At 42.6% G+C, this 562875-nt stretch overlaps 1 protein-coding gene across 1 annotated transcript; it reads right to left on the bottom strand.

The window, feature by feature from the left end:
- Positions 1-170350: 170350 nt before the first annotated feature.
- On the bottom strand, positions 170351-532426 carry SPON1 (spondin 1). Its single transcript, XM_056851935.1, has 16 exons — positions 532192-532426; positions 509352-509458; positions 457137-457270; positions 428510-428583; positions 418960-419082; positions 404206-404354; positions 241555-241619; positions 194673-194874; positions 182038-182178; positions 180926-181004; positions 178101-178283; positions 177839-178009; positions 177562-177729; positions 173321-173485; positions 171876-172139; positions 170351-170569 (listed from the first exon to the last, which is right to left on the bottom strand). Exons 1-16 carry the CDS (start codon positions 532424-532426, stop codon positions 170406-170408), a joined length of 2424 nt encoding a protein of 807 aa, XP_056707913.1. The 3' UTR covers positions 170351-170405.
- Between the last annotated feature and the right edge of the window lie 30449 nt (positions 532427-562875).

The raw sequence follows: 562875 nt of genomic DNA, 5'->3' as shown, positions 1-562875 counted from the left end.
TGGCGGACGCGCGCACTGCAGCGGCGCCGGTGGGGGGGGGAAGGGGCGCTGCCGCCCGGCCCCTCCCAAAGCCCTCGCTGGGGGTGTCGTCCTCGAATGGGGCTCCTCTCGTCTTTCGCCCTTTCTTGGACAAATCTTTCCCCCAAGGTGATGGTTAGGGGTGCCAGCCTCTAGGGCAGTGGTTCCCAACCTTTTTTGGACCGCTAGGACTTTTTGGTTCGGCGCAGGGACCCCAAGGTTCAAAATAGAAATTCCGAGAATTTGAAAATAAACTTGAATCGGCACGGTTAGTTAAACATTAAACTTAGAATAATATTTGAATATATGTGTGTATATATATATATATATATATATATATATATATATATATATATATATATATATATATATATAATAGAGAACTTTTAATTGAAAATATTAATTTATTATGGGTTTACAACTTTCCCCCAAGGTGATGGCTAGGGGTGCCAGCCTCTAGGGGGTTTCTACAGCAAGTCATGCTTCGTGCTGCTGAAAGTTCAAAGAGAAAGTGCCAAAGGCAGGACTACAGCTGAACATCAGGAAAACAAAAGTAATGACTGCAGGAGATGTTGTCGAAGGCTTTCACGGTCAGAGTTAATTGGTCAGAGTTAATTGGGGAATTGGCCTCCCAAAGCCCCTGCTGGGGGTGTCGTCCTCAAATGGGCCTCCTCTCGTCTTTCGGCCTTTCTTGGACAAAACTTTCCCCCAAGGTGATGGTTAGGGGTGCCAGCCTCTAGGGCAGTGGTTCCCAACCTTTTTTTTGACCGCTAGGACTTTTTGGTTCGGGGCAGGGACCCCAAGGTCCAAAATAAAAATTCCGAGAACTTGAAAATAAACTTTAATCGTACCGGTGAGTTCAACATTAAACTTAGAAGAATGTTTTAATATATATATATTTTTATAATAGAGAACTTTTAATTGAAAATATTAATTTATTATGGGTTTATAACTTTCCCCCAAGGTGATGGTTAGGGGTGCCAGCCTCTAGGGCAGTGGTTCCCAACCTTTTTGTGACCGCTAGGACTTTTTTGTTCGGGGCAGGGAACCCCAGGGGGTTTATACAACAAGTCATGCTTCGTACTGCTGAAAGTTAAAAGAGAAAGTGCCAAAGGCAGGACTACAGCTGAACATCAAGAACACAAAAGTAATGACTGCAGGAGAATAACACAACTGTAAGGTTGACGAGGAGGAAATCGAAATGGTTCAAGGCTTTCTGTTCCTTGACTCCACCGTCAACCAAAAGGGACACTGCAGCCAAGAAATCAGAAGGAGGTTGAGACTGGGAAGGGCAGCCATGAAGGAGCTAGAAAAGATTTTGAAGCGTAAGGATGTGTCACTGGCCACCCAGACTAGATTAATTCATGCCATCATATTCCCTATTACTATGTATGGGTGTGAAAGCTGGACAGTGAAGAAAGCTGATAGGAAGAAAATAGACTCCTTTGAAATGTGGTGTTGGAGGAGAGTGTTACGGATACCGTGGACTGCTAAAAGAACAAATCAGTGGGTTCTAGATCAAATCAAGCCTGAACTGACCCTAGAAGCTAAAATGACTAAACTGAGGCTGTCGTATTTTGGTCACGTCATGAGACGACAAGAGTCACTGGAAAAGACAGTCATGCTAGGAAAAGTTGAGGGCAGCAGGAAAAGAGGAAGACCCAATAAGAGGTGGATTGACTCAATAAAGGAAGCCACAGCCTTCAATTTGCAAGATCTGAACAAGGCTGTCAAAGACAGGACATTTTGGAGGACTTCATTCATAGGGTCGCCATGAGTCGGAAGCGACTTGACGGCACTTAACACACACACACACAATACTTCATAGAATCATAGATTTGGAAGGGTCCACCAGGGTTATCAAGTCCAACCCGCTGCACAATGCAGGAAATTCACAACTACCTCCCCCCACACACCCCCAGTGACCAGAAGATGGCCAAGAATGCCATGTACTTAGTATTGATACACACAGAAGTGTCACTTTAGATATTACTTGTTGTATTAACCTCCAGGGGGTAGCTGGAGATCTCCTGCTATTACAACTGATCTGCAGCTGATAGACATCAGTTCCCCTGGAGAAAATGGCCGCTTTGGCTATTGGACTCTATGGCAATGAAGTCCCTCCCCTCCCCAAACCCCGCCCTCCCCAGGCTCCACTCCAAAAACCTCCCACCGGTGGAGAAGAGGGACCTGGCAACCCTACCTGGAGAAAATGGCCACTTTGGCAATTGGACTCTATGGCATTGAAGTCCCTCCCCAAACCCCACCCTCTTCAGGCTCCACCCCAAAAACCTCCCGCTGGTGGCAAAGAGGGACCTGGCAACCCTAGTGATGGTAATACAGTTTGAGAAGGGTAGAAACCTCACAGAGTTATTATGACATAGACTCCATCTTCCAAATCAGCCATTTCCTACATAGGAACTTGGGCTGTCAACCTCCAGGAGGAGGCTGGAGATCTCCCGGAATTACAACTGGTCTCCAGATGACAGAGATCAGTTCCCCTGGAGAATACAGTTGCTATGGAGGGTGGACGCTATCATATACCCTGACAAGGTTGCTCTCCTCCCCAAACCTCGCCCCCATAAGGCTCCACCCTCAAATCTCCAGGAATTTCCTCACTTGGCGCTATCAACTGTAAGGAGAGAAGGAAGTAGGAAAACGGAAGAGTCTATGGGGGCTTTCAGGAAAGGAGAAAAGGAAATGGTGGGGAAGGGGAGAAATGAGATGCCTGCCACTAGTCCTTGAGGGTTCCCACTTATGGCCTATAACTGGGAAACTAGAACTGCATGTGAAAGTGCTAGGCTAGAACCTGTCTCCATGATGTGCCTGATTTTCATTTACAGGAAGGTTTTACATACGAGAGCATTAAAAAGGGATCTCCCACCTACAGCCTGAAGTGGTAAGAGCACATTCTACTACCTGAGAAGTTTACAACTTCATGTGGAGACTAGGGTTGCCAGCTCCGGGTTGGGAAATACCTGGAGATTTTGGGGGATGGAGGAGCCTGAGGAGGACGGGGTTTGAGGAGGGGAGGGACTTCAATGGGGTATGATGCCATAGGTTCCACCTTCCAAAGCGGCCATTTTCTCCAGGTGAACTGACCTCTATTGCCTGGAGATCAGTTGTGAGAGATCTCCAGCCACTACCAACAGAATACTAAAGTTGTGAAACTCACTCTGCTTTTACAAAGACTGGGTCTCCACTAGGGTTGCCAACCTCCAGCCACCACCTGGGGGTTGGCAACCCTAGTGGAGACCCAGTCTTTGTAAAGATAGAGTGAGTTTCACAACTTTAGTATTCTGTTTAGCAAGCAAATGCAAATGAAACAAAGGCAAATTCCTAAATAGAGTTACTATTTCTGTGGGGGGAAACTGCCAAGTAGTTCTCTGCCCCCCATCTACACACAGCTTTGTATTCAAGCAACCAAGGACTGCCTAAGAGGGATCCCATCCTGACCCTCTTATGATGCTATATGATTTTAAATAACTTCAAGTAGCTCTGCACACTTGTATTAAACTGCTTCTCAGGGATGGCCAGTATTATTTTGTCTCTTTTCAGACCACAAAAATGCCGGAGACCCAGCACGGTGTAGTGGTTAAGAGTGGCGGACTCTAATCTGGTCAACCGGGTTGGTTTCCCTGCTCCTTCACAAGATGCCTGCTGGGTGACCTGGGGCTAGTCACAGTTCTCTTTGAACTCTCAGCCCCATCTACCTCTGTTGTGGCTGTTGTGGGGAGAGGAAGGGAAGGAGATTGTAAGCCGGTTTGATTCTCCTTAAAAGGTAGATAAAATGGGCATATAAAAACCAACTCTTCTTCTTCTTCTACACGTATAACTGCTGTTGTTTCTGTTATTGCATCTGATTACTCTTCTCTCTGCCCATGCTCCCTTGAGGTTCCTTTATGCCCAAACTGGGCAATTGCAGTGAGTTAAGAAGGCATTTAGTAAAGTCTGCATGTTTTCATAGGACCTTCCAGCACTTCAGCAAAGAATGAAAAGTACAGGACGCGGTCCTACAAAAATGGTAGAATGATATTTGTACACAAGCCCAGTGCCCCGAAGAGGAAGTGGCTTGGGCTGTAGTAGTACATTTATGTCATTTCAACAATAAGATGTTATTTTCCATTTTTCCGATGGTATTATATGGAATGGGATTTCGATAGGGGACTAACATTATACATTTTACTGAGCCTAGAATTTCATGGCTGGCCCTTTTTGTACATCCAGCATCTTTCATACAGCTGACGTTTCTCCAGTCTCTTGTGCAGAATTCCTTGGATCATCCAAGACTATGACAAGACAGTCCTACATAACGTACCCCTGTTGAAAAGCCTCTTGTGGATATGCCCTTATGTGAGCTACTTCAAAATAGCCCGCAGGAAAACAGAAATCCCCTGGGTAGAAGGGGGGAGTCTGAGAGGAGTATACGTGAGAGAATAACATCCAAAAGAGAAAATATTGGGATGACAATACAATAGGTAGTCAGCAACATACTATTAAAGGCGATATTTCAGACATTTTCCTTGGTGATTTTTGTAGAAGGCTGTTCTTCTTTGCAGTTCTGCTTATAATATTTATAAACAGTTGGTACAATACCATATGTTTTCTGTGTCTCACTGCCTACTCCATTCAAAAATCATTACAGTCGCTCAGCTAATTGTCTTGCAATTATTTTCTATAAATAATACATGTGCATACAGTCTGCACCCAACTGTCAGAGGAAAAAAGCCTTGCATTTTACGTTAGACAAAGCGCCTTTTTCGTTCGGAAATGGGAAGCATGAACAGCTTTTTATGCAAATGAAAAATGTGTCCATGTGAATAAGTCAGGAACAAACTTAATCATATGCCACATCTATCTGACCTATTTTAAGGTATGTCACATTTATTACAACCTACTTAGCGTAGGTTGGATGCACAGCCAACAGGACTGTATAGCTTTCTTTATTAAGATCCCACTATCCCCAACAAACCATTGATTGCCTCATTATTTGGGAGCAATAACAAATGAGTTTCAAAGATTTTTCTTACACCAAGGACCATGAAAGGGTTCAGATAATTTTATGTGTGTTGTACGAACAAACTCTGTCTACACATGCACGTATAGTACAGAATACTGGTTACTCCATCTCCTTTATTCATCTCTTCTGGTAAGAGAAAGGTTGTGTTTATGGTTCTTAACCAGTTTCTTCCCTTTACTCTAAAGGGACCTTCCTCTGTCAACATTTCAAACATTTTTTTTAAATTCCACAGTGTTTGAAGTAGCAACCTGGAAATGGACAATAACATATTCCGTTGTTACTTATATCCAAACACTTTGGGAAAGTTACAGCCCATTCCTGGCCTCCAGGACAAAAGTCCTCTGAAGACCAGGAAGAGGCTGCGCCGGCATTGGGCCCCCCGCGCTGGCATCTAAGCCACTTAAGCTGCGCAGAGTGCCCCCAATGCTGGCGGGGAAGCCTAGATGCTGGCCTCCCGGTGCTGCTGTGGCAGCACCACCCAGTGGAATGGGTGGCATTCCACCAGCGCAAAGCCCCACGTTGGCATCCTGGGGGATGTTCCCGGGGCATGCCGGGGGCAGAGCTGCAGACAGGCAGCTTCCTGTCCCCTTTAAGCATGGCACACCGGGGGGGGGGGTAAACAGCATTGCTGTGCCTGCTTTTTTGCAGGTGCAGCATCGCTGTTCTCAATGGAGCATTTTGCCCCATTTAAAATTTTAAAAGCCTCCGAAAGGCTTTTTAAAGCCTTTGAGCAGCAGGGAAACAGGTTTGAAGGGGCCACCTTGGTCCCGCCATCCCCAGCTGCTGAAAGGTCAGGAATGGGCTTCCCGTTCCTCTATAATAAGGTGCTGACTTTTCTGCAACAAATTCAGAAAATAGATCCTTAATAAGGATATCACTAGATAGCACACTCCACCAGAGAAGAGATGTAAAGTGGAACAGATGTTTCTGGAATTTCCTGAAGCATATCCCAAGGAAAAACAGCTGGTACTGGCTAGACATGTGAAGTCCCCCCAAAACAGGAGAGGGGGTTCCTCCAAATTATTATTTTTTTCAGTTTTTCCAAGGGCAAATTTAGGAAATTTGGTTGAGTGCTGAAATAAAATCTTCAGATCAAATTTTCTTTCTTTTGAAATAAATGAAATGATTTTAAAGGCCAGGTTTAATTCATTCAAAATGTCTAACATGTAAATATTTATGAAGGACAATCTACAGAAGATAATAATTCCTATGTATACTGTAGATTTACTGGGATATTGAATGGTACAGTATAGCCCATACTGCTTTTCACAGGCCCTGAAAGCCCCTTGCTTAAATGTGAATAATTCAGACAACAACTAATATGATACATTTTTAAAGCATTCAATGTTTTCAATGTTAGATATTTTAATTCAGTATACAAACATGTTGGTAGCCCTATTGTGGCTATATGAAATTCTTTCTAAATAACTTTCTTTCGTTTACTACTAAAATACTTTTATTTTTCCTACCTCTCAGGTGACAAAAACTATGATACCTGTGTGAAGGTTGCTTAGGGTACAGCAACTTTATGTTCTCTCTCTTGTACTGGGTATATTTGTAGTTTTGCTGTAGGAAGCGGAGGCATTTATATTTTTAACTTCCACGATCATGCCAAACAGTACAATTGTATATGCTATCTAGACTATAGATTATGCATGTTATATTCTTTAAGAAGTAAAATAAGTTTAGGTTTTATAAAGGTAAATGTAGTCCACTGTGCAAGCACTGGGTCATTACTGACTCATGAGGTGACATCATATCACATTGTTTAGTAGGCAGACTAGGATGGATGAAAGGCTGAGTCAACCTTGAGCCAGCTACCTGCAACCGACTTCTGTTGGGATCGAACTCCTGCCTTTCTCTGAGGAGTTGGTGTAGATAAAGTTTGGGTTGTTCCAGCTGTGTGATTCTATGATGCTACCATTTTCTCAAAGCCTGTCTTCTTTTGCAAACATGTTGCAAGTCTGCTGCTAAGTCTAAGAAAGTCCACTGCCTGAATGGGGGTCTGTCCTGAAACCATACAAAAGCTTTTCTACTTTCTTTGGGAGAAGGCTATGGCATAAGTGTTATACAGTATTAAAACAGTATCAGTTGCAAATCAGTATTCCCACATTATTCAGTAGTGTGGGAAGTAGTAACAGTAATGGAACTAAATTGCCCTGTTTCATTGTTGTTGTTTTATATGTGCCTAATATTGCTAGAGCCCTGACCTGGATGGCCCAGGCTAGCCTGATCTCTTCAGATCTCAGAAGCTAAGCAGGGTCAGCCCTGGTTAGTATTTGGATGGGAGACCACCAAGGAAGACCAGGATTGCTACACAGAAGAAGGCACTGGCAAACCACCTCTGTTAGTCTCTTGCCTTGAAAACCCCAAAAGGGGTTGCCATAAGTCTGCTGCGACTTGACGGCACTTTACACACACAATATTACTAGAAACTTTCTACTCGATAGGTGATGGTTTCTGTGAGGGTACTGCTCTAAAGGTCTTGATTGCAGCATTGTTATCACAGAACTAATCATCTATGTACAGTAGTGTAAGCTATAGGGGATGAAGAAGGAGAACAATTTCTTTCTTTCCCCACCGAATGGAGCAGTGCTGTCATTAAGGAACCAATTTACCTGATTCTGCTGATGCTTCCTAGTCCCCTGCTTCTGCTTGAATAAGCAGGACAAAGTGAGGAGGGAAAAATGGTGTCACCCAAGTCACTTCTGGGTGAAAAACAGGAAGTGAAATTGCCACATTATGGTGACTTTCTAGGAATCCAACAGATAACTACAGTAAAATCATATTTCTTGGATTCCTAAGTTGTCACCGCAATATGGTCATTTGGCTTCGGGTTTTGAGATGGAAGTGACATTGCGCATCACATGATGCCATTTCCACATCCCCCCCATCCGTATCCTAGTAAGTCTCCCACCAGTTGCTGTCATAGCACGGATGCGTGTGTGTGTGTTGTGCAAGGGGCATCTGGATCAAACCCTTCTTCTTTCTTCAGGACTATGCTTCAGTGAGAATGGGGCATCTGAACTGGCTCAGGAAATGGCTTTTATATTGCCTGGGCAGGTAGTTAGCCCAGCCCTAAAACTAAAACAAAACACCAGACATGACAATTAATTTTTAAAAAGGCAGTGGAGAGACCAACCTTTGTATAGAAATAAGCCTGGTGTTCTTTTGACTTTTTGATGTTGCTCTTTATTTTAAAAATGAATTTCTCAGTGGGAAAATTTCTGTCTCTTATGTTCCTTTTAAAGTAAAGGGATATCTGAATTCACTTATAATAACTTTTTCAACTTTTGAGATGATTGCAATAGCAAGCAAGGGCAGGCTTGCTTTAAGAAAAAGAGATTACAGATTATAGCTATAGACAGGGAATCTACAAACAACATTTGACTCTGCTTTGACCAGTTTACACAAAACTGCACTATTTACATGGTCATATAAATACTGGGTTAATTCATATAGTCTTTAAATATGTCTCTTGAAAAAGATTTATGCAATATTTTTTATTTATTGGGGAATTTTAGATTTTTTGCATTTTCATTCCAGAAACCGTTGTATGTCTTGCATGTTAGTGAATATGACTGACTGAATAATTGCTAAATGTAGTGCTTGAGGGGTGTTAGAGATAAATTAGCTTTCCAGTTTGGTTTGTTTGCTACTTTCTAATTTTCAAGCATTTCACTGCATATAGGCAGGTGTCATCCATTACCATCCTTTCATGCTTTCCAACATAATACAACACATCAGTTTTCGGAACAATAAGTGATGCAGCTTTCATAGGTTTACTCCACAGGAGTGATCTGCTTGGGTGCCAGAATTAGTTAAATAGCTTTGCTGGTCTTTGCTTGGTGAATGATAGCTAGTTAGTTTCATCACAGCAGGTCCTGATGGAAGCATGGAATGTTTTGTCCCATATCAATTAAAGGAAACTTCATCTGAATCTCTTAAATGCTGCCTATGTTCACTAAAAGCCCTGCTTCACTTAGAAGATATTTGGACCAAGATACATTTATTTGTCCATTAGTGCATTTGTTTGGAGTAAGATATATTTCTGGAAATTATCCAAAGGGAGAATCATAAGGAAACTTAACAACCGTAATGAAATAAATTTAAAAAGGAAATCCAAGAGAATCGTGCTCAAAAACAAGTAAAACAAATTGTTATTCAAACAAGGATAAGGCAGGAGAGGAGCAATGCCCTTACTCTCATGATTCAAGCTGCTCATATTATTTCAGAACAGTACCTACATGCTAGCTATTGTCAGGAACCAAAGGAATCGTCAAATATAATGGTTTTTGCTATTTGCAGTGCAGTCCCATGGTCCTACTCTGCTATCTGGAGAGCTACAAAAGTTTAAAAGTTGGATCCTTATGCAGAGTTACTCCAGTCTAAGCCCTGAGTCTAGGACTCTGCCTAAGGGTGATCTATAAGTCCTCTGCATGAGTAATGCATACAGTACTAGAAGAGCACCTAGATGCCACTATTCTCTTCATCACTCACTGAGGGAGCAATCCCAAACAGGTGTGCCCCAAAGTAAAGCCTATGTTACTAAGGGGGACTTACTCCCAGGAAAGTGTCTTTAGGGTTGCATGATAATTTGCTTGTGCTAATGTGTAATTGTGTCTTCTCTGTGGCATGATCTTCCTCTCCTAGAGCATTGTTCCCTCGATGTGGCACGGACCCTTTTCTAGTGAAGGCCATGATTCGGGAAGGGGGTTCCTCCCAAGTGATCTGTTTCCACAGTCTGGATAATGTGGTTAGACTGCCTATTCTTCCATCCCTGTTCATTTGAGTGGCAGTTTGCACTCTGTAGGGCTCTTACTAGTTTTGTTACAGTTGTTCATAGGGTGTTGCATTGTCTTTATGTGTGCTCGGTTTTGCTTTCTGTGTGGGGCATGATGATTCCTAGGAGTGACATTGAATGTGGGAGATATGTCCAAGCCCACCCTTTGTCCCAGCTCCATACCCTGTTGCCTTGATCTGACCTCCATCTCTCAAATTGGAAGAAGAGGAGGGTTGTGAGCACCAGTCTTCTCCTCCCTCCGCTGCCCTCACAGCCTGAAGTGAGTCGGTGGCTGAGAGTTTCCTCCTTGACCATTTCCCAGCCCCTTTGAAGATAGTGCAGCAATCTTCAAGGCTCCTGATCTCTCATGAGAGTATCCTCTCTCACAAGAGTTATTCTGACTGTCACTGCAGCACCACCTAGATCCTGAGTCTCACTTCCCCAGGAACAGCCACTCCCTTTTGCCCAGAAAAGAAACAAGTTGGGGGTGAGGAAGCTTCTGTCCCCAGATACCTACATCACTGTGAGTGGATTGGCTCCTTACATGCACAGCGAACATAGGGGTGTTGTCAGATGACTTGTGGGTGTTGGCAACTTTGCCGGGGACTGCAGTGGTGTTGCTGTGCTCTCTGTTCCTTCAAGTGACTATCGTTTTTTTCCCTTCAGTTTCTCTACTATGACTGTTTAAAATACTAACCAAGCTATGCCAGTGTTAAGCTGAAGTTAGTGGTCCACTGGCATAGTAGTACCTACATTTAATACACTCATTTAATGATTGCATCCCCTACCAAATTGGTATGTGAAATTACGTGTCAGGATCTGGGATGTAACCTCCTCAAACTGACGCAGATAAAGCTAAAGGTTTCCAATAAAGAATTTCAAGGAAGGTTTTAATGGCACAGCATGATAAAGTGTCATCTTCCTAGCCACACAATAGAGCATTTCAGGTGCCAGGCTTGTTTTCATAAGCCATTTACAGCTGAGTCATTTTTCTTCTTTTGATTCTTGTTTCCATCATTTTCTTACCCGAGGGGGGTTCAGTGTCTCAGTGTTATGGCTCACCCTCATTGGCAGTTTCTGCCATCTGATGACACCTTTAGGAAAACACAATCAAAGCCAAGAAAATCTGGGTCAAAATCTCTCTCCCCCTCTCATATATTCAACTTTACTTTTGCTTTCTGATTGCTCTCCTTATCTGTTACAAATGTCTCAAACTCTTTCAGAGAAAAATATATACTTGGGGAGTCCTTTTCGGAGGCTGGCAGAGGTATTATTTGTTTCCCTGAAACTGTTACTTTCCCTTAGTTATAGTCTGATAGAAGATGCATACAAATGGTAAAAATGGCTAGATGTATGTATTGTAGGAATACTAATACACGTGAACAGGTACTGGACCCATGAGAACTCAGGGGAGGAGAATCTTATCCTCCCCACACTCTCTCCATCTTCCATTCCCCATCACAGACCCCACAATCTCTCCCCTTTTTCCTGCTTCCTTTCTTTCCTCCCACTGTCTCCGAAATGCAGCAACCACAACATCAGTGATGTTATCCACAGTTGCTTAAGCAATTTAAAATGGCTAGTGAGACCTTGCAATGTAACCTTTTACCCTTATGTTTCATTTTATTCCTTCTTTATGTTTTAATCCCACCCCCAGCAAACTTGGGGATTTCCCCAGCATTGTAGAAACATTTCTCCTTTCTGTACTTGGCTCCATTGTGTGGATTATTTGATCCACACTTTGGGGACAAACTCAGAATTAGACAAAGATGCCAGTGAGGGTCCCTCAAACTTTGCTGGACCTATATCTCAGACTCATGCCAGAGCGATCTCATAAAGAAATGGATTTGTGACAGGTTTTAGACTGCTTCCCAACATATGGAACAATATAAGAAGAAGCATCTTGGTTCACTCCTGAAAGTAGTTGTCAGGATTACAGAGTCTGGAAAAGAGTTGTCACAATGGCAGAGATTTTTTCCTTCTGAACCTGGAATGATGAAGAGGCATAATATGGAGAAAGAAAAGGCTATCTTAGGCTGCTTCCACATAGAGAAATAGTGGTCTCTGTCTGCAGGTGGAAGCTTGCTGCTTAACTAGAATTCATGGAAATTTGACACTATATCCCTTCCTCCTCCAGGGATAAACAAGATTTTGGGAGTTCTTAGTCATTATATGTGCCAGCAAACTTGGTAAAACTTGGGCCAACTATTGGGAATGGTCCCTATACTTTTATTTCCTTCTTTCAAGAAGAACTTTTTTTACTCATTTCCTGCATAGGATTGTGCAAACGTTGCTCAGCCACACCAACATCCCCCCCCCCATGCCATCCAGCAGCTGGGTTTGGTTGAATGTTGCCCAGCACCAAAAGAGTACCCTGTCCATACAGCTGATGAGCAGCTAGCTTAGGCAAACTTCCTTCATTGCTAGATGCGTCAAGGTGTTGTCCAAGGCAATGTGTATCTTTAACTAAGGAACTGTCTGTTACTAACTCAACTTCATCCCCAATTTTAAGTACATTAGAGGTCTTGTTAGGTAGTTGGTTTATATCAGTTACACTTCCTGAATTGAGACAACAAATGTCACCCCTTGTAGAAACAAAATCCATACACTCTGGGATTCAGCATACGTATAATTATTAAAAGACCTTTACTGAAGCTCGCTTCCAAAATTCTCCCTGTCATTCCAAATGGGTAGGAATTGAAATGCATGTAATTTGTTAAAAGAAGAAGAAGCAATCATCTTACTTCCTGAGAACTGTAAAAAGAGCATTTATTTTATTCCCTGAGACCTGTTTCTTTTGGCAAACTGCAGAGAAGATAGATTAAGAAGCCCTCACTGGTGCTGTGCTTTGTTCTCTGAGTTCTAATGGACAGTGTTAAGGCATGGTGAGATTTGGCACTCCAGAAATATGCAGAATTAGTATGAGCAGTGATTTAGCAAGCACCTGCTCAGATTATGATCTTTCTGTCTGACAGCTTTGGGCACCTCCATCTCAAGCTGAGCCACAAACAAAAACCTCTTTCTTTGTTTCATCAGAAGCAAATCCCAGAACATTAGAGGAATAAATGAGCTCCACCACTCTACTTAATTATATGAAAAGAAAAGCTGACTTGCTGCTTTAGGTTTACTTCCCCCCACCCCGAATCCCATCAATAACAATAATAAGAGTTGGTTTTTATATGCCAACTTTCTCTACCTTTTAAGGAGAATCAAACCGGTTTACAATCTCCTTCACTTCCTCTCACCACAACTGACACCCTGTGAGGTAGGTGGGGCTGAGAGAGTTCAGAGAGAACTGTGACCAGCCCAAGGTCACTCATCTGGTTTCATGTGGAGGGGTGGGGAAACTAACCCAATTCACCAGATTAGAGTCTGCTGCTCATGTGGAAGGGTGGGGAATCAAACCTGGTTCTCCAGATTAGAGTCCACCGCTCTTAACCACTACACCACACTGGCTCTCAATACAAACATGAATAGTATAGGGTCCCATAGCTGAAGCCACATACTACTATTGAACACTGTATTATATATCAGAGCTTCTCCATGATAAAGTACTCAATAAATAAAATACAAAACTTGTTTATTTGTACAGAATTATTCTAAGTAATATTTTTTCAGAGAGACAAACAGTAAAGGTAAAGGTCCCCTGTGCAAGCACCGGGTCATTCCTGACCCATGGGGTGATGTCACATCCTGACATTTCCAAGGCAGACTTTGTTTGCGGGGTGGTTTGCCAGTGCCTTCCCCAGTCGTCTTCAGTACTGCCATTAAAAATAGAAAGCTTTAGCGGTGTATCTACAGGTGCAGCTGCTATCCCTAGCAATCAGTGACTGAAAAGTGGGGTGTCAGGGCAAAGAGAGGACACATGTCCATGCATGAAGATCTGGAATATGTTCTCTCTAGCATAGAAGTACCTGATATCTGTTGCTGGGACTGAGGGCTTTTGAAAAGGCAAGAGCTTGACCTGGAATTTGAACTACTCTTTATATACAGAAAATTCTGCTCTGTTGATCCTGTAAGAATGGACGACTAGACGTGGCCATCCTAGAGGCTTTCCACTGCCTACCAATAGCAGAGGCCAATGTTGCATCTCTTCCCCCCCACACACACACTCACACTACAGGCTATAAGAGGGCTCACAAAGAAAACCAGGAATAAGCTGAGAATGCAAAAGTGCCCAAAGTCTTCTGTGCCCTCAGCAACACTTCATTCCTTGCCCTTCTCCCTACCTTTTATGTTCCCAAGTTCAGAATGCAACGGGAAGCCTCATTACCTCACAAAATCCGCCGCCAATAGCAGAACACACAGCCATTGGATTACTGGCGACTGGAAGTTAAAGTGGCAGCTTCAGAACTATTCCTTTGACCATTTGATATTTTGCGCTGCCTTATCTTAAGCAAGCCTAATCTTTTTGATTTCCTTTCACCCGCAACAAGCTTCCCTGAGGCTCATTCTGCTGTATTATGATAAGACGACGTTTTATACTTGGCCTTGGCCATCAATCCTGTTACATTTCATATATCAGCAGAATTCTCATGACCTGAACCAAAGATACATAACACCCTCAAATAAGTGCCTGGAGGGAGGTGGCAATTGCTATGCTGCCTCCTTTCCAAGGCTGTCTTCCTGTATTTAAAAGCTAATAAGTCCCTAGGCAGGGAGTGTGTCAATGTACTATCCGTTCAAGAAATCAACATCAAGAAAGACGTGGCCATAACATGACATCTGACAGATACATTTCAACAAAGAATATTTCCTAAAGGGACAGGTTCATAGCTTGATGATGTGTTATTCGAAGAGGGGTCCACAAAAGGAGGAGGAGGAGGAGTTGGTTTTTATATGCCTACTTTCTCTACCACTTAAGGGAGACTCAAACCGGCTTACAATCAACTTCCCTTCCTCTCTTCACAACAGACACCCTGTGAGGTAGGTGGGGCTGAGAGAGCTCTAAGAGAGCTGTGACTAGCTCAAGGTCACACAGCTGGCTTCATGTGTAGGAGTGGGGAAACAAATCCAGTTCACCAGATTAGCCTCTGCCGGCACAGTCTCCTTGTGGCACAGACCACGGCGGAGGCTTGCGGCACTGGCATGGGAGGGTGTTCCCAGGGTGTTGCCAGGACTGGCTGGGGGGAGGAGCCGCCGGTAGGCAGCTTCTTGTCCCCTTTCACCCCATTACACCAGTGCCAAGAACAGCGTTGCTGCGCCTGCTTTTTAGCAGGCGCAGCTCGCTGTTCTCTATGGGGTGAAAGGCCCCGTTTAGCAAAAAAAAAAAAAGCCGTGAAAAGGCTTTTGTTTATAGGCGTAGGCGGAACAGTTTTAGGAGATGGCTCGACTGCACCTTCTCCCCACCATTCCCCTACGCCGATTGTCAGGAATGCGCTGTTACCAGTTGAACAAATAGGAGAAGTTGTTAACAGGAGAAGTTGTTAAACAGGAGGCAGTGTGATGAGGTGGTTAAGAGCCATGGTTTGGAGCAGTGGACTCTGATCTGGAGAACCGGGTTTGATTCCCCACTTCTCCACATGAGCAGCAGAGGCTAACCTGGTGGACTGGATTTGTTTTCCCGCTCCTCCACATGAAGCCAACTGGGTGACCTTGGGCTAGTCACAGCTTTCTCAGTCCCACCTACCTCACAGGGTGTCTGTTGTGAGGAGGGGAAGGGAAGGTGATTGTAAGCCAGTTTGATTCTTCTTAAGTGGTTGAGAAAGTTGACATATAAAAACCAACTATTCTTCTTCAGCATCTAGTAAGGTCATGCTGCCTGGCTGATGGGGGCTGCATTGTTCTGATGGTTCACAAGTTGTGTGGGACTATGTTGATTAAAAACAGCCAACAAGATTTAATTCTCTGAAGAGGTGGCATAGAAATGTTCTAAATGAACAAATACACTTCTAACAAGAAGGATGTCAGCAATATTCTCCTTAACCTTATTAGAAGATAAGATATAATATTCAATGGCTGCTCATAATACATTTCATAACAAATTTAAATCTCTATAGTCCTGGTTTCTTGTTTAAAAGGAAAGGATCAAAGATTCTTTTGATAGGCTAAGAAATGTATTAATAAACACATCAGAACTCCTGTCAGAAGAACATTAGCAAAACAGGTCTATGGGGAAGAAGATATGATCAAATATTTGAGAGCAACATGTTCCTCCAAGGTTCATGTTCATCATGGGATCAGATCTGTCTAACTCTTGATCACAGTCTCTAAAATCATAATGTGGAAACTAGAGACCAGAGAATTAATTGGAATTGAATTTGTTGAATGGTTAACCAGTGTTTACAAAATACTGGGATGAGTGTGAAACTGAACACCTGCAAGACACTGTCCCAATGGTCACCTGGACATTTTAATTATATCCTCCGCTGATTAGGACCTATAGCTTGCACATGCAACATCTCTGTAAATTCAACATTATTATTGAACGGGTGGAGACACAGAACTGTTGTAAGCCAGAGTATGCCCTCCCTTTTCTACTCTGTAAAGCATTTTCCATAAAGAACCAAACCAGAATCCATGAATCCAGCAAAACCACAAGCCAACTTGGCCAAGCCTAACAGAACCGATGTCAAACCAGAGAATCACAGCATTAAAAAAAATCAAGCCGGGGGGGGGGCACTTTTGCTACCCTAGATGAATCAAATGCAACATGCAGGATGTGATAGTCAGCAGGTGGGGCAAGGGGTGTTAAGCTAGGCTAACCTCTTTGTGTGGCAAGGTTTGTGTGGGCCGATCACGATAGGTAGGGATGATTGCCAAGAACCCAAAGGCATCCAAAGGAGGAGAGGGCATGCCCGGAACAGTGCATCACCGGCTGTGTGGTGGGGTGCGGTTGGGAAGGAGAGGCACTTGGGGCTGAGCAACCTTTTTCCAAACCTGGTAGTGGCTGTGTGAGGGGTATGAGGCTGGGCACATCTTGGCACATTGTGCGCAGGCAATGCTAAACAAAGTAGGCAGAAGATGCTGTCAGTGTTTGGAGTCAATGTGGGTTTGCCAGAAAAGGCAGCCGCAGGCAGGCTGCCTTAGCACAGCCCACCCATTTAAGTATGCTAGCAGATCCGTTTAATTAATTAAATAAACTAGTTAAACCCACACTATTGTCTAGTGTCCTTTTAGAATGGGTGCCTGGTGCAATAGAACTAGAATCCAATATCCCAACATCTTGTTTAAAAACAAACAAATAGTACATACAAGCAAACAAACATAAAGGTAACCAAATTCAGTATTCAGTAGAATTCTGTAACCAGTGTGAATTACATAGTCAATGTGTATATTTTACATAATGTGTTCTAGTTCAGCTAGTCATGCAAGAAGTTACATATAACATTGAATGCTTGTCCTTTGACCTCAGGAAACCTTAACCACCTCCTCCATTCTTAAGACACTCCTAGACATTGCTCACACACTTTTATGCATATTTTTATAACAATAAAAACACACATTTTTTAAACTGTACGCTAGAATTCTCAGTTTCCCTTTACACTATCTATTTGCTTGCAGAGAATTGCAATGCATGTCCATCCCTGACAGTATCCTATCTTTTTTGGGGGGGTTGTTTCGATCAAGGTTCTTTTTCCTGTTTCCAAACATGCGGCCTCTTTCAAAGGCTACAGGTAAATGAACTCATATGTCGACCAGGAGTTATTCTCAGCAAAGGAACTCAGGGCCCTTGGCTATTGCTTGGAATTGGAAATGGTTAGTGTGGCTTGTTAATCAACAAAAGGAGGATAGGAGCCCAAGTATTTATAGCTTCCTTGGTCAATTCCCGAGCCTTCATACTCTGCTCTGGTTACAGACCCTATTCCCTTTCATGCTTGAAGAAAGCCTCTCAGGGTCTCATTACAAATTACACAACCCCGGTGTTTCCCTTGTACTTTGTAACTGTGTGACTGCTCCTGGGCCTGCATCTGGCTTCCTGATTTTAAGAACTAAATAATGAGTGATCAAGCATCACTAACTTGTTTGTCTGCAACTGAATGTGAATTGCAAAGGGGTAACCATGTCAGTCTGTTATAGCAAAACAAAAGTCCAGTGGTGCCTTATGGACTAATATTGAAATAGGTTCTGTTAGTCTATAACAGTGATGGCGAACCTTTTAGAGACCGAGTGCCCAAACTGCAACCCCAAACCCACTTATTTATCGCAAAGTGCCAACACAGCAATTTAACCTGGATACGGTTACTAACTCCAGGCCAGGAAATTCCTGGAGATCTGGGGGACAGCGGAGTTTGGGGAGGGAACTGATCTGTGTAGAGCGGCGGTCGGTTGTAATTTGGGGAGATTCCCAGGCCCCAACTAGAGGTTGGCAATCGTGTGTGTGTGTGTGTGTGTGTGTGTGTTAAGTGCCTATGAATCAAAGTCCTCCAAAAAGTCCTGTCTTTGGCAATCATACCAGGGGAGGAATCCCTGCGATGGTGGGAAAGCAAGGCGACGTCGCCGTGTTACCTCAGGATCGCCCACTTACTGCAGCCTCAGGGAAGTTGGCTAGGCCGCGCAAGCAGCAGCAGTTCTTGATGAGAAGCAAGGGCGGAGGTTGCCCTGGCGGGATTCCTCCTCCGAGGGCAGGGCCGGCGCAGGCAGCCGGAGCCATCTCCAGTCTCATCATCAGCAGTGGTTGTTATGTATGTGTTAGAAGGTAAGCAGGGGGGAATCCTAGGAGCTTGAGTCCTGGGCAAAGGCTCCCAGCCCTGCACTCCCCATTGGCCGAAACCGGGCCGCGCTATTGGCCCTAAGCCAGCACGCGCCATTGGGCACGGGGAGGTTGTTCCCCCTATCACGGATCAGGGAGGGAGCGGCCACAGGTGGCCAGGGGGGCATATAAGCAGGACCATTCCCAATGCATCCCCAGTTCTGTTCTACCCTACAATAAACGTTGGTTGCATTGAACTCCGTCTCCGACCTCTTGAATCCTGCCCATGAGGACTTAACAGTGGTAGAGAAAGTCGGCATATAAAAACCAACTCTTCTTCTTCTTCTTCTTCTTCTTCACCAGCAGGTGAAGACTTTTTTGTTATGGCATATCCCCAGTAATGGTTATTAGCCCTCCTCCAGAGTTTTTGTGTTCTATGTGTTTATATGTTTTTATCGATTTATTTTATATATACTTTATTTTAAATGTTGTTTTAATGTTGGTATGTTTTAATATTTTGATGTTTGCTTCCTTGGGGGACCCTCTTTGTGTGGAAATGTGGCATAGAAATGTTTTAAATAAATAAAGAAATCCCAGTTTGAGTTCCTGTCCCAATATCCCTGCTGCCAACAAAGTACTTAATAGATGTATTTCTGTTGTCTTTGAAGTTTCTCCACTTCTTGATATAATAAATTAATTATAATAATTCAAATGTCATCAAGTTGAAACTGACTTTTGGTGACTCTTCAAGGGGTTTTCAAGCTAAAACAAAATACACAGAGGTGGTTTGCCATTGCCTTCCCCTATATAGCAACCCTGGTCTTCTTTGGTGCTTTCCCATCGAAGTACTAAACATGGGCAGCCCTGCTTAGCTTCCAAGCTCTGACAAGCTCAGGCTAACCTGAAAATCTTATATGTGGACGGCTCCAAGGCTATAATTTTAAAAATACTATTCTACAGCAGCACAATGAGAAGCAGAATGACTGAGAGAGGCCAGAAAATATCCAGAATGGACGGTGCATCACTTAATCAGTAAGAATAGTTATTGGTGTGTATCCAACAAACCATTTCTATAACAACTTAGCAGATGAGAAAGCACAAAATGAATAACGGGGAGTAAAAAAAATGGAGCTAGTAAACAAATACCTAACAGTTAATTTTAAATATTGTTATTTGGATGGTTTATGGATGATTACTGGATGTCACGGTGCTGTCTGTCTGTAACACAGCTATTGCTTTCTTCTCTTGTTATTTTTCTTCACCCTCCCCCACCACATTACAACATAGTTCTAGGTGTGTCTACTGAGAGCTGGTTTCTGTTGCCAGCTTTTCTTATTTTAATAGAAAGTCACAGGGAGTCTGCTTCTGTGTTTTCTGTGGTCACCCAAACCTATTGTTAAAATGAGAGGGTAAGTGGCACAATGGGTTGGATCCAGACTAAATTTTCTATCAGTGGAATGGAACTTTCCTTCTTCCCCTCTCCAAATACATCTACTGACCTCCATGAAATGCTGTTCCTGAGGGTCGGAGGTCTCCGAGGAATGACTCGAGGGGGGAGTCTGCAGCAAGAAGGGGGAATTAGTGGGCTTCCAGCTTAATCTGCATCCATGCCCTGAGTCTTGTGCAAGTGGAAACAATGGTTGGAAGAAGTACTTGAAGGGCTGTCATATAGAGGATGGTGCCGAGTTGTTTTCTGTTGCCCCAGAGGGTCAGACCAGAACCAACGGGTTGAAATTAAATCAAAAGAGTTTCCATGTAGACATTAGGAAGAATTTTCTAACAGTTAGAGCAGCTCCTCAGTGGAACAGGCTTCCTCGGGAGGTGGTAAGCTCTCCTTCCCTGGAGGTTTTTAAGAGGAGGTTAGATGGCCATCTGTCAGCAATGTTGATTCTGTGACCTTAGGCAGATGATGAGAGGTAAGGCATCTTGGCCATCTTCTGGTCACTGGGGGTGTAGGGGGGGGAGATAGTTGTGAGTTTCCTGCATTGTGCAGGGGGTAGGACTAGATGACCCTGGTGGTACCTTCCAACTCTATGATTCTACGATCTATGATTCTAAGTTTTTCTTTGGACAACCCTCTTCAGCTACAAAAAAAAAATGCTTCACTTTTTTGTAAGTGCAAGATCCCTTAACATTCATTGAAGGGTGCCATCAGATAAATGCTATTAAATGAAAAGAAGACATGCTGGTTTTGTGTACTGGAGAAAGCCTGATACAATCCATAGCACATGGTTACCAATGGACATTTCAGGAAAAACTGAAAGTGAAAGGAGAAAATTAGGCACCTTGCTGCCTAGAGCTTCAAGAGCACAGCCTTCCTAACCAACATTGCCTTTGTCTTGATTCAGTTTCAACTTGTTCACTCTTAGCCACTCTTAGGCTGTGGGTCAAGAGCTCTACCAGATCAACAAGAAGGGTTCCCAACCAGCTGGTAGCTGGAGATGTCCTGGGATTACAACTGATCTCCAAGTGACAGAGATCACTTCACCTGGAGAAAATGGCCACTTTGGAAGGCGGACTCTATGGCAGTATACCCCATTGAAGTCCATCCTCTCCCCAGACCCTGCCCTCCTCAGGCTCCACCCCCAAAATCTCCAGGTATTTTCCTACCCGGAACTGGCAACCCTACCAACAGGTGACTTGGATAAAGTAATATTGAGCTGGGTGTCATCAGCATATTGATGACAGCCATCTCCAAAAATGAGGATGATTTCTCCGAAATGCCATATGTACAGACTGAATAGCATAGGATAGGGATAGGCCTTGTGAAACCCCACAGGACAAATCCCACATTGATGACAACTGGTCTCAAACAGCAACCCCCTGAGCCCAATCCATAAGGAACTATTTAAATCAACTGAAAGCACATCCCATTATACCTAGTTCTACTTTCAAATCTTTCAACAAGATTGCATGGTCCATCATATTAAAAGCTGCTAATAAATCCAGTGAGAGCAACGAAGAGGCATAACCTTTGTCTACATCAGTGGTTCCCAACATGGGGCACACGCCCCACAGGGGAGCAATTTGATTTTTAAGGGGGGCAATTCGAGAATGAGTTGTTAACAGTGTATTTTTTTGCATTTCCTATGGTTCCAGGGGCCTCATATACAGTATATAAATATATATTGTGACATATACATCATTAAAATTAAAATCAGAATGTACATGGTGGTCAGCTGCTGACAATGGAGCGGGGGAAAGCCCGCTAATAGAGAGGAGTGGTGAGAGCATAGAGTTGACTAGAGAGTGCATGAACACAGAAAAATGAGGCAACTTTCATTCCACTAGTCAGTACGACTTGATTTAAATCATGTTTTTTTACAGAAAGACTTGTTCTTGCTGGTATAATTTTAATATTTACAACCAGATGAAGGTTTCATTTTTGGAATAATAATTTTTCAGAGTAATGTTTACAGTTATATCAAAAAATACTGATTTGGTTATTAGAAATACATAGATAAATACGTAGACAAAATGGCAAATGAGATTCAATGTGAGTAAGTATAAAGTGATGCATATTGGGGCAAAAAATCCCAACTTCACATTTATACGGATGGGATCTGTGCTGGCAGCGACAGACCTAGAAAGGGATCTTGGGGTGGTAGTGGATAGTTCAATGAAGTTGTCAACCCAGTGTGTGGCTGCTGTAAAAAAGGCAAATTCCATGCTGGCCATAATTAGACGAGGAATAGAGAATAAAACTGCTGATATCATACTGCCCTTGTACAAATCTATGGTGAGACCTAGGGCTGTCGATTCGGTTCGGCCCGAACCAAAAAACAGCCGAATTTCCCCTGATTCGGCGGTTTTTAGTTCAAGACGAACAGAACTAAAAAATGGCGGGAAACCGGGGGAGCCGAATTCAGCGAGTTCGGGAGTTCATGAATAAATCCGGCAAATTCGGAGCTGTCAGAAAGCAGCATTCTCCTCCCCCGGCCAATCGGTGGCCAAGCTGGGTCTTCTTCTGGCCAATCAGTCAGGATTGAGTACTGGAGGAATCAGCTGATGCGCGGCCGGGCCGGGGGGAGAGAGAGAGAGAGTGAGAGAAATCCTCGTGTGTGTGGGGGGGGTGCTTGTGCACATTCGCTCCTTTCTGTGGCTGCAGGGGGCGCATTTTGGGGGGTACAGACCCAAAACTTTCAGTGGAGCTTCAGACAAGCCTTCTTAAGAGCCCCCCCCAAGTTTTGTAAACATTGGGTCAGGGGGTCCCGAGATATGGGCTCCCCCCTTTTCTCTTTCCGTGGCTGCAGGGGGTGCATTTTGGGGGGTACAGATCCCAAACTTTCAGCAGAGCTTTAGACAAGCCTTCTTAAGACACCCCCCAAGTTTTGTAGACTTTGGGTCAGGGGGTCTCGAGATATGGGCTCCATCCCTTTTCCCTCCCCCTTTTTCATTTCCGTGGCTGCAGGGGGCACTTTTTGGGGGGTGCAGCCCCCAAACCTTCAGGATATCTTTAGACGAGCCTTCTTAAGAGACCCCCCACGTTTTGTAAAGATGGGTTCAGTGGGGGCAGAAATATCGGCTCCCCCCTTTTCTCTTTCCGTGGCTGCAGGGGCGCATTTTTGGGGGTACAGACCCCAAACTTTCAGTGGAGCTTCAGACAAGTCTTCTTAAGAGACCCCCCAGTTTTGTAAACATTGGGTCAGGGCCCCCCGAGATATGGGCTTTCCCCTTTTCCCTTTTCCCTATTGGGATGAATGGATCACCCGATCCTGTATGTATCTCCAGAGCAAAACATCCCGTGCTTAAATGGAATCGTCTTGGATTACCCAGTCCTCCTCCCAGCCCCTCCTGATGGAACAGAAGACAGCCACAGTAAGACCCCTTTGGGGGCTTTAATCTATACTTTTTCTCCTGTGTGTGTGTGTGTGGGAAAGCAGAGTCTGTGTGTGTGGGGGGAGGGAGCAGTTTCTGTGGGTGGGGGGGAAGCCAAAGAGGGCTTTCGCCCGTTCTGCCTGGGGGGGGTGCCCCCTTGAGTCTCTCTCTCCCTGGTTTGAGGGGGGGCTTCAGTGTGTCCTCAGGTTTTCCCTCATTCATAAGATCGGTTAGGTCTATTTGGATGCTTGCTCAAAACTGGTTTTCAAATGGTGACTTAAAGAATGCATTTGCCTGGTCCCGGGTCTGATGCAAAAGGGGAAATTCCACCCCCTCCTGCTCCTTATGCATAGCTAGCTGCCTCTGTCCCTTTCCATGCTTTGCACGGTTGCAAAGGTGTTGCTTTGCAGGGTTGTGTTGCTTTGCAGTTGTGTTGGTTTTCAGTTGTGTTGCTTTGCAAACTTCTCAGCTGTTTGTCGGGGCTGGGAGCTTTGTGCGTGGGCGGCAAGCTCTGCTCAGAGATGCACATTAAGGGTGGGGGGACCCCTTTCGGGGCCCATATCTCAGCCCCCCCTGACCCAATCTTTACAAAACTTGGGGGGTCTGGCAAGAAGGGTCCTTTGAAGCTCCGCTGAAAGTTTGGGACCTCTACCCCCAAAAATGCCCCCCAGAGCTGCGGAAAGGCGCGGTTGTGTTTTTAATGGCTTTATTTGGCCAAATTTTTCCCCGAAATTTGATTTCGCGCTGGATTGCACGGACCCGAAGTGGGGGAGTTCGGACTTTGGCATATCCCGAATCTAAACGGGCCAAATTCAGCCGAATCCGAACTATACTGAATTTTTTTAAATTCAACAGCCCTAGTGAGACCACACTTGGAATACTGTGTACAGTTCTGGTCACCACACCTAAAAAAGGATATTACAGAGCTTGAGAAGGTGCAGAAAAGAGCAACCAAAATGATTAGGGGACTAGAGCAACTGTCCTATGGGGAGCAGTTAAGACGCTTAGGGCTGTTTGGCTTGGAAAGAAGGCAGCTGAGGGGAGACATGATAGAGGTCTATAAAATTATGCATGGTTTGGAGAGAGTGGACAGGGAGAGGTTTTTCTCCCTCTCCCATAATACTAGAACACTGGGTCATCTGCTAAAGCTGGAGGGTGAGAGATTCAAAACAGATAAAAGGAAGTATTTTTTCACTTACTGCATAGTTAAATTGCGGAACTCCCTGCCCCAGGATGTGGTGATGGTTGCCAGCTTGGAGGGCTTTAAGAGGGGAGTGGACATATTCATGGAGGAGAGGGGTATTCATGGCTATTAGTTAGAATGGATACTAGTCATGCTGCATACCTATTCTCTCTAGTATCAGAGGAGCATGCCTATTATTTTGGGTGCGGTCGAACACAGGCAGGATGGTGCTACTGTGGTCGTCTTGTTTGTGGCTTCCTGGAGGCACCTGGTTGGCCACTGTGTGAACAGACTGCTGGACTTGTTGGGCCTTGGTCTGATCCAGCAGGGCCTTTCTTATGTTCTTATGTTCTTAACAGGGCAAAGAGGCCAAGGCCTGATATCGCCTCCTAGCTCTGGGTTAAAGAGGTTTATATAATGTCTACCAGATCGTCCTCATCTACTTGCTAAACTCCTCGAAGAACTCCCAAAGGTTTTTTAGGCAGGACATACCTTTGCAGAAGTCATGCTGATTCTCCCTCGGCTGGCTCTGTTCCTCTGTGTGCTTGATAAGGGAACAAACCCTCTGAGGTTTAATTAGCGTGGCTTCTAAAAAGGCAAGGCTGTCTCACCAATCTTATGGAGTTCTTTGAGAAGGTTATAAAGCACATGGATAAGTTGGATAAAAGGGCTGTGTCTTTTCCTGGAGGAAACAACAGGGGAGGAAAGGTTTAAACAGCCTATCTGTTCTAATCTCTTCCTTTAAAAAGCATCTCCAGAAGCAAAGCAAGAAAAAAAGTCATTAAATTATCATGGTTGAAAACATAATATATTGTTTGACCCTTGGTCATTTCATATTACTATATAATGGTAAATGTTCCTGTAGCCAGCTGCATCTTCCCACCCTTTAAATCATGATGTAAATATTCTGTTGTAGTTTACAAAGCTATCCTTATGTGGAAGCTGCATTGCAAATGTCCCTTTACAAATATAATAGGTTATAACTGGGCTAATAGCTGCAATGGACAACAACAAAAATATATCCCCGTGGCTTACTTTGGCTAATTTCATAAATTCACTTACTATATTATAGTTATGATAAAATCATGATTGAGTGATTCCCCTCAATCATACCTAAAACCTTCATTTTATTCATTTATAGTCCACCAGTCTCACTGAAACTCAAGGATTACACGGAGTAAGTCAATACAATCACCAGGATGGGACATTCAGTAAACAATGAAATAGGATTGGGGGTGTAGAACCAACCAGAAAAACCGAACTGAAGCAAAGCATCAATGTGAACATGACTTATTGAATGATACAAGATTGCATAGCAGGATCTTATTTACAGCAAACTATACACAGTAGTATAGGCCAGTCCCTAACAATTTGTCCAAGTCACTTTGTGAAGCATTTCCATCACCTCTACTTGCATTCATACGCATTTGCATAATATATGTGAAACTGAAATATATATGATTGTAAATTAAATCACTCCCGCTGTACTGATTTTTATAATTTGACTCTACAGCAGACATCTTGGAACACATAATATAGGTGTAGGAATGTGTGTCTGTGTGGTGTGTGTATGTGGGGAGGGAGAGAAAGAGAGAGAGAGAAAACAAGCACAGAAAAGCACAAAGACGGCCAAGTATGCCGTAGTGCCTAGATGGAGTTGCGTTGGGCAGCTGGCAAACCTGAACAGCGGACAGGGTTCAAGTCACCTCAGCTATTCTCTGTATAGCAATAGAAGCTCCCACTAACTTTAAACATGAATGGCAGGTGGTCTGCCTTTCTTCCTTACTGGTGCTTGCAGAGGCTGAGGGAAGGCAGTTTGTTTTGAGGAAAAGGATATTCACACTGTCAATCTCTCTCTCACATACACACACTATTTGAATTGAATTAAGAACACCTCACATAACTGCTAGCAAACATGGATATGGTGGGTTGATATAAAAAGATCAAAACATAAGCTAAGGCTTTATACAAGGTACTGTAACACAACATTTCTCTTATGAATGTACTGGAGGAGCCAAGAATGTGTACATTGTATTACTTGACAGTCGTAATGTTTTTTTTTTTTTAAGTTTTCATCTGAAAGGAGTCATCAAATGATATTTATTCTTCTCATAAAAACTTGGGAGTTTAAACAATAATTATAAATGAGAATTTCATTGAAATATTAATCCACTGATTATTTTTTGATATATGCCATTTTATCTGAATTCGCTCTCCTTCCCTTATCATTCACGTGTAAGCACTAGGATGCATTTTCAGGGATCAGCCAAGTTTTTATAATATGCTTTTCCTATTATCAACTTTATAAAAGCATGAGGGATCTAGCCATAACCATTAACCTGATTTAGTCAAATTAAAGCTAATTTGCTCTTGACTTGCTTCCTGTACAAATGAATTCATCAATCATATTAATGCATTTGCAGCATCCTGAGATTACAGGCAATTCTCTTTTACTGTGTGAATATTTGCTAACATAATTGCTAACTGGGTTTTTCATTTTTTTTTAGGGGAGTTGTTGTTATATTCTTCCCTTGATGCCTAAATTTCTTCCAGCTTTCTCATGTGAAAATTATATATGGACCTGATTATAGAACAATTAAAGAGATTATGGTCACTGGTTTAGATGGTTTTTTAAAAACGATTCGACAAATTTAAAGAACAGAAGTCTATTACTCATGATAGCCTAGTGGAATCTTTGTACATGGTTCCATGGGCACAGAGGGCTCCTATAAGGGGAAAGGCAATAGACAACAAGAGGAGGGTGTAACTTTGAATCTTGATTTGCACTCTGAGGCATCTAGTTGATTGGCTGTTAGTGACAGAATGGTGGAATAGATAGATTTGGGGCAGATTCAGCAAGTCTTTGTGTGTGTGTGTGTGTGTGTGTTGTGTGTGTGTGAAATGTTAGGATGAATTTCAGGGGAACTGCTCTCTGTCATCTGGAGAGCAGTTGTAATTAGGGTTGCCAACCTCCAAGTGGTGGCTGGAGATCTTCCATTATTACAACTGACCTCCAAGAGACAGAGATCAGTTCCTCTGGAGAAAACGGCCACTTTGGAAGGTGGATTTTATGGCATTATACCCCACTGAAGTCCCTCCCCACCCCAAACCCTCCCCTCCTCAGACTCCACCCCCAAAATCTCTGAGTATTTCCCAACACAGAGCTGGTGATCCTAGTTGTAATTCTGGGAGATCTCCAGGCCACATCTGGAGGTTGGTATTGGTAACCCTACCCATAAGAAGCAGCATTGGGGGGGGGGCATTTGGGACTCAGCAGGAGTGGGGGAAGGCAATGAAGTCACCCTCCACAGGTGGAAGCCCTTCTGCCAACAAAAATTCTTCTCTGATTTCAAGCCAGTATTTCCATATTTTCTGTAACATATTCAATTAATGACATCAGTAATGTCACAATTTTCACAGGTTATTTGCAATCTTATTGCCAGATTCCCCTTTTCATCTACAGCCAACTTGAAAATTCCATCCTTGCTGTATAGTCATGGGCCTAAGTAGAGTTTTGGGCAAAACTGACAGAAGGACCAGGCTGCCGGCCTGTGTACAGCTGTGGCGTTGCCTGCCTTTTATGAAGGAGCCAGTGGGAGGTTCAGCTCCCTTGTTTCCAACCCTTCCTATTACTTAGCATCTGCCCAACCTCCTAGCATTGCAAGGCAAGTGTATTAGATTGGTTTATGGGTGTGGTTGCCAGGTCCCTCTTCGCCACCGGTGGGAGGTTTTTGGGGTGAAGCCTAAAAAGGGTGGGGTTTGGGAAGGGGAGGGACTTCAATGCCACAGAGTCCAATGGCCAAAGCAGCCATTTTCTCCAGGTGAACTGATATCTGTCAGCTGGAGATCAGTTGTAATAGCAGAAGATCTCCAGCTAGTACCTGGAGGTTGGCCCTCCCTGGAACAAAAAGCCATGTGGGCTACAGTGAGGGAGGGAATCTGGTGAGACCATCCCTCCTTCTTGCATTAGCAGAAAAGCTGGTAGCAACTAACCCTTTGAATGCATTTTCAAAATGGTTGTACTTTTTCCTTTGTTCTTCCTTTCCCTTCTCTTAGATGTTTTAGCGATGTAGAGAACTTTAGGCTGCCCTCCGTGGGCATGGTTTAAAACCAACAGAAGCCCGTTAAATACTTCAAAGCGCTTTCTATCATGCCCTAATTATCTCCTTTCCCCACAGGAAGAGAGCTCCTGTATATGCTTCTCTGAGCTTACCTAGCTCCCCATGGTTCTCACATCATTCTCCACCAGTCTTCACAGTACAGTATCCTACTGACTTTCTATTCTGCACAGGTTCTTTTGCTTATTGTTCTGGACTGTATCCAGAGCAGTGTGATTAATGAGAGACATACTACTTATCCTCTCTGTCAATTAAATTTATTGCTAATGTACTGGTTCAGTAGACATGTTAACAAATGGATATTCTTTCTCTTCCATGTGAAGCTAAATGGCTGGATTGCTTTGATTATCACCACCTGCTTTATTAGTGGTTAATACAAAACATTTGTTTCCCAGACTTTTTATGGTTTGCAGAAATACTTTCAATCTATGGGATAAGGAAAATATTTATGTATTTAGAAAAAAATATTAATTGTAATCCACTATTAAAAACAGAAAACAGAAGTCACTGGAAAAGACAGTCATGCTAGGAAAAGTTGAGGGTAGCAGGAAAAGAGGAAGACCTAACAGGAGATGGATTGATTCAATAAAGGAAGCTACAGTCCTCAGTTTGCAAGACCTGAGCAAGGCTGTCAAAGATAGGACATTCTGGAGGACATTGATTCATAGGGTCGCCATGAGTCGGAAGCAACTCAACGGCACTTAACACACACACATTTAAAACATGGATCATAAAAACATAGACCACCGAGCAGTTTAAAACGACAGTTTCCCGACTAAAAACACCCTAAAACTGTGTTCAAACCCTTAATTAAAAGAATGAGTTCTGATAAGGAAATATGAGGTCATCTATACTTCTGGTGGCTAAGGGCTTAACGTTACACATCCTTCAGGTGAGGTCCAGGTCTACCTAAAAGGATTTTCAACTAGGCATGTGTTGCTAGTTCCCACTACAAACTCAGTTCCTAGACATGTGGGACCCAATTTGGACTGGGAGTGTGATGCATGTATTTACCTCCCCCCCCACCCACTGTTTTCTGAATCTGACATGGCACTATTTACCCTGTTGGAGATTGCACTTGTATTGATGGAGTATGCATGGTTTTTCCCAGTGGGCCAAATAAGGCTCTCCTCACATTCCACAGTCCCAATCTGAGCACGGCTCCTGTGTATTTGGGAATGGAGTTCCCAGCAGAGAACTCACGGCATACAGTTGACTAAAAATCCTCCTGGCAGACCCAGGCACAACCTGAGGACTGTGTAACACAAGGTTAGGCCTTAGGGAAGATGCAAATTAGGGGGTACCTTTTTGGTCTGGAGTTCTGTTCGTTGACATTATTTATGATTGTATTGATTTTAGGTTTCATGCATGTAAATTATGATTTTTTGGGGGGGCAGGGGGTGGATATATGTTTTGTGAATTTGTAAACCTCTTCATGCTGTGAAGGAGTTGGATTGAAGTGCCTAAATAATTAAATAAATGATGAGAGTACACAGGGTTTGGTACAAGATTCTCTTTGCTAGTACATTTCGATGCAGCTTCTCTAGGGAAACCGCCCTTATCTTCTATAGAAGAAATTCTCCCTGTCCCTTTCCTTTAAACAAGTGTTTATGAGTGTGGGGGTGGGGGTGGGGGGGTAGAAAATATTATAGGCATGGTAGAGCCCCAGTTTTAGATACAGTTTGCTGCCATCTTTACAACAGTGCAACCCAAGCCTGTGCCACTGTAGTTTTGCTATGTATATAGGACACTGAATCTGTTTCTCTGATGCACAATAAATTCTGAACTACAGCTCTCTCATTTGTGACTTTCAGGAGCACATTTTTTCTTGCTTTAATTTTTAATGCTCAGAATGGGACTAGAATAGTTTTGCCATTCAGCTCTATTAATATCTATTGTGTCTTTCATATGGAGTTTTAGGGCAATAGGAGAAAAGAGAGCAAGATCCCGGAGATCTTTGTTTTTATGTTTGTTGGTCCTACATGGTATTTGTTTTTTCAGTCATCCAAAATGCTCAGAGTAAGAAACCACAGCAAAATTCTTAAGTTTTCAGATACTGATGTTGGTTATCTCCAAGAGCATAGGCCAGCAAAAGCTGTTCACAAGCTCTGAAAGTAATGGGGTAATCAATTCTCTATGCCTCTTTACTCAAAATTAAATCTTATTAAGAACAGTGAGAACTACTCCATTGTTAGTATGTGGCCATGTGGGTGCGATATGCATACTTAAAAATTTGGTCAGTAAATTGGCGTTTAACATATTTTATTCAGAGGACCAAACATGGTATGCGTATAAGCTATATGTAGAGAAAAGTTTTCCTTTCAGAAGCCTTTTTATAGGAGACATGTGAGAAATATTTTTAAACTGGGTCTGATAGTTCTCCGCTTTTTGTTTGTGAAGTTATACCTTGACACAGGTATATGTACACAGAATGGTAGATACATTGATTTTTCATACTGCCTAGGAATGTTTGAATTTAACTATTCAAAGCTGTGTGAATAAATTTGTGAATGTAATCAACAACATTTGAACTTATTATCAGATACTGTGAAATGTTAATTAACAAACTGGATTATAATTAGACATTTTTCTAACCACTGTTTGCTTTGTGCTATTAAATTTGAAAGTTGGCAATTAAAAAAAGACCCTCTGCCTATTCTTTGTCTTTCATAATTTTAACGCATATTATATCATTGTTTCAAATGATGCCTGCTAATGTTGACCAAAATCTATTAGCTAATAACATTTTAATGAAACTTTGTACTTTAGTTGATTGATGGTTCTCTCCAGCTACTTTAAGTACGCTTTGTTGCTCAACACCTGGAACCGATCACTTTCAAACTGTAGTTATAAAGTTGCTACCTTATTATACAACACTTCTTTATTTGCACTAGAAGTTTACTCATCAGTTTTGCTGGCTGTTGCTGTTGCTACTTTAATTCCCTATCATCAAAGTGCTCTTGTTCCTTACCCATCTTTGCAGATCTTTCAGTTCCCTTTTTCTTAATGCTACAACTAGGGTTTCATGAGAAGTTTTTAAAATTATGGAAACTCATGAACACGCATGAAGCTGCCTTATCCTGAATCAGACCATACGTCCATCAAAGTCAGTATTGTCTACTCAGATTGTCTACTCAGATTGGCAGTGGTTCTCCAGGGTCTCAGGCATCACTTACAACCTGACCTTTTTAAGTGGCGATGCCGCGGACTGAACCTGAGACCTTCTGCATGCAAAGCAGAAGCTCTTCCCCTGAGCCACAGCCCCTCTCTGCAAAATGATGGGTTTTGCAGTACACACTTCAGTTCACTCGTTCTGAGAATTTCTTTTGACTGAATGTCGAGAAAAAAGTCTCACTCTTCCTCTGGGAATCCTTAGGCAGTCAGCACCACGGCGAAGAAAGCCTTGCGCTATTCAGTCAGAACAAGCCATCGGAATAAAAGGCTGGTTGCGTGTTCCTGCTGTGATTCACCTGCCTTTACACGTTCAAACATAGGCACATCCCAAAAACAAAAACATACAATCAGATGTTATCCTGAAACACCATACTTGGTGGTAGCTTATGCAGCATCTTTTGGGTAGTAATTAGCTCTTTCTGACTACAATTGACACTGGAGTTCTATGGGGGTTTAACGCACAGCCAATTTGTCTCGCCTTTGTGCCTTAAAAGTAGCGAATCCCTGTGGTCCACACACACGACTGTCCAAGGGCTGTGCATCGGACCCACCTTAGTCGCGAATTAAGGCAAAAAAAACCAGGTTAAGCAATCCCTGGTTTCTAGCAATCTTTTCGGTGCTAAACCGCTACTTTTTTAAATTTCGCCACATTACCGGAACGCTGACGTGCGTGTAATGACTCGGCTAGCTCGCTACTAATGCCCCTTACTGGTCTCCTCTGTCCCGCCCCCTTTCCTGTGTGAGCAATTGCCGCTTCCGGTCTCCCGTCCCGCCCCCTTTCCTGTGTGAGCAATTGGTTGAGACGATGGTATACCGGAACGCTGGTGTTCCAGGAAAAAAAGGGGGGAGAATCGCCCTTTGATTGGATAACTCCTCAGCCAATCCTTGGGCGATGTCACTCCCCTGCTATCCCACATTGCGAACTATCCCACATTATATGGTTGGTTCAAACGCATGGGGAGCCTCCAGCAGCTACTTGTTTCAGACTTATAGTGGGATGGGCTGGTGTCATGCATTTGATTATCCAGTCTTAAATATTGTGGGATTAAAATATTGTGAGATAACAGAGGAGCGAACCAGGAACATTCTGCCCATGCGTTAATCCTATGACTGGAACTCCTGATGTACACCTTGGCCCGAAACAGCAGCTGTAAGCACAGCCTTTAACATTAATGGGTGAGTCAATTTGCTCCAGTTCACTTTTTTTTAGATCCTCACAGGTTGAGAGCCAGCGCAGTACAGTGGTTGTTAAAATGACAGACTAGGATTGGAAGACCCAGGTTGGAATCCCTACTTTGCCATTCAAGGTTACTTGGTGAAACTTGGGCCAGTTATTCTTTCTAGCCTATCTCACAGTGTTGTTGTTATAAGAAAAAAATGGAGAATGAGGGTGACAGTCATTTGGGTTCCCCATTGGGGAGAGAAAAGTAAAAGTAAGATATAACTACCTTAATGAAGGAATGAATGAAGAAATGAGAATTGAATCTACTACAGGGGCTTCATACTGAGGTGTTAATTGCCAAATATCTGAAGTGAACCACACACATTGGTGCTATTTCCAGGACATGGTGGAGTTTCTGATGTACCCAGTCCTGCAGGGATTATTGAACAGCGTGGTGGTGATGACCAGCAAAGCAACCGCCTGGCAAGCACTGGGTTATTCTGTGCCAACAGATCCATATTATACCCCATGCCCAGATTTCACTGTAGGCTGAAAACCAGATCCCCTTTCATCTTGCTCTTTGTTTCCATTTGGGGATTCACCACAAGCTTGTATGGGATTAAAACCCTTGGCATTTATTTTAGGAACCAATGAACATGTAGGCAGAGGAACATATAATCTTGCACCTGTGGGTTGGTGGGAGATCCCAAAGTGGCAATTGGCATTACCCTGGGCATGTAAGAAAGGGCCACAAGAGCCAAGCAGTGACTCATCCTTTCATGCTCTCCTTCTCATGAAAGGATGAGTCACTGCTTGGTTGTTGTGGCTCTTGTCATCAGATCTCAAGGGTCAGAAGGCTTCAAATGGGAGAAGGTGCCAGCTTGAGCAAAGACATACACAGTCAATAACTCCTAATTATGGCTAGTTTAATTAATGCTGTGATACTTCTGAACAGAGGTATGGGGTTTGCTTCAATAGTAATGTGTTTTTAATGGCTTGTGTTTTATACTATGTTTTTTAATGGCAAGCTGCCATGATAGGGTTGCCTGGTCCCTCTTCGCCACTGGCGGGAGGTTTTTGGGGCAGAGCCTGAGGAGGGGTGGAGTTTGGGGAGGGGAGGGACTTCAATGCCATAGAGTCCAATTGCCAAAGCAGCCATTTTCTCCAGGTGAACTGATCCCTGTCGCCTGGAGATCAGTTGTAATAGCAGGAGATCTCCAGCTAGTACCTGGAGGTTGGCAACCCTATGTCTCGAGCAGGACTCTGAAGAGGCAGCTCGAGAATAGAAATATTCTAAATAAATAAATATTAGTATTTTAATTACTTAATACCCTTATTTTAAACCCTTTAAAATGTTCATAGATATTATTTTAAGAAGACAGTGGAGAGAAGGACAGAAGTTTCCTCCAGCACTCAGCCTAGGCCCTATTTTCCAGGCCACACACTTTTTTGTTTTTGTTTTAGCAAGTTAGTCATGGCCTGGAATATAACAAAAATTCAGATTATCTGTTTGGTTCTAGATTTTCAAACAAGTCCAGTTTACCTACTACTTCATAAATCAGGGTGAGTATGCCTCAGGTATGCAACTTTTCAATCATTCTTGTAGTCCTGGACAGTGAATGTTGCATCTCCAGGCTGTGAAAGTTTTACCTTCTGATTTCTGTGGAGCAAGCTACTGTTGAAGGCATGAGAGAACCTCAGGCTAGTTTTTTTTTCTAGTCCAATGATGATGAAGAAGAGTTGGTTTTTAAACCCCGCTTTTCTCTACCTTAAGGAGTCTCAAACCGGCTTGCAGTCACCTTTCCTTCCCCTCCCCAAAACAGACACCTTGTGAGGTAGGTGGGGCTGAGAGTTTTGAGAGAACTGTGACTGTCCCAAGGTCACCCAGCAAGGCTTCACGTGGAGGAGTGGGGAAACAAATCCAGTCCACCAGTTTAGAGATTGCCACTCATATGAAGGAGCAGGGAATCAAAACTGGTTCTCCAGATTAGAGTCCACCACTCCTAACCACTACACCACACTGGCTGTCTTCCAATGCTAGGGTACCTTTGGTTGTACAAATAGTTTCTCCACTCTATCACATTTGCAGTATTATTTTTAAAAGTTCAAACAAATAGATAGGTTAGCCATGACATGTCAGACAAATCTTAGTATATATAAAGGGGGGAATGTGTGTAATGAGGGCAACAATATGTTCATAAATTTTGTTGGAATAGATGAGAGTATGTACATAGCTATTACACAAGCTCTGACTGGAGCAATTCAACATTCAATCAAAAGCTTTGATATTCACAGTGAACCACCTGAATAATTACATGGCGTTTTCAACATGTCTTGCTTACTAATTCATCTTTAAGACTAGCAAAGTATGGGTAGTTTATCCACTCTATGAAACAGGTGGGATTAGAGGCTTCCCTGTTCCTGTATTAATTTCATTTTGTAGTTACAAAATAGGTAGGAGTGTGAAAGCAATATACCATATGAGTACAACAGGAACATGTATTGCATGCTGTTGAAGCAAATTCACCCATCTGTTTGGATTCCATTCATCCAAAATGTTTAGTAATACAAACTTGCCCATTATTAATATTCAGGAGAAACAGTGACACACACTTCTTATCAAGCATTCTATTTTGCATGAGTCATCCTATATCTTCTGGTACAGTACAGGTAAACTACAGAGAAATAAATGCATTTGTGTTGGAATCAGCTACCATTTAATTGTCTGTGGCCTTTAAACACAAGGAACAGAATAAATAGACACCCTAGCCCTTCAATTTGCATTTTAATGCTGCTCTTTTAAGCATGGACTTAGTTATTTGATTTAAGAAAGTAGTGGTACCTTCTGTGCGTATCTACCAGTGGTACAGCACTCCAGACATAATGAAATTTAAGGAAGAATTACACATGAACACATGAAAAACACATGAAGCTGCCTTATACTGAATCAGTCCATCCAGATCAGTATTGTCTATTCAGACTGGCAGCAACTCTCCAGAATCTCAGGGTCTTTCACATCACCTACTGCCTTGTCCTTTTAATGGAAATGCCGGGGATTGAACCCGGGACCTTCTGCATGCAAAACAAATGCTCTACTAACAAGATAACAAATGACTCACATTTTCTTCAGAGATTCAAACCCAGTTGAACAAATAAATTCATAATAGCTCTATGGTGTTTTTTTTTAAGCACATGCTTTTCTTTTAGACCAAATCAAATATTTTCACTTCTCCAAATGAGGCTACTATCAACTGCAAAGGACATAAAAATGTAAAATTCTTTCACCTATTAGATGCTTCTCCTCCCATGCTGCCATCCTCCCAACCTTCTACTTCTGTCTCCTCCATCTGTTAATAATAATTTAAACTGCCCTGATTCAGGAACTCATAAAAACCCATCTGCGTATCCCTGACCTGAAGAAAAGATTTTGCACAGCATTGTATGGTTTAGACAGGAGACAAGAGACTTTGTCCAATTCATTTTTCAAGCTGGATAGGATGTGGGACAGGTTCCCCAAGCTTCGTTCTCACAGGGAGGACAGTAGAACTGACCCACAGGCATGATGTCTGTCAGATTTTGGATCTGTAAAAAACTTGGGCAAGAGGGATGGCATCTAGGGTTGCACAACAAAGTTTTTGGGTAAATTTTGGGTTTGGGTTTATTGGACCCGATTTTTCTCAGTAAATCTGAAATAAGCAGAACACCCATACTGGTAAATTTTGATATTCGGCTTATTTTAAGGTTTCCCCAAAAATTCGAGTTTATTATAGTCTATGGGAATTTTTTCGAAGCTCCTAGGGGGGCATTTTTGGAGGTAGTCACAAAATTTGCAGCATGGCTGCAAGGGACTCTCCTTAGATGGTCACCAAAGTTTGGTGAACTTTGGGACAGGGAGTCCAATTTTATGGGCCTGCAAAGGGGTCGCCCCCATCCTCTAGGCATTTGCGAGCCGAGCTATCCATAGGTTTTCAGGTTCAAAAGTTCAGCATTGTCGAGGACTGACGGAAACAGCCAATTGCCTGGCTGGCACCTCAAAGTCTGGGGGCTGCCTTAGTTTCTGGGTCACTTTGCATGATGTCCATGCAAATTAGCTTCCAAATGGAGGGGGGAAAGGCTTAAATGAAAGAGAAATAAGGCATGGAAAACATTCCTTTTGGTGGTAAATGACATCCTGTGAACAGTCCTTTATTGTGGTCATGAAAAATCTGATTCCAAGAGATGGTCAAGGTGTGGGGAAACGAAACCTCTACTCAGGGCAACCTTCTTTTGGAAAGCAAGTTTTCATGGGGTAGTGGTCATGATACCGGAGCCAACTGAAGTCATGACCACAGAGGCTATCTGAAGGAGATTGCTTATCCACATGGATGAAGAAATCTCCTTCGGAAGCCTGGTGGGTGGCTGTTGAAGTTGGCTCTTTTAGTTGGAGGGTATATCCCTCTGGACGGGACTGGGTAAGCCCCATCTTTTAAAAAACCCTATCTCAAAAGGGCCCCAACTATGGGGCCCTAACAAAACCAGTAAAAAAAAAGAAAGAAAAAGGGGAGAAAGCACAGAGCCATGTCTCTGAGCAAAGGTGAATAGCTGAACCCGAAATATTCTGCGTTTTCGGGAATCGCCTATTTGGCTTCGGCTTTATCCCCAGGTTTTGATGTTCAGTAAACCCGAATCCTGAAATTAACTAGAAGGGCTAATTTCAGGTTTATTTTCTGTTCAGGTTTATTGATATGCACAACCCTAAAGGCATCATAATGTGAGCATTCTCTAATAGAGCAAAATGATGACTATGATGGTTAGAAGGTGGGTTCCAGATTTTAGAGGCATAACCATAGTTGCTTTTAAATAGTTGGCTCATTGTATTGCTTGTTGATTGAAATAAGCTGTGGCAGAAGAGCTGAAGGACATAGACCATTCTTTCCTAAAGAAGATTATGGGACTGTTATTTCCCAATGATCTGCCATGCTCCCTGGCTCCTGTCCATTTTAACATTCAACACCTTTCAGTCTTGAAAGAGAGACTACTCAGCTCAGCCATGAGGAATAGGGCAATGACTGTTGGATCAGGAGGCAAGGATTTTATCTTGTGAACCCAAGGGACTCTTGGAGGTGAATCTTTCCTGACTTCCCCTTCGTGAGCTCCCTGTAAATAGACAAAAGGCATAAGGGACTGCAGTAAGGAATGGGAAACAGATGAAATTAACTCCTTTCCCTGTAACAGAGAGTGCTGATCTTCACTGGCAGAAGAGGGAGAGCAGTCCTCTGTGTCATGGCGATTGTTGTCCGCAAGGGTCCCTGACCACCAGTATCACCAGGAGAGGGAGAGGATAGAGGCTACATAAATATTGTGTCAAGTCCACTTTTCAACCCAAAACTGATGTATAAAATGTATAAGATTACAAGGACCAAATTATTTTCTGCAATCTCACCAAAATCCATAGTATCAAATATAATCTATTTATGATTTATTTATTGCCCTATAGTTCACCTTTCGTCCATCATGGAACAAGAGAATGGATATAGGTTTTCCAGTTCATCTTCCATGCACTGAGCATGGAACTTGTGTGCTGAATTTCAGCAAGGCTGCTGCATTATATACCTTCTATCTATCAAGTTAATTTTTATCTTACTCTTTTCCCAAGAAGTAAAGGGCACAGTATATGTTTCTCACTTCCCAGTTTTATCATCACAACAACACTCTGTGGTAGGTAAGACAGAGAGAGTGTGACAGGCCCAAGATCGCCCAGTGATGTTTCACGGCAGAATGGAGATTCAAATCTCAGATGCCAATATCCACATCCAACAGTCTAGCCACTAAACCACACTGGCTATCCTTCGAACCAAACCTTGGTCCTAAAATGAAATATGCACAAGTGAGGGTATCTGTAAGTATAAGATTATAAAACCTGTAATATAGAGTGACCTAGATAAAAATACATATACTACTATGAGTGAGATATATGTCTCCTGTCTTTACATGATGCACTGAACTTGTGTGAGAAAAGATATTGGGTCTCTGAGAAAAACAATATTGGAAGAATGGCAGAACAAATCAAACCAGCTCAAATTTGAATTTTCAACCACATTTTTATGCAAATGCATTGCTTGGAGCTTTAAAAAACAAAACTGGATACAGAATTCTTCCTGCAGGCTTTCTAAATATAACTAGTATCAAAGTACCTGCATTGATAAATTGGTTGACTGACCTCCCTACAACAAAGTGCTGTTACCTCCATGTAGTTTATATAGCTTTAAGCAATGTGATTTGACTTTGACACACATCTTAGGAGAACCATACGCAGGGCAATGGTATCCATGGAAACAAAAATGATAAAAATGACTCTGGTTCTGATGCCTGTATTCTGATATAAACAATTTTATATTTCCCTGCAGGTTTCTACCCAGAGACCAACTAAGGCATTAACCATTTGTAATGATTTTCTGTCCCCTACCGAAACAGAGACCTACTCTTGGAGAACAATAATGTTCAGCCTAATTGAGCAACTCTGACATCCTATCCTGCTTTAGGCTTGCCCAGTATAATCAGAAATCAAAATTCGGCAAGCAGCTTTGCTTTATCCTAAAGGATTAAAAAAAAGCAAAGATGCATGGAGGGCTGTTCTTCCTTCAGTAGATGTCCCATTATCTAATTGCTCTTCAGCTCAAACCAAAGCTGCAACTCTGAAGGGGGGGGGCAAAGCTCCTTAGGAGCTGGCATGACCCTGCACCAGTGTAAGTGCCCATTTACCCCAGGATAATGGGCAATTACTCCATCCCGGGGGCAAAAACACCAGCGCCAGGGAGCCATGGAGCTGTGCCAGCCCCCGCCACCAACACAGTCATGCCAGCAAGGAATTCTCAGAAGGGAAAGCCTGCGCCGGTGTGAGGGGCATTCCCAGGGCAGTCTTGGGGGCAGGACTGCCTTTAGGCGGCTTCTTACCCCCTTTTCCCCCCGTAACGCCCCCTTTGCAAGTGGTGTGGCTATGCCACCTTTTTTTGTTGTTGGCATAGCCCCGTTGCTTTCTATGGGGGCATTTTCTTTTTAAAACATTTTAAATCATTTGACTTTCCTTGTGGTGACTGAGAAGGCTCTGAGGATACGGTGCATATGCGCCGGTCCCAGCTGCCTCAGATCTATCCCCCCTTCAGGAATGGGCTGCAGGGCTTGTAACTGTATCTCTGAATCTGATTGGCTCCATATGTTTTGCTTGATATAGGGGCTAATCCTTAGCAGGTCTACTCAGAAATAAGTACAATTTTAATACTTGGATCTTTCTCTTAGGAAAATGTTCTTAGGATTGTAGAAATAGTGGTGACTAAACAAAAACAGCTGTTTTGATTATATGGCAGTGAATTGGGCTAAGTCTCACTTTGCTCTATCATCCTACATCCCTTCCCCCCCCCCCCCCCAGTGTAAGACATTTTTTTTCAAAATTATCGGGCTCCATTTTGTGGAGGTAAAGGGGAAGTCTGGGGAGGGGGTCAAAGTTATACCCAAGAGGTGAAGCTTCAAATCATTTCTAACCAGAGAACCTGATTCACAGACCCATCAATGGTTAGCAGAGCAACTATACAAGGGAAAGCAGTGGATGCAAAAGTGAGCTCCTTACTTGTGGTTCAAGGATTGGAAAATGGGTCAACACTTGCAAGAAAATCTCAGTATGGTCAAGAGGATAAATAAAGTGTAAAGGGTGGGGCTTGTGGAAGGAAATGGCTGGTAGCAAGGAGGATAAGATAGTGTCAGTTTTTTAAGGATTTCCCAGACATTCTTACATATTACTTGGAGGCCTCATTCAGATTAGCATCTTGGCCAGTGAGATTAACAAACCAGGCCAGTTTCCCTATTAAATGAAGATCCAGTGATAATATCCAGCAAGTTTAATGTGCTCCGACTGGGCCCAGTTTAGTTTAGGGGCACACCACAATGAGAACACTCCCCAGGGTCCCTTGCATCGTTGCAGGGTATTCAGGGGCTGGAATAAATCATCTCAAACATATCTCCACTGTTTCTTCAAAATGAAACACGTATCAAAACTCCCTGTAATTGCAGGGAACAGATGATTATGGTTTGTTGAAATTAAACCACACAGATAGCATGTTTTTCAGCCACAAGGCTAGCAGAAACTACAAATCTAAAGCTTAAGTCACATGATAGAATCAAAGAATCATAGGCTGTTTATGCTTGGTAATTAGCAGCACGTTCCAGGCTGAAGTGCCCTGCATATTTTTTGGATTTATTCACGCTGAACCGTCATGCCAGCCATCACTGTGAAGTCGGTACATACCTGCTTCGCATTTCTTAAGAGCCCCTTTAACGCAACCTTTTGTATTTGCTCCACCCCCGCATCGAAGCATTTACTGAAGGAACCATGAAAAATCACAGCCGTGGCTTAGCTATGCAAACGATGGAACGAAGGAGCAGGCGAGTAGAGGGCGGGGGTGGAATTTGTTTGACTTTCTCCTCTTGCATCGGGACCGTGAATAGTCATTTTAAAAGGTGGATTTTAAAAAAGCAGCTTTGAGCGAGCAACAAAATCGACCCTGCATAAATAGCCTAGTTCTTTCTTTCTTCTTTCTTTCTTTCTTTCTTTCTTTCTTTCTTTCTTTCTTTCTTTCTTTCTTTCTTTCTTTCTTTCTTTCTTTCTTTCTTTCTTTCTTTCTTTCTTTAAAAATATTTTATTTATTTCAAAAGGGGGGATACAGAAGGAAGAAAGGGAAAAGATAGGGGACCATCTGCAAATAAAGTACATTTATAGAAGATAATAATAGAGTTTTAACATAAAAAGGAATTACATCATGATTACCGCAACTGTTTCTCTAATTAATTAAATCAAATAAATTGTTCTGATAGAAAATATTCACTTTGCTATGATCAATAATTGTATCTTTATTCTTGTTCTACTAACAAATAACTTCACTTTGCTTCAACCAATATTTTTACCGTTTTGTAAAGTTTCAGCTACTAGTTTCTATATGCCTATAAAACATACTCCATTTTTTGTTGAACTGTTCAAGAGTTTCTTCATCAGTCATGTTCATCATGTGAGTCATTCTAGCCATTATGGCATATTCCACCATTTTATCTTTCCAGTCATCTATGTCTGGCATGTTTGATTGTCTCTATCTCTTCGCAAGAACTACTTTTGCTGCTGTTGTGGCATATTTGAATAAGTCTTTTAATTGCAGAGATAGTTTCGGTGGCATTATGCCAAGTAGAAAACTTTTAGGATTCAAGTTGAATTTTTTCTGGAACATGTTTTGTAATTCGCCATGAATCTTATGCCAGTATGATTGCAGCTTCGAACAAGTCCACCAGACATGGAAGTAAGAGCCGTCTGTCTCCTGACACTTCCAGCATGCTCCTTGTTTTCCAATAGCCGAGTTATTTCTATGGTCTCTGTAGTCTTTACCATATCATTTCTAATTCCTAGACATTTCATTTTCTTTTCCAATAAATGATCCCACTGGCTAATGTGCACATCTGCCTGTACAAGTCCAAGTAGGCCCACCCTCAGATTTTAAGATCTTAACTTTCAAAAGGAATGCTTTTATCCATGCCTTAGCCTCCACTGATAATTCACCTAATTCAGCTCTCAGCTCGATTCCCAAGACACATCTAGGAGTGGCCAGAAGTGTCAGAAAAAGTTATAGTGGATATAGTCCATCTTCTCAGAGTCAGCGCCAAACCAAATTTCTGCACCATTAAAAAAAAATGATTTGAGACTTTGGCATTATATACCTTTAAAGCCAAGAGGACAAATTCAACTTCTGCTGAATAACTTTTTTTACAATTGTTCTCCCGACTTTCAAGACAGCATTCCCCACCAGATCCAAATGTGATTGCCATGTGAGGGGTGCATCGAAATGGATTCCCAAATATTTAAATTGATTACCCTGTTTCATAGATTGGACTGCTATATGCCTTCTGAAGATTTCCCCTCTTTTCCTTTTACTAACTATCAGAACCTTAGATTTTGCTACATTAATAGACAGGCCTTTACGATTACAGTAATCCTCAAAAATGTTAATCAAATTATGGAGCCCCACAACTGATCTGGACATTAACACTTCATCATCTGCATATAAAAGAATCAGGATTTCACAACTGGATAAATACAGAAGATGGAAATCATTCCTCAAAAGACAAGGTCTGAGATCATTAATATATAAGTTAATATATAAGTTAAACAGCTGGGAAAGTAACTCAGAAAATTGGCCCAACAGTACAACAGTATTGTCGAAGGCTTTCACGGTCAGAGTTCATCGGTTCTTGTAGGTTATACGGGTTGTGAATGTTTCTGTACCTAGCCACCTTCTTCTGGATTATTAGGAAGACAAAACTTAGATTTTATCACATTTGGCAGATATTGGCAACTGCACTCATTCTTGAAAAAAAGTGACTTTACTGCCATGGTCCATACTCTGCTTATCTCTTGCCTCTGCAACTATAATGGGGGGGGGTAGGGCTGGCTTGAAAAAGGGCAGAACACAGAAGCCAGGTTGGTTGTGAGCTATTTTTTATTTTATTTATTGATTTATTTCTTTTGTGCCATTAAAGCACAGCTTACTTAATGGCAGCCCTGTAGGGCTTTCAAGGCAGGAGACTTTGGGAGGTGGTTTGCCATTGCCTGCTTCCTCGTCACATCCCTGGTATCCCTTGGAGGTTGCCCTAGGGCTGTTGAAATTTTTTTTTAGTAAAATTCGGATTCAGCAAAATTCGGCCCGTTTTTATTCAGGTAATGCCGAAGTCCGAACTTCCCCACTTCGGGTCCGTGCAATTCGGCATGAAATCCGGAGTTCAGGGAAAAATTCGGCCGAATAAAGCCATTAAAAACACAATCGCGTCTTTCCGCTGCTCCGGGGGGGCATTTTTGGGGGTAGAGGTCCGAAACGAAAGGGGTCCCCCCTCCTTAATGTGTATCTCTGACAATGATGGTTTGCAATTAGCAGATCTTGCCGCCCACTCCCGAAGCTCCCAGCCCTGACAAACAGCTGAGCTGTGGGGAGCAAGGGCGGGGCAGGTGCGAAGAAGTTTGCAAACCATGCAAAGCAACAGGTTTGCAACCATGCAAACCATGCAAAGCAACACAACTGCAACCATGCAAAGCAACACCTGACGCCTGGGAGTTTGCAAACCATGGAAAGGGACAGAGGCACGCTAAAGGAGCAGGAGGGGTGGAATTTCCCCTTTTGCATCGGACTCGGGACCAGGCAAATGCATTCTTTAAGTCACAATTTGAAAACGAGTTTTGAGCAAGCATCAAAATAAACCTAACCGATCTTATGAATGAGGGAAAACCTGAGGACACACAACTGAAGCCCCCCCCCCTCAAACCAGGGAGAGAGAGTCTCGAGGGGGCACACACACACCAGGCAGAATGGGCGAAAGCCCCCTTTGGCTTCTCCCCCACCCACAGAAACTGCTTCCTCCCCACACACACACAGACTCTGCTTCCCCCACCCACCCACCCCACACACAGGAAAAAAATTATAGAGAAAAGCCCCAAAACGGGTCTTACAGTGGATGTCTTCTGTTCCATCTTCTTCGCACCTGCCCCACTCTTGCTCCCCACAGCTCAGCTGTTTGTCGGGGCTGGGAGCTTTGGGCGTGGGCGGCAAGCTCTGCTAATTGCAAACCCCCATTGTCAGAGATGCACATTAAGGAGGGGGGACCCCTTTCGGGGCCCATATCTCAGCCCCTTTGACCCAATCCACAAAACTTGGGGGTTCTTTTAAGAAGGGTCCTCTGAAGCTATACTGAAGGTTTGGGGGCTCTACCCCCAAAAATGTGCCCCCTGCAGCCACGGAATGGTGCGAATGTGTGCTGTAAATGGAAAAAAATGCATATTAAGGGGGGGAACACTTCCAGGGCCTATATTTCCCCCCCCCGATCTAATCTTTACAAAACGTGGGGGTTCTTGCAAGAAGGGTCCTCTGAAGCTATGCTGAAAGTTTGGGGGCTCTAACCCCAAAAATGCGCCCCCTGCAGCCACGGAATGGCTCGAATGTGCACACGCACCCCCCCAAAGGGGGATCTCTCTCTCACACACAAACAAATACTCTCTCTTTCTCTCCCTGGGCCGCGCAGCGGCTGGGCTCATGCACTCAATCGTGACTGATTGGCCAGAAGAAGACCCAGCTTGGCCACCGATTGGCTGCGGGAGAATGCTGCTTACTAACTGATGGTTATGCTGCTGTGCCGAACCCTGAATTTGCCGAATTTATTCGCTGAACACCCTGAACTCACTGAATTTGGCTCCCCATTTTCCCGCCTTTTTTGAGTTTGGTTCCATCCGAACTAAAAACTGCCGAATCAGGGGAAATTCGGCTGTTTTTCGGTTTGGGATGAACCAAATCGACAGCCCTAGGTTGCCCATCTAAATACTTACCAGGGTCAACCCTGCTTAGCTTCTGAGATCTGATGAGATCAGGCTAGCCCGGAGCTATTTATTATTATTTATTGTTAATTATAATGTATTATTATTATTATTATTATTATTATTATTGTATTTAGTGCACTTTATTTATTAGATTTTTATCACATCCATTGTCTAAGGAGGTCAGGGAGGGTACACAGTTGTGTCCCCCCCCCTTATTTTGTCCTCAGATACAGACTGGGACAAACTCACACTTTGTGGTAGAGATGGGATTGAACCCAGGATTCCCTACTTGTAGTCTGATACTCTAACCTTTGCACTGGCTCTCGTGGCTGTCACTTTTCTTGTAGGAGTTCTGTTAGTTATCAGTTCATTTCAGTTCAAAATGCTGGTCATTTTAAGACTTAGATAAGGGTTATATGAGAAATCATCTTCTCATAGATACCTATCCACAGATGTCCAGAAAGGAGACTCTGTTTTGGGTGTCTCTATTGCAGGAAAGATTCTCACCAACAGTTAATGAAGTTTTCTCAATTGTGGCCCTGTACTATGGATTTTTTATTTTTATTTTTTGCATCTGGCACTTGCCAAATTCAGGCCCTTAACCCATTTAAGTTGAAAGCAACTTGACGGCACTCACAAACACAACCCATTTTGGCTTGCAACTCAACCTTTTAAATACAAATGTTCAACCTGAAAGTAATTTTTAACCTGGATTCTAGCTTTTTAACCTGGATTTTAGCTTTAAACTGTAATTATTGCTGATTTTATTTTTCTCATTTTAAACTGAGAAGCCCATTATAAGTTTTCTGTATAAATTAATATCAACCATTTAACCAAACAAAAAAAGAGACAGCAAATTTTGCACTCCACATTTAGATAGTGAATGCCAAATGTTGAGGTCAAAGTGAATGCCAAATGTTGAGGTCAGATTTGGACACCAATCTGATGGGTTTCCAAACTTTGCACAATGTCAGCTTGGCACTAGTAGCAGTTTCTTCCAGGTTCCTGAGGTTATGCTGCATCTGGCTCTGTGGTCCTGCTTTCATGTGCATCCCTGTTATCCATATGCAGAAGCCTCATTCATGGCCTTGCTTGAAGGTCTGAGTCTGCTTTCTTTGGGCTTTCTAGCTCTGAAACAATGCAACAGGTGATTCCCAGTATGACAGCTCAACACCAAGCAAGAAAGACTATTGATCTGAGATAACTTCATGCATTCATCTTATTCTTGTCCTCATTTTAGACTGCCTTGTGGAGAGAAACCTAGGAAAATCTGACACAATATGTTATCTGAGCTGAACATATTCTGACAGTACAGAATATTCTCACAAGTACAGGAAAAACAGAGTGAATCCACCATCCCATAAGAACAGGCATCAGAAAAGGAGAAACCTCACAAAGTGAGTATGTAAAAACAAGGACAATGATAAATCCTCCTTGTGTCTTTGAAAGGTGGACTGTAATTGAAGAATGAAAGAAATAAACACATTGATAAGAAAAAATGAAATCAGTGAAATACACCCACACTGTCTGACTGAATACAAGGCTGTCAACAGACCTGGAGAAAAATTTCCTTTAATTGAAATTTATTGTGTACTTATGGGCAGCTGAAGCTTTTTCTGGCATAGAGGTAAATAACATCACTTGGTAAATAACATCCCTTTGATCGACTGCTTGATGGTATGCCAATAAAGGTATTGAAATTTGAAAATAACATCCCAATAAGCTTTATGAAAGGGACAGGACCTTTTTATCCAGACAGCTTATTTATTTAAAACATTTTTACACTGCCTTCCCACCCAAATATGGTCCCCAAGTTGGCATCCCTACCTAAACAGCTAAGTCTACAAAGGATAGGTATTTAAATATATTCTTATTACTAAAAAAAAATATGGTTGCTGATGAACTCTGCAAAAGATGGATTTTTAAACTGGACTGTGGAAATCCATCCTGGCAGATTCATTTCAGATTGCTTGGGTCTGGGTCAGATCCAAAACGGATTGGGAATGAGCTCTATGCCCTTACACAAGGATATTACATCATCACTGTGTTCAAACATGAAAAAGCCTCTGTTCTGCTGCAGCCTGAATGCTCTGGTTTTTCCTACCATCTCTGATTTTGCCTAACTTTCTAGAGAGAAGGGGAAGGGTGATGAAGAGGGCTCCATTTATATCAGTGGAATCTATGCAGGAAGCCTTGAACTATGTTTCCGCTGAAGCTGGCAACAACAGGGGCAGTTGTTCCCTTGGGTACCCAGAAATCCTTACTGGCAAGTAAACAGAAAGCTCTGCCATCGCTACACCTGTTTCAAGATTATCTTATTCATGAGCATTCTGCTTAAATTAGGAGAGATGCCAATGGGAAGATCATAATGAATGTTCTCAAATCTAGTGAATACTGGCCGCTGAATGCTGAGCTATCTCCCAAACAACCAGATCACTATAAGGACACGTTGACACAGATGTAGACAAGTGGGCAGTAAGCTAGCACCAAAATGGTTGATTTAGGCCTAGATGAACATAAGAATATAAGAAAGGCCATGCTGGATCAGACCAAGGCCCATCAAGTCCAGCAGTCTGTTCACACAGTGGCCAACCAGGTGCCTTTAGGAAGCCACAAACAAGACGAGTGCAGCAGCACCATCCTGCCTGTGTTCCACCGCACCCAAAATAATAGGCATGCTCCTCTGATACTAGAGAGAATAGGTATGCAGCATGACCAGTATCCATTCTAACTAATAACCATGAATACCCCTCTCCTCCATGAATATGTCCACTCCCCTCTTAAAGCCCTCCAAGTTGGCAGCCATCACCACATCCTGGGGCAGGGAGTTCCACAATTTAACTATGTGTTGTGTGAGAAAATATTTCCTTTTATATAAGAAATATATAGATGCACTGGCAACTAACTCCAGTAGTTATCTGCCTGGTACCTTGTTGCTAAAAACCAGGCCATGACAAACAGGATGTACAGATGGACCCTTGGAGGTACAAGGATGGATCAAAGGATTGTCCACACTTCTGCCAATCCTGTCCAAATTAGACAAACATAAGCTGGGTTGCTGTGAGGAATCTTGGAGTTGAGAACAATCTGGAAATCTTCCGACATCAAAATCTCCTTTAGGGTTTTATAAGCTTTGCCCCCTTCCAGTGGCAGAAGTGCCTTACACCACCAGAAGATAACCAGATTTGGATGTAACCCATGGTTAACAACTTCCCAACCTTTAAGGAAAAAATATCCTGTATACTACTGCAACCAGTCAATAAGGGTGGATAAGACCACATTTCAACATTGCATCGCATATGAATGATTATGGATATAAGTCAGATTTTGCTGAGGGGAGAAAGGATTGAAGCAGAACATTCTGACCAATACTAAGTAGACAAAATAGTTTGTTTATAACACCTTTCAATTAAAAGTTCCTGAAGTGATTTTTAATTAAGTAAAATACAATGAAATTAAGAAAAGACCAGTAAAATAAAATAAAATACAACTAATATACACATATTATTGGTAGGGTTGCCCGGTCCCTCTTCGTTACCGGTGGGAGGTTTTTGGGGTGGAGCCTGAGGAGGGTGGGTTTTGGGGAGGGGAGGGACTTCAATGCCATAGAGTCCAATTGCCAAAGTGGTCATTTTCTCCAGGTGAACTGATCTCTACTGGCTGGAGATCAATTGTAATAGCAGGAGATCTCCAGCTAGTACCTGGAGGTTGGCAACCCTAATCATAGGTATCTTCTGTTTACAGGCACAGATCTTGAACAATCCAAACAAAATGAGGCAACTCTCAAAACCTACTTGTTGAAGTGCTTTGGAAAGGGTTATTTTCTCTCCTAGAGTGATTCCATCAGCTTCCTTGGCACTTTTGGAAGATTGTCCCTCTTTGTTGGTATTGTTAGACTTGGTGCCCCCCCCCCCCCAAACACACACATTTTCTTTATAAACACAACATTTGTTTCCTGTAGTTACTGGAATGGGCTCTGGCTGACTCAAGCTATTTCTAGGTCAGGTAGAGATTATGACAGAGGTAATATGGTTTGGGCCTAATGTAGCACTTGAGAACTTGCACCACTATAGCCAATCTATCTTATCCTAACAACCAAGTCTTTGAATTAATATTGTCAGCTGGTCAGGAAAAAAAGGTCCTGTTGCTTTAATAGAGGCTTAATGAGCAGAAAGAGAAAGCTGAACCATTTCATGGCATGAAGTTAAATAACATCACCTGGTAATTGCTGCAGAGTAAATTGGCATTAAAGGGATGGCTAGGGGGACCAGTAAAGTTGGCAACTGTACTTGGGATCAGGCTGGTCAACTGGACAACTGATATGAAACTCAAAAGATTGTTTGCTTTGCAATCACCTCCTAAATATGTTTACTCAGAAGTTACTTTTTATTTATTCATATTGATATTTAGATCCTGCTTTTCTCCCCAATGGGGACTCAAAGTGGCTTATAACAACATTCTCCCCTCCTCAGGTTTATCCTCAAAATAACAACTCTGTGAGGTAGAATAGACTGAGAGTGAGCAACTGGTATAGTGTCATCCAGCAAGGTTCCATGTAGAGTGGGTATCCAAACATGGGTCTCTCAGATCCTAGTCCAGCATGCTAAACTCTATCACACTAAGTCTTGTCCCCTTGTTAAATCCCATGGAATTGTGTGGCATTTATTTCCTATAAAACTTTCATAGAACTGCAGCCTTGGTAAACAAGGTCCCCCCTCCCCAGTTGTGATAAAACAGAACTCTTTTTAATAGGCAATAGAATAAACTAAGTATGTCAGGTTTTTTCCACTTGGAAAAGCTACCAGTTATTGCTCTTTTCACTTCAAGTGTATTCAGTAGGGTATTGGGTTCCTCTACAACATGGCTTGATTTAAAACCACAATTGATTTAGGTACTTTGTAACTCCAAGGAAACTGAGTCAATTCTTCCTTAAGTGGTGAAAAATGTTGCAGGCAAATCAGCGTTACAGCTGTAATCTGTCATGCTGGTTTGTAAATGTAACAATAGTCTCTGATGAAGCAAGATCCAATACATTATTGATCATTCCTTGCCCTGGCTGTACATGTGATTGTCAAATCCTTTCTCTACCTTGTTCCTTCCTTTTGTTTTCTATATTCATTCTCCACTTGTGACCGTATAGGAGGTATAAAGACTGAGCCCCAGTCTTATACCAGTAGAATAACAGAAATCACTGGGTTAGGTAAGTAAATGCAAAGAAACCAAACATAAAGTTTGAAAAGCTTTATTATTAGAAAGTTCAAAAAGATTAAAATACAAGTGACATAGTCAAATAGATAAGCTGGCAGAATAAAACAATAAATCTAGCTGGCTGATGTTTACTTACTAAGCTGTTACGTAGTCGCTGTTCTTAATAGCTATGATGTTGTTCCAAGCAACAGAGAGACATGCTGAAATTGAAGTATAGAGAGTGACTAGCATACTGCATAGCCAAACTTATGGGGAAATGACCCCAGGTCAGATGACCAACAGCTTCCAATCAAGGTGGACTCTCAGGAGAAGTCTTTGGATGGTTCCAACCCGTCTGATCTGGAATGATGTTCTCAGGAGAAAAGAGTGATCTCACCCATCCCCACAGATGAACTAGTTCAACTAATTAAGACGATATGTACCAGGCCATTATTGTAACTAGGGCTGTTGAATTTAAAAAAAATTCGGTATAGTTCGGATTCAGCCGAATTCGGCCCGTTTAGATTCGGGATATGCCAAAGTCCGAACTCCCCCACTTTGGGTCCGTTCAATTTGGCGGGAATTCAAAGTTCGGGAAAAAAATTCGGCCGAATAAAGCCATTAAAAACACAATCGCGCCTTTCCGCGGCTCTGGGGGGGGCATTTTTGGGGTTAGAGGTCCCAAACTTTCAGCAGAGCTTCAAAGGACGTTTATTGAAAGACTCCCCAAGTTTTGTAAAGATTGGGTCAGGGGGGCTGAGATATGGGCCCTGAAAGGGGTCCCCCCCACTCTTAATGTGCATCTCTCAGCAGAGCTTGCCGCCCATGCACAAAGCTCCCAGCCCCGACAACAGTTTGCAAAGCAACTGCAAAGCAACACAACCTTGTAAAACAACACCTTTGCAACAGGGAAAACCAGAAGACACACAACTGAAACCTCCCCCCTCAAACCAGGGAGCGAGAGACTCGAGGGGGAACACACACCCCAGGCAGAACCGACGAAAGCCCCCTTTGGCTTCCCCCCCACCCACAGAAACTGCTCCCTCCTCACACACACATAGACTCTGCTTTCCCCCCCACACCCACATACACAGGAGAAAAATTATAGATTAAAGCCCCCAAAGGGGTCTTACTGTGGCTGTCTTCTGTTCCATCAGGAGAAGCTGGGGAGGACTTGTAATCCAAGATGATTCCAATTAGGCACGGGACGTTTTGCTCTGGAGATGCACACACAGGATCGGCTGATCCATTCATCCCAATAGGGGAAAGGGGAAAGGGGAAAGCCCATATCTCGGGCCCCCCTGACCCAATGTTTACAAAACTTGGGTGGTCTCTTAAAAAGGCTTGTCTGAAGCTCCGCTCAAAGTTTGGGATCTGCACCCCCAAAAATGCGCCCCCTGCAGCCACGGAAAGAGAAAAGGGGGGAGGCAATATTTCTGCCCCCACTGAACCCATCTTTACAAAACTTGGGTGGTATCTTAAGAATGATTGTCTGAAGCTATGCTGAAAGTTTGGGGGCTATATCCCCAAAAAGCGCCCCCTGCAGCCACATAAATGGAAAAAGGGGGGAGGGAAAAGGGGAAGAGCCCATATCTCGAGACCCCCTGACCCAATGTTTACAAAACTTGGGGGGGATCTTAAGAAGCTTCATCTGAAGCTCCACTGAAAGTTTGGGGTCTGTACCCCCAAAAAATACACCCCCTGCAGCCACAGAAAGGAGCAAATGTGCACAAGCACCCCCCCACACACACACACGAGGATTTCGCTCTCTCTCTCTCTCTCTCCCTGGCCGGGCCGCACATCAGCTGATTCCTCCAGTACTCAATCCTGACTGATTGGCCAGAAGAAGACCCAGCTTGGCCACCGATTGGCCGGGGGAGGAGAATGCGGCTTACTGACGGTTATGCTGCTTACTGACGGTCCCTAATTTGCCGGATTTATTCGCGAACTCCCGAACTCGCTGAATTCGGCTCCCCGGTTGCCCGCCAGTTTTGAGTTCGGTTCCTCCCGAACTAAAAACCACCGAATCAGGGGAAATTCGGCTGATTTTCAGTTCGGGCCGAACCGAATCAACAGCCCTAATTGTAACAAGCTTCAGGTGTTATCTGTGCAACCAGTGTGAGCTAGGCATTTGGAAAATTACTGAGTGTAGAGTAGGGTTGCCAGGTCCCTCTTTACCTCCTTGCGGGAGGCTTTTGTGTTCAAGTGTGTGCGTGCCAATGTACGCACGGCACTTCCGGTTTAGAACCGGAAGTGCCGCCTCGCAAAGGGCCTTTACCTCTTAGTTTGAGTGGTAAGCAGCCCTTTACCACTCAAACTAAGAGGTAAAGGCCCCTCACGAGGCAGAACAACCGGTTCTAAACTGGAAGTGCCGCTCGCGGTAGGCACCCTTGCGTGCACGTTTGTCCGCCGACCCTCAGGTGGTTGGCAGGCAGAGGGGGCAATTGCCGGGGGTTTGCCTGCCATCAGTGGACACCTGGCAACCCTAGTGTAGAGTCTTAAAAAAAGGTAAAGGTAGTCCCCTGTGCAAGCACGGGGTCATTACTGACCCATGGGGTGATGCCACATCACGACGTTTACTAGGCAGACTATGTTAACTGGGTGGTTTGCCATTGCTTCCCCAGTCATCTACACTTTACCCCAAATGGATTACATCAAGATAGCAAAGAACAAAATGCTTCTTCTGTCTTCACAGGAGGCAGGACCAGTTAGTTTTTAAAACCTGTTATCACAATCCCTCTTAAGGGTACAGAGGGAGAGAGATCTTGCTTGTTTGTTTGCCAGAATGTTTATTTGGAGTTTTAATTTTCTCCTTCCTAGTCCCCTTTACTTATTTAACTCAGAAGAAATGAGACACCAGAAGTTTTTTCAAGCTAACACACAAATAACAGAGATTTAGTAAACACTACACTGTACAAAGGATGGATTTGGAGGGAAAAGGACGATTAGGAAAAGCATAGAACCAGAGCTATTTTATAGGTTTCATTTCATAGAAGGCACAGATCTTAGATGGCTTAGATGGTACAGAAATACAGTTCTTAAGTTCAGAAGTTCAGTTCCCAGAACTTCTTATAGTTGTTTCTATTTAGACTCTGCTGCCTAGCTAACAGGGAAGTTGAAGATTATACAACCTCTCTTCCCCAGAAAACAAAGAAGTATGGAGATTTCTCCTCAAATCTCTCTTCCTGTTCTCACTATAGATATACCCCACTTTTGTGGCAGTAATCACTGAACAACACGTTGTATTTGGAATACCTCCTTCCCAGAGCCCATTCCCTTCCAGTGACCTGAGAAACGGTCCCTGTCCTCCCAATCTCTGCCTGTCACTCCATAGGATTTGTTTTACAACCAGCTTAGGCAAATCTGGACCCTCAGGTTCTCAGAGTCAGACACAGCTACTGAACACGCAGGTTACCAGAAGCAGAATCAATCCCTTTCTTCAGAACAGAGAAAGTGAGCTCCTTAGCTCTGCCCACCCTATTTCTCTGAGCTTCTCTCAAAGATTAACTCTTCGTTCGTCACACCTGTACATAAACAGGCTTGGCTAAAGTAGGGGCTATGGACGCACTGACTCACCTAAAGTACTGATGGGCCTTACCCATTGTTTTTTTTAAAAAATACGAACTTAAAATGTGTAAGACACAGCTTCAATTTAAAGTATGATCACTTGTTTCTTCACATAGGAAAATGCCTAGTTAACACCCACCCAGAAAAACTCAGAGGTAGCTATTGGCCTCCCAAGTGGTAGTTGTGCACCAAATGTTACCCACCTGATATGCACAGATCTGCTCACTCAAAAAGGTAGATTTTTCAAGTGTACCACTATTCTTATCATGCTTTAAACATCCTGAAGAAAACCCTTCTTGGATGCTATGGCTGCAAGTACAGCAGGGTGGTTTAAGGAAACAACAGTTAATGAGGTTAATATTTGTTCAAGGAAAATGCTTATTATACATCACTACTATATTCTGAATGCAGAATTGTTTGTATTCAAACCCCATGCTTACAATTCATAGACACTTGGCAGCAATATTTTTAGGTATTTCTGTTGTTTTATGAGACATTTTTTCACTTTTCATTTATTTCTTTGATACCCCAAGTTGAACTGTGGTAGTCTCAGAGCCTAACTAGACTGCATGAGTTCACCATGGGGGAAGGCAGCTCTACTGAAGTGGCTAGTTCCTGGTGGCAACTTGTGAGTAAATGTACAGCAGGGCCTGATTCAGATTGGGACTACTGCACAGGGAAAAGAGGAATTGCTGCCATTTTTCCTGTTTTGTTTATAGTGGCTGAAACACCCTGATGGTTGTGGGGGGACCCTTCTCTTCTCTTCTCTTCAAGGAGCCAGAACATGCAAGCATTCAGGGCACATGCTGGCTCCCTATGGAGCAAGATAGCAACTTCTCCTCCTCCTGCACTGCGGTTCCAATCCGAACCAGGTCCTGCTGTACAATTACACATGAGTTACCACCAGGAACACATCCCTGTGGTAAACTCATTCAGTTTGTACCATCCAGTAAGGCTTTCACCTAGCAAGGAAGAACAACGGTACTTTATGGAATATATTTACAGTGTAATCCTATGCAGAGTTTGGTGATTTCAATGGACTTAGACTGTAGTAACTCTGTACAGGGTTGTACTGTTAGACGATTAAGCTGTATTTTGTATTACAGTCTATGGTACAAGGAAGCATCATAGCTATTTCTTTAAAAGTCTTCACCCTCAGAAAATTTGGAACTGTACAAATGATACATGTTTAAAGGTAAAGGTCCCCTGTGCAAGCACCGGGTCATTCCTGACCCATGGGGTGACGTCACATCCTGACATTTCCAAGGCAGACTTTGTTTGCGGGGTGGTTTGCCAGTGCCTTCCCCAGTCATCTTCCCTTTACCCCCAACAAGCTGGGTACTCATTTTACCGACCTTGGAAGGATGGAAGGCTGAGTTGACCTTGAGCCGGCTACCTGAAACCAGCTTCCATCGGTATCGAACTCAGGTCATGAGCAGAGCTTGGACTGCAGTACTGCAGCTTACCTCTCTGTGCCACGGGGCTCTTCATGATACATGCTTACTCAGAAGTAACTCCTGCTGAATTCAAGGGATGTACTACCACACAGGAATGCATGGGTCTCCGCATTCACAGTTTAAAGCTACCTGAAAGGTTTCTATAATATTTATTGTAAGTGTGGTCTATTACTTTATTAAAGATCCATAGGTCATAACCTTTTTTTAAAGCATTTCTTTCCCCATACAAATATAACTTTATCATTTGGCTTCAATTCTGCAACTGTTTTAGCAACCTATCCCATAGGCTGTTACTTGGATAACCATGTACAAAGGAAGTCAGAAAGAATTTGCGCTGTATCGCTTCTTAAAACATCTGCATGACAAAGAATTTTCAAATCAATTTAGCTTTATGAACCAAACCATTCTATCTGCATATGTATGGCTGTGCATTTGGAAGTTGGAAGAGGAGGTTGAGCTTTACTGAAGAGTGACTTCAGCAGTGTGGGGAATGAAAGACAATCAGTGCTGAAAACAATTAGAAAGAATATGTGTTTGGAAGAGCAAAGGGGCATGACTGAGACAACACTTGAAGCAGAACAGAGATTGTATGGAGGATGCAGAATGGGGCATCTCTTGAGATTTTTTAATATGGAAAACCTGGTATCTGAAGAAGTGAGCTGTGACTCACGAAAGCTCGTACCTGACAGAAATTTTTGTTAGTCTGTAAGGTGCTGCTGGACGCTTGCTCTTTTCGACTGGTTCGTCTACAGAATAGTTAGGTTCTCTGATCAGGGCATTCTATTAGAGGTATTGCCCCTAAAGATTAAGAGGATGCATACTATAACGAATATATGAAGCTGCCTTATACTAATTAGACCATTAGTCTGTCAAGGTCAGTGTTGTCTAGTCTGACCGTAGGGTTGCCAGTCTCCAGGTGGTGGCTGGAGATCACCTACCACTACAACTGATCTCCAGGCAACAGAGATCAGTTCTCCTGGAGAAAATGGCCGCTTTGGCAATTGGACTCTATGACATTGAATCCCCCCTCCAAACCCCGCCCTCCTAAGGCTCCAGCCCCCAAATCTCCAAGTAGTTCCCAACCTGGAACTGGCAACCTTAATGGCAACCCAGTATGGTTTTCAAGGCAAGAGACTAACAGAGGTGGTTTGCCATTGCCTTTCTCTGCATAGTGACCCTGGTAATTCTTGGTGATCTCCCATCCTAGTTCTAACCAGGGCCTACTTTGCTTAGTGAAATATTAATTAGGAGGGTAAAAGGCATATGTGTGTGTGTGTGTGTGTGTGTGTGTGTGTGTGTGTAAAGTGCCGTCAAGTCGCAGCTGACTTATGGTGACCCCCTTTTTTGGGGTTTTCATGGCAAGAGACTAACAGAGGTTGTTTGCCAGTGCCTTCCTCTGCACAGCAACCCTGGTATTCCTTGGTGGTCTACCATCCAAATACTAACCAGGGCCAACCCTGCTTAGCTTCTGAGATCTGACGAGATCAAGCTAGCCTGGGCCATCCAGGTCAGGGCTAAAGGCATATAGTTAAAGTTAAAATGCCCATATTCTGTTTAGAAGCTGGAATACACATATTTTGAGACTTGGGATAAATGGGCATGCAATCCTAAACTGTTTCCTCTTGCTGAGAAGTAGGATAGAATCATGCCCTAAGATAAAATGGCATAAACTATCAGTGCTAACCAAAGCAACTTCAAAAAGTCCTGCTAGGAAAGATGGCTCAATAGTGTTTGAACTGGAAAATCTACAAACAAATGAGATTCAGGCTGTGCGGCAGCTCAGAAGTTTTTTTGCAGTCCAGTCTTATATGTGCTTACTTAGAAATAAGTCTCACTGTGTTCAATGGATCTTACTCATGGGATAAATAGAACTTCAACCTTCCTATATACTAGTAGCAACAAGCAGAAAAGAGCCTAGGTATTTAGAATGAGCGTATCTGCAAACTAATTAATAGTTTAATATCAATCATTTATTTTACAGTCATTTGACCAAAAAACAAAAAAGATCAGGAGTAACATAAATTTACAATAAAAACAGTATCAATCAGTCAGAGAATCCACAAAGAAAAATATATCAATAAAATCCCATATCAAAAGAGGCAAATACGCTAGATTCTATCAATCAATCATTTATTTTTACGGTCATTTGACCAAAAAAAGAACAGATCTAATCAGAAGTAACAAAAATTTACAATAAAAACAGTATCAGTCAAAGAATGCACAAAGTAAAATATATCAATAAAATCCCATAACTAAAAAGACAAATACGCTAGTTTCTAAAATGTTTATCAATCAGATTTTATCTATTTATAAATTGCATCCTTTCGGGCCTTATGTATGGCAACACAAAATTTGGACACACATCTCAAAGTTTGTGGGTTGCTATCCTCCAGTTGTCGTTGAATGCAAATTTTATCAGGTAGTCCTATATTACCGTATTTCTTAAAATCTCTTGGATAGTCTTAGTTCTTGACTCATGATGGAGAGGCCAGTATAAGAAGACATGTTTGCGGGTCTAATATCTAAAGCATCTGCATGCCAATAATATAAATAAAGCAGGAGGTAAACAAAAATGGACTTGCACACATTTATTTTACTCACATAACCTGAATTGATATCCAATCTCTTTTGAATTTCAACCACAAGCATCTCCTGCTTAAAAATCATTGCTCAACCAAATGCAATTAGTTGCATGTAAGTCTCTTGTTGTGGAACGGGGCTTTCAAACAGAATCCATTTCACATTCTATTCAGCCCTGAAATTAAAGAAAAAGAAAGCTTGTGATGGCCTCATATTTTAAGTGACAAAATTATAAGGTGATACACCAATTATGTGCATCAGCTGGCTTTTTAGCCAGTTTTTTTTTAAAAAAAGCAATCCCCTGAATATAAATATACTAATTGCAAACACCTTGAATGGAGAGTTGTCACCTGAGCTATCAGACCTATCCTATTTAAAGACAGTCAGTATGGTAAATGAGCACACCACTATTTGATCCAGTTAATCTTCTACAGTAAAAATCTTTTGACTACCGTATATACTCGCGTATAAGCCGAGTTTCTCAGCCCCAAAAAAGGGCTGAAAAAGCCGGCCTCGGTTTATATGCGGGTCAATACGGTAGAGGAGGGAGGGGAGAGGGAGGAGGGAGGAGGGAGGGGGCAACTTACCGCCGCCGCCATCGCCGCCGCCATCGCCATTGCCGCCAGGCCCGCGTGACTTCCCCCGGCCAGTAGCGCCCTGTGAGGGCCTCCTGTGGCCGCGGGAAGGCCATGCCGCCATCGCCGCTGGGCGCGCCAGGCTCCCCCCGCCCAGGACCGGCCTGGGGGAGCCTCCTGCGGCCGCCAGAAGGCCGCGCGGCCGCCGCTGCCGGGCGCACCCGGTTCCCCCCGCCCAGGACCGGCCTGGGGGAGCCTCCTGCGGGGGGCCCGCCACCGCTACCACCTTCGCCGGGCCTGGAGTGAAGGTAAGCCTGCTGGGGGGGAGGGGTTATAAGCCGACCCTCAGCTTATACGTGGGTGCCTAATTTTTCCCCATTTTTGGGGAGAAATTAGGCACCTCGGCTTATACGCGGGTCGGCTTATACATGGGTATATACGGTAGTTTCCTGTTCACGTTTAAAGGGCAATCAACTTAGCAGCACACTTCAACAGGCAGCCTTGAAAAGAATGTTTGTGGAATGAAGATATACTCAGTACTTTGTTTTTATCTTGATTTATTATGTGTTATCCAAAAATTAAATGAGGAAGAGGTGTGCAATGCCTAGGCCAAAATCCAATAGTTATACTAGGGCTGTTGATTCGGTTCGGCCCGAACTGAAAATCAGCCGAATTTCCCCTGATTCGGTGGTTTTTAGTTCGGGAGGAACCGAACTCAAAACTGGCGGGCAACCGGGGGGGGGGCGAATTCAGCGAGTTCGGGAATTTGCGAATAAATTCAGCAAATTCAGCCGTCAGTAAGCAGCATAACCGTCAGTAAGCAGCATTCTCCTCCCCTGGCTAATCGGTGGCCAAGCTGGGTCTTCTTCTGGCCAATCAGTCAGGATTGAGTACTGGAGGAATCAGCTGATGTGCAGCCCGGCCAGGGAGAGAGAGAGAGAGAGAGCGAAATCCTCGTGTGTGTGTGTGGGGGGGGGTGCTTGTGCACATTCGCTCCTTTCTGTGGCTGCAGGGGGTGTATTTTTTGGGGTACAAACACAAAACTTTCACTAGAGCTTCAGATGAAGCTTCTTAAGATACCCCCCAAGTTTTGTAAACATTGGGTCAGGGGGTCCCGAGATATGGGCTCCCCCTTTTTCTTTCCATGGCTGCAGGGGGCGCATTTTTGGGGGTACAGACCCCAAACTTTGAGCGGAGTTTCAGACCAGTGTTCTTAAGATACCCCCCAAGTTTTGTAAACATTGGGTCAGGGGATCTCAAGATATGGGCTCTCCCCCTTTTACCTCCCCCCTTTTTCCATTTATGTGGCTGCAGGGGGCGCTTTTTTGGGGATATAGCCCCCAAACTTTTAGCATAGCTTCAGACACTTATTCTTAAGATACTACCCAAGTTTTGTAAAGATGGGTTCAGTGGGGGCAGAAATATCGCCTCCCCCCTTTTCTCTTTCCATGGCTGCAGGGGGCGCATTTTTGGGGGTGCAGATCCCAAACTTTGAGCGGAGTTTCAGACAAGCCTTTTTAAGAGACCACCCAAGTTTTGTGAACATTGGGTCAGGGGGTCCCGAGATATGGGCTTTCCCCTTTCCCCTTTTCCCTATTGGGATGAATGGATCAGCCGATCCTGTGTGTGCATCTTCTCCAGAGCAAAACGTCCCGTGCCTAATTGGAATCATCTTGGATTACAAGTCCTCTTCAGCCCCTCTTGATGGAACAGAAGACAGCCACAGTAAGACCCCTTTGGGGGCTTTAATCTATAATTTTTCTCCTGTGTATGTGTGTGTGTGGGGGGGAAAGCAGAGTCTGTGTGTGTGGGGGGAGGGAGCAGTTTCTGTGGGTGGGGGGGAAGCCAAAGAGGGCTTTCGTCGGTTCTCCCTGGGGTGTGTGTTCCCCCTCGAGTCTCTCGCTCCCTGGTTTGAGGGGGGAGGTTTCAGTTGTGTGTTGCAAAGGTGTTGTTTAACAAGGTTGTGTAGTTTTGCAGTTGTTTTGCAGTTGCTTTGCAAACGTCTCAGCTGTTGTCGGGGCTGGGAGCTTTGTGCGTGGGCGGCAAGCTCTGCTGAGAGATGCACATTAAGGGTGGGGGGGGACCCCTTTCAGGGCCCATATCTCAGCCCCCCCTGACCCAATCTTTACAACACTTGGGGAGTCTTTCAATAAACGTCCTTTGAAGCTCTACTGAAAGGTTGGGACCTCTAACCCCAAAAATGCCCCCCCAGACCCGTGGAAAGGCGCGATTGTGTTTTTAATGGCTTTATTCGGCCGAATTTGTTTCCGAACTTTGAATTCCCGCCGAATTGAACGGATCCGAAGTGGGGGAGTTCGGACTTCAGCATATCCCGAATCTAAACGGGCCGAATTCGGCCGAATCCGAACTATACCGAATTTTTTTTAATTCAACAGCCCTAAGTTATACATCCTTAAGCCCATGTATTTTAATGGGCTTAAATACATCTATAGCTCCCTTTAGGGTTGCCAATCTCCAGGTGGTTAGCAAACATAGACCAGCAATTTCAAGTTGCATGTAAATTAATTATGGGACGTGAATCACAAGGTAGTCACAAAACATTAAACATATATTTCAGCATATATATTCATGTAGTCCGTGTGCACTTGCAGTCCGTGTGCACTCCTATACAAGAACGGATAACATGCACCGTATCAATAACATGATTCAGCGTTGGTCCCTGAGGAAGGCTATGTTAAGCCGAAACAGAAAGGATACCGGTCTTCTGTAGTAAAGACAACTTCTTTTACCTCTTGGACACAGGAAAACATTTCCTGAATTGTATTCCTACGGAGCACATAGTTGCAAGTGCATAGGAACTGTTATTGATACGGTGCATGTTATCCGTTGTTGTATAGGAGTGCACACGGACTGCAAGTGCACACGGACTACATGAATATATATGCTGAAATATATGTTTAATGTTTTGTGACTACCTTGTGATTCACGTCCCATAATTAATTTACATGCAACTTGAAATTGCTGGTCTATGTTTGCTAACTTACTGACAGCAGGCTAACTCAAGTTTACCCAATCTCCAGGTGGTGGCAGGAGATCTCCTGCTATTACAACTGATCTCCAGCTAATAGAGATCAGTTCATCTGGAGAAAATGGTCGCTTTGGCCATTGGACTCTATGGCATGGGAATCCTTCCCCTCTCCAAACCCTGCCCTCCTTAGCCTCTACCCTAAAAACCTCCTGCCTGTGGTGAAGAGGGACCTGGCAACCCTACCTCCTTTTGATTGTGGCCAAAGTATCTAAGGGCCCAATCACATGATGCACCTGACTTAGTGTTGCCAACCTCCAGGTATTAGCTGGAGTTATCCTGCTATTACAACTGATCTTCAGCTGATAGAGATCAGTTCACCTGGAGAAAATGGCCACTTTGGCCATTGGACTCTGACATTAAAGTATCAGGCTCCTCCCCAAATTTAAAAAGCCTAATTAATAGATTCCTAAATAGTCACAGCAAATGTAGCAGGGAGACACAGATGCTTGAGATTGTGAAAACTACTGAGAAATGGATTAAATGTTTTGGTTGCTAGGTAACTTAGCTATGAAAGTCGTCAGCTCTATTTAATAATGTCTTGGAGTGGCCAGCACTCTAGTGGCAGCAAAAGGAGGCAAGAGATTAAAAAGGAGGACCTGTGGGGGAAGACTGGTGGGTAGGAGAACACAAGAAAGCCCACAGGAGAGAAGAGGAAAGGAGAGCCTGAAGGGGAACAGTACTAGTCAGGAGGATGGAAAGCAGAAGTTCTGTGTGGGGACAGGAGAGCCGAGGGTGGAATGAGATCCCCATGGGAGCAGCAAGTTGGATGTGGTGGTGGTGGTGGAATTTGCCCTCCCTGTGTTCTCACAATTCTTCTCTTATTTTTCTATAAATCTGAAATGGTATAAATTATATTTTTTATTTGAGGTCCAGTTTACCAGGCAAGGGCAGTGGGAAGTGTTCTATTCAATGTGGCAAAGAGGAGAGGGAGAAGATACAAACTGGATGCATTAAAGGAATTCAAGAAAACATTAGAATAAGACAAGTGGGCAACAATGATAAAACTTGTGGTGAAGAAGAAATCCCTCTGCTGGTCCTTGCTTTCTCCTCATGCTTCTCCCTCTCCTGCTGCTGCCATGGTTCCTCTTGCCATCGCTTTCCTTCCCTTCCTTCATGATGCTACTTCCTCTTTTACTTCTTGCGACATTTCTCCCTCTCGCCCTGCCAATTCCATGTCCCCCTCCTTTACTGCCACTTTCAGCCTCTTTCCTTCCCATTCCGCCTGCCTCTCCCTCCTCTTTCCTTGCCCTCAGTCCCATGTCCCACATTGTTTATTCTCTACTGCCCCCCTGCCCACTGCTTACTCCTCCCCTTCTGTCACTGCACATCTCCTGCTGCTGTGGCTGCCTTCTCCCTCTGCCAGTCCTAGTTTCTCCTCTGCCCTTCACTGCTCTTTACCCCTCTTCCTTTCCCATTGTCTTTCTTCCTTTCTGGTCCTTCAATCACTGTGTCCTCCTTCCCCCCTTGTTGCCACCTCTATATGCACCCCCCCCATTTTGTCATTCTCACATTGTGGCATTATTTACTGGAGTTGTAAAAATGGGGGCTGAGATCTTGTGATGTAGTGTTGTGGGAGCTTGCTTTTATTTAACATTTTTTTTGGCCATCAAGTCACAACCAACTTATGGAGGTTCCATAGGGTTTTCAAGACAAGAAATTAAAAGAAGTGGTTTGCCATTGCCTGCCTGTGTAGCAACCCTTGACTTCCTTGATGGTCTCCCATCCAACTACTAACCAGGTCTAACTCTGCTTAGCTTCTGAGATATGTCAAGATCTGGCTATCCTGGGCTATCCAGGACAGAGTTAATTAATTTAGGTTTTTTTTTAATCCCACCCTTTTTTAGCTTTCAGGTTTTTTTCCCCTGAACTCTCCCCTAGTTGTAATAATTAATTTAGGTTTTTTTAATCCCACCCTTTTTTAGCTTTCAGGGTTTTTCCTGAAATCTCCCCTAGTTGTACATGGCTCCATTGTGTGTATTTTTTAATTTGCCTTATGGGACCATGTTCAGCATTAGATATTAGATTTTTAAAATTTCTTGTTTGAAAAATATACCTTCATTACCTAACATTACCTTAAATTGATATATAAGTGGAGCTACTCCTCCATGTAAGTGAATAAAGAAACATGATCAAGCAGCAGGAAAGTCCCATGTGTATGCCTGCAAAGAATTGCTGAATTGGGAAAACAGCATTTTGCTTTTCAGATAATTGCAAGAAAAAGATTAAAAGCCGGTATAAAGAGGTCCAGCTGTTAAAATATACTGAACAACAGTGAGAATCCAGGCCTTTAATATAGCTAATCATTTCTCAAGATGGTCTACTTTTTACAGAAATATATCTCTGTATATGCAGATTTAATTTCTTAGTTAAGTATATGAACCTCAGCTATTTCTAATGTTCCTCTTAAATATTAGATGATCATTATACTCCTGTATTTTTCTCCAGTTTAGATAAGAACTATCTCCTATCCACTTACCAAGACTGCTGCAAGAGGAAAATATCTGCTTTCCTCTTTCCTCCCCACCCCATCAAGTACACAAAAGGCTGTTAAGGCAATGACCCAGATAACAGGGACCCAGAAAACTACAGTTCAGGGAACATGGATAGCTACCACTGGGAGATGGGAGAGGCAGTGTTCTGCCAAGGCAGGGGTTCTTTTGGATTTGGGGGCAATAAATACACCGGTAGGTGAAGGAAAAGCAATGCTTTATTCACAAAACAAAGCATTCAGCAGGCACACACAATAATATTTATACCTTACAAGAGCTTATCTCCCCTTCCGCTGCTAGGAGCTCCGAGTACAGCAGCGAGAGAGACCCCGGGTCGTCAGTCAGGTTACACAGCATCCTGATCTGTGTTGAAGCTCCCACTTTCAGGTTTTCAACCTTGGGTTTTTATCACTCAGGCCAGATACCTTAATAGGTTGATTCAGTGCACCTGGCTCACAACCCTTCATTCCTGATCATGCATATCACCTAACTCTTGAGCTAACGTAATGGTAAACAACTTAGAAGCCTATTACACCTGGTACACAGTTCTCCCGTCTCGTAAGGAGGAAAGAAAACAAACTATGCTTAATAGATCAGCATTCTTTACAGATGGGTAAGGGGAAATGAGACATGTCATACTGAACTCCTCGCAATACAATAATCTGCATGTTTCCAATACAGGCAGCACGGAACTTTTGGTGGACTGGGGGAAGGACTGGACCATACTATGTTCTAGAAGGTGTCATTAGAGATGCAGCAGAGTTTGATTTGGCTCAGAGTAATTGGCTCAGATTTCTTGTCATGAAAACCCCAAAAGGGGTCGCCTTAAGTCGGCTGTGACTTGAAGGCACTTTACACACACACAATTGGCTCAGATTAAACCATGCATTAAAAAAAATGTTGGGGCAGAATACAATTACACATTGAACTACAGGGCAGGGGTGCCACTCATCAGAAATTCAACCTATGTTTGGACTTGCCACATTATTTAACTGGGCAAAACCAAGATTGCCTGCCTTCAGGTCCCCTAGGCTTGCCTAGAGACTTCTAGGCCAAGGTGTATGTCAGTAATGCTGATATTGACGAGGGCCTAGAAATTTCCAAGCCTGCTCTACCTTTCTTGGTGCACATTAGTCGGCTCCCCATACCTCAGTAACAGTATCAGCCACCTTCATCTTTTAGAGGGTGGACTGTTTGGAAAGTCGTGGACTCTGATCTGAAGAACCGGGTTTGATTCCCCCACTCCTCCACATGAGCAGCAGAGACTAATCTGAACTGGGTTGGTTTCCCTGCTCCTACGCATGAAGCCAGCTGGGTGACATTGGGCTAGTCACACTCTCTGAGCCCCACCCACCTTACAGGTTGTCTGTTGTGGGGAGGTGAAGGGAAGCTGATTGTGAGCCGGTTTGATTCTTCCTTAAGTGGGAGAGAAATCTGGCATATAAAAGCCAACTCTTCTTCTTAAGATACTGCCCTTCCCACGAACTCAAAAGATGATTACATGACCAGGTCCCCAAAATTCAAAGGATATTTTTTCTTCAGAATTAGATAGCATCCCTACTCAGATAGCTGGCAATAATTTAAGGCAAGCACATGATACAGTTTCTAGAAAGTGTGTGTTGGATGTTTCAAAATGTCCCTATATTAAGTTTATTTTGCTTGTGGGAATATTATACAGTGGTGTATTCCACATGTGTGGTTTTTGTTGATTTTGGCCACGAACTACTTCCACTTTTTCCCCCACACACTTGCTTTGCCCCCTAAAGAAGTAGCTTCATTTTTTCCCCTCATCCTTTCTCTGGCTTTTTATGAGCACTTTTACCGCAAGGGTTTTCTCTCAAGCTGATTCTGAGTCGGCTTCACTCAATGTGCAGAAATGCTCCATTTGGGGTTGGGTTTTTTTTTTTTTGCCACCCATTGAGGCTCATCCATGCCCACATCCAACCTCTCCAATTGATTCCACACACCCCTCCCATCTTCTCCCTCCCATCCACCTGGGGCTTCCTCATGCCTTAAAAAAAAAGTTAAACTTGCAAGATTAGTGATCGAACACTAAGGAATCTCCCCTTATGCAGCAAGGCATTTCTGGTCAGCCTAGTTGCTATGAAACTAACCAAAAAGCCATGTGACCATGAAACTGACCAGAAATAAACAGCACAGGGGTTCTTTCACAGGGTTTTCCCCCCACTATCTCTCCTGCAATCTGGTCAGTTTCATCCTTGCAGCGCTTTCTGGTCATTTTTTTTAAAATAAAATGCCAATAAAATATTGTTAGATCACTGGAGCATTGAAACATTATTCTTAGCGGTTCTCTGAACTTCCAGCTTTCATTTAAAATAAAAAGTAACTCTCTTTCCTCTTCCCTCATGGAGGTATGAAGAAAAAGGCATATCTACACAAGGGAGGGGACTAGTGACTTACTTTAAAAAAAAAGCTGGGAATTCAGAGAACATGCTAAGACTTATTGCTTCAATGCTTCAGCGATCTAACAATATTTTATTGCCTTTTTCTAAAAGAAAGAAAGAAATGAAATCACTCATCTTCAGGGTGGGCAAGGAGGAGACGTCAATCCTTCACATACTATTTAAAATTACACCAGTTAACACTGGCTCAGGAGCCATTTTCTTTGATGTTCTGTTCCCTGACTATTCCACATGTGTGTTTGGCCTCCCCTCAGCATTCAATCAGTAAACCTGTCCTTTAAAAAATGGTGTGAGGGGGAAACCATTTGTGCTGGCTGCTCTGTAGGGAGATTGCTTCTGTTAATTGCAACTACTTGATGAAGGAGTTTTGCTTCACATATTATTTAAAATGGCTCCAGTTAATGCAGGGTTGGGAGCTATTTTGTTGAGCATTTTGTTCTCTGTCCCTTCTGTTTGTGCACTGACCATCCAATCAGTAAACAGAGAATTGCCAGTGACAACGGTTTTGGTGAAGGAGGAAATGTCTCTAGTGTACCTTTGCAGCAGCACTAGACTCCATGTGCAAAAAATAAAAAGGGGCTTGATGCTGTGATGCCACTGGTCATGCCCAGCACCCTTACTGGATATTTCTGTTTATTTGGCCATGTGTGGAAGAAATACGCTGGCCCTGCAGCAGAAGGGATTCAGCAGAAAGGAAATGCAAGAGGAACAATTTTCCCAAGCTGATTTAAATGCTTGTGGATCGACCCCCCCCCCCAAAAAAAACAGGAGTAAGTTGTGCATGCAATATAGCCCAGTGATCAAGAATAAGATTTCTCCCTGCCATAGGTTTATATTTTTAGTGTGTGAGTCTTGGGCCACACTGGACTGCCACAGGGAAGGACGGCCATAGATATGTGGCTTGGTGCAGCAGAGTGGGGTACTGGAGTGGAGAAGGGCGGAGCTGAGCCCAGCAGCAGGAGCCTCATCCTGGTGTCCTGCGGGAGGTGGAGTCTGAACCTCCAGGTCCCTCAGGCCTCAGAAATGGAGGGGAGGAGGCTGGGCCTCTCCTGTTAGTAGGGTCGCCAACCTCCAGGCATAGAGTTCTTCCAGAGTTACAACTGATCTCCAGGCTACAGATATCAGTTCCCCTGGAGACATTGGCTGCTTTGGAAGGTGAACTCTATAACGTTATACCCTGGTGAGGTCTCTTCCCTCCCCAAACCCTACCATCCCCAGACAATTCAGTAACATATATGACATCAGGAAAAAATAGAAAGTAGAACACATAAATGACAAAAGGGATACAAATGGGGAAAAATAAGTGTTAGATGTATCTGTAGGTATCACTCAATGCTTACTAATGAGTTATTCTTAGGTAAGATCTAGAATGGTCTAAGCCAGTGGTGGCGAACCTATGGCACGCGTTCCAGAGGTGGCACTCAGAGCCCTCTCTGTGGGCACGCGCGCCGTCTCCCCAGCACAGAGTTTGACTGAGTTCGTTCCCCCGGCTGAGGAGGCTGGGGACCAGTGGTGCCTTCCTAGCTCCTCTGGGAAGCGCCGGGCTCCCAGCACCTTCTCTGCAGTTGCCAGCTGCACACTCCAGAAGTGAAGACAACGACGAGCCTTCTGCCGAGGACTGGAAGAGGCAGAGCCAGGACGGGGCTGGACCGGGAGTGGGACGCCTGGGCGGCCATCTGCGGTGGGCTGGTTGGTGATTGCAGCGCAGGGGATTGGCGGTGAGGGCTGAACGGGGGCCCGCCTGGCATTTGTGCTGGAGTCGAGCCCTTCGCTTAGCTCGGGTTTCCACTTTGCTTGTTCATGCAACTGAAGATGCCTCTGAGCACGTACAGAGGGCTGTCCTCACCATCAGCCCTCCCCCACATAACAGTCCTTTTTAATTCGTATGAAGATAACCATTGGAAAAAGAATCAAACTGAAGGGGTGGGGGCTATGCTCCAGCTGCTTTCCTTCCCCCGTTTGGCCGCCAACCTCCAGGTAGTAGCAGGAGATCTGCTATTTCAGTTCACCTGGAGAAAATGGCCGCTTTGGTAATTGGACTCTATGGAATTGAAGTCCCTCCCCAAACCCCACCCTTCTCAGGCTCCGCCCCAAAACCCTCCCGCAGGTGGCAAAGAGGGACCTGGCAACCCCTAGCCCCATGTGGACTTCTAGCTGTGTTGGCACTTTGCGATAAGTAAGTGGGTTTTGGGTTGCAGTTTGGGCACTTAGTCTCTAAAAGGTTCACCATCACTGGTCTAAGCCATCTTGCTTCTCCAGTTTGCATGTGAAACCTTGCTGCCGTGCTGACTTTCTTCCTAGTGAGCTAACCGTACTGTTTAGATATTATATTTTTGTATGTTCGGTTATTTATGTATTATGGAATGTATTGAATTTGTTTTGTTCATGACCTGTTGGTCCACGAGCATAAAGAATGGAATAAAGGAAAGGTACAGCAACATTTGGATCCAAAACAAAGCACAAGGAACCATAGCAAATGGTGGCTATACTTATAGCAAAATTCTGCCCTGGAGCAGGGTGACTTCACCGGTAATGGTGGTCATTGGGAGTGGACAAAGGCTGATTGCTTCTGGATTGGATTAGTCACTTGAGTAAGAAAGGACAGGAAATGAAGGAAGGTGTGAGACAATACCCTAGTGGTTATGATTAAGTATGGTTAAGTATTCGCCATAGATTTTTAGATGGAGAAAGATATTCCGAGACCTGTTCCCAGGAAAGACAGGTTAGTCATGATGATGACATTACCCACCCACCTACCCCGGGAGTCTGAAGAAAGTTTGATTGTTTCCAAACTCTGGTGTGATTAGCGTACCTATTGCCAGAAGAGCATTATCACAAATACAAAGGGGGTAATATCTTCCCTATTGTGTGAGGTTTGCACCTGGTGTTGGCCTGGGTGGGAGTCACGAAGGATGCCTGATCTTGCCCTCTCAGCCTGTTTTGAGCTATCAAGATATGGGTGCCAAGCAGCTGTCATTTTGTCCCTGGCAGCACAGCAGTGCCTGTTCTTGTGCTTCACTCCATTCCTGCACCCCTCTCCAGTGGGTGCCAGGTTAGGCCTAGGGTAGATAGTTGGCCCAGTACTAGCACTTAATCAGAAAAAGCTGTGGAGCATATTAGACAGAGGAAATTCCACATAGCACATATTGGTAAACCACTTTCTGATAAAAGGAAATAGGCTTTGGGCGCTAGCCCCAAAATGGGACTTTGTAACACCATGACCAGACTGGTCATTAAAGAAGACTAGTCAAAAGAAAACATTGATTTCTGTAGCTAAAGTTCATGGTTTGTGGCACCTGCATGCACACTTGAACAGAATGAAATGTGCAGGTAAGGCAGGCCCTTTCAGTACTGCCTTCCCAGCAGGGCATGACAGGTGGATGGATGCTTCAGTCCATGCTGGAGCAGCTGGACCATTATTAGCCATCTCAGCTGAAGAAGACCATCCCAGTTCAGTCCACAAAGTTGACAAGGTTGGCTTTCTTGCATGATCCTGGGACTATTTTCCCCAGGACATTTATGTGCTCTAGGGAGCATGAAAAGCTGTAGTTTCTCTCTACTGTAAACTATTGAAAGTAGTTATGCAATGAAAAAAAAAGGCTCTGGGGTTGAGCGGGTAGATCCCCCCCAAGGCCAGGATATAGAAAATGTGACAGTGTAATTGCTTCTGAATCATACTTTTGGTTGATGTCCAGGTCATTGAATCCAGTGGTATTTCAAATGGGTCATTTGCTCAGATTTTGAATTTCAGACAGATTTCTATAAGTGACTGAAACATAATTGGTATGCCAGTTTTATGAGGTGAGGGAAAGAGGAAATAAAAGAATGAAAGCACCTGCTCATGATAAAACCTAGAACCTGTGATATCAGTGGCAAATTTTATTTATCCCCTGTGACTTTCAGTGAGAGAAGCCCTGAAATACCCGCTAAAAGAGGCTTCTTGAAAGCAAAACCTTGTAAGACCAACTGAAGCAAAAATATGAATACTTGCAGTTCTTCAGTGAGAGTTGTCTCAAGGTATTACTACTTAGAACAGTGCCTCCGGCACAGTCTCTCTTTATTGCTATGGGAGTTGCTTTGCTGCAGTACATGAAAGACTAACCCAAATATATAGGAAAATTAGACCATTGTGAAGACTGAAATTATAAGGGAACATTCCAGCCACAATTTTAAGTTCAATAGATTTCAGTTACAGTGGGGTAGCCATGTTCGCGGCACCTTAAAATTGAATAAACTTATTGTGGCATGCCTTACAGCCCGTTCCTGAAGGGGGGAGCAGTTAGGCAGTGGCCAGGAGTGGTGCAGATGGGACGTCGTCACAGAGGCTTCCCAGCCGGGAAAAAGGAAAATAAATGCACTGAAAATACAGAAGAAGAAAAAATGCCCCATAGTCTTCAGCGAGGCCATGCCAGCTATTTTGTTGGCGTGGCCCCGCTGCAGCGTGGAGGGATGTTCCTGGGGTGAAAGGGGTTGGGAAGCTGCCTTCAGGTCGCTTCACCCCCAGGAACACCCCGAGAACGCCTTCCAGGACGCTGGAGCAGGGAGATACGCTGGGGGAACACTGCCATTATGGTCCAGCGAGGCTGGCGTAAGTCACCCTATGCTGGCGTCCATGCATGGCACAGGTGGCACGGACACCGGCATAGGGGTCATGCTGGCTTCTATGGGCATTTGCCCCCCCTTCAGGGTTGCACAGTTGAGGACTGAGGTACTGCATGAGTCTTTTTTGTATAGATTTTAGTAGGGGAGTTATCCACATGCCAAAATTTCACCCTTTGAAATCAAGAGATTTACAGGTACTTAACTGTTGTACCCTAGATTTACATGTTTGAGATTTTAAATTAATAATTCAATGCAGTAGTCTTTTCATCTAACCTGATTGTGCACTGTATATGAATGTGTTCATTTCTTTTTAGTTTTCTTATGTAATCATTTTTGTTTCACCCATTTTCACTGCTGGTATTCCTATGTTTCTTTTACAGCATTTTGATGCTATTTTTAAGCCATTTATATGTTTATGTGCCATTTATGCATTATTTTATTTTTTAAATTTTATTATATTTTACCCCACCCTTTCATGACCTAAGCCAAACTCAGGGAAGCTAACAACATGAATAAATACAATTGAAAATATAATCATATAAAATTCAATTGAAACATAATCACAAAAATTAAGACTAACAATAGTGCCCTGGTCATGGCTCTCTCAGTTGCTGCCTTCAATTTCAATTCTAGAGAGAGAGACCATGCATATGCAGAGTAGAGGAGCCGACCAAGATGTCAATGGGGGGGGGGTAGACAGACAAGGAAAAGGACAAGGGAACAGGATGGAAAGGAGAGGGAAAGGGAGGGAAATGAGAGGGAAGGGAGGAAAGGAGCAGAAGAGAGGCCAGCAGTAAAACTGTTGCTGTCCTTAGCCATAAGCCTGGTGGAACATCTCCATCTTGCAGGCCATGTGGAATTGTCTTGGGTCCTGCAGGGCCTGGGTCTCATTTGACAGAGAGTTCCACCGAGCCAGGGTCATGGCTGAAAAAGCTCTGGTCCTGGTTGAGGACAACTGGATATGTTTGGGGCCAGGGACCACCAGAAGCTTGTTATTTGCTGAATGCAATGTTTTTTGGGCAGCATAACAGCATAACGAGAGGTGGTCCTGTAGATTTGTCAAAGTACAAATTGATGCCACACATATATTATAATCATGTTTTTTCTTTCTATAATTAAATACATTGAATGAAATACTGAGAAATCTTAACACCAAGGCAGACAAAATCTACGGTAGTTAAAGCCCAATAAAAGAAGCTGGAAAACTCCTCAGATGGGAAGTCTAACTTTTGAATAACCAATTTTTCCTTTTTGTTTCCATTTATAAGGCACACTCTGTATGAACTTTTGAGAGGTAAAGTGCCTCTGTATAATCACAGAGAACTGTGAAGTAAAAAAAAAAAATCCCTCTCAGAATTCATTTTTAGATGAAGAAGCAGCGGGTTTTTATATGCCGAACGAAGAATCAAACCAGCTTACAATCACCGTCTCTTCCCCTCCCCACAACAGACACCCTGTGAGGTAGGTGGGGCTGAGAGTGTGTGACTGGCCAAGGTCACCTAGCTGGCTTTGTGTGTAGGAGCAGGGAAACAAATCCAGTTCACCTGATTAACCTCTGCTGCTGATGTGGAGGAGTGGGGAATCCAACCCGGTTCTCCAGATCAGGCTCCACCGCTCCAAACCACCACTCTTAACCACTTCACCATGCTGGCTCTCCCCATCCTTACTCAATTCTCTCTCACAAAGTCCCTTCTGTTTGTCACACACCTTTAGATTAGTGATAGCATACGGGCCTGCCTAAATCTCCAGGACTGGACCTGGCAACCCGGTATGCAAGCGCACTGACTGCTTTCCAGCCGCACGCCTGCCTCAAACGCTACTGTGCAGTCACGGCGCGGCTCTTTTGAAACTGACACAGCCGCTCTTGCCAGCCCGGGCAACCAGCTACTAGGAACCAGATGCAAAGGGCTGTCTCTTGTGAACCTGAGAGGAGCCATGTTCCTGTAAATCTCTGTTTTAGAAGCAGCCATTTCGCAGAGAGCTGACAGCCACGTACTCAATGCGAGCTGCTCCCCCTCCCAACTTCCTCCGTTGCTCAATGGGTCGTTAGCAGTAATCCTGATATCCAGATGAGTCATCCCTCCTGTCCAGCTGCAGAGACCCCAGGACATTTGCACAGATCGCACCTATTGTTCCTGAATGTAAATCCCATCAGCAGAGAGATTCCTGACCATCTCGGGTTGCGAAAGCCATTGGAATTATAATAGATTTCCAAATTCTCACTACCCTGACCCGGTAGACAGTGCTTAATCCTTTTTTCACCTTTTGTCACCTGGGAACCTGGGAGGGGTAAAACCCCTCTTCCCGCCCCCAGAAAACAGTATAACTAGGATACCCCTGGCCCATTCAAGACACCTTAGGTCTTTCCTGGCACCCTTGCCGTTACTCTGTTGGTTTGGTTTCGCGAGCCTCACCACGCTCCCTCCCGCCTTGCTGGTCAAGTCCACGGGAACCCCTACCCCCACCTCGGTCTTCCTTTTCAATCTGTTTGTAGCCTGCGTGAGTTGGACAACACCTCATCTAGATAAGGTAAATATATTGGGTCAACGATATCCTGCCACATTGGCAAATGTCCCTGTACTACTGTCTTTGATTTCCTAGCTTCTTGTATGTCTGTAATGCATCATTTGAATGAGTGAATACATAAACACTGGTTAATTTGGAACTCCTAGTCTCTGTCTTTATTCAAACGTCTCATTAAACAGATTCTGGTATAGTTGAGTGCGAGATCGCTATAAAAATACATAGTTACCGATTGCTCAGCTAATTTCCCCATATAAAGGAGCAATTCGGCTAACAGATTACTGGTGGAGAATGCGGGCACTCCTGCACGTCTGAATACATGCGAGTCGGCACGTGTGTATTTAGCGTGTTGACGTAGGAAAAAGTTTTTGAGACGCTTTGAATTTTGACCAGTTTTTCACAAAAAATCAATTGTCACGTAAAACGACAGTGTGTGTGTGCCTGAGTGTGTGGCTCTAGTGAGCGCTATCTTGTGGGTTGGCTTCTCCCCCCTTCATTCTTTCAGCCCTAAGTCTAGCCGCCAGCTGAGCTATCTTCTCAGCAACGCAAGGAGACTGAAAGGCTTTGCCCTGGGAACCAGCTCTCTTCGGAGACTCCCCATTTGAACGGCTGTCTGGGTTGGGTGTTGCAGAGTAGGGTTGCACGTAGACATCTGCACCTACACGTAGGCCAATATAATATTTCCCCCCCCTCCTTGAGAAATCCCTCGAGAGGAAACGATCTCTCCTCTCCTCTCCCACATCACCATTACCAGGCTTTGCCTGCTGAATATTATTTCACTCACCCCGGACGCGGAGTGAGGTTATTGGGCGAGTAGAAGCGCCCCAGCATAGGGTTGAAATCACCCAGAAAGACCTAGGACGGAGGAGTGGCCACTCCCGCTAGGCTGGGATACGCAGTTTTCCCTTAGGAGTTCTGCCAGGAGTATCCCCAAGTGGAACGCGCACCAGTCCCTTAGGAGCGTGCCAGGAGCGTTGCCACTAATACAGGGTCCCCAAGTGGAACGTGCATCCGTCCCTTAGGAGTTTGCCAAGAGCGTTCCCACGACAGAAGGGTTCCCGAGTGGAGCGTGCACCCGTCCCTTAGGAGAGTGCCAGGAGCGCTACCGCGACTGAAGGACATTCCTCTGATAAAGGTTGTCCCCATGTGCTGAGACGAGCCCGTCTCCCTTAGGAGCGAGCCTGAACCGTCTCCCGCAAGCACCAATCAAATGTGCTGAGAGGAGCCCGTTTCCCTTGGGAAGCGAGCCGGAACCTTCTCCCGTAAGCACAGAAACGCGCTCTCCTTCCTTAGAGGGACAGCCAGGAGCGTTTCCCAGTTTTGAAACCAGCAGTTTCCCTTAGGATATCTGCCAGAAAGTTAGTGCAAGGTCTACCATGACCACATTGGAAAAAGAAAAAAAGCAGGTTCTCCTTAGAGGATCTGCAAGGTAACATCTCCCCTATTAAGGCAGGCTCACCCTCCTTAAAAGGGAATATTAGAGCCAAGTCCCAGCAACGCCTGCTCTCTCTCTAAGTTAAAGTGTAGCTCAGTTTGAATCCTTGAACCCTCCTTCCGTGCTGAGCTGCTAACCCACAGCCAGCGATTTAGAAAATCCAAGGAGCCCTGATTGACTCAAACCCACTTCCTTTGCGGTGAAAATAAAAAGGGCAACTTGTTGCCAAATCCCCCGCCATCCTGCAAAACCCACAGGGGGCATTTTAATCCAAAGAGATCAATTCAGGCTCAACCCCCCCTCCTTTTCTCCACTGAGAAGCATTGTTTTTGCCTTACACGGATCAGCCAGAGTGATCCTGCCCTTCCCTGAGCTATAGTTTACCATGGCAGAGAAATCGAACAGTGACCCCAGCCACAACAAATTAAAGAAATGGCTGCCAAAATTGGGTGGGTCCCGTGGTGGTCTTTCGGGGTGCAGTATCGGCAACAGCAACCCAGTTAGATCCCGGGCAACTGGTGCTTTTAGTAAGCACTGTGAAACCTCTCAACCTAAGTACCAGGAAATGTGTGAAAAATCAGGAACCAGCACACAAGAAAATGAAAAACTAAAATCAGTAGAAAATGAACTAGAAAAAGAGAGGAATGAGTTATCTCATGCTCTCCTCGAAACACAAAAAGAATTAAATCAGGTAAAAGGAGTGCTGATTGCTGCTCTAAGCAGGATCACCTCTCTGCAACAGGAACTAGACCATTCAGGAGCCAAAATTCAGTCTCTCCAGCAGAAGCTTCTGACCCAAGACAAAATTATTAAAAACCTTACTGTCTGCCCCCCCCCCCAAAAAAAGACCGGACAGCAGAGGATCACCATTCCCTCAATTGACAAAGGGAACCAGCAGCCTCTTCCCCAACTGAGAAGAGCTCGCTGCAAAGTTACTAACTGACCTACAGTCCCAGGAACACCAGAATGCGAGGCTGAGCTCAAGTAGCTTTGAAAGTACGATCAGACACCATTGAATTTCATGCTAAAGGAAAATGCTGTTCCAAGCAGCCGCTGGAACTAACTTGGGATATTCCAAGCTTCTTGAGTATCCCTCCTTTTCTCCCCCTTGTGTGAGTGAATGCATGTGTGAATGTTTCCCCCCCTATATTTTGAGTAAGAATTAAGAAGTCCAGACCATGTTCAAAGAAAATGCTGCCTCCCCATCCTAAGGGAATGGTAAAGTAAATCATTTTTGCTCCCTCTGTAGGGAATAGAAGGGCACCAGCACCAGCCCAAGTTTAACCCTTTCTCCGCAGGTTAATAGAGGAAAGCAAGCCTCCTCAGGGAGGACTCTTTATCTCCTGGTCTTTCTAATGTAATGCTGAATATGTGTAAAAAGTAGCCATGATGTGCAGTTGTAATAAAGCCTCCCTGGGTCAGAGAAGTCTATCTGGCACAGGAAAAGGATAATGATATAACATGTTTTTCTCCTACAGGAAATAGAGTTGTGTGTGTGATAAATATGATAAATCGATATTCAGGGTACATGCTTTTGTGAAGATCCGGCCAATCTCACAGAAACATCTGCCTAGGTTCCCCAAAAGTACAATGCGGTTTGCGCAAAATTGGCATGGGGCACCAAATGGAAATATGCAAGGGAGTGCGCTCCCCCAAGTGCCTGTATGTTTGCAAGTGAAACTAGCATGTGTGTCTGTATGAATGCTTTCCCAAGGTACCTGGGAAAGTAAGAGGAAATTATTTCCATGTGCTCGTAGAATAAATATAAAGTTAATTTTACTGCGCAGTAAAAGTCTTACATAATAGTATATTTGTCAACCTCGATGCTGTCTGTGTAAATATGTGAAAAGTGAATAATGAAGGGGAGAGCCCCGTGTGCTCTGCCCCTCCCCCCCCCACAACCTCCCCCCACAGCTCCCAGCCCCTCTTCATTCGGTTTTATAGCTATTATTACTGTGTTGGAGAAACATGAAGGTGAAAGTATGTTGACATGGTGTGAGGAAAGAAGGTGTTTAGAATATAAAAGATAAAAGAATGGTATGGCTAATGCTTTGGGACTGCAGCCCATAAGCAGCGGCCAAAAAGGATTGTATTGTTATAAGAAGGTCAGTGAAGAGTTTTGAAGTGTACATGAATAAGATGGTCTCGAGAGTGGTAACTAAAAATAAGGTGGGGCTGCAATCCTAAATGATGCAGCAGCTGAATGAGTTCATCCAACATGGTAATAATCTGTAATCCAAGCAATAGGATTCCCCCCCCCCATTTTTATCTTTTTGTTCCTCCAAAATGTTAGGGTTGTTTCAGGAAAACAGCAACCTGGGCTCTCTAGCCCCCTGAAGCAACCCCCAAGCTCTCATTCTAGTTGCACATTTTGGTTCTTGCCTGTCATGGCAGATCCCATTAATGCAGCTCAATGTACATCGTGCACTCTGCACGTGCACAGAGATACAGTCCCTTTTGGTAACCCTTTAGTTCTCACCCTTGATCCTTCCTCAGGAGGAAGCTCTCATGCTTGCTTGCAACTTAAGCTCTGTAAGAACCTTGTGATTTGCTCAGTTTTAGCAAACTCACACCAGGACCTCACTAAACGTAAAACCCAGGTGCTCTATTTTTAAAAGATGGATTTTTGCTTTAATTTGGTAAACAGTTTGGAATTTGATTTTTGTGTGGATAACCCCTGAGTATCAAGACTCACCAAAATCTCATTAGGAACAGGGAAAGCCCCATTGCTCTCCCTCCCCTCGCTCTTTAGACAAACTGGAACCCACCCCGGCTTCCAAAGTGCACTCTGCATATGCCCAGTGGTGCCACACAGCCTTCTGGCGCGGGTACACCTCACGGAAACAATCCTTTCCTCCTCATGCATTCAGAGGAAAGGAGGGGGGGAGAAGATAGCCAATCTACTTTTATCTTTGAACCACTGTTATTTTTGAATTTGGAACTCTTTAAAGGAAAGAAATATAATCAATTTTTTTTAATGTTGAAGTCGAGTGAAGTTTTTACTCGATTTGAAGTTGATTTGAAGTTTTGAATTTGGACCTTTTTTTGAAGAGAGAAATCAGATTTTAAGCTGGGTTCATTTTCTTTTGAATTTATTTTTGAAAATCTTGAAAAAGTCCTGATTTTTGTTTGTTTCAAACTAGCTCCTTCATTCCCTGGCATGCTAACAAGGCTATCTGGGTTATGAAGGGGGGTGGAGAAGCAAACCGCCACTGGAAGGGTCTCTTCCTTCCCCTCTTGTGATCTTGTGATACACATTGCATGGTATTCATTAACAGTCTTGTATTCTGACCCATGCCAACCAACCAGGAGAACCGGGAAGAAGAGTAACGTCCCCCAACCAATTTTGTTCTGTTTACAGTGTTCAACTTTCTCTCCTTTAAGAAACCTCAATGCTTTATGCATACTACAATGTGTACTGTCTTTGATTATTAATGGCAGCCTGCATAAGGCTGCTCCCTGATCTAACTTGCTCAAATGCCACTTGTCTCTATCATATGAATACCTGCCTGCTTTGTAAAAACTTAATTAGCAACCAGGTATTCTCTCTCTCCTTGGGAAACAAGGGGAAGAGGAACAAAAAAAAAAGTCTTCATGCTCTATTTTAGCCTTGCAACTCTGCTCTCAGCAGCCACTGCTAGTCATATACATGCCTGCTAGCCCCTTTTTGGCTAGATTTTTCCCTGCAAGGACCCTTCTACCAGAAGAGCTGACTGCATTCAGCTCTCTCCGCCTCAATGGTTTTGTTTGATTGTTTGCCTTGCCTTAAGGTGCAATGCAAATGCAAAGCACCCCCCCCCCAAGCCATTAATGTGTCTAAGTAATATTGTTAAGTATGCAAGCCTCTACTCCTGGGCACCCACAACTACTGCTGGAACTCCCTGCTGTATGCTCCTTTGTTCCTCTATGCCACCTCCAGGCAGGAGACTCCTGGTCAGCAACAATCCGGCTGCAGCCAGCCTGCGGGCAAGGTGCCCCAAAGGTTGCCAAAGGAGGGAGGGTAGTCAACAATGGGCTTGCGAGAATACACAGGGAAGGGAACAACTAAGAAATCTTTCCTTGCTGACAGGGCATAATTAGAAACTGGATTTCTGCTTTAAAAATAAGTGCATCACCCTCCAGTATAGCCAGGGTTGCATTCAAGTCTGTGCAACCCTAGTATCTATGCACTAAGGTAACTGGTTCAAGTGGGACCCCGCACTGATATTTATATCCAGGGCTCCCCTTTGCCAACCTCCTGGTCAGACCCGAACATCCCCAAAGAAGATATCTGACAACTGATCCAGCCGCTGCTGCTTCAGGGGCTCTCGCCAAAGAGGGAGAGGGGTGATTTTCATATGTGTATTCTTCAATATGTACAATACAGGCTGCAAGGGCCAGCCCCTTGGAGCCATGATGTCCTGTATGTTTAAGTCTATGAACTCCCCCATATGTTTTATACTATTGTGATCTAACCATCAGAACAAAGTAGTTCCTCCAGCCTAAACCACTGAAAGGTGCAGCCAATTAAGCATCAGATCCTGGTAACACAAGCCTGCTTAGCTGTGCTGATTATTTTTCTTGGGTGCTGGGTAAAACGGCAGCTCAGCAAGCTGGAGATTGTCAATCGCACCACCCAACTAGCATATAAGCCGCTGTAAAAGGAAGGAAGGAGGGGAGGAGATGGAACTCTCCACTTCGCCACTCCCCCCCTCCTCTCTCTCTCTCTCTCTCTCTCTCTCTCTCTGGGTCGTCTAGCAATTTTATCATTATTATTGTGGCAAGTAAAAGTGTGTAACACAGATATGCCACTCAAATGGAAAAGGTGATGAATTAAGTTTTAAAGGTTTTAATTTTGCAAAGGTGTAAATATGAATGATTGTAATGCCTAGTGCTAAGTGCAGAGGCCTCCCCACCTCCGGAGGTCTGCCAAGATCAAAGCATGCTGTGCGTGCACACCTAGATGAATGTCATATTGTTGTTTGCATCATGTGAATGTTAAGAATTTTAGTCCTCACCAGGGAAGGTGAGACAGCCCCCCCCAAAGAAAGAACCCCCAGCATCGCAAAGCCCCCATAAGTGAAAAGGACGGAACACTCCCCCTTCCATCAATGCAAGATCTGTTCTTTAACATCCAAAGTGGGGTTGTTATTGGCCAAACCCCGGGCACAAAAATTGAAAAGGTTTTTCTCTAAAGTTGGCTCCGCTAGTGGCGTGTCATCACACCCACCGTAAAGGCGGGAACCTCCGTGCAACTACCGATTTCAGGCTGTTGAAGGAGAGACACACCAATTGCTGGAGCAGAAGAAAAACCCTGGGGAAAACCAATAAAACCTTACAACGGTGGGGTGTGCAAACACTCGGGCCATCCTGGTTTTGGACGGCCCACCCACCAATGCAGGAAGGCCTCCACTGCCACCGCATGGTCTCCTAAAGACACCCGCCTTGAAATCACAGGGGCCCCCTCCCACCGAAAAACAAACATTCCCCTGGAAAGCCAGCACCCTTCTCTGTGTCAAAAATCTGCCGCTGTCTCTTTGACGGACAGCACCTAGGCTGAATACCTGTCTGAACACCAGGAGCAGTCAGTTACCCATCAAGCCCCTGGACTCAAAAATTTGCATAAGCCGGACCCTTTGGTGCAGACCGAGTCTGCGCAGTTTTAGCATGAAGTCCCCTCGCCCCCTCCCCTTGGAGCATACCAAGTCAAGTATAGGAAATGTTGTTGTATATGCTGCTTTGTTTAGTTAGAATTCTATCTTTTACCAGTATGGGAGAGGTCTCCCCCCGAGAAGGCGATTCCGGCTCCTGTAGAATCGCCCTGTTAGGAAGAGACCTCAAGGTCCTGGTTACATAGTTAGCCCGCTCAGTGGGCTGACTATCCAAAACCAGAATGATCCGCGTGCAATCCAGAAGGCCCACCTGGGCCTAGTGGTAAAGGACCGCATTTACTGGTGGGTGTGGGGACATGCCACCAGGGAAAATTAGCTTAGAGCTAATGGATTGCGTCTCGGTCTAACTTGGTCCCCTAGCCCCGGTTACCTTCTGCAGACTGTGTCCAACTAAACCTCTCATCTAGTATTTTTCTCATATGTATAAGAATAGGAAACCAGGAAAGGCCTTACAGACACCTGGATATAGAAATGTTATTGCAAAGGTTTTATTAGGAAATGTGTAAATGTATTGTGTACCATAATACCCTGCGCCTTATGCAAAATGCCTCTCCTCCCCCAAAATCGCCTCCAACGTGATATCAAGCGAAGGTCCGCAGCTCGAAAGGCCGCGAGACTAGGAATGATTGACACCTTTCCCTTACGGAGAAATCCGAGAAAGGCCGGCCTTTGCCGATAGGACCGCATCCGGGCTCTTTCCCCCATCTGTTAAGTCTGTTCTTTGACCTTCATAGGCGGGGCTACCCCTTTTCGGCTTGCCCCTTTGGAAAAATTGACTGGGAACAGTCAGGAATTTGATGGCAGTTTCACTATGGTACTCGCGGGAATGGAACTGTCTGATCTGGCCTATGCCTTGGGAGACCCATGCCAGTTATTGTCGGGCCGGTTTTGGACCACCAGCCCACGGCCAGCACTAGGCCGGCTCGGTAAAGAGTAGAGGCTAGAAAGTCCTCCGGGTCCACGACAGCTGTAGACGCGCCCAACATGGCGACTGACTCAAAATTGCAAAAAGCCCATACTAGGAAGGTCAAAGACAGACCTAATCCCCCGCACGTGCCCCTACAGGTCTCCAAACGGAGCACCTGATGTGTAGTCGCGCTAGGAGCCCCCACAGGTGCCCCTACCCAACATGCCAGTATGCCCGCCATTTGCATACGACCGCCCCTCCAACCCTAAGGCTCTAGTTATGCATATATGTTTTACTGCGTGTGTTGTGTATATATTTTGTTTGATCTATCTTTTACCAAGAGTATTGAGGCCCTTCCCGAGGAAGCGATTCCAGCCTGACCAAATGGAATCGCTTCGTTAGTCAGAGCCTCGACGGTTCGCCCGGATTAACCCGCACGGCGGGATCATCCGGTCCGAAACCAGAATGGCGCGAGTGTAAGCCAACAAGGTCACCTTTGGTGACCCGCCAGATAGGCGCCACCCCCGAGAGGTACCATAGTGAAGACCGCGCAAGCGCGAGTCTTCATGATTGATGGATGGCTATGGAAGGCGAGGGCATCCACTACAATAGATCAACCCTAAAAGGATATAGTGGGCACAAAACCAGTGCGCAGGAAGGGTCCCAGACCACTTGACCCCTTGATGACAGGCAGAGGTGCCAGAGTGGAATGGTATAGTAATCTTATTGTGCCCCTAGCATGGCCCTAGATCTAACCAGAATGCCTTGCAAGGCTGTATGTAAATCACCCCACGCCCCCTTAGTCAGGCCATCCCATACCAACCCCCGAGACAGGCGAGGCCCCGAAGAATGCTACCGAAGAAGCACGAAGATAGCCGAGCCCAGCCGATTGCCAACGGAAGAGGCAAAGAAGATCTTTTTTTTTTAATTAGCTCCCCCCCTCTCTTTACCATGGGGAGGAGCGAACTGGAAACCATTGTGTTTATGTGTACCTTCACCCTTCTACTAGGAGGGGAACGAGATTTTCCATATCCTAAAACGAATGCTTGTAAACCAGCGGTATGTCTTTCTATCTTTGTCTATCTGTAACTTTAAAAAGGGTACAAAGTTTTTCCTTTTTACATCCGGCAGTGTTGCCTAAGGTTTTTTCTTTGTATCCCATGTATGCTGTTATGACTCAATGTATATGTTTTCAGTTTGTTAGTTTAGCAATGTAAGCTTGAGTTTAGAAAACAATGTTTTATTTTGTACTGTAAGATGAACCGGATGCTTTGATACATGCAATGCATCCGCCCTGAAATATGTTTGCAAATTTAACAATGCACACTTCTTGAGAGGTTGTCCAACTTCACTAGGCGGCCCCGGTTTTAATCTAAGGTTTTAGTATAGGACAAATGGTTCCCAAACCTCCATTGGCCAATGCAACCCGACCCCGGTGTCTCCAATCAAGACTTCAATCAACACGTGTTAGGTGTGCCGCCATTTCAGACGTTGTCTTCAGGCGGCAAGGAGGGGAATTGATAGCATACGGGCCTGCCTAAATCTCCAGGACTGGACCTGGCAACCCGGTATGCAAGCACACTGACTGCTTTCCAGCCGCACGCCTGCCTCAAACGCTACTGTGCAGTCACGGCGCGGCTCTTTTGAAACTGACACAGCCGCTCTTGCCAGCCCGGGCAACCAGCTACTAGGAACCAGATGCAAAGGGCTGTCTCTTGTGAACCTGAGAGGAGCCATGTTCCTGTAAATCTCTGTTTTAGAAGCAGCCATTTCGCAGAGAGCTGACAGCCACGTACTCAATGCGAGCTGCTCCCCCTCCCAACTTCCTCCGTTGCTCAATGGGTCGTTAGCAGTAATCCTGATATCCAGATGAGTCATCCCTCCTGTCCAGCTGCAGAGACCCCAGGACATTTGCACAGATCGCACCTATTGTTCCTGAATGTAAATCCCATCAGCAGAGAGATTCCTGACCATCTCGGGTTGCGAAAGCCATTGGAATTATAATAGATTTCCAAATTCTCACTACCCTGACCCGGTAGACAGTGCTTAATCCTTTTTTCACCTTTTGTCACCTGGGAACCTGGGAGGGGTAAAACCCCTCTTCCCGCCCCCAGAAAACAGTATAACTAGGATACCCCTGGCCCATTCAAGACACCTTAGGTCTTTCCTGGCACCCTTGCCGTTACTCTGTTGGTTTGGTTTCGCGAGCCTCACCACGCTCCCTCCCGCCTTGCTGGTCAAGTCCTTGCTGGAACCCCTACCCCCACCTCGGTCTTCCTTTTCAATCTGTTTGTAGCCTGCGTGAGTTGGACAACACCTCATCTAGATAAGGTAAATATATTGGGTCAACGATATCCTGCCACATTGGCAAATGTCCCTGTACTACTGTCTTTGATTTCCTAGCTTCTTGTATGTCTGTAACGCATCATTTGAATGAGTGAATACATAAACACTGGTTAATTTGGAACTCCTAGTCTCTGTCTTTATTCAAACGTCTCATTAAACGGATTCTGGTATAGTTGAGTGCGAGATTGCTATAAAAATACATAGTTACCGATTGCTCAGCTAATTTCCCCATATAAAGGAGCAATTCGGCTAACATTAGGCATGTCTACTTGAAAGTAAGCTCTATTGAGTTCCATGAGACTTACTCCCAGGCACGGAGGGGATCGTGATGTGAGGATGAGATCATCAGAAAAGACAGGAGCAAGCCTAAACAGGTCTACTCAGATTAAGTCAATATTTTTTAATGGGGTTTGCTCCCAGACTTTGTTTACAGGGTGATTTGCCAGTGCCTTCTCCAGTCATCTTCCCTTTACCCCCAGCAAGCTGGGTCAGGAATGACCTGGTTGCTTGCACAGGGGACCTTTACCTTTTTACTCCCAGAAAAGTATTGCAGGCAAAGCTGTCGTCCTAACTACCCCCTTCCTGGGAAAGCACCCAGAATCAATTAACTGGAGAAATTCCGTCTCTTTTATGGAATCCAACCCTTTAGCCCCCCTTTTAATTCAAATATAATATTAAGAAAAATAAAGCCCCCTCTTTATCCCCCATCAATCATTCATTGCCTCCGTGGAAGAGGGGTGCTAGCTCCCTCCCTTTCTCTCTTTTTAAAAAGGTCTATTGTAACTAGGGTTGACAGCTCTGAGATGAGCTGGAGATTTTGGGGGCGGAGTCTGAGGAGTGCGGGTTTGAGGAGGGGAGGGACTTCAAAGCCATAGAGTCCAATTGCCAAAGCAGCCATTTTCTCCAGGTGAACTGATCTCTATCGGCTGGAGATCAGTTGTAATAGCAGGAGATCTTCAGCTAGTACCTGGAAGCTGGCAACCCTAATTGTAACTCATTCGAGTTAATTCTTCTGAGGCACCCAGGAAACCACATGCACTAAACTTTCTCTCCTTTGGCTGCGATGGAGTGAGGCTCTTCCAAGAAGCGATCGGAGGATTCCTGGCTGGGGTGCTGCCTGCCCCACTCTCCAGTATCCCTGCCATGGTCAGATCAGTGTCTGCTCAAGGCTCGGTTAATCATGGTGCCTTCCTTTTGCAAGGGAAAGGAATGATTAAGGTGGTCTACTCCCAGAGAGTCATTGTTCTAGTTTGTTTCCAAGATGCTCTTGTGGATTTAGGGGGTCTTAGTTAAGGCTTTGTGCATGCTCAAACACAAACCTTCTCAGTGGTATCTCTGTCCTTCTGCAATGACTGCTTGGAGGAAGTGATGTGAGTCCCTTTTTTGCTACTTTATTAAAAGGGCTGTAAGGCACTTTTTTTTCAGACAGCTGAGCAGAGCAGTGGCCTTTATTATTCTGATTGTTTGGCAAGTAGTTTTTTTAATTATTATTATTAGTATGCATGCATTAGTATTAATATGTTCTGTCAGCAGACTCGAACCCCCCTTTTAAGGGAAAAGGTGGGGTGGCAACTAGCGACAGGGCATTTTCTTTGGTGGCACCTTGCTTTTGGAATACCCTCCTCCTTGAGGCTCGCCTGGTGCCTACTTTACTTTCTTTTAGGGGCTGAACTAAAAGGCATGGTGTTTTTTTTACCCAGGCTTTTTATTAGGGGTTTTACCTTATCAGATTTGTAATGGCCTGTGTTGAGGAACACAGGTACCTCCACACCTGGGTTGTTCGTTTGGGGCAGCTAGCAAAGCCACACGTAAACACTGAGCAGAGAAACTCTCCAAGCTCAGTAGGTAGCTTGCCACCAGCCCTTATCAGCCAGTTTAGCCCCAGGCAGAGAGGATAAGTGCAACCTCTGCCTGCTGGTACCAAATTAGCACTCACCTTGCAGAGTAGGTGAAGCTACAAAGTAAAAGGTTTGAGTTTGGTAAGCGGACCCAACTTAAACAAGGCACTTAGACTTAGAGCTTGAAGCCAGTTAAAGTCAGGAACCACAACAAAAATATAGTTTAAAGGTTTATTCAAAAGTTTGTGCTCGTTACAGAAAGGCAAAAGGTTCATGAAGCAAAGAAGCGGACAAAATAACAAAAGTTTTTAAGCAACTAACTACACAGTAAGGTTTCCTTGGTTCAAAGCTTGGCAAAAGGCCAAGTTACATATTACATAATGTTACCAGTTCCAAAATGAAGTTGCACATCGTTTCAGCATTCAGTAAGGCATTCAAAGAGTTCAGTTTGGCAGAGTCCCACCCTAAAAGACATCAAGAAATCAAAAGGGGTTTGATGGAGTCTCCATGCCTCCTGCATGTCAAGACACCACACGCTAAAGCTGGTCACCTTTATCCCCAAGAACCTGAGTGGGGCGAGCTCAAAGACCCAATCAGGTTCCGAGAAGGCCAATAAACCAGGTGATTAACCATATGTCAAAAAGTTGCCCAAAAGGGTTGCATCAGATGGGTTCAGAGGTGAGAAATGCCTGAGGAACACAAATCACCTGGAACCTATCTGTGACAAGATAAGGGCCTAACTGAGAGAGTTATTTCCTTGGTAACCAATTGACCTTCAATTTAGGGAGGACTCAGGAAGGAGGCACCATAAATGCCCCACAGCTGTATGTTATCTCCCAATGTTCGCTGCTGATGGGCCCAGAGCCGCTCCCAGCTCCATCTCTAAAGGTGAGTGCATTGATTGTGCCTGCACAGACAATGCTTTATTTAATTGGGGGAGGGATTTAAACCCACAATGTTTTTTTTTAATATTTCAGATTTTTCTGCAACCTTAGGGAGTCCCCCAAATTTGACGAAAACTCTGTTTAGCAAGGGTGTGGCCCCCATCTGCAGATTTAGGTATCCGCAGATGGGGGGCCACAGATTGCTATTAGTGTATAGATGTTTCCTCACATTGGATAAAGGATTAAAATTAAGGATTATTTCAGTTTATTTTGGAAATTAATAGTGCAGCCTTACTCACTTCTAAGTCTATTGAAGTCTGTGGTCTTAGAAGATAAGTTTGTGCTGTTATACCCTACTTTTGCACCAATAATCTCTACAATGTCTTAGGCACAAATGTTAAAACAATATTAGGACAGAATATACAGTAAAGCATAACAGTATCAATAACAGAGAAATCACATACAGAGCTGTAATTATATCCTGCCAAAACCTTGGGAGAATTTAATTAAAGATGAGCTGATATGTCCCTTTTCATTTCTTTTTTTAAAATTTAATTCATGTAGGCAGTTCTACCGCACTTTTCTCCCGCAACACAGACTCAAAGTGGCTTACAAAGTAAATACACAAATACAATTTAAATAAACAAGCAGAAATATACAACACAATAAATGCAACATACTTGGCTGGTACTGTGTCCACTGGCCACAGGCTACAAACCCTGCCCTCACAGTCCTGTAGCTCTTGACCTTTGAGTTGTGCCAGAGGCTTGCAGCTCTGGCCATACCCAGGATTGCATATTACATACCTGTTATAAGGAAAGTAACACCCATTTATATATTTTAAAAAAAAGGTTCCAGGGGGGGACCCTTGAAATTGCAGGCTAGTTAGCTCAATATCTGTTCCAGGTAAATGGATGAAAAGCATTATTAAAGATAGAATTGTCAAGCATATAGAAGGGCAAGCCCTGCTGAGCAAAATCCAACATGGCTTCTGTAAAGGTAGGTCATGTCTCACTAACCTTCTGGAGTTTTTTTTTTTTAGTGTCAATAAGCACATGGACAGGAATGAGCCTGTGGACACTGTGTATTTGGATTTCCAAAAGGCTTTTGATATAGTCCCCCACCAAAGACTGCTAAGCAAACTTCATAGTCATAGGATAAGACAACAAGTCCTCTTATGGATTGAGAGCTGGCTGAAAAATAGGAAGCAGAGAGTAGGAATCAATGGTCAGTTCTCACAATGGAGGGATGTGAGCAGTGGAGTATCTCAGAGATCTGTGTTGGGACTAGTGCTTTTCAACATGTTCATCAGTGACCTATAGTTGGAGGTGAACAGGCCATGTTTGCAGATTACACCAAATTATTTATGGTGGTTAAAACAAAACTGAACTGTGAAGAGCTCCAACTTGAGGGTGGGAATCTCTTCAAACTGGAGGCATTAAAATGGCAAATTAGATTGAATGGGAGCAAGTGTAAAGAGATGCATATCAGGGCAAAAAAAATCCCAGCTGCACATACACTGATGGGATCTGTGCTGTCAGTGACAGACCATGAAAGGGATCTTGGGGTGGTAGTTGAAAGCTCGATGAAGATGTCAACCCAGTGTGCGGCTGCTGTGAAAAAGACAAATTCCATGCTGGCCATAATTCAACAAGGAACAGAGAATAAAACTGCCACTATCATACTGCCCTTGTACAAATCTATGGTGAGACCACACTTGGAATACTGTGTACAGTTCTACTGACCACACCTAAAAAAAGGATATTGCAGAGCTTGAGAAGGTGCAGAAAGGAGGAATCAAAATGATCAGGGGACAAGAGCAACTGCCCTATGAGGAGCAGTTAAAACGCTTAGGGCTGTTCAGCTTGGAAAGAAGGCGGTTAAGGGGAGACATGACAGAGGTCTATAAAATTATGCATGGTATGGAGAGAGTGGACAGGAAGAAGATTTTCTCCCTCTCTCATAATACTAGAACATGGGGTCATCTGCTGAAGCTGGAGGGTGAGCGATTCAAAACAGATAAAAGGAAATATTTCTTCACACAACGCATAGTTAAACTGTTGAACTCCCTGCCCCAGGATGTGGTGATGGCTGCCAACTTGGAAGGCTTTAAGAGGGGAGTGGACATGTTCATGGAAGAGAGGACTATTCATGGTTACTAGTCAAAATGGATACTAATCGTGATGCATACCTATTCTCTCCAGGATCAGAGGAGCATGCCTATTAGGTGCTTTGGAACATCAGCAGGATAATGCTGCTGCAATCGTCTTGTATGTGGGCTTTCTAGAGGCACCTGGTTGGCCACTGTGTGAACAGACTGCTGGACTTGATGGACATTGGTCTGATCCAGCATGGCCTTTCTTATGTTCTTGTGGAACAGAAGTTCAGGCTGATCTCACTCAACTTGCAGAAATGTCCCCCAGTTTCTTCCCCTACTTTTTGATTCTCTATGCTGCCATTGTTAGACTGTCTCATTTTTGTTGCTGTTGTTATTCTTTTTTATACCATTTACCTGTACACACCCTTTACTTACCTCTTACTTACTTACAGGTGAGCCAGTGTGGTGCAGTGGTTAAGAGCAGTGGACTCGAATCTGGAGAACTGGGTTTGATTCCTGACTCCTCCACATGAACGGTGGACTCTAATACATCGAACTGGGTTTCCCCCCACTCCTCCACATAAAGCCTGCTGGGTGAACTTGGGCTAGTCACAGTTTTCTCAGAATTCTTTTAGCCCCACCTACCTCACAAAGTGCCTGTTGTGGGGGGGGGGGGAAGGAAGGTGATTGTAAGCCACTTTGAGACTCCTTGTGTGTGTGTAAAGTGCAGTCAAGTCGCAGCCGACTTATGGCGACCCCTTTTGGGGTTTTCATGGCAAGAGACTAACAGAGGTGGTTTGCCAGTGCCTTCCTCTGCACAGCAACCCTGGACTTCCTTGGTGGTCTCCCATCCAAATACTAACCAGGGCTGACCCTGCTTAGCTTCTAAGATCTGACGAGATCAGGCTAGCCTGGGCCATCCGGGCCAGGGCGGAGACTCCTTAAAGGTAGAGAAAAGTGGGGTATAAAAAACCAACTCTTCAACTCTTCTTCTACTTGCCATTTCAACCCCTTTTATGTGCTGCTAAAATGTACATGCTGGTGTTATGAATTCCATGTGTACGCAGTTTATACACATTTAACACAAATAATGTCAAAAACTTCATATTTATGGGGGGAAATCAGTCTGAGGAAACCGAAAATGGTGTGAAAAACCAAGGCTCCCCTGTCCATTTCTCACAAGTAAGGAGGGAAATCAAAACAACATATTCCAATTGAACCAGCAAGTTTGTGAAATTCAGTCTCATCCCCAGACAGGAAAGGTTTTAACCTCATGCTTGACAGAACATTGCAGAGTTTGAGCTCCTCAAAGAAAGGAACTTCTCTGAGGCAGCCACACTTGATAATGGCAGATGGCTTATTATCTACAGTTCATCTTCACTATGATCTCGCATGATGTATGAATAAAGACATTCTGGATTAATCTCTGGCACTGCCCTCCCCAGTTGAAGTGTGCAGATGATGGAGTGAACGTTTGTCAAAACAAGCCACAATCTGAGCGGAACCCTGATGCCGCAAAGTAACCATAGTTTTATGCTGTGCGAAACATGCCAGAGTGTTTATAGAGTCGTAGAACTGACTATTTTACATTTACTACATACAAGAAATTAAGCATGAATGATATTGACTAACCCAGTAATTAGGGGTTGGATCGAACAATCCACTTTTGCAAGGATTGTGGATTATCCTGATTTCCATCCCTGCACCTGTCCCTGGAAAAGTTGATTCTTAGGGTCCCAGTACCCACATGGAGTAATAGCAATGCAGATCACTGGGTCCATAAAGAGGAAAGCAATAGAGGCAATTTTGCCTCCTTCTTCTGTGAGCTTCCTTGATGGTGAACTGGATTTGTTTCCCCACTCCTACACATGAAGCCAGCTGGGTGACCTTGGCCAAGTCACAGCCTCTGAGCCCCACCCACCTCACAGGGTGTCTGTTGTGGGGAGGGGAAAGTGATTGTAAGCCGGTTTGAGTCTCCCTTAAGTGGTAGAGAAAGGCGGCATATAAAAACCAACTCTTCTTCTTCTTCTTCTTCTTCTTCTTCTTGATTCGTCACCTTCCCCCTCCTCTATGACCCACTGACCTAAGTGATTATTTCTCCAAGGAGATCCCATGAGACCAGTTGTCCTGACGGAGCATAGGGAGAGAGACAGTCTCGCAGATAAAATTATTTGGGAGGAAGCTCAATGAATTGAGTGGGATTTACTTCTGAGTAAAGACCCACCTGATAAATCTCTGTTTTTGAATGCTTGGGGCTGTAGTGTGATGCAGTCTTTATTTCTACAGCTGTAACAGGATTCCTTGTATAAGTACCATAACTAATAATACTGTGCAGCAACCCAGTGCTTGTTAGTACTTATGTATGAATAGTGCTTTGGTGGCCCCTATTCTTCTGGTTTTTCTTTTTTAGCAAAGGGAGGAAAGTCTATTGAGAACTCCCCTTTTAAAAGAGCTTCTGATCTTTGCCTAAACCTCACAATCACTGCACCATGTTTAACAGTGAGTGCAGATTATGACAGAACTCTGGGGTCTGTCATTTGGAATTGAGGGCACCACTTCTGAAAAAAGCATTTTTTCCCTCACTCCAGCACTGCTGCCTGAACAAAGGACACAATGAATGGATTATATAACATTTCTGAAATAATTTCTTCTTCCCATTCTAGAATGATATGAAAGACTTGAATCTCCTTAGACACAATTTGGAATATCGACCACAATGTTATTTTCCACCTCTGTATTCACTATATAACAAGGCATGCATCACAGTAGTATACAGGTAATATACAATACCATTTCCCTCTGCTTTTGTAGGTAGTGCTAGCAGCCTTAGTGCTAGCCATTAACACATGGCTCCTTTGTGCCTGTAAAGGTGCACACTTTTTTTGTATCAGGAACTAAAAAAATCAAACGCATGGTGCAAAGGAGAGCCCATTGGGAGCCGCCACAGCTCTTAGCTCCTCCACCTCTCCGTCCCTGGGTGGAGGCGGGCAGCTGTGGTGGCACAGCTCCGTGCTCCTCCAGCATGCCAACTAGGGTTGACAACCTCCAGGTAGTAGCTGGAGATCTCCTGCTATTACAACAGATCTCCAGCTGATAGAGATCAGTTCACCTGGAGAAAATGGCCACTTTGGTAATTGGACTCTATGGCATTGAAGTACCTCCCCTCCTCAAACCCCGTCCTCCTCAGGCTCCACCCCAAAAACCTCCCACCAGTGGCAAAGAAAGACCTGGCAACCCTAATGCCGACCCACTGGAGGTGAGGGGAAGCCGGCAGTGTGGAGGCAGGCTGAGGCGGCGGGGAGTCGCCCCGGAAGCTGTATGCTACAGCAAGCTCTTGCATTTGTAGTGGGGCTTGGGTTAAAGTTGCAATATCAGAGCGAATTAAAAACTCAGAGAAGCTCCAGGATGGGGTGGGTCGAATGCACAGGCCGGAGGCAGCCATGTGTGTTGACATGGTCGATTCGCTGCATGACCGGGAGTTTCCCTGGACAAAAAGGCGATGCGTTAATAGCCCTAGTCTCTTGCAAGAGGACCTCTGCAAGAGCTCAAGTGCATACAATCTGTATGCATGATCCCAATCATTGCCCCATTTAGGTTCAGTGTACACAGATTGTGTAGCTCACACAAGGCAGCTAACAGTACAGTCCTAAACAGAATTACACTCTTGAAGTCAATTGACACAGAAGAGTGTGCTTAGAATGATATAATTAGTGTGCTAATCTATTATCTCCTTTCTTGGACAAGAGTAACAATTACACATACCTTTATACTTTCTGGTACATTAAAATCTGCTACAGGTACTGAATGATTTCCTTTCATTGTGTCCCCATCCCCTCTTTGCATTTAAAGCATTTCAGTTTCCCCTCTCTCCTTTAATTGCTTAATTGCTCTCAGATTCTGTGTCCAGCAACACTGAGACAATGAACGCATTGCATTTTCAGTGTTGATTATTCCCTTATTATTGAAGTCTTCATCTGTAGAGAATCAGCCAAGCCTTTGTTTTTTTCCTCTTATAGCGCTCAAGAAATCCTATAATTCGGCTTGGCTTGGAGCTTTTGAAGCAAAAAAGGGTCCTTCAGTGAGCTGCGCTTTCTCTTTTCATGTTTATTGAGTGTGCCTGAAGCCAAGCTCTTGTATCTCTACCACAGCTCAGCCTCAGAATTTCTCAGCAAGTGCAGGGAGAGGAAGTTCTACTCACCTGCACAGCCTCCTCCCTTGGCCTATTTAGAATTTGCAAAGCCACCTACTAACTTTTTGGGTTTGACTCCTGTTTCTCAGATCTATGGTCCCTTTAAGATTTCTTACTTTAAGTCCTACTTTGACTTGGTTATTCTCTGACCAAGTTATTTCCTAAAGCATTAAAATATTCAGAACTTGGTAGTAAAGGCAAATGTAATGTACTGAATAAGAGATTCAGCTGTAAATCAGGCAGTCCCTGGTTTAACTCTCACTTCACTAGGAAGCAGGGATACTGCCTAACTTCACTGTTTTCACTCAAAAAATCCCTATTTTGATTTTGCTTCTTCTGTGCACAAATCAAAACTGCAAGTCTTTATTGTTCATGCCGCTTCCTTGTTTCCTCATGGTGAATTTCTGCCATTGAATTAACACAATTTTAACATGGTTTTGTGTCAGTTCTGTATAAATGACCTGTAAATGGTGTTTAATGTATTAATGATGTAAACAGTGTTTTAAAAACCACAAATGAATCAGGGGGTTCAACAACAACAATGGGTGAAACAAAAAGGCTCACAATCACATCATATGAAACCTCCAAAGAACTAAAAGGGCAGATTCTTACATTCCTAAATCCGAAACTTTAGAAAAGTCATTATCTTTCACCTCCATCAGCAAGATGGGGATAATAATTCTGATCTACTTTATAGGGTTGTTCTAAACATTATGGAGAAATGTATACCTTTGAACACTCTATGTCAATGCTAAATTTTATTAATAATGTATTACCAACAGAGCTAAGATCAAAAAAATCCTGTCTATCATACAATGGGCATGCCTTGTCATCCTAGTCCTACAAATGGAAGTATGGATTAGGTGATAATGTCCATTTTCATTTCCTTTTGATTTCATACGTTTCTAAAAGTTCTGATCAGGCTCATGTTCATTACCAGTGCTGTTTATTCCATACCATTTTAATGTTTGTTTTATACCATTATACTCTCCTTAGGAATGCACTGTTACAGCCACATTTACTTTCAGCTCTTACAAATCCTGCTATGTAAAAGAACAGAACAATTTTGAAAGTATTTCCAAAATGCAAAGGTCCACGTTCAGACTTTCTAGGTCTCCCACGGTGTCAAGAGCTTCTGTAGCTATTTCTCTGAATTTCCTTTGTATAATTCACAAAAGGCTCAGCAATCCACTTTGTTAAGAATAACTGACAGACTTCAACGATATTTTACTATTTAAAAAAGCAGGGATACTGATATTAGAAAGCTTTGTAGTGGAAGTAGAATGTATACTGGCTGGGAAACGTGAGTATCCTGAATAAGCACATTGAACTGACCCCTTGCAAACGACTTTTGAAAAAGGTGGCTCAGATCCATTGGAGTCTTCCGTGGAAGGATTTCCATCTGCAGAGCATGACTTTCTCGTTTCACCCTTTGGTTTGCAGCCCAAAGCATCTCCAGAAATACTGCTTCTTGGGGACAGAGGGGGCCCTCAGGAACAGCATTTTGGGGGTATTTTGGCTGTAGCAGAAGGATAGTTGAAAGTTGCACTCCATGGGTGGAAATCCTTCTGTCCATGGAAATGCTCCAGTGGCTCCAAGCCAGTTACTTTTTAACACATCTTTCTGTGTTTGAAGCCACACAGGCACGAGAAAAAGTCTTGAGGTTGAATGCACCACAGCCGTCAGAGTAGGAAACACTTGCCTTTTCTGTGTGCCGCTATTCCAGCAGCATGCCAAATCTCATACTTGCTAAATTGATTAATTAAAAGGTCAGGACCACAACCTGGCTGCATTTTCATAGGACGTTAAGGGCCTGGAGCTATAATAAATTCTTTCATTGTTTATGGTGGACATCTACAGTCAGCATACTGGGCTTTTGTTACAGCCTGTAGTAGTTCACCTCTGTTATGACCAGATACAGGCTGCCTTACTGGTTTGACATTGGGCTGGCACTACTGTACCCAAAAGAGTCACAATAAATGCATAACAGCTATTCAGGGCAAAATAATAGGTGGTGACGGGATGCAATTTGGGCAGGATATGGGAAGTTCATTTCATCTCATCCTGGAGAACAAGTCGGATAGGAGACCAGCCCTCCTACAAAACTGAAATGGGATGACTATTTTCTGCAAGTGGGTATCTGTCAGCTTTTGAGTCTTCACATCAGTCAGCTCAGACAGCATAACCCTCAGAATATAATAATCAATGACCCACTACCCCTTTACGATCAGCCACAAAGCTTTATCTTTCCCTCATACCAGAGAACACTGGATGTTTATATAGTCACCAATACACATTGTTGAAAACAAAACAAAAATGATAAAAGTTAGGAGGAAAGAGTTCTACATCTGCAGGAACTTGAGAGCAATAAAACATCCTTTTAAATATGATGAGGAAATTACCTAGGGACTTTTGCACCTCTACACTTACTAATTGGCTCATGTTTTGTTTAGAAGTGCTGTGCCTGTTCTTGTGTTTTATCAAAAAGCTCATGCCCCATATTAAAAAGGTAAAGGTCCCCTGTGCAAGCACCGGGTCATTCCTGACCCATGGGGTGACGTCACATCCCACCGTTTACTAGGCAGACTTTGTTTACGGGGTGGTTGGCCAGTGCCTTCCCCAGTCATCTTCCCTTTACCCCCAACAAGCTGGATACTCATTTTACCGACCTCGGAAGGATGGAAGGCTGAGTCAACCTTGAGCCGGCTACCTGAAACCAACTTCCGTCAGGATTGAACTCAGGTCATGAGCTCCCTAGTAGAGACTCAACGCAGGGAAAAGCACAAGAGTACCTAGTGTGCTTCTCTCCTCATCCTAGCACAACTAACTGCCTGAATTTCTGCCTAAATCTCTGACAGGAGGAGACCCGTAACAGTGTTTCAAGTGGTTGACAGATGGAGATTACTCACAGGCAGAACTTGAGAGAAAAATGCTACCACTTTATTCCCCTCTCTTTTTGAACATCATATATAATCTCGAGATGAGACACAGACACAAGAACCCATGTGTAAACAGCATTAACTTAAAAGAAATTCTTACTCTGCCTGAGCTAGCACGAACTGTGATAAACGGTAAGCATTATGGGCTGTAAGATGTTAGTGACATAATGGCTTGCCTCTCCTAAACTTGAATGTGCATTATACATGTTGAAGGTGAATGTTTAATGTATTTCTGTAATGCATAAAGAGAGAAGTTGAGCATTGCTGTTGCTAAAATAACAATATGCATTGGTGTTGGCCCAAACATCCCTTAGTGAAGATTCAGTGCAAAATTAAAATATTCCACAGCCCTTTGTTTATTTTTCTTTGCATCTCTTCATTGGTATTTCATAGCTCCTATTGGCAGTTGCTGTGGTGCCATTGTTTCCCCTTATTTGCCACTTTTTGTTCCTGGGACTCTGATCCCAACCAAAAGGAGATCATCATGGAGATCATATTCCACTCTGATCCCAACCAAAAGGAGATCATATTCCACTCACTACTAACCAGCCAGCTATTTGCCTGCACACCTGCCATTCCCACTCAAGAGCGGGAAGAGATAAAACTCCTTACTTTCACACTCATCCAGACCTCTCTAAAAACAGTATGGCAAGCACTTCATGCCATTCCATAAACCATTCAGTAAACAGAGGTTAGCCTGCTGTATGATAGTTGCAAACAAACAAACAAACAAACAAAAAAGGCCTATATGGTCAAAACAGGGTGATAACCGGACCCTTGTACTGCACCCCATTTCTACAAGGAGAACACTGGAACCACAAAGTTTCCATCCGCTGAGAGCATTACCTGAACGTGGGACTTCGACGCATAATTATAAGGACTGCACTCAAGCGAACAGTTTACCATGAATGTTAACGCGTTACTGTACTCATTATTTTTTAACTTTATGTATTTACAATGAATAGCTTTTGGAATTTATCATGAATATAGAATATCAATGATATTCCACACACTTCGTTTTATTCCTTGTGTAAAGTCACTATAAGGATTTAGTCTTTGGCTATATTCCATAAACCATGGCAACCAAATTGGTGGCCAAACTCTCAAGAGGGTAATAAATCTCACGAAATTTCAGGAATGTGAGTTTCTTTTTAAAACAAAGGCAACAAAGAGGTAAGGAGGGTTATCTCCTCCAGCTCCTGTGCTGGAGTGCTGTTAGCAAGCAGAGGTCAATTGGCTACTAGGGCCACCGGGATCTTCTCTGGGTGTGCTGATGCCCCCCCCCAGTGACACCCACCTCAGCAAGACCAGCCCAGGGGCAAGAAGTGCGCAACCCAGCCGAGCCTTACACAACCCAAGAAATGTGGAGTCTGTCCAGGCTGAACCTTGCATGGCATGGGGAGGGCAGTACCTAGCCCAGCCAAGTGGAGAAAGCAGTGTCCAGTCCTGGCTTAACTCCATGTGGTGCAGGGAATGATGATCCATCCTGCCCATATGCAGTGCATTACCAGCTGTGCAGGTATGTTGGCAATTTCTTCCTCCCTCTTTCCTTTGCGGGGTGGTGGTGGTGATGGTGCAGCCCTTTTCCAGGGCTTTCTCCCCTCCCCAGTCTGCTTTTGTAGTGAGGCTCCAGGAATGAGGGGAAGGAGCTACTGCTACCATCTCAGGTGGCAGAACTTATTAAGCCTGCACTGAATGTATATTTTGTTAATTCTTACCACTCTTGACTGGCTCTGGTAGTAATGCAAGAAAACTGGTATTCCAATAGACAAATATCTGTCTGAATAAGATATTCATTCCAGTGTCAGATTAATATGTGGGGCAACCTAGTCACTCTTATATAGAACACTTGATCCACAAAAGATGGGGGGTTTTGTCCATTGGGAGGCGCTTATCCTGGTCCAATGAACCAGCACAGCTTCCAGAACCCTCAATATGGTCATACGCACACGAAAACCCATATGGGTCTAATAGGGTTGCCAACCTCCCAGTACTAGCTGGAGATCTCCTGCTACTACAACTGATCTCCAGCCAATAAGAGATCAGTTCACCTGGAGAAAATGACCGCTTTGGCAATTGGACTCTATGGCACTGAAGTCCCTCCCCTCCCCAAACCCCAGGCTCCTCAGGGTCTACCCCAAAAACCTCCCATTGGTGGCAAAGAGGGACCTGGCAACCCTAGGATCTGACCCTGTTCAAATAATTATCAGCATGTACCTTAACCAGAGGGCTGAGAAGGCTGGATAAGTTGGTTTGGAATTGGAGGCATATTGGAGAAGTTACCAATGTACTCATTGTCTGGTAGGTTTTTGCAGGAAAAAAATAGCAGAAATAGATGGGAAGAAAGCTTGCCCTTTTCCCCTCCTACAGTCAAAGCTGAGAGGAGCCAGTTAATAAAGAGAAAAGAGGATGATGAAAGCATAACAACTTAAGTAACACTTGGCAATTAATTAGTTGGCTTTGTTCTGGGCTCTCAAGCTATTTATTCTTGTTGACTCTTGATTCTGAAAAAAAGTCTGGGGTCAGTTTCCTGAGACTGTCTGACAACAGTTATTGACTCTGTTATAAGTGTGCATAGAAGACACAATACAACAGAGTCATGATCCGATACTTAGCTTTGTAAGCACTATTGTGTTGAATGAAATCATATACAACATGGCCTCAGAATTTAAGCCTTCAATTGAAATATTAAACATAACAGAATCCAGCCCAGAAATGGTGACATTATTCATAAAGCTTCCCTTCCTTTGCCAACATTTTTAGAGTGGATGGGTTTTTCCTTTTGGTTCTAATTAGTGAGCATTTTTGGTGTGAAATTAAAGGTCTGGGGAGGAAAATACTACCACCAATTTACACCTCCTTTAAGACTACTCACTGGTATTCACAGCCTCTTTTGACTGTTGTTCAGGAACCTGTTTTCCCCAGTAAGGTGCCTTTCCAGGGACTGTGATCCCAGTTAGTTGGAGATCCCATGATAAACCTGACAATGTCATTATGCCACATAACCAATGAATGAATGATTTTATTATTATGGCAATAGCCAGATAAGCTGCAAACCTTGTCAGTAAAACCGATTACATAATAAAAATCTCTATATACAAAATACAGATAAAATTAAATCAATTAAAAATCACCTTGTTCACATATGCACATATCAATTAAAAATCACTAATACCCTCCTCCGAGCAGATTTTAATAGCTGCAGAGCAATACTTGGCTACTTGCAAAGATCGCTGAGAGTCTCCCTCCCATAAGAGGAATTTAATTTTCTCTTCCTCTGAACTGGCTTCCATTGTGCTGATAAGAGGTAGAATTAGCTTCTGATGAATTCCCTCATAGTAGATACATCTAAACAGAGCATGACTAGTGCTTTCCATTTCACCTGACCTGCAAGGGCATGCCCACTCAGATCTTGCTAACTTCTTGTACTTTCCCTCCAGGATTGCTGAGGGCAGGGCCGACCCTCTAGCCAGGGTTAGGGCTCTCCTTTGCTTATTTAGCTTGATAGCAGACAGATATTCGGCTGGCGCTAAACGATAGCGTGTTCTAATAGGAGCTGAGTAAGCTGGGGAACTCATAAGAAAAGAAGCCTCCTATCTATGGAGGATTCTCCTAATTTGGTCCAGAGGCGGGTCCTAGGGATTGAATCAAAGGCTGCTCTGAAATCCACAAAGGTGGCATATAGGGATGTTGCACTTTTAGAGCTGTATTTCTCTATAAGATGTTGTAAAATTATGCAGTGCTCCAACGTACCTCTCCCTTCTCTGAACCCTGCCTGAGCCTGTATTATTATCTTTTCCTGGTCAAGACATGTGGTAAACCTTTCTAGAAGGTGACTGGCATAGACCTTCCCAATGATATTTAGTAAACTTATCGGTCTATAATTACTGGGATCCTTCCTATTCCCTTTCTTATAAAATGAAATCACCACCACACTACCCCAGCTCTTCGGAATATGACCTGTGGAATCGATGTAAGTAAACATGGCCGGGGGACATAACCAATGGGATTTGGTTATGTGACGAAGGCAACATAACAAAGCCACTTTGAAGTGAGGGTAATGATTCTTGACCTTATTTAGGATTGGCTCTGTGACAATAAAATGTTAACAATATAATGTTTCCCTATGTGATGATATCATGAAACTAGTTCAGAATTAATGGTGGAAGCACTCCCCTTATTGTCACTGACATGAAATATTTATATCTTGCAACTCTTAACATAATGGCTCAACAGGCAGCTCTTGAAGGGCACCAGGGAAAAAGTCATGTCTCTAAAAAAAAAAAAAAAAAGGAGCATCTGTGGGGTTCCTGTTTTGTGAAGAACAAAATGTTTGCAAAATCCCTCTCAACCTATTTCAGCAGAGTACTAACACCTGTTCTAAAGCATCTATATCTATTTGTACTCTCGGAACCATCCATTATACATATTCTAGGTATACCTCATCAAGTCTTCAAGCCTAATTGTTGGAGCTCCTTTAATTTCCACAGCTGAAAGAGATCTGTAGCATTTCTTAATGCTGTTTTTCTCCCTCCTAGCTCATCTATCATGGTCTCCCGCTTGGCATTGGGTTTGGTTCCTTCTTCTCCAATTCTCAGAGACATACATCACAGGGTAGTAATTTATCATTGAATTAGTTCTCTGTCTGTAGAGGGACATCTACTTTTAGTTGGATCACAGCAATGCCATAGGTAATTCCCCCATTTTTCCCCTCTATTTAAAAAGTACCTTTGTGATTAGTAAATATGCAATTACATTACGACTGTGCATTTTGGTTTTGTTAAGAATTGCAATGAACCTTGGTAAGGCAGTCAGATATTGAAAGGGAGCAGAAAAGGGATAGATGTCTAGGCCATTTTGAATCTTGTAGTGAGTAACAGCTCATTCCACAACCGCGCTGGCGGCCGCAGGAAAAGGCCTTAGGAGGCCGACGAAGGCCTCCGCCGGTGCAGGAGCCCACACTGCTGGCGCCCGAATGGCGCACGCTGGCGTGAGTGGCGCAGGCCCAGGCGCTAGTCCCTGGCCACCGCCATGGCAGCACTGGTCCTGGATGCTGCCGCAGCTTCCCGTCAGCCTTTGGCCGCCGGCACAGGCTGCAGCGGCAAGCTGGGAGGCGTTCTGGCGCCCCGGGAGGCATTCCCGGGGCATTCCATTTTGGCTCGGGAACGCCCCTTTTTGGTCAAGATGCGCCAGCTTTTTGCTGGCGTATCTGCGCCGGGTGGAGGCAATGCTGCTAGTTTGCCTCCTAAGCCCGGCGCAGGCATTCCTTTCAGGAATGCGCTGTAACACTTCTTTGCATTACTGCAAAGGAGGATGCAGGTTTATATTACCTTTGCAGTATTTTTCAGATGCTGTTTACTCATGATAAAGATAATGTAGATGTCATATAGTGATGGAGACAAATGCTTAAGTCTGAAATGTAATAGAAAAGTAACATGAAGAGGGGGAAAAACGTATTTACACTAGGTTAACTTGTTATCCCCAAATAAGGCTCTTTTCTTCCCTGTAACTGTAAAGCACAAAAGCAAAAATTACAATTGCAGTTTACTTAGGAAAAACTACACTTTCAAATTGGCTCCTGAGAGGGAATGAAGATGAAGGGATACACATGAAAAGGACATTTGCTGCTCAGACAAGTAACTAAGATTTGGAGTTGTCATGTCACAGTGTTCTATACTGTAGTTTTGCATCATATTCTAAGTTCTGGTATGGAGTTGCCTATTCAGGCTCATTTACGTAATCAAAATTTGAAGTTTGACAATGCACATTTGTTAAAGTAAGATATTGGAGCTCTTGTGTTGAACAAAGAATACCACACGTTTCAGCCATAGATTCTTACTTGATTGTCATGGTAAATGCACAATGTTCTGCTATAGAAATGTGAACTCTGTCTCCAGAGATAATCTCTCTCTCTCCCTCTCTCTTCCCTGCCTAGGGTTGCCAGGTCCCCCTTGACAACTGGTGGGAGGTTTTTGGGGCGGAGCCTGAGGAGGGGAGGGTTTGGGGAGGGGAGGGACTTCAATGCCATAGAGTCCAATTGCCAAAGCGGCCATTTTCTCCAGGTGAAATGATCTCTATCGGCTGGAGATCAATTGTAATAGCAGGAGATCTCCAGCTAGTACCTGGAGATTAAGCAAAAATTGAAGGCAGCACCACAATATTACTATATACAACCAAGTTGAATTACATACAATACACAATCAAGATTTAGTTTTCAATAATTTTTAAGCTATTATGTAAACCATTAACTCTTAGTAACCATAGAAATACAACTCAATGTTAGTCAGAACAAGTGCATGTACAACAAATTAGCCGATACACTTTACACAAATAGGAATAAGATGGTTGTTTGTATGTGTGTGTAAAATGCCGTTAAGTCGCAGCCGTCTTATGGCGACCCCTTTTGGGGTTTTCACAGCAAGAGACTAACAGAGGTGGTTTGCCAGTGCCTTCCTCTGCACAGCAACCCTGGTATTCCTTGGTGGTCTCCCATCCAAATACTAACCAGGGCTGACCCTGCTTAGCTTCTGAGATCTGATGAGATCAGGCTAGCCTGGGCCATCCAGGTCAGGGCAATAAAATGGTTACAAAACACAAATGATTTTTCTGTCACTGTAATATATACAACATGTTGAAAACTAAATCTTGATTGTGTATTGCATGTAATTCAACTTGGTTGCATATAGTAATATTATGGTGGTCCACGTTGCTGTCTTCTATTTTTGCTTATTCTCTGTACAGCACACTTTTGCTTTTTTTTGCAACCCTATCCTTGCCTCTTCCTCTCTCTTCCCTGCCTCTCTCTTTCTCTCTCTGTGCAACAATGCACACATTACAAATCTGTGAAAAGTATACTGACCACTAAAGTCAATGGTCTTAGAAGGGTGTAACTCTGTTTAGGATTGCACAGTAAGTGATGAAACACTTCTCAGATTAAACAGTCCTGCCATAGTTTACATGCTCAGTTATTTGGAGGAAAATATAAGAGTCACATCATGACCCCGTGGACTTGTTAGGGGTTGATATCTCCCTCCCTCCCCTCAGCTTGTCTGGCAGATAGCCAGCACGCTGTCCATCTGCTGCTATCAGCCTGACACAACTAGCAACAATAGGGCCCCTGCAACACAGTAAGTGAAGGGGGGGTAAGAGGAGGAGAAGGAAGAATAGTAAGGAAGGTTCGGAATCTCTATCCCTTCCTCTGACCTCTCCGAACTCATTACCAAGCTCCAGGGAAATATTAAATTAAATGGATGGAGATTTTTGGGTTAATTTTTCATTCATTTGGAAATGAACTCACATGTCTACTGCTGGTTTGTTAACTCGGGCCAGCATATTGTGGATCATATTATTCCTATACTGAAATAATAACACTGGTTTTCAGTTGGTTTCTGGGCATAATTCAATGTGCTGATGCCGGGAGAAGGGAGGGATATAAGACTAAAAATAAAACTCTGTAGCCTTAAACACTCTGGGACCAACTCCTCATATATGGATCTACCCAGTCACTTGGGTCATCTTTGGAGGTCTTGTTCCATCATCAGAAGTACTGTGAGAGGCCACATGAGATAAGGGCTTTTATGGCGGCAACACCAAAGGTTCTGGAACACTCTTCCTAGGGAAGTTCATTGTGCTTTTTCATTGTTGGCACATAGAAAGCAAATGGCAATTATACTAGATAGTGACCGAAGCCCATCATCGAGGTTTCCTTTTCATACCAATTAGGTGGGGGGACCAGGTCAAAACACGTTTCCCATTTAAATAATAGAAAATAATCAAGAATGGATTTTTAATCTGGAAAACAAAATTATTAACCAAAGATGTTGATGCTTGTGCTAGTACCATTTATGTATGAATCCTGCACAGATCCTGCCTGAGCGTTAAATGGGGAACTGGGTTTCTTGAGCAGGTTTTAAGTTGTTATTGAATTATGAGAAACATTTCACAGAGGAGGCAATGCACAATAGTTTCGTTTTCAGCTTGCCATTGTTTTGATTGATGTTACCTTTAGGAGTACAATGCAGACATTTATAAAACATCTGCCTGTTTCCATAGCTTCCCTTGCCAGCCACTCAATCATATAGTTTACAACCTAGCAGTATCCATGAAATCAGTATAACCCTGGAGAGCCGCTGCCGGTCTGGGCAGACAGTACTGACTTGGATGGACCAAGGGTCTGATTCAGTATAAGGTAGCTTCATGTATTCATGTGTTCAACACACAGGCAACTTAACATCTTTGTGTGTGTGCATGCGTGTGTGTGCATAAGCAAGCAAAATCAAAGCCAGCTTTGGAAAATCTTTGAGGCACCTTAATATGGCCATCCCAAGAGGTTTGCATGGTATTTCCTAGTGGAAGTAAACTGGATTATAGCAGTTTGTTACAAAATTGGCCCAGATCCTATTTAGTACGAGTGGCATTGTGTGAGCTTTCTGGCCTCTCTCTTTCTGGTGCTGCTTGATATGCCCCCCAAAATCATGCCCCTGAGTCAGTGAACTCCATAGAACAGGTTGGGGGAGGTGAATGGGAGGTCTGTAGAAGAAGAAGGGAATCAGTAAAATTTGGACCCTTTTCTACTGATAGAAATGCCCCTGCCAACAGAAAACATTAGGATCCAGGCCTCCCTCATCCACCTCCTTCTTCTCGTTCTCTTCCCCCTCTTCTTCATCTATTCTTCATTTGTCACTGGGGGGAGGTTTTTGGGGTGGAGCCTTAGGAGGGTGGGGTTTGGGGAGGGACTTCAATGCCATAGAGTCCAATTGCCAAAGTGGCCATTTTCTCCAGGTGAACTGATCTCTATCAGCTGGAGATCAATTGTAATAGCGGGAGATCTCCAGCTACTACCTGGAGGATGGCAACCCTATTTCTTCATCCTATTTACAAATGTTTATGTGAGATGCTCCCCAAGATGCTCTGTGCACTGTGAGCCCAGGAGGCGGTGAACATGGCAGCAGAGTACATGGCTAGTTGCCTGTTGTTCGCAATCTTTAAAAGGGAAATGCATCGTTGTAATTTTCTTTCTTGCTCCTTAACTTCTGCCTTTTCCTGACCATTAATTATGCATCAGCCAAGAGTTTGCTTCCTGGCCCTTTCTTTTTAATTGAAATATGTAATGAACATTCATTTTTAATTAGGCTATCAGAAGTGGTACTCCACTTGATTTTAGGAATAGTTGTGTCCCCCCTCCCTCCCCCAACCTGCTGTATTTCCTTGGTTTGAGACAACACTCTGAAGTTGTCTTTCAGCAAAGCCCACTGCGTAAGATGCTGCTGCCATGGATACCAGGAAGTGGAGCTGAGAAGACAATTGAGCAACAGAAATAATAGGTGCATGTCCTACTTAGTAGGTGCACTGAGCTGAATGGGTGATATTCTGCATAGGTCATGTGGAAAGTTAATTCTCCTTTTAAGTCATAGATCTATAAGTATCTCAGAATAAATTGACCCACGTTTCTAAGAAGCAGTCATGTAAGAAATTCCCTTTGACACTAAATGGTTTTAGAAAATAGAAAGCTAGAAGCTGGGAGCTTTCTTACCCATTTCTTATATGGCTATGTCTTTGAGTTGGGATTCTCTTTACAAATCTTTGGTGTTTCCACACAATTCTTGCTTTATGTGGAGACATTCAAGTTGTTTGAGGCCTTGAAACAGCATGGAAGGAAAAGAAACGACTGAGATTGATAGTATGTTCAGATGGAGAATTTTCCCAGTATCACGTTCATCAAGTCAACATGCTTGACAGCCACAAACCGCATAATGAGTACTATACCAGTCGGCAAGTAGACGGCTGCTAGTCCATGCAAACCAGAAGTACCAGTTGTTGTTATTAATAGTAATAAATGATGCTTTATGGAATAATAAGTTGAAAAAGATTGCTTCTTGTCCCAAGCAAGACAAAAGAAATGTAGGTAGCTGCACTGATTCATAGCACAGTCCAGAAACAAAAGCCCTGTAATATTTTTTCTTAAGAGCAACCAAAATAACACAATACAATATGTATGTTTTTGAGTTCTCCATAACTTTATATCGCATTATGTCTTTTGTCCCAAGGGATTTACAGTCTAAATTTTGACAGTGGAGGATTATGAGTTGGATTCTACGCTGTAAATAGAACTACCCTCTGCACCTCCCCCAGGGTACCTGAAAAGCCACCCCAGTGAAGTGAGTGTGGAGGGTAGGGTTGCCAGGTCCCTCTTTGGCACCGGCAAGAGGTTTTTGGGGCAGAGCCTGAGGAGGGCAGGGGAGGGACTTCAAAGCCATAGAGTCCAATTGCCAAAATGGCCATAATCTCCAGGTGAACTGATCACTATTGGCTGGAGATTAGTTGAAATAGCAGGAGATCTCCAGCTGGTACCTGGGGCAACCCTAGTGGAGGGGGCAACCCTAGTGGAGGGGTGTGGATGCAGTGGTAAAGGGAAATCTGCTGAAATGGTTGCTCCCCTCTTGCTCAGCTCCTGGAAGGGTTCCTGAAAAAGTGGGGTTCCTCTTCTGTCTTGGCGAAGGCAGCCAAGTTCAAGGCTGTTGCCAAAAGCTTTTTATACCCAGTTTGCCAAGAGGAGTGAGACACCCCTTTAGATTTAAAGATGCCCCCCCACAAAAAAAAACTCCTTGTCCTTTGTCTTTGATCACAGTACCAGTAGGGTTGCCAACCACCAGGTACTAGCTGGAGATCTCCTGCTACTACAGCTGCCCTCCAGCCGATAGAGATCAGTTCACCTGGAGAAAATGGCCGCTTTGGCAATTGGACTCTATGGCATTAAGTCCCTCCCCTCCTCAAACCCCGCCCTCCTCAGGCTCCGCCCCAAAAACATCCCGCGAGTTACAAAGAGGGACCGGCAACCCTAAGTACCAGTGATATTGCTGCCGCAGGGGAACAAATCTCCTGAGAACAAAGCATTGACTCACAGTGGGTAAATTAGTGCTTGCCCTAGTCAGAATGTTCACTATTTTTTGCGAAGAAAATTTTGACAGTTCACCAGCATAACAGTTTTGTTTATTTGTAAGAGTGTACTTTTCCCTTGTCAAAACTCTACTCTATCAAGAAACTAAGGAAAATTTTAGGCAAGCCTCTCTGTGTTTTTCTTAGTGAGGGGGAAAAGCATTTTTATGGCTACACAGCATTTATTGGCTGCAAGCATATTATGCACGTTCAAGTCCCATTAAAACTGACTGAGTTTATGTGCACATAACTCAGAACTGGATTGTCGCTCTACTGTCTGGTCCTCTTTCCAAAAAAAAATTGTTTGCGTTTGAAGGATCCTCTTTAGAGAATGGTTTCTGTTAAATCCCTAGAGGTTCAGGCTGTATCTGAAGGGACACTGTCTCTACCATAAAAATATAAAGTATTAGGATATTGTTTCTGTTAGAAGGAATCTAAATGCATGAGAACAAAAACAACATCCCTTCTTTATGTAATATAAGTTACACCGATGCATCCTAGAGCATTTTCTCAAAAAGCCCGAAGCAACATCTTGGACTCATTTGGCTTTGGTTCAGAAGAAATCAAACAGACATTGATCTAATAAAAATACAATTACAATTGCTTTTTACACATTCAATTCCCATCTGCTTGTAATCCTGAGTCTCCAGCTGCATTTTCCCAGAAAGATGAATAAACAAGAGTTTTCTAAAGCTCAACAGGGACTGTACTTTTTCAAACAGAGATAGTACGGTTTCAGAGACTCTTACTGGCTGTTCAGTATGGGTCTCAGACATTTCCCTTTTTGTGTTGTCTATCCGTGGATATACGAAGAAATAACAGCCAGGATTTGTATAAGACAGGTGTATGGATGTAGGTCAAAGGAAAAACAGATCTTCTAAGCATGTTATGTCAGATCCTCAGCCCGAATTCCAGCAGTACTTCAAACTTGAAAGAAATGGTACCTGTGGAAGTGCAGAACTGTTATGTAAAATGCTTTGATATTCATGGGAAATCAACTCATAAACATGTGCTCATCTTTATCCAGATGTTTACCCTCCACAAATAGAATAGTATTTTCTTGGCTTGCATATTTGTCAGGGTTGGAGACACTGAGATGGTTCTCATTTAAACTTCTTGGGAACTGAGGAGATTTCCTTTGAGAATGTAACAACTCTTCTGCTACCCGTGGAGATAACTGGGTCAGCAGCACAACCCTATCAACCTGTGAAGGGTTGTGATGGAATGCTACTTGTCATGCCTGTAAGAGAGCCCCACTTGCTAGATTGTGTCATTGTAGTTGTATCAGTCACAACTGTGGCCAAACATGCCTACAGTATCACTGGGTTGAGTGTAATTCTCTTCAGACAGGGACTATAATTTCCCCTTCACCACCTTACTGGTCTGCCATCTCTTTGTGAGTCTTCATACTTCCTTCTTACAATACCCTGGTATCATGCATGGGATCGGTCTATATATTAATTAAAGATACAGAAAATGCTTGAAACAGCCTCTATTTGATGGCTTACTCCACAGCTGCCTTACTGGGTAAATCCAGTTACCACATTGTATTTCCAATGTCATGTTAGCCCCAACAACCAAAAGGGTGAGTTGAGCAGGTCAGGTGGATTCAGTTAGGAGGGCTTTCCCAAAATTGCTTATTTACTTTATTTACTATGTTATAGTCAGCCTTTCTCACTGAGACTCGAGGTGGATTACAGGATATACACAGTGCAATGAAACAGCATAAGACAATCAATGAACAAAGCAATAGGACTAGGATTACAGGATTAGAGAACAATATGGACAACAGACTATCTAAGGCCTTTTACGCATGGGTTGGATCTCCCTGGTTGGACCTGGATTCATTGCACATTAATGTAACCCGATTTGGGGGAAACGGTAAAACCCATCCCTTTAAATGCTGCTGTGTAATTGGCTTACTTCACAGTGCTCACTGTGAGAGAAGATTTCCTCCCCCCCAAATCCAACTGCCATATAAAAAAGCATTTTAAGAACAAAAAACAAAAAACTGAGCAATCTGAAAGAGGGGGGGGGGAATCCAAGCCTCGTTTTTAAAATGCCTTTCTTTTGCTCAGAAAGAGCTCCGAGGTTTCAGGAAGCACTTGAATCCCCGTCTTTTTACACGCCACTTTGTGATTGGCTGTGAGAGAAGCCAATCTTCTGTGTTTCCCCCTGTTTAGTCATCTGCACGCTGCTTTGAGCCGGGCTGAGCTCAGGAGAGAGGGAATTAAATCGGATTAACAGAGGAATGGAAAGACCCGGGTTGGTTTTGCGTCGAAACAGCATCACACTACCAAGGAATCGGATATTGTGCATACTGAAAAGTTTAGATCCTGGTTGAAACAGGGAATAAAGGAGGTTACAGCGACCATGCATAAATGACTGAAGGCAAAGTACACCTGTGTTGTGTGATTCAGTGCTTCAAGTGGAGCAATGTATCCACTGGTCTCATCCTAACTATGGTCCTATGGCAACATTCTTATGCCAGCAAACTTCCTGTTATGAGTGACCGAGCAGCCTATCACCAACCGGGAGAAAACAGCAGTGCCCAGAGACATGGTATAGCTGACGGGAATACGTCAGAACTGAAAGGTTCCTTACAGGAGTGCTGTTACATTTCCCCTATGAACTCTACAGGTAGGCTAGATTAAAATACTTCCATTGACATATGAGGAATTGGCAGAGAACAAAGATGATGGGAGCAACCCGAAGCTACTCAGAAGTAAGTCTCATGTTGTTAAATGGATCTTCCTCTTCTAGATCGCAATGTGTTTCACAATTTGCTTCATCAGGGGATCGTCTTTTGTTCAATTGTTCAAGGCGGGAGCTGAGAAATTTCTATAGGAGATCCCCTGACGAAGCAAATTGCGAAACGCATAGGGATCTAGAAGAGCTAAATCAACTCTCTACCTTGCACCTTGCTCTCCTTTGTTTTCTCCTGCCCACTGGTGTGCTCCCAAACGGATCTTCCTCCCAGAAAAGTGTCCTTAGGTTGGCAGTCTATGTCATGACATCCCAGGAGACCTCTTGTATGCAGACAAGGAATAATGTATACAACAGTTTGTATTTTTTTTTAAAAAGCAGCTATAGATCAATGAATGTCAAAAGGCTTGTGATTGTTTGCAGAATTTTAGAATATATTCATCTATCATGTCTTCCCTTGTTGCTAGATTTCACAGGCAAGCTTCTGCAAAGACAGAGAGCAGGCCAGAGTCATTTGGACTTGCTCTTAGTTGAGGACAATTTGCAGTGTACAGCCACATTGCTGAGCAAACACTCTTGGGGCTTAAATGTAATCAAGCAGCAGAGAGACTCCTCCGTTCCTGCTTCCTGTTGTCCCAGATCAGAGTCCCCTGTCTCCAATAATCCTTTGTTTTGTGGGGCAGCCTTGTACATCTGCTCCAGCAGTTAGTTGTTATCTTGTAGCTGTAACTGGGGATTTTATTTTTCAGTACGTAAGGTGCAGCAGGAATGGGAACCTCTTAATAACAAGACTTTGCTTTAGCTTTAAACAGCTTTACAAAAAGTATGTTAGTGGTTTGGTGCCAGGAATAGGAGGGCTGACAACAGACACCCTGTGTTTCAAAGGTTTTGGTATATTTCCATCATTGAATAGCTGTGAAGCATGAGAGATGGATTCTTTTGAAACATTTCAGCTCTCTAAAATTGATCACACAGAGAATATATTTCAGAAGAGTTTTGGAATTTTGGCCTGGCAACCCTCTCCCCAGCTTCCTTAAACAATACTTTTATTTTTTGGTCATCCAAAGGCTCTAGCTGGTTTTCTGCTCCAGATATATTTAAAGAAATGCTTATGGTCTTTCTTTTCCCCCCGTTTTTCTTTTGCCAAGGTCACCCAGTAAGCTTTCAGGGCACAGTAAAGATTTGAACCTGGGTCTCCCAGGTCCTGATCCTCTAACCACTCAAAGTTTTGTTATGTTTAAAGCCCTATATGGTCTGGGTCCAGCATATCTGTGGGTCCGTCTCTCCCTCAGAGAGTATTGTGCTCGGCTGAGAACAACTTGCTGGTGGTCCCTGGCCCTAGAACCATCTGGCTGTCCTTGATGAAGTCCAGGGCCTTTTCGGCTCTGGCCCCACCCTGGTGGAACTCTGTCTAATGCGGGACCTAACTCTGTTCAGCAGGGCATGTAAGATGGAGATGTTCTGCCAGGCATATGGTGAGGGCAGTGATGGTACATGGATTGGCTGGCCTCCCTGCCCCCTTTGCTCTTTTTCTACCTCCCTTCCCCTTCCCTTTTCTTATCTTTTCCTACCCTTTCCTGTTCCTTTCTACATTCCCATTGGTGTCTTCCCCAGCTTAGGCCAGTGGGCCTTGGAGGTGATAAGCCGCCTGATTAATACCTTGGCAAACCTCCTTGGTGAGGACATTCATAGGAGCTGGCCATTGAGGTAGGGCGCGATCTGGTTAACTGGGTTTTTAAGCTTTTACTGTATGTTTTAATGTTGCTATAGTTGTGAGCTTTATGTGTATCACTCTACCTGTTGGAAGCTGCCCGAGTCGGGCAGTGCCGGGGAGGGCACAAATTTAATAATAAATAAATATACCATGTCATAAACCCACCCTGGGTCTATGTGTGCTTTCATGCATGTTGTGTGTTCATGTGCATATGACGCATGCTCCTCTTATTTTTGCCACCACTGCTCCTGTGACTGGTGGGAGAAAAACAATAAAAATACCATAATCAGCATGACAGCATTACATCGCAGGGAAAACCTGGAAGTGATGTCTCTCTGATCCAGGAATTTTTGGTTTTACTATAGAGTTTCCAGCAATTCCTAGAGCAGAGGAACATCACTGCATGTTGTTGTTTTCCTGGAAGGAATGTAATGTCACCCACAAAGACATCCCCTCATGTCCCCAGCCTCCCTAGGCTCCTGCCAGTTGCCAGCTGCTGGCAACCCTACCAGAAGAAATCCAACCCCCACATGGAGGTTGGCAAGCCTAGCTGTAAAACATTCTTCTTCCCTCTCCTGTTGCTGCTTTGTAGAAGAAAATTGGCAGGCAGGGTCTGAAAGCCTGCTGTGAGGTTTCATAATGAATAGTTCCGGCCTTGGAAACTTTTAGATATTTAGCACAATGCAGAAATTATGGATGCATTCTCTTCTTGAGTGGGGGAGGGGGGAAAGCCATCCTTCCTATTCTCTGATGTTCTGGTATCAGGCTACATTCATAACTTAAGAACTCTATTCATGCTTTGAAAGTCTTTTGTGATTAATAAATTTGCATCGCTTGGCATTATTCCATGATGAAAGGAAATGGAATTCCCTAGAAAAGCTACTGAAGTCATGGTCGGCACTTACAATTGTGAGGTGTACGAAAACAACAGACAAGAAGTCTGAACAACAGACTCAGGCAATAGGAGCTCTGCTTGTGCATAAGACAACTCAGGTCTCCTGAATGCAGAGAAGAGGCCAGATAATCAAACCGGCTTACAATCTCCTTCCCTTCCTCTCCCCACAACAGACACCTTGTGGTGAGGCTGAGAGAGCTCTAAAAGAGCTGTGACTGGCCCAAGGTCACCCAGCTGGCTTCATGTGGAGGAGTGGGGAAACCAACCCGGTTCACCAGATTAGAGTCCGCCGCTCATGTGGAGGAGTGGGGAATCAAACCTGGTTCTCCAGATCAGAGTCCACTGCTCCTAATCAGTACACCATGCTGGCTCCTGTTGCCTGGTGGTAGCCAGCCTGGTGGCCTCCCTCCCTGCCTGCTCCCACCCTCGTTCTTGGGTTGCCACCAGTGTGCAGTCAGTGAAAGGTCAGCATCCTGCTACTGAGAGCTGGTCCAGATGTTGGATGTGACATTCACAGTCCTCCCATAACTAGGGCATAAGCTGTGTTCTTTATGGGGAGCGGGAACAGGGCAAGTTCGGCTTGTGTGTTGATTAGTCACCTTTTGAATGCACATTCCTATGATACAAAATGTCTTCCATCCTGTGGCGCAGCATAGTGATGTTCTGTGACCGCGTAGCCTCTAGTGGCTTGTGCAAGGGGATGGATGCAGTGTGCAAGAACCTCTGTTGTGGGTCTCCCTCCCACTTGACTGCAACACTATATTGGCAGTTGAGAAGTCTTTATTTTCACTCCAGTACTGCTCCACGAGGCATGGCTGAACGTCTTAGGAAAACCACTTCAATAATTATAAACAAACGTGAAATGAGCTCATCTTTTAATGACAGAATGTTGAGCAAACATTGAGTCAGCATTCTACAGATGAGTCACCGTTGTAACATTCACGAACATAACATTGCCAGAACTCTTTATTTCTATATAGTTTTGAAGTAGCGTTGTGATATTCCGATTGGTGCTGTTTTCTGCACAAATTGTGAGCTGCATTTTCAGTTTGCTTTGCCGAGTGAAATAAAACTGGAAAACTGGGAGGGCGGAAATCCTCTAATAAATTTTGAACAAACAAAATATGGGAAGAGGCTGGAGCTCAGGGGTAGAGGGTCTGCTTTGCATTCAGAATATCTCAGGTTCACTCTCTGGTATCTCCAATTAAAGAGAACAGGTACTGTGGTGGTGGAAAGTGCCGGAGTAGCAGCCAACCAATGGCGACCCCATATGGCTTTCAAGCAAGAGATGAACAGAGGTGGATGTGTCATTGCCTGCCTCTGCATGGACTTCCTTGGTGGTCTCCCACACTTGCATGTGTGAACCTGCCCTAATTTATACTTTAGTACATTGTGAATCTGAGTAGTCTATTCTAAGATTCACACCAATTTGAAGACATAAAGAAAAGATTAAGGGAATGGATATGTGCTTGGCTGAGAAAAGATTGTGGGGTTATATTTTAAAGCAGAAAGGATGACAAAATCATTGGTACAGATCCTTCCTGAGAAGGACAAACAAGGAGCGTGGCAGTGGAGGCATATAGAAAACAAAGAGATCTATATAACCCTAGTATATGCTTCAAGAAACATGCTATAGAAGTGTTCTTCCAATATTTCAAAGAGTGCATTGAAGAAAAGAAAGATTAATCAGTATTTCATTAACAATAAGAGTAATATGTGATTTATTGAAAGTACAGGAAGGTACAATATGACGAACCAAGAAAGGAAAAACTTACCTGCAGTGCTCTTTCTAGGGCACCTGAGTAAAATTCTGTGTTTGTAACTGGAAAGCATCTCTATACCCAGCTTCTGTTCATTTACCTCCTGTTGGATTTTCATACCTGAAGAATTGATCCACGGAGGTGATGTCTTCATATTTCTTGCAATCATCTCCATTGGTCAGTTCTTCAGGTGTGATAATCCAACAGGCAGTAAATGAACAGAAGCTGGGTATAGAATGTGCAGAAGGTGAGTGAGTGCCATATGAGGCTAAGTAGACTCGAGCTCTGTTTTTCTTTCCATTTGGTTGTCAGGAAGTGATGAAGACAAAGGGGTCTCCATCTATTATTTACGCAACCTAAAAACCATTCTAGCCAAGCAATTCTAGCCGTGCATTTCTGAGTCGTGCTGGCAGCCAGGATGAAAGGCCTTTGGAGGCTGGCAAAGACCTGTGCCGGTGCAAGGGCCCACAGTGCCAGTGTCCAGGCAGTGTACACCGGCGTTTGTGGCCCCAATGGTGGCGTGAAGGGCCTGATTCTGGCCGCTGGCCGCTGGTGCGGCAGGGCCGGGCCAGGCCGCCAACGGAGCCTTCCGCCAGCGTCCAGACGCCAGCAATGGCCGCAGCGGTGTCCCAGGAGGCATTCCCAGGGCATCACGGTGTCCTGGGAGGTGTTCACGGGGCGTCACGGCACTGGCATGGGGGTGGGGCCGCCGTTAGATGGCCTCCTAAGCCGTTACGGCTCGGCAACACCTCCTTTTTTTTTGTTGAGATACGGCACCTTTTAGGTGGTATATCTCCCGTTCAACCCTATGCGGGTTGCATGGATTTTTGGCGCCGGGCGGAAGTTTTGGTGGGGCCAAAACCTCTTTAGGAGGCAGTGCCACTGCGTTGCCTCCTAAGCCCGGAGCAGGCATTACCCTCAGGAATGCACGGTAGTTGTATCTATTGACAGGCTGAGACATTTGACGTGACAGATTTAGGCTGCAATCCTAGATACACTTACCTGGGAGTAAGTATGATGGAATAAAGTGGGACTGACATCTGAGTAAACATGCATAGTACTGTGCTGCTAGTCACTTAGTGAAATGCTGTGTCCCTTCTGGTACTTGATCCAGTTGGGAAGCTGAGACAGTGAACCAAGAAACCATGGGAGGGTTTCTTCCGTACCTTCTTTTTACAATCGTATGAATAACCCAGGGATGGGTTTTGGACCAGTATGGCAAAGCCTTTTGTGAAAATGCAGGGACATAGACTGAGAGAATATAGACCAACTCATACCACATTTCCTCGATAAATGTACTAGCTGACATTAGACAAGCCACCCTCTCCCACCTTCAGCCTCCCCCCACCAGCCATTTGAAATAGAGAAGTAATAACATTGATTTTTCTTACATAGTTGTACTAAGGATTGTAACAGATAATGGCTTAAGATTTACCAGAGCCCTGGGAGTGCTACTTACTCTCTGATTTCCAGCCCCTCTGTTCAGATTCGCTTGTTCTACCACTTCAAAAACCATTCTGAAGAGTCCCCCAACCCTCAGGAACAGCTTTTCAGCAGTTCAGAGAGCTGCAGCCAGAATCAGCCCAGGTTGTATTTATTAACAGGCCCTGAACTGAAGCCCCAGTGCATAAGAGATACTCTCTTTGCAGCTATTAGGTTCTAAGACAAGGTATCTGAAGAGCATTAAATGCTCCAAAGCTTTAGATGTTAAGTATTGCTGCTATTTGATCTTTTAAGGTCTATTTTGGTTATACCATGATTCTGTGGCTCTTGTGTCTCAAAATGGGAACATTTTCAATTATATTGTATTCTTGGGCTCTATTTTTGTTTACATTTGCTTTCCTCAATATTCCCACGTTAAGATGATTCTTGTACTGCCGGAAGCTATTGGACGAATATTACTTCAGTTTTGCCATTAAGTATAATGAAGCAACATGCCACTTATAACTCTTTGAAAATACGAAACTCCATAAAGCAGGGGTCACCCAGTGGTTAAAGCAGATACTTGACTCACCGAGATTTCCCACAAAGTAGGAGAGACTGAGATGGGACTGAGAAGAGCCAAGTGTTATTCCCACCTCTAGGGGGACTTCCCAGTGCGACCTTGGGTAAACCATTTCACCTCTTTGCGCCTTCATTTTGAGCTCTAAATTGGGGCTAGTGGTATATTTCCATTACTTGGTAAAATGCTTGAAGTGGATACAAATCAATATTTGAAAACCATTTATCCTTCCTTTATGGTTACAGTCTTTTCCCAAATGAATGATAAAGTCTCTGCACATGTTTTTTTTTTAAGACACTGGTGGTTTTGTGCTTGAGAAACTGTAATGTCAGCCATTGTACATCAACAAATGGTTCAAGCTCCAATGGATAATCCTAGCAGTTCTAGGTATTACAAAAGGAAAACAAATCCTGTACCTTCTGAACTCATTGTCAATGCTTTATCTAAGGACACTGGAAGAGCATGACATGGAAAACTTGCCTGCTGGTTGTTGTTCAGAGTATTTATTTCTTTTAAATATTTATATCCCACACTTTTTAAATTGAAGGTGTCTGAGGCATCTCTCAATAAAATGATAACACACGTATCAATACAAATGAATGAAATCTAATATATATGCAGGTAAAATGATTTAAGTGTAGCATACAATAAAATGATGGTAACAACACGGAACAGCAAAATCTAAAATCAGACCCTAGTACTACAATCTACCAATAAAAATGAATGTAAGAAAAAAAAGGGACACAACTCAGCAATTGCCTGGGAAACACAGAATGTTTTTACCTCGTTCTTAAAGCATACTGAATTTGGCAGTAGGGAAACTGCTGTCAGAAGTCAAGGTAGCACCAAAAAGAATCGCTCTTTCTAGTAGCCACCTATCTTACCTCTGAAAGTGGAGACACAAAGAACAAGGCCACTGCAGAAGATCTTAACCAATACATCAGTTCTAATGGGATCAGATGGTCCTTCAAATACCCTGGCCCCAGACCATTTAGGACTGTAATGGTAAAACAGGGGTGGGTAACCTTTTTTCCGCCAAGGGCCATTTGAATATTTATAACATCATTTGCAGGCCATACAAAATTATCAACTTAAAAATTTAACCCCTCCATTGTCACCACTTCCACCCCCAGCCCTCTTGTAGTACAGAGGGAATACGTTTCTGCATTGTCTGGGTGGGAAAGGGTTAACACAGTGTCTTGGGTGGTTCTAGCAGCTCCATTGCTAACAACTCTTCTGCAAGGGGAAAAAAAGGTTCCTTTTCTCAGCAAAACAAACTCACATCCACCTTGAATAGAGGCTATTCCTGTCCGTGGGAGGGGGTGGATCGCCAGTCTTAGATCCTTTGAGCTAGAAATCTGCCAGGAGCCACGAAGGGCTAGACCAAATGATTCTGCGGGCCTTAAATGGCCCCCGGGCCTGACGTTCCCCACCCCTGTGGTAAAAACTAACACTGTTAATTGTGCCCAAAAATGAATTAGCAGCCAGTGTAGCTGTGTGTTCTTTTTAGCTTATACCATCCAGCAATCTTTCTTGCTTGTGTTGTATATTAAATAAAGTTTTCAAACAGTCTTGGCTGGGGAGATACGAAGGACAGCTCTTTGTCTGCAAGGAAGGGTTCTGTGCAGAGTCACGGGGCAGTAGGTGTAACATCCGGAAAAACTGTGGTGAGGTATGGGGGATATTTTGGGCTATTATTTAGACATGAAAAATGCTGGCAGCAGGACGATTAGGGGGCTGCTAACCCAGGGCTAGATTGGAGCCAAAAGGTTTCAATTTTATTGACCAATTCAGACTCTAACTGCTTGGTGGGAAATTACAGATGCCATAGCAAAAGTGAAAAGCAAAAAGGGATGAGTGACTTGAATGATGTGGTCACCTGATGATCCTGAAGGAGGACAAGACATCAGGAGTGTCTGATCACTGTATCCAAGGGAATGGCAGGTTTATGATAAGGGTGGTTGTCTGAGGGATCTCTCTAGGCACTAGGATTATTATTAGGCCTAATCACTGAGATGCTGCTCAAATTTTCATTGGCAAGAAGGCTGATATGATTGCCCCCAAGTGTACTCATTCTGTACAATAGGCCGCTTTCTTTTTGTTATGCTGGAAATGCCTTTGGGCTGCTAAAATTTTATTGAAATATAACCCCATCTTAATTTTACTGTGCACATTATCAAAAGCCTTGGGAAAGCCTGAATTAAGAAAGAAGTGCTGAACTGATTTTGGGGGCTTCCTTAGTGAGGTCTATGGCATCAATTATCAGAATTCCATCAGTGAATTATGCAAAAAGAATTATGGTAATTTGCCATCAAATCATCTCTGATGACCGTTTGTTAGGAGAACTGGAAAATGTTTTAGAATTGGGATTTACATCATAGGAACAGAATTTCCACCAAGTTTTAACTACTGGTAAGTTTATACACTGGTAAGAATCTCTTTGAGGAAAGGCAGCATGGTATAGCCCAATCACATCAGATCTTGAAAGCTAAGCAGGGTAAGCCCTGGTTAGAATTTGGATGGGAGACCACCAAGGAATACCAGGGTTGCTATGCAGAGGAAGGCATTGGCAAACCACCTCTGTTAGTCTCTTGCCTTGAAAACCCCACAAGGGGTCACTGTAAGTCGAATGCGACTGATGGCACTTTACACACGCACACACACTCACACACACACACACACACACACACACACACAAACTTCTTTGTAATCATTTCATGCATGTGTCAGATGAAAAGGGGGCACATTGGTTTCTGTCTATCTGGAACCATACATTAGGAGTGAATTGCTCATGCAGAACTGTAGGATGCCTTCCGGGCAATTAACTTCTATCATACTGGAGACTAGAATCTTAATTTGTGCTGAAGTTTTTTTTTAATATGTATGGGAATGTGTTAATAGATGTACAGCAGTCAGTCTACTTAGCCTTTGATTCTCTCTTTCATCAAGACTCCTGCTGTTTTGCAGTTTCTGTGCAGCACATTAGGCTAACGCTTTTCAGAGAGCAATGATAATCCATCTTATATTTATACCTACATGGTGCCGAAAGAACTTTGCTTGATGAACCTTGCTGAAATCTGTGTCAGGCTCACTATCCATGAAACCCAACTCAAGACATTGCAGAATCACAAATACAAGAAAATGAATTTAGCTCCTACGAGGAGGGGTAACTCAGTTTCTAAACTGGAAATCCCAAGTATCAAAAAGAATTGCATGCCACAAGGTGAACCAGGGACACTGTTATGCTGATGTTTCTTCTACAAAGACATTTGTCATATCATACATATGAAAGTATATTTGAGAGGCAGGTATTTTTATTTTCAGCATTTCAATAGTGATTAATAATGTATACTATGTGTATTTGCATATTTTAATTGGGTTGGTAAACTATTCATTTTCTTGGCTAGCTGCAGAGGAGGAGATTTAAAAACGTTCAGCATTGATCAATACTGATCCACACTGCTCCACACTGGCTCCCACTTAAGGTCTGGGGCCATGTATTTGCCTTTGTGGAACCTTGACCATAAGAACATAAGAAAGGCCATGCTGGATCAGACCAAGGTCCATCAAGTCCAGCAGTCTGTTCACACAGAGGCCAACCAGGTGCCTCTAGGAAGCCCACAAACAAGATGACTGCAGCAGCACCATCCTGCCTGTGTTCCACAGCACCTAATATAATAGGTATGTTCCTCTGATCCTGGAGAGAATAGGTATGCATCACGATTAGTATCTATTTTTTCTAGTAGCCATGAATACCCCTCTCCTCCATGAACATGTCCACTCCCCTCTTAAAGCCTTCCAAGTTGGCAGCCATCACCACATCCTGGGGCAGGGAGTTCCACAATTTAACTATGTGTTGTGTGAAGAAATAATTCCTTTTATCTGTTTTGAATCTCTCCCCCTCTAGCTTCAACAGATGTTGCCGCGTTCTAGTATTATGAATGCTCCCCTCCAGTTCATTCCAGACAATAGCCCTGTTCTCATGTTACAGTGAATGCATGTATACCCATTTGTAAAAAAAAAAAAATAGAGAGAGAGAGAGAGAGAGAGAGACAATGTGAATTCACTTTACAGATGAAACTGGTGGTCAGTACCTAGATAAAGGGGAGGGGTCAGTCATATGTTCAGCTTTCTGTGCGTAGAATGTAATATAGGAATTACTCAACACACATATATATTTAAGAGTACACTTTACACAGTTTGTGCATGCATTCATCATAACTTGGGAACAAGGCATTGGTAGATGTGTGGCTCTGTCTTCATGGAAAAGAACAGCAAATAAGAATTGGGGGCATTGTGTGTTCTTTGAAGCTCCTACAGGGGCAACATACTTCTTGACTAGAATATAGGAACACTAAGTTTGATTGCATCTTTACTATGCCTACATATTTATTTATTTATACCCCACCATTCTCCCCAGTGGGGCTCAAAGCAGCTTACATCCTTCTCCTCTCCTCCATTTTATTGTCACAAAAACCCTGCTGGGGAGGTTAGGCTGACAGAGTGTGACCGGCCCAAGGTCACCCAGAGAGTTTCTATGGCACGAGTGGGGATCCAGACCCTGGTCTCCCAGATACTAGTCGAATAAACTTAACCACTATACTACATTGTCTGTTCTGTACTGCAGGTTACGTTACCTCAGGATTGTCCAGACCAGGCAGCCACTGTCTTTCTGATTTCAAAGGAAGATTTGAGAACTAAACCCCCCAAGTTGGTTTGAATCGTTTGTCTTGTTTCATGGTATGTGCTGGTATACTTCTTTATTGATGTCAGCTCTTCCTAGGATAATCTTGCCCTACCACATTCAAGTGTGGTCCTCCATTCTTAAAAAAACGCAAGTTGACTGCTCTTAATCAAGCTATGTCTCAAATCCATTCATTTTCTAATTATCTCATCAAGAAAATTGTTTCTGGCATACCTTGATTAAAATAATGAAATCCACTGTGAACCTTACAGCATCAGCCATGATTTTAAGAAGGCCTATGATTCATCCATCAGTGATAAAGCAAGGACATGAGACTTGCCAAATAAAAGAAATACAGTTGCTTATTTAAAAGTAATTCCTACCTTACCTTAAGGCATTTTATTAGTTTTCCCAACAGCCTCATAACGAGAGTCACTAAATGAAGCTGAGGACCAGTATGGTTCAGTGTAGTAGATCAGAGAGACAATTAGGGATTAATTTACATGGACATTTGCATTTCTTTTTGATCCTGTACGGCAGGGGTCCCCAACTTTTTTGAGCCTGTGAGCACATTTGGAATTCTGACATGGCATGGTGGGTGCAGCAACAAAATGGTTGCCACAGAATGGCTGCTGTTGTGACAATTGCCATTTTAAATGCTTTGGGAAGATCTGACAAAAATCTTCCAGGCAGAACTTTTGCATCTCTTGGGTTTTAGTCCAACACGGGTCTTGCTGGACCACAGTTACTGAGGTTTTCCTTGACACCCCATCCAAGACTGAGCCATAAAATTCTTCATGATGGTTTCCCACGTCTCCCAGTCCCTAAACTCATTATCTGCAAAATGTAGATGCTAGTGTTCTCCTACCTGTTAGGAATGTTTTAAAGATAAATATATTAAAAACTGTCAGGTGCATTCACTTTACAGCTGGGAGAGTGGATTTCAGAAGAACTTATTTCTGGTGATAAGTCAATGGCATGCTTCTGTTCTATCCCTGCTGGCCCTGAAATCCCTATCGGTGTTATTTTCAGCACACTACAGTTGTCGCTGCTGCAATCCAAAATGTACTATTAATCACGAATGAGTGCTATTGAGCTTACCAGTATATTTATATTTCCGATGCCTCTCACCAAAGTGTTTGAATGAGATGCTGTGAGCAGTATAAGTTTAATCAGTAAAATGATGGAAGAAGCATAGAATATAACTGTACCTTTGCTTTCTAAACGATTTCTTTCTTAATTAAAAAATAGCAATGAGACCAAATTTCCAAAGTTGAGCCGTTTGTGCCCCATTTCTCCATTCTGAGAAATAAACCATTTCCTCATGCCAAATGTCCATTAAGATGAAATAATTTTTTGGTGTTTTTTTTTTAACCAATTGCATACAAATAATATTAAAGTAGTGTAAAAATAGCATAAAAGAAATAAATAACTTTAAAAAGTAATAAAAATAAGGCAAACCCAAAGTAGGGGTGTAGACTTGACGTTCCTGAGACAAAAATATACCAGAAATTTGCTGTTTCAAGTTTGGGGATATCTGAAATAACCCCAAACAGTACCAAAACTCCAGGTGTAATGAAAATTTATCTCCTGGTATTTGGGGAGGCCAGGAGTGGGGAAAGAGAGAGAGGAAGCTGGCCCCAACAAATAGCTGTTAGTGTCTATGGTCCATTTAAATTTTAACTGGCAGTTATGTTCTAGGGGAAGACTTGGCTTCTAGTATTTCAGGAGCCAGGTCTACTCCCATAGAACTTAATGGCCCTTCAAAATTTAAAGGAACTAGGCACCACCAGACTACTGTTTTCCAGGGCCAGTTTCCTCTCTCCTTCCCTCCCCACTCCTGCTGTTGGTGGTAGAATCCATACCCCAAAGTAAATTATTTTTTTTAGTGTCCCAAAATTTCCAAACCCAAAAATTATGCCTAGAAATAAATTCAAAAAATGAAAGCAGTGCCCCCCCTGCCAAAATTTCATCATAATGACAATCATGCACTTAAAAAACAACAACCCGGCAACCTAAATTACAACATTTTTAAATGCACAGCCCAAAGCAAAACTGGTAACGCTGACAACATAAACAATAAAAACAAATGAAAACAGAGTTATTGCCTCAACCCTAATATTTTTAAAAGGATAAATTCTGATTTTTTTTAAAAAGTTGTAAACTAACAGCTCATTTCTGAGCCTGGGGGCTGAACGGGCTTAGGAGGCAGCGAGGGGCTTGCGCTGGTGTCCATGCCACTTGCACAGTGCAAACTGTGCCACTTGCATTGGCCCCCCAGGAATGCCATGGCAGCGCGGCCCTAGGACACCGACTTGGCCTCCTGCCGGTGTCCTGCTGGTGCAAGTCCTTGCACCGGTGTCCTGGGAGGCATTCCCAGGGCGTTCTGGGGTTGGTAGGCAGCTTCCTAACCCCATCCAGGACAAAAACGCTCTCCCTCCGCCATAACAGTGCTGTGCAGCATTGCTGTTTCCAATGGGGCTATTTCCCCCATTTTTGATTTTTTTTTTTAAAGGCCTTTTTAGCCTTGCAGCAGCCAGGAAACCTCTTTGGAGGAGTCATGGCGGCGCCTTGGCCACACTGTCCCTGGACACTGGAAGGCTCAGGAATGAGCTGTAATTGTCCTGTATGCTACTATTTTGCTGTGTATTTTGCAGCTCTTAAATGCCACAAGCCTAATTACTGGCTCAAAAAATCAACAGTCTGCATGTCCTCGGTTTTAAATTCTAAAATTATACAGCCTTCTTTTATTCAGGACTCTGGAGCTTTATTTTGTGAAGGAGGGTTGAGAAAACACCTCCTCATAATTTTAATGCCTGAGTTATATGATTTTTGACTGGTTTAACCATTTCTAAATAACTGCCTGCTGAGGGGCGCAGGGAGGGCAGGGAGGTAGAACTCAATTGGGCTGAGTGTGAGAAAGCTCATGTGCCAGAATCTGATTGCGCTGTACTGTATGGTTGGGAAAGAGTATGGTGAAGCAGCCTGCTCAACAGCCATGAACAGGTTGCCAGTCAGATGAACAGTCCACCAAAAACTCAGCTTCCCATTTGCACCTGGTGAACAGGATGGGAGCCGGATCAATGAGTGTTTGAGAATCCCTATTATACAGATGATTGTTTTGGACAGGGAAGCTTGGTGCCAGGTTGGTCAGGGGAAGAGCAATTGTTCTTCTTTAGAATTAGTTCTTTCTTATGTCCCTCTGCTGCTAATTCTGTGGTCTCCCTGCTCCTTCTTAAGGATGCTTTAGAGAAAATCATTGGGGGAGGTAAAACAAAAAATCCACACATGCACAGTTCTACAGAAACACATTAACAAACACATACCACATCCTGAAGTATGAGCCTCCATGACATGCAACGAGGTTTAATCTGAAGTGGGGATTTACACTCAAGAAAGTAATGTAGGCTTTTTAGTCTAGGAGATATTTGTGCCTAAGTTTTAAAACTTTTAATAGAAAGCTCCCGTAGCTCATTAAATTCCACACTGTTGTTGCATAATATAATGCAATCAGATGACAGGTTGAATTTAAATAATGATCTGTTGGCCGGCCTGCTAAGCAATTCTAATGCTGCACCTATTGCCAGTTGACAATGCTGCTTTCAACCCTTATGGCCACTTTTCTGGCTGAAATGATGTGGGAGATTCTCTAAAGCTCTCCTTATGAATCATACATGACCTGCAACAGTAGATGACTCATGCTGGAAATCATTGCATATCTTGATCTTTCACTTTAAAAAATGGATTGTATGTTTGGTTGGTTGGGTTTTTTAAAAAGACATATTAATGGTTGCCACTTCGTGCACAGTTTGCATGTCTGTGTTGTAAAGGATATGTTCCACATGGAAGGATTACTGAAGGAAGGACTATTATTCTCTTTGAGAATGGGTATAGTTATTTGAAATACTACTGTGGACATTGTGTATTTGGATTTCCAAAAGGCTTTTGACAAAGTGCCCCACCAATGATTGCTAAGCAAACTTCATAGTCATGGGAAAAGAGGACAAGTCCTCTTATGGATTGAGAGCTGGCTAAAAAATATGAAGCAGAGAGTAGGAATCAATGGTCCGTTCTCACAATGGAGGGATGTGAGCAGGGGTCCCTCAGGGATCTGTGTTGGGACCGGTGCTTTTCAACCTGTTCATCAGTGACCTGGAGTTGGGGGTGAACAGCAAGGTGGTCAAGTCTGCAGATGACACCAAATTACTTAGGGTGGTAAAACAAAATCAGACAGTGAAGAGCTCCAAAAGGGTCTTGTCATAATGGAGGAATACCTTTTCTGTATTTTGGGGGGGGCCCTGACCTGGATGGCCCAGGCTAGCCTGATCTCATCAGAATCTTGAAGCTAAGCAGGGTCAGCCCTGGTTAGTATTTGGATGGGAGACCACCAAGGAAGTCCAGGCTTGCTGTGCAGAGGAAGGCACTGGCAAACCACCTCTGTTAGTCTCTTGCCTTGAAAACCCCATAAGGGGTTGCCATAAGTCGGCTGCGACTTGACGGCACTTTACACGCACACGCACATTTTTTGGGGGAAGTGGGAGGGTTTACCGGTAAAAAAAAAATGGTGGCAATTAAAGGAAACCAAAAAAGTGGATCCTGAATAATACCACTATTCCCCCCTCCCGCTTCTCCCCTCCCTCCCCTTTTACCTACCATATCCCCCCTGCCTCCCAGCTCCACACTTTATGTTGTGACCTGAACACCCTGCAGAGCCCAGTTTTCAGTTCCGTGCAGCGTCTTTTTCAGGTTCAGGTTTAATAAACCCAAACATTACTGATTTTTTTTTTAAAAGCCAAATCCATTATATTTGGCTTTTCAGGTTTTTGAAAATTTCCAGATTTTGTGAAAATACTGGGGGTGGGGGTGGGGGGAAGGTGCACAGCCCTAGAGAGAACACTCAGTAGGAACAAACTGAATGGGCATCTAAAGAAGCTTATACACCTAGCCTCCAAAATTATTAGGGGCAAAGTACATATTACATATCCCTATTACTATGTATGGGTGTGAACGCTGGCTGTTGAAGAAAACTGATAGAAAGAAAGTAGACTCCTTTGAAACGTGGTGTTGGAGGAGTGTGTTACGGATTCCTTGGACTGCCAAAAAACAAAACAGTGGGTTATAGATCAAATCAAGCCTGAACTGACCCTAGAAGCTAAAATGACTAAACTGAGGCTGTCGTATTTTGGTCACATTATGAGAAGACAAGAGTCACTGGAAAAGACAGACATGCTAGGAAAAGTTGAGGGCAGCAGGAAAAGAGGAAGACCCAACAAGAGATGGATTGACTCAATATAGGAAGCCACCTCCCTCAATTTGTAAGGTCTGAGTAAGGCTGTCAAAGATAGGACATTTTGGAGGACTTTGATTCATAGGGTCACCATGAGTTAGAAGCAACTTGATGGCACTTAGCGCGCGCACACACACACACACACACATTACATGCAACATAAAACCCAACAGTTTTTTAAAAACTGAAAACCAGCGTTGAAAGGCTTCAATTGTTAACACAGAAGCTGGGGGAATGGCTTCTTAACCCTTTACATGCTTGATGCTTTCTGTCCAACCCCTTCCTCCACTACTCCCATTAGGGCTTCAGATGTTTGTGGACAAGGGCTGGCTTACTATCCAGTCGCATCTGCTGGCCAGGTGTGTAGCATTATGCAAACTTTATGGCATGATCTTCCCACTCCTCTCCTTGGCCATGAAAATCAGGGTGAAGCAAATCTCGAAAGTTGGTAAAGCTGGATAGAGATGAATGGGTGCATTTTAATTTCTTAATTTCTGTATTCTTTTAATGGGTCCTGTGGTTTATTGGTGTTTTCTGTAGTGATCTGTGGCTCTGGCAGGCTTGAAGAGGCACATGTGGTTTTTCTGGGGCAGCTACTGGTCCTCTTGTTCCCACATTCTATACAGAATGCAACTAGTAGTCAAGCTGGCAGTTGTTACAAGCTGGTGTTCTTCTTGCCCTGACCCTCACATGAACACATGAAGTTGCCTTATACTGAATAAGACCTTTGGTCCATCAAAGTCTGCTCAGACCAGCAGCGGCTCTCCAGGGTCTCAGGGTGACTTCTTTCACATCACCTACTTGCCCAGTCCCTTTAACTGGAGATGCCAGGATTGAACCTGGGACCTTCTGCTCGCCAAGCAGATGTTCTACCACTGAGCCACGGCCCCTTCTCATAGGACTCTAGCAGCTACCTTTCCCTGGCACTGAAGACACAAGCCCTGACCTGATCAGTTCTGCATAAAATGTCATCATTGTTTTGAGTGAAACTACCAATAAGTTATTAGGTGGATCTGAAACAGAGGATGAGACAAGCTGCTGCACGGATTTAGGTTACACACAGGTTTCTTTTAACACCACCACTTCTTCTCTGACACTTTAGGAAAAGGAACCAGGGAAGAAACCTCATAGCTTAAAAGTGAGCAGCCACTTCAACTTTACTGGCACAGGTAACAGGCGATTTTTCTGGCGCTGTTTGCACAAAATGCTGCTTGATGCACAGCACATGAAAATAAGATTATTTATTTATTTATTTGTTACATTTTTATTCCACTGGGCTCAGAGCAGGTCACAACATAATCATAAAACATTAATCAAAACAAACATTAAAACAGATCTCAGAACAGTAAATGCTTCTTTCTCCCTGATATGCTCGTGGTCTATGTGTATGAATTTTGTGTAGGGGAATAGCTGTACAGTAGGGTTGATAGGTCCCTCTTCGCCAACGGCGGGTGGCTTTTGGGGCGCAGCCTGAGGAAGGTGGGGTTTGGGGAGGGAAGGGACTTCAATGCCATAGAGTCTAATTTCCAAAGTGGCCGTTTTCTCAAGGTGAACTAATCTCTATCTGCTGGAGATCAGTTGTAATAGTGGGAGATCTCCAACTAATACCTGGAGGTAGGCAATCCTACTGTGCTGTCTAAAATGGCACACAGCAAAAGAAGTTTTTTTTAAAGCATGCAACATGCAGGACCCTACCCACCCTAGGTCACAGAAACCTGCTTCTCATGTCCTCTGAATGGAGAAGATCAACCCTGTTTCCCTCAGGTGCTCATTATTCCCATTTCCGCCTCCTTCTGCTCTATGGTGTAGGCTTGACTTTTTTCATTCAGAAAAAAATCTGACTTTGGAAAAACACCATGATTCTCAAATATTTATTGTCTTAGGCACTTCGCTTCATTGAACCTGGGCCTTGTACAATGCTGAAGTAGTGAGGATTTCAGATTTCATTTAAAAAGTTGATGCTGGCAATCTTTTAAACAGTTTTCTGTGAAGTAATTATTTTGCTTTTAGAGGTGAATACATACAGATTCATCACTGTGTCTAGTTTGGCCCCTGGAGTACGAAGACAGGAACTGGATTCTTTTTGCGGGGGTGGGCAAGAGGGAGGAATAAAATATTTTAATAACAAAAAGGTTAATAATATTCAATTCTGAATTCAATCACAAAGTGATTTTAGGCCAGTAACTCTATCTGACTCTTACCTACCAAACAAGATAGTTGCAAGGATAGAATGTTTCTCTGAGCCCTTTAATGGAAATGAGGGATAAAAATGTAATAATAATAAATTACATACATATACCAAACTCACTCTCAGCCTTACAAAAATTACACTAGAGACCCTGATTCATTCATCTTTTTTCCTTCAAGGCTTAATTTATCTGTTTGATCAAAGAAATGTCCCAGTTACGCAGTATCTTTCCTTGCATGCACTGGCTCTCATGACGTTCAAGGAATAAAAATTTGATTTTTCATCAGCAATTTATCTTGCTAAAGAATTAATACAAAGGCGTGCTGTGTTTTAATACAGTGTTAGTTAGCGGCCTTGGTCTGCTTGCCTTTCCTCCAAATAGGGCGAGAAGCAGAGGTGACAAAGCTGCCAATAGCACTGACACCTAGATTCACAATTCTAAAAATAGAGGATGATCAGAACATGAAAAAAAAAAAAAACCTAGCAAAAACAGCTTTGGAGAAATTTGTCCTAATGACCATTTTTAAGCAGGAAAAATACATGAAATTGTTTCTTCCCATTTGATTGTTTTTCTCTGGATAATATTTATCCTTAATTTTGGCCTTCTAATGTATAAGGTTTTGCTTTATAACGCAGTTGTGTGTGTTCTATATTGTTTTCATAAATATTTTATTTAGTTTTTCAAAAATAAACAAAAAAGATCTGCTACAAATTTACATAGTCAGCATAGCAAAACACACTACACAAACATGAAACCTAAGCTACAAGAAAAAATCAATCGCATCCTATGCCTGGGTAAAACAGATGCTAGTATCTTGCCATTATTGTACTGTTCTGACTTTGTCATTGAATATTCAACTTATTATTTACTAACCATTCTCTAAAAAGTTAATATTTTACAAGCTCGTCATGGACTTGTCTACTAAATTCTCCTCCAAATAAATCTAAATAATAACACAATTATAATAAATACTTTCTATTAGTTACTTTTCCAACCAATTTGCATACTAAGTATACATGTTTCACGTTAACATTTTATGCCTCTTTCACATCTCTTTGTTGTTTATTGTTAATTGTTGTTTGTTGTTAAATAAAACAGCGTAATAAAAACTGTTTGGTCGTTTATGCATGGCTGTTTATCCTTCTAAACTCCCTGGCTTGTGGCGAATATAATGAGGCTACACGCAAGGCCTGCATGATCGACTCACCTAATACTGGAACTTCCCCGGGAAGTTGACTCCCTTCTTCTCCTGTGACGCACCCAGAGACTGACTTCTTTTCCCTATGTGGGACTTGTGGGGAAGGTTTACAGCCCATTCCTGAGGTTGTAGGACCAAATGGACTTAGGGGGCGGGGTGACCCCTATGCCGGCATCCATGCCACTTACACCGACTAAACTGGCACAGATGCTGGCATTGGGGCACTTACGCTGGCTCCGCTGGACTGCGGTGGCAGCATAGTCCTTGGATGCATAGTCCTTGGATGCTGGCTTGGCTTCCCGCCAGCGTCCTCGCAGTGCAAGTCCTCATGCTGGTGTTCCTGGGGCGTTTGGGGGCGGAGCTACTGTTAGGCAGCTTTCTAACCCCTTTCAACCCAGGAACGCCTCCTAATGCTATTGCAGCGCTGTGCCACCTTTTTTTTGGCACAGCATCGCTGTTCTGTATGGGGTCCCGCCCCCCATTTTCCATATTTTTTCAAAAAGTAACCCTTTTTTTCCTGGAGCAGCCAAAAAACCTTATTGGAATTATCATGGCAGTGCCAGGACCATGTCATTCCCAGCCACGGCAGCTCGCAGGAATGGGCATCAATTCAATTCAATTCAATTTCAATTTTTTACGGTCACTTACCAGCAAAGCAAACATTCAAGAAAATGGAATGGGCTTAGTTACCCTCCAGTAAAACAATTTCTGTGCTCTCATCCTATGGATGGGATCCAACTGAGAGTTTCCACAGATTGAATAATTTCTGCCCATGGAATGCAACTTCCTAACTTCTCCCTTGCCCCTTGAAATGTTTTGCAAACCCCAGGAACAGCATTTCGGGGGGCATTTTGGGCTGCAGTGGGATGAGTGAGGCAATAAAGTCATGCCATCTGTATAAAAACTCCATTGGATCCCAAGCCTTTAACTTGTAAGAAGCCCAGCTGTCTTGCAATCTGAAGTGTCATATGAGGAAAATTTAGCTCTGAAGACCACCTATCCTTCTAGTAAAACCTGTTAATGGTACGGAATGACATTTCTCATACTTCCTAACATCAATTGGCACTTATGGAAGCATCCAGACCAATAAGATCTCCGTTGTTGCCTTCTTTTCCCACTAGCTGTCCACACTGTATCTCTCTTTACCAGAGTCCATGTTGGAAAGGGAAGTGCCTGTGGGGAGGGTTTGCAGCAAACAACTCATGTTGCATGTATAAAAAATCACACCGTCTGATCTGGCTCAGTCTCAAGCTTATTATTGAGTGTTGAAAAGTGCTTCTAATTGTCGCCTATTTTCTGTAGTCTTAACAAACGTGTTCAGGTTGTTGGATGATCTTCCTCATAGTGTCCTTTTCCTTCTTTTTTCTCCAGTTTACCTACATTTAATTTGTCTACAGTGCCTTTTAATCTTATTAGCTGTGGTTATTATCAGAACATAGTCCATGATGTCACAGTTCCATGCTTGATATGATTATATCACATCGTGTTAAAACCATGAGGATTACTGGAACCAATAGGGCCATAGGGTCAAATGAGGCTGAGGACAGGGGTTAGGGTCAGGTAGAAGAAGAAAAATGGTACCAGGAAGTAGCAGCAACATGGGAGTCAAATGGTATCTTGTCACAGAAAAACAAAATGAATGTTTGTGAAGTAAGCTTTTTCAGTAATTTGTTCAGCTCGCTGTATTGTATCCTCTATTTTTTCAGGAGCAAATATAAACATTAGAGAATACTCAGTGTTGCCATATTATATAAGTAGTTTTCAGCCAGGAAATTAGAAGAATTTGTCATTAAACAGTAGCCTCTTACCTAGTTAAAGATCTTTGTGTTCAAAATGAATGGATTTTTTAAAAAGGGAAGATACTCTTGAAGATTGCTCATTAACCCAGCCAACAAGCTGATTTGCTGGTTTTGAAAATGTAATTTACTAGCATTGCCTCCTGTAAATTATTGAGAAACTTCCAATCAGTAACATAATTATTAGATGCATTCCCCAAAGCAATCTGCATATTGACTCCAGAAAGTGCTTTCTGTGGGTTTGGAAAACATGCAATTTAGTTGTAGACTCAGAGGTAAATATTAGTATTTGAATAGTACTCAGAAGATGTAATTAAGCCCAACGTTCTACAAATGCAATTTAATCTTTATGGTGCAAAGAAACACAGTTCTTTCCCCCTTGATGGTACTTACTGTTTGAACATGCTTCTAATGCCAGAGCCAAATTTCACTATTCTAGACAACGGTGGATTTCAGTTTTTAATTTATAGCCAAAATAAAATATTTAAAATATTTGCATTCCAATTAAAGTCTGATGTCATTCACTTTTGCTTTTTCAAATGATTGCTAAGCCTTTATCCTGCTTAAAAGACATTGGGTCCCTATGCTGAGTCATTTATGCTAGTTTGTGTGGTCTAATGGGTAGAGTGCTAGACTTTGACCACTGCCAACATACATGGATTATTTATCACATAAGAACATAAGAACAGCCCTGCTAGATCAGGCTAGTGGTCCATCTAGTCCAGCATCCTGTTCCTTACAGTGGCCAACCAGTTCCTCTGGAGGGCCAACAACAGGGCACAGAGGCCAAGGCCTTCCCCTCATGTTGCCTCCTGACATTCAGAGGTTTTCTGCCTCTGAACATGGAGGTTCCCTTCAGTAACTGTGTCTAGTAGCCACTGATAGATCTGTCCTCCATTAATCTGTCTATTCCCCCCTTTTAAAGCTGCCTATGCCTGTGGCCATCACTACATCCTCTGGCAGCTAATTCCACGTCTTAATCAATCACTACATAAAGAAGTACTTCCTTTTGTTCATCCTGAAGCTACTGCCCGTCAGCTTCATTGGGTGCCCTCAAGTTCTAGCATTTTGAGAGAAAGTTCTCTTTGTTAACACTTTCCACCCCATGCATGATTTTATAAACCTCTATCATATCCCCTCTTAGTAGACTCTTTTCTTAACTGAAAAGTCCCAGCCTCTATAGCCTTTCCTCATAGGGAAGGTGCTCCAATGCCAAATCATCTTGGCTGCCCCTTTCTGTAATTTTTCTATCTCTGCAATGTCCTTTTTTGAGATATGGTGATCAGAGCTGCACACAGTATTCCAAAAGAGGACACCTTATAGATCCATGTCAAGTGCTGTGAATTTGCAGCTGACGTATGGTGACACCAGCAAGGGGCTTTCAAGGCAAGTGAGAAGCAGAGGCGGTTTGTCATTGCCTTCCACTGCAGAGTCTTCCTTGGTGGTCTCCCTTCCAAGTACTGACCCTGCTTAATTTCTGAGATCTGATGAGATTAGGCTAAACTATGCTGCCTTCCTTACAACATTAACACAAAGAAGCACTTTTTAACACACACCCCCCCCAAATGGCCAATACTATAATGCCCCTGTATGGATCTATGGTGTTAACACAAAGTCTAATAACGAGTTCTGGAGAACTTGAATGTTTGCATACTGTTTTGTGTCATGAATCTGACTTGCAAGCCCTTTCTCTCATTTCAGATACACAAGGGCTGGCTAAGGTTCAATACTGGTGGGTAAAGACAAATCCCTATATGCTCAGAGGAACTCTGGGATTTAAAAAGTTTGAAGAGCCCAGACTAGCCCAAGCTTGTTAGAGCTTGGAAGATAAGCAGGGTCTGCTATGATTAGTACTTGGTTGGGAGATAGGGTTTCCAGCTCTGGGTTGGGAAATATCTGGAGATTTGGGGGGTGGAGCCTGAGGAGGGGAGGGTTTGGGGGGAAGGGACCTCAATACCATAGAATTCCAATGGCAAAAGTGGCCATTTTCTTCAGGGGAACTGATCTCTGTCGGCTGGAGATCAGTTGTAATAGCAGGAGATCTCCAGCTAGTACCTGGAGGTTCTGCAAATTTTGAACAGAAAGGCAACACACAAAAGCAATATTAATATATCATTATTATATACATTTCAAAGTACCTTCTATCCTATGTATCACAGTGTCTTAACAACAGTGACTACATGAAAGAGTCACCACACAATTTTATAAAGTCCTGTCAATGTACAGGGACTACGATCCAATCACATATAATTCTGTCCCTTCTTCATAGGGTCCTGTTTTTCCCAGAAAACTGTTTGTCACAGGAATTGTCAAAGACGGATGGTGACTCCTTCCAATCACATCATTTCAACTGTCTTCATCAGTTTCACTGCATATGACTCCCTTACCTCTGGCTCATTTCACATGTAGCAATATCTTATACAGTGTCCAGGTGGTTTGGAGTGCCGGGTTTGATTCCTCACTCCTCCACATGAAGCCAGCTGGGTGACCTTGGGCTAGTCACACTCTCTCAGCTCCACCTACCTCACAGGGTGTCTGTTGTGGGGGGAGGGAAGGGAAGGTAATTGTAAGCCGGTTTGATTCTTCCTTAAGTGGTAGAGAAACTCAGCATATAAAAACCAACTCTTCTTCTTCCTCTTCTTCTTCTACTTCTGTTCTATACACATTCACTGTATAATTTTGGAACATTTACACTATCCTAGTGTATCTCTGAATTCCTGCATTCAACCGTCTGCCTACGAAAGGATAAGAAAGGAGCTGATTAGCTTCTGCACTTTGCTTGGATGCACAGCAAGGCCCGTAAGGCCTGGAGGCAAAGAGCCCATTTAGCTTAGAGATAATGACATACTGTCTCAGTCTGAAGGTCTGGTACTTTGATCAAGAGCTCCAGTGTTTTTGTTTCCTGTACTATTAAATGATTTCCTTCATCCGAGCAATCATCATGTTGTGTTCTTATTTCATTTTTGTTCTCTCGTCCAAAATTTTTACTTCTCTCAAAAAGAAATTGTACTTTTGCCATTTACTATAGACATCAGAAGGAATTAGATTTTCATCAATATAATGGAGAGGGAGAGTCGCCTGTTAGCCCTGAGTACTATCTATTTCAAAAAACATTTGCAAAAGTGGAGCACTTTCAGGACTGGGTAGATAAACATGAATCTATTGATCTGAGCTCCATGATTATTTGACTTGAGGCTCAGTAAAGAATGATAAGGTGAGTCTAGTAGCCCATGTGTTTCACTGGACAAATATTAAAATATGCAGCCCAACCATACCTCTAGGTTTAAGTAGGGTTGCCAGGTCCCTCTTTACCACCGGCAGGAAATTTTTGGGTTGGAGCCTGAGGAGGGTTGTAGGGGAGGGACTTCAATGCCATACGGTCCAATTGCCAAAGCGGCTATTTTCTCCAGGTGAACTGGTCTCTATCAGCTGGAGATCAATTGAAATACCTGGAGGTTGAGCAACCCAATTACACACCTCTGCACCTCTACCTAAGGTTAGAAACGCAGTACAGACAACTGCTACTACTAGTTGGTGATAACAATTATACATTCAGTGTAACAATCTGCTACAGTTATAACAATCTGCTACAAAGTCAGTAGAGTAAAAAATGTACTATTGAAAGTACAGTCACAATCACTCCGAGGTTGAAGCCTTCAATTGCAGTGTGGTAAACAGGGAGACGATCGTTTCAATTCTTGTAGTTCTTCCTCAGTCCCGTTTCTGTAATTTGTTCATTTAGAATTGATTTTAGCTTTCCATAGCTTCATTTCTCTTATACTTCACTTAAATACTCCTTTCATAGGATACAAAAAGCAACCACTTTTCTTAACAATCAAAATTCCAAAGCTTGGATATCCAATTCATAAAGTTGCTTAGACAGATTCACAATATAACGTTTCCACAAGGGATACAAGCTGTAGTGAACCTGTCTAAGCAACTTTATGAATTGGATTCAACCTTGGAGTGATTGTGACTGTACTTTCAATAGTACATTTTTTACTCTATTGACTTTGTAGCACATTGTTATAACTGTAGCAGATTGTTACACTGAATATATCATTGTTATCACCAACTAGTAGTAGCAGTTGTCTGTACTACCTGGAGGTTGGCAACCCATCTGCAAGCCTTTCATTGCCTGCCTTACTGCTGACCGCTTCTACCTCAGCTCCTCCCCCACCTGTCTAGTAGGTGGAGCAGCGAGTGTTTCTTCTTGCTCCTTTAGGCATCTCTAAACATGGGGTGGCAAGCAGCACAGGCCTAGTAAGGCTTCTCAAACTCTTCATTATGTGAGACTATATGAGACATATAACCTCACCATACTGTTTTGGAACAAATTGTTCTTGCTCCAGGCACCTGCTCAAAGAAGACAAGAGATAACATCTTGGGTTTAACTAGTTTATTGAATTAATTAAAGTGGTCTGCGTCAATTAAATATGCTAATATATTTAAATGGATGGGCTGTACAAAGGCAGCCTGCCTTTGGCTGGCTTTTCTGGCAGACCCATCCTTGACACCAAACACAACTGGCATCTTCTGTCAGCTTTGTTTATCATCACTTGCACACAATGTGCTAAAAGGTGCCCAGTCCCGGCCCCCTCACTTTATGCACCACATAGACGCTACCAGGGTCAGAAAGATGTTGCTCAGCACCAAGGGCTGCTCCTTCCCAGCCACACCCAGCTGCGTAGCCAGTGATGCGCTGTTCTGGACACTCCCTCCGTCACATGGATGTCTCAGGGTGCTTGCCGATCATCCCTGCCTGTTGTGATCAGGCTGCCCAAACCCTGCAAAAACTATTTATGGCCCACGCAGTCAAATGACCAGGCCTATTTAACCAACCCTTACCCTGACATCACAAGCAAGCGAAAAAAAGGCACGCTCAAGGCCAATTAGGGGGAACTCTAAAAACTGCTGCTTGGCCCTGTTGGCAACCAGCTAATCTTGTGATGACTCATCGGTGGCTGGGTGGGCAGCAGCCAATAGCAAAAGCCTGCTCGGAGGAGGCGTGGCCAAAATACATCTTGAAGAGCTGCAACTCCCTATTTGCTGCTAATCCTTTTAGTGCCCAATCCCAATGGGGTTTTGTGCCTCCTTTGAATTCCACTGGGTCAGGACAAATTGCTCCCTGGCATTAATGCTGGGAATTCTACTTTTTTTTTGATTGGCCAACAAAATGTTTTAATCTTGTCATGCTTCAAAACAGGTGGGTTACTATTCTGGAATTTAATTGCCTCTGTTTGTTTTGTTTTCATTTATTTGAGCTCCATGTAATCATCTGATTTTGACAATGATTACAAGATTATTAGTTAGTTATAAATTGTTTAGCTTGGGGGTCTTGATTTTATTTCATTTTAAAGTGTGTATTTTATATAAAGAGTTTTGCCTTATCTAGTCTGTGAGACATATAGACATACCTGCTAATAAATGGAATAGAATGCTGCCATGCTTGGTTCCCAATTCCCCTTTTCACGACTTACATGTAGATGATCACCCTCCCCCCCCTCTTTTTGGCCACCTTTAAAAAATACACTGTAACATATATTTCACTTATTCATTTTGATTGTGCTGGAGCCTGATGTTTGACATGAGAAAGCTTAAAAATCTAGAGATCTCTACCATGTAAAGAAATGATATTTTGATACAGGCAAGAATAGGAATGAATTTTTTTGCCCAGAGGTGCTAATACCTAAGTGCATTATTACCGAATTATCAAGTGCTAATACCTAAGTGCATTATTACCGAAGTAGACAAATGCCTGTTACAATGTCAGATAGAGAAAAGTGATACCTTTTACGTTTTCTAAAATAGATACCAGGAAATAGTGAATGAGAGATTCTTGGTTGCTTGTAGAATTCCAGCATTTGATTTATAAAAGAGATCAAGCCTGGTACGTCTTTCCACCAAATTATTGCTAACCGAAGTGACCAATGGGCAGACACTAGGTTACTAATAACAAACTGAATATATTTAACTGCATCCTCCTTTGCTAAGGGCATACAGAAAGGTCTCACCTTTTGTCCTGGAATTAATTAAAAGCCAAAAGGTGCTTAGGACAGGAGAGCAAGTAGTGGACAGGGGCAGTGGCTGGCTGCTCAGAAGTACCAGCACTGGTCAAGGAGAGAAGATCAGGTGTAAATGGTTCTAACAGGGCATTCAATGGAAGAGAGGGGGTCACAGTCTTTGGTGGGGTATTTATAACCCCAAAGTTTATAAGGGATTCCTGAAAGAGGTCATGGTTTTCCAGCAAGTGGGTCATAGCTTTCTGGCATGACTTTACTAGTCCACAGCTTTTCTTGCTGTATGTTCTACAAAAACTTGTCTCACCATGGACATCTTTCTTTTACTTTCATAGCCATGCAGGTTTGCATCCATAGTGAAGCTAAAATGTACAACTAATTAAATCATTAGATTCAATGGGGTGGGTGGGTTCAGTTATCTCATAGAATTTCATGCAATTGGCTCTCTTATTTTTTTTGCAACTAATATGAATGGCTTGGCTTCACCTAACACTACATTAAAAAAAGTACCCATGAAAAGAGAATATATTTAATTCCATTGCTTTTATGTATTAAAGGCTTTTATAGTTTGGTACATGGACATGTTTTAAGAGGAAATGTTTACAGCAACAGATGATTATTCCAGCCAACTGTATCACTTAGATCTTATGGGAAAGCATTATTTACGACCCTGCCCATAATGGCTGATGCATTCCGAAAGCCACAACGATTAGTGCATGAACTGTGTTCATTTATATGAAAATAAATCTCCAGTGGAGACTGCTGAAGTAAATAAAAAAAGAACTTAACTGTTGCATGCATATGTTTCTGAAAACTAATCTGCTTATCAGACTGCTATTGTAGGGCATTGCAGGGTTATTGCCATGACATTTCTCAGCTGGGAGAGAAGAAGACCTTTCTGCATTCGGAAGAGAAGAAGATACAGCATCTTTCTGAAGATGGAGGTCCTGTGGCTCAGCCGGGGCAGCTTGGGTTTAGGGTGCCAGCTCCCAGCTCTTGACGGCGTGAATTAACATCTGCTCCTGCCATCAAAAGTCTGGGTGTGATCATGGATGCCTCCTTATCTATGGAGGCCCAGGTCGCAGCCATGGTCAAGGCGGCTTTTTCCCATCTCCCTGGGCCCAGCAGCTGGTGCCTTATCTCTCCTGCCCTGACCTAGTCACGGTGATCCATGCGACGGTCACCTTTAGGCTGGATTACTGTAACTCGCTCTATTTAGGGCTGCCCTTGAGACTGATCTGACGGCTCCAGCTGGTTCAGAATGCAGTGGCAAGGCTCCTGGTAGGAGCCTCGCCCAGGGAGCATATAAAGCCAATGCTTTACCACTTGCACTGGCTCCAACTGGAGTATTGGATCAGGTTCAAGGTGCTGGTATTGACCTATAAAACCTTACATGGTGTGGGACCCTCGTATCTTCGGGACTGCCTTTCCAGGGCTTTCTTGGCCCTGGCTCCAGCCTGGTGGAATGCTCTTCCTGGTTACATTAGGGCCCTGCAGGACCTGAAAGCATTCTGCAGGGCCTGCAAGATGGAGCTTTTCCACCAGGCCTACAATGAGGACAGCTGCCTGTATCACCTTTATTGGCCTCCTCCCCCTTCCCTCCCTTGAATGGGAATAATGTAGATTGAAGGGTTGCCACCTGTATGGCACCTACAGTATACTTGGGATTCAGTGCGCCATCTTGTTGGGGTCTTAGAATTTTATTGTTTGGTTTTATTAATAACTCTATATATGGAATGTTTTTGTGTTTTTAAATGATGTTACCTGCCCTGAGCCAGCTTGCTGGGGAGGGCAGGTCACAAGTCTAAAAAATAAAATAAAACTGTATGAAATGTTATTTCATATTTATGATTACAGCATTACACAAGTGGAAATTGGTGCATGGATACCAAGCGGGTGGTTTCTTCAAAAACACAGGCACTAAATGGACCCTTTCGGATCTTACAACTGCATAGTACAGAACTGACCCTGAGTCTGCCATTGTGGAACAAATTGAGTCACTTTGTTTCTCACTGAGCTTCTCTTTGCTCTGAGTTTGGTGCTTTTTTCTGATCATGAAGTTATTGCCATAAATAAAGACTTCCTGTTTGATTTATCTAAGAGTGGCTTTGTGCTACAGTGGTGCTGTGGTTAGTGTCAGACTTTGTAGAAAGGATCACAAGCAGTATAAGCGTATCTGAAATCCTTGAAATAATTAACTGTGGCTTCTTTGGGGGTTGGGGGGGTAAGGATACGTGTATTGCAATTGATTATTTGTTAAAGTGAAATAATACAAACATTTCTTGCCATTTCTTGAATTAACACTAGGTTAGTGTTAATCTTGGTTAAGGTTGGTACAGCCATACTGATGAACCATGTCAATAAAGGAGCCAAATTATTGATTGTATGTAGAATATATTGCTCTGATTGCATTGTTTTCAATTGTGTCATCCACCTTGTGTGTGTGTGTACAGTGCCGTCAAGTCGCAGCCGACTTATGGTGACCCCTTATGGGGTTTTCATGGCAAGAGACTAACAGAGGTGGTTTGCCAGCCCTTCCTCTGCACAGCAACCCTGGTATTCCTTGGTGGTCTCCCATCCAAATACTAACCAGGGCTGACCCTGCTTAGCTTTCGAGATCTGATGAGATCGGGCTGTACCATGCTGCCTTCCCTCCTCATCCACCTTGAGTCTCAGTGAAAACAGTGAACTATAAAATAAATAAGTACTTGTTAACATGGATAAACAGAAGAATTTGCTAGTAAGGTAGAAATAAATCCTGTGGCCCTATCCTGATCCCTTAACCATTGTTAACTAATGGGGGGAAATCCCATGTCAGGAATGGCATGATGTCACTTCAAGGTTTTCCCCAGAAGTGATGTCATCTCTCCAGAACTGGCGATTCTGGATACAGTTCTGGTCACCATGTGATTCTGGCGATACAGTTCTGGTCACCACACCTAAAAAAGGATATTACAGAGCTTGAGAAGGTGCAGAAAAGAGCAACCAAAATGATTAGGGGACTGGAGCAACTGTCCTATGGGGAGCGGTTAAGACGCTTAGGGCTGTTTAGCTTGGAAAGAAGGCGGCTGAGGGGAGACACGATAGAGGTCTATAAAATTATGGTTTGGAGAGAGTGGATAGGGAGAAGTTTTTCTCCCTCTCCCATAATACTAGAATGCGAGGTCATCTGTTGAAGCTGGAAGGTGACAGATTCAAAACAGATAAAAGGAAGTATTTTTTCACACAACGCATAGTTAAATTGTGGAACTCCCTGCCCCAGGATGTGGTGATGGCTGCCAGCTTGGAGGGCTTTAAGAGGGGAGTGGACATATTCATGGAGGAGAGGGGTATTCATGGCTATTAGTTAGAATGGATACTAGTCATGCTGCATACCTATTCTCTCTAGCATCAGAGGAGTATGCCTATTATTTTGGGTGTGGTGGAACACGGGCAGGATAGTGCTGCTGCAGTCGTCTTGTTCGGGGGCTTCCTAGAGGCACCTGGTTGGCCACTGTGTGAACAGACCGCTGGACTTGATGGGCCTTGGTCTGATCCAGCAGGGCCTTTCTTATGTTCTTATGATTCCTAGACAGGACTGATGTCACTTCAAGGTCGTTCCCCCCATGTTTCCTCTGGAAGTGGCATCAGTCCTCTCTAGGAACTGCCAAAAACTCTACAGTTTTACCATAGAATTTCTAGTGATTCCTAGAGATATGTGATGTCACTTCCACAGAAAGCCTGGAAGTATCATCATGCTATCACTAATGGTGATGTTAAAAAAAATATTTCCCCCACTGGCTGCTGGAATGCTAGTGGGCGCATGGCAAACCTATTCTCACCAGAAATTTCTTATTTAATCCCGGGGGTGTGTGTCAACCTTCATCTGGCGCACATACAAAACCAACCTTGCATGTATAAAACTGTCTGAAATTGTAGATGGAAAAGCCTGATTTTGTACTCTCTTTTGTAACAATTCAGACTAGGAATAATAAGGCTAAAAGGAATTCTCATTTTACAATTTGTTTCTGCATTTCCAGGAGGAGCAATTGGGCTCAGAGCAATGCATGGGGAAAATACATTATTGTCTTACAATTGCTTTTTAGAAACCAGTAGGGATAGATTCACCCCCGGTGTGCATTCTCTGAAGCCAACGGGCTTTGTTATTCATGACTTTAGCTTAGTAACTTAACTTCAGCGCCCTGTGATATTGGCTGTAGAACACCAAGCAAATGCAGTATAAACAAAACAAATCAAACAAACAATAAGTTAATCAGGGAGAAATGAAAATGAAAATGGCAACTGAAAGTTCCCGCTGCTTGCAAAATCTTACATGAAAAATATGGGTCATATATAGAATTCTAGCTGTCTGCATAAAAAGAATTCCTGAAACATTAAAAGCCAGTTTTGCTGATCAGAAATAATAACGTTGCAGGCACATAAATTCCTCTAATTACCTCTCAGAAGTTTAAGCGTCTCTCTAGTTTTTCCCATATTAAACTACTGAAATGGCCAATGTATAATCTATATTCGTTTAGGACCATAGCTACCAGGGCCATATGGGGGCAATGAACCCTTAGAAACCAGCCATGTTTGGTTTCCCTTTGCTTTTTTCTTCTGTCTTCTTCTTTAATGTCTGCTGTGGACAGAAAACTGGAGTGAAATTTGTAGCGTTGGGGATTTCCTCCTCTGTTTGTAGTGGGAAATTTGGCTCAGGAGTGGAGGGGGGAGCTCTAGAAGGGTGAGAGAGAAAAATGGGATGCTTAGTTTCATTTCACCTGGAATCTAGCTTTCATTTTGATTTTCAAACCACCTTGTTGAGAGCCAGCGTGGTGTTGCGGTTAAGAGTGATGGACTCTAATCTGGAGAACCAGGCTCGATTCCCCTTGAAGCCTGCTGGGTGACCTTGGGCCAGTGACGGTTCTCTCAGAACTCTCTCAGCTCCAGTTACCTCACAAGGTGCCTGTTGTGAGGAGAGGAAGGGAATGTGATTGTAAGCCAATTTAAGACGCCTTAAGGTAGAGAAAAAAGGTAAAGGTCCCCTGTGCAAGCACCGGGTCATTCCTGACCCATGGGGTGACGTCACATCCCGACGTTTTCTAGGCAGACTTTGTTTGTGGGGTGATTTGCCGTTGCCTTCCCCAGTCATCTTCCCTTTACCCCCAGCAAGCTGGGTACTCATTTTACCGAACTCGGAAGGATGGAAGGCTGAGTCAACCTTGAGCCGGCCACCTGAAACCAAGGTACAGAAAAGTGGGATATAAAAACCTACTGTTGTTGCATCTTTCCATTGTCAAGTTACTGTCCACATCTCCCTCAGAATCTGGAGTCAGGGCTAAAGAAAGTTGTAACACTCAGGCAGGGTTGAAACCCCAGAAGGTCTTACGACAGAAAAGCAAGCACTTCTCTGCTGAAAACTATCCTTGCATATATTCACTTGCTGCCCACATATCCAGAGGTGGGGTCAGCAGGTGCAGTCATGCTCTCTTTGACTCGCATCACAATGTGCATGCTTTGAGTAAGCGAGAAGGGCTTTCCCCCCTCCATTTCCTTGTGTGCATATTTATGGTCATTGGATGTCTAGCTTAAGTCCACGTCAACTTTGGTGAGCCCTGTTTCAATGCGAATAGAATAAGATGAAAATTGCCTGTGGGTGAATGGAACTTTGAAGCTGAAATAGATTTGGTGGGGCCATCGTATCTGACAAAAATAAACTCAATGTAGATCTTGTACGAATTGAGGATGATAGTCACAGTCCTGAAGTATTAAGGACTGTGCTACACACCTGCAGGGGGGCTTATAATGTCACAAGTATGGACATGTAAAGAAAGAACCTTCAAATAGGCAGTATTAGGCGGTACTAAGGTTTTTTTCTTCTTTTTTTGAAGTGAGCGCTGATCCATGTAACAAGGAGAGGTGAAGTGACCATCAATGGCTATATATAAGTTCCAAGATTATTTTGCATAGCACACAAGTACTGGATTATTTGTCTGTGTCGAAGTGCTTAATTCATTTGTTCTAATCCTCTGTGTGCCCTGACCTGGATAGCCCCAGGCTATCCTGATCTTGTCAGATCTCAGAAGCTAAGCAGGGTTGGCCCTGGTTAGTATTTGGATAGACAACCTCCAAGGAACACCAGAGTCATGACATGGAGGCAGGCTATGGCAAACCACCTCCAAACATCTCTTGCCTTGAAACCCCTATGGGGGTCGCCATAAGTCAGCTGTGACTTGACAGCACAAAAAAAAACCCTCTATATGGATAGAGGGGTTTTGAAAAAATATAGTAGTATGTCCAGCATGATGCTACCTGTGCTATATTCTGATGCCATCTACACTGATGGGTCACCAAGGTGAAGAAGAGCAATGTTTATAGATGCCAGACCCAGGATTTTAACTTCCTAGCAAAAGGCTTGCTGCTGGGCTTTTCATCATAGACATCATTTCCCCCCTGTAATGAGTGGAGAGCCATTTGGTACTGCTGCTTTTCTTCAGAAATGGCTTGAAAACTCAGGCATTGTGTTCCCTACCCAGAAAACCTGCTCAAAATCCCTGTTTCTATGGAATAGTGGCCAGTGCAATGCCTCTGGGATGCTCACACACAGGACTTGAAGATGAGGTTTGCCTCCCTCACGCTTTTCAGGGGCATGCTTTCCTCTCAAGATGGAGGTGAAGATTCCATTTATGTATTAAGATGACTCACAGTCACAAAAAGACTCACCTGCCAAGAAGTTGCTTTTTAAAAAGTCAACTCAAACCACAGAGCATCATTACATTGTGTGATAGTAAATTCCAGAATGGATTCTGGTGATGGTGAGATGGAGAGGGGATACAAATGGGTTTGTATGAGAGATTCTGGATGGCCATCTTGTACAGCTACAGCTTGAACATAATGTTATGCCAAATATTCCCCCCTTCCTATGAAAATAAAGATGAATGTAGCAGCAGCGCATCCCAGCAAGAAGGCAGCTCTTCACACATCAAGGGAGACAGCATCTTTTTTTTATGTCCTTCAGAGCAGGTTGGAGGAACCTGTTTTGTCACGACCAGACTATCTTTGATACTAAATTTGAAAGGAACTTGCAAAAGACACTCCCTTGTGACATGCTCACACCAGTGTCAGTGCTAAATAATGCTAATCAGTTGCAGCATCACAACAGTTAGGGAGAACATGAGGCTAATAATGGACTAGGAAATACCACGCAGTAACTTTTGAAGAAGCCCCACACTGAGTTAACTGCAGCTTTGTTCTATCAATCAATCAGGCAAGTTTTATTTCGATACAAAATCAGCTCTGGATAAAAATCAAAGTTAGGTTAAAATAAAATAATAAAAGTTTATGATTCTGGGAGAGATGATTTGAAGAAGAGGAGGGAAGATCTTCTATGGGGAAAGGTTTTTAATTAGCCATTTACGAATCCCACTAGACCGGAGGCAAAATTTGGTAGCACTGAAAGCCTTCCAAGGAAAGGTCGTTCCCCAGCTTCTATATGGGCCACAGCTCTGCAGCTTTATTGCTGTTACGGCACCAACAGATTTGTGTCTAGTAGCACCTGAATGACCAACAAGATTTTCCGGGTATGAGCTTTTGAGAGTGAAAGTTCTCTTGGTCAGACCTGAGCAAGGCTGTTAAGGACAGACATTTTGGAGGACATAGGGTCGCCAGGAGTCAGAAACGACCTGATGACACTTAACATACACACACGCACACGCACAAAATGTCTTATCGGTAACAGTCTTGCTCAGGTTTTGCTTCCTTGATTGATTCATCTCATGTGGGGTCTTCCTCTTTTTTCTGCTGCCTTCAGCTTTTAATGTATTAGTGAGTTTATTACAATATACTCTGGGTGCCAATGAAGGGGGGGGAAAAAGAAGAAATTTTGAATGTATTGTATATAATTCTTTTTTATCTTTTCCCAATTGTCCCCTCCCCTTCTCCTTTTCTTTTTGAATTGTCTTTTTCAAAATTAAAAAATATATATTTTAAAAAAACTTTCCCTAGCATTATTGTCTTTTTCAGGTGACCCTTGTCTTCTCATAATGTGACCCAAGTACGATAGCCTCAGTTGAGTCATTTTAGTTTGTAGGGAGTGTTCAGGCTTGATTTGATGTACAACCTACTTATTTGTCTTTTTGGCGATCCATGTAATCTGTAAAACTCTCCTCCAACACCACATTTCAAAGGAATCTATTTTCTTTCTGTCAGCATTGTTCAATTTTCACACCCATACATAGTAATAGGGAATACTATGGCATGAATAAACTTGATCTTTGTCGCCAGTGACACATCCTTACAAATAAGAATCTTTTCTAGCTCCTTCATGGCTACCCTTCCCAGTCTCAATCTCCTTATTTCTTGATTGCAGTCTCCCTTTTGGTTGACAATGGAGCCAAGAAATAGCCTTGAACAATTTCAATTTCTTCATTGGCAACCTTAAAATGCAGTAATTTCTCAGTAGTCATTATTACTTTTTTCTTCTTGATGTTAAGCGGTAGTCCTGCTTTGGCACTTTTTGTTTGAACTTTCCACCTCTCTTACAAGGCCAAAAAGGAGAAACGAGTTGGCAGAAAACATGTGGATTATGTAATGTGTAATTTCACATAGTGTGTTTGGGATGTAAAGGTAGTCCCATGTCAGACGGATGCTCTACTGCCAAGCCACTGTCCCTCATTCAACCCATGGTTGGTTTTATAGCTCAAGCAGTGGATGAATCAAGGCTCTTGTCTTGATTCAGTTCTTAAACTCATGTTCTTATTATGCAAGTATTATTATGCAAATATTACCTAGCCAGAATGTTCAGGAAAGATGTATCTTTAGTTTTCTTAAAATGGGGTGGGGGATGTAGATGCAAGAGATGTGATTTAGGAGCACGATAAGGATTTGGAGAGCTTGAAGAGGAAAGAGTGGGGTTGTTGCTTTATTATTATGCATCGTGGGGAAAGGAATATCTCTTGAACCATACCTATCAGATTCTTACATCCATCTTTTCTACAGTTGTAAACAATAATCAGAAACACCAATATCTTTCTCCTATCAGGTTTCAGAGCATAAGCTCTCTAAACCCTTGATGAAAAATGTGCATGTTTTACAATGACTGTACGCCTTCATGCACTATTGACTCCAAGTTATGGCTATAGTGGAAATTCCATTCCAGTAATGAGCAAATGCACGGGGCCAAGAATATATTGGGTAAACTCTTGTTCTATTGACAATTGAAAATTTTCAGGTGGTAAATTGGACCCAAACACTAAAAATTGTTGTAATTAAGAAGGATGCTAGTTTTTTTTTAAAAGATGCTGATTCATAAATTTGAAATAAAAAATAATGCCGAGCCTGATAGTGCAAAGTAAATTAAAAAAATATTGTATTGTTCAGTTAAAATTCCCAAATATGGATGTGCATTCAGATTTGCCAAACCGAAAAAAAGCTAGAAAATACCTTTTGACAGGAAGAAAGTAGATTTCTTTGAAATGTTGTGTTGGAGGAGAGGTTTACAGATACCAAGGACCATCAAAAAGACAAATAAGTGGCTTCTAGATCAAGTCAAACATGAACTCTTCCTACAAGCTAAAATACTGGAGGCTGTCATACTTTGGTCACATTATGAGAAGATAAGAGTCATTGGGAAAGACAATAATGCTAAGAAAAGTTGAAGGCAGCAGGAAAAGAGGAAGACCAAACATGAGATGGACTGACTCTATAAAGAAAGCCATGGACCTCAGTCTGCTAGACCCGAACAAGGCTGTTAATGACATGACACTTTGGAGGTAATTAATTCATAGCGTTGCCATAAGTCGGAAGCAACTTGATGACATTTAACCAACACACATACCAACACACACACATGTCACCAGAAAGAGAAACTAACAGATTTCCGTTAGTGTATGCTGTCCTGGAGGAGAGCCCACTTCATATTTCCCCTTTTACATGTCAGATTCTGTAAACCCCTCTGTTTGCTGTGTTCTTTGTCCCTATCTGTGTATGTGAGAGAGGGGGGAGGAGGGAGGTAAAACTTGCCAACTAAGGGTAAATACTTCATGCATCTGACATGGCAGACTACAATCCCCCCCCCAAAAAAAAACATTGTTCCATAAGAAATCTGGTCATTAAGATGACACAAAAGACTCTCTGTTATTTTTACTGCTTGTCTGCATCATCTGATTTTGTCTGTTGAAAGTATTCTATGACCAGCCTTTCTTATTAGAATGGGTTGCTTAATTTCCTAGTGGGGCTTAAAAAATGCATTAAAACGAGTGATTTCTTTATTTCTAAATTGCCTTTATAGCCCTCTTACTAAGCCCAAATGTCTACATGTGATTTAGTGTCAATGAATTGTTAGCATTCAGAATGTAAGTTGAAAAAGAGTGGTTATTTTTAAGCGCAGAAGCTTTTATCCGCCCACAATGAACACTTTCATAAATAAATAATTGCTTCCTTAAGTTACCCCTTTATTTCCCCTTTAAGCACCCTACCATGTTCTATAAAGGTAAGTAAAAGAGGGCTTTAAGGAGCATAAGGAGGGTTTTAAGAACCATAATAAGGCTGGTGGTGATCATAAAAAAGGAATCTTGGTAGGTAGATCTGGGTGGATCAAGTGAATGAAGCTTAGAATGGTGAGTATGTGGAGTGTATGGAGAAAATGGGATCAATTACTTTACTAACCAGAGCTTCCTATTTAAAAAAAATCTCTCATAACTTATAAATCTGCTAAATTTTGCCCGTGGACATGCCAGATATGAAAGCAGTTGACTAAGTTTTAGCAACTATGCCAAGTTGATGGGGGGAGGCTTCATTCTTCTGCGTTTCCTTCTCAGTTTATGTTTACTAACTCATATTTGCCAAATTATATATTTTTATTTTAACCATTTGTTAATTTTCTGGAGCTGATCTTGCATCGAAATAAATTTTGATGATGGTGATGAGAAACCTCTCATTCTTTAAGTGGAACTGGAAATGTCACACATTAAATGGCCTGAGTTTTGAAGACTTAGGTGGATCAAATCAGTGGCTCTGGTGGCCCCTGACCCCCACACAGGCTACAACAATGGTCTTGGCTAGAAATATTATATCTGAGAATGCTGTAGTGCCAGTGAGAACTGATACAGCTTTGCTCCAAAAGCTAATTTAACAATTTTTAAGTGCATAGCACCTTTCCGTTGTAGGCAAGGTTTCAGATCCATATTCATGAAAGCAATTAACAGCTATCATTCTTTGGCAAGATACTGTGAATTAGCTCTGCATAATCATAGTGGTTGAGGTTATAAAAAAACAGCCCATCCCAAAACTCTTTTTTTTGCTGAGTACCTAATGTACATATTATATGCAGCTGTTGTTCAATGTGAAATAAACTTTGCATGTTCTTATATCTTAAGTCAGATAAACCCTTTTTAAATTGATAATAATAACATTAATTGTGTGCCATCATTTTGGAACTGATTTATGGCAACCCTAGGACCATGGGGTTTTTAAGGCAAGAGATGTTGAGAGGTGGTTTGCCACTGCATGCCTCTGCATAGCAACCCCAGTCTTCTTTGGTGGTCTCCCATCCAAGTATTAACCAGGGTTGGCCCTGTTTAGCTTCCAATCTCTGAAGGGAGTGCGTTATTCTGGGCTATAGAGGCCTTTATACTTAGCTGAACATCATACTAGGGGTGTGCATTTTTTCAGTATTTTTCAAGTTTGGGTTTATTGGACCTGTTCCCCCCTCCCCCCCCCCCACAAGAAATTTGAAATAAACTGAATAGCCACACTGGTAAATGGGTATTTTGGGTCTCCCGAAAAAATTCAGCTCCATTATAGACTATGGGAATTTTTTTGAGGCTTTTGGGGGGAAGCGTTTTTCCAGGTAGAGTCATCAAATCTGCAGTGTTGCTGCAGGAGACTCTCCTTAGACAAACTCCGAAGTTTGGTTAAGCTTTGGTTAAAGGGTCCAATTTTATGTGCCCCGAAGGGGTTGCCCCATCCTCCATTGGCATTTACAATGGCTTCCAGTAGACCAGGTCTACTCATGGATCGAGTACAAAACAGTGGGTAGACCTGGTCTCCGGGTCCAGAGGCCAGGTCTCTACCCATTGATTTGAATAGGCTGGGGCCATGGGAAAGCCAAAAGTGATCAGCTATCTGGCTTTGTAGGGATTTCCGGTTTTGATATTTGGCCGAAAACAAACCTGAAAAAAGCTGGTTTGGGATATCAATATGCACACTCCTACATCATACATGTTATTTGATTAGGCATGCATCTTGTTCATTGGTAATAATAACTGAGAAGTTAACGGACTTTCTCTTTTCCCCCCGCTTTCTTTTATTTTCTTTCTTTTTTCATTCTTTCCTCTTCTTCTAGTGTGGGAATTCATCCTAGAGCTCTATCACTGTGCTATGGTCAATGCAAGACAGCATGAAGTCTCCAATTAGCTAAACAATGTAATGTATTACTATTATCTAGTATACATAGGTAAGGAGGTAACCTATGTATAATAGATAATACAATACCATATATTGTTTAGCTAACAGTAATACAATACATTGTTTAGCTAATTGGAGTCTTTGTGCTGTCTTTTGGATAATAGGTCTAATATATCAGCACAGGTATATAAGATTTTTGTCTATGATCAATGCAGACAGACAGTATGCAGTGTCCTCTCCTATTTTTCTCTGATGTTGTACTTTTAGTGTCTGGTTAGAAACCCCAGCTTAGTTTGCATTTAATGTATGATGCAGCACACACTTTAAAAATAATGTGTGTGTGTGCGTGTGTATGGGGGGCAAATAGGCTCCTGAGTGGAGCACAGCAGCAGTAGGGGCTTCATCATTCCCTCCCTTCCACCCCACATGATTTTGCTTGCAGAAATAGGCTGTGGGCGTGGGCTGCTTGTTATCTGTTAACCCAACCTCCAATCTGTTTGTTGAGTTGTGAATTTCTGTGAGCTTCATTTGTGTGGACATATACACTGTGGCAATTTAAATTCTTGTTTAATACATACTCAGCATGTGCTGCAATATGTACTTCCATGGTACTCCCACAATGAACATCTCCAATGCCTAAACCTGCTGCCCCCCCCCCCGGAATTTGGTACATACCTACAGAAAACAGGCAAAAATGAATTAATGCACACTTCTGTTCTGGGACATGGGTAGGGTTGCCAGCTCCCTCTTTGCAACCGGTGGGAGGTTTTTGGGGCGGAGCCTGAGGAGAGCGGGGTTTGGGGAGGGACTTCAATGCCATGGCGTCCAATGGCCAAAGTGGCCATTTTCTCCAGGTGAACTGATCTCTATCGGCTGGAGATCAGCTGTAATAGTGGGAGATCTCCAACTAGTACTCGGGGGTTGGCAACCCTAGATATGGGTAACTCATATGTATGGCATATTGCAGAGTGTATTCTGATGCTAGAACAAAAAAGAGATGAGATGTCCTTTGTAGTGAGTGCATTACCTAAACACAAGGTGATTGATATATTATGGAAAGGGATTTTAACACCATTGACATTCAACCAGTTTTATAAATCGCAGACAGTGTATTTGAGACCCAGGCATTACAAGGTCATGATGAAGTTTTAATATGAGGTTAACAATTTGAACTGAAAGTCTTATATTGGCATTTCTTTTTATTTTCTAGTTTTTGGCCTCAAGCAGGGATATTTCCATAGGTTATTGAGCATGGGATGCAAAAGCAGATGGTTAAATACAGCTTGTCAGGGGACAAAAGGTGACCCATGCAACCATCAATCATAAAGCAGGAGACCTTTGCGTGGGGGCAGAGTGCACGGTCTGCCAATCAGTTTCTTCCAGATTGCTTCATAAAGCTAATAGAAGAGATCAGGCAGACTTGAACTTTGAATTCACTTGACCTGACCTTCTTCTCAAAAGGTTAATTGGTAATTTAACTACACTGTACAGGTTCGATGATTTGCAGCGTATACCATCAACAGTGGGATTCAATACACTCTGTTTATTATTAAGGAAGTTTAACTTAAGTTTAGGAAATGTACTTTGATAGTTATTGCCCAGCCTTGTCTTTTAAAATAACAAGAGGGGACCTGCAAAGAACTTGCAGAGAGGGTGCATCCCTTACCCCCTTTACTTCCTTCCTACTTCCCCTTTCTCTGACCATATTCCCCCTCTCCTTATCTGTCAACCTACCCTTCTCTACCTTTGCCCCACCCCTTCTCCATCAATCTACCCCTCCCTTTTCTGTCAACTTACCCTCCTATTTGCTCCCTTTCTCCCATTCACCTTATCTGTCAACCTACCCCCCATCTTTTTTGCCCTCACCTTTTCGCTATCAATTTATCCTCACTTACCATTAGGGTTGCCAACCTCCAGGTACTAGCTGGAGATCTCCTGCTATTACAAATGATCTCCAGCCGATAGAGATCAGTTCCCCTGGAGAAAATAGCCGCTTTGGCAATTGGACTCTATGGCATTGAAGTCCTTTCCGTCCCCAAACCCCACCCTCCTCAGGCTCCGCCCCAAAATTCTCCAGGTATTTCCCAAGCTGGAGCTGGCAACCCTACTTACCATCCACCCACTCCGCTCACCTCCACCTTTGCAGCTCTCCATATCTACCTCCCACCCTTGGCACTCCTCTCATCCTCCCTTGCTGCTCTCCCCACCTATCTTTCAGCAGGTAGGTGGTGGGCTTGCTGGTTTGGAGGGGGCCGTGAGGACTTCCTTCCAGGCTCAGTGGATGGGTGTGAGACTCACAGGAGTGGGAATCCCTTCTCCCTTCACTTTCTTATTGAGCCTGCTGTGGCTCCCAAGCTCTTTTGTTTGGGGGGGGGGAGGATTTAAACCCCCCAATTTAAACAAAAATATCAGATTTTTTCCTGCAAATTTAGGGGGTCCCCCAAGATTGCAGAAACATCTGTTTAGTGCATGTGTGGCCCCAATCCACAAATTTAGATATCTTCAAATAGGTGGCCCACTTGGGTAGTAGTATATAGATGATTGCACAAAAATAAGTTTAAAAACATTGCACTGCATTTGTTTTTTTGCAGTTTGTTATCTAGATCCATCATAATATAGTTTCAGCTAGAGTTCGATTTAGTTGACCAGAGTGATGATATGCACCAGAGGAGAGATGGAGAGTGTCACTTCTAAGTTGGAAGCAATTACAAGACCAGCTGTTACATCTACCAGAGTCTTCTATGAGTTGGCTACAAAGGAAGACTGAAGGATAATTTGAATCAGGAGAGGTAAGCTCACCCTTACCCAGCTTGCCTCAGAGGGCACTTTAACTTCTCTTTGTTTACAAAGTCCCAAAAGGATGGATGCTTCCACCCCATAGTTTTTACAATTATGAAAATAAGTGGGAACCTGCAAGGACTTGTGGGAAGCTTCTCATTTTCCCTTCCCCCTCTATTTTCCCTTTCCCTAAAGACCCCATAGCCCCTCTCCTTTTCCTGCTGCCCTCTGTCCTTCCCATGCAAAAGCCAACCTACATTAATCTGCTCCTCTGTCTTAAGCTTCCCTCCTCAGGCAGCCTCTGCCTAGGAAAATCATGGCCCAGATTTGTGGTGCCAGGCCCTCTTGCATGGTAGGAAACCCTCAAGGATTTGTGGGGGGCACATCACTTTCCCCTCTATCCCGCTTCTTATACCATTTCGTCTTTTCATCCTCCTGGCAACCCTCATATCATTTCCCTTTTCCCTGTCTCCTTCTCAGCCATTCACCAACCCACCTTTTATCTGCCTCCCATCATCAGCTACACTGATTAGTTATTTGTTTCATTTATACCCCACCTTTCTTTACAGTGGGGACCAAAGCAGCTTACACTATTCTCCTCCACTGCTTTTTATCAAAACAACAGCCCTGTGAGGCAAGATAGGCTGAAAGTATGTGTCCAAAATCACCCAGCGAGCTTCCACAGCAAAATATGAATTTGAACCTGGGTCTCCCAGACCCTACTCTGATGCTCTAACCTCTGTACCACACTGGCTTTCATAGGGTGGCTGCTGTTGAACAGTAGTAAGCAGCCAGATCTAGCTGAGTCAGGGGAAGGGCGTGTATGGCTCAATAATGTATATGTGGTATCATGTCACCCAGAGGTTGCTTCCAGGCCTAAGTTTGCCATCCTCCAAGTGGAAACTAAACATCTCCCAGAATTATAGCTATACTCCAGAGAACATAGATCTGCCCCCCTGGAGAAAATGGCTTTTCTGGAGGGTGGACTCTATAGCATTAAGTCCAGTTGAGGTCTCTCCCCTTCCCAAACCTTGCCCTCCTGAAACTGCACCACAAAATCTCCAGGAATTTCCCAACCTGGAACTGGCAACCCTAGACCGACCTGCCTCTATTGGGTCCTCCCTCAAAAGCCAAAATAGGCCTGGAAAGGGCCCTTCCCCCTCCCCCTGCCCTTTATTCACAGAAACTGACGCTTGGAATCCTGTGGTTGCTTAGCAATGGTCATTGAAGGAAACTGGTGCTTAAAGCTACAGGCACTCCTTTTATCATTTTCGTGTTTTTTAAACCACTCAATGGTTGTTTTTTAGAGTTCACATTTTTCTGCAAACCTGGGGCTCTTTTCAGATTTGTAGAAAGATGTGTCTTGCTCATTCACACTCACCAGATTTAATTATCCAAAGATTTGACCAACTTTGCTATTAGAATATAAAATGCTGGATTAGGTCATTCCACTACGCAGTGCCTGTCTCAGCAATGGTGGTGATGTCAGAGGTTCAGTGGAGCACCTAATGCCTGCTGACATGCCTTCTTGGAACCGACCTTCTTGGCCCAGTGGTTAGGATGTTGGTCTTGGGTGTAGGGACTGTGGGTTCATGCCTGGCCTCTGTCTGTCTGCTCTAATCTTTCTGTTTTTACTTTTTCAGGGGAAGTGTGTGTGTGTGTGTGTGTGTGTGTGTGTGTGTGACTCAGAACAAGAATGGATACTTGAGGGCAGCACTTCAGCTGCCATCCAGACCCTTGTTGGGAAGGGGTGGGCATTCTGTGTCACACAGGTGCCCTTCCCTTAAGGGTTGGGAAGCCCTCAGGCTACATGTTTCTTGTAGGGTTGCACTGTTGCCATACCTTTCCTCCCTGTTCACTGGCTGTGTGTGTGGGGGAGAGGTGTCATGGGGCAGTGGCCAGATTGATGGGTGGTGATTGACTGCTTCTGTGTGTGTCACTCTTAGAGGCATCACTGGCTGCCATTCATTGACTGGGGGACGTTGCCAGGGTTGCTATGGACCCCATTGTGCTTGCTATGCTAGTTGTGCCTTACAGAGGGGAGTGTGTTGCTATTTCCCCCTGTGGGATGTCCATAGGGAACAGACCAGTGGCACTGATTTTGCTCTGGCAGCTGGCTGCCATCACTGCCGTGGCCCTCAGGATTGTGCTGCCCATCTTTAAGAAGTGAAACAGAATGCCTTCCAGGGTGAAACATGTCATTTTTGGATGCTGTTAGTATAAGATAGAAAACAGAAGACCCTTTTAAAAATTAATTAGGTTTTATTTACAAATTAGGGATACACCATGTGGTGGAACAGTCCTTCTCTGACCTGCAGGCCCTATTCCACCATGCCCTCCAAGATGTCTTGGCCCCAGCTGCCCAAGGTCTCCACTTGACATGCACCATCCACCTGATTTTCTCAACACCTGAAGGGGCTTTTTTCTCTAACTGTTCAACCGCTGCCACCATGTGGCCTTAGTAGGAATTTCCCCACTGAGACGGCCAGGGCTCCCAGCTTCTTCTGATTGTTCTGAGACCTCACCTCTGTGTTTTTTGCTGTCCAGTGTCTGGTTCCCATAGGGACAGCTTACTGCCTTGTGTGCCACTGAGAAAATAGCCACTTGCCAACTGACTGCCCCCCACTTCCTGGAGCTCCTGTTTAAAATAGCGTGCCTGGAACAATGGAGGTCTAAGGTAGTAGAGAGAACTGCTACCAGTATTAACAGTTATAAAGCACTTGTTAGAAAGAAAAATGTCTACATGCATACTCTCAGCACAGCACCAGATTGAACAAGGAATCCAAATGAAAAGGATAAAACACAGTTCCTCTGTTCCTCCCTCTGTACATGCCCTAAAGGTAAAGGTAAAGATCCCCTGTGCAAGCACTGAGTCATTCCTGACCCATGGGGTGACGTTACATCCCGATGTTTTCTAGGCAGTGGTTTGCCAGTGCCTTCCCCAGTCATCTTCCCTTTACCCCCAGCAAGCTGGGTACTCATTTGACCGACATTGGAAAGATGGAAGGCTGAGTCAACCTTGAGCCGGCTACCTGAAACCAACTTCCATTGGTATCGAACTCAGGTCGCGAGCAGAGCTTTTGACTGCAATACTGCAGCTTACCCCTCTGTGCTATGGGGCTCCTGTACATGCCCTAGTGGATGTTAAATACAAGGCAGGCTCCTTAGCTTAAAAGGTTACAGTTTCTCTAAATGGTAAGGTTACACTGGTTCTTGTAGGTTATCCGGGCTGTGTAACCGTGGTCTTGGAATTTTCTTTCCTGACGTTTCGCCAGCAACTGTGGCAGGCATCTTCAGAGTAGTAACACTGAAGAGAGACACTGTCCTTCAGTGTTACTACTCTGAAGATGCCTGCCACAGTTGCTGGCGAAACGTCAGGAAAGAAAATTCCAAGACCACGGTTACACAGCCCGGATAACCTACAAGAACCAATGAACTCTGACCGTGAAAGCCTTCGACGGTAAGGTTACAGTTTCTCTAAATGGTTCTTATTACCTGGAAGCCTCTGCTCGGGTGTGTGGGCCAACAATGGCAATGGCTGTCCCCTACAGATTTCAGGAAAGAGTTCATAGAATTATAGAATTATAGAGTTGGAAGGGGCCACCAGGGTCATCTAGTCCAACCTCCTGCACAATGCAGGACATTCGCAACTACCTTCCTTCCCACACCCCCAGTGACCAGAAGATGGCCAAGATGCCAGTTCTGTCTGTCTCGATGGAATTGGCACCAAAAGAGACTCTCCTCTTCACTCCAACCAGTTTTATTATCCCTGTTTGCCCATCCCTTCTGGAAGAGTCACTCTTAAAATTAAAGGTAAAGGTTTTGTTCAGTTTGAACCCCAAAGAAAAATGCATTTCTCCACACTGAGAATGCAAAAAACTAATTAAAGCATCATCTATGGAAATGGCCTAAGTTAAGCTTCTTTGATGAGAAGCAAAGACTCATTAATTGTTAAACTGATGTGTTAGGCATAAAAGAAAATTCATGCATTACATTTTATTAGGACCTACTGAAAATCACAGCACAGGGTGCAAGTTTTCAAGTTCATTCCACACTGCTTTTATTTTTGGGATTTGTCTGAGGACCAACAAATCTTCCCACACAGTTAGCTAGAAAATAGCTATCTGCTGCCCTCTACAGGCCCTCAAAGAGAATGACTTAATGCACTTTTGCAGAATATTAGCACAGGACTACAGAAGATTGTGTAAAGTGCCATCAAGTCGCAGCTGACTTATGGCAACCCCTTTTTGGAGGTTTTCATGGCAAAAGAATAACAAACACTGGTTTGCCAGTGCCTTTCTCTGCACAGCAACCCTGGTATTCCTTGGTGGTCTCCCATCCAAATACTAACCAGAGCTGACCCTGCTTAACTTCTGAGATCTAATGAGATCAGGCTAGCCTGGGCCATCCAGGTCAGAGGGCACTTTATGGAAGGTAAACTGTTTAGGAGATTTAGCTATGGTTTTCATCTGTTTGCTTGTTTTTAATCTGCACCGCAGTTTTAATCTCTCTCTCTCTCTCTCTCTCTCTCTCTCTCTCTCTCTCTCTCTCTCTCTCTCTCTCTCTCTCTCTCTCTCTCTCTCTAATCTTGGTTTTTAATTGGTATTGGTTTAGTTTTCTTTCTTGCTTTCTTGTTTTTATATTGATAAGTAGCTTACATTTTTGTGTTCTTGCAACCTGTTGCTGCATAGTTACCAGTCTTGAGTCTAAGGAGACAGGACAGGGAGCTGTTCCTGTTGGCAGCAGAAGATAGGACTCACAATAATGGGTTTAAATTACAGGCAGAAAGGTACCATCTGGATATCAGGAAAAACAATTTTTTACAGTGAGAGTAGTTCAACAGTGTAATCGGCTGCCTGGGAAGGTGGTAAGCTCACCCTCACTGGCAGTCTTCAAGCAGCGGCTGGATGAACACTTGTCAGGGATGCTCTAGGCTGATCCTGCATTGAGCAGGGGGTTGGACTAAATGGCCTTTATGGCCCCTTACAACTCTATGATTCTATTCATACAGTTTTGACAAATTGGTCCTTATGATGTCTCAATTACATCATCTAACTTCAGGATACAAGATAGAAAGGATAAGAGAGATTTTTACCAGCAAAACATTTCCCAAAAGCATCACAACTACAGACCAAATTTTGATCTGTTCAGGGTCAAACCTAGGCGTTATTAGCAGCCCTCCAGGCAAGACTTTGTTGATGTAGTGCTGGAGCCAAAAAAGGTTTTTTCACCTCCAGCACTACTGCTTTGTAGGCCTGCCAATGAGGGCCATTTCTGCACATTTTCTCTGCCCCAGGTTCAGTGTTGTTGGGAAGTGGGTTTCCCCCTACTTTCCCACTGCATCATTGTGCATCCATGCATCTTATGTGGTTTCCCTGATCATCCTCAAATTGTTTTGCTCCAGAGTTGTGGGAAAGATCACAGTAAAGCCTGATTGACTGCTGTATGGGTGGGAAAAATGGATTTCCCCACCCACATGGCAGCCATTTTCCCTGACCCTGTACCTGCTAACACCATGTGCTCCCTCCACCGAAACTGCTGGGAAACATGCCATGTGGAAGCCCAGTTGCCATGACACTATCTGCAGCTGCACCAGCAATGGGGAAACCACAGAAGCTCTTCCTCATGTGGAAACCATGAAATTCTATGGCTTTCTCTGACTGATTAAGCCAACAATGCTCAAGATTGCTCCCAAGCCTCTTCAGTTCCACCATGGGGCCAGGGACCTGTTTGACATTGGGAACGGACAGCAGAGAGGAACCTTGTCCACAATATTACTTATTTATTACAAGCTCTCTGCTTATGAATTTTTTCATGAAAACAGTAATCAAGAAGGTTATTCATTATTTATATTCCACTTTTATCCACATTTGGCGCACACAGTGGCTCATCCCATCATTCTCCATGCCTCCACTCTATCCACACAACGACCAGATTAGACTGAGTTTGTGGTGGTCTCACGGTCACTTCGTGAGCTTCCATGGTACAGAAAGCATTCAGAGCTGGTTGTCCTGGGACCTAGTCTGACACTCTAACCACTAAGCCATGCCAGCTGATATCTAATAGTTCATAATTCTGAATGGAACTAATGCCACAGTCGTGGCCTGTTTGTATTTTGAATACATATTTTGTTTCATTATCCTATTCTGAAATGTTATTGGGGGCTACATAAATGGCATTCCTATGCTATTCTTGGAAATGGATAGTTACAGACTTTGAATGGCTATTAACAGACAGTGAGACAAGGGAAATGAGTGGGAAATGAGAGGGGGAAAGGTCTGTTTTGTGGGGGTTGTGCTGATGACTGGTCAGATCTAATAAATGTAGGGGCAGATAATTTAGTGACTAACCCTACTTGAAATAGAACACACGAACACATGAAGTTTCCATATCCTGAATCAGACCTTTGGTCCATCAAAGTTAGTATTGTCTACTCAGATTGCCAGCGGCTCTCCAGGGTCTCAGGTAGAAGTCTTTCACATCACCTACTTGCCTAGTCCCTTTAATTGGAGATATTGGGGATTGAACCTGGGACCTTCTGCATGCCAAGCAGATGTTAAGCCACTAGCCTACCCTTGCTATATGGTGGACATTCTTTGGAAACAGTGTTTTAATTAGAAGTTCTATGGCAGTAATCAACTTCTCTGTTTCTAAAATGAGATACGGTAAGCATTTTCTTCTCCAATAATGTAATGTCTTTATGAACACTCCCTCTCTTTTTGCACGCACGTAAGCCTTTTAAAATCACCAAGTATGTGTACATCTGAGTAATAGTTGTACTTCCAGCACCATCTAGTGGATCTTTATTTCTCTTTTCAAGCCTGGTGCTTTAACTCCTGAGTACTTCAAACCGGGATTGTACCCATCCAATAGCACAGGCACACTTTTTCAATATTTCTCAATCCCATGAGGACGTTTTACCAATTCCTTCACTATAGATCCATGTAAATTAAGAACAAAGACTCTAATACATATGATACAATATGGTATGTGTCATTATTCAAAGATAAATCTTCAGTGTGGCCAAATTGAAGATCAGTTCCAGTACAGATCATTTCAGCTATACTTTGAAGCGTCAGTAGTTCTGATGTATTCATGGACCTCCCCTGGCTGCAAGGGCTTTCTTGTTCATTTTGATGGTGAACTAAAAGTTTTAGCATATTAAGACCTTTATTTTAAAGTTAATGTTTCTGTTACACAAATATTTAAATGCGCTGGATTGTGATAGCTGAACAATTGACCTGTCTTTGTTGTTGCATAGTTTTTACATTGGTGAAAAATGTAGTAGCATATCATATTCACAATTACAGGTGCTTAAACAGTAAAAACTACTCAATGATTAATTAAGCAACTAATTATTTAAGCAAATCAGTAATATTTAAGCAACTAATTAAGCAGCTGGCTCTGTAGAGTGTGGCGATTTACATCAGTTGGCTGAGTGGTGGGGGGTTGCGGACCCCTGGTTGGCTGGTTTGTGAATGTCTTGGCCATTTAGCCTCACTCAGAACTGTCCCTGCCTGCGTTTTCAGTTGTCTGGCCTCAGGTGGCTTTAGGTCCTCAGTCATTCAGAGTTTTTGCCATTTGGCCATGGACCTGGCTGCCTGCTATATTGCTCCCTGCTGGTATTAGTAGGGACTTGGGACTTTGGTTACCATCTGTTATTCGCCATTAGGGTGTCAGGACTCTAGCCATCACCCTTTGTTGCTGTGGGAGTGTGGCTCTACTCATGGTGCTGGCTGGAATGAAGAAGATCTTATATTTCAGGAATTTACAATCCATACAGGGACATTAAATAGTTACTGGGGCTTACTAGTTAGCTTAATGTGGTTCAGAGGGAGGAAGGAATATATTAGTTTATTGAATTGTGCATGGAAGTTTTTATAAGTAGTCTTTAGCACGATGCTGGCCTGTTCCCATCACCAACCACTGCTGTGAAGGTCTTTCTGAGACTCCATCCTTGGTTGTTGGGAGGCAGGTCAGCCTACAGGGGGGATGGAGACAGGTTCAACTATTCCTGGGAAGGCTAGCACAGGGCCAGGGATACCTGTGATTGGGGGGAAGGGGGGTATGGCGTTGGGAGGAGATATCATATGGGAAGGCTATGCTTGGTCTCCTTCCAACCTCCAACCCATCCTGAGATATAATGGTGGAGGGGTTAGGAATTTTTTCCCTTCTCCAACACTGATGCTGTGCAATGCCAGGTCCATTAATAATAAGACCGCAATGCTGCAAGGTTACTTTGCAGCACAAGAAATGGACCTGGCATGCGTGACCGAGTCCTGGGTAAGGGAGGGCCAGACGGTCGCCCTGAAAGAGCTTACCCCCCCCCCCCAGGTTTCTCGGTCCTCCATCAATCATGGACAAAGGGCCGGGGAACTTTCTCCTTTAGGGCAATCCCTACCCTGAAGATATCTGGCATTGATAGTGTAGGCCTGGTGGGAAATGCTGAGAAGAGTTCAGTGATTCTGCAGGTGTAACGACCTCCTCCCTCACTGGCATATATCCTACTGAACTTGTTGGAGGTGGTGGCAGACTGAGCCTTGAGGTACTCCAGGCTCATAGTCTTGGGGGACTTCAACATCCATGTAGACACTGCCCCTTAGCCTTCTAATCAAGCTTTGGACCTGGTGGCATCCATGGCAGCACTGGAACTCTCTCAGGTTATATCAGGTCCCACACCAAGCTGGCCACATGCTAGATTTGATCTTCGAGGCAGGGGTAAATATTGGCCTGATCTCTATTGACAGGGTATCATGGTTGGATCATTTTGTCCTAAAGGTCTGTCTGGACTTTCCAGCCCACTCCTGCATGGATTTTTGCTTGCCTGTGGAGACTTATGGATCCAGTTGGTTTCCAGAATGCTCTGCGGGATCCAATATCCCACGGCGACTCACTAGATGATCTGACTGAGGATTGGCATAGCCGCCTTTTGGAAGCCATTGACAAGATAACTCCCTGACCCTTGGTATACCTCAGAGCTAAGGGAAAAGAAGTGAGCCCAGTGACGTTCCCATCTTCCCAACCCACCCACCAACATTGATGCTGGTGAGACTAGTGTGGCCTCTGGCCTTCACCTCCAGGCCAGCTACAGCTCCCCAAATCCCTTCACCCTTATAGCTGCCACAGACCAGGCCAGCGCTGCTTCCACCCCCCCCCAAACATCAATGCCAGCAAGTTCAGCAAGGTTCCTGCCCTCCATTGTCAGGTCTGCTGCAGCCCCAGAACCCCCTCAACTGTAGCAACTGCCACCATTGCTCCTGCCTCCCCATCACCATAGGCAGTATGCTAAAAGATGTAAGTTGTCTGCACACAAACAGACAATACTTCTCTTTGAGGGGGATGTAAACCCCCTAAAGTATTTTTTAAGGTTTAAGATTTTTCTACAAACCTGGGGAGTCCCCCAAGTTTGGAGAAAAATCTCCTTTCTCTCAGTGTGGTCCCAGTCTGCGGATCTGCCTACACTTGAGAAATAGATATATAAACGATGATTCTGAGGGTAAAAAATAGGGGCATTGGAGCCTAATTGTCATTTAAAATTTCCATTCAGTCAAAAATAATTGTGTACTATTATGATGATAATTTACAATGCATGAACGGATTCACATATTTGCAAACTACGTATAGATTTCAAATATGAAGAGTTCTGAAACTGCTGTGCTTTCATCATCAATGCACTGCAAGATTCATTGATAAGGTAGAGGAGAGATGTACCCTGAGTCCAATACTAGCTTGTTCTTTGCCCAAATAGGAGCAGGAGTTGTTTTTGCTCTGTGCCTATAAGTAATGAAGCAGAAGGTCCTCTGAGGGGAGGTTTGGGTCTAATGTCACGTGCTGCCCAGCCAACAGGGAGCATATGTTTAAATCAATTCAGTCTCAGAGCGTCAAAACTTTTGAGGCCACTGCCTCAATAAATAGGTTTGCCAGGTCCCTCTTTGCCACAGGCGGGAGGTTTTTTGGGTGGAGCCTGGGGAGGGTACCCCATTTGGGAACGTGGAAACTGTAAATTTGTCTGTGCAACCTTGTTTCAATGGATATCCTGATGTCGGAATAGATAAGCTAAAAATACACATGGTTGCTATTTTGTCCCTAAAAGGATGATACTTAAATGTCTATGAGAATTTTGAAGCTACAGAAGCTTATACTGAAATGAGTACATGTTGAAATCAATATATATACGGGACTGAGGAAACGATCGTATCCCTTTCTATCCTTCTTCACTTGAAGACATCGACCTCGGATTGATTGTTACTGTACCAGGACTGAGAAATACTTTGTTGTACATATACAATTGACTTGTTAGCACATTGTTATACACCCAGAACTGGGAAATACTTTGTTGTATATATGCAATTGGCTTGGTAGCACATTGTTACATTCAATATACTTTTGTCATTACATATTGTTATCAGCCTGTTTCTGTACTACCTGGAGGTTGGCAAGCCTATCAATCAACCACCCTGTGACAGTCAGTGTGGGATGTGCTGGTTATAATGGAGTCCAGCAGGACTTTTTTGTGTTTTCCTCAAATTGGCTTGGAAGTGGGGGCAGGACATTGTTGGCCTGTTCCATAGGGATTGGTTAATCTCTAACTAGGAATTTCAGGAACAGCACTGCTTGTTAAGGCATAGGTGGGAGTAAATTGGCAAGCATCCTGAGATATCTGTGAATGAAAGGAGGTTTTCCCTAGCCAACCAATTGCAGCCACGTGTTTAGGAAAGGAACTCTCTTGATCTTGGGCTGATCAGCTGAACCCATTAACTCCTGTATGACATAGGAGACACTTCACAATGCAAGTGTATGTACAGGATTTAGGCTGTCAACTCTGAGTAGTGAAATTCCTGGAGATGGGGTTGGAGACTGAGAAGGGCAGGGTTTAGGAATGGGAGGGATCTCAGCAGGTTATAATGCCAAAGAGTCTACCCTCCAAAGCAGCCATTTTCTCCAGGGGGTCTACTCTCTGTTGTCTACAGGGCAGATCTAACTGTGGGAGAGATCTCTGGCCTCCACCTGGATTTCGGCAACCCTAACAGGATAAACAAAGCCTGCTGTGACTATTTCTGACTTTGGAGTATGGGTGAACTCATACAGATATCTTCTGTTTTTATTTCAGCTATAAGGGGCAGTATAGTTTGATTTTGAGTTAGGGCTATGTAAAATAGCCAGATTGAGTATTTTATAACATATGAATTTATAATAAATGGAAATGATTTCTACAAACTAGCACTAGTTTATCAATATTTCTTACAATGTAAATTCTGAGCCCTAAGTGTGTGTGTGTATGTGTGGAGAGAGGGAGGATGGAAGTTGTCATCCCTAAAGACTTCGACATAAGACCTGCATGTTTGCTGATGCCACAACTTTTTCAAAAACATTAAATAGCCAAACCTTGTATTACTTATGAGGTAAATTATTTGGAATTGACTGTATTGTGAGTCCCTTTTCTGGAACATGTAGGTAGCATCCAATGTAAACTGACTTATGCTCTTGAACACAAAATCACATCAAGGACTGATTTTTGCGCTTTTTTATTAAAAAAAAGGACATGTAATGTGGATCTCTTGCTACTCATATGGAAGGCCTGGCTCATGTTGAAACATTGTGGCAGACAGGAAGTGCTTGTCTAGCCTTCCATCATTAGGGTTGCCAACCTCCAGGTACTGCAGGAAAGGCTGGCAATAAACAACTGACAGAACTAGTGATATAACAAAGTGTATTCAGTGCAACAAATAGGACTAACAAAGCTATGTACAAAATATACACAAAACTCTTTCAAAAGTCCAAAGCAGGTACAATTGTCCAAGAAATGCTATGATAAGGATGCAACAAGAGACATCTTCATGCAGAAGTGGATAGGAAGACGATCGTTTCTTTTTCTTCTTCACTTCCGTTCCTATACATAAAAAATTACTTAAATTAAATTAATTTTTTAATTAAATTGTTGCACTGAATACACTTTGTTATATCACTAGTTCTGTCAGTTGTTTATTGCCAGCCTTTCCTGCACTATCTTTCTTACCTTCGGTATCAGTGCAGAGGTGTTTATTTTGGTTGCTTAACCTCCAGGTACTAGCTGGAATTCTCCTATTCCAACCAATCTCCAGCCAATCTCCCCTCCTCTTGAAACTTACTGTTTGGGTGCTGGCAGCAGAGAAGAAACTATTGTACCGGGCCCTTTGGGGGAATGCAGAACTGAAAAGGGAACCTTTATGCATGCCTGGTGGACATGTAAAAAAATCAAATGTTTTTGGAGAAAAGTAATGAAAGAAACCAATAATTTGGTTAATATAAAAGTTAAAAAAGATCCGACTTTTTGTTTATTGGGAATCCCCCAAGATAAAATGGAAAAATGTGACAGAGTCATATGCCAATATAGTTTTGAAGCTGCAAGAATCACAATAGCTAAAACCTGGAAGCAAATAAATAAACCTTCAATTAAAGACTGGAGAGAGAAATTATGGATTTATATGCAGATGGCCAAATTAACAGATTTCCTACATGGAAAGGATATGGAAGAATTTAAGAAAACATGGGCGAAGGCCGTCACATATTGGGATAAACTGGCAAAAATGAATTTTACTATTTTAGTTAATGAGTTATAGAGACAAATATATAATTTTTTTATTATTGTTAGTATCGAAATATTTGTAAACTGTTAGGACACTTCTCCAGAAGTCTGGTGATGGGTCACTGTAACAAGGTGGGTGGTGGTTTTTAAGGGTACTAAATATTTTGGAACCTTTATGGTATTATGTAGTTAAATAAATTTCTATGTACTCTTTTGTATGTTATTTTTTTTATTTGGTTGTTATGTTTTTTATTTTAAAAAATTAAAAAAAATTATATATATAAAAAGGAAGAGTTCTTGAAGACTGCAAAGTTAACAGTGCAAGATTTTTGTTGTCAGTCTGAGAGCGTAAAGAACATTCTTGCCTAGTTCCTACTGAGTAGTTAATGGCACGCATCAGTTAAGGTACAAACTGTTCTGTTCCCAGGAAACTGAAGGGAGGATGCTAAATATCATTCAGGTGAACTGTAATTGCTTTCTTTCCCACAACACTGCAAAACACTGCAGGAAGTATTGAAAGACTAGCAATAAAGGCCTCAAATGGGTTTTCCTGCAGAGTGAAGAATGACAGGTGATGGGAACGTCATCTCATAAGGATCTTAAGAGCATTTCAGTTTACTGGTAAACTCTCTTTACCCCATGCTAAAGCTACTGCTTTCTAAGCAGGAAACTGATGAAAATATACATTTTCCCTCTGCAGTGATTAAAGTTGAAATGTGATGGTATTTTCTGAGTACCTATCAAGGGGCAAGGGAATTAAACCAACATAAAGTTAACTGTTTCTAAATGCTCTGCTATTGCATAATGTAGCAATGACATTTATGTTTCCTGCCTAAGTTATAACCTTTTATTATTCTCTCTCTGGGAATCAGGGCTTAATTTCTAGAAAAAAATACATATTCCTGGGTTCCCGTGTATTGGAAAATGGCGCCCTGTGATCTGAATACTCTTGGTCGGTCTATCTATCTATCTATCTATCTATCTATCTATCTATCTATCATCATCATCATCATCATCATCATCATCATCATCATCATCATCTATCATCTGAATTTCACTTTTTGACTGGATTCCTATCATGGATCACAACAACTGTAAAATGCAACCCAATTCTGTTTAATTGTAAAACCCTAAAATATAATCATCAATGAGAAGAGATGTGGGTTGGGAGTGAGAAGATAATATTAAAAAACAGAAGAGGATTAAAAACAGAATTTTAAAAATCTGAGCTCAACAAAGACAATCCCCTCTCCCAAAGAAAATATAAGCAACCAACCAACCAAACACCCCTTCCATACATGGAGAACATGAAGAAGGGAAAACATAGAGAGAGAGAACAGTGCTTCATGGGTAGGAGTGTGGCAGTGCAGTGAGCTGTTTTCTTCCCTCTCCTGGACTGCTGTTGCATTGCTCAGGGAACATGTCACTTCATCAGTTACCATAGTTTCTAGGGTTGAGGTGTGGCACTGAAATGAGGACCAAGTCCTGGTGAGCCCTGGCACAAATCAAGCCCTCTCTGGGACTCACCATAAATTATGTAATGGGTCAAGGAAGTAGAGGGATAGAACAGCAAAGTTCTGACAAAAGAGGGACTGTGATTGGATAAAAGGGGCACAGTATGATGAGGGGGTTATAAAAAGCCTTGAATGGAGTACTTTGGGGAAGGGAAGTTGATATTTTGAGCAGAAGGTCTCAAGTTCAACTTCTGATGAGATAAAAGATCTCAGGTAGTTAAGAGTTGAGTTCCCATAGAAGTGCTGCCAGATCAAATAAACAGTACTGAGCTTGATGGATAAACTTGGTGTAAGACAGGTTCATATGGATGGTTCCACACACACACACACACACACACACACACACACACACACACGCGCGCGCGCGCCATGCAGGTGATACAGCAAATGCAGAAGAAGGAAACGTCCATCACAGCTGTGTCTAGTTTCACAAAACAGATATTGCCCAGTAGCTTTTCTTATTTTAAACAAAACTATTTTGGGAATCATGCTTGAAAAGTGATACAAAATGATAAGAATGTAAATGCCTAGTTATCGATTCAACAATGCGAAGCTCCATTAAGGCACAGTAAAATGCATAAAGCATAGATTTAATGTCCAAGAAGGACAGACATCAAGCTGTACTTGCAGTCCCTGATGGCACTAAAATTATAAATGTTCAAAGGTAAATGAAAAAAAATTAAACCTAAAACTTTGCTAATTTTAGGTTCCTTAGTGACCTGGTACTTGTATTTCTACCATTAAACAGAAGCACATTCAAAGCCTGTCATTTTCATAATAAAGATGTCTTTATTCCAAAATAATAATGTGTTAGCCAGACAACTACATACAAAACATCTACACAAGACTTTGGTAAGAAATATATCCATGATAGCTTTCTCAGAAATCCCATAGTGAACCAAAAACAACAACAAAGAAAATCTAAAAACAAAGAGGATTTGTTTTGTTTTAAAAAATCAAGTAGCTTTTATTAAAACCTGTTGTACATGTAAGTCCCCAAACATTGGTTTCACTGCTTGTAAAGATTCTACAGATTATGTAAGAAAAAAAAATAACAATGCTAATACATGAAAAGTGAGGTTTATAAAATTCCTAGAGCGTATCCCTGCGCTTTCAGCTCCAGATAGCAGGTGACCAACATGTATTATATACGGAAAGAAGCTTGATTTATTCTTAACTGATGGGTAGCAAATGATATACTACTAGGTTTACAGTAACACTGCAGTAATTTTATTTATTCCATATAGCTTTATTTCCTTTATCAGAAAAAGGTTTATTTCCTTTATCAGAAAAACATCATCTTTAAGTTAAAGACCCCAGTTCAGCTATAGTTAATTTTAATCAGTGGAACAAGGTTGTCATGAGTAAAGTCCTATTGAAAGTGAATGGGGGGCCCTTTTGAAAATAAAAAGTTTCAAGCTAATTTTTTTTTTTAATCTGTATCGTTAGAAGAAATCCAGCAACATGAACTGGGTCCATTGTGTTCTCATCTGATATAACTCAATAGACCAAATGAATTTTCTTCAAAAACCAATACTATTTCTTATAAGAATTGTTGGACAAGTCAGCCAGTCAACCAACCAACCAACGAACCAATCATCATATCATTAAACATTAGAAAAATTCCTGGCAACTACATTGAGCAATTACGTATGTCAAGTCAAATATGGAAAGCAATGAATGGTGAATAGTTGACTCCATTGAAATCACAACATTCTTTCTTAGTTCAGTAGAGCCAGCACTCCTCCTGAGACTATTATTAATATTTAATACAAGATAAGCATAAAGGAATGAAGCACTTTTTTTGCGCTTTTATGCAATTGGGTATACTCTAGTGCAGCAGTTCCCAAACTGTGCTCCATGAAACATCTCCTAGTGCTCCACGAAGAGATTGGAAAGAAAAATACTACCATCATTCGGTTTAGCATACAGGTGCTGGGTGAAAATTAGTGCTCCATGACGAATTTCTCTCCTGAAAAGTGCTCCATGACTCAAAATGTTTAGGAACTGCTGCTCTAGTGAATACATGTTATGCTCAATATTTTACAGCACCATATAGGACTTTTGAGCCCTTTGTTCTGGCTCTTGGCCCTCCATTGGTTTTAGCCTGTTAATACTGGAAATGTTCCCATACCTGTTTTTCACAATATAGTGCTACACCAGAAGATAAATTTCCACAGGTATGACCTGACAAGCCAATCTGAGTTTTGAGTATGAAAACTGGGATGGAGAAGCCTATCAGAAGAAAGACTGTGAGAATCTGGGTGGCTAGTTGCAAGTGATAAATAAAGTAGTATGTATGACTGACTGAAAGAAATAGCTTTCCTACTCTTCAGGATCCTCTTGAGTTCAACATGACAAACCCAGAAAGAACCAAATATCATTTAAACAAAAGCTCATAGGATCAATATAATTCCATTCCAGTTTCTCTCATGCTGATTTCTGTTGGTTGGCTGTGATCAATGGAGGAGGTATCCAAAGATTCTCCTTGCTGAGGGCACAATTTATTCTTGGGCCAGTCCTTAGCGTTCTGAAGGACAGCTATTTTCGCATATGCTGATTAAGAAACATGGCAGGCCAATGAGGAGAAACAAAAAGAAAGTGGCAATGAAGTCTGCAATGGAAAGTTAATGTGAAAATATTATTTTATTGTGTCTGAAAGAAGTAAAGACTGCTTCGGAAATGAAGAGGAGAAATCTCATATTTCTGTCCCTCTTTGGCATTGTTCTGTAGTATGAGGTCTGAAATATTCCAAAGCTCTAGAGTGGACATGTTCTCTGCTGTAGTGGATATTTAAACAATGCATTGTTATTTATGTTGATTCAGCTTTTTGAAATCCTTGTTTTCCTCTGGAGCTCCTGAGATCTGTTTACCCAAGCTGCATGGATAGGCTTGCCAATTGCCCGGTGGGGGTGGGCAAAAGCCCACCAATCCACCAGGCCGCCTGCGACCCTCAGCTGGTTGGTGGGCAAAAGAGGGCCAGGCAGAGGGGGAGGTGCACGATGCACGCGTGACCCACATAACGCGCCGACATTACTTCCGGTTTTACCTAGAAGCGATGTGGATGCTCTAGCAATCTAGTAAACCATAGAGTTTTGGTGGAGATTGCTAGAGCGCCCATGTCACTTCAGGATAAACTGAGAAGTGATGTTGGAGTGTCGCACGCCCCCCAGCCACGCCCCTGAAAAGCTCCCGCCGGTGGAGCAGAGGAATCTGGGAACCCTATGCATGGAGTAGAATTCACCTGCCTGTTCTGGACCACCGAGCACAGTCCCGTGTGCAAATATGCGGTGGGTAATTTACATGTGGCCGGTGAAAAAACAAAGGTTCCCTGCCACTGGCCTATTCATGTGTATCATTTAAATGTTCTTTCCCTTTTCAATGTTGGAAGAACAAAAATGTTATTTATGGTACTGGGGCATCTAGTATTTTCAGGAAGGAAAAATAATGTGTCAGAGAATTGCTATAAATACAGTTTTTACACCATGGTGGTAAAGATAAATATGCACCTGTAGTATTATTGAACCAGCATTATTGAAATAATTCCTTGGCACAGTTTTGTAATCACAGAGGCACTGCTTTGGATGTTTTGAAACTGGATCCAAATTGATAGTTAAGTTTGCCATGTCATGTATGCATGCATCCCGTGTATTTACAGGGAACATTTCTGGGACCATGGTACGTCCTCAGAGGTGTCTACAATTATAGGATTTCACAAGGACGTCACTAGTTTTATGCATCGAGGGCTAGCTGGAGCATCCAAGCAACTCTCAGCGTTCTTTTGTGAGGAAATATTTATAAAATATATCTCTTGCACCAGCAAGACTAATAAGCATACCACACTGCAAAAAATGAAGACTAATATACACAATTTATATCTTTTTCCTTTTAAAAAAAACCAAATCAAAGTTGATTTTACATTTATCTCAGAGTGCATTTTTTTCAAAAGCCTCCAGTTTTGCTAACAAGGGTGGACATTGCAGGCTCTTAATTCCTTCTTATCTTTGCAACTGGTGATCTGAGTGCTTTTGAATCTCTTCTTTACAGTCATGAACCGCTCCTGGATTCCACCCCCGCATAGTGTGGTACATTCTGACCAAGCAGTCCATGGTTTCATCTTACAACCTAAAAATAAAAGAAAGAGGAGAGAGATTTGCTTTGTCAATTGACATTACTCTGGATGAAATTTTGAATGTGAAGAGAGAGACAGAGATGGAGAGAATCACTGATATGCTTGGACTACTGAGATTTCTCTCTTAATGCTTTATACTTTGTATTGGTGGTTCTATTTCAACTTCTAACTCCAAATTTTTAAAATCTCATGGTTAGACATACAAATGTTAAGACTTTTACAGACTAGGCTGCCTGTTTCCTTGGGCTATAGATTACTCCTACAGGAATTCTTTAGCATGAATAATTTAATGGATCCATCTCTGGTTCATAGATCTCAGCTACAGTATCCAACAAATTCTGTCTCATAGACACTGCTCATGTGAATGGATTAGTCTTGCCTAATACACAAAGACCTGTCATTTCCTAACCTAGATTTTTTTATTATCTAGATCAATAACAAGCAGTAGTAGAGTGTTTTTTGTTGGTGATTGGAAGACTTTGGGAAATCACAATTAATTTTTAGAGGAGAACTAAAATTAACTTTTAAATTACCTTCTGGGGCTTAATACATGTTTTATTCTGATTTCATGTTGCAATAGACTTAGCTTGTTGGTTAGGATATTTAACCAAGCCAAGTTCATTGAAAGCAGCATTCCATTGATCTTCAAGTGACAGTTCAAGATGTATCACTCAAACCTAGTGTTATAATGATGGGAATCAAACTGGTTGTTTTACAGCACATTCCTGAGCCTGAAGGGCGAAAGCCCTTAGGAGGCCAGGAAGGCACTGTGCCGGCATTCAGGCCCCCTGTGCTGACATCCAGGCAACTTACGCTGGCATTAGTGGCCCCAGTGCTGGCAGGACGGCCCAGACGCTGGTCGCTGGTCGCTGCCATGGCAGCGCTGCCCCGGGATGCCGACGGGGCCTTCCGCTGGCATCCCACCGGTGTAAAAGCCCACGCTGGCATCCCGGGAGGCATCCCGGCATCCTGGAAGGCATCCCTGCAGCAGGCTGGGGGGAGAAGCTGCCATTAGGCAGCTTCTTGTCCCCTTTTGCCCCGTGAACGTTGGCGCGGAGAAGATCGAGGCTGCGCCTGCTGCAGGCACAGCCTTGCTTTTCTCTATGGGGTGAAAAGGCCCTGTTTCACACACACACACACAAAAGAAGCCTTTGTTTTTTGGTGTGTGGGGAACGGCTTTAGGAGGTGGTGTGGCAGCGCCTCCTCCTCGCCATCCAAGCACACAGAATCTCACGAATGTGCTGTTAGCCATAGTTTGTGCTTATGCAACTTTTCTGAAGCAATGTGCACTGCACATACCTGGAAATTGCTCACCGTCAACATCTTCTTTTGTTTGCTCACTTCTCCTTTTCTCCCGAGGCTCTTTCCAGCGCCTTTTCTCAATGTTGGGATTTCTCAAGCATTTCCTTATTCGGCATTTTTTGCGCTGGACTGTTTCCGGGCATGATGCGCCACCAAACTGGGGCTCCATTTCTATCATTCTTGTCCTGATCATATGACCTTTCCCACAAGACTTATTGCATTCGGACCATTGGGACCACTCGGTTAGCTCACAGTCAATAGCTACATAGAGAGAAAGAGAAATAATTATTAGCGCAAACTTAGCTAATGAAATGCAGTTAAAGACAAATGAGGAACCTGAATGTTTTTAGTGTAACTGTAAACATATGGACATCTCTTGTTGATCTCCAGGCAAATTTCACAATGGAACTTATTCAAATGCTGCATCAAGGAGTCCCAGAACAGTACTAGATCTGGGTACCCAATGGTTCTTTGTTAAAAACTAGACCACCTTAATTTTGTTTTGAGTCAATTCAGATTACTCTGGAAGGAACTCTGAGTGGGGAAAAGGTGAAATGCTCACTGGAGCATTCTAGTACAGTCCTCAGTGCTGATATATTTTTTCAACCACTGCAGACTTGGGCACAGTCTGTCCCATTTCTCAGGGAAAGAGATTCTACAAAAGGCTTTATCATGGAACTTTTACACTTTACATAAAAACTGGATGGAATGTAAAATAGTACAATAAGTGCCGATGACATCATTCTAGCAGAGATTTACGAAGCTTCATAGAGACAGCACAAAATTTGGCAACCTGAGTTGTAACCTGAGGGTTCTCACCGCTTAACAGTCGTGTGACCCTATCCACTGAATCCTGTCCTGGGAATCTTACTAACAGCAGAGAGATCAACATGAGCTTTTTCATAGGGAGGACAGGATAGTAGGATGTGGTCCATGGTATCAACTTGCCCACCACCACACAGACAATTTTTTTTTTTATAACAACCCTCTACTAAAGCCGAGGGCATACCATGCAAGAATTACATGCGAAGGGCTTTGAACACTTGAAATTTGCTACATAAACACTAAATACTGTTACTGTGACATCATTTTAAGCACTTCTCAGTAGCAGTGAAGACCTCTCGAAGTCTCACATGGCTCTTTTTACCTGCGGTCTCTAGAGAAGAATCAATTATTCTACCTTAGCATGGAATAGAGTTTTGTTAATCACACAGTCATGAATCATTGATACAAGGTTACCATCAGGTTAACAGGGCAATCCTAAGCAACACTGGACCTGTCTAAACCCACTGACTTCAGTGGGCTTATATGGATGTAACTATTTAGCTTTGGACAGTCAGACTAACAGTTAGAGCAAGTGGAACTAAAATTGGCCAAGTAATAGGAAGAAGAGGATGGGGCAGGGTTACATTAACCTCTAAGCATCAGACTCCTAAACTTACGGCACTCCGGTAGCATGCATTTCTCCACTTGTTCCAGCTCCTCATTGCAGTCTCCAAGTTCAGCAGCAGATTTGAGCATCCTCTGTCGTGTCCTCATGCCCTTCCCACATGTTACGCTGCAGTCACTCCACTCAGACCAGGGAGACAGCATACAAGGTATGGTATCTAGTTCAGAGTAAATAAATATTAGGGGGGGGCGTGCTAGCGTGGTGTAGTGGTTAGAAGCGGCGGACTCTAATCTGGAGAACTGGGGTTGATTCCTCCACATGAGTGATAGACTCTAATCTGGTAAACCGGGTTGGTTTCTCCAACCCTACACACGAAGCCTGCTGGGTGACCTTGGGCTAGTCACACTTCTCTCCAAACGCTCTCAGCCGCACCTACCTCCCAAGATGTCTGTTGTGGGGAAAGGAAGGGAAGGCAATTGTAAACCAGCTTGAGTCTCCTTCAAGCTCACACACAGCAACAATTTAAAAATGCTATCCAGGCAGCAGTGGATGGGAAGTGTTGGTGAAAACTGGACTGGAATTGTGAGAGGAACTTGCACTCAGGAAGAAGTCTTGTTGACTACTCATCTTGATGATGGGGGTGTCCTCCTAGTGATCTTACAGCAAAACCATTTTATACGGTGCTATCATATATTCCCAGGAACACAGTACAGTTGCACAACCTGGGAGCATAATGCATGAACAGATTATTCCATGGAAAATAATTTTGGATTTTTAAAAATGTGTAAACCCATGTCATGTAAAAATGTCTGTGGAGTCAATCTCTATGCGTGATCAGGCCTTTTGTGGTCTTCCCTTCTCTGCATCATTCTGTGATTCTCTCTTATTTAGCTTGGCCTACTTGTCTCATTGTGCTGATGCTTTCTTCAGCTATTTGGCAGCAAAACAAGAGGGCTGCACCGGTCACCAAGATGAAAGAAGACAAAGACAAACGCCGACAGTGCAGCAGGGAAGTGGAAATATATTTATGGAATACTAAAAAGCCCCTATGTGTTTCCAAAGCACTGTTGATAAACACATTTAAAGACACCCTGATGAAACTATGGTGAAACATGTAGGAGCTTTTTAGTAATCTATCAATACATTTTCACTTCCCCATTGCACTATTGGCATTTGTCTTTGCCTCCCCCCCACAAGCTATCTGATGCCATCTTCTCTAAGTTCTACTTTCTCTCCTGTCTCGCTAGGATTACAGGTAGGGTCTGCTGATGCAGAAGAATGAAGTGTTAGAATCCAGATATCACAGACTGCATTATACTGATTCAGTTCCAGGTGTGGCATTCATACCATAGCATACAATCCTCCAGTCCCAGGAAGTCAAATGAGACCTGATCTGAATCTCCCAGAGCTGCTGCCCTCCTCTCTCCCTTTGTCTAGCCAGTCTCATGAAGAGAAGCCATCAGGTCTTCCCTTTGTGCCACCAGACTAACAGCTTTCAATGTAACCCGGAGGCCTAAGCCTTCCATCTAGGGCTGCCAATCTCGAGGTGGTGGCTGGAGATCGCCTGCTATTACAGCTGATCTCCAGGCGACAGAGATCAGTTCCCCTGGAGAAAATGGCCACTTTGGCAATTGGACTCGATGGCATTGAAGTCTCTCCCCTCTCCAAACCCCGCCCTCCTCAGGCTCCACCCCCCAAATATACAGGTATTTCCCAATCTGAAGCTGGCAACCCTACTTCCATCACTGAAGGGCTTCAATCTCTAGTTACTAGAACTTGCCCACTCTGGGTCTTGAGTGCTTGACAAGACCTCAAGTTGGATGTCGTTTTTGAATGCTCCACCACTTCAAATCAAAACAAAAAAAATCCTCCCTGCAAGTTACAAAAAAAACCCCTAACAAAGCAGGATGTAGCAAGACCCGCTTTGAGTAACGTTTTGAGGAGAATGACCACTTCTGAAACAAGCAGTGGTCAAAGGTTAACAGTAAGGAAACCAGGATCTTTGGAAAAGAGTGTTAAGGACAAGAGATTCTGTAATGAGAGTCACATGCATCTGGAGAAGAAAATGTGTTAGCAGAAGCATGTACCAAACTAAAGTTTCAAAGGAAAAAACACTTTGGTTTCTTTGGAATTGTCTAAATTGGAATTGTCTACAGCAATTCTTCGGAACTGTCTGAGGATTCTCTAAATCGATGAAGGAACAACAATAGCAGCTAGCTGAAATAACTTCTAAAAAAGACAAATTGCCCGAGTAGTTTCAAGCCTATGAGGGGTAGCAGTGGGAAAATGCTCCTAAGGAAATCTAAGCAGCCTTCAATGTCTGAATGGATACAAAACACACAAGAGGGGCAAGAAAATACAGGGGTTAGAATGTGAGGGACAGAATACGAAGGAGTATTCATTCATTAGTACAAAACAAAGTCACTGCTTGGGCTCCCACCTTTATCATAATGTAGATCAGGCTTTATATCTTCCTGGATGATCTATGTATCTTTCTCATGAAATTGGGTGTGTCTCTGTGTGTGCAATGTTTACATTTTAATGAGTCTGCAAAGCTCCAAGTGCCTCATTGTCCCCTCAAAACTGACACATACAAGATATTATATTTGGTGCTTTGGGACACAGGCAGGACAATGCTGCTGCAGTCATCTTGCTTGTGGGCTTCCTAGAGGCACCTGGTTGGCCACTGTGTGAACAGACTGCTGGACTTGATGGACCTTGGTCTGATCCAGCAGGGCCTTTCTTATGTTCAAAAGTGATTATCCCACAAAACACTTTACTAGCTCATGATACGTATATGACAGGAAAGCCAATTATCAGGCCATTAATCAATATCATCTTTGGACATGGAATCTGGTGTCATCAGTATGCTGAAGAAACTCAAATATATATCCCTTTAAGTAAGGCTTCAAATCGCTATCTTGAACCTGGAAGCTTCCATGAGTACAAAATGTGGCAGATTGCTTTATGGTGGGTATTGGTGCTGTGTGCATACAAACCCAGGTCTGATGCTGCTGCACTGGCTGCCTACTTACTTCAACACTCAAATCATTTAAAGCCTTTCAAGACTTTGGACCCACATACCTGATGGACAGCTTCTCCCTGTATGGATCCATGCACTAATTTAGCATCTTCTGAACCACCTGAAACCTCTGCAGCAAGCTCTTCATCATTATATAGAGAGCCAGTGTGGTGTAGTGGTTAAGAGCAGTGGTTTGGAGCGGTGGAATCTGATCTGGAGAACCGGGTTTGATTCCCCACTTCTCCACATGACCTGCAGAGATTAATCTGGTGAACTGGATTTGTTTTCCCACTCCTACACATGAAGCCAGCTGGGTGAACTTGGGCAAGTCACAGCTCTCTTAGAGCTCTCTCAGCCTCCCCCACCTCACAGGGTGTCTGTTGTGGGGAGGGGAAGGGAAGGCGATTGTAAGCCGGTTTGATTCTGCCTTAAGTGGTAGAGAAAGTAGGCATATAAAAACCAACTCTTCTTCTTCTTATCTTTTATGGCTTCAGTTTTATAGACGGGGCTTCCAAATGTGGTCAGGAGAGCTTGTTCACTAGCAGTCTTCCCCAGGTCATGAGAGGCCTTCCTCTTTTCCAGAGCATTTTCAGACAAATGTGTGTGCTGGTGGCATGGTTTAGGGCAACTGGAAATTTCTGTGGCAGTGCTAAATTGTATTTTAATTGATGTTACATATTAGAAATGATCTTAATTGGTCATGGGATGAGCAACTTTATTTTAACATGTTGCATTTTTGAATAGAGTAAAAATATAACTTCCAAAATAAAATAAGCAAACTAATACTTATAAAGCTTCCCTGCCTGATTGCTTACTAAAGGCAACCAAGATAGTAATTATTTGCAAGTGGCCCTTCTTTCAAAAAAAAAAAAAAAAAAAAAAACTGAGAGGGGGAGGGGCAATTTTTGCCTCCTGCAAAAAGTACCTTTGCACCCTTTTGCCAAAGGGCACAAAACTGTATGCAAAGGGGCAGTTGTTGAAGGAGGAGAGAACTTATCACCATTGCCAAGGAAACAGGTCTATATTCCCTGCACAGCAAATCAGGCAAGCATTGGGTTTTTGCAAGCATGACAAATCATGTGAAAGAGTGTATGGTAGGATTTTCTTCCCTCATGGACCGCTTTCTTCCCGCCTTAATGGCAACTCCCACATTGAAAACCAAGCCCTACAAAAATTCAGCCCAGTGCTAATGCTGGGTTGGGCCAATGTTTTGCATCTGGCAGGCCCTGAATGATGACTACTGCACCTAATGACCGGCCACAGATACTTACGGCACTCGGGCATCATGCATTTCTCTGCTTCTGTGATTTCCGCCTTGCACATGGAGCCATCTGCCGGAGTCATCTTGATCATTCGGTGCCGTTTCTTCATTCCCATGCCACAGCTGGCGCTGCATTCATCCCACTCCCCCCATTCTGTCACCAGGCAACTGCTCGGAGCTAGTCATCATATAAAAGAAGAGGATCAGTCCGATGGCACTATTTTTAAAGAGGGGTTACTTAACGCTTAATGACAATTAGGGTTTTTGTGGTCAAATTAAATACGTACCGCATTCCTCATTTACAATACATTTCTCTGTTTCTTCAGTAGGCACTTTACACATAGAGCCGTCATCAGGGAACTGCTTCACATATCTTTCTCTTGACCGCATTCCCATGCCACAGGACACGCTGCAGGGGGACCAGGTTATCCACTCAGACATCATGCATGTGGAACCATCTGAAACGCCGAAAACAATTTGTTCCCTAAATACAATTAGGCTAAGAAATGATGCATACCTGGATCCCATCCCCCGATTCCTCTTTTTTACCTTCATCACTACAGCCTGGACCCATACAAGGTTGAAAGTCCTGAGTTTCTGGACAAGGCACACTGAGGTCCAGCTGAGCTTTGAGCATTCTCTGCCTCATTCGTTTGCCCTTTTCACAAGTGGAAGAGCTACAGGCTGACCATGGGGACCAGTTTGAATAGATGCAGGTTTCTGGAGTGTCATCTAAAAAAGTGGGGGACATAATTAATCTACAGAATTTATTGCCAGAAGATATTACAGTGTGTGTTATGTGCTGTCAAGTCGCTTCCAAACCCTATGAATCTGGCTTATGGCGACCTCCAAACCATGGAATCATTAACAGCCTTGCTCAGGTCTTGCAATCTGAGTAATACAAACTGATCCTACAATGGCTGCCCTGAAAAATGGCTTTCAGAACAAATAGAAACTCAAAAAGAATCAAAGAAGAATTCTTCCCTGATACTTCTTGGGTTGTCCACTCTGCCTTCTTCATGCCGGCCACACTGTTTTCTTTATTAATCATCCACTGTCACATTTGTTATACATTCTCATTTATACCCAGAAGTGGTTTCTCAGTATTCTGCCACTTGCACTCTGCACACTGACATATGCAAACATTCAATTTTCTGTTTTGTAGTTATGCACACTCACTTGAGCATAAACTCATGTTTACAATTACACATTCTACCTAGCCCAATGGCCCCCAATAATATCAGCTGTGGGTACACCCCAAAAAGGATTCTTTCTCCTAAGCAAAGCATGTGGCAGTATCCTACACAAAATATCAGAACTTTAAAATAACAGAAGTATGAGAGCACAATATCCCAAAAACATTTGATATAAGGGAGTTAGAAAGGAAACACATATTTTCTGTTTCCATCAAAGTAAGAACTCTTGATCAAAGCAAGGACTTGACTTAAGGCATTCTCTAAATTGGTAGTTTCTATTTGCTTTAAACATGACTCTTGATTTCATCAGTTGGATATACCAGAAATGCATATTTTCTAAAAAGACTGTCGTGTATCATATAGCATGAATGACCTTGATGTCTATAGTAGTGCAGTAGTGTTTACAAAGGGATATTAGATGTCCCACCAATACTATAATAGCAACCTACTGCTTGAACAATGTTTAATATGTAATTACATCTATTTAGGGAGGGAGGAGTTCTAACATCTGAATTCCCTTCCCGTTATTCTGTTCCATTTATCCAAGCATGCAAAGCTCTGCCACTGCACCCCTGTTGGTCAGCGGGTCCGTGGTTCCCCCCCTCTTGGCAGGCTTATGCTTCACTGCCTTCAGACTCTGAGATCAGGTGGTTAACTCATCTCTATTAGCTCTCTCTGGCTTTGGGTATTGTAGCCACAGCTAAGCACACCCTCAGCCTGCTATACTCCCCGGCCTCAGCTTGAGCACTGCCTTAAATAGGGGTTGCTCCATCTCTTACCCTTCTACCATCTTTTGGCCCTGCCTCCTTCCTGAGGGCATATAAGGTCCAAAGAGCTAGGCTTTGCCTCCTAGATGGGTGAACCCCCTCCGCCCAAGGGGACAGCGTCAGGAGTGCATGTTCCTGCTGCTTCAGTTGTGGGGGGGTGACTTCGGGCCTGCTGTCGGACTGGGTCTGTGCTGCTGTCAGGCTGCCGCTGGCCGGGGCAGTATGTATGCGGCTGACTCCTCCTTCGCTGTCTGAATGTCAGGGGACTGTGTTGGAGCTGGACTTTCCCCCTGCTGCCTCTGCTGTTGGGTTGCTGTTGGCCGGGGTGGTATATGCACAGCTGACCCCCTCATCACCGCCCAAACACCAGGTGACTGCCTCAACGCTGGTCTCCTGCCCTGCTGCTTATTATTTCTTTGTACTTGATATTTGTAGTACAACTGCCTACTGTCTTAGTTTTCCTTGTTGATTCTCTATATCTCTACATTAAAAAGTTTTCCTTGTTGATTCTCTATACCTGGTCTGTATCTTGTTAGGCAATAAAGTTTCCCAGTACTTCGAAGATTTGAAGATATACCAGCAGTGCCTACACGGAGGTTGGATGCTAAGAAAGAAATGGGGACAAATTCCTATACTTTTGTAAGTCTCCAAATCCATAATCTGGATAAGGCCTTTATGCCAGGTATTGAAAAGAGACTATAAAAAAACCCAGTAAAAACGTTTCTGCCGTTACCAAGATAACCTTCAGCAGTCAGCACAGAGGAAAAAAATTACGTATAAATGTACTGTGGTGCTCACATCACAACATTCATTGAGGCCATTACTAACAACACAGAAATGGCTTCCATAACAGAAAAAAGCAGCCAAAATGAGACTGAGGTGGTGAACTGTCACTTAAATTTCAAAGGGGGGTGGGGGGAGACAGACAATATACAGTCCTTTTAACTTGTAAAATGCACTCCATCATCTTTAAAAAGATAAGATACTAGAACATATGCACCAGCTGACCTTATTCTTTCTCTCATATGAATTCTATGCATAAGTTTACAAGGGTAGCAGACTGTCCTTGTAGACACATAACCATTAATAATTATTATTATAAAAAGAGCAGCTAGATGTGGGGGGGATACTAGAGCTTGATGAAGACCAATCAGCACAGGAAAATAACGTTAGTAGGATTAAGCTTCTTTTATATTAGTATAGTGCTTTCATTTCCCCACATTCTCCCTGCTGTGGGTGTTTATTAAGTACTAATGATACCGACTCCTACCATAAATGGCTGAGAAAATGGTTCTTTCGCTTCCTTTTTATACTAACAATAATAATGGGAAAGGCATAAAATATAGAGTAGCTGTACCGGACGACAAAACAAAACACCAACACACACAAGAACATCATAATTAAAAAGTACCTTCATCTTCGGGAGCTTCCGCTGCAAGATCTGCAACGATGTCATCAACGTTATCAGGAACAATATTGCACTGTTCCCCCTGCGAAGAAAATATTGATACTGGCTGACGAAATAATATAGTTGTGGGCACTGGAATGGAAAATCAAGGGCCAGAAGGTGTACAAACAAGATCTGAGCTCTTGGACCCTCACAATTATTGAAGGCATGCCGTTTTTGCCAGGCCCTTCGAAGTTTATGCCTCATAAAGCATCCTAGCAAGCAAAGGCCTCAAAGTTTAGGTTGCTCTTCTGCTTGAGATATACCGAGAATTCTCCCCAGGGGGGAAAAACACACATAAATATAAGTGAGAAATGGCAAACCGAAATATGAAAGAGATTTGAAAATGCTATTATGATTTGAAAATAAATCTTGCTCATGGCGGGGGAATGTTGGATGTTATGATATGATATCATACATTACTTTTAATAGATGCAATCAGAGACATGGTTAAGTTGTGAGTCAGCAGAAGCCATGTGTACATTTCCTAAATCCTTGAATAATTATATAGATAATAAAGCAACTTTGGCGTTGTATACTTACATTGCTAATCTCATGTTGATCAGCTTTCCATGCAAAGTGCCAGACTTCTCCTTAATGCTAAGCTTCTTCTGAGAACTCACTATTAAACCATTTACTGGCTGGAATCAGGTTCCTCTCCTATCTAGAGTTCAGTGGCATCTTATCCCTTAACTGTAGTAAACGGAGAGGAATTCACCCCGGTGAGGGTCTGTATACATTCTCACAACCCATTCCCAATCTCTTAATTTCTTTTAATTAAGAGACTGTAGCATTATATTTATACTAGTCCAAAATATACAGGAGGTGAAATTCAAAACTTCTATTTGATGCTTCTCATATTTCCTTTGAAAGCTCTACTAATGGTCAACTGAGCTACATATATTTTGGCTCGATAAAATTGAGAAGAGGTAAATGATGTTAAGCTGATTTGGATCCTCACATGGGTGAGTGGTCGAGTATAAATGAAGTAAATGAATAAATAATGACTGGCATATATGTGGACCAAATGTTTGGCTGGATATTCCAACTTGTTATTTGGCATTTTATACTGGTACCTTCCGTGCAATCCTTTCTATGACAACTCTGGCTACTGATTTAATGGAACCTCCTTCTGGGTCATAAAAGGGACTCTGGGGATGATCCAGGCTTGTGAGAGGTCTTATCTTCTCTTGAGGCACTGTTGGTTTGTTGGGTGACTGCAGTCAAAAAGAGAAACATATACAGATATAATAGCACCAAATGATTAGATGCAATATACTGAACAGTACATTCAGCATAAAATCTTATATCAATTACTATGAAAATTAGCCATTGCTACCAGAATATTTTCTGCTAACAGAGTAGCCACTGGAAATAAACAGATACATTTACAGCCCATTCCTGAGCTCAGGCGTACGAGGACGGTGGGGAAGAGGAAAGCCGTTTCGTTTGTTTAACTGGTTTTTTTCGCTTCATAGGGAATAGCGAGGCTGCACCTGCAGCACCGCCATTCCTGGCACCAGCGGAAGTGGCCGAAAGGGGGTAGGAAGCCACCTAACCGGTGGCTCCTCCCCCCAGCCTGCCACCGGCCCACCCCCCTGCACCGGCGTGGCCTCTCTATGCTGTTGCCAGCACCACGGAGAGGCCATGCTGGCAGAGGGGCGAGGCGCGGTCCCGCAATGCTCACCCACCGGCAGGACGGGCCTCGCCGCCAGCATATGTGTAATTGTGCGATAACACGTACTTACGCTGGCTGCAAGGTCACGCCTCCTCCTAAAGAGTTTCGGCCCAATTTGCAGGAATGGGCTGTTATTGGTAATGTTTTATAACTACTGTTACCAAAAAGCAAAGGTAATTTTTCAACTTTTTGATCAAATTTGATGTCTCCCATGACAAGTGGAGGCCTTTGAAATTTCTTACAACCATTACAACTTTTCTATATTAATTATGTGTGACAATTCCCATTTAAATTGGTAGGTTTTAAGGTATCATGCCCTAACCTGGATGGTCCAGGCTAGCCTGATCTCATAACATCTCAGAAGCTAAGCAGGGTCAGTCCTGGCTAGTACTTGGATGGGAGACTACCAAGGAATACCAGAGTTGCTATGCATAAGAAGGCAATGGTAAACCACCTCTATTAGTCTCTTGCCTTGAAAACTCTACTGGGTTGCCATAAATCGGTTGTGACTTGATGGCACTTTATACACACACACACACACATGCACACACACGGTATCACACTTTACATTATACTCTCTTGTAGAAAGATGACAACTGAAAGAATCTGGAACAAAAGATACTGTGTGAACCGACTGCTGAACTTGATGGGCCTTCGTTTGATCCAGCATGGCTTTTCTTATGTTCTAACATAGATTCCTCTTGTTCTTAGCTTTAAAAAAAGTGTCTGCTTATTCAAAGAGTAAGATTACTAGATAGATGAGAGTTTATGGCGCTTCCCATTACTGTTAGAATTATTTGTTTGTTATGGTAATAAATGTTCCTTTTGTAAACTAGCCATGAAGAGAGACCTAATATAACCAAGTGCAGCTACAATGGCCCAAAGAGGGACCTGGCAACCCTATGGGTGTTACATTACAGAGCCAGCGTGGTGTAATGGTTACTCTTCTTAGAATCATAGAATTATAGAGTTGGAAGGGACCACCAGGGTCATCTAGTCCAACCCCCTGCACAATGCAGGACATTCACATCTACCTCCCCCCCACACCCCCAGTGACCAGAAGATGGCCAAGATGCCTTCCCTCTCATCATCTGCCTAAGGTCACAGAATCAGCATTGCTGACAAATGGCCATCTAACCTCTTCTTAAAAACCTCCAGGGAAGGAGAGCTTACCACCTCCCGAGGAAGCCTGTTCCACTGAGGAACTGCTCTAACCGTTAGAAAATTCTTCCTAATGTCTAGACAGAAACTCTTTTGATTTAATTTTAACCCATTGGTTCTGGTCTTCCAAACAAATGTTGCTGCATTTCATTGCGTTGAGAGTCTGTGATCCAAGCACCTTGCTCAAAGACCAGTGCAGCCAAAAAACAAACATTTTGATTTATTCAAATCCTCACATACTGTACACTTTCACATTTCTCATTAACTTGTCTCAAATATACTGAAGCAAGTAAATATTTAATATAAAAATTGAATATCAAAGACTTTTTGTTGACTTTTCACTAGGTTCCATGAACAATGTCTGCCAGTGCTCATAAATCATTTCCAGTTTACACAATGATTTCTGATTTGACTGATCTAAGACTGCAGCAAGTTCTCATACCATGCATATTTTATATACTTCTTCTATCTTCTGCTTTGATATATAAATGATAATGTTTAAATTGAATCATAAGAGCCTTCATCCCCCACCCCACCCCAATTCATGTCCTCCATGTCCAAGTAGGGTAGGGTCATTTTACCGTAAAGTTTCTGGAAATTCCTAGAGCATATGGATGACACGCCGGATTTTCCCAGGAAGTGACATAATGCCATGATGATAATGGCAATTCATAAAAAAGTCCTAGAAGCTACCAGAGGGGTTGGTGGGAAATGGGAGCCGGGGGCAGGGTATCACCCACCACCTGCAGGATCCTGCCAAGCCTGCCTCCAATGCTTTTGCCTCTCCTGTGTGGCTACTGAATAGGGTTGCCAGGTCTCTCTTCGTCACTGGTGGGAGGTTTCTGGGGCAGAAACTGAGGAGGGCGGGGTTTGGGGAGGGGAGGGTCTTCAATGCCATAGAGTCCAATTGTTCAGATGAGGGAAGCTGTTTACAGTGGAGCATAGCAGGAGAGATGGTACTGCTGATATGTGTGTCCAATCTAGGGTTGCCAGATCCTTCATTGCCACCGGTGGGAAGTTTTTGGGGCAGAGCCTGAGGAGGGCAAGGTTTGGGAGGGGAGGGACTTCAATGCCATAGAGTCCAATTGCCAAAGCGGCCATTTTCTCTGGGTGTACTGATCTCTATTGGCTGGAGATCAGTTGTAATAGCGGGAGATCTCCAGCCGCCTGGAGGTTGGACCCTACTACTGAAAGACTTAACATGTATGCATTGGAGTTTAAAATACACCAAGCAAACAAACTCAACTTCCACTGAGATGCAAATACAGAATGGATGGCCGACTTCCATGTCAATAATAGCTAGTAACCTAATTTCTTCATTTTGCTTCCAAGCACAATCTATTGAGCAGGTCACCCACACAAGGTCCTGTGAAGTTACAGACATTTTCTTGCAACGACCAGCTAGACTGAAAGAGATTTGCTTTTAGGGAGCAACCTTAAGCAAGTTTACTCAGAAGTACACCTTATATATTTCAGTGGGGCTAATTTCACAGAAAGTGTCATTAGGATTGCAGCCCTATGCTAGCCCAGTATAAAAAAAATGGGGACCTTTATCCATAAGTCATCCCTAGTGTTCTTGGGGCTTATTCCTTCCACTTATTCCTGTCTTGCATTCCACAGGCAGAGCCAGTCAGGTCTCATCTGGAGCACTGCCCTCAGATCTAGATAGCAAAGTTCAGGAACACTGATAGGTAGCCAGGAGCTGAAACTGGAGGCAAGGAACCGGAGGCCTGGCACTGGCAGCAAAGATCTCGAACTGGCACACAGGCCCGCACCTGTTGATAATAGCAAGGCAGCTTCCCCAAGCCTCAGCCTCAATAGGCTGGGAAGTAATCAGGATCAGCTGCCCTGTTGTCAGGTGAGGACCTCCTGCAGCTGCACTGTGCTTTGGTCAGAATGATTGTTCTCCTTGCCTGGTCCTGGGATGGGGTTGCCTGCAGCCGGTCAAGCATTCTGCCTCCTTTAAGCCACCCTGGCCCAGGCCTTCTGCCATCACCATTCCTTCAGAATGAGAGTGTCCCCTGGAGGGCTATGGTCTTCAATCCTGCCTAGTGACTATTTCAGGGGGTCGTGGTGAGGCCTCCATTGCAGGCTCAGGCAGAATGAACTCTAGTGCTGCTTGACCATTGTCAGCAGGCACTTTGGCCATGTTAGGCTCTCCCTGGTCTTGCTGGTCTTTCTTAGCTAGCCTTAGCTCCTCAGGTTCCTCCTCTGAGGATTCTGTGCTGCTCACAGAGAGTCATGACACCACCCTTGCCCCTACAGTAGGGCTGCCAACCTCCAGGTACTAGCTGGAGATCTCCTGCTATTTCAACTGATCTCCAGCCGATAGAGATCAGTTCACCTGGAGAAAATGGCCACTTTGACAATTGGACTCTATGGCACTGAAGTCCCTCCCCTTCCCAACCCCCTCCCTCCTCAGGTTCCACCCCAAAAATCTCCCACTGGTGGCGAAGAGGGACCTGGCAACCCTACCCTACAGCTACACCTACACCTCAGCCACTAGGCTCTGGCTTTGCTGGATACTGGTGGTGGAAATGCCAGGGAAGGTTGGGTGCATGAACGTTGGATGCTTTCTCCCAAGATCGTTCCTCTGGCCCGTCCCCTTTCCAGTCTATCAGCTACTGTATCTGGCCCCTATGCAGTCACTCCATTGGCTGCCTATCAGGCACTGGGATCAATTTGAGGTATTGGCAATCACATACAAAGTCCTTCATGGCCTTGGTCCCGCAGATCTGCAGGACTGCCTCTCTACCTATGTTCATCACAGCGGGGCCATCAGCAGTGCCATTCTGCAAATGGGCAAGATCAACCACTGCCCATACACATGCTTTTTAATTGTGACCCCTACCTTATGGAATGGCCTGCATGTTGAAGTCAGGAAGCTACTCTCCTGGCGTTCTGCAAATTATGCAAATTATTCAAGAGAGCTTTTCTACACAGGTAATAGGGCTGTACCGTAACAAAATGTTTCCAAAAGATACTTGGGTAAAGGGTTAGAGATTGTGGTCTATACTACTGTGTATACTCTGTACTGCCTGTTGCTGTAAGTAGAACCCTACTATGTAATTTTTGCATCCTTTAACACATCATGTTAAATACTTATGCTTTGCTTCAGTTCCATTTTCAGATTTCTAGTTGGTTCCTGATTTCCATTGCATGATTTATTGGCTGTCCCATCCTGTTGATTGTATTGGCATACTCTATGTAATCAGCCTTGAGTCCCAGTGAGAAAGGCAGACTATAAATAAATGTTAATTAATTAATTAAATACTGTCCTAGTTTTTTTAATTTCCATCGAAACATCCCAAACCAAACATCTGTTCAAAATGTGCAAGGGCAGAAACTCTTATTTGGTCTTCATTTATCTGATTCTCTAGATCACAAGATCTCACGACTCCTTGATAAGTAATCAACTTTTAAGGCACAGCAATTTTTAAGATTTTAAATGATAAAAAGAATCACTGTTTGCTTAGCAATAAAATTTATATTTTATCACCTTCTACTCATTATATATCATTTTAAAAATTAGAATCCCAGCATTTCCAGACTTCTTTGGGACAATGACTGCAGAAAGCCGGCAGGTGGCAGAAGAAGCACATAGACAAATATATACTTCGGTTTTTTTCAATGAAACTATGGAAAGTATCTTCCTGAATTCTTTGTGTTCCCACTCAGATTAGAATCATCCACTAGAAACTCGCATTTGAATGGAGGACATTGTTTTTCATTTTTCAGACAGTTGGTTTCTACTGTATTATCAGTCCACCAGTACAGAGAATATTGGGGAGAAATGCCCTACAAATGTTGGAAGAAATATATATAGCTGAATCATATTTCAAGAGAGAGATGGAAAGATAAGCAAGTGGAGTCATATACGTGAGGAGTAAACAATAAAAAATATTGTGTTTCAGTGCTGAATGCAAAACAGCAGTGGTTTGTACCAGTCTAGAGTATATTTTGGGGTTCTCATTCAAACTTTTCCATATTTTTCATATTTCTCTAAGTCAATTAATGTTGTTGTTGCACTGTCCGTGTTCTTTGCACTACAGGTCCCTGCTCTGCATACATATACAGGTTGATGCAAGAGAGGCAATGAAGGAGGGAGAGGGAGAGAAACTGAGGAAGAAAATGCACTGCTGGCACACTTACTTAGTTTTAAGTTTTGGTAGTGCATGGGAACTAAAGGGTTGTACCAAAAATGGCATCCCCAAGATGGGTTTTGAGGAGGGATTTGAAGGAATAGAGAAAAGTAAGTTATCCGGGCTGTGTGACCGTGGTCTTGGTATTTTCTTTCCTGCCATTTCGCCAGCAACTGTGGCAGGCATCCACAGCTGGTGCCTGCCACAGCTGCTGGCGAAACGTCAGGGAAGAAAATACCAAGACCACGGTCACACAGCCCGGATAACCTACAAGAACCAATGAACTCTGACCGTGAAAGCCTTCGACAATATATAGAGAGAAGTAACCTCATACAGGTGTTCTCAAAGACAGTTCGAGCAAGAAGAAGAAGAAGAAGTAGTAGTTTATTAAAAAGCGAATTATTACACTGAATGTTTACACCTATATCTGTTCAAAACAGATTTAATGGGATGCTGTACATGAGACTACCAAATGCTTGTTAAGGAAACCATAAGTACCATGGATAAGTTAAAATATAAATGGTACACCAGAAGATCATAAAGTGCCCTGTTGCAAGCAAAGCTGATCCATAGGACTGTACATTCAGTCAAGGACTTGTCTAATATCGTCTTCCTTTCAGTGTAAAATGTCAATACAAGCAATTTACTAGGCTAGTGGCAGTAGACTCCGAATGCCAATTTAATTACATGTTTTTGACATGGCATGGTGTGCTAAAATGAGAACAGTACATCTGTTTATGCATTTTAGGTGATTTTCCAGACTAGTTCATCTTCATTATTTTGGTTCAAGAGCCTGTTTCAATGGATAACAATAACTGATATACTAGTTGGCAAGTTGTTTTGGTTCTGGTTTCTGCAGCCATCTTTATTAATGCACTGGGAGAGAAAGTAAACAACTCATTTATAAAATCCAGGCAGTAATAACTTGGGGACTATTGACTGACAGTGAGGATACGGTCAGAAAGGGACCTGGAGAGGAGGTTTAATAGTAAAATGTAAAATGAGGAAGAACACATAGGGGGAGGGAGATTCAAACAGAAGCTTCTGTGGGAAGGCAATACAGAGCTTGGAAAAAATAATTCCCCTAAAACAGCACAAAATGATAGGAGGCAGGAAGTTTGATAAGAGCACACTGAGCAATATGACAGAACGGTAAGATATCGGGCGTCCTGCTGCGAATCACAGAAATCTTCATTACACTGTGCCGCAGAAGCCTTGGTTAGAAAATGGCACACAGCACTGGTTATCTCAGCGTGGACGTTCATAAATTGTGACAAATTATGTTCAGGCCATGCTCATTGGACTGCCTTCAAAATGGTCTGCTTTCCCCAACAGAGCATTTGAATCACTTACTGAGGTCTGCAAACATTATTTTACATGTTAGTATATAACATTTTGCCCTGACCTGGATGGCCCAGGCTAGCCTGATCTCGTCAAATCTCAGAAGCTAAGCAGGGTCAGCCCTGGTTAGTATGTGGATGGGAGACCACCAAGGAATACCAGGGTTGCTGTGCAGAGGAAGGCACTGGCAAACCACCTCTGTTAGTCACTTGCCATGAAAACCCCAAAAGGGGTTGCCATAAGTCGGCTGCGACTTGACGGCACTTTACACACACATATATAACAATTTGGATTGTTTAGTAACAAAAAGTGAAAACAGAGCCATTGCTTTATCACAGGTAACAGACAATGCAAATAGCTTAGCTTGTGCTGTTTTTTAAAAGCTTGATAGCTTGACACCATCAGTAAATGTGATTATCCTGAACTAGCAGCCCCAGTGTGAATTCGGAATCTCCAGTGTGCCACGTGTACAGAAATGTATGAAAACATTAAGGTGCCATGCTTTACAATGTTGGGGGATGCTCCATTTGTGCAGTGAAGATATGAACAAATATCAGTCCTCACAACTGGAGGGAATGGGGCAGGCTACTTATATGAAACTTTGAGCCTCAGAAAGGTTGGGATCCTAAAAAGTTCAACTAATTTCAGAGTGTCGTCGTGTTTACATGAGGTCCTTATTCCAGTGTACAACCATGGATGATGCACTTCCTGATTGGCCCATATATCTGATTGGACTAGGGTTGCCAACCTCCAGGTACTAGCTGGAGATTTCCTGCTATTACAACTGATCTCTAGCCGATAGAGATAAGTTCACCTGGAGAAAATGGCCGCTTTGGCGATTGGACTCTTTGGCATTGAAGTCCCTCCCCTCCCAAACCCTGCCCTCCTCAGGCTCCGCTCCAAAAACCTCCTGCCAGCGGCGAGGAGGGGCCCGGCAACCGTAGATTGGACCCACATATCTGCAGGACCATCTCTCCTGCTCTTTGCTCCACTGTGAACAACTGCACTCATCTGAACAAAGCCTTCTAAAATTGCTACCATGCAAATGGGTAAGATCGATAGCTTCCCATATATGTGGTCGCCACCTTGTGGAATAGCCTGCCTGAGGAGGTCAGGTAGAATCCTACTCTTCTGGCAGTTCGCAAACTATGTAAAGCAACTGTTTATAAAGGGAATAGGGCTGTATTATAATGGAATGGTTCATGAGGGCAGGTTTTATAAAAGGAACAGGATTGCAGACTATGTCAATGTTTAGTATATGTATTATCCTGCTCTTACGGAATTGTTTTCTACTTCTGTAATTCTGCTTTCGGCATGTCTGACACCTTTTTCTTTTTGCATTGTTTTTCAAACTTTATGGTTCTAGTTCTATTGCTTTGTTTATTAGATGTCTTATTCTGATTACATTGTTTTATAACATATGATTAGGGTTGCACAGCCTGGCAACGTCTGAGAGTCCAGGAGATGGTAGCATGGGGAGGGGGCACCATTGGCAATGATGTGACATCACTTTGGGGAAAAACCTGGAAGTAACATCATGCCTTTCTAGGAATAACCAGAAACTCTGTGGTAAAGACATAGAGTTTCTGGCAATTCCTAGAGAGGCCCACCATCACTTCTGGGTTATCCCCAAAAGTGATGTCACTCTGTCACCAAGGGCATTTTTTTAAACATTATTTTTATTCTCCCACCTGAAGGAGCAGTGGTAGTAAGCAAGAGCCAGGAGCAGGAAATCCCCCACTTCTGCTGGGAAATTGGCAGTCCTACATGCAATTCACCTTGAGTCTCAGAGAGAGTGCTCGGCTATAAATAACATAAATGAATGAATAAATAAATTCATCTGAAGATCTCCACATGTGCATCTGTAGATCCTAATTTAATCTATATGCTAATGCATTATATCTTCCTTCCAGAGTATGAGGTGATGACTGCCCCTGTTTTGTGTATGTGTGTGTAAAGTGCTGTCAAATCACAGCTGACTTATGGTTGACCCCACAGGGTTTTCAAGGCAAGTGATTAAGTAGAGGTGGTTTGCCATTGCCTTCCTCTACAAAGCCTTTCTTGGCGGTCTCCCATCCAAGTATTGACCCTAGTTAGCGTCTGAGATCTGATAAGACCGGGCTATACTATAGCATTCCACATCCCACTTTATGTGTATCCTGTTGTATTCAAAGAATACAAGAATGGGTCATAGGTTCAGCTCCTATATCTTGGACGAGATAATGAGTGAGATTGCTAGTCGGTGAAGCCAAGGGAGAAATTATTTTGCGTGTTCTAAGGGTCATTTTGTAAACTGGTGTCAACAGAAAATGCTCATCCAGTGTGGTATAGTGGTTAAGAGTGGTGGACTCTAATCTGGAGAACTGGGTTTGATTCCCCACTCCTCCACATGAATAGCAGACTCTACGCTAGTGAATTGAGGTAGTTTCCCCACTCCTCCACATGAAGTCTGTTGGGTGACCTTGGGCCAGTCACAGTTCTCTCAGAACTCTCTCAACCCCACCTACCTCATAAGGTGCCTGTTGGGGGGGAGAGAGGAAGGGATTGTGATTGTAAACTGCTTTGAGACTCCTTAAAGTAGAGAAAAACAGGATATAAAAAACAACTCTTCTTCCTCATTTATACATTTCATTTTAATAGAAAATCCGGCTCACACAGGATCTCTGGGCCAAACTTCCCTATGCCATTTTCCTGTTTTGAAATGGGAGTTGCAATTTGTCCCACTGGGCAAAACATATGGATCAGTATTCTGTGCCTAAATGGAGGCAGGCAATTTTGCATATTATGGGTTGTTGTTTTTTTTAAGTGTTTAACATGAAAATTTACTTAGCATGACAACATATTATGAGTTTTAGAAGAGATACAAAAACTGTATTACATATCACTGAGTGACTCCCATACAGATATTTTGATCCTATATTGTGCAATTTTTTGTAGCAAGGAAGTGGTTCCAAAAAAGCAAACAAAAAACTATATTTTGTCACCTGTAAGGTCAGGGAGTGCATATTGTCTCTATACTATACAGGACATTAAACATCTGGCACAAACTTACAGAAAACAGTTTTTACTTGATATTCAGCATTCTTCCACTGTCCCTGAGGGACAGTCTAATGTTTAATTACAATGTATTGATCCTTTGCCTGTACTAAAGTTATTATACCCATGCTGCTTGGGGGATACTAACTTTATGTAATGTTAACACACGGCTTATAATTACAGGGCTACATTAACCTTCTATTTCCCAAATATGACAGCTGAGTCTGTGAGCTATATGGGATCCCACAGAATCAGGCATGAGACCCAGACTCACAAAAATAATGGAGGTCCTCTTTGTGCCCTTACCGTTGTTCAGTGGGTGTGTGCTAGGAGTAATGATAGAGACATGAAAATAGCATGGAGTTTATAGAATCATAGAATCATAAGTTGGAAGGGACCACCAGGGTCATCTAGTCCAACCCCCTGCACAATGCAGGACATTCACAACTACCTCCCCCCAACACCCCCAGTGACCCATACTCCATGCCCAGAAGATGGCCAAGATGCCCTCCCTCTCATCATCTGCTTAAGGTCATAGAATCAGCATTGCTGACAGATGGCCATCTAACCTCTTCTTAAAAACCTCCAGGGAAGGAGAGCTTACCACCTCCTGAGGAAGCCTGTTCCACTGAGGAACTGCTGTAACTGTTAGAAAATTCTTCCTAATGTCTAGACGGAAACTCTTTTGATTTAATTTCAGCCTGTTGGTTCTGGTCTGACCTTCTGAGGCAACAGAAAATGGCGCCATCCTCTATGTGACAGCCCTTCAAGTACTTGAAGATGGTTATCATATCACCTCTCGCTCGTTTCCTCTTCAGGCTAAACATACCCAACTCCTTCAACCTTTCCTCATAGGACTTGGTCTCCAGACCCCTTAACATGTTTGGTGCCATCCTCTGGACATGTTCCAGTTTAAGAAAGAAGGGAGTCCTATGGTCTCTGTTGTTTGTGTCATCTAGGCCTTTGAGACATAACACCCCCTGAAAGCAGAGGCAAGCAATTACAAGGATGGGGATTCTGTTTAGAAAACTGTGAGAGCTAACATTTATCCATAGGATGAAGCCCATAGGAATCCAGAACAATCATCAGTTAAGCTGGTGTTCATCCCATTGATTGCTACAAACAACAAATTTGCTTTGATGCCATAATTAGCCTTTCCCATGCACGAGTCACATTCTCAACTCGTTGTCCCTCCCTCCTCCAAATGAAAGAACTGGATTATAAAAAAGAATTGGAGTTGGCTAAGAGGTTGACTGTTTTGGCATATGCCCCAAAAGTGGTACTTGCCACTAAAGTTGCCAACTATGCGCTGTTCTGAGGAACGTTCTTCATCCTAAGGACTTGTTATGAGCTAGAACTAGTGCAGTTTAGTGGACTTTGACCAGCAGATCAGGGACCAAAGAGTATATCCTTCCTCCCTTTTATCCTAAAAAACCTGAAAGGATAGGCTAAGAGGTGGTAGCTGAATTCAGACATCATGATAAACCATTAGTTTCTTCAAACCTGGATAGTCTACAAATCCTTGTTTATTTCTTGCTTCCCATAGCCCAGCAAGGTCCTCCAACACTGCCACATCTATGCCAGACAGCTGTCAGGAATAGTGTTACTCAGCAAAATGGTTTGCAAACTCATATGTCACAACAATCACAGTTAGTTAACAAATGAAACATGAACCCTAGTTTCAAATCCTGGTTTGGTGCTAACTCAAAAATCCCACTTGGCTGGATTATCGGCATTCAGCCATCACAACTAACCAGGGCTCGAGCAAACTGTAATTTATAAACTATGGTTTATTGTGGCAATTTGCATGTGGCAAGTGACCTGCCCATATGCTACCATGAGAGCTGTGTAGTCAAGCAGAGATTTGAACCCGTCTCTCTTCATCTAAGTTCAACACTCTAACCACTGTATCACATTGGGTCTACCTTAGCCTGTGCTGATCTCTACCACTATGGGACAGACATGAACAGACAAGAATCTACTAGCTGGAGATCTCCTGTTATTACAACTCATCTCCAGCCCATAGAGATCAGTTCGCCTGGAGAAAATGGCTGCTTTGGCCATTGGACTCTATGGCATTGAAGTCCCTCCCCTCCTCAAACCCCGCCCACCTCAGGCTCCACCCCAAAAACCTCCCGCCGATGGCGAAGAGGGACCTGGCAACCCTAGCTCTATCTGATCAGTAGGTAGAGGGATTAAATCTGCCATTACCCATGGATACTCTCCACTTCTTTCATTTGGCTACTGTGGCACCTAAATGTAAATAGCAGACATGGCTATTTCTTAAGATTTTGTATGATTCAGTCAAAGAAAATAGCATTCGTTCTAAGCAAAGATAAATAGTCTCAGGTACCTCATAGGTCACCCCACTGTCAGTGCCGGCATCCCATGGTATCAGATCTTGAACAACCTTCTGGACCCACCCACATTCTTTGGTACACAAGTCCTCAGCTGACAGTCCTACGTTCCAGTCCGGACTGGGCCCTAGCATGGTAAGGAAAGACATCAGATGGCGTGTTCTGTCCACCGAAAATTCAGCAGAGGGCGCAGCTCTCCTGTAAATGGAAAAGAGAGAGAGAGAGAGAGAGAGAGAGAGAGAGAGAGAGAGAGAGAGAGAGAGAGAGAGAGAGAGAGAGAGAGAGAGAGAGAGAGAGAGAGAGATATGAAGTAAAGTTTGCTATTTGAGAAGCTGTCATCTTGAATACTGCAGGGAAAAAAATATATAGAGAGAGAGAGTTATGTGGTAACCTATAAAACATTTTTGTGAGCAGTCAAACCGAAGCTGACATGGTTATTTCCAGCAAAGTGATTTTAGGATCATGGTGACAGGCAGCAGAATATCTGCATGTATTAGAAACATCAAAGATTGAGATGACAAAGTGTTCGATATTGTTATACTATACTATATCTTTTTCAGCACTCAGATGAGCATGTGTATTACTTAATGAAGTGGCTATTTGCTCCTTTTAAAAGATTTTATTGGAAGTTCAAGTCACTTGATAAGGAAACACATGAATCACCTCACACTCATGGAAGAATGTTTCTTTAAAGCTGTAGGTAATGAAGTAGAGGTATTCTGAAGACGTAGTCCTTGCGTGGTTCTCTGATGGATTTTTGAAAAGGCTTGTGCTGGGCTCTAACTAAAAAGTTCATATGGGCAATCTTTTCAAAACTATAATTAGTTAGCTTTTCATGCTCAAGCATGTGTGAGATTTACTGCATCAGCCAGAAGATACTGTAGCCAAGTATTGTGCAAGTTTCTGCCAAAGAATATCTGTGGCAATAAGCAGCACACCCTGATTCTTATGCTCTTGCCAAGGATTCCCTTATGCAGAGCCTGCATTGCATACGGAATCAATCATGTTGTGCAATGGGCTGGCCAAAGGTCTTCAATGACTGACGGTCCTTCTAACCCATCCCCATAGTAACATGTGCAAAACTAGTGGCTTGATCCATATGGTTAGGCTTGCGCTCCTGTGACATTCTAATGATTGGCACTGATCTCTGGCACCTGCCCTCCTCCACAGGTGAAATGTTCTGTTATTGGAAGCCAGCACAGATAGTCGTAGTCCAAAATGAATCAGAAGAGCCAAAGGGCCCCAAGGATGAGGCACGATTGAGACATCAGTGATTCTCGTTTTTTATCATCCTGCTGTCAGTGTATTGCAAATGCTTCCACAAAACGTAGCCCTGGGATGTAGGGGGGGGGGGAGGGCATAAACAATGGCCAGCAGAAATAGTACAGTTCTTACAAAATACCATTTTGTAATATTGTAGTGGATTCAGGAGTCCTAATGCTTCATCTTTAATATTTACAGGATCATGTAATTAGGCAGAAAAAATACAGCACACTTAAAGAAAGGGAAAAGAACAAAGTGGCATCACTACATTATAGTATAAGTCACTGGCCTCTCATTTTCACCTACAGAGGTAGAATCATAGAGTTGGAAGGGACCATCAGGGTCATCTAGTCCAACCCCCTGCACAATGCAGGAAATTCACAACTACCTCCCCCCCCCCACACACACACCCCTGCGACTCCTACTCTATGCTCAGAAGATGGCAAAAAAACCCTCCTGGATCCCTGGCCAATCTGGCCTGGAGGAAAATTGCTTCCTGACCCCAGAGTGGTCGGCACTACCCTAGGTATGCATAGAAAGGGCCACGAGAGCCAAACACTGATGCAAACCTTCCTGCCCCCCCTCTTATAATCTGGTATTTCTTTTAACCTTTCTACTACATGCAGGCAGTTATACTAACAATGTACTGGACTGAATCCTACCAGTTTCCAGCTGTTGACCATCAAAAAAGTTCATCAAGGACTATGGAATTCACGGGGTGGGGAACACATGAGATGGGCACTGCAGTGAGGAGGGGAAGGAATTAATTTCAGTTACATGAATGAAATTTATGAACCATTTGAAATCCAAAGTATAGACAAAGACTGAATTCAGATGCCAGGTTGGTAAGAACCATTTCAATTTTAGGGGGGTGGGGTAAGGTGAATGATTGTTATAGTCAAAATCAAATCTCCAAGACATGGGGTGCCAGGTCCTTGAAAAGACCATTACCTTAGTTTTCTCATAATTTATTTTTAAATTGTTCTCTAAACAAAAGGTTGTAAAAACTTGCAGAAGACAATTGAGGCCTATTTTAATGCATGATAAAAGCACTGCATCATCAGCATACAGTAGAAGGGGAATTGATTTAGCGATTAGTTTAGGGGAAAGTCCATCAACCTGATGCAAAAATGTAGAGAGATCAGCCAAATATAAGTTAAAAAGATGGGGTGCAGATTGTTATAGTCATGTCACTATATGATGGTGTATTGAACATTCTTATTGAAACCAAAGGTTAAAAAAGTAAGGAAGGTAATCAAAGTTCTGACCAATTGTCTCCAATAAGTATTTGTTTTTATTTATATTAGAAAATGCATATCCCACCTTCACTATCAATAAAGTTACACACAATCTGGCTATAATAGGAGTAATTGCCGATTGTATGAACTACAGAATCCTTTTGTAGGAAAATGCTTATAGGTTAAGTTATGCCCTTCACAAGCATGCCTATGCCACCTAAGATCAAATTCTGTCTTTGTTTCCTTCAGCGGCCTCCAAGGAGCAAACCGAGCCAATTCTATGTGCCAGCGCTCGTGAGATGGATAGGGCACCACGACTAGTACAGATGAAAAGACTTTTGCTGTCATCTCATCCATCACCTAGCAGCTATGATAAGATTGCTCTTTGCTTTGTAGTGTTTCAGCCAGTCCAGTTCTAAAGACTCCAGCCATTAGTGCTCAGTTGTTGCTTCCCTTGAACAAACATGCCTCTCCACTAGGAATATCTTTGATGGATTGACAAACACCAAGTGAACTAAGCAGCAAGGTTTTCGACTGATTTAGCTAGGTCAGGATCTCGGCTCCATGGATCAATTTTAGAATTGCAGTAATGGAGCAAATCCCTGCGGAAATTAATTGTGTTTGCGCTGGGATGGTCAAAGCCCTGCAATCGTCATATCACTTCTTTTGGAATAGCTTAGCGAAGTGAATTGATACTCTTAAGATATATGGTTTAGGGGCTACAGCAAGAGGAATGGGTATTTAGATGCACATTTTGCAATGGTGTGCTTTCTCCACCATTTTTCTATTTTTCTACTACCACTTAGTTCTGACAGCATTTTTTTTTCAATCTCTCTCCCACCCCCTGCAGTCTATGTACACATCTGCCTATTCATCATTGATCATTATGTGAATGTAGGACACCCTTCCCATGGGTATTTTCTCTTTTTGAGCGAGATTTTACATGCTCGTTTCCTTTCAAGGTAATTTATTCATGTGGCAGTGCTGTTTAGAGCTGAAGTTTTAATGTTTGAATTTTAGATATACTGTGGACCCTGTTGACTAGATCTGTGAGAGCCGTGGGGGCTGATTTTTTGCCAGTTTCCCCCGATCCTAGCAGCCTTCCAACTTCTTTCTCATGCTGTTCTGAGGGGGGTAGCCTGTTCCTTTGGAGCAACATTTGGGCATCATTTTGGGCTACAGCAGAATAGGGCAGGCGAGAAAATCATGCTCCACAGGTTGGAAATCCTGCCACCTATGATTACCTTTTGAAGGAATCCAAGACATTGGATCGTTAAATTAATTATTAGCTGCCTTGTGATCTTCACATTTTTAAAAAAATAAACAAGTAAATGGAGACTATTTTAACAAGTTTTGATAGGTATACATACATTCCAAGTATTACTGTCAGCAGCAGCCTTACTATGAAGCTGTCGCTTAGGTAGCAGCCTCTGGTGGCTGTGTCTTTTTCCTGCTACTCTCCTAGTGTATCATTAATAAATTAATGAGAAGTTTTATAATTATGACTTTTTGCTACAAGTGCAAAAACACATAAAACAAGAAGTGCTCTTGCCCGGAATTTTTCACATCTTGCAACCTGTTAAAAGATGGTAGAGTAAAACACACATATTTAAACCAAATAAAACACTAAGCCTGCCCCAACATTGCAGAGAAGGACATCTTAGTTGTCATGGTTGGAAGGATCTAGGGTCAGTTATGGCCATTTTGTCTTGCCAGGAGTCTACAACCACTGCCTCCTCCTGCGCCACTACCAGCCAGGTTCAAACTAAGCCCACACAGCAGTGCAGGTACAGAAAGTGATGCCCACGGAATCACACATACCTGATGTCTAGGGAATAAGCCAGGCCCTTGCAGAGAATTGACGCCTTTGTCATTGTGGTGTTGGGTCACTTTGGCTGGAAAACGAGCCCTGGTTGGATCCAGTTATTCCCTTTCACCAAACTGGATCCAGTGACTCCTTCCAACAATGAAACCAGGAAGCTGCCCTTACCTGCAAACCCCATGGAACTACTCCATAGTGTTCCACAGGGCTACACCACCTAAAAAGGTGGTGTAAATGAAAGTAAGGGCAAAGGGGGTGTTCCCGGACTGAAGGGGCGTTAGGAAGCTGCCTAAAGTTGGCTCTGCCCCCAGAACACCCCCTGGGACGACGGTGCAGCTGGGACAACGGAGGTGTGCCATCAGGACGCTAGTGAAGGCCGAGTTGGCATCCTGGGGCCATGGTGCCATGGCATTGCCGGGAGGCTGGCGTCAGCTCCCCAACGCCGGCGTCTGTGCCGGTCGCAGCAGCACAAGTGGCCCGGCAGCACAGGCGCTGGTGCGGGCCCTTCCACACCTCCTAAGACTTTTCGCCCTCCCAGGTCAGGAATGGGCCCTGAAGCAGGCTGCCTCCCATGCCGCCCTAGCAATGTACATAGCAGTAGCACTGAACAAATGGGGGAAGCCTCTTCCCATCCTTGCCACTTCTCCTGTGGGGTACAAGATGGGCTTCAGGGGCAGCACCTCAGGAGCCCACCCTGGATCCAAGCAGCAGCAGGACAGATTGAGAAACTCCTGGACCCTGCAGGGATTTCTACATGGAGTGGTGGCAAGGAGGGGAGGATGTTCCTGTCCATGCAACTGCTCCCATGTCTATGCCACTGCTTCTGGAGCCCATCCTGGACCCTGCAGGAGGAGGGGTGGAAAACACGGAAGAGCCCTCTCTCAACTGTGTTGCTGCCACTGCTTGAGTCCAGTACAACTGAGACTAAGGCTTTGTGTTTTAAAAAAGCCACCTGCTTTGTACAATAGCATTCTTATTCCATCTTTCCCTTTCCCAAACCATAACCAGAGGGGCTCAGATACCCTTGGGAAGTTCTGCCACACTTCTAATAATCAGAATGGGGTGGTTCTTTCTGAGGATATCCAAGTCCATCTGATTATAGAGGGGGAAAAGAATGGCAGGGAACAGGCTAGGGCCGAAGGCTTTTGCATTAAAAAGCCTTCATCTCTCAGACTGATCTTGGCCATTCTAGTTTTTTCCCCTCCCTAGTCTTAATCACAGGGCATCGGATAGATTTAGGAAGCGCTGCTCTACCATAATAATGAGGATTCTGTTGTGCTTCCTGAGGACATCTAAGTCCCCCTTTGATGATGGATGGAGGAAAGTAGGGAGAGAGGGTGGTCAGATGGCTAACAGGGAAAGAAAATAACGGATGTACAAGGATGGCAGGGGCTGTTGGGGCCAAAGTGCTAGCCGTGTCTCTGTGGCACTTGCAGGCTGTTTCTACCACTCCAGCACTGTTTCTTGCAGGCTGTTTCTACCATTAAACCAGCACTGGCATGGCTTTTAAAATTATGTTCTTGGAGCTAGCATGTGACTCCGATCAAAGCGATGCATCCAGAGGCGACTCATAAACAAACATCTCTGGAGAGTCAGTGGGGTGTAGTGGTTAAGAGTGATGGTTTGGAGCGGTGGACTCTAAAATGGAGAACACCCCACTCCTCCAAATGAGTGGCAGATGCTAATCTGGTGAACTTGGTTGGTTTCGCCACTCCTACACATGAAGCCAGCTGGGTAACCTTGGGCTAGTCAAAGCTCTTACAGCTCCACCTACCCCACAGGGTGTCTGTTGTGGGGAAGGGAAGGTGATTGTTAGCTACTCTGATTCCTCCGTAAGTGGTAGAGAAAGTCAGCGTATACAAACCAACTCTCCTCCTCTTCCTCCTCCTGGAGCTTAGCCCTTGGACTCCCCACACCTCTGCCCTTTGCTGCCTCCTTCTCTTCCAGGAGTTTATTGTATAGCAGTTTATTGTATAACAGTGGACACCCAACATGAAGACATGTGACTTGTAGCAATGGGATGACTGATTAATCAGATACAATCGCATACACACACAGCCTCTGGTTTTCGTATGTGTGACAAATCTGAACTGCTTTTAAAGACTGCAAGGAAGGTGCAGCTGGGATGGGGCAGGGGGTTTGCAAAGGAAGTCTTCCTTTACATTGTGAAAGGAAACAACAGAGCACAACAGAGAAGGATGGCAAATGCAGTGTTTTCAGCAGAAAGGTAAAAATTGTCAGTCGTTGTAAGATTACATAAAAAGCTGATGTAGGTAGGATTTTTTAAAATGCCAGTGGCTGATGCTCTCCTGCCAGGACACTGCCATGTTCTCTCCTAGAGAAAGGGCACCTGCACTGAGAGGCACCTAAGCTCACACCCCTTTGTCCGTTCTGCTCAAAACGTATGAGGTCTTTAGACTTGATGGAGGACTATGTTCTGTGCAAATTTGGAGCAATTTTCTTTAAAAACAACTGTCCCAGACCCTTGAATTGGTTCACCGTTCAAAATAATGGTCCTACCTGAAAATCAGCAATCATGGTAAAGGTTTCCCTCACTGAATCACAGATCCAAAATTGTAATGATTTTTTTTAATTGGTGCACACTCTTAATATGAAGCCCCAGCTGATCTCCAGAATCAGATGGGAGTCAGCTGCAGATTTCTTCCCCCCTCCCTCCAGGAAAGTTGGTGACATAGCAAAATTATCCTGTCAGGAGATCAGAAGCCAGCTCCCTAATCATCTGAGAGTCTTCTGAGCAACAGGGCAGCAAACCTGTCTTGTAGCTGCTCACGTCAGCCAGTGCGGGGTTAACATATCTGGACTCAGTTTGCGATCGGATTGCATGGGCCACCTCGGTGGCCACTGTGTGGTCAGAACATTAAGTTTGGTTTATTGCTCATTAACAAAGCCATAAGCAAATACGTATAAACATATAAAATACATAAAATACATAAATACATAAAATACATATAATAAAATTATACAAGTTCAACAATAACTCTTGGAGCAAAATACCTGTATCATTTAGGAGGACAGTTTTAAAGCCATTACTTGAGTTAAGTATTTTGCTACCTGATAAATTTCCTTGGTATCTATCTCTAGATATGATAAGAGAAAAGGGATGATCCAGAGTTCTAAAGGAAGATTATACTTTGCATGGGCCACCTCGGTGGCCACCATGAGGCCAGAAAGGCAGAATATACATTTTGCAAACAAACAAATAAATAAATGTTCATCTGTGAAATTGGCAAACACTGAGAAATTTGTAGCATTCTTAATGATAAATGCAATCCTCTTTTCCGAGATCTAAAACAAATGTATGATATTACTTAAGAAAGATACAGAATAAACTGCAACTTACCAAATGGTAGGTTGTTTTGTTCTAATCTGTATATGGTGATACCGACATGTGAATTTACATTACATTGCAATTTTCCTGTATTTTGTGTCATCTGTGAGTAGAGTTGCCAGGTCCACTTGCGGGAGGTTTTTGGGGCAGAGCCTGAGATGGGCAGGGTTTGGGGAGGGACTTCAATGCCATAGAGTCCAATTGCCAAAGCGGCCATTTTCTCCAGGTGAACTGATCTCTATTGGCTGGAGATCAACTGTAATAGCAGGAGATCTCCAGCTAGTACCCAGAGGTTGGCAACCCTATCTGTGAACAACAGAGTTCAATCTGAATTACATTCATAGTCTTCCACCTATCATTTCTAAGATCCAGTATGGAGTAGCAATTTCACTGTTGGACTAGAATTTGGGAGACCCAAGCTCAAATTCCTACTCAGCTGTAAAGCTGATTGTTCAACCAGTCATTGTGTCTCAACATACAGTGTTGTGAAGGTAAAATGTAGAAGGTGCTCAGACCTTCCTGGAAGAATGGCTGGATAAAATATGATAGATGGAAAGACAGATTAGGGTCTAGTGACCTGAATCAACTGTGACAGTCCAAATCCCAGTAGTAGAACAAAAGCACCTGTCTCCCTAATAATTAATCCTTACAATTTATTTTCTGAACCACAAGATTGGCCCTAAGATTGTTCCATATTCTGCTGGTGCCTGGAATGAAATCATAACAATACAAGGAACTATATGTAGGCCCTCTAAATGATAAAATTCATTTAATTTATTAATATAACTGGATGTGCATCCCATTGCCAGAACCATAAAGAATGCGGCAGTAACTCACTTCATATCAGCTAACTTCACGTCATTGCATTTCATGAGAATGGCACTGTTATTTTTAGATGGAAGATAAAATCACCGAGACAAGCTCTTATCACATCCTGTAATATAATTTAAATGTACTGTTTCACAGTAAGAATAATCAAGCTGCCATGGTTTTAACACTAAAAAAATCTCTATTAATTATGTATTCTCAAAGTGGCAGATGGAAGCAAAATGAGAACAGAATTACACTTTTCAGGTTGATGCATGTCTTGCTCAATAAAACGAAAATATCACCCATTTTTGAAATAACTGCAAGGCAAGAAAGTTTCACCTCATAAAACATGGATCCCCCAAGTAGTTTCAATAAGTAGCAATATGACATTTACTATATTTATTAAACCCATTATTTACACAGGACCTGGGAGATTTGATCTTATGCTTGTTCATCAGATCTTGTGCAAGCACAAGCAGAAACTTGTGCACCACAATTTGAGGTGGCAATTTTCAATCCCTTAGAATTGAAGATGGAGACCTTGGCTCCACTGTCTTCACTGTTGAAGATATAGGGCAGATTCCTTCTCCTGAACAGAGGTTTTGGGGAGGGGAGAATGAGAAACTGGGGCAAATAGTGGTAACAAGGCAGGAAATCCTAGAACATCTAGACAAACTGCAAACTAACAAGTCACAGGGACTAGACGGTATTCACCCTAGAGTTCTTCAAAAACTCAAATGAGGAATTGCTGAACTCCTAACAATGATATGTAACATGTCCCTTAGATCAGCCTCTGTACCAGAGGACTGGAAAATGGCCAATGTAACACCAATTTATAAAAAAGGTTCCAGGGGGGACCCAGGAAATTACAGGCCAGTTAGCTTAACGTCTGTTCCAGGTAAACTGATGGACAGCATTATTAAAAATAGAATTGTCAAGCATATAGAAGTGCAAGCCCTGCAAGTGTATGCTCCAGATTTTCCAACTCCCGGATTTGTGCTCCAAATGAACAGCAGTACATAGGGTTGGGATACTAATTCAAAATGATAATGAGTGCTAGGGCTGTTGATTTGGTAAAAAACAAACCGGAAAAATACTGAATAAATGCAAATTCGGTAAATTTCTGGTGCAGGTATACCAAATCAGCAAAATCCGGGAGTTGGAAAAGCTGAATTTGCCATTCCCGAATATCCAGAGAAGCTGGGCTTAAAAACGGTGGGTGGGAAAGTTCGCCCAGTGCCTTCATAGAGATACAATGTGATACACTTTGTTTCTATGGGGGGATGGGGGTGACCCCTTCCAGACCCCATAACTTTGAACCTCCTGACCCAATCTTTACCAAACGTGGGGGTTCTTGCAAGGAGAGTCCCTTCAAGCTACACTGAAAATTTGGGACTTCTAAATGCAAAAATGCCCCCCAGAGCTGCAGAAAGCCTTGAATGTGTTTAAATGGCTTTAAATGGCTGAATTATTTCGGAAGCCCGAATTTAAACCCAAATTCCTACCTATACCAGTATAGGGGGATTCGGGATTCGGGATTTCCTGGAAAAAAGGCCATTTAAACCCGAATCTGAATTATACCGATTTTTTTTTCAACAGCCCTAATGAGTGCCTGTAGCCTTAAACACCAGATTATTTCAGTGACTGTTAGGCAACCATAGCATTCCAAGCCTTCGTTCTGTCAGTAAAAGCAAAGGGGAGGCTGCAGGGCCCTTTCCAGACCTATTTTGGCCTTTGAAGGTGGACACATTAGGTCCAGGCCTGACTAGGGTTGCCAGCTCATGGTTGGGAAATTCCTGGAGATCCTGCAGTAGACTCTGAGGAAGGCAGGGTTTGGAGAGGTCTCAGCTAAATATAATGCCATACAGTCCACCCTCCAAAGAAGTTGTTTTCTCCAGGGGGACAGATCTCTGTCGTCTAGAGTTCAGTTGTAATTCTAGAAGATCTCTAAGTTCCCCCTGGAGGTTGCAAAACCTAGGCCCGACAGCAACGTCTGTGTGACTTGCTACCAACTTGACTTGCCTAACTCAACTAACCTGTCCCCCACCCAGATTAGGATCCTGACATCTGGAGAGGGGAAGGGAAGAAATCTCCAGTTCCATCCTGCTTTCTTTTCTATATCTGCAAGTTTGTAGGGAGGAACCCTTGTGTGAGGGCTAGAGTCCCTGATCATTTCATTTGTATTGGATGGATGGGGGAAAAATAGATCCAGAAATATGCTGACTTTTCATTGCAACTAGAATGGGAAGGCTTTTTCATGTGGCTGAAATATGAGCAGGGGTATTCCCTGAGAAGTTAAGTGCCTAAGAACTTCATCTCAATTGAGAGCAGAAAGTTAGAAATATATTTCCAATTGAAGTCAGTGGAAACAATGAACAGAACATGAACATAATAAGAATGCAAACTTTTTCTCATGAACAAAACGAGCTAAATCCAAATCTTTACTTTAATGATATTGTTCACATGGCCAATTTGGCCCTGAACAATGTCACACTGAGATCAAAATAAGAAAAAGGAAAAAGTAACTATCTAACTAGCCCACAAAGAAATTTATATTTTTAATCTTAATTGTCTGGGAAAGAAATTTGGCAAGTGTCAATGTAATATTAAAATCCACCCCTGCTAAAATAACCCTCAAATTGTCCCATTTGGAGACAGATTCCCGGATAAACGGCTTTATCCATCTGTCTCTAGACTCGCTAGCAAGTCACAGCTAAACAAAGCAGGCTCTAAATCCAAATCAAATTTCTGTGCTCAAGCAGCAGGTTGCATCATTATTTAATACTAAACATTTTCACATACTGAATCAGAGCTTTTCAGGTTAGCCGTGCTCATGGCACCACTGATGAGAATAGCAGAAGCACTGTGTGTGATCTTATGTGCAAAGGAAAATACTGAACACCAACCTGAAATTTGGAAAGAAATCTTACATTGTGCAGAGTAAGTCTGAGAGCACAACAGGGATCTTTAATATGGAGGAAAAACTGGTGGTTTGGGATGCTGTCTATTAAATGTAAAGCAAGAAAGAGTTTATATTCTACACAGGCTAATAATTCTAAATGTCAGTATTATATACAGAGGTCTTCCAACCTCAACTTCAGGGACTTTTCAGTCAACAAAAATATAGCGCCTTTCAGTAAAGGCTCTCTATTTTATGGAGGAACAGATAGGTCAGGCAATTTCCCCGGCGGTAATCCTGGAGATACGTGAAAAGTCTATTAGCATGGACTTTCTCCTGACCTACTATACCTCTTCAACAATAGAACTGTAAGGCCCAGGAGCCTCAACAATAAATAATTTTTTCTCTCCCATCTTTCTTTTCTTCCTATAAAATAGGGGTCAAGGAAAGAATTAAAGTGAAGGAATTCTTCTGCCAACATGAACAGAAGTACACATTCTCCACATAATTTATAATGCACAAAGAAAACACAGTGCCAGCCATCATTCAGGGTGCCATTTCCCATTGTCATCAAGGAGTGAGCGGGATGTAATTTAAAACAAAGTCTGAAGACCTACCCTAGGATACACTCAAAGTTAAATGGTGCAAAGGAAGAATATTTCTAGAGTATTTGCTGTGACTATTGTTTACACCTTATCAGCAGGGATAGCCAGCATCTACATTCTCCTGATACTAAACCAGTGCACAAGCTGACCTCTTCAGCATCAGAAGATAGTACTACCTAGTTGTCGATACTTCAATTTCATAATTAGGGAGGTACTTATATGCTCAAGCATAGGAGATTATATACAGCATAGCTATCATCCTCTAAGCAGCTCAGGATGGTATACAACATGGTTCCCTCCTCCATTTTATCTTCGTAACAACCCTCTGAGGTAGGTTAAGCTGGGAAAGAGTGATTGCACTGTTCATAGTGAAAAAACTGTAATATTAACATAATTTGGGGGCATATGTTTGTGTGTGTGTGTGTGTGTGTGTGTTAACTGCCATGTAAAGGAAGCCACTGCCCTCAGTTTGCAAGACCTGAGCCAGGCTGTTAACTATAGGACGTTTTGGAGGACGTTAATCCATAGGGTCACTATGAGTTGGAAGCAATTTGAGGGCACTTAACACATACACAAAGGTTGTAACTGTTGAGAGAGAGATCCCTTGGCACTCACTACTTAAATGAACAGTCATAAGCTTCTTTGATACAAGATTTGTGTGGAGGCAGGAATAACACACACATTCCAATTCTCCTTTAAAACCTTGATAGGGTGGGTCCTTATACCACCATAGTGGAAGGGCAGGAGGAGATAAGTAAAGTTCCTGAAACAGAAAACCTGACTTTACCTTTCCCCAAAAGAGACACATAAAACAGTGTTGAATTTTAATTTAATTAAGCCTCTCTTGTGCCATATTCTAACACATATAAAGAAAGAGTTATTTTGGTGGATTCCCCAATCATCTTAAGTGTGGGACAGAAAAACAACAAGAGATGAGTTTTAAGTCTCAAGAGTGATAGTGGTGGTTGGGGAGGTGGTTTGTTTAATATATATAAAACAAAAGAAGATCCAGCATAACAGTACTCCAAGTAAGTTCTAATCGGAACAGAGTAAAGTGATACTCTCATTTTCGTGATCTAGACTGTATACTTCAGTTGATGCAGCCCAAAATTGCAAATGTCTTTTTAGCTACTGCATCACACTGCTGACTCATGTTTAGTGTATGATCTACTAAGACACATAGATCATTTTTGCATGTGCTACTACGAAGACAATTCTCCTCCATCTTAAATTATGCATTTGATTTTTCTTACCTAAATGCAGAACTTTAAATGTATCTCTACTGAAATTCATTTGTTAGCTTTAGCCCAGTTTTCCAGCCTATCAAGATCATCCTGTATCGTGGCTCTGTCTTCTACTGTATTTACTAACCCCCCCCCGCCCAATTTAGTATCATCTGCACATTTAATGAGAATTCCCTCTATTCCTTCATCCAAATCATTTATAAAGATGTTGAACAACATACAACCCAGGACAGATCCCCAAGGCACTCGTCACTCCTCTCCAAGAGGATGAGGAACCATTAACAAGAACTCTTTGGGTGCAATTTGTCAAGCAGTTACAGATCCACCTAACAATAATAAGAGCCAAACCTCATTTTACCAACTTATCAACAAGAATATCATGTAGAACCTTTTCAAAAACCTTACCGAAATCAAGATAAACTATCTGAAACCCTTACACTCATTAACCATTTAGAAGCCATTACGCTGCTTTACTTACAGATAGGTTCTACTCATGTTTAAGAAAAACAACGGTTTATTATAGAGTGAAAGATCCCCTTTCACCTCAGAGCCACCATCACATGCTGACTGTTCTGTCATTCTACCATACACAACTAAGCCATCCTTTTTGGGGGGGTCCAACTAAGAATTCTAAGACTCTGTTGACCATAGGGTTGCCAGGTCCCTCTTCGCCACTGGCAGGTTTTTGGGGTGGAGCCCGAGGAGGGTGTGGTTTGGGGACAGGAGGGACTTCAATGCCATAGAGTCCAATTCCCAAAGCGGCCATTTTCTCCAGGTGAACGGATCTCTATCGGCTGGAGATCAGTTGTAATAGCAGGAGATTTCCAGCTGCCACCTGGAAGTTGGCAACCCTAGGTGACAGTGAAAATAAGGCAAGGTGGCAGCATAACACACATCACTTCAGAACACCGCAGAGAGGTGCCTATATAGAAGTTACACATAAAGGAGTCACAAAAGAGAAAGAGAAAAACATTACACTCCCATTTTAAGAAATAAATTCCATACAAGTTCAAGGATAGTGGTTAAGGCATTTTATTACTGCCTGGTATGTTTGTATGGTTATTGAGATATTGAGACTGAAACTGCTTTGGTAGCCCTGTCAGATGATATTTGTTGGGAGGAAGATAAAGGAAAGTATGTCCCAGTTGATCCTCTGAAACCTCTGAACAGCTTTCAATACCATCATGGCCACTTAGCAGAGACAGTCAGGGCTATTTTTTTGTAATGGTACTCACCAGTACTGTAACCTGGAGGTCAGACTGCCCTACTGTGTCGACCAACAGGGGTGGGGTGGAATTCTGCTGCATGCAGGCCATTGTCAAGCAGGCTGCTTCAGCTGGCCCACTCCTCTTCACCTCTGGTAAGTTGGGGGGGGGGGTTGCTGAGGCTACCCTCCAGACCGATCCGTAGCAGATTGAAGAGTACAGACATGACTAGATCTTTAGGGAGCAATCCTAAGCAGCTCTCTTTAGAAGTAAGTCCCATTTTATTCTATGGGGATTATTCCCAAAAATCATTCTTAGGACTGCAGGCTTTGTCTGTTTCCTTTGCATTTTTTTTTTAAATGAACATAAAATATTAATTAATTACAAGGTAACATAGCTCCATAACATGCATTTTAATGAGAATTACAACTGCTTTCCTTTCTTACAAACAAGCAAACAGAAGTGCTGAGGCACCACAAAAATGAACAAATTTATTGTAGCATAATTGCGGACAATGTAATGATAGGGTTAATTGTATTAAGCAGGACTTAAGACACTGTTCTAAGTGATATGAATAGTATCTGTCCTATCATTAGGGTTGCCAACCTCCAGGTGGTGCCTGGAGATCTCCTGCTATTACGATTGATCTCCAGGTGACAGAAACCAGTTCACCTGGAGAAAATGGCCACTTTGGAAGGTGGACTCTATGGCATTATACCCCATTGAAATCCCTCCCCTCCCCAAACCCCACCTTCCTCAGGCTCCACTACCCAAAATCTCCAGGTATTTCCTGACCCAGAGCAGGCAATCCTAGCTATCATGTATTTTTGGGTTTTCATAGAAGTGTCACAAACAATACAGCTTGCATTTCATGGCCCAAGCTGCTGTTGGCCTTCTCCTTTGGCCTGTTATAAGAACATAAGAAAGGCCCTGCTGGATCAGACCAAGGCCCAACAAGTCCAGCAGTCTGCTCACACAGTGGCCAACCAGGTGCCTCTAGGAAGCCAGAAACAAGACGAGTGCAGCAGCACCATCCTGCCTGTGTTCCACCGCACCCAAAATAATAGGCATGCTCCTCTGATACTAGAGAGAACAGGTATGCAGCATGACCAGCATCCATTCCAACTAATAGCCATGAATACCCCTTTCCTCCATGAACATGTCCACTCCCCTCTTAAAGCCCTCCAAGCTGGCAGCCATCAGTAAAAACGGTTTGTTTTTACTGTTCCAAGTTGCAGGCTGCAGCCTGAGCCCTGCCTCCTTTCTGAGGCAAGCTGAGCCTGCCAGGCTCTGAGGCCACTCCTGGCACACTCCTGGGTGCAGCCTCATCCTTGCTCCTTGCTCCAGAGCCCCGGTTGCCTGCCTGATTCAGTGGTGCCTGGGTGAGGCTGTTCCCTGCCGAAGTCCCCTCTGTAGCAGGTGAGTGTGGGGTAGGACCTCCCCCAGACATTACAGTTTGTTTTTACTGTTTTTTATTGTATGCTCCAGTTGTTCCTTTTTTTGTTATGTGCTACCTTGAGCAGGTCTAGAGAGGGGGCCTACCAGTTTTCTAAATAAATAAATAAGAGGGGATGGTGTTCACGGGCACCATCTTCCTCCTTTAGGGATGCCAACCTCCAGGTACTAGATGGAGATCTCCTGCTATTACAACTGATCTCCAGCCGATAGGGATCAGTTCACCTGGAGAAAATGGCTGCTGTGACAATTGGACTCTGTGGCATTGAAGTCCCTCCCCAAACCCCACCCTCCTCAGGCTCTGCCCCAAAAACCTCCCGCCGGTTGCAGAGAGGGACCTGGCAACCCTATCCTCCTTGTCTTGTAGCCCCTCTGCAGCCTGGAGTGGGTAGCTAGTAGCATCCCCACTGGCCACATCTCTGGCCCTTTTAAAGTTAGTGTGAAAAGCTACACATGTCCTCTCACTGCTCCCAGCCCCCTGTGAGGGTGCTTCCTCTCTGGAGTCATTGTGGCAGCCATCACGGCACCTCCGTGGCTCCACCTGCTGCTAAGTTGTCCAAGCCGCTGTCGGTCAGCTGCTGCGATGACAGCAGTGACTCTTCAGAGGGGAGCTTCTCTGAAGTCATCTCTTCCTCCACACAGCAGCTGCCAGTCTGGGACAGTGACGTTGGAAAAGTGCTAATTGTTAAAACTACCAAGCACAAAACATTTGAATTTTTATTTTTTAAAAAAATAATAATTCTGGATAGAACCATTGGCACTCTTTAAACATTAGCAAGTCCTAAAACAGCCAAAATGTGCAAGTTCACACCATGGCTTTAGGAACTTAGTTCTGATCGCTTCTATCAAAATGGATGCTGCTCCGTTCACCCCAAAGTGAAGGCTATTCACACCACTGCCAGCCTTAACAGATCATCTGGTCAGCACATTTTTTTATAATTGACATGCTATGGCAAGGTTCCTGGTTGGTAGCTGGTGAAATGGCTTGCGGATAAGTTAGTCCTCCCACCACCCCAGGACACCTCCACAATCTCTGACAGAAACCCACATAGCAGCATGGGTTCAGCAACATGGTGACTAATGGATATACACCCCAAACACCTGGATTTCATAAATAAGAAGCATCCAAATGGCATGCCTGGTTAAGATGTGACCTAATTTTATTTTTCCGAGTGCTGTACTGTTTGTTATAGTATCTGAACAGTGAGAGATAGTAGAAGTCAGCCCTGAAACTTTCCTTGGAGGTTCAAGCATTCTTCCACTAGAAGGACAATCAATTTTATAGTAAGCGACAAGCCTGTAATTGTATTTTCACTCCTTGCGCAATCTCTAAAGATGTCAGACCTTTCATTAAGATGTAAATACCCCACCTTCTTCAGTATCTAACATACTTTAAAAAAAAAGATATCTCAGCTCCTGACTTGGGTAGACTTTGTATCTGGCTGAGAAACAGATGAAGGAATAGACCTTCCTATAAATGTTACTGGCTTCCCTTCCATTTTGCATTACACTCTTTACAAATGTTTACATAAATAGTAATAGGAACACAAAAATAGATTTTTGAAATATACAGAAAGGGCAGACATGCACATTCACAAGTCTGAAGAATGTTTGGCCAAGGGTGGACAACAGATGGTCTGGAAATACATTCTATACTGTAACCATAAATGAGAGGAATGAGGAAAGAAAAGACAGACTGGCACAATTAAAACTTTGTTTTGTAATTGGCTGGCCATTGATTACAATGGGCAACTCAATCAGGATCATATGGTGAAGGTTCTTGGAATGAGTTGGGGTTATGTCTGTTCGGCTACACATTTAAGCTAAAAATGCAAGACTATCTTTAATGTTTAATTGTGATAATTTTTGCTCCATATTGACAGTTGCATTTTACAATGGAAATTTCATCACAGAAATCATATCGTCATGTGTTTTTGCTGCGAAAAGTTAAAAGTGATATAGTTTATTCTTCCCATTTCAAGAGACACAATTTTTCTCAATCTCTGAGAGACAATCTCCTTTTCATTTAGTTTACTTTTCACTGAGGGACCATCTAAACAAATCAACAAAAATAGCCTTGTATAGCTCTCCAATGAATTCCACAATCTTAATGCATGGCTTTTAAAATCATGGCTGAATTAGTAGATCCCCAGTCTCCCGCAAATAAAACTGATACAGCTATTTTACAGAAACGGATCCAGTTATTTTCATTTATCTTTGCTTTCATTTATTGTCACCTCTTTCAGCTCACCTCATTTTCATTGTTGTTGACAAGTCTCCCCCCCCTTTCGTTTCCTTTTTGCCATTTACATTTATTTATTTAGAGAATTTATACCATGGTTCTCCAGTGATCTGCTCGCACAATAAAAACAGCCATTAAAACAAATAATAAAAACGGCATGTAATTAAATATATGTATCATTTCCATACCACTTTAATACAACCGCTGCAAAAATAATGCTACAAAGTCTGTTAATTTTATATGAAAATTTGGTGTGAGGAAAGAGAAACTGGTGTGAAAATAAAGGCAAGTGTTCATTGTGCTCAAGGGGAAATCAAATCAAAATGGGAACATTCACGTTGAACAACAGAGCGTCTAAATGTTGGTTTCATTCCTAAGCTGTTCCAGCTCCTTGAGGAGGCCTGGCCTCCACAGCAGACGAATGGAGTTAAAATAGTTTCACCTGCCGGAAGGTGAAACTGTTCTCCATCCCACAATGTTCCTGCTGCCATCAGCACAGAACTAGCAAGCAGGAGGGTGGGCTGACACTGTCAGAAAGAAAGACAAGCATTGCACTCGTAAAAAACATGGAAACATGAGCAGTAAGCAATGCTAAAAGAGAAATGGACTGGATCTACAGACACAGTATGGGCAAGAATTTGAATGGTGAGATGTGTCAGTCTTAGGGAGAATATAGTCAACCCCATATGTGTAATTTTGCATTGGTTAGCAATTGGAATTTTTTTTTAAACTACTGTGGTCATTTATGCATGGGCACTTGGACTCACGTTTGGACCCGGTCTGACTCGGTTGTTCCTTGGAACTCTGCATGAGTTCTCCTTCCATTAGAAATGACTTCACGGCCAGCCCTTGCAATGTCCGGGTTTTCCCACTCCTCTGTTAATCTGCCTTTTCCTCTAACCTGAACTCAGCCCAGCTGAAATCTCCATGCAGGTGGCAAAACCGAGCCACAAAAAGACTGGCTTCTCTCACAGCCAGTCACAAAGCAGTGTGTAAAAAGGTGGAGATTCAAATACTTCCTGCTTCCTCAGAGCTCTTTCCGCGCAAAAGAAAGGCATTTTCAAATGGAGGGTTGGATTCCTCTCCCCCGTCTTTCAGATTGCTCCGTTTTTCGTTTATTGTTCTTAAAATGCTTTTTTGCTGCAACTGACTTTTTTTTGGGGGGGGGGATCTTCTCTTACAGTGAGCACTGCAATTACAAAGCAGCATTTAAAGGGGCAGGTCTTGATTTCAGCTTGGAGGCTGCTGGCGCAGAGATTCCCAACAGGGTCCAGCCAGCAACCAACTTCAGGCAAAACTCCCATGCATAATTGATCTGTGTGGTGCTAATAAGGAACAGCTCCTAAAACTTTGGTTCTCAGTCTAACTCTGCACTCCTGTTCTACCTTAGCTTATTCCCTCATAAGTAAAGTAAGCAAGGATGAAGGGATTTTCCCAGTTCCTTCACAGGTCATTTGGATCTGTATTCCATTATGCCTATGATTTTACATGGAGAATTTCTAAAGTTAATGTCAGAAATAATGGCAGTTTGCTCACACCCTTGGTTAATTTTTTGGCCTTTAGGTTAAGCCACACATACAGGTATTGAGTACATACAAACAGAATGCACATGAATTTTTAAGCATTTATAAAATTTAATATATGTGAAGATGAAGTTTTTGCCATGTAAAAAGACAGTTACAGGCAAGAAAGAAGTTGCTTAATTGTGCCCTATTTATAGTCTGGCTACCTTTCTAATGTGAATCTACTTTCTTGAGGTTCCCTTCAGCCTGCCTTGTGTTCATTCAGTCCCCCCATTTTAAACCCATTCTAAAGTGGTAAAGAGGACTATGGGTGACCACAAGGCTTAGCAATGCTAGCTTAATTGAACTTTCATGTTAAAAGAAATTAGGGTTGCCAGTCTCCATGTGGTGGCTGGGAGACCTCCTGGGATTACAACTGATCTCCAGGCAGCAGAGAACAGTTCACCTGGAGAAAATGGCAACTTCAAAGAGTGGACGCTATGGCATTATATCCCATTGAAGACCCTTCCCTCCCCAAACCCCACCCTCCTCAGGCTCCACCCCACCCCCAGTCTCCAATTATTTCCCCAACCCAGAGCTGGCAACCCTAAAAGAAATACATCTCTGAATACCAGATATCTCAAGGAGGTGGCTGTTTTAGTTAAAAGATTTATAGATGCCTATTAGACCTGCACAGTCTCTGGAGTGAGGGTTATAAAATTAAAGGGTAAGGGTTATCTCTGCTCATCTTTCAGAAGATAGTTTTAGCAGAGGAACAACATTGTGAAAAGTTATGACACTGAAAATTATTGTGTGCAGAGATGCCTGTTATGATTCTAGATGTTTCTAAAAAGAGTCTTGCTGGAGCAGGCCAAAACTGAACCTGAAGTAGCTATGTGTATGGAAATTCTGAAGATCACCAATCAACACCTGTGACCCTCATACCACAGATCTGTAATTCAACTAGGGCTGCCCTAGCCCCCAGCCCCAGCCCCCAGCTCCCGTTTCTCTAGGGTTGCCAACCTCCAGGTGGTGGCTGGAGATCTCCTGCTATTACAACTGCAGCTGACCGAGATAATTCACCGGGAGAAAATGGCCACATTGGCAATGGGACTCTATGGCATTGAATCCCTCCCCTCCCCAAACCCCACTCTCCTCACGCTCTGCCCCAAAAACCTCCCACCTGTGGCAAAGAGGGACCTGGCAACCCTACATTTCTCAGTGGCAGGAGGGGAAAAAATGGCTATCAAGTGAATGGTGTGACATCACTTCCAGGTTCCACCACAGAGTTTTCAGTGACTGATAGAGAGGTATGACATCAGTTACAGGTTTCCCCCAAAAATGACATCATACTGTTGTTGACAGTGCCCCCCCCATGTCCCACCCCCCAGTGTCCCACTAATTGCCGGGCCATGCCTGGAAACCCTAAATCCAACTATAGTTATTCATATAGGATTCTGAAGGACTGATGTCCTTACAGTTGTCATTGACTGGTTTTTTATATTTGGGAATGCAAATATAGTCCCCTGCATCATGTTGCTATAGTATAGGATGCACAAAGGAATATGATCCTCCCCATCCAGGCCCATTTTTTTTTAATGAGGTACATTTAAAGCCATATGCACCAAAGCATACTAATTTTCTCAATTGCTTTATTTCAACTGTCACACTCACTGGGTTGTGCCTAGATTGCACTGAGGGAAAAAATAATTTGAACAAGGGGAAGAAAATAGTGCATGAACCATTTCCAAAATTAATTAGAAATTCTCCAAAGAAAAAGTGAGGTGGAGCTAATTTGAAGAAGAAGAATAAAATGGAATTAGGGAAATCCATTCAACTTTAGTAGTAATGAAGGACAATTACAATTCATTTTTCCTTGTAACCAAACAATAAAGCAAAAAAGGTTCACAAAGTTCGTAGGCCTTGGCTTCTATGATCTGTCTGTAGGCCCTCCAGGGCAACCGGTTGGCCACTGTGTGAGACCGGATGCTGGATGCAACAGACCCCTTGGTTTGATCTAGTAAGTCACCTCTTATTTTCTTAAGTTACCATGCATAACTTTTCTTCTCCCTCCTTTCATGCTTCAGATGTGCCTTTCATTATATATCACTGTTTCACATTGTTCTATTTTTGACAACAGTAAAGAAATGTTACCATGCTAGACATACTAGTTATCTCTAAAATGATTTTTTTTAAAAAGCTGAGCTAGGCACACAACACTGTTGCCACAGAAACAAGAAACTGTCTCTTCTTTTTCTTTTAATAATTCCCAAACAGCAGGAATACTTCTTTATCACTCTACCATTCCACTTTATCAGAGGAGTTCAGTGCAATCCAAAGGGGGTGGGGGTAGATGAGGCGCAGTTGGGGACGGCACAGCAGCGCTGCAGCAAAGCAGCCTCCTGAGCGGCTTGCTGCGCCGTAGTTTCAAGGCAATAATAAAATCTTCCCCAAGCCCCATGAAATTGTTCTATGCAGTTCCACAGGGCTGTGCCACGACATTTCCACAGGGCTGTGCCACGATATTTGGAGGTGCGAGCTTGTGCCGGCAAAAAAGGGCATTCCTGGGGTGAAAGGGCGCAGGAAGTTGACTAAAGTCAGCCCTGCCCCTGGGTACGTCCCCTTTGGTGCCAGTGCAAGCCCCTGCACCGAAGATATGTTGGCTCCGAGGCCGCGCCAGCACCCATGCATGGTGCTGCTGTGCCGCTCCCCGACACCAGCGTAAGTGGCCCTGTGCCAGCGTAAAGGCCCATTTAGCTGGCACAAGTGGCATCTATGCCAGTGTCGGGGCCATGCCGCATCCAAAGCCCTTTCGACTCCCCCAAGGGTTGCCAACCTCCAGGTACTAGCTGGAGATCTCCTGCTATTACAACTGATCTCCAGCTGATAGAGATCAGTTCACCTGGAGAAAAATGGCCGCTTTGGCAATTGGACACTATGGCATTGAAGTCCCTCCCCTCCCCAAACCCCGCCCTCCTCAGGCTCTGCCCCAAAAACCTCCCGCCGGTGGTGAAGAGGGACCTGGCAACCCTACCCCCCTCCTTAGGATTGCACTGCTAGTGTATTCCAATTTTATTTTACTGAACAGCACTCTTAAGAAATATGAGGGTACCCTGGGGGGAAAGATTGCAAAAAGTGAAAGTTTTATTTATTTTTTAAATTTACTGCACTTCCTTGACCCTAAATGGCACCCAAAGTGAAGTGCAATAGTTATAAACCCATAATACTATCGATAACAAACAGTTAAACATCTAGAACTTACAGTTATATCTTTCTACTCCTGTCAGCTAATGGATAACATGTAGCTCCAGCACAAAGAACCTTTTCCAGTGGCACAACTGGTGAAACAGTCTCTTTCCCAACAGAACCCCACTAGAAAAAACAACTGTTCCTCAGTCCACTACTATCTATTTCCAAAAAATCTGCCAAATAAGATACATCTTAACACAATGTTAGAAGAACTCTGGCAACATTGCCAAAAGTGAGTTTTGGCAGACCATTCCATAGGTTTCTACCATGGAGAAGATGTTGCTCTAAATACAGCACAGTCATTCTCTGGTAAAGAAGTAAAATGTCCATTCAGACCATTTTACATCAGTTACTTGATTCCTTGGATATTTGGAGCTTCTGTTGTCACAGTTATTGATGATCATATTCCAGTTTCATGCCAAACAGCTTTCTTTCCACCACAAGGTAGGCTGGAAACTAGTAAGCATGCACAGATCAGGGTTTAAATCCTTGCAACTTGGTTTTCCCACTCCTATTGCCATTTCTTTCTGTCTTCCCCAAACAATCTCATCATCGCTGTTGCTTTTGCATTCCTTCCCCTCCAACTGCCTGCCACTGCAAACATCAGCAGTTTTTGTTGTGGTTACTATACAACCCTCCAATGGCCACAAAGATCTCATAACATTATGTCATGCTATCTCATTTTTTTCTTTAAGATACTGAGTCTATGCAAGTGCAGATCTTACTTCAGCAGTTTGGGTTTTTAACCCTTCCCATCTTTTCCCCCAAATTGGACTTTTCTGCAGATGTGATATTCTGCCCAAGTTTTTGTCCCTGGGTGGCCTCTCCTTAGTTTTTTTTAATCCCCATGGGGGCACAGTTTTTTCAGCATTAGATATATGACAAGTGGGGGACCCGCAACGACTTGCGGGGGACATCTCCTGTTGTTCCTGTTCTGAAATTTGACCACCTATGTTCCTGTTTAACTGTTCAGAAATTCAAGTGTCTTTTTAAAAAAAAAAATGTGTTAGATAAGGCTGTCCTTGAGCCCTCTGGTAGGTGCTTAATTGAGAGGGGACAACACATTTTCCTTTCCTCCACCATTTCCTCATCCCCTTTCTTGAAAGCTCCCCTTTCCCTGCTTTTCTCCTTCCCACCCACCAGTCAAATTACCTTTATCTGACCCCTGTCTTCAGCTCCCAGATCATAGTATGAACCTCTATCCACTCCATCACACTGACTTTTGCAGTGTGGCTGCTATTGAACAGGAGCAAGTGGCCAGACTTGGGTGAGTCATGCAAGCTTGGTGGTAGCAAGATGCCCAGTGGGTGTTAGCAGGCCTTGCTTGAACGAGTCCTCCCCCAAAGGCAAAAATATGGCCCTGCTCCTTCTCCCTGCCTTTTACTAGCAGAAACCAACAATTGGAGCTAGCAGTTGTGGTTGTGGTTGCCTAGCAATAGCCACTGAGGACACTCAATTATTAAAGTTGAAGGTGCTGCTTCTGTTATTTTGGGTTTTTTAAACCTCCCCAAATGTATTTTTCTTTAGATCACAGATTTTTCGGCAAACCTGGGGCTTTTTCAAGTTTGTAGAAAGATTTGTCTGGTCTGTTTATGCCTCTGATCACTGGATTTAAGTATCCTCAGAGTTGTCCATATTGAGAATCATCTATATTGATATGCCATCTTTCCTTTATTATTACACTTCTCTGACCAAAGGATATATTTATATGAAGCTACAGATTGGGATCAGCTATTTCAATGTCCATACCAAAAAAAGCCCCATATAAATATGTTGTATGATGAAACAGACATAGAATAGATCATGAAGACCCAGATGAAAAACTTTACTTAGCCATGAACATCACTAAGAGTTGTGCCACATAGGGATAAAACCTCATTTAGGAAAATGTGTACAAACTCCATAAACAATTTTATGTTGTGAATGCTTAAATGGCACAATAGAAATATGCACATTTACTACATGTAATGCACTGTTTCCTACATAAAGTGCTATAAAGTAGTGGACCAGTATTGAGGAATCCTTGCTATGAGGCACTCGAGCATTAAGCTTTTTCAGTCTTTTGCAGATTTGTTTGTGCTGTTTCTGCAAATAGTGCTCTATAGCCTGCAGTAGCTAAGGCTGCAAGCTATTTTGAATCCTCCCGTCTGCAGAGGTGAGATCTCATAAGGCTTTGCAAGTTCTCCCCTTAGGCTATAGTGTCTATCAAATGATCATGGTGAACACAACTAATGGCAGCCCTCTGTAGGCAGGATTTGTCTAAAGGGCCACTAGTTATTGATCACAGATATCCAACAGTCAACTTAAAATAATTAATCCACATTGCAGTGTAACACTCAAATGGCACCCATTGACTGTAGGTACAATTATGCATGCATGATTTCACTTTCAAATTATGATGGTTTTACGAGAAATTTGTATAATCAAATGCTAATGATATGCAGTGGATGGTTCATTAAAGAACTATGATACAAGGTTTCCTTCCTAGTTTAAAAGGAAATAACAAATCAAAATTAAAACGTGTTCATTACAGTGAGTTAATTAGAGTTCAGAACAAGTTTGCATTTTACAATTCAGAATTCCAATTATGACTCCCATTCAGAGCAAACACTTTGAAGTTTTCATCTTTGTGTGTTCAAAATACAGCTTTCCCCTAATTGTACTTCTCAGCTGGATAGACGAAGGACTTGATTAATTGAGCAAAACAACAATTCCGGTGCCAATTTGTTCAGTTGTGATTTACACTTTCAGCGACTGGTACCACAGGAAAACCAAATATGACTACTTTATATGTTAGTTGGGTGATACAGAGAAATATTTTCCCAATCCTGATACTGTAATAAGAATGAACAAATTGCAGTACCGACAGGATGAAAAAAAAAGATCTTTTTCTTTTATAAAATTAAGCAGATATTTAGATATCCTTGTGTGAATTTAACTTTGTATGCAATGGGAAGCTTGATGTGCTATTAGAGAATATTCATATGCCCAGTTAATAAGGATATTCTAACTGACAAAAGTGACTTGGACTTGTTGCTAGATCTCTAGGGTCCATGCTTTAGGGATTTCATTAATATTTATCTAAACCCTTTCATTTATCAAAACTAGGAAGCTCATTGATTTGAATCTTCCTCTGTCTGTGCTGATTAATGCAGGTTTAGTTCAGATTTAGTAGAGAAGCTCTTTCAGCAAACACAATAGAATCATAGATTGCCAGTATATTCTCTAGTTACTTAGGTGTTCCAAAGTGTTTCATTTACTGCTCTGTCCTTGGTGAGATCTTTGAGCAACTTGAAACCTCAACTGCTTGGCAGGATGGTATCCTAATTAAACATCTGCTACAACTCACTCCATCCTGCAGACATAAGAAAGGCAGATAAACATTATGAGGTTTCTGTTTTCCCATTAACTTGAAGCTTGAAAAAAAAGCCTTGTGCAACATAAAATCCTGTGGTTTGCATTTTAACCTCTACCATCTCAAAAAGATGCTCTCTTACCTGCTTTGTGGTCTTTTAACTAGCAGACCAGTATCATTTACTAAGATGTTTCATATTAATTTTAAAAGCAACATTTGATTCTTATGATCTGCCTTCATAGCACTACAGAGCTAGCTGAGGTGATATTTCCAATTTCCTACAGTGGTGCAAGTAAGAAACATGCCTTTTTAAATATTTAATGAAATCAGTAGACTTCACAAATTATTATAAGCTTCAGCGGCTGGGAGTTAAAATCACAACATTGCTTATTATTACACAGTGTGTGAGAAAATTACAAGAGCGGTAGCAATGTTGTTCCTAGACCAATAGCATTTAGAGTCATCGGCAGCATTGCACAAGGGATGCATTCAGAGGCAGTCCCTTCACTCCAAAATGGTTCATTTACTTTCCAGTTAATTCTATTTTCCCCACAGGTCTTGCTAGACAAAAATGGCTTTCTTCATATACAGTAGAGTTTCACTGAAGTCGAAAACAAGAGAAAAGGCCAGATATGGGGTCTACGGGTTGTGTCTTTTGTGTTAGGCGTTAGTCTACTCCCCAGCTGCATTTGCATCTACACTTCCTTTCATGACAAAAAGCCTGGGGTGCAGAACTCTCATAAGATCAGACTCACTGAACAACAGCACGCTCGGTGTGGCAAGACACACCAAGGACAGGAACAAGATGGTGCTTTTCTAGGATTTATTTTTTTAATTTTTGTTTAGTGGAAACTGGGAACACTAAAACCAAGTCAACTGTGCTGCAGGCTTTGTCGTCACTAGAGATAGTTCCACTCTTCCCTTTGCTTGGTTAGCTGTAAGAAGCAGTGTGGGTCCCACAAGGGGGGGGGGAGTGAGAGCTAACTGTTTAGAGAAAGCTTCTAATTGTCCATCTGTACTACATGGATTTCTTTTTGCTGCAGGAGAGCTGATAAAGAGTAGCTGACGGCGGCTTCCGGTTCCTGTGCCGATCGCCGTGGCAGCTCAAGACTAGAGCTCCGGGCTCTAAACCGGAGTGGGGGGAGGTTTCCCCCCCCGGAACAACGACACGGCTCCCCTGGAAGGAGAGGGGAAGCTGAATAGGCTGCCGGCTCGCGCCCCGACCAAGGTGCGCCCGCTGCCTCAAAATCGGCAGTGAGCGCCAGGAGGGGAAAGCGGATGAGTCAGCACCATTAGATCTGCAGGAGCCCGGGTGGCGGCGGAAACGGCATGGAGCAAAGTAAAAAGGTTTTTTTTTCCTAATGATTAACATTTGCTAACAACTAACTCACGGAGGTGTCTAATCTGTTATCTAAACAAGGAGAAGCATTTTTGATTCTGTTTTCTACACTCGCTAACCCTAACAAAGTGAAACTTGGCTTTTTGCCAAAGTGTTGCGCATTTAAAATTCCAGCTGTGCCACTTCAGACCTGAGAAGCATCTGACCAGGACTGAAAGCAAGTGAAACATTGGCAATGGAGCATTGAAGGAATATAAATGCTATATCCTCTCCAGAATTGATTCTTGACTTTTGATTTTTTCTGCTTGAAACTGAATGTTGTTTTGAAATAAAAGACGTTTAAACAAATATAGCTGAACTAATGTTTTAAGCAATAATTCTCACCCCCCCTCACCCTCCCTGGATTACAATAGCAGCCACCTCAAGTTTTTTACATGGAAAACAAAGAAGACAACGTCAAAAAAGACACAGAAAAACATCCTAAAGTATTAATAAAAGAGACCAAACAGCTTCAGATTCAACAATCACTACAATTTAAAAGAAGAGCTTCTGTCACCAGTCCTGCTCTTTCACCAGCTTCTTCTCCTGGAACAGAGACATCAATAACAGCAAAGATGACTAAAAAACCTGATGCCACTCTTAACTCTCTACAAGAACTGCTGACTAAAACACTCCAAGAGGTGACATCAGTTAAACAAGAGGTGACAGAAGTTAAACAGGAAATGGTCTCAATGAAGCAGGAAATGGAATCTGTTAAGCAAGGCCTAAATCAAAATGCAGTGGCTATTACTACACTTCAAGAATCCATCTCATCTTTAGCAGTAAAACAGGATAAGCTTGATGCAAAAGTTCAAAAGCAAGCAAAGGATAACAAAGAAACCAGAAAGAGGGTTGATGCTCTTGAATTGTCAATGGAAGCCTCCCAGGAACGTGAGGAATTGCGAGATGACAGTACTGCAATGTTGGAGTTGAAGATAAAGGAAAGTTGGATTCATTTACGTGGTTTAAAAGAAAAACAGGAAGGTACAAACCTGAGAAATTATTTGAAAATATTGTTGGCTGATTTTTTACAGGAAGATGATGCTGTGGTGGAAGGTATGATAATTACAGCCTACAGAATGAACTCTGCTTATGCTACAAAAAATAAAGTTCCAAGAGATTGTTTGATTCAGCTTTTTTCCAGAAGTCATCGTGACCTAATTTTGAATAAACATTTTAACAACCCACTAACAATTGATGGGAATCCGGTGAGATTGATGAAAGAAATCCCTGGAAGACTGCTGAGGAAAAGAAAACTTTTTGCAGAGTTTGTGGAAAGACTGAAATACAATGGAATACAACATAGATGGGAATACCCCCAGGGAGTTTCTTTTATCTTCAAGGCTAAAAGAGTTAAGATCACAGATACTGTCAAAGTAGAACAATTCTTGCGAAGATATGAAGGGGAGCTACGCAAACCACCAGGCCAAACTTCAAGAGAACATGATGGAAAGGATCGTGCTGAAGAAGAAAAGGCAGAAGAAGCAACTGGGGGGGCATCATCCTCAGATGAGTGAGGAGTGGGGAGATGGCTGAACAAAGGGGGGAAAAAGGGGGGAAGAGGGGAGGGCGAGAAAAGGATAATGGAAGTCTTTAAGAGAAAAAGAGAAATAACTATGGAAATTTGAGTAGGAGCTTATATTAATAATAAAAATGCTACAAATTGTATCTTGGAATGTTAATGGTTTGAACTCTCCAATTAAGAGGAAAAAAGTGTTTTACCATCTACAAAAGTCCAAAGCTAATATTTTTTGTTTACAGGAGACACATATATTACCAAAGGATATTCACAGGTTGGAGCAAACAAAAATGGGCAAATTATTCACTGCGTGTAATGAAATGAAAAAAATCAATGGTATTGCTATGTATGTCCCTTCAGTATTAGAACCTAAACTTTTATATAAAGATGTAGATGGGAGGATTTTAATTGTGGAAATTGTAATGGGATTTCAGAAAATAATATTAGTGGGTATTTATGCAACTAACATAAATCAGAAATTATTTTATTCTAATCTAGCATCGATATTAGCAGAATACGCTAATGGGAAAATGATTTGGATGGGAGATTTTAATGGGGTAATGCTACCAAGATTGGATAGATCTACAAAGAAAAAAAAGAGTAAATATGAGGGTAAACTTCCAAGTATTTTTAATTATATAACAGATCAATGGGAAATGTTTGATATATGGAGATTAATGAACGGTAATAAAAAAGGGTATACTTTTTATTCATCAAGACATTCAAGAATAGATATGTTTTGGTTATCTAAAGATATTACAAGTTTATCTGAGGCTCCTGAAATTTTACCTAAGGTGTTTTCTGATCATAATGCGCTAATGTTAAGGATTAATATAGGTACAAAAAAAAATAAATCTTGGGTGGTAAATGAATATTTACTTAAAAATAAGAAAATTCTGGATAAATTGAAAATAGATATACAAAACTATTTTTTAGAAAATATTGATAAAGGGACATCGGATGATATTGTATGGGACGCAGGTAAAGCAGTACTAAGGGGTTTATTGATACAACAAAATTCGAGATGGTATAGAGAGAGAGAAGGTAAAAAGAAGAAATTGTTAGAACAGATTAAACAAGAAGAGAATCTATTGAGAAAAGTACAAACTAAATTGCTTAAACAGGAATATAGAGATAAGATTAAAAATTTGCAATATCAATATGAATTTTTAATAAATGCGGAAATAGAAAAAAAAAATTATGTATAATAGGCAGAAATTTTTTGAACATGCAAATAAACCAGGTAAACTATTAGCTTGGCAACTTAAGCATAAAGAAAAGAATTAACTATAATAAGAATAAAGAGAGATGGTAAGGTTACAATGGATAAATGTAAAATTGTAGAAACTTTTGTGGACTATTACTCAAATTTATATAGACAAGGAGAGGTTTCAGAAAAAGAAATAGAGACATATTTGAACCAATTAGAATGGACAGGAATTTCACAAGAACATAAAGAATTATTGGACGCTAATATAACCTTGGAGGAATTAAAAGCAGTAATAGGTAAAAGTAAGTTGAATAAAGCACCAGGAGCAGATGGTTTTACAACATTTTATTATAAAGTTTTTATGGAACAAATCTCTCCACATCTTTTAAAAGTGATGAATAATTGTTTGCAGAATGGATCTATTCCAAATACCTGGAAACATGCAAATATAGTGTTAATTCCTAAACCAAACACAGACTTATTAGATGTTAAAAATTATAGACCAATCTCATTATTGAATAATGATTATAAATTTTTTGTAGCGATTCTGGCAAATAGATTGAAAAAAATACTGAGTCAGATTATTCATAAGGATCAAGCAGGCTTCCTTCCCGGAAGGCTGATCAGCCAAAATGTTAGAGTAGTAATAGATCTTTTAGAATGTGCGGAATTTAGCACTATACCTTTAGCAATGATATTTTTGGACGCAGAAAAAGCATTTGATAATGTAAATTGGAAGTTTATGAAAAAAGTATTAGAATATATGGATTTTGGAAAGAAATTCCAACTAGCTATTGAAAAGATCTATACTTACCAATCTGCTAGATTGTTGATAAATGGGAATATAACATCACAATTTGAAATACAAAAGGGCACCAGACAAGGTTGCCCTTTATCACCATTATTGTTTATAATAACGTTAGAAGTTTTATTGAAAAAGATTAGAAATAATGTAAATATTATAGGTTATAAGGTTGGGAGAAATCATTTTAAGCTTAAAGCATATGCAGATGACTTAGTTTGTTTTTTAACTAACCCTATTAGTCAGATTGCAGAATGGAAAAAAACGGTGGAGGTTTATGGAAAACTTGCAGGATTTAAAATTAATAAAAACAAAACAAAAATATTGGTTAAAAATATGACACTCTTGCAGCAACAAGAATTATCAAAAAATACTGGTTTTACTATAGAACAAAAAATAAAGTATTTGGGTATTTGGTTAGCTTCAAATAATTTTAATTTATTCAAAAATAATTATATAAAACATGGCATCAAATTAATACAGACTTGAAAAACTGGCAAAGAATACCTTTATCACTATGGGGTAGAATTTCAGCTGTTAAAATGATGGTTTTACCCAAAATGCTTTTTTTATTTCAAAATTTACCAATAATTAAGGGGGTTAAAATATTTAAGGTATGGAAAAAAGATATTTTAAACTTCTTGTGGAACAAAGGAAAACATAGAATAGCTTACAAAAATTTGATTCAACTAAGAGATATAGGTGGATTAGGCTTACCAGATTTAAAAACGTATTATGAAGCAGCATGCTTTGTATGGTTGAAATCTTGGATAATGTTAGAGGATACTGAATTATTAGAATTGGAAGGTTATAATTTACGTTTTGGATGGCATGCTTATTTATGGTATGAGAAAGAAAAAGTAAATAGAGATTTTAATATTCATTTTGTTAGAGCTGGTTTGTTTAAAGTGTGGAAAAAGTATAGAAAGATATTAGAAAATAAAACTCCTGGATGGCTCAATCCAGTGGAAGCTTTTATGAGAAGAGGAACTCAGCTGAATTTAGAAATGGATATATATAGAAATATTATTAACTGGAAAGAAGGGATATGGATTCTAAAAAGTAGAGAAGAACTGGATATAAAGGATTGGTTTCTATACAACAAAATAAGAGATATATTTAATAAAGATAACCAAATTGGATTCAATAGAAATAAATCAGAATTAGAGAAAATATTAATAAAAGGAAATAAAGGACTGATAGGTAGAATGTATAAATTGTTAATGGAAATTAATTTGGAACAAGAAAGGGTTAAACCAATTATGATTAAATGGATGAAGGAGCTAGGTTTTAACATAGATTTGGAACTATGGGAAAAATTATGGAAAAAAGAATTTAAATTTACAATAACCAATGAAATTAGAGAAAATCTATATAAAATGTTTTACAGATGGCATATAACACCAGTGATGATTTCTAAAATAAACAGAGAAGACAGGGGTCTGTGCTGGAAATGTGGTAAGGAAAGAGGAACATATATGCATGTATGGTGGTTTTGTAAAAAAATAAAAAAATTCTGGAAGAAAGTTTTGAAGGAAACGAATAATTTGATTAATGGTAGTGTGAAAAGAAAACCATTATTTTGCTTATTGGGAATACCACCAAAAAATATCAATGATGAAGACAGAATTGTCTGCCAGTATAGCTTTGCTGCTGCAAGAATTGTGATAGCTAAAGTTTGGAAGCAAGTGAATAAACCTTCAATTAATATCTGGAGAGAGAAGATATGGATATATATGAGGATGGCCAAATTAACAGATTTCCTACATGGGAAAGATATGGAAAAGTTTAAACAAACTTGGTCAAAGGCCGCCTCATATTGGGATAAGATGGCAAAAATGGATTTTATGGTTATAATTAACGAGTTGTAGAAACTAGAGTAATTTTATACCTTTGTATTTTTAATAGTAAAATCTGATTAGACACCTGCTGCGGAAGTCGGGTGAAGGGTCACTCTTAATGGTGGGTGGTGGGGGAAGGGGTATCTTTTTCTTTTTTTTTTGAATATAAGAACTTTGATATTTGAGATTGTAATAAATGAGATATATGGATACTCCTCCAAGTTTGTATTATGTATTTTGTAATTTTTGTTACTTATTTTTGTTGTTATTGTTGTTACATGTATTGTTTTTTTTGTTTGATATTTTTTTATTGTTAAAAAAATCTTAATAAAAATTTATATATATATAAAAAAAGAGTAGCTGACGGCTTCATTCTGATGCCTCCTTGCCTAACCATCCGCATGCCACCTTCCATTTTTTCTGTAGCTTTTGGAGTCACCTGCTGTGGAAGAGAATGATTGGGAAGCCAGCCATGACCAGCCTGGCTTGACAACACTTGTGTATTAAATAGTAGAAGATGCTGAAGTATACACATGCAAGTGAGAAGACAGGTATCTGTGAGGAGGCAGGAGACTGAAGTAGTAAAAAGGGCACCAGCATCCACATGTCTTATTGTGATTATTCTGGGGGCCACCCCATACCTTGCAAGGACCCAGTATATTCTAGAAGCAATGCCAGAACTTTTTGTTGAGGCAAGGATTCAGCAACCTGAGATAACTCCTTTTCCTTCTGCTTCTCTCATCCTCCTCCTTGTATTCTCTCACACTGTATACTCTCACACTGGGCTGTGGCTCAGTTTTAGAGCATCTGCTTGGCATGCAGAAGGTCCCAGGTTCAATACCTGGCATCTCAGTTAAAGGGACTAGGCAAGTAGGTGATGTGAAAGACCTCTGCCTGAGAACCTGGAGAGCCACTGCTGATCTGATCAGACAATACTGAGTTTGATGGACCAAGGGTCTGATTCAGTAAAAGGCAGCTTTATGTGTTCATGTGTTTATAAAGTGACGTGCACACTGGTATTTATTGTTGTTGGTTTTGCTATCACAGTGACAGAGAATGAAACCCTTTCATGGCCTGTTAAGGGACATTTTACATTTAAGAGATTTTTTAAAATTACTTATATTCATTAACAAATTGTTTCTTTCCTTGAGAGTTTGGAACAGAAGAAAGATTTTGGGAAAGCAGAAAATACCATGAGTACACACGGAAAATGAGGGCAGCTTAAAAAAAGAAGAAATAATTCTATATACTACATTTCTATTTGACTTCTCAATAGAGGGCAGCTTTTCCATAAGTAGCTGCAGCACTCTGGAGTGATTTCGTATACCAGTTCACATGACTGGTAATTGTTAATCAAGGAGTCTTCCAGTTGAACAGATCAACACATAATTGCAAAATGCCTATAGTCCCATGTAGTTACCTCACAAACTACATCAGAGTCTACTTATACAGTCAAAGAACTTGAGATTGAAATTCTATCTCTGTTTTGTCTTAGGAAGTCTTTCTCCAAGCAGGCTCGGATTCATATGAAAACCACCATATGTGACAGATATCATGATAGTAACTAGTAAATATCAGTTTAATTAATTTAATGAAAGTTTTCTTGCGCTCCTACCAAAAATATTCACTACAAATGAAACAGAATTGGAAATGGGGGGGGGAAATCAATCCTCCCCTGAGTAGGGTTGCCAGGTCCCTCTTCACAAACAGCGGGAGGTTTTTTGGGCAGAGCCAGAGGACGGCGGGGTTTGGGGTTGCCAGGTCCCTCTTCACAAACAGCGGGAGGTTTTTTGGGCAGAGCCAGAGGACGGCGGGGTTTGGGGAGGGGAGGGACTTCAATGCCATAGAGTCCAATTGCCAAAGCGGCCATTTTCTCCAGGTGAACTGTTTTCTATCGGCTGGAGATTAGTTGTAATAGCAGGAGATCTCCAGCTACTACCTGGAGGCTGGCAACCCTACCCCTGAGGCTTTGGATTAATCACATTAATAACCTGACTCGTATCATATCTGATGTACAGATGCAACAGGAGTTTTGCAAGAGCAGAGCACATGGAAATGGCTTCTGTGACACTATTATTGGCCTGAGTTCTTCTTCACCAAGTGGTTTAATTATCACGAGTGGCTCTAGACTGATCCACAGCCTCATTTGTAAACCACAGGATTCTAAATGGTTACAACCTCAACAAAGATAACACTCGGCAAATAAAATGTCAAGCTGAGAACGAGTGTGAGATGTAACAGGAACTACATGGAGGGTACTGTTAATTGCCTCAGCTGGACATGTGTTGATTAATTAAGGACATTTTGGAAAGTGCTCTTTGTTTTTGTGCTATGGCTGTCAAGCTGTGTAGTTATTAAAGCCTGGCTGCTTCCCTGTTGGTGTCCCTTAGGAATGTCCATAGGTGGGTTATACAGGCTGGGATATGAAAACATCTGCTTTGGTTTGGGGGTCATCACTGTGATTAACAGCAGAGAACAGGGCAGGGAACTGAGGTGTCAGTTTCTTTTACTCAGATTTTTTTTGTAAGTGTTCTTGAGTGGCAAGTGAAGGACAACGCCAAAGTTGAATAATGTTCCCTGTCACATTGGCTCAGATGTTCCCAGCATGTTTCTTTAGAAACAGACATGAAAAGTTTGCGGCCACTGTTCCATTTGGCCATTAAAGCTTTCCCCATATTTTTTGTAATTGTTTTTCTAAAATTGGAGATTAAAAGCATTGCTTTGAGACGTGTAGCCATTTCAAATACTACCATGTTGGGAGTTGGAAAGCAGCATTGTCTCCTAACCCAGACCTTTCATTTTTGGCACAGAAAAAAAAATCAGTAGTCTAAAATTAAAATAGATTTTTTTTAAAAAATGTATGCTATTCTTTGCATTCTAACTCTACACACAAACTGCCTGTGAAATTCACACATACCAACTAATCACAGTGGAATCCAATCCACTCACCAAAACAAAATGTGTATGTGGATTAACTCTCCTCAGTGAAACTGACCGGAAACTGGTCTGGATAGACTTCTACAGATACCGGGGCTCCAGTTCTCAGAAATTATTGCTAGATAGAATGACAGGAAATAAAATGTTTGCGGGGTTATTCTGACATGGGAACTACATATGACAATCAGGAGAGTAATGCTTAAATTATACAAGTTCTCACTTATTCCAGTTATTTATTGAGCGCAACATGTATGTCCTCACCATTGTGGGGTTGACTGGCTATAAAGATGTATGGCAACGTTCTCCCTTTGTTTTAATCTTGAACCACAATGAATGGAGGGGTATAAATGTTTTAATAAATAAATAATCTGTGAAGTCATGAGAATTGGCTAGTATCCTAGGTTCTAGTGACAGAGTTGCAGGAATTGAGGAAATTGAGGGCAACTTGGAATGCCCTATTGCCAAACAATAGAGTTATTTGTTGGATGTTTTTCAGATAAAGTTACTCATATCCACCACAATTTAGACTCTGACAATATGACAGTTCAATCTCAGGATGTTTATCAGAGAAACATCTAATTGCAGTACCTTGGATGAATTCCAATTAATTTAACTTGAGAATGTTTACAAATTGCATGGAGGAGTTTGGCTAAAGTCCTCAATGCTCATCCCTTGCCCTTCATGGATGATTAAAACTAGGTAGGGAGGATTAACTGTTTGAGCCCAGGAGCTAATAAAGTTTCCTCCAAATGAGAAGGGAAAGGCTACTGCCTTTAAAGAGCTGGATGTGAAAACACTCTTGAAAAAGCCATTCCCAAACCCAAAGGAATCCACCAACTATCATTTTGCGATGAATATTACCTTTTGGGGGGCATGGTGCTTAAGTGAGTGGTGGCTAATTATCTACAGGCGTTTCTGGATGAGATTAATTTTTTTAGACTCATTTCAACACATAGTTAAATTTTAACACATTTTAATGCATAGTTAAATTGTGGAACTCCCTGCCCCAAGATGTGGTGATGGCTACCAACTTGGAAGGCTTTAAGAGGGGAGTGGACATGTTCATGGAGGAGAGGGGTATTCATGGCTACTAGTTAAAATGGATACTAGTAATGATGCATACCTGTTCTCTCCAGGATCAGAGGAGCATGCTGAATATATAAGATGCTGTGGAACACAGGCAGGATGGTGCTTCTGCATTTGTCTTATTTGGGGGCTTCCTAGAGGCATCTGGTTGGCCACTGTGTGAACAGATTGCTGGACATGATGGGCCTTGGGCTGATCCAGCATGGCTTTTTCTTATGTTCTTAATCCAGTTTCAGACCTAGTTTTGGCACAGAAACTATCCTGGTCACCCTGATGGATGACTAGGGTTGCCAACCTCTAGGTGAGGCCTGGAGATCTCCTGGAATGACAACTGATCTCCAAACAGCAGAGGTCAGTTCCCCTGGAAAAAATGGCTGCTTTGGAGTGTAAACTGTATGACTTGATACCCTGCTGAGTTCCATCCCCACCCAAAACCCCTCCCTCCCTAGGTACCACCCTCCAAATCTCCAGGAATTTCCCAAACTGGAGATGGCAACCCTATGGGTGACCTATACCAGGAGAGACCCAGATAAAGTTGCTCTCATATTGATTCTCCTGGATCTCTCTGTGACTACAGATTCTATCAACCATGACATCATACTATTGCACATTTTAACTTTAAATCACTGTTGAAAATATTTTGACATGGTAGACCTGAGAGTTTACTTTTAGGTTCTTGTGTAAATCTGCAGACTTGCATTTTCCCACTGTTCTAGCTCACTTACGGTTTTCAGCCTGGAAAGGTAACTTATGAATAAATGGCCTTATGCCCAGAATAAACTGAAGAACCAATGGAACAAAGCTTGCAACAATTACTCTTTGAAATGCTCAGAAGTGTCTTATACCATGCCTTTAGAGAGCACAAATATGAAGGTTTAGTAAACTTATGTGTTGGCCCATGTAATAGCTTCTATATGAACAGACCACATCCTCTGAATCTCACTGATCTAGAATTCAGTAAATTTGCTTCCTCCCCTTTTGGCAAAACTTGGGGTAAGAAACTTTGAAACGTAACCTTCCTTCTTAAAGTTAACTTAGGTAGAATAGGAATGATATGTATACTTAATATAGGAATGCTTTCTATGAGGTATGCTAGTGTCCTGGGTATCTATTTAATGTTTAAAATTAAATTAAATTAATTAAATGGATGTGCTAATTAAAACTTCTAATTAAAAATCACTCTAGATCACTGCCTTCTTTGAATATCTGAAAAATAGAGCATGTGTGTGATTGCATATCGTGAAACAATCATCCAGTTGCTATGAGACATGTCTTCAAGCTGGACATCTACTTGAGTGGAATCTTGTTTATTATTACTTGTAAAATTTGTTCATTGCTACTTGTAAAATTTGGCATCATCACCTGCTGTGAGTCTATTGTTATTGTTATTATTATTATATTTATGTATCCCGCCCACCCCAGCTGAAGCCAGGCTCAGGGCAGGTAACAACATTTTAAACCAGCCACAGGCATAACAATAACCCATTCTAATTAAAACAATAACACATCAATTATATTTAAAACAACCGGTGGTGCAATAAAAGTAGTTCTGCTGAACAGTTTGCAGCCAGATAGTCCCCCCCACAAATTACAGCTTAATTCACATGAGATGGGGGTAGGGAGGCCAGCAAGATGACATCTGCGGCTGCCCTCACTTGGAGGCCTGGTGGAACAGCTCCATTTTATAAGCCCTTCGGAACTCTTTTTTTTTTTTTAAAAATTTTTTTTTATTTGAGAACAACAATAACAATAACAGTATACAATTACAGCAACTAAAAGAAGCAGAAAAAAAGAAGGACAATTGTCTTTCTTTCCTGCGGAACTCTTTCAGTTCCCACAGGGCTCTGATGTTGCTAGAGAGGGAGTTCCACCAGGCCGGAGCCAGGGTCAAGAAGGCTCTGGCTCTTGTCGAGGACAGCCGCACACTCTTAGGGCTGGAGACCACCAGTAAGTTAGTATCTGCAGAACGTAATGTTCTTTGGGGGGCATACTGGAAGAGGCAGTCTTGAAGATATGAGGGTCCCAGACCGTGTAAGGCTTTAAAGGTCAAAACCAGCACCTTGAACCTGATACGATATTCCAACTGGAGCCACTGCAATTGGTGGAGCACTGGCGTTATATTTTCCAGGAGACTTGCTGTGGAATTCTCTACCAGCTGGAGCCTCCAGATCAGTCTCAAGGGTAGCCCTTCGTAGAGTGAGTTATAGTAGTCCAGCCTAGAGGTGAACGTTGCATGGATCTCTGGAGCTAGATCAGGGCGGGAGAGGTATGGCACCAACTGCTGGGCCTGGCAGAAATGGAAAAAATCTGCCTTGATCGCAGCTGTGACATTGACCTCCATTGACAGGGAGGAATCCAGGATCACCCAGACCCCTGGCAGCAGGCATAGGTGTTAACTGCATGCCATCAAGAGCCAGGAGCTGGCACCCCACCCCCAAGCCACCCCGAGCCACAGGACCTCCATCTTCATTGGATTTAACTTCAGTTGGCTTTTCTTCAACCATTCAGTCATGGCATCCAAGCTCCTGGCCAGTGGGTCTTGGACAGAATCCAGATAGCTGTCCATCAACAGGTAAAGCTGGGTATCATCAGCATACTGATGGCAATCCAGCCCGAACTCCTAACCAACGTGCGAGGGGGCAAATAAAGATGTTAAACAACATAGTAGAGAGGATCGCACTTTGTGGGACCCCACACACCAGAGGGTGCTGTTGCAATACCATCTCCCCAAGTGCTACCCTCTGTCCCCGACCTTGAAGAAAAGAGCGCAACCATTGAAGGGCTGCACCCTGTATCCCCATGTCGGCAATTTACTCTCTTTCTATATACAGTCAATGTACACTGTCTCTTTAATTCATGTTGTCCATCTTCTCCTATATTTGCATCCTGTCTGCTGGCCCTACCACACCTAGGGATCAGCTATCCTCTAGGTTGGTCTCTGCTATCGGATCCTGTTCTCCTCCCATCATTGAGTTTCTTTCTGCACTGGGAGCCACCTCTGCTTTTACCAAAGTGAACCCTCTTCAGGGAAATACTCCCATGTCCCACCCTCGGCAGCCTCCTTTCCTCTCCTTCCTCTCTCTCCTGTCCCATCTGGGCCCATCTCTTTATCAGGTTCTGGCCTGGGGGAGGGGAGGCCACTCCACCTCTTGCGCCCCCACCCGTATCCTGGCCTTTTTTATACTTGCTTGGGCTGGCGGCAGCTCAAAGCTGATGCGTGGTTCTCACAACTTCCCTCCCTCACAAAACTATTTAAGCAGTTCTTGTGGAAGGGGTATTCAATTACTCTGAAAATGTTGTCTGGCTCAGATCAGCAGCTGTGGGCCTTAAAAAAAATTCTTCTCTGGGGTTTGTCTCCAATGTTGATTAGGTGGGAGTGCTCCTGATCCTTTGCAAGGATCCAATTGAAAGGGAGAAATGCTGTTGTCCAGGAAATCAAAAGAATAAAAGGAAAGCAAGATGCCTGCTGCTGCTGATGGTAAGCACCTGAATATGAAAAACAACATCGATTTTATGAGGGGGGGGGGTCATAGAATCATAGAGTTGGAAGGGACCACCAGGGTCCATAATGTCTAAGAATAGTTAAATTGTGGAACTCCCTGCCCCAGGATGTGGTGATGGCTGCCAACCTGAAAGGCTTTAAGAGGGAAGTGGACATGTTCATGGAGAGGGCTATTCATGGCTAGTAGTAAAAATTGATACTAGTCATGATGCATACCTATTCTCTCCAGGATCAGAGGAGCCTGACTATTGGTAGGTGCTTTGGAACACAGGCAGGATAATGCTGCTACAGTCGTCTTGTTTGTGGGCTTCCTAGAGGCACCTGGTTGGCCACTGTGTGAACAGACTGCTGGACTCGATGGTCCTTGGTCTGATCCAGCACGGCTGTTCTTATGTTCTTAAGAATCCTGGAACTGTGTTTACCATTCTGGAACAACCTAAAACAGCAATTTTCGTTTATATTTTCAGTTCAGGAATTTCAGGATGCCTTTCCTTGTTAAAGCACAATAAACTGATATACAATCTATAGAAGACGTAGAATTGAGATCAGTAATTATGCCCACCGAGGGCTGAGGTGTCAGACTATTCTGGATGGGGTTGCATTTCCAATGAAGGATCAGGTTCAATGTTTGGGGATTCTGTTAGGTCAGCAGATGGAGATGCAGATCTCATCTGTTGAGGGAACACATTTAGGCTTGGTTGGTTCACCTGCTGCTAGTGTTAACCTCCTGGAGCTGGCTGGAGATCTCCTGCTATTACAACTGATCTATAGATGACAGAGACATAGGTTGACAATGAAAAAATTGAAATTGTTCACGATTTTTTGTTTCTTGGCTGTATCAACCAAAAGGGAGTTTGCAACCAAGAAATCAGAAGATTGAGACTAGGAAAGGGCAGCAATGAAGGAGCTAGAAAAGATTCTTAAGTATAAGGATGTGTCACTGGCAACCAAGATCAAGTTCATTCATGCCATAGCATTCTCCATTACTGTGTATTGGGTGTGAAAGTTGGATGATGAAGAAAGCTGACAGGAAAAAAGTTGATATATTTGAAATGTGGTACTGAAGGAGAGGTTTATTGATACTGTGGATTGCAAAAATAGACAAATCAGTGGGTTCTAGATCAAATTAAGCCTGAACTCTCCCTACAAGCTAAAATAACTAAACTGAAGCTATAATACTTTGGTCACATTATGAGAAAACAAGAGTCACTGGAAAACACAATAATGCTAGGAAAATTTGCAGCCAGCAGAAAAAGAGAAAGACCTAATATGAGATGGACTGACTCAGTCAAGGAAGCCGTGGCCATCAGTTTGCAAGACCTGAGCAAGGCTGTTAATGATAGGATGTTTTGGAGGACATTAATTCATCGGGTCACCATAAATCAGAAGTGACTTGATGGCACTTAACACACACAATAAACTTTCATCATATATTAAAACAGGCAACCAGAGGCATCTCAGCTTTACAAAAATGCCCTCCTCAATAATTTTAAGCACATATAAAAACCCAGCAATGAATTCACAGCTTCCCAGACACCAGTGGCATATTTTAACTTCAGGCATTTCAGAGATAACTCTTGAATGAGAAAATGTTTTCTAATCCGAAACAGCGGTGTCTTAAAAATGGAAATATTAGGATAGTAATTTATTTTGACTACCTGTATGATCATTGGGAACTACATTTGGGGGTGGAAATATTACATGTGCCATAATCTCATCATTATTGCCAGGTAGTATTATTATCACGTCTTATAGAACATAAAGCAAACCAGTCTGACATATACTGTATAATATCAGACATTGGCAAGTCAGTTTCCTGGTGCATGTTTAGAGCTGGTTTTTATACCCTGATTTCTCTACCATAAGGAGTCCAAAAATGGCTCCCCCCCACACAACAGGCACCTCATGAGGCAGGTGGGACTGAGAGAGTTCTGAGAGAACTGTGACTGGCCCAAGGTCACTCAGCAGGCTGCATTTGGAGGAGTGGGGAATCAAACCCCGTTCTCCAGATTCAAGTCCACTGCTCTTAACCACTCCACCACGTAGGGTTGTCTGGACCCTCCTTGCCACTGGCGAGAGGTTTTTGGGGGGGAGCCTGAGGAGGGCTGGGTTTGGGGAGGGGAAGGACTTCAGTGCCATGGAGTCCAATTGCCAAAGTGGCCATTTTCTCCAGGAGAACTGATCTCTATCGGCTGGGGATCAGTTGTAATAGCAGGAGATCTCCAGCTAGTACCTGGAGGTTGGCTGAGAAAACAATAGTACAAGGCTCACAAAATTGATTGCAAAAACATGTATTAAACAAGAACAACAGTGAAAGTGCAGACGTGTGTTTAAAAGGAAACTTATCAAACTATATACACACAACGTTATATGAATCAATTAATATGTCTTAGTATATAGTCAAAAGGACTCTATTAAAGTTCATAAATAACATGTCCTTTGCAATATATAAGGACTGAAGACAGAAGACCAATTCATTGAGCAACCCTGTTGGAAGCAAGAAGAGTCTTTTTGAGAACTTTGTATGTAAGAACTTTTGTATAAGAATTTAAGGAGTTTTGTCTCCAGTTTGAACGGAGAGCTGAAGAAGCCACCCTCGAGGGGCGGCGAAAACGCGAAGCATCCGGACGGCGTTCCGATATCTCCCGTCTCTTGGTCTTCTGTCTTCAGTCCTTATGAATTGCAAAGGATGTGTTATGAACTTTAATAGAGTCCTTTTGACTATATACTAAGACATATTAATTGATTAGTATAACGTTGTTGTGTGTATATAGTTTGATAAGTTTCCTTTTAAACACACGTCTGCACTTTCACTGTTGTACTTGTTTAATACATGTTTTTGCAATCGATTTTGTGAGCCTTGTACTATTGTTTTCTCAGCCAGACTTTTGTAGTACCAGTGCATCTTTATCTCAGCAGTACCTGGAGGTTGGCAACCCTACCACCAGGCTGGCTCTTTAGTGATTACTCATAAGAATATTGTGCGTACTTATTAGTCAGTAGAAAAATTAGCAATACATACTTGCCATAACTAATTTGTTACATTGCGCAAAATAGTGGGCTAATTTTATTTTATCCTGAGGCAATATTTTAATCATTGCTAAACCATAGTTTTAATCAACTAAAAGCAAATGGAAAACTGAGTGTAATTTTCACTGGTAAGCTTTACCTTTCTTAGGCAGCTGGAAACACATACTGCACACCCTGAAACAGAATCAACGTGGTCTTGTGAAATATGCAAAGGAAATCTGCTTTCCTGCACTCCCCCTTTCCCCCATTTCTGAGGATCCCAATAAGGGATTTTGGGGGAGGCCTGGATGGGACATGCCCAGATCGGGGGGCTGTCAGGGACTCGTCCAGCTTGGGGCTGTCAGGTTGGCCTTCCTCCAAGTGGCAGGGGACCACACAGCTGGCTTCCATCCAAGTGGGTCCCACATACTGCCATACCCAGCAGTAGGGTTGCCAACCTTCAGGTGCTAGCTGGAGATCTCCTGCTATTACAACTGATCTCCAGCCGATAGAGATCAATTCACCAGGAGAAAATGGCCACTTTGCCAATTGGACTCTATGGCATTGAAGTCCCTCTCCTCCCCAAACCCACCCTCCCCAGGCTCCGCCCCTAAAACCTCCTGCTGGTGGTGAAGAGGGACCTGGCAACCCTACCCAGCAGGCAGGCTGGGGTAGGAGCACATAGGCTCACAAGTGGGTTGGCCTACCAAAAAGATCACACCCTTATGCCATGCCAATGCCTGGTGCTGTAACCAATAAAAGTTGTGGCTGTTTTTCCATCCAACTAAGTCTCTGTGAGTTAATCTTATACCAGTATCATTGGTGGGTGAAAAGTGGGAGGGAAGTTGCATGCCACACTCCAGTGGATGGGGTGGCTGTATGGGCGGTGGGCTCCAGGCACTCCCCATAAGTGCTACGTCAGCGATGAGTAGTATGCAAATGTTACAGTAGTTATTCAATAGTGGCACGAAATTTTAAACTATTGATATTCAGATCACTTATTGTGCATATTGTTTGTAATGGGAAGGAATTTCATTACATGGCAATTGAAACAGGTATTTCTATAAACATCAACTATACCTTTAAAGCACTGGAATAAGTTAATATGCTTAGGGAATATTGAAATAGGTGTTTGAGTAAAAGGTTAGATATGCATTGTTTTTAAATTATGGACTACTTGGACACCCTGGCAAATAAATCCAGAGAATTGCTTCAATTGGTGTGTGTTTTTTTTTTGGGGGGGGGAATATCTTGATTTAGAAAGATGATGGAATGACAGCCTTGGAAAAGGCAACCTTCTGTTGATCTACAGCATGAACAAAATGATTTAGTACCAAAATATGCTACAGAGGTTAGGCAAAAGGTTGAGACCATGAAATACCAAAGTACAAATGTCATAAGGCTGGCTAAATGAAGTAAAAGCCTTGAAATGCTGAGGGTTTGATGACAAACCATCATAAATATCAGTTCATATGCTCAAAGAAATTCAAACAAAAAATCATCAGGAGGATGGCAATACAATCAAGAAGACCGTGCTCGACATTCAGTGGCTTTACACACAAGCTCAACCTAGTGCGGACACTTTAAGTCCATGGATACTGACTGTAATGATAGAACATGAGAAGATTCTGGATCATCAGACCAGTGGTCCATTTAGTGCATCATCCTGTGTTAAAGTGGCCAAACAATTCCCAGCACGCAGTTTGCCTTTTTCACTGCTGCTGCAGGCTGTCAACATTTTCATCAAGCTACCCAACCAGAACCCCAAGGTCTCAGTATTCACTTGTTCAGATCCCCTCAGTATACATTTGAGCTCCAAAGTGAGCAGGGTTGCACTGCGGTGCCCACTGCTAATCCTTTTGGGTCCCTGTGCGAACAGAGCCCAGGCATATAAAAATACATCAGATGGTAAAGGGATAGGTTCTCTGTTGTTTGATCAGGAACCCAATGACCTGTGATGATAGTGAGAGAGCCTGTGCCTGTAGAACCTATACATGTGCACAACTTTTACAACAACAGCAAAATTCCTCCAACAATCCTGGAAGCATGAAGGGGTTTAGAAATCTGTAAGAGAACCTTGGTCTTCCTCATTACAATTCTTCAATTCTCAGTGTTGCTGCTGCTTTGAAACCAAAACTGCCGGGGATTACTGTTGCTCTCCTATAATTCTTCTGAAACCCAAGCATTAGTCAATAAAGAAATGTTGTTGTTTTCAGAGATGACATCTGCAGCTGTCCAGCTCTGAAATAAATTAATCCTACAAAGACCATGGTGATTTCTTTTATCTGCATTACTAACTTTCTCTGTGAGAGAGTCTTACCTCCCTAGCAGAACTGCAGTTTTCAGTTTCAAGCAGTAATGATCAGCCCATTTTAATAGGACTAACTTTGAGAAAACATCCATAAGATCATAGTATTAGTATGCACTGCAGGTATGCCCTCAGGGCTTAGGAGAAATAGAGGCAGCAAAATAGAATCCCCTGGTCCACAAGCGCCTTGTAAGGGTAAGTCACAGGGAATACCCCATACCTCTACTGGGAACAGCGGAAGGGGTAACAGCTCCTTTACTGGAGGGTGTCCAGAGGTGGTGATAGAGTTGGTGGGGCCATAGCTACAGCATCATGTAAGTATGCATCTACTAAGCAGCTAGAAAAAACAGAGCCAGCAAGTAACATCAAGTTACTTCACGCTGGCATGATGCTGGAGCTGTGGCCCTGAAAGCGCTTTCACCTTTTCCTGATGACCTTTAGTAAGGTTTCAGCAGGGCATAGTGATGGGAATTGAGATATTCCCTGTGGTCTTTAACGCATGGCTGTTTCACTCGCCATCACCCCTCCGATGATTTTGGGTCTTTGTGTTGATTATGCATGCCGTTTCTGACCAATGCTCGCTGTCCCCCTGCATTTCCCCACGTTTTGCCCACATTTTCAGAGACCTGTTTTATCTCGAATTTGAAAATGCAGACAGAATGCGGGGGAATGCAGGGGGAAAGCGTTGCGACCTCTGACCATCGGAAACAGCATGCATAGTCAACACAAAGACCCGTAGTCATTGGAGGGGTGACAGCGAGTGAAACAGCCATGCATAAAAGACCTATGATCCACCCTGAAAGCTTCTGCTGAAATAGTAGGCAACCCTAATGTAGATTCCCCCAGCCCAATATTGTTAGAGTGATTAAATGAAAACAAAAAACATCTTGGATTTTAAAAAAAGAAAGAATCTCATTGATCAGCAGTACTTTTCTGCTGTTCTTTGAAAGACAGAAACATTATGATGGGAGGCAAGATGTTTAGAGCATTCTATCAGAGGACAGGGAGTAGAAAGTCTTTGGGAAGGTGTAATTTCCTACCTACTTACACGTTTAGCGGTTGCCAGGCAGGCCATTGTGCTTTCGCTTTGATGACAGTCAAAACCTCATCGCTCTGCAAAAGAGAAGCAATAAACATCAATAAATAAAATGATGTTTGGACAGCATTATGGTGAATAACACTCTGCAGTGATTTGTAACCAGCGGAAAAGGCACTTGAATTTAAATTGTTCCTCGTAATTCCTGAGATGGCAGATATATTTCATTCCATTGCCTATTCAGGGAGTGCGGTTCCTCCTTTGTGAGAAACAGAGGGATGGTACTGAGACAATGTTTGGAACTTGCAGGGTGACTCTTTGAATTGATCTAGTGATTGGCACATACACATGGGAAAAATTATGCCAAAACTAGTTTTCCACACAACTTTTTAAAGGATAGTCCCACCATGAACAGAATCCAGCCTTTCTGCTGGTTTCTGCTTATGGGTTCGACCCATCTAAATTACACTGACCACCAACCGTATCATAATTTTTCCTCATGTCCATATGATCCTATTAAAAGGTAAGCTGTTGGGCTGCAAAGACCATATCAGAAAAGGAACTGAGTAGAGTCCACAGAGCAAGAGATACAAAATTCCTGTAAATTTTGAGAAAAATGGAAATATATACATTTACCTCCCTATCAAAGCGGACAGTTTCTAATTGCTTGAACAACATTAAATGCATATAGTTAGCATGTACAATGTTACTTTTTGGTATATACAGTGCTTGAGAAAGAGTTGCAAACTGATGCACCCTGTAATACCATAAGACATGTATCTTTAAATTTTGCCATCTGAGAAGTATGAAAAAATAAAAGTTGAATGAAGAAAACAGATTCTGTAGTAAACAAAAGAAAGTTCATTATTTGGACAGAAACTGTCTCAGAGTCACAATAGGTGGAGCGCATTTATTAACGTATTATCATTAAATACACTATCACATATTAATTGTAGCCAAAATTATTTCCATTTAAGCAAAAAAAGTATTTAAAATGCTGTAGGTGTCTACAGTATGAAAGTTATCCCCAGTGCTCCACTTGAAAGATTGAGAAAGTCCCCAGAAAGATTGAGAATGTCCCCAGATCTTTTTATATTGAACATACTGTATGTACTAAGTGCATTGTAAGATAAGGTTTTCTCACTCAAAAAATTGTCTCGACAATTCACACAAATCCCCGTTGTTTCCATATATGGCTATGCATACCTCCTTGAAAGAAATTTTTGAAAATAAATTCTCAGACAGGTTCCATGACTGTGGGGAAGGCTGCCCCTCCCTGCCCAGAAGCATCCTCAGTGCCTTTGTCAGCACACCCAACCCGAAGTGTGCAAAGTAGTGCCATTTTGTAAAGGATTCTGCAAACCTGTTCACAATGTGGGCTCTGTAACACATGCTTAATTAATTATTTTCAACACAGCCTAGCAGAGGTTCAGCAGAAGTGCCCTGTGGCTTGTCAGAACAAGATAACATGAATCCCCACATTTGAGAATTTCACATACAACTTTTCTATGAAAATGTCTTTAGAGATCAAATGTAATCTTGAATCTATGTTTGAGAAATGGCAACCAATTAGATCCAGTGATTTGTGGAAGCAAATATGGTGGATCTTTTCTGCATTCTCCTTTCCACAATATCCTTTCCAACCCCAGGATAGTTTATTCCTGGGCTCACAGCACCCATTTCAGGACATGCGATAGGGAGAGGGGAGGGGATGAAATCACCTTCATTTTCTTCCATACGTAGAAGAAGCAGAAAGGATGGATCATCCCCTTTATCCTGCCCACTTCATCCTCCTGACCATCATAGTTATAGCCTACATGGGTCCACATGGAGAAGACTAATGGGGGGAAGGAAACGCAGGAAAAATCTGTGACACTGCCTTCCGTTAATGAATTGATGGATCCAACCCAAAAGGTGCAATCCTGCTTAGTCAATGTTTGGAGAGGTTCCATTAGTGGCTGGTATAGCTTTCCTCAACTTCCTTGGCCCCCACCTGGGAGATTCTGACAGGACATGTGTCTATTCACTTCAAGGCAGACGTCTTCCACTTTAAATTGATACATGTAGAGATCAGTTTCTCCCCTGTTGTCAGGTGTGTGAGAGTGTGTGTGTGTGTGTGTGTGTGTGTGTGTGTGTAAAGTACTGCCAAGTCGCAGCCGACATGCGGCAACCCCATAGGGTTTTTAAGGCAAAAGACAAACAGAGGTGGTTTGCCAGTGCCTTCCTCTGCACAGCAACCCTGGTCTTCCTTGGTGGTCTCCCATCCAAATACTAACCAGGGCTGACCCTGCTTAGCTTCTGAGATCTGACGAGATCAGGCTAGCCTGGGCCACCCAGGTCAGGGCGTTGTCAGGTGTAGGCGGGCCTTTTTGTAGTACAAGCTCTGGCCATAGTGGGCAGCGCATGGAGAAGTGTGGTGGCTGCGCTGGAAGGAGCAGGGTGGGAGAGCTAAGGCCCTCAGACAGAACTGCTCTGTTCCCTGCTGCCCTGTGCAATGAGAAAGCAGGACCATGCCAAATGGCATCAGACAATAAAGATGCTTTCGCACATCTCAAGTGTGTGTGTGTGTGTGAGAGAGAGAGAGAGAGAAAGACAAAAAATATCCAGCGAGCTTAATTTCAGGGATTTGCAGCAGCAATCAGACATGTGCCAATATTATTATTTTTGCCAGCAGAGCTAGAAACAGCATGAAGGATACTTCCTATTTACAAGGGACCATTGTTATGAAAACATAATCAATAGTAGGCACATTGCAGCTCCCCTTAAATATAACAATAGCAAATGATTTTATCCCCATTCCTTACCACCTGCCTCAATCTCATAAAAGAAATGAAAAGAATATATCATACCTGTGCAAGGCTGAGGAGTGAATAAAGGTGGGGCTTCCCCCCCCCCGTGGCTTATAAGAATTCCTGTATCAGCAATTTTGAAATTATATGTAGTGTAATAAACCTCAAACAAAACCAGGGGACTGCTTTAACAAGGCTCTAGTGCCCAGAAAGCATCTATCAAATGTTTCTTAGAGCTCCCCGCTCCCCTGATTTCCCTCAGGATCCTTTCCTGGTAAATTGTTTAAAAGAATATGAAGTTCACCACTCCCGCCCATGATTTCTGCAGTCTTTAAAAAAAAAAACACTATTCTCCAATTAAACTCAAAACCCACACCATACATTACATGTAATTGGCAGCTCCAACTGAGCTGTCCTTTCAGGTTAGTGATAATCTTGCCATCCCCTGCTTGACAGAAATGGCTCTGATACCGCAGGCAGGCTCTAATCCACATATGCCCCAGTTTAGGGAAATCAATTTTCACAGGCCATTTTTGCTATTGTCGTTCCTTTCCTTTCCTGCTTTTCATGGAGAGGAGAGAAAATATCTGCCGCAAGGATTACCCGTGAAACTTTCCCAGATCCTCCTTGTGTTCAGGGCTGACTTCGGCTTCCGCTGGAGACAGCAGCTTGAAATGATTAATTTTTAATGAAGAGCTAATATGCTGTTTTCATTAAGACAGGCGAGGGGCCCCACAAGTTCCCAGCTGGGGCAAGTTAGAATTAAAAAGTCTGTGTATCAAATCAATAATGATAGGACATTTTATCCTCGCCCAGTGAGAATCTGCTTCTATACGTTTAGAATGCCACATTCATTATCATCGTTCCTACAGCTGGAATGAATGCATTATGGTTAGGGTTGCCAGGTCCCGCTTCGCAACTGGCGGGAGATTTTGGGGGCGGAGCCTGAAGAGGGTGGGGTTTGGGAAGGGGAGGGACTTCAATGCCATAGAGTTCAATTGCCAAAGGGGCCATTTTTCTCCAGGTGATCTTATCTCTATTGGCTGGAGATTAGTTGAATTAGCAGGATATTTCCTGCTACTACCTGGCAGTTGGCAACCCTAGTTGTGGTACTCGGTTTGCTTTAAAGGATCTTGCGTCAGATCAAATGAAACACCCACACCCAATGCAAAATACTAATGACCCAAACAGCTAAGGCGGATAATCATTTCCCCTCCTAGTCCCATATATATACTCCATATAAGAACTAATTAGCACATTCATATTAGTACTATATATTATATATGTAGGGTGGCCAGGTCCCTCTTCGCCACCGGTGGAAGATTTTGGGGGAGAAGCCTGAAGACGGCGGGGTTTGGGGAGGGGAGGTCCTTCAATGCCATAGAGCTCAGTTGCCAAAGCGGCCATTTTTCTCCAAGTGATCTGATCTCTATCGGCTGGAGATCAGTTGAATTAACAGGAGATCTCCTGCTACTACCTGGCAGTTGGCAACCCTATATATATGGGAATAACAATAAGCTTACCCGGTCCCTTCTCTCCTCCGGCAGGAGGTTTCTGAAGTGGAGGTGAAGTGAGATTGTGCGCATGCGCCATCACGTCACTTCTGGTTTACACCCGGAAGTGCTGCATCACAAGGGGCCTTTACCACTCAAACTGGGAGTTTCAGTGGTAAAAGGCCTGTTGTGATGCAGCACTTCTGGGTGTAAAATGCATCACAAGGGGCCATTTACCACTCAAACTCCCAATTGGCATATAAAAACCAACTCTTCTTCTTCATTTTATTATCACCGTTGCCAACCTCCAGGTACTTGCAACAACCAGCATTGTTTTTTTGTTAACCTCCAGGTACTAGCTGGAGATCTCCTGCTATTACAACTGATCTCCAGCCGATAGAGATCTGTTCAACTGGAGAAAATGGCCGCTTTGGCAATTGGACTCTATGTCATTGAAGTCCCTCCCCTCCCCAAACCCCGCCCTCCTCAGGCTCCACCCCAAAAACCTCCCACCGATGGCGAAGAGGGACCTGGCGACCCTGATTATTATTCTTCTTAATCAACTGTCTTTTTTCAATATATTATGTTTCTCCATGACCCGTTACAACTTGTTTAAGAGTTCTGTTACTTTGTCACAAATCCTTTAATCTCTGCATGGTGCTCTTAGTCCAGATTTGGACACAGTTCTCTCTAGTCAGGTGACAAAACCTAAGATAGCAGCTCCTAGGAACAAAGAGGTGGTTGAAGGAAGGTTTCTTCTCTACACTTGAATATTTTGGTGTGAAATCGGGGTGTGAACCGGGAGGCAGTCCCATTCACAAAACGTATGTTTAACATACACGTAGATCATCCACCCGGGGTAACACATTAAATATCAATATTGTAACATGTGTATGAAATATACATATAGATTTACTCCCTCTTTTCCTTTTAAATGGTGAGCAAACAATTTTAGAACAACTTCCTTAAAATGTGGCAGGACCCTAGTCCATGAAGGAGATAAAGTTTTCAGGAACTGGAAACAACAGGGGTTACCGCACTTTGTATTCCCAGCGATGTATTAAGAGTTTGAAAATGTTATAAAAAATGTTATAAAAATCATCACTTTAAAAGGGTTTTTGGATACTACGGCTTATAAATGGTTGGAAAACGTCTTCACAGCTAAAGGGGCCAAAGTGCGAACAGTATTTTTTATAACGTTTTCAAACTCTTAATACATCGCTGGGAATACAAGTGTGGTAACCCCCAAGGATTTACAAGTTGCAAGTTGATTATCTTTGCTATAAACCATGAATTCATTCTTTCCTTTCATATGTGCAGTGTTGAGCTAGTGTGGTGCAGAGGACACAATGCTGTACTAAGACCAAGAAGGCCAGAGTTCCAATTGCTGCTTAAACATAACACTGATTGGGTATTTGGGGGTAAGAAGACATTTCTAAGCCTTGCTGATTTACAGAATTGTGAAGACAAAAGGCAATGTGCCCCATGTATGCAGCCCTACATTTCCGAAAGTAGGGATCTCCGGACTATAGAGATCAGTTCCCCTAGAGAAAATGGCAGCTTTGGAGGGTAAACACTATGACATCACATCCATACTCAGCCTCCTCCCTTCCCCAAACTCCATCCTCTTAGGCTCCACCCCCAAAGCTCCAGTAATTTCCCATCCCAGAGTTGGCAACCCTAAATGAGGTGCAATGAGTTCATGCCAATTCATGCTTTGGACTGCTGGGGAAATATTTGAGCAGCCCATGACTCTATCAAAGGAATCAAGGTATGTTAAGAGAATTTCCAGTCAAGATTATTTGATGTTTTTACCACATTTCAGGTCACAAAGATGGTGCCAGAATCCATTTTCTAGTTTTCTAATTCTGCTCGATTTGTTTAAAATGACATGATTTGAAAATTATGGCTTTTATAAAGCAGTGCTATTTGCTACTGTTTTTATAACAGTAATATGCACAATGGTGGATTAGGAAATGTTATTACATTTATGCTGGATTTTGAACACCTTCTAATGAAAATTATTGTTAGGTCCCTTTCACCTGGACTAATGTCAAAGTACATAGCAATCAGCCTGTTTGATTTAATCATTCACGAGAGGAAGAATTGTGTGCACTGTTCAGCTGTTTCAATGCTTTCATATGGCAGAGATGGTATTATTATTAGGGTTGCTAGGTCCCTCTTTGCTACCGGTGGGAGGTTTTGGGGGCGGAGCCTGAGGAGGGGGGGACTTCAATGCCATAGAGTCCAATCGCCAAAGCAGCCATTTTCTCCAGGTGAACTATCTCCAGCCGATAGAGATCAGTTCACCTGGAGAAAATGGCCGCTTTGTAATAACCTTATTACTCTGATGGGTGAGGAGCACTTTCTGCGCTGAATACTCCCAGACAACTTCATTTTGAGCCTCACCCTTATTGAATAAGGGACAGGGTTGGTACAACTTCATGGGCTTCTTTAAGTTATGATCTTCTTTTGTGCCTGTATAACATTCCTCAGTGGGCAACATTCCTCAGCCAGCCACCCCAAATTATATGCAACCATTCCTCTCTCAGATGCAAATGGAATGACTTGCTGTCCTTTCAACTGAAACCTCTAAAGAAATGAAGTGTTATAGGTTCCAAAAACTAGAGACCAGTGGACCAAGAGCATTTCTGTGATATTTCATCTTTCAGCCTCTTTCTCCCTACATTTAACAGATGTAAAAACAAAAATTGAAATGGTTTTAAAACACATTTTATGCCTTACACATACACAATAAATAATATAGTGGGTTGGGTCGTGTTGCATGAATGTTCCCATGTCTTAATCATTAAACTTGCCTGTAGTCTAACTATGTGATGTTGAGGTTCCTTCTAGTCCTTGATTTTATTGATGCCCCACATATTATATCGTTTATTGGGTTTTACCCTTTCAGATTGCAAATGGAAGAGCAAGTGTTTGACTGTTTCTCCATATAAAATATTCCCTATGTGTATGAACTAATATAAGGAAGGAATTTGACATTAGGATTTTTTCCACAGATGCTTGAGTTTTGTATACATAAGGAGTATTTTATATGGGGTAGCATTCCATTATTTTACCCTCCACCTTGGGATAGCATTCCATTATTTTACCCTCCACCCTGGGATAGCATTCCATTATTTTACCCTCCACCTTGGGATAGCATTCCATTATTTTATCCTCCACCTAGGGTTGCCAGCTCTGGGTTGGGAAATACCTGGAGATTTTTGGGGCAGAGCCTGAGGAGGGTGGGGCTTGGGGACAGGAGGGACTTCAACACCATAGAGTCGAATTGCCAAAGCGGCCATTTTCTCCAAGTGAACGGATCTCTATCAGTTGGAGATCTGTTGTAATAGCAGGAGATCGCCAGATAGTACCTGGAGGTTGGCAACCCCACCTCCACCTGAAAATCCATCTGAAATTATGAAGCCTCACAATTGACATAAACATTAGGCCTTCTGCTCTTCTGTTTAAGCTCTTTTGATTGCTGTGTTATCCGCTTATACAGATGACATAGGTCCAGTTCCGAGCTCCTACAAGGTAAACATCTTCAAATTCATTTCTCTCTGAGAGTTTACATAGGCTGGATTTTGCCAATTTTACTTTCCAAACAACTTCATTTATATGACAATGATTTTCTTAGGCAGAATGAAGATGCTTTTATAACCTGACATTTGGAAAATGGTGGCACTTGAGAAAACCACCCTTCATTATAAATGAAGATTATAGATGTGCTTGTGCTGAAATCAATATTTATACGGCGATGTATAGAGACCGAATTACTCCCTCTGCAACTCAATCATTCTAAATATACACGTTTTTACATTTCTTTTCCTTACAAATAAGGAATCAATTTTTTTTCTGTCATTCACTACATAAACTATTTTTTCATCTCATCAAAGGCGACAAAGCTCCTTGTCCATTTCTCACTTTTATCAAAGGTGTGAGCACTTTGGAAACAGAGTGCTAATGCCTGCTTGGCAAGTACGACAACTAAATGTCCCAAGGAGGAAAACAAAAATAGTAAAAACTCAAGGTGAGCCAGGATTTGTTAGGGGATTCAAATGATATCTCTTGCGGCTGCAGCTGTCTTAAATAAGAGGTCCTAACAGAAGAGGTGTTAACTGACATAAGATTTTAGTGCTATTGTCACTGTTTAGAACAAGTTGTTAGGGTTGCCAACTCCAGGTTGGGAAATTCATAGAGATTTGGGGGTGCGACCTGAGCAGGGCAGGGTTTGGGGAGGGACCTCGCCATGGTATAATGACATAGAATCTACCCTCCAAAGCAGCCATATTCTTCAGGGTATCTGATCTCTGTCATCTGGAGACCATTTATAATTATGCAAGACCTACAGGCCCCACCTGGAAGTTGGCAAGCCTACAAGTGGTTGCTTAGCATATGCATGGAAACTCTTAATCTATATGGACTAGTAATGTTTCAGGGATCTTCTCAATCACCTCAATCACTGAGTCGGTGTGCCAGTCAGGTGCAATGACCACAGAATTATTATCTACAAAATGTTAACAGCCTTGCTCAGGTCGTGCAAACTGAGGGCCACGATTTTCTTTATTGAGTCAATCCATCTCATGGTGGGTCTTCCTCTTTTCCTGCTGCCTTCAACTTTTTCTAGCATTATTGTCATTTTTACAGTGAGCCTTGGCCTCTTATGATATGGCCAAAGTACAGTAGCCTCAGTTTTGTCATTTTAGCTTTTAGGGAAAATTCAGACTTGATGTCATCTGGAACTCACTTGAGAGCCAACAGGGTGTAGTTGTTAAAAATGTTGGACTAGGTTCAAATTCCAACTCCTGTCATGGAAGCTTGCTGGGTGACCTTGGGTCAGTCACACACCCCAGATCTGACCCTAGCTAGTATTTGGATGGGAGACCTCCAAGGAATACCAGGGTTGTGACGTGGAGTCAGGCAATGGCAAACCACCTCTGAACGTCCCTTGCCTTGAAAACCCTACAGGGTCACCATAAGTCAGAAGTGACTTGACGGCCAAAAAAACAAAACAAACCCTCATTTATTTATCTTTTTGCTGCTCCATAGTATAAATCAAACTCTCCTCCAACATCACATTTCAAATTAATCAGTTTTCTTCCTGTCAGTTTTTTTCATTGTCCAACTTTCACTTACATAGTAATTGGGAATACCATAGTATGACAACAATAAAAATAAACATGACATACACAGTATGTCCAACATGTATTTTATTACCTACAATGACAACTAGAATTCTAAGCTAACACATTACCATTCCAAAGGAAGCTGAAATCAGTCCCCATCATTGGTTCTTGTAGGTTATCCGGGTTGTGTAACCGTGGTCTTGGAATTTTCTTGGAAAGAAAATTCCAAGACCACGGTTACACAACCCGGATAACCTACAAGAACCAATGAACTCTGACCGTGAAAGCCTTCGACAATATTTAGTCCCCATCATGTTTCATGAAATGCCCTGATATGTGATCCATCAAATCTCATGTGGCCCATCAAATCACTGCTGCCAGTGATAGCTGCTGCTAATGAAATTGCTAGCAAACACTTAGGTCCACTCAAATGTATTAGTGTGGCATAAGTGGTTTCACTCAGAGGGGTATTGCCCTGTCCTCCTGTTTCAGCAATATTCTTAATCATGACCTTATATTACCCAACTTTCAGCAGGAGGTTTTGGTCAATAGACACTGTGTCAGTTGAGGAACAGTTATGTTATCTGTCCTCCGCTCAGATAATAACTTGATCACGTAAGTGCTTGCATCAGTGGAGTGCTTGCAAGTGCATGCATCAGTGGAGGAGGGAAAAAGAAGGGTGTAACTCTGCTTAGGATTGCAATGAAAATCCTGTTTGTGTATGTGTGTATATACAAACTAAACAGACGCTAAATTACATGTGGTATGGAATGGCAGTCAAGCCTGAATTCTCCCTAGAAGCTAAAATGACTGAACTGACAGTGCATTCCTGAGCGAAAGGCCTGCACTGGGTTTAGGAGGCAACGCAGTGGCACTGCCTCCAAAGGAGGTTTTGGCCTTGCCGAAACCTCCTTCTGGTGCAAAAAATCCATGCCAAAAAAAGGGGGGTGTTCCCAGACCGAAACGGCTTAGGAGGCCACCTAACACTGGCCCTGCCACCACCTGCCGCCGTAACACCCCGGGAACGCATCCCTGGATGCCCCAGGATGCCTCCCAGGACGCCGACGCGGTCTTTGCTGGCATTCAGATGCCGGCGGAAGGCTCCATCGGCGTCTCGGCCCAGCGCTACCGTAGCAGTGGACGGCGACCAGCGGCCCGCCCTTCCTGCTGGCGTTGGGGCCACTAACGCCAGCGTAACTTGCCTGAACAGGGCCCCTGTATGCCAGTGTGGACCCTGTCTCGCCTCCTAAAGGACTTTTGCTCTGGACTGCGGTGCTTCTCAGGAATGTGCTATGGGGCCATCATACTTTGATCACATCATGAGAAGACAAGACTCACTTGAAAAGACAATAATGCTATGAATAGTGTAAGGCAGCAGGAAAAGAGGAAGACCCACCATGGGATGGATTGACTCAATCAAGGAAGCCACAGTCCTCAGTATGTAAGACCTGAGCAAGGCTGTTAACAATAGGACATTCTGAAGGTCATTAATTCCTAGGATGAACTTAAGTCAAAGATGACTTGACGGCACACAACACACATACATAAAATAACAGTATGCAGGTGATTTCTCTATGGCCCAGTCTGATGCATGTTTACACTGAAGTAAGTCCCAGGAGGTCAATGAAACTTACATCTAAAGAAGTGCGCCTTGGAGTATATATATGTGTACAGCTATAGTTTTGCATAAACATCACTGAGGAGCTAAACCTAAGATGGCTAGCAATAACAAAAGGCACATTTTCCCATTTAACGCCAACAACTTTAATTAAGACCGCTTTACATTTTGTGAGCAGGTGGCCATTCTCCAAGCTTTCAAAGCTTTTGTGACAAATCAGCTTAACAGTGTTATTTTCAAGCCAGCGTTTACAGCATAAATATTCTAAATGGCGTCAGCTGCTCTGCACAGGTAATTGCGACTATTTCAATTCCCTGAACCATAAAAAAACCCATGCTTAAAAATTTAAACTAGAGAAACCTCCATGGAACAACCCTTTACCATAATAATATTAATAATAATAAATTTTAAAAAACTAAATAAGAACCATCTGAACTATTTAATATTTTTTCCAAAAGGGAGCATATTAAGAGAACCCGTCCCCACCAAAATCCAGCTACTATAATGCAATTCACTATGAGCTTGTTGATTTTCTATGCCCTGGAAAAGCAACATTTCTTCCCCAAAGGCAAACAGTTTCCACTACAAAATCTTCTTCCGCTGTTCCGCCAATGTTCTAAATCTTTGCAGCACAAATTCATTCACATTAAAAGTGCTGTGAAGAAGATGCCCCTAATGTGTTTAGGATTAGGGCAACTCACTCACTTATTCCTTCCTTTGATTAACACCATCTTCCTTTGGTTTTCATGTAAGATGGGGCACGTAAGCTATGTGCACGTTTTAGACAATCCAGTAAATGAGTTAAACATTTATTATGTAAAAATCTCTTGGGGAGTTTGGTGAGACTGATAAATGCACTCCCTTTAAAAAGCTCCTCTTATTCCAGCACTTTCCAACACTGATCTTATCCATATATCATAAAGAATGTTCTTCATTTAATCATGACTCTGGGCCTAATTATATTATGCTTTGTCCCGGGTCTTGCTTCATTTCATGAGATCAAACATTTATTGTGAGTTCTGTGCTGGGATCATAATCCCAGGTATGCCTGGGCCCAATTTGGAAGAGGACCATGGCGCACATGGACCATGGCGGGCAAGAGCTTAAACCTTTTCCTGACCTGAAACAGACCCAGGGGCTGCTATTCGTTCCACTGAAGACTCCACATGGAGTGACAGAGTACGCTGGGTTTCCTCCTTGGAACATTCAGGTCAGGAAAAAGGCATGAGGAAAGGCTTAGCCAACTCACTCTGTGTACTACAGTCATGTTCCAAGTCAGGACCATGTGTACATAGGATTAAGGTCTCAGCATGGGGCTCTCCATACTAGGGTTGTCAGGTCCCTCTTTGCCACCGGCGGTGGAGCCCGAGGAGGGCGGAGTTTGGGGAGGGGAGGGACTTCAATGCCATAGAGGCCAATTGCCAAAGCGGCCATTTTCTCCAGGTGAACTGATCTCTATTGGCTGGAGATCAGTTGTAATACGTTAAATGTTAAACGTTAAAACGATAGAAAACAAACATTAAAATGACAACCAAAAATTTACAGAGCACAAGCATTAAAACTAAGCAACTAAAGCAAGAGCAGGTTGTCATTGAAATCCAATAATACTTTCCCCACCCCTCACAAGCACATTTGTGGATAAAATTAAGATTATTGCGGTGTGGTCTGTGTGGGGCTGCACTTGACAGTGTTTGGGACGTTCAACTGGTGAAGAATGCTGCAGCCAGGATGTTGACTGGAGTCAAAGGGACCATATCACTCCAGTCTTGGCCCATTTAGACTGGCTCCCAATCTGTTTCTGGGCACAATTAAACATACTGGTGATGACCTTGAAAGCCCTGTCTGGTTTGGTACCAACATACCCTTAAGATCTGCTTACTCCCTTATGAACTTGCCTGACCATTACCATCATCTTCCAAGGTCCTGGTTTGGATGCCCTAGCCTTCTGAGATTATGCTGGTGGAAATCCAGTAGAAGGCCACCTAGGTTGTGCTACCAAAGCTCTAGGACTCTCTTCTCAGAAAGACTTGTCCATCCTCTTCTGTTGCTGCCTTCCACCAGCAGGGGAAGACTTTTTTTTTGTTTCATTTAGCATTCCCTCAGTGATCCTTCCTTCCTAACCAATGTTTTAATTGCTGTTTTCATGTTTGTATTTAGCTCTGGTTTTAATTGAAATGTTTTTTTGTTGGTTCTAACGGTTTTTAAGATGTGATGTATGTTTTCAATTTGTTAGCTGCCTTGTTGGCTTTTATGACAGCAGAAAGGAAAGGTATAAATCTGTAAAATAAATAAAGAGGAACAGTGTGAAAAAAACCCTTCCTTGGTTCTCCATACATCATAAAGAACCCAGATGGAAGATATTCTTCCTTTCAGGATGAAACAAACCCCTCTTTCCCCCTGAGTCCTCTGGTATGAGTAGACATTTGGAGGAGATGTCAAACCGGGAGTCACACAGAAGTATCAAGTGTATTTGGATTTTAGGAAAGGCCAGGATAGCTCTTTTTTTGGTCACTAGCATGGAGACATTCAGAAGCAGTGAGAAAGATCTTTCTTCACGGGGGTTCAAATTTTCTGCAGACACTGGAGTGCAAAAAGGATGGGACAGAGGAGGAATGATTACAAATAATGGCTTCTTATCCAGGCCAGGCAAGATTTTTTTTTAACCTATCGCACTGGGATGAGGCTGGATCTCTGTTTCCTGAGTTAGGATCCTCATTGCTTAGTGTAGTGTTTATATTAAGACTGAATTGCATGGCACCTGCTTTTTAAAAAAGCAACAGGAAAACATGCTGCAGCCAAACTCTTCTTATACAAACAGACTTGTAGGTAGGGTTGCCAGCTCCGGGTTGGGAAAAACCTGGAGATTTTGGGGGTAGAGCCTGAAGAGGGTAGGGTTTGGAGAGGGGAGGGGATTTAATGCCATAGAGTCCAATTGCCAAAGCAGCCATTTTCTACAGGAGAACTGGTCTCTGTCACCTGGAGATCAGTTGTAATAGTGGGAGATCTCCAGTCACCACCTGTAGGTTGGCAACCCTACTTGTATGTAGTGGTAACTTCCTGAAAAACTGCAAACGAAGGCAGGCCCCAGAGCCATTGTCCACGGCAACCAAATGCCTGAGACTGGAAAGGGGAGAGGTGACTTTATAACAATACAGTGACCATTTAAAGAACAAACATCAGAGGGGGAGGAAGGAGATGAAAATGATGGTATAAAAAGATTTATTTGCCCATATATTTAAACAGCCCTAGATCCAATTTTAAAGCAATTTATTATTTTGGAAGCACAAGGAATCACAAAAGAGCAATACGCCCTCCAAGATCTGTCTCTGCCAGGTTCATTAAGGTCTTCATACTAATTTCCATCCCCCTTTTATATTCTCTGCTGCTTTCATCTCTCCATGATTTTGGGGAGTAAACTCAGTGCTTTTGCCTATTAACAGCTTCTTTGCTGTGAGCAGTGCTTTAAGAGGAAAAGGATCCCCTGTATTTCAAATGTAGTTGTTATGACAACTGCCAGAAATGCAGTAAATTTTAAGATTTACTGGTAAACCTTAAGATTTTAGCAGGCAAGTACTAAGGAAGTGACTTTGACATTTATTGGCATCTCTCAAGTCGAAAAATATTGCTATGGGCCAAGGGCCAAACTTTATACTAATTTTCATAATTTACTATTAAAGGATGACATTGGGAAAGCACAGTGATAAATGTCCAAAATAAATATTTCTCTTATTTCTGTCTTTTACTAATAATCCTTAAGGACCATCAACTCCCTTCAGTGACAATTAATGCCTCAATTTTACTCCATTTTTATAACTTAATTGGCTTGGGCTGGCATTCAGAGAGAGAGAAAATGTTAACAAGACACATCACTTTTTGTATAGGAAGAATCCATAAGAAGGCTTCATTTCCCAAAACAAGGAAGTCATCCTATGACAGCTGAAAACGACTACGTGAACTGAATAATAGCGCATCAGAGTCTTTTATGGTGCCATTTTTACGCCCTTCTAAATCTGTTGAGGTCAATGGGATTAGAAGAGTATAGCTCTGCTCAGGATGGTAGTGTTCATGTCTTTTGTCCAGTCCACCGTGATATTAATCCAAAATCCACCATGATAGTAATCATTGTATTCAGTTGTTCTTTTGTAGTGTCTCTTAAATATCCTAAACATCTCCCTACTGTTGGGGAAACTGCTGAGCATGGCATCAATATAATTATTTTACAAGGGCTCTAAATTAAGGAGATGCATGCTGTGGTTTTCACTGTAAAAGGAAGCATTTATCCTACCACCCTGACATGAGCTCACCATCATTATTCATTCTGAGAACAGGAAAGACTGTAAAATTTTTGCAATAAGTTTTGGACCAGATCTGACATGTACTTTATATTTAAAGTGTGAAATGATATAGTACTGGCTACTTACGGGAACAAGCGGAAAGTGATTTTATGGCTTATATATAAAAACAAGTTCACTGTGATTATGCATATATTTTGTTGTTTCTGAGCAGTAAATTTTTCAGGATCGTGCACAACCTTTTAGGCTGCATTCATAACCCTACAAGTCAATCAATACTGTTAATGACAGTATAGAACAACAAAAAAAGCACTGTCAGGCTAACAAATTGTGAAGGTTACAGCATCTTATTGAACATTCACAGCTAAAGGCAGAGGAACAGGAGGGACACACTACACTTCAAATGATGCCAAATGCTGAAAAACTGTTCTGAGTGGTGGCAGGCCTGCACAAATTCCCCCAGCCATGTATTGTGGCTCGGGTTGCTAACCTCCAGGTACTAGCTGGAGATCTCCTGCTATTACAACTGATCTCCAGCCGATAGAGATCAGTTCACCTGGAGAAAATGGCTGCTTTGCCAATTGGACTCTATGGCAATGAAGTCCCTCCCCTCCCAAACCCAGCCCTCCTCGGGCTCCACCACCTGTAGCAAAGAGGGACCTGGCAACCTTAATTGTGGCCTGCCAATGGCCTGAAAGCCTGTCCCTTCAGTGTGTGGCCATGCGTTGGCTGCCAGAAAGGATCTGTTCATATTGGTGCTTTACCAGTTGTGCATTAACAGGAAAAGGCTCCCATGTGAATCTGAGGTCTGCCATGCTAGCTTCCTCTGAATGTGGTTGGTAGCCACTGATAGACCTATCCTCCATGAATCTGTCTAATCCCCTTTTACAACTGTCTATGCCTGTGGCCATCACTAAATCCTCTGCCAGCGAATTCCATGTTTCAATCACTCAGTGTATCAAGTATTTCCTTTTGTCTGTCCTGAACCTGCTTGCCCATCAGCTTCACTGGATACCCTTGAGTTCTAGCAGTTGTTTCATTCACCACCATTAACTCAATGAAAAGCAGAAAGACTAGAGAACAGGCTAATTACACAGGCAAAGGAAAGTCAGGAACTGAGTGCAAGTACTAAGATACCTTTTCTTCCAATCAAAGTAAATGACAATGGGCCCAGTTTAAATGGTCTAGCTCCATGATTTATTTTAGTGTGTGGTTAGTGCAGATGTACCCAAACTTAAGAGTGGCAGGAAGGGGAATGGAGCAGTTTTTCAAGGGCTGATGTAGAAAGATTTCACATTCAAAAGCACCAGAATACCTGGACAATCTCTGACTAGTAACCCTGAAAACATGAGCAGCTTTCTTCTAAAATGCAGCTGTCACCTTTCTCATACACTAAAACATCTCCTTTAGACTGTGGTTCCTACCAGATGTCTTAATTGGAGAAATACTCTGATGACTACAGTCAACTATGGATCAAATCCTTTGTGCCCTCTCTAAATGGCACAATTCCTGTACCTCAGTATGATACCTCTGTCCCTAATCAAACTGAACCAAAGTTTTAAAGAGAAGGTTGTCCCCCCCCCCACACACACACACAATCACTGGTTCTCATAGCTCAGTTAGAGCTTTAGGAGCCTTCAATACTTTTAGCAATGTTTTACTCCCCATCAAGTTTCCTATGAACCTTTTCTTTTCCATTCTTTTCTTTCTTTTTTGCTGATTTGCTCAGCACATTTTTGCCTTCCTCCTATAAATCACCGACTTTATTGGTCCCATGTGGCTGCATGCCTTTCGGTTTGTGCAATAAAACTCAACTGTCTTATTGACTGCAGCTGATTTTAAATACACTTCAATGTCAGCAGTGATTTAGCTTTAATTATTTTATTTTATTTTAGATGAGTGGCCCTATTGTTTTGCTAATGAGCAATTTAATGGTAGTTTTCAAATAAACGAATTCTCAGCATTTGAGCAGAGAAACTCTTCATTTTCTTTTAATTGACAATTCCTAAAAGTCCCCTTTGAAATCCTTCTTTATAACTACTGATTCCCACACTGCAGAGATTTTACATTCTGAAATGGAGATTCATATAATGTTTTAGCTGATGTAAATTGCACCTGGTTGTTCCCTTTAGAAACTGAATAAAAGATCTGCCCCAAAGGAGTTTGATGCTGAAATTGCACAGAGAAAGCCTGTCTTTCCTTGCAAGGAGTGATTTTCATTGCTGTTGGAAGATGCAGCACTCAACATATGTTCAGATGTTCCACTGCTAAATTCCACCCACCAACAACATGATATTCTGTGCATTAGATATGTGCAGATACTTTTGACTTCTGGATGGAGATTAAGGTAAGCCACAGTCACCCATTTAGCATGGTGAACAGAAAGAAGAACCCCATTAGATCTAAACAGCTTGGCAAGTAAAGGAATAAACTGACAGTGTAAGACACCTCCTCTTCCAGTGCATTCCTGAGAGAAACCTCCGCCCAGTGCAAAAAAACTGTGCAACCCTCATAGGGGGGGGAGGGGGAGTTCCTGAGCTGAGATGGCTCAGGAGGCCGCCTGAAAGCGGCCCCACCCCATATCACCCTGGGAAAGCCTCCCAGGATGCCGTTATGCCCTTGGAACACCTCCCGGGATGCCGTAAAGCCCCGGGAATGTCTCCTGGGTTGCTGCTGTGGCCTTTGCCGGTGTTCAGACGCTGACGGCAGGGTCCTCCGGCATTCGGGCCTGACGTTGCTGTGCCAGCATCCGGAGACTGGAATCCAGCCCGGCACGCCAGCACTGGGGCCACAAACGCTGATGTGCACCTCCTGAATACCGGCGCTGTGGGCCCTTGCGCTGGTGTGGGCTGTCGCTGGCCTCCAAAGGCCTTTGGGTGCGGCCGCCGGCATGGCTCAGGAATGGGCTGTTCAGGTATTGCATTCTGCCTTGTTGGGTTACAGAAAACCTTAGCATTGTCAATACCAGATGTTTAAGACACCATAAGTAAACTTAACACAATTTACAAAGCTGGTTGAGAAATAGGCAAATTCAAGTTACTTATAAAGTACACTCTCACACACACATTTAGTTTGGCAACCAAACCCCCTTACCACATTAACTGGTAACTACACAGAAAGTTGGGAGCTCTGAGGGATAAACTCCCAGCATTTTTAAAAATTTAATTTTCAGGTTTGAAGACATCTGATTCATATCAGGACTGGTGCATGGGTGAAGGAGGCTTTCCTAATCTAAAAAGGCTCAGAGAGTCACCATTTGCCTCATGGGGTAAACATATAGGTACCAATATGTATACCTATGTATTTATGTCAACAGTGTAAATAGTAGAGTTGCCAGGTCCCTCTTCGCAACTGGCAGGAGGTTTTTGAAATGGAGCCTGAGGAAGGCAGGGTCTGGGGAAGGGAGGGACTTCAATGCCATAGAGTCCAATTGCCAAAGTGGCCATTTTCTCTAGGTGAGCTGATCTCTATCGGCTGGAGATCAGTTGTAATAGCAGGAGATCTCCAGCTAGTACCTGGAGGTTTGGGAACTCAAAGTACACCTTGTGCTGAAATAAGAAAGTACTGCGAAGAACCAGAACTATTGGTCTAATATCTAGTGTACTAATATACCAATGTAACACTGTTGAAGTTCAATAAAGCATTTTTCCATAAGTTCTCATAAATAAATTTTATTCTACTACTGTTCACTTACTACATAGATACAAAAATATTGGATACAAAGATCAGTTGAAAGTCCAGTTCTTTACTGAGATGCACAATTGATCTTTGTATCCAAGACTGACAGACTGACAGCCCATTCCTGAAGCCTGCAGTGGCCGGGGACAGTGTGGCTGGCATCTGAGGGCTGTGCTCTGCAGCCGTCCAGGAGGGTCAGTGCAAGTGGCCCTATGCCAGCATCCGTGCCAGTTTGCACAGCGCAAATGGTATGCATGCCGGCATTGAGTATCACGTTGCATCCTGAGGCGATTCGGCCCCCTACCTCAGGAATATGCTCCTTGAGAGATAAGTACTTAAGTCTCAATCCCTTTAACATGTTCCCTTCATCAGGACCTTGAGAGAGGGCAGAGGTACATGAATTCCTTTCATGATAGACATATAAAACTCACATAAATATATCTCCAATGTTCTTAATTCAGTTTTCTTATGAAGATATTTCTCATGAAAAGGATTATGTTTTATCATTGTTTGAGGTAGCATTTCCAAATATTAGTTTATATGTCACAAAATAGATATCTGTGGGAGTGTGTGTGGGCATACGTGTGTGATTCTTCTTCATGTTTGGGCAAGCAATCTCTCTCAAACTGTCATTAAGTGTCTGGAGCAACTTATCCTTGGTAATAACATGATCAGACTAAGAAACTGCGCCAAAGTCAGAAACTTAAACTTCAGTAGAACACTCCCTGCACCTTAATCCACAGTAGCTGTGCAGACGTAAAGCAGAGAGCAGGTAGTATGTAAGGATCTAGGGTTCCGATGCCAGATTCCTCTGCTTGAGACTTCTCCATGCCTTAGACACCATCTCCTCTATTAAATCACTGAAGAAGGAGGAATAACCTGAGCCTGAGCCTGAACCTTGGCACAGGGATGCCAGGTCTCTCTTTGCCACCGGCGGGAGGTTTTGGGGGCAGAACCTGAGAAGGCGTGCTTTCATGCTCACCAGAAAGTGACTGCAGAAGTAAGAGGACGATTAGCTAAAAATCCATTTTCAGAACACTTCTGTAATGGTGTATCTGGTGCAATAGAGACAGTAGATCACATTTTGCTATTTTGTGATCAGTGGTCTGCTCCCAGAGCTCTTTGGATTAGACCTATTATGTCTAGATATCGGTTCCTTCTTGAGCCCTGGGTGGTATTGTTATTATTAGCAGAACTTGATCCAGAAACAACCTGATTAGGGTAATATGGCACTCCAGAAACTCTTCAGCTCTTGCTGATGCTCTGAAAAGCTTAAAAAGTTGTTCAAAATCCTGGAAAAAAAAGTCAAAGAAGTTGCAGGACTTAAAATTTGCAGTAAAAAATGACCTAATCATGTCCATTAACTGGAACAACCCAAAAATGAACCTCTGACACTGTTCCTTCATTTTAATATACAGTTTAGCCTTTCAAAGGGACTCGTATTCATCAAAATTGAAACACTTTTTATTGTAACTTTTTTTCAGCATGCAAAAGCTCCCAGTGTGGCCACAATCTTTCCTCTTCATTATTTACACATCATTTAAAAAATTTAGTCCTCCTCAAATCTTATTAACAAGATTTAATATTATCAGTGAGAGCTAGCTATGGAAATGCTGAATAAGAGTTGAGCTAATAATTAGTCCCTTCAAGCCCCTGCAAGAAACAGCTGCTTTTATTGATGTCTCAGCGAATGAGTAATTGCACTTGGAGGTGTTTAATTAAACAATCTGATAGTCTACCTCACATACTATTCTGGGTAATCATGCTTTATTTAAGATTTATTTATATAATGCAATATGACGTTAAGTCCAATTTCTTAGTAAAATCAAAGGCAGTTGCATCAATTCAATTGGCTTTCTCAAACTAAAGAGATGGTGTATGGAACAAGGCTACTTTTATGAGAAGAAGGTGTAGGCTGCAGACCTAAGCCCATCTATTTGGCAGTAAGGATGATGTTACACACTATTTTTAACATCAAATCTCGGCATGGTGTACTGCTGTCTTTCTCCCATGGTTAATGTTTCTTTGGAGGATATCCACTGATGCCATCTTGCTATTTCCTCTTAGTGCTAAGGCTAACCTCTAACCATATGGATTGCCCCCAAAGAACTGTGAAGACTATGAACTAGATACTCAGGGAAGTGTCAGGCTGTTATCTCAGTTTCTATGTTGCCTCTGTTCCTTTGCTGGACCGTCCAGACCTCAAGGACAGCTCCACATACCAAAGCCTGGGAAAGTGTGCTCTGTTTAGGCTTTGGTGATGCTTTGTAATCTCCTGCTGTTTTCAAGCCTTATATTGCCAACTAGCTAGCAAGACACTCATAGCTGTCATTTTATCTTCTGTGCACTGTATTGCCTATTTGACCAGTAAAAGCCATCTGCTTGGATTCTAAATGTCTCTGTGGTGATTTCTGGTTCTTTGGGTCAAGAGCTCACATTATGACAGCTATCCTCTTCATCACCCTTTTCATCAGTCAGGCTGGAGCCCAGGAGGGTTCGCCTGCCACTCGGATGGGAGCTAAGACAAAGCTCTCCGAGTGAGTTTACCGTGCCTGGAGCCCCGTGTGGCTCGCCTGCCGCTCGGATGGGAGCTACGACAGAGCTCTCCGAGTGAGCCCGGTCCCGGTGGATCTGTTCCCCGGAGCAGGAGCTCTGGAAGGGTCTCCTCCTTGATACCTTCCTTTGGGGAAGCCCTAGACTACGTTCATCGGGCAGAAGTGGAACGTAGCCGCCTGACTGGACTTGTAAGGGCGTAGCGTGGAGACCAACGCCCGCCACGACCTCCTAGTGTCAGATTGTCTAGTGGAGGATGCTCAACTGGCCCGGTTGTGCGGAGCCGGGTTAAAAGTACTGGCAAAACGGATGGTTGCGCTCCTCCACGGAATGACCTCGACCACCGCTTCAATGGCCGGGATTGCTAAGCTGTCAACCCCCGTCTTTGGCGTCAACGCAGCGACCTTAGCGGTTCAGGTCCTGCCGCAACTGGATCTTCCGGATCAAGCCGGCTCTATGTCGGCATGGGAGCAGGAAGCTCTGCCACTAGTGACCACGACCCTGACCACCAAACTTGAAACGGATCAAGTTTTAGCGGATCGTAAGGGAACCAAAGAGGACTTGCACTATGAGGAAACTCTCTGGACTGCAAACTTCCGAATCAGCCAGCCCCGTCGCTTAGGTGATGCGGGCAAGGATATGTTTTTGCTCCGACAGCACAATCGGGAACACATAGACCGGGTGGCCCACTTGCAGGGTCAAATGCACGTTTTGCTTCACGACAACGACTGCTTGCAGCAAATACAAGCCGACCCGGATGGCTCGGCCCCAGCTCCACAACCAGGGTCTCCGGATCAGGCTCAACCGCAGCAACCTGCGGCACCTCTGGGCGGAACGCCCATGTTGCCAGTAACTCTAGCAGTGCCTGTGGCGCCAGGGGACCCCAGAGCTCCCGTCCTGCCACCCCCAGGAAGTCCAGGGGTCCCGTTGCTTGGATCTACACCAGCACCCGTACTACCTCCAGTTCCATGGAGACCACCCAAACTGAAGATCTCTTTTGCCGACTCGGCAGAGATACTACCTTGTCAGCGACCCAAGGTGAGGGGAGATCAAAAGCCTCCTCCCGAAGTCTCCGTTCCCTGCCCGCAGAGATCAGCACGGCCCCCTCGAGATCGCGAATCCCGATTCCAAAGGGGAGCTTGCCTCGTTTGCGGCGCGATGAACCACTTTGTTTCAGCATGTCCTCAACGCCTGGAACTCCCTCGACCGAATGCATTGCCCCGAGCTCGGGGACGACCTCAACGCAGAGGCACCGCGGCCACCCGCAGTACAGCACTGGGACGGCCCACACCCTCTGCACTTCCTACTTCTGCAGACCCCTCCGGGTCCTGGATTACAAGTGCCCCATTGGGGGACAATTCTCCGTCTTCGGACAGGGATCCTCCCTGGGATACCCTAGCATTAACCCTGGACTCGCTTCCTGACCTCTCGCAAAACCGGGGAAGGTCTCAACGCGGAGGCGCCGCGGCCGTCCGCAGTATAACGCCAGGTCGGGGACGACCTCAACGCAGAGGCACCGCAGCCACCCGCGGTACAGCACCGGGTTGGCCCACACCCTCTGCACTTTCTACTTCCGTAGACCCCTCCGGGTCCTGGATTACAAGTGCCCCAGTGGGGGACAACTCTTCGTCTTCGGACAGGGATCTTTCCTGGGATACCCCAGCGTTAACCCTGGACTCGCTTCCTGACCTTTCACAAAACCGGGGAAGGTCTCAACGCGGAGGCGCTGCGACCGCCCGCAGTACAACGCCAGGTCGGTTCACACCCTCTGCACTTCTGTTCAGAGACTCTCCCGATCTTCCTGTTTCTACAGACCCCTCCGGGTCTCGGATTATAAGTGCCCCAGTGGGGGACAATTCTCCATCTTCGGACAGGGATCATCTCCAGGATACCCCAGTTCTAAACCTGGACTCGCCTCTTGACCTGTCTAATAACCGGTCACAGTCTGCGGTGAATGGAACGTCCCCGCAGACCCCCGCAGTTTCTCCTGTAAAACCTACGAAACCGACGAAGGTGAAAGAAGTAGAAAGTACGGTGTATGTGGACGCAGTGTTACAACACTATAAAGGGGGTCCCCAACTGCCTGTCAAGGCACTTATTGACTCCGGTTGCGCTCGCACTCTCATCAATGAAGCCACATTTGCAGCACTCAAAGTCAAGTCCGAGGCTTTACCAGCCCCCATCCATTTTGCCCAAATGGATGGGAGCCATTTCAAAGGGGGCCCAGTTGATCATCGCACTATAGGGGTGGCGATGGGAATTGGCTCCCACTGGGAGCAAATAGACTTTACCATAGCCCCTATCCGATTTGAAGTGGTCCTGGGAATTAACTGGATTAAAGGTCATAGTCCCAGTATAGACTGGGACACGAACACGATCTCCTTTGCCAACCCCAAATGCGACCAGCACCGACAGCAAGTTGCGGTGCTGTCTCCACCCGCTTCGGCATTAATCTCCGAAGTCCCATCACCGCCATCCCTCCCTGATGTATACCAGGACTTTGCTGATGTCTTCAACATTAAAGAATGTGATGCCTTACCCCCCCACCGGGCCACTGACTGTGCAATTGAAGTGGTAAAGGACTGCACACTAACCAAGAGTAAAATTTACCCTATGAGCGCTTCCGAGCACACTGTACTACGAGACTTTTTGGACAAAAACCTTGCCAGAGGGTTCATTCGCCCATCGAATGCCCCAAACTCAGCCCCTGCATTTTTCGTCCGAAAAAAGGAGGGCGACCTTCGCCTATGCATTGACTTCAGAAAACTCAATGCAGTTACTCAAGCCAACGCCTATCCTATACCACTAATATCAGATATTTTGGGGCAGTTGCAGGAGGGTCGTATATTCTCCAAGTTGGACTTAGTAGAAGCCTACTACCGGGTCCGCATCCGCAAAGGAGACGAGCCCCTCACTGCCTTCTCTAGCTGTTTTGGAATGTTTGAATTCCTCGTGATGCCTTTCGGGTTGAAAGGGGCCCCGGGGGTCTTCATGCAACTCATCAACGAAATCCTCCACGATTTGCTGTATCGCGGGGTGGTGGTTTATTTGGATGACATTCTTATTTATTCAAAAACCATGGATGAGCATGTAGTTCTGGTCCGAGAAGTTCTGCAGCGCCTGCGCAATCACCAACTCTTTGCAAAGTTGGCTAAATGCGAATTTCATCAGAGCAAAATAACGTTCTTAGGATACATAATCTCCCACCATGGCCTTAGCATGGACCCTACCAAGGTCCAATCCGTTCTCGATTGGACCCCTCCTACCAACCGCAAACAAGTGCAACAGTTTCTAGGTTTTGCTAATTTCTATCGCGGGTTCATCCCTAACTTCGCCCAAGTGGCGCTACCCATTACCGACCTGCTGAAAACCAAGGGTAAAGAAAACTCGGCTACTTTACCCTCCGCTAAAATACTGTGGACTGATAAATGCCAAACCGCTTTTGTAGCCCTCAAACGCCTCTTCACTTCGGAACCCGTGCTACGGCACCCAGACCCGAATCGAATGTTCATTGTGCAAGTCGATGCCTCCGACATGGCTATGGGAGGGGCTCTTCTTCAAAAAGGACCGGATGGTCTCCTTCACCCTTGCGCTTACTTCTCGAAGAAGTTTGCGCACTCCCAATTGAACTGGCCCATTTGGGAGAAAGATGCATCGGCCGTTCACCATGCACTTACTCTATGGCGACAATTCCTGGAGGGGTCTAAAGTCCCCTTTGAAGTTTGGACCGATCACAAAAATCTAGCTGCCCTCACGGGGTCCCATAAATTGTCCGCAAAACAGCAGCTTTGGGCAGAATTCTTTGCTCAGTTTCGTTTCGTCCTGAAGCATGTCCCTGGGAAACAAAACGTTCTCGCAGATGCTCTCTCCCGGTTACCTCAATACCCGGTGAAACTCGATCGGCCAACAAACTCTTTATTTACACCCGCACAAAGAGAAGCCCTGCCTGTACTAGCTGTACAAACTCGATCCCAGACGCTGCCGCAACGGAAGCACGCAATAACCGGAGCGCAAGCTCCTCCAGCCCTACCGGCTGCCCAGCCGCCTCCGCAACCGAAACTCATGATGGCCGGCGCTCCCGCTCCTCCAGCTCCACCGGCCGCCCTGCCGCCTGCAGTCTGAACACCACCGCAAGTAAGCGCTTCCCCCTCGTCAACCCCCATGACTGCTCCTGATGCCACTATGACCAAGGGGGGGGGGCCCATCTCCGAATCCTTCTTAAAGTCCCTTCGGGAACAATGCCTTATGGAACGCTCAGATCAAACCCTGCCTCCTGGTGTAATCGAACAAGGAGGCTCTTGGTACAAAGACTCGAAATTGTATGTGCCCAAAGCGCTCCGAAAAGACGTTTTACACTTGGCTCATGGAGTAAAGACAGCTGGACACTTTGGGTTCCTGAAAACCCTTCACCTGTTGCGCAGACAATTTTGGTGGGGGGGAATGCGTTCTGACATTGACTCTTTTATTCGCAGCTGTCCTGTTTGCGCCACAGTGAAACGTTCTCAAGGCAAGCCCCCAGGCCTACTGCAACCACTTGAAATACCCAACAGACCCTGGGAAGTGATTGCTATGGATTTTATGACGGATCTCCCTCTCAGCGGGGGGAAAACTGTATTATGGGTTATCACTGACTTATTTTCTAAGCAAATACATTTGGTTCCATGTGCGGGGATCCCCTCCGCTCAGAAGTTGGCCCGCCTCTTCGTGTCACATGTCTTTAGACTACATTCGTTTCCGCGCAAAATAATCTGCGACCGCGGAAGTAGTTTCGTTGCTAAGTTTTGGAAAGCTTTTCTCAAATTGGTGGGGGTGGAACAGGGGTTGTCTAGTGCATACCATCCCCAAACGGATGGTCAAACCGAACGTGTCAATGCTGTACTTGAATGTTATTTGCGCTGTTATGTCAACTACCACCAAGATGACTGGGTAGAACTGTTGCCTTTTGCAGAATATGCTTACAATAATGCTGTACATCAGTCCACAGGCTTCAGCCCGTTTTATGCGGTGTATGGACAGGACTTCGGTCCTATCACCCCGATAGAAGGTTTGGAGGGGGAGGGGGATGCCGACATTGCCTCTTGGGCACACACCCTCCGTACCACATGGCCCTGGCTGGTTAGCAACCTTGACCGAGCCAAGCGCAAATACAAGGCGCAGGCCGACAAGCATCGTTCCCCCGGGGGGGACCCGCAAGTGGGTAACCTGGTATACCTTTCCACCAAGAACCTGCGTTCCACCCGTCCGTGCCATAAGCTCAATGCTAAGTACATTGGCCCATTTCCCATCATTCGCATCATAAATCCTGTCACGGTGGAACTGTCTCTCCCCAAAACCCTGAGGCGTGTGCACCCCGTTTTCCATATCAGCCTTCTAAAGCCCCATGTTGCTTCCCCGCAATGGCACCCGGAGCCGCCTCCTAAACAGCCCATAATGGTGGGGGGGGGAAGAACATTTCGAAGTCTCTAAAATCCTGGATTCCCGCATACACCATGGAGTCTTGCAATACTTGGTCCGCTGGAAACACTTCCCCCCTGCCTATGACGAATGGGTTCGCGCACGGGATGTCTCCGCCCCCAAACTCGTCAACGCCTTTCACATTGCCTACCCAGACAGACCAGCCCCCTTGCAGAATGGGAGGGGGCCTTAAGGGGAGCAGGATGTCAGGCTGTTATCTCAGTTTCTATGTTGCCTCTGTTCCTTTGCTGAACCGTCCAGACCTCAAGGACAGCTCCACATACCAAAGCCTGGGAAAGTGTGCTCTGTTTAGGCTTTGGTGATGCTTTGTAATCTCCCGCTGTTTTCAAGCCTTATATTGCCAACTAGCTAGCAAGACACTCATAGCTGTCATTTTATCTTCTGTGCACTGTATTGCCTATTTGACCAGTAAAAGCCATCTGCTTGGATTCTAAATGTCTCTGTGGTGATTTCTGGTTCTTTGGGTCAAGAGCTCACAGGAAGGCCTTAAAAGCCTTAGGAAAGTGCTGCCATGTCATGCCAAGGTAGGGTTGCCAACCTCCAAGTACTAGCTGGAGATCTCCTGATATTACAACTGATCTCCAGCTGATAGAGATCCATTTGCCTGGAGAAAGTAGCCGTTTTGGCAATTGGACTCTATGGCATTGAAACCCCTCGCCTCTGAAATAAATACGTTAACTTAGGCACCCAGAACATTTTAGTACTTCTAATTCTAGAGGAGATTCCTAAAGTTTTATTTCTCCATCTTTTCATATCCTTCTCTATCTTTCTCCATACATTATTATAATTGACCTCTGCTATTCTATTAATATTCTTTTGTAATATTATACCTAAGTATTTAAATTTTTAGCTCCCAATCCTATATTTGTAATTTTATTAATCTCTTTTTTTCGTCCCTATTTACATTGACATATATAATTTCTGATTTAGCCATATTGACTCTTAATCCTGAACACCTTTCAAAGTCTTCTAATATAATCTTTATTTCTTTTATTCCTTCTTTAGGGTTTGTCATAATAACCATGATATCATCAGCAAATAAATTAATTTTCATTTCTTCTTCCTTAGTCTTATAGCCTTCTATCCTTGCGCTGTTTCTTATCCTTTCTGCTAGTTGTTCTATCGCTATGATAAATAGGAGTGGCGAAAGCGGGCATCCCTGACGAACTCCTCTCTGGATCTGAAAGACTTTCGAGTGATCATTGTTAACCTTAACCACAGCTGTACCATCCCTATATAACTCTTGTATTGCATTTAGATAATGATTCCCTATTCCATTTTTGCTCAAAACCTTCCACAGGTATTCTTGGGGCAGAGTGTCAAAGGCTTTGAATACATCTAGTTTTAAGACGGCCAATTTTTTTTGTTGGCCTGTTGCAGGACATTAATTATATTTCTGATAGGGTGTGCTATATTCCTGTCTTTTACAAATCCATACTGGTCCTCTTTTATTATATTTGGGATGACCCTTTTTAGTCTATTTGCCAATATTTTTGCAAATATCTTATAGTCTTGGTTGAGAAGACTTATAGGTCTGTATGAACCTACCTCTTCTGGGTCTTTCTGTGGTTTTAAAATCACTATTATTTCTGCTTGTCTCCATGAGTCTGGAGCTTTCTTGTCCTTCAAGACTTCATTAAACACCTCCTGAAGTTCTGGAGTTAGGATTTCTGCCATTTCCTTGTAGAATTCACTTGTAAACCCATCAAGACCTGGTGATTTGCCTTTTTTTAAGTCTTTGATTACATCTCTTATCTCTTGCAATGTGATATCCTCTTCCAATTTAACTATCTCTGTCTCCTTCAATATTAAGTTAATGTTTTCTTCAAAACCTACTATGTCCCTTTTCTTATATAAATTTTTATAAAAGTACTCAAACACCTCCGTAATTACTTTAGGGTTTTGTGATGATTGGTTATTTACTTTTATACTTTTGACTCTTTGTTTTTCCTTTCTATTTTTCAAATAATTAGCCAGGTTTTTTTGCTGAGTTTATGCTATTTCTTTGGAATTCATTCTTCACCATAATACCCCTTTTCCATATTGTTGCCAGATCTAAAGCCTCTATCTGTTTTTTAAGTTCCGTAATTTGTCTCTGTATATTAGGGTTATATCTGTTTGTTTGTTTGTTTACTCTGTAAACTTACCAACTCCTGAATTTTAAGTTGTCTTTTTGAATACCACTCTCTTTTTATAATTCTTTTTTATGCAATATCCCCTTATCACCGCCTTTGCCGCATCCCATAAGGTATTAGTAGTGACCGATCCTCTGTTTTCCTCAAAATACAGCTTTATCTGCTCTTTCATATATTGTCTATCTTCTTCCTTAACCATTATTAGATTATTGTACCTCCAGTGACTTTTTTTTGTTCTTGGTTTATCGCTATTTCAATACTTATTGGGGCATGGTCGGATATCAAAATTGGGTGAGTTATGATTCCTTTTATATTCATATTGCTGTTCTTTCCTAAGATTACGTAATCTATGATTGATGCCGTTTTATGTCTACTAGATATGTGAGTGGGTTTGGGTTGTAAGCCCATAAATTCATGCGCTTCTTTCAGACCCCATTCTCCCAGATTTATTGTTTTATCTTTTGTAATATTCATATTAAGATCTCCTGCTATAATAATTTTCCCTTCTGAAAATTGTTTGTTTTTTAAAAAAAATTCTATGTAAAAACTTCTTTTGTCCTTTATTCGGGGCGTAAATATTTACTATTATATACCATTTACCTTCCAATGTAAATTTAACTAATAAGTATCTACCATCCCTATCTACTATTTTTTCTACTTCCACAGCTTTATATTTCTTGTGAATCAAGACTGCTACCCCTTTTGTCTTAGAATCACTTCTAGCTTCTGCTATTGACACCCAGGCTGTATCTTTTAAAAGCGGCTTCTTATCATTTTTTTTCTTATGTGTTTCCTGGAGACATATTACATCGATCTTTTGGTCTCTTGTGAGTTTAGATATCCTATATCTCTTAAGATCCGAAGTTAACCCATTATAAGTAATCTTATTAACCTATCCATATTCCTTATTACTTTGAGTCTTAAGGCTCCATGGCTGAGAATATTTTATATAGTTTGCTGACCCCCCTTCCCTTTCCCTTCCCACCCTGTGGTAGAGAAGCCAACTGGGGATAAAAAGGCATCCCCTCTCTCCACTTCTTAGAGTGCATGCATCTCCTCCCTCTCCTGACTCTCTTGCATAATACACATTAGCTCAATTAATATTTGTATACTTCCCTTTTAGGTAGTTTCATTGTGTGGTTCAATCCTAGGGCGTTTTTCAGCTCTTCCTGATCCTCCTTCCTCAGGGTCCTCTACAGATTCTTCTTTTTCTTCTTCCATTTCTTGCCCTCTCATATCTTCTGTATCAATTCCCAGCCATTTTAGAAGTTCTATCGCTTCTGTGGTGTTTTGTGCCATAAGCCTCTTTCCATCTTGGAAAATAATTATTGAGGCTGGATAGCCCCGTGTAAATTTTACATTATTTGCATGTAATTTTTGGGCATAGGGCCACATTAAATTATTTTTCTTGAGAGTTTCTTGACAAAAGTCTTGTCTCACCCACACTCTTCTTCCTCTGAAGCTCAGGTCCTTCTTCTTTTTCAGTTCTTTAAATACTTGTTGTTGAAGCTTTTCTCTCGTGAATTTGATTATAACATCACGGGGTGCTCCATCCTTCCCTCTTTTTTGCAAGTGATGTGCCCGTTCTATTTTGTCTGATTGAAGCTTGACACCATTATCAGCCAGCCATTCCTTAAGAGTTCCCTCTAATTTTTTGGCTGAAATTTCTCCAGAAATCCCTGCCATAATTAAATTAGCCCTTTTGTTGCGGTCAGAGAGTTCTGTGATTTGCTGGTTTAATTGGCCAATTTTCTGTTCGTTTTCTGTTGCCAGTTCTTTTGCAGAAGTAGCTATTTGCTTAATTACTACTAATTCTGTTCCTATTTTAGCAATATCATCCTTAATAGCCTTCATTTCTTCGATCATTTTATTTTGAAATGCTAACACTGTGTTGTGAAGAGCAGATATTTGTTCTGATAATTTCTTGATATTCTTTCCCATTCTTAGGAGCTAATTAGGGGAGAGAGAGTAGGCTTTTTGCGGCCTCAAGGCTTTCCCCCAGTCAGGCTATAAATAAAGCAGTCTTACCGGTGTTGAAATTTCAAGCTTTTTATCTCTTCTGGTTCTCTTTGTTTTCCTCCCCACTTATCTCGTTTTGTATGCTAGAACTACCTTATTTACATTCTTTATGAGCTATAAATTCTTTAGTTCAAAGGAGAGCTCGAAGCACAGCGTCCGTCTTGAGTTAGCGCATGCGTACAACCACTGAGCTCTAATTCTTCTAACAAATTCTCTACACTTATCATCAAACTAAGAATTTCTCCACATAGACCTAAAAGGCACTATCAATTTTGTACAAACTGGCTTGAAAAGATCTAGAATACTAGATAATGCTTTATCATATCTGCAACATCCCTCTATCTCAAAAATTCCATAAGCAGAAGTCTGCAGTCCCTGTAATACATGATATTAATTGCTGCAGGGGTTAGTTCCAGTGACCATCTAAGAGGTCTCAACATTTTTTCTCCTTGCAAAAGCTCTAAACAGGGGCCAGATGGCAACAAACAATCTGATGAAAGTAAAAGAATAATTTGCAGTGGGAAATGATCATCTCCATAATAGTCACCCACCCTAAACTCACAAATCAGAGAAAGCAAACCTGGTGAGATCAACACATAATTAGGCTAGCAACATTGTGTGTCACACAATTGTAGTCATCTCTGTATCCATTTAAAATCCATTTAAAAAAAAAGAACCACTGTGAAATACTTTATTGCTGTCATCTCACTCTTTATAGACTAGACAGAATTCTGAGTATGTCAAATGTTGGCAACGTACTCAACCAAAAATCCAGTTTAGACGTCTAAGGTGGCCATGTATCCCACTCCCTCTCCACTAAGAACTTTTTTTGGCGGGGAAGTACTTTACTTAAACAAGTCAACCACCAAAAGTAATATATATTTCAATACAATACATGCATTCTTGTGATAGAAGGAAAGATCTATCGTTAGAAAACTCCCCATCTTGCACACAATTTATTAGTTGCATGAGAATTCTAAGCCTTTAACAAGCTTCTAACAGGCATTCTTCTGTGCTCTATGTATCAGCAAGATTTGGAAAACAGTAAAGATACCTAAACTAGCTGAACCAGGAGGCTAGAAGTCAATAGCAAAATGCTATATTAAGTCAGGTGCCATTAACTGATTTGTGTAAACAACATTGCTACACTGATTTAAATAAATGTGAATGTTGTACTACAATTTGATTCAATTTCTTTCCGTATTTTAGACTATTCTATAAACTATATTGTATTCTTCCTGTGCTTACAGTGCTTTATCATTTGTATATTTTGTTCTACAAATGTTTTATTAAAAAATAGGTTGTTTAAACAAAAAAAAAATCGCTAGGCCATGATTTAATACACAGTTAAATAGCTGCTTACTAGCAAAGTCAACCTTGTGATCTTTCAATATCCTTTCATATAGAAATGGGTAGGACAGCTCATTCAAAAATTCCATTGGCCCTGATGATAGAAGGGCTTTGTCATCCAGCCCAATACATAGGATTGCTAATCACCAGGTACTAGCTGGAGATCTACTGCTGTTACAACTGATCTCCAGCCAATAGAGATCAGTTCCCCAGGAGAAAATGGTGGCTTTGGCAATTGGACTCTATGACATTGAAGTCCCTCCCCTCCTCAAACCCCGCCCTCCTCAAGCTTTGCCCCAAAAACTTCCCACCAGTGGCGAAGAGGGACCTGGCAACCCTACCAATATGGGCATTAAGATCACCCACTATAAATAACAAAGCTTTGGGATGTTGTGCAATAACTTTATCTAAAAACGCCCCCGACTTATTCCAGAGAGCCTGGATATCACTGTGAACTATTAATAGGGGAAGATAAATTGTAACAGCTGAGAGGGAAAATGGTGGAAACTTTAACTTTAACACAAGGGCAAACTGCGAGGAGGCAATTAAAGATCAAATCTAGATCAAATCAAGCCTGAACTCTTCATAGAAGCTAAAGTGACTAAACTGAGGCTATTGTACTTTGGTCACACTATCAGAAAACAAGAGTCACTGGAAAAGATGATAATGCTAGGGAAAGTTGAAGGCTGCAGGAAAACAGGAAAAGAGGCAGACCCAACATGAGATGGATTGAGTCAGTCAAGGAAGCCATGACCCTTCATTTGCAAGACCTGCACAAGGCTGTTAATGAATGTACAGTTTGGAGGTTATTAAATCACAGGGTCACCACACATTGGAAGCAACTTGATGGCACGTACCACAAACACAATTTGGGCAGCATGAAAAACTTAACTAGCCCTCAACATTATAGAAAAACCAATAAGCTATCAAATTTACAAGGCACCTCTATTCAATGAACAATATGAACTGTTAACACACTTGAGTGTTTCCAGGCAAAGTCAGAATAGCAATTTTCAGACAAGAAAAATTCTCTCCACTGCTGTCCACAGAATAAGAGAAATACTGATATTCTGATACAATTAGATATGACCTGGGAGGCTTGAGAGGCAGAAGAAATGTAGTGGTTATCACAACAGTAATTGTTTTTGAGCTTCTGTACCTGAAATGTGAGTGTCTCTCAAATTACACTGCATTGATTCCCAATGCCTCATTTAGAGAAGTCATAGCAATAGGTGCTCCACTTTGAGAAACGTGCTGAAATCCAGAATGAACTTTGATTTCTTGGCTTTCACTGTTCAGCTTTCTGAACCCATATTAAGGATGCCCTGATTCATGATAATGTGTATTGTTAGAAGTAAAAACACTCCAGAAGTGACCTACAAATGACATTTTGAAACACTTTTGGGCGCTAATCAGAAATCATATCAATAAAATAACAGGTTGTTCCATTCCTCTACAAACCAAAGTAATTCTATTGGGAGTTTTAGACAATAAAACTATCCCTTAAATCAGATGTGAACTCATAGGATTGTTATTAACAGCAACCAAACTCCAAATGGGGAAAAGTTGGAAGGTGGAAAAAGCACCTACCATCATGATGGTATAATAAACATTTGGAACTCATGATAATGGACAATATTTTGACACAATGGAAAAGTATGGAAAATCCCAGTTATATTTCAAACTTTTTAGAAAAATGACTCCCCTTTATTTCATATGCAGGGTCAGTGAAATAATATGGTATAAGACCTTGAACATCGAGAGAGAGAGAGCAAACATAAGAACATAACTGTGACTGGCCCAAGATCACCCAGTTAGCTTCATGTGGAGGAGTGGGGAAACAATTCCGGTTCATCAGATTAGAGTCTGCCACTCACATGGACGAGTGGGGAATCAAACCCAGTTCTCCACATTAGAGTCCGCCACTTTTAACCACTATAGCACGCTGGCAAGGAGCGGTAACTGCATGGTAACAGGGAAAGGCTGCCAAGGCAAGAATGTATGGCCGTGATGCACCTGCTCTGGATGAGATTAGCACTTGGTTAGTCAGCTGGGTCCCTTTTTCTGTTACATTTTATCCCTAAGACCGCAAGAAGCAAGGGACTGCCAGAAAACACATTGGTGGGCACTATGAGCCCATCTAAATTATATGCATGACTTTCCTACCTCCCTTCTCCTACTGCAACCTGAAATGCCACTTGTGGGGATGGGAGGCTCCCGGAAGCAGGGTGAGGTTGGAGTTAGAAGGCTGCCACAGGAGAAGGGAAATCAGCAAAAATGATGTTCCTCCCCACATATACAAATGTTTCCCAGGGGAGTAATCCCATGGTACTAGCAGGTGCCACATTTGGAGGGTTGAGCTAAATGACTTCTCAGAACACCCAATAGGCATAGATTTTCTTTTCTTTTAAATAGCATCTGGTGGTATAATTTTGTTTAAAAAGTTTTGTTCTCCCTGCATTACCATTCAGCTGTGGGGGAAATATACTTTTATGTACTATTTTCTGTATTCCTTTATATTCCAGCTGTGTTATTTTCATTTTAATTCCCCAAGGGATATTTTAAGTACTTTTCAGAAAGTGAGAAGTATCAGCAATTTTTTTGCCATGAAATTATTCAATATTCTGCATTTAGGTCTGTAAATGAATCTTAGGGAAAAAAACACATTCAAGTAGACAACACAATTGTGTTTACACAGCTACTAACAAAACTGCCAATAGGGAGTTTTAGCTGAGACAAGGTCAGCACACTATTGAAAGAAGAGAATGCTGCCGACTACCCAAATAACTTGAATGAGGCTCCCAAACCACTATTAAACTGTTGCACCTTTTGGCACATTCTGTGGGATTCCTCAGTCTTTCATTACATCACAGCACTGATCTGAATATAAACCTGTATTTAGGGAAGAGTGATAACATTGCTGTACAATGTTGGCATGGTTGATATCTAAGGTGACCACTGTCTGATCTCCTGCCTGCTCCCGTTCCTTTCCAGCATATTCAAACCTTGTCTATCTGGTGCTCTAGAGCCTATGCCACTAATGCCACAGTAGAATGAGTGGGCTCCTGGAGCCCAGTGCTTTTCTCCCTGGCCCAGCTTGTCTGCAGGAGAAAAGAAGAGAGCTGAAGCTGTCCTACTATAGAACCGTAGCTACAGAACCAAGCAGAAGAGCCAGCACAGTGTAGTGGATAAGAGTGGTGGTTTGAAACAGTGGACTCTGATCTTGAGAACTGGGTTTGATTCCCCACTCCTCCACATGAGCGGCGGGGGCTAATCTGGTGAACTGGATTTGTTTCCCCACTCCTACACATGAAGCCAGCTGGGTGTCCTTGAGCTAGTCACAGTTCTATTAAGAGCTCTCTCAGCCCCACCTACCTCACAGGGTGTCTGTTGTGGGGAGGGGAAGAGAAGGTGATCGTAAGCCAGTTTGATTCTCCCTTAGGTGGTAGAGAAAGTCGGCATATAAAAACCAACTACTACTACTACTACTCCGTCCATGAAGCCAGCAAATACCTGGGAATGTACATCCTTGGGAGAAGGTACATTCTAGGCAAAAGGCATGTGCATTCCATTGCACATATTTTGTAAAGAGTGCTGCAAAACAGTTTCAGACTGAGAACTGCGTGGGTGTGGATGTGTCATTACATTGGTGCAAACTGTCCTGCTGTGCACGTGTTGAAGTAGAACTTGACTGCTGTTCTGTGCAGAAATAAAAAAAAAGATGCAAAGGAATTAAATCAGCTGTGAGTTCATTTCCATGATCCAAGGATTATCAGAAAAGTGAGCAGGGGTTTCAGTATGCTTTCTGTTGCCAGTATGTTTTTAAGTGATTCCATAATACTTTTTTTTCAGCAATAAGATCCTATTAGAGAGTATTTGTGAGTCTGACTCTGTCTTACCGTTAATTACTAGTAAAGTCTTTAGTACACTTATGCAGTGATCCCTAACATTAATTCTTCAATGCACATAATCTATGCAGACACCAAAGGAAAAAACGCAAAGGAATCAGGAATTGAAAACCCCTGTCAGATTGCTCAACGTGTACAATTAAGAGGATATCAACATTCAGTCACAAAATCCACCCTACCTGAGTTCTGCAATCATTCCTAGTTTTTACTTTGGGAATATATATGGTCTTTGGTTAACAAAACAATCTCAAGCATCAAACGATACAATTAAGAGGGTGATAACAGTCAAGCATGCTATATGCTAGACAAGTCACACCAAAATATATCTTGGCACTGATTTGCTAACTCTGTCTAGCCAATACATTTTATCCTGCCCTTCCTCCAAGGAGCTCATGGTAGCATGCATTGGTATTCCTTCCCAATTTGACCCACATGCAGCTCTCAGCAGTGTGAGGCAGGGAAGGCGGAGAGCTTGCTTGGCCTGAGGTCATCCAGCAAGCTTCCATGGCAAAATGGAGCTAGCAATATGAATGGGGATTTGTCCTCCGGAGTCTGGTCCAACACTCTGACCCTTCTACCACACTGACTTCCACCACTTCATTATATTTAAAGAATCAAACAAGAGACTGGATTTTGAGAATAACCCTCTGATCACAGAACATTTAATAAGGCCAAGGAGGAAAGGCTTAAGAACGAAAAGAAGAGGAAATGAAAGCTTTCCCCCATTCTCCACTGCAGTTCTCTCTTGTGGTCCCAAAAATCTGCTTGGATGATTGCAAAATGCTCCCTGCATCTGGGCCTAGCTGGAAAATGTGAACAAGCAGTGAGGAAGAGCAGAGGTCTAGACACACTCGAGAATTACATGGGGGTAGGGGAGGTGCAGTTTAGAGAAAAAGAAAAAGCCTACTGTAGTCTCTAGACAGTCAGTGGGATAAAAGGGATACAGGCCTTATTCCAACTGGGTTGGCAGAAAGTCAAAATGTGTCAAAGCAATAACTACAGTAAAACTGAAACTGTCAAGCATAGTTAGTCATTCTTCATGCACTAGCACCAGTGGAGAACTTGCAAACAAATCCCAAGGATAGTTATGTCAGTTTATCAGTTCTGGACATCCATTTATGTCATTAAAAATTCCAGCAAAAGCAAAACGCATAACTATTTGAACTCTTTGGCATAAAAATGTCAATCAAGACTAGAAGAAAAACCTCTATGATAATTCAGGAAGACTGGGGAAGGCAATGGCAAACCACACTGTAAACAGTCTGCCTAGTAAATGTTGGGATGTGATGTCACCCCATGGGTCAGGAATGACCAGGTGCTTACCTTTTTAATATTTAGGGAGATGGGGTGCACATTTTTGTCCATTCTCAGTTCGTGTGAGCTTTTAAAAAATGCATTCCTTTTTGTACTTTTAACACACCTGTTAATTATCTTTATTATATTTGTGATTTGTTTCTCAGTCATTTAAATATTTATCTCTCCCCACCTAGAATGAGTTTCTCAGCGATTGCACCACTCCCTCCAAGGATTCCCACTGCCAAATCTGAGGCAGGTGACCACGGAGAACTAACTGAGCCCTTTGAACTGGCCAAGGGAGTTAGACAAGGTTGCCTCCTTGCTCCTCTCTTGTTTAATCTATACTTGAATGATATGGCAACCAATTTCTCAGAGTCTTGTCACCCCCCAAAGCTTGCAAGTCATCCCACCCCAATTCTACTCTATGCTGATGATGCAGTTGTCCTGTCCTGCACAAGAATTAGTTTGAAAAGATCTTTACAAACCTTCTCTGAGTACTGCTCTAGGGAAGATCTTAAAATAAACCATCATAAATCTAAGGTTATGATCTTCACTAAGAGGAGAAAAATGCCTCTTTTTCGCTGGGTATTAGATAGCTTTGAGGTTGACCAAGTCAAGGAGGTTGTTTACCTTGGCATTCTTTTTTCCCATAACCGAAATTGGAATGCCCATCAAAAAGAAGTGTCCAACAAAATTAAACCTGGGGTTGGTGCTATTGTCAACTTTTTCCACACCAAAGGTGGCAAATATATTCCAGGGGCTATTCAGTTTTTTAATCTAAAAATTACCCCAATTATTCTTTTTGGTGTTGCCATCTGGATAACAGTTGTCAGTGAATCTATAGATTGTCCATTGCTTCAGTTCTTATGAAAACTCCTAAACACCCCTCGATGTGTTGCTGGAGTTACTCTTCGTTCCGAGTTTGGCCAAATGTCACTCGAAGCTAGGGCATGGCTGGCCACCTTTAAACTACACCTTAAACTGTGCTTTAGCACTGAGGGGTTCCAGGTTTCTCTGAAGCACGACCCTTTTAAATCCTCATAGCAAAAAATCTTAGATGAGAAACTGTCATTGTTGGGCTTCTCACAGGATATGTTATTAAATCTTGGGAAAACTGAAGCTTTCACAAAAATTAAAAAGTGCATTAAAGAGCTTGATTATAACAGCCCTACTTTTCGTGCTCACCGCGTTTGTTCATCCCAGTTCTTCGGAATACCACCACCACATGGTTTGCCTGCTTATACATATTATTTGACAACTCCTCGTCCTTCTAGAGCCTTTTGTTTAGCTAGATTGAATGCTAACCCCTCTATGGTTATGCAGGGCAGAATTTTGAATATACCATATTCAGAGAGGGCTTGTCCTTGCTCTTCTGGCTCTATCGATTCACTAGCTCATGCCCTTTTGGAATGCTGCTTTTACGAGGAACTTTGATCACATTATATCTCCCCCTTTTAACATACAAATCTAATGCCTCTGAGTCTGACATAATGCCTTTTCTACTAAGCGATAGGGATCCCAAGGCTACATTGTCAGTGGCAAGATTTGTTTCAGTCCTTATATCCCTCAAACACTAGATATATGCTGCTCAAGAACAATGGATCAAGGAGCTTCTAAGGGATAAAAGGAAAGGAAATCTGAGGCAGATAGGAAAAGGTCTTAATAGGCAATTAAGATTCTCACTGTCATTATGGGTAGAGGCATTTGTTTAGCAACCCCAGGAAGCAGGTAATGCACACAAATAATATCTGCAATAATAAGGGAATCCTTGTATTGTCACAGTCTCTGACATAATTATGGTATTTTGTGTACATGTGCAGAATTATTCCATGTAGAGCTTGAACACAACATACAAACTGAACCACAAACTGCAGAGGTTTGTGTAATGAAAAGCCTGGCAACAGTTTGCAAAATGCAAATGTCCTTAGAACAGGCTGACTGAATTATCTCAAGGTCTGAATTATTTCAAGAGCTAATTAACTTACCCTGGTCTTGTCCTTGAAGGGAGAAGAACAGAGTCATTCTTCACTATCTGCCAGAAAGGTGTATCTGAAATTACCCTTCCTGATTCAGCTGCCAGCTGTCAGCTGCTCACATCTCAAGAGCAGAAAAGTCCTGCTATCCTCAAACCTTGAGAAGGTCTACTCAAAGACCTCAAGGCTATAAGTGCAGTAAGCTTCTTGCTTTCTATAACCTTGCTGGCTATGTTTCCTACTGACCAGATGGTTACATGTTACAATGTGAGCAATAATTGTGTTTTATGATTAGTATAGTTATATATTGTATTGTAGATTTCTAAATAGTCTCATTTAATGCGTATTGTACTGAAGATGAGAATGGTATGAAAATTGAGTATATGGAGTGATCATGGGGCTCAGAAATGATTGTTTATACTTTAAGCAAAATAGACTGAAAGGAAAGGAAGCCCATATTTGGTCATGGGGAGAAGTTAATAACCTGAACAGCTGCAACTAAGACATTATTGCACTGCTCATGTTATCTGAAAGTAGGGAGGAAGATATCCCTCCTGATGGTAAAATCAACACTCTTAATGAGTCTGAAACAGTATAAATACAGCCACTAAGTCCAGAGAATCAGAACCTTCCAAAGGCTCTCAAGAAAAGGCTGACTGGTATGTATGGCTTAAATATATTACTCTAGACTTTATGAATTAGATACTTTGAACTGAATCAGAATAATTTGACTGTTATATTTTAGAAGTTGGATTTTGAAACTGAATAGTATGTAAGACTTGCTTGCTTTTACTTCATACATTGTAAATACATACATTGTCCTTTGACAAGAGTTTTTATAGAAGTGTTAAAGACTTGATAATCTGCATTTACACATATTTTACTAGAAGTATATCAATAAAAAGACTTTCTTCTTAAAAGTAGGTAAAGTTGTTGAGTCCTGCTTACTCGATGACTGGCTGAATAAGATAACTTCACTTCTCAGTAAGTGATTCATTCTAAGAGCCTGTCATCTGAACAGCATGACCCGCTTCAGTATATAAGTCCACCCATTAAAGTACAGTTGTGTACACAAGTCTGTTTTAAAATAAAATATCGAATATGTTTGAGAGAAGTAGATCTTGTATGTTGAGAGACAGGATCTAGCTCCCTTACCTGCATTTTCCATTTTTGTTTAAAGTTCTGACCCCGGTCCCACTTTTTTTTACATGTGAATGAGACTTTCCTCATCATTTTTTCCTGCCATGGATAACTGTACCTGATGGGAGAGGTAATTTGTTTTGTGTATGTTAAGTGCCGTCAAGTTGCTTCTGACTCATGGCCACCCTATGAATCAAAGTCCTCCAAAATATCCTATCTTTGAAAGCCTTGCCCGGATCATGCAAACTGAGGGCTGTGGCTTCCTTTATTGAGTCAATCCATCTCTTGTTGGGTCTTCCTCTTTTCCTGCTGCCCTCAACTTTTCCTAGCAATTTCTATTAAGGAACCAGTGTTGAAATAGCATTATCCCCACTCCCCAAGATGGGCCACTTCCTGTGGTTGCAAAGAGCCTAAGAAAATTCTCAGATCCACTCTTATCACTGTTAACTATGAAAGGTTTAACTACCACATAAACAATATAAAGATAGATTTGTGAGTTGGTAACCAAAGTTTTCTGCCTTATTGACACGAATGCTCTTCTAGTGAAGTCTTTTTGTACAATGGCATATTAGGATAACAGATGAAGTTCTGCGATGTGTTCGGGTTCTATATAGCCACACAAGCCTGGATGCATAGTGTTTTAATTTACCTATTCATTCTAGTTAAAATTACTTATACCCAGACTGTGTTCTTGCATTTTCTTGCTTTTTTGAAAAAAGTAAAATGGGATGGAGTCAAACAATGGAGCACAATTGATCCTGTTATTCTTGAGAAATACATGAAATATGTAGAGGTATAGGATGGCTAAAGATGCTTTGATTCCCCCCCATCTTGGGATACCATGCAATTCGTCTGGCAGAAGACTATAAACTAGTTTGGCATAATACTTAAGTTTTCCTTCAGTTTTGTTTTTAAACTTCTGATTTGTTTTACAACCCTAACCCTATTGCATTGTTTACTGAATGTCCCATCCTGTCGATTGTATTAACTCACCCTGTGTATTCCACCTTGAGTCCAAGCGAGAAAGGCAGACTATAAAGAATATAAATAGTCATAAATAGAATTTATAATGCAATATCATGTGTGCATCCTTCACATAAATGTTACACTGGGTATGAAATGCTCTAATAATCCCCAGGGAAAATATTAGGCCTCTGCCTCCTGGTTGAAATGGAAGGCTAGCTTCATCCTCCAACCCCACCATTTACAAGATTAGCATGTCCGAAAGGATGCTGTACCTAAGGAAGCATTCTTCAGTCAGGGTAGCCACTGATGTACCTCAAGAATACAGGTCAGGCTACGAAGAAAGTGCAAGTTAAGATGGGGAGTTCAATTCTGGAGCTAATGAGTGAGGTCTATGAAGCACAAAGGCTAAGAGGGCAGTAATTAAAGCTGATAGGAGGACTTTGGGGTGGACTTCAAATGACCAGAAGTTAAAGAGAGGGCAGAAAATATCTCTATAGGAAAATAAACAAGGAGGGGAAGCTATACTATACCCTTACAAGATATAAAGTAAGCCTTTGGTCAGGGAGGCAGAGAGAGCCAGTGTGGTGTAGTGGTTAAGAGTAGTGGACTCTAATCTGGAGGAGGAGGAGAAGAGTTGGTTTTTATACGCCGTTTTTATATTCTCTACTACTTAAGGGAGAGTTGTTTTTTGTATTCTCTACCACTTAAGGGAGACTCAAACCAGTTTACAATCACCTTCCCTTCTCCTCCCCACAACAGACACCCTGTGAGGTAGATGGGGCCGAGAGAGCTCTAACAGAGCTATGACTTGCCCAAGGTCACCCAGCTGGCTTCGTGTGTAGGAGTGGGGAAACAAATTCAGTTCACCAGATTAGCGTCCGCCACTCATGTGGAGGAGTGGGGAATCAAACCCGGTTCTCCAGATCAGACTCCACCGCTCAAAACCACTGCTCTTAATCACTACACCACACTGATTCCCCACTCCTCCACATGAAGCCAGCTGGGTGACCTTGGGCTAGTCACAGTTCTCTTAGAGCTCTCTCAGCCTCACCTACTTCACAAGTTGTATGTTGTGGGGAATGGAAAGGAAGGCAATTGTAAGCCAGTTTGATTCACCTTAAAAAAGTAGATAAAATCAGCATATAAAAACCAATTCTTCTTCTTCTTGATTTGAATGTGAATGTTAAATGAGGAAGGAGAATGGAGGGTAATAGAATTGAACAGTTGAGGGAACAGACTTTTGAAAGGAGATGGGGAGAATAATTCTAATAATCAATCATGTCAAATAAGATGTATTGTTAAATTGCTTCAAATGCTGGAAGAAATTAGAAAAAAAAATACTTGGAAAAAAGGCAAGGCCTCTTCCAGCAGACCGCACAACGGGTTGTACTTCCTCTTGGTACCAGGGCTAAGGTTTTATGAGGAACAAATGGCAAACACCAACAACAAACTGTTCAAGATCAGGACATCATCACAGCACTGGCTTTAATGTTAGGCCAGACTCAGCATCTTTCTTCCAGATCCTCTTCATGTCTACTCAGAAGGAAGTCCCACTAAGTTTAATGGGTCTTACTCCCAGGTGAGTGGGAACACAATTTCAGCCTTGATTTGCTGGACAGCTTCATGTCTACATATGCCCCCCGCCTATATTACTGGATTTATGGTGTCCAGGTCTGTACTATACCAGACAAGAGACAGATCATCTAAAAAAAAGGACTGTTCTGTATTAAACAGGACTATCTGCAGGGAACTAATTGCAGGAAGTTCCGCCTGTTGCAGTTCTGATTATTTCATTATAATGGCAGTGAACCTAAAGGTTTGTAAGTCTCTTTGTATTTATCACAGTGCATACTGACCAAAGGTTTTATGGCTTATCTTAATATTGCTGATTTTGTAGCTTTTTTTAAAAAAATTACTGTATTCATTTATACTTTATGCAACCTCCAAGAACTTCAGGTCCCAAATACTGTCATTAGAGCTGAGAAGTTTTCAGACCTTTTCTGGCCCAGTGTGGTATATTGGTTAGTGTCAGACTAGGATCTTGGAAACCCTGAATCAAATCCCCACTAGGGTTGCCAGGTCCCCCTTCACCACCGGTGGGAGGTTTTTGGGGCGGAGCCTGAGGAAAGCGGGGTTTGGGGAGAGGAGGGACTTCAATTCCATAGAGTCCAATTGCCAAAGTGGCCATCTTCTCCAGGTGAACGGATCTCTATTGACTGGAGATCAGTTGTAATAGCAGGAGATCTCCAGCTAGTACCTGGAGGTTGGCAACCCTAATCCCCATTCTGCCATGGAAGTTTGCTTGGTGACCTTAGCCAGTCACACATTCTCAGCCTAACCTTCCAGATCAGGCGAAGATGTTGTGAGCATAAAATGGAGGAGAAGAGAATGACGCAAACTGCTCTGGTTCCCCACTGGGGAGAAAGGTATGGTATAAATGAAGTATGTAAATAATAAATACATTTTGGAGTCTATGATGAAACAAGAAACTTTTCAAATCCAGATGCAGAGCCAGTTCAGATGTGCCTCATCAGAAGACAGACCCAGCTAGCTTTTCCTCCTGACTAGGGTTGCCAACCTGTCGGTGGCGAAGAGGGACCTGGCAACCATACTCCTGACAGTCCTTGCAATCAATGCTGAAAACTGGAACTTTCACTCACTACTGCAAGATTTTCACAACAGACTAATTTCATTGCCAACATAACAGGTCACATAAGTAATCTGAAATGTCACCGTCAAACCCACCTTGGTGGGTTTTGAAGTCTAACAGTATTTTCTTGATACAAACCAGACTCTCACACACAGACATAGGAGTTAGCACTTCTGCTGCCTTGCATATTTTAAAAGGGGCACACATTTTGAACTGAACATCTGCCCTGAACTCTCTACGGCCATTTCTGATGGATAATTTACCAGACTGAATGTTTTGTACAATGCATTCTCTATACAAGAGCAGCTTGCCAAGTGCTGATAATCTTTTTTTGTGGGGCCTGTGCTGTACCTTGTTTTTTTTCCCCCAGAGAAGGATATAAATTGAGAATGTATCCTTTCCCACAAAACAAATAGTCTTCTCAGACAATGGATGCCTGAATTCTGGATGACTGGGAAGATGCAGTTAAGTGAAAGCTACTGGCAAAATGTGTGTATTCTGTGGTTCTTGGCCAGAGGTAGGCTGTAACTTAATTATCCTGTCACCATGCTAATTAGGTGACATTAGTATGTAAATACCTCAATTAATTCTCACAGAGAACTACCTTCACATCTAGAGGAAATGTGTGTTGAATGAATTCTGCCTTTGTTTGTTTTTCCCCAATCTGTTAATTACTGTATTTTAAATATAATGTGGGTACTAAAAGTGAATTGCAGTGTCCTAAAACAACAAAAGAAATCCATTAATTTCCAATTAGAAAAACAGAGGGACACCAGTCTAGTAACTAGTTTCACCAAGTTAAGCATATGAACATAAGAAAGGCCCTGCTGGATCAGACCAAGGTCCATCAAGTCCAGCAGTCTGTTCACACAGTGGCCAACCAGGTGCCTCTAGGAAGCCCACAAACAAGGCAACTGCAGCAGCATTATCCTGCCTATGTTCCAAAGCACCTAATAAAATAGGCATGCTCCTCTGATCCTGGAGATAATAGGTATGCATCATGGCTAGTATCCATTTTGACTAGTAGCCATGAATAGCCCTTTCCTCCATGAACCTGTCCACTCCCATCTTAAAGCCTACTTTACTGAAACCTTCTGTACTGAAACCCATGCTGGATGCTGCATATGGGTCAGATATAAAGATATGCCTTCTTGCTAGTGGATGCCTTGCATGCGGTAAGTCAACTCAGGGTGTATCCACACACCACTATATATTGTACTATAGCAATCATTCACATTTTGATTATCCAGTGTGTGGATAAGGACACTTACAGCAGAATCCAAAGGGGGGATAGTTTCACCATGGCTGAGGACAGTGCACTGACAGTGTTGCTGCGCCACCCAGAGTAGTTTGCCGTCCCCAATGCCTATGCCACCATTTTTGCTGGCATACGTTGACACTAGAAAGAGGGGATGTTTCTGGGATGAAAGGGCTTAGGGAGCTAACTACTGTCAGCCCTGCCCCTGGGAATGCCCCCTTTAGCACTGGCATGAGCCCTTGCGCCGGAGGAATGCTGCTACCACAGCTGCACCAGCGCCCATGCATGGCACTGCCGCACCGCTTCCTGGTGCCAGCACAAGTGGCCCGGCACCGGCATAAGTGCCCATTTGGATGGTGCAAGTGGAACTTACGCCGGGGTCACGCTGCCTCCAAAGCCCTTAGGATTGCACTGTTAGTTGCAAAATATTTCTATAGTACATTATCCAAGGAGGTGTGGCCACAGCCCTAATATTACTGGGTTTGTTTTAATGCTGTTTGTTTTTATATTTTGATATTTGAATGTTCTCAGCAGCCTTGTGAGTCATGCTTTAGACTTGGAGTACTATCTAAATGAAAGGGATATGTGCATGGCTGTACAACTAATGGGTTTAATCAAGCGCTTCTGACCAGTGCAATGAGATTCTCAGCATCACTGCTAGTTGTTTTCTCATGATGTGACTAATCATGCTCAATCATTTGCTGTCCCTGATTACCTCTGGATTTAATAAATGCTTTATTTCAGAAGGTTTTTTTTTAAGTTCTCATCCATATAATCTAAATCAAAACAAAGGCTCTACTGCATGTATAATACTCTGCTGTACATGAGACAGAATATGTCACCGAGTTTAAAAAGGGTTTTGTATGTAATGCATATATAATTTTACTTTATTTCATTTATACCCTGCCATTCTCCCCAAAGGAGACCCAAATCATCTTACATTGTTCTCTCTTACAGCATGGTGTAGTGGCTGAGAGTGGTGATTTGGAGCGGTGGACTCTAATCTGGAGAACCAGGTTTGATTCCCCACTCCACATGAGTGGTGGACGCTAAGCTAGTGAACTGGGTTGGTTTGCCCACTCCTACACATGAAGCCAGCTGAGTCACCTTGGGCTAGTCACAGCTCTCTCCGCTCTCTGCCCCACCTACCTCACAGGGTGTCTGTTGTGGGGAGGGGAAGGGAAAGTGATTGTAAGCTGGTTTGATTCTCCATTAAGTGGTAGAGAAAGTCAGCATATAAATACCAACTCTTCTTCTTCCACTCCATCCTCACAACAGCGCTGTGAAGTTGGTTCTGCTGGAATGTGTGTGACTGGCCAAAGGTCACCCACAAAGCTGCCATGGGTAAGTGGGGATATGAACCTAGGCCTCCTAGATCCCAGTCTAACATTACATACATCATGTTGCGATTCACACTATACTAAACACACTACACCATATATTACCATAAGGCATCCTACTGTGGCTGTTTTGCAGAAGCTTGTGCTCTGATTTTCTTCCTGCTATGCCTTTCTTTCCATTGGATCACAAATATTCATAGGTTGTTTGAATGAACTTGGACCCAAATTATTACTTGAAAATGTGCCTCATATATATGTATATATGCTGCCATCCCCAAGAACATTAATTCCCCATTTAAGCAGCTCATGTAGCTAACAGGTAATGAAGTCCTACTTGGAATGCGATCAGCTCTCTTGAGTTTTTCTCATTGTGCTCATCCTGCAGCTTAAAAGAGGCAAACATGCTCTATCAGTATCAAGTTTCAATGCTTAATATCACCATAATTTAGGAAAGAAGATATCAGCCACTTTCAGATTTTTGTTACCAAAAGTGAAATCTCTAGAGCCCCTATTCATGGGATACTTCAGCTAAGAGCTTGTAAATGGCTAACAGCTGATAACAAAAATTTAATGAAGGCACATAAAATGGATATTTAGATCCTGGCTTTCCCCCATATCTGCAAAAAGGAGAGATGTGTTTTGACATTCATAAATCATCAGACCAGGCCATGAAGGATTATCATTTTTTTTTAAAAACTGTTTGCAAAAACAGCAATTTAATTTATATTTTATTAAGGCCCAAGGAGATGGGTACAACAGCCAAATGAAAGCGACACAGCAGGTACCTCTGTGCATGTAGTCTGACTTCTAAAACTCACAGAAGAAAAAGCTGTAGGATGATTAAGAACAGGCACAGCAGGAGATCTGGGAATACACATTTTAGAATATATCTCAAATATCTCTGTGTTCATGCCTTCATGCCACTGGCTTATGCAACTAGCTCATAGGCCAATGCAAATTCCCTGTTTATTTGCAGTCCCAACGGAACTGCAAACACCCATTTTTGTGATTCTCAAAGCCCATGAAAATTAGAAGTGGGGTTGGGAGAATAACCAGTCTATCTATTGCTTTCCCCATCCAAGATTCAAAGGTGCATAGTTGTCTTGGCAGCAAATTTTGTAACCTCTTACAGAAAACTAGCTATGCCACATAACCAGTTTTCATCTGAGACTCCTTCACTGTTAGGATTGGAGTTGTTTGGATAGTGGTATGAGGAATGCAGACCAAATGTGGTACAAAGAGGATTAGATAGGACAGCTCATGCTCTATGGTTGCAGAAACAAAATAAGGAAAGATTAACAGACAGAAGAATTCAGAAATACACGTGGGGGGCAGAAATCAGTGTGCCTGAGGCAGAGAGATAAACTGAGACTTCACAGAGAATCGGACAGGGAAAAAACCCACCTTTTAGCAATTTTTTCCCATAGCAATGAAGCCTGGCTAAATAATTAAAAAATAACAAAAAGATGTGCCTTGAGAGTGATTTTAATTGTGTACATGTTGTACCGCCCTGACCTGGATGGCCCAGGCTAGCCTGATCTTGTCAGATCTCAGAAGCTCAGCAGGGTCAGTCCTGGTTAGTATTTGGATGGGAGACCACCAAGGAATACCAGGGTTGCTGTGCAGAGGAAGGCACTGGCAAACCACCTCTGTTAGTCTCCTGCCATGAAAACCCCAAAAGGGGTTGCCATAAGTCGGCTGCGACTTGACGGTACTTTACACACACACACACACATGTTGTACCCAGGGTTGAAGTGGTGAACATGTTTAGGCTATAGGTTGAGGTTCACGTAATTAAACTAAATTTTAAAAAATCCCTACATATAGAAAAATAAAAGCCGGTAGTTCAGCTAAGGAACTGGAGGAAGGTTTAGCAATATTTCTAAGTAGATGGGTTTGGCAGGATAGGAGACAAACAGCTTTAATCCAATTAGGGAGGTGTTCGTTAAAAATTGAGAACGATGTGTTAGGAGGTTGAGAAACCTCCTTTATAACCTTGGCTATATACTAAAGAATTCTTGGATCTGTTAAAGTTTGGGAACTTTCATTGGTGGACTCAAGTAGGGTTACTGAGATTTCTTGATTTGAGAGGCGATTGGGAGTTTCTGACTTTGGAGGAATTGAAGAGTAGAGTTTCAGGACAGATCCCAATATTTCCATATCTTCAGTTGAGCTATGGTATGTTGTCATTATCAAGGATCATGACTGTATTTTGGTCATTAAATGGTACTGAGAAGATGGGGTGTGGGCAGAGTCATTCCAATGGGGCTAGTGGCCAAAATGTACCCAGGTCTTTGTGGGGGGTGGAGATAAAATGAAACTGTAAAATTAGGTTGGAAATTGATATAGGTTTGCCCATTTCACTGAAGGGTATCTAAGGTGTCACTAAATTAGAGAGAACTGTTTGAAAATGTTTTATTTCTGTCATTTTGACTCTTGCAAGATTAGCCAGTCTTAGGGGGTTCTGTTATTCCTTGGATCCATCATCAATCAAAAGGGAGACTGCAGCCAAGAAATCAGAAGGAGATTGAGACTGGGAAGGGCAGCCATGAAGGAGCTAGAAAAGATTCTGAATTGTAAGGATGCGTCACTGGCCACTAAGATTAGGTTAATTCATGCCATTCCCTATTACTATGTGTGGGTGTGAAAGCTGGACAATGAAGAAAGCTGACAGGAAGACTCCTTTGACATGTGATGTTGGAGGAGAGTGTTACAGATACCATGGACTGCCAAAAAAACAAAAACAAATCAGTGGGTTATAGATCAAATCAAGCCTGAACTGACCCTAGAAGCTAAAATGACTAAACTGAGGCTATCATATTTTTGTCACATTATGAGAAGCGATGAGTCACTAGAAAAGACAGTCATGTTAGGAAAAGTTGAGGGCAGCAGGAAAAGAGGAAGACCCAACAAGACATGGATTGACTCAATAAAGGAAGCCAGAGTCCTCAATTTGCAAGACCTGAGCAAGGCTGTTGAAGACAGGACATTTTGGAGTACATTGATTCATAGGGTCGCCATGAGTTGGAAGCGACTTGACGGCACTTAACATATACCCAGGGGGTTCTGACATTTGTTGGAAGTGTGGAAAGGTAAAAGGATCTTTTTTCACCTATGGTGGGCTTGTCCAGTAGTTAAAAAAATACTGCAAATATAAAAGAGAAGTGACAGCAGAGAAGTTGAAAGGAGACATTACATATCCCTTTCTGTGTTGAGATAGCATCTGTGGGAGCTAATCACATTCCTGAATCTGAAGTCCCAGGTGAACATCAAACTTACACAAACTCAAAGGTTAGGTGTTCCAAGAGAGGTTACTTGGTAAAGATACCAAGCAGGAAATCTGAGCAGTGTTTAAAGTAATAAATCCAAGAAAGTTCAGGAAAGTAGACTATGTGGAGTATGATTGGGACTGATGAGCAAGACAAGACCTAGGGGGCAAAGCCACAATTCCAAAGCTGAGGCTCAGCTGAAATGATGAGAGCAGCTCTTGTTACAGGGATCAGGAACATCAGAAATAAAAGTTGTAGCTTTTGGGGATTGGAGGGAGACAGAGGCATCTGAAGCAAGCCTTGAGATTGGCTGAGTGGGGGAAAAGGTAGAAGACCTGAGGAAGATATGAGGTATACTCATGAGGAATTCTCAAAGTAGAAGCCTTTGCAAACGCAGAGAGACAGAATCAGATTGTGGTCTCTTTTCTTTATGGATTTTGAGATCTTTGGATGGCCTTTCTGTTATCAGGGTTGGACAATCAGGGCATAGTGCTTTGAGTGAATCAATTAGGCACAGTCAGCTCCACACGTTATTCTTGAATATTTTGATTCATCTCTTGTCCTTTTTCTGGCCAAGTTAGCTGACCCCATTATATTCCATGAGTAAAATTCAATTATGCATGTAAACATGGTCAGTTCCTGCCATTCTCTGAGCCAATAAAATGCCTTTAGTCTCATGTACACTCAGTTTCTAACTAAGTAACTCTTTAGAGGGTAAAAGTTCTCCAAGATGGCAGGACATGTGGGTAGAAACTGGAACCACAAAATGGAGGCAGAATAGTCATGGTAATAATGATTTTATCCAGGGTTGCCCAGTTTGATTGGTGAGACAATATGTCAAAAATTCATTTGTCCTGCAATCTCCAGGGGAGGTGGAACAGGGCTCAACTGGAGCCTTGCATTGGTGGTGGTAGTGGTAGTGATGTGTCAAACTGTGCTCTAAATCTTTCATGACAAACCAGTAAAGTCTACTTCAGTACTAATCAGATATCAAGAAAACTCTCTGGAGGATAAGCATTCTGTACACACCCACCCATACCTTAAAATAGGTTCTGATGGCTACCTACTGTTTTGCGGTGCACTGTTTTACCCTCTTTCTCCTGCCCCTTAGAACCAGCTCATCGATTCCTGAAGATACTTTAAGATACTTTAAAGAAACTGCTGCATCCTTTGATTCTTCCTGCCTCTGTATTCTGGTGCTTTCTTTCTTCTTGGCAGCTTCAACACAGTGCTTCAGACATCAGATCCTATGCCAACTCTTTATAAAACCTAGTTCTTAAGCTCCAAGCTTAACCTCTAACCTCTGAACTCTGTTCTACCTCATCCACAGAAATCTGAGGAGATTAATCCTACCCTTGGCTACATCGAAGACTCGTTGCTAAGATTCTCATCCTCTTTGCTGTAGTACATAAGAGTGATACCTGATTGGTTTCTTCCTGTCCATCCTTCTTTGTGGTTCCCATCTGTGCCTGTCGCTACAGAAAAGAGTCTGTTGTATGATATTCAAAGGGTCTTGGAATATCTTCCATGGGGCCATGGGACATCCAGGTTTTCCTGGGCAATAGCTAAACACAGGATATATTCCATAGCCACAGGGCATAACTGGTTGCCTCAACCCTGTTCTGCAGTTGCATAAATTTAGGCCATATTCAGATTACCATTCTAAACTGGATGTCATCCATTGGTTGGCCATTTTGGAATAAAGCGATACAAAGATGGATGTTCACACAGCACATTTCAATCTGTCTATGACCCATCTCTAAAGTGCTCAAACTGCCCCACAATTGTTTTCCTGCCTTTTTTGCTGGTGCGTTCTTTTCCGGGGGGTTTTCCCCAAACGTTCTGAGATTTGCGTTATAGTGCTATAACACAAAACTCAGAACGTCAAAAAAAAAAAAAAGCTGGAAAAGATGCACTGGCAAAAAATGCAGGGAAACAATCGTGGTCCTCCCCAAAGCACTCCAGGCAGTTCAAACAGCACACTGGAGCGAGGTGCAAGAACTGAAAAAGGTTGAAAGCAGTTTTCATAAAAACCGGCTCAGCCTCGCTTTGCGAATGGGACACAAGCAGCTTTGTCTGAACAGATTAAAAAAAAAAATCTGTTAGCAGCCAGGAGCCAAACCAGTTGTGTCTGAACTGACACAAAAAAATCCATTGGCAACCTGCTGCTCAAATGGATTATAAAGGCAGTTTGAATAGGCCCTTACTGTTGTGCTGCAGCGACGTTGGATATGATCAGCATTGAGTGGTCCACGTCATGTTTGTTTCCTCTCAAGTCATCTTCTAGACTATTGTCTAATCAATTATGCAAATTCATCCTCCAAAGTTCCACCAGGACTTTTGAGATAGATTTTGATGATGTGTGACACACAAAACTAATTGTATGCAATTTTAAATTACAAAACCAAAATGATGGAAGGCAGAAGTGGGCAATTTTGGCTGCCTGTCCTTCAATTTGCTTGTAGCATTACGCTAAACAAACCTATCAAATGCAGACAAGTGTTAATATCTCCCATTGCTCTGCAATAAGTGTATTTGGAATCCCAGAAGTTTTGTCTGACATGAAAATTCCCTTGTTAAAATTCCACATGGAGATGCCTACTTTGCAAGTCAGAGTTGTTTTAGAACTTTAATTTCTTTTCTCTTTCCATAAAAAAAAATACAGTTCTACTTTTCAAATCTTTCAAGTTGGTTGAGAAGTTCCATAGTTTGTATGATTCTACTCTTTCTTTTTCGAGCACAATACTTTTTCATGATGAAAGGTACTCAGTTTCAAGGGAGAAAAGATTTTTCTACCATTAACAGTCAAACTGGGAGAAATCATGAACAGATCTGCCCTGCACTTTTTGAAAGGAGCATCCACAGCCAGAGCACACTGTGACTGACAAACCTTGATTGAATCCAGAGGGACTGGGAAGCAAAACTAGCCCTGAAAAAGGCCCTATCCCCTAGACTGCTCCCAGCCTTGCCCCCCCCCAATGAAGGGGGAAAGGTGTCAGCGAGGGCGTCCAGTCGAGCCCCGGATAAGCAGACTCTGTGTCTCCTTCCCACCCCGTTCTCTTTCCTTTGATCGCCTGGCATTAGCGTTTCTATAGAAATCCAGGTGAGATCTCTGGCGCCTTAGAACAAATGCCTGGGAGCCCAGTGATCGCCCGGCCGCTTACTAGTCAATCTCACCAGGAGGTTTAGTAGGGGGCAATCACCGGCGAACATTTCCTTACTGTCACCTTGTATCCTTTTACATTCAAAACAACTATGCTGCACCCTTTCATGTCCTACCGCTGATGTAATCAATTGTATTGTATGTTCTCTATAAAGTTGACCACTGTTTCCCCAATCCGTATTCCAACCTTAAGTTTGTAAGATATCCAGAACCCTTTTATTTTCTTAATAAAACTTTAAACTCTCTGCAACGTCTGGAGTGAAGTTTACTATTGCTGAAATGCAACGAGGTACTGAAGTCTGACAGTAGGTTGGAATCCCTAGCCTTCCTTTTTTATTTTTATTTTGTTTTTGTTTTTATTTTATTTTCCGTGTTAGTAATAATTAGTGTTAGTATGACCGAGCAATCCACACGTTCGCTCCTGACGGGAGAAGTCCTCCGCCAGAGCGAAGAACGAGGGGCAACCTCCCTTATGGATTTTGACTTAGAAGCGGCGACCTTGGAGCAGCGCCCGCTAGGGTTTACCGATTCTCCCGAGATGCCGACGTGGACCTCTTTGCCCGCGCAACTCGAGCAGCGTCGGAGAATCGGGGCCAGCGAACGGGCGGCTTCAGAACCATGTGGTGGATTCTACCGGGGACAGCTAGCCGCTTGGTACGGAGAAGGGGAAGAGCGAAGCCGTGAGGTCGTCCCTAGGGAAAGGTTGGAGGAACCCTCTCTCACCCGCACTCCGGTCACCCCAGCCACTATCTTTTGCCACTGCTGCAGCAAGCCAGCTGCCCCGGCCTGGCCCCATGTGTGGTGGGGACACTGCAAGCAAGTCAGCTGCCCTGGTCGTGTGTAGCCAGCTTGCTCACAGCAATGCTGATGCACCTGCCTCTCATGGGGCTGGGGCAGCCGTCTTGCAGCAGTGGTGGCAACAGAGCTGTGTTTTGCTCCTTTTCCCATCTGTTGGGGGATGGGCAGGGGATAGGCTAGGAGCAGGCTTGCTTGCTCATGGAAGCCGTGATTCACCTGCACTACACGAGGCCTGGGCAGCTGCCTCACTGCTGTGGCTCGACCCCTCACACATGGATGAGACAGCTGGCTCATTCACCATGGCCGTTCTCCCTATTCTCTACAGTATCAGAAGAGCATGCCTATTATATTAGGTGCTGTGGAACACAGGTAGGATAATGCTGCTGCAGTCGTCTTGTTTGTGGACTTCCTGGAGGCACCTGGTTGGCCACAGTGTGAACACACTCCTGGACTTAATGGGCCTTGGTCTGCTCCAGCATGGCTTTTCTTATGTTCCCGCCCAGCACCGAGCCAGGGCAGCTGACTTGCTTGAGGCCAGGGTGGCTCTGGAGGGGGAGGCATTGGCCAACCAGGATTTCCCCTAGTGGCCTTAATGGCCAATTCACCCCTGATTTAACCAGATTCTGGACAAATGTGACCAAATGTTACACCTCCTAAGGAAGTGTTTTAGCTGGCAGATCAGGCAAAACTGATTAAGTACACTATGTGAAACAGAGAAGACTTAATGGAACACTTCCATTTATGTGCTCAGAGCTAGCAGCACCCCCAAGCTGTGATCTGCTTCTTGGGGGTGGGGGAGTCTTGTCCAGAACAAGCTGACTCAGCAAACCTTAATGGTCCTTATTACCAACCAATAGCTCTTCATTCATTCTGATCTGTGTTCTGTGTTAAGTCTTAGAATATTAGCCCTCATCCAACCCATTACCACCTTGAGACATGCTTTCAGTATGTCTAATGCTGATGCATTACCTGACCCAGCTGAAAATGAGAAATAGGGTTTGCCACATACAGATGTGGTGTCCCTGATAAATGAATCAGAAGGATGTTTTAGTTGTTAGTATCAAGACAATCAAGAGGTCTAAGAGAATGAACAGGACTACACTCTGCCCCTCTCTTTCAATGAAAGTCAGCAGCCAAGAAAATTGATATGCAGTTCCAAAACTAAACCTGAAACTGGATTAAAATGGATGTGTTCCAGATAATACATTTCATTTAAGAGACCCTGAAATTCTATGGTCAACCCTTGCTTGATATTTTTAACTGGCCAATAATATTTTAAATCTTGAGGACCTAAGGAGTGCTTAAGGAAGATCTTACAATTACCTCCTCCAGGACTGCTGGAAATCACCTATTTCCTCATGGAAACATTTACCATTCCGGTGATTCAGCCCATTGCTAGAAACACCAAACCAAGAAAGGCAAGGGCCGAGCATAGAAGTGGTAGGCTGCACTCCTTCAAACCACTTCTCTACCTCCTCAGGCTGCAATAATTGAAATTCATCCAAGCAAATCTGATAAGACTGCACTCTAATGACACTCTGGGGCTCATCTCCTATAACTAAAGAGGCCAAGTCATTGAAGAGGGAAGTAATTTTATTTGCTAAGTACTGGGCAAAAGAGTTGCGGCAGGCTGTTGCGCAATCTGGTCCAATCCAGACCAGTTCTGCACAGATATAAAGATGTCGCCAGAAAGACTGAGGGAGACAAACTTGTTTTTACAAAAAAGCCAGTGTGTGTGTGGGGGAGTGTGTGTGTGTTGTTTTTTCTTTGCTTTTCTCTATGATAGCCAGCACTGCATTGTGGTTAGAGTGCCGGACCAGGGCCTGGAACACCTGCGTTCAACTCCCCTCTGCCAAGAAACCTTGTTGAGTGACCTTGGGTTCATCACAATCTCTCACCCTACAAGGTTGTTGTGGGGATAGAGGTAGAGAAAACAATGTGATAAATAGTAACAACAATGTTATCACTCTCATTTTCTTTTATTCCAAGTTGCTTATGGAAACCCATAGACTAGGCTTACCATTCGCCTGCTCATGGAAGCTCCCACCCCTACCCTCATTCATCTGAGCTTGATCAAGTGGGCAGCAGGGGTGGGGAAAGTGCATATGAGGGAAATAATGTTGCAAATGTTGTGATGGCACTTCCAAATTACCCAGTGCTCCACCCTCAAATGTTCCCAGGATTTGCAGCCTGAAGGCTGGAAATCCTACCATAGACCCAACTCTAAATCTGTTTACTCGCTTCTAAGTTCCATGAGTAGCAAAGAGACAGCATTTCCAGCTTCTGCTGCAGCAAGAAGAGTTGGTTTTTATATGCCGACTTTCTCTACCACTTAAGGGAGAATCAAACTAGCTTACGATCACCTTCCCTTTCCCTCCCCACAACAGACACCCTGTGAGGTAGGTGGGGCTGAGATAGTGTGACTAGCCCACGGTCACCCAGCTGGCTTCATGCGTAGGAGTGGAGAAACAAATCCAGTTTGCCAGATTGGCCTCCGCCACTCATGTGAAGGAGTAAAGAAACCCGGTTCTCCAGATCAGAGTCCACCACTCTAAACCACTACACCAAGCTGGCTGGAAGGGATGTCCTATCCCACTGCAACCTTGGAGAATATTTCTCTGAACATCACTCACAGTAAAAGGTGAAAGAAAGGATAAAGTCTTAGTCTCTCAGTGCGAGTGGTAACAAAGATCATGACCGTTCTGAAGAAGGGAAGAGAAAAAGCAAACCAGGGAGCCTGCTATGGCATGGGTGTTGGGAAGAGTGAAAACAGTAAAGGGAGGCTTTAGCATACAGCACTGCCAATCAGGATTAATGGATGAGGACTTTCTGCCAGGTCTTGAATCTAAAGGAAATGAATGGGTTTTTCACTTCACCTTGGTCACAAATCTGCCTATAGCTGGCCCTGCCAACATTTGCACTGCTGGAGGAGAAATTGGTAGAATCTCTTACAAATGTGTTATTTCTGGCCAAGCAACACACATTATGCTATGCCACTCTAATGTCTCTTAATTGGATTTAGTTATACAGTACGGTGACACTTCTATGACATATTTAACTAGTTGGGACATATGCATAAGGCCTGTCTTTCTTCTACACACTGTTCCAGAGAAGATCTCTTTTTGGCTTTGGACTGTGTTTATAGCTTTTCCTCTCTCTTTTTTCAGTACTGGGAGATTAAGGTCCCCCATGTGCAGCAGCATAAACTTAATGGTGTGTCACTACATCTCTTTTCACTGTGATTATTCTCAAATGGGTAGAGACAGGTAGCCAAACGGGGAATCTGATTCTACTGACTAACCATCAGTATAACATCTGTCCCTGCTGTCATGCGCTTATGCAAAACTTTCCATTGTTCCAAGAGTTACTTCTGCACAAAAACCATTGTGTTGTAGGCAAATTAGAACTTCTGGTGAGAAATGATAGTACAAGTTAGTTTTGCTACAGTGCTGCAAAGTATAACTATAATGGTTGGCTCAAAAAGGAGTACTGCAGATGGCCCATATTCTCAAACTTTACGTACGCGCTGCTCCTAGTGATGAAGCATATACCATATAGTGAAGCAGGTTGATAAAACTTCCCATAGGGTCACACATGGTAACTTCTTAATAATGACACATGAATTTGAGACGCACATCTGGCAAAATAACTATGGTTTGATGACATCTAAAAGATGAACAAATGTACAGTGGCATGAACCAAAGCCCATTCTGTCAGATGCTTATAAAGACATTTGGCCAAGGTCTCTGAAGTTGGCAGATGGGATGCATGTCTAAGATTCACCTCTGGCCATTTATAGAGACTCATGTTATAGAGACTCACGACTGTGGCCATTTTCTGGGTGTGTCTGTAGGTTTTCTTGAAGAATAACAGTGGAAACGAGAAACTATGCACCTCCCTCCATATGTGTAACTCTGTACAAGTGGTAACATTTATACCTAATTTCCAAGTTCTTAGTCATCCAGAAGTTCCAGGGAATAGAGGTGCACTGTGACTGATAGTAATGTGTAGTAGAGGTAAGCAACAGCGCCATCCTAAGCAATGTTCCATCCTGATAAGCCCATCTAAGTCAATGGACTTAGAAGAGGGTAACTCTGCTTGGGATGGCCTTGCAAATACAGAAGCAAAATGGGGAGACTATATGCCCATCATGTAGTAAATAAAATAAAATATATAAGGTTGGGTAAATAAAATTATATTTCTGAGAAACCAACAGCAAAAAAATCTGACTGGTTAGATAACAACAGTAGATGAAATACAGTGCCCCCACCTCAGCCTTCTGCCTCAGCTCTTTCTTTTCCTAGAGTCATAAAGTTGATAAAGCCTTACAGGATGTTTGTCCTCTCAATACCTAGTTGATACCTGCGCACATAGTGTATGAGAGACTTATACTAACCAGTATTACAACAAGAACCTATTATACCAGATGTTTGAGTAATTGGGAATAGAATTTACAACATATACACATGCCTGGTTGGGTTTGAACTGTTTGTATTTGTATTCATTAATGTATTTCTGTATATGTGTGCAGGCTTAAGAAAGGGTTTTAATTAACCACTGATGAAGGCCTCATAGGCCGAAACGCGTTTGGTATGTGGTTACAGTTATCAACCTCAGGATATGTCATTGTGCTATTTTAATGCTTTTAAATAATTTTAAATTTTACATAGTGCTTCTAATAAATTATACTTTCAGTATTTATACATAGACTTATATATATTTTCTTTTCACCCAACCTTGGGTACCCAGCTTTTGTTTTTAGGTAGGGTTTTATTCCCCTCCTTTTTTTCTTCCACTTTGAGGAATCTGTTACAGGATCAGAGCTTTTGCTACCTATTACAGGACTCTTCAATATTTTCTACTTCTGTATTTATTAACTACAAAGACATCACAAATCGTCAGTGCTGTCTAAAGAATAATATATTCATCCAAACTACCCCTGGACTTTTCAACATTTTCAGGGGGCAACGTAAAGGAAGGTTCTTCAGTAAAATGTTGTATCCGGTTCCTCGGTGTTTCATGCGTGGACCCTACCTCTTTAACATAACTGTTAGATTCGCTCACAGCTTTGGGTGAGGGCAGGGTTGCAGCATCTTTGTCTTGTTTTTTCCTACCATCACAATATGAGGTGTGGCTCAGTTAGTTCAGCCATCTGTAGCTCTGTCCCCTGAAGCTATTTTTGACACAGTATACTAAGTTTATTGTTACCCTCTATTTGGGGTGCATGATTTTCTGGGCTATATAGATTAACTGCTTTTTCTCTTTAATTAGACAGCCTAGGACATAATGACTTTTCTGTTGACTAGCTCTATGAAGCTATCGTTCTTACACTAGTTAAAACACTAGCTGTGTCCGAGAGAAATGTGTGCTCCGTTTGTTAGCAATGGAACCACAACCCGAAGCCATTCCATAACAGACAACGAGAAATTAACGGCAGCCACTGAATTGCAGCTGCGATTTGGTTTATGTCGGCACAGCTCTCTTGTTTTTAATCCTATACTTAACATTTCATGCAGGTGTTCTACTGTTTAAATCATGGCTGGACTCTCAGCCCACCCACTGGTTCTGGAAGAGCACATCAGAATCCCTAAAATAGAGTCATATGGACATTTCCTGTATCACTAGCCACACAGACAGATGAATAATCCTACTTACCCATTTTAACCTCGTACCCTCTCTGGGACAAAATAAATGTTACTGCTGTTTGGCAATAGCCAACATACAGTGACCAGCTGAAAGCGAAGAAAAGTAATTACAGCTGCATGCTAGGTTTTTGTTTAATTTGAATTCTGAGACGTGAGCAAATTCTTTCCCCATATGTAAATAATTTTCTAGTATGCTCTTCTTTGCTACAGGAATTACTTTCATAGAAAGTGGAATTTGTCTTATCTTTCCTAATTTGATGACAAAGAGGTTTTTCCTGTTTATTTGTGAAACCGCTGAAAACGTCACCAAAGATTGTGACTGAGCATGGTGTGCACACAGTATATTTTTTATTGCAGATGAAGTGCCATGGAAAATTTTCTCCAGATAGTTTCCACCATGAGAATGCCCCTCCTAAACATGATGAATTGTGTGACTGAATCATGGCTACAGAATTATGATTAACAGGGTTTACCTTCTGCATCTTTGCCTGAAGACTAGGCCTGCCCCTGACTTAAAAATCTTCTAGTCAAGAACATTTAGTTTAATTCAGAGTGCACCTCTGAATACCAATGCTGAGAGGTGGCATTAAGGGAAATCCTTGGCCTGTATGCCATGTTGTGGGCCCTCCAGGACAGCTTATTGTCCGCTGTATGAGACAGGATGCTGGATTAGATGAATCACTGGTCTGATCCATGAGATTGCCAGGTCCCTCTTCACCATCAGTGGGAGGTTTTTGGGGCAGAGTGGGGTTTATGGAGGGGAAGTCTATGGAGAGTGGGGTTTAGGGAGGGGAAGGACTTCAATGCCATAGAGTCCAATTGCCAAAGCGGCCATTTTCTCCAGGTGAACTGATCTGTGTCGGCTGGAGATCAGTTGTAATAGAAGGAAATCGGCTACCCTACTGATCCAGTAGTGTTCTTCTGATGCCTCGCACAGTGCTCACCTATTTTTATTTGGGAAAACTTTAGACAAATTTCTTCATCACCCTGTATTGTATTAAAACCAACAAAAAAGATATCCAGCTGCGAAGAACTGTCACTGCCCTTTTACCTCCCCTATGTCATGTATAGCCATTTTGTAGGAACAGCTTTCAAGTGACCATGTGCACAATATCATACAGTGGGAACGCATGGAAAGCACATAGACAATTTGGCCCTTACACTGACAGTCATGTATTTGTTCTTTGACCTCTTCACTCTTGCAATCTTCTATTTGAATATTGACTGTCTTGGTGCTCCTGCTCTCTTGTTCCTATTTCTTTTTCTGCAACAGGGAAATTTTGCAGGCAGGACTAACACAACACCTCTGGCTGCCATTGGCTTAGTTATTTAATTTCACAGAGAGCTGGACACCTTTGGTATAGGCAGCTGACTGAGTGGACCAGGATTACCTTAAAATTAGAAACTCCATCAGCAACTTTATTAAACAAAGCAGTATAAGAATTACCATAGACTTTCAAGTGACACTGATGGTCACCATCAATGGAAGTCAAGTGAAACAGCATTTACTGCTTGCAGAACATGCTATAGTACTGAACCTAAGGAAGGGCATGTATAGGCTGAGTATCCGTTATCCGAAAATTCAACATCAAAAATCCGAAACTTTCAGTGAGATAGTGACACCTTTGCTTTCTGATGGTTCAATGTACACAAAGTTTGTTTCATGTACAAAATTATTAAAAATATTGTATAAAATATTGCATAAAATTACCTTCAGGGTATAGAATCATAGAGTTGGAAGGGTCCACCAGGGTCATCTAGTCCAACCCCCTGCACAATGCAGGAAATTCCAAACTACTTCCCGCCCCACACCCCCAGTGACCCATACTCCATGCCCAGAAGTGGGCCAAGGTACCCTCCCTCTCATGATCTGCCTTAGGTCTCATGATCTGCCTTAGCATTGCTGACAGATGCTACCTGCCGAGGAAGCCTGTTCCACTGAGGAACTGTTAGTAAATTCTTCCTAATGTCTAGACCAGTGGTTCCCAACCTTTTTTTGACCAGGGACCAATAGGACTTTTTTGTTCAGTGCAGGGTCCCCAAGGTTCAAAATAAAAATTCCGAGAATTTGAAAATAAACTTTAATCATAACTGTTAGTTAAACATTAAGCTTAGAATAATATTTGAATATATATATTTATAATAGAGAACTTTTAATTGAAAATATTAATTTATTATGGGTTTATAACTTTGTTTTGCGGTCCTTAATTTAGTTCTCACGGACCCCTGGTTGGGAACCAGTGGTCTAGACGGAAACTCAGAGTTAGATGGATACAAGCAAAATTACGTCAGAGAAATAGCTTAGATGTTCCCTTTACTCAAATTACTTTCAGTTCTCAGTTCTCAAGCTTAGTTCTATCTCACAGAACTATTATTCAGACGTTCAGACTCTCAGTCTGTCATTCAGCTTCAGACTCTCACTCTGTTCCCAGCCTAGCTCTCTCTCCGACTACTCCACCTAAGTGGCTGTAATGCTCCACACCTTCCTGCTACCCGGAATAGCTCTACCTCAGAAACTAATTCCCATTGTGACTTGAGAATGGGCCCTCTCTAACCCAATTATCACTCCTGTCACTCCCACAGGTTCAGCTCTTTCAGCTCTTGCTGCTGGTTAACCCCTTATCTGTCACAACTGTGTTCAAACAAAAGCAACTTCTGAATATATCCCAAATGTTCCAGGTGGCTTATCTTGTGGTGCAGGGAGGATATTCTAGAAAGCACGGTGGGGCTCATAAATCCTGTTGCATGTATGGAACTCACTGCACAGTTGTTTGGATGGAAGCCATTAACAATTATGGTAATAAATTTATTGAAGCAACAGTAGATTACTGGAGCATAGGGCTAAGTTGTTAGTAAAATTACACACATTTCTACATCATAAAAATTCACAAGCATGACACCTTCTGTTGCCATCAACATGCCAAGAAATTTAGCATTTGGTGGTGTTGAGCATTAACCAAGCAACAAAGAAGCAACAGATTTCAGGCTTTGCTTTTACGATCAACCCATCTCAGTAATGCATGCTCACCATTTTTCACTTTACAGGCCTCATGTTTCTACAGCTGCTTACAGTAAGAATCCCATGTAGAGGGAATCACTGGAATAACATTTGGGGGAGGAAAATAATAAATATTCTTTCTGGCATTCTGTTGTCAGGAGAGGAAGGTCTCAATTCCAGCAACAAATTATTCCAGAGCCAAAGGAAAAGAAAGAGGAGTGAATTATTCCGCAAAAAACTGTGCATTTTTCCCATTTCACAGCATGCATAAAAACTGATATGTGCAACAATGTGATCAGGTATTGAAATCAGATACGTGCAACAATGCGATCAGGTATTGGCACTAAGCAGAGCTGGATCTACATTTTTTTGAAGGGGGGCAAAAGTACAAAATGATGCCCCCAACATATGTTACATACATATTTTTCTTTATATGTAAGTATATAATCAATGTGACAGTGCTATCCCATGGTAGACTGGCTTTAAGCCTGCTCTGGCAAATTTGAGAGGAATAGTTATGCCAGTCCATTACAGCCAAGTCTAGTGGTACCTTAAATACTTAGATTTATTGAGACAGAAGCCCTTGGGGACTAGCATCTGACAAAGCAGGCCCCAACCCATGACAGCTTCTGCCACAACCTATTAGATTCTCACCATGCCCACCCTAAATAGAGTTACACCCTTCTAAGTCCATTGAAGCCAGTGGGGTGAGAAGGGTGTAACTCTGCTTCAGGTGGCACTGTTAATCCTGCTCTGCCTAATGGTTTTTTGGCATACCAAATGTCTGGAATCAGTTTATCAGGCTCAGGTCTGCCCGTTTCTTACAGCAGAGGTTAACTAAACCAATAGTTCCATCTGCTGACTAAGAACATAAGAAAGGCCATGCTGGATCAGACCAAGGTCCATCAAGTCCAGCAGTCGATTCACACGGTGGCCAACCAGGTGCCTCTAGGAAGCCCACAAACAAGACAACTGCAGCAGCATTGTCCTGCCTGTGTTCCACAGCACCTAATATAATAAGCATGCTCCTCTGATCCTGGAGAGAATAGGCATGCATCATGACCAGTATCCATTTTGACTAGTAGCCATGAATAGCCCTCTCCTCCATGAACATGTCCAATCCCCTCTTAAAGCCTTCCATGTTGGCAGCCATCACCACATCCTGGGGCAGGGAGTTCCACAATTTAACTGTTAAAGAAGCATGCCAGATGCTTGCAGTTGCACTCTGTGGTTCAGGTCATTTTACAAAAACTGTAAATGAAGTCAAGGAGACTGCTGGGGCAACCCGTGGAAGAGAATTAAATAGTCCCTTGAATTCCACTACAGACCTTTGAACCACAAAGGGAAGAGACTGTAGTAATTTGGCCCTGACCAGCAACTGTAGAATGTTAAAGCTGCTCTATTAAAACCCAAATCAATAATTTATTTGCTTCATTTATACTCTGCCTTTCCCCCCATGGGGACCCAAAGTGGCGGACATCATTCTCCTCTCTTCCATTTCCTCCTCACAACAATCCTGTGAGGTAAGTTAGGCTGAGAGTACATAACTGGCCCAAGGTCACCCAGTGAGATGCTATAGCAGAGCAGGGATTTGAACCTGGTTCCCCGTGGCGCAGAGTGGTAAGCGGCAGTACTGCAGTCCAAACTCTGCTCACTACCTGAGTTCGATCCCAAAGGAAGTTGGTTTCAGGTAGCCGGCTCAAGGTTGTCTCAGCCTTCCATCCTTCCAAGGTCGGTAAAATGAGTACCCAGCTTGCTGGGGGTAAAGGGAAAGTGACTGGGGAAGGCACTGGCAAACCACCCCACAAACAAAGTTTGCCTAGAAAACGTCGAGATGTGATGTCACCCCATGGGTCAGGAATGACCCGGTGATTGCACAGGGGACCTTTACCTTTACCTTCTGGATCCTAACCCAACACTCTAACCACTACACCACACTGGCAATAACCCAATTCCTTAATATTCCCAAGATCTGTTATGTACAATTATCATAAAGGTAGCATTTTCTTGGCGTGCTTGCATTTTCTTGGCATAGATTTGACTTTAGAGACAACCCCTTTATTTATTTACTTGTAACCTGCCTTTCCTTTAAGGTGGGTTCCCATACCACATGCAAACATACAGCAGTGAAATCCATTAAGACAGAACACACTGTGAAGCCATGCCAAAAGTACTCATCCAAAATAGTGCATTCTACAATAAAAGATCCAAGAACCAGCAGAAAGCCCTCCAAAACAGCACTGCCATGCAAGCTCGCCTAAAGGGATATTCATGCGGCAGTCTGTCCTCCAAATGCGGAGGCTCCACCAAAAAAAGCCCTATGATAGGCTGCAAATGACCTAACCTGATAGAAATGTCAGCGAGCAAAAGTGGTGAAGCTGTTACAAAGAAAGGCGGTCCTTCAGGCAGAGAGGCAGTCCTTATACAGCAATCATAGCCTCCTTACAAATTAGAAAACATAGCCATGCCAAGCTATCACCTTTGGCCTTACAAAATTATTACACACACTTATTATTACACATTGAACGTCAAAATGAGCTTGTGAACTCTCCAGCATTTTGGGCCCCAGACAATAATAGGTATATGTTAGCGCTAGCAGAATATTTTTAATAACTGGAAACAAAGAAAGAAGGGCTTTTTCGCTTGCTAGAAGTTCTGCCCTGCCCGTGGCGATCCTAGAAGGCATATTTAGGAGATTACCAAGGTCAGAATGGAGATGTCCCTGTAAGTCAGGTGAAGTTGAATCTACTGCGCATGTCTTTTTCAGGTGCTCTTTCTACCAGGAAGTCCGATGCAGGCTAATTTCCCCTCTCCTTGATCTAATAAAGGATAGCTCCGAGGAAGGGAGACTGAGGAGTCTCCTAAGGGATGGATCAGAACATAGGGTGAAGCAAGTAGCGAAATTCTGTGCTCCAATATATAAGATCTGTCAGACAAAGCTGGAGCTTGGTAATTTAACTGAAAATGGAGAATGTTTTATTAATTCGAGGTCTGTTTACATTATATAAACTGTCTATGAATCGTATATCCTATAGTTTTAGTTACTGTATATTCTCCAGTTTTAATTCTGTAACCAATATGAATATTTTAATGTCATTTGCCATATTAATAAATGAATCTGAATATTATTACACACAATTATTATACACAAATTTATTACACACAATTATTAATGTAAACTTACCCCATCTTCCCCTCCCACAGCCCATATCAAGTATCAAATATGCCACATCACAGGAGAAAACAGAAACAACTGGGGAAGTTTAATACCAAGTCTCTTTAGGACATACTTTTTGGTCAAGCATATTGAATACACTTGAAATATACAGCCATGACACAGAAGCCTCCTCTTGTCTTCAAATAATCAGGAAGTCAAATCTCTAGTCAATAAAAGAGTTCAATTTCTCTCTTTTTTCCCTTCAAAAATGATGAACTTGTCACAGTTCACCCCTTCTACAAATTACTCTATTTTCTTGATATTTCACAAGTTAAGGGGCTCTTCCATTAAAAAGTGGAATTAGAAAAATGACCGTTATCTACAAAAAATGTACAAATTTCCCCAAACTAATTCCATGTCAGATCCAATCTTATAGAGCTAACAAAACAATACCAAAAACTCACAGCTTTATCATTCCTTCTAGCTCTGACTTTGAAAGTCCGTAAGGCAGTGAAAAGGGAGTACTTTAAGTAGGGATTTCTAAACACTCTCAAGTATTCTTAAGTAAGCAGAAAAATACTTGCAATTCTTAAGACAGAAGGAACCTCTCTCTCTCCCCATAAAAAAACCCCCATAAAAGTCCTGGGCATATTCTCTTACAAGAGCTACAAACACCAACAGCGCATGAGCATCAGTTGGAGGAAAGGGAGAAAACAAGGAGAGGAAATTACCCTGATCAAGTTCCTAAAAGTACTCTGGAGAGGAAATCAGGGATCTGTGCCTAACAGTATCATGCGGCATGTGTCCCCTGACCTTAATTCCTGCTCCCCAAGTCCAGGATGCTATAAGCTTTGACCATTTCGAACCTAAACGAGAACACTTTGTAGAAGATATATTCTCTCATAAGAACACTTTAAACTATGAATAGACAGCACCCCTAATGGTTTATTGAATTTTGAAACATACAAGACAGGGAAGGAGAAATAAAAACACTCTTTGCCACAGTATTGTTCAGTTTCAGGGTTCAATGAGCAGTTTCCTGTTCAGCAGTCAGCTCTTCTGAGGAACTGAGCACTAAAGCTACATGTCCAAGGTTTGGGTCTTAGGACTGCTCATTTAGCCCCCAGGTAAAGGTAAAGGTCCCCTGTGCAAGCACGGGTCATTCCTGACTCATGGGGTGACGTCACATCCCAACGTTTACTAGGCAGACTATGTTTGTGGGGTGGTTTGCCAGTGCCTTCCCCAGTCATCTTCCCTTTACCCCCAGCAAGCTGAGTACTCATATTTACCGACCTCGGAAGGATGGAAGGCTGAGTCAACCTTGAGCCAGCTACCTGAAACTGACTCCCGTCGGGATCGAACTCAGGTCATGAGCAGAGCTTTTGACCGCAGTACTGCACCTTACCACTCTGCGCCGCGGGGCTCTTTTACCCCCCAAGTCCATCATTTTTGCACTACTTTGCTATGGTGCAAATTTCCAAATTGATTTCCTCTTATGATTCCTTGGTGGCCTCCAACTTGTAGGGCATTGTTGTTTTTCTCCAAACATCACCAAGAAAAATTACTGTTTAAAAAAACCCAAAAAACTCTTGCACCCCCTTTGGTTGTACAGTTATTTTAATTAAACTAAGACATTGTCACTGATACTTGTGGCCTTAGACCAGGGATCCTTCACTCAAACTGCGAGTGGGCTCCCTCCCAGGTTCCTCCTCAGCCTCTGGGCACATCACCTGTTTGGTTGCACAGTTCTTTCCCTTGTGATCCTCAAGGACACCTCTGTGTCCCAATTTTCCTGTTGCTGGATGGTCTCCAGAATCTGTTGCTTTTCTCAGCTCACTCCTTTGCCTGGCTGCTTGGAGGATTGGCATGAGCCACAACTGTCTTTGCCTCAGCTGTCTTTTCCTGGGCCACCTCCCAGCAGCCTTCTGAGGTTGCAGGTCTGGGTGTTCCAGTCACCCCATTCCCTGGAGCTGTCCCTGGCTCCTGCCGTGTCTTGTCAGGAGGAGATGTATGTGTTTGACCCTGATTACAACTGTCATGCCCTTGCCTGGGCTAGTATTGCTTGCTCTCAGTCTGGGCCACCCCTCTGCCACCTCCTCGGCATTCCTCCTCCTCACTTCTGGCCCACAGATGTCTTTTAATGGAGTGGGCAGCCAAAGCAAGCCCTGCTCTTCCAGCAGTGTTCCAATGCTTCCCCCAGACTGGCTGTATTTACTTCCGATTGAGCTGGCTGGCATGCTCTGGCACTGCCTGAGCCCCGCGGGGACGTTCAGCCAGCCACAGGCATATTAACCACCCAAACTGCACTATAGTTAAACTGATGTACGGGGACTTACACAGAGTTGTTGTCAAGGTCCTGGCCTACACTCTGCATAGTAATAGGCATTAGGCAAGGCAATCACTGTCAGTGTAAAGATAATGCTCATCTCATTGCACTTTGCATTGGTACAACTGTATTTTACACTTGAACAGCAACAGCCTCCAGCATTACTGCCCCGGTGCCGGAAAGCCCCTCCACAGCAGCACAACACAAGATACTTAGGAGGAGTAGGCAGAAATAGTAGGACTGTAAAGCAAGGTTGCCATCTCTGGGATGGGAAATTCATGGAGATTTTGGGGTGGAGCCCTGGGAGGGTAGAGTTTGGGGAGGGAAGGAAGCTCAGCCGGGTATAATGCCAGAGAGCCCACCCTCCAAAGCAGCTATTTTCTCCAGGGGAACTGATCTCTGTAGTCTTGGGATCAGTTGTAATTCCTGGAGCTCTCCAGGCAATCTTAACTGTGAACCATGTCCCTTGCATGTCATCCAAAGGGATCTGAGAATATGTCCCTGATGCAGGTTGGCTTTAGGAAATGCAAGGGGAAACTGAGATGGCATCTAGCAATAAATAATGATGGGTAGCAGTGTTTGTAGAAGTAGAAAAGAGCAAGAGTCCAGTAGCACCTTAAAGACTAACAAAATTTCTGTCAGAGTATGATCTTTCGCGAGTCACAGCTCACTTCTTAAGAAGAAGAAGTATCTGAAAAAGTCAGCTGTGACTCTCAAAAGCTCATACCCTGCCAGAAATTTTGTTTGTCTTTAAGGTGCTACTGGATTCTCGCTCTTTTCTACAGCAAGGAATAAGGCAGAGCTCTCCTGATATTTTCTGCTGTATTTAGAGTAGCATGAAATGGATACTTGACTGCTACATTCACTAAAGTGGCAGCTGTACTACAGAAAATTGGTATGAGTTAACAACAGGTCTCTGCTTGCCTGCTAGGGATGTGCATATCGATAAACCCAAACCGAAAATAAACCTGAATAAGGCCTTTTCGGCTTCTTTCGGATTTAATTTAACACAAAAATTAAAACAGAATAAAGCCAAAGCCAAATAGCCGATTACCGAATCAGCTGAATAGGTATTTGGCTTTTTTCGGCTTTGGCTTTCCCCAGGCTTTTCCCTATGGGAATTTTTTTGATGAGCTCTGGGGGAAGCATTTTTGGAGATAGGTCTCACTTTTTCAGGGTAGTTTCAAGGGACTCTCCTTACATGAACCCTGACGTTTGATAAAGATTGGGTAAGGGGGTCCAATTTTATGGGGTCCTGAAGGGGCCACCCCTCCTCCATAGAAAAGCATGGTTTACAATGCTTTTCTATGGAGGAGGGGGTTGACACCTTCGGGACCCCATAAAATTTAATCCCCTGGCCCAACTTCACCAAACTTCTGGGTTCGAAGCTACCCTGCAAATTTGGGAATTCTACCTCCAAAAATGCCCCCACAGGAGCTTCAAAAAAATCCCCCTAGACTAAAATGGGCTCAATTTTTTTTCGGTAAACCTGGAAATAAAGCAAAATAAACCCTTTACCAATATAGGTATTCAGAACAGAGAAGAAAAAGATTGAAAGCCCCCCCCCCCAAAGTTATAGGTTCACTACGAATGCTCCTACCTTTCTGTGCATATTGAACAACACTTTCTTTTTCTGCATGACATCACAGTTTCCAATGCCTAAATCAAAGAGTCAGTGTAGTAGCAAGAATAACAGATTAAGATGAGAAACAGCCAGGTTCAAATCATCACTGCAACTCTTGCCAACGTTCATGCTTCAGGATCATGCAAACCTCTTCCTCTCACATGTGATCTTTCTCAATTCCATATTCTCTTTCTCTCTCTCCCCCCTTCTCTCCCTCAGCTGTTCACATTCTCTGGTACTACCACATTTGCTTCCCCAGCTCTTTTGCTGACTCTCCCTTCTCTCCTCCACAAGCTCCACTCCAGAGACACTTCTCTCTCTGCCAGCAACACAGGCCTCCTCCCTTTTACTCCTGAGCAGGTCTTGGACATCATGCCACTTCTCTTACTCTCCCTTTTCTTCCTAGCTTTGGCTAAAGCATCAAAGCCACCTTGTCTCCTTCCACATCCTGCTTCATTCCCAACTCTTTCCTTCCCTTTTTCGGTCTTCGCTGCAACACCTACCCTCCCATCCCCTCTCTTTTCCTTTCCTCTCTTTTGGGGACACCATTCACACATTCATGGGTTGGTTCTACTTCGCCTAACAATTGGCGGACACATTTAGTTACATGTGGTCACTTAAATGCTTTACATTGCATTCTCAGATTTGTGCAACTGATTTCTTTGCACTGAAATTTTGAAATCTGTCTCCCTTTCTTGCCTTTCTGTCCATTTCTATGCTCAGTAAAAGCTGATTTAGCCCAAAGGTCTCTTCTGCTCACTCATATTGGATGGTGCACATGGAAGGATGTCTACATGTGCAATCCCGGCCTCAGGAGCCTGTTGGGCAGTAACACACACATTCCTTTTTGATAAAAGACAGGAGATTTGTGCCAACTGAGATCCCGTTAAAAGACACAAGATTTGTGCCAATTGAGGACAGGAGCCCACTCACATGCCAATGTTATTATGCTCCCTGTGTGGGACAATCACAACTGCTTCAAAAATGGTATTATACTTGGAGAGGTGTTTTTCATTTCCCCAGTGGAAATGATAGTCAAACTGATTGATTGCTAGAACTAATTTTGACTACAATAGTAAAGAACCACACGCAAGTTTCTAAAGTAACCAAGACCACCATCCCAATTTCTGTTCTGCTCATGCCAGTACATGTGGTAGCTATCCTGAGTTTTCTGCTGGGATATGTTTGCAACACTTGTCAGAACTGCCACAACCCCAATTGTGTTAAAGGACATTATCTGATTTGCAGTGCAGATTTGGAGAAACTTTATTATTTACTGAAAAGGACTATAAAACTGCATGAACTCAATTTGTATTGTAACACATAATTTATACCAAACAACACTAGCCTTTTCCCTGCTAGCAATATATATTTCACAATGGGAAGGGACAGTCTCTGTCTCCAAGTGGGAACGCAGTGTCCTTTGATAAGCAGACTATTACACAACAGCTGCTAAAATATTCCCTTCTGCTCAGAATTGCTTCTGTAAGTTGCAGTTTGTGTCCATACAATTTGTTATGAACACTTTGATCAACCTCAGAGTGTTTGACTAGGATCTGGGAGACCCAGGTTCAAATCCCTGCTCTGCCATGGAAGCTTGCTGGGTGACTCTGAGCCAGTCACATGCTCTCAGCCTAACCTACCTCACAGGGTTGTTGTGAGGACAAAATGGAGGCTAGGAGAAGGATGTGAGCTGCTTTGGTTCTCCATTGGGGAGAAAAGTGGAGTAAAAATGAAACATATAATAAATAATAATAAATAACCTATTAAACCTGTTAATCAATTAAAGTGGTAGTCAAAATAACCTTTTAAATTCCAATAAATCCTCTAAAACAGGAAAAACTAACATAGCTAATGGTGTATTAACAGTCAGCTTTGATCCACATGAGAATAAATGAAGTTGCCTTATCCTGAATCAAACCATTGGTCCATTGAAGTCAGCATTGTCTACTCAGATGTGCAGCAACTCTCCAAATTGTCACATGGAGGTCTTTCATATCACCTTCTAGCTGATCCTTTTAACTGGATTTCCTGGGGATTGAATCTGGGGCCTTCTACATGTCAAGCAGATACTCTACCACTGAGCCACAGCCCCTTTCCTAAGTGGTTCTCCTGAGAACTGAATTACTTCTTAAATTTGCAACCTATGCCAGGTGAGTTGCATTAGAAATGTAGTAATTGTCTTGATGTGTATTGCACTAGCCAAAGTGTGTCCATCTTGGGTATAGATTTTGTCAAATCTTTTCACTGTACATTAAAGACTAGCAGCATTTATTTCAATATGAGCTTTCATGAGTCACTGTTCACTTTTGTTTGGGGAGGGGCTGTGGTTCAGTGGAAGAGCCTCTGCTTTGCATGCAGAAGTTCCCAAGTTCGATCCCCAGCATCTCCAGTTAAAAGCACCAGGCGGTAGGTGATGTGAAAGAGCTCTGCCTGAGACCCTTGAGTGCCACTGCCCGGCTGAGTAGACAATACTGACTTTGATGGACCAAAGATCTGATTCCGTACAAGGCAGCTTCATGTGTCTATGTAATTTCACTACAACAGACTAATAGGGCTATCCCTTTCGGTCCTGAAGGTATGGAATACAACCTACCAGCCTGAACTAGGTAGCACGGGGTGTTCTCATTGTTTTTTCTACAGCAGATGTTCTAGAACTAGTCTTGAGAATTAGATTCAAACTGCTAAATATACCCATAGTACCAATTCTCTTTCCTTAAGATGTACCATCTATAATATGTACACAAATCTAGATATTGATGAAATCTGAGATACTTCAAGAGAATTCCAGTAATTGGATTATGTCTTTACCTATTCTATAAAATGGCTATCAGGTGGACAATGGTAGTCCATTGTGCTTACTTGTAACCATGTTTCCATGACCACAGATATTTTGAGCGCAATCCTCAAGGGGAAGTAGATCTGCGGAGGCTTCCCAGCTGCCATGGAGACCAAAAAGAGTTTAAAAAAATAAAAATATTAAAAAGGGGGGGAATAACCCATTGAACAAAGCAAAGCTACGCCACCCAAAAAGGTGGCGCAACCCTGTCACAGCTCACGCGGAGGGGTGTTCCTGGGACGAAAGGGGTTAGGAAGCTGCCCAAAGGCAGCTCCACTCTGGGAATGCCCCCCCCCCATGCTGGTGCGGGTTGTTCCTTCCGGGAAAGCCCTGCCGGCATGGCTGCACTGGCAGCAGGGGCAGGCAGCTCCAAGACACCAGCGTGTTTGCCCTTGCGCCAGGACAGATGCCACCTTATTCTGTGATGGTGGCACCTATGCTGGCGCATGGTCATGCCAGCTTCTAAGGAGTTCCCCCTCTCTTCAGGAATGGGCTGCCCACTAACTAAAAATTGTATGTTAGATAAGAGAACTATGAGAACATGGGAAAAAATGATCATTTAGAGGCATATGACACCCGACAATATAGAAGGCAATGAGAATGAAGCTCCTCCAGCCAATAGGAGCCGTGCTGAGAACCAGAAAGCGAATTAAGATTGTATAATTGGAAGGTGAGATGTGGAGATAAGAGATTGCTAAATTACTTTAAGACAGCATAGAAATCGGGTTATTCATCTAGTCATCATATACTGTCCTGAAACAGTATATGCTGTGGAGAAATTGCAATGTGATACAGTACAAAATCATGCCTGGAAAAGCTCCTGCTCTCTCTTTCTGCATGGACAGTTTAAAAACTAGATTCAAGTCCAGTAGCACCTTAGAGACCAACAAGATTTGGGGGGTATAAGCTTTTGAGACTCAAAGCTCCCTTTGTCAGACTGTTGAAAGTTTATACCCCAGAAACCTTGTTTGTCTTTAAGATGCTACTGTACTCGAATCTAGCTGTTCTACTGCAGACCAACCCAGCTGCCCTCTCTATCCCATACCTTCATGTTATTCTCCTCAGTATGTGTTATTTCAAACACACTTTATTTTTGTCCTCTCTTTTTAAAGACAAACCATCATGTCGCTCTCAAGTTACCTCCCACCTCAGTTCTCAACCACAGAACTGGGGAGGGGGTTCATACCCAAACCAGAATTCTACCTCAGAACATTATTGCCACTGGGATCCCTGGCAAGGTGGAAATGAATTAAACTGACAACACCTGAGGTGGTGTCTCATAAAGTGAAGTTTTAAAAGGGACTCACAGCAGACTCACCACTTTCTCACATTACTGAAGTTATGCAAAAAAGGGAAAGTGCCCTCTTCCATCTCTTCCTGTAATGTACGAAAAATGCACATTCTTGTATCATCCCATTATCAGCTAACTTCCTCTAAGTGATTAATTTTATCTAGTGTATCTGAGGTGATTTCAAATTTTGTTATAGGTTTGCCATCTCTTGATTTATCATGTCTTTCCCATCCTTCTTTTCATAGCTCATGGTCTTTACTAACATGTCTCTCCTTCCATCATTTCCCCATTTTCAAGGTTCTTGTAGGCTTTCCCTCTTCTATACACAGTACTCATCCGTTTCTAGCTGACCTTAGTTCTCTCCCTTATGTAAGGTCTCATTTTTCTATGTGTCGCCACTCCCCTTTCTTGTCTTAGCCACCAAACCTACTTCTTTCCTCTCATTGTCAATTTAATCATCTTCCTTTTCAGTGCAAATTAAGAACCTTCTTCTTGTCATTGCCTGATAAGGGCAGATGTTATGTGCAGTTCTGCAATTCTTTTTTCCTAATCTTTTAATAACATGCAGCCATAGAAGCTGCCATTTTAAAGGGGAAACTTGTGCAAGGAGACGGGGGTTATCAAGCATTTCCCCCTTATCCCGTTTTCTACAGAAAGCTGTGCCCCTGAGCAGCTCATATCCCTATGGGGAAAACTTATAAGTACCTATATACTTCCTCCAGTAGAGGTAAAACCAGGAAAATGGCTTGACAGGAAAATGGGATGACAGGAAAAGGTTAAATACCCTTTCTCTCCCCTAACCACTCCCCGTCCCTTAAAATTTTAGTCCTAGAATTCTGTAAAAATGCTGTGTTTTCCTCAACAAAATTTACTGAAAGTGACACCTTGAAAATGAATACTATCAGTATCTACTCATGCTGAATGTTCTCTGTTAAGGCTCCCACATTGTGGGAGGTCAGGAAGGCTCCCAGACATAGATAATTCCTAAAACATGTAAGATGAAGCAGTTACGGGGTGTGTGTGATTTTTTCCTCATGTAGTTGCCAAAGGTCTTTATTAGCTTTATCCATATTATGCACCATAGCTTACAACTCTAAATAAGTTTAAATATGCACTTTTGTGGAATGCGTTTCCATATGCTAAAACTTATCAGAATGAGTAGTCCCTCTTATATACTGTACATAAAGCAGAGATGTGTATAGCAGCAGCAACTCAATTAAAGCTGCAGTACCTTTTAGGCAGATCAGGTTGAATTTCTCACTCCGGTTTGACAAGTACCACTCCTTTTAACTTGCAGCCACTCAGATACCTTTTCTAGTGCTGCTGTTCATCTTCCTATTTCTTAGCTTTGCCCATATTCTGTTCTTTCCCTATGAATAAAGTAAACAAATAAATTCCTGCACCAACAATGTGCTTGGAGATAGAGCTTCTAGATTTTGGAGTTCAGCCCTGGTTAATTGTAAGGTAATCTAAAACATCTCAGAGCTATTTATTACAGCAAGGCGTGTGAGGGGGGAGAGAGGCACTAATATCCAACATCTTGGCTTGGAAGGGAAGAGGTAAAAGGTACAGGAAGGTATTTTTTATGCATGGCTGTTTCACTCGCCATCACCCCTCTGATGACTTTGGGGTCTTTGTGTTGATTATGCAAGTCATTTCTGACAATCAGAGGTCACCTCGCTCTCCCCCTGCATTTTCCCGTGTTTTCAAATTTGAGATAAAACAGGTGTCTGAAAATGTGGGCAAAACACAGGGAAACACAGGGGGAGAGTGAGGTGACCGGTGGGAAATGGCATGTATAATCAACACAAAGACCCAAAGTCATCAGAGGGGTGATGGTGAGTGAAACAGCCATGCATAAAAGGCCGAAGTGAGGAAAGAGCTGGCGTTTTAATAGCTAAAATTCTCGAAGTGCAGATTGTTCCACAGGTGTCTTGTGGAGTGAATGCTGGCTGGGCGCGTGTGCGTCGGGACGGCGCGAGCCGGCGTTCCCTGCCCAGACGGCCAGCTGGGAGGCGGGCGGGGCCACACAGAGCCGGCTGGGCACATGTGCGTCGGGACGGCACGAGCAGGCGCACTCGCCCAGCCGGCTCTGTGCGCCCTGCCTGCCTCCCAGTTGGCTGTCGGGACGGGGAACACCAGCTCGCGCCGTCCCGACGCGCTCGCGCCCAGCCGGCATTCACTCCATAAAACAAGTTTTTAGAGGAGGAAAACAAGATTTTTTCTTGTTTTCCTCCTCTAAAAACTAGGTGCGTCTTATGGTCAGGTGTGTCCTATGGGGCGAAAAATACGGTAGCTATGAAAAAGACACAGTCCATATGTTTGGATGACACTCAGACAATTTACATGTTAGCATGTGAAGAGGTAAAAAAACACCATACACCTCTGAAGTTAATAGCATCAAGTTACATGTTGGCACATGCTATCTCTGACCTTGTGACCATCAATATTATGCCAATAAAGATTATCTGATTCTGATGTTGGCACATGTTTGGGTTGTAATGTGAGCAAGGGTTCACAATGAATCATTTTTGGAGAGGAGATGGTAGCTAGTTCAGCTCCCTCATCTCAGACTTCAATCTTACTTTCTGCATTCATCTCATTCTTGTAAGTTTAGTCCCATGCACTCACCAAATTCTTGTTAAAATTTTGTTCTGCAAACAGAGATGTCTCAGGGCTGCATGGCTTGGCCTGTTGTGTCTGCCTGACCTGGTGTTTTTTTGTTAAAGGAAAGGCAGTTCAATTGTTCACATCAGGAATATTTGTGCACTGCCTCTTGGTAGTTACTTGGCAGGAAGATTTATCACCCCTTCATAACAACGTGACTCTCAACCTGCATCACAACACAAAGATGTCTTTCAGCCACCCCACTGCACCTCTGAAGTCTGCTGTTTGCCATATTCTTGAAGTAAAAGAAAAATCCCAGTGTCTTTTCACAGTGATTTACAGATGTGAGATGCCTCTGTGTCCCATATGGCTGCCTGACTTGGCATTTGTTAATTCCAAAGAAGAAGAGTTGGTTTTTATACCCCGCTTTTTTCCACTTTTAAGGAGTCTAAAAGTGACTTACAATTGCCTTCCCTTCTATCTGGATGTGGATGCACAACTGGCTTTTGGGTGCAATCAAACATGTCCAAACTGTCCAAAAGCTAGAGAACATTTGACTATGCCAATGACAACCAAGATGAACAGACTACAAGCCAAACTGACTGATGATCAAGCATCCCTGGTTAAGTCCAATTGATTAAAATACATTGTTCTACTTTTGATAACATATTAAAAATGAAATACACATTTACCTGTTGTGAATATTTCATTGTTCAAAACATCTGTACTATGTTACAGTGGCAATGTCTATGATAGTCTTTCAGTATTAAATGTTAAAAATATCCTTTTCACTTTTTCTTCCTTAGTGCACAAAGAACACAAAGAGAATCTAATTAACATGCCTAGTGTCTCTCCAAAATTAAATTCAAAAGCAAAGTATGCTATTAAAGGCTTGAACAGAAGACAGGAAAGTAATTTGGAATGACTGAGCTATCTCGCACAAATACCTTAATTTTACTCTAATGGGCCCATAAGAAAAATGACACAAAATTCAGGTAAAAGCAGTTTAACTTTAATTGATTCTAAGTGCGGATATTGAAGTTATTAATAATTTTCTTTACCCTTAAAGCTGTTTCACCATGGCTAAGGATATGGTTCCATAATCTGATAGACGCCCAGATTCTTATTGTTACCTTGAGATTAGATTTATCTTTGGCGATTTTTTCTCTTCCATTGACATTGTTAGCACTTTTATGAATTCCTTAAAAAGGCATATAACCTTTTAGCACCCCTAAGAACCTCATAAAAAAGATTCTGTCCTTTGGAGAAAAAGAGTAACAAAAATCTTTGGAAAGAAACCCAAGCTACCTTGGCAACATTTCCTCTTAAGACTGTTTCCCCCTCCTTCTTTATTTAACCATAAAAGACAACTGCAATTTGCTGTGTTTAGAAATTGTTAGATTATTTAAAAAGTCTTCATCAGCGTTCATCATATGCCTAAAGTGGTATGTCATTTCAGTAAATACTGCTCAGCAAAGCGCTAAGTCACAAAGGAAAAGAAATGAGCAACAAAACTGCTGTTTCTTTCAGAATCCTCCTTCTGTGATCAGGAAACAGAAAATGCAACAGACAATCAGCGCTGTAAATGAAAAGCTGGTTATCACCCATCAGGTTTCCCGGCATTATAAAGATCCGCTGTTCTGAGCACATTAAAGCAATGCTGATAAGAGGGAAATGGTTTATTTATTTCTTTTCTGCCTAGATTTCAAAGAAGTGTTCTATAAAAAGGAACGCAAGTCTAAGGAACAGTGCCTTATCAGAGAGCTTTTTCTATTAGCATTTCTTCAAAGGTGCCTGCTATTTGGTCTCAGCTACAAAGACAAGGATCTGCATTTGAATGCAGGTATTGAAAATGAAGTTTTGAAATCAGCGGAGACCAAACCTTTCCAGCTTTTAACACATGAAATATGGGGATGTGTTGTATACTTGTGAGGCCCCTCCCTTTACATAAAGGATGGCTCCTAGTGGGTCCCTTCCCCTTATTAATTACATATTGCTGAAAGCTCTGTCTGCCTGCTATTACTTGTATGCATTTACTGGCTTCTGAAGCCTAAATCTCAGTGTAGTTACTGCACAGTAACAGCAACACAGACAACATTCATTACCTGGAGTGATGGAAAGAGAACAGCAGAGTTTGTGGTCATGTGCTCATTTCCATGCCTATGCACTGTGATGTACCTCTTCTCCCCATTCTTTGATATGAGACTTCTAGAGACCCACACAAGGAGGATGAAAGCTCCTAACCACTTGCAACTCTTTGACTTGCAAGTCGCTAGTTCATTGAGCGTTTCAAGGGAGGGCGCCATAGGCACGCCCCCGGCAAGTGCAGAATTGACTCGCAAGCTCACTGAGCGGTTCAAGGGAGAGCACCATAGGCACCCCCTGCTCTACAATTGTGATAATTACGGCGCATGCAGGAGAGTGCTATTGGCACCTCTTGCACCATAGTTTTGGCAACGTCAAATTAAACGAGAGGCAACAGAAGAAGACTACATAAACGAGAGTTTTTCCAGAATCCTGTTTTGCCAGAACTGATTTTGTTTTGATGTATTTTGCTAGAACTGATCTCATTTTGATGAATTAAGTGGCTATATTGAACAGATACCAAGCCGACTTTATGCATCGATCTGCCATTATTGCAACATATTTCTGTTTTATGGACATTGTATGATCCAATATGTAAAAGTGGCTTATTGTGTTGGTGTCTTTAGTCACAGTTAGGTGCACGTAGCTAGTTATGATTCCTTGCATTGTTATGTGACTCTCTGTATTGATATGTTTTTTTTTTGTGATTAATGTATGGAGACATACACATATATGCTGCATTATTTACGTTTATTTGTTTATTTATCTAATTATTTATCTAATAGAATTTGTCTGGCCATAGTGGCTGTGATTTTTTTTTTTTTTATCAACCTCCAGGTACTAGCTGGACATTGCTTGCTATTACAACTGATCTCCAGCTGATAGAGATCAGTTCACCTGGAGAAAATGGCCATTTTGACAATTGGGCTCTATGACATTGAAGTCCCTTCCTTCTCCAAACCCCGACCTCCTCAGGCTCCATCCCCAAAGCCTCCCGCCAGTAGCAAAGAAGGACCTGGCAAACGTAGGTGATCTCCCATCCAAGTACTAACCAGGGCTGATGCCAGCTCAACAACTGAGATCAGGAAAGATCAAGCTAGTCCAAACTATCCACTATTACTAGGGATATGTATTAGGAAATAAGAATGGTCCCTGGTAAACCAGAAACTGTTGGAGCATCCTTTTAGTGCATTGATGACGTTGCTATATATATATATATATATATATATATATATATATATATATATATATATATATATATATATATATATATATATATATATATATATATATATATATATATATATATAAATTAAATAACATCAGCATGCTTAAAAAATAATCTTTAATAAAACCAAACCTCAGATTTTTGAATCTTCCAGTAAATGTTGCTCCATACTACTGATACTTCTCTCCCCCACACACACACCATTCCCTGAAATCTGATATCAAATTAGATATGATGGAGCTCACGGAAATTTCAGTCATGTGGGGCCCCTCTTCCCTCTACTGTATGTAGAGGGAAGAGGGAATTCAACCCTTTCATGCCTGAATATATTCTGCTAAAGAAAACTGCCCTCTCACATTATTATTAGGGAAGGGTAGCAAGGAGAAAAAGAGAAAAAATAGTTTTGTCTACACTTTTTTCTTTAAAGGTCTATAACAGCAGGGGATGCAGTTCAAATTTGACTGATAATATTTCTTAAATGTTTTAAATGTAGAAAATATTGTGTCATGCTTATCTAAACCTTGAAGTAAGATTAGTCTGCAGCCAAGGAGAAGTTTAAAATGTGGCTTACTGACATTTGACTTCATGCAATATACAAAAAGAAAGTAGAAATCTGAAATATTTCAAATCTGACAAGAGAAAACTTGCCTATAAAAACAAGCCTCCCTTGTCTTTATGGATGACATGTTCTAAATAACAAGACTGGGAATAAAATATTTTTCCTGGTATAGTTTTGTACTCAGCAAGACACAATATAGTTTCCTTTCTTCTACTAAAGATGAACTGTTTTCAGTCCTCGTCTTGCCATTCTAAGCTATCTCTGCATTACACATTTAGCATTTGTTTTTTACTGTCAAGAAGAATGGCTGATCTGCATGGCTGAAGTCAAGAAGTCATCTGTCCTCCATTTCAGATGGATCATGACCCTGAAAGCTTATTGTATTTCTGGTAATGGATGGTTTGGCTTGCTTGCTTAAGTTAGATAATCTATTTGTTCTGCAGATATCTCACTGCAGACTGTCTGCTTTCTATTTGTAGTACTCCAGATGTTGACTATGGAGGTAGAGGGGAGTGGCCTGGTTTGAATACTGGTGCTTTGAAGTGAAAGATCAGAAGATCCTCTTTTGTTCTCTTCCATCTCTGTGGGTTCTCATTTTACATTAAGTAATCAAGCATGGATTCCCAATATTCCTTCAAAAAACACCCTAAACACAGTGATGGAAAAATAATTGGGACCCAACTGCTGAATAATTAAGGGGATTCCCCACATTTTAGGGAATGTCCCTTGTCATTACTCATAATGGACTTGTCCTAAATGAGCTCATTAGTGGTTGATTCAGATCAGCTTGGCCACATTCCAAACTAGGGTTCCAAATTAGGGTTGCCCCAGGAGCTTTTGGGGGTGGGCACAGGGAAGGGAAACATTGATTGGCGTTTCAACAGTGTGAGCCAGTAACAACTATGGCTGCCAATCTGTTTTATAACATGTTGTTCCAAGTTACTTTTATACACATTTTACTGTTGCGAACACTTGAGACTAGGAACAAGGAGATGTGCATCTAGTTCACATGTACATAAAATTAAACAAAGGAGGAAAAACAAACAAACCTGGATGATTTTCAAGAAGTGATGTGAATTATTATAGCCTTGGGTAACATTAACTAGGTACTAAGCAGCATGCATTTTATGTAGCAATTTATTCTGTTGTTCAAAGAGAACATATTTGCCATGGTAATTTTCTCATCAAATTCTGAGACATGTCATCCCTAAGACAAAAGAACATAATATTAAAGAATTATGTACACATCTATGCAAGACAATGTCTCTTCTAAATATATAGTTTTTTTAGGATCAGTGAGAAGGAAAATATGTACCACTTTCTTTCTTCAGCTCTTACGAATGATTTGTTTAGACATTTTACACTTCTTTTGAGTCTTATAAAAAATTCTTTATAAAATAGAAACAAAGCAATTCTATGCACAAAGAATAGAAACAACAGGTTCTGTCTGCAGTTTGATGCTGAATAGGAGGTTCAGGTGGGAGAGAAGTGTGGAGGACAGGCTGTATTATTTGAATAAAGAAAGCAAATTAAAGATTCCCTTTCCAATTGTATTAACAAAAGTAAACAAAGCCATGCATGCTGTCAAGTTGTGGCCAACTTAAGACAACCCCAGCAAGGGGCTTTCAATGCAGGTGATTAAGCTGAGGTGGTTTGCCATTGCCTGCCTCTGCAGAGTCTTCCTTGGTGGTCTCCCTTCCAAGTACTGACCCTGCTTAGCTTCTGAGATCTGACGAGATCAGGCTATACCATGATGCCTTCCCTCCCGTAAACAAAACCCACACACATAAAATATACAGAAAATGTTACAGTGTACAATGATACATAAAATATCTAGAAACAATACATGCACAGAAATACATCAATCCCTTTCCCTACATTTAGTAAGCATTTAGTAAGTTCACAGTCTGATTTAACATTTCTTTTCTACAAAACCGGTCTGTGTTGCAACTGATATGGGGCCTTCTCATTTGTTTTACTCATTGCAATCGCCTCTTATCTCTGATCTCTATGGCTGCCCTGTCTCTAGAGAGGTTCTTGACTAATCTGTAGGGCTATGCATATTGGGTTTACCGACCCAAATATAAACCCCCCAAAAGGCATTTCTGCTTTTTCCGGGTTTATTTGGGTCCGAATATTGAATCATAGAATCATAGAGTTCAAAGGGACAACCAGGGTCGTCTAGTCCAATCCCCTGCACAATGCAGAAAATTCACAACTACCTCCCCCGCACACCCCTAGTGACCTCTACTCCATGCCCAGAAGATGGCCAAGATGAAACAGAGAATAAAGTCTAAGCCAGATAGCCCAGGGGTCGGCAAACTCATTAGTCAAATATCAACAGTACAACGATTGAGATTTCTTTTGAGAGCCAAATTTCTTAAACTTAAACTATATAGGTAGGTACACTGTTTATTAACTTAAACTTTAATTAAAGGTTTAAGTCTTAATTAAACTATAGGTACACTGAATAAAACGTGATATCATACTTAATAGTGATCTTATTTATTGATACAAATTAAATTGTAAGTCCCTGCCATTTCCCCCTCCCCGTCCGGAGTCCTCGTCTGGAGGCCTGATCTACCACCATAAAAGCCTATTGGTAGACTTGGCCTCCGGCTGAGTCCCATTGGGAGGCCAGGTCTACCCATTGGCTTTCTTGGCAGTAGACCTGGCCTCCGGAGGCCCATAGAAGCCAATTGGTAGACCTGGCCTCTGAAGGGGGACTTTTTCCCCTCCTCAGAGTCCAGGTCTACCGACAAGAAAGCCAGTGGGTAGAAATGGCCTCTGAGGAGGGGGAAAAAGTAAGTACAGTAAGGTATCCATAAAATTAAATCATGACAATGACTGACAAACACTGTACATTTTCCCCATCTGCATTCTCAAAACTCTGCAGGGGGGCTTATTGTTGAATTGTGCATCTGAGTGGCAAATCCAAGGCAAAACCTCCCATTCATAAATGGCCAATAACCCCCATGCAGAATTTTGAGAATCTGGATGGGGAAAATGTGCATCTGAGTGGCAAATCCAAGGCAAAACCTCCCATTCACTGGCAGGGCGAAGGTCTCGCCTGTCCACGTCAACCCCTGAGCCACAGCCCCTCCCAAGAAGCCGGCTCCACTATCTCTCCCCCCCGCATCAGCCAAACGTCCACCCACTCTCAGCCAGAGATGAGGATTTTGTCCCGAGTCAGCAGGCTTACCGGCCGAACGCGGGACGACAAACTGACGACTCCGCCGACTCTTCCACCCCTCGCAGACAACGAGGGGAGCTGAGGGAGGGGGCGGGCTCCCAGCGGAACAGCCAGCCGGGAAAGAGGCGCGGGCAGCCAGGGAAGCAGGAGGCCAGCCTCGAGACGGCCCAGCGCGAGGCGGAGCCTTCCTCTCCCCCCCTTGCAGCAGCAGCCTGGGCGGCCGGCCGCCACCTCTCCCCACTGCCTCTGATCCCTCCCTGCCGGGGAGAGAGAGAGAGAGGAGGGGAGGCCGGGGGAGGGGGGCGCCACCTCCCACTCATCTGCTGGCTCCTCTCGCCTGGGGCACGCTGGAGCCCGGCGGGAGTGCGGCACCTCTGCCTGGCTGGGCACGGGGATGCGGAGGAGCAGCATCAGCCAATGAACGGGGGTGGGGAGGCGGGGAGCCGCACCCAATGGGCCAAAGAGCCGCATGTGGCTCGGGAGCCGTGGTTTGCCGACCACTGAGATAGCTGATCACCAAATCAGCTGAATAGGTATTTGGCTAATTTGGCCTTCGGCTTGCCCAAGGTTTTTCTCTATGGGATTTTTTCTGAAGCTCCTGTGGGGGCATTTTTAGTGGTAGTTACCAACTTTTCTGGGTAGCTGCAAGGGACTTGCAGGAACCCCAAAGTTTGGTAAAGATTGGGACAGGGAGTCCAATTTTATGGGGGCCATAGAAAATCATTATGGAACCCACCCACCCCTCCCACCAATGCCAGAATATCTATTTACCGGTATGGGTATTCAGCTTATTTCAGGTTTCCTGAATCAGGTCCAATAAACCCAAAATTTATGGATATTTTTTTTTTGCACAGCCCTACTAATCTGTTGTATTGTCACATTGGTTTATAAAGCAAAGGTTCCAAGGTCCTTTTACTGCCATTGCTTCAGCAGTTCTGATGCAGCAGAAATAAAGGCAGCCACAGTAAAGTTCACAGGAGACCTAAGAACTGGAATGATAATTCAATCAATCAAGTACCTTTATTGGCATAAAAAACAAAAAACATTTGGCTAATACAGTAACACATTGGAGAGCTATTTTAGGCCAAACGAATTACAATCATACCGACAAAGAAATTAGCCACAGCTTCTGTAATATTATAAGCCTGATTATTAAGAAGAGTGAGAACCATTTGGTAATTAGGGAGTCTCACAATCTGGGTAAAATAGGATTTAAAATTTTTAAACATAGCGATTGATAAAAGGGGCATCGGAAGAAAACATGTTGAATAGTTTCAATCTCTTCATTGGAACAGGGACAGAGTCTGTCAGAGAAGGGAACACCCTGATAACGTCCGGTTAATAGAGCTGATGGTAATACATTAAATCTAGCTATGGAATGATAATTTTTATCCTCATAGGTATTGTTTTCACTTCCCCAGCTTTTGACTCTCAGCTTCCCTGTGCAAATTGGAAACTTTCCCTGAGAAATTCATTGTTTGTAGCACATGGTTACTGTTGCTTGTGCCATATGGTACAGGCTTAGAAGATAACATTTTCACACTACCAATGACCAAGCAGCCAAAATTTCCTCTAGAAAGGTAAAACAAACTTTTAAGATTGAATGCATCTCTTCTTTAAAAAAAAAAAAAATACAGAGATGGTGCTTTGTGGTGGATGCCTCAGAGCTACTGAACTTCTGTTCCTGATAGGGCTGCCAGCCCCTTGCCAGGGGTGAGGGGTGCCCTGTCCCCAGCCACCATCCCCCCGTCACCGATCAGCTGGCCAACAAGGGAGAAATGCTGCAAAAACTGGGGGGGTGCCTGAAGTGACATCATCACTTCTGCACCCTGAAGTGACATCATCACTTCTGGGGATGCTCTGGCATTTGAGCAAATCTCTAGTTTCAAACCAAGGGATGATGAGCAAAGTTCCTTCCCCCTCCTATCTCCTCACTCAGATATTTCTCATAAGCTAATTAACACTGACATGGGAAGGAACCTTGAGAAGGTCTCTCTAGATAACACACCTGCTGTTATTCAGAACGCTGGCCTGAGAGTAGAAAACTATAAGTTAATCAACCAGAGAAACCAAAATGGATATTACCGAGAGAACGTGGCTTTTTGGCTGTCTTGACACCTTGCCATTGGGGTGCACGCCCTGGTAACATCTAAATTAGATTTCTGCAGTGCACTCTACATGGGGCTGCCCTTGAAGACTGTCCAGAAGTTACAGTTGGTACAGAATGCTGTGGCCAGACTGTTGACTGGAACGGGTCATAGGGTCATATCACTCCAATCTTGTTCCATCAATACTGGCTCCTAATTTGCATCTTGGCTCAACTCAAGGTGCTGGTATTAACCTTCAAAGCTCTATACAACTTGGGGCCAGCATACCTTTTGGGCTGCCTTCAACAATAAGAACTGCCCCATCAGTTTCAGTCATCTTCAAAGCCCCGCTTTGGGTGCTCCCACCATCTAAATCTAGATAGGTAGCAACCCAAGAAAGGGCCTCCTTGGTCATGTCACCAAACTTTGGAACTCTCCCCTGGGAGAGTCTTCTGGCTCCTTCCATTGTTGTCTTCCACCAAAGGGTTAAGACTTTTGTTGTTTTGTTTGAGACACCGTACTGTAGTGATTAAGAGCAGTGGTTTGGAGTGGTGGACTCTGATCTGGAGAACTGGGTTTGATTCCCCACTCCTCCACATGAGCAGCAGAGGCTAATCTGTTGAACTAGATTTGTTTCCCCACTCCTACACATGAAGCTAGCTGGATGACCTTGGGCAAGCTACAGCTCTGTTAGAGCTCTCTCAGCCCCACCTACCTCACAGGGTGTCTGTTGTGGGGAGGGGAAGGGAAGGTGATTGTAAGCTGGTTTGATTCTTCCTTAAGTGATAGAGAAAGTCGGCATATAAAAACCAACTCCTCCTCTTCCTCATACCGCCATAATTATTAGAGCTACTCCGTGGTTTTGATGCTGGGTGTTCGTGTGTTTTATTGCATTATATTATATATTACTTTAAATGTTGTTTTAAAATTTTACTGTTTTTATTTTTCCTGCCTTGGGGACCCTATTTGGGTGGAAAGGCAGCATGGAAATGTTTTACATACAGGCTTGCCTGCGGCTGTTTTTTAGCTACAGGGAAGCCCAATAACTAGATATCTATATCTGTCAGGAATTCCAGTCACAGAACTCCGATATCACATATAGTTCGATCCAGGGAACCATGGTCAGTGCTGGCTTTCTGACAACTGTATCTATATGAAATGTGTATTTTCAGGCACCTGTTTATTAAGCTCCTGTTAATTAAAATTTCTTTTTAAATTTTTATGCGTGCACTTAAACTAATCTTATGTGCATGTAAAAACACCTGATACGTGAAGAGGCACTATACAAATGCAGTACAGTAAATATTTCTGGCACTGCAAATGTTTTTTGAGTCCTGAGATTAACACATCACTGCATTCATGTATGCTTTGAAATCATCCTAAGAAGTCTCCATTTATAGAAGGGCTTAATATTTTCATTGGGGGGAGGGGGGAAATCAGGCCAAAAGGTATATCTGCTTTCATTTCCACACTGAAATAAGTGGGGAGTTGTACAGGATTTATGTACAGCAGAGAGTATTCCTCCTGACCTCCCAGAATTTATTCTCTGCAGATGTCAGTGTGTAACATAACAAAAAAGCCATATAATTTCTGCTGTCATTAATGTCAATTATAGAAAACAGTCCACCACAGATCAAAATTATAGCTTAGGGATTCAAAGCAATCTGCCCACCACATTTACATCCATGAGAATTCTCCTGGCACAGAATGTCAACTATTGGACAGGCTTTTATTGAAATCTTGGGGAGGATGCATTTAAAGTTTACTCCCTCAATAAACTCAGCTAAAGTTATAAACGCAAGGGCTGCCAGAGATAAGTGAGTTAGAACAGATCCACATTTAGAGGCTTCAGCCTCGGGCATGAGATTTAGGAACTGAAAGAAACTGAGAGCCCTTGGGAAAATCATGGATCCTGTTACCTGAGGGTGAAGATAAAACATCATAAGCCCTTGACTGTCAATTCCTTTCCTTTCTTCCACAGGGGGACTGAGTTTATTGGTGAAAAACCTTTTTGAGGTATATAATATTTTTGAATGAGCCATCCTTGATGATGGAGGACACGTCTAAACCAAAGTTATTCTTTAGTTATTGTACTGTTCAGATGTTCACTTTCTTTCTGAGAAAAGCGCTGATGAGAAATTTTGACCAAAGAAGAATGAAAATGTAATTATATTCCCTATATGACAGAAATGTGTAATTTTACCTACTATCGATTCTGCCATATGTTTAAAAGAGACTATAGAACAAAATGGTAGAATACAGTGCAAATAAGATGAAATAGATTGAAAAATTGCTTTGTATTCCCATATACCTTAAGGCATCTGGAAGCCAATCAGCAAATCAGAAATGCCTCTAATCTGCTAAAAGTTTGATACAAGAGTCTATTAATAACTGAAGAGATGGCAGTTGCTATACAAAGTAATTGGAACTACTCCATCCTTAATTTCTGTATTCAAAAAAGCAGGAAAATGAGGTATCTATCTAACTGTGTGTGTGTTTAGTGCTGTCAAGTCACTTCCAACTCATGGCGACCCTATGAATCAATGTCCTCCAAAATGTCCTATCTTGGACAGCCTTGCTCAGGTCTTGCAAATTGAGGGCTGTGGCTTCTTTTATTGAGTCAATCCATCTCTTGTTGGGTCTTCCTCTTTTTCTGCTACCCTCAACTTTTCCTAGCATGACTGTCTTTTCTAGTGACTCTTGCCTTCTCATAATGTGACCAAAATACAATAACCTCTGTTTAGTCATTTTAGCTTCTAGGGTCAGTTCAGGCTTGATTTGATCTATAACCCACTGATTTGTTTTTGTTTTTTTGGCAGTCCATGGTATCCGTAACACTCTCCTCCAACACCACATTTCAAAGGAGTCTACTTTCTTCCTATCAGCTTTCTTCAGTGTCCAGCTTTCACACCCATACATAGTAATAGGGAATATGATGGTATGTATTAACCTAATCTTGGTGGCCAGTGACACATCCTTACACTTCAGAATCTTTTCTAGCTCCTTCATGGCTGCCCTATCTATCTAACTACCTATCTGGTTATCTGTGACATTTTAAATTTATTTTATTTTAAGTACTTTTAAAGGTTTTTTTTTTTTGAATCTACAGATACACTGTGCTAGTACAGCTATTATTCTGATTAAAATCCAGTGAAACTTTCTTAAACTTCTAACAAGATGCATATAGACCCTGCTCGAGTTATTGTGTGTGTGTGCCGACTTATGGCGACCCCTTATGGGGTTTTCATGGCAAGAGACTAACAGAGGTAGTTTGCCAGTGCCTTCCTCTGCATAGCAACCCTGGTATTCCTTGGTGGTCTCCCATCCAAATAGTAACCAGGGCTGACCCTGCTGAGCTTCCGAGGTCTGATGTGATTGGGCTGTACCATGCTGCCTTCCCTCCTGCTCAAGTTACTAGCCTTGAAAATAAACTATTCAGACCCATGGTGCCATTCGAAATTGTCCCCCTGTTCCCAAATGCTTCAAGATTGCAAAGGCAATAGATGAAACCCGTTGAATATGCATGTAATATAGTTCCTCTACAACAGACATTATAAAAAAGCAAATAACACAGTATCTGATAGGCTTTTGGGAAAAATTTCTTCTCAGCACTAAATGTTCCAGAATTCTAAGTTAATATTTGTGAAGAGATAACAACACATCTCTAATTTACAATGTTTCATATAAAAGGAGAAAAGGGGATATAGAGGGAACATATAATGTAACCCTGGTTACTCTTTCCTCACTAAAAATTAAAGGGGTCATTGAAGAGGATGATTCAGAAAGATTATATTTTGTTAAAAGGGAATAATAATAATGTATCGTAATGTATTGGATTTATATCCCACCCTATCCCAGCCACAGTCTTCCGTTAGGTCATTCTTCTGTGGTATAGTAGACTAGGACTGGGGGAACATGGCTTCAAATAGCTGCTTAGCCCTAAAACCTCAGTGGGAGATATTCAGCCAGTGTGTTTCCCCACTCCTACACTCGAGGCCAGCTGGGTGACCTTGGGCAAGTCACTCTCTCTCAGCCTCACCTACCTCACAGGGTGTCTACTGTGGGGAGGGGAAGGTGTAAGCAAACGGGTTGCCAATCTCCCAGACATGGCAGCCCCAACAGATGCGTGCCACTACTGTTCCAGATGTGTGCCAAGCCCCAAACGCAATGGGGAAGGCTCCCGCACCATCCAGTGAAACTGGCAAGGAGGGATCACGGGCAAAGAAGCCTCTCGGGGAGAACCAGAGGGAATCAATTTTCTCTGACCCAGTCTCCAGCAAGCTGTCATTTTGCAAGAGCTGCCCAGGCACTCACGCAGTCCTTCTCCCACCCCTCCCCACATCATCTGCATGATTGATGGCCCATTGGAAAGCATCGAGATAGCAGTAATGAAGGATCGTTCCTCCAACTATGCAAGGTGACGCGCCCCGGATCCAGCCATACATGTCTTTGTTCCAGCTCATTAATCCCACCTACTAACGACTCCCGGTCCTCCCGGAATTGCGTAAATCAATAGGAATAGAATAGTTTGTTTCAATTGACCTGTTGCCTCACCCCGGCAGCCGACCATTAGTCTTTTTGTCACCTTTTGTTTCACATGGGAACCACGAAGGGGTAATCCAATCACCTCGCCCCCGGAGAGAGGTATAACTGGGGTCTCCTTTAATCCATACTTTACCTTAGGTCTTCCCCTTGCATACTTGCTGTCACTCTGTCGGTCTGGGAAGCAATGCCAGACCACCCAGATCTCCAGCCTCGCTGGGTAAGCCTTGGGAATCCATACCCCTTCCCCCTCCTTTAGCCACATGGAACCTAGGAAATCCGCTTCTGGACCAGGTCCAGTATTACCCCATCTTCAAAGGGCCTGCCACATTGGCAAATGTCTCTACTCTAATACCCTTGATTCCTAGACTCTGTATGTTGTGTGATGTGTATGTGCAATTTTGCATGCGTGTGTGAACATATAATTTGAGTAAAATTATTTTAAACCTAATTCCATTGATTCTGCCTCATTTTCTGGTCATGGTATGGACTCTGTTATACAAAGGTTGCATCCCTGCTTAAGTTATATTCAGTGCCGGTTATTTAATGCTAATTCCCCCATATAATAATTCGTAACCGGGCATTTTGGTTAACAAAGGGAAGGTGATTGTTAGCTGGTTTGATTCTCACTTAAGTGGCAGAGAAAGTCAGCATATAAAAACCAACTCTTCTTCATTCCCTGTCTAAACCTACTTATTGGGTTATTGGGAAGGCAAGAAAAAATGATCTCTACCTGGGCCTGCTGGGACTCAAGACAATAGATGCCCATACAGGAAGATATAATGCCAAAGCATGGACTATGGTGTAAAAACAAACAAACACATGAAGCTGCCTTATACTGAATCAGACCCCTAGTCCATCAAAGTCAGTATTGTCTACTCAGACCAGCAGTGGCTCTCCAGGGTTTCAGGCTAAGATCTTTCACATCACCTACTTGCCTGATCCCTTTAACTGGAGACGCCAGGGATTAAACCTGGGACCTTCTGCATGTCGAGCAGATGCTCTACCACTGAGCCATGGCCCCTTCCCATATCTGCCATAGTCATGTTGCCATTTTCACACATGGTCGCACAGGGCTGGAGGAGAGCCTGGAACCCTCTTTTCCAAATGCTGATTTCTCCATACATGCAAAATCTTTGGCTATAAAGTGGGACTACAGTGAGGCAAAACCTTGTCTAAAGAGGGAAGAGAACGGAGCTCACCCTCCAATTCCAAATCCAACAAAGCTGTATGCAGGGGCGAATTTATCTTTATCTTTGTTATTATTTTCACTGTTTATCTGAAGCTGAGAGTTTGTCTGCTAAATGGCCAAGACAATAACTCTCCCTCCCTTCAGTCCTATATTCCCTGGAGGTCTTATTTACTGAAAACAACTCCCTGGTCAACAGAGTGTCAAACGTTCCTAACAGAAAAGTTTGCAAACAGCTAACAGAAAATCTGTACCAAGAAACCAAATGAGTGTTACTCAGCAGACTGACTAATTTCTACACAGCTTGAATAAATGCTGTTTTTCAATACACATTTTTTGTGAAGGCTGCTGGAGCTTCATACTCCACCCACTCCAAAACTGAAATGTATGTATACTCTTTAACAAATCTTGCATTTTTCATGGGCTAATCCTCTTATAGTAAGTTTATTCACCTAAGAACAGAACTAGGCAAAAATATATAATTTAGCTTCAAAATCAAAGGGAGTGTTTGGACTTACTTGCCCTGAAAGGATAAACTTGAAGGCTTCAGCGTTTTGACCCCAGCCAAAATTGAGGACTTAAGAATGTGCTTATAAACCACTTCATGCATTCAGCCAAAACAGTAGCCCTCTTCACATGCTATAGTGAATGTTGTATATCTTCCATGTATCTGTGTACATCTCTTTGAAAGACAGAGCCAATGTTCATTTGCAAATGAAACCAGAGATCAGTATCTGGATAAAAGTGGGGTTTCAATCACATGTTTACTTATACATGCATTGAATTACTTGATGCACATATGAGAATTACATGATGCACAATTACTTGATGCACATATAAAAAATAATCATATGTACACTGTACACAGATTATACATGTTCTCACTGTAACCTGTGTACAGGGCTTGTGATTTCATGAAGTAAGGGTGGTTATGAAAATGCTGTCCCATCTGCAATTTTTTAAAATTGGTTGAAATATCCAAAAAGCTGTGCCATTCAAAGTACACAAGGTCTATGGATAGGGTTGCCAACCTCCAGGTACTAGCTGAAGATCTCCTGCTATTACAACTGATCTCCAGCCGATAGAGATCAGTTCACCTGGAGAAAATGGCTGCTTTGACAATTGAACTCTATGGCATTGAAGTCTTTCACCTCCCCAAACCCTGCCCTCCTCAGGCTCCACCCCAAAAACCTCCCACCAGTGGCAAAGATGGACCTGGCAACCCTATCTATGGTAGAGATTCAATCCGTATTTTTACATAGTATATTTTTTGCCTTCTGTAGATTTCTTGTGTTCTATTAAGTATGAGGTGACTATTTTGGTCTCTCTCTTTAAGGTTGTACAGACCTCCTTAAACTGGAGGGGAGAAGAAAGGAGACCATGTGAAACCAGGAAAGAGTTAAACCTTAAGAGAACCATTGAAAGACAAAATGGAAACAGAATTATAATTGGCAGGAGAACAGTAGTGAACATCCATTACATCCAAAAAAGAAAGAGCAAAAATGTCTTTAAAAAAACAAAAGCAAAACTACAACACAGAGATCTACAGGTAATTTATGTATGTGGGACATTAACCATGGTGAAAAATAAACATGTAGATAAGATTTAGCTCACTGGAACTGTGAAATATTAATTAGCCTCACATCAGAATCCCAAATACATATACTGAATGACAATGTTGGTCTATCATGGTCAGTACAAGTATCTTCTCAGACTGTCCAGAATTTCAAGGTTGAGGTCTTTCACATAATCTACTACCTGATGGTTTCAACTGGAGACTGAACTTGGAACCTTCAACATGCAAAGCAGATGCTCTACCACTGACCTCAGGCTCTGCCCCAAAAACCTCCCACCGGTGGCAAAGAGGGACCTGGCAACCCTAATGAAAAAGGGGCAGGGAGAGTAGGCAGCACTGACCTTCTTAGAGGAGGTCAGGCGGGGCAGCCTGCTCAACAATCGAAGTCCAGGGGGAAGGGCCAGTGAGCTCAACAATCCAAGGCAAGGATCCATTGGCCCAGGGGGCTGGCCCTCCCCAGGACTGGGTTGGGGAGGGGGCAATTGGCTGAGCCCAGAGTTGGCCCTCCCTTGGGGAAGCATTTAAAAGAGCAGCCAGGGAGGAAGAGCCAGACCCATTCCAAGTCAGTTGGGAATAGGTAATTGGCAGAGCAGAGTGGGGAAATTGGGCGAAGAGAAACCCCCTCTTCTTCATCTGTCCTGAGGCTCTATCCTGCAACACCTGCCCAATTAAAGCAACCCTGGTGTAATTCAAGTCCAAGTGTAGAAAAAATAATGAGGAAAAGTTGCAGGAAATGATGGGGTTGGGGAGCCTTACCGGTGTTTGTCATTTTACAAAACATTACAATACAGGACTCCTGCAATTGGTGTGTGCAGCAGAAGAGTGCACAGCTTACAAAGCATACAAATTAACAGTTCTTGTAGATTATCCGGGCTGTGTGACCGTGGTCTTGGTATTTTCTTTCCTGACGTTTCGCCAGCAGCTGTGGCAGGCATCTTCAGAGGAGTAACACTGAAGGACAGTGTCTCTCAGTGTCAAAATGTGTTGGAAGAGTAATATAACACACTTTGACACTGAGAGACACTGTCCTTCAGTGTTACTCCTCTGAAGATACCTGCCACAGTTGCTGGCGAAACGTCAGGAAAGAAAATACCAAGACCACGGTCACACAGCCCGGATAACCTACAAGAACTGATGAACTCTGACCGTGAAAGCCTTTGACAATATTTTCATACAAATTAAAATCGCAAAATGATATAGACATTCTGGAAACTGATGCTGCTTATAGCTTGCCTCATGAAGCAGGCTTGCTGAAGCTAGCCAGGTCTGGGTTGGGTTGGAATACTGCCTGGAAACACCATGTAAAGGGCTACTAAGAGCCACATGAGCCGCCGGACCAAGATTACTTCTATGCCCCCACTCACACTACCCTAACCCAATCCCAACATCATATGATAATGAATCACACGACTAGCTCAGTTTCATGGGCTCCCAGTGAAACCAGGCTACCTTGAATTAACCTTCCCCTAGTCACCCCTTCTCAGCAACACGGTCCATGTTCACTGCCTTGAGGTCCCTGTTGGAAAGGCAGGATGTAAATGAACAAACAATGAAATTCACTACGGGCCTGCACATCTATGTTTACTACTAAAGATTCCAAGAAAAAGAAATTCTAGGCTAGAGAGGAACACTATGGCCATTAACGCATGGCTGCTTTCTCCCTCTTTTCTCCCGGGAATGCAGCGAATTGAGGAGGTCTGCACGCATGTGCTTCACCCACATGCACATTCAGTACTCCCGCTTTTGTTATATCCCCAGAAGAACCCATTTCTCTGTTATCGCGACTTAAATGGAAGTCGCGTAACAAAGGAAGGAGTCCGCTCGTGCGTGCTCTTCCGGGTTGAGTCCCTGCTGGGAGACTTCCGGCCCCAGCAGGGGCAGCAGCAGTGGCACCTTTTCCTCCCCCCCCACCTTATGCCTGTCTCTCACCTCCACCCCCGGCTGGAAGCGGGTAGAGGCGAGGGGAAGCTGGCAGCAAGTGCAGGTTGTGGCACCTGGGGAAAGGAGCAGCCGCAGCCTCCACTTGCCTCCAGCTTCCTCTTGCTTCGACCCGGGGAAGGGGAGCGCAGAGCAACTCCTTTTCCCTGCCGTCTCCTGCTCTTCTCAGGCCGGGGGGAGGTGGGGGGCAGTGGCTTCACCAGCCCCAGCCGCCTCCACCCTCCGACAGCTTCTTCTTTGCTCCAGCCGTGGGAGGCGGGCAGCGGCTTGAGCAGCACCCACCACCTCCACCTTCTGATGGCTTCTCCTCTACTCCGGCGGGGGGGGGGGCAGGCAGCGGTTTCATCAGCCCCCGCTGCCCCACCCTTTGCCGGCTTCTGCTCTTCTCTGCCTGGAAGGAGGCAAGCGGCTGCCCCCACCCTCCACCGGCTCCCCCCCTCTGCCTGGGAGAGCCTCTCTCCCCCCCCCTTCGCTTGGCAACCTCAGTAGGGGGGAGGCGAGCCTTCCTGACCATGCGTTCAGTTTTTTGAATGCGTGATCGAGAGGTGCGCCACAGGGGAGAGACAAAAAAATTGTGAATTTTGCCATGCGTTAATGGCCTTTATTTGTCCTCCTTCTTCAGCACTTTCATCTTCTGTGGATCAGCAGAAACTGCATCAGACTGTGGTCTGATCAAGTGGTTGACATCAGTGATAAGATGAAACCAATACATGGCTGGGAAGAGCCTCAGCCAGTCTGGGTAGACAATCCTGAGCCTGATGGAACAATGGCCTGATTCAGTATAAGACAGTGTCATGGGTTCATGTGGCATTGGAGCACAAAACAGACCAGCACGTTGCCAGGCTGCATTTGCTGATTTAGACTTGCAAAATGGTCATATAGCACAACTTTAAATGGCCACCTCAAGGACATTCTAGCCATTTGAGTTCATTATTCTAAAAGTTCCTTCCCTCTGGATGTTTACACCCTTTAGTCTCTCCCTCTGCTGTTATCGCACAGTCCTGAATACTCTGTCACTCTCCTTCCCTCGCAGACATCCTGTCACAGATTGCTTGAGCATAACCATTCATTCCAACAGCATTGCTTTGCCCACTGAAGAGCATTTGGTAAGAGCAGCAGGATTGCAAGAATGGTTAAGGAAGAGAGTTTGACTAACCAATCAGTTCCTTTCTCTCTGCCTCTTCTGTATATGAATGATTCATGCTGATTTCTTCAATGCAGACATCGTGCCTTTTGGCAAAGAGTTAAAACTCAAACTGAGTTTTTAAAAAAAAAAGAAAAAAAAGAATGGGAAAACCTTTCATCTGCTCTGATAGCACTTAAGAGTTTTCTGAACGGCCGTGCCTCCCAAGGTATCATCATGTAAGCACGCGTTTCTTCTGTGTGCCGGCTATTCTACAGCTGCCTGTCACAGTAGGATCAAGTTTCAAATATTTATAATGGATGCACACTCCCTTTCGTGATAATGGCATGAGGAAATAGGCCAGAGCGTGCTGGGTTGCCACAAAAAGCTGCATTCATCTTTGCCACGAGGAAAGCCCCTGCTGGCGCGGTTACAGGAAAAACCCACGGAGTGGTACACGAAGCTGGAGAGGAGTACAAAAGAATGTACCCCTTCCAAAGGCTAAGAGCTCCCGGCAAGCAGGGGTTCAAACTCTGTAATTATACCTAATGCGTCAGAAGTCATTGTGCTCAATCAACAGGGGGACTTACTTCCACCTCATCAAGCCTTGTGACTGAATTTACTCTATTTTTGTTTTGCGGTGTTATTTCCCCCCCCCCCCTTATAAATTAAGACATAGCAGAGCTACCTTTTGTATAAAGCTATTTAATTGAGTATAAATTTAACCCATGCCGATTAGCTTGGTTCACATTCCTGTTTGTTTGTAGTTGTCTGAGATGCTGCTGGAGCTGTTATAAGCGTGACGGCAAAGCTCAAGATACACGGAGGCGGGAACAGTGCAGGAGTCCGTGCCCGTAGCTCTCCGCGCTTCCACTCACATTTCCTTTCACGCTTCAAACGGAAGAAATCCCCCCACATGCCCCCCTCACATGCTTCTGCTTTACATTTCATAATGCAGAGTGATTACCCATAAAGCCTGAGGTAAATTTTTGAAGGACTCATAGGAATCTGCCTGACAGTTATGAGCGGAACAACTGCTCTGTGCACTGCCCATACTTTCAGATGCAAGGTGGGTGAGAATCAGGGGCTGTTCTCTGCAGCGCCAAGACTTTGAAACCCCCTCTCCACAGAAATTCATCGGCCTTGGGCCTCAAATGCCAGGGAGATTTTTCCAAAGCTCCTGTGGGGACAGTTTTTGAGGTAGCGTTCCCAAATTTTCAGGGTAGCTTCAAGAGATGCTCCTTGCATGAACCCTGCACTTTGGTGAAGACTGGGTCAGGGGGTTCTCTATGGAGGAGGGTGTTGATATCTTCAGGTATCATAAAATTGGATCTACATCCCAAACTTTACCAACTTCGGGGTTCATGCAAGGAGAGTACCTTGCAACTAAACGGAAAATTTGGTGACTCTAGCTCGAAAAATGCCCCCCCAAACAATTTTAAAAGTACTTACTTTTCAAGAGTCGTGGGAAAACTCAGTTTCCTATGAATGTTTGCAATGAACCCACACAAAGCAATGAACCCACACAAAGCAATAGCTTTGCACAGGAGTCACTTGAAAAGGCAATCATGCTAGGAAAAGTTGAAGGCAGCAGCCAAAGAGGAAGACCCAACAAGAGATGGATTGACTCAATCAAGGAAGCAATGGCCCTCAGTTTGCAAGACCTGAGCAAGGCTGTAAGAATGTTTTGGAGGTCATTAATTCATAAGATCCCCATAAGTTGTCAGGGACTTGACAGTACTTAACAAATACACACATATGAAATATTTACTTTCTTGCACATCTTAACAACAACCAACAACTAAAAACAAAAGAGTCTTACACTACTTAGATTATGCCATGACTTTAAACATAAAAAAGCAGAAATTCACCATTATTTTTTTTGTTTCGCTTTACAAACTTTAATAGCCACAAGATGGTGAAGCATGAGAATACTAGACCTCGATGTATATATCTCGTTTGCATTATCCATACATCAAACTTCCATTATCTCTATTCATTAAATCTTCATTATGTATAAAGCTATTTAATTGAGTATTGAAATAAATGAAACAGGCTCCTTAGTCCTTTCAGCTGGAGCCCTAAAAATATTAATTAATGTCACTAGTATTAACACAGTAAAACATCAGCTTCATAACCTATTACAGCTACAGTTCTGAGCAGTTTTTCAATCGAAATTTCAGTTGCTCATTATGATAGAGGCAAGATCCATTTCCATGCACAAAATTTTATCAATATTAGTTTGTTCGAAATATATAAAAATCAATGACTACATTCTCCAGCATATCTTATGCCACATTCAATAAACTGGTATTGATTCTTTGCTCAATGCTCAGCAATGATATCAAAGGCATGGCATACCACAGCCAAGATATAAATTTAATTTAATTTATGTGGTAATTCCCTTTTAATCTCACAGGTGATCCCAGTTTTTAACACTGCATTGTCTACATTTCTTTACACATTGTGTTATTCAAAAAACAAGACTCTTGCTTGCGTATGTCCAAAAATTACATGAAACTCCATTGATGAGAGGGTGATGTCATTGATTTCCTCCTCTGCTTCTTCTCCTAAAAATTAGCTTAGATAACAGATACCAGAGGGTTTATAGGACTTGGGGCAGGAGTAGGGTTGCCAGGTCCCTCTTTTCCTCTGGCAAGAGGCTTTTGCGTTTAAGTGTGTGTGCGCGCTCGCAAAGGGTCTTTACCTCTTAGTTTGAGTGGTAAAGCAGCCCTTTACCACTCAAACTAAGAGGTAAAGGCCCCTCGCGAGGCGGAACTTCTGGTTCTAAACCAGAAGTGCCGCACATGTGCACGTTTGCCCACCGACCCTCAGGTGGTCGGCGGGCAGAGGGGGCAATTGCCGGAGGTTTGCCCGCCACCAGTGAGCACCTGGCAACCCTAGGCAGGAGTGATGTTAGGGGCTCCACAAGGCATTTCCTGGTAAAGATTGAGAACTTATCAATTGTCTGATTTCTCCCCCTTCTGATATGTTCCTTTCATCTTGCATCACCCAAACACAATTGTGTGTTCAGCTGTACTCTTGATATATGAATGCCTGGATCACCGTGTGCAGTATTTTCACAACTTTAGAAGTTCTGTGAGCCATAATATGCCCTCCCTGGGGTGTGTGGCAGATTGGGTCCAAGAGCTAGTTAAAGCCTCCTTGAAAGAAGGGGTGGTCATCCCAGCCCTGAAACAGAATGAATGAGAGAGAAAGAGAGAGAGAGAAAGAGATATGAAGGGCAATCGGTGTCTGCTCCTAAATGAGGAGAATGTGTGTGTAAGAGATTGATTTCTACAAATCTCAATCCTAGCTTTGATATCAAATCACGCCATGGTTCCTCTTGCAGAGGGATATCCTTTTATTTACAGAATATTAGCAATGTTTAATGTAGTTGAATACTAGGCAGTCTCTTGACAGTATATTTAACTGGTCATACCTCCTTCTATATGTGCCGAAGCAGTCATATGACTATTTAGAATGCTACATGGATTACCTTTCTGCATATGATGTTAAAATGCAGGAAACTGAACTTATCATCATCATTTTATTTATTAATGTACAGTTATACACACTACCAATGGGCATGTCCATCACTTAAAATGCCAGAGGCAGTCATATGATTTGGTTCTAGGAGATATGCCTTCACGGCAGAACAAGTCAAGTAAATTTTACCTAGCTTAAAAATGAAGCTGATGTAATAAATGTTATAGTACTAATAAAGAAAAATATATACAGGGGAGCAGAGGGCACATTAATATTATTTGGGTGAAGAAATGTGAAAATAAATGGCTAAGGAAAAACCACTCAAGAAAAAAAGAAAAGATGGTATGTTATTGCACAGTCTGGTGACAGAGAATATTGCATGCATCCTTAGGATTACTAACCTATGAAATGAGTGCCCAAAATTGTAACTGGCTGTAATATGGTGACAATAGTAGTAATGGAGCATTTTATAATCTCTTCAAAGACAGCAGCCATTAAAGAAAGAAAATAAGGCATCAGAGATAGAGCTCTAATGTAAGAATGTTTTACTATTTTTATTTTGTTTGTTAACTGGTCAAAGAAAAAAGGATATTATAAAGGAATAAGTGAATCAGGAAAAAATGGATAATGAAAACGAACGCATAGAAAGAGATGTAAATTGTATGTATCACAACTTGTATTTTTTTTAAAAAAAATCCTAAGAATTCAGGCTGAAATGCTAATAAAGGCAAGAGCAAAATACTCATTGACTGGATTGATTCAGAAAAGCACAGTTCGGGTGCAATCTAGCCATGAGTTATGCAAACTAAATCCTATGAACTTCAATGGGATTTATGCATGAGTAACTAAGGATTGCAACCTTAAACATTAAGTCTGAGATCTCCAGTGACACAAAAACTAATAAATCTACTAGAGTCAATAAAGCAGTTCCAATGAAGTCAGTAAGATTAATTCTTGCCAGCTAAGCTTAAAGACATAAAAACCAGTCAGCTGGTGTTAGAAGAGCTGTTTAAGAATCAGCTTAAAAATTGATTTGGTAAGAAAATTGATTTTGGTGATAAAAAATGTTAAGCAATAGCTTTGTTTTGGCAGACCTCAAGGGCTATGCAAACATTCCACAGTTGCCCTTTATTTTAGAATTTGTCATTTTAAAATTATGATGTGGTAATGAGTGCATTATGTCCCTCGGTTTGACAAAATCTTGTGACACCCAAAAGACTTAGCACATTTATTGTGGTGCAAACTTCCATGAATTACATCCTGCTTTATAAAGTACACAAAAATTTAAGCCACCATACATATATAATCCAGGTATTCTTAACTAGGACTATATGTCCCCTGGGGACATGTCATGGAGACATTCAAAACTGTTGGGGCAACTGGGGCACATAGGATTTTAGACAAGCTTTTCTCCATTGTTGCAATGTATCTGACAGCTGCAGGAGGGAAATTATACTGCCCACCCCACCCTACCAAGGTTCCTTTGTCTTAATCTCAAAGCCTACATTCCCTAATATGAAACCTCTGAGAATACCATGATCATGACCCAAAACTAAAGTCCATCTTCTGGGGTTCTGTGCAAAAGTTAAGGATGCTCCCATCCTGCCTTTATTCTCATCCATCCCACTAATTTTATCTTAACCTCAAAAGATTGTTGTGAGGATAAAAAGGATTAGGGTAGAATGTTGTAAACCACTCTGAGTTTCTGGCAGAGGCAACCTGGACAGCAGTAAGGGGGTGTCTCCAGTGTAGGACCCCAGTGCAGGGCCCAGGGCAACTGCCCTGAATGCCCCACACCTAAGACCACCCCTGCCCAAAAATCAACCTGAACCTTCTTCATAAATCATTTGTGGAACTGACATTTGACACTGCTAAATTCCAACCAGTTTGGGTCTCATCAGCCCTCGCTTCATATTCCAAGTCATACATTTTCTGGTAGAATGGGTAGATGAGATTCATTTCAACCACTTTTGATAGACAACGGTGTGAAGATTTTAATGCCAAATACTCATAATAGTATCTTTGGGGAGATAATTTCCAGGATATCAAAGAACCAACAGCATTAAAGCTGAAGTCAAAACCAGCAACCTAGGGCGAAAACGCATGGTCGCTTTAGCCTCCTTTATTCCCTGTTTCAGCCAGGATTCAGCCAGGATCGAACGCATGTGTTTCGCCGAATGTGCGTTCAATCCGGGCTGATTCAGGGAATAAAGGAGGCTAAAGCGACCACGCGTTTTCGCCACATATCCTATGGGTCAACTTTAGCTGAAGTGGGTCACACTGTGATCTGTGCTGTTGCTACTTAGAAATGAGCTATGATTTCCTGATTAGTGTTGCTTCTTGTGGGTGTGGCTTAACTACAAATTCTGAAACTATCCAGAGTCCAATTGGTGGTCTGGATACTCAACAACAGATAGGCAGGTCTCTATTCCCAGCACTGTCAGAGTGGCCCAAGATACAGAGAAAAAAATCTGGATCAGAGGTGCAAACGTTTCAGTAAGCCAAGCACTTCCTGAGAGAAAAATTACCATATAAATAACACTGTGAACAAGCCAAGAAAAAAGGTCCCCCAAACAATAATCAAACATTATGCTGATAAAAATAGGTTAGGATTCAACACAGATGACAGGGATTTTGGGCAACATGTTTTGTTTGTTTTGCATTATGACAGGTAAGACCCCAAACAATAGTCTTATCAAGCATAAATAACTGAATAAAACAACGGTAAGAAAATCTAACTTCGGTCTGATCCAACATGGCTTTTTCTTATGTTCTTAACAAAGTTTTAAAAACTTCGTTAATTAATGTAATTAAAAAAGAAACCAGTGGGTGGTTTAAGTATGAAAAGGAGGTTAGCAGGGAGGGATAAATGGCTGTGACCTGCTAGCTGAGAGGTCTAAGTAATTAAAGCAATTTATGGTGAAAATCTGGGCATTGTGGACTATGGAGGAGGACAAAAGGTGATTGTTGCTGGCAACTACTATGGTTTTCAAAATAAGACCTTTGTGACTGATACTCTAGAAACTGAGATTAAAATGACTGAAAAAGTGATTAACACTTACTGGTGATGGAGACGGGAAGGGGATCACAAGAAAAAAGAGAATGGTCCAATAGAGGAGCTTGTGGAAGTGTAGGAAAAGGAGATGAAGGAAATGGCATAAGGTAGGCTTTTACAATTATTTTCTTTTGTTTCATTTTTGTTTCATTTTTTTTTCATTTGTTGTCATTTCATTTGTCATTGGTTTCAATGACAGACATCAATAGTGACCATTGTTAGGCAACTACAACAGTACTGACATCATTCAGCCCATGTTTTCTGTCAAGAAAAGGCGGGGGAGGGGACAGGGCCCTCTCCAGGGCTGTTTTGGCCTTTGAGGGAGGACTCATCAAGGCCAGACCCACCTGTAGGGTTGCCAACCTCCAGGTAATAGCAGAAGATCTCCTGCTATTACAACTGACCTCCAGCTGATAGAGATCAGTTCACCTGGAGAAAATGGCTGCTTTGGCCACTGGACTCTATGGCACTGAAGTCCTTCACCTCCCCAAACCCCACCCTCTTCAGGCTCCACCCAAAAACCTCTCGCCAGTTGCGACGAGGGACCTGGCAACCCTACCCACCTGCAACCACCAGGTGATTGGCTACCACATGACATGCATGGCTCACCCACATCCAGATGCTTGCTACTCTTTAACAGCAGCCACCCCATGACACCTGGCGTGGTTTAGTGGTTAGACTATCAGACCAGGACTTGGAAGACCTATGTTCGAATAACCACTCTGCCATAGAAGAGGAGAAGAGAATGTAAGCTGCTTTGGGTCCCGGTTGTGGAGAAAGCTGAGGTAAAAATGAAATAATGAATATTGCTGAAGTTGTGGGGGGGGGGGGGAGCTGTATGCTGCCACCACAGATGGTGGCACTATGCTCATTCGAGAAGAACCAAAAAGAGATGGCAATTCAGATAGGATAGAGGGCCTGGCCTGGTGTGGGCGGTAATGCAGTCTCTATAGCAGCTGCCATGGCAGAGAGAAAGAACAGATGGTGATGCGGTATAGTGACAGGCCAGAGTCTGACAGAGGCCAGTCCGGACTCTGATAGCTGCTCCACAAGGTCTGCGATTGGTGCTGGCCCTGGAATTGTGTCCAGATAGAAGCCGGAATAGACTCTGAAGACTGGTGCAACTTTCTCTTGGCTGTGTCACCTCTTTAAGGTCCACCCTACATGAATTGTAACTGTATGCCACTATTGCTACCTTCCAATTGAACCCAACCAGCTTCCCTCCACACCCGTATTACTATATCTGATATTCATTCATAATGAATTAAATAAGTAACATCCTTTCTGAAGTGTGAGTTTTTATCACCTATTTTAATGTTCTTTCCATGCTTTTTATATCATTTCCTTGGCTTTATGTCTTTTTCCTCTCTATTAAGTTTTTATGCACACAAATACTTGAGACTGGTGATACAGTAGTGGTGATACAATACAATTTTGTCTGAAATCATATGTGCATATATTTTTATTACTTCTTAAAAATGTGAATTATGGGAAGAGAGGTTTTTTTAAAGGTAGATTCTAAGCGGGGAAACATCAATAACTCTCTTTTTCATTATTCCTTAAAGCTTAGCATACAACAAACATTAAAAAGTGAGAAACACATCTTGCTATTTAATGAAGAGTAACAATGGGAGCAGCACTCGTTAGGCTGATAGCCCTCGCCACATTTGAGGTTTCTTCTCCCATCTATTTTAATACCAGTTTTGTTCATTATTGAAGTGGGTAGAAAGAAAGAACCTTGACAGCCATTAAACCCCATGTTTCAGAGTTGTGTAATTTGAAAGCAAATGCAATCTTTTTTTCAGTGCAAAAATTACATGTTCCTGGAGTGAAACTCTATGCACAAAGTTTTGACTCATACTAAATGCTAATGACCATGTTTATAACCTCTTGAAAAGAGAGGTTAATGATGGGGAAAGCTGTCTAAACTTAATTCTAGCCACACCAGGAAAGCCAACAGTAATGATGCAAGCTGTCGGAAAAGTGCTGCTGAAAGAAGGCAAAACAGTTTCTTTAAAACATTTGCTGGGCTTAAAAGTTTAGTCCGTAAGTATTTCTTAGAACCATGTTCAGATAACAATTTCACTTGAGCTACTGGGCAAGGAGCTTAAATAGCATTAACAGCAGGCACCGGGGAAGGATTTGTTTTCTGAGTACCGTGGTTTGTTCTGACCCTCGTGAATTGATTCAAAATTGTGAAGTGACTTTTTATTTCGCTCTTTAGTCCCATGAATGCCAGCTTCTAGTGTGCTGATGAACAACCCCCTTAAACCCTTTTTAAAGCAATACATTCAGTAAACTAAATACCACCAAATAAACTTGAAAAATTGATGGAGTGGTATTTTGAAATGCAAGAAGAATGTAATGGTTGAGTTCAATTCGGTTCCAATTTTGCAAAGATCTGTTTAGGAAGCAAGTAGAAGAACTACAGGTGGGACCCACAAGAAACTTGCAGAGAGGGTGCATCCCTTCCCCCCTTTGCTTCATTTCCTTTTCCTCCTTCTTTAACAATATTACCCCTCTTTCTCCCCCTCCCCTTATGTCAATCTACCCCATCTCTCCTGCCCCAATCCCTTCTCTTCGAATCTACTTCCCCATTCTCTGTCAATCTACCCTTCTCTACTTTCCCCCCCCCTTTTCGGTCAACCTACACCCTATTTCTCCCCCTCCCTTTATCTATCAGCCTACCCCCATCCCTTTTGGTGCCCCACTCCTTCTCCATCAGTCTACCCCTCCGCTTTTCTGTCAACCTACCCCCTCTTTTTCCTCTTACTCCCATTTCCCTTCTCTGTCAACCTACCCCCATCTATTTTGCCCCCTACCTCTTCTCCATCAATCTACCCCAGCCTTGCTGTTCTCCCCACCTACCTTCCAGCAGGTGGGTGGTGGGCTTGCTGGCAGGGGGTGGTGGTGAGGATTTCCTTCCTGGATCAGTGGTGGGGGAAGGGGTTGCAATACTTGCAGGAGGAGGAATCCCATCTACCTAGGGTTGCCAGGTCCCTCTTCACCACTGGCGGGAGGTTTCTGGGGCGGAGCTTGAGGAGGGTGGGGTTTGAGGAGGGGAGGGACTTCAATGCCATAGAGTCCAATTGCCCAAGCAGCCATTTTCTCCAGGTGAACTGATCTCTATCGACTGGAGATCAGTTGTAATAGCAGGAGATCTCCAGCTAGTACCTGGAAGTTGGCAGCATGGAGGCTCATAAATTTGTTAAACATCTTAACATTCAATTAAACAGTTTATTTATAAGGCATTAACTTAATGCCCTTGTAAACCGATAAGCAAAAATCTAGAACACCGTGTTATATACAATTAGTGAAGCAAAACCCCAAACAAACAATGCAAAAATTGAAAACAAAGGATTGCAATCCTAAACAACACAACTGAGTTGGATCCAAAATAAATTTTCCAGTGGCAGAGCTGAAATTTCCTGCCTCTCCTCTCCCTCTGCGGCCCACTGACCTCCACAAAAAATCGCTTATGGGATGGGGACTTTGAGAAATGTCATGTCGGGTCGGGGGAGGGATTCAGTGGAAATTGCCAAGTTTGTCTGGATCCAACCCACTGTGTTGGCTTCAAATTAGGACTCCTACCCTCCAGACCATTTCAGGATCCTAAGAAAGCAAAAAACCTCACACACCAATCCACACATTTCTGTGCTTTAGGGTTGCCAGCTGTAAGTTCGGATACACCTGGAGATTTTGGGGGCGTAGCCTGAGGAGGGCAGGAGAGAGGACTGCAATGCCATAGAGCCAATTGCCAAAGTGGCCATTTTTCTCCAGCTGAACTGATGCCTATCACCTGGAGATCAGTTGTAACAGCGGGAGATCTCCAGCCACCACCTGGAGATTGGCAACCCTACTGTGCCTGCTGTGCAAATGATGCCATGTTCAATGATCCTCCATATACTGACCTGAAGGTTTGACCAGGCCATATGTGCATATATCTGCATAAATTATGTACACACCTTTGATCAATGCTAGGAGGTCAAGGGGAAGGACTAACAGGCCCAATCCTACCTACCTACATTCATTCTACACAGATTTATTGTATATGGAGATTATCTAGTTATCTGGTCTTCCAGCATTCCTTGGGAAATCAGTGTGGGGATGCCTGCTTTGGCGATATGAGATAATATTCATTGCTATACCTATAATCACAGAATGTATCTAATCTTTTTGATCCAAAGGATTTAAAAGAGTGCATGGGAAAATATTGGAACAATAGGGGATGGAGAATTTGAAATAAATAAATACTTAATTGAAAAAAATATTTTATGTCTGGGTGTTCCTAACTAATTTATGAAAATGAGGGCTAATTCCAAATAGTGCATGGTTTTATGGCAAAAAGAACTAAACCAATGGAAAAGTCATTGTCAGAGCATTACTGCGCATCACTGCTGTTAGCGTGGTAAAAACAAAGGAAACTGGGGAAGCATAGGAATTAATTGATGGCTGTAAAAATGATATATTCCTGGCTCCAAACTGCTAAATTTGTACCATGTTTATAGGCATTTGTCGCAAACACCTTAATGCCTAAGCAAGCTTCAACAAACTAATTTGACTCTAAGGGGCTATTAAACCTATTAAATGTTTCCACTATATTGACATGATAACTGGGTTTGAAATCAACATCTTTTCATAGTACCAGATCCAAAGAAATTAAACCATTTAAAGTACATTAAAATACCATCAAATGTCTAATTTCATACAAAACAAATTGAGGGGGAAATATGGCCTTGGAAATAGCAAATGTAAGTCTACAGACTCCTCTTGCTTTGACAAGTTGAAATGCCCAGAGCTACTCTGATACAATGATAGTGGAACTAGGGAGCACAAAGAGGAGATTTTGTCCCAGATGAATTTCTAGGGCATCAGCCCCTACCTTTCAGACTGGTTTTGCTCCTGCCCCAATTATGAAATTGTTGCCATTCAGTCCAAATCTCTTTGCACCCAGGTACAGAGAAGACAATGCACATCATCTCCTTTATCACTATGTTCACCAAAATACCTGCTCCTGTATCCCCGTTATGCTCATCATATCTCCCCACTCTACAGTTCCTATTCCTCATTCTTTCACACAGCTTTCCTATATATCCCCACTCCCATATGCGTACATTTTCACCAAAGGCTGCTTCACAAACCTGTGGCTGCTACAAAGCTACTCAAATTGTACTATTCTCTATGTGTCTTTAATTCATCACATATCCAGTTGTGGGAAACTTAAACTGGAACCCGTAATCATTACAATGACACTGGTGTAACAAGATAAGAGCTTTATTGGAAATATGGCAGCATCACTCCTACATGTACATAACAAGTAACAAAACAGAACTGAACAGAAAGTACACATATGAAACTACCCTTTATTAACTTAGAATACTGGCCCTTCTAGCTCAGGTCTGCTTTTAAGGTCTCCAGCAGAGGACTTTCCCAGTACTGCTACTTCAGATGTTTGTAACTAGAGATGAACTTGCACTGTGGACCTTCGGGTTTCTCTTTGCCACTGCTCTGTAAAACTGGACATAAGTAATGGGCCACATGAAAATGGATATATTCTTCCATAAGGGAATGCAATCAAATCCCCAATCCCAGATAATGGGGTATGGTGGGCTCAATCCAATCAGTCTTGCAAGCTGGGGCAGGAACATTTCCAGAGTAGACCCAGACCTGCTGCTTTCCAGTTGCCATGGCTGGATAGAAAATCAGATGACACATAATGTGTCCAGGAGAGAGCCCTGGGGCTGCATTGGACCTTTTTGTTGGTTTGCTACAAAGCATCCAATATGCTGAGAGGACAGATTTTTTTTTTTTAAACACTAGGCTTCTCCCTGTTTATGGTTCAGGCATAAAATGGATGCTGTAATCCAACCCAGAATTTTGGCAAAGTGGGAAAGCTTTGGGAGAGCTTTCCAAGTGAAACCCAGAGATTTTGGTCCTCTTAGGAACTCCCTACAGATGCTTCACACAGTTGAGGAAAAAGCAGGAAGATAAAACAAAAGTGGTGGATTCTATTTCCTATTGGACTGCCAGTGTTATCAGTATCGAAACTGTGAAGGAATCTTAAAAAAAGAGCAATGTTTTGCCAATCTACAGTTTACCTTTTGGTAGGATTGCCAGACCTGTGTCCTCAACCCTGGAAGGTTTTGGGGGTGGGATATTGGGAAGGCACTGGGAATGGAATTGTTGGTTGATGTTGCAATGTCACTTTTAGGTTTCATGACACTAGGAATTCCCAAAAAAATCTATAGTAAAACCATGGCGTTTCAGGGACTTCTTGTGATCTCACGTTTGGGGGAAAAACACCTATTATATCAGCTGGCAACCAACCTCTTGCTACAGGTGGGAAGACAAGGTTATACAATGTTTCATGAGCTGCGCTGACTGCCAATTATCTTTTGAGCTCAAATTAAAACAATAGTTTTACCCTTTAAAAATATAAATGGTTTGGCTCTAGTCTATCTGAACAAGCATTTCTTCCTACAGAAGCATCAGTCTGTTCGTATTGGTCAGAGACTTTACTCTGGAACCCATCAGTTTCTTGAGAAAAGGAACCATTAGGTGAGGCTAGGATTAACCACAGTTTTTGTGATAATTACAGAATGGGTGATGCTGTGTGGCAGCCTGGGAGAGGGCCTTCTCTACCATGTCAAAAAAATTCTGGAACTCTATATCCCTGGGAGAATCATCTGTCCCTTTCTCTTGCCATCTTCTGCCAAAGGGTGAATACTTTTTTTTTTTTAACTTCATCGGGCATTCCTTCAACGATCCTTCCTGCCCTATGTTTTAAATATTGTTCACATGTTTTTGTATGTGCGTTTTAGCTTTGGTTTAAATTCTTTTGATAATGTGTTTTTGTTTGGTTTTAATGACTGTAAGACATGCTTTTTATTAAGTATGTTTTTAATACATTAGAATTTTATTTTTCTTCAAGAGGTTTTGAGTGACATCAAAGTATGTAATTTTAGAAATTTCATTTCTCTTACATAGCTTACTTTAGCATCTCACTCATACTTCTGCGAAGAGGAAAACAAAGATGTGGGAAACCTCTTGCCCTCAGTCCACTCTGCCCACTGCTGCTCAGCTGGGCAATGGGAGGTGCTGAGGAAAATGGGGGAGGTTGGTGTTATATCAACACTATGACATCACTTCTGGAGTAACCCAGAAGTGACTTCATCACATTAGGTGGCACTCTAGCATACACCAAAATGTGTCACCCCAGAGTGATGAGGTTCCTTACAGGTTGTGTCATGGAAGTGGTATCACGGTATCAATGCAATTTCAAAAAGCTTAGTCCCCACTGCCCATGATCTCCTGCTGGTTGCCAAGCAACACTTGTTCAGACATAATCCAAAAAGAGAAGCTTCTTCATACCTTTTATTAGGACCAACCAACATGACACACCGCAGCATGCAGGCTTTTTTTAGTTGTCCAGTCAAATGAGCATTTTAAATACTTCACATAAATGAAAGTATTTTAACTGATCAAAATGGATGGTAAAAATAATTGTCAAATAAATATGATGGTGCATGGAGGAATAATACAAATTTATATTTTTTGGAACAATAACTCAAAAAGGGATGAAACAGCACTCTAACATTGAAGTACCTCGAAAGAAAAAGAGAAATATAAAGGTCTATATAGCCTCATGTTTAGGAAACTGGTTGGAAACCCTACCTATTTGACCAAGCTTTTATGTTTTATGATTCTTAGATACCATGTTCATTTTAGCTTCTGTTTTTATTGTGTGTGTGTTTTTTTTCTTTTAGACTGTGGGCATGATCCAGCTGGAAGTAAACACTTTCAGATCCCATAGATTTACAAAGGAGAATGTTACATATATATGCTCAACTCTCCCTTTAAAGTGAGTGAAACATTCAGTGGTACAGTGCTGTTTGGATATATTTTTTTCATGAACCTATTATATTACTAGTAAATCTGAACTTCTGTGGGGACTTTGAGCCATTTCATACTCTGGCATCTATCCTCATTCCAATTTTCTATTATATTTGGTCCCTTGAGAGAGATTTAGTAGCCCCTGTCTGCTTTGTTGTCTCAAGCCTCTTTCTGGGTTCTAGGAACAGTTTAAGCTTTTCTGTCTGGAAGCTGAAGGAAGTCGTGGCATTTGATGAAAGATGATCTCTCATGGCACTAAAGCTCAGTGCAGCCATGTTATATCAATATGGGAAATCAGAAATCTTTTTTTGAGCAAGCCTAGCTGGCTCAAACATGGCTTGAGCAATTGGGCTGAAAATCCCTGTCATTTGAGGCTCAAACAAAAGGAGTTATTGATGGTTTCTGCTGCCTTAATTTAAAGTAGAGAATGGCACCAGAAAAGTTATTCAGCTTGATTTGAACTATAGAGGTTCATTTGGAGCAACTCAGTTTCTGCTGTTTTTATGAATTTCATTTTGCACCTTTTTATTTTTTGGCTTGAGACTTGTGATTTGGAGTGGACAGATAGCCACAAGGGGGAAAAAATGAAAAGATCCCTGCTCATTAGGGTTGCCAGATCCCTCTTTGCCACTGGTGGGGTTTTTTGGGGGCGGAGCCTAAGGAGGACAGGGTTTGGGGAGGGGAGGGACTTCAATGCCATAAAGTCCAATTGCCAAAGTGGCCATTTTCTCCAGGTGAACTGATCTGGATCTGCTGGAGTTCAGTTGTAACAGCAGGAGATCTCCAGCTAGTACCTGGAGGTTGGCAACCCAACTGCTCATGGGGAAAGAAAAATGGTCTTCTATTAGTTTTGATTGGAGAGAGCTAATCACTTGTAATACCTCGAGAGCTAGCATGGTGTAATGGTTAAGAGTGGCAGATTCTAATCTGGAGACTCGAGTTTATTCCCCACTCCTCCACATGAGGCCTGCTGGGTGCCCTTGGGCCAGTCACAGTTCTCTCAGAACTCTCTCAGCCCATGCGGAGGCAGGCAATAGCAAACCACCTCTGAACGTCTCTTGCCTTGAAAACCCTACGGGGGTCACCATAAGTCAGCTGTGACTTGATGCAGTTTGCACCAACACCAGACCTTGTAAGCATCTAATCAACTGTGATTCAAAAGACTTGCTTGGGGAACTCCCAGCTGTCATGGCTATAAATGAGTTCTCTCTGAAGAGGAGAAATATATAGTTGGGCACACCAACTCACTTTTTTTCAAGTAAACCTTACTGTATACAGCTGCAAAGGCCAAAGTTCAGTATCCACCGGAAGAACACAGTATACACTCTGATTTCTCTCTCCCTTCAACTCACACATTGAGGTAGAGAACCCATTGGAGAGGATTACAATCAGCATTCTTTGATACTTTAGCTACACCTGCTTCATAAGGCTTAGCATTCAGAACACTTTTTTTAAACCATGTATTCCAGCAGGGGAACAGAATTTTATGCAGTACTGGCACAATATTTCAAAGGTGTGTTATACTATGGAATAACAGTGTTTGATAAACTCCTTGTCATTACTTAACCAGATTTCCTTGTACAAACAGTCCATTTATTACAAAGGATGCAGGATCCACCTCCTCTCAAAACTAACAGTTCATTGCTGTGACTACAATTGATGGACCCATGGAAAGAATTAATAAAGACTTCATTTGTGTCAGATCTGAAGTTTTGCACCAATACAGTGAACTCTAATTTGCCATTTTTCCCTAGGCATATGACAGGAAGTTAATTAAATCAATAAATTTTTCCTCAAAGCTAGCTGTTACTTTTTTGTCACCTCAGTACTTCCTTCTTGACCATTATTATACTCAGTATTTCATCTCAAATAAATGTCAAATTTTATAGGAGACCTCTTTAATTAATGAGGTTATTATGCCGAAGAGAGAAATTTTTAAATGCCTTTTATCTTTTAAACAGGTACTAAAAAACAGACATTCCATGGTTACCAATCCTCATCAAAGATTCCCGTCTCAAAACTACTGAGAGCAAAACCACCACTGACATCTTTATTCAGGCCTCTTTGTGAACTGTATAGAAGGATAGAAGGAAAAGTACCCAATACTCTAGCAGCCTGAAAGAACAAATGTTCTCTTCTTTTTTCTTTTTTTAGTTTTCTTACAATCATAAATCAGCAATAACATATTTTCTCAAGGGTAAAAAAAGAAATGAAAGCTTGCCAAAGATTTGAAAACTGTAAGAGCTTTGGATTTCCAGTTTCTACCTTATCTTCCTTGCCCCAGCTTTCCTGCACCAAGTAGTTTTGCCACCCACCAGCCCATCTAGACTGTTTTAGTTAAATTTGGATCCATCATTTGTAGGAGGCATCTTGTGGCTCTTCTCATGTTCAACTACAGTTCTAGCCCTGACATTAAAGTATCTCCTCTTCTGACTATGCTACATCCTTCATTTTGGTCTCTCTGTTTTACCAAAGGTGATCTGTTATTCCCACTTCTTTTCTTGTTTTCATACCTTCCTTCACATTATGCTAGAACAACTTCCTTAATTACTCACAACATGTTTGTCTTCTCATCCTTCTTCATTTCTTTGGTAAAGCCTTTCCCCAACCAGCTTAACATAACCTTATCTGCATTTCACTGGCCAAATTTCTCCTCCCATCCCAGCCGCTAATTGTTCGTCAGTTTTGAACTTTTGCTTCCTTTTCCTACAGAGCATGAGCCTTCTGGAACATCACCAATTTTAGGTTCTGGATAATGCCTCGCATGCGATTACTGCTAAATTTACAATGCAGTCCTAAGCAGAGCCACACTTTTCTAAGTTTACTGGAGTCGACAGACTTAGAAAGGTGCGACTCTGTTTAGGATTGCACTGTTAACGTTGCATAGTAATAGCAGTAATAAAGCAGGTGTTATACATACCATGGGGAAAAGAATCAAGCATTTGTTTAAAATATGCCAACTATCTCATCGTGTTAACAGAATCAAGGAAACACCTATGCTAAATTATGCTTTTCTCTATTTAAGCAGGGACATTCTGTTTACCTCCAGAGTGCACTCAGATAAATTACTGCTATTAAAGTACTGATCTCATCAACACACGCCAGCCTTGTCTCTCTATGTACGGGGAGGAAAATAGAATTATCCCATTGCTTAGAACCCATCTGATTTTCTCACGCCTCACAAACTCGAGATGCTATTGCTATCATCAGCTGTTTTTGAGCTTCCACAAAGATCAGGCCAACACTGTGCCTGCCAGAATCCTTGAAGGAGAAACTTGCAAAACATTCCACTTAACTCACTGGCATTTGTCTTGCTTCTGTTTAAGAATATGGATAACAGCAAGTTCCCTCTCCCTGAAATCACTCCGTTAAATCCATCTTTCCTGCTGGCTGCACTAACTGGCATTACAGTTTGTTATCCAGGAGCAGCTCATACAACTCCAAGCAAGATATTTTCCTTAGTTTAGAAACTATTTGATAGATAGAAAGAATTACAGGTTATAATGGCAGTTGTGCTGTTACGTTTAGCCATGTGGAAGCTACAGTAGCATGGTTCCTTTCAGTGCTGCTTTCTTCACTGACGGTAGGGACACACAAACCTATGCAGTTTTGGTTCTTTTAGACAGCATATAGATTGACTATGTCAAAAATCTTACTATTTAAATAGTTAAACAATTACACATGCTGTTATGCTAATTTTAATCAACCCAAGTATGCCTATATTACAGTGTTTTAAAATTGTTAACTCTTTTCCAGTGTGATTATGTCCCCTGATGTGTAAAATGCATCAGTTAGGTTAGACAATAATTATAAAATTGTTATGAGAAGATTATATTAAAAAAAACGATTTTAAAAGGAAGTGGACAGAGCCACTATGGTGAAGTAGATAGAACCTCAGAGTAAGATCTAGAAGATCCAGATTCAGATCCCTATTCTGCCATGAAACCTGCTAGGTGACCTTGGGTTGTTCACTATTTTGCCATCCAACTTACCTTACAGAGTTTTTGTGAAGATAAAATGGAGGAAGAAAGAACAATGTAGAAGAAACGAGTACCCTATAGGATAAAGAGTTTTCTTATGAGTCTGGAACTTTTCAGTTTAGAAAAGACACAAGTAAGGGGAGGCATTACTACTGCTGAAAGTTAAAAGAGAAAGTGTCAAAACAGGACTGCAGCTGAACATTAAGAAGACAAAAGTAATGACTACAGGAGACTTACACAACTTTAAGACTGACAATGAGAAAATTGAAATTGTTGAACACTTTCTATTCCTTGGCTCCATCATCAACCAAAAGGGAGATTGCAGCCAAGAAATCAGAAGGAGACTGAGATTGGGAAGGGCAGCCATGAAAGAGCTAGAAAAGATTCTGAAGTGTAAGGATGTTTCATGGGCCACCAAGATCAAGTTAATTCATGCCATCATATTCCCTACTACTATGTGTGGGTGTGAAAGCTGGACATTGAAGAAAGCTGATAGGAAGAAAGCAGATTCTTTTGAAATGTGGTGCTGAAGGAGAGTGTTACTGATACCACGGACTGCCAATAAATAAATAAATCAGTGGGTTATAGATCAAATCAAGCCTGAACTGACCCTAGAAGCGAAAATGACTAAACTGAGGCTATCGTATTTTGGTCACATCATGAGACGACAAGAGTCACTGGAGAAGACAATTATGCTGGGAAAAGTTGAGCTCAGCAGGAAAAGAGGAAGACCCAACAAGAGATGGATTGACTCAATAAAGGAAGCCACGGTCCTCAATTTCCAAGATCTGAGCAAGGCTGTCAAAGATAGGATATTTTGGAGGGTCGCCATGAGTCGGAAGCGACACACAAGGGGAGGCATGACAAAGGTTTATAAAATTATGCATGGAGTAGAGAGAGTAGGCACAAATAACTTTTCTCCCTCTTCCAAAATACTAAAACTCAGAGTGACCCAGTGAAATTGATGGGCAATAGATTCAAGACCGACAAATATACTTCTTCACTCAAAAAGTGATTACAATGTGGAATTCACTGCCAGAAGACATAGTGATGGCCGCAGGCACAGACTGCTTTAAAAGGGGATTAGACAGATCTGTGGAGGATAGGTCTATCAGTGGCTAACAGCCATGGGGACCAAAGGGGGTCCACATTCCAAGGCAGTAAAACTCTGAATACCAGTTCCAGAAGGCAATATCAGGGTATGGCTTCAGCCTCTCTTTCTTATTGTTGGCCCTCCAGAAAAACTGCTTGGCCACAGTATGAGACAGGATGAGGGACTGGATGGACCACTTGTCTGATCCAGCTGGGCTGATCTTATGTTCTTAATCTACAGTGCCCTGAGCATGAAGGGCAGGATAAAAAGGTACCAAAAATAAATAAATTACTCCCCCCCACACAAAAAAAGCAAGCCAAGAAGACTACCAAACGCTATATATAAATCAAACATTCATAAACTCTTGAAAATATGTAGCCTTGCACTCTTATTTCCTAATTTTCAACTATGAAACAAATTGTTAAAAGATTACTTTTGGCTATATGCGTGCTGATTCTTTTTGTTTGTTTGTTTTAAATATTTTTATTTTCTAATAAAAAATATTTTCTGATTCTTAAAGGCCAGTGAAGCCAAAATTCCCCTTAATCTTCGTATCAACCTTGAAAAAAACCTATGCATATTTCTTGGGGTATTATTTCTACCCCTGAGCCAAATTCCCATTGCATCTAGTGGCAAAAAGTATCCCAGCTTTTTTGGGGTGGCAGATCCCACTGTGTTTCACAGCACTATTATATCCACAGTTTGAAAACGTACCTTGACATGAGGCAGGATGTTTGTTTTATGTAGGTTCAATCCTCCCTTTCTGCATATTGAATAAATGGCACCAATTTGGTTCCTTTACAGCCCATTCCTTACCCTGGGGGCCAAAAGTGCACAGGAGGCACGCAAGGGCCAGCGCCGGCATCTGTGCCACTTGCGGCAGTGCCCATGCCACTTGCACCGCCAAGAATGGCATGGACAATGTCATCGGGGTACTAATGCCGGCCTCTGTGCACTGTCGTGGCACCGCAGCCCAGTTGTGCCATCTTTCCAGAAGGCTTTCCTGGGGCATTCCAGGGGCAGAGCTGCCTTTAGGCAGCTTTGGCAGAATCTGCATATTACTGCTTTCCTTTGTTTAGAAGTGAAAAGCAGTACCCAGTTACCTTTTGAATCTCAACCAGAGAAGATGGGGCAACTCTGTATTTTAGAGATGCCATGTGCGTAAGTTTAGTAACTGCCAGAACTTTTTCTGGCACATATAGGGAACTAGATATGTAGTAAGGATTTCTTATTTTATACTCAAGTATATCCTACCTTATTTTATAATTAGTAAACTTTTGTTTTTGCTAAGACAAAGTCCTTTGTCTTTTCATTGCGTGTGCGTGCTTTATTTGACTTTCACCAGCCACAATCATATGATCCATAACCTCTGATATAAGAATTATCCCCAATAAGCTTCCTAACCCCTTTCAGGTTGGGAATGCCCCCTTTTCCCTTACCTTGATTTATGCCACCTTTTTAGGTGGCATGGCCCCGTGGAATGCTATGGAATGGTTCCACAAGGCTCAAAGGTAAGGGCAGCTTCCTGGCTTCACTGTGTGTGCTGTGGGGGGGGGGCTGAATCCTCCTCTGGAGGCGGCACAGCTGCGCTCCCTCCAGCCACCGGCTCAGCCCTCCCCCTCAGAAATTGGCTGCCCCAAACCTATAATATTTTTGATGCATGGGATCCTACCACAATTTTCTTTCTTTTTTTTTCCTTTTCTTTTTACAGAAAGTAAACTGTAAATAGAAAGTGACTATTCGGTGGGAACATTGCTTACTATTGTACTGCTGATAATGTCCTAAGACAAAAAGGTTCTAGAGCCACTTTCTCCTGAATTTTACCCTCCAAAAATATAATTGGGGTATCCAATTTACTTTACAGTTTAGAGATTGTGGAAGAAAACTCAGGTGAAACAGCAATAAGGCAAATCTTGCAGAAGACAACAAATTATTTACAGAATAGAAAACCCAAATACTTGCAACATGATTTCCTTTAAAACAAAGAATTCCCAAATTGTTGAAACTTTTACGTTCTTGAAGCCTTAAATACTTGCTAAAATGACTAAAATCTTACCCCAATGATCAGGGGATTCTCTCTTCTAACTATTAACATTCATTAAGCAAAACTGCAGCCCACTGAGAATCATCAACCTAACATAGTAATTATCTGCCAGCAGCTGCAGGTTCAAAGAAAAACTAATTCCAAAGCTTTGAACAACCATCCTTGATACAGATATCTTTTTCTGTCCAAGCCTGTTCCTGAGTTGAATGTGTTTCACAGCAACAATTCCATCCCTCAATTTAAACAGCAGCCACAATTTCATTCCTCAGCTTAAAATAGCCTGCTCGAAACATCAGATTATAAATTGAACCACTGAATTTGCAAAATTCTTTTACAGCCCAAGCTGTAGTTTCAACAAAAAGTGGGAGGAGTCTACACCATGCTTCCTTTACATGTCAGCACGGCCTTCCACAGGAACTTCACAACAAATATGATCACAGTTTTCACTCCCTTGTTCAAATCAAACCAATGAGTCCTTTATTTTCGTGTCATTTTCTTACAGGAAAACTTCCTATTAATTTTATGCAGTTGTAACCTTTTTTTCTGCATCAATTGAGAAGAAATGGTGCCTAAATGGCACATAATTGCAAACAAATAAAAACTGGCAAAATCTGAAAGGCTCACAATGACAACACAGGAGATCAAAAAGAATAGGATAAAGGCATATTTTTACATCCCCACATAAGGAGCAGCACTGGCACAGACCCCCATATGACTTCCCAGGTGATACAGCAGGGGTGGGGAACGTCAGGCCCGTGGGCCATTTAAGGCCTGCGAAATAATTTGATCTGGCCCTTTGTGGGTCCTAGCAGATCTCTAGCTCAGAAGGATCTAACACTGGCGATCCGCCCCCTCCAGCGGACAGGAATAGCCTCTATTCAAGGCAGACGTGAGTTTGTTTTCCTGAGAAAAAGAACCTTCCCCCCCCCTTTGCAGAAGAGTCATTAGCTATGGAGCTGCTAGGACCACCCAAGAAACTGTGTTAACCCTTTCCCACCTGGGCCATGGAGAAACGTATTCCCTCTGTACTACAAGAGGGCTGGGGGCAGAAGTGGCGACAGTGGAGGGGTTAAAGGGGGCAGGGCCAGAATGCATGGGGGGGAGAGTTCTTAGCCAGTGTGTCCTAATTTCATCCCTGCAGGCGGAGGTAGCAGGAGCCGGCTGTAGAATCTGGCCCTGACCATGTGGAGCAGGAGCAACTCTGGTGCCTGGCTGGTGCAACAGACCATCCTGTGCCACCAGATGTGCGAGTGCACCACCGGTTGGATGCCTTCCAGCTTGCCCGTACGGAGAGGGGTCATCTGGGGCAGCTGTCTGCTTGGGGCTTGCTCAGCTAATTTTTAAGTTGATGGTTTTGTATGGCCCGCAAATGATGTTACAAATATCCAAATGGTCCTTGGCAGAAAAAAGGTTCCCCACCCCGTGATACAGGATGGTGTTACTCTGCACCAACTTTCATACTGCATTTGCTCTAACATTTCATATTTATATCGTTTTCTGGCATCTCTCTCTAATACTTCACCGTCCCTCTTCTTCTTTGAGAACATTAACATTTCAGTGTGAGTTGTTGAAGTACTCTTTTTTAAACGTTTAGCTCCCTCCCCTGGGTCTCTAGAAATTTAATACTGGATTGAGGAGTAGCTGTATCTCTAGTGCACATCTATGTAAGTACATACACATGAGTATTAACTCTCCATCCCACACAAAGCAGCTTAGTTCACTCTATGAAGCAGCTGAAGTACATTTTGTGAACTTATAAGATATTTTAGGACCATGTTGTTTTCTTGTATATTTTTTAGTTAAAGAGAAAGCCAGTTGGGTATAATAGAATGTTTAGCCTAGACCTGCTCACCATGAAGGTCACTGGGTGAACTTCGGCCAGTTTCACCTACACTATCTAGCAAAGGGGCTCTGAAGAAAAATGGAGAAGGGAAGAACTATGTGCAACACCACCCTGAGCTCCTTGCAGGAGAACAGGTCCCTGACTTAAGGGGGGGGCATTTGCAGACTTGTGTGAGTGGGCGGCGTGCTGAGGCCACCATCTTCTCTGGCATTTCTGGGTCCCACACAGCTTGTGAAGGCCCCTGCAGCTTCTCCTCAGCCTGCCAATCGGGTGGCTCCCCAGGCTGTCTCTGGGGGTGGAGCCAAGCAGACAGACCTCAGGCGGACAGTTTTCATTCTGGTCTGCCTGCCCAGCTTAAATTGCAGCCCACTCAGAATGCGGGCAGCATTCTGTCTCCTCAGTTTCCCACCCAACTCTCCCTTGCTACAGTTGCATGGGTTTTTGCCAATTTTTTCCCAGCAAACCAGGGAGAAACTGTGGAAAACAGACATTAAGTTTACCAGCTCACAAGCTGTAAAAGAAAACTGGTATAAGATGTTCTACAGATGGCATTATGCACCGAAAGATCTGCAGAAGATGTTCAAAGCAAATCAGGCAAACTGTTGGAAAAGTTCTGATACAGAAGGGACATATTTCCACCAATGGTGGACATGCAAGAAAGTACAAGCCTTTTGGAAAATGATACATAAAGAAATGCAAGACCTAACGAAAATCAGCTTTCAACCAGAAACCAAATACTTCTTATTGGGTATTATTCCAACTCAAATCTCACCCAATCAAAGAGAGCTGTACCAATACGCACCAACAGCGGTGAGACTGTTATTGGCGCAAAAATGGAAAGATAAGGAGATACCAGACTTAAAGATGTGGATTACAAAAATGCATGAATATGCAATGATGTCAAAACTCTCCACCTTGCTACATCATGAGATGATTGAAGAGCACAAGCAGAAATGGCAATCTTTTTATAAATATGATAGTTCATAAGTATATACTTTAGTTAGTGTTGTCATGAAATTTGTGATTGTTCTTTGCAATAGATTAAAGGGTAACATTAAAAATATCAAAAATGATATTAGACAAATGATGTACGAATGATATAATAGTAATAATAGAAGAAAAAAGTAAAATTATGATAGAGATAATGATGAAGAAAGCCAGTACGCTGGTATAATAGAAATGAAAATGAATGTAGTCCGATTATCCCTTTCCCTGTTTCCTTTTTCCCATGTCTTGTAATAAAAACAATAAAAACGTTTTTAAAAAGATACCATCTCTTTTCCTTTTTCTGAAATGATATTTTACAGGCCCTATGAGGTGTGTTTTTTTTAAACTGAAAGCCAGTCTTTTAAAATTTAACAGAACAGGGAGGTCCTGGAGGCCTTTAAAAAAAATAAAAGGAAACACTTCATTAAATTTGACTGATTGCACACATCAGTCAAGATCTTTACAGCTCTGGGACAGAAGAAAGGAGATGTAATTTAGTCACAAAAAATTAAGATCAGTTTATATAAATCCGCTTATTTAGCAATGCTGTTAAGTGTCATTTGTCTTCCAAAAGATCTTGGCATTTCTAGACAGCAAAACGTTGGAACTGGTACAACAGCATTCTTTGCTTAGAGAATGTAAAAAATAATAATGATGGAAATTTAATCTATTTTTTAAAATTAGGGTCATACAAAAATACTTATTATTGGCACAATCTATCTTCATTTCTGGCACAGGGACCAACTTAGAATTTAACAGTGCCTCCTTCCAGAAGCACACCCAGAGTGTGGGCAGCATAAGATGATTTTAGACAGGTTTTAGTATTGTTTTTAATGCTTGTTTTATAAAATGGTTTTTATATTGTTGTTACCTCTCTTGGGTTCTGAGACGCTCAGGAGAGAAGCAGTCATATAAATATTCTAAATAAAAATAAAGAAATAAATATGTGCATACTTTACCATACCAATATGTTACCTTGCATGAATAACCCATTTTAAAAGTTATGTGCTTTTTGTTCTTCCTGGATCTCATTAAAGGACTTTAAAAAAAAGAAAAACCAACAAATGCCCTTTCATACATTTCTTGACATTTTTAAATTCTTTTAAATCATGTAAAAAAACACATCTTTTAACAGGTTTTCTTTTCTAATCAGGCCTTCTTCTAAAATGAGTTGCACATCCCTGTCCTAACTTTCTGTCAATTACACCCCACCCCTGATAATCCCTTGTATAAATTTTAATGAACACAATGGGATTTACTTCTGAGTAAACATGAATAGGTTTGCACTGCAACAGGTTTGCTCTGAAGACCAAGAAAGATGTTATACAGATGGATCATCAGTGTCTGCATTCAGTGCTATGCTCACCATTAGGGTTCTGCGTATTGATAAACCCGAATCGAAAATAAATCCGAAAAAGGCCTTTTCGGCTTCTTTTCAGTTTAATTAAAGCCAAATGTTAAAACACGGAATAAAGCAAAAGCAGGACAGCCAATCGCTGAATATGTATTGGCCTTTTTTCGGCGTTGGCTTTCCTTGAGCTCTGGGGGAGGCATTTTTGGAGGTAGAGTTCCCAATTTTTCAGGGTAGCTTCAAGGGACCCTCCTTGCGTGAACCCCAAAGTTTGGTGAAAATTGTGTCAGGGGGTGCAATTCTATGGGGTCCCGGATAGATTCCCTCCTCCATACAGAAGCATTGTAAACTGTGAGAGCCCATTGCAAGCATTCATGGGAAACTTGAGTTTCCCAATGATTCTTTGGAGAAGAACCGGCCCTTACAGACTATGTAAAGTAATAGAAAAGGGCAAGAGTCCAGTAGCACCTTAAAGACTAACAAAAATATTTTCTGGTAGGGTATGAGCTTTCGTGAGCCACAGCTCACTTCTTCAGATAAGTAAGTACTTTTAAAATTCTCCCAGGGAGGCATTTTTGGAGGTAGAGCACCAAATTTGCAGCATAGCTGCAAGGGACTTTCCTTACATAAATCCCGAAGTTTGGGACAGGGGTCCAATTTTATGAGTTCTCAAAGGGGTTGACCCCCTCCTTCATAGAGAAGCATTGTAAAGTTTACAATCTGGAGATCACTCTGAATTACAACTGCTGTCCAGATGACAGAGATCAATTCCCCTTGAGAAAATGGCTGCTTTGGAGGGCACAGTCTGTGGCATTATACACTGCTGAGGCTGCCTCCCTCTCCAAACCTCACCCTCCCAAGGCTCCACCCCTAAATCTCCAGGAATTTTCCAACCTGGGGCTGGCAACCCTAAGGGGGAACTGATCTCTGTGGTTGAGAGATCTGTTGTGATCACTAGGCCCCATCTGGAGGTTGGCAACCCAAGAAGGGAGAAGGAAGCAGGAAAAGGGGAGAGGGTATGGAGGCTTTCAGGAAAGGGAAGGAGGAAATAGTAGAGGAGGAGAAAATGAGATGCCTCCTGCAAGTGACAGAGTGCATGTATTATTTGCCACTTCTTTAGTAATTCATAAGTCTTCACTCTACATTACTGATGCACATGTGCATACATAAACCATTGTGGAAAAGCAATCATAATGTGCTGGTATACACTATCGACATTTGTGTGTATATGTTTCACCAATGCAGAGTAGCAAATGCGGAAATCTAACAAGAAAAACCATGGAACAGTTCTGTTCCTGACTTGCATATTTCTCTATCCTGTTATTGGATTTCTATGACAGCTTGATTAGAAATCCTGCTACATTAACCAATTAATGTTTCCCCAGAGCTATTAAAGTCACATTCTGTCTATCACTATTACTGACATCTATTCTACTTTATTTCTTTTTCTAAGCAAACAGACGAAAACAGATCATTTATCTCCACTGGAAAGACTTCTAGATTGGTAGCCACCGCACAGGGACAATATCTGGTTGCATAAGAACTGCCACAGCATTTGTGGATTTAGAGTTTCTATTCCTATAAATATATTTACAGTATAAAGCCCCAAACCAATTATGTCCTACATGCAGTTTAAATGCCTTAGAAAAGAGCAAGAGTCCAGCAGCACCTTAAAGACTTAACAAAATTTCTGGCAGAGTATGAGCTTTTGTGAGCCACAGCTAACTTCTTCAGATTTACCATTACTTAATCTGATTTACCATTACTTAAACCTTTACCATTACTTAAGGTCCCTTGTGCAAGCACCGGGTCATTCCTGACCCATGGGGTGACGTCACATCCCAACGTTTACTAGGCAGGCTTTGTTTTACGGGGTGGTTTGCCAGTGCCTTTCCCAGTCATCTTCCCTTTACACCCAGCAAGCTGGGTACTCATTTTACCGACCTAAGAAGGATGGAAGGCTGAGTCGACCTCGAGCTGGCCTACTGAAACCAACTTCCGTTGGGATCGAACTCAGGTCGTGAACAGAGCTTGGACTGCAGTACTGCAGCTTACCACTCTGCGCCACGAGGCTCTTCAGATTAGTTAGTCTTTAAGGTGCTACTGGACTCTTGCCCTTTTCTACTGCTATTGACAGACTTAAATGCCTTGTTACCAATATTCCATCATTATTTTTCAGGTCTGCTATGGGTCCCCACTGAAGAGAAAAGCAGTATATAAACAAACTGACAAGATGTAGGAGACCTATGATGACATCTTTTATTTCATTCAAAAATAAGCACCATGCGTATGTTGTGGAAGAACTCAGATTGTAGTCAAAGTGCTGGGGCATTTATAAATGAATGCATGGATCTGTCTTATAATAGCTCCTTTACACAGGACCCCTCTATGCATTGACTAAATGCCTGGAGAGTGGGAGCAGGCATCAGCACACTGGTCATATGCCCCAGTTCCATGTGACTGAGTTTAATCCCTTGGCCTCAACACTTTTCTTATATAAAACAGAGATCTTCCATTCTATCCTGCATTCAACACATTGCTGGCTATCATTCTCCACATTGCCTTCTAGGCCTGAATATGCCCAATTTCTTCTGCTTCTGTTAAAAGGATAATAGTTGAAAAGTGCAGGTGTGTGGTAAAGTCCCTTCCTTCCCACAGGAGTGAATTTTGCCTGGCTCCTAGCTGCTGAATGTAGCCTTCCATCTGATCTGGCTATAGTACATCTAATATTGCCAACTTGCTTGTCTTCATCCAGGCCGGCTGCTTTTTCTGAGGGCCAGCCAGATTTGTTTTTAATTGAAGATGTGGCTGTTAACAGTGGACACAAGAAAGTTAACATTAACTAGTATTTCCCATTGGTACTGGTGACAGCTGTGCCTACACACTGTTTGATATCTCCCCAAATTTTCAAACACTTCAAAAAAAATTGGAAAAATAAGAAAATAAATGGGACATGCCAAAATCAGCTAAAAATGACTAACCCAGATCTGACAGTAATTGTGCATAATCTTACTTATAATATTGTTTACTTCTAAATTATTCTGTTGTCTTTATATAAAGCCTGCATATTGTACAAGAGAAACAGTAGACTACTTGGCGTTTCCTTGGTCAATGACACCAATCTCAACTATCTGAATCTCTAGATTTCCATCCATGCCTATCCACCCTGCCGACTTTACCCGCTGTTCTTAATCTCAGCCAAATTACCATGCAAAACTAGAATTTTGTTAATTTTCATGGTATTATACACCAAATTTGAAGCTCATGTTCAAGTTCTTAGTTTAAAACTATGTCTTATAGCTGTGGCTTCAAGGTAGCAAAACACAGTAGAATGTTTAAATGGGAAAAAAAGTCTGAGAATAGGAAATAAAGTTATTATAGCTTGATAGAGGGGTGTTTGTGTGGGAGAAAAACCTGCAAGAATAGAAAATGTTTCACTTACTCTTAATGAGCAGAAGGTTTCCCGGTCTCCCTGTTATCCTTCAGTTGACAATGCAGCTGAAGAATATAGGAGGCCACATAAATCAGACAACTAGTCAGTTTAGTCCAGAAGCCTATATCCCATAATGGCCAGCAATTTAACCCAGAGGTTTGGGACACAAAATCTCACGTTTGCACAAGCAGTCTTCCTGGCCCTCCTCTCCAATCCCCCCAGCAGTCACTTCCCATCACAGGAAAGTTTATATCCAGGTCCATAGAACCCATGTAGAGTAATAGCCATGTGGATTAGGAGGCTGCAGTGAGGGTGAAATTGGTCCCTTCTGCCTCTTCTTTCAGCAGAACTCCACAGAGGCGAGAAAGACCAATTTTGCCCCCTTCCCTCTGCAGCCTCTTCACCCACCTGGCTGTTACTTCATCTAGGTCCTACATGCCCTGGGATAAACTTTTATGGCATCAGAAATGCCTGCCAGATGGAGGGGAGAGTTGTGAAGACCTGCACCATCAGTGCTGTCCACTGATGGTTTTGAGGGAACCAGCCCAAGTTCTAGAATATAGGAAGAAAAAGAAAAAGCCATCTCTCTCTCTCTCTCTATCCATTTTCAACCATGTTATATTGATACAAACACTAAATGAGACACAGCAAACACAAGTAAACCCCTGATAGAAGCCATTGATCTTTCTGATTGCAAAATAGACATGAAGAGGCAAACTGACTAGTGGTACATCTAAATTCTGTTTCCTAAATCATATCAGAAGAAGTTACTTTTTATCTTTGCAAATGAAATAACAATAGTACAAAATTCAGGTTTATTTGTCATTTTAATAATATTTGTAGCTAAGGTATTTTCTTGTTTACAATAAAAGTATGGAAGATTGTGCCTTAACCAGCAGTTTGAAGGACATCCCAAATACAGAGGATATTTACATCTTTGATTGCTAAAGGCATAATTGAGGGGGGGGGGAGTAGGATTCACATCAAATTATGATATAATCTGCCCAAATGAAGAAAATGCTTTCTCTGTTATTCTGTATTGCATTAGTTCCACACTGTATTTAGAGGGCCATTAAAATGCTACCTGAAGGCCAAGTTAATCTGTATACTTGACAGATAATAGCTGCATTTTTGCATTAAGTAGAGAAGTGAATATTTTATTTCTTCACAATATAATGACAATTCTGTTTAGTCTTAATGGAGAAAAGATGAATGTGTTTTACACCAAAATATGCAGTGGGAAAATGGTAATCCATCAATTACTGAGAGCAAGAAAAGTATTTAAAAATATCAGTAATCTACCCTGAGTGTCAGGCTCATCCTATAGCCAAAGGGAAAGTTTAAAAAGAGATTTTCCCCCTTATTTTTTTAAAGGTCATTGTATTTAGATTATCTTCATCATGTACATTTTCACTCCATCTTTAGAGTAATGTGGCCATCACATCATTAACTTTTCAAAACGTACGTATTTAAAACTGATGCAGAGTTGAGGAACATAATAAACTTTTCAAGTCCCCCCCTTCAGTGATGTATTTTCTCAGTTACCTCTATTTATAGCTAATTGCAACAATATTGAGACAGAGAATTGTTGCCTTGGAGAACAGTAAAATAGAAATGCCTTTGTTGGTTCCAGAGCTGAGCATGACTATTTAAAACAATGTCGCTCAGCAAACTTAAGCTGGACAGCTCCACCCTATTTGCCTTCTATTTTCAAGTATAAAATTCGTGATCTACTATACTTAAAAAGAAATCCAGGTTCAACTGAGGACATTTCTTCTTTTCCTCAGTTATGTTATTTCTCTCCTTACAGATTCTGATTGACAGTTGTGCCCTTCTGTGCTAAATTATGTTGGGCAATATTTCACTCGGAATGATTGCAGAATAAAACAAGGTAAGAAAATGACCTGATTTGGAAATATATAGGAAGAATGATTTTCACAACTATGAAGATGCACAGCCAGAACTCTGTAGTAATGAAATTATTTCTTCACTTAGTATAATATTTATATCTACCTTCCTCCCTCATATAAGAGGCCAAGGCAGCTTGTAAAAATAGGATGGCCCAGGCCTTGACAACTTTTCTTTGAATAGTCTTATCAGCTTAGTTGAATGTCACCTCCATAAGTTGCTTTAGTTGGGCAAGTGTCCCAGGATACAGCCTCAGAACAGAACAAGGGGTTTCTCTTCACCTAGTTTTCCCACTCTCCTCTGCCAATCATCTATTCCCATCTGCCTTGGAATGGGTCTGGCTCTTTCTCCCTGAATGCTCTTGGGCATGCCTTTTAGAAGAAGAAGAGTTGGTTTTTATATGCTGACTTTCTCTACCACTTAAGGGAGAATAAAATCAGCTTATAATCACCTTCCCTCCCCCTCCCCACAACAAACACCCTGTGAGGTAGGTGGGGCTGAGAGAGCTCTCAGAGCTGTGACTAGCCCAAGTTCACCCAGCTGACTTCAAGTGTAGGAGTGGGGAAACAAACCCAGTTCACCAGATTAGTTTCCCCCGCTCATGTGGAGGAATGGGGAATCAAACCTGGTTCTCCAGATTAGAGTCCATCACTCCAAACCACCACTCTTAGCCACTACACCACGCTGGGAAGCATTTTAAATGCTTCACCAACGGAGGACCAACCTTGGGATCAGCCAATTCCTCCCTCCACATCCCAGTCCTTGGGAGGGACAGCCACCTGGGCCAATGGATCCTTGCCTTGGATTGTTGAACTCACTGGCCCTCCCCCCTGGACTTCTTTAAAGAGCTGGCTGCCCTGCCCGACCTCCTCGAAGAAAGTCAGTGCTGCCTACTCTCCCTGCCCCTTTGTCAGAGCTCCCCTGGGTCTCAGTGCAGGACACAGGGTCTTATTCCAAGACAAAGACTGGACAATTCTACCAACTATTTTGTCAGATTGCACAGAGAAGCCATTGAAATTCATAAACATCAGCACAACTTTAACAGAAAAGAGGAGAGTTTAAGAATGAATAAGGCTTGGCTTCCTGTTCTGAAAACCTCCAGACTAACAAAGGAAACAGTCAACAATAGCCATGCAGATTAGCCTTGGATTACACACATTAACAGATCACTTCAGGATACAATAGTTCCATATTAACATACCATACCCTCATTAGCATATTACCTTGATACTTACAGGACAATGATTAGCACATTACTTTTGCAGGATAGTACTCAGCTCAAACCCAACCCTTTCTCACTATATATTAATCTTCCTACACACTTGACACTGAGAGACACTGTCCTTCAGTGTTAATCCTCTGAAGATGCCTGCCACAGTTGCTGGCGAAACGTCAGGAAAGAAAATTCCAAGACCACGGTTACACAGCCCGGATAACCTACAAGAACCAATGAACTCTGACCGTGAAAGCCTTCGACAATATTAGTTTCCTTGTTTTTCTTCTTTTGAATTATTTATTTATTTATTTATTTATTTAAAAAATAGAATCATAGAATGATAGAGTTGGAAGGGACCACCAGTGTCATCTAGTCCAACCCCCTGCACAATGCAGGAAATTCACAACTACCTTCCTCCTTACACCCCCAGTGACCCCTAGTCCATGCCCAGAAGATGGCCAAAAAACAAAAACAAAAAAAACCCTTCAGGATCCTTGGCCAATCTGCCTGGAGGAAAATCATTTCCTGACCTCAAAGTGGCAATTGGCATTTCCCTCGGCATGTAAGAGAGAGTCACAAGAGCCAAACACTGATGCAACCCTTCCTGCCCTCCCTCTCATGATCTGCCTAAGTTCATGGAATCAGGATTGCTGACAGATGGCCATTTAGCCTCTGCTTAAAAACCTCCAAAGAAGGACAGGCCACCCACCACCTCTGAGAAAGCCTGTTCCACTGAAGAAACGCTCTGTCAGAAAGTTCTTCCTACTGTTTAGCTGGAAACTCTTTTGAACAAGGTTTTAAAAAAACCTTTAAATCCAGCAAATCCATAAAGTTAAAAAAGAAAAAAGAAAACTCTATTTTAAAAAATGAAATTAAATTAACTGCATGCAATTACATCTGCTGCGGTTATTTACAGCTGTGATTTCCAAGTGTGGATTACACCATTCCATGCACATAACAAGAGTAGAAATCTACCCTACATACCAAAAGTCAAAGGAGCGAAGCCTTGAGAATTATCGTGTAATTAAATAAATTCATGTACTAATGAACAATATCTCTATCAAAGTAGCCACTTTCTAATTGCCACTGCAAATGTGTACATATTCTTTGCAGAACGCTACCTTTAAAAGTAAAAGGGCTTTCTATAGTTCGTGATTGGCTTGCAGGATCACTGACAATGGGAGGGCAAAGGGTTTCCCTGGAAAGAGGGCAAAGCAAGCAAGCAGAATTGTGGCCCGACATGGTGTGTTGCTGTTGGCGCTTCCAGTAAAGCTGTATTTTGGGGGTCTTGCAAGACTGTGAAATTGAAATGTATTTATTTAGGAGATTTCAGCCCTGCCAAAATTATGCCCACTTTATGACCATAGCTTGTCATATACTTGAGGAAGATATTATTGGGGAGGAGGAATCAGAGGCTAGCTGAGAAAGCTATCCCTTTGGCTTCACACAGGAGCAAAACCTGATATTAGAGCTTGCATGCTGTATTAAAACCAATTTTGTGTGCTGCGCTTCATGGTTTCTGCCTTTAAAACTTTTCAAAATAATTACACCACTGCTATGTGAGGCACTGCATTGTAAGAAGAGTTTGGAAGAAGGTTTCTCATGCGCAAGTTCTGTATTCAACTAGTAAACGTTCAGCTTCTTGATCACCCATCCAGCATCAGAGGCCGGGGGGGGGGGGACCATTGTTGGCTCATTTCAAGGAACTCTACTCAGCATTTCTCAACACTATCCCCACAAAAGGGGTATTTTCACACATAAGGCTCAAGTTGGTTCTTGCTTCATTTAGTTAGTAACACGCCAGAATGCTCAATTGTATTGTGAAAGCCCTTCAGCACTGACGGTGATCAAATGCTCACATGAATAGCATGGAAACTAGCTCAAAGTTAAATTATGCCCCACATATAAAAACATCTTAGGTAGCCTTTTGACATTCCAGTCCTGAGTAATAAAATGGCCCCACTCCTTAAAGTTAAATGAATAGTGAGGCCTTGAAGGGTAAATTATGTAGCCTCCCCCGCCTCCAAATTCTCTATTTCTTCCAGCATTCCATGTTTCAAAAGCTATTAGTTTCCCTTCCGTTATGGTATATTGAACTCTGATAGCATAAACCCTTTTAAAAAATCTTAACTGTTAATGCAATCCAGAAACTGCTTAATCTCATATATTTGCAGGTAAATCAGTGATCCTAGAGGCAAAAACTAGAATGGCTGGAATAAAACCAATCAGGTGTGAAGAAGACACCCTACAGATAAAAGCACTTTTAATACATTTCAAAGCGATTCCAATGAGATTATATTCAGAACTTAATGAAAATGCCTCGTTCATTTACATTACAATATCTGGCATTCATTTCTATACCCGTTTTAATCCTCCAGGCAAATAACTTTCCCCAAATTCATTCACACCATATTGTATTTCAGTGGCCTAGTGGTCAATTTTTTAAAGGCATGAAACCTGCAAGCATCTTTTCAGAAATGATCTGTATTCAACAATTTTTTTAAAAAAAGCATATTTCTAACGAAATAATCCTGATTGTGTACCACCAAAGCCACATTACAGGCTTTCTGCTTAAACGCTGGAAAAGCACTTGTGGAAAATTAAAGTAAGAATGAAATTAAACACTGCTGACTACTTTCCCCAAACAATATTAGAATATTTGCCAATGATTTCATTACACACAATATACAAAACCTAGCTTGAAGAGATTTGGAAGATCCTAAAGAATGTTGGAAAGTTTAGACAGCATGCTGCATATTTGATTGACTCCTCTCATCCCTGGAAAACTATGAAACAGTTATTTCTTTTCAGATGCTCGAGGAGGAGGTCCTGTACTGTGCACTGTCCATGTTCACACTATATTTCTGAGTGCAAACAGCCCAATCCTAACAGGGGCCCCCAAGCTGGCTTAGGAGCTGGCATGACCCCAGCACTGGTGTGACCCCAGCACCGGCTAAACTGGCACTAACGCCAGCACTGGGCCACTTACGCTGGGTTTGGGAACCGCGCAGCAGCGCGAGCCACGGGTGCCAGTGCAGCCTCACGGGTAGCATTTTCCCAGCACAAGGGCCTGTGCTGGCAACAAAGGGGGTGTTCCTGGGGGCAGAGCTGACTTTAGTCAGCTTCCTAAACCTTTCCAGCCTGAGAACACCCCTTTTTGCAGCGCCAAGTTACACCTGCAAAAAGGCAGGCATGAACAAAATTCATTTTCAGCTTTCTGTGCTTGGCAGCTAGTCGCTAAGGAGGCACCGTCCCCAGCCATGGCAGAACCACTCCCTCCCCTTAGGATTGCACAGTAAGTATTTTGGTGGGATGGTGTGTCCGTCAGGCATAAATCTAAAAAAGGTATGTGTCCGCATTGCCCTGACTCATCATCCTCTTAGGGAATTTAAAGACGGCATGGAGAAATTGAAACTGAAAGCCGCAGTAGATTTAAGACAACAGTAAATTCTGAACTGCTCCAACTCCTCCTCCTCCTCCTTCTTCTGAAGTTCCAGCCAAATCCCTCAGTGAAATCTGGTAGTGACTACTGCAACTAACAGAGGTGGTGCTGGAATCTATAAATTCCCTTTAAATCCACCAGAATGAGAATGGTACATCAATGCACTGTTTCTAAACAGCTGCCATCAGTTATTAAATTTATGTTTTAAATGGACCTATTTAGAAAGACACACACACACATTTTAAAATTTCAAAGGAGAAGCCATATGGGGTGGATAAACCTCAGCAAAACCACTCTGGCTAGAACTTTGGCAGAGTTCTGAAACGAACCCTAACAGTGAAAAAGGTGAGATTAAAAAAAAAAAAAAAGACTTTCCATTCATAAGTAGTATCTAGTATTCTGATCATGTTGTCTTGATCAAAATTTATTAGTACGTCCATGGATCAAAGTACTGTTGTGGCATTCTGCTGTCCAAATTAGCTTGTTTGGAGAATAAAGATAAATTACCGTGGAGTAATTAACATATCTCTAGTGTATTGACAACATTGCTATTCTGTATGAGGACTACAGAAAAAGAAAGCAGATATCTTTTCTAGATATAGAAGATGCTCTGTAAGCATCTTTCTTTAGTACACACACTTAGATACGCCATCCTGTGATCTCAGGTGTATACCGAATCATGAATAGTCCCCTTTTCTATATAACCTAGGGCTTTGGACTAATATCATTTTAGGCCCTTCCCAGCTCCATGATTCCACAGTGGAATGGTGCAGAGCTATTCATCTGAAAGAAGTTAAATAGAGAACAAAGTTCAACACACACACACACACACACACTCATTTTTCACCTGTATTCATGTGAAGGCTATTTGTACAACCAAGCATGTTTCCCATTAAAAGAGTGTCTGAAAATCATGTGTTCCTGAGGTCTAGTGTTGTAACCTAATTCTATGCACTCCCTGCAATGTGCAGGAAAATGTCATTTTTCAAGTATTTGCTGTAGTGTGTTGAAACTGTCTCTTGCATGTGGCAATAATGCATGAGAGCTGAGAGCTTATATGCACAGGATTTTCTCATGGTTATCATAGGCTGATCATGTGTGTAGTTCACAACCAAACTAAAAACCCTGTTTTGATTGACAACTAAAGAGATTCAGGGTATTTCAGTGAAATCACAATTCTACATATGACTTTTGAGATCTATTGGATGGTCAGCTAGATGTGATAATCACAATTCAAGGCTCCCCCCTTCTTTTTAGACATTTTCACACATGTGGTGACCTGCAATCACATAAAAGGTATTGGAAATTTTAACAATAGAAATATATTGGAGGCTAGTAATTATGTGAGGTCGATTCCTCCTGGTGCTAGGATAATGCTGGAAAGCACATGATGCAGGAGATTTGCAGGACCTAAGCAGATCTGGATGTGGTCACTGACTGGGCAGAAGACCTCTTGCAAATCTGTTCGTTGTTAGGTTTCATTATGAAAAAAAAGATGTAAGTAAGTAATGATATATCAGTTGACCTATAGGACAAAGCAAATGGGAGAATTCACAATGATGCATGGAGTGAAATCCTTTACCCCCTTATTTTCCTTCCTCCTCCTGTTCACTACTGCCATTCTGTTCCTCCAATTGCCTTTACCTCTACTGTCTTGCCTCCCTATACTACCTGCTACCTCTCCTCATGGTGAGAGTTCAGCAGCTGCACAGGGGCTGTCTCTTGCATCTTAGATATAGTGATTACAAATTCAGGTTGCAACATGGTAGCCCCCTCAATAGAAAGAAAGCTCTTTTCCAGGTATGCTAGTTTTCTATGCATGGAATAGTTCTCACATGGGGAGGAACCAAGCATTTGAACCTCTATCTGTAGTCCAAAGATTCTAGCATCAGATTTGTAACAAAAGGCTGACAATACGTCCTTATTTAAACTATTTGAAATGTGCCTCTATCTGTAGTCCGAAGACTCTAGCATCAGATTTGTAACAAAAGGCTGACAATACGTTCTTATTTAAACTATTTGAATGTGCCAAAGCTGCAGCCATTCTGGACAGCAAAGAGATGCTAACTATTGTGGACAAGTTCTAACAGACCTTTTTGAAAACAATTTGCATCTTCCAAAAAGTAGCCTTATTTATGCAGACATTTTTCTCTTCAAGCATTCGGTGTAACCCTTTAAATCTGACCATAAGCACAAAAGAATTCTCAGCAGACAGTTGAATAATTGATGCATTGCCTATGTGCAAACATTCATTATGTATCTATCATAGTTGTTGTTAACATGCTCAGTAACTTGTCACGTACCTGCTTACCTTGTTGTTAAACTAGGTAACGAATTACCTCACTGAAATCAATGCATAAAGGAAAGAGATTTCAGATATATTGTACATCCTGTAGACCAACAAAGGCTAAGTACTTATTAAAGTTTACAAATGCTGTGACAAGCTCAAGCAGTGCTTCCAAGAAGTCTAGACCTCTTTATGTTTTCTGGAACAAATGAATCTCAGTTGCATTGCCAAATATGGCCCAGATCAAAATAACACGAGGGAAGGTTTTAAGTTTTACTTTGATGTCCAAATCCATTTGGTAATAAGGACTTTTCAGAAGTTGCATGCATTTAGTACATCCAAGCAATGTACACCACAAGTTGCTTTCACTGAACATTAGGGTTGTGCATATTGATAAACCTGAACCAAAAATAAACCCGAAATTAGCCATTTGGGTAATTTTTGGGCTTTGGGTTTACCAAACGTCAAAACCTGGGTGTCTCCACGAAGCCGAATAAGCTATTCCTGGCTTTTTCGGGCTCGGCTATAGGCCTTTTTTTTTTAACTTGTTTTGTTAGGGGCCCATTGTTATCCCCCTTTTGAGGTCAGGGTTGTGTAATTGAAGCCAACTTTGTCTGAACAACATCCAACCACATAGCCATCAGTCCATCACCGTTCCGTGGGTTAATATGGATAAAGCATAACAGTTTTTTAAAAGATGGGGCTCACCCAGTCCCATCTGGAGGGGTATACTCTCCAACTAAAAAGAGCCAGCTTCAACAGCTGCTGACCACCAGGCTTCTGAAGGAGATTTCTTCATCCACATGGATGAGCAATCGCCTTCAGACAGCACCCATGGCCGAGACTTCGACTGGCTCTGTTTTCACCCCCCCCCCCAAAAAAAACCTGATCTCAAACTGAAGGGTGCCCTGAGTAAAGGTTTCATTTCCCCGTGCAATGACCATCTCTTGAAATCAGATTTTTGATTACCATGATAAAGGACTGTTCACAGGATATCATTTGTCACCAAAAGTTTTCCGTGCCAAGCTGGGCGTGGAAAACATTCTTTCCTTTATATCTGCACCGTGCAATGGCCTGTACCATACATGTAAATTCCATTGATTCACAAGGTTTCAAGGTGGGAACATATGGAATGTTATAACTGCCATTAACAGCTTTGGCAGTTTTTGATGTGATGTTCTGATTTTCAGCCCTTTGGAAGCAGAAGCGTTTAATATATTCTTGTGTGATTTATGCATATCATGGGAGTACATTTTTACTAGAACCATTTCCTCTAACATCCTTATCTCTCGGTAAAAATGGAAACAGAGCATTTGCTGTTTGAAAAATCAGTTCCAGCCATTATCAGCTATCCTTTGAAACAGCAGTGCAAAACAAAACTAAAAAACAAAACCCAGTCTTTCACCACAGAGTATTCTAAACAGTTTCCCCAGCCAGATCAGACCATGTACTGTCCCTTATTTCACATACAATAGAAACTTATTCAGACTTTCCTAATTAAAGCCTATGGTAACCACTGAACTAATTTTTAGTTTATTGATCAGAAGATGCAATTGGTCCATTGTGTACATACGCCTGCCAGCAGGACACAAAGGTTAAAGTCTTCTGTTTTTGCTATCCATACGAGGAAAAGATTTCTTTCAGGAAGATCACTTGGCTCTTCTTATTTACTGGCACCAGATTAATAAATAAAGAAGAAAACAGGGAGACTGATTGTTTCGGGGGGGGGGGGAACCCTACCACATGAAACACTTCACAACTGGAAGTGCCAGCTATTATTACGGTAAAGGAAATGATGCTTTCTAGAAAGACAGCTTCTTTCAAAATGATGTTGTGGTTTGAACTTGCTCAGCAGAGTCTTTCCTCGTGTCTAAGAACACTGAACATATGCCTGGTGCTCAGAAAAGCAGGGTATTTTGCAAGTTTAATCATTGTATTAATATTTTACAATGTGCTGACAATCATTCCTCCCTCCCCACCCCTAAATTCCGATCCAGGCAATGAAAAAATACAACATTGAAAAGATTGCACTGAGGAATCATAGAATCATAGAATTAGAAGGGATCACCAGGGTCATCTAGTCCAACCCCCTACACAATGCAGGGAAGCAGCAAGGAATGTGGATACAGAGTGGGGGTAGGAAAATATTGGTAAAAAGGTAAAGCACCGGGTCATTCCTGTCCCATGGGGTGGCATCACATCCCAACGTTTCCTAGGCAGACTTTGTTTTTACGGGGTGGTTTGCCAGTGCCTTCCCCAGTCATCTTCCCTTTACCCCCAGCAAGCCGGGTACTCATTTTACCGACCTCGGAAGGATGGAAGGCTGAGTCAACCTTGAGCCGGCTACCTGAAACCAACTTCCGTTGGGATCGAACTCAGGTCGTGAGCAGAGCTTGGACTGCAGTACTGCAGCTTTACCACTCTGCGCTACGGGGCTCCTAGGAAAATATTGGACAACAGAGAAAAAGACCATATATATACCAGACTAGAGTGTTTACCAAGTTTGTTTCCACTTGCAACACCTGAAAATTCTTTTAAATGCCTCACACACTATTTAGAACTCACATAAGTTTTGTTTGCAGAAATCACTTATTAAACCGAAGTAAGCACAAATGAACAAGCCCCTTGTGTGAAAAAAAAACTTTCTCCTTACCTGGTGCTCAGGGATACATGATAATGACAAGCCTTCAGCAATTTAGGATTGATACATAAGAAATTGCCAGGGAAAGAAGGTCAAGGTGTTTCATCATGACAGTCATTTGTCTTGCACTGCCCTTGGGCACAAGACATTGTTTCTCAGTTGGTTTAAAGATTACTATAATACAAATTGTAAGGGGAGGGGATAAATAATCACAGGGTTGTTCTGAGGGTAAAAGAAATAAAAACTGCATGGCACAGCAGAAGGGTCAGCCCAATTCTATGGTCCATCAAAAATAACTATCAGTGCATCTCTGCTTGCATTGCTTGAAGCTGGTCAATACCCTGTACACAGTTAACGTGGCGCACCAGAACAGAAATAACATTTAAGCAGACTCAAATGCGGCAACTGCAACACAGCCATTCACGAGTCCGTTACAGACTCTCCCTCCCACTTACATTAAGAAATCCCAACATCACTCTGGCAGTCCTGGCAACATAACTCATTGGCACTCATTGGTGAGCCAGCATGGTGTAGTCGTTAAGAGCGGTGGTTTGGAGTGGTGGGCTTTGATCTGGTGAACTGGATTTGTTTCCCCACTCCTACACATGAAGCCAGCTGGGTGATCTTGAGCTAGCCACAGCTCTTAGAGCTCTCTCAGCCCCACCTACCCCGCAGGGTGTCTGGGTGGGGAGGGGAAGGGAAGGTGATTGTAAGCCGGTTTGAGTCTCCCTTAAGTGGTAGAGAAAGTCGGCATAGGGGCGAAAACGCATGGGAGGTTTTGCCTTGGATTTGCCGCATTTTCCCCATCTGAATTCTCAGAACTCTGCATGGGGGCTTATTTTTGAGTTTTGAGAATTTGGCTGGGGAAAATGTGTATTTAGAGAGGGGCAAATCTAAGGCAAAACCACCCATGCATTTTCACCCCTCCTCCTCCTCTTCTTCTTCCCTCCTGTCTGGACTTTAGTCAGGGAGGGATACCAAAACAGGGAACAGCCACCTGCCCTCCACTCTAATATCAGTCCTGACCTTGTGGTTCAGCATTCCAGACTGTTGCAATATTAAGTTGGAAACCTCAGTTCTAACTGAGCTCCTGGAATATCACATTACTGTACCTCTCGATTGCCTTTTCCCACAGATAATCTGGTACATTTGTTTTAAAAATTTCCATTCAACTTAAAAAAAAAAAGTTATGTGTTCTTCAATGGATTGTTTTAAATGGGAAAACTTGGCACCGGTGAAAGAAACCAATCAATTCAATAGGCAGGCATACAACAGCTGTTGAGCTGCACCAAAAGATCACCAGCAGAGTCATAGCAATATCTTCGTGCCCCCACCTGCTCCTATTAAGTCTGGGCTTCTGTTACTGGATCTATGGCCACATTTCTCAGTTATAAGAAGAAGAGTTGGTTTTTACATGCCAACTTTCTCTACCACTTAAGGCAGAATCAAATCAGCTTACAATCACCTTCCCTTCCCCTCCCCTCCCCACAACAGACACCCTGAGAGGTAGGTGAGGCTGAGAGAGTGTGACTAGCCCAAGGTCACCCAGCTGGCTTCATGTGTAGGAGTGAGGAAACCAATGGGGTTCTCCAGATTATCATCCGCCACTCATGTGGAGGAGTGGAGAATCGAACCCAGTTCTCCAGATCAGACTCCACCACTCCAAACCACTGCTCTTAACCATGCTGGCTCTCTAGAGAGGGCAACAGCCAGGTGGGATAGCACCCTAGCATGCAGTTGGAGTTTCTGAACAGGAGGTGGCTGGGCTGGGAAAGACTCTTTTCTGAGGCCCAGGAGAGCTGCTGCCCAATTCAGTAGTGGGTTAGGGAGTCCAATGGTTTGACTTGAGATGTGGAATCTTTTGCCTCTCCACTTGATCCCACCTTCTTTGTACTACATCCCCAGCATTGGGGAACTGCCAGTACACAGTTATTAATCTCTGTGTATGGCTCTCCTCCACTGGGGGCAAAAGAGTAATGGGAGCAAACTAAAAACAGGCAGCAATTAGGATCTCTTATGTGTAAACTAGATGGGACAAGCCAGGATATTAAAGATCTTATAAGTAAAAAGGAGATTGTTTTAGGAGCAGGTCACATTTTAAAATACAACTTGGGGCCAGTGAACCTGAAGGACTGTCTACTCCCATATGAACCTACCTGACCTCTCCATATGACCTCTACCTGACCCCCTGCTTTAGGAGCCCCCATGCTACTAGATGAGTGGCAACCTGAGAAAGGGCCTTCTCAGTCATGGCACCAACACTTTGAAGCCCTCTCCCAAGGAGATTCATTTGTCTCCCTTTATTGTTGTCTTCTATTAGTGGGTGAAGACATTTTTGTTTTGCCTGTTGTTCCCTCATTAACTCTTATTAGACCTCCTCCGTGTTTGCATGTTTTTCTGTGTTCATATATTTAAAATCATTCGTTTTATTATTTTATATATTGTTATTTTAAATACTTTTAAATGTTTTAAATGTTCTCATGCCTGAAACATTTTAGTGTTTTAATGCTCAACTCCTTGGGGACCCTGAATTGGGTGGAAAGGAGGGATAGAAATGTTTTAAATAAATAAATAAAATGTAGACGAGCATGGAATGTAGATGTACATTTACCCCCTTTTTATAAGTATGAAATTATGTACATAATATTCCATCTCGAATTCCACTGCTGTTTTCTGCCAGATTGATTTTAGTTCCAAATAGTTTTAAAGAATTCACACTCCTGAAAACGAAGGGTTTTCTATGGTAAACTGAATGGAGAGGTTTTGGAGATGGGAAGTGTCAGGATACATTATTACTTTGCCAGCTTTCCTTTGTTTATTTATGTAAGTTATAACCACAGAGATGGAACACATTAATTAACCTAATGTTCACATCAGGAGTCTGTTTGTATAACTGGAATTTCTCAGTGCTGTAGCCTCCATCTGTGGTTGCCAAGAAAATGTTTAAGAAATGTGATTTGACACGTCGGCTCCTCCCAGATAAAATAACTGAGCATGAAGCCAAGTCCACAGTGCACATGACTGCCCACATCAAAGCATCACAAAACATTTTACAGTAAAAAAAAAAAAAAAACTCTCAGAGGTTTACTTGTGCCAAGGCTGTCAATGAGAAAAGTTGATAATTCAGCGTTTTAGCATGCAGTGTTGCACATTCCACAGGTTTTCAATTAAAACAGTCCAGCAACCCATCATAGTTGCTGAAGACAACTGCATTTTATTTCTAATCCAAAGAAGGGCAACATTTTATGCAACTTATTCATGAAACCATCACAGTTAATTATCATCACCTTGAATATGTGGAATGTGGAATTCTGAAAGGATCTTGTTTTGTAATGGCATACAGAAATCACTTTCTACAAGGTTATGTCAGAATCCACCATGCAGTGCATCCTCCGGGCTACCTGGATCGATATCACTAAATCACTACACTATATCAACTGGTCCCTATCATCATGTGATGAGTCATTTCACGTCTTTCAGTCTGTAATCTCAGACAGAAATGTGCTTAGTAGGGCTATAGTCAACCTTCTGTGCTACTATGCCACGTTCCCAAGTGGAGCATCTTGTTGCTATCCCTGTTGCTAAGTTTTTCCGTCTCTTTTGTCATAGTTAGGTATATTTACGGCTGTGCATATCAATAAACCTGAACTGAAAAAAATACTGGGGGGGGAAACCATTTTGGTACATTTTGGGTTCAGGTTTACCGAGTCCCTAAAACTGGGAAGAATGGCAAAGCCAAATTTGCAAACCCCGAAAAAGCCGGCTTTCCGCGGTTCCTGTGTGGGCATTTTTGCAGGCAGAGCCCCCAAATTTTCAGCCTGGCTCCAAGGGACTCTATTTCCCTCACGGTCACCCCTCCAATGACTGCAGGTCTTTGCTTTGATTACACATGCTGTTTCTGACCGTCAGAGGTCACCTTGCCCCCCCCCTGCGTTTCCCTACGTTTTGCCCACTTTTTCAACTTTGAGATAGAACAGGTCCCTGATAATGCAGGTAAAATGCACGGAAATGCAGGAGGAGAGCGAGGTGACTGCTGATGGTTGGAAGCAGTATGCATAATCAAAGCAAAGACCCAGAGTCATTGGAGGGGTGACCATGAGGGAAATAGCCATGCATAAAAGGCCTTTATGAAACTAAATTAATAAAATTATAAATGCTTTTCCATGTTGCAAAGAACAACACCAGGCCTGGGCAACTGGCAACCTCTTATACCTTTGGAAAGCTAAACTTCGTTTAAAACCAGACCTAAGTTTAGTTTAAAACCAGACCTAATGATAGTTTAAGTGCTGACCCAACATAAATGAAAGTTTTGCCCTGCAATAAAATCCTAAACAGGTGTGTATTAGGGATGTGAAGCTGTAACATAGCTGGATCAAGAAAATCCAATCCAAACCATGTTGTTTCTTTAGAACTGTAAATGCTCAACATGATAACAGGATTATTTCTGACACTGGGGTGGAGCCACAAACCTTCTCATCTGACAGTTAACCCATCACCTCACAGTCTAGTTTCAGTTTCTTGGGCAGCAGGTGGCTTGAGGGTAGTGCAGAGAGTGAGGGACACAGTAATGTATGCATGGCATGGATATCAACCAAACAGAACAATTTTCTGATGTTCCCATCGAGTGGGATCACCCCAATTAGCATTCCTGTGCCAGGATTTTTCCACTTTCTTCCAGTCATTGCACCGTCTTGGGCTTTAGAAATATTTTCAGAGCCATTTCATTCTGTAGCATCGTGCCTGCTTGCCAGGGGCAAAGCTCAAACAGAGGCAGAAGGCTCAATTTCCCCTTAATATCTCATCTACTTTACAGACTGGAGGGACAGAGCAGCCGGGCTACATCCACTCTCCCATGACAGACAGCAAAGGACAGAGACAAACATCCTGCTTTCTTGCAGCAGAAAGCAGTCACGGGGGTGGAAGCGATGCAGAGGCAAACCACATTATACTTCTCCTTGTGGTAGGCGCAACACCAAGTCTGTAAGGGAGAGAGAAAAGGAGTTTCTTGCTCCCTTTCTTTTTGGTAGGCAGACTAGTGTGTAGGGAAGGGGTAGAGAAGGGGGTTACTTCTTGGAATGAAACAGAAATCACTATTGTTAGGGTTGCCAGGTCCCTCTTCACAACTGGCGGGAGGTTTTTGGGGTGGAGCTTGAGGAGGGTGGGGTTTGGAGAAGGGAGGGACTACAATGCCATGGAAAATTACCAAAGTGGCCATTTTCTCCAGGTGAACTGATCTCTATCAGCTGGAGATCAGTTGTAACAGCAGATCTCCAGCTAGTACCTGGAGGTTGGCAACCCTAACGTATTAACTAACGCGACTAGTTTTCATTCCAGTATTAAAGATACGGGTTCAGGTTTGTGAAAAGGCAGAAGAACCAACTCCAAATCCAAATTTTGCAAACCTCTAGAAGCGCCCAAGCATTCGCTGTCTCATTCAGAACTGCAGACCCACAAGCTTATCTTTCCAGTCACTCACACAACCGTGAACCTTTCGTCTCACCTTAGCCACACAGTCATACTGATTTAAAGCTAATTAAAGACTAATTTCGACAAGCTCCAGTTAACATGCACAGGCACCGTTTATGTAGATCTTACTAAATGTAGTCTTTTTGTTTAAAAATGATTATAGGAAGTACAGTCTCAAGGAAGACATAATTCTAAGTGGCCTGAATATTTTCATTTAAAAGAAGCTCTCGTTTTGTATCCTGTTTTCATTTATATCACTTGTAAATCTCAGGTGAGTCTTCCCCCCTCTCCCCAAAACCCCCTGTAACATGACTCCGATATTATTGCCTGATAACTCCCTCAAACAAATTATTTTACATTTTAAAGTGATCCTTTATGATAGCTACAGACCTCAGTAATGATTTTGAAGTAACTATACTACCTACCAGCTAGAGAAGAATTTGCTAAAAACAGATTTTGGTAAATACATATATACATACAAAGAGTTTCTAATTTTAAGACATTTGGCCACATTTCAAAAATTACTTTGCAACAAAGCAGTGCTCGGTTTTGTAAATATAGCTCATGCTGCAATCAACCAAGTTCCACAAGGCAAACCAATGAGAGCTCTATAAATGTCAGCGTTGCACCTGTTACTCTGAGAACGATGTCCAAAAATAGAGTGAACACGTCCAAAGAATACTGATTTTCACCATGGAAAAGAATTCTGAATTTCATATTTTCTCCTCGCAGTTTTAATATTTGGTCTTTTGGGGAATTATGTCTAATACAAGTGGGGATCTGCAAGGGACCCATGGGGAGGGGGCATCCCATTCTCCACGCCTTTGCTTTCTTCCCTCTCCCTCACTCCTCTTACACTCATCCCCCATTTCTTCCCCCTGACTCTCATCTCCCTTTTCTTTCCCCCCTCTCTTCTGTTACTCACCCCGTTTCATCCCCTCCCCCTTTCTAGCACCTCCTGCCTCTGTTTCCAGCTCAGCAGGGGGAGCAGCAACAACATCTTCGCCCCCTCCTGCCTCTAGCTTTGCCAGATCAGCTGTGGGGGGGCAGCAACAGGAGGCCTGCACCCCACTGCCTCCAGAATTGTCAGCTTGGTGGGGGTGGGGGACTGTGAGAACACCTGCACCCCTTGCCACCTCCAGCATTGCCATCCAGCCACGATGCTGCCTTGCTGAGGATGATAGATAATAAATAAGAACTAGCACTCAGCTCAATTATGCAAAAAGTATCAAACAGTGAATTAATTATACAATTATAGAGTGAACACGTCCAAAGGAAACATTGACTTGGAGAGAAGATGCAGCCTGATTTGTGGCGCTTAAGAATTTTGTACTATCATAAAGGCTGAAGAAGCAATAATTGCGAAAAACATTACAATTCCGGAAGATGTTTTCCACCTTCCATTCTTCCGTGGTACTGGGGTTCTCTCCCCCTCCTTGTAGTCCATGAGAACCTCAAGACTCATCAATGCTAAAGTCTGTTTAGACACCTTTTAAGACCATTCGATCTTCTGGTTCCTTGAAAAGTCCGTTGTGACACGTCTTTGGAGACTTTGTTACTTTCTGTTTGTGTTCATTGTTCTTGAACCAATTTGCATGTTTTTCCTTGTTTGCACCTCACTATTGTTGTCACTGTATTGTATAATTAATACACTGTTTGATACTTTTTGCATAATTGAGTAGAATGCTGGTTCCTATTTATCTGCTATACTGTAAAGCGCAGGTGATTTTGTGTTTGAATTGCTGAGGATGATGGCAGCTACTCCCCCGCCCATCTAGTTGTTCATTCAGAGTATTAGAGCTTTGTCTGTACATGTGCAGACAACACTCTTGTTTGGGTGAATTTAACCACCCCCTCAACCATTTTTTAAAAGTTTTAAAAAATTTCTTGGTGGGGGGAGTTTGCAGAACTATTTGTTTTCTGTCAGCATGGTGCCAGTCCATGGATTTATTCATACCCAGATGGTACCACACTTGACTATTAGAATATAAGTCTAGATGCCAAAACCTTGCAATAAGGTGCCTACCAAGCACTGCTTTGAACATTATGAACTTCCTCTGCTTCAACTGTTCTCAAGAGGGGAAAGTGTGCAAACCATTTATACCACACATGGCTTAACTTACTTAACTTAAAAACACCACACATGGCTTGTGAATCTGTCCATTTCTCCCTGTACATCCTGATTTGCCAATCACAATCCTCAAGTTACCACCTTCTCATTTCCCCACTCCACCCCCACTTAAGGCTGGCCCTTGGCATCTACCAGAGCCCAGATGTGGAATATCTGTGTGTGGCATGCCTCCTGCCCAGTCTTGGCCAACCACTACTCAGCCTTCTTGCTGTGAGTCACTGTGTGGTGGGAGGGGGGTACGTTGCCTCTTAGGTCTCAGAAGTAGAGAAGGGTGCTTCACCTTGTATCCTGAATGCTGGCAGACCTGAGGGCCAGAGGCAGGTAGCATAGTCAAACTACAGTTCGAGGGTCAACACCAGGCTGTTCCAGTATCAGTAGCAAAGTCCAAACTCCAAGTCAATATCCATTCCAAAGTCAAGACCACAAAAGTATCCAGAGACATATGAGTCCAACCCGAGCACATTATTATGGTCACACATTGTTCCCTCACTGGCCCGGATGCAAGTGCCTGCTTAAATAGGCCTAGTGTGAACTAGCTGTTGCTTGTTCTTCTGACTCAGCATTCCCTGCTGGGTGCAGGTCATTAGTCTCATCACAGTCAGCAGGGAATGCTCTTCACTGAGCTTGCAGTCTTAGCAATCCTTCTATGTTAGTGTAGGAGTGCTCTGAACCTTTGGCACCTCTGCTCCAGCAGCTTTGGGGGGCTCTCTGGTGACTGCCTGCAGCTGGCCCTCTAACACAGGTGAGTCCCCTGCTCTGGGTGATTGTAGCCACAGGGAGAACTGATTTGTGACTGCTCAGCTGCTGCTGTTTCTCCCTTCCACTGCCTGCTGCTTCAAGGTCCTCCTTGTCTAAGGAAGCCTCAGCAGGCTGCCCCATAATGCCATGCTTCACCTTATTCCCACCCAGGAAGAAGAGCCAAAGGGAACAAGCTACTAGGCCACTGGGCTCACTTGTAGAAGTCTGCCTTCCAGCAGCTCCTGACAAGCCCTGCCCCTGGGCTGGGCTACCAGCCACTGGAGTCTTCCCTGGAGGTGTTCTCTCCACTCCTGTAAGCCCTGGGTCCACCCAATAGCTCTAGTCTTGCTGCTGGCTCTCCCAGAGGTTGCTCCATCCTGTTCTCCCAGCCTCTGCTCCACCAAGGATGCCTGGGAGGGGCCCCCAAGGTTAGTGCCCAGCTGAGTGGCCACCTGACTCACCCCGACTTCTGGTTGGGCCTTCAGGGACCTCCCCAGTGGCTTCCCGGCTTCTAGTAGCTGTGCTGCTTGTTGCCAGCTGAGTCCCTCCACGATGGCCTGGGTTGGCTGCTCCCAAAGCAGCCTCTGCTGTAAGCATGCTGAGGAGGCCTGGCATGCTTCTTTCATCTCTTGCTCCCAGGGAGCTGTGGCTGGCCATGAAGCTGTTGGCAATGGGAGTGGTGGTTTTGGCAGCGCAAACGGGGGCAGTAGGCCCCTGCCTGGTGCTATCTCCAGAAATAGTGTCTACATCCCCATATTGCTATGAAGCTTGTAGGCTCAGTCATGCTCTCTCAGTACCTCATGTATTTGTTGTAAGGTTAAATGGGGAAGGGAGAACCATGTAATCTGTTCCATGGAGCAAGAGTGAGATAAAAATGTACTACATAGATAGATATAGGATAGGAGATCTATTTTCAGACTTCTTATGTAATTTTACTGGAAAGATTCATTCTTCATCAGTATGCTGGTGATGGAGAAGGTATCAGACCTCTCATATTCACTAATTGGTATGTCACCACTGTTTACAACAAAGTGTTTTAAAATAAATTATAATTTTACTGCCTGATGTTTTCAAGAAAGCGTTCGTTATACAATGTAAAATTACTGCAGTTGCTTACAATCTAAGCATTGTCCAGAATATTAATCCTTAGAAATAGATTTAATTAATTCACTGATTGGACCCTGGCTGTACAAAGTTAATGTTGTAATCAACAGATGATTCCAATCAAAGTGTGAAACAACCTTTTAATTATCTGACTCTGAAGAAGTGAGCTGTGACTCATGAAAGCTCATACCCTGCCAGAAATGTTGTTAGTCTTTAAGGTGTTATCGGACTCTTGTGCTTTTCTACTAACCTTTTAATTAATCGTACATGAAATTAACTTTCAACCAACACCAAGCAGTCACACTAGCCAGATTAAAAAAATGTTGACCCCCCCCCACAATAAAATTAAGGTAAAACCAAATGCAAATAAAGCAATTCTATACTTATACCATTACCTCTGTGAGGAAGCACACTCCAAAGCACGTCTACAATGTGTTGTGGTCAATTTTACATGTGTGGCAACTGATACTGTCTAACACACAAGCAACATCTAGTTCCATAATATTTGTTGCCATACATATCATGCAGTACTATGTAATGATCTGAACACATCACCTGTTGCCTTCGTAACACCATAATATTTTCCAGCTTCAGTATATTAGTTTTGTTCTTTGTTACTGAACTAACACGGCCACAGAAACATGCTGGGTTTGGGCATGGCATATTCAGGTTCAAATTGTTGTTCAGCAGTGCAGCTCAATGAGGATTTTTGAATGTGTGTTGCTTCTCAGCCAGTCTTACCTCATGCCCAATTTTCATGTAATAACAAACATATTTTCTTTTTTAAAAAAACTTACTTTTCAGGGGTCATTAGGACTTATTCCTACAATTTTGTGGGTGGGGTAAAAAAGACAAATTTGGAGGGGGGGTATATTTACCACCCAAAGCCAAATTACAGTGTATCTCTAGGTACTCAAATGTCCAGCCTCAGTAGGGTGGGGTTTGGAGGGGGGAGGGACTTCAATGCCATAGTGTCCAATTGCCAAAGCTGACATTTTCAATAGGTGAACTGATCTCTATCAGCGGGAGATCAGCTGTAATAGCAGGAGATCTCCAGCTAGTACCTGGAGGTTGGCGGCCCTAGCCAGAAGTGGCTCCTAGATGCCCAAGCAGTAAGGCCCAGAGTAGTTCCTGGATGCCACCAATGCTGTGTCTGGGCCTGGAACAGCTCTCAGATGTCGATGCCACAGCAGCCCAGCGAGCTTTCGCACTCTGCTGCTGCCAGGTTCGGAGCAGCTCCTGGACTCCTCCTGGATATAGGAAGTAAATCTGTTGTCTGTGCATGTGCAGACAATGCTCTTTATTTTGGGGGGATTAAACCCTCTGCAAACCTGGGGCTCACTCAAGTTTGCAGAAGTATCTGTTTTATGTCAGTGCCACTCCGATCTGCAGATACAGACATCTGCAGATTAGGCTACTCTTGACTATTAGATATAAGATAATTATACATTATACATAGGTAAAGGTCCCCTGTGCAAGCACCGGGTCATTCCTGACCTATGAGGTGACGTCACCACCTGATGTTTCCTAGGCAGACTTTGTTTACAGGGTGGTTTGCCAGTGCCTTCCCCAGTCATCTTCCCTTTACCCCCAGCAAGCTTGGTACTCATTTTACTGACTCGGAAGGATGGAAGGCTGAGTCAACCTTGAGCCGGAGACCTGAAACCAACTTCCGTTGGGATCGAACTCAGGTCGTGAGCTGAGCTTGGACTGCAGTACTGCAGCTTACCACTCTGTGCTACGGGGCTCCTATTACACATAAAGGATTCTTTGTTTTTCTGTTTCCTCACAGCAATTTCCCCCCTGTAAAATCAGCACACAAATAAATAAATAAATTAATATGCATGTATTTATGTGTGTTTTATTATACATAAATACATTCAAAATAATTTATTTGTATGCTAATTTTACAGGGGGGAAATTGCTGTGAGGAAACAGAAAAACAAAGAATCCTTGTCATGCACAATCGAGAAACCTGTACAAAATGGAGATATTTAGTTGAACTAGCAAAAGCTGATAACATCCGTATTCTGGCTAAAAGGTTGGACTTTAATCGAGCACTTTAAAGAGCAGGCTGTTGAACTGAATCCTCTTTGCAGAGTTTAAATGCTAGCATGAAATACAGTTTGCAGACAATGCTTGGACACAATAATAAATACAATTTACAGTCTATTGATTGGGTCATTTTCCCACTGCTTGACAGCATAAGTCAGATTTCCGGGGGGGGGGCATTTTTTGAGGTAGACGTCCCAAACCTTCAAGGTAGCTTGAGGGGACCCTTCTTGCAAGAACCCTCAAGTTTTGTAAAGATTGGATCAGAGGGTCCCGAGATATGCCCCCCCCAACTCCCCCTTGGGATGAATGGGGTCAGGCGATCCTGAATGTGCATCTCTACAGAGCGGCAAATCCAAGGCAAAACCTCCCGTGCATATATGGCCAGAGAGTCGTGAGAGATCCTGAGCAGCTGCTGCTGCCCTGCTTCTTTTGGAACAGAAGACATCCACAGTTTGACCCATTTTGGGGCTTTTATCTATAACTTTTTTCCTGTGTGTGTGTGGGGGGGGGGGAAAGCAAATTCTGTGTGTGTGTGTGAGGGGGGAAGCCAAACTGGGGTGGGTTTGATTGCCTCTGTGTGGGACTGTGCTTTCTGTGGGTCAGTGAGTCTCTTTCTGGCTGGCTGCTATTGTTTCCAATGGGCTATGCAGCCGCTCCTGTTGTTTCTAATGGGCTAGCCCAGGGGTCGCAAAAGCGCGGCTCCCAAGCCGCAAGTGGCTCTTTGGGCCCCTGAGTGCGGCTCTTCCCACGTGCGGAAGCAGCGCCCTAGGCCGGCCGAAGCAGCGGGAGGGTCTCCGAGAGAGGAAGGAGTGGCCCTTCCTCCTTCTCGCCCCAGCACCGTCCCCGCCTCCCACCATGGCGGCGGCAGCCGGAGAACGACAAGAGCCCCTCAGCTGCCACCCCCCATCTTTTCTTGCCGCCCGGCTGCGCGCCTTGGTTTGGCAGAGAGGGGGCTCCTCCCTCCCTCCTCCCTTCCTTCTCTCCACCATGAGGAGTGAGGCGTGGCTGTCTGGTCCTCGTTTCAGCCGCCGCCGCCTTCCCTCCTCTGTCTCTATGGGCGACCGGAGCTGGGTGACCTCTCACCCCCACCTCCTCCTCCTCCTGTTGGCTCCGCCTGGCCCCGGACAGGGAAGGCGACGCTTCCTGGGCCAGGACCGAGCTTGCTTCACCCTCCCTGCGCCTCAGACTGAAAGTTTGGAGCCGGTCCGGCGCATTGCCTTCCCGCCCCCCCGCGCAGGCTGCCTCTTGCCCGGCCGGGATCTTACGGGGGAACTTCCAGGGCGGGGGGTGGATTTCGCGCCTTAATCACCAGCCCACTTGGAAGGGGTAAACTCTCCTCCTCGCCGCCTTCCTCCTCCTCATCCCCCTCAGGCAGCTCCCAAAAGTCCAGCTCCAGGCTGCCTTTCTTCCCCAGTTGCTTCCTTCTCTTTCCTTTCCCAGTTCCTTCCTTTCTTTCTGTCCCTCCCCTACTCTTCCTTCCTTCCATCCTTCCTCCCTTTCATCCTTTCTTCCCCAGTTGCTTCCTTCTCTTTCCTTTCCCAGTTCCTTCCTTCCTTTCTGTCCCTCCCCCACTCTTCCTTCCATCCTTCCTCCCTTTCATCCTTTCTTCCCCAGTTCCTTCCTTCTCTTTCCTTTCTCAGTTCCTTCCTTCCTCTTTCTTTCTCCATTCCTCCCCCCTTTCTTTCTTTTTTCTTTCTTTTCCCAGTTCCTACCTTCCTTTCTCCATTCCTCCCCCTCCCTTCTTCTACTAGCGTTTGCTGTTTTTTCCCTTTTCGGTTCTACATATTCATGCAAACAATCTTTTTCAAGCATGAACCTTATCAAGAGTAAATTGAGACGTCGTCTTATTGATGAGAACCTGGAATCATGCCTAAAATTAAAAACAACAACATACAAACCTGATTTACCCAAACTTTCCAAGGAGATGCAAGGCCATTGTTCACATTAAGTGTTTGCCAGTCATTGTCATGATTTAATTTTATGGATACCTTACTTACAATTTAATTTTTATCAATAAATAAGATCATTATTAAGTATGATATCAAGTTTTATTCAGTGTACCTATAGTTTAATTAAGACTTAAAACTTTAATTAAAGTTTATTAAGTTAATAAACAGTGTACCTACCCATATAGTTTAAGTTTAAGAAATTTGGCTCTCAAAAGAAATCAAAATGGTTGTACTGTTGATATTTGGCCCTCTTGACTAATGAATTTGCCGACCACTGGGCTAGCCTGTCATTCGTTTTAGTGCATCCCATGCTAGTTACACTGTTTACTTACGCTTTGAGCATTGTTGGATGCACTTTTGGCGTAGTTACATCGGACTGGCTTCTAATGTGTCTCTGTGTGGGGGGAAGCCAAAGTGGGGTGGGTTTGATTGCCTCTGTGTGGGACTGTGCTTTCTCCTGTTTTCATCAGTTGCCAACTTCGTCTGGAGTTAACTGTGAGTCAGTGAGTCTCTTTCTGGCTGGCTTCTATTGTTTCCAATGGGCTGTGCAGCCGCTCCTGTTGTTTCTAATGGGCTAGCCTGTCATTCGTTTTAGTGCATCCCCTGTAATGTATTTTCAATGGAGTCAATGTAAGTCAACTGACATTCCCCTCTCCCATTATCTTCAATGGACTGGGCAGCCTCTCCCATTGTTTGCAATAGTCTGACTTGTCATTCCTTTTAGTACATCCCTTTTAATGGCTTTATTTCCCCGGGCTGGGGTAATGGTACAGCCCAACTGCCGAGGCAGCCAGACCCCCGGCCGGGCAGATGGGGGGGGCGACCCCTTCCGGCCCCATATCTCGGGACCCTCTGATCCAATCTTCACAAAACTTGGGATTTCTTGCAAGAAGGGTCCCCTCAAGCTACCCTGAAGGTTTGGGACATCTACCTCCAAAAATGCCCCCCCCGGAGCTGCGGAAAGTCACTGATGTGTTTTTAATGGCTTTATTCCTGTGGGCAATTTTGAGGGGGACCCCTTCTGGGCCCCATATCTCAGGACCCTGTGATCCAATCTTCACAAAACTTTGGTTCTTGCAAGAAGGGTCCCCTCAAGCTACCCTGAAAGTTTGGGATGTCTACCTCCAAAAATGCCCCCCAGAGCTGCGGAATGCCACCAATGTGCTTTAAGTGGCTTTATTCCTGTGGGCGATTTGGGGGGGTGACCCCTTCCGGGCCCCATATCTCGGGACCCTCTGATCCAATCTTCACAAAACTTGGGGGTTCTTGCAAGAATGGTCCCCTCAAGCTACCCTGAAAGTTTGGGACCTCTACCCCCAAAAATGCCCCCCTGGAGCTGCGGAAAGTTGCGAATGTGTTTTTAATGGCTTTATTCGGCCAAATTTTTCCCCGAACTCAGAACTTGGCGCCAAATTCCACGGATCCGAATCGGGGGAGTTCGGACTTCGTCATTTCCCAAAGTAAAACGGGCCAAATTTTGCCAAATTTGAATTTTAGCGATTTTTTTTTTCAACAGCCCTACTCGCCACTATATCAGCATTTCTTAGGGTTGCTCCCTGTCTGGCTCTGCAAAGCAAATGTTACTTATCTGCTCTTTTTTCCATGTCTTTTTTTTTGCATCCCTTGTACTAATATTTTGTTCAGACTTGCCAGACGTTTCTGCAGTCCTCTACTTGCCTGCCCCTAATACCAAGCTGTTTTAGGGCACTTCTTTGAACATCATTCTTTCAAAACTTAGTTCTTTCAATCACAATATGCTTTCTTCTTTACATTCAAATTCAAGTGTATATGTCACAGAAGTTTGAGAAACGACCCTTACGTTCTATCAAAAATCCAGCACAATCTTCCTGAAGATAAATACCATTAAAATGGCTCAATAGGAACTGTGATTACAGGTGGCTCTAAGGTGTAAAAAAACTATCCCCTTCCAAACCTGCAAAGGTTTTCCATTTCATTTCAATGGGCAGTACACTCCCTTATTCTACAAAGACCTGCCCTGCATTGCATTTGCAGAGAATGAAGCACAGCCGTGATGGTTTTTAATCACTTGTCCCTGATCCTTTGACCTGAAAATCCCATTGTGATTTCCCTTCTCCTTTGCAAATCAAACATATGATTATTTATTTTAATGCCATTTTCTTTTTTCTTTGGACCTACTTTGCTCATAAAATATACGTATATTCAACATTATCTGCCCGTATATAAAGCAGCATTAGCTACATCTCCACTTTCTGCACAAAAATCTCTTATTCATGGTTTTATTTAAAATGTTAATTATCCTCTTTTCTACCTCATAGGAACTCAAGGTGGCTTACAATATAAGTAATAATAATATAAAATAAAATACATAAGCGCTACTAGTTAAAATCAATAATTTAAAACCTGGTAGGCAGAAGAACTAACCAATGCCATTATGAATAAAGCAGTCTTCAGCTGCCTCCTAAAGATCAAGAGTGAGGGGCCAGGTACACCTCCAATGGGAGGCAGTTCCATAATAGTGGGGCTGCCACAGAAAAGGCCCTCTCTTGTGTATCTGCCACACAAACGTCTTCGTTTGATGGGACAATCAAGAGGACCTCTCCCTGTGATCTTAGTTCATGGGTAGGAACATATGGGAGACGACGGTCCTTCAGCCACCCCGTCCCAAGCAAATAGGGCTGTAAAGGTCCTAATCAATACCTTCAATTGGGCTTGGGAGCAGATCGGAAACTAGTGTAATTGGGGTCACATGATCCCGGTAACTGGCCCCAACCAGCATCCAAGCTGCTGCATTCACGCTAGCCACAGCTTCCCAATGCTCTACAACGGTAGTTCTAAGTCAAGCACATTGTAATAGTCTAGTCTAGATGTTACTAAGGCATGGATTTCTGTGGTTAGAGCAGCCGAATGAGGTGCACCAGCTGAAGCTGGGTGAAAGCCCTCTGAACCACAACAGCCATGTGATTTTCTAAGTTGACTGCTGTGTCAACCAACACTCCCAGGCGGCAAACATGACTTTTCAAGGTGAGTGTAACCCTATCCACGATAGAGGAGATCTCAAGTCTTTCTTAGAGCTCTCTCAGCCCCACCTACCTCACAAGGTGACTGTTGTGGGGAGGGCAAAGGAAGGTGATTGTAAGATGGTGTGATTCTTCAATTCAATTCAATTCAAAACCTTTAGTGGCATAGTGAGTCATTCAGGACATTCCATGATTAATCAGATAATAAAAATCAATAGATATAGATAAAATGGAGTATGCCGAAATAAAAGGAATTTGGAATACATATAAAACAGGTATCTCAAATAGACAAATGATGATATCAGCTATTGTATTTTTGATTTGATCTTAATCATTGAGGCGTACTTTAAAAACATGGCTACTGTTTCTATAATTTCTGGATCTTAACCATTCATTAGGAATCTAAAAAGGGAATAAGGAGAAGAGTTCCTGTTTACAATTAACTGCATTAAAAGTTTGGTGCGTAAATCGACTAACATTGTGGTTCTTCCTTAAGTGGTAGAGAAAGTCGGCATATAAAAAAAACAACTCTTCTTCTTCTTCTTCTTCTTCTTCTTACAGCCTCCTCCCCTTCCTCTCCCCACAACAGATACCTTGTGAGGTAGGTGGGGCTGAGAGAGTTCAGAGCAAACTGTGACTAGCTCAAGTTCACCCAGCAGGCTGCATGTGGAGGAGTGGGGAAACCAACCCGGTTCTCCAGATTACAGTCCACCGTTCATGTGGAGGAGTGGAGAATCAAACCTGCTTCTCCAGATTAGGGTCCATCGTTCTTAATCACTACGTCATGCTGGAAGTTCCAAACAGGACAACAGCCACCAAATTTGCACCAGCTGAAATTTCAGAACTGCCTTCAGGGGTAGCCCCATGTACACTCTATAATGGTAGTCTAATCTGTATTATTCAAATTTTGGATCCCACCTAGAATTTCTATGTGTGCATGGTGGAGCAGTTTTCATGGATTCCCCCTTCTGTGGTAGCCACAAATGCTCCCTGAAATGCTGCTTGTTGGTGATGGGGGACCCCAGGAACTGCTTGGGAGGGAATCATAGGTTTCCCACTGGAAGGGGAGCTATGCCCCCTTGTTCCCAGAGAAATTCTAGTCAGGATCCAATCTATTACATGTCCAAGCTATTATATTATTATGTATAAATGTATACTGTAGGTTGAAGTGCTGTATCAATCATGTAAAAACTGTTTAACATGCATAAACATAAGTGAAACTATACAATTAGCAGCAAAAAGAGGTGGACAAAAACCAATAAATACTGAAAAGAAAAATAAATTAGAGGGAATATTTATTCATCCCTAAAGCACTTTTGTGTGTGTGTGTGCACATGTGAGTACATGCACATACACACAACAGCACATCTAACTGGAACATATGTAAAACTGTACGTGTGTTCTGGATTAGGGGATAGCTGTGCTCAGATATTATTGTTAATTTTAAATACTATAGCCTTCTTGAAACACATAGATAATATTAAATATACAAGTGAGTTTCAAAGTGAGTGCTGGTTCTAACCTTTTAAGAACACAGATTTTTCTTTAGACACAGCTGTTCAAAGTAAAAATGTAAAGTATGCAGACAGAAGATAATGCTTCAGCTCTGGGGTTGGTCTTGACCCAGTGAAATTGAGTGTTATCAGTGGCAAAGGAACAGGTTGATTTGCACAGAAACTAAGTGAATTTTAAATCTCTGGCTTTCAGCAAGTTAGCAGTTTTGTTTATTTCATAGAATAAGGGAAAAGGCAAATTTCAAAATATAATAAAATTGCCCTAGTCCCTCGTTTTAATTTCTGTATGTTTTAATGTTCTGCTTTTGGTTTTATAGTTTAATCAGTATTGTTTTTATGTAGATTATTTTTTTCCAAACAAGGAAGGGAGGTATTGAGTAAGAGGAGCTATGCTGAAGACATACTTGGTCCGATCAGTGGGTCCCCAGTGCGTAATTCCGGACAGTCTCAAATTATTCTTCTTAAGGGCAAGTCTAAGACGGAAAAGCCTTTTGGTAGGAAAAACTAATGTGGGGCAAGATAATAGCTCATATGCTACAGTGGTAGGCTCCTTTTTAAACTAATTGCATCCTGATTAATCACTGACTAATGATTTGATGGTCAGATTCTGGGCAAGGCAAGGTGTCTCCATGAGACAGACTGTTCTATTCCAGTTATCCTAATGAGATTAGGCACCATTATCTGCTGACAAGGTGTCCTGTGTAATGGTAATGAACAGAAACTCTGTTTAGTGTTCTGATATTACATGCAAAAAAGGAGCTGGTCCACATGTTGAGATAGGTGGTGGGGAAAGGGACAAGCCTAAATGAAGGATTTTGGGCAACAGAGCTGCTTTTACAAGCTAAAAAAAAGGACAAACTGATATATGTGTGTCAAGTGTCGTTAATGACAGCAGCTATCAAATTATTTCGTATGAAATCCTTGGCCCAATTACTTTATGGGGCAACACTTTGTATTTCTGCCAATAAGACTATGCTGGAAAGAACTCAGTCAAAAATTTTAAGAATTATATTTCAGGTACATACAGGCCGGTATGGTCAAGGTGGTGGCTAGACTGTGGATCTCTGCCTTCTTTTACTGGCTAAAGTTGGTCTTTTTCACCAAGGGTCTTGTTCATCTCATACTACTGGATTCCTTTGTTTCTCCATGGAGGAGGAGGACGGAGGAAAAACTGAGATACTATGGTCTGTATCACAACAAGTTCTCCTGACTAGGGACTATGCTCAGGCAAAGGCTATGGTTAAACAGAGGAGTCTGGATACTGAAAGGCAGAATGATTTGAATAGAGTTAAGAGCTTCCTTTATGATCCAGGCATGCTAAATAAGGTAGCTTTGATGCCTTATGTTAAGCATTTAGATAACCCTGATCATAGAAGGATTTTCACCTTATTAAGGTATGATATGCTGCCCTCAGCGATTCTTGAGGGTATATATAGAAGATTACCATCTACAGAATGTGTATGCTTATGTGGAGATGGGAATATCGAGTCTCTTGAGCATATTTTTTAATTGTAAGATCTACAGTCCTATTAGGGAAACTCTGATTACCCCCAAAATTTCCCACCATCCTGGTAAAAATAGAAGGACTCTTCTCTCAGTTATGCTAGCAGATAAGAATCAAGTGATCACTTTCAAAGCTGCCAAATTTGGATGGCTAGCCTATAAAACTAGGAAAACTTGGGTAAGCCATACAGAGCCTTTTAAACTATTAATCTTATAAAGATACTGAATAATTCTGTGAATTTATAATTTTAAAATGTTTATTTTTCAAAAGTTACTTAATATTGGAAGTCTAAATTATTATATGGACTTTATTTTATTGGTCTTGGGCTGTATTAAATAAATTTATTTATATTTAAAGTGTTGTTAAGTCACAGCTGACTTATGACAACTCAAGGCAAGTGAGAAGCAGAGGTGGTTTGCCATTGCCTTCCTCTGCAGAGTCTTCCTTGGAGGTCTCCCTTCCAAGCACTGATCCTGCTTAGCTCCCAAGATCTGACGAGATCGGGCTAGACCTTGTTGCCTTCCTTCCCAATCTGATATATAAGGAGTGGGAATTGATATTTTTCACACTTTTCATTATGAGTACTAAAGCCAGAACTAAACTTTACTGAGGATAAATGGCTACTGGCAAAAAAGTCAACTAAGTGGGGTCTTGAAAAAATCAAACCTGAACTCTCCCTGCAAGCAAAAATGACCAAACAGAGGCTATTTAATTTGGTCATATTATGAAAAGAAAAAAAAAACTCACTGTAAAGGAGAATCATGCCAGGAAAAGTTGAAGGCAGCAAGAAAAGAGGAAGACCCTACACGAGATGCATTGGCTCAGTAAAGGGAGCCACAGCCCTCTGTCTGCAAGACCTGAGCAAGGCTGTTAATAATAGGACATTTCCCCAGAGGTAATTAATTCATAGGGTTGCTATAAATCAGAGGCAACTTGAGGGCACTTAACACACATACACACTTAAAAAAACCTATTAACAGAAGACTGTCTGGGAACTCTATGTAAATCATATCGAGTTCAATGAGGGGGGGAAAGTACAGTATAAAAACAGTAGTACAAAATGTGTGACATAATATTATAGGTGTGCATTTGGATATACATGAGCTGAAATTAAACCCAAAATTCCTTTCAGTTCGGGGATATCTGAAATAACTCCAAACACTTCCAACATTCTGGGAATTACCTCCCAGAATTTCAGGAGTATTTCAGTTTTGGGGAGGCACAGGAGTATGGGAGAGACTGCAGATGCTGGCCAGCTAAGCACTTGTTAGGCTTCATCTCTGTCCCTTTAAATTTTAAAGGGACTACAGGTGGAACCTTACAGATGATGGTGACTGACAGTTGGGTAGATGGGAGTCCTGGTCTACTGTCATGAGAAAGAATGGGGCTATTATTACCTATGGGTAGAACTGGTTATTCTATAAAGGTAAAGGTAAAGCACCGGGTCATTCCTGACCTATGGGGTGACATCACATCCCAATGTTTACTAGGCAGACTATGTTTACAGAGTGGTTTGCCATTGCCTTCCCCATGTTTATGGGGTGGTTTGCCATTGCCTTTACCCCCAGCAAGCTGGGTACTCATGTTACCAACCTCGGAAGGATGGAAGGTTGAGTCAAGCTTGAGCCGGCTACCTGAAACCCACTTCTGTCAGGATCAAACTCAGGTTGTGAGCAGAGCTTGGATTGCAGTGCTGCAGCTTACCATTCTGTGCCACAGGGCTCTTGGTTGCTCTATAACCCATGAAAAATAATGGCTCTATTTTCAATAGCGGATAGACCTGGCCTCTGTCTACCCCACTAACAGCTGATAGTTGGGGGAAAGGGGACTTACCTGGCCAGCATTGTAAAATGGTGGGTGGCCAGCTGGGTTAGTAGGCAAGTTCCTGCACTCATGCAAGGCTTCATTGCTTGCCCAGTTCCTGCCCAGCTTTTGCACTCACATGAGGCTTTGCTGCCCTGCCAGATCCATGGGCAGGCGGCTATACTCCCACAAGTATTAGATGTTCAGTGAAACCTCCTAGAAGCACAGAAGCCTGCCTGTCAATGAGACCAGTATTTCATGTGGGTACATCTGACCTCTCTAGAGGACATAATGGCCCCATTATCTGCAATGGCCTCTGTCCACCCTACTATCACCTGTTAGCCAGGAAAGCTTCCTCTCTCTACATCCTTGCTGCTGCTGGGTGGTGGAATTGGGAGGGGGTTAGAAAATGGTTTTGAATGTTCAAGATCCGCCAAAAATCTTGAAATGGTCATGAGGGTCCAGAAACTTTGGGACACAAAAAGCATGCCCTCCTATCTGAAATTAACAAGAAAATGTTTGAAGTTCACATCCCTACATAACATCATTCACAAACTCTGCAAGTGACAACCAATGAAGGGAATAAGAGGCAGGGAAGCTCTGAGCATGATGTCATCATGTGACACATTTGGTATTTCTAGATCATACCAGAAGAAAATGAAAGGGACGATGCAGGGCTGCAGTTTTTGATGGCAGCCACACATAAATCTGCAACGTCTAGTTCTGGCATAGCACCCATTATACACCTATGGGAAATTAAAGAACTGGCACAAGTCACACCGTATCTCACTGTAATGGCCAGCCTTACCTTTTAGGCATACGAGCTTTTTCTGCTTAGCTAAGCAGACTTGGGTGAAACCAGGGGAATTCAATTATTCATTCGTTTCACATTTGATATGTGAAAAAGAATCCCCATTTAAATTCATGCTTTAAAGTATTAGCTCAGGATGCATTTCACACAAAACTTTAGTATAGCCTCAGGGAATACTCCTGGGTACAAAATTCTGCTGCTTGAATCATAGACAGAAGTCTGCGTGAAGATAACAAGAGCCATGTATGCATATCAAATACCAGAATTTAGCTGGGGGGGGGGGAGGAGTACTGCCCTCAATTGCCATACATATCTCCCTATTCTGCCTTTTCTCTATGTTGATTTCTCGTCTTTTAAAAAACTTTTTGTAAGGGCCACTGAATGATTTTTTTCTTAATGTTTTCATTTCTCCCATTCTTATTGGGCAATAAGGATGGAATTACAGTTCACCTACTGATTTTTGCCTTTTTAGAACCCTTTGCCCCATGCGGCATAAGCCTAATCTGTGCTGTTCCCCAGAGAAGATTCACATGTATCAGCTTTCCACACCTAGGAGAAAAAAGACAAAACTAATAGATGCAGCTAAGTCCTCATTACATTATATATGGTGGGTAGGGCACACACCTACTATTCCACCACACACAAAAGAGTACTAACTTAATACATGAATGAATTGAACCTCTGTTGGCTTCCTATACACTGTCTTCAAAAGAGTCCTGAGATATTCAAGAGAAAGGCAGGCATATAAACAAACAGATAGATACATAAAACTCATTCACAAGGCTCTCTCAGTCCATGCAATCATTCAAGGATAATTCCAAGAGGGAAGAAAATTCCCTTGGGCCTCACAAGATAATTCCTAAGAGCAGTAGTCTCTCTGCACCACCTTTTGAAATTTCTCAAGACAGATGTATTACCACTATAACAAGGTGTCTGTTACCTCTGGGCACTTATCCCAGAAGGATGCTATGGTTGTTGATACCAAAAGATGCTAATTATCCTAGACAATCAAATATGTTACACTATCCCAACAAAGGTCACATTGACTAAGACAGATGAAACTAGATGAAAATGGGTGTATTTCATCCAGGTATGTAGAGCTGTCCAGTGACTGGTCGTTTATGAATGGGTACTTGGACTCATGTTTATCCCCGGATTGTCTTGGTTGTTCTTTGGAGTTATGCATGAGTTTTCCATCCATTAGAGATGACTTCACGCTCAGCCCTCACAAATCTCCGGTCTTCCCATCCCTGTAGTAACCCAATTCTTATATCTCTCCTGAGATCAGTCCAGATGAAGTCTTGATGCATAAACCAAAGCATGGGACAAGGAAGCTGGGGGGAGTGACATTTCTCTCCCAGCAAGCACTGCAGCCAATCTCAAATGCTTCCTGGTTTGTCTCCCACAGAGTTCTTTACTGAGCAGACATTTGCCTCAGTACTGGCTTTTAAAATGGCTTAATTTTACCCCCCCCCCCGCCTAATTTCGTTCCTTTGACAGAGCTCCATTTGTGGATTTTAGCATGGCACTTGGGTTTCCACTGGGGCGGGGGAGGGAAACTGGGTACTGCAGCCAATTTCTAAGCAGCATTTTCAAGGGGCGGGGACTCATGCTTCTGGGTATGAGCTGGTGAATTTGCTGGTGCATAGTGTTTTTTGGACTCAAAACAGAAAAGTGTGGGATGAGCGAACCAGATAAAACACCCATGCATAAACGATCACAGTCCACTATCATTTTGGCCAGGAAAAGCAAGCTTGATATAGGCATATGAGAGACCCTGGGATTTTTATTCACTGCCTTACACAGTACCTTTATATGGCACCAAATTAAAGTTTAAAAGAATCATAAAAATTAAAAAATCATAATTATCACTTGCCATACAGCCGCTAGCCTTTCGTTTGGACCTCTGGGCATTTAGGAATGCCTTGGTTCATCACGTAACCCAAAATATCTGTTCTTCACTGCAGCATACCACAACAGAACAGTTAGGTTATGTTATGTTATTACAAGTGGAGACCAGCAAGAATCTTGTGGGAGCAGCTATCCTATTCCCCACCACCTTTGCTTCCTCTCCTCTCCCCCTACTTATCTGAGTCTCTCTCTTTCTCCCTCCTGCCACCCCTTTTCTTACTCTCTCATCCATACCTGTCCTGTCACTTTCTCTCTTTTTATGTCCCCCTTCACCCTCCCAGCTTCTCATCAACTTCCTCTCCCTCTCCCATAGAAGCAGCAGCAGTGATGGTGCTCCCAGCTGCCCACTTGCTTACCCCCCCTTCAGCAGCAGAGGTGGCAGTGGCTTTCCCAGAATCACAATGGCTCTCCCAAATACAGAGATTGGTTCCCCTTAAAGTTGCCAGCTCCAGGTTGGGAAATTTCTGGAGATTTTGGAGTGGAGTCTTTGGAGGATGAGATCCTGGTCAGAGAAAAAGGACTCTTACTGTGTGTGACAAACACAGAATACTTATAAAGCAAATCTTCTCTGATAGCTGTTCCAACAGGGGTTTGGGGCTTTTAAAAAATTAAAACCAGAATATCAACCTGGCCAACTTTATTCACTTTGCTGAACATGAATTCATACCATTACAGATATTCCCACTGCTTCTCTACACTAGATGAAACTAGTTATCCTTCAGGAAACCTTTATTTTATTTAGAATCAACACTTCCAAACTTTCCCACTTTTTAAAATCACAAGCCATAACGTATAAAGATCAAGTGGACATGTTGGGCATAAACTGAACCAAGCCCTGCGTCCACGTCCTCCGGAACACATCCTACAAAACAGAAGGTCCTGGGTGCCTCTTGGGTAGCGTGTGGTACAGCACAGGAGACTAAAAATAGCTCAGAGTTATGCCTTCCTTTATGGAGTTAAGGGGATATAACTCTACTTAAGATTGCACTGTGAATCAGAATGTATATTAGCAATTTTATCTGCAAAGAGCTCAGCAAATACACAAAGAAAAACCAGTTCTACTTTCTCTAAGACAGAGATCAGTGCTGCAGCAGGAATGTTTACTGCTACAAATTGACAGGGCTATTCTTCTGTGGAAGAATCTAATGATTAATTATAAGAGAATTACTAGAGAAAGGCTTAGGGCCCTCATCTGCCTAGGCCTGGCTGTTACTGAGACTTGCTCCTGGAACTCAGACACCATTCAGCATCACACCTTGTGTTTCAATTCATGAACTTGTCTCCTCTTTAATCTGTGAAGTTTGTGCTGGCCAATGGCCGTAACAATAAATGTAAATGTAAATCTGTGAAGCTGTGAATTGCAGCAACTCATATGCCACGCCGATTGCTTGGTATATATTTTGCAGATGTCGCAGATCATTTACATGTCAACTTCACATTGACTTGAGAAAAATGCATGATACGGATGCAGTGCAGAACAGTCCTGCATCAAAGCTACAGAAAGTCTGTGGTTTGAAGCTTCATTAAGAAGGGTATGAGTTAAAACATGGCCTTAACTGAATATTCAATTATAAGACTAAATCTTAAACTCATTATCCAGTAAAACTCTTAATTGACTTGGTTAAGGTATATTAGAATAGACATGGAGAATTATTCTAGGACACATTATAGACTTTCACTTGTTTTGTTGATTACAGTTTTAGACTTCTGTTACCTGTTGCCGAATTTCTTCTTCCATTTTTACTGGAGATCCCAGCTCAGCAACCTGCTTGACTCCTTCACTTGCATAACCTCCATATTCCCAGAGTACATAGTTCTTTGAATGAGATCCACCAATGATTGCAGACCAATGATTGGCTCGCCCTTAAAAAAAAAAAAAGACAGTCTATTCTTCACTTTAACTTAAAACCGTTTATGCCACTTTTCCACACAACCCAGGTCCCCAAGGCAATAAACAATCAAAACATTAAAGCATGCTTTGAAAATACATACATTCATACATATATGAATGCACATACACACATATATATACATACATATATGACAAGAATGAAAAAATGAACCACATGTTTGGGAGGAAGGTCAGGAGGGAATGCCAAACACAACAAAGTCTTCACACTCTTGCAGAAGACAATGATTTAGGGGGACACATGAATTTCCCTGGGAAAAGAATTTCACAATTTTGGTGCCATGACTGAGAAGGCCCTTTCCTGAACTGCTACCCATCTAGCCTTAAATACCAGGGCACCCAAATAAAGGCCTCTAAAGATGACCATAGTGGTCAGGTAGGTTCATATGGGAGTAGGACGGTATGCAGGTCCCAAGCTTTATAGGGCTTTAAAGGACAATGTCAGCATCTTGAATTGGGCCTAGAAACAAACTGGGAGCCAGTGTAGGTAGAACGGAGTGATATTATCCCTTTATAGTATATTGCCATGGAACTTTGCCACTGACAGACTTTCCTACAGATGACAGAGCATCTTCTGTTCTAATGCCTCACTTGCATTCCTGGGTCTTCCTTCTAGAGGCCCACAAGGAATATCTTGTTAGGTGGATCAATTATTCCCAGTTCCTATTCACTACAATGAGGTGAATCCTACGCCATTCTGTCACACACTGAGCAAAGTTTGTAGCCATCCCCTAGGCTAAGGAGATTTCCTCCAACTTAAGTGGCTCCTTAGGCTGGAGGGCAGCTCCTTGGAGGAAGGTTGTATCCATGTCATTGTCTCATTTGAAGGTCACAGGTTATACTGTTTTAAAAATTACATCATGAGGGTTCCAGTTTCCTACTGCTGTAGCTCCCCAATGCCACATCTCATGCAATCCCAATCCTCAATGCTGCATTTTAGAGGGAGCAGCAACACTCTCTGGAGTAGAGTTTTATTGTGGGTTTGCCCAGTCACCCTCTGCGTGGATAATTTGGGAGTAGCTAATCATCTTTTGGGAGCCAAGCAAGAATTTTTGGGGCATCCTTCAGATAGACTGAGAAGAGGATCTCATTTTTTGTCTGCTCCACATTGTCCTGGTGAGTGAAGGTATTATATAACTAGGCTTGGCCTTTGACTAGTAAGAACATAAGTAGTGCAGGCAAAAATGTTGTGAGGCATTATAATATAGGCAGGGTAACTGGTGGACATCCTTGAGGCATCTAAGGATGAAGGGCTGTTCCCAATCTACCCCATCACTGGCGTGAGCAACTGGGTAGATCAGGAAGGGCCACCCTTGGTTGAACAATATCAACCAAGCCCTAGTTGCTAGATCAGCATGGGAAAGGAGATGGGGCGTAACTGTTGACATTTAAGACTGCACATAGCAAGCAATGATCTGAGTGACAGCCAGGTGATAGGTAGTGTCACATGATCACTCAATGACTGAGCAGAAAATCTGGCCAAAACTGGACTGAGCAAGATAGTCCTGGCAACTAGGCAGCCAACAGTTCATTGGCTGGGAAACAGTGCCAGATGTGTATATATGTGTACTATATGTGTATAGTTGGTGTGGGTTAAGAGAAGGAGGTGCTTTGCGGAGCCCTTTGACACTGTGAATAAAAGAGCACTTATTTATACGTGCTGTCTCTGCTGTTTTCACTCGCTGCTGGGGTGACTAACGATTCTCACAAACGCCATCAGTAACAGCTTTTGGCGTTATTTTTTACATGCAGGTGAAGATGAGCAAAGACAATACTAGCACTGGCCAAATTTGCAGGCAGAGTGGTTATGCCTCAAATGCTGGTAGTTGTGGTAGGTTGCTAGTTAGCACTCACATTAATCTATGGACATTTAATTGATGTAGGTTAGCCATTTATAAAATAGTTAACCCATACACTTGTAACCTTATTTTGGGGAACTGGTACAACTCATGATTTTGCTCACCCTGGTTCAAATCATAACTGTGTGAACAGACTGCTGGACTTGATGGGCCTTGGTCTGATCCAGCAGGGCCTTTCTTATGTTCTTATGTTCTTATGTACCCTCATCTATAATGCGGAGATCATGACAATGGCTTATTTCAATGACCTACTGAGTCAGCTTTCAGTAACTGGCAGTCTAGGTGGTATCTGGAGATACCAACTTCCAGGTGGTATCTGGAGATCTCCTACTATTACAACTGATCTCCAGGCAACAGAAATCAGTTCACCTGAAGAAAATGGCTGCTTTGGAAGGTAGATTCTATGGCATTATACCCATTGATGTCCCTCCCCTCACCAAACCCCGCCCTTCACAGGCTCCACCTCCAAAATCTCCAGATATTTCTCAATGTGGAGCTGATAACCGTATGGCAGTCTAACTAGAGAAGAAACTGGTAAATTCATTATTGGATATTCCCAGCATTAAAAAGAAAGAAAGAAATAGCAGCTGCCCAGGGCCCTGGTTTGGATTGGAACTATTGGCCCCAATATGGATTAGAGGAGGTAGTTCTTCCATGTCCACGTGGTTTTGTAAATCAAACCGAACCCCTTCCTATGCTTGATACCCTTCTTTCTCCTGTTTTTACCCCTTTCTTTCTAAGGCTAATTGTGCTGGGGGCAGGGTTCAGCTTTGATTGGCAAATCCATGTGGAGACGAAAGTATTAAACCCCTCCCCAGGTCCTGTGGTCCCAATCCTAATATGGCTGCTGTTTTTATTTAGTAGGGATTGGGGAAATCTGATCGCAGCATCTTGTCTCATTAGGCCTTGAGTTACAGAGTTCCTTTAAAATTCATTAAGAGAGGGAAGGAGAAGTAAATACACTGAGGTCGCTGGTATAACTGTGATCCAAATATGTTGTGCTTCAGCAAGTCCCATTAAGTCCATTGTAATATACTTCCTGTTAAGCATGCTTAAGATCTGGGCATGATCTTTCACGGTTTTGCTTGTGATGAATTCTGCTGATTTCAGTAGAAGTTACTCTAAAGCTGGTGTATGGAGTATTAAAGCTTTAGGCAAGCAAAATGCTTTGCACCTCAGTGCCCGGGCAACCAAGACAAAATACACTATTGGGAAGATTTTCAAGAGCATAAACTGAAGATACACCCCAAACTGCCATCTGTGTCATCTAATAAATGATTCAGCTGCATTCAAGGCAGCATTTTATTATTTAAAAGTCTCATGTGTGTCTTATTTTAGCACTATATTCTGGATACTGAGAAGAGCAGAGCTTAAAAAATTAGATTTGTATTAAAGTGCACTTTGGCTGACAGACTAGTAAATAAAACTTCGTAAGTAACTTAGAAGGAGTCATGAAGAGCTAGTTTAAGTGCTTGTATCTTATTTATAAGCTAGTAATATTAATGCTCTCAGGCCAAAGGGAAAGCTGAGATATTTTAAAGCTTTTTTATTTCCACAAAAATCTAATACAGCCTGCAGGTGTTTTTTTTTTTTTTAAATTATACATTCCCCAGGCAGAAAAATGGTTCCATAGAAACATCAGAACAACATAATCTGGATGTTATATTATTAGTCTTTTCAGACACCAGTTGGAAATAAATGACATCACAGCATGTTTCACATTCATTACTTGATGAGATTTGGATTCCTGGGAACTCAAAAGCTCTACAGGAGGAACTATTAAGCTAGTTCACGCCTGGAGGTGGATAGATCTGGATGGATTTCTGATGGCCCTTGGAAAGTTTCCATTCAACAAGGCACAAACTATATGGCAAAGCCTTTTTTGGAACTCTGATATTTACAGTTGACACAATCACCCCTCAAGGTTCACCACTGCCCTGAAAAGCCCATTTGGCATCGGTGTGGGATTTGTGCTGTGGGGTAACATAGGACACAGTCCTATCCCTCATGCTAGTCAACCCCTATGTAAACATCTTAGGAGAAATCATTCATAGCTTTGGGACTGGATGTCATTAAAATGCTGATGACACCCAGCTCTACATCTTTCCATCCAAACCAAATCACCTGGTGATGCAGCGGAGGTCTTTAACCACTACCAGACTGCCGTGATTAAATGGCTAAGACTGAACAAACTGAGCAAACTGAATCCTGACAAGGAAGAGGTAATACTGGTTGGGAAGGCTGAGGTTTTGAATAACGTTGTGCTTCCATTGGGGTTCAGCTGACCCGTGGTGATTCAGTTGAGAAAGTAAGGATTACAATGCATCCAGCATTATTGTAAGAGAGGCAAGTTAATGCAGCTGTAACAAAAGCTTTCTTCTGACTCTGTTTAGCCTGGAAGACAGCCCCTTACCTTGACTTAGCTGATATGACCAAGTGGATCTATGCTATGATAACATTGAGAAGAGACTGGTATAACGCATCGTATGTTGTCTGCCCTTGAAGCCAGCTCAGAGACTCCAGTTGGAACAGTATGTTACAGCTCAGTTATTACAGGAAGCTAAGTGGAGCGTGCATAGTACACCCATTCTGCAGTCACTCCATTGCCTGCCTATCAGTTCAAGGTACTGGCTATCACATACAAAGCCTTCATGGCCTTGGATCCTCATATCTGCAGGACCACCTCTCCTCCTATGCCACCACGGCAACTTCAGTCATATGAGCAGGGCCTTCTAGAGATGTGACCCTGCAAATGCGCTGGAACAACCGCTGCCTGTCACATGCACAGTGGCTCACACCTTGTGGAATGGCCTGCCTGAGGTGGTCAGGAGGCTCCCACACTTCTGATGTTCCATGAGCTATGTTAAACAATGGTCCAAGAGGACATTTTTATAAAGCTGATAGGGATGTATCATAACCGAATGGTTCAGGAAGGTGCTTTTATAAAGGGCAAGGAACTCTGGACTACACTACTGTGTACAGTATTATTATTTTTTGCTGTATATATTAGCCTGCTCTTGCTGCTTTGTTTTCTACTTATGTAATACCATTTTCTGCATTGTTTAACATACCCTGTCTAATACTGTATTCTCCGTTTCTGATTTCTGCAATCCTAATCCTATTAAAATTGCTAATAAGATGTCTCATTATTGACTGCATTGACTTATACAGTGTAATCTGACTTTGACTCTCAGTTAGAAAGGCAAGCTATACATGATGTAAATAAGTAAATAAATAAATACAATCTGTGTAAAGACATTGAGTGGTGCGATTTCCAGTGGTGAGAGGACTTCTTTTTCTTGTCATGGGTGATGTTGTTGGAACTCACACTTGCGAAGTGGTGATATATTTTCTAGGCATTTCTGAAATAAAATTGCTTGCATCTAACACAATATGAACTAGTAGCTCAGAAGTCATATGATCATGATGGGTAGCCGTGTTAGTCTGTCATATGATGTTATCGTTGTGCCATCTAGTTGCAGTTGCTTGGATTAGCCTTGGTTATTCTGGTCACAGGATATGAACAAGAGGCTTGAAGGACCCCAGCTTACAATTTCAGTAACTTTTCAGTAAATTTTGCCCTTTGAAGCTGGTTACATCTAAAAAGGTAAAGGTAGTCCCCTGGGCAAGCACCGGGACATTACTGACCCATGGGGTCGCATCACATCCCGACGTTTACTAGGCAGACTATGTTTACGAGGTGGTTTGCCATTGCCTTCCCCAGTCATCTACACTTTACCCCCAGCAAGCTGGGTAGTCATTTCACCGACCTCAGAAGGATGGAAGGCTGAGTCATCCTTGAGCCGGCTACCTGAATTGGCCAATTAAGTTCAAAAAGTTGTAAATACTTCACTGAAAGAGTTACCTTGAAGGAGGCAGCAATGAAACTCCTACTGAGGAAGTCTTCTTTGGACCTGACTATGTTAAAAACACTAAGCTCCTGTTGGAAAAAAATCCTCATTTTGAAGAAGATGCTTGAGCAACTAGTGGCTGGATAGTCAATTCTAAGCTTTCTTGTATGAGGCAGATAATCTGGATCCATTCTAAACTGCTTTCAGGGCCAGTTAAGGAACTGACATTTATCTTGGTCACCCCAGGGGTGATCTTCGATGAGAGAGACAGTGGGACTCCGTTGATTTTCCTGCTTTTCAGCTACTTTATGTACAATCAAACCCTTATGGACTCTGTGGAGATGGGCATCTGGGACATTGCGGTCTGGTGATTCCATTCCGGTCTTTTTGGAGCTGGCACCAAATACAGCAGCAGCATTGCTGAGAAGCATAAATTAAATCACAAACTTTTTTTCCCAAATAATTTTTTTATTTTCTCATTTTAATATATCAACACATAAACATAATATCAAATATTAACAAAAACTAATAATGCTAATAATTCTATAATACTACTAAATCAATTACAGGTTGACTTCCCCCCACCCCCTTCTATCTTAAAATAAATTGTGTAAACTTTTGCTAACAAAACTAACCCCAATACTATTTTGATTAACGTATTCTTATCCTATCTAGCAATTAAATCAATCTCTAGTATAAAATTAATAAAAAGTGTAAATATGGGATTAGATAAGTAGTATCCATGGTTCCAAACACATAGTTTAACAGTTAACATCAACAATAAAATAAAAAAGGAACCATTGTCAAAATGTTTATATAATCAAGAATAACAAAAGAAAATTGTTTAACTTCCCCAACATCTCCCTCCATTCCTTAAACATTAGTTATTTTGTAAATCTCCATTTCTCCCAATTGATTATCATATATAATTACATATCCAAAAAAGCCAATCCTTTTAACCAGTTCCATTTAATCTTTTCCCTTTTGATCTATGCCACACACACAAAAAGTTAAAATCTCTTAATTTAATCCCTTTATCCGGAATTTCCAACATTTTCATCTTCTCATCATTAACAATAAGTATCGAGGAACATCCTTGGAAATTATTAGTAAGGTCTCTTCTGCAGGTGGATAGTTGTCATAGTGAATCCTTGTTGCAGCATCTTTCTTCTCAAGTTCTGGGAAGATGATCCTGACATTTCCTTTTTCCCTAGTCATCAAATCTTCCAGACAGGTGTTGAACAGTTCATCAGATAAATTAAAAAGACTTGATTCAAAGTCACTCTCATTCAATTCCATTGTTGTCAATGTATTGTAGTGATCCATTTCATTTACACAATTCTTGTGTTCTTCATCTTCATCTTTCTTTTCAACTAGAGGGCCCTCTAGTATCGCCTCTGACCTCACTGTAGTCATCTGGGTTAAATCTTCTGTAAAATCTGTAAAGTCTTCTATTTCTTCATTCCTAACTTGAATCGTTGTTTGGATAAAGGTATTCAATATAGTAATCATTTGCTCCATCTGTGTTGACAGCTGCTTATATTGTTTTGCCATTGTCTCTTCTTGTCTAGCAAGCATGTCCTGGATTTTCTTTTCCATATTTCTTTCCTGCAGGGATTCTTTAACTTGAAATCAGAGTAATATGATGCCTTATTCTTAGCGGTTTTGGCAGGTCTATGAAAACATTTTTTACAGAATGTGGGTAGTCTAGTAATTCATGCCAAACATAATCGCTAAAATATTTCCATCAAAATCTTCGAAAAATAGGTAGACATAAGTTTTTTAAAATTAAAAGTACCAACAAGTTTTTTGTGGAAGCTCTAGGTCGACAAGCAACAGGAAGTAGGAAGTTGGTAGGAAGTAGTAGATCCGTGGACCTTTCGTCCCCTTTTTGTAGTTTTCAATGACAAACCTTATTAATTGTTGCACCAGGGGACTACCTTTCCGGTCCTGCGTACTTCTATTCTTCCCTTCTCCCCGATGTGTTGCAGTACACTGGTGTTCCTAGAGGATTTCCGGGACTCAAAATGAAGCTTGGCGACATGGCAAAGAGATCTTTCCAGCCGGAAAAAGGTGGCGTGACCGAGGGGAGGGAGGGTTGTAGTTCTCCTGTCCCCTCAAATGTCACACAGTCTAATTGGTACTTGCCACGTCCATCAGAAATTTCAATTGTTTAGTCTACCCTCATATCAACTTGATAGAGTCCTTGCCGGTTAATCTAGTATCTTCTCTTAACCAAAAAGATTTTATATGATGGGGGGGGAGAGAATGCGGAGCTCCCAGTTATTTCGCCAGTCAAATCAAACTTCTATTTCTGGTAAGAGCAAAAGTTATTCTTGTTACATAGATTTCTGAAGGATGAGGTTTTTCTTCATTAAATAGTTCGTTAGTTGGTTATAGGTAGTGGAAGCCCAAGCCTAATGCCAAAGAAATGCTGGCGGCGATGCCTTCTCCCCTAGATGCCTAGCGGGACAGTCATCCACACCTCCAAGGGACTTAAAAAGCTCCCTCGAAGAGTATGGGAGTCACACCACTATCTTCAGGCTGCAGAGGAATTCCTGCACCCCGGCCCACCATTTAGAGCCGGGTTGGTGTAGTAAAACCACACCAGTTCAGTGTAACTTGGATTCCCTTGAGAGAGCCCTCTCAAGGGATGTCTTCTTGGAGCTAGCTCATTACTGGAAGTCAATTACATCACAAACTTGAAGTACTACCTGCCCCTATGTCAAACTGCCTATCCCATGCAACCCTACTTTCTGAGATAAAATGGGTGTTTACTCCAGTGTTGCAAAATACTCTCCTCACAGCTTTTTGGCCAGACAAAGCATCATGTTTTTGGCACAAGTGTAAGACTTTGTTTACTCAAGTGTTTTGTTGCACATTGTTTCTTTGACCAATCTTTTCATAGTTATCTCTAAATGTTTACACTTTGAAGCAGAAGTAGTAGTATTGGTTCTTATATGCCAACTTTCTCTACCTTTTAAGGAGAATCAAACCGGCTTACAAACTCCTTCCCTTCCTCTCCCTACAACAGACACCTTGTGAGGTAGGTGGGACTGAGAGAGCTTTGAAGAAAACTGTGACTAGCCCAAGGTCACCCAGCTGGCTTCATGTGTAGGAGTGGGGAAACCAACCTGGTTCACCAGATTGGAGTCTGCTGCTCATGTGGAGGAGTGGGGAATCAAACCAGGTTCTCCAGATCAGAGTCCCCTGCTTTTAACAACTACACCACAGTGGCTCTCAGGTATTTTATATTGCTGCAGTTCCTATACTGTTCAAGGCTTGGATCAATCAGAGCGTGTCTGCAGGCTATGGTGCCCCCTGAAATACTGCTTCTGGGGGTTCTGAGACCCTCAGGAACATTTCAGGATCATTTAGAGCTTTTACAAGAGTGGGGAGGTGAGAAAGTCAAGCTACCTTGGAAAACTTGGGTGGATCCAGCTTAATATTAGTAAGGTTTTTATACTGCTGCTGCTTTCATATATTTACTGCTCTTTTAATTTGTACTCTTGCTACTGGTGTTGTTATGCGTTGGCTCTCTTGTTCCTGCAATATTATTTATTTATACTATTAGTGCTGGGAGCTTTCTGATTATTTGTGGTATTTTAAAGTTGTTTTTATAAACTATAAACTGCCTCAAGAGTCATTCAGCAGAGACCATGAGTTAAGAATAATTGAAATAAATAATAAAAGCAAACAAGCAAGCAAGCAGGAGTAGATTTATAGAAGCCATAGAACTGGGAAAATATTTATGGACATTTCCGCAGGAGTCTGATGACCAGCACTCAGTAATTCTCTACAGTCCAGAGTGAACAAGGTTTTATTTCATTTAGTTGTTTTGGGTGCCCTGTTCAGAAGTTACAATGAATGCATATACATCCTGCCTGTACATGTGTACATCTCTTTGTAAGACAGAACCAATGCACATTCACTTTACCAATGAAACGAAGACCAGTACCTGGGTAAATGTACGGTTTGTATCACATGTTCAGCTGTATATGCATTCAATGCAACATGAGAATTACTCAGTGCACATACAAAGAACAATCAAGTGTACACTGTACATGGATTGCACATGCATTCACTATGATTTAAGCTACAGCCCCTGCATAAGATACAGCAGTTTTGACAGATTCTTTTCATTTTTAAAAAACCATGGTATGTAGATTGGGGTGCGGGTGGGGGGCTTTCTGGTTCACCTAGGAATTTATAGTTACAGTTTGCTGTTAGTTGCTTTTCAGGGGTTAGTACTGCCTCCATAAGTGTCAAAATGAGTGGGGGGAAATCCAATTTCTGGACGAAAACAAAGCAAAGAGAATAATTCTTGATGCTGCTGAGTTCACCCTCAAAAATGTTCATATTTATTAGAGGAGGTTGCATAGGGAGGCAGGCATATCAAGAAAAATGGTTGCACTTTCCAGTGTGTTTTATATTACAATCATAAAGTTTAATAACATGTAATCCTTCTCTTACTACCTGACAGCTGTGCAAAAATTATCTTGATCTCTGCATTATTATTTATCACTTGGATAGCTTTTAACTTTACAAAGTGCTCTAAAATGGTTATGTCATTCATCCTGTGAGGTAGTCGGTTTGTATACCACTTTCCAGATGGAAGTATTCCAGATAATGATTTTCCCCACATAAACTACTGTCTGAGAAGTGTTTTAACCTATTCTCCTGTAAGTGAATCCAAATCTTATCCTTGCTGCACACAGCTTCCAGGACGAAAGCCAGCCTTTCTACAGTTTATCACCCAGCTCAAATACACATTTACTTGATAGTAAGTTCCTTTTAATTATTATTGTTCTGCGTTTCTATAAAACACTTCATCGTACTAAATGTGTAACAATCTTATCTCATTCATTCTGATGACAGAATGTGATATCTCATCAGATGTGTTGTTGTTCAGATAGTAATATCCAGGCTAGCTAGGAAACATGGTGGCTGAGTTGAATTCAGTAAGCTACATGATGGGATGTTTCTAGTGGAAACTCTGCCTGTTCCCATATTTATCCATATGGCAACTCCATTACTCTCAGCAGAATCCCCTTGCCACCAGTTCCCTTGATAAGGTATGTTCTGTTGCCACCAGAACATGGGAATTGTCAGTGTTTGCCATTTATTTCTCAACAGCTCCCCAAAGAAATAGGCCATTTTTGCATGGTAGTTAGCAGAGTGTTCCAGGCTGAATTGCCCCACATATTTTTTGAATTTTGCACACTGAAACGTCATTCCGGAAGTGACTGCGAAGTCAGCTCATACCTGCTTTCCATTACTAAAAAGCCCATTTAATGCGACCTTTGGTGTTTGCCGGGAAGAATCCCCCTCAAGGAACTATGCAAAACAACAGAGGCCCGTTAGCGATGCACATGCTAATATCTATGCAAACAGGAACAAAGGAGCAGGCAAGTGGGGGTGGTGGAATTTCTCCTTTTGCATGGGGACCGTGAATAGGCATTTTTAAGTCATATTTTAAAAAAGAGCTTTGAGCAAGCATCAAAATTGACCACGCAAAAATGGCCATAAAGAAGTCCCTGCTTATGTTGGCCTTCCAGAGGGGTTGTCAAACAAAGTTTTTGCGAAGGGCGTTTGGGGAAAACTTTGTGCTCTTTTATAGGCTCCTTGTATGGATATTATGAGGTGTTGTGTAGATGTCAGTATGTTGGGCCATTTTACTAATGCTTTCTAATGTTTTAACTAATATATGGATTTTTAAAAAAATGTTGCCACATTGGATCCCAGCTGTGTTGGAAGAATTGTGGGTTTAGAAATATTTAAAATAAACAAACAAACATGTCCTGGTGATAATCAGCTGTCCTGCGCACACACTGACTAGCAAGACAAATGTGTTTAAAAAAATGTACAGGACCAACTTAACAATTAGTGAACTGAAACAGTGTTCCGTGTGAGGGTCCATCACTAAACCTAGTATGAATCTTGAATACAGGGGTGTTAGTTCTGTCTCATATGGGGAAAAATTAACAAGTGACACTGCCTGCTTCATTAATCTGAACATTTATTTGAACAGGCTACCCTGCGCTGATAGCAGGACCTTCCAAATGTGATACACTTATTTGTATTCAAGGCCCTTTCTGAAGACTATGGTTCCCAGCATGGGACAACCATTCTGAGCTTCCCCCACCCCACACACACACACAACGGGTTTCCAAGTACACAGTTTGTCTGAGATCCTGGCTGTATTCCCCTAACTTCCCAACTGAAATTCCCACTCTTCCTATGGATAGGGTTGCCACCCCCAACTCCAGGTCGTTGATGAACAGATTGAAAAACACCAGTCCCAACACAGATCCCTGAGGGACCCCACTGCCCACATCCCTCCATTGGGAGAACTGACCATTGATTCCTACTCTCTGCTTCCTATTTTTCAGCCAGCTCTCAATCCATAAGAGGACTTGTCCTCTTTTCCCATGACTATGAAGTTTGTTAGCAGTCTTTGGTGGGGGACTTTGTCAAATGCCTTTTGGAAATCCAAATACATGATGTCCACAGGCTCATTCCTGTCCACATGCTTATTGACACTTTCGAAAAACTTTAAAAGGTTAGTGAGACAGGACCTACCTTTACAGAAGCCATGTTGGGTTTTGCTCATCAGGCCTTGCCCTTCTATATGCTTGACAATTCTATCTTTAATAATGTTTTCCATTAATTTACCTGGAACAGTTGTTAAACTAATGGGACTGTAATTTCCTGGGTCCCCCCGGAACATTTTTTATAACTGGGTGTTAAATTGGTCAGTCTCAAGTCCAGAGGCTGATCTAAGGGACATATTACATATCATTGTTAGAAGTTCAGCAATTTCCCATTTGAGTTCTTGAGGAACTCTAGGATGAATACCGTCTAGTCCTTGTGACTTGTTAGTTTGCAGTTTGTCTAGACATTCTAGGACTTCCTGCCTTGTTGCCACTATTTGCCCCAGTTCCTCATTCTCCCCTCCCCAAAACCTCTGTTCAGGAGAAGGAACCTGCCCTAAGTCTTCAACAGTGAAGACAGATGAGAATAATTCATTTAGTTTCTCAGCAATGAATTGCAGAAGATTGCGCTGTTATAATCCTGATTTGCTGAAAACTGGACTGAATTGCCAATTGCAATTGAAGGAAGGGATCCGACATAATTAAGAAAATTGCCAGCAGAGTAACAAAGTAACCTCATCAATTTGTTTGATTCTTTAACATAAGTCAAAGACCCAGATCATAAACCTGACAAATACCCTATTTCAAATGCCCTCCTGCATCAACTATATAAAATGCCTTACTGTAGCTCTGAGAATACCTAGCCATTTAATGTGCTTTGCCATCACAAATTTAAATCACACGTTTTAATATGTCAATATAAACACTGTTATTATACTTCTTTTATATAAACTCTTTCATTTGTGCCCATCTCCATATCTGACCTAGCCAAAGTTCAACTTAATAAAATTTCAGACAAAAATCTGTGAAGACTGTATCGACTACCAATTGATACAGAATTCTGTTCGCTCAACAGCAATATTGGAAAATGAAACTATACACACAACCTTTAATAAAGATCACACAATGGACAGCATATTACCTAAGTGTAAGGAAAATGTTTGCTTGGCTTCTTTGTGAGTGCCATGAAGCTAATATTTGAAGATCAAACATGAGATTCAAAAAGCAATCTCAAACAAAATGAGCAAACTACAATAGAGTGGAAAGACTTCTGCATTCTGTGCACGTTTGTTCCAAAATTCTCAGTAATTTGCCTCAATCCAGAACTCTGGTGGGTCTCAACCGAGGCCTTTTATGCAGGGGCGTTTCCCTGTGGTCACCCCCACCGACTGCTTTGGGGCTTTCTTTTGATTATGCATGCCTTTTCTGCCTGTCAGATGTCACCTCGCTCTCCCCATGCGTTTTGCCCCCATTTCCCAGATGCTGTTTTAGCCAGAATCTGGAAAATACAAGAAAATGCATGGAGAAAGCGAGGCGACCTCTGACAGGTGGAAAAGGCATGCATAATCCAAAGGAAGCCCTGAAGCAGTTGGGGGGGGGGGGTGACTGCCGGGAAACGTCCCTGCATAAAAGGCCAGAAACAGGAGGCCGACCAACAACAGGAATTAGATGTACAAGTTGGAGATTGTGGAGAATCGCAAGAGGGGGTGGCATGAACAATCTGGAAATATGCGCGCGCACACACAAATCTTCCCCTCCAGGATTTTCTAAAGTCTCAATGCATGAGCAGGCTGATACCCCTCCTTCCCAATTTTCCTTCAGCTGACTTTCAACTACACTCAACTGTCCATGCTCCTAAAGCAGTCTTTTCTTTCCCCCTTTAATTTACAAAAGCATCTTTTCTGTATATCTATGGAATCTCCCAAGCAGGTACAGTCCCCTACCTTGTCTATTATGCTTCTTTTGTCATCCACAGAGGGACCAGCCAGTTTACTATTCAATATGGCTATGTTAGATTTATGTGTGTGATACTCGAGAATATTAAAACCATCTTTGCTCTTGCTGAGGTCCAGGTGGATTTGGAACATAGCATCCATAAGGATGGGGATCCTGGCTTAGATCCTACCTTTTAAAAAAAAATTGTGCACCACAATTTTAAATTACCATATATGACGGAATCCTTTCTCCTATGCTGACAGAATTGACAAAAAGGATAGCTGATACGTTATGATGCAGTATCTATTGAAATAATTATTTTTTTCTAACATTTTGGACTGAACATTATCTAGATTGAACCATGATTCCGAGCACGTTCAACCACATCTCTGAGCATGTTCAAAACCTTAACACAAAGGAATTGTAAACTGTCTGAGAGACACCACTGGGGGGGGGCATATAATATGAGAAAATACTCACGTGGATAATCTTTTGGGTGTGTCTTCTCTGACCAGTTTCCATAAAAGGTAAGCCTGTATTTAGCCGTCCCACAGGCACAGCAATCTATGATTGGTTTTTCAGTCACCCCCTCCGAGGCTGAGTCTACAAAGAAACAAGTTGTTATTTTGCTGCATGTGAATCAAAACACTAGATGAGCTAGAAAGGTTAGAATGAAATGTTGGCATACAAAGTAACTACTGAGCTTATCTTCAGCTTAATTTATCTGTAAAACCACCAGTATGATTTTGTAATAATTTGTAAGAATGGGCAGATTTCCCCCTTCTTTTTTTGTTATTGTTCTGTGGGTTCTCTGTGCCTTGGTTTGCTCCACTTGACTTCCAATTTAAGTTAGAATTTTTTAAAATAAAAAAAACTCATTTTGAAAGTGGTGCATGTACGGTTTTCTATTTTTCGGTTTAGATCATTCTCCTCTTTTAATTCACTGATGTGCAGCCTGATTTGATCTGGGCATATAGCTACATTAATAAAATCACAGAGCAAAAAGGAATCTTCAGACAAATCATGAAATCACACTTTGGGCTGTGATCTAATCAACACAGATATATACACTGGGGCGCCTCAGTAACCTGCAAGGAAGATGCAAACTGAAAACTACAGCATGTTTCATGTGGAAAGCAATCTGAACAAGTCCAGCAACTTACAAAACTTGAGGAAGTAGATTAATAACACATAATTGCTGATTCAAAAACAATATCAGGTAATTCATGTATGAAATTCAGATAGGGAGAACAATGTAAGCATCTCTAACAACTTCATAAGAACCAATGTTCTCTTGAGGTATTCAGCATTCAGGAATCTTTATATTTTGATTCGAAGAGCAAAGAATACAATACAGTTTTACAAATCCAATAGACACATCACACTCCATTGCTGCTCAACAAGAGAAGTTGTAGAATAATGTGAATATGCTATATCCACCATATAACTTCTTTAGGTACTATGATCTCTGTTTGCTCTGTGCCACATACAGTGAGGGGAAAAAGTATTTGATCCCCTGCTGAATTTGCCCGTTTGCCCTCTGACGAAGAAATGACCAGTCCATAATTTTAATGGTAGGTTGATTGTAGCTTTGAGAGACAGAATAACAACAGGAAAAACCCCAGAAACCCAGAAGACAAAAGATTGATGTGCATTATAATGAGTGAAATAAGTATTTGATCGCTTTGCAAAAGATGACTTAGTACTTGGTGGCAAAACCCTTGTTGGCAATTACAGAAGTCAGACATTTCTTGTAGGTGGCCACCAGGTTTGCACACATCTCAGGAGGTATTTTGTCCCACTCCTCTTTGCAGATCCTCTCCAAATCAGTAAGATTTTGATGCTGATGTGTAGCTACTCAAACCTTCAGTTCCCTCCACAGATTTTCAATGGGATTAAGGTCTGGAGACTGGCTAGGCCACTCCAGGACCTTAATGTGCTTCTTCTTGAGCCACTCCTTTGTTGCCTTGGCCGTGTGTTTTGGGTCATTGTCATGCTGGAATACCCATCCTCGACCCATTTTTAATGCCCTGGTTGAGGGAAGGAGGTGCTCACCCAAGATTTGATGATACATGGTCCCGTCCATCATCCCTTCGATGCAGTGCAGGTGTCCTGTCCCCTTAGCAGAAAAACACCCCCAAAGCATAATATGTCCCCCTCCATGTTTGACGGTGGGGATGGTGTTCTTGGGGTCGTGGGCAGCATTCCTCCTCCTCCAAACACAGCGAGTTGAGTTGATGCCAAAGAGCTCGATTTTGGTCTCATCTGACCACAACACTTTCACCCAGTTCTCCTCTGGGTCATTCAGATGTGCATTGGCAAACTGCAGACGGGCCTGTACATGTGCTGTCTTGAGCAAGGGGACCTTGCGGGCTCTGCAAGATCTCAGTCCTTCACGCCGTAGTGTGTTACCAACTGTTTTCATGGTGACTATGGTCCCAGCTGCCCTGAGATCATTGACAAATTCCCTGTGTAGTTCTGGGCTGCTTCATCACAGTTCTCATGATCATTGCAACTCCACGATATGAGATCTTGCATGGAGCCCCAGTCCAAGGGAGGTTGACAGTTAGGGTTAGGGTTGTCACCTTCTCACCAAGCTGCTTGGCAATAGTCTTGTAGCCCAGTCCAGCCTTGTGCAGGTCTACAATCTTGTCCCTGACATCCTTGGACAGCTCTTTGGTCTTGGTCATGGTGGCTAGTTTGGAATCTGATGGATTGATTGCTTCTGTCGACAGCAGAACCCTAACCCTAACCTGGCTAGTTGATAGGGGATCAAATACTTATTTCACTCATTATAATGCACATCAATCTCTGACTTTTGTCTTCTGGGTTTCTGTGGGTTTTCCTGTTGTTATTCTGTCTCTCACAGCTACAATAAACCTACCATTAAAATTATGGACTGGTAATTTCTTTGTCAGAGGGCAAACAGGCAAATTTAGCAGGGGATCAAATACTTTTTTCCCTCACTGTATTGCTGTAAAATTACATTGAGGTAATGAAAGAAACACTAAAAGCAGAATGACCCGTGATATCCATGACTTTCCCACTATAAGGAGAATCATATTTAAACTGAGCCTCATGGAACTGTGTGTGCAGTATTAAATGTATACAATGTATTTCTGGGAAGAAACTGTTTTGGGAATCTCTGCAGGCCTTTAAAAAGAAGATGAAGAGGTAAGCGTACAGAGGTGTTGGTTCTTCATAAAGCAGACAATATTGCATACTGGTCCTGAAGGCTCACCATCTATACCCACCACTGTAGGTCAGCTATGCTGTTAGCCCTCACTGAAGCACACATTGTGTGTCTGAGCACGTCTATGATGGTTTCATTCAACCACTTTGTACCAACAAGGTGTCATTTCAAAGACAATGGCATCTAGTCCATTCTAACGTAGCTTAATTTTACAGAAGTTGCTCATTGATTTTGAACTTGAAATTCATGGGTTTGATCCTGCCATATTTTTCTGACAGTCTTGCCTAACCACCCTCATTACTATTGTTCCCACCACATATGGCTTTTGTACACAGAGCTCCAATGAACTCCAGGTGGTTAAAGAGGACCCTTCCTTCTTTTTTCACCAGCAAATAAGCTGACTGGATCCAACCTTATGCTTATATAGCCTTCTATGACACTAAGGCATATTATCCAGGAGCAACTGGATAATGTTTACAAGCTATAGGTTAAGAACATACTAGTTCATTCTAAAACATAATTATGGATCAGGAATGTCATAGTTGCATGCTACTATAAAAACCAAAGGTGACTCCAACAACAGAACAACAGTACCTATTTTTACTTGTCTCAGCACAAGATTTATCTTCCTTACTACTAAGGCTACAACATTTACAGTGCCATCCTAAACAGAGTTGAGTAGGGTTTCCAGGCAAAGTAGTGCTGCCTAGCAACCAGCAAGGGGCCTTACTGGCAACAAGGTTTCTCACCAACAAAGTAATGGCATTATCAACAATGCACTGAAGTCACTACCTGCTTACTTGATCAGGTTTAACTGCAGTGTTTTTCCCGAATGCTTGAGTGATCCTAGCACCCCCTGCTGATGCGCTGACATCCCTCCTGGGTACAAGGGAAGTGTCGTAAGGATGCTGGGATGCTGCCAATATTCCCCATGTTTCCCACCATTTTCCCCCCCATCAGTCAGCTGAGCAGAAGCAGGGGAGCACCCACTGGGGGAGGGGGATCCCCCACCTCCAGAGGGGGGCTGTCAAGCCTAGAGTTGAGGTCAGTGGGCTTAGAAAGGTGTAACTCTGCTTAGCTTGAAACAGAAATCAGCTAATAGGTTAGATGAAATGACTAAAAACCTTTTAATACATTTAACATGTGCCCCCAATGAATTCGGCAGCATATTTTAAAAAAATATATCTGTAATATAAGTAATTTTAAAAAAGATAGTAGGTGTCATCTTAGCAAAAGTGTTTTAAATTCTCTCCTACATGAAAGGAACTGGCTCTTCTAAAATGTCGTTTGATGCCACAGGTGCAGGCATCATCTAAAAACACAGAATGTAGGCTTTTCTCCAGAACCATAGTTTATTCACATGCAAATGTATGCAGACTTAACTTAATTAATTAAATTATACAATTGATCCTGTAGTCAGGTGACAGCCCTATTTATTACCAATCCCATCTGGACCATCTGTTGTCCCGTTTCAAGCTGATTCAAGCCTGCCCTGTCACAGGTTCTACAGTCCGCTCATGGGACTGTGTCACCTCCGTCTTCATGTGGGGAAATACTTGACAGAACCAAGTGAGCGACTGAAGGTCTGAAGGCTTTTAAAGGATGGTCAGATGAGGCTTTTAAAAACTCTCTCTCTCTTAAACAATCATGAAAAGTAGTCAGAAAAAGGCTGGCCTCGCATGTACCTTAGAGGGATAAATGGCTGCAGAGCATGTATTTTTTTTTACAAAAATCTACCTCATTTGAAACAGCCTGTTCATGGGAAATTATTATCCAAATTTTCATGGGGTTTCATTTGTTTTGAACTATTTTTCATGGTACCATTTTGACTTTTAGCAGGGGGAGTAGCAAGTCAGCGGGATCCAATGCCCTGATTTAGATGCAAGGTTACAATAGTTTCAGAGGCTTGCCATGTGGGTCTGTGGGGGAACAACTAGATTCCAGTCCAGTAGCAACTTAGACACTAAGAGGATTGGTGGGGGGGGGGGGGGAGATGAGCTTTCAAAAGTCAAACCTCCATCAAATATTTTTATTTTTATACTATCCCATTATATACATTGTATGGATTGCCTATATATCACACACAAACATGTTTCAATGCCTCAGTTCCTTTTTTTGTGTGTGTGTTAAACATCAAACTTTTGGAAGGAATAGGAAGTTCATAATCCATTCCATTTATTTACTAGCTCCTTTGACCAAAGGTCTTGAGCTTAACATTCGTCCTCCTCACAAGGGGGAGATGGCATTCCTCCCCTCCCCCCCTGAAGGGGAGATGGAATCCCTCCCCCCTGCGAGGGGGAGTTAGAATTCCCCCCATGCAAGGGGAAGATGGCATCCCCCCCCGGTGAGTTTCACGAGCCCCTAATTGTACAGTTAAAATTTGTAAGCCACCTTTGGCAATGTGAAAAGCTAAGACATAAAAATTGATCTTCACACTGTAACTGCTCATTTCCAATATTGGAGCTGGGCAAAGATATGAGCACAATAAGGTCAGGCAGCAAAGGAATCAGAATTTAGCTCACTTCATACATGCCCCATATTTTTGTTACAGAAATAAAATACATCTACTCAGCTTTAGGTATAAATGGGTAGATACATGTTTAGTTTGGGCATGAGAAGGAAAATTCTGGTAATGAGGGTAATATTCATTGGAGGCACTTTCAAGCAAGCAATTTTCAAAGTGGAAATGGGGATGGTTTCATCCCATGAGAACAGAGCAATACTTCAGGCATTGTACATTTGAATAATTGATTCATTGACTTGCCAACCTCTGGTTATATTAAGATTTGCACCCAAAACATGATTTAAAACATACTAGTATATACTAATATTTAACAAGCTACTTCTTTAAATAGGAGTTGCTTCAGCATTTTTAAAAAGGCGTGTTTTCCTCTTCTGGAAACTACCACAATATACTTTCGATTCTAGATGGCAAGCACCCGCGCCCCCTTATGCTTCTTTCTGTTTTTCTGTATCCAAGAACACGAAACAGATGTTTCTATTCCATTTATGTAACTCGCTCGGATAGCTTCATTGAGCATATTCTCCATTCATAGCATAAAAAGCTATCTGAAAATGAGTGCAATCTGCATTTCTAAATGTTCCAGGAAAGTGAAAAGCCTGGCCAGTGTCAAAGATGTCACATTTATTAAATTCAATTAACTATCTTGCAGCACACACTTCAGTGTATTTTTTAAAAAACCCTATCAAAGTCAAGGCCCGATTATGCTAATCCAACATTCTTGGGTTTAAGAAAAGATGAAGCCCAGAGTTCACATGATTGTTTTTCCAAACTGGCAGAATGAAAGAGGGCAGGCGTAAGATCATTCTACAACAATTATCTCTGCATTGTTGCACTAGGAAATTCGTGTTCCTTTCCATGGAGGTCTGGAAGATTTATGCATAAAATTATGCTATTTGGATGTAAATTCAAAAGGAGTTGCACATCAGAAGGATGTGCATTTGTGCTTCTGTGCAAAGTATCTGCTCTACTGAAAACTTCATTGAAGAGAGCATGAAGAAATCATTCTCTTAAATTAAACTGTTTGCAACTGATTGATTATACAGGCATGGAGAGAAAGCTTCCTGCAAAGATATTCTCTTGCACTTTTCTTCAAAATCTGCATGTTGACCCTACCTTTTATTCAAGAGAGTATTTCCAAAGAATGAAAATCCTATGGCAAACTTAAGGACACAAATTTAAGTGCACATCTGTGCAGGTATATTGAAGGCCAAGAAGCCTTTGGATGGTTCGCACCATCCTGCTTGACAATCCATGGGTACAAAGATTGCTGAAAGCTATTTATTAAATAAATGGCAGTCAACAGATATGCTCCCACTGTAATTTCTAAGATTGCAAAATCTCCAAAAAGTCCTTCTGTGATCATAGAAATAGCAACCGGCTTAGATCTGCAGAACACCTGTTCAATTTTCCAGGCAACTCTCCTCTCTGGGAATAGTTGGGAAGGAGTGTATTGTAATTGCCCGCCAAAGCAAACTGGACTTCTTCTTGTTATCCCAGGTTCAATTCACATTAAATCAATGGGACTTACTCCCAAGCAAATGACAAGGATCAAGGTAGAACACGATTGGTTCCCTGGTCCTATAAAGCTGCTTTAGCAGCACAGCTGTAGCAGTTAAAGCATGAGCCAATGCCCAGCTTACAACATTTGCTTACAGGTAGTCAAGAAATCTCTTAATGTTAGAATATATAGTTATACTGAAGAACAGAGGGAGCTGTAACAAGACTGTGTCTCATCAGTGAGAAGCCGGAAATGTGAGTTCTGGTCAGAGGTCAGAAAACTAAGGGAGGAGTTACAGTTGTTGCCAGTTGCTTGCATTAAAGGCTCAGTCGGTGAAGCCAGGCCTCTGTGGTCTTTCAACGATCCATCGAAACACTACATATATAATAAGGAATGAATAGTTGTAGTGACTTACCGCATCCTTGGCTGCTCACATATCCATTAGGCTGCTGTGATTAAGACTAGTGTTGTCCTTGCCTCCACCCTTCTCCTGACTACAACAAGTATACAAATACTTCTGTGCAGCATACATAATCCACATAAGATAAGGTCGCCAGGTACCTCCTGGCTACTGGCAGGGGGGTGGGGGGGACTTACCAACACCAAACAGAGGCCTAGACCACCGTCCCCAGCTACATGACAATGTCACTTCTGGTACACAACGGAAGTAACACTTTCACATCACTGGCAATGCAGGAACACTCTAGTATTGGGTAAAAACTCTACAGCAGAAGTCATTTTTACCATAGAGGTTTTGCCCAAATACCAGAGCATCCCCATGTCACCAGTGAGGTGATGACATCACTTCCAGTGTGCACCAGAAGTGAAGTTGCCGTGATGGAGGGACTAGGCCTAGGCCTCTGTTTGCTGCCAGTAAGCCCCCCTGCCAGCCAGCTGATCAGAGCAAGGGGAGGGGCCCCGAGCTGGGAATATCCCCACCCCAGTGGGGGTCTGGGAACCCTAATATAAGGGAAGGTCTGGCATGCAAGGGTAAGTGAAAGTTCCAATTGTGCCTTTATGCCTACTCTGGGACTCCTACAACCGCTTCTCTGACTTGCTATACCACTTCAGTGGAGCATCAGAGTAGCCGTCATAGAAATCACATCTTTTTAAATGCAAACTATAGCCAGGCTGGCTTTGATTATAGGGGGTTAAGCATTCTATACAACCTATGTGATTATATTAATTGACAGCCTATTTTCAGCACTTTATGCTGAAATGGGGCAATACAAGGCTGAACTTCCTCTTCAAAACATAGATTCATTATGAAGCACATTTTATTATTTGTAAACATTCCTCCTTGGAAAACTTTGTTTTGTAACAATGGTCTCAATGCCTTCCAGATGGGAAATACTCACTATGAAAATGAAATTCTGATCCCACTTGTCCGTTTCATTTGTTTTGATTGACTTTATTTCTATTTTAACATCTATTTTAAGAGCTTGAGAACTCTTACAGATTCAGTTACCATTGACATAGCCATCTGGATCCTTCAGGTGTTTAGAATCCCATTCTGAAGCTGCTCCCTTTACCTACAAAATTATTATTGCCTGCAGGATGGTTGGCACTGTCATGAGTACATTTCCTCAATGGTAAGAACTGATCCTGCACTTCCTGTTTCCTACTGCAATGTGCTTTCCCTCTGAGCTTTCAGGCAGTTGGTCGTCCTTGTCCGTGGTCTCCCTGGTCTCCATGTGATGCTTATTGCCCTGTCTCTGTGTATGCACATGTGTAGTATCATTTTTGGCACACAATGCCAGACTGTGTGGCAGCATAGATGCAAAGAAGGCTGTGGCAGACTCTTGTAATTATATTCTTGTTTTGACATATATTGTTTTATATGTTGCTCCTGGGAGTGCACAAAGTCACGATTGTCATAATGATTTTGGAACTGCTGGTTCCATACGGATTGACTGCCTGAGCCTAACCCTAACTCTGGGCAAAAATGAATGGTCGCTTTAGCCTCCTTTATTCCCTGTTTCAGCCAGGATCGAACGCAGGTTCAGCGAAAAGCATGCGTTCGATCCTGGCTGAATCCTGGCTGAAACAGGGGGAAAAGGAGGCTAAAGCAACTGTGCGTTTTCGCCCTCTGTTTACTTGGAAATAAGTTCTATTGCTTGCTTCAACATAAGTACTAAGGTTACCATCCTGTAGCTCGGCCCTGGAAATCTCCTAGAATTACAACTGATCTACAGACTTCAGAGATCTGTTCTGCTGGAGAAAATGGCTGCTTTGAGAAAGGACTCTGTGGCATTATAACCCACTATCCCTCCCCAAACCCTGTCCTCCCCAGGTTTCTCCCCAAATCTCCAGGAATTTACCCTCCTGAAGTTGGCATCCCTAAAATACAATTAGAATTGCAGCACACTTGGGAAATATGTCCCACTGAAGAATAGACATCAATGAAGCCAAGGTCTACACAGATGAGCCAGGGGGCTAGCTGTTGACAGTGTGAAAATGGAGGGGGACAAAGTTAGATAGGCCTGGAACACAATTCCATTCCATGACATTAGCAAAGAAAGGCAGGTGGGGGTAGTATTTTGTTTTCAATTTCACAAGATAGCCTTCAGGCTGTGATGTAACCTGCTTTAAAAGAAAGCCAAAGTTAAATAGTTTTGATTTCAACAGGAGTTCTTTCTCCAATTGAAATCAATAGGATTTTAAACTGCTTAGCTTCAACTGCTTTGTAATCCAAACCACCAAATAGAAATGCCAAGACGTGTCTGAGCTGTACTTTGATTACCTATTTTAGCGGATCAAATTAGGAAGGGGAGAATGCAATCAGAGAGAGGGAAATGAATTATGTTTATCATACCTTGTTCACATAGCCTCTTGGTGAGAGATCCTTCATCTTGAAAATAAATAATTCTCTTTTGCACAATGCTCGCCCTGTTGAAGACATGAAAACACAGTGTTCGTGAAATGCATTCAAGCAGAAAAGAAATTAATTCTAGAACAGTATGGAAAGTGAGGAGCATTTTTAAAATTATACTTATCAAACAGTTCCTCTATGGACTTTGCAAACTGAACCCAAGTAAGGTGATCTGGAGCAAAGGGTTTAGTCGGTCCTGAGCAGGGCTTTCTAAATATTGATCTACTATGCAGGCTGCAATAAAAGGGGAAGTACTTGATCTCCTTGGCATGCAGATCAAGTCCTTCTTCCCCATCACTCCTGCATCGCCCCCCGTTAGATTATTCCTTGAGTGTTCCCAGATTGCTGCCTGCTCAAAGCCTCTAGTCCAAAATCAGAGGAAGAAAAAAAAACACTGAAAGAAACCTCATCTGTATACAAATGTATCACCCCATCTCTATACAAGTGAATCACAAAAATGTTAAAAGTCCAATAGAACATACTGACTGAAATGCCTATTCAATAATCAAGAAAAATATTCCAGGTGTTAACTCAGTATGATAGTTTCACACCTGTCCATAAGAGCACATTCCAGAATCTAGTCCCCTTTACTGATAACAAAGTAGGGATGTGTGTTTGTGTGTGTGTGTGTATGCGTAAAGGGCAATCAAGTCACAGACGACTTATAGTAACCCCAGTAAGGGGTTTTCAAGGCAAATGAGAAACACAGGTGGTTTGCCGATCCTTTCCTCTGCAGAATCTTCCTAAGAGGTCTCTCTTCCAAGTATCGACTCTGCTTAACTTTCAGATCTGACAAGACTGGGCTGTACCATGCTGCCTTCCGTCCAGTGTTCAGGATAGCTGAGCCCAAAAATACCCTAAAAAAAACCTTAAAATACCTTAAAGGTATATTAAAATATCTTAAAGGTATTTTTGGATATTTTTTAGCCCAATGCACATTAGAGAATCTCCTTCTATAGCCAGTTATTCTGAACCCAAATAAACCTGAAAAAAATTGTGTTTCATTCGGGAGTTCAGGATAACAGTAGTTAAAGGTCTGCAGGATTGTTTTTTCCCTCCTCTGAAGGTTTCCCAGGCAACTCGAGGGAGGGGAAGGAGGCAGTTGTCACAGGCCAGTTGGGTCTGACAGGCTTGTGGTTCTGCTGGGTTTCTGTAGATTGTCAATGCCATTTGTTCTTCTGGGCATGCAAAAGTGCCCCCCTCCCTTACTTTAGATTGTTCTGCTGGGCTTCTGCAGATTGCCATTGGTTGTGCTGTCCTTGCAAAAATGCACCCTTACCTAACTTGGTTCTGCTGGGCTTCTCTGGGTTAACACTGGTACTGCTGGGCTTGCAGAAGTGCCTTTGATATGGTTGATCACTTATTTCTTTTTGATATCTTCCCCATTTTCATTATTTTTCATTTAAGAATGGGTGTGACCAAAGGTAGGATCAGTCATAAGAATGTAAGAAAGGCCTTGCTGGATCAGACCAAGGCCCATCAAGTCCAGCAGTCTGTTCACACAGGGCCAACCAGGTGCTTCTAGGAAGCCACAAACAAGACGAGTGCAGCAGCAGCACCATCCTGCCTGTGGATGTCAACAGAAAATGATTATGGAAGGAGCAGTGTTAGGGTCGCCATGTTTGTTTGGGAACTTGAACAATCAAATTTACCTTTCACACTCCTATTGCAATGAGAGATGTAGCTGGTTAGGAGGGTCAGGAGGAGCTGGTTAGGAGGGTCAGGAGATTCCCCCAGCCCATGATTACCACTCACTGATACTCATCCATACAAACATACAACATAGCAACAAATTCATAGGGTAAAAAAGACTATATAGACATTGTAGCACCTGTCCATCAAAAAACAAACCTCTTTTGGAGGTACAACTTTGACTTCTTAAGACCTTGTCACCTGCACATTGGTAAACAATATCCCAAAGTACAGCATCTTACCACTGACAGTTTTCTTTCAGTGAAGATATAATTCCCCTCCATCTATTATTTTCACCTTTTGGGTGTGTGTGTTGTTTTTTTAATTCTAGCCAATGTAATATATTAGCACAACAGATGTCCTATGCATTCTTGTGAAGGAAAACTGTCCCGGAGAAGCACTGAAGTGAAGTGTTACAGTTGTGTGTAGGAGGACACGAACAGTGAGCTTTCACTGGAGAACATTTACTTCATCACAGACAGACATGTTCTTAGTGCAGAAACAAACTTCATACATTAATAGCATAGTAATCACAGCTGTTTTTCATTACACCAAATGAGAGTTTGTTTGTTTTCTAATACTTGTGTTAAAAAGAATGTTTTTCCAGTGTGTATAAGGTGTTTTTTAGAATGGCAATTTTAATGTACTTTTTAATGTTTTTTTTCTTTTCATTTTTTCATTTGTGTGATCCTATACAGTTTTATTATATTTTATATTACCGCTTAGGGTCCTGAGTTAGTCGGGAAAAAGGTGGACATATATCTACTATAAATGAATAAAATTAAGCATAATAAAATCCATTTACAAAGAGTGAAAAAATATGTATACATAGTAATCGAAATATGTCAGCAAAGGACTAAATCTCTCACCTTTTCCTCCTAATCGTGTTGGCAGTTACAGTAAAAGATTATACCAGTCTGTAATAGTTGGATCTTATCACACTTACTATATATCTGAGGTCTGATTTATGTGTTACATTTTTTCATATACTACTATCATCTCCATTGCCACTTTCCTGAAAATCTACTGTATTCTTACTAGATAAATAACATCTGCTACAAAATCATCCACAGTACAGCTTGTCAACCATGCAAAACACTGTTGATATCGAACTGTGATGGCTTGTTAAAAAGAAGCTGGTAGTTCTATAGCGAACATTCTTCTTTACCAAAAAGAGATCGCTGTGAGAAAGCTCAAAGGAATGACATAGCAAGGAGTATATTTCCCTCTTGAAAAGCATCAAATGCAAGCGTTACACTTTAAATATTTAATGAGTGGGAAAGGGCAGGAGTTGGTAATTACAGAAATAGCCTGAATTAATCAGATGCTGTTGGCAGAAGAGGTTAAAGGTGATGTCAGTGGCATTTTATCGGCCGGCCGTAGCAGGGGTCCAGACTGCACTCCCCGTTTCCAGAGAAATTCTGTTGTCGACAAAAGTTCACTGGATCCAAAGATCCAAATTAGTCTTTGTATGTATTGGTCTATGTAGAACAATGGTCCAGAGACTGAGCTGTGACCCACAAAATCCGTGGTCCACATCTCATCTCTGCTATGAAACTTTTAGATGAACTTAGGCAAAGTCTTAGTCTCCCCCCTTCCCCAACTTCTTGTGTTCTGATCTATCTTAATTATAAGAATTAGTGTGTATGTGAAGCACTTAATGCTTTAAAGTACCATATAAATTATTGTTATTATTATTAGTAGTAGTAGTGTTGTTGTTATTATTGTTGTCCCACATCAACCACTGGCCCTCCTGGATTCCACTAATTCCCCCATCATTTAGGCATAACTATTCTAGTGCAAACCATTAATCTGGGGGAAATGCAAATTATCTTTACAGCTCCTGCAGTCCCCCGCAACCAACTACTCTTCCAGCAAAGTTTATAAGAAGCAACCTTTTGAATGTTTAGTTGAGACTCTTGGCAATGTCTAACGAGTTGATTATGAGCCCCAATCGTGTTGGCAGATGTCCTATTGTATGACTGAGAACTCCTGGTAACCTAACTCGATTCACACAGTTGAAAAGAACTACTTGTTTAAATTCTGTAATCAGTATGACACAAGCTCAAAACAATATATTCTCTAGTGCATATGTAATGTGCACTGATTTATATTTTACCTATGACACTGTCAATACAAAAGGTAGTATGATTCCACAATAACCTTAAATCAGTCCATTTCTATAACAGCAGATAAATTACTATGAGATACTGTTCACACTTGTATGGATTTTTCCCATTCCATTATATCATTTATATATTTCCCTATGAAACATCTGTGAGATATACAAGAGCTAGGAACATCCTGTATTTCAAAATACATAAAAATGTTTGGCAGTAGGGAATAGAATGTTACTTATATAAAGATTTTTACTGGTTTCTCCTGACTGTGTATGGAGTTTCAAGGAAAAGAAGAAAACAGGAGAGAAGAAAAGTAGACTTTCTTTTTATGATTTTGCAATATTGTAACATAAAATTGTTGCATTATTCATTCAGTAATATCATATTCATGAAACACTTCTGAGATGCATATTTAGGAGTCGAGTTCATTCCCAAGCTATACCCAAATGTTACTTTTCAATAATTAAAAGCTTCCCACAACAGATCAGATAGTAGAGAATTGAACACTTCAAGGTACACATATAGTATACCTATCATAAACAATGAGCAACGGTGATTAGATTTTAACATTCACCAATAGAAAAGGGTTTCCAAACACAAAAATATACTCAAGTGATGGACTTTGAAAATATGAGAGCACATAGATAAATTACAACAAATGGCAAAGGAAATAGTAAGGTCCCTTTGCCATGTATCGTGCAGGTATAAATCACACAATTCATGGCACATTAGCACTACTTACCGTAAATGACACTATGCATTAAGTATACATGCTTGGGAACTCATTTCTGAGTAAAAGCATTCCTGGGAATATACTGTCTTCAGCTCTTCCTGACAAAAGACAGAACATGCTCCCCCTCTAGATCAATGCCCACTCAGATGAACTTAAAAATGGGCACCAGTATGAAAAGGGAGTGTATTTCATCTTTATCTCAGGGAGCACTGAAGATAACATATTTCCAAAGCATTATAAACAGTTCCCTGGCAGTGATTTTCTCAGCCACAACAAATACCCTGTTCCACCTCTAGACACATGCCTCACTCTTCTTTGGCTCCTGGTAGTCAGCCTTGTTCCAGCTCTGGAATACTCCAGCTTTAGTCTAAAGCAAGGGTGTCGAACTCATTTATTGCGAGGGCCGAATATGACATAAATGTCACTTGGTCGGGCCGGGCCATGTCTACCATAAAATTTAATGCCAGATACCGGAGAGATAAACTTTATAGCAGACACAGGTAAAGCCAATTAATGATATTATTTTACAGTGTTTTACAATTACAGTATTTTCTTTTATTTATCCAAGACTGTTAAATAAAAGAAAATACGGTAATTGTAAAGGTACAATTTTCTTTTATTTAACAGCCCAGTTTGGGAGTGGAGGGGACGGCCGCCTCAGCTGGCTCGTGGGCCGGATGAGAGCCCTCAAGGGGCCTCATCCGGCCCTCGGGCCTTATGTTCGACACCCCTGGTCTAAAGGCATATTTCTTAGTTTTCTTGAGCTCGCTATTTTCTTGGCTGCTCACATGTCAACACACCATTGTAGCTGTGCCTTTATAGTCTGTTTGGTATGCAGACATTTGCAAGAGATACAATTTTTCCATGCTGTAAAAATTTTACCCAATGATTTCTGCAGATCAAGGTGCGGTTAAAAAAAAGAGAGAGTGAGAGAGACCTTAACTGATTTTATATACAATTGTTGGTGGATAATTGGTAAAATGAAAGATGGTAAGTCCTGCGCACTATCACATTTTCTTTGACAAAACGTTGGACATTGGAGTTTTTTTGTTTCTTTTAGTTTATTAAATACAAAGAGGACTGTTTCATTATTGGGTTGTTTCATACGGTTTTGTTTCAGTATTGTTTCTTTCATCATTTTTGTTTCATTGTCAAAATTCTATTTTGTCATTAGTTTCTATTTTGTCATTAGTTTCAATGGAAGATCAGGACCCTTTTCCCCCTCAGGTCTGTATTTTCATGGGTTTCCATACAAATTAGGCAAAAGTACCTTAGGCAGTGCCGGATTTACGTATAAGCTAAACAAGCTATAGCTTAGGGCCCTACTTTCTTGGGGGGCCCCAAAAAAATTAAAGGGAAAAAAACTGGATGTACATTTCCAAAATATAAGATTAAAAACAAATAAAATAAAACCTACATACAGCAAATGGCTTTAGATACCTATTAGGTCCATAAATTACCATATAGCATATATTCAACACAAAAAACAGCGACAATTTGTTGTTGACAAAGGATAGCTGGACATATAAAGGGCCCCATTACCTTCAATAGCTTAGGGCCGCATCAAACCTAAATCCGGCCCTGACCTTAGGACACCCACACCATAAAATTATAGTTAGATAGAATAAAGACATTCCCTTCCTTTTCACAGGTAATGAAAAGCAGACATATTTAACTTTAAAGTCTATGTAAGAACTGATAGAAAAGATTCCAATCAATAGCACAGACAAAACTGCAGCCACTTAGCTTGAAGAATAGTAGGACAAGTAAAAGGCACACTGACATTTGATGGCACAAGGAGGGCAAGGCATCTGGGTAGGCAGGCAGCAGGAGGAGGACCTTGAGGTAGATTTGCTTGGAGGAGGGATAAGGTTTGGAGATACCAGGCAAGCAGGGGGAGTGCAGAATGTAAGGAAAATTTGTGCAGCAGGCCGGAATTAGGAGGAGAGCAGAAGGCAAAGTCCTACCTGATATCCTCACAGATTGGAATACCTCACACATGCATGCAATTCTAGTGGCTTCTTCTTGTTGTACACTGCCTGTTTAAGAGGTTAACCCAGAAGGCAACAGTAGAAGCAGGTTTAGTGGAGGGTAGAAGAGAAATCACTTCACTTTGCTTACCAGTAACCTACAAGTGTGATGGGCCTGCACAAACTCAAGAAACTGAAAAGATTTCAGTTAAGTTATTTTTATATTTCTTTTCCAACCCAAGTTACCTGCCCTGAAGTTTTTGATGTTAAAAGAATAAGCCATTATGCTCAGGAAGATAGGTGTTTGTTGTTGCTCCACTATGTGATACTTCCCACGCCAGTGTTGCCTTAAGACCAAATGAAACTGGCACGGGAGGAATAATTTCATTGATGCGCTTGATGTTCATAGACTGGTGAAGTACTGGAGAGTGCAGAAGCATTAACCTCATAGCGCAAGTAATATTTGATTTGGGCCATTGTCTTTCAAGGTAGAGAGAACGCATCCTTCACACTTTACAAATGAAAACAGAGATGTTTTTGCAACCCCACTGCCTTCATATCAAGGATGGCAGCCTGAGGCCCCGTCCTCCTATTATACAGGGCTGAATGTTCCATCTGCCCTATTTTACATTCATTTACCTTATTCTCCACTGCACTGGCTTCTGAAGCAAGCTGTATTAGTAAACGGAATGTCACCAGTAAAAAAAAAAAAAGTCATAAGAACATAAGAAAGGCCTGCTGGATCAGACCAAGGACCATCCAATCCAGCAGTCTGTTCACACAGGGGCCAACCAGCTGCCTCTAGGAAGCCACAAACAAGACGAGTGCAGCAGCACCATCCTGCCTGTGTTCCACAGCATCTAATATAATAGGCATGCTCCTCTGATACTAGAGAGAATAGGTATGCAGCATGACTAGTATCCATTTTAACTAATAGCCATGAATACTCCTTTCCTCCATTAATATGTCCACTCCCCTCTTAAAGGCTTCCAAGTTGGCAGCCATCACCACATCCTTGGACAGGGAGTTCCACAATTTAACTATGTGTTGTGTGAAAAAATACATGTAACTCACCATGTAACTGATTGTTCTTACCATATATACTCGGGTATAAGCCGACCCAAGTATAAGCCGACCCCCCAAATTTGAGGCCAGAAAAGGGAATTTCTTATTGACCCGCGTATAAGCCGAGGGTCAATAAGAAATTCCCTTTACCGGCAATGCTGCGCTCTAAAATGGCGGCCGCCATTTTAGAGCGCAGGGCCCCTGCCCCAGGTCGCCCTCCTGCCGGCCTCCCAGGCCCTCCCGACCCACCCCAACCCACCCCAACCCCAGTGCCATCCAAGGGGGGAGGGGGAAGAGCCCCTGAACCCCCTACTCACCCGGAGAGGTGGCGAAGCGGCGGCGAAGCGGCCTTCCTGGGCTGGCAGGAGGCCCCTCCAGGCCGCTGCCGGCCGGAGGAAGGCGCCTGGGTGCATGGGCGGCGGTGGCGCGGCCGGCCCAGGAAGGCCCCTGCCGGCCGGAGGAAGGCGCCCAGGCACGTGGGCGGCAGCGGCGCGGCCGGCAGGGGCCTCCTGCCGGCCCAGGAAGGCCCCTGCCGGCGGGAGGAAGGTGCCCGGGCACGTGGGCGGCAGCGGCGCGGCCGGCAGGGGCCTCCTGCCGGCCCAGAAGACTGCTGCCGGCCGGGGAAAGGTGCGCGGGCGATGGCGGTGATGGTGGTAAGTTCCCCCCTCCCCCTCCCTTCCCCTACCGTATTGACCCGCGTATAAGCCGAGTTCGGCTTTTTCAGCCCTTTTTTTGGGCTGAAAAACTCGGCTTATACGCGAGTATATACGGTATTAAGGAATAGCTGTGACTTGAACATATACAGCCATTCACTATCTAGACTGGTAGTAATGGGGAAGGTATTTGGATGGAATCCAGCATACTGGTGGATCCCAGCCATTGATGGTAGCAATTCCCCCATATTAAAGAGCCTTGTGCTGAATTTTAGGAAAGCTTGTCCAAGCAGCTTGCAGAAGGCAGCCTCTCACCTCTTTCCCCCATTAGTCCATAACATGCGGAGATTAAGCAGGGCTGCAGTTCTTTTTCAGCATAGCTGTGGCATTATTGAAACTGAGTTCATGTTTTGCAGTAGTCCTATTTACAGGGAATGCACACACAACCTGCCTGTATATGCGTACATCTGTTTACATGGCTACCAAGAGTTACCATAGGCCCCTGGAAAAAAAATTCTACCTGCCCCCTTCCCCCATGACTCTAACAAGACAAATATAAGAATATAAGAATAATATAAAGAAATATATAGAAATATAAAGAAAAATATAAGAATAAGTAATCACTTGGCTTTCTGTTACTATGAATAGAATAATAACTATTATCTGGGAATAACTGTTACCTGGTAATAAGCCCTATTGAATTGTTTCATCAGTCTCTCTCAAACCGCTAACCTGAAACAAACAAACGAAGCAGATTCACAGGATGTGTAATGGGGGACGGAAAATTGGGGAGATTTGAGAAGTTGGAGAGAGGAGGCAGATGAGCCAAGTCTCCAGTTAGAGTTGTCTTCCTGAACCTACATTAATTTTGCCCTAACCTGGATGGCCCAGGCTAGCCCAGTCTCATCAGATCTTGGAAGCTCAGCAGGATCGGCTCTGGTGGGGTCGCTATGCAGATGCAAACCACCTCTGAACGTCTCTTGCCTTGAAAACCCTATGGAGTCACCAAAAGATGGCTGCAACTTGATGGCACATTCCACCACCACCACACTTACGTAGAAAGTGATTCTAGTCCCTGGATGCTAAAATCCAGCTAGCTCCGGCTCTCTCTCCTCATTCCATTGCATCCCCTCCTCTCCTGCTGCTGCCTCCTTAAAGAGAAAAAAAAGAAACCAGGAGTGCAAGGGAAGCTTGGGCAACTGAAATTGTGTGTGTGTGTAAAGTGCCTTCAAGTCGCAGCCGACTTATGGCGACCCCTTTTGGGGTTTTCATGGCAAGAGACTAACAGAGGTGGTTTGCCAGTGCCTTCCTCTGCACAGCAGCCCTGGTATTCCTTGGTGGTCTCCCATCCAAATACTAACCAGGGCTGACCCTGCTTAGCTTCTGAGATCTGACAAGATCAGGCTAGCCTGGGCCATCCAGGTCAGGGCAACTGAAATTATCCAGGAAATTTTTGTTCAGAGTGGCCCAATCCATGCTCCTAATCAGGTTTAATGTACAGATCCTTAGTAATATGTCTGGCTATGTGCCACATTGATAAATAACTGACTGATCCTTAGTAGATCAAAGGGTACAGATTCAACTAGATCTTTTGGGAGTAATTGTAAGCAGGTATTTTTATAGTCTGATTTTATTCTACGGGGCTATGATGGATGAGAGACAGAAGGGCAAGAGATGCTGTGACAGTTATGGTGATGGAAGGTGACACTGGCATCACCATGACTGGGAGAATGTGGGAAAGGTGCTATTCTCCAGATAGAGAGCATCCTTTATAACCAAAAGGAAAAAGGAAATGCTTTCTACAAGCATTTGTGTGTGTGTGTGTTTCAGTGCTATATAGGAACACATACAAAATGTGAAATAACTGACTTCAAACTCCTGTAATGGTGCTGAAGTACTCCATACAATCAGGGTCTGATTGCCCATGTTTTACCATGTGGTGTTCTAGCAGCTCAATGCATACTCAGCATACTCTACAGAGCAGTGTGAAGTAGGTTTTTTTTAAAAAAAATGCAAAGCATAGGACTGTTGCTGCTATACTTAGAATGACAATGCAGGCATTTTAATTCCTTCACAAACACTACTTTCTGCTGATGGAATCTGCTTTTATTTAACAAACACCTGGAAGGCTGCACCAACATCAAAAGGAGGCTCACTTCTAGTTTGTGTGAAACTGCCGTATGTATCCTTTCCCACCCACCCTAAGGAAGTTCACACACTCTTCAATAAAGTGCACAAAGAAAGACACCTGGGTAAATAAACACAGAAACTGCCAAAGAACAGTTGATACAAGAACCTACTGCTTCTTGTCAATACACGAGGCTGGTACAGAATTCATAATAGTTCTACAAAATTTCCTTAAAATTCTTCCTGGTAAATTCTGGCACCAAGTATTTTCCAAAGTTTTTCATGTATATATTTTCATGTATATATTTATACCCTGCTTCTGTTCCCAATGGGACCAAAAGTGGCTTACAACACTGTTCTCCCTTGCTCCATTTAAGGGCTTGTATGCTCTGTGAATAATGTCTGGGTGTTTTCTATCAGTATTTGACACCCCTTCATATTTGACATCTTAAAAATTGGTATTTTTCAGTTAACATGCAATGTTATATAATATTTGACAATGTTGACAGATGGTGCGTACTGGTATAGGTATAGAGTTTATTCAGCTTCCTGTGAATACATGTATCTGTCAAACCACTGGTACTTCTAGATCAGTGTTTTCTGCACTGACTGACAGCATCACTTTGTGGCCTCAGAAAAGGAAGGGTCCAAGGCTTGCTATCAGACAGTGAAGAGGACTGAATGCAGGCTTTTCTGTACCATGCAAAGCACATGATTTACCATTGAGCCACAACCCCTCCCCTTGTCTACTTGTAAAGAATGCTGTCCCCAGCAATTATCATCAAAGAGCCTCTCTGTGTGATTGACAGAGAATCCTTGAACATTGTACAAGATTCTGGGGCATCTTCCAGGTGGCACATGGGGAAGTGTTGGCCCTTACCATTGTTTAATGTCAAATGACTATGTCATAGAAGCACTAACATTGCCCACTGTAAAGGAGGATCAGTAGAAATGAGAAAACTACCCTTCAGGGTTTTTTGTTTTTTTTTAAATGGAGGTTGCCCTAAAAAGCTTCTAAAAAACCAAGGCAACTTCAGAAGACTTTTTGAAAACAAGAAAACCAGATGAGATTTGATAGTATCTGGTCCCTGGAATTAAATAGTATTTAATATTAGTCAGCATCTTGAAGGTTTTCATGGCCGCATAGCATTTTACAGATAACATGCAGTGATAGTGTTTGAAAATTCACAATTTATGAAAACTGACCGAGTCAAAACAATTACGTAATGCACACTAATCTAAAGCATCGTGATTTTTAATTTGGAGTTGAAAGGTACGCATTCAAAATATGAGTTTGAACTCTGATTTTAAAAAATCCTCATTCAAAAATTTGTGTGCTAGAATTGGGGGGGGGGAATCAGCAAATGCCAAATACATACATATGATTAAGTCTTCTCAACATTTTCACTGGGGTAATGAAATGTGGAAATTTTTGCATAAATCTTCTGTCTTGCATTAGGATACCAAACCCACCTTGAAATTTTACCTATGGAATGCACCATGTAAGACTACTGCAAGATTGTTGTGACTGTTGAGGCAGTTTTACCAGGACCACGCTCACATTGTTCTCAGGGTTGTTTTGTTTTGTTTGTAATGGTATAGTACAGAGTACTGGCACCTTTGGAGGGGGGCTCTTTCAAGTGCTAATGGGGGAATAGGTAGACATTGGTACACTGATTGTTCTGATAGAGAAAATATGATGGGTTAAGATATACATCTAAATCCTTTTAAAATCTCAAAATGTCGTGTGTGTATGTGTGTGAATTTTATTTGAGCTCTCCTTGTTTCTCCCTGTACCCTATATCAATGTTAATTTTTTCATAACTGGAAAAAACCATATAATATTTTCAGAAATGGTCTATATTTCACAGCATATAAAATGTTACGTTTCAGGGGTTGAAAGATTACTTAGTAAGAGCTGATATAAGCCCTGTTCATATCTTAATAGGGTTGCCAGGTCCCTCTTTGCCACCGGCGGGAGGTTTTGGGGGTGGGGCCTGAGGAGGGCGGGGTCTGGGGGAAGGCTGGAGCCGTCCAAGCTCGCTGTGTGCACTCTTCAAGCGCTTGAACAGCGAGGCTGGGATGGGGAGGAAAGCTTGTAGCGTGGGGTGTGAGTGTGAGGCTGGAACCTTCCCAGCTCGCTGTGTGAATGCTCCAAGCACGCGCACAGCGAGCTGGGATGGGGAGGACGGCTCCAGCCTCCCTCTCCACATGACAAGCCCAACATGGAGCACGTTACAGTAGCTGAAATTAGAGTCACAGGAAGACATGGCTGATAGTGGAAAGATGTCAGTCACAGTTTAGGGCGCAACTAAATGTGATGTTGAAAAGCCACAACTGGATTTCTATTAATAGCCCTGATCTCCAGAAGCAAGTGAAGAGCTAAAATGTAGTAGATGGGATAGCTGAGGTTATCCTCCTTTTCTGTGGGATTTAACTCCTTAGAATGATACTGATATTGCCTGGCACTCACTGTCAGGAATCCCACAGCAAATGTGTGATAGGTGTTAAACACACCCATGAGACCTTGTACTTCTTTCCACACACATCCCACCCATAACAATGGGCTTTTTTATTAGTAATCATCATGAAAAATTATTTACTATCAACTGAAGTAAACAGTATTACAAAATGGGCAGAAATGGGACATTTAGGAGAACGGCAAAGTATTTAGGACACTGAGAAGTGTTACAACAGTAAAGTATCCACAACAGAAATATTCCATCTTAAGTAGTTTTGCTATGGCATTCTCGATATATAAAGTTTTCAGTGTTTAAGATAAATACTTCCCCTTCCTTAAATATTTCATTGCCAAACTTTGCTAAAATGGATTTCTATTTTTAAACAACAACTTGTTCCTGCACATTGCCCTTCAAGGAGAAGTCCACCGAACTAGAACACATTTTATAAATGTCCATTTTGTGTTAATGACTGAGGCTGGATTCAATCGGTGACTGTGGCTTAAAAACTATTGGGTCCAATCATTCTGCATCCATTCGCAAAGTTTTCTGATGTCATCATTAATTACTCAGATTTATGCTTTGGAAAGATACAAACCAATGAGCATCCAATTTATTTCAGTTTCTCCTTCCTCTCATAATTTCCCCTCAAATAAAAGGGGAAGGGGGAAAAAAACCTGACAACCGCACTGAAGTCAAATTAAACATCTGTTTGTAAAACAAACCAGAGTGCCACTGACAGCTGTGGTGGAATGGCAAATGCTCCACAGCTGTCAGGCTCCTAAATTAACCATGATTTTCATTTGCAAGCAGCTAATAAGTAGGAAATGATGGAACATTCTCCCCTCTGCCTTTCTCCTCCTTGCAATGCAGATTAGTGAAGCATTCATTCCAGAATGGATCAGAAAGGACGGATCTTTAAAGGCCAGAGCCTGTTCCGATCAACTTAAAACTCCCTTCAGTGGGATGGCCTATAACCCCAGATCTTAGCACTCAATAGTGCAGGGAATTTATCTTACTGTTTCACATTGACTCTCTGCAGGCTTGCCTTTCTTAACAGTTCAAGGCTGAGGAAAGTATAATAACCCACCTCTATGGATATTAGTGTTTGTGTAAAAATAAAAATGGAAGCACCAGACCTGAAATTTAAAACAAACAAGCTATCCCACCCCCACCCCCCAACTTTCTCTCTATGGTCAAACAAGTGTTGTCTGGGCAATCATTTGCATGGCCAACCCACTGGTCTTTCCAAACTTACAGCCCAATCGTAAACTAAGTCATAGAATCATAGAATCATAGAGTTGGAAGGTACCACCAGGGTCATCTAGTCCAACCGCCTGCACAGTGCAGGAATTTCACAACTACTTTCCCACACACACACACCCTTAGTGACCCCTACTCCATGCCCAGAAGATGGCCAAGATGCCCTCCCTCTCATGAACCGCCTAAGGTCACAGAATCAGCATTGCTGACAGATGGGCAACTAGCCTCTGCTTTAAAACCTCCAGGGAAGGAGAGCTCACCACCTCCAGAGGAAGCCTGTTCCACTGAGGAGCCGCTCTGTTAGAAAATTCTTCCTAATGTTTAGATGGAAACTCTTTTGATTTAATTTGAACCCGTTGGTTTTGGTCCAACCATCTGGAGCAACAGAAAACAACTTGGCACCATCCTCTATATGACAGCCCTTCAAGTACTTGAAGATGGCTCATTTCTAAACCCACCCTCCTAATCCCTCTGAAGTCAACTTGGTCAGGACAAGAACAAACCTGAAACTTGTAAGTTATCTCCCATCTCTTCATCTTCTGGCATTCCACACCAAGATTGAGGATACAGTGGGCATTCGTTAGGTTTGGGAATAGAACGCCTGCATTCAAATATCTGTGCACTCTTACCTCTGCAAAATTAATGTCAGTGCTGGAAAACAACAACCAAGTCCTAGCATAGTCTTCCATCCCAAAATCATTAACATTTATCAGCCAATAGATAAAAAGTCTTTGATTTGTTGACAGTTAATATATACAGTCAGATTTATTATAGTGCAGCTTTACCTCGAGCAATGCATCATAAAGAATGGTTACAGTAGTTGTCTGGTTAAATTATATGTCCACCACTGAATAGATTCCCAAAACATTTGTTAGTAAATATAGTCAGTATGTAATCATGAGAAGTGGTTGAATGTACTCTACCTGATTGACCTCAAAATGAAAAAGAATACAGTAAATCAAATGCGTGAATTCTAATTTCTGTGTGTGCTTGGCAACTAAATCCATATTAAATAATCATCTGAAATAGAGAAAATGTTAGGAAAGGTTGTTGCCGAAAGAAGGGGAAAGAAGGGGAAAGGTTGTTGCCGAAAAAATATTCTTGCAAAATAAATCTCTACCATTTGAGTGCTCGTTCAAAGCGGGAATTTGGAATCCAGCAAAATGGCTGCCCATGCAGAGTATCAGCAATTCCATGTCATGTATATTGTAGCCATATCTGATTAGCTATGTTGCCTCACCAGGAAGGCTGTTCTGAGTCACATGAACACATGAAGCTGCCTTATACTTAGGGTTGCCAACTGCCAGGTAGTAGCAGGAGATCTCCTGCTAATACAACTGATCTCCAGCCCATAGAGATCAGATCACCTGCGGTGGCAATTGGACCCTATGGCATTGAAGTCCCTCCCCTCCCCAAACCCCGCCCTCCACAGGCTCCACCCCCAAAATCTCCCGCCGGTGGTGAAGAGGGACCTGGCAACCCTACTTATACTGAATCAGACCCTTGGTCCTTCAAAGTCAGCAGAGTTCTTTCACATCACCTGCTTGCCTAGTTCCTTTAACTGGGGATACCGTAGACTGAACCTGGGACCTTCTGCATGCCAAGCAGATGCTCTACCACTGAGCCACGGCCCCTCCCAGGGCAACACTTCCTGTTTTCACTCTTTTTGTTGCCAGGTAGCCAAATCTAATTGAATGTTACATCATCATGCAGCCTCTGTGATTGCTGATTGACTTGGGGTAGCTTCAAAAGAAGCCATTTTAAAAACTGGAACCAACAGACTGGGAAAGAAGCAGATGTGAACAGTTGGCAAACAGAATATGAAAAAAAAGTAAACACTCCTTTCCATCATATTTTAATGGCTGAAAAATTGGCACATTGCTGGACAGCATTATGCATGAAATAGTTGTGTGATGTATTTCCTAGAGATGTTGATGAATTCTGTCTCAACAGAATCTGGGCTGGAACCACAGCTTTGGGGTGGGGGGATAAAAGTATTCCTGGAATGGACCCAGGGACGGCTGCTTTTCATGCCAATCAGCAGCAGAGAAAGAGCTCCACAACAAGGAAGGGGAGATGTTTTTGCCTGTCACTCCCTTCCCTTGCCTTAGAATGTAAAGTGTTTTTTTTAACCTTTCCCTTGCAGAATTGCTTCTCCACAGATACAGTTCCGTCAAGGGAAAATTAAAAAAATGCCCACTGACACCGACAATATATATATATATATATATATATATATATATGACAGAGAGAGAGAAGGAAACTACTGGTGAAACTGGTAAGTATTTCCTCCCCAGTCATGCACACAGATCTGACAGTGTCAAATGCAAGCAGGGGTAAATATTTTTTTAAAGATTCTTTATGGGTACAGCTTCCTTACCAATGCAGATAAGCATTCCAGTGAGGGAAAATTGTTTTTTAAAAAATATGCATATCTTCAGAATATGGAAATTCAGAGGCAGAAGATGTTTATCACTGCCCCTTAGACATGCCCCTCCTGCTTAAGGGGCTAGTGATAGATGTGATCTTAAGGCCCTTGCAACTACCCTTAAAAGAAGTTAAAATAATTCATTTAACCTGGTACAGAACATTTGCACATCGATAGTTTAATCAATTACTTATGCCTCAAATTAGCAGCTCTCCTGTCTCACAGGAGATTATAAAGGAATTTTTCTCCTAACTAATATTTACTTCACCATGGTTGGGTCCAGCATGAGAACATGAGAGTGGCAGACTCTAATCTGGAGAACTGGGTTTGATTCCCCACTTCTCCACATGAAGGGCGGACTCTAATCTGGTGAACCGGGTTGATTTCCCCTCTCCTACACATGAAGCCAGCTGGGTGACCTTGTGCCGGTCACAGCTCTCTCAGAACTCTCTCAGCCCCACTTTCCTCACAAGGTGTCTGTTATGGGGCGTGGAAGGCAAGGCAATTGTAAGCCAGTTTGAGTCTCCTTAAAGGTAGACAAAAAGTGGAGTATAAAAACCAACTCTTCTTCTTCGCCTCATTACACAACAGTTACAAGTTGAGTTTCAGTGATCTTGCACTCTAATGCACTATTTCTTGTGGGGGAGGGAGGCAAAGTAGCAAGGATGGAGCATTAGCAAACCGGTTGCATGGGAACTCAAGCAGAGAGCCCCTTGTTTGCCCAAGTTGCTTCCCCTTTGGGCAGTTCTGCTCTGCTACTGAGCATCTCAGATGCAGGATGTATGTGTGTGGAATTATTTACAGATGCCATTCCAGATTCTGCCATTAAGAATCTCCAAAATTTTGGCAGAGTGGGTGAATGTATTCGATTCCCTCCAGCCCTGAACACAGTTACAAGCATACATAGCTTCAAGGAACAAGAGGTCCTTCGTTCATATGGTTTCTACTTTTCCAGATATACTTGCCAGTGCCAGATAAGGATGCAAAAAAAGCTTAATTTGGGGGGGGGGGCGCTAAAGGAAGTTCATTTCAATTCAAAGCAGGCCCAAACTCCAAAAGGATTGGAGAGTAAAAAGTCTATATTTTGTCTCATGCTTCCCAATAGAAGTTTGGTCCCTCAGTAACATAGTTAGAAATAGCATAAAATGAATAAATTAATTTGGAGGGCAGGGAATACTAAAGGTAAAACATTTGCTGCTGCTTTTCAGCCTGGATCTGCGGCCTTATGGAGGGATTTGAACACATTAACACATGAAGCTGCCTTATACTGAATCAGACCCTTGATCCATCAAAGTCAGTATTGTCTACTCAGACCGGCAGCAGCTCTCCAGGGTCTCAGGTAGGGGTCTTTCACATCACCTACATGCCTAGTCCCTTTAACTGGAGATGCCAGGGACCTTCTGCATGCCAAGCAGATACTCTACCGCTGAGCCACGGCCCCTCCAAAACAACTTTTTTTTCACTTTAGAAAGAAGCAGCACAGCCCCCCACACAGCCAAAGCCTTACTTATTTCATCTTGTATTGCAAATATGTTAAGTTTGCCTAAAGTCAAACAACTTGTAAAGATGAGTAATAATTAGCAAAGAGCTTAATATTTAACAAAATTGTATGCTCTATTAATAAAGGAATATTTCAGATGAAATAATTGCAATGTCTTTTAAAGAGCACATTTCACAAACATTTGGGGCTGCACAGATCTGTTTCAGCTGCTTACAAAATGGAAATGCTCTGCTATCATAAAACTTTCAGAGTCAATGTAACTGATGCTTATTACAGGGACTGCTATCTCTACAACACTGTCTAGTTTACTTTATGGTGAATTTTCTACTACCAAGCCAACCAAGTGGGATTGCCAGACTTTGAAAATACCTAGCTTGCAATACAAATGAGTCCAACCTGTAACATTCAGATATATTACAAACTGAGCATAATTTCTCTGAGAAGTTTGTATTGGTTTGTAAAATGAGCATGCCCTGACCTGGATGGCCCAGGCTAGCCTGATCTTGTCAGAATCTAAGCAGGGTCAGCCCTGGTTAGTACTTGGATGGGATTCCACCAAGGAATAACAAGGTTGTTATGCAGAGGAAGGCAATGGCAGGGGATAAGAAACACAGAGGGGGGGGAGTTCACATTGTGTACATTACTGAAGAGCAGGAGGGGATGTGTCAATTACTGTGGTAAGTATAGCTTCTAGAAAGATACCCAGAGTGATAATGTGAAGATCATTACCTCTCACAGATATTCAACCACACAAATATCATTCCTGACTGAACAAGCAAAACCCTTTACGTTTACTCTGAAAAAGGACACCAACAAACATTGCAAAAGAGTCACAAGATTCCACTGATTCAATAATTGACTACTTTTTCCAAAACATTTTTATATAGTCTTGAGAATGCTAATTAATGCCCACAATATGCATGGATATTTCAGTGTTGTAAATGTTGCTAATTAAAGCTATATAATATTTTATACAATTTGCATAATACAAATAACCAAATCATATCCTGTATGTTGAAACACTGAGAACAGATGGTAGAAAATTGTTAACATCTCGGTTCATTGAAATAACATTTTTCTAACTTAAATTATTAGTAACTTTCCTCCACAGATGGATAACCCCTCCTGCAAGGACACAGAAGTTCAATATACTTGATGATGTGTGTATTTGTATAATATGGCTATTGCTTTCTCTGTCACATACATAATTTACAGAATTTTTATCTATGGGAACTGCAGTGCAAACAGCATGACTCAGTATTAGCAACCACATATTTTTCTTTGGCATATATTTTCTAAACAACTGAGTTGCAAGATTTCAGAAGTTTGTATGTGAAATCATAAATGTATAGATGTGACTGTAATGAAGCACGTGACCCTACCATAAAACTGAGCAACAGAACATAGTAACCTATCTGCTCATCACATGACATGGAAGGGCTGTCATGATGTGTGAGTAGCACAAGTGTCATCAATGTATCTAATTCTAAGCATAGCCCTAGATCTGCAGAAAAAAAGCTTCTTTAGAAAAAACCTCTTGAGATTAAAAACCTCACAGGGTTGTTGTGATGATAAAATGAAGGAGAGCAGAAAATGGAGGACAGGTATGAGCTGCTTTGGGTTCCCATTGTGGAGAAAGGCTAGGTACAAATAGGGTTGCCAGGTCTCTCTTTGCCACCAGTGGGAGGTTTTTGGGGTAGAGCCTGAGGAGGGCGGGGTTCAGGGAGGGACTTCAATGCCATGGAGTGAAATTGCCAAAGCAGCCATTTTCTCCAGATGAACTGATTTCTATTGGCTGGAGATCAGTTGTAATTGCAGGAGATCTCCAGCTATTACCTGAAGGCTGGCAACCCTAGGTACAAATGAAATAATAAATATAGCTGAAGATGGGGGGGGGGCAGATAAAGGTAAGTTGGCTGGTGGGTGGGAAGGAAAAAGGAAGCAAGAAAAGGGCAGAAGCTATGGAGGCTTTCATGGAAGGAAAAGAAGAAATAGTTGGGGAGGAGAAACTTCTTTGGCATATATTTTCTAAACAACTGAGTTGCAAGATTTCAGAAGTTTGCTTCCCACAAGTACTTGCACGTCCCCTGCTTGTCCTCAATAAACCAGATAGTGGCAACAAAGATATTGGCAAGTTTCCATTTACAAACTTATTATTGGGATTATAGAGGAGCACACAAAACATCTTAAGGCATTCAAAAATATGCTAGTTCATGCATGTTGTAAAGGGATGATCATATTATTGTATGCAGGAATGCAAAACGTATTGCAGAATATGACTTGATGACTAATATAAGATTATTAATATGGACATATTGAGGATAACCCCACGTATAGCACACAGAGCTCAGAGGAGGAAGGTCAGCACACAGATATAACTGAAAGATACAGTTGAAAAGCCTTTTGTGCCGTTAAATGATTTCTCAAAGGAATACTGATCCAGAGAAGCATTGAAGGGAAGTGTTATAGTTGTCTGTAGGTTGGCTTCAATGGAAAACATGTACCTCACTACAGAGTCATATATGCTTGGGGTAGAAAAATAGCCCTACAAATACAAAAAAAGTTACATCACCCGGCACCCTCCCCAAGCCACCCCAGTGTGGGACAACATACCGGGGCTCAAGGTAAGTCCTGAGCCCACACTTCTGGCGCCAGAAACATAGGCTGGGAATGGGGACATTTTAGTAGCCTAAGATTCAATTGAAATTTGGTTTGAGGTAGGGAACACAACCCAATTATGATTTGTATAAGTTCCTTTAGATTTCTAGGCAAGCTTTAAATAAAATCACACACCTATCAAAAAGTGTGCCATGGAGTTTTCTAGCTCTAAATAACTGGTCAAAGTTGAATTTTGGAAAGTTAAATGAAGAGCTGATACCAAGACTTTGACTCAGGGCTTGGCAGCGGTAATTAAAAGATGTGATGGAAGCAGCTGTTGATGTTATCCGTTTAAAGCTCTGAAGGTTTGCAGAGCAGTACAATTCCTCCCACATAGATTACAGTTGTACAGTGACTCAGTGGTAGAGCCTCTGCTTGGCACGCAGAAGGTCCCAGGTTCCATCCCCAGCATCTCCAATTAAAGGGACTAGGCAAGTAGGTGATGTCAAAGATCTCAGCCTGAGACCCTGGAGAGGGGCTGCCGGTCTGAGTAGACAATACTGACTTTGATGGACCAAGGGTCTGATTCAGTATAAGGCAGCTTCATGTGTTCAAAGTTCTTCACTATGGATTCTACTGTTGTTCAATGTTTAAAATGTCATGAGTCACTTAAAACAGACAAGGCCTTCCTCCACACAGTGTGTCCCATCTGTCCCTAGGTCACACATAGATGGATAACATGACAGATGCCCCGGGCCCTTTGAAGATATTGCCACAGCAGCTTCCACCACAACACTCATCAATTCTGGATATGTGTGCATTTACCAGTGAAGTGCTTCTGTTACACATTATACTCTCCGCATATCACATGGAAGAATGTTTCAAGTAGCCCAGGACTCCTATTGGGAAAATACTGCAAAGTAAAAGCATTTTCACAAGGTGATATCTGAGAATGATCATTGCGATGAAAGCCAGGACTCATCAAAGTAAAGACAAATATAGAGTTCCAAATCCCAGAGATTCACAAATCTCACATTGAAAAGCTTCAGAACAAGAAGGAACTACTATATTTAGAAGCTACATATCAAATCTACCAGGTAGACACCCAAAGGAAGTTCAAGGTACATCTTCTAATATCTGCATAATTTTTTGCTTCCACTTAGGGATAGGGTTCCATCTGCACAATTTCCCAAATGAATGAGATTTTTAAAAAATACATGTAAATGGTCTTTCGTGATCTGCCAAATCTCAAATTTGGCAGCCTTTGTGTGCTTTCGAAATTTCTCAGCCCCTCCAGTAGCTACTTCCATCCAAACAGAGACACATGAATAAACCATAAGAGGAATTATTTATGCTGAATAATAACAAATTCCACGCTTAGTCTTAAAAAGAATAAAACACGTCCCTTGCCAGTTAAGCATGAACACAATTTCTACCACAACAGACCTCAAAGTAACATTGTAATAAAATTATTTGACAGTTTCAGAAGATAAGTTGCTGCTTGCCAACCAACAAATACAATCCTGCTCACATATTTGGTGGACACTTGGGATTGGCCAGTAAACAACATGTATAAAAATTTAATTGATTACATCTCACAAAAATCACATTAGCTGCCTGAATTCGTTTATTTACTCATATAACATTTTTCTCTTCTGCTTCTTCTAAGCTTAACACAGCTGACTACATTCACAAAAATCAATACGAACACAATATAAATTAAGACAACACATTCAAAACAGCAGCATGATTATACAACTCCATACCAAAACACTCTTCCTTCAACAATAAGACAGAGACTCAAGTAAATCTCTTGTGGATTTAGTGGTTACATGATCCCACATAAGGCTTCCATTAATGCATACACTTAAGATATTTATAAACATTAAGTGTTGCACGTGTACCCAGAGGCTTGGTTCAGATTTATTTATTTACTCACTTCATTATTCACTTCCCCAAAGTGGCTTACATTATGCTCATCTATTCCATTTTGCCCTCACTACAACCCTGTGATGCAGGTTAAGCTCAGATCGTGTGACTGGCCGAAGGTCTCCCAGCAAACTTCCATGGCACGTGGGGGGGGGGATTCACACCTAAGTCTCCCAGATTCTAGTCCAGCACTCTAACCACCACACCACTACAATGTACCTCATCTTCCAAACCATGGTTGGGTGGAATAAGAACAAGTGGTAACAAGGCAGGAAGTCTTAGAACATCTAGACAAACTGCAAACTAACAAGTCACAGGGACCAGACGGTATTCATCCTAGAGTTCTTCAAGAACTCAAATGGGAAACTGCTGAACTCCTAACAAAGATATGTAACATGTCCCTTAGATCAACGTCTGTACCAGAGGACTGGAAAATGGTCAATGTAACACCCATTTATAAGAAAGGTTCCAGGGGGACTCAGAAAATTACAGGTGAGTTAGCTTAATGTTTGTTCCTGGTAAGCTCAATTCCCATACTGGTAAATATGGGAATTTGGTTTATTTTCGGGTTTCCTGAAAAAATTCGACCTCAGGGGGCATTTTTTGAGGTAGAGTCGCCAAACCTGCAGGGTAGCTGGCAGGGACTCTCCTTTCAAGAACCCCCATGTTTGGTTAAGATTGGGTCAGGGGGTCCGAAGTTATACGGTCTGGAAGAGGTCACCCCACCCACCTTCATACCCAAGCAGGAAGGTAAGAGTCAGATTCTCCGTTGGTTCGCTAATCGGCTAATGCTTGTCTATGGAGGAGGGAGGGGTGACCTCTCCAGAGCCCATAACACCGGACCCCCTGACCCAATCTTCACCAAACTTTGGGGTTCATGCAAGGAGAGTCCCTGAAAGCTACCCTGAAAATCTGGGACCTCCCCAAATGCCCCCATAGAAGCTTCGCAAAAAATCTCCATTGGTTTGTATTATGAGAACTTTCAATCAGCCTACTTTCGCTGGATTTAAAATCAGATTGTGTTTCTTAGATAACAGCAAAGCTTTTGACTGTATGGATCATGAATAGCTATAGTTGGTTTTAAAATAAATGGGTATGCCACAACATCTGATCATTTTGATGTGCAACTTGTACTCTGAACAAGAGAATACCGTTAGGACAGAACATGGAGAAACAGAATGACTCCCAGTTGAAAAACGTGTCAGACAAGGATGTATTTTATCTCCCTATCTCTTCAATCTATATGTGGAACATATTGTAAGGAAAACTGGATTAGATTTAGAAGAAAGTGGAGTGAAAATTGTCAGAAGGAACACTAAGAATTTGAGATACTCAAATGACATCACATTACTGGCAGAAAATAGTGAAGACTTGAAACAAACTCCTGATGAAGGTTAACATAGAAAGTGTTAAAGCAGAATTAAAGCTGAACATCAAGAACAGAAAAGAAATTACTACTGGGGAATTACCCAACTTTAAGGTTGATGATGAAGAAACTGAAATTGTTCAAGGTTTTCTATATCTTGGCTCCATCATCAACCGAAGGGGAGACAGCAACCGAGAAATCAGAAGGAAGTTGAGACTGAGAAGGGCAACCATGAAGGAGCTAGAAAAGATTCTTAAGTGTAAGGATGTGTCACTGGCTACCAAGATCAAGTTAATTCATGCCATAGTATTCCCTATTACTATGTATGGGTATGAAAGTTGGGCAATGAAGAAAGCTGGCAGGATGAAAGCTGATTCATTTGAAATGTGGTTCTGGAAGAGAGGTTTATGAATACCGTGGACTGCCCAAAAGACAAATCAGTGGGTTCTAAGCAAATCAAGCCTGAACTCTTCCTGGAAGCTAAAATGGATAAACGGAGGCTATCATACTTTGATCACATTATAAGAAGACAAGAGTCACTGGAAAAGACAATAATGCTAGGAAAAGTTGAAGGCAGTAGGAAAACAGGAAGACCCAACATGAGATGTATTGACTCAGTCAAGGAAGCCATGGCCCTCAGTTTGCAAGACCTGAACAAGGCTGTTAACAATAGGACGTTTTGGAGGACATTAATTCATAGGATCGCCATGAGTCAAAAGCGGCACTTAACACAAACATCCACACCCCACCCCAAAACAGCTACACTACTTTCTCAAGGTCTCCTTATGGGTCTTTCCTGGCCCACTGCTACACAGGCTGTTGTCATTCCTCCCTTTCTGTGTAAAGAACTGTTTCCCAAAACAGAATGGGACTAGGTACACTGTGGACAGCACTTATAGCATCAGTTAGCATCTCCCCCCCCCCAAGAATATGTGACCCCAGAAATAGATGTGAACTGTAAACACCCTGTAAATGTTTGTCTCTACCCAAATTTAAGGTACAAAATTTCCCCTAGATATTGCAGAATATAAGCATTTTGCACAGCTGATTTTCTATTTCTTTTTAAAAGTGCTTTGTTTTTCATGCTATCATTATAGCTTTCATGGATCCCACAATGATTAAGAAAAATGGTGTCCAGCATTTGTATGCATTGATGTGGGAGTGAGGAGGTGACAAAGAAAAAAGGCTTATAGTAAAGCCTATAATTTGGATGTGCTCAAAGCCTATATCCTAGTGGAAAAATGTACATAGTTTTAGTTTATGCCAAATGCACAATCATAATTGCTATGTACCATACTAACCCCACACAGCAACTTAGTGCTACATTATCCTGTTAATCACTGTCTCCCACAAATCCCAATAAACATAGCTGTATAGAGTTTGATATGCTTCATTCTTTTGTATTCTATCCAGTAAAACACAACAGGTTCTTTTCAAGCAACTGATACTTGGAGAGGGGAGTTTGAATTTTATAAACAGCTTCACTTTTCTTCATTCATATTTGCCAGAGAGAGGTAAGCAGAATATATGAAGGATCACAATGTTGCAAACTCAGTTCATTTTAAGCAAGACTCTCCTGTGCAGTGATCTTTTGCAACAGCGGAATAACCTCACCTTAGATCCTGACCTGGTACCAGATTGGCTGGCCTCCTGGTACCCTGTGAAAACCTGTGTTCCAAGGGCTTAAGGTGATATTCTCATTTCCCCCCCCTCTTGCTGAAAACAATGTCTTCTTTATGTACTGCTGTTTAATAGTTTTATCTATGGGAAGCAACCCATTCCGGGGGAGGGGGGCAGTTAGGCAGCAACTGGGAGCGGCACAGCCATGCCACCTCCAGAGGCTTCCTGGCTGCAAAAGGTTTTTTTAATGAAAAAAATAGCTGAAAATCCCCCATAAGGTTTAGCGAACCTACACCACCTATGTTGGTGGTGTAGCAACACCGCAGCTTGAGGGGGTGTTCCCAAGGCGAAAGGGGTCTGGAAGCTGACTAACGCCAGCTCTGCCCCTAGGAATGCCCCCCCATGCTGGCGCAGGATTTCCCTTCTGGGATTTCCCTGCTGGTATAGCAGTGGCGGCAATGGAGGCCAGCGCAGCTCCATGGCTCCCCAGCGCCAGCGTGTTTGCCCCTGCCCTGGCGTCTGTGCCACTTTGCGCCATGGTAAAGTTGCAGGTATGCCGGCACGGGGTCAAGCTGGCTCCTAATGAGCTTCGCCGTGCCCCTTTCAGGATTGCAGCCTTCATTTCTTGCTATTTTATTTGGTAATCCTTTACTTATGTCTTGTTGATAGGAAATAAATGTCTGAAATAAAACAGCTATAAATAAACAATGGGTTAGATCCAGACTAAATTTTCATCTAATGGACGGTTGGGATAATTATTAGTTCCCTCTTCCTGCTTTAGACCCCCATGTTGCCTCTCACGTTCCTGAGGATTTTCTGTACACCCCAGGTGCAGCATTTTGGGGAGATCAGTGGGCTGCAGTGGAAGGGGGAGGGGCAGGAACATTCTGTTCCACAAAAAAATGCCTTGTATGAGTAGAAAATTTAGTCTGGATCCCTCGCAGTAAATAATATATTTTAATGTTCTGTAGAAAAGTATGCTTTGACTGTGTTTGGACAAGAGGTAACACGGGCTTGGAGTTGACACAGAATTTTTGCACAAACTAAAATTCAAAGCAGACTTGGAGGCCACACAACTGAACCCCGATTTATATGTGGCACTGGGAGTTTACAAATAATCTCTCCATACAGTATCTCATCTCAGCGTACAGCATGACAGTGTTGATTTGTGACCTGAGCAAGCACAGTCGCTTCAAACCAGCACCTAGTTTAAAGGTGAAGCCAGCCACATGGAACACTGAACAGATAATACCTTCTAGATTGCCTGTCAACACAGTAAAAATTGAACCTGAAGAATTTTGATGGAAGAAAATCAGAGTTTCAGAAGGCTTGTAAAATTCCTAATGGGGAAGGGGTTGCCCATCTCTAACATGGTAAATATAGACTCCTGCTGTCACCCGACTCATTAGTTAAATATTAGAGAATGTTGACGAGCTTACCAATGCTGTGCTATGTTTACACTGTGCCACAAAAGTCAATGACAGCCAAGAATGCATGGGATAAGGAAAAGCACCTTCACTCTGGTGCATAGTTGAACAGGAGTACAGAAACTGATTATTGACGTTCAATTTCCAGTGTTATAATTCCATGATCTGCACAAGTATCCTGGGCTCAACTTCACCACGGCACCTGATTTCTAGCTAGAGATATGCTGCTGTGCTGAAGCCAACTGGAGGTGGGGCTGGCTGGAAGCTCCCTGCCAGCCCTGCCTTTAGTCCTTGAGTGTGGCAGCGGAGTGGGACGCAGAACTTAGGGCTGGACTCGCTCCAAGCCCAGCCTTCAGCTGGGCACCCCATATTTTTCAGGAAAAGTTGAATTAGGTATTTGGCTTTTTCCGGCTTTTGCGAAACTTCACGAGTCTAATATACCCAAACCTGAAAAATACCAAAAACACCCCTAGTCATGATGCATACCTATTATCTCCAGTATTAGAGGAACATGCACCTATTACATTAGGTGCTTTGGAACACAGGCAGGATAATTCTTCTGCAGTTGTCTTGCTTGTGGGCTTCCTAGAAGCACTTGGTTGGCCACTGTGTGAACAGACTGCTGGACTTGATGGCCCTTGGTCTGATTCAACATGGCTTTTCTTGTGTTTTTATGTAATCCTCTTCCTCAAGTTGACAGACACTGAAAGACACTTCTAACTGTAGCCTCAAAAAGTGCTGATCTGAAGTTAGGCTGCTATTCCCAGCCCCTTCCTTGTGTAATAAGAGCCTTGTGAAGTCAGCTTTTCCATTCCTAAAGGCAACCACCATGACATATGAGGAGCAGGGAAACTTAATTTGTGATGGCTCCAGGTCACACAGCAAGTTCCACTATTTGGTATTGGTAACAGTGGGAACCTTTCCATTTGGACACTACTCCTTGTAACAAGCAGAGATCAGAAAAGCCATCCTCATTCTTCAGGTTCATGCATGGTCAACCATATTTTAAAATGATGGAGAACTTACACCCTTCCCTGTGACCCATGTCTGTGGGAGTTGTATGTGATGAGGAATATATGTGTCTAAAAGACTGATCATATAACACATTTTACAGGGAAGGGGAGTGTGTGTGGTGTGAAGGCACATGGGGGTGCATGTGCACACATCCATGTGTGTAAAAGCCCAAGACCAAACCCTGCACTTGACCACATCTAGAATGTGAACCACCCTGTAATTTTCAGGAATTAGTTCAAAACCTCTGAGATAACCTGTAATATTTAAGATTGATCCGTTCCTTGATATAAACCAGGATTCCAGAAGATCCTGACTGTACAAAAATCCATGTATGCTCATCTACTGCACTAGCAAGTTAGATGGCACTCTGGGAACAAGAAGCAGGCAGTACTTTATCCCCATGCCTGTATGAATCTAGAGACAATAAAGCTATCCAGTATTTTCTGGCTATTGAAAGCTTCACCATGTATTATTTCTGTGAGATGCAGGAACAAAACACTACCATATTATCAACAAGCATCAGGAACATCAGGCATCTGCATGCTTCCCCAAACATTCAATTGAGCAAAGTTTCATCAGTGTATTTGAAACATCAAATTACTTACTTCAAAATTACACAGCCCGTGCCCAAAGAAGGTGCTGTCCAAAAAACTTGAATGCGTGTCCTTCTCCTTGGTGTGCTTTCAGTAACAGCCACAGGACAATTACTCATGAACTGTGTTTCTTCTTCATCAATAATCTAAAGAAATATAAAGAAGCTATAGTTCATTATAATTATCTCATTTTTATATACAAGATGTAAAAGCAGTGAACACTGTAAAAATATTAGCACCAAATAAATATTTTAAAACTATGCAATAATATAATAACCTTGTGGGAACTCACAAGAACTTGCAGTGAGCATCTCGTTTTGCCCTTTGCCTTCTCTGAAAGCCCCCATAGCCTCTCCTCTTTTCCTGCTTCTTTCTCTCCTTCCCATCCAACAGCCAACCTACCTTTATCTTCCCCCATGTCTTCAAACTTTGATGACCAGCTCAAAAGATTAACAATAAAACATTAAATAAATACCAATACGATGGGTTTTATTTTTCTCATAAATTGTTTTATATAGGGTGTTTTTTTCATTTCCTTAATGATTCCCCAAAATCAATTTTATTACAGAGAAAGAGGAGATAACAGACAATCAAAATGAAAAATAAATAAATCCCAATCCATACATTGTAGGTACAGATGTGTGTGTGTGTGTGTGTGTGTGTGTGTGTGTTAAGTGCAGTCAAGTCGCTTTCGACTCATGGCGACCCTATGAATGAAAGTCCTCCAAAATGTCCTATCTTTGACAGCCTTGCTCAGATCTTGCAAACTGAAGGCTGTGGTACAGATAGTGGATCTTTAATGGCCAATGGTCTAGTGCTTAATTTCACCTTGATAATTTCAGAAACAAAACAATGAAAGGTACATCATTTCTTCCATTTATACTGTAGCAACTGGGAGTTGTTGCAAAAAACACATTGTACAGTGTACTATTTCATCAAACAGTGCCATAAAAGCCTACTAAATTCAAGGTCCTATAATACCACCAGTAAGATATAAATCATATTTTCATCAGTTCATGGCACCACTGTCTTCCACATCTCAGTGTCTGGGTCAAGGTATATAAATCCTCCTTAGTTCAAAGGGCTGATCACCAGTAAATAATAGGAGGGAAGTGAAAACAGGATGCTAGCTTGCCTCCTTGTGTTAGAGAACAGGGTCATTTTATGCTTAACTTAGAATAAGACCAAGAGCATGATTCTGATTATCATCATCATAATCGTTTATTTATTTATTTATTTATTACAGTCAAAAACCAGCTTACACAAAAAGAATTATCATAAATAGATTCTGATTATGTGAAAATCATGGGGCTATCAGTCCCCACGAGCATTTTCTGCACTTTGTTTTAGCATCTTCACTACCCCAGTCATAATTGAAATGTATTGGATGATGAGAAGGTGTATTCAGTTGCCATTTCTAAGCATGTTTCAAAGTTTGGCAACAAATGTCTTTATTCTCAAGGTAAGGATGATAACTCTGCCCTTGCAAGTAGTTGTGAAGGGATAACATCACCATGGCTCACAGTGCATACTCAGGCCAAACTGAGATGTGAAGATCAATGTTTGGATCTCTCATCTCTTTACGTTTCTTTCAATAATAGCCATGAGGGAACACCAACTGGTAGGGTTGCCAACCTCCAGGGAGGGTCTGGAGACCTCCTGGAATTGCAACCAATCTTCTGGCGACAGGGATCAATTCTCCTGGAGAATTGGCTGCTTTGGAAGGTGCACTCAATGACATTATATCCTGTTGAAGTCACTTCGCTTCCCAAACTCTGGCCTTCCCAGCCTCCACCCCCAAATCTCCAGGAATTTGGCAATCCTACCAACTGGACCAGGACCTCAAAACTGGAGGATGTGCCATTCTCCCAATTTCTCACTGTCCCCAAGTTGAACCAATAGGTGAAATATACAGCTATGAAAGCAGTCTAAAGACTGCCTTGAGTGGCAAACTCAGTTTTGCCCTGCATAATGAGAACTGGCCCCGAGCCGTTAATTATAGTGACACAATATCAGTTTGATTTTTCACAAAGGCATGTTTTATCCATAGCTATCGGCACAAAAAAATCCATGATACTTGGCATACATTACAGTAAGCTATTTTTCTCTCTAATATTTGCCTCCACCGGCCCTTCGTATTTTTCTTTCTTTACCAAATTGACTTTATTTGTCAACTGATTTCACTACCCATTACACTTTAGTTTGTCTTCATTTCCCAAGAGCCATTAACTTGTGTACTAAAACCCAGGGAGCGTGGGTGAAGCAGAGAAAACAAAGGAAGCCAGAAGAGTCAGATTAGTTTTGCCTAAGGGTTGTGTCAAGAGTTATGGCTGTGCGGTGGTGAGGTAATACAGTGCCTGCTTGGCTAAATAGGACTTATCTTCCACAATATGTCACATGAATTCCCTAGTGATTTATAAACCCAGCAACAGAATTAGGTTACCCAAGGAATGAATATCAATCACTTATATTTAAAGCAACAATGCTCATTCAGATCATCTTTCTTACATTCACACAGCAGCATGAATTCTTGTGGTTTGCGCCTACAAAGTGTCATGTTTGCATTTTCCTTGTGTTAAATATTAAACACAATTGCAGGCAGTTACTAGGAGAAATGTCATTCTCAAATTATGAAACATACAGTGTAAGATAAAATGAAAGGGATTTTTTTTTTGCAATTTAAATGTGTGAGTTACTATGAAGGGATAACATTTGCCCAGCAGTAATGTAACAATGGCACTTTAATAGATACAAGAGTGAAAACGGAGATCATCAACATTTTACCAAAGTATACTTGGCACAGGGCAGAAATGAAGAAGAAGAAGAGGAGGAGGAGGAGGAGGAAGAGGAAGAAGAGGAGGAGGAGGAGTTGGTTTTTTATTCCGACTTTCTCTACCACTTAAGGGAGACTCAAAACCGGCTTACAATCTCCTTCCCTTCCCCTCCCCACAACAGACACCCTGTGAGGTAGGTGGGGATGAGAGAGCTCTAACAGAGCTGTAACTTGCCCAAGGCCACCCAGCTGGCTTCGTGTGTAGGAGTGGGGAAACAAATCCAGTTTACCAGATTAGCCTCCGCTGCTCATGTGGAGGAGTGTGGAACCAAAGCCAGTTCTCCAGATCAGAGTCCACTGCTCCAAACCACCGCTCTTAACCACTACACCACACTGGCTCTCTTCTCGAGAAGAAGAGTTGGTCCTTATACCTGCTTTTCTCCACCGTAAGGAGTCTCAAAGCAGTTTACAATTTGCCTTCCCACCCCCCAACTGGCACCTTGTGAGGCAGGTGGGGCTGAGAGAGTTCTGAGAGAACTGTGACTGGCCCAAGGTCAACCATCAGGCTTCATTTGGAAGACTGGGTAATCAAACCCGGTTCTCCAGATTCGAGTCCACTGCTCTTAACCACTACACCATGCTGGCTCTCAAGAGTCCTTGCCTGCAGGCTTACAATCTAAAACACAAAAGACAACTGGAGGGAGGACTTGGACAAAAAAAAGAATAAACTTTGCAACATGTATTAAAAACCATTGACCTATAAGTAGGATAAGAGTCAAGGAAGTCAAAAAGTGTACCAAGGAGAAAATGTAAAGGAAAAAAGCTTCAATTCTAATAATGTTTAAGTGAAGCAAACAGCAGCCAGCTAAATATATAAAGGGAGAGCATTTCATGCATGATAGGCTGCAACCAGAGGAGAAATAGCTCAAGACATTGGGGATTCAATAAGCAAATTATTGTTTGATGAACAGAAAGACTGGAGTGGAGAATAGAGAGAAATGAAGGAAGATAGACAAAAAGGGGCAACGCCGTGAAGACAGTTTAATGGGGAAGGGAAACAAAAGAAAAGTTGAGGAAGCCAGTGAAAAGAAGCATATCTATGTGTTTCAAGATACTAGAAGAAAGAAACAGAAGAAGATTTGAGGGCAGAGATAATACAGTAGGATAAGCTGATCAAAAATTAAAATGTTAAAGCTACAATTCTAAGAACACTTTTGCCCCAGTACAACCAATAAAACATGAGTCCACAGTATTAAAATTAGCTGATCTATGTCATCAATTAATTATAATGTTTAATTGAGGGTGGGCTGCAGTAGGCAGCACCCGAAACCTCACAATCGTACAGGCAACTCAAGCTCCCACCCACAAAACCAGAACATCTCGACACTACCACTTAACTGAATTATGACAAGACCACCATCAAAGAATATCTCCCACTCAGGCCTGTCTCCTTCTGCAGCTATTTGGCAAAAGGTACATTACGAGGGAGAAACTTCCGCCTCTATCCAATTGGCTGACTACACTTTCTTCAGCCAATCTGGCCTCACGTTTCATTCAAAGAGACTGGGGCAAACCCCTTCCTGGCTTACCAGCCAAGAATGACTCTTCTGAGAGTAAGCCCAATTGAATAAAACAGGACTTTCTTCTGAATAGACCTGTTCAAGCTCACTCCCTAAAATAATCAACATAGGATAGCACAGACATATGAGGTTTTTTTCCACGACACATGAAAAGATGAAACGTAAAAATATTAAACAGATATACAAATAATGTGATTTTTTTTAAGAAAAAGGAGACTCAGAGCTCTTAATGCACAGAGAAGACTGAAGAGTGAGCTTTCCAAGCCAACACAGAGAGCCATAGACGGTAACAATGAAAGTTCAGAGAGAAACACAATAAGTCAGATCTTCAACATATTACCTTGACTATCCAGGCAGGAAAATGATTGGAAATGTTACAGTGATACTCAATCCATGCCTCGCCGAGAGCCACAATCACAATTACCAGCAAGCACTAGAGCCCCAAACGGATATGTTAACTAATGCAACAATAATTGAATGTGGTTCCTTGACATACTGTTACCTAAAATACTGAACATGTAAATCTGAAAATTTGGGTGAGAATTTGTGGAGTATTGACAGCAGTCCCACATCTACTGTTTTAATTCTTAAACAGACACAAACATCTAACCATAAAGTACTGATAAAAGCATCTAATAGGTGACCTGGGAGGAAACTGAAGCATTATCAAATGACTCGAATAGGCAAGTATTTAGATTCTAACCCCCAAACACAGGGAAAGATGCTAATATTTGCCAAAGAGCCATTTTCCAAGAAAGTATTTGAATTTTATCCAACATTCTCTTTCTCTCCTTTTGAGTTTCACTTTTGAGTCTGGCATTAAATGCAGTGGCATGTGTTCAAAAAGAGAGAAAAAGACTGTTCTATGATGATCAAATACATTTATGCATTTGAAATTTACCCACTTTGGATGATCATTATAAACTGCACAACATTTTGTAGAGTATATTATTCCTGAAAGCAGCAGATCAAGTTAGCGTTAGAGTCAACATTATGTTTACAATGGTCCTTTTCAGTGTGTGCTTTTCAAATAAAAACTAACGAACAATGCTATTTACAAAGTGGAACAAAAATAAATCAGATATTACACAGAGGAGGCACTGTTTATTTTGAGTCCCCTTTTCTGTTTGAGAACTGAAAGGAGAAATAGCATACTTTTTGGTGAATTTATCATTTCTGAGGCCTGGTCTACACCCGCAGCAGAACAAAATGGTAGAATTTTGAAGTGAAAATAGGCTGTACCATTTCAGATTGCAGAGAAGGAATAACATTCTTAATGCTCCTCTTGTAAAAGATTCTGCAAATTAAAAAAAACTACTCAGGGAAAAATGTTCTAGACTCAGATACTGAACCAATTTTAAAGTTTGCATCAGTTTTACACAAGAGGAAGTCTCCTGCTGCATCTTCAAAACAAAGCGCTACAGGAAAGTCTATTTGGTGAAAGGAAAATCTGTCTGGAATTTCTACATTCAGCCATATTACAATGTATGATTCTGTTCACATTGTACAATTTATGATCTCCCTGTATATATTTTTTCTTGCTGTTTTACCCCCCCAAAAAAAAACTTACAGCAAGGTTATGTGACCCATTATTTCTACTCTCTCAGAAACTCACTCTCTCAGAAACTCACCTTTATCTTTCTCTAAGTTCTTGTTCCATTGCCAGTCCTGAGTAACATAAATTGTGAATGTCCCCTCTGCATCAAGGACCTGCTTTATTTGCTTGTTTATGTCATGCCAGGATCACAGATACTTTATACATAATGAAAATAAATAACACTTCTGAAACAGTAGGAAAATGACTTTTGTTTCAATCTTCTTTATAGCTGTCTCAGAACATTTTAGTTGAGGTTGTTGTTGTTTTGCCATTTGGTGATTTTTCAGTACAAACTGGCTTTGAACACAACTAGGGCAGCAGAGTTGCTGGCTTTTAAAAAACCACAATCTTAGTACTTTCCCTCATTTGGACTTTCTTTGCTATCATCTTCTCCTTAAGTATTAAAGATGTATTTTCTTATGCTTTTCAGCTGTGAAAAACTATACAGATGATAAGGTTATGAAATAAGAATAATGAATCCCTAGGTATAAGAATAGCCATATTATCCATAATATTTGAATAATCAGATGTTCTGAGAAGCAGGAATTCTGGTTCCATTGGTACATGGTGGCATAAGAATTTTGGTTTTGGTTTTTTGCTGTGAAGTCACATCTGGCATATGGTGACCCCAGGTGAGGTTTTCAAGGTAAGAAACGTTCAGAAGTCGTTTGCCATTGCCTGCCTCCACTTCACAGCCCTGGTATTTCTTGGAGGTCTCCCATCCAAATATTCATCAGGGCTGACCTTGCTTAGCTTCTGAGTTTTGTTGAGATCAGGCTAGTTTGGGCTATCCAAGGCATAATCAAAATCTAACTAAAACTTCTTTGTATAATAGGGCTCTATTGTATTAAAAAGTATGAGCATCTGAGGCTAATACATAGCTACCACAGAATGTCAGAACACTGAACATTAGGCACATGATATTTTGAAAACCCTTTTTATTGCAGCCTTGCTTGTCTGTGTGTTAGCATAAGAGTAATTGTGCTATGAGGACCAGTTCTCTAACATACATCAATAGAACGTCATGAAACCTTCAGTGCATTTTACTAGGATATAGAACTACAGTGGAATGGCTGCATTATTTCTAAACAAAATTAAAATCATGTCTCAATCCATGTCAAAGTGAGTTCTAAAAGTCAGTATACATTTAAAATACCTTTAGAATCTTAGGAAGCCACTCTGTAAATGGATTCTGTTATTTGCAAATTCTCTTTCAGGAGGAAGGGACTGGGGGAGGCAGAAATAACTTCTCGTAACAATTTGTTTGGACATCTAAGCAAGCAACAGAGACTGTTAAGAAATTCGGGACAGAAAAAGAAGATGTCTAAAAGAATGTCGAATATGCGAAACACAAGTAGTCCAAAATGGCTTGTTAAAATTACGGGAGAAAATGAAAAAAAAAATCTATGGGGAAAAGTTGAGCAGCAGAAAGCCAAAATCTCATCATCCCTGCCCTTTTAATGCAATGCACAACCCACAAAGGGCAAAGGCAATGTCATTACGCTGCCAGAAATGTATTATACCTAAATCAAGTGATATTTAAAAGGCATGAAATTGGTGTAGGTGGTAGTGGTTTTTTTCTGTTCCAAGAAATGCCCCATTCACCATTTGAACAGTTTTCCTGCAAACATTTGAATGTAGATTATGAGATTTTTTTCCAAATAAATTTCCCTTATGGTGACAGGAGATTTGCTTCTGTATCAGCCCCCCCAAAAAACAGTTGTTGATCTTTTGGGCTGCCTTTTGCACACAGACCCCCCCCCCCAAAGTTCAAAAGTGCATATATTTTATCAACAATGTATCATTTTAATTTATTATATTCATAATCCAATAGATTACATAGCTATTATCAGTTATGGAAAATGCAGGGATAATTTTTAGCATCACACTATCAAATATTCACAGCACTTCAGCTGCATTTGCTCAGTACTTTTTAATTACTCTGTAAAGTAGGACAGCATTATTGGCCAATGAAAACGTAGGGTTGCCAGGTCCCTCTTTGCCAATGGCGGGAGGTTTTTGGGGCAGAGCCTGAGGAGAGCAGGGTTTGAGGAGGGGAGGGACTTCAATGCATAGAGTCCAATTGCCAAAGCTGCTATTTTCTCCAGGGGAACTGACCTCTATCGGCTGGAGATCAGTTGTAATAGAAGATCTCCAGCTATTACCTGGAGGTTGGCAAACCTATGGGAACGGACTGTAGAGCTGCAAGATCTGGGGTGGCTAATTCATGAAGATCTGGAGGTGGAATCTGGGGAAGATTGGTTTTGAGGGGGAGGGGCCTTAGTGGGGTTTGAGGGGAGGGACCATAATCGGGAATAACACCATAGAATCCACCCTCCAAAGCAGTCATATTCTCCAGGGGAAGTGATCTCTGTAGTTTGGAGATCAGTTGTTATTCTAAGAGATCTCCAGGCCCCACCTGGAGGTTGGCAAGCCTAGAAGTGAGGTTGAGGGCTATTGCTTTGTCTAAGGCCACCTCATGAGTTCCTGGAAGAAGTGACACTTCTGGAGATTTCCTGGTTCAGCCAAGTCTCTTTGCCATCATACCACTCTAGGTCTCTAATGTACCAGCCCTCCCATGCGCTCACAGTTTTCCCCCTCCAGCAGCTACCCTGTATCATAGGTTTTATTTCCATGGATGCTAAGTGTAGGCATCTTGCTTCTAGGCATATTGTATAGTGATTAAATATCAGCAACCACAAAAGACTAGGGGATACATATTTATGTATATATGTCCATCAATATTTGCTTTATGCTTCTCTTCATTTCTCTGGCTCATTTCACAGCTGCCATTCAGTAGGGAATTTATATGCCGCCTTTCCTGGAGAAACTGTTTGAAGCAGCTTACGAAACAACGTAAGAAAACATCATGTTATAAAACATAAACTAAAACCCAGCATTAAAACACCCCAGCCAGCAAACCACTGAACAGTGGTAGTCTTTTATATGTCATTTAAGTGGTAGTCTTTTATATGTCATTTATTAATTTAGGGAATTTATAGGCTGCCTTCCCTGGAGAAACTCTTTGAAGCAGCTTACAAAACAACATAAGAGAACATCACGTTATAAAAGTTATAAACTAAAACCCAGCATTAAAATACCCCAGCCAGCAAACCACTGAACAGTATCTAGAGGGAAAGCAAGCAGGGTTTTATATTTGTGTGTATGGATGAAGCACACCAATGCAAGTTATAACAGGCAGAGAGGAGCAGGAGACTGAAGACGATCATGCTGGCTTACTGCAGTGGAGGTCTGCTTCTAGGCTAACTTTTTCCGTCCTCTTTTTGCAGAAATTTAATCTGGGCAAGGCCAGGAGTATGAACCAAAGGGCTCTTGAGCTGGGGCTTGCTACCTGGAACTTCTGGAAAAAAGCTTGCCACCCATGATTGGTTTGTAGTTATTATTTGTAATTTGGAAACGTCTTCTTTTGTAAGCCACTTTGAGTCCCATTGGGGAGGAAAATGGCCTAAAACATTTTTATAAAAAAACAACAAAAATGCTGAATGTCCTGGCATCATATTTAGGGTTGCCAACCTCCAGGTACTAGCTGGAGATCTCCTGCTAGTAAAATAGAGATCAGTTCCCCTGGAGAAAATGACCGCTTTGGCAATCGGGCTCTGTGGCATCGAAGTCCCTCACCTCTCCAAACTCCGTCCTCCTCAGACTCTGCCCGAAAAACTTCCCACTGGAGGTGAAGAGGGACCTGGCAAATATAATTCATATCTGGTACGAGACTCAGAACCTTAAATATTAATAAATATATAGTAAATGGTTAAGTGGTGCAATGAAGTGAGCAACAAACTGCATAGTTATGATATTTAGAGTGGCCAACTCAGGGTCGGGGAAACTCCTGGAGATTTAGAGGTGGAGCCTGGGGAAGATGGGGTTTGGAGCAAAGTAGTGTCATAGAGACCTGCGCCAGCCACATACTTGTTTTCCCTTGGAGGGCTTTAAGAGGGGCGTGGACATATTCATGGAGGAAAGGGGTATTCATGGCTATTAGTTAGAATGGATACTAGTCATGCTGCATACCTATTCTCTCTAGTATCAGAGGAGCATGCCTATTATATTGGGTGCGGTGGGAGACAGGCAGGATGGTGCTGCTGCAGTTATCTTGTTTGTGGCTTCCTAGAGGCACCTGGCTGGCCACTGTGTGAACAGACTTGATGGGCCTTGGTCTGATCCAGCAAGGCCTTTCTTAGGTTCTTAAACAGATACAGGAGAGCATTCTCACTTGTCAGATGCTCAGCATTACCCTCAGCTTTATTAGAGGGTCATTACAAAAAAATCCCTATGTCTCAAAGGCTTTGTTTGTGTGGTAGTGGGTGGGTCGATACTATGGAGCACATTCTCCTGTTCTGTCCCCTTTATGAAAATGTTCGTGATTAAATGATCTCTCCATTGATAAAATATCCAGGCCGGGACTCAGCGCATAGGGTTAGGAAATTGTTAAGTGGTGAGAATCCTCAGGTCACAAACAAGATCTCCAAATATTGTGCTGTCATTATGAAGCTTCGTAAATCTCTGCTAAAATGATGCTATTTGGGCCTCTTTTTCTCTCCAATTAGTCTTTTATATAAAGAGTTTTTAAATTTTATACATATATGTCCTATCATTTTAAAGTCGTTTTATATTGCTTCTGCTGAGGTTTACTGCTCTATAATTTTTACTGGTCTGATGGACTGTATTAATAAATTGATTGTGTCATAGAGACCACCCTCAAAAGCAGGGAAACTGATCTCTGTAGTCTGGAGATCAGTTGTGATTCTGGAAGATATCCAGGCCCCGCCTGGATGTGGGCAGCCCTAGTGGTACTCCCCTAGGTCAGGGGTCTGCAAACTGCGGCTCCCGAGCTGCATGCGGCTCTTTGGCCTGTTGAGTGCGGCTCTCCGAACTTAGTTCAGAGCCCCTGCTCTCACGCCCGCTCGCGCCGGCAGCCGGCTGTGGAGCCGGCACGCCTGAGAGAGAGAGAGAGAGAGAGAGAGAGAGAGAGAGAGAGAGAGAGAGAGAGCAGGCAAGCGGGCATGCTGTCTCTCCCCCCCCCGCCATGAAGAATAGCTGGGTCCCCCTTTCCCTTGCCCTCAATGGTTGAGAGGCTAAAGCCTCCCCTCCCCTCTAACTGCGCGATTGCTGGGCGGGTGGCTTGGCGGTTCCTGCCCCCACGCCTATCAGCTGTTGGGCAGGGCGGGCTTCCTTTGGTAGACCTGGCCTCCTGTTGAGTCCCATTGGGAGGCCAGGTCTACCCACTGGCTTTCTTGTCAGTAGACCTGGACTCCGAGGAAGGGAAAAAGTCCCCCTTCAGAGGCCAGGTCTACCAATTGGCTTCTATGGGCCTCTGGAGGCCAGGTCTACTGCCAAGAAAGCCAATGGGTAGACCTGGCCTCCCAATGGGACTCAGCCGGAGGCCAGGTCTACCAATAGGCTTTTATGGCGGTAGACCAGGCCTCCAGACGAGGACTCCGGACGGGGAGGGGGAAATGGCAGGGACTTACAATTTAATTTTTATCAATAAATAAGATCACTATTAAGTATGATATCAAGTTTTATTCAGTGTACCTATAGTTTAATTAAGACTTAAAACTTTAATTAAAGTTTATTATGTTAATAAACAGTGTACCTACCTATATAGTTTAAGTATAAGAAATTTGGCTCTTAAAAGAAATCTCAATCGTTGTACTGTTGATATTTGGCTCTTTTGACTAATGAGTTTGCCGACCCCTGCCCTAGGTGATGTGCTGATTAGATAGATCAAATCAGTGGAGAAATTCAGCAGTCACGGATATCACAAGAATCCCTTACTGCAATATCTTAAAATGTAAAACACACATACTTTTCCAAACCCAGGACTATCTTTAACCCCGCCCTGCTTTACTGGACTCGCTTCTGATTTTTTCCCCTGTGTCTATATATTCAATTGATGCGGAAATAACTTTGGAAGATGTGTTAATCTGGCATGAGGAAAGAAAAACAGGTGCAAAAATATAAGACTACTGCATTTCACAGAAGCGAGAAACAAAATATAAATAAATATATTTGAATTAATCAACCTTCACATTACGCCCTTAAAAAATTAGCATATGATGGCATCAAATTTTTATTAGTGGACAAGACACCTGCTTTCACCGAACATGTGGCAGAGTTTCTGACGACTGTCATCAAAAATAAAAATAAGAGGGTAAAGAATAAATAAACAGTGTAAAACCAGCCGAGGCAATTTGTAGGCACTGGGCAACATCAACTGGAAGGGTGCCGGTGTTAGCTGCAGTTCTTATCCGCTTGCTGGATGAATATATTGTTATGGTATTTAAATTGAAATGTTTTAACTTGAGGGACAAGTTTTGGTCATGTTGTTGTATGTGAATCCTTGCAGGTGCGTGTATTTATGCTCCCTCGTTGCTATTTTACTATGCCAATAAAGGTGTTTGAATCTGATATTTGAAGCAAATCGAACAGCTTTTGAAACTGGGTTTCTTAGCAGTCTGAAGGCAGCTTCGTACATTTTTGGGATGGGCCAGTACACTGGATATATTCTAGAGATGGCTGCCCCAAAGATGTAAATAATATTTGTGATATTTGCTGTTTTATTTTCAATCCCTATCCTAACAATGCCTGTAACTGGATTAACTTTTTACACAGTTGCAGCATAGTGAGTTGATGTTTTCATTACAGTAACAATAAATTAAAATCTCTTGTCCATTTCATTTCTAAACGTCTTTATTGAATGATCTTGGCTCTGAAATGTACTGCTAACACCATGCTATGGCCAAGAAAATGCTTAATTGTTGGATTAAAGTGTGTCGGAACATGCTATGGGTGGCAGCAGCCACAATTTAATTGCAGATTGGCAGTTTTGGCAATGTCACTATTATGCTGCTCCTGAGAGCTTAATCCTATCATCTGAAATGGCTTGTTCAATTAATTTCCCTCTATAGCAAATAATTCGTTCTGCTCTGTGCCCACATTTGTATATAATCGATATCTTTTGAGCAGCCCGTAAAAGACTAGAACTGTAGTGAATGAACCCCTGTAGAGTCACACAAAAAACGACAGCCTTTAATCCCTGTTTGCACTGTAGGCCTCTCTCCTGATTTGCTTTCTTCACTTTTGTTGAGGTTATTTGATTATTTCCAACATTCCCGACACATCCAGTGTCCAGATCAGCACTGAGCTTTTCTCAGAGGTCTCAGTTAAAATAATTCTGGGTGGCCTATTAGAAAGAGGTGGGGGGAGCCTTAAGAACCCCCAAAGGCGACATCTGTGCACCCAGTTACACATGGGAAAGCCCATTCATTTGATTAGGGCATAACTCTCTTCTAAATCGTTGCAGCTCTTTGCAGTTCAGCTGAAAAAAAATCTTCCCAAGGTCACTCAAAACCTTGACAGTAACAGGATGAAAGACTTAAAGAAATAGGCCTTCAACATAGTTAGGGTTGCCAGCTCCAGATTGAGAAATACCTGTAGATTTGGGGGGCAGAGCCTGAGGAGGGTGGGATTTGGGGAGGAAAAGGACTTAAATGCCATAGAATCCAATTGCCCAAGCAGCTATTTTCTCCAGGTGAACTGATCTCTATTGGCTGGAGATCAGTTGTAATAGCAGGAGATCTTCATCTAGTACCTGGAGGTTGACAACCCTAAAAATAGTGCAGGAAGCAATTTTCTCACAGGCCAGATTTGCCAGGGATCCAGGAGGATTTTTTGTCATCTTCTGGGCATGGCCACTTGGAGTATGGAGGGAGGTAGTGGTGAATTTCCTGCATTGTTCAGGGGTTGGACTAGATGACCCTGGTAGTCCCTTCCAACTCTATGATTCTATGATTTAAGTACATTAAACACTCTTAAACTCTGTGTTGCAGAGTAGCCAAAATTTACTGGAAATTGATGAAATCATTCACATGCAACAGTCCTCACAGCTAGGATTGCCAGCTATGGGTTGGGAAATTCCTTGAGATTTGGGGGTACAGCCAGGGGAGGACACAGTTTCAGGAGGGGGGCTCAGCAGGATATAATGACTTAGTCCTCACCCTCCAAAGCTTCCATTTCCTCCAAGGGAAATGATCTCTGTAATCTGGTGATCAGCTGCAGTCCTGGGAGATCCCCAGGCCCCACCTGGAGGTTGGTAACCAAACCACCCTGCTAATGCTCGCCATCCAACAAAATAGTTCTGTGTGGTTCCATCACCAGCAAGAAGGGGAGTTTTGCAAGAGCTGAGCTTGCTAGTTCAGAGCCAAACATTTAACAAGAAAGCTCCTTTGCAAACAAAATAAAACTGGGAATGCACACCTTGTGCTTTGTTCAAGCAGATTTGAGGTTCAAATAAATGTGCATATGGACTGCAGCCTTAATCTGTTTGATCAATCAGTTAACCCAATAACATCTTGTTGATTAATGTGTTAAAAGATAAATCAACAGAAAAAACCCAACTGTTATTGGTTGACAGTCACACTTTGCAGACTGCAGGCAAAGATGATAACGGAGTTCTCTGGAAGATCTCACCCCCTTTGCAGTTTATGGTAAATTGTCCGGAAGTGCACCAGTGACTGTTCGATGTTAAAACACAGTCTTATAGAGTTAGCTTAACATTTCTCTTCTTAGCATTAATGTAAGAGTCTGGACTGAAGGGACACCACCACTGTGGAATGGGAAACGTGGTAAGCACTATCAAGTTTGCTCTAAGGAGTGGACTAGAAGGTTACAATGCAGCAATGCGAAGCCATGATAGCTCAATACAACCTCCATTCTCAGGGCTAGTGTAGATCTCAGGGACAGATTCCTGCAGTGAAGAAAACAGCTAACACAATTCAACCCTGCCTGAGTTGTGACCTTCCAAAAGTCTCTGGCTGGCCAACGTTGGAAACAAAAGGAAGGCTAGAAGGGCTTTTGGTCAAATCCAGGAAGGCTGTTTAATATGCCACCCTAACAGTGCCATCCTAGTTACACCCTTCTAAGGCCACTGACTTCAATGCACTTAAAGTTTGTAATTCTGCTTAGGATGGCACTTTTATTCTCCTGGAGTCAATTCATTCCTTTATTTTATGCCCTTAATTAAGATGCTGAAAATTATAAAGCCATATACTCTGAACTATGGATTTTTAAAGTCTGCATTTTAACAATATCAGAATCTTGCTTGGTGGTAAAGCTCTGAAACTAACAGAGCAAACCAAAAATCAATGTCACATTTATTTTCCTCATTAAAGGCTTTGGTTCAGAAAACTTGCCACCCACTGGTGCAAGCAGATCCCCTTAACTTCTGTTGACTGTTTACAAAAACAGATACAATTAATCCATAGCTAAAATCACCCCTGGGAATGAAATACTGTTGAACGTGAATTACAGACTTTGTTTTGTTGAACTGAAAAATTCATTTATCTCCTGAGAGGATCTCACAAATCTTCAGCATTACAGCTGACATCAGCATCAGCTGCCAAATAAGCAATACAGTATTGAAAACAGAGTCCCAGCAGTTTTACTAATAAATGCAAAGATTGGGAGCGCTAGAGACTGAAAAGCATGGCAGGCAGGAATGAGAAGCCATGCTCAGTTATGTGAACTTCCTAGGCTAGCAAAATCTTCAGAAATGAAAATACGAGCATCACAGGGCTCAACAGAATACAAAGGTTATCAACTATCCAAGATCCTTCACAGACTGACCTATTTGTTAACCTCCATAATCAAGATTAATATATCCTATAAACACCAGAAGGTGCACACAAGAAGTGCTTGCAAACCAGAAGTAATGTGATAAAATGTAAGGTTCAGAATAGAAATGTGTGAAATCCTATTTACATAAGAACATAAGAAAAGCCATGCTGGATCAAGGCCTATCAAGTCCAGCAGTCTGTTCAAACAGTGGCCGACCAGGTGTCTCTGGGAAGCCCACAAACAAGACAACTGCAGCAGCATCCTGCCTGTGTTCCTCAGCATCTAATATAATAGGCATGCTCCTCTGATACTAGAGAGTATAGGTATGCATCATGACCAGTATTCATTTTGACTAGTAGCCATGGATAGCCCTATTCTCCATGACTATGTCCACTCCCCTCTTAAAGCCTTCCAAGTTGGCAGCCATCAACACATCCTAGGGCAGGGAATTCCAAAATTTAACTATGCATTGTGTTAAGAAATACTTCTTTTTATCTGTTTTGAATCTCTCACCCTCCAGCTTCAGCAGATGACCCCACGTTCTAGTATTATGAGAGAGGGAGAAAAGCTTCTCCCTGTCCAGTCTCTCCAAACCTTGCATAATTTTATAGACCTCTATCGTAACTCCCCTTATCCACCTTCTTTCCTAGCTAAACAGCCCTAAGCGTTTTAACTGCTCCTCATAGGGCAGGCAGTTGCTCTAGCCCCCTGATCATTTTGGTTGCTCTTTTCTGCACCTTCTCAAGTTCTGCAATATCCTTTGGTAGGTATGGTGACCAGAACTGTACACAGTAGGGTTGTGCAAAATATCTATATCTATATATATATTCAGTAAATTTCAGGTTCGGGTTTATTGGGACTGATTTTTTTTTTTACTAAACCCGGAGTAAGCCAAATACCCATAATAGTAAATTTGTATTTTGGCATTATTTTTGGGTTTACTGGAAAATTTGAGTCCATTATAGTCTATGGGGATTTTTCCGAAGCTGTTTTGGAAGCATTTTGGGGGGTAGAGTTCCTATATTTGCAGCAGGGCTGCAAAGGACTCTCCTTAGATGGACACCAAAGTTTGGTGAACTTTGGGACAGTGGGTCCAATTTTATGGGCCCGCAAAAGGGTTGCCCTCATCCTCCAGACATTTTGGAAGGCCAGGCTGTACATTGGTTTTCAGGTTCAGAAGTTTAGCATTGCCAAGGACTAACAGAAAGAGCTGATTAGCAGGCTGGTGCCTCAAAGTCTGGGGGCTCAGTTTGTATCTGGGGTGCATAGCATGATATTCATGCAAATTAGCTTCCAAACTGAGGAAAAAGGCTAAAATGCAAGAAAAAGAAGGCACAAAAAACATTTCTTTTGGCGGCAAATGACATCCTGTTAACAGTCCTCTATTGCTGTCATCAAAATCTGATTTCAAGAGATGGTCATGGTGTGGGGAAACAAAGCCTCTACTAGGGGTGACCTTCAGTTTCAGAGCAGGTTTACGGGGGGGGGGTGATATCAGAGCCAGCCAAAGTCATGACCAAGGCATGCTGCTGCTGCCGCTGTAAGAGGGGAAGAGGAAACAGGTGGGAGGCCAGGAGGGTAATGGGGGGCAGAAAGTGAGAGTGATGGGGTGGAGGGCAGAAAAAGTGAGAAAATAACAGGCATAGAGGGGAGAGAGAATAAGAAACAGGGGTGGCAGGAGGGAGAAAGACCTCTGCAATTTTGTATCCCGCGGTGGAACAAGGCAAGAGGTCTGTAAACTGTTATGACTGCATGATCTGTGAATAATTACATTGCAGAGTTTCCATATGAGGAACTGAGGAAGAATATTGTACATTCAACGAGGATTTCTCAAGAAAAGGCATCGTCTTCCTAGGCAACTGGCACACTCTCCTATAAGGAAGCAATATTATATACAAGGAAGAATGAAACATCTTACACATAGATGATCTTTGATGTGATACTGAATGTATTGACTATTTTTGCATACTCAGACCAGCTTTTGTGAATTTGGATTCTGTGTTCATTATATAGATTAGATCTGCTGCATTTTGCCGATCTGCGTGTGATTGTATTGCAAAGTCATGACCAAGGCGTGCTGCTGCTGCTGTAGGAGGGGAAGAGGAAACAGGAGGGAGGCCAGCAGGGTAATGGGGGGCAGAAAGTGAGAGTGATGGGGTGGAGGGCAGAAAAGGTGAGAAAGTAATAGGCATGGAGGGAAGAGAGATTAAGAAAAAGGGGTAGCAGGAGGGAGAAAGAGTGAGAGACTGAGACAAGTGGAGGTGTGGGGAAGAAGCAAAGGTGGAAGGAATGGGATAGCTGTTCCCATAATTTTTTAGCAGGATCCCTCTTGTCTATATCTATGAATGACTGTATGGAATGTTGAATTGTATCCAACCACATGCTGATGGAAACCAGTTTTCCTTACCTTAACAGTCCCTTTTGACACCCAGAGTGGTGATATCACTGGGCATGTATAAACAAAAAGCCATGTGATTTAGGGACTGTATTGAGAAGGGAGAATCAGACAAATTTGTCATCTCCTTTCTCTTCTTCATGAGCATCTCCATGAATGAAAGGGTAAGGAGTTGGGCCATTTTATTCATGCATGAGGTGGGTTCTTCACCTGAGTTTTTTTTAGCATAATTGATATTTAATACCATACTGATTTAAATAAAAAAATCACACTAATTCAGAGAAATGTTAGATAGGTTCTTGAAGCAAATGGTTGTCCATATGTTGTGTGGGACTGCATAAAAGTTGAGAGCCTGAGAAGTGTAGTGGTTAAGAGCGGTGAAGTCTAATCTGGAGAACCAGGTTTGATTCCCCACTCCCCCACATGAGCGGTGGACTCTAATCTGGTGAACCAGGTTGGTTTCCCCACTAGGGTTGTTGATTCGGTAAAAACCAAACTGAAAAATACCGAATAAATGCTATTTCGGTAAATTTTTGGTTCAGATTTACTGAATCAGCAAAATCCGGGAGGTTGGCACAGCCAAATTTGCCATTCCTGAAAATTTGGTTTTATCAGGAATGCCTTTCCGCGGCTCCTGCAGGGGCATTTTTGCAGGTAGAGGCCCCAAATTTTCAGGGTGGCTTGAAGGGACTCTCCTTGCAAGAACCCCCATGTTTGGTGAAGTTTGGGTCAGGGAGTCCAAAGATATGGGGTCTGGAAGGGGTTGCCCCTCTTTCTCCATTAAAACCAATACAAACAGTTTTGAATGCATTCCTATGGAGAAAGGGGGAGGTCCCTTCCAGACCCCATAACGTTGGACTCCCTGACCAAACCCCCAATTTTAGTGAATATTGGGTCAGGGGTCCATTAGGGGGTCTGGAAGGGACTGCCCCCTTTTTCCCTAGGAATGCATTTAACACCGTTTGTATTGGTTTTAATGGAGAAAGGGGGCAACCCCTTCCAGACCCCATACCTTAAGACTCCCTGACCCAAACTTCACCAAACATGGGGGTTCTTGCAAGGAGAGTCCCTTCAAGCTACCCTGAAAAATTGGGACCTCTACCTGCACAAATGACCCCCCAGGAGCCACGGAAAGCCATGCAATGGGTTTAAATGGCCGAATTTTCCAGGAATCCCAAATTTAAAGTTGAACTCCCACCTTTACCGGTATAGGGGAATTTGGCATTCAGGTTTTCCTGGGGAAAAAGGCTAATTAAACCCAAACCCGAATTTTCCCGATTTTTTCCCCAACAGCCCTATTCCCCACTCCTCCACATAAATCCTGCTGTGTGACCTTGGGCTAGTCCCAGTTCTCTCAGAACTCTCCCAGCCCCACCTATCTCACAAAATGTCCATTGTAGGGAGAGGAAGGGATTGTAAAATGGTTTGATTCTCCTTTTTAAAAGGTAGAGAAATTCAGCATATAAAAATCAACTCTTCTTCTGTTTGGTCTTTATTATAGAAAAAATATTGATTATAAACATATGCAGATCCTTTTAACTTCTTACTGGGTCCACTGATCACATATGTTAATTCCCATCAATACAAATTTGTTAGCAACTACCAAGATTTTAATTCGTAAACATTGGCACCATTCCGATAATCATTCAGCTCTATCGAAATTGTTAATGGAATAATGGAAAAATTGCTGAGATGGCTAAAGTTACTAGTACAGTTCAATGGAAGGAGTCACACAAAGAAACTATTCAGCAATTGTGCCAATTATTAAATTTCTAACAGAGCACTGGGAATTTGGGGGTAGACAGATCTTTTTGATCTTCTGTGATTTTTTTTCTATAAGACAGTAATGTTTGGTTTTCATTGTCCTGAGTTTTACACTGTTTCTAAGTATTGTAATTTAAAAAGTACCCGTACCATTCTCCTTAAACATAAGCTAAGTGCTCACAATCATTTTCTGGAAGTGGGATTCTCCATATATCCAACATCAACTGAAGCTGAGGACTTCTAAAAGCATTCCTGTGTAGAGATACTTTTAAACAGATTGGGCAATAAAACTCTAAATATCTTTTCATCTGAATCTATGATCGTTACAATCTGATGCTTGTTGTGCTTGTGGAAGTTCTGTGGGCTTTGACAGATGCAACGCCAGGAATGAATTATTCTTTGAGTCCAGGCCTGCACAACACAAGACCTGTGGACAGACTACAGCTGTCTCCCACATGATTTGTGGCCCCTGGGGGGAAATTCCAAACAATAGTTTGCTGCCCATGCTAGGGGAATATATGTGGCCTACATAGGCCTCTCAGCCATGGAGATGAGCAAACCCTTCCGTTATGTTTTATGTTCCGGGTTGTTTCTCCTTTGTCTGGATTCAGAGGCTTTTCCAGCCTGTTGTGATTAATTGGCAGTACAACATTACTGAACCAACTCCCTGAAGTTTAACTTACCAATTTGCTTTTATCTTTAAAAAGGTATGAATTAAAGAAAATCATGCTGGGGAAAAGGATCATATTAGAAGACTGACTTTTCAGCCAGGATCGACCACTGCTCCTTTGAAGTCCATTCACAGTCAACCTGGATGGGACTCCGGAGTTCTATGATCAAAAGTCCTGCTTTTTTTGACTTTATAAAGTATGGAGTTACTGATATGAACACAGCCAGAATGCAAGGGAAAGTGCTAGTTCTCCCCCTCACATACACAAACCATTTTTCTGACCAAAAATATTCCTATAGCTGCTTTTAACCCCAATAGGGGGAAAGATAGACACAATAAAGGATCTCCTTAGGAGAAGCAGTATGAGAGGAAGAGTTAAAATCCTTGGTCCATAGATTTCTATCTAAATGTTCCCCAGATTTTAGAGTTCCAAATGACATGTTTTTGTTTTCTGATGCAAAACCAATACATTGGGGATCTTCTACTGTTATTTTTTTTATTTCCAAATTGTGTACAGAATATTCTGCATGCACATTTTTCTGCCATGTCCCAGGTCCTTCAATTCATTTGTGTTTTTTTTTATATTAACAATGTACCCATCAACTTTGATAAAGTACTGAAGAAAAAACAGTCTTGATATAACCATACTTAAGAATTAATCAAGATTTATGCTGTGTTGTCATACCAATGCTTGTATATATTTATGGCACTGAGAAAACACTGCAAAAAAAAAAAAAAAGCAGTGGTGTGATTTTGCATAGCATTGGATCCAGATAGCTTTTCCAGTATTTTGCCAATGTATATATGCACTTGCCATGACCTGGATGGCCCAGGCTAGCCTGATCTCGTCAGATCTCAGAAGCTAAGCAGGGTCAGCCCTGGTTAGTATTTGGATGAGAGACCAACAAGGAACACCAGGGTTGCTGGAAGGCACTGGCAAACCACCTCTGTTCGTCTCTTGCCATGAAAACCACAAAAGGGGTCACCACAAGTCGGCTGAGACTTGAAGGCATTTTACACACACACACACACACACACACACACTCACACACATGCACTTACCTCTGATCTGGATGGCCCAGGCTAGCCCAGTCTCATCAGAGCTTGGAAGCTAAGCAAGGTCAGTCCTTGTTAGTACTTGGATGGGAGACCACCATGAAAGTCCAGGATTGCTACACATGGGCAGGTAATGGCATGCCCCCTCTGTTTGCCTCTTGCCTTGAACCCCCTAAGGCAGGGGTGTCATTTGTTACGAGGGACGGATATGTCATAAATGTCACTTGGTCGGGCTGGGCCATGCCTCACCAGCCCAGTTTGGGACTGCAGTGGGTGGCTGCCTCAGCTGGCTCACGGGCCAGATAAGAGCTCTCAAGGGACTGGATCTGGCCCATGGGCCTTATGTTTGACACCCCTGCCCTAAGGGATGGCCATGAGTCAGCTGCGGCTTAATGGCACTTTCAACCACCAAAATGCACTTAATGCACAGGAGAAAATGTGTGCCTGAACAGAAGGAATGTAAAGCTGTGGCAAACTGCAAATGCTCTTATTCCAGAATCACTTTCAGAAATTGGCCTGCTTAAATTGGAACCAAAGAGTCGTGGAACACAAAATGAAGTGAACTCCATTAAAATAAAGGGCCAGAACTTGGGAAATATGCTCTTCTTAGCTTTCAAAGGCAATTAGGGATTTAAGTCCCAAGTTAGCACACCATAATCATCTCTGAAAGTACTACAAAGTGTTTTAAGTCCTTAAATGATCTTTGCTTTTTTATTCTCCAAAACAAGATCTTATATAGATGCAGATGGTTTAATAGTTGAAAACAGATTCTCAGTAAAATGATCCTTGAAGTGTGGCTCATCTCATAAAGCACATAAATTATTATAGAAGGTTTTTGAATACTGAGAGATGTTAAAGTACCATATAAAGTGCTAACAGCTCTTAGGAAGTTCCATTATATGCTTTAGACAATGCAAAGACTGTTAGTATATAGTTGCCATTTGTGTCAAGTGAGCTGTTTATCCTGCAGCGATATAAATGCTACTGTCAAGCACATATTCTGGAATAATGTACTAAAACTGCTCTGCTAGTGAGAGGCGTGCACTGCAATCCTTAGCAGGGCTACGCCCTTCTAAAACCATTGGCTTCAATGGACTTAGAAGAATATAACTCTTCTGAGGATTGCACTGTTATTGCTAGCTTCACCTATAAGTGTTGTCAATCAGACACTTCAAGGAGATAATGATTTGGATCATTTCAAGCAAAAGGAGAAAAATACAGAGAATAATAATTCCTGCGGATGAAAGTTTAATGACTGCAAACAGAAATTAGGTGCAGATAAGTGGGAAAATGCTGCAGATCACAGTGCTTGAGGGAACATCTGGCCCTTCTTCTACCCAACTGCATTATGGAAATAAGGTGAAATTGTACTAAAGCATTCCATTCACCCAGCATTTCTGGACAGTACAAAAGCTGCAAATTAGCATATAGATTTACAGCTACGCTTTTTACTAACAAGGGTGTTAAGTTATACCTCAATAATAATTATCAGTGCATATGGCTGTCAATTTAGTAGCATCCACTAGGAAAATACTCCCTTTACTGCAGCTCTGAAGACAGCTGCAGAGGTTCAATATGCCCATTAAAACCCCAAATTGAAGCAAATTGTTAAATGAAAAAAAAATTGGTTGTTTTATAATTAGGTCAACTTCCTTAAGTGAGAAAATCCTAGACCCAGAGAGATTAGCACCAATTTAGACAAAACTTACAGAAAAGGCAACTTGTTTTATGAAGGTCTAATGGCCCAGGCTAGCCTGATCTGGTCAGATCTCAGAAGCTAAGCAGGGTCAGCCCTGGTTAGTATTTTGGATGGGATACCACCAAGGAAGACCAGGGTTGCTGTGCAGAGGAAGGCACTGGCAAACCACCTCTGTTAGTCTCTTGCCATGAAAACCCCAAAAGGGGTCACCATAAGTCAGCTGTGACTTGACGGCACTTTACACACACACACAAAGAGACATGCTCCAAAGCTCTGCAAGGTTATGAAGCAGACACAGTTCTGCACAGCAGCAGCTACCTCATTTTACCTCAGTTGGGGAATACTAAATACACACAGTGGAAAATCCTCATCGCCTGTACAGTCATATTTTGATCCTAAAGAGAGAACAGGTTAATTCCCTTGATGCACAGCAGAATCCACTGCATGGGAATTAAACCTCCTGGTTGCTTAGGACTGATCCAACTTCACAGCAATCTTTTATGCAACTGTGGAGATCTGAAAGTGAGCAAGACTAGCTGGATGAAGACCGTGTAAGATCTGAAACTCAAACAGAATGTTTTATGCCATAACAGCAGCATCAAGCTACGATGAACTCATATGAACCTACCCCATGTGAACCTACCTAGCTGACCACTGCCGTCATCTTCGGGGGGCCTTTCTTAAGGTGCCCATCCTGTTTTAGGATAGATGGGCAGCAACCTGAGAAAAGGCACCAAAAGATGGAATTGCCTCCCCAGGGAGATTGGTCTGTCTCCTTCTATCATCTTCTTCCACCAGCAGGTAAAGATTTATCTGTTTTGTCTGCCGTTCCTTCGTGGTCCCTCCTTCCTGGTGTTTCAACAGTTTTTGTGTTTTGTTTAATTGTTATTTTTCATTGTTTTTATGCTCTAGGCCTAAATCAACGAATGTCAAGCTAGCTGCTCTGTTGTTCTCTAAGGCAAGGAAAATGATACAGTTGATGTTCCAAGTTTCCTGGCCCCTAGGAATTTTGTACCTTTACCCTCCAGCTGTTAGCTGTGGGACACTTGCCTATCACAAGTATAGCTGAAGACCAGTACAAATAAGCAGTCTCTGAAAACTGTTACTATAATGCTGACACACTTTAGGGAGGAGATGCCTAAAAGGTATAATTATCAATCCCACAACTTTAAAAGTTATCACTGAAATTAAAAAAAGACCCGAGCATAACATGTATTATTTGAAATGCATTTCCTAACACACACACACCAAAAAATGTCCTTACCCAAAGCCCTTGGTGTTACATATTTATTTTTAAAAAACACAGTCATTTATATAAAACAATTGAGATAAATTGCATTCAACCCTGAAGCATAATTAAAAACTGAAATGAGTACATAACCCGTTTAAAAGTAGTGAAAAAAACAAAGAACAACAAGCATTTTAGAAGAGATTTGTTGATTTGCTGGTAGTGTATAAACTGCCAAATTAACAAAATGCCTTGAAAAAGAAGACGTTTACCTGGCTCCTGAAACAAAGTAACCCCAGTACCAGCAGATCTCTATTGAAGAGGACTTGTCAAAGGTAATACCTCACAGTTTAGGAAATTCTGTCTCTGGTTGCCACCCAACCACTGTTGTGCATTTTGAAGTGTGTTCACAGATACTCAGAAATTTCTCAGTCGCATATAAGGGATTTCTTAAGGAAAAATCAGAAATGGAAGAGGCAATGTGGTATAGTCATTAATATGTCAAAATAGGATCTGGGAAACTCAGGTTCAAACCCCCAACTCTGTCATGGTAACTTGCAGGCTGACTTTGTGCCAGTCACACATCCTCAGCCTAACCTGCCTCATAGAGTTGTTGTGAGGAGGAGAGGCGAACGAAGAAGCTATTTTGGGTCCCCATTGAGGAGAAAGGTAGAAAGTACATGTAGTAAATAAATAAATGACAAATTGCCCTCTAGTATTGATCTACCATTGTGATGTGCAGCCATAGGAGAGTGTTTGGTGTGTCCTAGATCATAGTCTGTATTCATACAAGGAAGTGATGTCATCTGGAGAACACATGTCTTCACGTGGCTCCTGAATGTTCTGTAATGCTTTCGTGGTTTGTAGATGACATGCAGGGATTTCTTGACAAATTAATTTGGAAAGGGTCTCCTGAAAAGATGAAGATTGAGAACTATTGCTCTTACTTGGTAGAATACATTGATTTATGGCAAAGGTTCTTCTTCTGTTCCTGTGTGTCTTGGAGCATGGCACACTGCTCCTGTGACTGGATTGCGACCTCTGCTGTAGGGAACAGAATGCTTATTGGCCATTGTCATACTTTTACAGTTTAAACATGTAGATTTATACTGAGGCAGAGATAACACATCCTCCAAACTCAGCTGAAGAGGAGGAGGACATGATCCCTATGAGGGCCACTGTGAGGAAGAGGACCCTGCGTCAGACAAGGATGCTGAATCTTCACATTTTGGCCAATTTAACAGGCAGACTTTCCCTCTTTTCTGCCTGTTGGGCAGGTTATACAGAGGAAGGATCAGTAGGTGTGCAACTGAGTCAAGCTCATGTATGCCCTGACCTGGAAGGCCAGCCTGATCTCCTCAGATCTTTAAAGCTAAACAGGATTGATTAAGTAGGATTGGCCCTGGATGAGAGATCACCAAGGAAGTCCAGAGTCGTGCCTACAGGGGCAGGCAACGGCAAACCACCCCTGAATATTTCTTGACTTGAAAACCCTCTGGGGTTGCCATAAGTCAGCTGTGACTTGACGGCACTTTCCTCCACCACTACCACATATTTAGGCACTTTTGAGCCATATGTCAGCAAATATTTGCCCCCCTCAATAGGTCCCCATGGGAAGGAACGTTAAATAAAAGTATTCCAAATAAATAAATAAATGGAATATTATATTCTCCTTCAAGCCTGTAGATGTGTGAGTCTGGCTCAAATTGTGGCTCAAAATGCAAGCCATAAAATCATAGGATTTGAAGGCTGCCAACAAAAATATCCTCAAAAGAAAAATTCAAAATCTGGCATAAATAGAAAAAAAACACAGAACACTACACTATCCAAACCATAAAAGTTGTCTCCCAAGCTCTAAAACTTGACATACGTGGGACATTTCTTTCTCATGACTTGCATTTACACTGACCTTGCAATTAAAACTGCTAAAATTAATCACATTTTGAAGTTGTATGGATTTTGAATTCATGTGCAGTAGAGATAAGAATTTCCTGTTCATCACTTTCTATACTTGGCTCTCTAAATTCCTGAAAGCCTGTCACATTGTCTTCAAAAGAAGCCCCTGTTTAGAAATTGGTTTTGCACATTTCAAGAATAATTTGTTCCTTCAAGAAGTTAATGTTACTTAATTGGTTTTGCACATTTGCAAATAATTCTTTTGTTGAAATCCAGTTGCCTGTCTTCTCCATTTCCACACTTTAAATATAATATGAGTTGCAAGAACTGAGTGGAGCAGTGTGGAGGAGGACTTACACGTTTCCCTGTCCTATTGAGAAAGTGATGCAGCACACAGAATAGCATACATCACTCTTCCAATAAGACAAGAGAACAACATAAATTTACTAATTTCAGAATTTGTACATGTAGGATGCAGACTGTTAAGAGATGGCTGAGCAAGTACCAGTTTTGATTTATTTAAAAGTCTAGAGATTCTAGGACCACAGAGGGAGCTAAATCTGTAGACTCTGTCAGTTCTTTCCATTAGCCTTGTGAATGTCTTGTGTCAATACAACATGAGTAGTCTTTGAAATTAAGACTGTGAATCTAATGCATGCCAAACGAGATTAATTTTAGGTGATGTATTAGGTGGAGAGTCAAATTGGATAGTCACCTGTCCAGTGGAACTGCTACAACCTCCTGGTGGGACATGGTTTTGGGAGGGCTATATGCAAATTGGATCCAAATTGGATCCAAATTGCTGGATGGATCCAAATTACTGCTCAGATGCTTATTTCCAAAGATAGGACACCACTGCCTACTCTTCAAGTAGCCCTAAATGCAACCTAAAATCTGTTTCACATGAATTCATCTGAATGAAATACACTATTGTTGTTTTGAGGGTTTTTTTCTAACCGAGCAGGAAAGTTACCTGAAATTTTAGGATCTATAGAAAATCTTATAAATTGATTCATTGGTAATGATGCTCAGATACCCACCTATCGGGCTCCCACTGGAAAACAGGATGATTTTTCAACTAACTAACTGTTTATCAACTTTCAGGGTTGTTAAGCAGGTTGCTACACCATATTGCATCCTCACAAAGCAGTACAGTGTGATCTTTTCTTTGTACATACATGTTTATTTATTTATATAGCTATTAGATTTTTATCTCACCACAGCCGGGCTCAGGGCTGCTACCAACAAATACAATAAAGCCGTGAGATACAAAATTCAATAAATATCCATTTAACAATTCTAAAAACAATGGTAATTACAATTCCAAGATGGCGCTCATCAATAGTGCAGTCATCACCACCTGACATAACAGGCAGTTGGTAACCAGCAATAGAAGAAAAGGGGGGTAGGGAGGCCAAAACCGATGGAAACCGTAGCCGTCCTCAACTATAGGCCTGGCAGAATATCTCCATTTTACAGGCCCTGCAGAACTGTTTAAGGTCCTGCAGGGCGCTGATCTCATCTGGAAGGGAGTTCCACCAGGCTGGGGCACTCTAGCTGAGGACAGCCGGACACTCTTTGGGCCAGGGATAACCAACGAGGTGTTATTAGAGGAGTGTAATGCTCCCTGGGGAGCATCCCAGGAGATGCGGTCCCACAGATACGAAGGTCCCAGACTGTGTAAGGCTTTAAAGGTCAAAACCAGCACCTTGAACCTAATCCAATGTTCCATCTGAAGCCAGTGCAGTTGACGTAGCACTGGCTGGATATGCGCCCTCAGGGGGGTCCCCATAAGGACCCTCGCTGCGGCATTTTGTACCAGCTGGAGCCTCTACGTCAGTCTCAAGGGCAGCCCTACATAGAGTGTTCTCACACAGCCTGCAGGATTTCTACTTTCCCTCGCTTTTCTGCACCACAGCAGCTCTTGGCAGGCAACTGTTTTAAAAAGGCAGGTAAATCAGTCACAAATCATTTAAATCAGTCATGCTGGGTTTTAAAAGCGGTGTTCATCTAAGCAGTCCTTAGCAACGTTAATGGCTACTGATTTGTTTGTATTGGCACCATTTTTGTGTGCGCACAGTTTTGAAATAAAACCTGCTGCAAACCTTGTTTGACAGGCACTCATTTCATTTGGTGCTGAACTGAGCAGACCTCTGCGATGGCTCATGTCTGATCATCACAGCCATACATGGCAAATGCAACTGTTGAACCCGTTTTCCATAGAGTTCCTGAAGTCCTGAGTTTAACCTAACAAGAAAGCCTGGAATGAATTAGAAATTTCTCACCATAAAAACCTCCCAGCACAAAACGTGAGCGCACCTATGCCCATTCAGCCACAGAATCCTTGGATATCTGGATAGATGGCTCACAAACAGAATTTCTGATCTCCTCCTCAATTCCAGCACAAATTACACATAATCACCTTTGGATGCCAGCAGCATTAGACAGACATACAAGGAGTAATACACAGTGTGTGCAATGAAATCTCTATCTCTGCGACTCCAATCTGAGATTGATATATTCAATATTGGGCTATGACAAGCTTCGTCAACATGCGAGGTTTAGTAACACTTACTAGGTTGGCTTGTTTTTCTCACTTGGCAGAAGGGTTTCAGGGTTTATCAACTTGGTATTCAGGCAAATAATTTAGGAGATACTGAACCTACATCTCTCATGCTGGTAGTAAAACCAGAAGGAAGACTATTCCTTAATTCTCAACTTTTTTTATTTCACCTCACCCTACCGCAATACGCGCCCCCTCGTAATATGACTTGTATTATTGAACCTCTGAAGCCAAAGTCCATCTTTCCCAAGCAAGCACATCATCCCATCAATTCCACAGAACTTTCAGCCTCTTGCATCCATTTAGACTAGAAAGCCACACCACTCAATTGCCTTGAGAGCCCCTTGCTGGCATTGCCATAAGTCAGCTGAGACTTGATGGCACTTTACACGTACACACATGTTGCTGGCCTCCATTGATTTTAATGCCCCAAGCAGCTATTTGAGCTGCTTCAACAATGGACTGGCCCTGCCAAGAACCATTACAAATGTATTTCAAATTGTTGTATCAAACACCATACTAGAGAGTGTATGTGTGTATATATATTTTACACACATATGTGTGTGTGTAAAAATACTTTCAGTATTTTAGTACTATAGTACTAATGTAGTACTACATTACATAAAAAACTTTTCTAACTTCGTAATCTGGGGTAATATGCATGCTTCAGTTGGATAAGTCCTGCAGAAGCCAACAGAACTTTTTCTATTTTTGCTATCAAGTCACACCTGACTTATGGTAACCCCTGGTGGGGTTTTCAAGGCAAGAGATGTTTGGAAGTGGTTTGCCATTGCCTGTCTCCACATCACAATCCTGATATTCCTTGGAGGTCTCCCATCCAAATACTTGTCAGAGTCAACCCTGCTTAGCTTCTGAGATCTGACAAGATCAAGCTAGCCTAGGCTATCCAGGTCAGAGCCAACAGGACTTACTCCCAAGTAAATGTGCACAGGATTAGCAGGGTAAGAAAAGTTTTTCATGTAATATAGTATTTGCAGGGCACATTCTGAGGACTGCTTGAAAAATTATATGGTGTGTTGCATTCTGTATTGTGTTGTTGATAAGGAACATGCCATCTTTCATATAACCCACCTTTTCACACAGCCAGTTAGCCATTAAGTTGTTTTTACAACAGCTGCTGATTTTTTTTTATGATTAATCTGGTACACAACATTTTTAAACCAAATTAATATCCTGTGACCATCATGACAACAGGATACAGAACTTTCTTTTCCTTTGCAATAATGAGGGACACAACCCCAGAGACCATTATGACAGCACATATTACTACAAAAACAGAACACTTTTGAACACATGAACACATGGAGCTGCTTTATACTGAATCAGACCCTTGGTCCATCAAAGTCAGTACTGTCTACTCAGACTGGCAGCAGCTCTCCAGCAGCTCTCCAAAGTCAGTACTGTCTACTCTCTCCAGACTGGCAGCAGTTCTCATATATTCACTGACTTGGATCCCATGAAAATATTTCTGTCAGTGGGACTTGCTCACATTTCCTCTCCTCCTACAACCCTCCAATGATCCCCGAAATGCTCCTTCTGGTTCATGGGGGACCCTGAAGAACAGCATGAAGGAGGAGTCAGAAGTCTCAAGAGGGAGGGGGAATCAGAAAAAAGACCCCTTCCCCCCTTTTCATGGGTAGAAATTTTCTTTGAGATCAAGTCAACAGGAATACAATCCATCAGGAAGTTTACCTATAGAAGTGCCACTTTAAAGAATCGGGTACCATTCTTGCCCAGCTCCACTTCATTCTAAGCAGTTGGGAGCGGGCATTCTAGTTCCCAAAAGATGAAATGCCATGGCTCAGCAGTAGAGCCTTTGTTTGGCATGCAGAAGATGCCAGGTTCAATCCCTGGCATCTCCAGGTGCAAAAAGGATCAGGTAGTTGGTGATATGAATGACCTCTTCCTGAAATCCTGGAGAGCTGCTACTAATCAGAGTGGACAATATTTATCTGGACAGACCAATGGTCCAACTCAGTACAAGGTAGCTTCATGTGTTCATGTGATGCCACATTACTAATAATACACATCTATGCATAACCTCTGTGTAAAATAAAATGAGTTCACTAAAAACATCTCTGAGGTGAGCAGCTACTAATGAAATCTGTGAAAAAATATCTCCTTGGCTCAGAAATTTACAGTGAAACATTTCCACTAGTCTAGTAAAATGCACCTTTTTATTTAATGACAGTATGCTTCAGGTTAACAAATGTAAGTCTTGCATAGGGAGATCAAGATCTGATTCCTACAGAACATTTTATTACATACTTAGGATTGCACATACTGTTGTTACCTGGGGGTGGATTCATAAATACAGCCTAGTCTTGCCACCAGTTCCTTACTTCAAGAAACGGTTCCTTATTTAATCCTTACAGAAATACCCAAGGAAGAGAGGCACCATACCCACTAAAAGCAGCTTCAATTTAAGCTGTTGAAAGGACAGTATATTCTAATAAAGTACTTGATGGGTAGCCATGTTAGACTGTCTGTAGCAGTAGAAAAGTGCACGAGTCCAGTAGTACCTTAAAGACTAACAAAATTTCTGGCAGGGTATGAGTTTTCATGAGCTACAGCATCTGGAGAAGTAAGCTGGGGCTCATGAAAGCTCATACCCTGCCAGAAATGTTGGTAGTCTTGAAGGTGCTATTGGACTCTTTTCTGCTAATAATGTTGTTAATGTTAATAATGTTGTTAATGTTCTAACACACATACACCATCGTTTCCTTATAGTCTTGTAATGTGTTATATGTTTGTGAGCTCTTTGGGTAGCAACTCTATTTCCCACATTACTGTACATACCTGTACATTACTTGTATTCTGTTATGTGGGGATCAGCCCAGAGCTTAACCTAGGGTTGCCAAGTGCCAGGTGGTGGTGAGCAAACCCGCGCCAATCCACCTGGTTTACACCTGGAAGCACCGCATTGCAAGGGAGCATAAGTGGTAAACGGCCCCTTGCAATGCATTTACACCCAGAAGTGCCGCATTGCAATGGGCCTTTTACCACACAAACTCCCAGTTTGAGTGGTAAAGGCCCTTTGTGATGCGGCACTTCCGGGGGTAAACCAGAAGTGACACAATTGCATTGGCGCAGCCACATGCGCACGCAATCTTGCCTCACCTCTGCCCCAAAAACCTCCCGCCGGAGGAGAGGGGGGACCTGGTAAGCCTAGCTAAAACACAGGCCAGAACCATTTGGTTTTTCAGAGTTTTGGGCTGCAGGCATAAGAATGCTTATAGAAAGCAAGTCTAGAAAGTAAACACGCATCGGATTAGGCTGCTTGCTTGTCTTAGCTCTGTCTATTTTCTCCTTGCATGTTCTACTGAGTGATATAAAAGGCCAATATACCTCTGAGATTAAATCTGGTGTGGTGGCAGATGGTTCATTCAAATTTCCCTACTGCCAAATAACCCACAACATACATGACATTTCAACCCTTTTATCTCAAACACACTTCACTAATTAGGATGGCTAGATCCTGGACTTAATAGCTATAGACAAGCAGTTTAGATTGATTTATCTCCTGCTGGTGGTAAAAAACTGCTGATTGGGACCTCACTAAATGAAAATCTTCTTTCTGTTTGATCTGGATATATTGTAACTCTCTTTGAATTCACTGAACATCTGCCTCTCTTTGAAGATCGTCTTCAAAATTGTATGCTTTCTTTTCCTTGTAATAAATGCTCATAAAAATGATAGAGGTGGCAACCATATGGACACTGGCTTTGAAAATCTTAATGCATTCATTATCGTGCCAAACTTGCTGGAAAGACTCTTTAAATCCCAGTCACAAAAACGGGAACAACCTCGATTCTCTCTTATAATGCCTGTGAAACAGTCCTCAAATTCCTCCAAAAGAATTTTCCACGCTGCCCATCAACATTATTATGCAGTCTTTATGCTAAGATGTAAGCTAATAGAAATGATGCTCATCCAGACACCTCATTATGCCTTCATTGCTATAACAAATTCTGTCATCCTCTCTAGCTAGTGGTATGTCCATTCACATATGATCTACATTCACATATGATTTCCCCCTAAGAAAGCCAATTTCTTTTTGATCCTTAATACATTCAGGTTTGAAAATCATAAGAAAATGTTAGGGATACTACATATATCTGCTGCCAGCAACATATGGTATCATCTCCAGTTGTGGCTAATTATCAGAAATGAACAGGCTACCGCTTTGAAATTATCACAACTGGACCAGATTTTGGAGTGGGGGGATGTCAACTGAATGTGAAATATGTTTATCGTATTTACACCCCACTTTTCTCCCTAATGGGGACCCAAACTGCCTTACAACATCCTCCTTCTCCATGTTATTCCCACAACAACCCCATGAAGTAGGTAAATTAGGCTGAGAGTGTGTGATTGGCCCAAGATCACCCAGCAAGCTTCCATAGTAGAGTGGAGATTTGAACCTGGGTCTCCCAGATCCTAATCTAACACTCTAGCCAATACACCATGCTGGCTCATTTACATAACAATTCTTTGTTTCTTCAGATATTTTCTTCCAGGTGTGGGGCTTAAATTGCTACCAAGAGCCTTACATCATTCTCTCCTTCTCCCTTTTACTTGTACAAAAACTTCCCTGTGAGGTAGGTTAGGCTAACAAATAGTGATTGTCTCATGGTCATCCAGTAAGTTTCTATGGGATTCAAACCTGTCTTAAACATCCTTGCCTAACATTTATTAAAACATTTATACTCCGCCTTTCCTTGTGGCTCAAGGCATCTTACAATAATAGATAAAAACATTTTCTGTGAAAACCAAAAATAAAACAGCAAATCTCAAACCTCTCCCCCTCCCCCCTTTAATAGGTGCCTGCCATTCAAGCCTCCTCAAAAGCTCTGACAAACAAGCAGTCCTCCTTTTAAAAAAAAATTATGAGTTTTTATTTTTATATTAAGGGTACAGAAAAGAAATAGGGAAGAAAAGATGGGGAAGAAAGGAAAATAACATTTCATCACAAATCTGTGCCCGATGCAACCAGTCTATGTGTTTACATCCTCAACATAAATCTCAAATGTTAGTATTCAGTCTTTAATGAGTATCATTATAATCTGATCTTAACCTTACTAATAGCAATAATACGTTTAATAATCAAACATTTATAAAAGCCTCTCTTAGTCTGATTCACATCTAATATTCAATCACATCCAAAGGCCTTAACTCTGACATGTCTTATCGTTAGTCATGCATATCTATCAAAAAACAGTAGCCATCTTTGCTGTTAATCTTCCATCGGTTGCCTTCGAAGCAAATTGGTTAGTCTTGACATTGTAGCATACTCATACCTTTTTGTCATCCACCCCGATAACACAGGTATTTTCTTGTTTTTCCAATGCCACGCAAACAAAACTCTGGCTGCCGTAACCACATATTGGAAAAGTTCTTTATGGGTAGGTTGTATTTGAGTTGGAATTATCCCAAGTAGCATGTATTTTGCATGTAAATCAAAGTTTATGTTCAACATGTCTTGTATTTCTCCATGTATTAGCTAACAAGCAGTCCTCCTGAAGATCTCTGAGGAGGGAGCCCCCTCACCTCTTCAGGGAGTGCATTCCACAGAGCCCGAGCCACAATGGAAAACTCCCACTAACAGCTACAGTTAGTGCAGTTACACTTACAGTCTACAACAATAATTGACATCTGCATTATACTGCTCAGAGATGTGTGTTAATTTGAATGTCATGCAGGATGCACAATTAAGTCAACCATTGATAATAATATGCACATGGTACACAGAGATGATTTAGATCTGCATTGTCTATTCTTGTGGATTAGCGTTACAAATTGTTGATGTCAGTGCAAGGGAAGATAGATATATCAATGGAAATAAAAAGTTACATATCCTTGGTAAGGCTTGTCATTTAAAAATGAACAATTTTTTTCTTTAGTATTTATTGTAAACATTTATATGCCAGCTCTTCGGAGACCTGCCTGAGGTGGCTCGCGACATAAAAGATAAAATCATTAAAATTAACAAACATTAAAAACCAGCCAATAAAACCATGAAGTATTAAAACACATAAACCATAAAACAACATAAAAGATAAAATCAATACTATCAACAAACACTAAAAACCGGCCAATAAAAACAATGCGGTTTAAAAGCACATAAACCATAAAACACTTGGCGGCCTTATAACAGTCCTCAGGCTAGAAACAGATTGTAAAAACAATTGTAAAAGAGGATGCAAAGCTGATGCTGTACAACTGAGCCACAATTCACTCTATAAACTTTTAGATTCACAATGAAGCTGCTTTGTACTGAGCCAAACCATTGACCTATTAAGGTGAGCCTTTCACATCACCTGACCCTTTAAGTGGAGATCTTGGGCACAGAACATGGGACTCTCTGCATGCAAAGAAAATGTTCTACCACTGAGCCACAGTGAAGCCTTGTATTTGAACTGTAATCCTCTACAAATAGAGTTGTGGGAGTGGACATCTAGTACCCAGTATCCAAACTGCCCCAAAGTTGGCGTTCACTGCACCCGTAGTATCTGGTGTTGGGATAACCTTGTTTATCCTATTTATTTATTTGAAATTCTTGGATCCTGCCATTACACACACACACAAAGGCACCCAAGACAGCTTCTAAAGAGAAAAAAAGGATTCTAATAAAACTATACAATAATTTATTTAGAAGAAGAGTTAGTTTTTATATGCCGACTTTCTCTACCACTTAAAGAAGAATCAAACCAGGTGTTAGCACCACCCGTAGGTTACACTAAGTCTCGAGCTTTGGTGCTTTGTCCCAAGTCAAAAAGCCAGACACACAAACTAGTCAAATGAAAAGATTTATTGTGCACAATAAGACTCAGGCCAGCAAAAACAAAAGATGCTAATGACCGTGAGTGATGAGCATAAGCCAGAGACCATCTTATATACCCCTTTTGCAGTGTTTACTGACATCAACTATAACATACAATGCTCAAGTTTATGACATATAACATTTGCCTAATATAATGATAAAATATTAGTACAATAATAAGTGTAGCTAATTAATAGCATCTAAGGGAGTCTTTTGAAATACAGACCCATGTTTGAAATGCATAGATTCTCTTTGAAATGGACAGTACATGACTGACATCACAGTTTTGATGATAAGCATTTTGTGTATCTTCTGGGAGCATTCTGAACTTATCCTTTTGATGTTCCCAAACAATGGACATCAGATATCTCTGTTGGTGCTTCAAGTTTTCTATCTATGCATAATATACAGTTCTTTACACAAACTCCTGTTGGCATTTTCTCAATGAGCCTTCCCTGTCAGCGTTCCTTTCCCACAACATTTCTTCCCAGTAGCGCAGAGTGTAATCACGACATGGGTTAGTACAAAATCTAATACAGAAAAGGATTAATTTAAAATCTAATATGGCATGTCCCCTATCACAGCTTACAATCACCTTCCCTTCCCCTCCCCACAACAGACACCTTTGAGGTAGGCAGGGCTGAGAGAGCTAAGACAGCTGTAACTAGCCCAAGGTCACCCAGCTGGCTTCATGTGGAGGAGTGGAGAAACTAACCTGGTTCACCAGATTAGTGCCCACCGCTCCAAACCACCGCTCTTAACCACTACACCATGCTGGTGTCAAATGTAAATTACAATAGTGTGTGTGTGTGTGTGTGTTAAGTGCCGTCAAGTCACTTCCGACTCATGGCGACCCTATGAATGAAAGTACTCCAAAATGTCCTGTCTTTGACAGCCTTGCTCAGATCTTGCAAATTGAAGGCTGTGGCTTCCTTTATTGAGTCAATCCATCTCTTGCTGGGTCTTCCTCTTTTCCTGCTGCCCTCAACTTTTCCTAACATGACTGTCTTTTCCAGTGACTCTTGTCGTCTCATGACATGACCAAAATACGATAGCCTCAGTTTAGTCATTTTAGCTTCTAGGGTCAGTTCAGGCTTGATTTGATCTATAACCCACTGATTTGGTTTTTTTGGGCAGTCCACGGATTCCGTAATACTCTCCTCCAACACCACATTTCAAAGGAATCTATTTTCTTCCTATCAGCTTTCTTCAATGTCCAGCTTTCACACCCATACATAGTAATAGGGAATACAATGGCATGAATTAATCTAGTCTTGGTGGCCAGTGACACATCCTTACATTTCAAAATATTTTCTAACTCCTTCATGGCTGCCCTTCCCAGTCTCAATCTCCTTCTGATTTCTTGGCTGCAGTCTCCCTTTTGGTTGATGGTGGAGCCAAGGAATAGAAAGTCTTGAACAATTTCAATTTCCTCATTGTCAGCCTTACAGTTGTGTAATTCTCCTGTAGTCATTACTTTTGTTTTCTTGATGTTCAGCTGTAGTCCTGCTTTGGCACTTTCTCTTTTAACTTTCAGCAGTAGTCGTTTCAAATCGTCACTATTTTCTCCCAATAATGTAGTGTCATCAGCATATCTCAAATTATTAATGTTCCTCCCTCCAATTTTCACTCCACCTTCATCTAAATCTAATCCAGCTTTCCTAATTATATGTTCTGCATATAGATTGAAGAGATAGGGAGATAAAATACATTCTTGTCTGACACCTTTGCCAATTGGAAACCATTCCGTTTCTCCATATTCTGTTCTAACTGTGGCCTCTTGTCCAGAGTACAGGTTGCACATTACAATAGAGCAGTATTAAAACAAGAAAATAATCAAACAGCATCAGAATCAGACAGATTCTAATTCAACAAAAATATACTTCTGAATTTAAACAATCATTACTTGGACAGCTATACTCCTGCATTTCAGGCATTTGTTGCTTAACTGGATACTTCTTCTCAAACACAGGCACATGAATTTACCAACCCCATTTATTGGATAGTTTAAACAGCATCAGCTTCGCTTATAGCAGGCGGCACCCTTGGACTGCAAAGGCACTATTCTAATGTTAATTACTGTCAATCAGTGCCTGATTGTTGTGTTCAGGTGTAAATTGCCTTCAAATTACTTAGCTTTTGTGAAAAGCAATTTGCATGGTGTTGCAAAACATTGCAAATCAGATAGATCCATCTTTCTGCATGACAACTGCAAGAATTCCCCTATTATATGTAACAAGGCTGAGGAGCCTGATGGTCTAACTAATACAGGGAGACAGGGGGAGGCCCCAGCAAATCTTCCTCACTAAGTGAAGTTGCCGTATTTTTATGTCAGGCTTCCCAACAAATTGGGGGGGGGGGGGCAGTGGTTTCACACCCCAAAAAACCCCTCTAGATAAAACTGATGGATCACCACCAGGCTTCATAAGGACCTGTAGGAACGTGCTCATCTGTCGATGACCACTAAAAGCAGTTTGCCTGCATCAATAAACAAGTTATGGAACATCACCAGTCTCTCACTGTGTCTTGTTTATTGCAGCATGGTAATCAATACTGGTGGCATAGACGCGTGAAATCGGAGCTGATGAAAACATTACACTAAAATGGGATTCATTGAAGAATGAAAGCACACAGAGGAGAGCAGGATATTGCCTACTGGCCTCACACCATGTGCATTCAGTATAAGTCGTGAACCAGGGCCTAGGTACATGCAAATATACACATGTACAAGTACATATGTCTCAATCAGGTGGACCAGTAGTATGGCCATAAGATGTTCAAGAGCTGACTGGAGGATTAGGGTACTTTACAGGACAAAATGAATACCCTCATGGTCTAGGATAAAAGGAAATGTAACACAATGTAATGGAACTAAGTGAAACTCAACAAAACCAGGGACAAACAAGGCTGGATATTTATAAGCTGGTGATAACAAAAGAGGGGAAAGAGAGGAAGTTCTTAGCTGATCACAACTCAACTATCAGCCAGCAATACATAACTGAACAGCACTTTCCATAAATAACCATTTGTGCAAATTGACCTGACAGATCACTGGGGTCTCTGACCATGCTAGCAAAAACCTTCCATTTAGTCTCCTGAGGATAATGTTTCCCAGTGGTGGGCCATCTGTAATGCCTAAGTTGTGGTAAAAAACAGAGCAGAAAATCCCACAGGACCATAAATAACACGACTGATAACAGTGATGGGCAATCCTTACCCTCCCCATGGGTGTCACATGAGAAGAAATAACTTTTTGCAAATTCCCTGCTGAGTGCTTTAAAAAAAAAATCCCACCTCCCTTGCCAATTGCCCCTTCCCAAGTAATAAAAGCAACTTCCCCTAACTAACTGTTTGTGTGGACATCTTTTTGCAACTATCATTCTTGCAACAACAAAATTCCTGTCTCTTCCAGCCATCATTTCCTGTCAGATATGATAAAAATTATAGATTTCTTGACCTCCCAATTCAATTTCCATCATTCCTAGCAACTGGAGGAGGGCCAGGAAGATGGGAATGGTGTAACTCCAAGAAGGACAAACTATTAAATGCAGTGTTTTGTGCCCTCTCTGCTGCCAGTTACTCCCTCACCGAAGATAAGGTTTTGTTACTCTGGAATCAGGAGGACCTGGCCAAGAGGACAGTATAACAAAGGTAGCCTCCCAGTCCTAGATTTGAAGGCTGAGGCTTTCTAAATTTGGAGTAGGAAGGTTCGCATTGTGACCCTCTTCCCCACCTGAACTTCATCAATATCAACAGATGTTACCTGTTAACTGAGCCAAACTTTGTTAAATTAATTGGCTGCCTAACTAGGGGTCTGATTAGGGTAGGTTGCTGTATTCTGGAGATTCATTAAAACTGCTGAGAGTAGAAAGAGGAGCAAGGAAATAAATGGAAATACCTTTACTTCTTAAATTTTTGCAATAAAAATCCTATCAGTGCTACTGTAATGCCTCCTGAAAACTTTGGGTCTCTAGAACTGATGCTGCTTATTTTACAACAGTATTGGATCATTAGATTTAAAGCATCAGTTGCATCCTGTATGTTTTTACAAAGATCAATTTGCAATAACAACAACACTGTTTCTTTCTGCAAAGAGACAACATGTTCATGTCATCTCTAGAACAATCATAGCTTAAGAGATGAGTCCTTCTCTGATCCTGCAACATTCCAGGCAGTAGCTAAAGAGAATAAAGAAGTAAAAGTTGTTTTTCAGCTGCTGCACATCTACACAGATGCTTGAACAGCTGGGCTATTTAAAAGATCAAGACCTCCTTGATTTATGATTAATGACGGCTGACCAGATCTGCTGAATTACGGAACGTGTAAAGGCAAATCAGCAAGAAGGTGGCCCTCAGAGCTTTAAGCAGACTCTGTAGGCCAGACCCAAGGCCGCCTTCTGATTCCAAACTGGGAACACTAACTTTGAAAAGTACTAACATTTCATCTTGACGGGGCACAATTGTGGACTACAGAATATCTGTGCTGTTACTCTGTTTTGGAAAAGTGTTAGTTCTGCCATCTAGCCTGTTCATAATCATAATGACCTATTTATAATTTCCAACAAGATAGAAATAAATTAATTGGATTACGCAAGCCATTGTAACAATGTCCAAAGTATCACAGTTTGGGATTTTAATATATTCTCCCCCAGTTCTCTTCTATTCAGACTTTTGCAGCTCTATTACACTGTTAAACAGAAAGAATGAGAAGAAGAGTTGGTTTTTATACCCCAATTTTCTCTACCTTTTAAGGAGACACAAACCAGCTTACAATTGCCTTCCCTTCCTCTCCCCACAACAGACACCTTGTGAGGTAGGTGGGGCTCAGAGAGTTCTGAGAGAACTGTGACAAGCCCGAGGTCACCCAGCAGGCTTCATGCGTAGGAGTGGGGAAAACAACCCAGTTTGCCAGATTAGAGTCTGCCACCCATGTGGAGGAGTTGAGAATCAATCTCGGTTCTCCAGATTAGAGTCTGCCACTCTTAACCACTACGCTACGCTGGGAAACAGTTCAGAAGTTCAGTGGAAAAGAAACTTCGTAACATCTATCTTATTTTCTTCAGTGTTATATTCAAACCATTAATGAAAGTTAACTTCTTGTTTGTTTAATCCTGTCTCAAGGAAAGAGACCACCACACACAGGCTTTCAGTCGATCAGTCTATCTATCAGTCTGTCTGTCTGTCTGTCTGTCTGTCTGTCTATATCTGGGCATGAATAAATGGTGGCAGCATGTGAATGGAGCAGTATTTGAGCCCCCAACCCCAATAACTGTGCAGCATTTCAGTGAAAGGAAACTGTTAAAGAGGCTGGACTACCCTACCTGCTGATGTGTCTGCAAGCAAGAGCGAGGACCTGAGAGGTAACATGGTCATGGCTCTCTATTTTAAAAGAAGCAAGAAGGGTAATGTTGCTTGATGGCCCAACCTACTTCCTGCAAGGAAGTGGTTGTGGAGGGTGATAGGTACTCTGTGTGAGTTAAGGTGCGTCCCACTGGTAGTCTTATTAGAATTGCATTCAATAACTAGATTGCTGTTGATTAATCTGAGTTGGTATTGCTGACAGGCAGTGTTTGTGCTACTGTTATGTCGAGTGATTTGGCCAAGTAGATTTGAAGTTACAGTGCTTGTAGTATCGTCACTTCATAAGCAGATTTTGAAGTAATACACAGAGTTTGCATTATACATTAAGAGGTGATTGCATTCCCAAGGAGTTTGAATTGTAAATTATGTAATAAGCAGAGTTGGAATTGCATGGATTTGGGGCACTGTAAGAATTTTACATTGCAAGCTAGGTAATAAGCAGTTGGTGGCACTGTAAGAAATTGGTGATTCAAGATAAGCAGTAGGCAGACTGGGCATTATTTGGGCATTACAAAACATTTGCATTGCAAACTGCAAAAGCTTTGTAATCAGAAGAGTTCGTGGCATTGCAAGTGGTTAAATTGTAAGCATAGTTGGTGGTAGGCAAGGGGTTTGGGCTTGCAGTTAAAACGAGTAGCTGTGCTGATTGAAACTTTGAAGTAAGTAGTGAGAGATACTGGATTGTTGTTTAATTTTCTTGCCATTCTTTTGCCATGTGAGGAGTCTAAGCTAACAAACAAACATGTACCCGGTTTTATCCAAATGTATGTTCTTCCTTTTTATATGCCAATAAAGGCTTGTGTTGTGTAACAAACAAAGGCAACTTAAAAGTGCAGAAGTTTGGAAGTCCTCCCCTGAAGGTGCCCATTCCACTGTTGTCTGATGAGAAATACTCTAGTGTCTGCAAATGGTGGCCAGAATAGAACAGCAGCTTAATTTACATGGGCAAATAGCAAGCAGGGCACCTATGCCCACAAAAGTAGTATAGTGTTAATATAATGCCTCCTTGTTTTCTGATTTGGTTGCCAGGATAGTGATTCTGGAGAAGGGACCTCTGTGAAAAGTCGTCTGGTCTTTCTAAAGCCAGGACAATTTGCACTGCCCTACAACCACGGTTAGATGACGCAGATTCGCCATCCACCTTTACAAGTGAGCTAAGAGCTTGTTCAGCCAGCTCCTAGACCACACTGGGTGTCTGAGGAACAGAAGAAGAAGACGACGAAGAGGGAGAAGAGGAAGAAGAGGAAGAAGAAGCTGACGGTCTTCGAGACAACTTGCTTATCACCAAATTTGGATTAAAAGCTTTAGTTGCCTTATAATTTGGAGCTGAAGAAAGCCTTTGAAACGTGCACCAATGACTAGCCACACGTTCTCCCTTGTTTCCGTTTGTTGGACTTTAGTTTGTCACTACGGACCTTTTGAACTAGTGACTTGGACTTAGATGATGGGAATTTCCCGTTTGTACTTGATTGTTATTGGCTACATTGGGAGCTTTCTCCCTTATTTTCGTTGTGGTTTCTTTTTTGTGCTGAGCATGTTTATATTTATTTCTGTTTTGTACTGTATGCATGAGTGAATGCAGTTCAGCATAATATATGACCTTTGTTCAATTCCCAGTGTGGTTTTGTATTTGAGCCCTCGTGCCGCCAACCTCCAGGTACTAGCTGGAGATCTTCCACTATTACAACTGATCTCCAGCCGATAGAGAACAGTTCACCTGGAGAAAATGGCTGCTTTGTCAATTGGACTCTATGGCATTGAAGTCCCTCTCCTCAACAAACCTTGCCCTCCTCAGGCTCTGCCCCCAAAACCTCCCACCAGTGGCAAAGAGGGACCTGGCAACCCACAGCGCCCATACATATTCACCAATACAACATCAGGGACTACTTGATCTGGCTCTTGGTACTTCATATCGGACAACATCTGATTGAATCTGTGGTTCCCATATTCCCCATACAGCAATTTCTCCTCGCTTAAGCAGCAAACTAGCTTCACACAACTCTAGACTGTGTTTGTTCCTCACCCTTTCTTGAATTCCACTATCCAGTTACTTCTTGTACCATCCTCTGCCTTTTTTTGACTGTTTATTTAGATTAAGATCTAAATTGGGCTATCAGTAGTTATAAGCACAGTGAAATAATACTAAGTATCCTTAAAATAAAGAGAACATATGTCCATGTAGACTTGTTTGGGAGTACCACATGATGCTGTCTGATTTGAATTCAATATTTGGCACCAGGCCACATATACTGGGAATCAGGGAGAAATTCAGGCCTTCTTCATCCATTAAATCAGTAAGTAAGAGGGCTGACTCTATAAGAGGCTCTCAGGATCCCTGTGGGGCTTGCTCCTGGGGCTTGCAATCAGTACTTTGAACAGGGTTTCTGACAGGGGAGTTCAGTTTGGGATTGCTGCAAGAGCCGAAGAGTGGTAATGTCTGTTGGTTTGCTTGAGGTTGTGTGGTTTCTGAGCTGAGTCATGGCTGTGTAAAAATCTTCTAGCTTTTCGTCAGTGCACTAAAGCATATCATCCTGTTAGGAAGAGCTTCTGCTTTAGTGAGATGAGTCAGCTGCCTGCTATTGTCTGACTCCTGGGGGTGGAGTAGGATTCCCAACTGCCCACTCATGGTGGGCAATCTACCGCCCATTGCTCCTGTTACCCACCCACTCTGAGCTGTGGGTGGGCGGAAGCAGGCAGGGGAAGGGAGGGGAAGCCATCGGCGTCACCTATGTGATGACGTCAGGAGCCTAACTGGAGTGGCAGAGGAAAAAAGCAGCCTCAGATGACCACCGCAACAAGGGAAGCAACAAAGACAAAACAGGCTGGAAACTGCACCCGGTCCTCCTGCCTTGAGCTAGGGTTGTCAGGTCCCTCTTCGCCACCGGCGAGAGGTTTTTGGGGAGGAGCCTGAGGAGGGCGGGGTTTGGGGAGAGGAGGGACTTCAATGCCATAGGGTCCAATTGCCAAAGGGGCCATTTTCTCCAGGCAAACTGATCTCCATCGGCTGGAGATCAGTTGTAATAGCAGGAGATCTCCAGCTAGTATGCTGAATTAATATGAAGTAGATGCTGAATTAATATGAATTAATTTTATTCATGTTGTCATTATACATACATTTCAGCAATTGTGTCCTAATTGGACTTGTATGCCTAAATTGTGTATTGCCTTATACACTGTATATAATTTGTTGCATTCATTTATTTTGAGTGGTTAAGATATAAATACCACTGTTGTTATATGCACTATACTGCTGTCTTTTTTCACTAAGTACCTAGCGGTTGGCAACCCTACCTCGCATGAAACAGCTAATTGGGAGAAACAGCTGATCATTGGCAAGGCTCTGGGAGGAGCAGGGAGGGCAGTTGGAGGGGAGGACACAAGACGACTTGCCTTATTCCCCCCCTCCAGCTACCCTCCCCTCTCCTCCCAGAGCCTTGTCAAGGATCAGCTGTTTTTCCCAATCAGATGTTTCGCGCCAGGCAGGAGGACCGGGCGCAGTTTCCAGCCGGTTTTGTCTTCGTTGCTTCCCTTGTTGCGGTGATCATCTGGGGCTGCTTTTTCCTCCGCCGCCCCAGTTGGAGCCGCCCCACAAACTGGACAGACATCATCACATAGATGACGCTGATCTCCGCCCCCAGCTCCGCCTCCCTAAACTACCCGCTGGTTGCAAGGAGGGACCTGGCAACCGTAGGGCGGAGCCACAGCTCTGAGCTTGAGCAGAGCTTGAGGAGGAGAGGAAGAGTTAAGTTTTTATAACCTGCTTTTCTCTACTGAAAGGAGTCTCAAAGTGGCTTACAATCACCTCCCCTCCCCCCTCAACAGGCACATTGTGAGGTAGGTGAGTCAGAGAGGTCTGAGAGAACTGTGACTAGCCCAAGGTCACCCAGCAGGCTGCATGTGGAGGAGTGGGGAATCTAATCTGCTGTTTTGGAGAGTAGCAGTCTTGAGGTTGGAGGATGTCAGTCTGAGATTTGATCCCTTAGAAGGGACCCCTTCCTTTGGTGACAGACCAATATCCTCTTCTACTGAGGACTCCCTCTGAGGTTTGGGGAGGTTGGCCTTTGGTAGTGGGTGATTCAATTATTAGGGATATAGAGAGAGGCGTCTATGGCAGGTGTTTTGACCACACGGTGACTTGCCTGCCTGGTGCACGTTTGTATCCAGGATATGTGTCCTCGGCTTTCCCATTCTAATTTCATGTGCAAACCCACCATCCGTAACCATGCTTGCTGAAAGGAAATTTTGTACACATCCAAAATTACACTTAAAAATACAATTGAAATTTTCTTTTCATTTCAAAATGTTCAAACTTCATTATTTAAAGTGATGAAGGGATCAGGCAGTGAGGTGCCATAATCTCAACTGATTCAAGACAACAGTACTAGGACTCTGACCTTAGCCTCAGCTTGCAAGCACAGATTTCCATCAGTATTAGCACTAGCAAAACATAACATGAACACATGAATCTGCCTTATTTCAAGTCAGAACACTGATAGTCAATGCTCTGAATCAGTAGAAGGAAGCTGACCTTGATAGATCAGTGGCTCTCAAGCAGAAATCTTGCACATCACCTACAAACTGGCCTTTTTAACTGGGACCTTCTGCGTGCAAAGCAGATACTGTATCACAGATACTATATCCCCCCTTTTAACTTACAAATCTAATGCCTCTGTGTCTGCCATAATGCTTTTTCTACTAAGCGATAGGGATCCCAAGGCTACACTGTCAGTGGCAAGATTTGTTTCAGTCCTTATATCCCTCAAACACTAGTTATATGCTACTCAAGATCAATGGATCAAGGAGCTTCTAAGGGATAAAAGGAAAGGAAAGTATCACCGAGGAAGTGCCTCTCCCTCCCCCCTGTCAAGAGGCAGGCAATAGCTTTTAAGGTGATATTTAACAGGAGGTTTGGGCCCTTTCCCTTCCCCTGCCTACATCTCACCCAAATCTCAAAATGCAAAACAGTTCTATTACACTGTAAAAAGTGCAAAAGAGCGGACATTATGCAAGTACCTTGGGCTCCTGTTATATTTTTGCATCAGAATAAAGACTTCCATTGCCCTTTGTACCAGGGATGGGATTTCTACAGGTGTCACACCTCAGATACTTGTTGTTGTGGAAAGATACAATGAGCTCATAGAATAACATAGACACATGTATCTGTGGAGATGGGCAATAAAATCCTAAAATGGGATTTCTCCAGGAAAGGGGGAGTTGGGTAGATAGCGACCCAATTCTAACCATTTGGCTCAAGCTGTCAAAAGAGCCATGATGGATTAGTTTTAATTTCCCTGTTGGTATGTTGACCTCTGTTATTGAAAGTTTTGAAGCAATTGGTCAAGAGCAGGTTCGGAAGGAAAACTTTAAGCCTGCCCACCTAAATGCTGATTGTGTTAGAAAAGAAACTTCCCAGGACCATAGAACTGTTCAGAATGGAGTTCTGGGTAAAGATATGGATGAATTTAAAAAAATATGGTCAAAGGCTACTGCATATTGGGATAAATTGGCAAAAATGGATTTTACAGCTATAGTTAATGAATTATAGAGTAATGTATTTTTTAATAAATGATTATAATAAATAGATTATTATATACTGTCATAACACCGCTCCGGAAGTCCATGGGTGGAGGGCACAAAGGTGGGTGGTGGAGGTTTGGGCACTATGTATTTTACAAAGGATAGCAAACAATGTATTAGCAACAGATGTAATAGTGCTCTGTATATTTTTTGTTTTTATATTGAATTATGATTTTATTTTTGTTTTGTATTTTTTTATTATTTCTTTTTTTGTTTAATTATAAAAAGCAAAAATAAAATTTTTTTTTAAAAAAGAATGGAGTTCTGGATCAAGGCTCTGATCACAGACTGATCCTATTAGACTGTGCCAGAGATGCCAGATCTTGGACCCATTCCTTGGATAGAAATTTCTTACTGTGTGAGAGCTGTTGAGGAGGAGCAACACTCCTATGGGTTTACTCCCCCAGCCCTATGCTATCTTGGATTCATCGAAGCCAAAGACATAATTAAACAGCAAATCTGGGCTGCAGCCCTTCAAGTAGCCAAAGCATGGGTACAGTCTTATCTGGTAGGAGGGAATCATGGTAAAAACTTTGTTGTGCATATTATGTTGTAGAATTCCCTAAATACCAAAGAGCCTTCACCTGAACCTGCTTTCATGCATTACCATCAGCTTTTTTGGAGGATAGACACGTATCCCTTACTCTCAATGTGTTTACCCCTGCCAATTGGACAGGGTTGGAACATTTGATCACGTGTTATTGTATTGTTCTTTGTATAGGGACATTTAATCCCTGTACATAACTCATCTTATCAAATTGTCCAGGTTGAGTGGATCAATCTTATATTTCTTTCCTTCTAATGAAACCACCTTTAAGGTGGCCAAATTTTGCGCCTCTGTATGCTCATCAAGGAAGCAACTGGTAAAGTCATTTTATTAATTATTCCTGCCATTTTGAAATGAGCCTATTATATGGCTCTGAAATTTCATTGTATGTGGATGTGCTAATGACTTTGTGTGTCATTCTCAGCTGATCTACGATCGTAACACATCAAGATTGATTGGCTGGATAGAAATGTTGAGGAGCTTATAAGTGATTAGCTAGCCATGTGTCCTTTGATTCTTTTCTCAGGATTCCACCTGCAACTCGCTATTGATTGTTTCCAGTTATGGGTTTCTTTCTAGAATTTATGGATAGTTGTTAAAGATTTGTTTTTATTCACAATCCATGAGTTTGAACTGACTGCACAGAATCCCACCCATATTTTAGCCAGGCTACTTTGTTCTACAGTGACCAAGTTCTACCAGTTCTGAATAGGAAAGCTGATGGAGAGGGGGAAAGGGAATGGACCAAGGGAATTCTTACTTTTCTTCCAACTACGGATCCAGGGGCAACTATAAGGCAAGATTTCCTGGGACTGAAGTTAGGATGTCAGTCTTTAATGAATGCAAAAATTACAGCCAGGTGTTACCTCTACAAAGAGCATTTAATAGAGTGTTTGTGGGTGGAAGGTCAATGAATGCCACTTTATGCTAAAAATATGAATTTAGTTATTTAAAACCTTTGAAATAGTCATCTGCCAATAAAAATGCTGATTTCAGCTTCTAAGCAGTATAATAAAACTAATTAAATAGCTTAATAATTATCCCTCCACTGAGATCCATGAGGCGTTTGGAGATATGTAGAAAGTTTCATTTTCTGCCAATTCCCAAGTTCAAAATTCTTGTCTATTCTGCAAAGTAAAGGGAGTTTTTGACTAGATCTTGAGAACATAGCTAGGCCTGGAGTCCAGATCCTTGTTAAAAAAAAACACCCTCCTTTTCTTGTCAGTGCTGAAAAGTTAATTGGATATTAGCTGCAATAGGACATTAATGGCAGGAATGCGCCCAACTGTAGAAAGGAGAAAATAACCTATTTTTATTGTAAAGGAGAAATTATAATTAAGTTACAAGAAATGAGGCACACTAATTTCTACTTGCTAACATCTGTGTGATAACTAACTTAAACTTCTACTATGCCTTAACAGCAGAATATTCTTTTGTTGTCTGCTAGACATATATTCACTGACTTTATTTCACTATTACAATTCCACATTTCTCTCTTGGTTTTTTTCCAGTTGTTAAAAGTGCCCAAATCCCTCAAGATTTGCTGCACTCCTCCTGGGGCCTGAGACTGTCGGGGTTGCTTTCCCCCCCATTGTTTCCTATGATTGTTGATGGAGGAGCACCTTAGATCAACACACAGGATTTACCCTTCCCTCTCTGGGCAAGAGAAACCCATGAGCCAAATCTTCTTGGAACATGCTTGTTTTCAAGTTTATAACATAAGAACATAAGAAAGGCCATGCTGGATCAGGCCAAGGTCCATCAAGTCCAGCACTCTGTTCATACAGTGGCCAACCAGGTGCCTCTAGGAAATCCACAAACAAGACAACTGCAGCAGCATTGTCCTGCCTGTGTTCCAAAGTACCTAATATAATAAGCATGCTCCTCTGATCCTGGAGAGAACAGGTATGCATCATGACTAGTATCCATTTTTACTAGCAGCCATGAGTAGCCCTCTCCTCCATGAACTTGTCCACTCCCCTCTTAAAGCCTTCCAAGTTGGTAGCCATCACTACATCCTGTTTGACCAATGGCTAGCTAGGGCTGTGTAAAAAAAAATTCAATAAATTTTGGGTTCAGGTTTATTGGGCCCGATTTTTTCCCGCGAAACCTGAAATAAGCTGAATACCCATAACGGTAAATATGGACATTCGGCTTATTTTCAGGTTTCCTGAAAAAAATTCGACCCTGGTGGGGGTCATTTTTGAGGTAGAGCCCCAAAATTCAGAGCGTAGCTTGAAGGGACTGTCCTTGCACAAAACCCCAAAGTTTGGTGAAGATTGGGTCAGGGGGTCCGATTTTATGGGGTTGTCAGTTGTTTTAGACTTGTTGTCAGTAATGGCTGCCTGTCTGCTTCCTTCCTGCCACACGGTCGATTGCAAGATTGCTGTTAATTATGGGAAATTGAGTTCTTAAGGAAGGAAGGAAGCGGCCATTACAAGTGTTTCCCATAATTAACAGCAACCATGAGGGAGGGAGGAGGTGCAAGACTTTTCAGCATGACGGTTCTGAGATGGAACTCTGTCTCAGCAGTATTTTCAGAAGTTGCACTGAACAGAATTTGTAATCTCAGGAGCAGCATTTGTAAAGGCTTTAGCCTTTATGTTACCTTATCCCAGACACTGTCAATCATTCCACATACTGGGGCAAGGTCCAGAAATAACTCCTGTTGTATACTTTTAATATCATTTTCCCCAAAACCATTATTTTTAAAAGGTGTGCTTCAGGTTCCAGGGGAGCACGAAACTAGGAGCTTGCTGTGGGCATTGAAACGGCAAATTGTGACATCGGCTGTAAAACTGGAATCCCTACAGTAGAATTTTGAAAGATTGTGACTGATACGAAAATTGCAATTCAATGGAACAATGGACTGAAGACGTTTCCCTGGGAGTGGTCAGGCCTCTGAGGAAATCATAATCCATTAACTGCACCAGCAGATTCACTGAGTTGTATGTAATGACTTGCGGTAACCTCTCCAATTAGCAGAGAGGAAAAGTCCTTTCTGGCCCCAAATATGGTGCTTGGTTTTGTTTTGTTTTTAAGTTCCTGAACCATTAGGAAACAATGGCAATCACTTATCACATATTCTTTGAAAAACACAAGAGCTGGAGACCTGACCTTTTTCTTGAAAATAAATATAGGCTTTCCCAATTTAATCATGTACCTATTTTCTGCAGGTCACACTTTCAGTATGGGAATCAGTAGTCTAAAGTAAAATTTAGCAAGTCTTAAGGCTAGATGGTGCACACATCATGTTCCTGGCTGATGATGCCATATCTGGCGGGGAGTTCTTGTTGACTTTTGTAAACATTAATTGTATTGCATGTTGTATTGCAGTCCTCTCTATTTAAAAATATATATACTTTCCCCAGAGCTCTGGAGGAGTTATCCCATAAGTCATTGCAAGCTTCGTAAAAGAAGTTGCAGAAGTTAGCACTTTAAAAGAAGAACTATAGACCGAAGTGGAATGGTGGACTCTGATCTGGAGAACCGGGTTTGATTCCCCACTCCTCCACATGAGAGGCAGAGGCTAATCTGGTGAACTGGATTTGTTTCCCTGCTCCAACACACAAAGCCAGCTGGGTGACCTTGGGCAAGTTACAGCTCTGTTAGAGCTCTCTCAGCCCCACCTAGCTCACAGGGTGTCTGTTGTGGGGAAGGGAAGGTGATTGTAAGCCGGTTTGAGTTTCCCATAAGTGGTAGAGAAAGTCGGCATATAAAAACCAACTCTTCTTCTTTTTCTATATAGCTGTTGTTCTTTCAGGTGGTTTGGAATAAAATCTCTATGGCCAGCCAACCTGAGAAATTTCTTCCCTGGGAACATAATGAAAACATTCTAATGACCAAAGATCATGGGAGAAACCCTCATGGAATTGCTGTAGGAGATTTCTGAGATGGCAAATGAATGTTGTGTGATGACTGCATTATGTAGATTAAGCCTAACAGTACAATCCTATCCAGAGAAAACCCCAATTAATACAGTGTGATTTCATGTTAAGTAAATATATAAAGGACCATGCTGTAAGGCTGCAATCCTATACATACATACTTTGGATTTAACTTGGGGAGACTTATTCCTAAGTAACCATGCATAGATTCAAACTGCATATGTTTCCTGACAACATGAAAGCAACATGAAAAAGCTCAATCTACTAGGAAAAATTGCAAAATATAAGCTGCAGTACTGCAGTCCAAGCTCTGCTCATGACCTGAGTACGATCCCGACGGAAGTCGGTTTCAGGTAGCCGGCTCAAGGTTGACTCAGCCTTCCATCCTTCCAAGGTCAATCAAATGAGTACCCAGCTTGCTGGGGGTAAAGGGAAGATGACTGGGGAAGGCACTGGCAAACCACCCCGTAAACAAAGTCTGCCATGTAAACGTTGGGATGTGACATCACCCCATGGGTCAGGAATGACCCGGTGCTTGCACAGGGGACCTTTACCTTTTTATTTGTTATTAATGGGAGCGAAGGCAGCATGGTATAGCCCAATCTCATTAGATCTCGGAAGCTAAGTAGGGTCGGTACTTGGGAGGGAGACCACCATGGAAGACTCTGCAGAGGAAGGCAATGGCAAACCACCTCTGCTTCTCACTTGCCTTGAAAGCCCCTTGCTGGCGTTGCCATAAGACAGCTGCGACTTGATGGCACTTCACACACATGCATTTGTTATTAATAGTTTTGGTAGAATCTGATCTCTTGATATCCTACTTGAGGCGGTAGCTCCAACCACAGTCTCATGCACACTTATATGTGGATAAGTAATTGATTTCAGGGAAGTTTAGTTCTCAGGTAAACGGCAAAGAGCAGGGTGCAAGGTTTAACTGAACTCCCCACCAAATTAGAGCACACATTGATGTATTTTCCCTTATCATAGAAATGTGACCTTATAAAGAACTGGCACTACAGAGGTGACTTACAGCATACATAAGCTATAGAAAAACCAACATGGTGCAATTGCATACAACGCATATTTCCTTCTAAGAAGTTATCACCTAGCCAAGGTTACCGGTGACCCACCGTTCAAGAATCCATTTCTCACCTGAAAGGTTCCCGCATGGTCTTCTTCTTTGTCTCCCTCTTTGCCTTCTTTCAAAGCAATCAGTGTGAATCCACGAAAGTAGGCTGGAGTGGCAGCAGAAAGAGTTACTGGGGAGAGAAAGGCAGAGAAAGGCAGAAAAATAAGAATTTCAAGATGAACTTCTGACAAACTGTTCGCTTACTTTCTTGGTAACTGGGCTAACCTTTTGTTAATTAAAGCAAGGCCAATAGTACATTTAGCAGTGATAAAAGCCCATTTTGGTGTTCTTCTCAGAACACAGAATGAACTTAAGTGGGAGGGGAGAAGTGGGATTGTGATGTGAAACTCTGCTCCCAACCTACATGTGTTAATTATAATATCTATAGAGACAGCTTAGGTGCTAACAATGATGTGCAAGAATGACTGAGAATCCTGAAAAGGCTGTGCTCTTGCTTGCATGGAGACAACTGTACATATGTATAGGTGCACATACACATGACTATGCACATAAACAACTTGCCACTGGAATCCTGCTCCCCCACCACATGTTCCTTCTACCTGCTTAACTATCTGAAAAGAGATGTATAGAAATCCAGTATATATATATATAGATAGATAGATACACACACACACAAGCTTCATTATATGAAAGCCCAGTACAATTCATAATCAGCTGAGTGGGATTTCAAGAAGTTCCCACAAATCTTTTGAGGGACTATTATTATAATTGGCTGACTTTCTGTCCTTTCAGTCCTGTGTATTCCTGTACAGTGGATGGCCACACCACCAGCATCCCAGAAATGTACTATGTGACCTTTAATCAACAAAATAATGTTTGCACGTTCTGACTTTTCATGTAGTATCATGTGATGATAACCAGCTACATAAAACCCATACGAGCAAACTGGGTTTCAGAGTTACAGTGTATCTACTACAGAGCTTCACTTATTTATTTAAAATATCTATACGGCCACTTTTCTCCCAAGCATCTCAGCACCCAAGATGGTAAAAACAATTTGATAAAACAAACATTCAAAAAACATTAAACCATTAAAACCAGTGTAAAAACAGCTTATGCCCTGTTCTCGTTGGCAGTGGTGAAGAGGATCTTGGAGAAACAGGAGAAAACCATCTTTCACAAATGTTGCCCAGCTTCTGGCAATTAGAACTATAGGATCAACAGGTGGATATTTCAGCCTCTTAGATATCCCATCAGAGGTAACGCAAAGCACTGAACTCCCCTGCAACATGGTCTTGCTCAGGAAGGGGAAACAAGCTTGGGAGGCCCAGAGTGCAAGGTTAGGCTAATTCGAGAGCACACACATCGAAGCCCAGATAGAATGCATGCCCCAGTTTAAGAAAGGTACTGACAAGTCTAAAAGAATGCCTGCATGGTTAACAATACAAGTCAAGAAAGCTATAAAAAGTAAAGAAGCTTCTCTTTAAAAACTGAAGGTCTGCCCCAATGAATCAAACAGAAGGGACCACAACCTCTGCCAACAGAAATACAAGTCAATAATTAGGCATGCAAAAAGAGAATTTGAGAAGCATGTTGTTAACAGCATCAAGACCATCTTCAAGTATTTGAAGGGCTATCATATAGAGGACTGCGCTGATTTGTTTTCTGTTTCTCCAGAAGGTCAGACCAGAACCAACGGGTTGAAACAAAAGACTCTAAGACGAACAATGAAAATTTGCTTAAATATATCCAGAAAAGAAAACCAGTCAGAAAAGCAGCCCAGCCTTTGGATGACCAAGGAATTGTAGGAAATGACAATGTCTAGAGTGCAGAGGAATTGAGAAGACCCAACAGGGGGTGGGCAAGTGGTCAGCTAGATAGGGTTGTAAAGTTAGAACCTTTTGTCCCTTTTGTCACACCTCTTGTCTGTCCTTAGACTGACATTCTCAGGTCTAATTTTTTGCTTCTTCTCTGAAGTCATTCCTCTCATATTTCCTTCCTTAGCTAGTTAGATAGCTACAGACTATCTCTCAGCTTTCCTATCTGAACAGTAGTTCCTTAATAAACAGCAACCTTATCTTTAATCAGTAAGTCTACCGCTTCTCTATATACTTAGCATACTCTACCAACAAGAATAAAGGGATTGCTGAAGGAAGATGGGGAGATTTTAGAGAAACTCAATGAATGTTTTGCTTCTGTATTCACTGTGGAAAGTGTGGGGCATGTATCCGTGCCACAGCAACTATTTTTAGCTAGGGAGTCTGAAGAAGTGAGTCAAATTGAGGTGACGAGAGATGAAACTCGAGACCTATTGTGGAAATTAAAAACAAATAAGTCTCCAGGTCCTGGTGGCATATACCCAAGAGTTCTTAGGGAACACAAATGTGGCAGAGTTAATCTACTAACCTGTATACATAACCTATCAGCAAATTCAGCAGTTGTACCAGAAGACTAGAGAGTCGCAAATGTTACACCAATTTTTAAAAAGGGGTCCAGAGTAATTTACAGGCCAGTCAGCCTAACACCTGTCCCAGGAAAATTAGTAGAAACAGTAATCAAAGATAGAATTATTAGACACATAGAGGAACAAAGCCTGCTTAGGGAATATCAGCATGACTCCTGCAAAGTCCTGCCTCACCAACCTTTTGGAGTTCTTTGAGGAAGTGAACAAGCATGTAAATAATGGTAACCCAGTAGACATTATATACTTGGACTTTCAAAAGGCTTTTGACAATATACTTCACTGAAGACTCCTGAGTAAACTTAGTAATCATGGGATAAGAGTACGACTTCTCTTCTAGATTAAAAATTGGTTAAATGATAGGAAGCAAAGAGTAGGAATAAATGGAAAGTTCTCACAATGAAGGGAAGTAAACAGTGGAATCCTACAAGGATCAGTACTGAAGCTGGTACTATTTAATTTGTTCATAAATGATCTGGAACTGAAGGTAAGTAGTATAGTGGACAAGTTTGCAGATCACACAAAAATATTCATGATTGTGAAAGGTATGGGCTCCAGGCTTATCTAGAGCCCTGTTTGCTGGTCTGCACTGGGGGTGGGGCAGAGGCAATTCAGTTCCTGCCAGTCTTGGGCGGCAGCATGGCTCCAGGGAAACAGTTGGAGAAGCTTGTGCGGCTGCATGGGCTCCCTGGCGGTTGATCCCCTTCTGTTCCAGTTGTTTCCTCCTTGGCTCTGATGTGGCCAAAGGGGCAGGACTAGGGTCAGTGGACTGCAGGAAAGAGGTTTTACCTCTGGCCCACCAGCCTTGAATTTATAGAGCCTCACTGTGCCACCTGGGGTCAGCTGGCTTTGCCCCGCCCACCCAACCTTTATCAATTATGTCTGTTCAATTGTTGTTACTTTATGGTTCATTTGTTATTACTTCTTTCCTGTCACAACTTGTTGGCGGTGTCTGCATGGGGCTGGATCAATTGTTGGGGGAAAGCTGGCCTGCATGCCCCTTTTCCTCTCCTTTGGAGATCCCATTAAGGGATTTGGAGTGATGACTTGCAGGGGACATGCCCAGCTCATGGGCTGTCAGGGCAACCTCTCTCCATGCAGGGGAAATCACACAGTGACCTAAGCCCATGTGGAGACCCATATACTGCCATCCAGTTACTCCTCAGCAGGTGTGCTGGGAGTAGGAGCTTTACATATCGGTTGGCAGGCAGGTCAGCCAATGTCAAAGATCCTACCCATGCTTTGCCAAGGCACTGTCAGCTGTAACCAATAACAAGTTGTTCCCATTTATATCCAACAATGTGTCCTGGTCATTTGCATGTTTGTTGTTGGCTTCATTGCCGCCCCTCCCCTCATTGACTCTGGGTTAGCAACCAAGGATCTTTGAGGAGTTCCAGGAGAATCTCCACAAATTGGACAACCATGTGGCAAATGTTCTCATAAGTATAAAGTGATGCACATTGGGACAAAAATCCCAACTTCAAATATAAGCTAATGAGGTCTAAGCTTGCTGAGAATGAGTGTCATGAGTCAGCCTGCAAAGACCTCCTCTGACGAAGGGGAATTAGAAGCCAGAACAGAGGGACATCCTCAGGCAGAAGTCCCATAGGAACAACCACAGGGACTACAGCCTGCAGGAATAGAGGATCAGCCAAAGTCAGGAGATGACTCACCATGCCTGCAGCCTGCCAGCTCAAGGACTCCAATTGGACCTGACACCTTGCAACATGCAGTGTCTCCAGAGGCCTCGCCAAGGCCACTGGAGCAGAGAAGAAAACAGGTCCATCTGGCAATGCAGCAGAGATGGCAAAGTGCTAGACTGAAGGCTTTACAGAGGAACCTCCTCAGTAGCAGTGATGAGGAAGAGCAGGGCTGAAGCACCACTTGTGAACTCAGCCTAATCAGCATCAGCTGGCTCTGCTACAGCAGCAGGGGAAGGGATTTAAGCCATCAGTTAGGGTTGGCTTGGTGCAAGCAACTTGTCACCAACCTCCTTGTGTACCGGCCTTGTTTCCCTGCTATCCTTTGGATTCCTGGTATCCTGACTTCTTGGACTGGCTTTAACTAACACCTTGGACTTCCCTTGCTGGTATTGAGATCTTGGACTTTGCCTGAACTGTGAATGACTTTGGACTGTTCCCCAGACTATGCTTCCAGATCTCGCTCCTTGCCTGCACCATGATACTGAGAGGGGAAAAAGATCTTGGGGTGATAGTAGATAGATCAATGAAAGTGTCAACCCAGTGTGCTGAGGTGGTGAAAAGGGCAAACTCTATGTTAGGGATTGTTAGGAAAGAGATTGAAAGTAAAAAATAGATGATATTATAAAACCCCTGTATAGATCTATGGTATAGCCTCATTTAGAAAACTGTGCAGTTCTGCTCACTGTATCTCAAAAAGAATGTCACAGAGCTAGAAAAAGTACAGAAGAGGGCAATCAATATGATTAGGGGGCTAAAACACTTTCCATATGAGAAAAGGCTGAAGAGTCTGGGACTTTTCAGTTTAGAAAAGAGATGACTAAAGAAAGACACGATAGAGGTTTATAAAATTATGCACAGGGTGGAGAGAGTTGATAAAGAGAACTTGAGGGCATCCAGCGGAGCTGATGGGTACTAGATTCAGGACAGACTCAAGGAAACACTTCTTTACACAGAAAGTGATTAATGTGTGCAGTTTGCTGCCAGAGGATGCAGTGACGGTCACAGGCATAGACAGCTTTAAAAGGGGATTAGCTAGAACCATGGAAGATAGGTCTATCTATGGCTGCTAGCCATGGTGACTAAAGGAAACCTACATGTTCAGAGGCAGTCAACCCCTGAATCTCAGTGTCAGGAGGCAACATCAGGAGAAGGCCTCAGCCTCTGTGCCCTGTTGTTGCCCCTCCAGTGGAACTGGTTGGCCACTGTGTGAGACAGGATGCTGGAATAGATGGACCAGTGGTCTAATAAAGCTGGGCTTTTCTTATGTTCTTATATACTGAACTAGAGTATCCCTGTCCTATTTCAGTGACTGTAGGGTGTCATCATTAAGGAAGGATTTTGTTATATACGCACATCTTTGTAGGATGAATTTATGGAATGGCTGACATATAAGCTCACATAGTTTATATGTCAACCATTCCATAAATTCATCCTACAAAGTTGTGCGTATATAACAAAATCCTTCCTTAATGATGACACCCTTTCGCTTCAACAAATCAGCTTTTCAAGATCCACTCCTGAAGAGAGCTCAAAATGGCTCTGCTCAAAAAACAAAAAAACTAGCAAATGCATCAAATGGCATAGCAGGAAAACATATTAGGCTGCCTAAAACAGGGATTAAATAGGAACCATGAGTCCTTCCCATTTCAAAGACTAAGTGAATAATTTATCCTCATGTACTTCTGCCTCACCCATGTAATTTGCAAAATAAGTTGCTTTCCTTAAGAATTATCGAGTAAACATTCTGTTAACAGGCTCATACCACTTGCTGCCAGCAGTTCTGGCAGCTGAAGAAGCAGGCCGCCACCTACGAACACTTGTACCTCATTAAAATTAGTCTCACGAAAGGTGCTGTTTGACTCAGATTTGAAAATAACTGTAACTGAAGACTAACGGGTCTATACCAAATTAATGAAAATAAAACATGCCTTGTGATGGGAAGCTGGCTCCAGTTTTAGGGAAGAAGCTACTGGCACTTAAGGGTTCCACCACTTTATTCTCAGAAAGTGGAGAACAGCTGGAAAAGTTGGCAGGTGTAGGAGAGGTGTGCGCAAAAACTGTTTTAGACTGAACATATTTTATTCATTTTCTCTTTACTCATTTTTATTATTAAACAAGTGGCACCCGTATAGCGGTTCTGAAGGAAATTTCCAGTTCTGAAGAAAACATAGTATTAAGGGTCAGCATAGTCTAGTGCAAAAATGCTGGTCTTGAAGTTCAGATGAACACATGAAGCTGCCTTCTACTGAATCAAAGTCAAAGTCAGTATTGGTCCATCAAAGTCAGTATTGTCTACTCAGACCGGCAGTGGTCCATCAAAGTCAGTATTGTCTACTCAGACCGGCAGCGGTCTCAGGCACTACTTGCCTAGTCCCTTTAACTGGAGATGCCAAGGATTGAACCTGTTCAAAACTCATCTCATTAAGAAATGTTCACAATGGTAACAGGCAAGCCAAACTCCCAACATGGCCATGGAGGACATCACTATACTGAGAACCAGCCAATGGTCTGATGGTTCTATAGGGTTGCTAGACCATGGTGGAAGACTGGGGGGCTGGAGGGTGCCAATATCACATGCATAGTGATGACACTTTGGGGGGAAACTGGGCATGATATCTAATCACTTTAGGAATCACTGGAAACTCAATGGTAAAACCATAGAGTTTCTGGCAACTCCTAGAATGACATAACATCCTTTCTGGGTTTCCCCTAGAAGTGATGTCATGCTGCACATGATGCTGGTGTAACTTTTAAAAACTTTCTCCACTACCACTTAGTGGACAACAAGGATTGCCAGTAAGGTCTTCTGCCCCAGCCACTGGGGGAATCACTTGCTTAAGGCTACAGGCACTCCTTTTCTCATTTTTGGATTTTTAAATCCCCCAGTGTAATTTTTTTAGGTTTTGTATATTCTTACAAACCTGGGGCCTTTTTCAGGTTTGTAGAAAGATCTGTTTTGCCTATTCACAGCTCCTGTAACCAGATTTAGTTGGCTATTAGTATATAGACAAGTGGGAACCCACAAGAAACTCATGGGAACAGCTATCCCATTCCCTGCACCTTTGCTTTCTCCCCTCTTCCCCTACTTCTCTCAGTCTCTCACTTTTTCTCCCTCCTGTCACCACTTTTCTTTCTCTCTCTTCTCCATGCCGGTCACTTTCTCTCTTTTTCTGGACCCCCACCCAATCACTCATTTTCTCTCTTCCTGCCCCCTCCTCAGCAGCAGTGGCTCTCCCAGAATCCCAATGGCTCTCCCAACTAGAGATCAGTTCCCCTTAGGGTTGTCCTCTCCAGGTTGATAAATTACTGGAGATTTGGGGGTACAGCCTTGGGAGGTTGAGGTTTCAGGTGGGAAGCAACCTTAGCAGGGTATAATGCCATAGACTCCACTTTCCAAAGCAGCCATTTTCTCTAGGGGAACAGTTCTCTGTCATCTCAAAATCAGTTGTAATTCCAGGTAATCTCTAGCCCTCACTGGAGGTTGGCAATCCTAGTTCCCCTGGAGGGAATGGTTGCCTTGGATGGTGGAGTCTAAGGCATTATACCCTTCTGAGGTCCCTCCTCTACTCAAATCCCACATTCCCCAGGTTCCACCCCTCAAATCTCCAGGAATTTCCAAACCTGGAGTTGGCAACCCTATCTCCTTCCCACTCAACAGTCAACCTATCTTTATCTGCTCCTCTGTCTAAAGTTTTCTCTTTCCTCCCCACTACAGCCTCTATTTTGGCAAACTAGTATTTCTTCAGAGTGGGGAGCAAAGCAACTTACATTAGTCTCCTCTCCTCTTTTTTATCTGCACAACATCACTGTGAGGTAGGTTAGGCTGAAAGTATGTGAATGGTTCAAATTCATCCAGTGAGCTTCCACAGCAAGATGGGGATTTGAACCTGGGTCTCGCAAACTCTGCTCTGAAGCTCTAAAAGCAATGCAACACTAGCTTACATAGGGTGGCTGTTGTTGAACAGTAGCAAGCAGCCAGGCCTGGTTGAGTCATGGAAGTCGGGTGGTATCAAGTCACCTAGAGGTTGCTGCCAGGCCTAGGGTTGCCAAGATCCAGGTAGATCTTGGAGATAACCCAGGATTACAACTGAATTCCAGACAACAGAGATCTGTCCCCCTGGAGAAAATGGCTGCTTTGGTGGGTGGACTCTGTGGCATTATGCTCTGCTGAGGCCTCTTCCCTCCCCAAAACCTAGTCCTCCTCAAACTTCACCACAAAATCTTCAGGCATTTCCCAACCTGGAGCTGGCAATCCTAGGACTGGCCCCAATAAGTCCTCTCTCAAAGGTCAAAATAGGCTTGGAAAGGGCCCTGCCCCTCCCCCTGTAAGGTTGCCAACCTAGAGGTGGTGGCTGGAGATCTCCCACTATTGCAACTGATATCCAGGCGACAGAGATCAGTTCACCTGTAGAGAATGGCCACGTTGGAAGGTAGAGTCTATGGCATTATACCCATTGAAGTTTCTCCCCTCCCCAAGCCCCACTCTTCTCAGTCTCCACCCCCAAAATCTCCAGGTATTTCCCAACCCAGAGCTGGCAACCCTGTCCCCTGCTTTTTACTCACAGAAACTGAAGTCTGGAATGCTGTGGTTGGCTAGTAACACCCACTGAGGGAATCCACTGCTTAGAGCTACCAACACTTCTTTTATCATTTTGAGGTTTTTTAACCCCGCATTGTATTTGTTTTTAAGATTTCACATTTTTCTTCAAACTTGGCCCCCTTTTCAGGTTTGTAGAAAGATTTGTCTTGCCTGTCACAGCTCCAGTCACTGAATTTAAGTATCCAAAGATTTGGCCAACTTCACTATTAGAATATAAAATAGGAGTTACAATTATAATCTCAAAAAGCAGAATGCGTATGTTATGCCGGTGGTTTGATAGGTCAATATCTTTCCCAACCTTTCTTGAATAAATCCCTTCTTGTTTAGTTGAATACACATTTTTCTTTCCTCAGATAAATGTGACGGGATCACAGCTGCACAGATAAATGCTTAATTCCTTCCTTTCGGCAATAAAGCCATAGCAGCACTGACTAATACTGAGTAAGGCAAAATGTCATCAAGTTCATTACAGAAGGGAACGGATCTCTCTTGCGAGATTTTTGTAGTGCCTACTGAACTATATACTACAGTTTTCATATTGCTTTCAACACAGAGGTCAGTAGAAACCAAAATGCCACATCAAATTGTCAAAAGTGGGAGATGGTACGAAGAAAGCAAAAAATAAATCTCCATAGTGTAAGAAAACGACATTTTGTGTGGACAAAATTACTTAGAAATTGCAAACAAACTGACTGCGAGATGTTTTACTACACTGGTGGCAGAAAACTGTTTTAAGTATAGGAATGTGCAGTGTGCGCACACATACACACAAAAGATGGCCAACAGTTTACAGGAAGGATCAGTTAAAATGTATTACCCTAGTCTAGTTTCTAATCAATAAAATAGAATCTTCAGAATGATCCATTTCTTGTGCTTATACGAATCATGAGAACGCTTTTTTTTCTTTTAGTGTTTCTTTTCATGGATGAGTCTAGGTGAACAGCTAGTGATTTATGTGGCAGGTCTCCTAATTTTATCATCTTGCTTAAAGCACAAGCTTCTGGAATCACTGATTACATGAGTCTCCCAGTTATAATTAGCAGGGGGGGGGACTTTCAAGTTATAGAGGTAGCTGTGAATACATGAAAACTAACAGCCCATTCCTGAGAATGTGGCCGAAAGTAAATAGGAGGTGGCGTGACCCCGCTGCCAGCGTAAGTGCGTGTAATCACGCGATTACACGTACCTATGCTGGCAGCGAGGCCAGTCCCGCTGGCGGCCGAGCGCCACGGACCGCTCCTCGCTCCTCCCCCAGCGCAGCCTCTCTGTGGTGCCGGCAACGACGTATAGAGGCCGTGCCGGCGCAGGGGGGTGTTCCGGGGGCGGGACAGGTGAGGAGCTGCCGGTTAGGCGGCTCCCTAACCTGTTTCGGCCTGGTATGCCGGCACTGGGAACAGCAGTGCTGCGCCTGCTTTTTAGCCTCGCTTGAACGGCATAGGCAAAACGGCTTAGGAAGAGGCGCTGCTGCGCCTCTTCGCTGCCATTCCCCTACGCTGTCAGCTCAGGAATGGTCTGTTATGGTACAAAACCAGACAAACAGGCAAAGCAATTCTATTCTTTTTTTAAAAAAAATATTTTTTTTATTTTCCAAAACAAAACAAAAAAGGAAAATACATACACTTACATTCACACAGGTTTTACTCCTTCAGGGAGTTACTTTCACTTTACATCATATACATCTTACAGGTTGCTTAACTTGTTCATATACTATAACAGTTTTGAACTATTCTACCTTACATCGTGTACACCTTATAATTTGCTTAGCATGTTCATATACTATAACAGTTTTTAACTATTCACTATATATGTTATCTATATGCGTTGTCTATATGTGTTAACTATGCTTATAACATACTGTTATCTAGCCTTTCCATTTAACATAATCAAAGTAACATTCCTATTTCTTCCGTGATTCTTTAATTATGCTGGTCAATTCTATTCTGGAAAAGTTTGATATGTTTTAAAATAATTCTATGTTCTTCTCAAAAGTCTGACTTGCTATGACTTGAAGTTGGCAATTATTATTGCTATCAATGCCTCTATGTGCGAAATCATATTAGTTTGTAACCAAGATGAAACTGCATTACAATTAATACAAAATGCAGACTGGCAAAAATTTGCCAATTAGTATTTCTAAAAGTATTTAAGGACCAATCCCAACACAGGAACACTGCTGAGGCACCAACTAGTTGTAATTCTGTGCTCACTCAGCAGAGGGAAGATATGTAAAACATAGAGGTACAGAAAGCATAGCAAATGACCACAGCAAGCTCAACACCCACCAATCACAGAGCAGCACAGCAAACATTACCCCATGACAGCAGAGAGAGTAGCAGCCAGCCAGTACATGCTAATACAGCCATGTCCTGCTTGATGCTGACCATATGTGGAACAAAACAAGGGAGGAAAGGAATCCCACATCCTTCCACTGTAAGGAGGACCGTGGCAGTCCTCGCTAGGAATTGTTGTAAACTGTATGGTGAAACCATATGGTAAAACCATAGTTTCCAGTAATCTCTAGAGAGGTGTGCCATCACCTGGAAGTGATGGCATGCCATCACTGATGGCTGCCCTCCATGTCCCCACCCCTCTCCCTTTCTCACCGCTCCCTTCAGAGAAATGGTGTCACTGAAAGCAAGAAGAACCCTTTAAAACCCAAACCATAAAATCCACGGACTCCATGGCATTATAACATGCTGAGCTCCCTCTCTTCCCCACATTCCACCCCTGAACCTCCAGGAACTTCTTAGCCCAGAGATGGCAATTGTATTCCAAAGGTGTTCTGGGATTAGGCACTGTTAAAAGACACGTTTGTCTACAAAAGTATTCTGATCTCATGGGTCTCTTGGAAAAAGGAGAATAGCAATAGCAGTAAATGGTAATAAAGTAAAATGAAGAGGATGGAGATTAATTTCAGAAGGCTTATCTATTATAACCAAACTGGTGGTGCTACCTCCCATTTGGAAGGCTACGTATTGTGCTTTCCTAGGATCCCCTTCTCTGTGGCACTGCCCCACACTGAATGATGCAGCCAATGTGAAATTCCTTTTCTATATAATCTGTACCCTTCAAGTGGGATGCAAATGTGTAAGCAGGATGTACACCATGACACTATGTGCTTGCATCATTCATAGCCACCAGCCATGCAGGATCACACCACATGGCTCCCACATGGCTGCTACATGTGAAAGGGCCAAACACAATCATGCTTTGACTCATGAAAGTTTATACCCTGGAAAAGTTTGACACACTTTCAGGTGCTACTGGACTCAAACTTTGTTCTACTCTTACATCTCTAGGTGATGGGAGATTGGGATTCTATTTTCTCCTGTTCTGGAACTCTACCATCATAATTTTAGGACACCAGAGCTCCTCTGTATACTAAACATCTTACATTTCTCTCTCTCTACCACGAGACTGATAATGAAAGGTAGTTTTATACTTTCGACCTTGGTTTTTGGGGTCAATCTACAGCCATATTGAATGCTTTTCTTTACAATTATCTTTGCAAACACATCTTTCTAAATAATTGTAGAAAGTTTTAGCAGCTGAAGTATTAAGACAACACCAACGCTCAGGATGCTGGGAAGACAATCCAAAGAGCGGGCAACTATATCCTCCTCCTCTCATTTGGAAGAGCACTGATGGATCTACTTTGGGTTTAGGAGGCAAGAAGTTAATAAAGACTCACAGCGAACATTTAAACTTTTGATGTAGTGGTTAAGAGCCAGCATGGTATAGTGGTTAAGAGTGGTGGTTCTGAGCAGTGAGCTCTGATCTGGAGAACCGGGTTTGATTCCCCACTCCTCCACATGAGTGGCGGATGCTAATCTGGTGAACTGGATTTGTTTCCCCACTCCTACACTTGAAGCCAGCTGGGTGACCTTGGACTAGTCACACTCTCTCAGCACCTACCTCACAGGGTGTCTGTTGTGGGGAAGGGAAGGTGATTGTTAGCTGGTTTGATTCTTCCTTAAGTGGTAGAGAAAGTCAGCATATAAAATACAACTCTTCTTCTTCTAAATAAATTATTATATAGTCTTGTAACCTTTTTTTCTCTTCAGAAGTTGCCTTGGGTGCCTTTGTGTGTGTGTAATGGCAGGATCCAAGAATTTCAAATAAACAGGACAAACAAGGTTATCCCAATGCCAGATACTATGGTTGTATACTATGGTTACTCTTCTTCTTCAGACAGAAGGGAGTCCCTAGAAGCAGACCCTCTTAAGTATGTATGGTCAGCTGCAAGCCCCACTGAGTTCAGTAGTCTCTGCCTCTGTTTCAGCTCTGGAACACTGTTATTGTTACTAATGATTAAATTAAATGTTGTAAATAATATACCTATTTTCCTAGCTTGACGTACTCAGTTGTATTGAGCCCATGTGATAATAGTGATTACAGTGCTGCACTAAGACTGGAAAGAGAGCCAGCATGGTGTAGTGGTTAAGAGTGGTTGTTTGGAGCGGTGGAGTCTGATCTGGATAACTACATATCCGGGTTTGATCCCCCACTCGAGCAGCGGACGCTAATCTGGTGAACTGGATTTGTTTCCCCACTCCTACACGAAGCCAGCAGGGTGACCTTGGGCTAGTCACAGCTCTCAGTCACACCTACCTCACAGGGTGTCTGTTGTGGGGAGGGGAAGGGAAGGAGATTGTAAGCCAGTTGATTCTCCCTTAAGTGGTAGAGAAAGTTGGCATATAAAAACCAACTCTTCTTCTTCTTATAAAGTTCAGATCTATGTATGGGGTAATTTTGGTTAAAATGTAAGAGAGAGGTACCTTGTATGTCACTCTAAACTCCTTGTAGTTCTGGAGTGGAAGAAGGAAAATTTAATGGTCAGGTATGAAGTATATCCCCCCCCCCAGAATATTCATAATTAAAATCTAGATATATTGCACAGATATGTAGTTATCTTGCAAATCCATTGGTATTCATAATAACAGCAGGCACCCAAAGGCAGTAACTACTATTGGTATTTACTCAGAAACTGATGATTTCAATCACTTACACAAAATCCCTTAAACTATCCTTAATTGCTGTAATTGACTAAAAGTTTTTATAAGGGACTTTTGACCCAAGCAATCAATTCGTGTGGAAATTTCCAAAAGTTAAAAAAAATACATACATCCCAGGGCAGGACATACATAGTGCCTGTTACCTTTAAAAATCACAGTTGGTTATTGGTGGGGCCAATTTTTGGCGGGAGGGGGAATCCTTGATTCAAGAGCAAATCAACCACCTGGCAACAGACAGCACTGCTGCCAGGTTGCCAACCTCCAGGTAGTAGCAGGAGATCTCCTGCTATTACAACTGATATCAGCTGATAGAGATCAGTTCACCTGGAGAAAATGGCCACTTTGGCAATTGGACTCTGTGGCATTGAAGTCCCGCCCCTCCCCAAACCCCGCCTTCCTCACACATTGCCCCAAAAACCTCCCGCTGGTGGCGAAGAGGGACATGGCTACCCTAACTACTGCTGGGATAAATGAACTGAGGCAAATAGGTTGCTCAAACAGGCTGGCAAAAGGCAACCAGACATTTCCCTTCCTAGACCCAAAGGAGATCCACCAGCTTTCTTTTTAATATGAACTGCTTTCGCCTTCCCAGAGAAGAACCAAGTTCTCACTGAAGGTGTAGCTGTTAGCCAAATAAACTCCAACATTATTCTCTGTAACTGTGTGAACATTTCTGGTAAAACCACCAGCAAAATATTTTTTTAAAAAAAATCTTGGTAGTACAATCATTTTGATCACAGGAATTCTTCCCATCTGCAATAATGATAGTGTACTCCAGAATGTCCCCTCCCAATTTCAACTGCAATTTTTGATAGTTTATATATACACCACTTCATCTAAATCTTCTTGAAGCCTTGTACCTGATCAGTCCTGATTTCCATGGTATTGCAGATGTACATTTCTTCAAGGAAATAGCATAGCAGACTGGGGGGATGGAGTCAAATTCTACACTTCCCCACCCCCTCATATATGCCATTCTAATGCTGTGTGTTGATCACCAACACAAGAGAGAAATGAAGAGATACGTTTAGGATCAAACCAACGGATACAGGAGGGATCTGTTATGAGGATGGATCTGAGATCTTTTGACATCTGCAGTGTTCCTTAAAAGCAGGCATAGCAGCATTTGAACCATCAACTCAGCAGCTGTTAGTCCCAGTAGGGAGGGGGAAAAAACATCTTTTTTCACTAATTAAACTAAGGGCTGGGTGAGTCCCATGGCGCAGAGTGGTAAGCTGCAGTACTGCAGTCCAAGCTCTGCTCATGACTTTGCTCACGAGTTTGATCCAGACAAAAGTAGGTTTCAGGTAGCCTGCTCAAGGCCTGCTCAGCCTTCCATCCTTCTGATGTTGGTAAAATGAGTACCCAGTTTGCTGGAGGTAATGTGTAGACGACTGTGGAAGGCAATAGCAAAGCACCCCATAAACATAGTCTGCCTTGTAAAAGTTGTGATATGATGTCACCCCATGGCCTGGTGCTTGCACAGGGGACTATCTTTTCCTTAATTAAGGGCCAACTTAAGTATGATGATAATATCCTCATGTATTCACACAAGTTTGCCCATTCCAGGGAGCTAAAGTATTTTTAAAAACAGAAATGGAACATGTAAACAAGGGGGACTAAACCTTGCTCTCCTTCATGCCTTACATTTCTGTGTTGGTTTTGTCACGGCTCGTGTCGTTAAGGGTCTACACTCTTAGAATGTATCACTTACTGAGAAGTGAAGTTATCTTATTCAGCGAGACCTCACAGACAGGAGTCAATGATAATTCCTACTACTTTCTAGGCTTTCTATTGAAGTGTGCCAGAAAATTTATAAACAATGAACTTCCTTTAAATAACATTTATTTCACATAATATGTGAGGATCCGTCCCCTCGGGCCCCGCCTCTTAGCCCCGCGGCCTGGCCGGCTTGACTTGGAGAGGGCTTCCTTTGGCCTCAGAATGGGCCTCCTGAGAGGATTTCCTTTCCTCCTCTTCAGCCCACGGTCCGTTCCTGCTCCTCTGAGCCACACCAGCTCCAGGGACGCCCGGCACCGCTTCCTCCCTGGCCTTCCACCCCCTCCCCGCCATATAGCCAGCCAGGCCCTCCGGGGTTCCACCCCTTTCCCACCTCCCCTCCTGTCTGACAGGGGCTCCACCAATCAGCCCCTGGCAGCTCCGTCCATCCGCCCTCCCCCTCAGGAGGGCTGCGGCCCCGCCCCAGCTGATCGACGGCTCGTGCTCTGCCGCTCCTGCTCCTGTCCCTTCGCCCCTCCGGCCCTTCCCCACCTGGCTCCTCCTCTGCTGGGGGACTTCGCTCCAGTGCCTGGGCCGGCGGAGGCGTCGCCCCGCAAACCCTGCCAATACCGGGCGGCGTTGCCGAGTCGCTCGGCCCCAGCCCTCCCGGCCAGGCCGGCAGTTCTCCCAGGGCTCCCGTGGGCTGTGGCACTGTCGGCCCTGCCCCCTTTTCCCCATCCGGCTTCGTCTCCTCCTGCCCGGTAAGTGCGCCGCCGGGCAGTCCCGCGCCTGGGGCTAGCCTGGGCGCGGGACACAATATATATATATATATGCATGTGAATGTTTACACACTCTCAAAACATGTCATAAAATACATTATGATATACACAATGATATACGCAATCTTTATAAGCACTTTCAATGTTTCATAATATTTCTCTCTATGAGTTTAAACCTTTCAACTTGTATCTCTAGATTCATTTAGAATACTACAGTTACAGAATCTTGTAATCATCACAGAATCCCTACCAAAATATGATTATATAATGGGAGGGAAGATATGATTAGTAAAAACATCTTAAAATCATTTCAGGTATCATAGCAATATTTCAGGACAAAAGACATGCTTTTATTTTGCCATGTCATTTGTAAATCATCTTAACTTCATGGGAACTGAATTTATGTTCAGAATATTTATATGTTTCAGTATATATTAGCTTTACCCAATGCTGTGTGTAGAGGATAGAATACCATAAGCTTTGTATTTAATCTATTCTATGTTTATGGACTTCTGATCATTGTTAAGATCAGGAATGCTACATACATGCTGAAAGTATGTGTGTATCTTAACAGTCAGCAATGCAGAGCTTATGTGTTATATATAATTAATTATGTGTAAGCTTAAGGCTGTATTAATGTTCTATGGAAGACTCAGTTATTCTCTGGCTTTGCCAATCTCAGAGAATATGTTTACTTGGTTAAGAGTCTCCATAAATAAGCCTAATAGGTTCTGTATATGTCTTATGTAAGCACTGCTTTATATGTGCCTTGTGCATTACCACAGAAAACAGAGATCTTCCTTTCTTTTCAGGAATATCTCTGGCCTCTTACCCTGAGAAAGTTATGAAGCCCTTCTGTTATTTAGAAAAGATTTCTGAACAGGTCTAGGGAATTATCTATATAGGATCTATATAGGATATACAATCCTCATGCTTGCCAGCATTTGGAAAGCCAGAACAGGATCAGACAGATCTTCTTTGAGGTTCCATTAATCCTTGCTAGGATCAATTGAGGCTCAATATACCAAATATGGTGAAGATCCAATACACTTAGACTCCCATCTCCAAGGTAGAGTGCTAGGAGTTCTAAGGTCTCCATCTTTGTCATGGAGCAGCCTGCCAGCATTTTACTTCAGATTCTAGCCTTTATGAGAATTAGAATTGCTGAACTGAATTCCCTTTCAAAAGGGATTCCTAGCTTTAGGCAAGAAGACTGTAAATCTGTATGCAAGAGATGGTAAGAGAGTGAAGCCTGACAACCAGAGTTGTCTCCCTTCAATCTTTTTAAGTTTTATATCTTTCAAGATGGAGAGAGCAAGGCCAGACAGCTGAAGCTGTCCTCCAGTTACTCTCTCTGAGTCTCACGCAAGAGACAGAGAAAGCTGATAGCCAGACAACCAGCATTGTCCTCTACCAACATTTCTTTCCAAGTTTTACATCTTTGGAGATGTGCAGAGAGTGAGGTCAGACAGCCTAAGCCATCTTCCGTCAACTCGCTCCTTCTGGCAGTTTGGTTCTGGCTTTTATTCTCTCAGACCAGCGGTCATCTGAGCTGAGAGACTAGAAGCTTCTGCCCTGGGTGGCTACACTAATACCTGTATCCTTGCACTTGGCATGGTCACACATGGTAGTGGTGTGCAATTGTCACTTGGTCTGTGAAGAAAGCATTACCATGTTCTGGCATTGAGTCACAAAGTTCACAAGTGCAAGGTCACCATCTGTTATACTGTTTGAAGGCTAGGTCTGAATCATTAGGTTAGCATTATTCCCTCCTCACACGGCAGCTATCAGAGGGGCCAAACTCCCAGGCAGAAATGCCCTTCTTGTTAATGTCAAGAAGAGGCCAAGCACCTCGGATAAGTGATGCTGATATTTTTCCAGACACAACCATCAAGCGGGCAACATTGCATATCATAACCTTGTAGTCCTGCAGTTTATTTATCTCAGAATATTAAGAATAGTCTTAGCCAGCAACTCATGACCTTTACTCTATTTTATTTATTACATCACCAATTCTGTTCAGAGAAATAAGCCTCTATAAACCTTTTGGTAAACTTTTACTTCTATGCTTTACTCATGAGATTCATAGGGAAACCACAGGTACAGGCACCCTACCTCTCAGGCCTGCAACAGTTTCTTTCAGAATTTTTTCTCAGTCCGGCTCACCAGTATCAGAGCTGGGCTGGGAGAAAATTGCTTCAAGCACCCTAGTGTATCAAGGTAAGGCACGGGAGAAGGAGGTTTAACTGCCTTCACTCATATGTCTTATTTATGTTTAAAAACAGAGTGTCCTCGCCTGCTTGCTTTGCACATGAACGGCAAATTCATGTAAACTCATGAAGGAGCTCTGTCATTTGTAGACACAACCACCTTTCTTGACACGAGAAATGCCTTCCTGTGCCTGCTCTGTAAAGGGAGAATTCTCTTTGGCTCTGTGCCCGAAATTTGTCAGGGTAGATCCCTTGAGTGAGGGGTACAACAATCTTTAAGCATTTCTTTCCAGTTGGATATGTACTGAAGATATTACTGGAAATGTGTTTCCCTTAGAAATCAAGGGAAACAAACATGAATATAACGAAGAAAATGAACATATATGATTATGGCAATTAAAAGGGACATATTTTTTTAAAATAAAATGAATAACGTTTTGTGATCCCCTTACCCCATTCTGACCTCTATACATTTGTCTGAAAGTCTGGATAGAGCTTCTGTACCATATGCACACAGGCTGTGTACATGTGACCAAAGAAACACTCTCCTCACACATAGAGATTCCATTTGGATGAATGCCTAGGGCAATGGGCATGATTCTTTCACCCTCCTATACAGTCACTGGACATCTGAATAATGCTATAGTCTCAGGGCATGTATATACTACAGTTTTAGGTCTGTATCAATTTAACTTTCATGGCTTTTGCCCAGAATTCTGAGAAATGAAGTTTGATAATGCTTCTGAGAATTGTTTATTCAGTTCCCTAGCTTCCAGTTTTAAAACTGTAGTATAGAGTCACTTTCTGAGTATACTAGGAGGAAAGAGTTCATTTGTTCTCCCCCAAAAAAGGAATCTTGCCCAATCCTCACAGAATTCATTCAAAGATACTAGGATTGCTAGAGCACTTTCACTAGTTCTCATGATTAACTTTCCCACCATGTGCTAACATTTATAAGCACCGTATGACAAAATTTGGATGCAGCCACACGATGCAAATTGAGAAGTGTGGATTATGGACGCTTTCTGAATTTGACCCAGATTCATGCTCCTTAAAGGTAAAGGTCCCCTGTGCAAGCACCGGGTCATCCCAATGTTTACTAGGCAGACTTTATTTATGGGGTGGTTTGCCAGTGCCTTCCCCAGTCATCCTCCCTTTACCCCCAGCAAGCTGGGTACTCATTTGACCGACCTCAGAAGGATGGAAGGCTGAGTCAACCTTGAGCCGGCTACCTGAAACCAACTTCCGTTGGGATCGAACTCAGGTCATGAGCAGAGCTTGGACTGCAGTACTGCAGCTTACCACTTGCGCCACGGGGCTCTTTGCGCCACGGGGCTCCTACTTACCACAAAAAAATGCACTTGGTGACTACTTCGGGCCAATCATTCTCTCTCAGCCTTGCCAATCTCACAGGGTTGCTGTGATGATAAAATTGAAGGGGAGAGAACCATGTATGCCACTTCCTTAAAGGAAGAGCAAGACAAAAATATAATAAAAACTTGTTGAGGAGACAAATGCATGATTCGAGTCTCTTCACAAGAATATTTACCATTTTTTGTTTTACTTCATAGAGTCTACAAAAGCAAGAATTATGCTATGGGAAACGCAAATACTGGTCTATTGTATTATTCGCTAGGTGGCAAAAGAAACAATCCCACATGCAGGTCTTTCTTTTTGCACAAGTAAATATGAATTCTCCCTGCTTCTTTGAAACAGATCATACTCTGCTTATCTAAAGACAGGCCAGATCAACGAGATGTACTAAAGAGAGTGGCAGATGCAGACAAAAACTCTCTTGCTTTCTGGTGTTGGAAGCTTCGGGTACCACACTGGTGGTCTCTTCTCTCAAGAGTGGCAAAAACTATCAGAATAGACACTGGTGACTCCAGAATGTAGAATCAGGATTTTTCCCCTCTAGTGCCCTAAATTCCTATTAAGATTTTTTGCCAAATCCTTGACTATAACTCAGTTGTCTTTCTCAGCATCTTATGAAAAATCATTCCTGTTTCCTGGTCATTTACAGGTGGCAAAGCATTGGTTTGTCCTTAATTAATCAGCTTTTCTTCTTACAGAGATTGTGTGTAGATAAGACAGTTATTTACTAGCTAGATCACATTTTAAGAAATTAACCTGGGGGGAGGGGGGATCTGTTTCTAGGCTTACTATGATGTCATTTCATGCTGCAAGAGAAAGACTTGCTAAAACTCTTGTGACAGTTGCACTTTGCTGGGGGGGGGAATCTCCATATGTTCTCCAAGTTTGTCTTGGAAGTTTATTTGCAAACCTATTTTCTCCTCCAGTGCCAAGAAAAGAAACCTTCTTGGCAGCTAAAAGCAATACCCAGTGAAACTTTTCACTGGGAATAATTTTCAAACCTTTACATGAATATTTAAAGGGCAGTAACTGTAAAGAAACCCAGGAGGTGTATACTAAGCTGACAAGACACAAGAGAAGGCACACAAAATTCCAAGTTTAGCTGGTTACCTCTTTGGGGGAGAATGATTACATTTTTCTCACTAGGTTCCAACTAACTTTCCTTAATTTAGTCCAATTCTCTTCCAAACTCGACATAAAGTTACTCTTTATCAACAGAAGTGGTCAATCACTATTGAAGAATCCGTTTCACAAGAATGTTCACCAGGATCTCCGCTCCCAAATCAGGGTATGTCCCATAGGAGCACAAAAGCTCTTCCATTCACTCTAGCTGAGGTCAAAAGTCATGGCAGAAAAGCTCTTCACTATTTGCCTGCCCCCAACAGCTGCTTTCAGTGTTAGTAAAATTAACTGGTTTGTAACAAGCCCAGGTACCTTTCGGAGGCATAGTCTTGATGGATGCATTTCCCCAAAGTATTTTAAATATATAAATGTAAGGGGCCAAGCAGGGAAGTAAACAATGCTTACTTTATTTTTAACTTATAAAGTTATTGTTATAAACCTTCAGCTTGAGAAGTGGAATAGAAATCTTGTAAATATATAAATAGAATCTTCAAATCCACCTGATGCTTAGGATGTTCTTCTGTTAAGGAGACTAGAAATTAGGCAGTCTTAGGCCATTTGTGCATGGGAGGTTTTGCCGCTCTCTAGGTGCACGTTTTCCCCATCTGAATTCTCAAAACTCAGAAAATAAGTTTTGAGAATTTGGATGGGGGAAATGTGCAGCTACAGAGCGGCAAATCCAAGGCAAAACTTTGCATGCATAAATGGCCCTAGAGTAATAATTTATTGATCTATATTAGTCCTTAGAACTCCCACGCCACCTTCAGTGGTTGTTTCTCCTGCCTCCTCTTGTATTATTCTTCCTTAATGCATCTATTCAGCTTCCCTGGGGGGGAAAGCTGGGCGGAAAGCAGGAATTCATTTGAAAAGGCACTCACTGGAACACAACCCTAAATGTGTTTCCACAGCTAGGCCCCGTCCCAAAACTTGCAAAGACAAGAAAAGGACACTTCTCTTGAGCACAAACACAGTATCTTTCCCATGAGGCTACAGAAGTACAACCCTCCTAACTTCCAAACAGGACTGAGTTTCACCACTGGGAGAGGGAAGAGACAATGGTCCGGACCTTAAACAGAAAATGTGAGATGCTGGTCCCTTCCAGCAACTTTCTTGGCCCATAGGCTAGGTTAACTATTAATATCTCTGTTTCTCAGGAAGACAATAAACCACCCACTGAGTACCCTTGGCCAGGTGAAATAATTTCCCATCGGTGTAGTTGGTTGATGGGAAAGAGTGTGGCCATTTATTCATGGGAGGTTTTGCCGCTGTCCAGATGCCCATTTCCCCCAACCGAATGCCCCAAACTCTGCACGTTGGCTTCTTGTTGAGTTTTGAGAATTCGGACAGGGGGGCACATGTGCCTCTAGAGAGCGGCAAACCCAAGGCAAAACCTCCCATGCATCAATGGGGGGGGGAGAGAGAAGCAATTCAGGTAAATCTGTTGCTGCAACCCAACACAGGCTACCTTTTCTACTACCGAAAAAGTGGGAGGGGATAACTAACCCCTCACCGCTTCCAAAGAGATTCTGAAAAAGCTGAACAAGTGTTGCACGGGGGGGGGGCATCCCCAAAGCAAGCAACGTGTGGGCGCAAGTGTGTGTGTAAAGTGCCGTCAAGTCGCAACCGACTTACGGCGACCCCTTTTTGGGTTTTCATGGCAAGAGGCTAACAGAGGTGGTTTGCCAGTGCCTTCCTCTGCACAGCAACCCTGGTCTTCCTTGGTGGTCTCCCATCCAAATATTAACCAGGGCTGACCCTGCTTAGTTTCTGAGATCTGACGAGATCAGGCTAGCCTGGGCCATCCAGGTCAGGGCGAAACAGGGACGACCTTCTCGCAAGCCCAGAAGCAGCCCCCTTGAGCCCCACCACGCCGGCCGGGCTCCCGACGGCCGGGCTCCTCGCCAAGCGCCGCGACTTACCCCGGTAACTGTTCCCCGGCTTGTAGGATTCGGGGTCGCCTTCCAGGCGGAGGCTGAACTCGTTGTATCCCTCTCGCCTGGCGCCCTGGGCTCGCAGGATGCGGCTGCAGTAGCCTTCGGACTTGGCGGCTCGCTCCAGGGTCTCGTCGGCGAAGGAGGCGAACGCCGCCAAGGGGAAAGCCCACGCCAGCCAGCGCAGGGCTCGCAGGGAGCCGCCACCGTCGCGGGGTCCCATCCTCCGGGCTTCCCGACAACTTTTTTTATTTGGGGGGGGGTTTGGAAAACAATGGAAACGCGTCGTGTCCGGCAGTGGCTGCAAGATCACAACATGGGCAGGTTGCAGTCGGGGGCTGGGCGCCTCCCCGCCACCCCCACCACCCCTTCTCGTCTGGGGAGGGAGCAAAACCAGGAAGGAGCCGGCTGACCGACGCAGCCTTGAATCGGTTGCAGCCAGCGGAGTCTCCTCTCTCTCTCTCTCTCTCTCTCTCTTTCTCTGTCTCCCCCCCCCCCCCCAGGCTGGGGAGGGTTGTGCCAAAGAGGGCGAAGGCAAGCGGGGGACGGCTCGGGCTGGAGGGACCGGCTCTCCGCCCGCCGCTCGAGGCAAGCCGGAGGGAGAGGACGGCTCTTGCCCCGATCCGCAGGCGAGGGCTGTTTCGTTTCCGACCGGGCCGGCCGCGGTTGACTTCGCGCGAGGAGGGGACCGGGGGACGGGACGCGGCGCCCAGGCGGCTGGGCGGGGGTCCCGCCTCCCCCGGAGGGGTCGCCGGCGGGGAGGCTGGGAATGGGTCGCCGGGGGTCCCTGCCGGAGCCGGCGGGGACTCTGAGGGGTGGGCAGGAGGGCGGGCGGGGACGGCCGGGCTGAACTCCCCCTTTCCTTCCAGCCGGACGCCGCGGACGCTTCTCCGCCTCCCCCCCCCATATCATTCTTCGAGGCAGATGGGACCGAGATAATCAGGCGCGTTCACGCGCGCGCGCGCACACAACCCCCCCCCCCCTGCTTTTCTCGAGCGGCTGCCTGGAAGTTTTGGAAAGGCAGCCTGGCTCCCTCCAGAAGGTATGCAAGGAAAGACCATCTCTTTCATGGGGTGAAAACGCACGGTCGCTTTATCCTCCTTTAATCCCTGTTTTAACCAGGATCCAACACACATTAAGCGAAACGCATGCGTCTGATCCTGGCTGAATCCTGGCTGAAACAGGGATTGTGTGTGTGTGAAGTGCCGTCAAGTCGCTTCCGACTCATGGCGACCCTATGAATGAAAGTCCTCCAAAATGTCCTATCTTTGAAACAGGGATTAAAGGAGGATAAAGTGACCATGCGTTTTCACCCAAGATGGTATTGATCTGTTCCCGAAGGGGTTTCAGGCGTTCCCGTTCGCCTTGTCGGTTCGGGGTAGGGTTGCCAGGTCCCGCTTCACTATCAGCGGGAGATTTGGGGGGGGCGGAGCTTGAGGAGGGCGGGGTTTGGGAGGGGAGGGACTTCGATGCCATAGAGTCCAATGGCCAAAGCGGCCGTTTTCTCCAGATGAACTGATCTCTATCGGCTGAAGATCAGTTGTAATAGCAGGATTTCTTCTGCTGTTACCTGGAGGTTGGCAACCAATGCCGTCAAGTCGCAGCTGACATATGGCGACCCCTTTTGGGGTTTTCATGGCAAGAGACTAACAGAGGTCGTTTGCCAGTGCCTTCCTCTGCACAGCAACGCTGGTATTCCTTGATGGTCTCCCATCCAAATACTAACCAGGGCTGACCCTGCTTAGCTTCTGACATCTGATGAGATCAGGCTAGCCTGGGCCATCCAGGTCAGGGCATATATATCCCTAGTGCTATTACAACTCATCTCTAGTGGATCGAGATCAGTTCACCTAGAGTACTAGCTGGAGATCGCCTGCTATTACAACTCATCTCCAGATGATCGAGATCAGTTCACCTGGAGAAAACGGCTGCTTTGTCAATTGGACTCTGTGACATTGGACTCTATTCCTCCCCAAACCCCGTCCTCCTTAGGCTCCACCCCCCAAATCTCCCGCCATGGTGAAGAGGGACCTGGCAACCCTGAGGATCAGGGTTGAATTGGGAGGGATAACTCCCTAATTTGTTTAACAAAATATCTGACAAATACATGAGGGAAACAAGCCAAGTTGTTGGTTTAGCTAACCCACTGCTGGTGATGGTGAGAGGGGGTGATGTTCTGTAATGTGCCTTATTGGACCTAGATGGGTTGAGCTGACTCTGTTAGACCAGGTGAGGGCTTTGGGCGTGCTCCTGAACCGAGCCTTTCTCCCTGTTCGTGTCAAGGATACATTTTCCCCATCCACATTTAGTTCATAGATTCTCCTCCCTTCTAGACTTGACTGACACAGCCACACTGATCCATGCTTCAGTCATTTCCAGGTTGGATTACTAGCAATGTGTTCTTCACATTGAGAGCCAGAGTGGTATAGTGGTTAAGAGTGGCGGGGACTAATCTGGTGAACCGGGTTTGTTTTCTCACTCCTCCACTTGAAGCCTGCTGGATGACCTGGGCTAGTCACAGTTCTCTCGGAGCTCTCTCAGTCCCATCTCCCTCACAAGGTGTCTGTTGTGGGGAGGGGAAAGGAAGATGTTTGTAAGCCACTTTGAGACTCCTTAAAGGTAGAGAAAAGGGGTATAAAAACCAACTCTTCTACTGCGTCAGCTCAGACACTTCAGCTGGTATAGAGTTAAGCCGCTCATTGCTGACTGGAGTTAAACAGGATACTTTATCAAGCTTGTCTTGAAACAGCTTCATTGGCTTCCAGTTTGTTTCCATGCTCAATTGAAGGTGTTGATTCTCATCATTACAACTTGGGACCCGCATAGCTGAAGAATTGCCTTGCCCATTGAACAATTTAGGTCTGAGTAACAGGTCCTATGACTGTTTCTGTCAGACTTCAGTACCTCGTTGCGTTTCAGTACCATCTTGTTTATCCGGGGTCGACAGAAAGCCCTAGCTGACAGTTTCCTCCATTCTCCCAATACATGCATCCTCTGCAAGAATGTATGCTTTAATGGTTAGGGTTGCCAGCCTCCAGGTACTAGCTGGAGATCTCCTGCTATTACAACTGATCTCCAGCTGATAGAGATCAGTTCACCTGGAGAAAATGGCCGCTTTGGCAATTGGACTCTATGGCATCGAAGTCCCTCCCCAAACCCCGCCTCCTCAGGCTCCACCCCAAAAACCTCCCGCCAATGCCGAAGAGGGACCTGACAACCCTATCAATAGTGGTAGCGCCAATTCTGTGGAATGGAATTGAAAACATTCTGGCATGATTCATTTGAACATTCTGATCTGGTATACTTAATTTCTTTCTGGCTTTTCTCTGGGCATCTAGACTGATAGCTATGGTGTTTTGTTTTGTTTTTTAAGTCTTATTACTAATGGTGTAAACTGCTTTAAACTTTTTTTTAATAATTTTTATTTTCTTCATTTAATATATCAACAAAAACAATATAATAATAGTAATAAAAAGAAAAACAAGTAATATCTCTAATTTAACAATAAAATGACTTCCCCCTCTCCCTCTTCCATCTAAAAATAAATTGCATAAACTTTTGCTAACGGAGCTAATCCCAATATTTTAATTAACCTATTCTTGTCATATCCAACATTATGAAATCAATACCTAATATAAAAATTAAAGAAAGTATAGATAAGGGATTAGATCAAAAAGTATCCTTTAAATGGTCCCGTTAAAAAATAATTTTCACAGTAAATTCTTCAAGCCTCCCATTCCCTCAAAAATTATACATTGTAATTCTGGTTTATCAAAGCTGTAAGCTTTGCCATCTCGGTCAATTCCAGCATCTTTTTTATCCAGTCTTTTTTGTCTGGTATCTCTACTGTCTTCCATTTAGCTGCATATATCAATCGTGCAGCTGTGGTGGCATAAATCAAAAAGGTTCTGTGAGTAAAAATGGTATCCGTTATCATACTTAATAGCATCATTTCAGGTGTTTTAGGGATATTTTGTTGTACAATCAACCTTATTTCTTTATATATCATCTCCCAAAATTTCCTAGCTTTTTCACAAGTCCACCACATATGATGAAAAGATCCTATTGCTTTATTGCAAAACTGCTTTAAACTTTTGGCTAAGGTAGGGTATGCTTTTCAAAACAAATAAATAAATAACAAATGGGTCCAAAGCAAAAATACTGATTAAAAAGGACAAGGTAAAATATTTGATCGCTGGAAACTCCAGTGCTCATATAAGATGAAGAATAATGAGTGTCCCAGAAGTGCAAGCAACATTTTCAGGAAGTCTAGAATCTTTATAATTGGGGTTACTTGGCATGAGCCTTTTAACAAAGTGAATGACTTGTTGCAAAATCATCTTTAATTTATTAATACAATATCCTATCAGAAGAAGGACCTATGTTGAGGCCTCTTGAAACAAAGAGGGGAAAGAACTTATGGTGGTGATTCTCTTTTTCCAGTCCCAGACCTTTTCCGCATGCTGGAGTTACTCCTGATTTACTTGGCAGTTGACCCACAAGCAGTTTGAGCAGGTTTCTTCCACATGCCTGCCCTCCCTGTGCATTTTTACAGTTGTGGAGTCAGTATATTTTCTTCCACACGTGGGTTAAATAATGAGGATTTTCATGGGAAGGTGCTGTCGTTATCGGCGGGATCAGATTCTCTAAAATCCACACTCTTGTTAGTGCTTGTCTGTTTGGCTTTGCATGTTGCATCCAGAGAAGCCACAGACATTTGAATTCCTCAGCTGCTGGTGGCTTACTTACTTCACTGCCCACCCAAGCCACCATGAGATCCCAGGGGAGGCTAGCAACACCGATTGGACAGCAGGAGGCAGGTTTAGATATTTCCAACTCACAGGCCACCTCTTCCAAGGCAGCAAATGGACTGATCGGGACCTATCTCAATGAGGAGGGGTCAGAAACACAGTGGGGAGGGGTCAGAAAGCTAAAGCATTTAGGAGAGGTGCTGTGGCAAAGGACATTGTACCACCAAATAAGCCTTTGCTTTATAATCAGGGGTATGTCACATTCAGATAAAGTGTCTTGAGTTCTTTCTTATAATCTATGCAGTATGACCTTATCCATGTTTACACAGAAATAAATCCCACTGAATCTAAAGGGGGTAACCCCCAAGCAAGGGCCATAGCTCAGTGGTAGGGCATCTGTGTGGCATGCAGAAGGTCCCAAGTTCAAGCCTTGGCATCTCCAGCTAAAGGGACTAGGCAAGCAGATGATGTGAAAGACCTCTGCCTGAGACACTGAAGAGCTGCTGCCGGTCAGAGTAGACAATGCTGACTTTGATGGACCAGGGGTCTGATTCAGTATAAGGCAGCTTCATGTGTTCAAGAGTGCCTAGGCCTGCAGCCTTAACCATCCTGTAGTGTTCCCAGTTGGGATTATTGTATTTCTAAAGAGGCGGCGGGCGGCGGGGGGGGGGGTAATATTACCCTGCACTGAATGTATGCGTATAGATCAGTGGTCGGCCAACTGTGGCTCGCGAGCCGCATGCGGCTCTTTGGCCCGTTGAGTGCGGCTCTCCACATCCCCGCGCCCAGCCAGGCAGAGGCGCCATGCCCCCCTCCCCCGGCCTCCCCTCCTCTCTCTCTCTCTCTCCGTTGGGGAGGGATCAGAGCCGGCGGGGAGAGGCGGTGGCCGGCCGCCCAGGCTGCTGCAGCAAGGGGGGGAGAGGCAGGCTCTGCCTCGTGCTGGGCCAGAGCGGGCTGCGCGGCCCGTGCGCTCCTGCCGCCGCCTCGCCCAGTCGGCCCGGGAAGGAGGGGAAGGCGGCGGTAGTGGGGCGCGGGGGGGAATCCCTCCCGGAGTGCAATGGGGGGGGTTCCCGAATCTCTCCTCTCATCGGACCTTTCCAGCCGACCGCCTGCCAATGCCCACCGCCGGGGGGGCAGTGATGCCTTATTTCCTTGGATGGGCTTTACTAAATTTATCATGTACTTCTGATATTACCCAGGAATGCTGTGGTGGCAGCTGCTACCAAAACAACTTCTTCAAAATCTGCCCAGCCAGTATTCTGACACCAGTAGGTAATTCCAGATCAACAGAAGGAACATAGGTACAATGTGAACAAATATTTATTTTATAAAAACCCTTTATTTTAATGAGGGTCAGCGGGCTATCGTGCACGCGCAGGCCCGCGCGCCAGCCGGGAAGCCTCTCCTCTCCCTCCCCGGGGTGAGTGGGCTGCCAGCTGCAGTCCCGCGCGCCAACCGGGAAGCCTCTCTTCTCCCTCCCCGGGGGGAGCGTGCCCCCCGCTGCAGGCCCGCGTTCTCCATCGGCGCGCACACACACAACTGAACAGAAACCTCCCGCCGAAGGTGAGTGGGGACCTGGCAACCCTAATGTTCAATAGTCTCCAGTTCCCCTGAGTAACAGGGACAGAGTCTCTCCGCCCTAGAGACTTTCTTGAATTTTCCTTCTAGGATGGCAGAAGGTAAGGCTGCACATCTAGCCTCGCCCAGCCGGCCCAGGAAGGAGGGGAAGGGGGCGGCAGTGGGGCGCGGGGGGGAATCCCTCCCAGAGTGCAATTGGGGGGTCCCCAAATCTCTCCTCTCATTGGACCTTTCAAGCCGACTGCCTGCCAATGCCCAGCGCCAGGGGTTGGGGCAGAGAGAAGCCCCCTTCCTGGGGAGGCGGCTGCGGGGGGGGGGGCCTCCAAGGGTTGGGCAGCCAGCCTCGGTTGCCGTTTTATTGGGGGGGGCTTGGGAACCGGGAGGGGGGGAAGTCTGCACTTGCACCGTTTGGGAGGGGCTGTGGGTCAGTGGTGGAGCATCTGCTTGGCATGTAGAAGGTCCTAGGTTCAATCCCCGGCATCTCCAGTTAGGCGGCTCTCAAAAGAAATTTCAATCGTTGTACTGTTGATATTTGGCTCTGTTGACTAATGAGTTTGCCGACCACTGGTATAGATGAATCAGAGATTTGAATTCATTTTTGTCATTGGGAGTCTAAAGCAAGGGTGCCTCCAGGGACAAATTCATTAAGACCACAAACTGCTTTTTGTCCTTTCACAATTGGGTGGTGGAGCTGGGGCAGGGTCCTTTCCAGAGTAACTTTGTCTCCCAGTCCACCTCTGGGAGCATCCGTGAATCCAGAGTAACGAATAAAGACAACGAGAGAATAGATTTATGTCTGTAAAGGTTCTCAAGTCAGTAATGTGGACAGTCTTCCCCCAAAAGATAGCTTGCTCACTTCTGCTGATCTTTCTGTGCATGGGGAAAGGGTCGGTGTATTCTGGAACATACAGGTAATGAGAAGTAGCAGGCCTCTCTAGATTGACCTGTGTAAATTGCTGGGGTTCTGTGGTCGACAAGTAAGGATTCCTCAGCAGGCTTATCAACCTGGAAAGTTCTTTTTTAAAAAAATTGAAGAAAGCCACTAGCATGCAGCGTTTGGGATTCTTGCTCCTTCACCCAAGTGTGTACACACAGCCAGCTAAAAAGCTATAGAAGGGTTGACCTTTTCTGCCATTTCAGAACATACTTCAGTATGTATTTCTGTGAGAAATGGACAGTAACTAGTGGTCCATATTCAAGAGCATCTTTAATTTTTAGCAAGGCAAAACAAAAAGTAAGCCATTTATAATATGCAACAAGACAAACAGTGAGCAGAATCCCATATCACTGTGCTCCGGAGGGCAATCTAAGCAAAGATAATGGGTTGTTGGCTATATTCAGTGCGATTGGCACTATAGTGTTCTTTTTGCTGTGGGCTTTGTAATTTACATAAGGGAAACATAACCTGCTGCAGTCAAAAGTTATCAGTATGGCAACCCAGCTAAAAAGAATTTGTCTTGAGCTTTGGCTGAAAAATGCTCTGAAGGCAAACTTTCCACTGGCTTTACATGGTCTAGTCCTTGAATGGGCTTCTTTAGAGTTGTACAGGAGAGGAAATTATATGGTTTCTCATTCCAAGATTACATTATTGAACCATACGAAACTTTTCTCATATTTCTCATTCCAAGATTACATTATTGAACCATAAGAAACTTTACTCTTTGCCGCTCTTAATGGTATAGGTGCTTTCTCAGCACCTAGGTCTGGTAAACCATACAGTCTGCCGGGATGGATTGGTTAAGCCAGAGCAGGGGGGGAAATAGCTTTCAGGAGTTGATAAGCATGATCATAGTGAGCTTTTCATTCCAAAAGTTCACTTGTCAGATAAATTTGAAAGGTTAATAAGGTCAAGTTTTTCATTCTCATCCTACAGATTAAGAAGGAGAGTGTGCAAGGAAGAACAGGGTTTTGTCTAAGTTAACATTAGAACAACTGCCAGGGATACCATGTCCTGATATTGGAAAGTCTTGTGCACATTTAACAATTGCACAAAAGAAAGAATTTAGCCCCCCCCCCCTTCTGTTTTCTTTGGCAAATTTGTGGCCAGGATGGAAGAAGCCACAGCTGTAATTTGCAACCCTGGTGGTTGGTTAATTGTAATCACATTGGGATGGAAAAAGAACAGTGTTAGTTTACTTGTTTAAAAGGCATACTCAAATCCAGCTGGCAGAATGAGGGGTGAATCAGACCTGCTATTGTGAATTGGAAGTATAGTCAGCATAAGGTGCAACTGATGCTCCCTTCCTTCCTCATAAGGGGATTCGTCAAAAGAACGAGCAGGTTTTGAAACCTACTTGCTTGGAAGGAATATACTCAGGCTACTTGTAGATTCTGTTGGTGTGAAATTTATAAAATGTCACGGCTATTTAGATTGCCTGCTATTTTTGGCGGTGATTTGTGTGAATGTCTAACTAGTTCACCCTTTATTGTTACGTCAGCTCACTGTAGCAACTGTAATAACATCCAAACAAAAGAACCCAGAACTGAAGCAGTCTCCTATGCTGACCCATATAAGACATGGGAGGCAAGCTGTCTCTTTCACTTGCACCCACAGATACACCAAAGTAATAGACACACTACATTTGGGATGAGCTGTACGATTTCAAAGCAGTCTGCACTAATGCATCATCACCTTGGATTAGGCACAGATCTTTCTCTTGTTTAAAAGTTTTGCGATAGTCACATTTGATTCACAAATAGTTCACATATGATGAGATGTGAATTGAAAATTCCTGGACTGGTACATTAAAGTGTTCGTGTGGTTTGACAAATCAGGACTTGGTTATGAAGCCACAACCTGAGTAAAATCACTCAAGGATCTCTGTTAGAACTGGTGCTGTCTACCTGAGGTGTAAATTATATGGGAGAACAATAAGGTAGCTAGTTTGCAGGTGTGTGCGTGTGTGTGTGTGTGTGTGTGTGTGTGTGTGTGTGTGAAGTGCAGTCAAGTCGCAGCTGACTTATGGCGACCCCTTTTGGGGTTTTCATGGCAAGAGACTAACAGAGGTGGTTTGCCAGTGCCTTCCTCTGCACAGCAACCCTGGTATTCCTTGGTGGTCTCCCATCCATATACTAACCAGGGCTGACCCTGCTTAGCTTCTGAGATCTGACGAGATCAGGCTAGCCTGGGGCAGCAGGTAACCCTATATTATTCAAGATAGTGAAACCCTGAACAGATTGATGAGCTCAAAAGTGATCTTATACAATTGTGTAAATGGGCAATAACATGGCAAAGATTTAGTAGAAAGAAGTATGATGTGATGGATTATGGGGCAAAAAAAAAATCCAAATTACCCCTTTAACTGATAGGATATAACCTGGCCATGTCTTTCCAGAAAAAAAGATGTTGGCAAGGTGCTGGTTAGTTCACTGAAAGCATCAAAATCACAGATGAATTCCATGTCAGAAACCATTAAGAAAAGGTTTAAATATAAAACCACCAGTAGTGTAATGCTTTTGGGCAACCTAATTATGTGGTTCGTTTAGAATACAGTCACCCATCGAAAAAATGGCCTTTGGGGTCACCACTGATCCCAGCTCTTTCCTGAGCCATCTTGAACTGCAGAGATCTGAGGGCAATGGAAGACCTGAGGGCAATGTCTGGAGACACTTAGAAACAGTGTGAATTTCTGCTCTTTTCTCTCCATGTGCCTCCAAATCCCAGCATGGTGAGAGACTGCATACGCCAGAGAACTTGGAGGAGCAGCAAAGTTTCTTTCTCTCCAAAACAGCACAAAGACCCTTCTAGGATTTACAGAGAACACAGGAAAGGGGAGGAACATTTCGTGCTGGGCACCCAGAAACAAGGGGGAAGATATCAAAGGTTTCTTGTCCCCTATGGCTACCTCTTGACCACATCTATGGACCGTTGAGCTGGAAAACTTACATAAAGTGCATTTAAAATAATGAAGGTGTTAGAGTACTTTCCCTGCGAGGAAAGGTTAAAATGTGTGGTGTGTTTTAAAGAGGAAAAACAAAAGGAGATAAGGAGAGACAAGGTGGAGATGTATAAAATCATACATAAGATGCTAAAACAGGAGAGAGGTGGAGTAATTATTCACCTTTATTCATAATGCTAGAACTCAGGGTTATTCAATGAAATTAACTGGCATAAGTTCAAATCCAGCAAAAGTAAGCATTACACAAAATGCCCAGTTAATTTATGGAATCCAATGCTACAAGTTGTATTGATGGCCACTAGGAGAAGGAGGAGGAGAAGAAGAAGAGCTGGTTTTTATATGCTGACTTTCTCTACCACTTAAGGAAGACTCAAACTGGCTTACAACCACCTTCCCCTACCCACAACAAACACCCTGTGAGATAGGTGGGGCTGAGAGAGCTCTAAGAGAACTGTGACTAGCCCAAGGTCACCCAGCTGGCTTCATGTGTAAAAGCGGGGAAACCAACCCCTGTTCACCAGATTTAGAGTCTGCTGCTCATGTGGAGGAGTGTGGATTCGTGGAATCAAACCCGGCTCTCCAGATCAGAGTCCACCGCTCCAAACCACCACTCTTAACCACTACACCACGCTGGCTTTCAGTTTAGATGGCTCTTAGCTTAGATGGGTTTTTAAAGGATTAGAAAACAATCATGCCATGATACCTAAATGAGGTTTACATGAACAAAGAGAGTGTGTCTGTGAATCACAGATGTTAGGGAAACACAACAGGGATATCTATTGGCTTCATACCTAAACATCTAGAAGTATCTGATCAGTCACTTTTTGAACTAAAGTTTTTTTTTCCTCCCTTCTAATCCTGCAATCTATTGTTTTTATGACTCAGCCTAGTTTTCATTTGAACTAGTTCCACTGGTATCCAAAATAAACTAATAATGTACAAGTGATTATGGGGAAGAAAAGCAACCCAGCAACAGTGGCTTCAGAGACTTTTCACCTTTTCCACCCTATTTGATTCAGTGTTGGAGTCACACCAACTAGCAATTTTGACTCATTACTTCACAGTTGTGTTGTCCAAAACTAGAACTTTCTGTTCTACTTGATGAATATGTGTAACTTTAACATTTTGTTCTCACTGACAATGACTTACTTTTAACAAAAGGACCAAAATAAAATGAATTAAACATGAATTAAATCACCAGCATCCTGTATCTCATCAGGCATACATTAGTAGGTGGAATACAAAGTGCTATCTCATTTAGTTGAATAGCTTGAGGGATCTCTAAACAATTCTGATAATCAGGATTTCAGATGAATGGGGTGGTTGCTCATACTGTCTAGGAGCTACCTAGGAAACAAACAATAAATGGATAACTCAAAACTTGGGTAAACATGTTTCAGAGGATTACATGTGTACCATATGGTACATTTAGTAAATTCAGTGGAATTAACTACTAGCTAATCTGAAGTATTTGTGTGTATGATTGATTGTGGTCCAACAGTTCAGTGAGCTTCGTTGTGTTGGCCTGCCCTGTTCTTTTCTCTGCTGCTCTCTTGCTCTCCCTTGCTTAAAAGCCAATGCTGCTGGAGACACTCCTAGATCGGCACAGTACAGTATATCTTGTTAGAAGTGCATGCTTTAACTTAGCAATTGAGACAAATAAATTAACTTGCACTGCCTGCAGCCATGAAATGAATAATTTCTGTAGTGGAGACATTCTAGAATACCGGCAATGTCATTAAGCATGGGCATCCTTAGGGTTTTCTATTTGTTCTGCCAATTAGAGTCTGTTTGCCTAAAGTGTCTGGTGTGATGCATCAGTCTACGATACATGCAAACTGATACATCTACCATGGATGGTTGGATTTAACAAACAGAGCTGGGCATCTTCCATGCTGTATCACTTCACTGTTGTAGTTCATGTCTTGCTAGGGCTCAAAGTGCCACCCATGCCTATTAGGCATAGCAGTGTTCTGTGAGAGAATCTGTGAGACTACTTTGTATCTCTGGGATTGCGCTACCAGTCTTTTTGCTGGCATTGATCCTGTGACTTTACAAGCCAGACTTGCAGAAATGGGCCAGATGGAGCTTTCTTGCCGTGGAGACAATAGTTATAGAAAACTCTCTACAGACTAATCTATATACTAGTTGGCTAAATCTTAAATCCAGTAACTAGAGCTGTGTATAGGCAAGACTGATCTTTCTACAAACTTGAAAAGGGGCCCAGGTTTTCATAAAAACCTGAAATTTAAATACACACACACACACACACACGCATATTGGGGGATTTAAAACCCACCAAATGATAAAAGGATACTCTGGTTTCTCTTCAGATCATATGAATCTTTCACCTTTTTACTTGGGCCTACTCTTGAAGAGTATTTGGAAGCTATGGCTAGTTCAGAATGCTGAGGCTAGACTGCTGATTAGGGCCAGCTACTGGGAGCATATGACCCCAATACTATAGCAATTACACTGGCTACCAATCTGCTCCCAAGCCCAATTCAAGATATTAATTTTGTCCTTTGAATCCCTACATGGCCTTGGGACTGGGTTATCTGAAGGACCATCTTCTCCCAGGCATTCCTGCCCGGGAATTAAGATCACAGGGAGAGGCCCATCTGGCTGTTCCACCAATCAAAGATGCCTGACTGGTGGGCACACAAGAGAGGGTCATTTTGGTGGTAGCCCCACGATTATGGAACAACCTCCCCAAGATGATGTGCTTGGCTTCCTCACTCTTGATCTTCATGGGGCAGTTGAAGATAGTTTTAATTGGGACGACAGTTGACTGGTTTCATTTTTTATTTATTGGCAGTTCTAACTGGAGTTTTAAAATTGTGACAGTTTATGTATTTTTGTCATTGGCTGTTACCGTACTAGGTATTCCCAGCAGTGTATCAAGAGTTTGGAAATGTTATTAAAAACATTGCTTTAAAAGGGTTTTTGGATGCCACAGCTAAAAAAATGGTTGGAAGACATCTTCACAGCTAAAGGGGCCAAACAGAGTGTGAACAGTATTTTTTATAACAGTTTCAAACTCTTAATACATCGGTGGGAATACATAGAAAGTGTGAACAGTATTTTTAATAACATTTTCAAACTCTTAATACATCGCTGGGAATACCTAGTGTGGTAACAGCCACTGGCCAATCCCATAGCATATTCAAATAGCATAGAGTTAGGATGGCTACCCTAACAGTGCATTCCCAAGGAGAGTTACTCCTGTCTAAGCCCACTGAAATGAATGGGCTTAGACTGGAGTAATGCACTGTAAGAGATCCAAAATAAGGAAAATATTGTGTGACTGTAAGTGACATGTTACAAGCATCAGAACATTAACAGTACTTTATTAGAACACAACATTCTTGTAATGTTTTAAAGCTGTTCTGTAATGAATTAGTTGCTTTTTGCAGTAATGCTGCATTTCTTATTTCTATGACTAAACTAAATAAGGAACACTTCCTTGAAATTACATTAGTATGTGGCAAATCACATACTGTGCTTCCAATAAAGTGAACCTTAGCCTGGAATAGATCACAATGGGTAGTCGTGTTTGTCTGTAGTAGTAGAAAAGAGCAAGAGTCCAGTAGCACCTTAAAGACTAACAAAATTTCTGTCAGGGTATGAGCTTTTGTGAGTCACAGCTCACTTCTTCAGATACAGGTAGATCTACCGTAGCTGCATCTGAAGAAGTGAGCTGTGACTCACAAAAGCTCATACCCTAGCAAAAATTTGTTAGTCTTCTACTGGACTCTTGTTCTGGAACATATGTTATATTGGATTTTTGACACACTAAGAACTTCCTAATGCACCTGAAGAGCAAGGAGAAAGAAAGTAATTGCATCGGCACTCTGGGTATGACTTGGAGATTATTGAATCTGGCACTTTGTGGCACTCGCTGGCACTCATAAAATATCACAAAGGTGAATGCACTGGAGAAATTTTCTCAATGGCCTGTGTGGCACACTGGCACAAGAAGATTAAGGTTTAGCTGTTTCTGAAGGTTGCTTTAGAGGTTAGAATGTGGCAGAAGCTTGCTTCTAGAATCTTTCAGTTTTGGAAAGCTTTCCAGTTCCAAAGAGGCAATTAAGTTAAGCAGTGTTGCATTCTGGGTCTTCGGTAATATGTTGAAATGCATCTTCCCATCTTGATGGTCTTAGTGATTCCAGGCCCCTGGGCAAAATTTGAAGATAGGACCCAGAATCACTCAGGCAGGGGGGAGGGCAATCAGCTATAGGGCGGTTGCCCCTCTCATCTTGCTGCACTTGATCATCCTCCCCCCCCCCCCCGTGCTGCCTGTAACTCAGCGGGGGAGAAGGGGTAGCCACCCTACAGCTCATCACCTTCCCCTCGTCCTAGGTCTCAGGCTGCAGGGGGAGATCAGCAGTGGCAGCAAGGTAGCTGGCTGCAAGACAGTGAGGGCTAGGGTTGCCAGCCTCCAGGTACTAGCTGGAGATCTCTTGCTATTACAACTGATCTCCAGCCAATAAAGATCAGTTCCCCTGGAGAAAAATGGCCACTTTGGCAATTGGACTGTATGGCATTGAAGTCCCTCCCCTCTCCAAACCCTGCCCTCCTCAGGCTCCACCCCCAAAACCTCCCACCGGTGGCAAAGAGGGACCTGGCAACCCTAGTGTTGGCTCCTAGAGTGCTCCCCCTGCACTGGCCTCAGGACAGCTGCCCTGGGTGCCCAGTCACTAAGACTACCCCTGGTGCCCATTTCAGTTTTATAGCTTCCCACATTTCACAAATGAAAAGAGGAACTCTTTGTCACTCTCCTGCTACTTGCACTAAGAATCCCTGCCTGAGCACTGTTTGCCATCCCCATCCTTGCTATACATTGCTGAAGGCTTTTGGCTTCAGAAGCAGATATGTTAGTAAAGTAGCCCTGATAGAAATAACCCTTATTTGATAGAACATTTAATTGTGGATAATGGAATTGCTTGCATTTATCATAGGAGAGCAACAATTCAAAAATATTCAGCAGCAGTAGAGGGTTATGGTGAGCAGGAGATGGAGGGGAAACAGCACACTGTATTTTTGCTTTCCTCATGAATATATGAACGAGAGCCATCCCTGTAGGGATGCTACTGAATTTCGCAACCCCGACATTTCAGCTTGAAAATCCCCATTTCAATTCTGCTTTTCTTTTATGTAAATGAAACCCAGGAGTCTTTGTTTTTGCACCATCTTCTGTTTCCTTGTGGCATCCCCCACCCGCCCATTCAATTTATGGAATTTTTAACATTATTTTTCATTATCTGGATAAAAATGCCTTATTACATTAAGAAATAATGGTGTAAAAATGGCAGAAAAGAAACAAATACCAAATTCGAATTAAAGGAACTGATCAGGAATACCAGAAATAAAGATGGTAAAATAAATAGTTTCACAACATCAGTATACAAAAAGAAATGGAAAAGGGTACATGCCCTTTCACCAACGTAATGCTTTATTGATTTAAAAGGTATCCCTAAAAGCATAAAAGGGAAAGTAATTTACCAAGCACATGCAGAAAAGAAAAAAACAAAGCAAGAAAAGAGGTGTCCTGGTTAAATGTGGTCTTCTGTGAAAAGTGTAAAAATGTGTACAAACCTGCCTAGGTATCATTTTAACTATGAAAATTTCATTTTGTTTTCACTTCCTTTTCATACTGCACTATTTATTGGCTGTATTATGTATTATTAATCTCATTGTTCTTTAATTGTGTAATCCAAAGTTATTGCACTGTTTATTGTATTACTATACTGGCAGTTATTGCATTGTTTCATAATTCTGTAATTTGTTGTATGTCTCAACAAGAAAGGTGGATGATGAATGAAGTAAAGGGGTAAATAAAGCAGGGGAGAGCAGGGGAATTCCTGCCCTTACCAGGTAGCTGCAGTGGGGAAGAGGAAAAGTCACCACCTGGATGGAGCAGTGCCCTTTAAAGGGTAACCCACTAACCCAACAACTTGTTGGTGTTGTTACTGGACAATTCTAGGAGGGTGGGAGGCTAGATCTAGCCCTGAGAACAGCCAGAATGGTTCCCAGCCTCTTGCAGGGGCTTCCCACAGAAGAGGCCAAAAGGCAGCCATAGGGCCTGTACAGACTGTTGAGTTGACTTCATAAAGGGTGGGTGGCTGGCAGTTAAGGAAAGCACTTGGTCCCTCTCCATAGGCTGTGAGAAGGAGAGCACTATCAAGAGGAGGAGGAACAAGGTAGAAGACCTTCCCCTCAGTTCTTTTTTATTCAGTTTTATTAATAAAAATGGACAGTCAACAGTAAATATATGCATAACAAATAGTCACATAATCACACAAAGTCACATAAAATATTTTACAACTCTGCATCTGTAGCCCCTTCTCGCTCAACCAAAACTATAACTTATTATAAAAACTATAACTTATTATAACTTATTATAACATTTCCATTCTTTGAATGGCTCTTGTCCATAACAGGTCTACACTATTAATATCATTATTTTTTGGTAAGTGATTAGCTTCATTAAAATATACACCTCTTTTATTTTTTGACAGCCAATCATGTATTTTAGGGGAGGTTTTCTGGCTCCACTGCATAGCAAAGACCATTCTAGCTGTAGTTAACATATGTAACGCTACTGTCCGTTGGTCTCTCGGAATTTCAGGACTAAGGTTCAACAATAAGGATTCTGGCTTAAATGGAATTTGTTTCCTCAACCCAATTGACATCCCCCCTTAGTTCTGTGGCTACTGTGGGTTCCCCAGGAGGAGATCAAACCCATATAAAGGTCAACCACTGCCCCCCTCATGGGTCAGTCTTAGTGATTTGAGGGCCCAACTTCCAGGATGGCCCCCAAAATCACTATCCTCCTATAGGGATCATCCAAGGCTCAAGCAAGGGGTGGCCCTGACCTGGTGCAAATATGTTGGGTGGCTTTGGCCACTGAGCTGGTTGCTGTCCAAACCCCAGGGAGAGCAGACATGTATGGCTTTTGGCATCAAGCCAGCTACCTGAGTGCTGGAAGGGGTAGATGCAAGCAGAGGCAGGAGCTAGCCTGCTCTTTCTCTTCCTTTCTTCTTTGTTGGGGGAATCCTAGTTAGTGGTGGGGAAATTAACACCAGTTGTCCTGTGCAGCTGTATTCAAAAGCTGCAAGTAGCCTTAGTTTCTAACCATGACTCTTTGCTCAGTTTCTAACCATGACTCTTTTCTCAAAAAGGGAAGATAAAGACATATAGTACTCATGCTAGAGTGGAAAATCCAAAAGAGAAGAAAAATACAGCTACACCAAGCAGTGTGTCAAAACCCAAAAAACATAAAAGGAAAAAAGATACAAGGTGACTGGTGACAGCGTTATTGTCAGGTATTGCCTCTATGCTGTTTAAGCTTCACCAGGGGATCAGAGTTCTTTCTGCTGAACCTTTCCACAGCAATTGAGTCCTATTCAACTCAATTGTTGTAAAGAGGTTTCCCCAAAAATAACTCTGATCCCCCTGATTAGGGTTAAACAGCAAAACGCGTAGGGCAGGGGTACCCAACACATAGGCTGCAGGCGCACTTGCTCACTGGGAACGTGGCAGATTTGACAGTGTTTGTTTTAGCACATGGATTTTGACTGGGTGTTGGTTTTAGCATGTGGAAGACAGCTTCCCTCTGTCTCACTGACTTGACTCAAGGAACTTCTTTGATCTGATACAGCCATTATGGCTCCCTTCACTCGCACTAACTAGCTTGAAGGAGGGAACCCCTCCCCCTGGCCTTCTTTCCCTCCCCAGCAGCAGCACCCAGGAGGAGTGGGAAGGATCTTGCTTTAGGAGGGGGGCAAGAAACTGCACATTTAATACTTTTCTATTTTCTATACTATACAACCATCAAACTTGTCAAAACAAGTAGGGGAACCTAGCAAAAACCAAGCAAAAACCAAGACCTACTTTTTCCATTCTGACTGGGAAGAAAGATACTGTTTTGTGGATGCAAAAGGCAAATCTCTGTGCTCTTCATTTTGTTGCAATCCTCAAAAAGCACAATGTTGAAAGACATTTTGAAAGACAACATAGCAAGTGCCCTGAATCATAATCCCCAAAGTGCCCACAGGCTCAAAAAGATTGGTGACCCCTGGTGTAGGGGCTGTATATGACAATAAAGTCATATAGTCACCTTGCATCTTTTTTCCTTTTTTTTTAGTTTGCGTACTCGTACTAACCCAGGAATAAGTTGTGTTCATGCCCATTTTTATTTAACTGTATTAAAGTATGATATCTGAATCTATCTCATATCTCAATGGTTTTCAGACCAAATTTCCTGAATATTTAAGTAAAACGCTACCTTGTATTCCCAACTTCCCAGAAATTGTCTAGGCTAAAAGAATAAATAAAGGTTCTTTTTCTCTTCCACATCACTACCAGTAATGAAGCTTCCTCTACAGGGCCTATGAAATCCTACTGTCTTTCATTTATATCCTGTGCAACCCCACTGTTTTCTGTGATAAATCACAGGAACGGCTGTTATAAGTTTAACAAACAATTCTGTCGCTGATGCGCAAAGTGGAATGTAATCTCCAGTTTGCTTGCTGCTAGCTGTGGTGTAGTTACAGAAATATTTAGGTTTATAAAAAAGTGAAAGGAATATGCCATTTGGTCCACAAAAGAATTTATCTCAAAAGGAAAAATGTATCATATTATTGTACAAAATTGATTTACTCTCTTGGCTTTTTGATTTGAAAAGTTTTAGTTGCAAGAAAGTTAGATTGTATCCTAGGACTCTGCTTAGAAAATGATGCTTTAAACCAAAGTTACATGAATCAAATTAGTATCTATTCTAGAAAACTGGTGTTAGGATCACAACCATATTTTGAATAAATAATGTGTGTGTGGGTGAACACTTTGAGGGGAAAATGTTATGCATTATGTGACAGAAACCCCAACACCTTATTAGGGAACAATCACCTCCTAGAGCACTGGTTCCCAACCAGGGGTCCATGGACCCCCAGGGGTCCGCGAGAACTAAATTAAGGTCCGCGAAACAAAGTTATAAACCCATAATAAATTAATATTTTCAATTAAAAGTTCTCTATTATAAAAATATATTCAAATATTATTCTAAGTTTAATGTTTAACTAACAGTTATGATTAAAGTTTATTTTCAAATTCTCGGAATTTTTATTTTGAACCTTGGGGTCCCTGCACCTTAGTGGTCCCTGGTCAAAAAAAGGTTGGGAACCACTGTCCTAGAGTGTCTGGGATCTTGGACCTCTAGAGGTTTCATTAGAGGTTCCATTCCACATTGGACCATCCTGGCGGAATTAATCCCTTTTGGAAAAAAGACAATTCGGTTTGGATCAGACCACCTATTTGTCATGGAAGTTCAGAATTACCAGATGTTTGATGAAGGTGGGAATATATTCGTAGCAGTAGCCCCTGACATCAGAGATGTGGATTCTCCTGGGATTGAAGAAGTCAGTTTGCTATTCTTAGAAAGGAGACTGGCTTAGGTCCACTTCCATTTACCACAAATATCTGTGCATTTGGGATTTTATGTTGTCTTTCAGCATTCAACAGGAAGAAGAAGAGTTGGTTTTTATATGTTGACTTTCTCTACCACTTAAGGAAAAATCAAACCGGCTTACGATCACCTTCCCTTCCCCTCCCCACAACAGACACCCTGTCACTTCATTAAATGCTTTAGTACTGTGATAGAAAAATGCCTTTGCAGCAGGTCACGCTAGATGTTCTCAGGAGATTCTGAGCGGTGGTGATGGGTTAACAGTGTGTTTTCCTGGGAACCTGAGATCTGGGCCAGACCTGAGTAAATTCCATACTCTCTGCAGTAGAAGCTAAAGGAACTGTTTTACTACATGTGTGGGGGCGTGTTAAGTGCCATCAAGTCATTTCCAACTCATGGCAACTCTATGAATCAAAGTCCTCCAAAACATCATATTGTTAACAGCCTTGCTCAGGTCTTGCAAACGGAGGGTGGTGGCTTCCTTTATAGAGTCAATCTATTTCATGTTGGATCTTCTTTTTTCCTGCTGCCTTCAATTTTTTCTAGCATTATTGTCTTTTCCAGTAACTCTTGTCTTCTTATAATGTGACCAAAATATGATAGCCTCAGTTTAGTCATTGTAGCTTCTAGGGACAGTTCAGTTTTACTACATGGGGTGGGATATTTAAAACAGCTTGGATCATAGACAGATAGCAGCAACTATTGGCCTCATTATAAGTAGGGTGGCCAGCTCCGGGTTGGGAAATACCTGGAGATTTTGGAGGTGGAGCCTGAGGAGGGCGTGGTTTGGGGAGGGAAGGGACTTCAATGCCATAGAGTCCAACTACCAAAGCGGCCATTTTCTCCAGGTGAACCGATCTCCATTGGCTGGAGATCAGTTGTAATAGCCTCAGAACAATGCTGCTAATCCGTCCGCCATCTTGCATCAGTTGTAATAGCAGGAGATCTCCAGCTAGAACCTGGAGGTTGGCAACCCTAATTACAAGTCTGGATAACTTACATCTATCACTATTTTTTACAAATTGGATCTGGCTCTGTGTTTTAATTATTTATTAGCAATCTAGTGGGTAAAGCTTTGGGGCTTCCCCATTGCTCCCATTCCAGGCTAAACCTTCACCTCTTTGTCAAGTTGCTATTACTTCAAAGAATTGTACAGTGCCTAGCTGAGGGTGGGACGCTACCCATTTTCTGTTGGTGGAAATATACAATTCCCCACCTTCTCCTTCTGCCAGCAGCCCTCTTTGAACCCTTCCCCCTGAAAAGACTGGGGACCTGTGTGGGCAAAAGGTCATATGGGATGGGGTGTACAGCAAGGGGAAAAATAAGAGGAGATCACATCTCTTCCTCACGTGCTGGTAGACGGAATACCGAGTTGAGTTGCTTCAATGGGAACAGGTAATTGTAGAAGTGTCTTCTATTTGTTGCTGATGTAGAACAAGAAAATGTGAATATTTTTCTTGCATAAAGCAGCAGAAAATACAGTGAAACAATAATATGACTGTTGTTTTATTAGGAACAAATGTTCCAAGCATGTTTTTGTAATATACAGCTACCTCTGCCCAAGTATGTCACTCTTTCCTTAAAAACAAAATATTTTGAACATAAGAAAAGCCACGCTAGACCAGACCAAGGCCCATTTTGGATTTTAATATTTGCAATAATGAAGGATCAGTATGCCAAAAGGAACATTACATAAGAGAATGTATTAGCCCAGAAGAAAACAACTTAAAAATAATGAGCAGCATCCCACAGCCTTCTCTTAATCAAGACTCCCACTGAAGTAAAAGGGCAACTCAGGATTACATCTTAGTCATTAAAATTAAATATTCAAGAATTGAAGAAAGGAGAAGAAATGAAAGATGTAGCCATCTGTGTGGTTTTCAGTAGGAACTGAATCAAGAAAAAGGAGAAGTGAATGTAAACTAGAAAAGCCAAATGATGCAAGGGGCGAATGCATTGATGTGACTATGGAATATGGATGTTTCTTCAACCACTGGTTCTATAACAGATACCCTAAACGTTATGTAACACACAACCTGTTTGTTCTTGAAAAAATTGTACTTTTTTTTTTTTATTTAGTCCAGAGGAATTGTCCCAGCTTCATTGTGCTTTGCCCGAGTTAGGTCTTATGGCTCCATATATCATGAGATGAATGACTCCTGAACAACGGACTGCCAGTGATATATTGTAATGGCATCCTAGTGGCAGCAATGCTATAGTTTAGGGACTGATGGCATTTCCATTATAACCCCTTTAGTTCTAGGAAGGGGGAGGAGAGTTATAACTCAGCCTTTAGAATTTACATTGCATTGTTCTGAAATGGGACTTTACCTGTGGAACTGGGACACCGTCGTGTAGGCTTACCCCCAAGATCACCAAAATGTTTGAAATAATGAATCATTAAAACACCATGTTCATATTCAAATATAGCACATACGGACTAGAAATCCATATAATACTATATAATGGACATAAATTACATAAATATTGCAACTGAAATGCAGCCAGCGACTTATGTTAACAACCCAACACAAACACAACCAGCTATTTGGATTAACATTATAATAGGGATCTTTGTAAGAAATTCAATAATCTTAATGCTAGTGAAGGCAAATTGTCTTTCTGAGCTTATCTGATATAGCAAATTATATTAGCCATCCATAGCTCTGGTCTAAACATTGCCAAAGCGGCCATTTTCTCCAGGTGAACTGATCTTTATCAGCTGGAGATCCGTTGTAATAGCAGGAGATCTCCAGCTAGTACCTGGAGATTGGCAACCCTAACTGTATGGCATTATAGGGTTGCCAACTCCAGGTTGGGAAGTTCTTGGAGATCTGGGATAGATCCTGGAGAGTTGGAGTTTGGGGATGGGAAGGACATTAGCAGGGTATAATGCCACAGAGTCCACCCTCTAAAGAAGCCATTTTCTCCAGGGGAATAGGTCTGCGTAGCAGGAGATCAGCTGTAATCCTGAGAGATCTCCAGGGCCCTTTTGGAGGTTGGCAGCCTTACATACTCTGCTGGGCTCCCTTGCTAGGTTCCACCCTCAAATCTCCAGGAGTTTCCCATCCCGGAGCTTCCAACACTAATTAGCATACTGCATAGTGAGGCTGGTTTGTATTGTTTTGGTCTTTTGTGTCTATCATTTTAACACTCTGTTTTTTGAAACAGTGGTCTTAATTTTACTGTAAACTACTTTCGGTCTTTTCTTAAGAAGAAAAGGAGCATAAAAGTCCTTAAAAACAAACACATAAATTATTGTCTCACATTTTTATATTGATTTATGCTGCGGGCAACCCTGCAGGCTGATGGCAGCGTAGAAGCTTTCCAAATAACTAAGTGTTGGAGTTGTGCTATCTGTGGAAAGGCAACTATTCTCTATTTGGGGTCTTACAGGAGGGCATGTTGTTGAAAAGGTAGGCAGCATCAATTCTCCAAGGCCTCGTTCTCAAGTATTCTTTTCTTTTTCGAGATGAAAGTGCTTCAAGATAGAATAAGCACATCTGAGTGTCTCTGCTGCAAGATATAATGTATGATTTCCCCCCACAGATGTGCAGATCCATTTTTCTCACACCAATGGAAGATCGCTAATTTGATCCAGACAGCAATTTAAATGATTTCATTTGTAGAAAGGAGTTGAAATACGGACAGGAAAATGAATACAGAAAGCCTTACTGCGAACCATATCACTTATATTTCCTGGAGGGAAAAAGCATTCGCAGCCCATTCCTCAAGAGGAGAGGGCGGAGCCGCATAGGAGCCAGTGTGACCCCTACACTGGCGCCCATGCCAGCATGGTGTAGTGGTTAAGAGAGGTAGTTTGGAGCGGTGGATTCTGATCTAGAGAACCGGGTATGATTCCCCACTCCTCCACATGAACCGCAGAGGTTAATCTGGTGAACTGGATGGGTTTCCCTGCTCCAACACACAAAGTCAGCTGGGTGACCTTGGGCAAGTTACAGCTTTTCTAGGGCTTTCTCAGCCCCACCTACCTCACAGGGTGTCTGTTGTGGGGAGGGGAAGGGAAGGTGATTGTAAGCCGGTTTGAGTCTCCCTTAAGTGGTAGAGAAAGTCGGCATATAAAAACCAACTCTTCTTCTTCTTGCCCAATGCAAACTGGCACAGACGCCAGTGTAGGGCGACTTACACTGGCCCCCTTGGATGACGATGGCGTTTCCCCAGCATATCTCCCCGCGCCGGTGTCCATAGGGGCGTTCCCAGGGATGGAGCTGCCTTTAGGCAGCTTCCTAAGCCCTCCTGGGCCGGGAACGTACCATTTTGCACGTGTTCAGTTATGCCTGCAACACTGTGGCACAGTCCTGTGGAACTGTATGGGGAGCTCCATGAGCTTTTTTTCTAAATTGCGCTCCCCCTTTTTTTGTCTTGCTGCAGTGGCAGCAAGCCACTCTGGAGGCAGCGCAGCTGTGTTGCCTCCGGGTGCAACCTAACCACTCCCCCTTTAGGTAGGTTTGCCAACCTCCAGGTGGTGGCTTGAGATCTCCAGTTATTACAACTGATCTCCAGCCGACAGAGATCAGTTCCCCTGGAGAAAATGGCTGCTCTGGCAATTGGACTCCATGGCACTGAAGTCCCTCCCCTTCCCAAACCCCGCCTTCCTTAAGCTCCTCCCCAAAAATCTCCCACTGGTTGTGAAGACTGATCTGGCAACCCTAATGAAGAGTGATGTGGACAGTGGGAACAAAGGGCCAGAGGGAGTGAAGAGGGGTCAGAGAGAAGCTCCCAGGTTAAGAACAAAGAGAGGCATTCCATTCAAAGAGATAACACTTTTACACACTTTTACATTTGTAGAGCCTGCAAATGTCCAGGCATGCTGAGTCACTTACTCCAACAACAAGGAGAACAGGAAGCTTGCAGCCCTCCAAATGCCCAAAGCTGCCCACAATAACATTCTCATTTATGCAATGGGAAGGACATGATGTGCCCTGGGCACATCATATAACGCAAAATGAATTGGCTGAAGTAATCAAATTATAATGCCAATGTTTTGATTAATATAACATATATATTTTGAAGTCATAAATTGAAAGCTTTTTATTAACTGAAAATCCCTGCTGTCTCAAATATTTAAGTAAGTTGTCTAATGGTCTGTATTTTTTTAACTTTGCAATTTTGCTCACAAAGTGGGAATCTATGAGGAATTGCAGAAGTTGAGAATCAAGATAAATCACAAGGACTTTCTGGGGAGGATCTCATTTTCTCCTACCCCACTTTTTCCTCTTTCCCTTCCCTGAAAGCCCCCATGACCTCTCTTTTCCTGCTTCCTTCTTTCCTTCCCACCCACCAGCCAATCTACCTTTAACTGCCCCCCTATCTTCAGCTTTCCCTCCTTCGCTTCCCTTGGCAGTCTCTACCCAGAAAACTATGGCCCTGTTGCATGGTGCTGGCTGCTGGTCTGGGCCACGTTGCACAGTGATGAACCAACAAGGATTTGCGGGGGCATTTCATTTCCCCCTGTATCCCCTTCCTTACACTACTTCCTCTTTCCCTTCTTCTGAAACTCCAATATCCTCACATTTCCTGCTTCCTTCCCACCCACTAACCGGCCTACTTTTTATTTGCCTTCCCATCTTCAGCTGTATTTATTAGACATTTAGGCCCCCACCTTTCTCCACAATGGGGACCCAAAGTAGCATACATCATTCTCCTTTCCTCCATTTTATCCTCACAACATTCCTGTGAGGTAAGTTTGGTTGAGAATGTGTAACTGGCCCAAGGTCACACTGCGAGCTTCCATGGCAGAATGGAGATTTGAACCTGCATCTCCCAGTTCCTAATCTGAAACTCAATACTACACAACACTGGCTATTGAATAGTAGCAAGCAGCTAGTGTGTCATGCAAGTCTCATGGTAGCCAGTTGCTCGCTGGTTGTTGGTGGGCCTGGCCCCAATGAGTCCTCCCTCAAAGGGAAAACAGCCCTGGAAGTGGCCCTGCACCCTCCCCCCCCCCTTTGTACTGACAGAAACCAAGCCTTCAAGGCTGGCAATACTATGCAACAGCCTAGCAGCCACCACCACTGGGGGCATTCATTTCTTAAAGCTACAGGTGCTGCTTCTATTATTTTTGGTAAGATTAATCCCACCAACTTTTTATTTTATTTTAATTTTTAGATTTCAGACTTTTCTGCAAACCTGCAGCTTTTTTCAGGTTTGTAGAAATTTATCACATCTGTTCATGGCTCCAGTCTTTGGATTGAAGTATCGACAGATATGGCCATGCTGAGAATTAGATATATTGATGATCAGGAGTTCACAATGCAATAGTGTGACATCTGGAACCAGAGAAATAGCTTAGCTCCAAATCTCAACAGTCTAACTTTATTCATTGGAAAATGCCCAGCCCACGGTGCCTTAGACATGAAAAATTATAAATAAATAAATAAGTGCTAAAAGACTGACAGTACAACTTAAAAGATTAAAATTCCTAACAATATCTCTCTGATTGCTAAGGGATTTTTTTTTTTGGGGGGGGGGCGTGCTGTCAAATCACAGCTGACCTATGGCAACCCTGTGAGATTTTCAGGGCAAGAGATGGCCAGAAGTGGTTTATCCTTGCCTGTCTTCATCACAGCCCTGGACTTCAGGTAGATGAGTACAAAGCTCTCAACATGAGCTATGGGTCACAGGAAGGGGTAGTTTTATTGCTCCCCATACTATGTAGGTGAATTGGAGGGAGAAATGTGCACTGTAGGCACGTATTCCCTGACCATAATTTCCTCTCCTCCTATTTCAGAATACTTTAAACTGTTGGGTACTCTGCTCCCTTTATTGCCTAAAAAGTCCTTGGGGACAGGAGGCAATTAATTACGGTCAGATGAAAAACGCTTTTCTTCTGATCCTAATTAACCCCTCCCCGACAAGACTCTGTTAGCGTCAAAGTGATCACCGCCCTTAAAAGCTTATAATATCCTCTAATGTATCAAGATGACCAAATGCTGTAACATGATGGGCTTTGGGCCAGCCTTGTTTTCCCTTGAGTGAAAGGAGATGTGGGCTGAAATCCCAATTGTGGTTTTTAGGGGAGGGCTATGGTTCAGAGATACAATGCATGAAGATAACAACTCAATGCCTGACTATATTGCAAATTAGCAGATGCAACACTGAACTAGATAGACCAATGCTGGCTCATGCAGACATTTAAAAGCATGTGCATTGTGAGGGAAACAGGGTTTTGCCCTTTGTGCCCCTCCATTCCAAAGTCTATGCACTCAGCTTTATATCAAAAGTGAGCCTAACTATCTGTGTGTACAGTACATAAGAACATAAGAAAGGCCATGCTGGATCAGACCAAGGTCCATCAAGTCCAGCAGTCTGTTCACACAGTGGCCAACCAGGTGAACAGACTGCTGGACTTGATGGACCTTGCATAATTGTATCCTTCAGTGTGGTGGTAGTGATGGAAATTGCCATCAGGTCACTACCAACTTATGGCAACCCTGTAGGGCTTTCAAGGCGAGAGACATTCAGAGATGGTCTGTCATTGCCTGCCTCTGCATAGAGGACTTCCTTGGTGGTCTCCCATCCCAATACTAACCAAGGCCAACCTTACCTAGCTTCCAAGATCTAATGAGATTGGGCTAGCTTGGGCCATCCAGGTCAGGGTGTGCAGAACACACTATTTTAATAGTCTACACAAGGCTAGTACAAAGTAGATTAATTTGTTCATCCTGGTCTTATGGGAGGTGTGATTCCTCTCCCGCAAGATGCTATAAGCTATTAGGGTCCTTAGCAGGCCAATTTCCCCTCCCATTTCTTCCTCCCATTTTAATTGATACCACAATGTTTTTGATGCCTGAAGATTTTTAGTATCTACTTGAGATACTGATTATTTTGACTTCCATAAATGGAAATCTCAAATACTTCCTGCATCCCTACAATCTAAATTCCAAAAGAATTTACCTTTGTACTTAAAGTACAATTGCAGAGAACTCATGAACACTATTGGAGTCTTTTTTAGTTTGCGTTCTTAAGTTTCTTTTTTCCTTTCCATTTACTCTTCTCCTGATACTTGTATACCGTATTTGGTTTGTCCAGTAAATAGCTGGATAGTTCAAATGCTCACAGTCACAACCCGCATATCTATTAGGAATCTCATTCCATGTGCCCTCAAGGAAGTAATCAAATACAAACCATGTACCATGAAAGTATATGATCACTTTGAGATTTTTAAAGCTAAAAATGATATTTGGGTTAGTTTTAATACTTGAAAAAAGTACTTTGTGCATATCACTTTTCTGATACTCAAAATATCTTGCATATCAACCCAGAAATGTCTTGCATATCAGCCCAAAAATAGGCTTGCCACTCCAGGGCTTAGTGTGGGGAGGGGGACAAGGTCGACAACACTTGGAGTAGCAATTGATGCTTTAAACAGCGTGACATTAAAACATTAGACAGAACAATTTATTTGAATGAAATATTTTATTTTGGAGAAATTTTGGCCACAGCTTAATTGGAAACAGCTGAAATGCATTGGCGCAGCATGTGGGCTGAAGCAGTGACATCATTTGACCCCAATGCTCCTGATGTCAACCTACTCCCAGCACACCTGCTGTAGTAGCATGGAGATGGCAGAACACGGGTTACACCTGGACGTGAGCCACTCTGTGATCCTCTGCCACTTGTGAGGAGGCTGCTTGGACAGCCCTCCAATAGGGCATATCCTTCCCTGGGCCTCCCCCAAAATCCCTTAATGGGACCTCCCAATGGGGAAAAGGGGGCACGCAGGCCGCCTTTTCCAAAACTGATTCCAGCCCACTGCTAAAAACTGCCTAAGCTGTGACAATTAACAATTTTAAAGCAAAACCTTAAACCTAGGGAGGGAGGGATGGGCAAACCTGAAGGCAGTCTGCGCTGAGGCAGAAGCATGCCTCTTTAAATCCCGGCTGGCTGGACCGGAGTGAAAGCTTCCCCCCAACATCTGGCCAAACCGTCCTTCCCGCCCTCTGCCTGTCCTGTATTGGCTCGTTTGAGCCTCCGGCAGAGGGCTGATTGGCCCCGAATGCCCGCGAAAGCCCGGGCGCACCGTGCTCTGGAGAACGGGCAGCAAAACAGCCGCACGCCCCTCCAACGCCGCGAAAGCTTGTGAGCGCCGCTGCTTTTTGCGGCTTCTCCCCTGTCCTCCTCCCCCCGCCCGGAGCGGCAAATCCGGACTCCGGGCGAGGGCCCAGAACTGCGCTTATATCATTCTCAGATTCAACCTTTAAACTGCATTCAAGTAGGGAACCACCCCTTTCTTTATTGTCCCCTTCAAAGTATAGGTATCGTGTATTAAAAGGGAAGCTGAAAAAACAATACTTGTGTATTCTTCATATGATGTCTCTTTTTTGAATGCAAGTAGCATACCAATGCACAAATAGTACTCACTTGAAAAGTCCTACCTGACTTCTGCACAAAAATAGGAGGGGAGGAAATAAATGGGATAGGTAATGCTTGCATTGTACTGAATGCTAGCTAATTACTGGTGAAATTTCACAGGCAAGCTAGGGTAGTATACTGAGAAGAATGCTTTGCTCCTTTTTAAACTAATTAAAAAAGGAAGTATTGCTCCTTACTATTTCTATCCCCCTCCCTATTTTTTTTGTCATCAAGTCACATCTGACATATGGCGACCCTTGGTGGGGTATTCAAGACGAGAGAAGTTCAGAGGTGGTTTGCCATTGCCTGCCTCCATTTCATGACCCTGGTATTTTTTGGAGGTCTCCCATCCAAAAACTTGCCAGGTTCGATCCTGCTTAGCTTCTGAGATCTGACGTGATCAGGCTAGCCTGGGCTATCCAGGTCAGGACATTCCATCCCTTAACTTGTATTTATTTATTTAGATGTTTAACAGCTTTTTTAAAAAAATCAAAGTATCTGCAACAGATAAAAATTCAATGACAATAAAATTTGACAACATAAAACCATTAACATATTACTTATTTGTTTTATTTAAAACTTTTTTATGCCACCTTTCAACCTGATCAGAGTCCCCAAGGCGGCACACATAAAGCATTAATACATTGTGAGCAATTAAAAACGACATTTAAAATTATAAAAGAATTCAATAAAAATACATAAAACAAACAACACCAGAATCAGGGAGGAGGGCCAATAACCATTATTGGGTATATGCCAAATGAAACAAAAAAGCCTCCATACACTGGGAAGACAATGATAGAGGGAGACAGACAAATCTCCCTCTGGAGGGAGTTTCACAGTTTTTGGTGTCATGACCAAGAAAGCCCTTTTTTGGTACCCACCTGTCTAGCCTCAGATAGCTGGGGCAACTGAAGCAGGGCCTCCGAGGATGACCAGAATGAATGGAAAATAGCACCTTTAATAATAATAAGAAGAGTTCAAATATTCAGATTAAGAGTGGCAGTGTAAAAAAAAAGTGTAAAAATTAGTAAACATATTTATATTAATATAGATATGATCTAAAAGCCCTGACCTGGATGGCCCAGGCTAGCCTGATCTCGTCAGATCTCAGAAGCTAAGCAGGGTCAGCCCTGGATAGTATTTGGATGGGAGACCACCAAGGAAGTCCAGGGTTGCTATACAAGGAAGGCACTGGCAAACCACCTCTGTTGGTCTCTTGCCTTGAAAACACTATAAGGGGTTGCCATAAGTTGGCTGTGACTTGATGGCACTTTACACACACACACACACACACACACACACATGACCTAAAAACCCTGAAAGTTTTCACTTTTCTGTGGAATGCCTCTAGAGATTGGATCAAATGAACCTCTTGGGGCAAAGGATTCCAAACCTCTGGGTCAGCTACAGAGAAAGCCCAACTAGATGTGGAGGCCACCCTGGCCTAGGCCTCCGTTTGCTGCCGGTAAGTCTCCCCCCCCCCACTGGCTAGCTGATCAGCAGTGGGGGAAGGGCCCCCAGCGGTTACTTATTAGAGATACTGCAAATTTTGCCATGAAGATGTTCTACAGTCAACCTGACAATGTTCGAAGTTGTTGAT

The sequence above is a fragment of the Euleptes europaea genome, chromosome 6, assembly GCF_029931775.1.
Source record: "Euleptes europaea isolate rEulEur1 chromosome 6, rEulEur1.hap1, whole genome shotgun sequence".
NCBI classification, from domain to species: Eukaryota; Metazoa; Chordata; class Lepidosauria; order Squamata; family Sphaerodactylidae; genus Euleptes; species Euleptes europaea.
The sequence above is the reverse complement of the archived record's forward strand: the minus strand, read 5'-3'. Positions and strand labels throughout refer to the sequence as shown.

Coding starts and splice junctions, on each gene's coding strand:
- SPON1 (XM_056851935.1), bottom strand. CDS start 532,426: ATGGGACCCCGCGACGGTGGCGGCTCCCTGCGAGCCCTGCGCTGGCTG. Junction 509,459..532,191: donor GCCGGGGAACAGTTACCGGG/GTAAGTCGCGGC, acceptor TTCTCTCCCCAG/TAACTCTTTCTGCTGCCACT. Junction 428,584..457,136: donor ACGGGCTGTGTAATTTTGAA/GTAAGTAATTTG, acceptor TGTCTTCAACAG/GGCGAGCATTGTGCAAAAGA.